At 42.3% G+C, this 576,716-nt stretch overlaps 4 protein-coding genes across 5 annotated transcripts; all 4 read right to left on the bottom strand.

Moving 5' to 3' along the window:
• Positions 1–162,076: 162,076 nt before the first annotated feature.
• LOC134205841 (transmembrane protein fend-like) lies at positions 162,077–540,036 on the bottom strand. 2 transcript variants are annotated; one of them, XM_062681463.1, is made up of 5 exons: positions 539,002–540,036; positions 538,427–538,925; positions 293,934–293,981; positions 163,160–163,480; positions 162,077–162,817 (listed from the first exon to the last, which is right to left on the bottom strand). In XM_062681463.1, the coding sequence occupies exons 2-5, from the start codon at positions 538,751–538,753 to the stop codon at positions 162,413–162,415; spliced, it is 1,101 nt and encodes a 366-aa protein (XP_062537447.1). In that variant the 5' UTR covers positions 538,754–538,925; positions 539,002–540,036; the 3' UTR covers positions 162,077–162,412. The 2 variants fall into 2 exon arrangements, with proteins under 2 accessions (XP_062537447.1, XP_062537448.1); XM_062681464.1 differs by having other exon boundaries at positions 539,460–540,036.
• On the bottom strand, positions 182,341–184,100 carry LOC134211546 (uncharacterized). The gene is made up of 2 exons (XM_062688507.1): positions 183,118–184,100; positions 182,341–182,792 (listed from the first exon to the last, which is right to left on the bottom strand). Exons 1-2 carry the CDS (start codon positions 183,989–183,991, stop codon positions 182,764–182,766), a joined length of 903 nt encoding a protein of 300 aa, XP_062544491.1. The 5' UTR covers positions 183,992–184,100; the 3' UTR covers positions 182,341–182,763.
• LOC134211543 (sericin-2-like) lies at positions 447,610–448,281 on the bottom strand (the record flags this gene model as incomplete). Its single annotated transcript, XM_062688492.1, has 1 exon — positions 447,610–448,281. A coding segment is annotated over one exon (672 nt), but the record flags the coding sequence as incomplete, so codon positions are not given.
• LOC134211537 (sericin-2-like) lies at positions 449,100–449,708 on the bottom strand (the record flags this gene model as incomplete). Its single annotated transcript, XM_062688479.1, has 1 exon — positions 449,100–449,708. A coding segment is annotated over one exon (609 nt), but the record flags the coding sequence as incomplete, so codon positions are not given.
• Positions 540,037–576,716: the final 36,680 nt, after the last annotated feature.

The following is a 576,716-nucleotide window of genomic DNA, read 5'->3' as shown; positions in this document are numbered from 1 at the left end:
AAGAAATCGTTGGTTAGTTGAGAAGATAATTCACGTCAAACCCCTTGGTAAGCGACAAAATATTTATTGTGAACGAAGTTATTTTGAAAACAAGAAGACGAAAACTGTGTTTCGAATCAATCCAACGCAAGACCAATGTGTTTCTTTTAATAATCTTCTACAACACGATCGATTCTGCATTAAATAATGTTGTGCTTTTCGATGCAGACATTAGTTTTATCACTTCGCGTTCTCCCACACTAGATTTGTATCACTTTGCGTTCTCCCGGACTAGCTGCCGTCCCATAACCAGCAGCAACACGATCGATTCCGCATTCATATTGTGCAAATAGTAAAAAAATATCACTAAATTTAAATTTTAATCATGGAAACACTGACATGCATATTTGTCGACTAAGAATGGGGTTATGTAGTAAGCATTAATAGAAATAAATGTATAACATAAAGTTTTGAAAAAAACTTTACGATTTTGTTCAGCGGCGCAGCCAAAATTTTCGACAATATAAAGTATGATTTAAGTTTAAATTTGTTTCGAAATTCCGCGGAATTCCGTTAAGTTTCGTTAGAAGCTAGTTTTTTCTAGCGAAATTTTTGTAAATTTACGAAACGAAATCAAGAAATCAGATTTCGCCATGCTCAAATTCCGCGAAATTCCGCGGAATTTCGTTTCGAATCACCTGAAACGAAATTTTTCGAAATACCGCATATGCTTATTCGCTATGCAGATTCAATTGATCACAAATGTCACAATCTTATAACTGAGGATATCCTACAATAAATGTGGGTATGAATTGACATGAAATGATGTCCGTTTTTCTATCACGAACAAAATATCATAAGTTAGTCAAAAAGCCCCTTGGTGCGGTTTGGCTGAACCCCGACCAATTGCACTTCGAAGAAACTTTGTCTCGGTTTAGCCTTCTCTTCTATAAAACTGTGGTTCTGGATAGAACCAAATATTTTCGCCGTATCAGTCACTAACAGCAACAAAACCAAATCAGAATCTTGGGCCAAAATTTCACATTACTAATACTGATGTCATCCATGCGAATAATTTTTTGCAGCGTCTCCCTTCAACGCGCGCTTGTGATGCTGCTACGGACAGCAACTTTTTGTGGTCGCCAAGCGATTAATTTTCATTTCGAATCAAATTCGTCTAGGCTTAACCTTTCCTTGTATCGAATGTTGGTCCGAGAGAAGAACCGATTAATTTTTTATAATGTGCCTTCCGAATCACTAACAAAAACCGCGCGTTTGTGATTCTGCTGCCGAAGTTAAATATTTGCTGTAGCTCAGTGATGATGTTTTACACTACGTTGAAAGTTTGTTTCGGCTCAACCTTTTCTACTATAAAGTTGAGGTTCGGAAAAGAATCGATTTATTTTCAATAATAGACAGAAGCTGTACGACCGTTTAAATTTAATTTTATTGGCATATCGGTCTCGATGCTGCTCGTATAGAGGAAGGGAGCAGCGTGTGTGCGAAAGCAGATGGGAAAGAAACGGAGTCCAAATGTTATCGCTAGTGTGTGAAAAGTGTGAAAATGGTTGAAAGGTGTTGAAGTATGCGAGGGCCATTTGAGAATAATTAAATTATCGAAGCGTCCGTCTTTTGCCGTACATCCTTTTTGGGGATGGCTCGGGCAGTGAATGAATGGAATACAGCTACTGTCTAATAAGAAATGATTTGGCGCGTAAATAAGAATTGTGGTTCCAATAGCATCATATGGTGGCATCGGGAGAGACTCGGTGCAATGTGTACAAACCATACACGACCATCGATGATTCTCCAAATGATGAACATCGATCGCTAGAACTAATTAAGTATTAGCCGAATAATAAATATGCGTATCGTTGCCTCCGTTTTTGCCAGTCTCGGTAACAGTGACTTTCATTCACTGCTCGAGCCATCCCCAGAAAGGATGTACGGCAAAGACGGACGTTTCGATAATTTAATTATTCTCAAATGGCCCTCGCATACTTCAACACCTTTCAACCATTTTCACACTTGTCGCTGCCTAGCGATAACATTTGGACTCCGTTTCTTTCCCATCTGCTTTCGCACACACGCTGCTCCCTTCCTCTATACGAGCCGCATCGAGACCGATATGCCAATAAAATTAAATTTTCAATAATGCGTCATCCAATTAACTACCAGATTTAGAACCATGCGGGACAATTTTACTGGGGTGCCGCTGACGCCGACGATGCAGATACCACCGCCATAGATGCTGACCGCTACTGACGCCATCGTTCTGTCCACTCTCTTTGCCCGCTCTACGTGACCTCTAATCGTGGATCCTCTAACAAAAATGACACGCGAGCGCAAAACACGGGTCTTTTTATACCCAGAGAAAATGAAACGGTGGGTCAAAAGGCCCGTAATTCTGATGTCCATGTTGGGAATGCATGAACGTAATTGGTTGGTTCTGATATTTTTACTGGGTAGAATAAGAATTGAAATTTTATATAAATCTCCACAATCCATCGAAAGATAAAGGTTCTATCAACGTTCAAAATCTTACATGATTCCGTGACGGTCCCCAATTTCGGATTCTGATTTGACACCCAGTACCTTCGGGTAAGACGTTATCCAACGTCATAATAGAAATTTGCTCCCTGACATAAGTAGATGGTGCCTTCAATATCGAGTAAGGGAGAGTTTACTGTTTTTTTTGTTAAGAAGAAAATTCGTTGGAAATACCTCCGAAAAGAAGATTCATTTGACTTTTTAACATAAAACAGTGGATAAACATCCTATAAGGAAAACTCTTCAGGAAGGTGTCATCTACCCTATTTTCTTATGCCTGCCAAATTTGTTGAAATAATCTGTTTTTGGGGTAACGATTTTCGGACAGTGTCCCATTCGGGTAGAGTGGGCTAACGTTATTCGGGACTGTAGGGTGGAGCCCACGGGACATCAGTTCAATGTCACTTCTCGTCTGGGCCATAGAAAAAAATACTGGTTACACCGATGAAACGCCACTTACCCATCCATTACAAAACACCACAGCCGGACCGTGACTCATAATTGCTCCAGAAAAATTTGCATTGAAACTGCCCGTTGATCACACCTAGCAATTATTCCCCAGCTAATCGATTCAAGGCGGTTCAAATTCCTGCGGCCTTGATGCTGTCGCCTGCAGCTAACAAACGGCAGCATGGTGCTAAACTGTCCATTACAAAAGTCTACCGGTCCTGACATATCGCTTTGTGGCATTGAAGGTGGTAGGATAAAAAAAAACTGCCATCAGAGGATATTTAATTACTAGTCTCACGGTTTGTCCAAGCTCAGGCCTATCGTATCGGTGCCGATTGGATCAGCGGCATGCAATCGTCCGGTCCGGGGTGCCATCAGTGGCAGTGCAGATGATTCACGGTCATTTGATTCGCCTTTTTCCATTTCTGCGGTTTGGGTCTTTGCGTAAGAGTCGGGGTGGAAGCGGAATGAACGGTCCGACCAAGATGATTGATAGTTGTACATCACCCAGCAGACCGAACTGATCAATTGTGTGTGTGTGAATCAGGGCTGTCCCATCATATAAATGATAATTTATTTTAAAAGGATAATTATAAATCAGGAGGCTTTTCTGAGCAGTTGATACGTTTTCGAGCACATTGCACTAATTTTTTTCAGCCCATTTTATTTCGTTTGAAGATGCCACGGTATCGGGAAAGAATGAACGTGGTACAGATTAGAGAACTTTTTCCCAAAAACATGGATTTCAGTTCAATCAGAGTTAATTGCCTTTATTCCGGGTATTAGGCACCCGAAGTGGAAATTAATTACTATGTCTGAAACTCGATTTGTGCAATTGCACAACATGTGAAAGATTCGAAAAATGTATTGGAGGGTAACCACTTCCTTCAATGGGGTTTGATCCCACGAAACCAGTACGCTAGATATGTGCTTTCCCTACTATGCTACGAAGGACCTCCATCATGACGACAAGTAAAAATATTTTCCCCTTGAAAAGGACACAATCCCCGTGTCGAAACGTCGGGTAAATAATAAACTCGTTGTAAAAATTGTAAGACTGAGTAGCCGTTCAATAAATATAATCTAATGAATGTAATACGCACTACGTTATTCCTAAAACATTTCTTGGAACATTTTTTGAGCTTGTCAATACATAGAGGGCAGGTTATTTGGAATAGGTTCGACGTCTGGAATAGATTGAAGCGTGGAACCGATGATTGAGTTGCCCTCAAGTCTGCTTGTTGTAATCTAAATAGAGGGAAAGAAGTGTTCATCAGAAGGCATTGAGTTGATATGATCATATGAAACAACATTTAAATATATTTTTTGTTCACTATTAGGTACTTGATAGTAAATAAGTTCTATCTTTGGGACACCGCGTTTTGAATGCACCGAAAGTGAAATTAGCGCATCACTAGGTGAACTTTTCCGATAAGTCTGCGCTTCGCGGTGCGATGATGACCATCCTCGTCGATGACGCTCGAGGCCATTGCACCTCACCGCGCGCCACCGAGAAACTATCATCAGAACTACATCAAGAAGCCATCGACGGAGCGTGGTTTGACTGAGGGCAGAGAAAAAATCCGTCACATCCAAATCGAGACTGAGCTATGCAGCGAGGCCTGAAATTAAATCATAATTTATAACCGACTCGGCGGAATTTTTGCGCGCGCGATTTCACGATACACACCGCGGTAGTAGAGAGACACTGGCTGCAGGACGAACAAGCGGAAAGTGATTATAAAACTGCTACGCCAATCGAAAATTGAGGATAATTGATGGCAGCCCGAGACCAACCAACCGAGCGCTCGATTATGACGATGCTTGGAAGGGCCCAACAACGGCGTCATCGCCAGCCAGAATGCCGCACACATAATTCATAATGTTCGTCAAATTCTTGTGCGGATTGAGGTTTTTTTTCCCCAATGCCCACCAAAATCTCAGCACAACCGAAAGTGAAATTGGACACGGGATGGGATCGGATCGGTGGAATCGTTTACCCGCCGGGAAGGATGACCAACGAGCAATCGTAATCGCATTATTGAAGCCAGTGTTCGCCTTGGCAGCCCGAACAGCCAGTCCGTGATTTGTCTGGGCGAATGAATTAAAAAATGCTGACTTCTGGGAATTTACGCAATCCGTGGTAGGGAACGAATGGAATCGGTTCCAGCGAACAGGCAAGGTTGAGCTCAGCATCGCTGAAGGTTGGTGGTCTTTTTGAGGTGATTTCTTATTGCTTGATTAAAGATCAGTGAAGTATTTAAAATTCCATGATCATCAGTGTGACAAGTGTAACTTAGTTGGGACCATGTTTTTTTCAGCATTGGTAAGATTTGTGTCTTCCAGCTTTATGGTAGTGGCACTCCACAGTGCCACGGCAGTTGTGTGAACAAGAAAACTTCGTATGGATTTGTATGCACTTCATTGTTTCAGGTGATGTTTTAAATTCGTCCTATATGAGCTCGTCATCTCTAGCCACTTTGTAGCAATTCCCTGGGGATTTGGAATAGTGGTACCAGTCTGGACCAAGCAATGTGGGTATCAAACATCATGAATTTTAGATGACTTCGCGATCATGACATTTTTGTTATACTTTATATTATTAGGCATAATATCACTTAACAATGATTGAACTACAATTCTCCGAAAATCAATTCCCCGAAAACAGTTCCCCTGAATAAGGGTCTAGCATAGCATAGCATAGCATATGTGATTGTACAAATCGTGGGTGGCTATTAGAGTGGGGCGCAGTTGTATGGAAAAACGCAAACTTTGTCCGATCAAGTGAGATCAAGGTTTTTCTGAATCGTTTTGGGACCCCAATCAACTGTGCAAAATATGGGCTCGATTGGTTGCGACCTCGCATGCCGCATCGCGTTTTAAATTTACATGGAGATTAGTATGGGAAAACGTACTTTTTTACATTTTTGCTATTAGCGGCTTCAATTTATCATCAATCACGTGACCCAATACGTCTGCATATAGCCTGGAAGATGCCGAAAGACTTTGCCGAAGAAGGTACATAGCTGGAAGGTCTACAAAAAATGTTATTACGTTTCGAAAACTGATTGTTCAAACCATATGCAAGAAATCATTGTTTCTGCCAGCACTACCGGACGACCTATGGTTACCGAAGGGCAAACCCTATCTTCCTTCTTGTCGGATTTTTTTCTTTGTGAAATGATTCCGGATAGCTCCCATTAGCTCTAAAGCCCTATAAGATCAATTATTTTGAAATAATACTCAATTAAATTATTGGTCTACGTAATTCGGCAGTGCTGGCAGAATAAACGATTTTCTCCATGTGGTTTGAACATTCAATCTTCGAAGCGTTCGTGGACGATCCAGCAACGTGCCTTCTTCAGCAAAGTTTTTCGGCATCCTTTGGGTTATACTTTTACGCAATGTGCCACTTGGTTTACAATGAATTGAAACCTCTAATAGTAGAAATGCAAAAATATACGTTCTCCCATACAAATTTCCATACAGGCTATCAAGACATTAACCACACTGTGTGGGACTGTCCCGAATACGGTGTTGCCAGGTCCGATTTATGTGTATCCCTCCGGGCCCGAGGAAAATCAGAAAAGGAAGATATTCGAGATGTGCTGGGTAAGCTTGACCTAGACTACCTCATATACAAATTCTTGAAAAGGTCCAATATTTGCGTTTAATCCAATGTCTGTTGTAAGGTCATATCCTCCTGTCTAAGCACCCCACCCCCCTTCGCTCGGAAAACAGTTTGCTTGTATCATTACAGTTATGTCCTGAATAATCTACGTCAAACAACAAAAGCACCTCTACATCGCTGCTCAGGACAATGAAACAACCCTTGGCCCTATCCCACCCCTTTTTTTTCGATTTTTGTACACCCTAACCTCGACTAAGCCGCGAGTTTTTCGGCTCCCCAAAACTAACATTAAAACCTAAGACGCATTGATTGTAAACAAAATCAAAAGTATAACGGCTCCGTAATGCCTGCTGGCGATTGAGCCTTTAAATAAACGCAAATTAAAAAAAAAAAAAAAAAAATAGTAGAAATGCAAAAATATACGTTCTCCCATACTAATTTCCATACAAACTTCAAACGCGATGCGGAAAGCGAGGAAGCAACCAATCGGTCCCAAATTCTGCACAGTTGTTCAGGACCCAGAATGGCTTCGAAAAACCATTGATTTGAAAAAATGAACATGACGCCCCACTCTAGTGGCTATACAATGCTCAATTGAGCAATCTACTGTATATTGTCGCAAATTGGTACTTGGGATTAGTACCTTTTCCCATACAGTAGCAGTTGTATACCTGGCCACGTCCTTACAATCACGGAAGGAAGGGAAGGAATGTTAGTTCAACATCTACTAGTGAAGATGCAGGGAACCCATACTACCTTTATAGATGTTTCGGGAAGGAAAATTTGTGTTAGTGGGAAAGGTGAAAAATAGGGAGCTCTATTTCTAGACCAACATTTGAAAAGGGCGTAACAGCCAAAATTTATTCCTTCTGATTCTTCGTCCACATATATAGCTATATATGTAGGCGAAGAATCAGAAGGAATAAATTTTGGCTGTTACGCCCTTTTCAAATGTTGGTCTAGATTTGACAATATAGAGCGTTTGTCAATAACAATTTATGCTGTAAAAATAATAAAATATATTCATCAATTTACTTACGAACCGTCCTAAGGAAAACCAAAACAAAACACAAAATTTCGGCAAATCGCGCGATCGTTCTACCGTCCGAAACAAGAGCCAACACGGGTACTACCAAATCTTACGCGTAACGCGAATGAAAATTCCTTTTTTTTTAAATTTTTTGATGGCTGATGGCAATTGCTGATATGTGTTGATCAATGAATGAATCGATGAATCCGAATACACCTCTTCACTATTCTTATATGCATAATTGTCTCATATTAGGTTTTCTAGATTTAGACTTTTTATCTCAAAGCAGTCTATTTTTATGCAGTTTTGTTTTCGAAAATTGTTAAGACACATTAACAACATCAAGGCAATGTTCTTAAATAGCCTACCGGTTGAATGCCAGCCATGGAAAATTTCCCACAAATCGCAAAGTCCTTAAAAGTCAGATTATCAATTTGGTACAAGTGGCGTCACAGCTCGGAAACTTATCGTCGGATTTTTTCCTATGTGTTTTTATGTTGGAATTCACCGTTGCTAGCAGTTTTCATACAACCTATACCTATACCTAGCAGTTTTCATACAACTCATATGTGGCACAAACGAGAAAAAATCTGGCTTTAAAATATTCACAGTTACGCGTTACATGAGGTTCAATCGGGTAAAAAATCCGATTTTTGCGTTACGTAGTTTGTGAACAAACCCTGAAACAATGACATAAATAAAAACTTAGAAATTAGAAATTTTCCCCTAAGAATTATGAAATTCGCAATGAAGAAATCAGGTTTCATTCATTTATTTAGTTAACATCTAAACAGATAACACTGAATCAACAATTTGACGCCACAATGCACGGTTCGAGGCCGCATCTCTCCATCCTCGGATACGCCCCACGCTCGCCAAGTCGTTCTGCACCTGGTCTGCCCATCTCGCTCGCTGCGCTCCACGCCGTCTCGTACCTGCCGGATCGGAAGCGAACACCATCTTTGCAGGGTTGCTGTCCGACATTCTTGCAACATGTCCTGCCCATCGTACCCTTCCGGCTTTAGCTACCTTCTGGATACTGGGTTCGCCGTAGAGCTGGGCGAGTTCGTGGTTCATTCTTCGCCGCCACACACCGTCTTCTTGCACACCGCCAAAGATGGTCCTAAGCACCCGTCTCTCGAATACTCCGAGTGCTTGCAAGTCCTCCTCGAGCATTGTCCATGTTTCATGTCCGTAGAGGACAACCGGTCTTATAATCGTCTTGTACATGACACATTTGGTGCGGTGGCGAATCTTTTTCGACCGCAGTTTCTTTTGGAGCCCGTAGTAGGCCCGACTTCCACAGATGATGCGCCTTCGTATTTCACGACTAACGTTGTTGTCAGCCGTTAGCAAGGATCCGAGGTAGACGAATTCCTCGACCACCTCGAAGGTATCCCCGTCTATCGTAACACTGCTTCCCAGGCGGGCCCTGTCGCGCTCGGTTCCGCCCACAAGCATGTACTTTGTCTTTGACGCATTCACCACCAGTCCAACTTTTGTTGCTTCACGTTTCAGGCGGGTGTACAGTTCTGCCACCTTTGCAAATGTTCGGCCGACAATGTCCATGTCATCCGCGAAGCAAATAAATTGACTGGATCTGTTGAAAATCGTACCCCGGCTGTTACACCCGGCTCTCCGCATGACACCTTCTAGCACAATGTTGAACAACAGGCACGAAAGTCCATCACCTTGTCTTAGTCCCCGGCGCGATTCGAACGAACTGGAGTGTTCGCCCGAAATCTTCACACAGTTTTGCACACCATCCACCGTTGCGTTGATCAGTCTGGTAAGCTTCCCAGGGAAGCTGTTCTCGTCCATAATTTTCCATAGCTCTACGCCGTCTATACTGTCGTATGCCGCTTTGAAATCAACGAACAGATGGTGCGTTGGGACCTGGTATTCACGGCATTTTTGAAGGATTTGCCGTACAGTAAAGATCTGGTCCGTTGTCGAACGGCCGTCAACGAAGCCGGCTTGATAACTTCTCACGAACTCATTCACTAATGGTGACAGACGACGGAAGATGATCTGGGATATCACTTTGTAGGCGGCATTAAGGATGGTGATCGCTCGAAAGTTCTCACACTCCAGTTTGTCGCCTTTCTTGTAGATGGGGCATATAACCCCTTCCTTCCACTCCTCCGGTAGCTGTTCGGTTTCCCAGATTCTGACTATCAGTTTGTGCAGGCAAGTGGCCAGCTTTTCCGGGCCCAGCTTGATGAGCTCAGCTCCGATACCATCCTTACCAGCTGCTTTATTGGTCTTTAGCTGTTGAATGGCATCCTTAACTTCCCTCAAGGTGGGGGCTGGTTGGCTTCCATCATCCGCTGAACTGACGTAGTCATCTCCTCCGCTGCCTTGACTTTCACTGCCTGTATTCTCAGCGCCATTCAGATGTTCCTGGTAGTGCTGCTTCAACCTTTCAATCACCACACGTTCGTCCGTCAAGATGCTCCCATCCTTATCCCGACACATTTCGGCTCGCGGCACGAAGCCTTCGCGGGATGCGTTGAGCTTCTGATAGAACTTGCGTGTATCTTGAGAACGGCACAGCTGTTCCATCTCCTCGCACTCCGCTTCTTCCAGGCGGCGTTTCTTCTTCTGAAAAAGGCGGGTCTGCTGTCTCCGCTTCCGTCTATAACGTTCCACGTTCTGCCGGGTACCTTGCTGCAGCGCGACCGCCCGCGCTGCGTCCTTCTCCTCCAGAATCTGTCTGCACTCTTCGTCGAACCAATCGTTCCGTCGACTTCGACCCATATACCCGACGTTGTTCTCCGCTGCGTCGTTAATGGCTGCTTTGACTGTACTCCAGCAGTCCTTAAGAGGGGCCCCATCGAGCTCACCATCTTCCGGCAACGCTGCCTCGAGATGCTGCGCGTATGCAGTGGCGACATCAGGTTGTTTCAGTCGCTCTAGGTCGTACCGCGGCGGTCGTCGGTACCGAACATTGTTGATGACGGATAGTTTTGGGCGCAGTTTAACCATCACCAGATAGTGGTCAGAGTCGATGTTAGCGCCACGATATGTCCTGACGTCGATAATGTCGGAGAAGTGCCGTCCATCAATCAAAACGTGGTCGATTTGTGATTCTGTCTGCAGTGGTGATCTCCAGGTGTACCGATACGGGAGGCTGTGTTGGAAGTAGGTGCTACGAATGGCCATATTCTTGGAGGCGGCGAAATCAATTAGTCGTAGGCCGTTTTCGTTCGTCAGCCGGTGAGCGCTGAACTTTCCAATAGTCGGTCTAAACTGCTCCTCTTGACCAACCTGAGCGTTCAAATCTCCTATGATGATTTTGACGTCGTGGCTTGGGCAGCTGTCGTACTCACGTTCCAGCTGCGCGTAGAATGCGTCCTTATCATCATCAGTGCGTCCGGAGTGTGGGCTATGGACGTTGATTATGCTGAAGTTGAAGAACCGGCCTTTGATCCTCAACCTGCACATTCTTTCATTGATCGGCCACCACCCGATCACGCGCCTTTGCATATCGCCCATCACTATGAAAGCTGTTCCCAGCTCGTGCGTGTTGCCGCAGCTCTGGTAGATGGTATGATTACCTCTAAACGTTCGCACCATTGATCCCTTCCAACAAACCTCCTGCAGCGCTACGATGCCGAATCCACGGTCCTTGAGCACATCGGCGAGTATGCGTGTGCTCCCCGATGAAGTTGAGAGATTTGCAGTTCCACGAACCGAGTTTCCAATCGTTAGTCCCTTTTCGTCGCAGTGGTCTTCGCCGATGGTTCCGGTCCGCACTCTTTTGTTGACGGTTCGTTGCTTATGATTTTTTAAAGGCTGGCTTGCAGGGCCTGACACCAACCCCCCTACCTTTCCGGAGGTCCATTCCTCCTTATTTCCGGTGGTCCATGGTGCACAGTTTCACTTAGAGTCCCTCGCTGGCACTCGGACGATGATCAGCCGCCCCTAACATGGAGAACAGACGCTGTTGTGAGCCGATCCTGACATGGAGAACAGACGCTCTATAAGATTTGCACCTCCGGAGAGGAGCAAACACCCCCCCCCCAATTCCCTGTCAGCATACGACCATAGTTCCCACCGGGGTTGGTTACCCGATCTTCCCTAAGGTTGCTCGTATCCCGGCCAGCACCGCGGGGAGGTAGGGATAGGAGTTGCTGGGTAAGAGGCTAAGGACCGCGAAATGGGGTCTATTTTATTCCTTCAGGTACGCGAAGTACCAATGGTACGCTTTATCCAGCATTTGCTGTGCCAAGAAATCAGGTTATGAGCAATAAATAAATATAATTTTTTCACAAATAACGCAAAATGTTCACAAACCAATCGCAGAGGCCGTGGCCCCGGGCCCCCGCAAATATTATGTACCTAAACTAAACTTTTTTGTACATTTTGGGGCCCCTACAAACTGTCGGCCCCGGGGCTCCCTTCCGACTAATTCCGGCCCTGCCACAAACAATTAAGAATTTCCCACAAAACATAATTAAATTAGCACTTTTAAAAGCAAAAATTGCAACGAAGAATTTTCCATAAAGAAATTAAAATGTTCCTTTTATAATTGCAATTTTTGCTTTAAAAAGCGCTAATTTATTTTTGTTTTGTGAAAAATTCTCAATTGTTTTTGGAAATTTTGCTTTATTTGTAGAATTTTTATAGGGCGAATGACGGCTTTGGCAGGTTCTGTTCTATTATTGGCAGGGGTTTTTTTTATGACTGACTAGGCTCAAATATGGCCTAAACATTCTTTGCATATCAAAGAATATTATGGCCAAATTTCATAAAATTTGGTCGACAAAAACCCCCCTGCCAAAAATAGAACAAAACCTGCCAAAGCCGTCTTCCATACTTATTTATTGTTCATACCGTGATTTCTTTATTGCGAATTTTCTATTTTCTATGGAAAATTTCTAATTCTTCATAGAAATTTTATTTTGCTGCCATAAAACAATTCATCAAAAAGCAAATATTAGTGGCATGTTCAGTTGAGGTCTAGAGTTGATTCAAGACATTATCCGGTATAAAGCGTAAGTGTATGTGGTCCCTTCTTTTGTGACCGGTTGGTTCGAACAATTTAGTTTTCGGAAAAATGTCACTTTTTAGGTAGGGTAAATCACTACTTGGGCCTATGGACCCCATTCCAGGCTCACTGCACAAAAAACTAATCATTTATACTGTTTGGTAGCCGTAGGTTTATGATTGATATTTTTTAAAATGTCTCCGATTTATCGCGCACGATACTCAATATTTTTCAACCATTTATTTCACTCCTAATCGATCCAATTATAGAAATTAAAAATGTAGATTTCAAACTTTTGCTCTTCGTTGCAACACCACTGAGCCGGAGTGATTCTTTCCTCTTTTACAAAACGGTATCATCAAATAAACACCTACCTGAAAATCTTCACAGTGCTCGATACAACCATTGCTTCAGGCTGTTTATCACCACACAAAAATGCTAATATCACACACTTCAATCTTTTCTAATTGTTCGTATCACTAGATTTTTTATAAACATATTAGAATACATTTAAAAATGTATCCTCAAACCTAACAAAAAATCACCTCGGCCCAAGAACTTCTAGCTGTACAGTGCTGCCAAAAGGCCATGAGTCTTATTTTAGTATGAAGATAATCCTTCGTCGTTAATAGGAAAACTGTCTAAAACGTTGACGCTTTTATGTTATTTATAATTATCTAAATTTCAAAGACAAAAAGCAATATTTTTTCAAGTATTTGGAAGGAATTTGAATGAGTGCATATATCTTCTCAACCAATTAAAAATTATTATGAATAATACCATCTGGCATCACGGTATCATGGAACGTGCATATTTTTGTTTACGTCTCATTTTCTACCGTTCCGAGAGAGAGATTGAGAGTAAGATGTTGAGAGATTGAGTAAAATATTGCATATGCCGAAGAGATTTGGGGTATGCCAGATAAGCAATCGCCTATGACTGAAATGAGTGCTGCACCATGTTAATTTAAATCAAATAAAAGCTTTTTCGAGCGGTTTTTAGCAAGAATAACTATTTTTTAAGCAGAGGTGAACCCCATCGCAATATTACATGGCCCACAAAATTCAGGAAAAGTAGCTCCTAGTCATAAATATCAATTAAATAATGCAGTCGTGTGCATGTTAGGCCGGGAATGGGGTAAGAAACCCTAAATATCAGTTTCGAGCATTTTTTTTTTGACGAATTTTTATTTTCGCGAAAATAAAATTTAGAAATCAATAAATGAAGATCGTAAGAGAGAATGAGTGACTGCTTGTTAGTGAGTGACTAAATGAGTTAGTGAAAGAGTGAGTAAAGCGTCCGCGTGCAAGCTACCTCAATGAGCGATGTATGGAAATCGCTTATACCTGGCATAGTGGAAGCGATGAGAAGAGGCGAGAAGCGGTAGCCAAAGAGGTGAAGCAGTTCGTAGTAGAGATGGGCGCTCCGCTCAGGAGCTGTTCCAAAGATTCGCTTCCTTACATTGAGCTGATGAGCCATGGATCTTTTTTAAAGAAGCCCAGCTCAGCAGCTCACTTTAAATTGATGAAATCATTGTCAAACACGCGCCTAGAGAAACTCCCTCGAGCGTACGCACTCGAGTACGCGCGCTGTTGTATTTTGTACAGCACAAAACGAAAATAACACGCTCGCGGTACACAACACAAGCGAGCTTGTATGAGCATTCCAGTCCAGTACCGCGCACGTGCTGATCGTTTATTATTTGCACCTCAAGCACCATCAAGCCAAGCGACAGAAATCATTTCTGCTGCAGAGAGGAATAAGAAACACACAAGCAAAAATAATCTAGCTTGCCGCCTATTTCTTAAGCCATACCCACATACTCGGCGCTACGAACGGACACACAAAAGATATCTAGTATACTATAGTGCGGTAGCGAACGAACCGTACTAAGCAAAAGATCCGAAGATCCGAATAACTCTCAGTTCCGCTCATGTCGTCGTCCAGCTCTAAATTGCTATGACATGGAAGCGAGAGCTGCGCCACTAGCTCAGATCCGTGCGACACGGATCTCGATCCGGATCAGTCGCGACCGATTCTAGCGAGCGAACCGTGTGGTTCAAACGAACCGAGCTGGGTGCTGTTTCTTGCACGGAGCGGATCTTTTACTTGCGACGGGTTTTCCCGCCAGCATGCTGCTACATGTGCACTCGGTTTGTTTGTAGCACCGTGCTCTGTATTTTTTACTCTCTTGTTTTTATTTCTCTCGCATTTCGGGAACCAATATAGATGAATGGGCTCGCTTGCATGAAAATGTCAACTACGCATGGTTAGAAGGGTTAGAAGCGCGCGCAAACAAGGCATTGATTTACTGCACCCAGTATGAAGAGAAAACTTATGACACGTGATATGGTTCATATACATATCAGAGACTAGGGACTGAATTATTTAAATTGACGATTTGAGAAACGTTATCAACAAAATGTAACGTAGAATTATGAATAGAAAATAATGTTGAGTTAGTTTTTGTACAGAAATAAATGTGATGGTTCTAAATGAACTCCTAGACTTCAAAACTAGACGGTCAGAAAAAGCGTAATAAATGTTATTAGTTTAAAATGGTCGGTTTTTCAATGGAAATTATTACCTCACTGTAGCTAAACATTTTAAAAATTTCAAAGAAAGGTAAATAGATGAATGATGAATGAATGAATAAATTAATGAATGACATAAATTTTTCAAATTTTTGAACAATAATTAAAATAATAATATTAACAATTATGTTTTATTATATGTAGCATTAAAGAACTGAAGAGCTGATCCAAGGAGCTGACTCTTTTCAATGAGCTGAACGGATCAGATCCGCTCACTGCAATGAGCTGTTTTGCCCATCTCTAGTTCGTAGAGTGCTTTGCCGCGCGAGATCGCAAAGGACCACTTCAGTATGTTTGTTGATTTGATTTTACTCTCGTTCGCTCTTGTGTAAAACGGCTGTCGATAACCGCGAAAAAAACAACTTCAACGAAATCGGGTTTGCGCAATTTTTGCCTATGTCCGCATATTAAAACTTCGGGAACAATCCGATAGATAAAGAAATTGTTGTTTTTTGACGGTCATTGGTGGGAAATGGTTTCCCTTTTTTCTGCGGTTTTTTGGGATTTGCGTTTTTTTACGCCGTTTTTCAAAAAGGTTGGGAGCCGAGACAAAACGATTTTTGTGGAAGTTGTTTTTTAAGGTAGGTATCTCCCGAGTACAAATCACAAGACAAAAATCACCGTGGAATAGCCGTTATCTCTTGCATTTCCAAACTCTTTGAATCTATTATTAATGAAAAATTATTTTCTCAACTTAAAAACAGAATTACAAGTAAACAGCACGGATTTTTTAAAGGTCGCTCAACCGCTACAAATTTAATAGAATTCATTGATTATACTCTTCATGCGATGGATAATGGTAACTACGTGGAAGCTCTGTACACTGACTTTAGTAAGGCGTTTGATCGCATTGACATTCCATTGTTACTCTTCAAATTGCAAAAAATTGGAATTGAGCCAGGACTCCTTAGTTGGCTTGAATCTTACCTCACAGACCGGCAACAAATAATTAAATTTAATAGAAAGAAATCCAATCCCATTCAAGTCACTTCAGGAGTTCCTCAAGGCTCCCATCTTGGCCCTCTTTTATTTATATTGTATGTAAATGACATTTCCCTCATTCTCAAAAATATAAAGCTTTTAATTTATGCCGATGACATAAAGTTATTTATGGAAATAAAAAATGAAGGCGACATTATCGTATTCCAGAATGAAATACAGATGTTTTATACATGGTATAATAATAATAGCTTCAAAAATAAAGCAATTCGCAAGGGTTTTATTAGTTCCAACAAGAGATATATCTCTCACGCTTCATATAGTAAAATCCATTTGAAAATATATAAAATATTATTATTTATACAATATTAGCTCACATGAATTTCAAACTAAATTATGTTTGATTCAATAAGACAATTTTCAGTCACAAAATATTGTAGAAACAAGAAGCATAATAGTTAAATTTACTGCGAATTTATCCGCCTGCTCCCTCGGATAGTCAACGCAACAGCCCCGCAACCACCGAGTAACGCATGAATGCAGCAGAAAAACAGAAACCACTCCCTCGTTTTTATGTATTGTAGATTCAGTTGAAAACCGAACTGAGCTCTCGCGACAATCGCATTTTCTCCCATTTCCGAATGTCGTGACTGCATCGCGAGTGGTGCGCATGATGGCGTACGGTTATGGCATAGATGCGCACTACTACGATGCAGTTGCGACATCTGAAAATGGGAGAAAATGCGATTGTCGCGAGAGCTCTGTTCGGTTTTCAACTGGATCTACAATATGTAAATCTGAAAAACGTCACCCGTACAGCAGTTCGATTGATTTCGAAACGCGTTCTAATACAATTTTCGAAAAAAAATCGTTGTGCCTTGCTCATATAGGTATAGGGGAACTGTACCGGTTTTGGCCATGTACCTAATTTGGACAATTTTGCGAATAGCTTCAAAAATAAAGCAATTCGCAAGGGTTTTATTAGTTCCAACAAGAGATATATCTCTCACGCTTCATCGCTGCTTTCAACTGATCGATTATTTTGGAAAAATATGTATTTTTCATGGTTGGCCAATTTAGGCACTAAGTTGGCCAAAACCGGTGCACTTCCCCTACACGCCTTTCTTGTTCGATATTTCACTTCAAATTGAAGGTAAGTGATTATTCTATTATCATTTTAAATCCTCTTCAGATTTTGCCACTATTATTATCTACAGGCCCAGATCAAAAAGGTGGACATTATGTACGGCATAACCGACGACGAATTAGAAAACTTGGTCGTTCCTATTTGTATCCAACTTGAGCAGGTAACATCCGGTGCGGTGAAAGCCAAATCCGAATCAAAGATCGTATTGGAAAATGGCCTGGAATTGGGACTATCGATCAGGACGAACGTCGTAGCTGTGTCATCAGTTACTTCGCGCGCGTGAACGCTACCTTTAAAATGCTAAAACAGGGAGGTACCTCTAGAGCGTCGCCGCACAGTTTTTTGACTCGAGCAAGTGGTACCTTCAAATGTAAGTTTGTAGTTCTTTCAAGAATACTATTTTTAACCTTAGCATTATTTTGGGTTGCATTGTGAGTGCTCAGTGTAAATAATATGTAAGGAGTTCCATGCAATAAAACGTAACCAACTACTATTATAATAATAACATATTTGAGAGGAAATAAATCAATATAAGGTACAATAAAGTTTCCTTATTCTAATCAACAGTAATTATGAAAGAAAGAAAATGCTTTAATTACAATGGAAAATATTGTTGAAACAACAATTTATTCATGTTTTTTTCATTGATATAATGATTGATTCAATTAGAAACAATACTATTATTATTATCATTGGCGTAACTAAGGAAAAATTCTAGGGGGGGCTAACTTTTTTCTATTCTTACAGTCAAACACAAAAACCTACCAAACAGCTATTTCAATACATCCAGCGACGACTTGAACAGCTCTGACATAAAAATCTAGAAATGTCGTGGGATTTCCAATAACTTTGATACGTAAAAAACTTAAGAGCTTTAGATACATATGACTTTCGAGTTTAACATATCCATTAGAAATAATTTCAAGTTATTGTGGGCTTCATGGCCGTACGATTAGCGTCGTCAATCGTCTAGACGCATGTGCTGGGGAGTATGGGTTCGATTCCCCCGGTTAGGAGGAAACTTTTCGTGATCGAAAAATTCTCCACTGGTCCACTGGGTGTTATGTGTCGTGTCCGTTGTCTCATGCTAAGTGTTTAAGTGCTCAGTCTGTACGACCTCTGGTCGAAGACGGTGTTCCTGTCTTTTTACATTTTAGTTACCTCTCCTTGAAATTTCAGGGTTTACCGAGCTTTTTTAGGATTTCAAGGATTATGGAACTTTTTTTCGGATTATCAAGATAATTGGAAATTCAAAGTTTTCGGGAAATAGTAACAACATCGCTTGTATACTTTACCAGAGAAATCTGCAGAAAGAAATGCCTTCAAAATGTCTGCTATTACAGGCATACGATAAGTTGTACTCAGCTATCACAAAATCGAAAGGTTTCTCTTTACAATCCTTTCAGAAATGCCATGCATCTTTAAGGGTTATGTTGGCAAGTCTCCTGCTCAAGTTAAACAATTGTCTTTTTCATATTGTCTAAATATTGTAGAGAGATGATAAGAATTTATTATTTGCAGTTACGCCCAGATATGATCAGAGCGCTAGATATTTGCCATACTCATGCAAAGTCGTAGGAATTCTAGGGGGGGCTAACTTGATTCTAGGTGGGGCTATAGCCCCCCCTAGCCCCCTGTAGTTACGCCAATGATTATTATTATCTATCAATCAGTAATGCATAATTAGCAAAAAAACAAACCATCATAACATGGATCCAAGACTCTCAAAACTTCAAACAGATTCTCTTATTATTTTAATAAGACGCGATTTTTGACTGACAATAATACTGGATTGTTGAAACAATAATGAAATCTTATTACCGCCAACAGAAATTGAAATGCTTTTTGACTTTACGTCAAATCTCATTGCATTCACAAGAGTTTTTTCTGGGTGTTGTATGTGGTGATAATCTACCGCTCACATCATAAAATCGGTTTTAAATTGCGACATTCTATAAATCTCCCCAACACTCTTCTTCTTTGTGCTAAATGTGCTTCGAGAAGCAAAATATTCTCCATCTGACGAAATCCATGTTTTTACACTTGTATTTGTTGCGAGATCAATACTCTGAAAAACGCTTTCAGTACATCATGGCTCGCTTTGATCGCCGCTTCACTTCACTTTGCTCATCTCCTAACTCTTCGCATCGCTTCTCTTCGCTCCTAGTATGTCATCAGCCTTAGAGTGAGAAAAAGTGTGTGAACGAGGGGAGCGAGTGATTGAGTGAGTTAGTAAAACGATAATTTATTTAATTAGTGAGGAAGTCAGCGTGAGAAGCAGTGATTGACTGATTGGGCAAGCGAGCAAATGAATAAATGAGTAAGTGGTGTATAAGTGGGAAGTGAATAAGTGAGAGAACAAATGAATGATTATTAGAGTAAGAATAAAAGAGAACGAACTAGCGTTGGGCTGAAAATCTCTTTAATCAAGAAATCTAATCTCATACTTGCGCAGCCAATACTTAAAAGTCTCCTGGAAAATGACGGTTTCTAAATTACGTCATTTCTCTTTACATACTACGCAGTAGGTACCGCAGAGATGACTTCTAGATACTAAATGACTTCAGAATTTGTAAACCATTAAAGTCGATCCATACCATGAAATCTAGGGGAAAAGGAGAAAGCGTGGACCTGCCGTACCAAACGCTTCCAGTTAATATAAATAGTAATCTAATATTATATAAGTGAGTTTTTCGGTGAGAGCGTAGCTATTTAAAAGTTATGGAATGCTCCATTCAGCAAGTGATACTATATCAACGTTCAATATAAATAAGAAAAGAAGGAAATCATCATCAGTAGACGGCAACGTCAGCTTCGGATTGTAGCAACTGCCAAATTTTATGCCGTCGACTAGCACCAATTGCATTGGAGTTCGTGGGACAGTACCAGACGGGTTTGATGGGCGAACGCTACACCACGGACCTTCGACTTCAAAGCCGCATATGATACAATTGATCGGGACCAGCTATGTTAGCTAATGCACGAACAGGGATTTCCGGATAAACTGACACGGTTGATCAAAGCGACGCGACGATGGATCGGGTGAGGTGCGTAGTTCGAGTTTCAGGGGCATTCTCGAGTCCCTTCGAAACGCGCAGAGGGTTACAGCAAGGTGATGGTCTTTCGTGTCTACTATTCAACATCGCTTTGGAAGGGGTAATACGAAGCGCAGGGATCAACACGAGTGGTACAATTTTCAATAAGTCCGTCCAGCTATTTGGCTTCGCAGATGACATAGATATTATGGCACATAGCTTTGAGAAGATGGAGGAAGCCTACATCAGACTCAAGAGGAAAGCTAAACGAATTGGATTAGTCATCAAAACGTCGAAGACGAAGTACATGATAGGAAGAATTCAAGAGAAAACAATGTGAGGCACCCACCGCGAGTTTGCATCGGTGGTGAAGAAATCGAGATGATAGAAGAATTTGTGTACTTGGGCTCACTGGAGTCCGCCGAAAATGATACCAGCAGAGAAATTCGGAGACGCATAGCGGCTGGAAATCGTACGTACTTTGGACTCCGCAAGGCGCTCGGATCGAAAAGAGTTCGCCGCCGTACCAAACTGACAATCTACAAAACGCTCATTAGACCGGTAAGGAAGTGCTGCGTATCATCTATGGTGGGGTGCAGATGGCGGACGGTACGTGGAAGAGGCGAATGAACCACGAGTTGTATCAGCTGCTGGGAGAACCATCCATATCGTTCACACCGCGAAAATCGGACAACTGCGTTGGGTCGGGCACGTAGACAGAATGTCGGACAGTAACCCGGTCAAAACGGTTCTCGACAACGATCCGACGGGCTCAAGAAGGTGAGATGTGCAGCGGGCAAGGTGGATCGATCAGGTGGAGGACGATTTGCGGACCCTCCGCAGACTGCGTGGTTGGCGAAGTGCAACTATGGACCGAGCTGAATTGGGGTGACTTTTATGTATTGCACAGGCCACTACGGCCCTAGTCTGGTAATAAAAAATAAAATAAAATGAACATTGTCGGCCGAACATTTGCAATGGTGGCAGAGCTGTACACCCGCCTGAAACGCGAAGCAACAAAAGTTGGACTGGTGGTGAATGCGTCAAAGTCAAAGTACATGCTAGTTGGACGAACCGAGCGCGGCAGGGCACGCCTGGGAAGCAGTGTTACGATAGACGGGGATACCTTAGAGGTGGTCGAGGAATTCGTCTACCTTGGATCCTTGCTAACGGCTGAAAACAATGTTAGTCGTGAAATTCGAAGGCGCATCATCTGTGGAAGTCGGGTCTACAACAGGCTCCAGAAGAAACTGCGGTCAAAAAAGATTCACCACTGTACCAAATGTGTCATGTACAAGACGCTGATAAGACAGGTAGTCCTCTACGGACATGAAACATGGACAATGCTCGAGGAGGACTTGCAAGCACTCGGAGTATTCGAGAGACGGGTGCTTAGGACCATCTTTGGCGAAGTGCAAAAAGACGGTGTGTGGCAGCGAAGAATGAACCACGAACTCGCCCAGCTCTACGGCGAACCCAGTATCCAGAAGGTAGCTAAAGCCGGAAGGGTACGATGAGCAGGGCATGTTGCAAGACTGCCGGACAGCAACTCTGCAAAGATGGTGTTCGCTCCCGATCCGGCAGTCGTCGTGGAGCGCAGCGAGCGAGGTAGGCAGACCAGGTGCAAAACGACTTGGCGAGCATGGGGTGCATTCGAGGATGGAGAGATGCGGCCTCGAACCGTGTATTGTGGCGTTTAATTGTTGATTCAGTGTTATCTGTTTAGATGTAAACTAAATAAATGAAATGAATGCTGTATTCTGTGCCAATATGGACTAGTTGCTGCAATAAGAGAAAAAACACTCTTCAGAGGATTCAAAATTAAGTTTTGAAAATGATTCTGAAGTTGCCTCTGTGGTATACTGCCGCTAACCGCAAGTCGAGCACATCTGTATATGGACGCCCATATACAGATGTGCTCGACTTGCGGTTAGCGGCAGTATATGTAGTACCAATGAACTTCATCGAATTTCTAATATTGAGACATGGCAACAAATGTCCAATAAAGTAATTTCTATTTTTAGACAAAAATCGTTGCAATCTTCTATTGCAACAATTAACTCCTTGTACCCTTAGTATGAATAAGGTTAAGTTTAGCTTAAGTTTAAAACATTGTAATTCCTACATGGTTCAATTCAACCAGAAGAAAAATCCTAACTGCCAGCGGCAAGTGAAATATAGGTATTAATAATAACTAAAAATGGAACATAGCAAACGAGGATGAAGAAAACACGGAACACCTAGTCTAAGAGATGAATGCATGTATTAGATAATAATTAGCAAATAAAATATAGTTAAAAAACGTCTGCCTAGTCTCTAGGATCTTCTTTGGCGATGTATAGGAAAACGGTATACCGTATCACGAGCTCATTCATTTCTAAAATAAATTAAGAAATTCGGAAACCGGCCACAAGTGGACAGAACATATCTCAAATACACGAAAACAGCCTGAACATGTTTATTAAGTTCAGTTGCTCCATGGTGACGCTTTAGGATAGATGAATCAACACGACAGGGCGTAAAAAGTGAAATGAGTAATTCAACAGCGTTTTCCTTCTTTGCATTTCGCTTGTCTTCTAACGAGTCTCTTCATATCAAATACATTGTCTTCAACGCGTTGACCGTTGCTGAAACATCACCCGTTTCTTCGTTACCATAGCTAATCGCCTTGGTTTGTCTGTGCTCTTTGCATAATCTGCCACTGCTGCACTAGAGCTGTAATGAAGTCATTATATTCGTTTCTGACATATCTGATGAGTGACGAGCACTTGATTCGTACCCATTCAACTATTTATGGTACCACGCTAGTCAGAAAAGCTTCTACTCTACTTCTGCATGCAATCCGTGATGCAACGCTCGACGGACAAATGTCAGCTTGAAACTACTGCACTACATATTAGCAAAATTGTATAAATTTTATAATGCCCTTCCGAGGAACTCAATTTAGCATTGCCACTTCGGGGCGTGTGATGGTAGTGGTAGCTCGGTGTGTATGTGTGCGTTCTTAATTAATTACATCGTAAACATTGTTGACCACCGCTCGCTGGTTATGGGTAAGCAAACATTGGCCAACCAGCACACGCCGCCATCCGGGTGGAAAATGAGATCGGTGGGTGAAGTTCGCTGATGCATGTAAATAAGTGCTACAACATCACGCCGATGTACAGAATCCGATCCAATTTTCGGTGCAGCAAGTCCTCCGCAAGCGCAGAGACACATTGCCGGTCCCCTTCCCGGGCAGTGTTGCTGTTGTTGTTGAACAATCTGTGCGGTTGTTATGAGTATATAAATTTTCAGTTTGATTGTTTTACGTTCCTCTATCCACTTTGGATTGTGAACGAATTTCAATGGACAGCAAGCATGGGTATATCAGTGGTAAGAAGTAACAGTCAGATTGCACAAAAAGCTGCCATAAATTTACTTCATCAATCTACTTGCAAAAGCCGCAAACATAGACAAAAAACGAAAAACTCCAATATATTCCAACTTACAATAAATTGCACCGATCGTTTTGAATTTATTGCGATGGTAACGTCACAGGCTCATGTAACCGCTTCATCGCCGCTCTGGTTTACATTTTTCACTAGCACCTGAGTGGTTAACAAATGATGACATCGGAACTAAACGACGTTACGGTTGTTGCATCACCATGTCTGTGGCAGAACTTACCGAAAGCACCCAGAAACATAACAGTTGCCGTGAATCCATTAGCACCATTGTTTGCTCAGTCAATATTTTACCAGTGGAAAAGGGTTTTTTATTTGACAATTTTCGGAGCTGCCAGAACACAGATCAGAATCGGTACGTCGCAGTTTATTTTTTTCCATTTTTTAGGCCACATCGCAAAACTCATTGCCTGTCGGTGCATCAAACTGTCTGTGTCGGTTCTGTTATCACAGTACATACCGGGACACATCTTCGTCGACAGTTATTCCGCATGTTTGTGTTGCAAATGGGCCGACCATGTTCATGGTTTTGCATGCTGCCGGCATTTAGCACTCAACCTATGGTACAACGTATTTGCTTTCGGAAATGGATAACTAATGCCGTAGGCTTTAGGTTAAATAATAACCATTCGCAGTATTTTTAAAAGCTAATGATTTTTATTAGTAGGATAAAAAATAAGTTGGATAAAAACAAAATTCTACCACCACCAATGTGAAATTAAATGGAATAGTACTCAACTCGTCTTATAACAGGCGAAGACATTCCACTAAAGGAGCTTTGACTTTCGTTAAATTTACTGAACAGACAAAGTAGACAAAAAGACAAGAAGACAAAAAGGCAAAAAGACTAGAATCAAGAGACAAGGAGACAATAAGACAATTCCTCTGAACTTTCTCGGAAAAATCTTCCGAAATTACTTCGAGCTTCCTCGGGTATTTCCTAGGGAAATATCTCCGAATCTACAGATCCTATCTCTCCATTCTCGATTACGCCCCCGATTGCCTCCAAGTTGTGTACCTGGTCAGCCCCCCTCAAACGCTGTCTTGTTCCTGCTGGGTCGGAAGCGAACATCATCTTTAAAGGGCTGCTGCCCGGCATTCTTACAACATGCCCTGTCCATCGTAACTGCCAGCTTTAGCTGCCTTCTGTATACTGGGTTCGTCGTTGGGCGAGCTCGCGGTCCACCCTTTACTGCTACACACCTTCCTCTAGCACACAACCAAAAGATGGTCCTGAGCACCCGTGTCTCAAATACTCCGAGTGCTTGCAAATCCTCCTTGATCATGGTGCAGGTTTCATGTCCTTAGAACAACGGTTCTCAACGTTTTTCTTGAGAGGTACCCCTTCGAGCTTTCACATGCATCGAGGTTCCCCCTATTTTTTGCTGTAAATGCAAATAGGCATAACACTTAAGTATGAAAAGCGAACCTGAAGACTAATGCTTCCGAGCATCTTGAAAAGAGGCTTCCGAGCCTCTTGAAAGGAGGCTTCCCAGCCTCTGGAAAGGAGGCTTCCGAGCCTCTTGAAAGGAGGCTTCCGAGCCTATTGAAAGGAGGCTTCCGAGCCTATTGAAAGGAGGCTTCCGAGCCTCATGAAAGGAGGCTTCCGAGCCTCTTGAAAGGAGGCTTCCGAGCCACATGAAAGGAGGCTTCCGAGCCTCATGAAAGGAGGCTTCCGAGCCTCTGGAAAGGAGGCTTCCGAGCCTCTTGAGAAAAGGCTTTCGAACCTCTTGAAAAGAGGCTTCCGAGCCTCTTGAAAGGAGGATTCCGAGCCTTTTGAAAAGAGGCTTCCGAGCCTCTGGAAAGGAGGCTTCCGAGCTTCTTGAAAGGAGGTTTCCGAGCCTCTTGAAAGAAGGCTTCCGAGCCTCTTAAAAGAAGCTTCCGAGACTCTTAAAAGCACGCTTCTGAGCCTATTAAAAGCAGGCTTCCGAGCCTCTTGAAAGTAGGCTTTCGAGTCTCTTGAGAGGAAGCTTCCGAGCCTATTGAAAGAAGGCTTCCGAGCATCTTGGAAGGATGTTTCCGAGCCTATTGAAAGCAGGCTTCCGAGCCTCTTAGAAGAAGCTTCCGAGACTCTTAAAAGCAGGCTACCGAGACTCTTAAAAGCAGGCTTCTGAGCCTATTGAAAGCAGGCTTCCGAGCTTCTTGTAAGTAGGCTTTCGAGTCTCTTGAGAGGAAGCTTCCGAGCCTATTGAAAGAAGGCTTCCGAGCCTCATGAAAGGAGGCTTCAGAGCCTCTTGAAAGGAGGCTTCCGAGCCTTCCGAGCCTTAGGAAAGGAGGCTTCCGAGCTTCTGGAAAGGAGGCTTCCGAGCCTCTTGAGAAAAGGATTTCAAACCTCTTGAAAAGAGGCTTCCGAGCCTCTGGAAAGGAGACTTCTGAGCTTCTTGAAAGGAGGTTTCCGAGCCTCTTGAAAGAAGGCTTCCGAGCTTTTAGAAAGAAGGCTTCCGAGCCTCTTGAAAGAAGGCTTCCGAGCCTCTTGGAAGGAGGCCTTCGAGCTTCTGGAAAAAAGGCTTCCGAGCCTCTTGAGAAAAGGATTTCGAACCTCTTGAATAGAGGCTTCCGAGCCTCTTGAAAGGAGGCTTCCGAGCCTCTTGAAAGGAGGATTCCGAGCCTTTCGAAAAAAGGCTTCCGAGCCTCTGGAAAGGAGGCTTCTGAGCTGCTTGAAAGGGGGTTTCCGAGCCTCTTGAAAGAAGGCTTCCGAGCCTTTTGAATGGAGGCTTCCGAGCTTTTAGAAAGAAGGCTTCCGAGCCTCTTGAAAGAAGGCTTCCGAGCCTCTTGGAAGGAGGTCTTCGAGCTTCTGGAAAAAAGGCTTCCGAGCTTTTGGAAAAGAGGCTCCTGAGCCTCTGGAAAGGAGGCTTCCGAGCCTCTTGAAAGGAGGCTGCCAAGCCTCTTGAAAGGAAGCTTCCGAGCCTCTAGAAAGGAGGCTTCCGAGCCTCTTGAAAAGAGGCTTCCGAGCCTCTTCAAAAGAGGCTTCCGAACCTCTTGAAAAGAGGCTTCCGAGCCTCTGGAAAGGAGGCTTCCGAGTCTCTTGAAAGGAGGCTTCCGCGCCTCTTGAAAAGAGGCTTCTGAGCCTCTTGAAAGGATGCTTCCGAGCCTGTTGAAAGCAGGCTTCCGAGCCTCTTAGAAGCAAGCTTCCGAGACTCTTAAAAGCAGGCTTCCGAGCCTATTAAAAGCAGGCTTCCGAGTCTCTTGAAAGGAGGCTTTCGAGCCTTTTGAAAGGAGGCTTTCGAGTCTCTTGAGAGGAGGCTTCCGAATCTCTTGAGAGGAGGCTTCCGAGCCTATTGAAAGGAGGCTTCCGAGCCTCATGAAAGGAGGCTTCCGAGCCTCTTGAAAGGAGGCTTCCGAGCCACATGAAAGGAGGCTTCCGAGCCTCATGAAAGGAGGCTTCCGAGCCTCTGGAAAGGAGGCTTCCGAACCTCTGGAAAGGAGGCTTCCGAACCTCTTGAAAGGAGGCTTCAGGGCCTCTGGAAAGGAGGGAGGCTTTCGAGCCTCTTGAAAGAAGGCTTCTGAGCCTCTTGAAAGAAGGCTTCCGAGCCTCTTGAAAGAAGGCTTCCGAGCCTCTTGAAAGAAGGGTTCCGAGCCTCTTGAAAGGAGGCTTCTGAGCCTCTTGAAAGAAGGCTTCCGAGCCTCTTGAAAGAAGGCTTCCGAGCCTGTTGAAAGAAGGCTTTCGAGCCTCTTGAAAGGAGGCCTCCGAGTCTCTTGAAAGGATGCTTCCGAGCCTCTTTAAAAGAGGCTTCCGAGCCTCTTGAAAGGAGGCTTCCAAGCCTCTTGGAAGGAGGCTTCCAAGCCTCTTGAAAGGAAGCTTCCGAGCCTCTTGAAAGAAGGCCACCCAGATTCTGGAAAGGAGGCTTCCGAGCCACTCGAAAGGAGGCCTTCGAGCCTCTTGAAAGGAGGCTTCCGAGCCTCTTGAAAGGAGGCTTCCGAGCCTCTTGGAAGGAGGCTTCCGAGCTTCTGGAAAAGAGGCTTCCGAGCCTCTTGGAAGGAGGCCTTCGTGCCTCTTAAAAGGAGGCTTCCGAGCCTCTTGAAAGGAGGCCACCGAGTCTCTTGAAAGGAGGCTTCCGAGCCTCTCAAAAGGAAGCCTCCGAGCCTCTTGAAAGGAGGCTTCCGAGCCTCTTGGAAGGAGGCTTCCGAGCTTCTGGAAAAGAGGCTTCCGAGCCTCTTGTTAGTAGGCTTCCGAGCCTTTTGAAAGGAGGCTTCCGAGCCTCTTGAAAGGAGGCTTCCGAGCCTCTTGAAAGGAGGCTTCCGAGCCTCTTGAAAGGAGGCTTCCGAGCCTCTTGAAAGGAGGCTTCCGAGCCTCTTGAAAGGAGGCTTCCGAGACTCTTGAAAGGAGGCTTCCGAGACTCTTGAAAGGAGGCTTCCGAGCCTCGAGGCTTCCGAGCCTCTTGAAAGGAGGCTTCCAATCCTCTTGAAAGGAGGCTTCCAAGCTTCTTGAAATGAGGCTTCCGAGCCTCTTGAAAGGAGGCTTCCGAGCCTCTTGAAAGGAGGCTTCTGAGTCTCTTGAAAGGAGGCTTCCGAGGCTCTTGAAATCAGGCTTCCGAGCCTCTGGAAAGAAAGTTTCCAAGCTGCTTGAAAGGAGGCTTCAGAGCCTCTTGAAAGAAAGCTTTGGGACTTCTTGAAAGGAGGCTTTGGATCCTCTCGAAAGGAAGCTTACGAGCTGCATGAAAACCTCTTGTAAAGAAGCTATTTAGTTTTTCGGGAACTTTGAGCAAACTGCGCGGTGGTTGACCGAATAAAGAAGTCAAATTACGGCGGATGGTATGCAAAACTGTGTGAAGATTTCGGGCGAACACTCCAGTTCGTTTGAATCGCACCGGGGACTTTCGATGGACTTTCGTGCCTGTTGTTTAACATTGCGCTAGAAGGTGTCATGCGGAGAGCCTGGTGAAACAGCTGTGGTACGATTTTCAACAGATCCAGTCAATTTATTTGTTTCGCGGATGACATGGACATTGTCGGCCGAACATTTGCAAAGGTGGCAGAACTGTACACCCGCCTGAAACGTGAAGCAACAAACGTTGGACTGGTGGAGAATGCGTCAAAGACAAAGTACATGCTTGTGGGCGGAACCGAGCGCGACAGGACCCGCCTGGGAAGCAGTGTTACGGTAGACGGGGATACCTTTGAGGTGGTCGAGAAATTCGTCTACCTCGGATCCTTGCTAACGGCTGATAACAATGTGGAAGTCGGGCCAATGTCCAATGGTGCTGCGGGATCGCAACATACGCCATTTTTGTAGTCAACCTTCACATAAAAAGCTGGTTCGTTGAAGTTGAATGATCATTGAATGGTTGGAAATGCTCCCAGCGCCTTCATGCTGATGCCTCCGCTGTGCGTGAAATCTTGTTCGAGCTGAGGATTAGAGCCAAACCCGCAAGTAGCTTTATTTTGATGTCTGTGGTTGTGATACATTTACATGATTGGTTGGTTTACCAATTTCTGAACTTTTTACCGATTATCGATAATAAGTACAGTGACCGGCGAAAATAAAAGCCCACCCCTCTGTTTAAAAACTTTAGCTTAACAGTCATCATTTTTTTAAAGAAAATAGTTATTCAACAGTGGTTCAACAGTCGATACGCCTTTTTTTATTGTTTCAAGATTTTATTGAGATGGATTAATCTTACAACTAAAAAAATGTACACATTTTATTGGAAAAACATCAAAAAAAGGTATGACAAAAATAAAAGCCCATGTCCAATTCATAACGGGAAAAATAGTCCAAAGCAGTGAATATCCATTGTTAATAATTAATATGACCCCCTTTAGCCTCAATAACTTCCTGCAAACGTTTCGGCATACTTTCAGCAAGGTTTTGCAGATGCTGTGGGTTGATTTCGTCCCATGCCCTCTGCAGAGCAGAAAAATAGTTGTCCTTGTTCGTAACTCCATCTTTCACTACGCCATTGTCCAGAATAGCCCACAGATTCTCGATTGGGTTCAAATCTGGACTCTGGGGAGGCCATTCGAGAGGTTTAATACGACGTGAGCGGAAATAAGCCTTAGTCTTTTTAGCAGTGTGTTTAGGGTCGTTGTCCTGCTGGAACACGAAGTCTCTGCCCAGTCCAGCTTTCCGAAGAGAATCGGAAAGATTATCCTTCAGAATATCGATGTAAACATCAGCGGTCATGATTCCGATGATGCGAACCAAATTTCCCACACCGGCCTCGGAGAAGCATCCCCATACCATTACATTACCACCTCCATGTTTCATGGTGGCTTGCAAATGACGTTCCTGGAAACCCTCTTTATCCTTACGCCAAACTCGTTCACGACGCTTTTTGTTGAAAAGCTCAAATTTTGATTCATCGGTCCACAAAACACGCCTCCAATACTCTTTTGGCATCTTTATATATTTCCGAGCAAACGCTTGGCGTTTTGCCTTATTTATTTTGCTGATGAACGGAAGTCGCTTCGTGAACATGCTCTTCAACCCTTGCTCAGCCAGCCTTCGACGAATCGTTCGGTCCGAAATAGGGAGCGAGAGATTCTCCTTGATGGCACGAACTGTGACTTTTGGCGATTTTTTGATTTCGCGAATGATTCTTTTATCTGTTCGTGAATCTGTCTTCCTTGAGCGGCCTCTTCCGGATCTATCAGCGACTGACCCCAAAGCAATATGTTTGACCACCATTGCACGAATTGCTCCTCTACTGATTTTGAACTTTTCTGCTGACTTCCGCTGATAACTTGGTTCAAATAATCTTGCACAACAAGATTTCGGATCTGTAGAGATATTTGTTTTCCACCCATATTGTCTATTGCACCGAAGCAATTTTATCAACCAACTTTGCACTTAAATTAATAGACTATTCGAAGTGAACAAATGTAAACAATCATTAGGGTGCACTGCAATACTAAATGACATCAATTGAGGGGTGTATCAATGAATCATTATTCTTTAAGGTAATTATTGCCATTCTGGGCTTTTATTTTTGTCACACTTGTTTTGGGGGTATTGATAAAAAAATGGATATATATTGTAGAAGCATCAAGTTCTCATAAAAAAACGCAGTCAAAATACAATCTACTATGAATTACTATTCTTTTAAATACATTGAAACATTAATGTTTCTTGAAAAACACTTCACTATCATATTAAAACAATAAACATACGTGGTGGGCTTTTATTTATGCCGGTCACTGTAGCTAAAAATCAGTATTCCAAATAAACACAAAGAAGTGTTGAATCTTCCATGATCGGATGGTAAAAAAAAATTGGAAATCTATCAAGAAACGGCTGAGATATTAACGTTCAAAGTCTATATTATCGTGACGGTCTCCGATTTTCGCAATCACAAAGTGTAACTCAATATAGAAAATACATCAGTACACTTCCAGAATGATTCCAAAATCCGTTGGGGTCAGTTGTCCCCAGAAAAAGTGACCATTTACAAATTGGTGTCAAAACAGGTCATGTGACACCTCAAACATCATGATCATGATTTCACAAAACGATGATGAGAATGATATTTTTAGGGTTCCTGGGCCATTCGGGTTCAATACGGCAACAATCCGGGGGACCTCCGGATTGCCCATTTCCTAAATTGAGCCGAAACAGGTCATGAGACATCTCAAGCTTCATGATTTCACAAAGCACTCGGATTCAATCCGGACAATCCGGGGGACATCCAGAATGACCATTCCATAAATTGAGTCAAAATAGGTTGTGTGATTTCACAAAGCAATGATCGGGATGATATTTTAAGGGAACCTGCGTCACTCGGGTTCAATCTGGTCACATCGGTCATAATCCAGAGGACATCAGGATGATCATTTTCTAAATTAAGTCAAAGCATGACATGTAACACCTCAAACTTCATGTTTTCACAATGCAATGATGAGAAAGATATGTTTAGGGTTCTTGAGCTACTTCGGTTCTATTCGGTTCAAAAGCGGCACAATCCGGCAGACTTACGGAATGCCCATTTCCTAATTTGAGTCAAAACAGATCATGTCACACCTCACTCATCATGATTTTACCATACATTTATGAAAATAATATTCTAAGGGTTCCTGGGCCACTTGGGTTTGGGTTTGGGCTATTTAGGCTCAATTTAGGAAATGGCCATTTCAGAAGTCCCCCGAATTGTGGCCGAATTGAGCCCGAATGGCCCAGGTTAAAGTGATTGGTATCCTGGCAGGCACCACAAAAAGGTAGGGATAGGAGTTGCTGGGTAAGAGGCTAAGGACGCGTCTATTTTATTCTTTAAGGAACGCGAAATACCAATGGATAATGCGCCAGCAAACACCTCTAAATTTTATATTCGAACTCCTCTTCAACTGGCCTAAACTTTTGGAACTTCTAATGAAAGTTAAACTTCGCAGACAATTGCTCACTAGCACTGTTCCCAGAAAAGCGCCACTTGATTATGATTAAAACTTTTTTGTCTCATTGGCATTCGCAAAACTGCAAACGACTTCAGTCAACTCAAATGTGCGCATTAGGAATGTTGATTGCCTTGACAACCGTTGCCAAAGTTATGTGTTGCGCCTACCGGCTGCACTTGATGTGAGCGAAATATGTTCAAGATTTCCTTCCCGCATTTCATCTGCGCCATCAAACGCACTGCAATAGCCAGCTCTGCTGCCGTGGAATTTCTGTTTTTTGCTGTTCGTGGCCATCGGGAACAATACCGGCGAAGAGTGTGCTTACACAATTATGCTGCATAGCAGCAATACAGGACAGGCGGCCTTCAATCGCATAATTAAAAGCGGCGGCCGAATGCGAAATTGAGTACGGCTAATTTAATAAGATGTAGGATTTGCCTCGGTTTTTCCGGTATTGTGCTGGACGGACCAATGCGATTTTTTTTGTTCGTTGTGCTCCCTTGTTGTTCATAATCGCTTTGATGTCCGTTCAGAAGGCGGTCCATCAAACAGAATAAGTGAGCTACCGTCCAAGCGAGTTGCTTTTATGTTTGTTCAAGTGTTTTTTTTTCTCTCTTTTTCGGAGTGCTGCAAAACAATTCTTTGTAGTCGATGAAGTTGTGAAAATTTCCCTTTCGCGAATTGTTCGGTGAATGAGGAAATGGTGGATTACGATCTGAGGTACCTCTTGTTGAATAATTGGCATACGACCTCCGGTCATCTGATTATACGGACTGAATGTTCTGCGTATGGAATTAATTTGCAGACTTCATAATTAGTCAAAATTTCCCAACGTTTCCACTGTTCCAAATCCAGTTGAATATTGAAATGGTCTAAATATAAAACGACCGGGATATATCACAATTCCAATAAATAAACAGAAGCCAACGAAACCACAATTCACAAGTTTCCCTACACTTGAACATCTTTTCCTGACTTCGCAATCTACTTCCCGGGTACTCCTGCCGTGCAATAAATTATCACTCCGACACGGTTTCCAATTTCGCACTCATTGTGAGGTACCCCGCCTAGGTACCCACCGAATCGAATCTGGACCAGTTCTTGGTGATCAAAAGTCGTGAATCTTCCGGGGCACGATTCATACCACGGCAACAGCGCGTAGGTGCTTCGCCATGATGGTGAACCACTGACTGGCGCACAGAGACCGGGACTGACATCGAGTCGGGAAGCGGGTCGCACTATAGTGGTGGTGGTGGCTATGCACAATGCGCCCCATGCACCAAATATCGTTCAGTCGGTCGTTCGAAACTTCGTTCGTGAAGATTTTGCGGAGGAGTTGGTGCGAAGAAATTTATAAATAATGAAACGCTTAATCAAACGTGGCAGCGTATCCAAGTACAACGACGCTGCTCATATGGGACTATTGAGGGTGAGATGAAAATTGCTACTCATTGGAGTTTGTCCTATTCTGAAACGCATAAATTCCAGGGAGTACAACGAGAATTTCAAAGACGAATTAATAAAAAGCTTTCAGCATTAGTTAAAAATAAAAAAAAAACTGCTTGTGTCTGATAAGTTATTTCCTAAATAACAATTTCAGGAATTCTTTGATTTATTTAAGTTTTATAAAGGTTTTATAAAAGCTGTGTCTAATGCTGCAAGATTAGCTTTTATTATGCGCTTGTAGCTGTCTTCAAAACCATTATAAATTTTGTAATAAATCCACAAATGTCAAACACTTTTTAAACTTATTAGAGGTCAAATGATCTTGAAGAGTCTCATAAAACCAAGTTTGAGAACTGCTATATTTTGGGCTTAATTTGGCCGAATCTTATCTTACAAATAGCCTCTATAAGTCTTCGTGGTTTTTAATTGATTTATAATGGCACTGCAAAAGAACATGATGTTTATATCAAATGACATGCGATAAAGTTTAATAAAATTTATTTGTTCAGAAGTGACAGTAGAAAATCTAATAGTTGCTTTAGCACCATTCAATGGAATAGAAATTGCCGTAAGATGGTCGAAAAGACACATTTTTTAAACAACACACATTCATATGTGTATTCCATATCACCTTTCTTCTCTTTAGACATGATCTCATAAAAAATTAGAAACATTATGATTAATCATATGTATTGAATGCCATCTGTTTTCCCATTGTTCATACATTTTGATATAAACATCATATAAACATGCAATGCCATTATAAATCATTTAAAAACCACGAAGACTTATAGAGGTAATTTGTAAGATAAGATTCGGCCAAATTAAGACCGAAACATAGCAGTTCTCAAACTGAAATCGGAAATTTTATTGCTGTCCTCCAAATTATTATTGAGAGGGACCCATATTTTGTTTTCAATATTTGCATCAACCTTATGTAAAAATGCATAACATTCACTTTTATAGCCCACCCTTCGCAAGAATTTGATCCCCGTATATTTAAAACGAAAGGGTGGGTAGTTTGAATTCAGATAGAAAAAGACAGAGGTAGAGATATAAAACCACGTTAGAAGCAATATATTCTAGTGCTCGGATGATAAATACTCTTGCTCGTGTTATATACGAATTAGAGTAGCCCATTACTATAACTATCAAATACGAACGGCGCCTATATTCAGATCAGTTATGCCAACTTACCAGTTCGAAGATGATCTGCACTCGAAAGTATACATAAAGAATAATAAAGGAGGCCTCGTCCTCATTCTGTTTTATAGCGTTAACCGTATCGCTTCTGATTTGATCACCTATCACGAGAAACCCTTTTTTATTATACAATAGTTTGGTAATACAAAATAAGTGGCGACGAGCTAAAACTAAAACCTTATAGTAACTACAATTGAAACTAAAAGTGGTTCAAGTGTTATAGTGAAAGATAGATTGTATTCTATACGTGGCACGTGGTGACAATTTAGTTGAAAACCAAAGTGTATTTCAAATAAAGGAACAATAGAGAATATGCATTGATTGTATCTGCTATTGTTCATTTGTAGATTATCGCTTTTGAATTCGTGAATATAAAAGGCACAAATGAATGTGATAAACTAAGAACGATATTGTAGAACGACAAAAGAAACGTTTATATCTCGCATCATACCAGTGTACTAAAAGTCCTTTTATCTTTTATCTATTTTGATTCAGTTTATTCTGGGAATCGAACGCTATAAATCGAAACATAGAGGACCTAACTGGGCATCGTTGTATGCAACTGGGCTGTATAAACGGAGGTGTAATTACCCTATCAACAAGCTATCGAAGCACGACACACATCAACTGGTAATATCTTCTAGACGGAGTGCGCATTGCATTAGGGTGAGAGCAGTAATATCGGTGAGTCGTTTTGTCTTAATTTATTCATTACGAGCATTCAAGTAATTTTGCAGTGGTTTTGTTTCTTTCGTTTCAATTATACGAAAACTTTTGTTCTATCGTTGGATACTGCATAGTAGAATGGCTCAATCAAATATGGCGTTCACAATTGAGCCCTATCGTCGTGGCGGAAAATTTTCCGATTGGGTTGAAGAGTCCGAATACAAAGCTTATTTTTTAACTTTGAGTGGTCCTACAGTTTTTACCGAGCTGAAACTGTTGTTTCCAAATACCGATCTGTCCCAGGTTTCTTATGAAGAAATGATTAGGAAGCTTAAATCTAGGTTGGATAAAACCGAATCTAATTTTATACAGCGGGTAAAGTTCAATAACAGGGTGCAGCAACCTAACGAATCCGTTGAAGATTTTATCCTTGCCGTAAAACTCTTAGCAGAATTCTGCGGATTTGAAAATTTAAAAAAATCAGCAATCAGGGATCGTATTGTTGCTGGGGTACATGACAAATGTTTACAACAACGGCTTTTGAACGAGGATAACCCCACATTGGAAACAGTAGAGAGAGTAGTGGCTACTTGGGAGATAGCATCAAGCAATGCGATTACATTAAATGTGGACGTTAATGCGGGTCAAGTTGGATCTTTGCAAACTCCTAGTCGATATAAGCCAGCTACAGCCTTGAATAAACTAACGCGAACTTATCAATTAGCAAGGGAATACAAAAGAGCATCATTTAAAGATAGGCTTGGGTACAAACCAAATATACGTACCTATGGTAGACCCAATCTTTCGGACAAAAATGGATTCAGCAGGAATTTTTCATCAAACAAATCAAAGTATGCCAACATGATTTGCGATTTCTGTGACACACGTGGGCATATTAAGCGTAAATGTTTTCGACTTAAGAATTTGCTGCTCACCCGCCAAGTGAATTGGGTCGAAGTTGATCCGCAAGAAGGGCCCAGTCACAACAATAACGAAGACAACAGCAATGATACCTTGAATGAAATGATGAGTAAGATGGCAACGCAGGATTTGGACGACGATGAACAAGGATACAATTCAGGTGATGATAAAAGCCCTTTACAATGCATGCACGTAGGTTCTATTTATAAGATAAGTGATCCATGTTTAATTGATTTGGAAATAGAGAATAGTTCAGTTAAAATGGAAATTGATTGCGGATCATCAGTCTCGGTAATGGGAAGAGATCAGTTTTTCAGTATTTTTAATATTTGCCTACACTGCCGTCATACGCATATTTGTCCCATGTTTGCTGGGATTCCCTATATACATGGGACAATTATGCGTATAACGGCAGTATAGAAATGTAATAAAAATTTGGTTGTGATCAATGGTGCCAAACTGAATATAGCAGGAGAGGCTCACGCCTGGGTCAGGGTTGGTCAAAAGACAGCTAGATTGAACTTATTGGTATTAAAGTATGAATATACCTTTATTCCACTTTTTGGCAGAAGCTGATTGGACGTGTTTTTCTCAAACTGGAGAAACTCCTTTACAAATTCAATTATGGTTAACAGTTTAATGAAAGCCAGCGTGATTCAACTATTGAAGAAGTCAAACGAAAGTTTTCAAATGTGTTTGTTAAAGATTTTCTACCCCTATAGCCGGATTTGAAGCGGATTTAGTGTTGAAAAAGAATAATCCTGTTTTTAAAAAAGCTTATAACGTCCCATATCGTATGCGGGAAAAAGTATTACTTTATTTAGAAAAGTTGGAAAGAGAAAATGTGATTACACCCAATATTTTTTTACACGGTGGGTATTCTTCAATTTCCCGGTTAACCTGATTTATCACAGCTTTTTAAAAACCACCTGAATTTTCTTTGATTTTTTGTGAATTTTTTCATGGGTTTAACTCATAGTTTCATCAACGCTAAAAATCGTAATCAACTAAAACCCACCCGTGTAAAAAAAGAACCGGGTGTACTCCGATACAGACGAGTGAATGGGCATCGCCGGTAATTGTAGTAATAAAGAAAAATAATGAAATCAGGCTAGTGATCGACTGCAAAGTGTCCATTAATAAGATGATTATTCCTACCACATATCCATGGCCGCTTACACAAGACTTTTTTGCTAAACTTGCGGGCTGGAACATCTTTTGCGCACTTGATCTGGAGGTATCCTACACTCAATTGGCTCTAACTGAAAGATCAAAGAAAATTGCAGTGATTAATACCATAAAAGGCTTATTTACATATAACAGGTTGTCCCAGGGTGCCTCATCTAGTGCGTCCATATTCCAGAAGGTAATGGACCAGATTTTGGAGGGAATAGAAAATGTGTCATGTTATCTTGACGATGTACTCATTGCGGGAACTGATATGGAAGATTGCAAAAAGAAACTATTTTTAGTATTGGAGAGGCTAGCTAAAGCAAATATAAAAGTCAACCTGGAGAAATGCAAATTTGTTGTAAAAGAGCTACCATACTTGCGTCATGTAATTAGTGGAGATGGAATACTGCCATGCGAGGACAAAATTTCAACCATTAGAAAGGCTAAAATTCCAGCAAATGAAACGGAGCTTAAATCCTTTTTGGGATTAATAAATTATTACCATAGGTTTATACCTAATTTATCTATAAAATTATTTCCCTTATATAATATGTATAATATATAAATGGAATGAAGCATTTGAAACTGCAAAGAATTCTTTGTTAAGCACAAACTTTCTGGAACATTACGATCCAAGGAAACCTATAATGGTAATGTCAGACGCATCAAGCTATGGTTTAGGAGGAGTTATTGCCCACGTAGTAGAAGGAGTTGAAAATCCCATATCCTTCACGTCTTTTTCATTGAACGATAATAAAAAAAATACCCTATCCTACATCTTGAAGCACTGGCTCTAGTTAGCACAATTAAGAAATTCCACAAATATTTATATGGACAAAGTTTTATAGTGTTTATGGATCACAAACCATTGGTGGGTATCTTTGGAAAGGAAGAAAAAAAAACTCCATATACGTCACACGTTTGCAACGATTAATTTTGGAAGTATCGATTCACGATTTTGAGATTAAATACAGACTATCTAGGCAATTGGGAAACGCGGATTTCTGTTCGCGCTTTCCACTGAAGCAAGAGGTTCCAAAAGAATATGAGGTAGTGAGAAGTATCAACTTCGGAAAGGAAATGCCGTTAGATTATAAAGCAATTGCCGAACAAACTAGGGAAGACTCGTTTTTACAGGAAATAATTCACAATATGCAGAAGGGTTGGCCAGAACGGATTGACAAGCATCTTAAACACATTTTTGCGAGTCAACATGATTTGGAAATAATAGACGAATGTCTTTTATTTCAAGATAGGGTTGTCATACCACAAAAGATGCAGAAAGATGTTTTAAAACTTCTCCATGCCAATCATACAGGAATTGTACGAATGAAACAGTTGGCAAGACGTACAGTGTACATACTGGTTTGGTATAAATTCAGATATTGAGAAATGTGTTCAATTATGCGAGGCGTGTATTAGCATGGAGATAGTTCCGCAAACAAAAGTAGATTCTAATCGGATTCCGACCACAAAGCCTTTCAGCAGAATTCATATTGATTTCTTTTATTTTGCTCAAAGTATCTTTCTGTTGATTGTCGACAGCTTTCAAAGTGGGTTGAAATAGAATGGATGAGATACGGTACAGATTGTGAAAAAGTTCTTAGAAAGTTAACTGCTTATTTCGCACGTTTTGGTTTGCCAGATGTGTTGGTCTCGGATGGTGGACCTCCTTTCAACTCCCACAATTTTGTGCTTTTCTTTAAAAGGCAAGGGATCGTAGTACTTAAAAGTCCTCCATATAATCCATCCAGCAATGGTCAAGCTGAACGGTCCGTGGGAATAGTTAATGAAGTATTAAAACAGTTCTTCCTAGGACCGGAGATGAGAGGACTGCACATACAAGAGCAGTTAACCCTATTTTTGTTCAGTTAGCGATATAGTTGCTTGTCGAAGGATGGACAGTTTCCATCACATAACGTTTTTAAGTTTATACCGAAGACAATATTAGACTTAATCAACCCTAAAAGAAATTTAAAAATTATTTGTCCATATCACAGAATGACGATACTAACAAGCCTATCGATTACAGTCATTCTCACAAGGGAAATGAATTGTTAGATAATCTGACGTCAGGTGATGAAGTTTGGTACAAAAACCATAACTCACACCAAGCTGCAAGATGGATTAAGGCTGTTTTTATAAAAAAATATTCTGATGTTTACAATGGATCAATCGCCGCGAAATTGCTGGTGGGATTCTCATCGATTTGTTTTCGGCGAAAAATGACAAAACAAAACTTTGCCAGACTGTCCGGACGTTTCGGTCGATTTACTGGCCTTCGACCATCTTCTGCGGACACTAAAAATCACATATATTGTTAAAAAGCACATTAAATTTTACAAAATAAAAACATACAATCTTCCAGTCACTTATTTTCTAACAGACAGCCATTACTACTAACTATTGACACAAAATGTAGTAAATAAGCAAAAAGACTCAGCAAATTTTAAAAATGCGTACAACTCTATTATTAGCAAACTTAGAACTAATACCAATAGCAGTTAGAATGTAAAGATTGTACTTTGTTTGTGTGTGTCAATAGTTAGTAGTAATGGCTGTCTGTTAGAAAATAAGTGACTGGAAGATTGTATGTTTTTATTTTGTAAAATTTAATGTGCTTTTTAACAATATATGTGATTTTTAGTGTCCGCAGAAGATGGTCGAAGGCCAGTAAATCGACCGAAACGTCCGGACAGTCTGGCAAAGTTTTGTTTTGTCATTTTTCGCCGAAAACAAATCGATGAGAACCCCCACCAAAAAAATATTCTCTTAATCTATTCCAGATTCAGATTGGAAGCATGGTAACTACCGCCCATCGCGGTCAGCTGAAGGTCACTAAAGGTGATAGTCAATTAACGAGTCCCAACGTTTTGTTGTCAGTTTCAAGGTCTGACCAAATGGCAGAGAACTTAGTCGAGCAAGATGCTGCGATGGTGGAAGTCGGGTCTGAAAATCGGGCGAAAGACTATTCCACCGATGCAATACGATCGAGGCGAAAGCGGAAGGCGGATCCTTTGAATGCACAACCAAGACGTTCAAAACGGGCTCGAAAACCAAATGTTATGGAGGATTATGTCTATAGAATTTAGTGGAATAACTGGAAGTTCCTTTTTTTTATTATACTAGCTTTATGTACCCGGCCTTGCTCGGAATTGCCAGTTTGGTTTTCAGTTCTTTACAATCAAAAAAAGATAAAACCAATTGGTCAACAGAGTAATTGTGTTAACTTATTGATACTTCGTCATTTGACTAATAGAAGGCTTTTGGAAGCATTGACTGATCTAGAAAAAGGGATCGTTGGTTTGAATAGGCTTTTTCCTGGCAAACGTCATTTGCTAAAGAAGGAAAAACATCCACCGATGCTTTATTCCGGGCAAACGCCCATTTTTAAAGAAGGGATCACACTCACCATTGCCTTATTCCGGGCAAATGCCTACTTTTAAAGAAGCAATCACATCCACCATCCAGAAGGAAATACATTAATTATTGCTTTTCACTGGGCAAACCATGATTCCGATGAAGGGTAACAATAATCATTGCTCTATACCCAGCAAATGCATGCTTTCTATGAAAGATTTTTCTGATGCTGTTCATAATTATCCCAAATGCTCTTCATGTCAAATGACCTTAAGCCAAATATTGGTAAGTTAATGGCCTGCTTCATTCAGGGATATGTTATTTTCAGGGAAGTTGAAGTTGAAGTCATTTTTGGGGAAATGTTATTAACGGGAAAATGTTGTTGTCGAGGATTTGCTATTTTTAAGGAATTCGGGAAATTTGTTTTCGGAGCATTGTACAATGTGAAAGAACCTCGAATGAACTAAATAAGAGGGATTTTAAATTAAGACGTTTTCTGAACAATACCCAACCCGAACAACCTCCTGCATTCCAAAAATTTCTCCCAGCCTCTGTATAATAGTTTTGGACAGAAAATGTGTTTTTACAAAATTGGTTTGAATTGACCCATGCGGTAAAAAGGTATACTAAACTGTTCGTTTAATAAATATACCATCTCTCTCATTCAGCTATGACACTCCTATTCAGTCTGATATAGTCTTCCTTAAACAGATAATATGGGTTCCAAATTTAGTGGACATCGGTAAATGGGTTCAAAAGTTATGCTGAATTGATCGATAACTAAACAATACCCTCTCTCACACGATCCCCTTTTAAAATTACCTACCCACATCCACTTAAGTTGTTTCCTTAGGACATACAATATTTGATACAAATTTAGTTCAAATCGGTCATTGGGTTCAAGACTTACATTTAGTTGATCGATTGCTGAACAGTACCCCTCCCTCCATACCCTCCCCATACCCTAGAGCATCCCTAATCACGCTATCGTCGTCTCCTTAATATGAAGAATGTGTGTTCCAAATTTGGTTGAAACGGCCAATGGGTTCAGAAGTTACACTGAGTTGATCAATAACTGAGCAATACCCCTTCCCCACACCCTCCCCCTTTTTCCAAAAAGCATTCATAATCCCCCTATCATCGTCTCCTCAAGATAAAGAATGTGTGTTCCAAATTTGGTTGAAATCGGCCAAGGGGTTCAAAAGGTACACTGAGTTGATCAATAACTTAGCAATACCCCTCCCCCCACACCCTCCCCCTTTTCCAAAGAGCATCCCTAACCCCCTCTATCATCGTTTCCTTAAGATAAAGAATGTGTGTTCCAAATTTGGTTGAAATCGGCCAAGGGGTTCAGAGGTTACACTGAGATGATTAATAACTAAGCAATACCCCTCCCCGCACATCCTCGCCGTTTTCCAAAGAATATGCTTAGCCCCCCTCCATTGTCGTCTCCTAAAGATAAAGAATGTGTGTTCCAAATTTGGTTGAAATCGGCCAAGGGGTTCATAAGGTACACTGAGTTGATCAATAACTTAGCAATACCCCTCCCCTCACACCCTCCCCCTTTTCCAAATAGCATCCTCAACCCTCCTATCATCGTCTCCTTAAGACAAAGAATGTGTGTTCCAAATTTGGTAGAAATCGACCAAGGGGTTCAAAAGGTACACTGAGTTGATCAATAACTTAGCAATACCCTTCCCCCCACACCCTCCCCCTTTTTTCAAAAAGCATTCATAATTCCCCTATCGTCGTCTCCTTAAGACAAAGAATGTGTGTTCCAAATTTGGTTGAAATCGGTTCAGAGGCTACACTGAGTTGATTAATAACTAAGCAATACCCCTCCCCGCACATCCTCCCCCTTTTCCAAAGAGCATGCTTAGCCCCCTCCATTGTCGTCTCCTTAAGATAAAGAATGTGTGTTCCAAATTTGGTTGAAATCGGCCAAGGGGTTCAGAAGTTACACTGAGTTGATCGATAACTAAGCAATACCCCTCCCCCCACACCCTCCCCCTTTTTCAAAGAGCATCCCTAACCCCCCTATCGTCGTCTCCTTAAGATAAAGTATGTGTGTTCCAAATTTGGTTGAAATCGGTCAATGGGTTCAGAAGTTATGCTGGAACATACATACAAACATACATACAAACATACATACAAACATACAAACATTGAGTTTTATATATATATAAATAAATATAAATAAATAAATAAATAAATAAATAAAAGATAAGATAGATAGATAGAAGATAGAAGATATGAATGATTCTGAATAATGATTAAGTTTTGAAGACTAAGCTGAACCCCAGCTGTCGAAAATAACTTTGTATTTCAAATATCCATTATTATTAGTTTCTTGAAGGATGAAGGAGTTGTTATATACGAATTAGAGTAGCCCATTGCTATAATCATCAAATACGAACGGCGCCTGTATTCAGATCAGTTATGCCAACTTAGCAGTTCGAAGATGATCTGCACTCGAAAGTATACTTAAAGAATAATAAAGGAGGCCTCGTCCTCATTCTGTTTTATAACGTTAACCGTATCGCTTCTGATTTAATCACCAATCACGAGAAACCCTTTTTTTATAATACAATAGTTTGGTAATACAAAATAGCTCGAAGAGGCACTAGGCTCTTTGAATTTCATAATCTTTCATATAAATTCGGTAGATACAATTAAACTATTTGATTGGTATCAATAAGATAAAATTACAAAAAAGAAAACATTTTCCATCCATTGCAAGCAACAGGTGCTCAAGTTATGGCACAATATCTCACAATTAACCTCGCCTCATCTCCTATGCCCGGGTGATATGTTTATCGCCGCGACTGTTTAGCGTGCATTTTAGCATAATATTTATTTCAGGCCATAAATAAAACCCCGTAGTGCAAGCACTTTACCATCATTCTACAAACGAACAAGACAGAGCTGAAACACCTGCTCGCTAAAGCCATGCCCTCGGACGCGGACTGGAGAAACACAGCCAACAACCAGCATCTCCAGCCGTTTAACCGTCGGAAAGCGAGATCAAACCGCATCCAGCCCAGCCCAGCCGTGGAGTCTGGGGCGCCCCGTGAACTGGGCGGTCGACCGGTCCAACGGTACGCCATCAATATTTCAGCACTAATAGAAATGTAACATTTCCCAATTACCACTCGCAGCTTGATAAATCACCCCTGGGCGATGATAAATGTGCGCCACTTTGTAAGACTAAACACATCTTTTCGATTAGAGCCCGCATCGGATAAAGTCCCAATCCGGACAGCAAACGGACACGACTCTAGCAGCAGCGGTCAACGGCCCTCATTCTTCATTCGAAATTTTAGATTCATATACCGTTCCGACTCGTATTTCGGGAACTGAAGTGGGCAAGTAAGTGGGAGTCTTTAAATTATTGTTGTGAATCCTTTGCTTCAAATTTTGAATGAGAAAGTGGTCACCTTATGGATTCAATTTCAAACACATATTTACTTTTTATTTCGAACGGCACAATAGTCCATTAAATTTCAGAAATGTTGAAATATTTTGAGATCAGTCATTACTTCGTAAAAAAAAAGTTAGAAATAAACAGACCTCCGCAATCAAGATTCAGACGGTCACGTAAGTGGTATAATTAGTGTGATAGGCTAGGCATTTGTCTCCACATTTGCATATCAGTATCGAGAGAAGCCCGCTTCACTAAAACGACGATGAAGACGATCTTAACCGGGTCCGATTACAAAGGAGGCTAATTTTGAAATAGTCTTTTACGGATCAGCCCTCTTAATCTTAATTATTAACAAAAAAATGGCAGCACGGCTACTACAGTAGACATCCCATTTAGCGGTTGTTTTAAATGAACCTAAAAAGCCTTTCACAATCCACACACATACAAAATTCATTATCAAAATTCGAGTTTTTCTTCGATTATCACCAAATTTTCTGGGAGTAAAAACACTCAATGTTTTGTTGAATTCGTGTTTAAACCTGCACGGAAGAAATAAACTAACAAATAGTGAGTTCAATTCACCAAGCCTCAAACATCCGTACGGTAAGTCAAAATTGAGTAAATGGGGTCGAAGTAGTTTGCCCATGGTGACCAGCGAACCGGGAAAACCGGGAGAACCGGGAAAAAGTCGCGAAATGAAAATCACCGGGAAAATATCGGGAAATATGCGGGAGTTTTAATGAGAACCGGGAAAATTAAAAAAAAATACTTATACCCAAAAAAGTACCCAACGGAAAATTTATTTACCCATCTGGAGGTTTACTTTACTCAATTTTGAGTGCAGGCAATAAACTCAAGCTCTATCTGGTAAAAGGGCGAATGTCGCAAGAGAGGATTCTCTTTGTCGACTTCCCCTCTTTTAAATAAAAGTGACAAGCAGAGGTTTTCATCGTTGTTTATCACCTCAGAATGCAAGTTTTTATTGTTTTCTTTCGTTTTGAGGGGAAAAACCGCAACGAAATCATCTGCTTGTCACTTTAATTTAAAAGAGGGGAAGTCGGCGAAGAGAATTCTCTCTTGCGACATTCGCCCTTATTCCAGATAGAGCTTGAACTCAAAGTTGGCTTCCCGCATTGAGCTGGCGTCGTTGGATTGTTTCGCTCTTTTGTTTTTGACAACAGAAGAAAGAGTGGATGAAAGAGAAGAGAAAAAATAAGTCAAAAGTAGGTTAAAAAAACTCAACGTTGGGTACTTTTTTTTTCTTCCATGTGGGTCAGTGTCAACCCGAACCCTGAATAAAAAAACATTTTCAGTTCCATCTGTCATTGTTTTGATTCCAATCATATGATCCAGGCCATCCAGTGCACTGGCAGTGCGTTGGCCTTGACTAATCAAATCATGATAAATAAAAGTGTTTAAGTGCGTGAACTGATTTTTACGAATATTCATTTCATTTATTCAGACTAAGGCCGAAGTGGCCTGTGCGGTATATAAGAGTCTTCTCCACGTGCGAGGTGAACCGGCCCAGGGCCGAAAACCTCATTGATAAAGATAATAATAGTCTTCTCCATTCGGCTCGGTCCATGGCTACACGTCGCCAACCTCGCAGTCTACGGAGGGTCCGCAAGTCATCTTCCACCTGATCGATTCACCTTGCCCGCTGCGTACCTCGCCTTCTTGTGCCCGTTGGATCGTTGTCGAGAACCATTTTCACCGGGTTATTGTCCGACATTCTGGCTACGTGCCTGGCCCACGACAGTCGTCCGATTTTCGTGGTGTGAACGATGGATGGTTCTCCCAACAGCTGATGCAACTCGTGGTTCATTCGCCTCCTCCACGTACCGTCCGCCATCTGCACCCCACCATAGATGGTATACCATGCGTATACGCAGCACTTTCCTTTCGAAAACTCCAAGTGCGCGTTGGTCATCCACGAGCATCGTCCAGGTCTCGTGTCCGTAGAGGACTACCGGTCTAATGAGCGTTTTGTAGATTGTCAGTTTGGTACGGCGGCGAATTCTATTCGATCGGAGCGTCTTGCGGAGTCCAAAGTATGTACGATTTCCAGCCACTATGCGTCTCCGAATTTCTCTGCTAGTATCATTTTCGGCAGTCACCAGTGAGCTCAAGTACACAAATTCTTCTACCACCTCGATTTCGTCACCACCAATGCCAACTCGCGGTGGGTGGCTCACATTGTCTTCTATTGAACCTCTTCCTATCATGTACTTCGCCTTCGACGTGTTGATGACTAGTCCGATCCGCTTGGCTTCCCTCTTCAGTCTGATGTAGGCTTCCTTCATCTTCTCAAAGTTACGTGCCATGACATCTATGTCGTTGGCGAAGCCAATCACCTGGTCGGACTTATTGAAAATTGTACCACTCGTGTTAGTCCCTGCTCTTAGTATTACCCCTTCCAAAGCGATGTTGAATAGCAGACACGAAAGACCATCACCTTGCCGTAACCCTCTGCGGGTTTCGAAGGGACTCGAGAATGCCATTGAAACTCGAACTACGCACATCACCCGATCCATCGTCGCTTTGATCAACCGTGTCCGTTTATCCGGAAATCCGTGTTCGTGCATTAGCTGCCATAGCTGGTCCCGATCGATTGTATCATATGCGGCTTTCAAGTCGATGAATAGATTATGTGTGGGCACGTTGTATTCGCGGCATTTCTGCAGTACTTGGCGAATGGCGAACACCTGGTCCGTGGTAGAACTTTCACCCATAAAACCCGCCTGGTACTGCCCCACGAACTCCCTTGCAATTGGTGCTAGTCGACGGCATAAAATTTGGGAGAGTACCTTGCAGGCGGCGTTCAGCAATGTGATTGCGCGGTAGTTGCTACAATCCAGCTTATCGCCCTTTTTGTAGATGGGACACACGACACCTTCCATCCACTCCTGCGGCAAAACTTCCTCCTCCCAAATCTTGGTAATGACCCAGTGCAGCGCTCTAGCCAGTGCCTCACCACCGTGTTTAAAAAGCTCTCCTGACATTGGTCAACCTCAGGGGCTTTGTTGTTTTTCAGCCGACCAATCTCCTCCTGGACTTCCTGAAGATCCGGAGCCGGTAGAATTATGTCCTGCGCGCGTTCCTGCAGGTCCATCACCATACCATCATCTTCGTCTGCCACATCGCCATTCAGGTGCTCTTCGTAGTGCACATTTCGATCACCTCACGCTCGTTCGTAAGAAGGTTCCCCTTTATGTCCTTACACATATCGGGCTGTGGCACGTGGCCCTTACGTGAACGGTTTAACTTCTCATAGAACTTTCGTGTGTTATTAGCGCGGTACAGTTGCTCCGTTTCTTCACGGTCTCGATCTTCCTGCTGGCGCTTTTTCCTCCGGAAAATCGAGTTTTGTCTGTTCCGCGCCTGTTTATATCGTGCCTCGTTCGCCCTCGTGCGGTGTTGCAGCAATCTCGCCCATGCTGCATTCTTCTCTTCCACTAACTGCTCACATTCGCCGTCATACCAGTCGTTTCTCTGATCTGGAGGCGTGCCAAGTGCAGCGGTTGCGGTACTACCAATGGCGGATCGAATATCTCTCCAGCCATCTTCTAGAGACGCTGCCCCTAGCTGCTTTTCCGTTGGGAGTGCCACTTCCAGCTGCTGCGTGTATTCTTGGGCTAGTCCACCGTCTTGTAGCCGTCCAATGTTAAGCCGCGACGTCCGACTTCGACGCGTGTTGTACACCGTCGAGAGTTTTGAGCGCAGGCATACTGCAACGAGGTAGTGGTCGGATTCAATATTCGCACTGCGGTAGGTGCGGACGTTCGTGATGTCGGAAAAGAATTTACCGTCGATTAGAACGTGATCGATTTGGTTTCCCGTTTCTTGGTTAGGTGATCTCCATGTGGCCTTGTGGATATTTTTGCGGGGAAAGAAGGTGCTTCGGACTACCATTCCGCGGGAGGCTGCGAAGTTTATGCATCGTTGGCCGATGTCATTCGATACGGTGTGCAGTCTCCGGTCTGATGACCGGTCTATACATTTCCTCCCTTCCTACCTGTGCGTTCATGTCACCGATGACGTCATTTGATGTCATTTTGACGTCCCGCAGTGGGCATCCATCGTCTGTCTGCTCCAGCTGTGCGTAGAACACTTCTTTCTCGTCGTCGGATCTCCCTTCGTGTGGGCAGTGCACGTTGATGATGCTATAGCTTAAGAAGCGGCCTTTAATCCTCAGCTTGCACATCCTTGCGTTGATTGGCTGCCACCCAATTACGCGTTGGCACATCTTACTCAGCACTATGAAGCCGGTTCCCAGCTCGTTGGTGGTGCCACAGCTTTGGTAGAAGGTAGCCGCTCGATGCCCGCTTTTCCACACTTTCTGTCCTGTCAAGCAAGTCTCTTGCAGCGCCACGACGTCGAAGTTTCGGGGATGTAATTCATCGTAGATCATCCTGTCGCAACCTGCGAAACCTAGCGACTTGCAGTTCCATGTTCCAAGCTTCCAATCGTGATCCTTTATTCGTCGCCTAGGTCTTTGCCGATTATATCGAGTCGCATTATCTCTTATATTGTTCGTAATTATTGGTTTTTCAGGCGGCTTATTGGGCCTGCGCAAACCTTCTGTCTCGCCGGAGGGCCATCGTGTCAGGGCTGTTTAGCGCCCACCTGACACTAGGACTTGGGCTTGTTCGCTTTGAGCGGCACACGGTCGCTTTGGTGGGGCCTACTTGCGGATACATGCACCTTTTTATAGGAACTTAACAGGGCCCACTGTCAAACCCCATCACATCCTAGGCAACCCCACAACTCGCAGATGGCCTGGTGAGGGATCGTCAAGCCCTTTGACATAGTCCCTGCTGCCCGCAAATGTTAAGCCGCGACGTCCGACTTCGACGCGTGTTGAACCCCGTCGAGAGTTTTGAGCGCAGGCATACTGCAACGAGGTAGTGGTCGGATTGAATATTCGCACTGCGGTAAGTGCGGACGTTCGTGATGTCGGAAAAGAATTTACCGTCGATTAGAACGTGATCGATTTGGTTTCCCGTTTCTTGCGGGGAAAAGATATTTTTGCGGGGAAAGAAGGTGCTTCGGACTACCATTCCGCGGGAGGCTGCGAAGTTTATGCATCGTAGGCCGATGTCATTCGATACGGTGTGCAGTCTCCGGTCCGATGACCGGTCTATACATTTCCTCCCTTCCTACCTGTGCGTTCATGTCACCGATGACGATTTTGACGTCCCGCAGTGGGCATCCATCGTCTGTCTGCTCCAGCTGTGCGTAGAACACTTCTTTCTAGTCGTCGGGTCTCCCTTCGTGTGGGCAGTGCACGTTGATGATGCTATAGCTGAAGAAGCGGCCTTTAAGGCTCCCCCAGACCTAAGCGATTTCATCACCGCGACGGCGACAACTAGTCGCCGCGATTCTATCTTCGGGTCGCTGCAGGCAATTTTCTATCTACGCTTCCATACCAATGGCGACAGAATCGCTGTCGCCAAGCGATATAATCGCGTCGCGACTGTCGCGTCGCGTGTGTTTGGGGGAACCTTTAATCCTCAGCTTGCACATCCTTGCGTTGATTGGCTGCCACCCAATTACGCGTTGGCACATCTTTGGTAGAAGGTAGCCGCTCGATGCCCGCTTTTCCACACTTTCTGTCCTGTCCAGCAGCAGTCCTCCTGCAGCGCCACGACGTCGAAGTTGCGGGGATGTAATTCATCGTAGATCATCCTGTCGCAACCTGCGAAACCTAGCGACTTGCAGTTCCATGTTCCAAGCTTCCAATCGTGATCCTTTATTCGTCGCCTAGGTCTTTGCCGATTATATCGAGTCGCATTATCTCTTATATTGTTCGTAATGATTGGTTTTCCAGGCGGCTTATTGGGCCTGCGCAAACCTCCTGTCTCGCCGGAGGGCCGTCTTGTCAGGGCTGTTTAGCGCCCCACATAACACCAGGACTTGGGCTTGTGCGCTTTGAGCGGCACACGATCGCTTTTGTGGGCCTACTTGCGGATACATGCAGCTTTTTATAGGAACTTAACAGGGCCCACTGTCAAACCCCATCACATCCTAGGCAAGCCCCACAACTCGCAGATGGCCTGGGGAGGAATCGTCAAGCCCTTGGACATAGTCCCTGCTTCCCGCAAAATTTTTGCGGATAGTTGATTTTATTTTGGGCTCCGTGCATTTTCAAAGGAGGTGGGGTTTTGATTTTCAGTGCCCAAATCCCGAAACATATGTAAAAATTCATGGGGAAAAAATCCGCGGATCAAATTCCCGAGGTGTGAGGCTACCTTTATGCTAGGAGTTCCTTCTGAAATTCCTAATCTTTCAATAGTCCAACATGGAAAACTTAACACATTTAATCGCTAGAATTATTCTCGGTAGAACAAAATGACGAACGCAGTCGGTAAAGCATATTTTTACTGATATTTCGTTAGAAAATAGAGCTGTCAAATTAATAACCGAATTTCGGGAAACGAGTTTACCGCTGCCATCGGTAATCTGAAAATTATCCGAATCTCGGTAAAACTCATGTGTCAAAAGTTGGAAAACAAATATATGCGTGCATCACATAAGATGGCTCATAGCACAAGTTGGCACACAAGTGCTCGTCATTGGAATCATTATTTCTGTAAGTATTTTTATTCGAATCTACTGTAATTGCATTACATTTCATTAAAGATATATTTTTGCTCGGAAAGTATATATGGTTTTTGTTTTCCGTTTCTTTGTTTTAAATTTCAGTTACCGTGGATACTATTGGATGCTGCAATTTGAATGCATAAAGGTCAAAATGGCGCGGATACCGTTCCTCTCCTCCAAAAATGTGTGTCTTATTAGCCGGGAAGTGAAGGGTCATATCAAAAAGAAAAGAATATAGAGTGTTTTTGTCTCTTTCAATTCATGCATAGCTGTTTGTGGTGATTATTTTGTATGCGGAAACTTGTGAGCAAACCCCATTTTGTGGAAATCAATTTTATTAGATCTTCGTTTTTCATGTGTCATGCCATTGTCTAAGTAGAACAAATTCTATCTGCTCCGAAATTCATTATACATTCCAAAAAAATATTTGAAAACATGCAAAAAACTTTTTGTCATGAATACATTAATTTGTTCATCATTTAATTGAGACTTTACAACAAAATTAAACTGAATAAATGTTTATTTGTTAATTTCTTAATAAGTTTGTTTTCATTTTGTATTTTGATTATTAAGAAAGAAAGAAAACCAAAATTGTACTGATTCTCGTTAAAACACTATACCGAGTTCCTCAGCAGCACACTACCGAACGAATCAGCAAATTTTGACAGCTGCACGGTATCGTTCATTTTACGGCCAGTCGATAATTTGAACTTTCACCGAGATTTTTACCGAGCTCTCAGCTGTTGGATTCTCGGTAATTTGTTTTTGATTAGTTAGGGCGTTTTGCCTCTTCGAAATATTAGATGTTTCGTCAAAATGTAAAAAAAATCGGTTTTTCACAACCTTCCTATCTTTTATGATGACACTTTTTTTTGCCTATCCTACAGACACTTCTGTCGTTTGATGGATTGGTCACTGATCAGGGTTTTCGGTTGTGTTATCAATTAAATTTAAATGATTTTGTAATTGCATTCTACATTAAACTAGCGAAATTACCCGGGTGTTGCAAATGTCACAAATGAATTATTTGCAGCTGATGGTCCAACCCACTCAGATTTTGGTAACTAGGTGTTATATAACCGTAGCCTAACCAATCCATTTTTTGATACTTGACTAAACATTAAACAATAGTTCGAAGCTAATCTATTCGAATTAATAGTAGCATACGAAATTCAAACTAACCTTGCCTTATAATTTCCTATTCCTTTATGAAAAGAGCGCGAGATGTAAATTTTTCCTACCGGTCCGACATCGATCAACTACGCCGTTTGCTGGGATATTAGGCGAGAGGAAGGCTTTCAACTTAATTATGATATTGAAATCGACTGCTGCTCGCGCGTTTTTTTTTATTTAAGCTCTTCGCTCCAGAGTAAAATCAACTTGGCAGCACCGAAAATCATCCCAGCTTCGCTTAAAGTGGTTTGATTATGGGGTATCGATCGGAATTCATTTGGTCGTCCCACTACTAAGATGCTGCTACTTTAACGCTTTTTAATACGGTGATTATACAACTTTAAGGCTCGCAATATTGATTTAGTGCACGATTAGCCGCTTGCTTTGCGTTTTTATTCGCCGATCTTTTTGAATGTCCGTTCATTGTTGATGTGATATTGCTTTAGATTCGGAAATGACAGGCTTCGGCCCATTGATTATGCTTTGAGCTAAATTCATGGTTTCATTCGCGAAGCAGTTATGTAATGTTCACGCCTTAATTTCAATGACGAATCAATGTGAACTTATTCCTTCTCATCTCCTGTGGTACTGTGATGGATTAGTAGCGCATGTTTGTAGGGAGAGATCCAAGCATAGTTCTCGAATGTGAGTGCCTTAGGTCCACGAAAGAACCATTATTCGTGAATATTTAGATCTATTTAAGCAAACAGCATCTCTCCTCTAAAACGTGACCGAAAATAAGCATTCTTTCACGTACAAGCACTATCTGTTTACCAACCCATATCATTATTGCCAACTAACCATTGTCGTCGTCACCGAAGCACAATTTTTGAGTTGCTGATGGTATAGTCCTTCTCGAAGCGCAAACAAGCCCAAGTAGGTACAACTCTTTTGCATTTCATCCATAAGAAAATAAAACATTGTTTACCTGAATAATTTCCACCGGCCGCACCTGGTTCCGATTGGATCGCATCGTCTTCCCAGGGCGAGCGCCTTCCGTCTGCTACACTTACCCGGATGACCATTGAGTTCATAATTACCTGAAATCATTTAAAAGTCACGTACGGTGCTGCCCATTGGTTCCCCCTTTTGCGGTCATTCTGGGTAATGGCGCAAAAACGTTGTTAATCACGTCGTCGCTGCTGTCGACGCCAACATCATCGGCAGGAAGCTAGGGAGACACAGAGCAACTGTGGCTTGGATGATGATGGTGGCTGAACTGGACCTGGGCCGTGGTTTGAGTGGTATGTAAACAATTGGCTCCTCTTATTGCCGGTGTCTGTTATCCGATACTGTAAACATTTGTATACTGGTAGAGATTTAACATTCTTTCACGATCATTTAGTGATTAATCACCTGTTCAGCAGTATGCTTACTATTACGAGCTTTCAAAAATAAGCAGATGTTTTCTATGAATACCATAAAATTGATTTTGTTTTATAAGAGTATCTCGGAAAGCTCTACCCCGAATTTTATTTTGGTAATCCGATTCATAAGTCTTTCTTGATACGGTGATACATTATGAATGGAATTCTCTATGGAAAAAGTATACTTACTTGCCAAATTAGACAAAATCTAACATCAAATTGAAGTGTAAAACTATAATTGGTAATACGTCCGTGTACCTCATGAAATAGTGTGGGTTCAAGTCCCACTGGCAGCCGAATCTTTTTTCGCAATATCTCATAAAAAGTCCTTAAAATGGTAAACTTAACTATGTGTATCAAAATTAAACATCTTTTCCAAAAAAAGGCAAACAAATGTTTTTGTAAGAATCACTTTTGTTCTATAAAAGTGCTTATCTTGCGATGTATAGACGAGGGTGCCAATGCAATGGAAATTATGGGAAAAAAATTGTCATCGAATTTCCAAAAACGACATTGCTCACAAGTTTCATTACCCCAAAATATGACCCCATGCAAAAGTTGAGCTCAATCGGACAAGATTTACGGGTACCTAAAATTCATGAAAGTTTTGAAATTTTTCCCAAGGCGGGACCAAAGCAAAAGTCGAAAATCGAATTTTGGTTTTTGATGCTAAATGACTTAAAAATGCATGAAACGTCGGGATCTGATGTTTTAAAAAGAAAACTGGTATTAAAAAAAATTGACCCAAGACGAAGTTTCTTCTTCTTTGTTCGAACGGATGGAGACCACCACCGATGCCGACACTGGGACTGCGGAATACCGATCAAAATGGCTCAAGCACACCTGAAAGCAGCTTTCTTGTATTCTATAAAGTAAGCCCATTAGCCCCACCCCTTCGTGTTGTTGTTGTTGTTAAATTCATTTTATTTCAATATTATTGTTCGATACATTTTTTTAGACATTTAAAGTGGTTGACCTTAGGGTCTTTCAACTTAATTTAGTTTGAATATGATTATTTTCAATCTAGTAATTCATTCAATCATGTGATAAAATAATCCTACATTTTAGCCTTAAAGGGATCAGTATGGTTTAAAACTTAAACTACAATTTGATAACCTAACTACTCTTTACACTACTAAAATCTGATACCCTAGATTGGAACAAGCAACATAATCGCTAGCTGGTCCGAATGCAAGCAATGGGCCCTAAACCTTTTCAGAATTAAAACTATTTATCCAAGAAGCGGATGTTCTTGTCCTGTGAAGGGTGCTAAGGATCACCCTCAGGAACTTGTTTTGGATTCGTTGAAGTTTCAGATGGTGGGTTTTAGCGCACCTCTCCCAGACCGGCAAGCCGTATTCGATCACAGGGAGGATGATTGGCTTGTAGACAAGCTTATTTTTCAGCGACAATGACGACCGGCGCACAATGGGGAAAATGTTGTATGTTTCGGGCAAAATTCAATAATTCAAAAGGCTGCTGAACAAAAATTGTGACCAACAACTTTTCTTAAATAAAATTATCCCAGGAATCGAATGGGGGTAATTTCGGAGACGGCACGCCATTCCTAATAGGATTTTTTGGACGTTTTTCCCCAACTTCCCCCAGAACTTTAGTATTATGAACGGAATGCAGGCGTTATAAGCAGTTTACGGCATATTTATGATTGAATCTGAATGATTAGGATATTGTTGGGTAAGCGCAGTGGTATTTTATCTGGAGAGTATGTTAGTTTTAGGGGAATATAGGGTAAAACAGTCTTATATAATATATACATACAAATGGATTTCTGTCTGTCTGTCTGATCATTATAGACTCGGAATCTACTGAACCATTCGGCGCGAAAACTAGTATGTAGGGGTTTTGGAGTCGAGAAGGTGTTTATGATGCTTGGAGACCCCTCCCCCTTCTGAATGGGGGGGGGGGCTTCCACATAAATAAAAAAAATCCAGCATAACTCGAGGACTAATCAAGCAAATGCAACCAAAGTTGGCATGTCAAGGTTTTTGAAGTCAAGAAATGTTTCTGTGGTGATTCGTGATCCCCCCCCCCTTCTGGAAGGGAGGGCTCTCATATAAATGAAACATAAATGTCAGCATAATTCGGAAACTGATCAAGCAAAATGTAACCAAATTTGGCATGTGGTGGATATAATAGGCAAGACATGTTTCCGTGATAGTTCGTGAGCCCTCCCCTGTCTGCAAGGAGGGGGGGGGACTCACATACTAATGGAATCGAAATTTACACATAACTCATAAACTAATCAAGCAAATGGAACCAAATTTGGTATGTGAAGGTTTTTGATGTATGGAAATATTTCTGTGGTGGTTCGTGACCCCTCCCTCTTCTGGAAGGGGAGGCTCTCATTTATAAAATAAAAATTTATGCATAATTCGTAAACTAATCAAGCCAATGGAACCAAATTTGACATGTGGTATAATAGACAAGAAATGCTTCCATGGTAGTTTTTGACCCTTCCAAACAAATGAAATCGAAATTTCCATATAACTCAAAAACTAATCAAGCAAATGGAACCAAATTTGGTATGTGAAGTTTTTTGAAATCAGGAAATGTTTCTTTGGTGGTTTGTGACCCCTCCCCCTGCTGGAAGGGAAGGCTCTCATACAAATGTTATTCATTGCAGCTAAAGACTAAGAAGATGCGATTGAACACTTGAATGCAGATTTGCATTATTTAAGTAGATGGTAGAAGTACAATCAGTTAAAATTGATTATTAATAACTCAAAGTATATGATTATTTCGCGAAATCGTTCAATTGATAATGTCTCGGTGAAAAGTGATGACAAGACACCGCGTACGAGAAATTAAATATCTTGGCATGATTATTGATGATAAATTGAAATTGAGAATGTCATCAAGAACATAGCCAAGAAGTATGGACTTCTCTGTCGGCTGAAAAACAAATTAAATATTGCAAGTAAAATACAGTTGTTCAAATCAATCATCTCTCCTAACTTGGACTTTTGTTTTTCTATTCTGGTTTTAGCAAATCAGATACAGATATAGAGATTGCAGCGCTTGCAGAATAAGATTATGCGTTTGATTCTGAGATGTAGCAGATTCACTTCCTTAACTTTTTTGTTGGATGCTTTGCAGTGGCTCTCTGTGAAGCAATTGTGTAATTAACAATGGTATTCATTTTCAAAGTAATTAACAGATTACAAAATTCTTTGTAATTAATCCAATTCGATGCCTACACATATCAAACGTGCAACTACATTATCACAGTTCAAGAGACTTTGTGTTTCACATGTAGAAGCTTTCTTTTAAGCAGCTACTGAGTTGACTTTTTTTAACCCTTTCAGAACGACTTTTTTTATATTGATTTTACGTACAGATTTGGGTTTTTCCGCTCGATCCTGCCAAAACTAGTATTGAATCAGCTAAAAAGGTGTTATATATTTTTCGGATGTCCTAGACCGTCCAAACTGTTCTGCAGTACATATCCTCGAATGCATCAGAAAATATCTCTAGAAACATAATGTCCAAAGCTGATAATATGTCCAAAAATATCTATGTGATCATAACACATGAAATTATCGAGTTTTGAATAACCGTAACCTATTTCAGGGTTTCCAAAATGGTCTTTAGTTCATATATCTGATCATTTACCTGATCAACCAAGCCCTGAACGATGTATTCATGTAGCGCTAAACATCCCAGCAGGTCCTTTGAGCCGATTAGATTCCACTCATTACTTTTACAAACTACTGCAGGCCTTTTGGTTCTTCAAAACGCCATGGAGTTCAAAGCATGTTTTCAACCCGATCAACCAAGTCCTGAACGTTGTATCAGTGCATTGATGAACATCCCAGCAGGTCAATTGAGCCGAAAGGATTTCACTCAACACTTTTACTAGCTACTACAGACCTTTATGGTTCTTCAAACCGGCATGGAGTTCAGAACGTGCGATCTACCCGATCAACCAAGTCCTGAACGATGTATCTGTTTAGAGCAAAACATCACAGCAGGTTCATTGAGCCGATACGATTTAATTCACAAGCTACAATAGGCCCTCCATGATTCGATGTTCTTTGACTCGATATCGACTAACTAAAATTATTTTCTCGGTTACTCTGATGGTTCTTTTGAAGAGTTTTCCAAGGAACCTTGGGCCGATGGTTTTTCCATAAGCGTCTCATAGAGGATCGGCTGCATTATAGACCCTTTTTTATCTCGGATCATGTGATCTATCCAATAAACCAACTAATGAATGGTGTATGATATGATCAGTGTTGTAAAATGTCATTTGCATTCGTTTGTATAATTTTCCCAGAACTTTTTTCAGAAGATAGCTATCCATTTCTGAGGTATGGTGAACTTATAGCGCTTAAATGTGCCTGCAACTTTGTCTAACAAGACATTGCTGTAAATATGTAATCTGGGGCGTGGGAGGCAAAATGTCATTCAAATGACATTTTGTCGAATGACACGTGGCATTTTGGAGAGTTTTCACTTTCCATCCGCAGATGTTATATTTAGAGTAATGTACACTTGGACAAAAATATAGCCCTACTTAAGCGTTATGAGTACATCTAAAATTATGAAGTAGTTTTGGCTTCTGAAGAAAGTTATGAACAAATTGGTCAAATGACATGCAGATGACATTTTACAAGCCTGGATATGATATCCAAGTGGGTTCATTGAGTTGATTCCACTTCAATCATTATTCATACAAGCTACTACAGACCTTTTAGGTTCAACAAAACGTCTTGAACGATTGAACTATAACGAAATATTGAACTACACTCAAACCTCCATGAGTCGATATTGAAGAGATCATAGACTCGTGGAAATATCAAGATGTGGAAGAGAAAATCCTTGGAGAGCTGTTTGAAGGAACCATCACAATAACCTAGAAAATATTTTTTAATATGGCATGGAAGTTTGACTGTACTTGATCATCCAAGACCGCGTACGCAGAACAAATCGCAGGTTAACCTTATTGTCATTGTGCATCTTGACTCAAGATTATATTGGAGCACCTTGGACATTGGATCTCATGTTCATGGGAATAAGGATCATATGCCTATTACACAGGATTGTGTAAATACCGATAATGAGGATATTGCGAAAGTCTTGATTGATCTGGAAGATACTATGAACTAAACTCAAGAGAATTTTAGGAGTATACCAACGATGAGGACATTGTACAAGCCTTGATTAATCCGGTAGATATCGTTAGCTGAACTCCATAACTTTTAGGAGTACCATGAGCATCTCGTATTCTAGAAAATAGAGTATGCATGACGCGTATGTGCTTACTGAACTAGGTTAGTTGAATACCGACGATGAGAACATTGCAAAAGCCTTGAATGATCTAAAAGATACCGTGGGCTGAACTCCAGATCGTTTTGGACTACCTTGAGCATCCATTATTCAAGAAAATTGGATTTGCATGATGCTTATAAAACCAGATTGGGTGAATACCGACGATGAGGACATTGGTAAAAGCCTCGATTGATCTGATAGGTATGGTGAGCTGAACTCCAGAACGATTTGGAGTACCTTGAGCATCTCGTATTCAAGAAAATTGATCACAGGCAAAACGAACAATCAAACAATGTGATTTAGGATTCACACACAGATTCATTTGCATGCTCTCAGAAGCGAAATTTTCTCAAGGTTTCGGATATCAGGGTTTTCAGAGTATATTCAAACTTTACCCCTGATATTTTTCCTGCAAAGCCAACAGTTTTGCTGTAGAAAGTGGTGACCTATCTATCTTCTGTGATTTTCCACAGCCAATTCATTTTTCACAGACGTTTACATGCTGAAATTGATTCCATTTGCTTGATTAGTTCTCGAGTTATGCGGAAACTCCTGTTTCATTTGTATGACGCCCCTTCTCCTGTTCCAGAGGTGGAAGGGGTCACCAACCACCACAGAAATATTTCTTGCCTTCAAAAACCCTTACATGCTAAATTTGGTTCAATTTGCATGATTAGTTTCCGAATTATACAGAAATTTATGTTTCATTTGTATGAAAGCCCCCTCCCCCCTTATAGAAGGGGGAGGAGTTACGAACCACAAAAGAAACATTTCCTGACTTCAAAAACCTTCACATACCTTCCCATTTGCTTGATTAGTTTTTGAGTTATGTGGAAATTTCGATTCCATTGGTATGAGAGCCCCCCCCCCCTCCTTACAGAGAGGGGAGGGCTCACGAACTACCACGGAAACATTTCTTGCCTATTATATCCACCACATGCCAAATTTGGTTACATTTGCTTGATCAGTTTCGGAATTATGCTGACATTTATGTTTCATTTATATGATAGCCCCCCCCTTCCAGAAGGGGGAGGGATCACGAATCACCACAGAAACATTTCTTGACTTCAAAAACCTTGACAGGCCAACTTTGGCTGCATTTGCTTGATTAGTCCTCGAGTTATGCTGGATTTTTTTTATTTATGTGGAAGCCCCCCCCCCTATTCAGAAGGGGGAGGGGTCTCCAAGCATCATAAACACCTTCTCGACTCCAAAAACCCCTACATACTAGTTTTCGCGCCGAATGGTAAAAAAACTCAACGCTAGGTACTTTTATTCTTCCGTGTACCATTTTGCCGTTGCCTCCTACACTTTCCGGGACGACCTGTATTGTATAGACCAACAATAAAAGGCCTCGACGATCCAGTGAGACTCTTCTTATGTTCCCGTGTTTTGCTACTACGTGTTGATTATTAAAATAAGTTGAAATGTAGTTAGTAAAAGAATTAAAAGTTTAAAGTAGTTAACTAACTAAAAGTGTTTTTCAGAGAACTCAAATAAACTATGTGCATGTGTGAAAAAGTGTTCTGAAAGGAAAATACTTACCTGAACCTGTAAGGTGACGATCCGCGCCCGAAATAAAAACTCACCTGTGCATGAAGAATCTGCAAGAAGAAAATTAGTTACCTGGGCAGTATTGTGGAAACCTGATCGAACCGGATAGCGTGGACACTCCGCTAATTCGGAACCTGGTTCTCCCTGGTGAATTCGTGCGTCATCTTGTGCTTGTGTTCCGAAGAAATTGGATTTCATCGCTCTTCAATTAATTTCGTCGCCGACTTCTATGAATCACCTTTATCACCTAATCGTACCACACGTGTGCTACTTATTAACACAATACAAAGCAGTTTATTGCCTTTTCCAAGGTACCGAATTATATTCCCAAGTTTATATCTTCATCTGGTGTGGGCTACGCGATCTTGTATATCCAGTTCCAGATCGTCATATCATCGGAACTGCGGATCAAGATGCTCAAGCTGCGTATACGCAGCATTCAAACGTCATTCTCCTTGATCGAGGACTTCATGGAGAAGTATAATGCGGACACCGACGTGCACCAAATTCCTGTGAGACTGGAAAATCTCTCTGTGCTCTAGATGGACTATAGCAAAACTCAATCCGACTTAGAAGCGCTAGACGAAACCGGCGTGGAAGCGCTATTCAAGCAACGTGCCGAATTCGAATCGGCCTACTAGAAGGTGCAAGGGTTCCTTCTGGCGGAAAATAAATCGAATGTCATCCCGTGCGCCTCTCCTGGTTCTCATTCAGCGGCTCAAGTCCCTCAATCCACTTCACACGTGCGATTCCCTGGCGTCAAACTACCGGTCTTCTGTGGAGACATGGAAAATTGGCTAAATTTTCATGATCTCTATCTCTCGCTTGTTCACTCGCCGGCGGATCTTTCAAGCATCCAGAAGTTTTACTATTTGCGGTCGTCCGTAGCTGGTGATGCCCTTAATCTCATTTAAACGATTCCGATCAGCGCGAATAACTACATGGTTGCTAGGAAGCTTCTCGAAGATCATTACCAGAATCCAGTGCGTCTGAAGCAGAACTACGTGGATGTCCTATTCGAATTCCCCGCCCTGAAACGCGAATCTGCAGCAGAGCTTCATTCGCTGGTGGAAAAATTTGAATCTAACGTAAAGGTTCTGCAACAACTTGGAGAGCAAACTCAGAGCTGGGACCTTTTGCTTCTTCGGATGCTCCAGCACGCGTTTGGACCCCATCAATCGACGAGATTGGGAAGAACATGCATCTTCTCAGAACATCGTTTCCTTTCAAGAACTAACTACCTTCATTCAACGTTGTGTCACCGTGCTCCAAAACATCCAGGTCGAAACCAGCGATAATACAATTAACACTGCGAAGAAACAACCTAATCGTCCAGTAGGTTGTCATGGGGCGACGCACTTCAACTCTAGGAAATGTCTCCTGTTCAGCGATCATCATCCTCTATATATGTGTTCGACATTCTCCAGCATGAGCGTAGAAGAAAAGGAGAAGGAAGTACGACGTCATCAACTATGCCGTAATTGTCTCCGGAAGGGTCATGCGGCCAAGGATTGTTCTTTTTCCAGTACCTGTCGGAAATGCCGCAGCCGTCACCATACACAACTCTGTAGCCGGGATGGTTCAAACTCTAGCATTAAACCGAAATCATCGAATCCTTCGTCAGAACGTCATACCGCTCCAAACTCGGCGGAGCTTTCGTCTACACCAACCGTTTCAGCAACAGCCATCGAACCTGCTAGTTATATTTCATCATGGAAGGAGTGGAAGGTGGAAGGAGCGTTCTTCTAGCCACAGCGGTGGTCATCTTAGTCGACGACAATGGAATCAAACACACGGCTAGAGCACTTTCGGATTCTGGAAGCGAGTGCTGTTTTATTACAGAGGGGCTTTATCAATCACTAGCAGCTCGCAGAAAAAGGATTTCTCTTCCAATTGCGGGCATCGGAAGTTCGTCTCCTCAAGCCCGACAAAGCATCTCTTCGATTGTGAGGTCTCGCGTGTCCAACTATTTGGCAAATGTGGAATTCCTTGTCCTCCCAAAACTTACCGTCGATCTGTCTTCCGCTTATATAGATGCTTCTTCTTGGAAAATACCAAACCACCTTCAGCTCGCTGATCCTGCCTTCTATCAAGCCAACCCGGTCGACATTATCTTGGGTGCTGAAGTGTTCTTCGACATCTTTAAACCCTCGGGCAGAATTCAACTAGGCGAATCTCTGCCAATTCTGGTCAATTCAACTCTGGGCTGGGTAATAGTAGGTCGAACTGCCCACTGCCACCCAACTGCGCCTGTCATCTCCAATGTCGTCACCTTGGTAAATCTCCATGAGCTAATGGAGAAATTTTGGGCACTAGAACAGGATGAATCTGCATCGAACTACTCCATCGAGGAAACAGCTTGCGAGAAACACTTCCGTGAGACTGTCTCTCGTAACGCCGAAGGTCGCTATATAGTGCGTATACAGCTAAAGATATCCTGATGAACCTAAGCGATAACCGAGGTACAGCTATAAGACGCTTCCAAAAGCTAGAGCACCGTCTTGCTCTTAACGAAAACTTGAACATTCATTATTGCGAATTTATGAATGAATACCACACACTTGGACACATGAGAGCTGTACAAAATTACGATGAGACACCAGTCCCGTGTTTCCATCTACCTCATCATGCGATAATTCGAGAGGAGTTGAGTCGAGTCTGAGACACTAAAGATTGCCTTACAGTTGAGGATTTTACTAAACTCGTCTCATGATAGTTCATAAATGCTGTTAACATCATAATTTAATTTCAAATCTACCTAAAGAGATGGTGTCTCTAAGTCAGTGTGGTGAAATACATTGTCTTGATTAATGAATATGTTGGTTGATTAGTTTATGAGTTTGAATGAGGCTTTATCTAGTAGATTGAATCTACTTAGTAGAATAATACATAAAATGTTTAACTGATCTTTGGAATTCTGATTGCCAGGCCTTCGTTGTGACATTGGCTTTTGAGTCTCTTAAATGTGGAAAAATGTGTGAAATGTGACTATCGGAACTCTTGAAATGAGCCTTTCGAGACTCTCGAAAAGAGGCTTTCCAGCCCTTAAAAAAAGGCTTTCAAGCCTTTTGCAAGAGACTTCCGAGGCTCTTGGAAGGAGGCTTCCGAACCGTTCAAGGAGGCTTCCGAGCCTTCCGAACAACGATAATAAAAGAAAGGCAAAAACCTCTTTGAATCATAACAAGCCATGAAAATCAAAACTATCGCACTTGTATACAAGTTGAAAAAAAAACTGATTCGGATAGACGCCCCCCAGCGAAGAAGGGGTTTAATAAAACGCTTTGTGTTCGCTCAAATTATGTTGGGGACAATATTTTTTGGGGGAGGTGTGGTTTGAACATAAACCCCCCCAGAGACAAAATGTATAGAAGTTTTTTTTTTCCGATTTTTTTTAGACCAATTTTCTGGCAACGCCACTGGGTTGTAGCCCCCGAATCATTATAGTAACAGATACCGAAAAACGTCTCTCACGGTATGCTACCTATCGAGAGTGTATACAGACATGATAAGTGAGAGATTTTCCCATTCTCCTTTGGATTCAAACCCTGGACCCTCTTGAATAGCCTTTTGAAAGGAGTTTTCGAGCCAGCTCTTCATACACTGCGTCTAGGCTTTAATTTACTGATAGCCATGATTATTATGTACATACGAATTTTTATTAGAGGTACCCCGTGGGGCCAACGAAGGTACCCCTAGAGGTACATGTACCCAGAACTTCCTGCAGGAATTCCCCCGAAAATGCTTTCATTAGTTCTTTCCGAAATTCTTTCAGTAATACCTTGGTAATTTTTAAGTGCTTGTTGTTTATTTTTTTGTTATATACTCTCGAAAGTTTAAATAGTAACTCCATCGAAAACTATTTCATTCTCTTATTATTTTTCAAAGAATTCCTTGGAAGAAATTCCGAAAGAATGTCTGAATAAATCTACGAAGGAATCTTGGAGGCTTTTCGAAGAAACTTTTAAAGAAATATCTGGCGACATATCAGAAGAAATTCTTGATGGATTTTTAAAAATTATTTAAGGAAAAAAAATCTTGAGGAGTTTTCAAATGAATTTTTGGGTTGGTTATTGAAGAATTTTCTGGAGGGTTTTGTGCAAGAATTTCCAAATTGATTTTCGAAGGCATTTTTAAAAAAGAGCTTGACTTGATTTTCGAAAATATTTTCCGTTGGAACCACTAAAAGAGTTTTTGAAGGTATGTCTAAAAGACTTCCCAAAAGAATTCCTAAAGGAATTTTCAGGTAAATCCATGAAGGAATTTTTGAAAGTATTTTTGAAGGAATTTCTGAAGGTATTTTTTAAGGAATTAATGAATATTTTTTCTAATAGAATTTCAAGGAAATACCTACTGGTATTTCTGAAATAATTCCTATATTAATCCAGGAATTCCTTAGGAATTTAGGAATTTTTCTCAGAAATCGGAAATTGCCTCAGGGAGTTTTACAAAAACTCCTCCGGAAACGAATTCCAGAAAGTCTTACGGATTATTTCGGTTAGTCCTTGGAATTGCCCTCAGGAATTGGTTCGGAATTTTCTCTACGCATTCCTTCAGAAATTTGTTTGGGAAAACCTTGGGAAATCGTTGAGGTATTCATCCAAACATTCTTCTAGAAATTCTTCTAAGAACTCCTTTGGAATTCCATGCAAAGTTCTAGGACAAAATTTCCTCAAGAATTCCTGAATAAGTTTCAGAAAGAATATCTAAAGAAACTCCTGGAGGATTTATCAAAGTAACTCCTGAAGGAACTTACGATTTCTTAGTCTTAGTCTTAGATTTCTCTGAAAATTCCTTTTGACATTTCATCAAGACTTTATTCAGAAACACGGATATACCTTCTGAAAATCCTTTACTAATTCCTTTTGAAATATCTACGGAAAATGTTCGTGGAGCTCCTTCGGAAATTGTTTCAGAATTCCTCCAAAACTGTCTAAAAACTTCTACAGAAATTCAACTACGCAATTACGGAAATTTCTTCAAGTTTTGGAAATTTGCTTAGGAATTTCTTCGAAAATTTATTTACGAATTCCTGCGGATAAATCTTTTGGGATTTTATTTTTAAGCAGTTTTAACCTCTAGCAGTTCTTTGCAAGTTCTTTGTATTTTTTTCATGAAATTCCGATAGGAATTCTTTCAATGTTAAATTGAGCAATTTCTAGAGATTTTTTCGGATAATCCTTTGAAAATTCCTTCAGCAAATTCTTTGGTAACTTTGGGAAGCTTTCTACAGACACTCCCAAGTAACATGTTTGGTTTTACAGTCAAACCTCCATGAGTCGATGTTCTATGACTCGATATCGACTCATGGAAGCAAATTATCCCATATTAAAAAATATTTTCTGGGTTACTGTGATGGTCCCTTCAAACAGATTTCCAAAGATTTCCTATTCCACAAGTCGATATTTCCATGAGTCGATGGTCCCTTCAATATCGACTCATGGAGGTTTGACTGTATAACGGTTTTAAAAACCATTTTTCGCTCTACAAGAGTCTCATAAAACCAGTATAAAACCCAAATGTTACTGGGGCTGACAAAACTACCTCTGTACACATCGTTGATTCGTCCAGTCGCCCTGTATCACTAAAAAGATTAGATTCATGTGCATATGGATTTTTACACTGGGGTTTGTCTAATGCTACGTATGCGACGAAACCATGAAAATTTGCCAAGGATTGTTTTCATCAAATATTATAACTCCTTTGTACGGTTCCTTAGCTCCAAACGTGAGTTAAGAAACTCCCAGGGTCGTTTCATGCGATTTACTCAATCAGCTATATAAAACTTTCCAGCAAAACAAACAGCATAATCATGAATGAATGACGAAAGAGGTTCATCCACCAGGGGTGAAACCAATTAGCATTACCAACTTCACCTTTTCGAACCTCGGAAATATTTCAGCAAGTGAGGGTTGGGAAATTCTACCTTTTTCCGGGAATTTACACCGAAACGAGGATGATATGCAACAAAATGAAGGAAACTTTAGCAAACTTGATACTCAATCAAATAGTGAAAACAGTGTTATGAACTAGAATACAATTTTGTACACATATAGAATTTATTCACCTTTTAGTGCCTAATTTGATTGCTAGTTCCGTGATCACGACTCCTAACCTACTTTCTCTACGACCTCTTCTGACCTATTTAGCATGCTATTTATCAAAAACAAAACCAGCGCGACTTACGGTTGTTGATGGGGTGTGGGCTGACTCACGATGATGGGGAACCACTGCATGGAACGGGATGGTAATTGTACTTGCTCGTCAGCGGTTTGCGGGTTGGCGAATCTGTTACGGTTCCTGTAATGTCCGGAAGACGTCCGGTCAGCGACGGGCCAATGGATGATTCAACAATGGCGATCGTGTGATGGGTTCGACGATACCGGTGCACAGACGATGGGGTCCACAAAGTCGGCGATCGAATAATGGGTCCAACGATGTCGGTACTTGGACAATGGGTTTCACAATGGCGGCGATCAGACACTGGTGTTCTCTCGTCTTCTATTTTTGCCAATTTTGAGGTTAGATTCCTCCGTGGTTGGTATCAACTTCCCGGACACTTCGTGCGAATTGGATCCCTCTGCTGCGAATAACTCCAATGGAGAAATCAAGGGCTGGTTTCTGGCTCAGGGATATACGATACACCCGAATTGGGCTATCGGAAGTTGGACAACCTGACGTTCGAAGAGCCTCCGGTTTAGCTTAGGCTGGAATTAATCACTTGGCATCATTATTTTCCCAATTGTCCCAATTGTTATCAATTCAGTAGTAACCGTAAATTACATTTTTTCCACTAAGTCTTTCCACGATCCACGTGGAATCTATTCCGTTCAACTGCCACACAGCACACTACCCCACCCACCCTAATTTTTAGGTTATCTTTTATTAACACAACTAACATCTCTTTTTACCTTCTATTAACTTTAACCAACACTTGACTTCTATTATTTATTATCCTCTAACTTTCAAGGACCAACTATTAACACTAAAAGATAAGAAAAAGAATAACTTAAGTTTCCAACATATTAGAATAGTAAAATCACTAACACTCGAATTTTAACGCGCCGCGCACTTCCAACTTGCTTGAGATATTGAGCCAGAAAGAACGAATCAGCTATTTCAGTATCGCTTGAAGGCATCGGATCCCTGATTTTCTAATCTGACAAGCCCTCTTTAGACCAATCTCATAACTATGGCGAATCACCTTAAGAAAATTCTCTGGTACTGTTGACCTTAAAGATTGCTTCGAAAATGAACTATCTGTTCTCAAAACTAGATGGCAGCACTTGCTCACCAGAAGCCAGGTGCGTATAAAGAAAAGATATTTTAGTTACTAGGTAAAGATTGTCGCTGTCGTCGCTGCCCGGAACATCTTTTGCTGGCGAGAATAGGGGAGCTAAATGTCAAAGAAGGAAAATCCATACGATTTGACAGGTATGTACCACACATGTTTCGGACAGCAGAACAAAGGGAACAGTAGCGACAATCTTTATCTAGTAACTAAAATATCTTTTGAATTAGCCCATTATTGTGCGTTTGGTGAAGCCAATGCTTTTTCATTGAAACCATCGGTTACAATATATAGTTAAAGCAAATGGAATTCATAAATTTGACACATACTTTCCTATAACTTTAGTATTATATGTGCTTAACAAATCATTTTTGGTTATGAATTTTTTGCTTTACATCAATTGTTTTCTTTTTCTTTTTAAAATTGCAAGTGAATAAATTGTAGACTATTCTATTTATCGATAGATTTCTTCGGGTTAATGTAATTTTCGAGACTAGAAAACACGCGAAAAAAGCCTCACGCTATTCAACGACATCCGAAACCAAGTTGTTTTTTTTCAGCACCTCACCTGTTCCAGGTATTTATACTCTCGTAAAGCACCTGGTAAAGCTTGCAACTGCTGGCAGGGATGTTTTTGTTGAGCCATTCATGTATCTACGACTTTCCCTTTGGAAGTGGTTTGTTCCTTGGTAAGCAGTGATATTTGACTGCTAAAACGATTGGAAAGAAAGGAATTTGCAAAATATTGAATGGAACTTCAAACAAATCTTACTTGATGCGGTGATGCTTCTGTTTGAAGGGTGTGAGGGATTAACTCTGATGGGAGTCCTTGACCGTCTTCATCATATGTGAGGTTAATATTTATTTTATCTTAGTGTAAATTTTCTATGGCCTAATAATTAAAATACGGCCCAACTCGTAACCCGGAGCTCATAACCGAAAACGGAACCACCAGTTTATCGTACTCAACCTGATTACGGCTTCAGAGGGGATTTTTTTTCACAGATTCCCTTTTTTTCAAACTCGTTGTCATCAACTAGATAGGCGAACCTACTAGTCAGTGAATGCCAAAAGGACATTCAATTAATTATTTAATCTAAGGCTTGATCAAATACAAGGTATGTGTTGCGCGGATGATGACAATGGGAATCAAATGAAATTAATGAGAATGGGAATTTCAGCAAAGTGTGAGCAATTACATATACATTTAATGAGACAATTTTCTTGAGTGTACAATCGAAGTGATTGAGCGGAAAATACTGCGCTCAATATTTGGCGGCGAGGTGGAAAATGGTAAATTGCGCAGACGAATGAATGAATCACGAGTTGTACCAAGTGTATAAAAATGCAGACAAAGGCAGGCTGATAAAATATGGCAGATTACAGTGGGCTGAACATGTAGTGCGTATGCCGGAAGAGAGACCAGCAAAAGAACCTGCCGAGAACCTGGAAGAGGACGTCGGCTCCGGGGTAGACCCCGCATTCGGTGACTGTGTGAAATCGAGGAAGATGCGTGTGCAGCCTGTGTGCAGGGAGACTGGCGACTGGCGGCCCAAGAACGAGCGACCTGGAATAGGAAATTACATTTGATTTTCCTCCGGACAACGGAGTGCACTACTTAAGAAAGACATTTTCGAAAATTTTTCTCAGGAATTCCTTTACGACAATTTCCATTTCTTTTGATTTTTTTCGGGATCCCTTCAGATATTTATTCAAAACTCCTTTAATTGCTTCAGGAATTCCCTTGGAAATTACTTTAGAAAGCTCCATCGGCTTTACTAAAGGAATTCCCCAAAGAGAAATCCAGAAATTCCTTCAGGAACTCCACCAAGAACTTTTTTGGCATATTTAATCAAGTCTGAAGTCGATTTTCATAAGGGCGATTCCTACCGTGTGAATCAAGTTAAGTAAATAAGTAAAATTTTTATCTCACTTTTCCGTGGATTAATCATTTCACAGATTTTCTCAAAAGAAGGCCCTTTTCGAAAAAATTAACAGAAACGATGCTATTGAAAAAGCGCACGAAATCGGCAAAAAGCAGCACTGTGCGGTGGTGAAGAAATCGAGGTGGTAGAAGAATTTGTGTACTTGGGCTCACTGGTGACCGCCAATAACGATACCAGCAGAGAAGTTCGGAGACGCATCATGGCAGGAAATCGTACGTACTTTGGACGCCACAAGAGCTCCGATCAAATAGAATTCTCCGCCGTACCAAACTGACAATCTACAAAACGCTCATCACGTGTACTGCCCGTAATCACATATTTGTCCCAAATGAATAGCAACTGTGGAACTGATAGGCAGTGTACGTCCAAGTTTGGAAGCTTGTATTAGCATTTCTATAATTATCTTTTAAATCAAACCTCGGAAAATTTTGTTCATAAAGCGCCGGAAAACAGTTGGTGAAATACAAAGACCGAAAGGAGATTTTTATAACTCATATTGACCTGATGGAGTTACGAATGCAGTGAACTTGACACTAACTAGCTTCATCTACTGGCACATGAAAAACCCCGTTTTCAAGATCCAACGTTGAAAAAACTTTCGCGGAATGGAGATCATCAATGATATCTTCTATCAATGGAATTGAAAAGTGGTCTTGAACAAATATTTTATTAAGTTTCCGGTAATCGACACATAATCGTCTGGTTGCATCTTTTTTGTTTGCTAGAATAATAGGATGCTATGTCTTATGATCCCTATGGATGTGCTAGGTCTCATAATCCCCTCTTTCAAACATTTAGTAACCTGTTCATCTACAATCTGTTTCTTTAAAGGCGCCAACCATTCTTCAGCACAATTTTCAACTTCACTCTTATATCTGTATTGTTTTGTGGTGAGAAATTTTCTATCTACTCCCTAACTTTTTCACGCGTTAAATGTTGCTTTTGAAACCCAATGAGGATTCAAGAAAAGCTGCATGCACTTTGATGTCCAGAAATATTCTCGATAGTCCATATAATAGAAGCCAAAGGTAAAGCGTAAAGCTTTTCCGATTTAAAAATATATGGTAATAGTCGGATCGTTTTCGTCTGAAACGTCTCGCAACGTGGTCATTTTAGCACATTTGATGTCAAAATTGCGATCAAGCAATGCATGAACATTGTATACCGACACTGACTGTACTACTGTAACCGACCAGATACTAGTTAGGTAATGTCCGAGATCTCTGGGTAATGTAAGAAGATAGTTGACAGATCTATAGTTCAAATCCACGTCTCGAGATCCAACAGTTTGTTTTTGTAACCATAGCTTACCGATTGCGTCGATCCGTGTTTTCTGGTTACCGTTGCTGTTTTACATTTTGCGACGATTTGTCATCCACCTTTTTGTAAACGATATCTGCTGTCATATATCTACCAACCTTCTCGAATTTCTATTCATTCAGAAAAATATTGTCATCTGCATCGTTGAACATTATGCAACTTAAGAAGTGCCAAGGGACAAGTCGATGAATTTCAACAAACAATAATCTTGGAAGGGTATCCTGTACCCACTTTTAGTGCTTCATTGAAAGGGCTCGAAGTGCCCACTCCATTGCGTTGGTTTGCACTTTTGAACTGCACGCACTGCCTACTAACTGGCAGCCGTTGCAGATGATGCACACATTAATAAAGGATGCAAAAATGAAACACAATGCAGTAGTAGCTCGACTGCTGCTTCTTCTTCTTATCCACGGCGTAATTTGCATACATGCATCACAAGTCACCTGGGGCGACGTTGTAGCCGTACGTGCTTTCCTACCATATGAACGCAAGGGGGAGATCATGCCAACCAATCAGGCTAATGACAAACGCATAAAACAAAGCACAACCCGCGCCGAGCGCCACCATGTTTGTTTACGAGCGCATCATCGCCTAGTGCAGTCGCGTCGTCGTCGTCGGAAGTGCACTTTTCTTGCCATATTTGCATTCAGCTGCAACTGGCGGGGCGATGCTGTAAACACCACCGCATACCGTCACCGAGCAGACGGCATTTGTGCAATATCCACCCTTTGGACTGGAGGAACATGATACTTCACTCGGTTTTGAACAAGATGAAACTACACGCTGAATTGAATTCGATAGATTTTGTGTAGGAAAACAAAAAAATTAAATTCATTTTTACTAGTGTTTTGTTCCCGTTTCTACTGTGGAACTCCAGGGGTTCTGCAAAGCAAAAATGCTTAATGTTTATTTCGTGTTCTAATCTAAGCCCAAACACGTTTGAATCGAAATACTAAACTGTCTATACTGCCGTAATCTGAAAAAGTAACGTATGCGCCATTTACAACATGCATGTTTTCCATTTTTCTGTTAAAGAGCTCGATGAATACTACTCGTTCACACCATTTTTGGAGAATAGTTAAAACGTCACTTTTCCAGATTACGGCAGTATAGTAAAACATTTAAAATTAAGAATTAAACATTCTTGACTAAGAACTATGTTATTCGATGGGAATGAGACATGAACGGAATGACTGAAAAACGGAGTGCTACCCAAGTAGCTCTTCTCCATTTACGCAATAATGTTAAGAAAGGACTGATTTGCTGTGAGTGTGTGTTTGGTTGTCGCTGATCGGATGAAATTGCATCCCCTTTTCTGTGAGCTGCGCGCTCTGCTGCTCGGCAAATAAAACGAATGTGCGAGATGGATTCTTGAAACCACAATGGTGCTCCATTTTTGCAGCAACATGAAATGGCTTTTGTTTCGTGCAAGCGGAGGGTTCGTATTTATTGACGAACACGCCTTCTCATCCGGTGAGGATTAGCACTCTAATTCAAAAATGGAATCTTGCCGGTGTTCCTGGAACGACACAAGGACCTTTTTTCAGTAGTTGTAGATGCGAGTAATCAGTCTATGATTATGGTATAAACAATGATAATGTTTAAGTGGGCGCTAAACCAACGTGAAGTTTGTGAGGGAGCAGGCTAAAAGTATGATAAAATGCGTCTTATTTAGATGTAGGGTAAAACTTTGTGGTAAGACGGTATAATGCGCCCCACCTGGCCAAAACGCCCCCCTTTGATGTCTAGAAAGTAAAAATCAGTTGGGACCTTTAAATATTTGTAAAACCATCATACTATGTGAATGTGGAAGTATTTTTGTATTACATAATGAAAATGATAGAAAAATACAAAAAATTACAGTTTTGATGTAACGTTTAATGTTTGTTTGCCAAACAACAGTTGAGCAACAAAATAACTTTTTCTAGTGGTTAATATGGTATAATATGATACTTCCATCTTCAAAAATGTTACGACTTTTAAAAATATGTTTCAATGGTCGACACGCTCCAGTGTAGGCAGAACGATATGCCCTTACCTACTGGACACAAGCGCAGCGAGCCTGAAGACGTTGCTTCTCAATGATATGGAAAATATTGAAAAGAAATTCACACCTGCTTAAAGGGACTTATGTTGGTTTTGTCAAGCACATAAGGATGTGTAACTTTTTTATTATGGGATAGAAAAAAATTCTACTGAAGGGCTATGAAACGTCTTTGGTTACGGTGGGGCGTATTGCCTAGGTACTTTTTGCAATCCATTTTTTCATGACTTTTCAAAAAAAGCTTTATTACGTGTTCTCAGTAATATTTCTATATGACTACTCAAAGGCAATGGATTTGTGACTTTTTGGACTACCAAATAACACAAAGTTTCCATAAATTACGCTGAAAAGTAAAAATCTTTCACAGATATTGCTGTCCTGTCCAGCAGGTTTCCTGTAGCGCTACGACATCGAAGTTGCGGGGAAGTAATTCATCGTAGTTCCATGTCGCAACCTGCGAAGCCTAGCGACTTGCAGTTCCATGTTCCAAGCTTCCCATCGTGATCCTTTATTCGTCGCCTAGGTCGTTGCCGATTGTATCGAGTCGTATTGTCTTCTATGTCGTTCGTAATGATTGTTGCTTATTGGGCCTGGGCAAACCTCCTGTCTCGTCGGAGGGCCATCGTGTCAGTGCTGTTTAGCGTCTCACCCAACACCAGGACTTGGGCTTGTGCGCTTTGAGCGGCACACGGTCGCTTTGGCGGAGCCTACTTGCGGATACATGCAGCTTTTTATAGAGGTTTAACAGGGCCCACTGGCAAACCCCATCACATCCTAGGCAGGCGCCATAACCCGCAGATGGACTGGGGAGGGATCGTCAAGCCCTTGGGCATAGTCCCTGCTGTCCCTAGACATAGTCACCTACGAAGAAGTATGATGTGATGATGAAACGACTGTAACCTCGATATTTTAGGAGTTTTTCTTGGCATGCAGTCTGAATTCCAACAATACCTTAGTCTTACTAATGTCCAGGAGAGCAGTAATACAAAGTCCTGTTGTAACTTTGGAATTAAGTTAATATGTCAGGATGGGGGCCCTCCTTAGCCGTGCGGTAAAACGCGCGGCTACAAAGCAAGACCATGCTGAGGGTGGCTGGGTTCGATTCCCGGTGCCGGTCTAGGCAATTTTTGGATTGGAAATTGTCTCGACTTCCCTGGGCATAAAAGTATCATCGTGCTAGCCTCATGATATACGAATGCAAAAATGGTTACCTGGCTTAGAAACCTCGCAGTTAATAACTGTGGAAGTGCTTAAAAAACACTAAGCTGCGAGGCAGCTCTGTCCCAGTGGGGGGATATAATGCCAATAAGAAGAAGAAGATGTCAGGAAAAACACCTAAAATATCGAGATTACGATTTTAGAAATATATCCAGAAATTTCTAGGTCCGGTCCAGGATGTTTTCGGGAGGGAAACATTCTTGACTCCTCTTGAGGAAATCCTGACGTGCAAATTTATGACAAACTAGCAGACCCGACAAACTTCGTTTCGCATAAAACTGATTTATTCTTTAATTAGTTCTCGAGTTATGCAGAAAGTTCTGTTTCATTTGTATGGGAGCCCCTCTTTCCAAATGTGGGAGGAGTCTCGAACCATCTTAAGAACCTTCCCCGCCCCCAAAACCTCTTCATACAAACTCCTATCGGTTCAGTAGCTTCCGAGTATATAAGGGTCAGACAGACAGAAATTCAATTTTATGTATATAGATGTTCTGCTTCTGATTTTTAAGAATTAAACGGTAAATCGTACATTATAAATTATATTTCTCGGGGAAGGGTCATTTGGCTGAAACCATTCGGCCGAAAGCCATTTGGCCGAAAAGATCATTAGGCCGAATGGGTTGTTTGGCCGAATAGGTCTTTTGGCTGAAAGGGTCGTTTGGTCCAAAGGGTCGTTTAGCCGAAAGGGTCGTTTGGCCGAATGGGTTGTTTGGCCGGAAGGGTCACTGTAAGAAGTGAAAAGCGCGACATGAGTAGTGAAACGTTTCACTACTCACTTTTGACAGCGAGAAGTGATAAATGAGGAGTGAGAAGTGAGACGTCTCACTTTTCACTCCTCATTTATCACTTCCTGATGTAAAAAGTGAGAAGCACAAAGTGAGTACTGAGACGTTTCACTACTCACTTCGCGCTCCTCTTTTTTACAATGAAAAGTGAGATTTTTTTTTTTTGTAAATTCTTAAGCATATACCTTCGAGAATTCCTAAGGAAAGTCATCTAGAAACTCCTTCAGACATTCCTTCGAAAATTCATCCTGTAACTCTTTCTAAAATTTCTCCAGAAAATCCTTTGATCGTTTTCCAGAAATTTCTTTCAAAAATGCTGTGGAAATGAATCTAGGAATCCCATTGAAAATTCCGTCAGGAAGTTTTTCTGAGCTCTTTTCAGGGATTTCTTCGAGATTTCCTTCCAATTTTTTTTTAGGAAAACCTTAATTCTCTCTTCTCTTCGGATTTCTACCGTTAATTTCTCAAACAATTCCTCCGGAAATCCCTTAGCGAATTCCCTCAAGACTTCCTGCTTTAGGAATACTTTAGTTCTTTAGGAATGGTTTTAGATATTCCTATGTGGGGTTTGCCTTCAGCATGTGTTTATATATTCACACCTCAGCGTGTCAATCGGCGAGCGGCAAACCATGACTCTGCCTCCTTTGGTCAGATATCTGCGGCGTGCACACGTAGCTACGGAGAGTCGCTGTCATAATTTTGTTCTGGCCATTTACATTCACCAGGAAAAGGACGCCCTTATGCATAGTAACTACTCTGGGACTCCCACAATATCCGCGGCAATAGCAGCAAACGATGCCCTGTGCGTATTTAGTTTGTATGTGTGGGGCATCAACAATGAAATCAAATATACTATATTAACAATATGATTCACTCTCACGAAATTTTGGCGACACCACATGTGGCGCCAACTCGCGTTCAAAAGGATCGATACACACGTAAATCGAACCACCCAAAATATGACGATCGTTTTACACACACTTCAAAATGTCATCATGAAAAAAAATAGGCATGCTTGATGTTTTTTTGAAAACTTAATCGATTATGTTTAATCGAATGCAAACGGAAAATCAAATGTTGAAGCAGAAGTGTGGTAGGCATATTTTTGTGGTAATGTATAATAAATTTGATATAGCTCGTTGAACTGTATCCGGCGGGACCATGCCAGTGCACCATATCGAAATTGACGCACGCTGAAGCAGTTGGAGAGCTATACGAGGTTGCTGTGGAAGTTTACATTTGCTGTTTGCACATTTGACAGCAACACTTTTATATATTTTTTTATTTAAAGAGGTGTCATGATTCTTTGGGAAATTTGACATTAAAGTAGTCAATGAATTGTCTGAGACAAACAACAAGTTGTCTGCATGGCTTATTATACGTATCTGAAATTAGTTGAGTTATCCTTTGACACTATTTAATCCGCATTTTATTGTTTTTTTTTTGTTGAATCTGGTTGAAAGTAAATTTAACAAGATACGTTAAAGAATAGCTTAAATATAACATTTGGAATGCATTTAAATTTGTATAGAATGAGGAATTATTCCAGCTGAGATTTGACATTTGGGTAGAACACCTAATTGAGAATTTTGCGTAAAAACGGGTTTGTAGAACTAACGAGGGTGGATTAAAAATACAAGATGGAAATTGAAATAAATGAAATTGGTTCGCCTGAAAATTTCACAACAATTTATGTTCTTTAATTAATATCGTAATAACTGATAATAGTTTAAAAAACTAAAACTCAACTTAACTGTTATTCATTTTATTTATTTACTACGTTAATGTAATATGTTCGAACAATATTTTGTTGTGGTCCGCCACTTTGACTTTATATAGTAATTTAATTCAAATATGATCAATTCATATTGAATTGGTGGAAAGAAATTCCTTTTCATTATGTCATATGACTTGAAATGTTTTATACAGAACCATGTCAATCAGTGTAATTCCTTTACACTTACAAGACTCTGTCTTCAAATATGAATTCAACCCAGGGGTCTGATGTTTTGGTTGTGTTTTCGTAGTGTAGATGCAGTCTCGTTTCTTCTGCTTGTCGTTTTTGGAACTGTCGGTCTGGAACGCACCTATCTCTTTCTTTCCCATGATTCATTTTATGGCTGTCAGTGCGGAATTTTCTATGTTGGCTACGAAATGAACTGTGGTGGAGGTATACAAGTGTCAGTCCCGTGATTCAACCATCTATGCACAGAGAGAGTATTACCGCTTGCTACAAAAATAACACAGAGAGAATATAATCCCTGGGAGAACGAGATAGCAAAGTGCTTGACAGTCGAGTCTTACTGGATTTCTCTCTGCATTGCACATGCGTTTCTAGCTCGGTTTCCTATCAGAAAAACTCTTCATTATATTGTTTGAAAAGATTTCTATTGACAACCCAAAATGAATTGAATATCATGTTGCAAACGGCCTCTTCAATACGAAATACCAATTATCATATAATAAATGGCGTAATCTAAAAATTCTAATTAGAGATGGGTGTTCAGATCCGGAACCGTTTAAATGATCCGGATCTTTGAAGTGAGTGAATGATTCGAAGCTCACTTTTTGAAAGATCCGGTTCACTAGATCATGTTCGCCATTCTTCCTTGTGCTTATTTTACGCTTGACTACAAATGACATGCTCTGTCATGCCTTCATCACTTGTCTAATGCAAATGTCAATATCAATATCGCTTCACGGTTTATCGAACTATGCAATGTGGCACGGCAAGAATGATCATGTTGAGTAAATTCTGGAAGGAATTGGACATGTACAAGTATAATATTGGTACAGATTTGTCATAATTAAAGTCCATTTTTCGTCATTGGCGAAAAAAAAGCGTGTGCAACTCGTTGCAAAACTCAACGACAACTAAGCAACCGCCAATGTGAATCCAGTGAAATCTCGATTTATTTCCAAAACGTACGTGGAGTGCGGACGAAAATTGATGAGCTGTTTCTTGCCACCTGTGACAGCAATTACGATGTCATCGTTTTGGTTGAGACAGGTCTTGATGACTGCATCACTTCTCTGCAGCTATTCGGTACTTCCTACAACGTATATCGATGCGATCGTTGTGCTTTGAACAGTCTTAAGTCGCGTTTTGGAGGTGTGCTCATCGCTATTGCTCAACAATACATTAGCTCGTCGATCGATTTGATGAATGGTCAATCATTAGAACAAATGAGCGTATCGTCTGTCATCTAGGGGCAAAAATTATGGTTAATGACCGTCTACATTCCACCCGATCGAAGTCAAGATGTTTCGATAATTAACGCACACATCGCCTCTGCACAGGAGCTTCACGAAAAAGGTTCATCCGACGACAAAGTTATTATTTGTGGGGACTATAATCAACCGCGTTTGTCTTGGTCTAAACAACCCAGAGGTATATGTTACGACCGTTCTGTGTCACTTCCTCTTGCAGCTTCAACACTGGTTGATGGTTTTGATTTCCTCAATATGATGCAAGGTAACTCTGAGTACAATCACCTTGGTAGAGTGCTCGATCTGGTTTACTTCTCATATGACAATGACGTTAATGTAACGAGAGCGGTTTCTACTCTATTACCAATTGACCTACATCATCCTCCGTTAGATGTTGCGGTTACTATTCCTTCTGTAAGAAACATTCCGCTTTGTCATGATAACATTCGACGTTTAAATTATCGTCGTATCAACTTCGAAGCACTAACAGAGTATTTATCGAACATTGACTGGGCTACAATATTCCAAGACTCTAACGATGTAGACGAAATCACTGTGCGTTTCTGCGATACCTTGTGCGCGTGGCTTAATGAGAACCTACCGACGATTAGACCACCTGGTAAACCAGCTTGGGGCACCCCGGAGCTACGTAAATTGAAACGTCAGCGAAATGCCAAACAAAGGTTACTGCGAAAAAATCGGTCATATGTTAATCAACAAGCGTTTAAACTAGCTAGTGATGCATATCGTCAGATGAATGCTAACTTATATAAATCGCATGTGATGCGTATACAGTTCAGCTTGCGAAGAAATCCAAAAAGTTTTTGGAGCTTCATAAACTCGAAAAGAAAAAGCTCTTCCATCCCGTCGCACGTCTTTCTGGACGATTCTGAATCGATGTCAGCACAAGAGTCTTGTGCAATGTTTGCCAAACATTTCGCATCAGTTTTTTCTCCTCACATCACATCCAAAACGGAAGCTAATGCGGCAGCGTCTAGTCTACCTGCTGACGCTGTTGATATTGACGTATTTTCAATTTCTGCGGATATGATCATCGCTGCCTCAAAGAAACTAAAAAACTCCTACTCGCCTGGACCAGACGGTGTACCAGCCGTTATTTTTCGTCGCTGTGCTGCTCCTTTAGCTACCCCGATGGCCTTTATCTTCAATAAATCGTTTGAGCAAAAGATGTTTCCCACAGTTTGGAAGCAATCATTCATGTTTCCTGTGCACAAGAAAGGAGATAAGCGAAACGTAAGGAACTATAGAGGAATTACCAGTCTCTCCGCAGGATCAAAACTCTTCGAAATAATAGTAACCAATGCCATGCTAAGTGCCACAAGGAGCTACATTTCATCCAATCAACACGGATTTATGCCCGGTCGTTCCGTTTCAACTAACTTGCTGGAATTTACTAGTACTTGTATATCGCAGATTGAAGCCAAGGCGCAAGTGGATGCCGTGTATACGGACCTGAAAGCTGCCTTTGACGTGATTGACCATCGAATACTCCTGTCTAAGCTCTCCCACCTCGGTGCCTCTGAACGTTTTACGCTGTGGCTGGAAAGCTATCTTTCGAATCGTGTTCTGCGCGTTAAAATCGACTCGTGTGTATCCCGTCCGTTTAGTAATAAATCAGGTGTACCACAAGGTAGCAATCTGGGTCCATTGCTATTTACGCTGTTCTTCAACGATGTTACATTGCTGCTAGGATCGAAATGTGTGCTAGTCTACGCTGATGATCTGAAGATTTACTTGGTTGTCAAGACAATAGAAGATTGTTATCGACTACAAGGGCTATTGAATACCTTTGCTGAATGGTGTAAACTGAACAAACTTGTTGTTAGCGTTGACAAATGCGTGGTTATTACGTTTCATAGACTGAGAACTCCTATCACGTTCGAATACAGCATTGATGGAAATACTCGCGCGTCGATCAGGTCAGCGATTTGGGCGTTCTTCTGGACGCAGGACTTACATTCAATCAGCACATTTCTTCCATTATATCCAAAGCTTCACGTCAATTGGGATTCATCACGAAAGTGTCCCGTGATTTCACCGACCCTTATTGTCTCAAAGCACTTTATTGTGCATTAGTACGACCAATACTGGAAAACTCAGCTGTTGTGTGGACTCCTTACCATCTATTGTGGATTGCCAGAATTGAAAGCGTTCAACGAAGATTCATCCGCATTGCGCTAAGAGATCTACCATGGAGAGATTCGCTAAATCTTCCTCCGTACGTAGAGCGTTGTCGGCTTCTGGGACTCGATACGCTGCTTCGACGCCGGAAGATTCAGCAGGCTTCACTAGTTGCTAAAATATTAATAGGTGAGATTGATGCTTCTGAACTCCTGTCCCGCATCGAATTCCGTACCATTGGTAGACAACTGCGATCTTCGTCTTTGCTGATGACCAGATTCCATCGAACGACATATGGATTCCACGAACCGCTTACATCGTGTGTTCGAATTTTCTCTTCAGTAGACGATCTCTTCGATTTTGGGGAAAATAGTAGATTGTTCATTAGTAGGGTAGAAAGGTCCGGAAGACTAAATTAGTTATCTAAGACATTCATGTAGACTGCTGTCAGATGAATTAAATAAATAATAAATAAATAATAAATTAGTCCTGAAATTCATCAGGGCACGGCAGCTACGACTGATATGAAAAGTCCAATGGTCAGCAGCTGGTATCTAGTAGGAACGGATCGGTCATCACAGGATCAAGAATTGTCCATTTACTTTCTGAAGTTTTGGCCCAGTGGTCCTTGTTTTCATTCATCGGAATCGAAGTCACATATTCAGGTGAGTTTCTTGATTTCCCAGTAAAATATCAAATATATTAGTTTAGTTTTTCCTACGGTTAAAAAAATCATCAAAAATAGGTTTTAATTTTGCTTCCACTGATAGCTCTAAAAAAATTTGCTGTTAAAATTTTAGGCTGTAAGTAAATAACTGAGCTTTTGTTTCTAAACGGTTACGGTTATTCTACTCTTATTTTCATATTGTACACCCTAGTCTCCATAAAGCTGCGAGCTTCCCCCAAACTAACATAAAAATCAACTAAATAACACACAAACCAGGATCCTAGTATAGTGGCTACATAATCCGAGATGGCAATTAAGTCCTTAAAGACACGTGGATTGAATGAAAAACTTTGAAAGAATATTCTGTTGACCTACTAGCAAAATACTTCTACCTAATATCTGAATTTTCTTATGCAGACAATATCTCATAAAAGATACAAAGATAAAATTTTGAATCTTAAAGTTAGAAGTATGATCCAATTAAGTTGAATGTTGTAAATATAGGAGGGGGAAGATCCTTCAATATTAGACACCTTTGCCATTTTAAGCGAAATGCTCACACCATAAAAATACTAAATTCCTCGGCTCATAAAGTGTACCCTAATACTGGACGCTATTTTTGCATGCTCAAATTTTGAACTTTTTTTTGGAGCACTGCAACTTCAGAATAGTTATTATCTCAACGTGATAGTAATCAATCAATCGTTCTTGGAAAAATATTGACCATGTGCAATCTAGTCTATGTTATTTAAGGTCACTCCTGATGGAATCCAAGATTAAAAGTGCTCGGGTTTTCGGGGGCACACCACTCGATACGGAAGCAACGCACAAGTGTCATTTTTATTATATCACTTTATTATATTAGCTAAATTAACAAAAATGACAGTTGTGCGCCGCCTCTGAATCGAGTGGTGTGCCCCCGAAAACGCGAGCACTTTTAATCTTGGATTCCGTCAGGAGTGACCTTAACGAAAGTAAATAGCATAATTGTGCAAAAATTCTATATAATATTGTTATGTATATTAAAGCTATAAGAATTATAAACTGATTTTCTAGCATCATACCATGTTAGGATATGGAACAAAAAGTTACATAAAAACCAATACTAGGTATATTTTTATATTGTATGGAAGATGTTAAGTAATATACGCCACTCAAGGAAAAAATAAACAAAATACTCAAATATGTGGAACTTTATTAGTCAAGCCAATTCATGAAAAGTTTTATTCTTCATGTTTGTCGATTTCTCAACTAACTTTATTCTGCTAAATATATTTTTTACTTTAGGGAAAACCATTGAGGAAAGGAAGGCATAAAATTCTTTCATTTAGCGAATCAAACATAAATGTACTGTAAATACTATTACTTCAGGATAAAGAGGTTTATAGGGTATTTATACGTTCCGGTCACAACTAGGTAACGCAATTCCGCACAAAATTCCCTCAGGAATTTAAAGCGAAATCTTAAGATAAGTTGCATTTAACATGATATTTAAAGCACGACGCATCAACTAAAACCATCGTAAAGTGTATAAATATGATAAATCTCATTAGAACCCCACTATCTCCACTATTGGTGCTACCTCCGCTAAGGGTGCGGTTACCATACTAGCGAAAGGCTCATCTTGTGCATAATTCGTTCGTGCACCTCTTTTATAAATAAAGGGAGTTGATCGAAGTTGGCGAAAGGGGATATTAACATTGCGTTCAACTGCGAGAGCAAAGCCGGGCAATCAATTCTTGATTGTAATAGATCCGAGAAGAAAAGAGCTTTTGAAACGTCTCGACGACCACTAAGCAGATCTAAACTAATAAGCTGACAGCGTGCTTCATAGCTAGGTAAATTATTTGGGTCATTCCAGGGAAGACGGCGCAGGGCGAAACGAACGAATTTGCGCTGTACAGCTTCAATTCGCATTATACTGTTTCGGTTGAAAGGAGCCCAGACAACAGATGAATATTCCAATAATGACGTCACCAACGCGCAGTATAATGACTTAAGACATTGAATATTATCAAAGTGTTTTGCTATGCGAAAAATAAATCCAAGTGTTTTTGACGCTTTTGAGGTAATGAAGTCGATTCGAATTCCTTGTCGAATTGCATCAGAAACTCTTTCATTTTTTAATACATCTCCGGAAGTGTTCCTGAAAGAATTTCCATTAAAATTTCCGAACTGAAAAAATAATTTGAGTTATTGTGTATGGTTTAAATAAAGGAATTTCCAAAGGATTTCCTGGAGAACCTTTCGAACGAATTTGTGAAGGAATTTATCCTTTGAAGGGAAGATCGACGTTGGCGTAATTTCTCAAGCTTTATTAGCTGACATCGGTTTTCGTAGGGGGGCAAATGAAGCGGATCGTCCCGTGGTAATCTACGTAACGCGAAACGTACAGAAGAACGTTGGACTCTTTCGACTCGAGATGCATGTAATTCCTGGTAAGGGGCCCATTCTTGGACGGCGTATTCAAGAAGGCTGCGGATAAGCGAACAGTACAGTATTTTCAACGCATATACATCGCAGAACTTCAGTGCATTACGACGGATAAAACCCAGTACTGCGAAAGCTTTCGTTGTAATCCATGGTCATTGAAGTGCAATTTACTGTCTATTGTCAACCCCAGATCGTTGATAGTATTATTGTTTGCCGCGTAGGAAAAGTTCAACTGTGTCCGGCTCTTGCTGAAACTGATCACTTTGCATTTCAGAGCGTTAACCTCCATACCGTTTGATGTACACCAACTTGTGACGGCGTCAATATCTTGCTGTAACGCCGCGCAGTCGACCAGTGAATTTATTATGCGGTATATTTTCATATCATCAGCGTACATAATCCGATGTGAACTAAGTCGGAGGCACAAATCGTTGACGAAAAGTATGAATACTAACGGGCCAAGATGGCTACCTTGCGGCACGCCGGATGGAGTTGCGAAATGGCTGGACGTTGCAGATCTTAATTTAACGTAAGCATGTCTGTCTCGTAGGTAGGAGCGCAACCACTTTAGAAGCCAGTCAGGGAATCCTAGTCTCTCAAGCTTTTGCAGTGTTAGTTCATGGGGAACTTTGTCGAAAGCTTTCGAAAAATCCACGTATATGCTGTCCACTTGATATCGTTTTTCCAAACTGGAGTTGAGCATGCTTACGTACGACATTAGATTCGTGGTGGTAGAACGATTCTTCACAAAACCGTGCTGATAATCCGAGATTATAGGTCTAGCCGCAAAGTACATTTTATCAAGAATCTAAAGTGGATAGAAATGGGGCGATAATTTTCAACCTTCCGTGTGTTGCCCGCCTTATGTATAGGCGTCACTGCAAACAATTTCCATGCATCCGGAAAAACACCTTCCGATAAAGAGAGGTTGAATATTCAACAAACAGGTTCACCAAGTACCTCTGAGCATCGACGAATAAAAGCGGGAGGTAATTTGGATGGGTCAATAGAGTTTAGTGCACGGGTGACGTCTGCTACAGCGAAAGTTGGACGTGGAAAACGGATATCGCATGATGGAAGTGAATTTAAAAGTGCCGGGGAAAGCGTGGCGTTATAGACGGATTTGAAGAAGTCGACAAAGAGTTTGACAGAGGCTTCGAAGCCATGACTCACTTTGTCGCCGAAGCTCATTTCCAACGGTATCGAATCAGCTCCTTTCCTATCTTTAAAAATCCGCCAAAAAGATGACGGATTCGCTGTCACTTCCTCTTGGATTCGGGCGATATACTCACGGAAGGAAGCAGAGACGCAGCTGTTATATTCCGCTTCAAGTTCGCGAAGAGACACCCTGTTGCCTTCGGAACGATGACGGAAACCAATGGTTGGGTATTTGACCGGAGTGGACGTGTTCGGCGGAGAGGCGTGTGTCTGCTTATCGTACTGAAGATTACATTGTAGAAAGCGGCAACAACTGTGTTAACATTGGTGCTCTGGAAAATATTCTGCCAGTTCAGCACTCGTAGCTCCTGGAGGACAGCATCGTAATCACATTGGTTGAAATCATAGTCATTTTCATTTACGTTTGTAACAGGGCTGACAAATGTTCTTTGTATCATTGAAAGTAGTACTAATGGCTTATGGTGACGGTCAGTTGGTAAAATCGATGATGGCGCTACTAACAATTCAGTTTCACTGCTATTGCTAACGAAGGCCAAGTCAAGAATTCGTCCATTAGTACTACGCACATTACAAATCTGCTTCAAGCCAATAGAAATCATATTCTCGGTAAACGCAAGTTCTTGTTCTGTCGATGCGTTCATCGGGGTGTAAAAATCCAAATCCTCGTCATAAGACCAAATTAAGCGAGGCAGATTATAGTCGCCATTAACAATCACAGAATCGCTGCGAGATGCCCTATTCATAATTTAGAAAATAATTGCTGGAAGACTTCCCGAAGGAATCCCTGGAGGAATGTCTAAACAAGTTCCTTGCGGAATTTTCTTAAACATATCTCAGGTTGCGAAAAGTGCTCGCTAAGAAGGCCAGTTTTGTTTTGTTTGGTTAACTTGATGAAAAAAATCATTATTATGTTAACTATATGAGTCCAATGTATTTTTGAATTCGATAATCAACTAGGTTCAACTATTCAACCATTATCAGTCCATTCATTCTTCTAATTTGTTTTGTAGGTCAATTGTCAAATTCCATCAAATTACGTAATAGTAACATTGTCGAATTTCTTTCGCCCTGTCATTGGTACGGAAAGCCTTCATTCCGCTACCAACGATAATTGTATGCGACTTGTAACCTTCGCTGCTGCTAGAGGGATGTCAATAAGCAGTACCTACTTCGCACGTAAGAATATCCGCAAACACACCTGACAACATCCGAGATGAGACACCCCAAGCAACACCTCTTGTTTCTCAGTGAGTAACAACAACTGTGTTGTGACTTACTAAAGGTCTGACTTATGCACAACGCGTCGTATTTGGAACTCCTTTGTGACACAAAAGCGCAAGAGGTGGAGCCTATTTGCAACATCTTGCGGCTACAATGAAAATAAAAACACAAAAACCAACCAGGAATCGAACCATGGACCTTGAGATTTGCAACCTTCTACTATAACCATCACACCAACAATTCTATTTGGAGATTCCGCTACAAGTGCACTACATAAACAACAAAGTCATTTGTAACTTCATTGTACCTTATACGGAACATGCAAGGGACTGTCAAAAATAAAATACTGCTCTGCTGAGCTCAAAGTGTTTTGCAACATATCAGAAACATTGTCGTAACAGCAATGAACCGAAGTGTTATTAATTCTGCAACTTATCTGTTTTGTTTCTGATATGAAACACATCGAATTGAAAACCATCCAAGAAGTCAGATGGGTAGAATATTGCGACGCCACTTAAACGGAAATGAAACATTGTGATTTTCTGAAACTGGGAAGTGGCTTTAGTGTGACTCGATGTATTGCCAGTGTCTTCAATGCAATTTATTAGGAACAAACACCTATTTGAAAGATGTTGCGCGTGCTGCTTGGGACTTGCTCACAGATAGACCACGTGCTGATCGACGGACGACATTTCTCGGATGTTATAGATGTAAGGTCCTTCAGTGGTCCGAACATTATTGACTCGGATCACTACCTTGTAGTTGCAAAAATTCAGGCGCGACTTTCCAGCGTCATGAATTCACGAAACAACAGAACGATGCGTTTCAATATCCAACGCTTGTCAGTTGAAGGAGTTGCTGAACAGTACTGGACGAGAAGCTGGACGAGCGGATAGGAGATGCCAACGGATCTGGCGATGTCAACAGATTGTGGGAAAATATCCACGAAGCTGTGACTACAACAGCACAGGAAGTGTTAGGCACTGCACAGCGACGCCAACGAAATGGTTGGTTTGATGAGGAGTGCCAGCGAGTGACGGACGAGAAAAATGCTAGTGGCTCGTACCCGCTCCAACAGAGAGCGGTACAGTGTAGCAAAAGCAGACGAGAAACGAATCCACCGCAGAAGAAAAAGGCAACACGAAGAGAGTGTGATAGCTGAAGTGCAGGAGAACATGGATAGAAACGATATGCGGAGGTTTTACGCAACTGTCAATGGCGCGCGGCATAAGACTGCGCCAGTGCCCGCCATGTGCAATGACCGAGAGGTTGACAGACTATGGTGGCAGCCAGGTGGAAGGAGCAATTCGACGATTTGTTGGACGGTGAAAATGAAGGTGTTTTAAGGTGCAAGATGGACATAGTCGGCGACGGTCAAGCTGTGGAGCCACCAACGCTGGACGAGGTAAAGAAGGCTTTAAACGAACTGAAAAACAGTAAAGCTGCTGGGAAGAACGAGATCCCGGTCGAGCTTCTCAAACACGGAAGTGAGCTGCTGCATCAATCAATCCACCACATTATCCAGAAAATATGGGAGGATAAAGAACTGCCCGCCGGCTGGTTGGATGGCCTCATATGCCCAATCTATAAGAAAGGGCACAGACTAGAGTGTGCAATTACAAAGGGTAAAGCCTTCTGAACTCGGCGTACAAAACCCCGTATTTTGCTCCGACGTAGTAGTATTGCTTACTATACTCTTAATAATATCACTGTAATGCTGTACGATTTACCAGTAGCCACAATTAAATCTTTGTTTCGGGTCCATACCTTTTCCCTCCGAAAAAAATACCCTCAGCATCATAAAGTTCCGAATCCCATTTGGTAAATAAACTTAACTTTAACTCCCGAAAGACCCAACCAGTGGCGTGGAAATTTGTGGGTGCAATCGAAATAAATGGCACCCATTTTGCTTCGTTTCATTAGCCATTTGTTTCCGTCCATCGCCGTTCGCCCCGGGCAGACCTTGCCGTTTGCACCCCGATCCAATCGTCAACCGAGAACGTACAAACGACCAAGTTTTAATCAATGATGTCTCGGAAAAGGAGCATAAAGTCAAACATTTTTCTGGCAGTCGTTGGCCGGTCGAGGTCGGTCGGTCGGTCGGGAGAGCCTGTTATTGCAGCTGAAATGGGGTGCCATTCATGGGTGCTGCTCGTTATCGGAAATGTAGTGCCGTCGAAATGAGAATATACAAAATTTTACTACCATCGAATGACGGCGAGATTGGCGTGTTAGTCGATGCTCCCGTTTATTGACACTTTGCTTAACGTAAAATGTATTGTAATTTCAATAGCTCCCAACATTCAATCATAAATTATGTCAGATTTTCCGACAATTGTAACAAAGTCGCCGCCGCCGTGAATCCGGATTACGGAATGACCTCATTAGTATTCATTGCGATTCATTTATCGCGCTCGCTTAGAATTTCCCGAGCACAGAAGAGAACTGTGAACAACTTTGTACATTGTCGTACTTTTTTGGCTGTTGGGGTTGGGGAAAAGAACTCTCTTAATTAACGTACTCCCTTCTGCCCACCGTTTCCTATACCGACACTGAATGCATTTCCTCCATTCGGACACCCATCGGATGGGGACATTTTCTCTATTTGAGCTGTACACCTACATTGATGTCATGGTCCACAGACACGGTGAACGCTATCTTCTCGAGATGTTTAGCTACCCCTGTTTAACTTCAGGAACCATGGATTGCTTCAACGATAGGCGGAGTGAATTTATTTAGTAAATTATAAATTAATTAACTTTTTTTCTTCCTATTCCACTTGTATTAAAATTTACGCGCTGCTGTTATGAAAAGGGAAGTGAGGGAGAATGGGAGCTTTCCATTCAGGCGAGGCGACTGCTTCATGGTTAAGTTATCTTTTAACCATTATTTACGAGGCCGTTCAGTTTTATTTCGTTTTCCTGGGAGTTATTCTATAGCGATATCACGTGCTGTCACGAAAAAATTGGAATCATTATGATTATGGCACGGCTTTGGGAAGGTTTTGGTAAAAAGAAAAATATGAAAATTTTAATTGAGAAATTTGTTACTTAATTTAGGCATAATTGGTCTAAGCAGGAATGATCACAGTTGTCGTCAATGAATTTCTATAGCCCCTGTACAGAAATAAATCGGTTTGAAATATGCATTGCAGATTCAATTAAGTTTCTCTCAGCATAAAACATATGTCTATCAGCGGAGTTAAATTACTAGCCATCTCAGAGGTGAGCCAGCCTAGGGCTGCAAGCCTCTTTAATAAAGAAATAAAAAAAAAATACTAGCCAATTCTTTGTATTTCTTCTTTGTATACATACTTTAGATAAATTACATCCTGAGAAAACGATCACGGAAATACTGTTCGCAAAGAATATGGTATTCAATCAGTTAGTCACTTGACGCTAAAGGAAATAAACAATCTGAGGTCTGTTATTGTTGAAACAATCACTTGCTACATCAGCGACAAGTTCTGGAAATATTGGGCTTTCTCTCAGTCGTATTATTCATTCTGAACGGATACCAAATCCGGATTCCGGAGGGAATCCTTCCCGATTCCGGAGGAATCCTTCCCAGATTCCGGAGGGAATCCTTCCCGGATTCCGGAGGAATCCTTCCTGATTCCGGAGGAATCCTTCCGGATTCCGGAGGAATCCTTCCCGGATTCCGCAGGGAATCCTTCCTGATTCCGCAGGAATCCTTCCTGATTCCGCAGGGAATCCTTCCCGGATTCCGGAGGGAATCCTTCCCTGATTCCGGAGGGAATCCTTCCGGATTCCGGAGGAATCCTTCCCGGATTCCGGAGGAATTCCTTCCGCGGATTCCGGAGGGAATCCTTCCGCGGATTCCGGAGGGAATCCTTCCGCGGATTCCGGAGGGAATCCTTCCCGGATTCCGGAGGAATCCTTCCTGGATTCCGGAGGAATCCTTCCCGGATTCCGGAGGAATCCTTCCGGATTCCGGAGGGAATCCTTCCCGGATTCCGGAGGAATCCTTCCGGATTCCGGAGGGAATCCTTCCCGGATTCCGGAGGGAATCCCTCCCGGATTCCGAAGGGAATCCCTCCCGGATTCCGAAGGGAATCCCTCCCGGATTCCGAAGGGAATCCCTCCCGGATTCCGGAGGGAATCCCTCCCGGATTCCGGAGGGAATCCCTCCCGGATTCCGGAGGGAATCCCTCCCGGATTCCGGAGGGAATCCCTCCCGGATTCCGGAGGGAATCCCTCCCGGATTCCGGAGGGAATCCCTCCCGGATTCCGGAGGGAATCCTTCCCGGATTCCGGAGGGAATCCTTCCCGGATTCCGGAGGGAATCCTTCCCGGATTCCGGAGGGAATCCTTCCCGGATTCCGGAGAGAATCCTTCCCGGATTCCGGAGGGAATCCTTCCCTGATTCCGGAGGGAATCCTTCCCGGATTCCGGAGGGAATCCTTCCCGGATTCCGGAGGGAATCCTTCCCGGATTCCGGAGGGAATCCTTCCCGGATTCCGGAGGGAATCCTTCCCGGATTCCGGAGGGAATCCTTCCCGGATTCCGGAGGGAATCCTTCCCGGATTCCGGAGGGAATCCTTCCGGGATTCCGGAGGAAATCCTTCTCGAATTCCGGAGGGAATCCTTCCCGGATTCCGGAGGGAATCCTTCCCGGATTCCGGAGGGAATCCTTCCCGGATTCCGAAGCGAATCCTTCCCGGATTCCGAAGCGAATCCTTCCCGGATTCCGGAGCGAATCCTTCCCGGATTCCGGAGCGAATCCTTCCGGATTCCGAAGAATCCTTCCGGATTCCGAAGAATCCTTCCGGATTCCGGAGCGAATCCTTCCCGCATTCCGGATTGAATCCTTCCCGCATTCCGGATCGAATTCTTCCCGGATTCCGGGGCGAATCCTTCCCGGATTTCGAAGCGAATCTTCCCTGGATCCCGAAGCGAATCCTTCCTGGATCCCGAAGCGAATCCTTCCCGGATTCCGAAGCGAATCCTTCCCGGATTCCGAAGCGAATCCTTCCCGGATTCCGAAGCGAATCCTTCCCGGATTCCGAAGCGAATCCTTCCCGGATTCCGAAGCGAATCCTTCCCGGATTCCGAAGCGAATCCTTCCCGGATTCCGAAGCGAATCCTTCCCGGATTCCGAAGCGAATCCTTCCCGGATTCCGAAGCGAATTCTTCCCGGATTCCGAAGCGAATCCTTCCCGGATTCCGAAGCGAATCCTTCCCGGATTCCGAAGCGAATCCTTCCCGGATTCCGAAGCGAATCCTTCCCGGATTCCGAAGCGAATCCTTCCCGGATTCCGAAGCAAATCCTTCCCGGATTCCGAAGCGAATCCTTCTCGGATTCCGAAGCGAATCCTTCCCGGATTCCGAAGTGAATCCGTCCCGGATTCCGAAGCTAATCCTTCCGGGATTCCGAAGCTAATCCTTCCGGGATTCCGAAGCTAATCCTTCCGGGATTCCGAAGCTAATCCTTCCGGGATTCCGAAGCTAATCCTTCCGGGATTCCGAAGCTAATCCTTCCGGGATTCCGAAGCTAATCCTTCCGGGATTCCGTAGGGAATCCTTCCGGGATTCCGAAGCGAATTCTTCCCGGATTCCGAAGCGAATCCTTCCCGGTTTCCCCGTTTCCGAATCCTTCCCGGATTCCGAAGCGAATCCTTCCCGGATTCCGAAGCGAATCCTTCCCGGATTCCGAAGCGAATCCTTCCCGGATTCCGAAGCGAATCCTTCCCGGATTCCTAAGCGAATCCTTCCCGGATTTCGAAGCGAAAAAAACGGTGATAATTTTTTTCTGAAGCTTTGATTTCTCTAGGCTAATCTTGAAGCAGAACACCATGGTGTGCTCCCCAATATCAAGTTTTGTTTGATTTGGCCTCAAGTGGATGTTTTTACTGTCCTTTGTAGGCCATTGATATCTTTCTGTCGATGTTTTTTGTTTCTATTGATACAACTTGGAGGTGAGACAACCATCGGGGGTGAAGCCAGAGAAGTCACAATCAGCAGGTGCGTTTAGTTCTCAGGAAATCAAGATTGTTACTGTGTCAGAAAGCTTGGGCTAGAAAGCGAGACACCGAGGTTCAACTTGCATCGCCTCTGTCAATTACTATTAACGGTCGAGAAGAATGTCTCGCTAGATTGACGTTCCAATGTGTGTTTGGGGTTTGCCGCAGGCTAGTTGAAAGTGGTCTTATGTGTATGATGTAACTCAGCATTTCGCTTCAATGTCACATATATAGATTTGTACTCAGCTATTTTCATATGTAATTGAACGCCATCAAACGTAAAACCTCCGTTCATGCAATAACCACCAGCCGATTCCCCCTTCGAAATGGCAGCAATCAGATCATCTCTGATTGCCCATCTACTCAAACCAGTTTGCGCAACGACGAAAAACAAACTCCCATCTTGAGAAGCCACCGCCGCCCGGCCGCATGAAAAAGAAACCCCAGCTCGAGGGAAGATCTTCATTATTCAATTAATCACGATTAAGATCACGATTCGAGCCCGGAGATCAGAGGGGCCTTCGGGCGCCTCCTCTTGCCGATTGCAGCGCAGTACGCAACCACGATCGATGTTCGATTCAATGCGCCTAATTGACTGGTCCAGCCAGTTAGCTCGGTGGTGCTGGTGGAGAGCAATTAAAGTAAGCGCACAAAAATGAGCGGAAACCACCAACCACCGAAATGTACGTACGTTCGTAGCAGGTCCAACTGCATGTAACCAGCGTAACTGAAAAACGCCGGAAAGTGGCCTGGCCTGCGAGGCAAGACGTGATAATTGAGTAATTAGATTATCATCTTGTTTTGCTTATTTAAGGTAACTTCTTTCTCCTACACGTATACGGAGTAGAGGATGTTTCTCGTTGGTGATTTTTCTGCTTCTGCTGCAACAGCATCGCTTGATGGATATGAATGGGAGATAATCGAATCAATCAACACAACCGCCTATTGCATGGCCATTTTGGAAGCCACTCTAATAGACGACGGAATAGAAAAGTGAACGGATATTGTCGGTTGCCAATTTTACCGAGTTCAACTGGAAACGTTTGGGAGCTCTTCCTCGGCTGTTACTTGACTGCAAACAGATTGTAGTGGGAAGAGTTTCTGGGAACAGCGTAAACCGCGACTCAAATTTGAAAGGAAGCTGTAGATCAGTGTTTTGGTTGAAATACTGTTACTTGTCCGGTAGTTTCACTGGGGTGAATTTTGTGTCTCGAACATATCGTAAATTGCCAACGATTAGGTTTAGATTTGTAGAGTTTGTCGCAGTGTTTCGAAGCTGGAAATTGTTCAATTAGGGAGTTGGTTTAATTATTTCCGTCGCAAATATGAGTTTCCGATGGGAATTATAGCATTCCAAGTGTGTTCATGGAAGCGGTTCGTGGGATACCAACAGCTATTAATTGAAGTAATTTATTTGGGACACGGCGTTTTTAACATCAAGATAAAGCAAAAGCTTACATAAGCGTACTTTTGTTTAGGTACTAAAGTTTGTTTGTATGTTTCGCAATAGCTGCATGTCGAAAATTTAGAGAACTAGATTAATCTAATATTTCCAAGTAACAATTCTGGTTTTATAACGCACTTGGAGACGTTGAATTATACATTAAGTATGCTATAAAACCATAATCAATACATTGATGCTACTATTTTGTCCTGTCCATGACATCACTTCGTAAACCAAGCAGTCTTGAAGGTTCCGAAATTTTTTTTTCCATCCGATCGATCTTCTATACGTCGGACTGCTGTAGTTCCTCTCCTCTAACGGAGGATTGATACCTTACCGACCAAGAATCTACGTAGTCTTTATTTTTTTTTTTTTTACATACTATCAAGGTTATACAACAAAGCCATAAATCGGCCATCTTGGAAACCACGTGCTTTTTCTAGTGATTTTTCAAGAGCATGAATTGAAAGAACCACAACACCCATGGGGATGAAACATCCGTAGATAGTTTGCTTACTTATGTCAAACAATCTACTTTAATTTCAGCATTATACGAACATTATTACGCTAGAATTGAAATAGGATTAGAAAACCGTGTGGTGAATTTGAAATTCACCACATGGCTTGATTGTAAAATCACCTTAATAATGGAAAATTTCTCCAGAAAATCTAATGGAAGTAAAAGTCTGAATTTCAGCGTTAAACTATCTTGGATTTCCCCAGAAAATTCTTCTGTACTGAGTTGGAAAATTCTTCTAAGTTTTCTACAAAATCTTGGAAAACTTTTCGGTGTGTCTCCTTAAAATTCTGTGGAGTTCGTCTGAAATTTGTTTGAAAGATCTTCAAAAACTTTTTTGGAAATTGCACAAAAAAATCTTTAGTTTTTTTTTACGGAAAATCATTTTGCGGAACCTAAGGAATTTATTTTATTTGAATTTCTCATTGAAAACTCTTCGAGTTTCCGTAAAAAAAATCTTGGCAATTTCTATAGGAAAGTCTTTGTAGTTCTTATGGGAAATTATCTTGAATTTCACAAGAAATTTTCGAAAATTTTCACTCGGAGTTCTCGGAAAACTTCCACAGGAAATTCATTGAAATTTCAACAGAAAACTGCTCAAAATTTGCATGGGAAATTATTTTTATATTCCACGGGAGATATTTCGCAATATGCGCAGAAATTTACCAATGGAAATATTTTAAATTTTAACGGGAATTTACTTGGAGTTTTGAAATGCTTTAGACTTCTACAAATTTAGACCGGCGTGGAAAATTAGTCAGTGGCGTTGCAGATTTTAAACAGCGGTGCGCCGGTGTTGACTTCGAGATTATTTTAAATATGATTTAGTATAAAGTTGATTTTTGTTTTGTTGTAGGGGAACGGTTCGCCACTTCATCTCATAGCTCCTATTTCAATCCCATCAAAACCAAAGCAATGGACAAGAATTTGATTTGTTTATTATTTTTGTGTATTTTTTTCAGCAGTGAGCACACCTGTTGACAAAAAGAAGCGACGAATTTGGTGCCGTATTTCTTTGTTTAGCGATGAGATGGATATATGTTCAGTCGAAGTTGAAGTCGAGTCAAGTACGAGACACTGAAGACGGCCTTACTGTTGAGGTCGAAATACGTATCTGTCAAGATACAATTAAGTGGTGGAATTCAAGGGGATTGTACAAACTCGTCTTATGACAAGTGAAGACATTCCACTAAAAAGCTCAAAATAATTGTCTTAACAGTTATAATTCGTTGAAAAAAGACGACAATGATATACTTTTCCTCATTGGTAAAAATTATTTTGAATCTCATCTCTCAATCAAAATGCTTTGCCTTTCTTGTATATTTGGAGTTCTGATTTTTGACAAAATTGTTTGGGAAAAAAGCAAAACAAAAAAAAATCACTTATAATGCGTTTTATAAATAGGACTCTTCGCTAAAAAAAACGTAACGTGCCTTGTTTTGATTTGTTTTACGTAAAACCCAATTTTTGATAATCTTTTATTTATTTTTGTTGTTGGCTTCTCTCCAACTTGCAAGGCAGTGACAAATAACATTCTACGAACGACCCGTTGTCTGCGGAATCCTGATCAAAATGGCTCGCGCGCGCCGGAAAGCAGCTTTCTTATATCTAATGAAGTTCTAATGAAAATTCTTCTTTATTTAATCATTCTCTGTTCTTGAATTTTTTTTATTACATGTACAGTGCTCGGCCAGATTGGCCCTCCAATTTCAATTTGATTTTTCTTGTTTACATTGTTATTTAAGTTTTAAGATATGATATATCATGACGGCCTTTAGGAGGCGCTAGTGTGGTTTTAAAATTTGATAACCTAACTACTATGTACACTAATATTTACAATAAAAATTTGATAACCTAGATTGGAACTAGCGCCCTAATTGGAGCCTGATCCGAATGTAAGCAACAGACCCTAAACTTTTCTTTACACTCACCAAAGCGTTCATGTAAGGTTTTTATTCCGGCCAGAAGGTGGACCTCGGATGTTCTTGTCCTGGGAGGGTGTTGAGGATCATCCTCAGGAATTTGTTTTGGACCCGTTGAAGTTTGAGGTGGTGGGTTTTAGCGCAGCTCTCTCAGACCGGCATGCCGTATTCGATCACAGGGAGAATGATTTGCTTGCAGACAGCAAGCTTATTTTTCAGGGACAATGACGACCGGAGGTTGATCAAAGTGCAGTAGTTTCAACAAAACGTTACACTTTGTCACCGTCTTGTCAACCTGTTGCCTGAAAATAAGCTTGCTGTCGAGGGTCAAGCCAAGGTAGCCAGCCTCATTGGCCCATTCCACAGTCGTGCCGTTTGAGGATGATTTTACAGTCCCCAGGCGGAACAAGCTTAGGGGATTTAGAGTGGGGGAAAATGATGACCTGGGTCTTCACCGCGTTGATACAGATTTGTTGTGAGTGATTCCATTCATTCAAACAAATTTATTGCGTCGTTGAGGCGCGGTTATGATTCAGTTATCTGTCCACGCCAAACTATTAATTTTGGACTTTGATGAACATTATTGCATTTCGGATCAATCTACCCTTGTGTAAAATAGTGGTACTGTAATGAACCGATATTTTCCAATAATGGAACTTTCAACCCTCAACTACGACAAATCATAATCAAAATCTTGTGAGGAAATTCCATATGGTTGCTACTGACGCCATCCATTAGAACAAACTCATTGCATCATCACTCTCCGACGCGCGCTTGTGGTTGTGCTACCAAAGGCAACTTTCTGTCGTCGCCAAACGATTAAGTCTTGCACTTTGAAGGAAATTCATCTCGAATTAATCTTCTTTTGTATAAAATGGTAAATGGTTCATTTCCAATGACTAACAGAAACATAACCAAAGAATCTTGCCAAAAAAAGTTCATTTTCTACCGACGACAGCCAAATCGATGAAGACGCCACCTTAGTGAAAAATGTCGTTTAGCTGCCTTAGTTTTTCAAATGGCGCATTATTAAAAATAATAAATCTTTTCAAAACCGTCATTGTCGTTTAAACGGATAAATTCTAAAACTTAAGCCGAACAGCCTGTTGGTCTGGTTAAAAGTTTCCCCACGGTCAAAACCTCTTCTTGGATAAATAGTTTAAGACCTGACAAGGCCTGTTTGTTATTTATTCTTGAAGTCCCGCTCACTTTGCTACCAGCGCTATAGAAAACGATGCATGTACGCTTCCATAGCGGGCGGAAGTCGAACGTTGCAAATTAATATATTTGTGTTTGGCTACGCGCCACCTTCGATTCTGCTTATTTTTCCTTTATTCCGGACACTTTCTAGCATAACGTCTTCTAGGATTCTTATATTATCCACTGAAAGATAGACGAGTAGCTTCAGTGGCGATGTGGCCGATGAGTCGTGTTAAACCCTTTTCCACGGTTGGTTCATCCAACTGGGAACTACTTTCAGCTTCTTGATTCGGTTGACCTCCGAGCAGTTTGCTCAATCTAATCTAATCTAATCTAATGCGTAGCCAATACTTGAAAGCATCCTGGAAAATGATGCTTCTGAATTCCGTCATTTTTCTTTTCATATGGCCAGGCCAACTACGCAGTATGTACCGCAGAGATGACTCCTAGATATTGAGCGACTTCAGGAATACCTAAAGTCACTCAATAGCTTGGAATCGATGGGAAAGGAAGAAAGCGTGGACCTCCCGTACCAAACGCTTCCAATAAAATAGATACCTAATATATGATAAAAATCGTGTACGTGTTTTTTGTATGATGTATATGAGCGTGTATGTGCATATCTGTATGTGTGTATATGAGTGTGTATGTGTGTTTATATGTCTACACTGATAGACAAAAGTATTTCTCATGTTTTAATAGAGCCACTATGAAAACATGACGAATACTCATGTCCATCAGTATATGTATGTATTTGTGTATATGTATGTGTGTATAATGTGAATGTGTGTGTGCGTTTGTGTGAGTGCGTGCGTGTTAAATTTACGGATTATCTAAACCTTACCTCTCCTCAATAAATCTGACGCTGAACATGTTTGAGCATTTACATAGGCTTGATCGCAATATTAGCAAGGGCATTGCCCTTGATAACACTCGATCAGCCCTTGCAAGCACAAACATGCGCACGTCTTCCGGATCTGCAGCACTTTTTTATACTGACCTCCGAGCAGTTTGCTCAATGCTAATACGTCACCTTTGCGTACAACACGATTGGGCTGCACCTTTGAGTTTTTTTTTTGAAAAATTCAGTTTTTTGCTTATATACGCATGGAATGGCATGCGTCTCCATCACTCCAAAGCGGTGGAACTGAATCAGTTAATAAAAGTTGTCAACCTTACCGAGCACCACGCACATGTCTGAAAAAAAATAGTTGCAACAACTTTACAGTGACTAAATCTGGTCACATATGAGTTGTCGTAACTCATGTGGAGAACGCATGCTGCTAGGGTTGTAACAGACCAATCAATAAAGTTTTCACTGTTGATTTTATGATAAAATGTTCGTCGAAAATACGTTGAGGAGTTGGTTATTTGATTACTAAGCTACACTTTCAAAAGTCCAGATTTTCTCAGCTTTCCATGAAATAAAAGTCAATATATGTTTTTGTCAATACTTTTATTTTTCCGAAAAAGTTTTTATAATTTGAAGCAATTTTCTTCATACAAAACGAAAACCGTTTCACGATAATGTAATGTTCATGGTGAGGTTTAAAGTGATGAAACGATTGTGCCACAGGTATTTGCTTTAGGGAAAAGTGGGTAAAACCGACACCTTAAGCAACTTTACAGTTCCCCAATCTATGAAGCAATTTTCTGCTCTAGAAATTTCATGCAAGCATACTTTGGCTCTTTATGCATCAGTCCATGAGGTCTCAGGATAATATTTCTTGATAGAATTTGGTTTATGATGAAAACGCGAACAGTCCATCTTCCAGCCCAAACAGCTGGTGTGCGGGTAAGATCGACACCACATGAGGGTAAAACCGACACATCAAGTCGTTATGGAATCGAACATCAGAACAATTCTAAATGATGTTACAACATAATTGAAAATGATTAACAACATTCATTTTGATATTTGTGTATGAAATTCATGTTTAGGGGTCACTCATAAACGATGGTTGAACAAAATTTTATATAATTAAAATCATCAGCACATATCATATTTTTTTAGTTTCTTTAGTGGGTTAGGTGAAAAATATAGTATGAGAATTTTAGTAACAATTTACTAACTACTACTGTAATATTTACCTTCATTTAAATTTAACTTATTTTAAAAATCTGTTTATAATGGTGATTTAAAATAAATGCGTATGTTGCAGTTATGACAAGAAATCAAAATGACTAGTTCCGTAGGTGACAAGCTACATGTTTACAGAAGTGAAAATGGATCACGAAAGAACAACACTAGAGAACGGATTGAATATATCTAAGAGCAAAATAAGCCTAAAAATACGGTTCTTCTTTGAGCACTATTGTTATCCGACCTGCAGGATTTCCTTGATGACTCAATATTACCTTCTAGACCTATTGTCACGCCCAATGATGATATGATATGTAATCAGTCTATGATTAAGTTATATTCCCCGGCGCCTCGTTTTTCAATAATTGAATTTATTTAGCGAATGATGAGTTTAATAAAACAGAGGTATTTCGTGATTCAATGGCAGGTGTCGAATTTACCCCAACTGATAACATAATAATGATGAGATACATGTGGATGTTCATAATTAGAAAAGTTAACTATTTTTCCACAACATACACAAAATGATGTTCAATTATGGATCAGAGATGGATTAAATACTGAAAAGAGATTCTATTTTTGCCTTTCTCGTATACTAAGTATACGGTAAAGGCTATATGATCGCTCCAAAAACAAACTTTTTATAGAAGGCCCGGAGACCCATAGTGTTATATACCAATCGACTCAGTTCGACGAATCGAGGTGATGTCTGTGTGTGTGTGTGTGTGTGTGTGTGTGTGTGTATGTGTGTGTGTATGTGTGTGTGTGTGTGTGCGCAAAACTACTCAACAAAATGTCACTCATTTTTCGGGCACTTATCCTCAACCGATTTGCTCGCAACAAGTTGCATTCGACGCAGAATCCTGTCCCATTGTTTCCTATTTGAAATTGGCCAGATCGAACTATGGGATCGAGAGTTATGGCCAAAATACAAATTCATTTGAAAAAATCGCGTAAAAAATGTCACTCATTTTTCGAACACTTATCCTCAACCGATTTGCTCGCAACAAGTTGCATTCGACGCAGAATCCTCTCCCATTGATTCCTATTTGAAATTGGCCAGATCGGTCTATGGTATCGAAATTTATGGCCAAAATACAAAATCATACGAAAAAATCGTGTAAAAAATTTCACTCATTTTTCGGGCAGAATCCTGTCCCATTGATTCCTATTTGAAATTGGCCAGATCGGACTATGGGATCAAAAGTTATGGCCAAAACACAAAATCATACGAAAAATCGCGTAAAAAACGTCACTCATTTTCGGACACTTATCCTCAACCGATTTGAAATTGGCCAGATCGGTCAACCGGTATCGAAATTTATGGCCAAAATACAAAATCATACGAAAAAATCGTGTAAAAAATTTCACTCATTTTTCGGGCATTTATCCTCAACCGATTTGCTCGCAACAAGTTGCATTCGACGCAGAATCCTCTCCCATTGATTCCTATTTGAAATTGGCCAGATCGGTCTATGGTATCGAAATTTATGGCCAAAATACAAAATCATACGAAAAAATCGTGTAAAAAATTTCACTCATTTTTCGGGCATTTATCCTCAACCGATTTGCTCGCAACAAGTTGCATTCGACGCAGAATCCTGTCCCATTGATTCCTATTTGAAATTGGCCAGATCGGACTATGGGATCAAAAGTTATGGCCAAAACACAAAATCATACGAAAAAATCGCGTAAAAAACGTCACTCATTTTCGGACACTTATCCTCAACCGATTTGCTCGCAACAAGTTGCATTCGACGCAGAATCCTGTCCCATTATTTCCTATTTGAAATTGGCCAGATCGGACTATGGGATCGGAAGTTATGGCCGAAACACCATTTTAGCCTTTTTATACGAAAAGGCTGTATGTTCGCTCCAAAAACCAAACTTTTACAGAAGGCCTGGAGACCCATAGTGTTATATACCAATCGATTCAGCTCGACGAACTGAGATGATGTCTCTGTCTCTCCCACTTCATACGGGAGTTTGGCAAAAAGACGGTCATGAGATTTATATCATAACAAATATTGCCCTCCGCTCGCGTGATGGGAATGACATTTTCGTTTTCTTTTTGTGTAGTCGGAGCTTCAGTTCAACTAACATCCAAAAGTGATATCCTTAAAATATATGACTGGGTGAAATAAAACAGGGTTATGTACGTCAAAAAGATTGGAAAAGGAAACAAAAATATCGAAATTCTTATTAGCATATTGTAGATCAAGCTGAAAACCGAACCGAGGTCCCGCGAAATCGCATTTTCTCGCATTTCCGGATGTTGCAACTGCATCGCGAGTAGTGCGCAACTGTGCCATAGTCGGGCACCACTCGCGATGCAGTTGCGACATCCGGAAATGGGACAAAATATGATTTTCGGTTTTCAACTGGATCTACAATATCTTTGCCATAAATAATCTGATTTTCATAGAACGGACAAAGAAATTTGTCTTTTTTACTCCTAGCCACTAGCTCATCTTTTTTCAAGCACACACATTTTACGAAGGTCGAGAAAGGCATCATCACCGCTAGGTGGATTAATCTGGGTTTTTCTTCATCGCTTTGTAACCTTTTTTCCTATAAAAATTGTTGTTTATTTTGGAGTCTATTTTTGAAATAGCCCATAAATGAAGTTCGTTTGCAGTAGTTATAAGATGGCCTTGTAAACTGGCTTTTGCAGCGTTTCGCTTCAGAACACCTTCCAAGGCGTCACAAGGTCCTTTTCCGTGGCAGGTGGTAAAAAAGTTCCACTCAGCATTAAGACCGAAATTTGTGTGAATGTGACATGAGTGCATGACAAATTGAAATCCGTCATTTTTTTTTTGTATTGACTGCCTGATCCATCTGAAAAAAATGTATCTTTTTAGGCCAGGTAACTTTTTTTTAACGAAGTTCACACAATTTTCGATAAATAGCTGAACGGGAATGTTGTTCAGCTTAGTAAATTCCGCAATTGCTACACGGGAACAAATTCATTCTCGAAAATGATAAACATGACTCATGATTTTATGAATCTGTTGCTTTTTCGTGTTATGAAAATATACCATGATTATGTATCATGGTTTCATGATCTGTTTTATGATCTGCTTTTCATAATGAAGAGGCCAAGTCATGGCTTGCTGCTTATCGATTGACACGCTGAGGTGGTAATATAAATAATCACACGCTGATGGTAGCTTACTGGATGCTCTCGACTGTTTTGGATTTAGCACCGGGGATTTTTCGGCTTTGCAGTCACTTCAGCAATTAAAACGAATGTTTTTTCGAAACGTCGGGCAAAGAAAAAACATTCGTTTTAATTGCTGATGATAACTTACACAAACCCCACATTCCCCTTCTTTTCTCACAAAAAAAAGGAACAAAAAAATCCTCTAGCATAGGAAGCAGTGTTTTTTTTTTCTTCAAACTTATCTTCAAACTGAACTCCAAAATAAACTTGTCTTAACATCGGGGTTTTCAATCGACGAACAAATATATTGAATGATATGGAAATGCTAATATCATCTTCCAAACTTGGACGTACATGTTCATGATAGAATTAGAGGCGAAAGTATAGAATTGATAGTTCCCGTTAGGATACGACAGGCATGAAGAATGTTTTTATAGAAGTCGATTTGAAAGCGAGCGGAGGGTAATATTTGTGATGGCACATATCACACGACCTTTCCTTCTGCCAAGCTCCCGTATGAAGGGGGAGGGAAGAATATCAGTGTGGAAGCTGATATATCTCCACTGGCAAAAGGAAGGTGGTTTGACTTGCTCATATGCCATCGCGTGCGGAAGGATTTTCTATCGACGAGTACTGTCTCCAAATTTCTAATATGACATCAGCATTTAGTCGAATAGGATTTTTATTGCACAGTTCTGTTTTCTCATTGCGTCCGTCTCGTCGCAACCAACTTGGCTGCCTCGGAGAGAACAAAGCAGAGAAAGGCACTGCTGCTGTACCGTCGACCAATAACAGCTGAATTGATGAATGCCCCCACCAAGGGTAGTACACTAAATTAATGATTTTGTGTGTGTTACTTCTACGTGAAGTTAAACGATTTACAATGATATGGAAATGCTAATATCATCTTCCAAACTTAGACGTACATGTTCATGATAGAATTAGAGGCGAAAGTATTAAATATATTGAAGTCAATTGATTGTCTCGTTTAAATGGTAATCTAAGTTGGTACCTAGTGTATGATATTGATCTTTCAAGATACATTATGGATTGCAGCAATAATCTAAATAACTTATTCTGCCGAATGAATCCAACTATCAGCCTCGTGTATGGTAACACCGTCTAGCTGACCTTCAACATGTCGATGTTGAACTTCCGAACAATCGCCTTGAAAATGATATTTATTTAAAAAAGATAGAGATACCATACCTCAATTTTAGACTTATGTTAACTAGTACTATAAGCCAACAACTCCAAACTCCAGCTTCGTGAAAGCTAGTAACGTTTTTTTTAAACTTCGTGTAAACTTCGTTTAAACTTTTTTTTAATTTCGGATATCTGATCCAACGGGAAATTCCGATATGACTACTAAGTCAGTGAATCCCAAAATAAACTTCAAGATAATGTGTTTCGCCTTCCAAACAACTTTGTGGCATATGATGGTTCTCCATATCTCTCAGATCCGTTAGAATAAGCTTAACTTGTGGTCTCATGTATACTCATGTAAATTTAAATTATTCTAACCAAAATCTATGCTTCCAGGACTTATCCTGGAATTTTCTAGATCGGCAACCCAGCCGCGCTTTATGATTTACCAAATCATAAACTATTTTACAGCGGTTTTTCAGACGCATCTTGTGAATTTCCAAACCAGAACCAATTTACCATCGGTCTTCCAGACACGCTTTGTGATTTCCCAACCACAATCCATTTTCCAGCGGTCATCCCGATGCGCTTTGTGATTTTCCAAACCACAATCCATTTTCCAGCGGTCGTTCCGACGCGCTTTGTAATTTTCAAACCATAATCCACTTCCAGCGGTCATCCCGACGCGCTTTGTGATTTTCCAAACCACAATCCATTTTCCAGCGGTCTTCCAGACGCGCTTTGCGGTTTTCCAAACCACAATCCATTTTCCAGCGGTCATCCCGACGCGCTTTGTGGTTTTCCAAACCACAATCCATTTCCAGCGGTCGTCCCGACACGCTTTGTGATTTCCCAAACCACAATCCATTTTCCACCGGTCTTCCAGACACGCTTTATTGCGATACGAACCACTTTGGTTATAATTTCTTTCAAACCATTAAATACTGTATTCTTCGAACATTAAACACTTGATTTCAACTCACCTTTTGAAATCAGCGTCAGGATACAAAAAATAATGTGGCAGGATCGCCAAAATGTGTGGCTCCAAATGGCTGGAGCGAAATGTGATGACAGCAGCTCTCCGTCGGTGCGTGTGCACGCCACGGAGATCTGACAAGAAGAGGCCAAGTCATGACTTGCTGCTTATCGATTGACACGCTGAGGTGGTAATATATATAATCACACGCTGATGGTAACTTACTCAAACCTCACAGGTGCATCGGTGAACAGAATGAGCGATGATGGACGAGCTGTGGAGTCGCCTACACTAGATGAGGTAAGAAAAGCTATTAAACATGAAAAACAATAAGGCTGCGGGGAAGGACCAGCTCCCGGCTGAACTTCTCAAACATGGCAGTTCGTTATGAAGTTCGGCAACCCTTGACAACCAAATGTTTACCCTGAGACCTTGCCTGAGACAAACCCTTGATAAATTTTGGGACACATCATCTTTTTATTGATTTCTAGCCAGCGTACGATTCAGTCATTAAATATGGTGATCGTTGAGCGTTTGTTGTAAGGTGCGATGCGCTCGAAAATGTCGCTTATGAAGCTGTTCATGATGCTTATCGCCTTTGACGAGATACCATTTTCCAGGTGGACGTGCTGCAACACCTTGTAATAATGTAGATGGCATAGTTTCTTTTCCTTCCGCTTCGGTTGCTTGTCGGCCTTGACGATGTGTTTCTTATGTCGTTTTCGGTTATTGCTGGGTCGAACCTAGTTCTGCACCGGATCTGCTCTAACAGCTGTCAAAACGTTCGGTTATTCGTTCAGGTTGGATCGCGATCCGCACCAGATCCGACCCAAAATGAATGAGGTTCGCTCTGCCGATTTATCGAGATCCAACCTGGTTTCACCAATACATTTAAACACAAACTGTCAAACTGGTGTTTATGTTTACGCTAAAGGAAAATGAAAACGTAAAAGACACGGATGGGTATTTGATTTTGTTTGTTTCATTTGTTAAATTTATCCGAGAATTTATCAATTTTGTTGCTCTTCCACGCAAAAATTGATTATTTTAATTTTGTGCTGTCTTCAAGTTGCTCTGATGGTGAATCGGATTCAGATATCGACATATTTTTCGCTGATTACCTCAGATGATAGCTCCACTATAAACAAAATGAGGGTTGAAAATTTGGTTGAAAATGTGATTTATAAAATGCAGTGACGAGAAGGTAGCTGCTATTTATTCACTATTACGTTGTGTATTCGAACATATGCTTTAGGTATAATTGCTCTATCAATGGGAAAATAGCGTACCAGAGTATCTGCCGCTATGAAGTTATACCATATTTTATTCATTATTGCAGTCTGTGCATAATTTGTTCAAGGTTACGGATTTGAAGAATATAAACATAATGTATTAACCCTGGCAATTACCATTTATAAGACTTTGGCAACTATATTGCCATCAACAAATTTATTGTATTTATTTATAAATAAATTCAAATGTTTATTTAGGAACACTTTTTATACGAATTGAGCATTATTTTTTAGTGGAAGAAAGGTTTTTAGTTGTAATTCGTTAAAAAACCGACAAAGACATATTTTATCCCATTGATATTGATTATGTTGAATCTCCTGTTTAGATTATGTAGTGAAAAACTATTTTCCTCTCTTGTATATTTGGTTTTTGCAGTTTTGACGAAATCGCAATTTATCCTAAAGGGTCCCCTCTTCTTGGGAGAAAAATAGCAAAAAAAAATGCAAATAGCAAAAAATAATGCTGTTCAACTCTTGTACGATTTGATTCTTTGTTTTAAAATAAAAGTCCCCAAATCTCAATAAATGTTGTATTTTTACAAAGTGTTTCCATATTTTCTTGTTCTGTTCCATTTCAATGACATAATTGATAATTCAAATTTACTGTAACACAGCCACTGTTACTCAAAAAGCCATATAAAATCAGCATACCACCTGTCATAAGACGAGTTTATACAATCCCATTGAATTCCACCACTTAATTGTATCTTGACAGATACGTATTTCGACCTCAACAGTCAAGTACGAGACACTTCAAAGACGGCTCATGCTGTTGAAGTCGAAATACGTATCTGTCAAGATACAATTAAGTGGTGGATTGTATAAACTCGTCTTATGACAGGTGAAAACATTCCACTAAAAAGCTCAAAATAATTTTCTTATCAAAAAATAATTTTCTTATCATCAGCATACCAGTTTATCGGGAAACACGGATTGGCATAAATTCTTTCACGGCAATCCACATTGCCGTCGTCATTCATCACAAGCTCCTAATCACATTAATTTATTGATGAAATAAGAAACGTCTGATTTCCCCCATAATTCATAAAACAAGAAAAAAATAACACTAATAACTAAATTCAATAGATAAAATATGTCTGTTTCTGCCAGCTGATAAAAGGCGGATTGAAAACAAAACAGATGATAGGGATTGAGTTCTCACTAATACCATCATACTGACTCGATCCCGATTCGTTTTTCGTTCGGTTATTCAGAGTCGGGGTCGGACCTGACCCAGGTTTAAAACCGAAAACGACATTAGCCTTGCTGTCGCTGCCCGTTCAAGCCGCCGTGCAGCCATGGTCACTGCCGCATCTTTCGCTGCCTTTCCGCTGCCCATGTTCGGTACGATGATGTTTGATTGTTTGGTGCTTTGTTGCGGTCGTTCTACCGATCAGTCGCGGAAACCGGAGCTCGGTTTGCCAGTGTCCGATTGCAATGGAGAACGGGGCCCCGCCCCTTCGGCAGCCGGTACCATCTGCCATTTACGGATGATTTTGTTTTTGTTCGGGATGAACCACTGCGTCCATTACATTGAACTTTTGTAGTATACCCGTGTCATTTGTTAGTACATGTCTTTCTGCTCTATTTCTATTGAGAAGAAACGAAATAATCGTTTTTTATCCAGATATTTATCAAACTTAATGTGAGGCCTAGCTCTTTAGATTGATTTATACCCTTCAAGAGGTGGCAAATCTCAAAGGCGCGCCCCTCGATCAGTTTCGGCTTCAACAAAAAGTGGGATAATAATAATTTTGATCATGTATCGATACTGAAGTTCAAACATATTTTTGCTTCTTCTTATGAGTTCTGAATTCGTTTGAGATCTGATTTCATTGCGTTCCACCAAATTCGTATCCGCTTAGGGTGGTCGGTATTGTCGATTTTCGACAAATACCGATTATCGGTATTTGGTGGAGTCAATACCGTTAATACCAGTAAAATACCTGAAATACCGAAACGGCACCAATACATTAATAATATTCTAATTTCATGTCTTGAAGTCAATGAGAGCATTATCATTGCAAACAATAGAAATTGTTTTGCTAATAAAAGAAATGTGGCATGTTACTTTTAGATTGAAATTCCAAAGCTTGTGATAATAGTTCTTAAATTAAGGTTAATATTGTATTATATTATAATCGTCAAGTTAAAGTCTATAAATATATACCCTTTGAACTTCATCCGTGTTTGAGGTAAATATTCATTATTTTCAATTTGGCGAACGTCTAATATTGCTAAGAATTGATATTTCCCATATGTCGCCTAAAAAGAGTTACACCACTTTCGTGACAAAGAACATTTCAGCAAAATAACTTCAATCTTTTGAAGTGAAAGCATCACAGTTTCCTGCAGATTACTAAGCGACACTTGACAGAGAAAGCGATGCGAGCGGGGGTTCTGTGGTGCTGTGGAGCTCACCATGAATCCAGAATCGGTAATTTCCAGGGAATGCAAGCATCTGCATCTGCATCAGCATCGGAAAGATGATTGCCCACATACTAGGATTGATGCCTTCCATCATCCGGTCGCCTTGAATGGTGTATGGTCCTGTGGTGTGCATGCGAGTAGGAGACCATCACAGCCACTTCTGCAAGCTCTGCAAATAAATTGCATATTTAAACTAAACAACCCTTATCGGAATGAGTGTGCAGACTCAGCAGCTGTGTATAAAGGGTCGTAAACAGGACATGAATTTGCTTTGTTCAAATTCGATGAAAGCTTCTAGTTTACTTTTAGGTGTGTGCAGAGAAAAACAAAGTGTTGCAAATGTTGAAATAAAAAAAATGTTGACACTGTTGGGGAGGATTTCAAAAGATTTGTTTCGTCTGTCATGTATAACGACTAGAGCATAAATCCTCTTGCCGGTAGTAAACATTTCTGGTTTTCTGAAATGGCGATGATATATGATCGGATTATGCATGCATTATAAATTTCTACGATTCAATATTAGCGTTCATGCTATATGTTATCATACTAAACTCGGGCAAAATGTGTAAAAAAACTTATATATTGAAATTTTTCCAAAACTAGCAACATTCAATATGCTAAAATTGTTGGAGAGCTTCATTAAGAATAATAAAACATAATCTGAATTAGATGTGAATCGAACATAAATCATCGTTTCATTGGCAAATTGGTTTAATTTCTATACATAAATGAATCCCCGTCAAAACCGACAATGCTCATCTAATTCAAACTTCATTGCCGTTAGTGCAGGTGCATTATATTCAAAGTTGGTATGCCATAATGGTCTCCGCCGGGTACCACATCTATCCTTCCAGAAGACTATTGAAGCCCAACAAAAGATCCTAATTCGTGATACAATGGAACAAGCCGTAGTCGAATTCAGTACCTTCGGGCCAATTTTGATAATTGACCTTATTCCGGTGGATATTTTCGATCTTTATCCAAACCAGCATTAGCCAAGGTGTCAGACCCCGAAGATAGCCAGCAGCAAAAGCAACCTGAGCGCAATCCTCGAAGGTGGCTCCACTAATGAGCTTAGTTTTTGTTATGCTTCCTGGAGGCCTCGAAGAAAGTAAAAAAACTCGATCAATTCTGATGGGTACGGCTGCAGCAATAAAACGATGCCACAATTTTGGGACCCGCATGGTCGACGTTGACGGTGGAAAATTGAGTTACACGATGATGGGCTCGGATGCGTCGTGGCTTGGTCCGTCGGCGAATGATGCGATGAGAGGATGCGGGGTTAATTATGATCACTCACTCACTTGATGCGGTGTGATGGTGTTGACGATAATGGTTCTAACCCGCTCGCTCGGGAAATAGGACGCAGAGCCACTGGCTGAGGGGAGATTCTTCCGTGCGATCATCACCGGACAGATAAGAAATCTCATCGTGGAAGCCGAATGGGAGCGGAGGAATTGGGTTCAGATGAGACTAATTGCGTTATGATTGAGCCTTTTGTGAGCGGAGTTGAAGCTGCTTATTAGAGAGGATCGCGGGTAACATGAGTTTATTTGGACTCACTTACCGCAAGCAAGATGCGCTGGTAGCGTTTGTTGTGATGGTAGCGTCTGCTGTGTGTTGCTGCCTTTTCCGGAGGTCCAAATTGGTGTTGATGGTGTGTTGCTTTCGGGGAACCAATTATATGGATTGATGATAAGTGCACGCTAATAAGCGGAAGTCCAATGACGAATCAAAATTGCATCGAATTGAGAGCCACACTTAGTGAGGGATGCGTGTAAGCAAAGGGATATGGTTGTCTTGGCAGAAGCAATCGCTATCACTCATAGGCGACACAATTTGGACGGACAAATTAGTTTACCCAGTGAAATTGCTTCTCAGTAGATATCGGACAAGCACAAGATGACAAGTAAGCAAAATGGGTCGGTCAAGTGTTTTTGCTGTGTATAACGGGTATTATCAGTATCCGGCTTGAAATTCAATAACACACTTTCGAAATGACTTATCGTCATTCGTCGATTAGTTGAATTTGATTGCACGTTCGAAAACGAACACCATTGCTAGGGTAGAGTTTGACATAACGAATAAAAAAAATCTACAGGAGGCAAACTATTTCCACATGTTAGAACTTTCGGCATTTGCATGGGATTTTGGCACAAGGTTGAATTTTATTTTCTCAACCCTTCAGACGATCGTGGTCCTGGATCAAACGTGCAGACTCGTTCATACTATGTATCGCAAGCAACGTTTTTCATCTAGTGTTTGTATAATACAAAATTCAACAACGTGCTTAAAAAAGCACTCTCTTAAGAAAGAAAACTTTCCGCTTTTACGAATAGTTATCTCTTAGGACGAAAGGGTCCCGTTATTGATCCAATTTTTTTTTGGAAAGGTGTCATTTTTCTGTGATAATTTAGAAAATGTGGTCAAAACCGTTATATCAACATCACTAATATTAACATCATAATTCCTTAGTCCGATAGCCATTCAATTATTTAAAAGTCCTTTTTATATCGACTAATAGAGACTTCCCCGTAGATCGATAGGTGGATGGATATAGGACAATCTTCGTATGTTTTTAGCAACCTGCGAAATCTAGCGACTTGCAGTACCATGTTCCAAACTTCCATTCCAGCCAAAGTGTTTCGTGATAAGTTTCCATCGCAAGAAGTGCCCAGCCCATACACAATTGCGTAATCGGTGATGGAAAGCTAAGCCATGTTTATTCTGTTTTGTCTGTAGTTGTCGACGAAGCCGAGCTGACGTTTAAGGAACACCAAGAAAAAGTCACGTCACCAAGACGTAACACTTCTCAAATCGACATAGGGTAGTGAGCTAATTCCCGTCGTAGTATGTACTGCATAGTTTTCAAATCCAATTTAAACGCTAACCCAACTACTGACTCTAATTAATTTATATGTAACATGTATTTTAGAGTTCCTAGTTTTCATTGCGTACTATTAGCGCAATGAACAAATAATGGTTTATTAGGAATCGGTAATCAAAAATACCCTTCATTTTTTTCAATTTTGTCTTGCCAAAATCTGTTCACGTCCATGAGAGTTTTCATTCATCCAAACCAATATTCGGTGGTTTGCTGTTAAATTAATCTGTTGGTATTGGTGTGCGATTTCATCAAGTACACCAAACTAGTTTTTTATGGTGTGCATATGCACCGTGTTAAAACAAAATGATATAAATTTATTTAATATTGGCCTGTTCTGAATATGTTTTGGTATCCATTGTGAAAAACAGAATAGAATATGTGAATGTACGATGTTCTTGGCTATCCAAGAAATCTCTGAAGTTAAGGCCTCCAGATCTACACGCGTAACCAATGATCTACAGACCTGTTTTGAATATGTAATAAGCCCATTGGGGTACATATGATCGAATATGCGTATGGAAGATGTTCGCGGTTATCCAAGAAACCCCTGAAGTTAAGGCCTTCAGATCTACATGCGTAACCAATGTTCTACAGGCCTGTTTTGAATATGTTATATGCTCATTGTGGTACATTTGATAGAATATGCGTAGGGAAGATTTTCGCGGTTATCCAAGAAATCCCTGAAGTGAAGGCCTCCAGATCTACTTGCGTAACAAATAATCTACAGGCCTGTTTTGAATATGTAATACGAACATTGTGGCGTAATTGAAAAGTAAATTGGTCTTTGGTTGTGCGTATAGATCTGAGGCCTTACTCCAGGAATTGCTTGGATAACCAAGATCGTATCTTGTGAACGCACTCCGACCTTGTATTACAGAGAGCATGTACCATTTTTCAATTAAGTAAATTGATCTTTGGTTACGCGTGTAGATCGGAAGGCCTTACTCCAAGAATTTCTTGGATAACCAAGAGCATATGGTGTGAACGCACTCCATTTTTTGTACCACAGAGAGCATGTATGTTACGCGTGTAGATCAGAAGGCCTTACTCCAGGAATTTCTTGGATAACCAAGAGCATATGTTGTGAACGTATTGCATTCTTTGTACTACAGAGAGCATGTACCATTTTTCAATTGAGTAAATTAATCTTTGGTTACACGTGTAGAGCGTGTAGAAGGCCTTATTCCAGGAATTTCTTGGATAGCCAAGAGCATATGTTGTAAACGCATTCCATTCTTTGTACTACAGAGAGCATGTACCAGATTGAAATAGGGCAAATTGATTTTTGGTTACGCGTGTAGATCGGAAGGCCTTACTCCAGGAATTTCTTGGATAACCAAGAGCATATGTTGTGAACGCATTCCATTATTTGTACCACAGAGAGCATGCACCATTTTTCAATTGAGTAAATTGATCTTTGGTTACGCGTGTAGATCGGAAGGCCATACTTCAGGAATTTCTTGAATGACCAAGATCATATGCCTTACTCCAAGATCGAAAGGCCTTACTCCATGGATTCCTAGGAAGACTAAAACTTATACTGTCTACAATATATTTTCTCTGTACCACAAGAAGCGGGTACCATATTTAAATCAGCACTACAGATCTTTGTTCACGAGTGTAGTACCGTAGTACCCACACCCAAAAAACAAATCTGACAACTATTGTATAAAATCTGGGCATATACAAATCTGTAAGATTTTTATACAAATATTGTATTAAAATAATACAAATCTGTATAATTTCAATACAACAATTGTATTAAAATGCAGGACATGTTGCAAGAATGCCGGACAGCAACCCTGCAAAGATGGTGTTCGCTTCCGATACGGCAGGTACGAGACGGCGTGGAGCGCAGCGAGCGAGATGGGCAGACCAGGTGCAGAACGACTTGGCGAGCGTGGGGCGTATCCGAGGATGGAGAGATGCGGCCTCGAACCGTGCATTGTGGCGTCAAATTGTTGATTCAGTGTTTTCTGTTTAGATGTTAACTAAATAAATGAATAAATGAATGAATGTATTAAAATCTTCCGAAATTGTATATGCCCAATTATTATGCAGTTTCTGTAAGGTTCTTATGCAGAACTGTATTAAAATCTGCCATCCGCTGGTGCAAGCATTTTATTCCAGAAAATTCTTGAATAACTGGACGAACTATTTGCAACTTCTTGCATAATAACTATCATGTCCGTCAATTTCTAAAGTCTAAACAAGTTTGCTTTTTTGTTCCAGTTCAAAAAATTCCAGTACAATCCCATTTAATTCGCATAAAAAGGGTTGGTTGTACTTCTATTCAGTTAAATGCATCAGTCTGTCAAACTACTAACACAAAAGCGGAGCATGTACGTGGGTAGTGTTGCCATCAAATTTCTACTATGAAATTATTTCCCAGTTTTCAATACTTTGGAATAGTAGCAAATTTTGGTGTACATGACGAGTTAGAATGAAAAAAATGTATTTGGAAGACTTTACTTTTATTACGCTAGCGGAAAATATGCGAACAAACGAAATTTATTGACTGCATTATGTTTTATGAAATAGGGTTAAGGCACGTATTTTCGTCTTTTCGTCATAGTCTCAAAAACCAATAGAAGAGACACTTTTTTGCTAAACTCATCCGTACTAAATCGTAAGCTCAGGAGAAACGTTCAGCTATAGTGGAATTATGGCAAATGGACGTTGCTTTCATTGGTTTTAGACCCTCAGTGAAAGATATTCCTTTAATTTAGTGGATAGCGGAGAAACAAAGTGAGAAAATGTAGTGGAAGTTTTTGAAAAACATCGATTTTGATGACGATGTTACGCGGCTTTGCTTGGAGTGGAAGTGGTTGGATTTTCCTTCGTCGCACGGAAAAGGTAGGTAATGTTGCAAATATACTGAATCGTGAAGTTTGTTTAAAGAGTTTTTCAATGAAAATAACACCGGAATGTGGCTGGAATGAGTTAACGAGGAATGATAATGTACATTTTTTTCTATCTCTCCAGGTGATAATTTCATTGATTTAAATGATCAATCGCGAGTAATTAGTGAATTAGAATTTGATATGACGGGAATTAGCGCCATGGATGAATTAGCGCATGACCCTAGTTCACGTGCCCAACGCTTGATTCGAAAAACATCTCTGCTACGCGATTGTGCCAAGAGAGGCGCTAGCGTTCAATTGCTTTGACACTTGTTTAGTGTACAAGTACATAGAGGAACTCGGTTTAAAATGCGTCAGTCAGCTAATATGCGCCATTCCAATTTCTGAGTTAATGGATTGAATTAAGTTACAAAACTGATGGCAGCCTACGTTCAAGCATGTAGGATCACTAAATTAAAAATATTTGTTAAGACATCTATGTATAATAAACCATTTAAAAATAAATTTGTGTTTTCCCCTTTTGATAATATTCAAGCTTCCGTTTTTTTTTTCACTAAATAAAAACATTTTCTCGATAACGATAATAACAAATTAGTAATGATGGTGCCAAGTTACTAAAATGTAAACTTTACTACATTTTTCATACAAAAACAAACATTTTAATAAAACTTTGCATAGAGGCCAAAACACGCCCATCAGATATGCTTGACTGTGGATGTTATAGTTTGACAAGGGCGTGTGGCACAAATGAATTATTGATAAATTATTATTAATTAAAAATTGATTAAAGTAAGAGTCCAAAAGTGAGAAAATAAACGTAAAAAGTATAACAATATTATTTTGAGCTTGTAGTGGAATGTCTTTACTTGTCATAAGACGAGTTCGTACAATTCCATTTAATTCCACCACTTGATTGTACCTTGACAGATACGTATATCGAACACAACAGTAAGACCGTCTTCAATGTCTTGTACTTAAATCGACGTTAAAAGTAACAACCTCACGATCCGTCCAAAGCAGAACAAAGTAACCCGGATCATGCAAATGTTTTTATACAAAACACGTTCAATCGTACATTTATTCACCGACCGCTGAATAGATTTATAAGCACGGATTTTGCGAATGTTCTGCGTCCTACCTCGTGCGCCAATTAACTTACTCACTCTAACGCGAGAACTATCTGCTTACTGGGCAGAAACACTGATTGATTTTCATTTCGACCGCACAAAACAACAAAATCGAACAGCGCGAACTAGGCTGCTTACTGAAGCAACTGTACATTCTGTGCTAATAACACACATAATATCTTTGGGAAGTTAATTCATTCACGTAAGGGGCTGACATGTGTGGGGAATGATTGAGATCCTTCTTACTAACGAGCGTGAGGTGATCCAAAGGTCGTGACAGCTCTGCTCTCTGAATGGCGATATTGCAGACATCGATGGCAGTATGGTGACAAACCTAGGCCCACGCACACAGTTCATAGGTTTTGCAGCTCCAAGTCTCCAGGAAATCCAGGATAAGATTTGCCGATTGTAAAACAAATGAGCACCTGGCGTTGATTTTCGTAGATCTTAAGGCCATACTCTAAGGATTTCTTGGCTGACCAAAAACCTATGCTGAGAAAACATTACTGTGAACTCTCCCTAACTTGATATTCTGTAACTCGATATTTTCCCTTACTCGAACTCGGTAACTCGATGAACTTCAGAGTCTCTTGAATTTAGCATACCGCATTCCGTCCGTAAATCGATATCTCCCTTACTAGATATTCTTTAAGTCGAAGTAGTTTTCCAAAGCATTTTCACCTCGATGTTGTCAGAAACAGTTATATGCACGATATAGTTGAAAGTTAGAAATTATAAGCGAGAAGTGAGAAATGAGAAGTGAAAAGTCAGAAGTGAGAAATTCGCAATGAGAAGCGATTGACTGCTCGTAGTTGCTACTCCATTATGACCAGATCAGCTGTTCTTGCACAGGGAACCAACAGATGTTTGCTTGGGACTAGCACACATCTTCAATGTACAAGTACTGGTGATCTCATTTGTTAGGTCACACTGGCGCCTGCCACGTCAGAATGCAAGTCAATGTTGGGAAGGGGGAGGAAATGATGATGCAATCACTCGCCCACTGCAAGCCGAATATACCTCTGCACTTGCCACGAGTTCATGCGGAATTTGTTGGAGTTTCTGGGTTAGGTTGGAGAGGCAGAGGTCCGTCTTGGTTAACGAGCTGCCAATGTGATAGATAGGAGAAGGTAACTGATGGAATTTCTAGTTGGATGTAGGAAACGAGCTCTATAGTTCATTTCCAATTCTAGCAGATTACTGTTAGAATACTCAAGTTGAAGGTATAGGAATAGTAATGGAAACGGTATGGAAGTCCATTTCCAGTTCTAGCGATTGCTAGAACATGAGAAATAAAGAGAAAGATACAAAGTAGGAGAATGGAACGGACCTGGGATTAAAAACACGACCTCCTGCGTATGAGGCAGAAGCAGTAGCCATATGACTACCAAGCCCGCTTCGAAACAAGAGGGATCACGCACTGAACTGATTAATTTTATTACCGGCCGCGCAATGCAGAACACAATAATTCGGCCGACCACGCGATCGTTCTGCTGTCCGAAACATGGGAGATCACGCACTGAACAGATTAATTTTATTACCGGCCGCGCAATGCAGAACACAATAATTCGGCCGACCGCGCGATCGTTCTGCTGTCCGAAACAAGAGAGATCACGCCCAGCCAACAAATTGGTTCACATAACTAACTTTCAGTTCTGTTTAATGCACTCTTATACGATGCAATTTGATTGTATAAAATGCATAGATTCCTTCTATGTGAACAAAAGTGGAGTCCATAAACGTACAAATCAGTGTTGTGGCATAACAAGATATACGACGTATTCCGATTTCAATTTAATCAATATACAATCATGTTGGTTTTTATCAGAGATCGCATATGTTCAGTTATAAAGTTGCATAATTGGACTGTTACAACTTTAAATCTAGAATAGTAAAAAACAGTTCAAACATACATCATAATACATACATTATATTATCATAAAAAAACATACGTGTTATTGTATTTGCAACAAAAATATTTCTTAGGTCGAAACATAATCATTATGTGACATGCTGTTAGTTGATTATTAGTTAATGTATATATTTATGTTATAAATTTAGCCTCCAGCTTCCAGTTTCGATCCATTTCATAGTCCAGCAGCTACCTGGTTCCTCCATGTGTACGCAGTTGTTAAGCAATCATTCATACTTAATGATAATATTGCATCTGCGAATACAATTTGGAGAAGACATTCCATTACATCTTATACAACATTGTCGACAATGATTGCATCAACCAGTATATGAGATTTAATTGAACACATATGTAATTTCATATTGACGTGTTGATATTATCATCTCTAAGAGGAGAAATACAACGTTGTCAATATAACAAAACAGCCCTCAAAGTTTGTTTTCCCTAAAATCGTGTTTATTGTATTTCTAAATTGTTCTATAGATCCCAGTGATGTTGCGAATTTATTGTTGAGAACAAAATATGGAATAAAACGACTAATAGTACATACTCTCTTTCTGGTTGCTTAATTTTATAATTGAAATTCATGTTTTCAATAAGTACTAAATACCTAATGGAATTCTTACAAATTTGTTTCTATCCATTTAGTGAATACTTGAAAAACAACACCAGGCTGTTAACCATGCATATGACAAATAACAGTAAGTATTCTATTAAGAATCTACCTTTGAAGGTTTAGTTATACATAGCTAGTACAGATGTACGGAAAAACACAGTTCATGGAGAATGGGTGCGAAAAGGTTCCCTTAGAATTCTGGCCAAAAGTACAAAAAAAAACTGAATGATCATTTCATGTATGTAGTTCTATTTCACAGAAATTGACTGGGTGATTACCGATTGTTTGATGTTGAGGAATGTATTTGTATAAAACAACTACCGCTTTTGATATTTGTCTTCGAATTGTATTTAATGACAATGACAAATGTGTTCTTTTAATATTCTTGAAAAGAATATTTTATTGAACATTCAAGGATCAACAGAGTTGTTGTATGTATATTTGAAATCATTATAACAGAGAACTTTACAATCAAATCTTAACGACATTTTAACTTAAGATGCACATATATGCAGTTTTTCAAATATTTGCGATATATGATTCCGTTGTGAGTTTAAATTTACATATTTACAACTTATGACATATATTGTAATTCGATTGTACATTTGCATTATATGTAACCTTTCTACAATTTTTCTCAACTTCTGCTGGATCTATATATGATTACGATCTGATCTGTGAAAATATATAATTTAATTTGTACATTCTTATACGATTGCTGGTTTGCTGGGCGCACTGAACTGATTAATTTTATTACCGGCCGCGCAATGCAGAACACAATAATTCGGCCGACCGCGCGATCGTTCTGCTGTCCGAAACAAGATAGATCACGCACTCCGCATTGAGAAGCAAAAGAAAAGAAGTGAAAAGTGCGAAGTAGGAAGTGAGAAGTTCTTTAATCTTTATTTAGGTTATTTTAATTTTAAAATTAAATTCAGCACTGAAGTGAGAAGTGAGAAATAAGAAGTGAAAATTTGAAGTGCGAAGTAAGCAGTAAGAAATTAAAAATAATAAGTGGAAAATGAAAAGTACGAAGTCAAACGTTAGAAGGATTGAAAAGTTATAAGTGAGAAATGAGAAGTCAGAAGTAAGATATAAGAAGTGAAGTTGTAAGTGAGCTGAGAAGTGAGTGGTGAAAAATGAGAAGAAAGGAATAAATAGAGAGAAGTGAGAAATGAGAAATTCGAAGTGTTCGTAGTGCTAAGTCGGAAGTGGGAGGAGAGATGTGAATAGTGGGAAATAAGAAATGAGAAGAGAGAAGTGAGAAGTAAGAAATTCGAAATGCAAAGTAGTAGTGAGAAATAAAAATTTAGAAATTTGAAGTGAAAAATCATAGCTTAGCTTAGCTTGATTGACTGTACCCATCGTAGTTGCTAGTCGTGATTGGCCGAGAACCAACAAATAATGCACAGCTTATCAATTGAATAGTTTTCTCGGGACTAGAAAGCTATTCTCACTGTACATGCTTCGGAGTTTCTTTAATTCAAGACCAATAAAGATGCCGGCTACGTCCTCACAGTCAATTAGGATAAGGGGAGGAAAATTAGTTCGACACTCATTGTTACAAGAGACCGAGGAATCCTCTGCATCTCCATGAGCGCACTGGAAAGGAATAGTATGTCAGTTGGGAAGGAAATATATTGGAAATCGCCTTGATAAGCAACTAATTATTTCTTTTGAACGACGCCACAGTCATGATGATATAAAAACGTGTCTTACGTATTTTTCCGAAGACTGATTCGATATCTTAACTACCTCGCGACGACTAAAACACGCACTGCACAGAGCGCTTGCTCGATAGCTACTCCAAAAAAAAAACACGCGCTGAACTGACTAACTTTATTACCGGCCGCGCAATGCAGAACACAATATTTCGGCAGATCGCGGTCGTTCTGCTGTCCGAAACAAAAGAAAACACGCACTCGAGAGCTACTCAGACAAAAGGTTAAGAAAATGGCATTTGAAATCTCAATTTTTATTGCTGGCGGTCCAATGGTACGAAATTTGGAATTGTTTCACAGGACTGTGACAGGACTTATAAAACCAATCAAAAATAAAATTTGTCGAAATTTCAAGTGAAAAATCATAAACGAGAAATGAGTTGTCAGAATTTATATATAAGAAGTTATAATTGAGAAGGGAAAAGTGAGATATAAGAAGATATAAGTGCGAAGTAATAAGTGAGTAGTGGGAAGTGAAAAGTAATCAGTGAAAAGTGAGAAGTGAAAAGTTAGAAGTTAGAAGTAGAAAGTGATTAGTGAGAAATGATTAGTCAATAATGAAATATGAATAAGTGAGAAATGAGAAGTAAAAAGTTAAAAAATGAGAAGTCAGAGATAAATAAAGAGAAATGAGAAGTAAAAGTGTGAAATTGGAAATGTGAAGTGAGAAGTGAAAAATTCGAAATGGGAAGTGAAAAGTGGGAAGAGACAAGTTAGAAATGAGTAGGGCTAAGTAAGAAGTTAGAAATTCGAAGTACGAAGTAGTAGTGAGAAAGGAAAAATTTGAAGTTTAAAGTTAAAAGTGAAAGGTGAGAAATGAAAAATCAGAAGTGAGATGTAAGAAGTTATAAGTGGGAAGAGAAAAGTGAAAAATGAGAAGTGAGAAATAAATAGAGTGAAGAAGACAATCGAAGTGTTAGGTGAAAAGTAAGAAATGAGAAGTGAGAAATAAAAAGTGAGAAGTGAGTATTGTGAAGCAGGAAATAAGAGGGGAGAAGTTTGGAATGTTAACTAGTAGTGAGAAGTGAAAAGTTAGAAGTAGGAAATGAAAAGTGATAAGTGAGAAATGAGAAGTCTAAAGTGAGATATTTGAAGTTATAAGTGAGAAAGGAGAAGTGAAAAGTGAGATGTGCGGATGGGAAATGAATAATGAGAAGTAAGAAATGCTGAGTGAGAAGAGAGTAGTGGGAAGAGAAAAGTAAGAAGTAAGCAGTGAGAAGTGTGAAATGAGAAGTGTGAAGTAAGTTGTGAGTTATATCTTTTTTCATCCTTTTTTTTTATCTTCCTACTTGTTACTTCATTCAGTTTTCACTTATAAATGTCTCGCTTCTCACTTCCCAATCATTATCTCCTATTCTTCACTCCTTGCTTCTGTTTATGTCACTACTCACATCCTACTTCTCACTTTGCAACTATCACTTCGAACTTTTCACCACTCACTTCTCGCCACTGACTTCTCACTTTCCACTACTCACATGTTACTGCACACATGTCACCACTCAATACTTATTTCCGATTTTCAGTACTCGCTTCTCACTACTCTGTATTTATTTCGAACATATCATTTCTCACCTCCCGGATCTTGCTGCGCACTATTCGCGTCGAACATTTCATTTTTTACTTCGCTTAATAAGGAAAGAAATTTTAACTACTCGGCCAAACGGTTTTTGGCCAAATATAGATGTGTTCCCTATTTCGGTACCTCCCCAGCTCGATGGTGCCTTGAATATCGAGTTAGATATATGTATATGTATATGTAAAAGTGTAAAAAAAAGAAAGGAATTCCAGTTGGAATTTCATGTAGGAAAAAAGGTGTTCTAGTTGGAGCAATTCCTTAAGTTCCTGAAGAGCGATTGCCACATTTTCTAGAAGATTAAATGTCAGGAGGATTGCAGTGGTTTCGAGCAATAGAGCTTATCGGAAGTGAGAATAATTGCTCTATAATTGAACCAATGCCAGCGAAATTGGTACATAAACCATTTTTGTCGTTGTTGTGTTTTTTGACAACTAAATCTGGAGGTTGCACTTTTTAATTTCTGGTATACATAATAATGATAAATTCGTTGCCAGGGAAAGTGGTAATGTACAACTACGCCTTGTTGTTTTCTAGTCGGTTGCTCTGACGAGGTGGTCGCCAGTGCAGCCAAAGTAATTTGGTACAAAATCTTCCAAATATCATGTATCAAAACTTAATGTTTTTCTTTCCGTTCCATCCATTATTTATGTAAGAGAAACGAAAGACTAACAGAGAGAAGTTTTCGCTAATGAAAATATGACTTTGAGTTCAAAAATGACAGAAAGGAGAATCATAATGCTTAAAATCAACAGTTTTAAACCTTCACAACCCTTGAGAATGATTTATATGACGTTTGCAGTACAATATAAATTTATTTTTTGACAAAAAACTGGCACTCAAACATTTACGCATTTTGCTTCACTTCGCACTTCTCGCTCCTCACTTCTCTTTTCTCACTTCTCCTTTCTTACTTCAAATTTATCACTTCTTACTTCTCACTTTTCTATTCTCACTTTTTACCTTTCACCTCTCATTTTTCACTTCTCAATTCTCAAAATTTTCACTTCTACTTTTTCACCTTTCACTATTTAATTCTCACTTCTCAATTCTTACTTCTCACTTCATACTTCTTGCTTCTCACTTTTCACAATTTACTTTTCACTTTTTAATTTTCTTTTCTCACTTTTTATTTCTCACATCTCACTTCACAATTCTCACTTCAAATTTGTCACTTATCACTTCTTACTTTTAACTTCTCGCTTCTCACTTCGCACTTTTCACTTTTCACTATTCACTTCCTATTTCTCACGTCTTATTTCTTATGAGATGTGCGAAATGACTTATTCCTCACTTCTCGCTGCTAAGGGTATGCGATAACACACTTTTTCCTAACGAAACGAAATTCAAAATGTCTTTGTTGATTCAAAACGAAACGAAATATAGATTTACTCTCCAAGCTTCGAAACGAAACGAAATCAAGGTTCATTTGATTCGAAATTTTTCGAAACGAAACGAAATTTCAATTTTTTTCCGCGGAATTTGGATTGATTTGGAAGGAGGCTTCCGAGCCTCTTGAAAGGAGGCTTCCGAGCCTCTTGAAAGGAGGCTTTTGAGCCTCTTGAAAGGAGGCTTCCGAGCCTCTTGAAAGGAAAGCCTTCCGAGCCTCTTGAAAGGAGAGCCTTCCGAGCCTCTTGAAAGGAGAGCCTTCCGAGCCTCTTGAAAGGAGAGCCTTCCGAGCCTCTTGAAAGGAGAGCCTTCCGAGCCTCTTGAAAGGAGAGCCTTCCGAGCCTCTTGAAAGGAGAGCCTTCCGAGCTTCTTGAAAGCAGGCTTCCGAGCCTCTTGAAAGGAGGCTTCCGAGGCTCTTGAAAGGAGGCTTCCGAGGCTCTTGAAAGGAGGCTTCCGAGCCTCTTGAAAGGAGGCTTCCGAGCTTCTGGAAAGGAGGTTTCCGAGCCTCTGGAAAGGAGGTTTCCGAGCCTCTTGAAAGGAGGCTTCCGAGCCTCTTGAAAGGAGACTTCCGAGCCTCTTGAAAGGAGGCTTCCGAGCCTCTTGAAAGGAGGCTTCCGAGCGTCTTGAAAGGAGGCTTCCGAGCGTCTTGAAAGGAGGCTTCCGAGCCTCTTGAAAGGAGGCTTCCGAGCCTCTTGAAAGGAGGCTTCCGAGCCTCTTGAAAGGAGGCTTCCGAGGCTTTCGAGATTACGGTTACATCTTGAAAGAAAAATTCCGACCCTTCTAAGGGAGGGCTTCGAGCCTCTTGAAAGAGGCCTTCCGAGCCTTTTAAAAGAAGGAGAAAAGAAAAAAAAAAGTTTAAAGAAGAAAGCTTAAAAGAAGATTTCCGGGCCTCTAGAAAGGAGGCTCTCAACCCTCTTGAGAGTAGGCTTCCGAGCCTTTTAAAATGAGGCTGTCGAGCCTGTTCAAAAATCCCTTCCGAGCGCCTTGAAAAGATCCGAGGCTTTTAAAAGAAGCAGAAATAAAAGGAAATTTCTAGAAAAAAAAACTTGGCTTCCGGGCCTCTTAAAAGAAAGTTTTTGAACATCTTAAAATGATGTTTCCGGGTCACTTGAAAGGAGGCTTCCGAGCTGCTTGCAAGGAGGCTTCCGAGAAGCGAAGAAGGATGCTTCCAATTCTCTTGCAACGAAGCAACTGAGCTTTTCGGGAAAAAGTCTTCATGTCTTTCAAATGGAGACTTTCGAATCTGTAGACTCTAGAATCATATTCTTAACATATTATTCAACATTCTGTTTTGACCCGGTAGATTGCATACAAGATTTTTAAAATTTGTTCATTCGAGGTTTTGCCCTTTTGATCTTTTATCCCACATCTCTTCATCCATTGTACTGGTTGTGGAGGACAGGATTCAAAAGGCCATGATTTACTGATCACCATGCATAGGATAAGGGAGGTATTTTGGACCACCAGTTCGAAGGCTCATATTTTGGACCACTGAGTGCAAATCCCTCTTGGTGGTCCAAAATAAGAGCCCCCGTAAGGGTGGTCCAAAATACATCCTTTACCCTATTATGTACAAGACAAGGATAAGAAATAAAAAAATACAAAACTTTATCAATAAGTTTTGATTAAAATTGTAATTCATCTGCCATTAAGCATTTCGTCCGAGGTACCCCCTGGGCCTGGCGAAGATACCCTCAGGAGTACATGTAGGTTGAGAACCGCTGTTACAAAAGACCGAGGAATGCTCTGCATCTCCCTGAGCGCTACGGGAAAGGAATCGTTGGATAGTAGAGAAGGTAATTCATGTGAAGCCCCTAGGTAAGCGACTGAATATTTATTGTAAACAAAGTTATTTTGAAAACATGAAGACGAAAACTGTGTTTCAAATCAATCCAACACAGTTCAATGTGCTTCGTTCAATAAGCTTCTACAATACGATTGATTCCGCACTAAATAATTCTGTGCTCTTCGCTGCAGACATTAGTTTTATCACTTCGCGTTCTCCCACACTAGCTGGCGTGATCAGCATCTACAAGATGCCGTCCCATGACCAGCAGCAACACGATCGATTCCGCATTCATATTGTACAAATAGTGAAAAATATCACAAAATATAAATTTGAAACTTGAAAACACTGAATACGTTCTATAGAAGAAAACTACATACGTATTGTCGACTAATAATGGGGTTATGTAGTAAGCGTTAATAGAAAAAAATATATAACTTAAAGTTTTGAAAACAACTTAACGATTTTACTTAGCGGTGCAGCCAATTTTTTTGATAATATAAATAACGGTTTAAGTTTAAATTTGTTTCGAAATTCTGCGGAATTCCGTTAAATTTCGTAGAAACTAGTTTTTTCTAGCCACCTGAAACGAAATTTTTCGAAATACCGCATATGCTTACTCGCTGCACACTTCATGTTATTCATACTACCGTCGTCGGGGATGACAGTGGGTCAAATGGGGGTGAGAATGGGTCACTGTTTGAACTACTTAGAATGCTTGTAGAATGGAGGGTAAAAAGACTAAAATATAAGAGACCTTTTTGAACGATTTTGCTCTACGACCTCCGATGACCCATTCTCACCCCAGACCCATTATCACCCCCGATGGCGGTACTCATTACTCACAATATAAGTTTTTAGCTTTTCGGCCAAACGGCATTAGACCATTCTGATTCTGACAACATCGAGTTAGCGAGGTGAAAATGCTTTGCTAAATTACTTCGACTTAGAGAATGTCGAGCAAGGGACAGTATTGACCAGATTTTGTCTACCCCCGATTTTATCACGTTTTCGAACCGCTTTTAGTACGTCCCGAATTTATTACGTTTTCTGACAGATTTTGTCGCCCCGGAAAAAATTTGAAAATTTTGGTCGTTCTTTTTATTTTTGTAAATAATACCGCAAACAACAATGATTTTCATGTAATCACTTTCACCGCCTGTGCCTGTGGTAGAAATTACGGGCTCCGTTCACGTATTTTACATTTCCAAGGCATACATTTTATTTTCGATTGTGTCACATTTCCTATACTATTAACCCAAAATAAATTCGGGATATTACTGTATCGACTTACGGAGATAACGCAGTATGCAAAATTCAAGGGACTTTGAATTGCATTGAGTAAGAGAAAATATCGAGTTACAGAACATCGAATTAGAAAGAGTTCACTGTAGTTATATGAGCTTGTTTGAAAATATGTATTTTGGACAGGAAATACCATTCTGAATATTGAGAAATTTGTGGTAGAGCTGATTAATTAAACTATCAACCTACTGCTTTAATGACGGCGGTGGCGGCGTAAGAAAGTCAATGACGGCGCACAGGTCTAGTGCAGCGGTTCCAATTATAGTAATCAAGGATATTTATCAAATGAACACATAACAACAAATGAATATTGCTTTGTGTTCCTGTAACGAGCAAGAAGGAAGGAAGTCAAAAAGCCACTTCGTGCGGTTTAGCAGAACCGCGACCATATGTGCTCTAACACACGTTCCCATACTTTACATCTGAGTCTAAATGCAAGAACGAAGCATCCAAATTGTTGGCTTTCATTATCATCACGTGCGCTCACTTACAATCAGCATGCCAGGCAATTTAGAGGTCTTCAAGTCGAATAGTTGAGCATGAAATAGTTCATCCCCATAACCCCATCGAAAACCATAAAATCCATCCGGTATACCACTCACGTCAATTAGCTGGCCTATCAGAACTCGAATGAACTTGCCTGAAGTCAATTTCCGACTCCCATTAAGTCAACGTAAAGACGACACCATCGCATCCTGGCGTCATCCGATTATCGAACCGTGCGGGAGGTCTTACACACAAAGCTTCTGGAAATCAATTAAAAGCCTTCCCAAAGTCCCAAATAATAAGACCAGGCCCACCCATAGATCGTGTGACTGCTCCACAGGAACGGCGCATCGCATCGGCGCACGAGAAGCGGCTCCATGGGTTCGTGGATGAGCGATCAGCCCAAAATACCAGCTGCCGTTGTTGGCCACTGGACAATGCATAGAATGCCGCCCGGGAGATAAGAATTCAGAAGCATTTTTCGTTTCCTTGTCTTTTTTTCTGTACGATGAGAACCCCTTCGCTCGATTTACTTTTTTTTTCTCTCGAGATTGAAATTCCGCCGCATTTGAAAGGGGCAACGCAACAGCCTAAAACAATTCCCATAACTTTTAATCGTCGCCGTCATCGTCGGCCGGTCGTCATATAGACTACGTGAACATACCTCCGATCCAGAAGCCACGAAACCACGAAAATATGTAGAACATTAAATCCCCTCGTCCCTGCGCCGTTTGAGGGCGGCTGTCGGATAGCTTGCCACTTGCTATCACGAGGAAGCGGATAATTAATGAATGAGGCTCATCATCAGCGACGAAACAAAAAAAAAAGAAATCCAGAGAAAAGTCTACCCGGGGAACCGAGTGGAAGGAGGCAATTTAGAACGAAACTAATCCATCAACTATCGAGATAAAGATGAAACGGTGCCGAAGTGTTTTGCGCACTGGCTTGACCTGCGTTCGGGGTCCTGAGCGAAGTAGCGGGCGGTGCGATGTGGCGTGGCTGGGATAAAATGGGAGCTCTGATGCGTGTTTCATGAGCCGTGTCTTGTGCCGGATTTTATGAGATAGATAAGTGAAGCAGTAAAGGCAGAATAAAGATTCTGTTAGTGGTGAATAAATTGGATTTATATTTCTTGAACAATGATTCAGGACTGTGATGTTGAATGCCACGAGCAGAATGTAGAATAGACGTGCCTTCATCTGCTTTTATGTTGGCATTGCATTTACCACTGCGACATTGCCGCCTTGCAGCTTAGTATTCGTTAAGAATTTGCACAGTTGTTAAAATCGAGGTTTCTATCATGTGACTAAAACCGATGATGCTTTTGGATCAAGCAAATTTCAAACCCGATAATTCCCTAAACAGCGTTGAGTATCAAACCTATTGGCGCTCTGTAGCCGCACATTTTTCCGCAAGCCTATGGAAGTTCTAAACAAAATAGGATAAAGCGCAATAAATTTATCTATATTTATATCAACGATAGCATATATGAGTTACTGTTTTTGGGAATGTGCTTGGCAACATATTTCAGCGTGAATAACCGTGGACATCTACAACACTTTGAGTTCATTCAATACTTACCAACAATCCGTTACACCATTATCACGTGCCATTGCTTTGCCTAATTCCCTACCATACGCCATTACTTGGAGTGCAAAAGAAATACCCCGATGAACAACGCCCGTTTCACGCCCTTTTTGAAAACAATAAAATTGTTCGTAGGTGTTGCGGCCCTCGTAGCTTCTCATTTAAGGTAAACAAAACTAATCTCACCCGGGCCATTTCCCCAAACACTATGGAAGCCGTAGCACTTCTCCACAAAACCTTCGCCTGGTGAGTGATTGCCCCTTTGGCTTCCAACCTATCACAACAGTGATTTACATACAATGCAAACATCAACCGTTGTACCTTCCTTAAACGGTTGTTCACACTCCGCATTCGGGAACTGTGTCAACGCTCCGTCGATAATGTGAGGTTTCAACAAAGGACGGCTTTCGGATGTATTAATTTGATGGCGACGACACCCGACTTATGTTAATAAGCTATATGCATTATGAAAATTTATTTAACTAATAGTCTCAGTCTTTTTACAATTATACAAACTTATTCGAGCAATTTAAGCCTACGGAGAGGAATCGGGAATGATTCCTCTATGCTTTCATATCGTTTGCGCCTAAGCCTAATAATGATGACGTCTATAGCTCAGAACTTGGGAAACAGCAGCGCTTCATGCAATTATTATCGACCCATCTTAACCCAGTTTGGGCATCTTTCTGTGGGTCAAACGAAAACGAAACAGGAAGAGTAGTGTGGATGCTATTCGACGGATAAACGCACACACGGACCTAATTTTCTGATTATGACGGTAATTACGCGCTCGTCTGCCGTGGCGTTGTTCAGCGGACGGGACGCGACGTGGACGTATATTGAGGTTCGTGATCTTCCGTTCGACCGCCTTCTTTCGCTTCCAGTTACCGGTTTCGCTTTTGGTGGTTCTAATCGCTTCGATTTTGTTATGATCTTTTTGGGACAGGAAAGGTATTGGATAGCAACGTACGTATGGGTCTTCAACCCAATTAGAGGAATTACCCTTTGTAATGAATGTGTTGTCTGATTTTCATTGATTTTTTTTTCTAATGCGCTTAAGTTTTTTCTTAACTAATTAATGTAATTAACAGAAAAAAAAATTCCATTTGCATTTGCCAACCACATCAGTTGAAAGAAATAAATTTAAAAGGAGTTTATTGATTCACATCAATAATTTTTTTTCACGGACGCACAGACAATATAAAGAAAATTAAAAAAAATCATGACGAAGCGAGCTAATGGTAGAAAATTATCCCTTTAATCTTTATTTTATGTTTTGACATGTGATTTTGTCATAAAAGTTTTAAGAAAGTTTGCCAAGGAGATAAAGTGGATGCATGGCTTAAATTTCGATCTTTGATTGCGCAATTTAGAGTAATTTTGCTTCCCAAACAGTCTCTCTTTTCACACACTCTTCTAAATGGGTAATTTAGTCAATTTAATATTTGTGTGCACGATTTTGGCTTAGGCTGAGGACAGCTGAAAATTATTAGTTGATAAACGATCTCCAGTCTGTTGATTTTTCGGAATTATGGATTGGGTGAAACATTGATAGGAAAATTACAAAAGGAAACGATGGGATGCGAATCAACCGTAAACATAATTGAGTTGGATACATGGATACTCCGTAGCGTATCCGTTAGTAGAGGTTTTGGATTCGATTTTTTTAAAATAAATTATCCACTTTACGCTGTGGATAGTGATTCGTTATGCTGTGACTAAGACTAATCTAACCTACGTATTCTTTAGACAAAAATCTTTAAAGTAAACTCTTCAGATAAAATATGTCCTCCTAACACAAGTAGGGTAACTCCCACTTCCCAATTAAACCTTAGATCACACTAATTAAAAATTGAATAAATTGATGACAATGATTCAAGACAGTGATGTTGAATCAAAACATATTGAATAAATAAGCTGCAAATTTTCATTTGTAACTGTTTTGTGAAACTTAGTCAAACTTTAGCAGTCTGCTTCCACTGATTGCATGCTGATAAGATAGAAATTGACTTCAAAGTTAGTATCGTAATCTGGACCTAGTCATTCTTCTCCATGCAGCTAACGCTTGATGATGTACGCCTAGTCAGTTCAGTTTCATAACAGTCTTGGAGATCATGATTTGCACTACAAGACTGCTATAAAACAATAAAACTAGTAGGGAAAGCACCTGTCTAGCGTACTGGTTTCGTGGGATCAAACCCCATCGAAGGGAGCGGTTACCATCCAATACCTTTTCCGAACTAAAATCTATCGCATGTTGTACATATGCATAATCGAGTTTCAAATATAGTAATAAATCTAACTAAAATTAAAACGTAACTGGAATAAGAACAGTATCTGACCTTATATCTGACCTGTAGCGGGCAGCTGTGTTGAAAAATGTGGTGCCTCGTCGGCTCTATTTATTAAAAATGGCAGTCCTTCCACTTGGTAAGATATCATAGTCTTGGTAATGCAACCAATCCTGTGGAATGTGGTCGATAAAACAGGATTTATCAAGCGGAAAGAAATGCGGCAGTGTTCAACAGTGATTGATTAAAAGCATCGTACAACAGAATTGAGGATTAGGGCTGCTTTTCCGAATTTTCAAAACATCTGGAGGTTTTTTTTGTCATTATTATAGAGATTTGCAGCCCTAGGCTGGCTCATCTATTTCATTTGGAGGTTATTCACCGCATCAAATAATGAATATTTAACTCTGAAATCTGAGTTATTATACACCAGTGAGACTTAGTGTGTATCAGCAGGGAAGATCACACAGAAGCCGCAAGTATTCATTAACTGATGTCTACGGTTTATAGCTCGAGACTAGTGGCCTCACAACTGGATCTCGAATGTTGAGTTTCATGGACGATGCCATCAAAACATGATATCAACGGAAATTCGAGAGCCTAAATTGAGATTACTTGGCCACACATTACGAGAGACCGGAGATTAAATCTGCATGGGAGTATCAGAAGGGAACACTTCCACGATTGCCTTAATTAGGAAAATACTTTAAAAAAAGGGATCACTTTGTCGATTTGATATTCGGTGGATCATGCGCTTGTATTGCGCTTCGCTCCGGCCGAGACAATTGAGATCTGTTTTGCTTTACGCAGCAAAATCATTGTGTAAATAGAATGGTACTGTCGTATCGTTGAATCCAGATCCAACGATGCCTACCGACTAACTGATAGTCCTTCCTGTGGGTTTTGTGGAGACGCAGAGGTAAACACGGTCTTCAAATAGTAAAAATCACGTACAAATATTCCTTATTTCTTCCTAACTGACTACGAGGATGAGGCCGTTATTGTTCATTTGAACATTTGAGTCACTGAAACTTGCACACTGAGAATGCTTGAACAATCCCAGTAAATCATTCAGTTGACTCTTCGTGCAATTTCAATTTCACTGATTCTGGTCAATCACGGAGTAGCAATCAAAGGTATGCATATTCAGTCAAAGCTAAGTTAAGCTGATGGATCACATGCACCATTGTCTTAATCCAGGCGCCTACTTTTAAGGAAGGGATCACATCCACCATTGCTTTAATCCTGGCATTCCCCTAGGGGCGATTCAAATAAATTTGGCCGAGCAAACCATTACGCCGAAGCCCATCTGGCCGAAAGTCATTTGGCCGAATAGGTCATTTAGCCCAGCGGTTCTCAACATGGGGTACATGCACCCCTGGGAGTACCTTCGCCGGGCTAAGGAGGTACCTCGGACAAAAATGTGTACTGGCGGATGAATTACAATAATGATCAACATTTTTGATAAATCGGAACTTCTAACGGCGTTGCAGTTTTGGATAATAATCAAAACGAAGGTATTAGTTTTTTTTGCGACGTTTCGACTTTATTTCGAGTCTTCTTTAAAAGACTGGATATTGTATTATTATGTTTTGACTCACATTCTACAAAATAGTTTGTCGTATAAGGGTACAGATTCTGTTAGTGTCAATTCTTAAATTGTACATCGGCTGTGAACATAGGTAAGAGTGTTTTCAAGGCTGTGTGTCATGTTGGTCAAGCTATGTCACTTACATATTGAACTAAGTGAAACGAACCGATTTTTTAAAAGTTGGTGTGACTCAAAATAGACTACAAAAAAAGATTATATTGACTTGTTAGAATACTTGAATAAAATGTTAAGAATATGCTTCTCTACTGAAATCTTGAGTCAATCAGTTCGGTAGCTTCCATTACAGAGACATGAGCGCTTTTTTCTTCCGAAAAACTCAGTAGTTTCGTTGCAAGAGGATTGGAAGCATCCTTCTACGCTCATCGAAAGCAAGCAGTTCAAAAGCCACCATCCAAAAGGCTCATATGCCTCCTTACAAGAGGCTCGTAAGTCTCTTTTCAAGAGGCTTGGAAGCCTTCCTTGAAAAGGATCGGAACTCTTCTTTCAAGAGTCTTGAATGCGTACTTTCAAGAAGAGGATTAGGAGCGTCCTTCAAGATTTTCAGAAGCCACCTTTTAAATAGTTCGGAAGCCTCGTTTCAAAAGGCTCGGAAGATTCGTTTCAAAAAGCACGGAAGCCTTCAATAGTCCAAACAGGTCATTTGACCGAACAGGTCATTTGGTCGAACATGTCATTTAACCGAACAGGTCATTTAGACGGACAAATCATTTGGCCGAACATGTCATTCGACCGCAAAGGTTATTTGGCCGAGCATGTCATTTGGCCGAACATGTCATTTGGCCGAACAAATCATTTGGCCGAACAGGCCATTTGGCCGAACAGGTTGTTTGGCCGAACAGATCGTTTGGCCGAACAGATCATTTGGCTGAACAAGTCATCTGGCTCGAACAGGTCATTTGGTCGTACAAGTCAATTGGCCGAGAAAGGTCATTTGACCGAACATGTCATTTGACCGAGCAGGTCATTTGGCCGAAGAAATCATTTGGCCGAACAGGTCATTTAATTTGTACTTGTATTTTACTTATGCACAGGCTGACCATTTCGGTGAAAAAACAGGACACACGCGCTTGCAAAACGGGACATGTCAAAAACCTTGTGATAAAACCAGGGCTGTGGAAATTTCAAAATTGATCGGCTTAATTTTTATTTTCCGTGTAAGAAATTAGAAATGTTTTAGAATGAATCATTCACCACCATAACCTCCAATTGCATTATGTTAGTTGTGGAAAAATACTAAGTTACAAATTTTTCAGTCTTCAAGGGAACGCGGGCACGAAGGAAAATTAACTTGCTAGGTCTTGAGAGTTGGAAAAATAGGAATTTTTAAATTTGATTTTAATTCACTCTTAGACATGCATTAAGGATTTTACTATTGCGTTGCGTTGCGTTGCGTTGCGTTGTAACAGAGTATTTCGTAGATTGCATACTGATAGTTGTCATGTATATTCTTTACCTTTCTTACCCCAATTGCTTATGGATTTCCATTTGGGATTCAATGGAAATCCAATTGGGGTCCAAAATGATAAAACATGAAAGCTATCATTGCCGGCCACGCCCATCTTCTCCGTTACTAGGAAAGGGAAGGAAATGATGATATGACATCTACTTAACGAGAGGCCAGCGACTCACCGACGCCCTCATAGATGTCAAGGAATTGGATGGTGGGTAGGGTATGTGGTTTAGGAGTATCATTATAAGCAAATGATAGAAAATTTGTGGAAATACGTTGGGAGTGACTTTGCTAAGAAATTTATGTCACTCCATTATCCTTGCTGATGATTTTCCTCGGATGGGGCGAAGGTATTAGCCTTGCCCTGGCTAATAGCCTAGGTTTAAGCGCCTTTGCTCGCTCTCTGAAACGAAAAAAGAGCAAAAAGAAATTAAATTCCCCTTCCCCCCTGATATGATAATGATTTTGATCAACAAATGAATTCTAAGTGGATGAATAAATGATCAAACGGCTGCAAACAAGCCTCTATTGTCGTAGCAGAAGCAAACCCGTATATTTTCCTTTTTTTCAACATCATTCAAAATGTGAGAATTCAATTAAAATATGAAGCGAAGAAATTTGAATAAATTATAAGCAAACGTTTGCAGTACATGAGCAATGATAATGCTTTTTCCTGATACTACACACTTAAATCATTTCACAGATTTTAGTGAATTTCGGTGAATTTCACCGAAATCTCAACAGCACCCTGTTATTGACTTTCCTTGATTTTCCCTTTGTTCAACTGCTAAAACTGCCGAAAATGTGTGAAACCATCTATTGAACAGCTCCGCTGCTGAGAGTTCGGTGAAATCTCACAGAAATTTGTGATTTACTTTAAATGACTATGTATGGAAATCGTTGATGTTATTTGAAACTGTTATATTTAAATTAGATATTGTCATACAATTTTGCTTCAAATCGCCAATCATCAACTTGTGGATTATCTGTACAGAGATCTGATAAAATTGAAATTAGATGATGATGAAAACAGAATATGATGTGTTATAATATGAACTAAAATCATTTTTATGAGAATACAATTACTAAATTCATTAATTATACAGCTTTATTATTACACGCACCATTATGTTAGTTATTTTCGTTATTAATCTTCGATGAGTAACGTTAGGTGATTTCGTAGGCAAAATAATACGGTGTGTGTATCGGTCTCGACCGAATATATTGAAATATGAAAGGAAATTTAATGTTATCAGGATGAGGCACATTCATGAGTGTCACTAAAAATACAATTTTACGGATTGAACTTAATCAAAGATGCAATGCAAATATCCATTATTCATAATTATTTTACACAATATGAGGCAGCCGATAATCCTAGATTTTTAAAGTGCCTTCAAAGTTCAATATCGAAGTAAAAGGGCTAATGTTATGGAATCTTCTTGAATTATTTTTCTAGCTAAATAGTTGATATAGTTATAGAAGTAGAATAGAGAATACAATTGGAAAGAGCTCACCGAATATATCTCTAGATGCAAGCGCCAGATATATGTCCGAAAAAATCGTCGGGATTAGTATCAGCCGTCAATTATTAGTATGCTTCATCTATTACATCTCGTTCAACTTCAGTTCCGCGTTTCTCTTCATGTTCCGCTACGTAAGAGTGCAGGACCAATTCACTTCGTGCAGGAACGATCAATTTTCGCCCATTATCGTTGGGAGAATGATGATTCTGTAGTGCTTCATGAATACGTATAATCAACTCCATTAAGGATTTTACTATTGACCAATATCAAAAACTTTTCCAATTCTGATCAATTGAAAATAACAAACAATAGTCAAAGTACCCTGCCTAAGGCCGATTTTAGGCATTAGAAGAGAAAATGTCAAAAGACAAATGCGAAATGAGCAATAGCGTGCCAAATCCCCGTTTCATTAATATAAGTGGGAAAAAATCTTAGGATAAGAATAATAAGAATGTCAAGAAAAAAAGATTTAAGATTGATAAAATGTAATTTTATACACATGCACATGAGAATAAATGTCACATATAATCAATTCACAGTCCATTTTGATCGAAATTGATTTAAATGAAGCTAAAAGTAGACTCACACCTCGGGAATCTTGTCCATTGATTTTGTGCCTATGTGCTCCCAAAAAAAAACGGGATTTGTCGAAAGGAGATGCGCAATGAGGCCCCTGGCTTACATCTCAGACTCTCGGAGATTTCCGCCTGATTGTATTTTAAATCGGGCCGATTTTCTAATTGTTCATAACGCAATCCTATAAATCTCGTCCATACACATGGGAGCGAAATTCGAGACATGCTCCTGATGTGTCCTGATGTGTCTATCCAGCTTTTTACGCTAGCCATAAACTATGTGATCACCCCTCAATCATGACAGATGCTGTGCACAGATTTTATAACAGCATCATAGTAACCATAAAATCCTATTTGTTTGAAAACTTGTCAAACATTTTCGCATGCAGAGGTAAATTAGTTTGATTATTTTTCGGATTAATACCAATTTTTATATTTTAGACATTTTTAATTAAACAAAAAAAATTAACTGCAGAATGAGATGTGAAACGCTCCGTTCGGTTTCTATAACCAAGCGGCTTAAGCGCCACCTTCTGTTTCCGAAGGACCGCTAGCTCGTTTAATTTCGCCCGGATGAGACTGCCTATTCAGGGCAGGTCTTATTTCAACCAGAACCGAAGTTCACACTCCGACACACAAAATAGATCGTAGGCAATTAACCAAGTTCAAATTCTTCGACTTCAATGTCAAATAGTTCAATTTATTACGTGACGTTTGATTGTGTAGTGTAATTCTAAATTGGAAGTAATTAAAGCAATTTACAATTCCACGATCGCGAATTTCAATCGATCGAATTCATCGAATCCTATTTATTATTGCAGCTAGTTTATTTGATTCAAGAAAACCTAAGCTAACCCTGTGACGTCACGCAATCTCTAAATTTATCCCTTATTTGATAGATCGTGAGCTACTTGGACAGTTCTGACCTGATCGGCGGGGCTTTTGACGGATTCCCGCTGCGGACGTCCCACGGAGTTGAAAAAACAGGAGATCGGCTCGTTTCTCGTGGCAAAATTGGTCCAACAGTACCCTTGGTCGTCAACAGAGTTCGTTGCGGGTTTCTTCCAAGTAACCGGTCGGAACAACCCACGTGACTCGCGCGCAGGTTCGAATCTCGGGGTATAGATGTCCCCTAGCGAAGTGGAGTGCCGCCGTAATAATTCGGCTATTCCCCGCGGCTTATTGGCTAGCGAGATCACAGTCGTACTCTACGACGGGTGTTACTCGACCTTCAAACAACTTTGGCCAAGTTTCGCTTGAGCTCCGGACGGATCCTTGATCCCAGACTAACCGCCCACGTTGTTTGGGCTTCACTGTCCTATACAACGCAGATAATCTTATTGATCTTTGCTCACAATGGTGGATTATTTAGGCTTACCTGAATTACAAATTATTTAATGTTCAATTATTCGAACTCGTATCTCAAAACTTTGAGTTTTCGACAAATTCAACCGCTAATAAGAATTAGATAATAGTAGTTAAACATTTTAATCATAATTGATATTTAAGCGACCGAAACTTACTTCAGATTTAGAATAATTTAATTTAGATTTAAAACTTTTGAAATTTCACTCCGACAAATAATCAACTATTTGATTCAAAGCACTCCACAATTGTGAATAGCCCGACGCGATCCCGATTGCTACCCATTGGTTAAATAAAGAGAGATATTCTCTAAATCGTCAAACTATTTCAAAAGAAGTCCTTGGAAAATTCTCTACGACGCAATTTAATATTTAATACGCAATAGATTCAAATTTTGAAATCTTGCTAGGTAATTTGCTACTTCACAACTAGGTGGCGTGCCTTCGGTTCTTGTATTGGAATAAACTTAAAGTTAAATTTACAGCATGGCAGAAAAAGTATGATACCGACGGCTTCATGCTTACGCATGAATACAAACGCATAAAACTGGGTTCACACCAGGTATGTTTCATCATTTTTATCATTTTCATCGATTGAGTTGTTACAGATGCATTAAACAAAACGCATGACCGAATTATACTTTTCTCTCAGCATTAAGACAACACGACTCATTACTTTGAGCTCGCAAGCTATTTTACTTATGATGGAGGGGCTTATGAAGAATTTTACCATGAGACAACAATGGTTCACTCACAAATTTTTAAGTAATTTGCTGTTTTTAATGTGTTTCTTCGCACTTACATCTACAAAAGTGTCACACACTTCAAATTTCAAGCAGTCAGCTATATGGCCGAAAGGACCAAAGAACGATTGACCTAATCCCAGTGGTCTATAAATTTGATAAATTTTCTCTATGCAGTATCTGATGCATTTTTATTTTGGCCTCGAGTGTATACAAGACAATTGCTAAAAAGCATATTCACTGAAAAGCATCGTGTTTTGTATGTTATGTCTATGCGTGATCCGTAGTGTATGAACAGGGGACTGAAGAGAAGGCTAATACGCCTACCCACTATTCATTCAATATGGCGTAAAATGTTTTTGTTTTAATTTCGTTTGATTCATGATAACAAAACTATGGAAGTATCGACCAGCTATTTTTCGACATAATAAAGCCATACAAACACAAAAGGCTCGATGTACTTCAACCAATTGCAAGTTTTCGCCAGGAGAAGTTAGATGCCGATAATTAGCACTAACTGCGTACGAACCAATCACCCAAAATGAGCACTGAATTCGGGTATACTACCCAGAAACTGGGTACCAAAAACAGAAGTACCAAAAGCGATGTTGGGTAGAGTGCCATTGTACCGCGGATGACAGGCGTTTCACCCTCCTGTGTATGAAGAAACTAGAGTACAATGTTTAAGGTCACTCCTGACGGAATCCAAGTTTCGAAGTGCTCGCGTTTTTGGGAGCACACCACTCGATAGGGAGGCGGAGCACACCTGTCATTTTTGTTGTTTTAGCTTTGCTGCGTCGCAGCATGCGTGAAATAATAAAAATGATAGCATATTACGCATTGCAAGAAAAATTTGGAATCCAGGAAAATTCAAAGCGCCTCCAAAGAATATTCCGCTGGTAAATGATCATTGTTTTGTTTATATTTATATTCATGCCATTTCGTGCTGAATTGTTCTGCGCGAAATGAACAATTCCAAAATAAGAATATTTTACTACACAAGTTATATTTAAAGTTACACATATTTGAAGCTTGCGAGTTTTAGGGGGCAGTAGGAACTAAGTATGTTCAAAAGCTTGACGAACCGTCCTCTGGTTGATTGCAAGTGTGGGGGTTGTTTGGGGTGGGATTGGGTTTGAAAATGAGCTATGTTCAACTTCTTTAAAAACCTACATGCATTCACAAGTAGGACCTATACACTAAAGCGACCGAGTGCCGCTTAAAGTACGCTAGCCCAAATTTTGGTGTTGGGTGGGACCTGACTCGATAGCCCCTCGCCCTCGGTGAGAGGTGGCAGGCCCAGTAAGCTGCCTGTAAAACCAACCGATACGAACTGGGGTCTCTCCCGCGTGAAATCGACTACAGCGTACATCGGCACCTCAAAAGCAAAGTCCAATTCGTTTCGGGTTAGTTGACTCCTCGGCCAGGTAATGATATTGTTAAATCCTTTCATGTCTGTGTACGTCAAATAATTGGACCTCATGGCAGCTGATTTGTTGTTATGTTTGAACTCGATTCAACGCACACTATGTGTGATTTGTTCTATGCGGGGATTTCTGTCTGCGCGTTATTTCCGCGAAGCTATCCAAATTTTTCTTTTTCTCCGTAATAGCATTATCTGGATAAAAATATACCCTCATAGTACGCGCGGACTTTAAATCTAGCCTTTAGTCCGACTGAATTTTCCCTTGTTTTGATACTGCCTTAAACTCGATTTTGTTCAGTTGATTTTTAAATTTGAATGATTTTTAATTGTTCGAAAAAAAAATCAAATGATTAAAACATATGTGATAAAGCAGATTTGAAGAAAAAAAATGAATTGCCTACTTCGCAAGATTAAAAAAAAAAAAAAAAATCGAAAATGAGCTTAACCTGAAAATTGAAATGTTTGTCCCTGCGCTTTATTTTATTCACGTTGAGGCTTGACCGAGGGCTTGACTTGATTTTCAGGAAATACTTGCCTATCAAGTTACTAATTCCGTCCAATCCGCTGATGAAATTGACCAAATTTTTGCCTCCGGGAATAATAATAAAATTGAGTCTCAGCAAAACGATTTTAGGAAACAAAACACTCTCTGAGCATCATTACCGAGCGCGAGTCACTGTTTCCTGCTATAATTTGGTTGCTGTATTCCACACCGGTGACGTTCGACGTTTGATAGTTCACTAAATAGCAGCGCTCTTACCTTTCTACCAAATTTGGTCACCTGTCAGTCGCGCTACTGGTTACAAGTTATGACACATCACTGCTAAACGACTAATACTCGCACCCGGTAATCTTGCCCGCAGGAAGAGATCAGCTGGTAACAGCCTTAGCGATATGACCAAACGCGTACGAGTCGCCAACGACTTCATCACGGTGCAACTTACGGCAGCGCAAAAGCAAAATAGGGTGATGCTATCTTATTTAATCCAGTAAGGTTTATGCGACGTCAATTTTAAAATGCTACACATTTTAGCCGAAAACAGTTTGATTTACAATGATATGGAAATGCTAATATCATCTTCCAAACTTGGACGTACATGTTCATGATAGAATTAGAGGCGAGACGGACGCAATGAGAAAACAGAACTGTGCAATAAAAATCCTATTCGACTAAATGCTGATGTCATATTAGAAATTTGGAGATAGTACTCGTCGATAGCAAATCCTTCCGCACGCGATGGCATATGAGCAAGTCAAACCACCTTCCTTTTGCCAGTGAAGATATATCAGCTTCCACACTGATATTCTTCCCTCCCCCTTCATAAGGGAGCTTGGCAGAAGGAAGGTCGTGTAATATGTGCCATCACAAATATTGCCCTCCGCTCGCTTTCAAATCGACTTCTATAAAAACACTAGCTTTATGTACCCTTGCTCGGAATTGCCGGTTTGCTTCTCAGTTTTTTACAATCAGAAAAAGATAAAATCCATTGGTCAACAGAGTAATTGTGTTAACTTATTGATACTTCGTCATTTGACTAATAGAAGGCTTTTGGAAGCATTGACTGATCTAGAAAAAGGGATCGTTGGTTTGAATAGGCTTATTCCTGGCAAACGTCAATTGCTAAAGAAGGAAAAACATCCACCGATGCTTTATTCCGGGCAAACGCCCATTTTTAAAGAAGGGATCACACTCACCATTGCCTTATTCCGGGCAAATGCCTACTTTTAAAGAAGCAATCACATCCACCATCCAGAGGGAAACACATTAATTGTTGCTTTTCACTGGGCAAACCATGATTCCGATAAAGGGTAACAATAATCATTGCTCTATACCCAGCAAATGCATGTTTCTATGAAAGATTTTTCTAATGCTGTTCATATTTATCCCAAATGCCCTTCATGTCAAATGACCTTAAGCCAAATATTGTTATGTTAATGGCCTGCTTCATTCAGGGATATGTCATTTTCAGGGAAGTGACATATTCTGGGATATGTGTATCGGTAAGAATCATTTTTGGGAAATATCATTTTCGTTGAAGTCATTTTTGGGGAAATGTTATTAACGGGAAAATGTTATTGTCGAGGATTTGCTATTTTTAAGGAATTAGGGGAATTTGTTTTCGGAGCATTGTACAATGTGAAAGAACCTCGAATGAACTAAATAAGAGGGATTTTAAATTAAGACGTTTACTGAACAATACCTCCCAGTTTCTCCCAGCCTCTATATAATAGTTTTGGGCAGAGAATATGTGTTTACAAAATTGGTTTGAATTGACCCATGCCGTAAAAAGGTATACTAAACTGTTCGTTTAATAAATATACCATCTCTCTCATTCAGCTATGACACTCCTATCCAGTCTGATATAGTCTTCCTTAAACAGAGAATATGGGTTCCAAATTTAGTGGACATCGATAAATGGGTTCAAAAGTTATGCTGAATTGATCGATAACTAAACAATACCCCTCTCTCACACCATCCCCTTTTAAAATTACCTATCCACATCCACTAAAGTTGTTTCCTTAGGACATACAATATTTTATACAAATTTGATTCAAATCGGTCATTGGGTTCAAGACTTACATTTAGTTGATCGATTGCTGAACAATACCCCTACCTCCATACCCTCCATTTTTCAAAGAGCATCCCTAATCACGCTATCGTCGTCTCCTTAATATGAAGAATGTGTGTTCCAAATTTGGTTGAAAATGGCCAATGGGTTCAGAAGTTACACTGAGTTGATCAATAACTAAATAATACCCCTCCCTCCACACCCTCCCCCTTTTTTCAAAAAGCATTCATAATCCCCCTATCATCGTCTCCTCAAGATAAAGAATGTGTGTTCCAAATTTGGTTGAAATCGGCCAAGGGATTCAAAAGGTACACTGAGTTGATCAATAACTTAGCAACACCCTCCCCCACACCCTCCCCTTTTCCAAAAGCATCCATAACCCTCAATCGTCGTCTCCTTAAGACAAAGAATGTGTGTTCCAAATATTGTAGAAATCGTCCTAGGGGTTCAAAAGGTACAGTCAATTGATCAATAACTTAGCAATACACCACCCCCCACACCCTCCCCCTTTTCCAAAGAGCATCCCTAACCCCCCTATCATCGTTTCCTTAAGATAAAGAATGTGTGTTCCAAATTTGGTTGAAATCGGCCAAGGGGTTCAGAGGATACACTGAGTTGATTAATAACTAAGCAATACCCCTCCCCGCACATCCTCCCCCTTTTCCAAAGAGCATGCTTAGCCTCCCTCCAGTGTCGTCTCCTTAAGATAAAGAATATGTGTTCCAAATTTGGTTGAAATCGGCCAAGGGGTTCAGAAGTTACACTGAGTTGATCGATAACTAAGCAATACCCCTACCTCCATACCCTCCCTTTTTCAAAGAGCATCCCTAATCACGCTATCGTCGTCTCCTTAAGATGAAGTATGTGTGTTCCAAATTTGGTTGAAATCGGTCAATGGGTTCAGAAGTTATGCTGGAACATACATACAAACATACATACAAACATACAAACATTGAGTTTTATATATATAGACAGAAGACAGATAGACAGATAGACAGATAGATAGAAGATAGATAGATAGATAGATAGATAGATAGATTCTTCATGTCTGCCGTATCCTAACGGAACTATCAATTCTATACTTTCACCTCTAATTCTATCATGAACATGTACGTCCAAGTTTGGAAGATGATATTATTGTCAGATTTTCTGGATATGATACACTGCGCGGCGTTTGTAATGTTCCCAAATGGGTACTTGCACAAAACTTCACGCGGCAAATGACTGTCGAAAGGTACGGCCGCGACAAACGATACACCGCAATGCTATTCATCCATAAGAATCAAGTAAACGGGGTGCAGAAAGCGCGGCGGTACCTTTCATGAAAGGTTCGCCGCGTGCAATTTTGAGAAAATCAGGCAATAGCATTTTCCATATCATTGTAAATCGTTTAACTTCACGTAGAAGTAACACACAGGAAATCATTAATTTAGTTTGATTTAGTTTTAGATTAACTAAATGAAAGCCTGGACTATTGTATGAGAGTAGCATCAATTTCATCCGTTACCACAGATATTGATTTGGGACTTATCACTATCTCTTAGGGGCCCCATACACGCTCCGACATGTTGTACAACTTTGACTCCTCCCCTAGGAATGATCCAAATTTCATGGGGGCGGAATCAAAGTTGTACAACATGTCGGAGCGCATGTGGGGCCCTTTATATAGAAGCAATGCACTCTCCAATAGTCCAGATCTGTCCTGGCCTCCTGGTCATACTTGATGCCAAATTGAATTAGATCTCTTATGTCCATTTAGTTGTGCAGAAAGGGGTCAGTATACTCTGGGTTTGTTTAAAACCCTTTGGCAAAAGATGGAGCCTAAATCCAAAAATGTGTATGTGAACATATAAAACCATTGTCTGTCTCACGCCTGCGTACGCAGAATTTCCCTCCTTAGCGCTAGATGCAATGGATTATCTGTCCGGGTTCATCAGATCAATTTATTTATAAAGCTGGAAGCAGAGAAAAGTTCTCTGGTTTCATAATCAATAAACATGCTTCAGTATTTATGTATATTATGGTCAATTCTTCTAAAATCTGTTTGATTAAACTTTAGTATCGACCGTATCTTAATCGAACTGCAGCTTATGCAAAAGTTCTGAATTAGCTTCGGGTGTCTACATGGAATTGGAGCCAACCGTCTGCAATTTGTCGCTTGTTAGGAGAGAGAAACATCAGAACACCTTCTCTGCTATTGCAGTGCACTCACCCATCATAGAAACAAAGTTCTTGACAAGACCTTTCTAGTTCTTGTTGAAATGAGGATCTTATGTTAGGTTATTTTTAACTCGTTTGTTCCGCATCTTACTAATTGTATGCTTCAGTAGAACCGATTCTCTGAAAATTCCCAAGATCATTGCAAAATAATGATTCTGACTCATGCTCCAGCCAGCGATCCACCGTTTCGAATGCTCGGAAAGGTTCAGATCCACCCAAAAGGAATTCTCTTTCGATTCTTAATTATTTCCATAAAATTATCGAAATAATAAGTCTTCCCAGAACTAATTTAGCTGCAGCCGAAACCGCAGAAAACAATCCGCAAACCGATTATGAAAAAAACAACTCCCGAACGGTTGTCAAATTTCGTCTGATTTATGAAGTTGATCGACTGGTGGTGGACTGACTTGACTTGCACTGCAGCCGCGTTCTCGCGTGCTGGCATACGACGACGACTCATTCCTGGGGAGTTTAGTGAGTAACATTCAAGGTCATCATCGTTCGTCTTTAACCGGCAGTCTGAGTCCACCGGTGGGTTCCCGAAACAAACAAAAAACACGATGACGATTAAGATAGGCAGCTTTATCAAAGTTCCAGTGATAGTGAATTAAATTTTCAATATAGTTTTTAAAATAATATGAAACAATAATTTTGATCATAATAATAATGTGGTCAGTAGAGAGAATGCTTTATTCCCATGATTTTTATGGAGCGTATAACTTTTTGTCACTACGAGAAAGGGTCCCTGGCCGGCTCCGGGAATGCCAAACGGAAGAAATCGAATATCGAGCAGCGATGGCGGTGTGTGGCTGAGGAGGAAACTAATCAAGATTCAATAATTTACATAATTTATTACAATTTTATTCAATTATTATCTGATTTGATCTTTGTGCTTCTTTCGCTTGTGATTCGGTTGCGTTCCTATACGCTACTACGATGTTCGGTCGCTATGGGCAAGGTTGGGTGGGTTGGAAGGAGCACTGCTTTGAGTGTTTCGTTTTTACGCGGGTTATGTTCGAATTTCGTCACTGTGTTTACTTTTGCTCCGCTTTCGGTTGTTATCCGGTTGTTGTCAGCAATCAAGTGGGGATCTATCAACAGGGTTGTATTCTGGAAGTTCACAGGACTTTTCGGTTGTCTTTTCGAGGATTGTTTGGAAACCATATTCCAACAGCGATGCAGATCCGCTTAGATCAATATTAATCCTTGACATTGAGACGTTACCCCTGAGCTCTCAGAATACGCCACATTGCATGTTAATCCCGGGAATGTCTAGACTGAACGGCCTTCCTCCAACTACTCTTCCGTCTCGTGTGTTAATAATTCCGATCGGTTTCTTTCCTTTACCAAACTCTATCGTGCATGTAACGAATTGTTTTATCATAATTTGACGATTTTATTCTAATTGACGAAAATGGAAGAGATGAAAAATGGCGAGTCTGTTTGGCCTATCCGTACAGTAATCAATGTTTTCATTTTCTTGCATTGATTCTTAAGCTAATACTATTGAGAGAGTTGATGTAGGTATTTATTAGGAGAACATAGACGAAATTTATTTTTCATTTCTTTTGTACTTTTAAACGTTCAAGCTAAGTTGGTTACACTATTTGACACCCGTAATATGGCATCATTTTTGCATATGCACAATAAAATTTCTTTGTAGTGAACTTTGAATCCGTATAAGAAGCTGATTTTTACAGTTGTTTGAGAGTTATTTGCACATTACGAAATTGAGAATTAAATTGTATCTGGTTTCCACCTTAAAAAAGATGAACCTTTATAAGTATATGGGGCCATCCAGAAACCACGTGGTCATATTTTTGAAGATTTTCACCCCCCCCCCCCCCCATGTGGTCTATCGTGGTCATTTGGCAGACCCCCCCTCCCCCCCCCCCTTTGACCACGTGGTTTTTCTTTCAAGTACAAAAATAAAAAAAAAACCTATGTAACTAAAACATATGGTTAATCCGATCAATTTTGAAGATGGACAATTTCAACTGATTCAAAATCAAACTAAAACCCAGCATGTAAATTATAAATTTTCATTATTTCGAAAATTTTCATGTTGCAATGTGTATCAGGTATTAGGTTATCTAGAACTCGCATACCTTCGATGCATCATGAGGATACAAAAAAAATCGGACTCGCGAATATTTTATAAAAATTTCGAGAAAAATTTGTAATGGTTTAGAAATTTTCCAAAATATCCTTATATTTTTTAATTTCTTTATTGGTGATTTTTTTAAATACATAATTGCAATTTTTGCTTTTGAAAGTGCTAATTTATTATTGTTCTGTGGAAAATTTTCAACTGTTTATGGAAATTTTGCATTATTTGCAGTAATTCTACATTTATTTAATACTCATACCCTGATTTCTTTATTGACAATTTCCTATTCTATTATGGAAAATTTCTATTTTTTCTCTAATAAATAGATTTTCAATCTAGAGCTGACTCATCTCTCAAAATTTATAATTCTTCATTGAAAATTTATTTTGATATTGACTCGTGGAATCCAATGATGCCATACTAAAAATATTTTCTCGGTCACTCTGATGACTTTCGAATAACTTCCCAAGGAACTTCTATTCCACATCTCGAATATGCTTCAGTAAATGGTCCTTTCAGGGCCCTCCTTAGCCGTGCGGTAAGACGCGCGGCTACAAAGCAAGACCATGCTGAGGGTGGCTGGGTTCGATTCCTGGTGCCGGTCTAGGCAATTTTCGGATTGGAAATTGTCTCGACTTCCCTGGGCATAAAAGTATCATCGTGTTAGCCTCATGATATACGAATGCAAAAATGGTAACCTGGCTTAGAAACCTCGCAGTTAATAACTGTGGAAGTGCTTAATGAACACTAAGCTGCGAGGCGGCTCTGTCCCAGTGTGGGGATGTAATGCCAATAAGAAGAAGAAGAAGAAGAAGAAGAAATGGTCCTTTCATAAGCGACTCATAGAGGAATGAATGTATTATAGATCAATTAACATTTTGGATTTCGGATCATTCGATTTATCCAATTAACCAAATTATGAATGATGGATGATATAATATCCCATTAGGTCCATTGGGTTGATATAACAATTGTTATTTGTACAAGCTACTATAGACTTTTTAGTTAAGAAAATTATTTTGAGCTTTTTAATGGAATGTCTTTACTTGTCATAAGACGAGTTTGTACCTTCCCATTTAATTCCACCACTTGATTGTACCTTGACAGATACGTATTTCGACTTCAACAGTAAGGTCGTCTTCAGTGTTTTGTACTTGACTCGACTTAGGTTATACAAAACTTTTAGGTTTTAAAAAACGTCCTGGAAGTCGTAATGTTTGAACTACTTAATCATTCAAGTCCGTGAACCCAGTGCTTCTAAGGCCCTACAAAAAAGTCATAGTCATTGTGCAACTTGATGTTGACTCAAGATAATTTTGGGTACCTTGTCTCTTGGATCTCATGTTAATGGAAATTAGGATCATATGCATTACAAATGGACATTACAAATGTCATGATTGATCACCCGAGATGTCGTGGGCTGAACTTGAGAGCATTTTGGAGTACCTTGAGCATTTCGTATTCCTGAATATTAATCACTGGCTTAACGTTCAGGATGACCCATCTTATCTGAGTGTTCAGAATGATTCAAACATTTCAACTTCATTTGCATGCTCTTAGAATCGAAATCTTCCCAAGGTTTCGGATAGCTGAGTTTTCAGGGTCAGTCAAATTTGAGCTCCCATATTTTTTTCTGTAAAGCCAATATCTAGATGAACGATTTTACTGAAGAAAATGGTGGCCTAGCTCTCTTTTGTAATTTAATAGACAATCTAAAACGCTGGGCATATATGACCCATCCGTCCTGAAAGGGTTGAGATTTGTTTTGGAATTCAATTTCAACCGTTATTATAACACTATTTATTAACCTAGATTGTTTTAGGAATTGGAGTGTTTTTTTTCTGGAACACTGCCACTTTTTTTTCATATCGCAGGACTCTTCTTAGTTCTAAGACCCTTTTATGAATTTAAAAAGCATTTTATTTAGAATTTCATGTTGATTTTTAAATGCAAACTTCTCTATGTCATAACCTTTTTCATACGCACTACATACTAGAATTTTGTGCATTATTGATCGAAAAATTTAATAATGCACCTAAATGTTCTAATTAGGTGCATTATTAAATTTTTCGATCAATTATCCTAATTATTCAGTATCATAAAAACTAGGCTTCTCAATCCTAAATTATTGCCTACATTTATTGCTTGGATTAATTTTAAATTCCAAGATCTTCCTAATTTTCAAGAATAATTATTCTGGAGTTGCAAGGGAAACCCTTCAGAATATTTAGAATCTTCGGAGTCTCCACGGAAAAATCTTCAGTATTTCAACGATTTTTTTTTTGAAATTCTGTGGAAGAGTTCCGAAAAATGTTCGGTAGAAATTTTGAAGAACTAGAAGAATCCGTAGAAGGATCAGAAATGCATATTTACGATGAAAATTCCAATGAACATCAAATTCCGAAGAATTTCCAGTATAAATTAGAAAAAAAATACAGCTTACTTTTTTTACAGAATCTCTAAAGATTTTTTTTCAATATCCTGGGCAACTTTAATGAATCTTCAAAGGGATTTCTTCTAAATTTCCAATAAATTTTTTTTTCGTTTTTCAAAAAAAAATCTTGGAAATTTTCAGCAGTTTTTTTTTAATTCCAAAAGAAATTATTCGGAATACCGTGGGGTATCGAAATCCGTACACTTAAGCACCTTAGTATATGAAAATGTCATTAGAAAATAGGAATCGAATGTAAATAAAACGTTTTCCATTGACATAGGAGCATGAAGGCTTCTACTTTTGAAGTGTTTCACATTTACTCATTAAAAACTACGAAAAACATAACAAAATAATGAATAAAATCAACTACTTCTGACTCGAACCACCGTGGACGGATTTCGAATCAATGGATCTAAATCCGTACAGCTATTTTTTAACTAAATATTTTAATTGAAACAGTCTGATTGACTAAACTACTACTGTAAATAGTTCAATACGCACCTTGAGAAGCGATCCCTTCGATTTGTATTCCGCTTATCTTATGTAATGATTCGCAATTAGCAAAGAAACACAGTTACTTTTGGTGCAATAATGCTCTACCCGACGTGTTGAACTTAATTTTAAAATTAAAAAACACTTTAATAAAGAATTAAAAAAATAATAATCTACCCAAAAACGAAATGGCGGCAAAAACTCCGCGTTTGGTGGGTGGCGATTTGTTTTTCATTTTTTCTGTTTTAATTTCAAAGCCTTCTTTCCCTTTCTATGCCCTAAATACTTACTGCCAAGTATCTGAACAGGACAAGATAAATTATTTCTACATTAATTAACTTTAACCCCTTTCAATTTATTGATATGTCATGAGGTGGACGGATTTCGGTGCTGTACGGATTTCGGTCCCGCACGGTATGCCAAAATAAGATTTTCCAGTAGAAAATCGATAAAAGTTCATCTAAAACACCAATAATGAATTTCCCGAGAATATTCCGATGTTTTTACAAGTGGAAATAACGAAAAAATTGTACTTTTGTAGTACTTGTGAAGGTTGTACTTTAGAAGCAATTCCAATAGGAATTCCTTAGAAAATTAAATCAAAATTTTAAAGATTTTCTGATATGAAAATTCCTTAAAATTTTCAAATCATTTATTGTGCTTCTTAGCATGGTAAAGATTTAAAGCAATGTTTAGCTGAACCTACAAAGAAATCAAAATGACTTTCCGAAGAAGAATGAATTTCCCATGAAATTTTGGAAGAATTTATGGTGCAAATTCAAAAAAACATGAACCTTGAGAATTCTAAAGATTTATTCTTTGAAAATCCAAAGTATTTTTTGAAGATAATCCATAGACTCTTCCGTGGAAATTCTAAATAATGCCTCGAATAAAAAAATACTTGGAAAATTTAAAAAATGTGATAGAATTCACAAAGAGCGTACAAATTTTCATTTCAAAATTCCAAATTTGAAAACAAAAATCCAAAAACAAAAAATCAACGGTAATATCAAAGTGTTTCATGTGGCATTGGCTATTTAATTTCTCATGAAAAATCAGAAGATTTTTTCTTGAAAAATTAAGAAGTCTTCTTCTTCTTCTATGGCTCCATATTCCAACTGGAAGTTGGTTCTGCTTTAGTTTATTCTATTAGCATTTCCTCAGTTATAAATTGAAAGTTTTAAATGCCAGCCATTGTACGATTATATATCTTGTGTAGCAAGTACGATGGATACATTATACCTAGGGTGTCGACAATGTTTGACACCCGAAAACATCCTAGACAGGAACGAGAATCGAACTCGTCATCTCCGGATTGGCAATCCTACGCCTTTGCCCATAAGACTAACTGGAGACTGAACATTTTGAAGTGCACTCCCTAAAATGTTCGAAAAACTTATTTTGGAAATGTAAAAGAATTTCTGGTGAAGATTCGGAAGAACTTGTCGAAGAAATTCATTAGAATGTAAAAAAAAATATGAAAATATGAACATTTTTTTCCACCGAAAATTATAGGTATATCCCACGAGACTGTTTTGAATTTTCAGACAGAATTCACATGGATTTTTTTCGGCATTTACACTAGAGATGTTTTGCTTTTTTTCATGACCAATGTGTAGCAAAATTTACAAGCAAAATTTTCCAGAGAGAATTGTTCAAAAAACATTCTGAATGCTAGCAATTTATCAGGATTGTATGAAGTAAGGTCAAAGTTTTTACAGGAAATTTCTTTACTGGATTTTTCCTGAATATCCACAAGAAATTCTTTTGAAGATTTTACTTGGATTATTGTAAAAACATGAACAGTTTTCAAAATTGTAGCTGCTGATGCAAAAGTGTCGGCGGCGTGATGCCGAAAACCATCTGCGGCGCAATTTTTTAAAAATATTTTTTCATTTTTCTTTCCCAATTTTTTTTTGTGGACATTGAGACTGAAACGCAACCTGTTTTTACGTTTATTTTTTTTATGGAAATAGTATCTAAGACTAAGATGGTCAAATAACTCAGATATGCATTGGCGTTGCGACCGACGCTGCGTTACCGGGTTTTCTCGATGCTTAATGCTAAATTCTTTTTAACACTGAGTTGAAAAGACGCTACGTGGGCATCGGCCCTAAGATGCGCTTTGCGTTTAATGATAAAATCATTAAATTTTAATGATTTGTATTTTTTACACCGCTATTGTTATTCACCAAAAGTTTTTCGTGTAAAAAAAACCACGTGGTTCGAGAGCAACACCCCCCTCCCCCCATGTGGCTTATCGTGGTCATTTTCCAAACCCCCCCCTCCCCCCCCATATGACCACGTGGTTTCTGGACGGCCAATTCACATTTCACAGTTTACTGTACTGAACGAAGTTGTTGAATTTATTTAGGATTATTTACAATCAATTTTTAAAACACTTTCTTCGATTGTTCTTTTTCATTGCCGTTTTTTCTGAAAATAGTAGATTTTTACAAGATGCATTAAAATATTAGTTTTTAGAACATTATTAGGATTTAATCGTTTCTTACATATACCGTCAGGTGATAATAAATATGATTACTGAAATTTCTTCGATTATATGAAATAACCCAAAATAACATTTATGGTCGTCAAAAAAAAGAGCATCAGCATTAATCATTTGTGTTCCGTAATGCAACGTACACACCAGTCAAGCAGTTTGACGAACATTGACTCCGCCACCAAGAAAACGCTCCGGTTGCTGCTTTGTTGGAACGTGTGTGAAGTTGTTCGACAGTTGGCAGCTCGGTTGGAAAAAATTAAAACGTTTTGATTTTGGTTTGAGTTGTCGGGGGTGGAGTCAAGGTTCGCCGAACATGTTTGAACATTTGTATTGAAGTTGCACAAACCCCCATATATTTTTTGATAGTTGGTGCTCAAGTTGGCACTTCGGTCGTTCGTGTGTGATATTGTTGGTCGAATAAATTGATTGTTCGTGCCGCTGTTGGTAAAACTTGATGGATGTTTGAATAAACGAGAGGCGGAGTCAATGTTGGTCAAACTGCTTGACCGTGTGTACGTTCCATTACGTGTGAAAATAAATTTCATTTTGCATGCGAAATTGTGTCTTTAATTGAAGTGAATCTGTTCCCTGTGGTTGGTTTTTTGGCAGGACTAGTCATCGTTTTGAGTAGTCCCACTTTTGACAGAAATTGTGTCAAATTTCCGCGGGAATAAAGTGAGGGCAATTTTACACAGTCACTGAGTAACCGGAGGTAAACCTCCCGACGTCCGACAGCAAGATAAGAGACTTGGTGTCACATCGTGTCAATCGAGACCGACGTGGACAGGTTGACGTACCTTTCAAAGGTTAACTGGCGTCGTGCTTCAAAAGAATAATTCCGTCAAGCATTCAACTTACAGTTACGCGGTAGGAAGGACTGCACTTTATGATCGGGATTGAGTCGCCACGGAAAGAGAATTAGTGTCTTCGAGAAAAACCTACAGATGTTATAGAAAATAGACAGAATATCAAACAGTGGAGCAAGACTCCAGTGCACATGGTTTCCTCGAGTTTGATTGGAGTCACTCAGCGGTTTTAGTCGTCGCACAATTTTAAGGAAGTAACCATCTACTGCTGATGTGCAGAGGAACTTGGATTGAAGCAATATGTGAAGGTTTTACGAGACTGTCAGTGGTATGCGGCACAAAACTACACCAGTGCCCGCCATGTATTGAACGAGAGACAAATTTGCTGACCGGCAAGATTATGGTGGCAGCCAGGTGGAAGGAGCACTTCGAAGACTTGTTGAGCACTGAAAATAAAATAAGAAAAAGAATGAACATATTCAACGACTGTCAAGCTGTGGATCCACCAATCCCAGATGTGATTTAAAAGGCACTAAATGCACTAAAAATCAGTAAAGCTGCTGGAAAGGACGAGATCCCGCTCTAGCTAACCAAACTTGGAAGTGAACTGCTGCATCAATCGGTACACCGTATTATTTAAAAATTACAGACTAACTAACAGGACTAACTTTCTAAACTCGGGGTTCGAAATTTGTTGGCAACGTGTGATATAGTGGAATGATGGTTTTCCGGCGCTACATATTAGGCTGCTACGTGCCACGTTTGATAGCTCGAAATGAAGTATTTGGATCACAGGCGAAATGTCAGCCTCGTTTGGGGCTGTCCATGAACCACGTAGACTCTTGAGGGGAGAAAGGGTTTCGAAAAAGTCTACGATTGCCTACGAAGGGGGACCCCGGGTATACCAAAAGTCTACATAGACTTTTGAATTTTTTGTTTTTTAAGGCGATTTATACACCAGCTTCGTGCGAAGGTAACTTGTTTGATGTTTTAGGATGTTCCGGTTTTTGTTGCCCAAACTTTACCGATATAATCTCTTACATTTTTCCTTGAAAATTTAATGAATTTCACTAAAGTAAAAGTCTTAGCTACGGCTTAAAACTATCATGGATTTCACCAGGAAATTCTTCTGTGTTGAGCAGGAAAATTCTCCAAAGTAAGTCCAAAACATTCGTTTTTTTTTTCAAAATCTTCACTTGGATTTTACTGCAGATTCTACTAGAATTTCGTTCGATTTTCGGCAGGAACTTCTTTGCAAACTATGGAAATTATGTCAAATTATTCAAAATTATTCGAAATGTCCGTGGAAATTTCTCCTTCGTAAATTTCTTCGGCAGTTCTAAAACAAATTCTTTGGAATTATCGATGGAAAATTTACGGAATTTCTAAATAATTTGTTGAAAACTTCCACGAAAAATTATTTGAATTTCCCACCAAAACAGTTTGAGTTTCCACAAAAATGCAATTTTTGTAAAAAGCCTTTCTAATTTTCATGAAAATTTATTAGATCTTTTACGAGAATTTTTGTTAAATATCTTGGCTGTGCATATGCACAGCACATGTTTTGAAATGGACAAATTGATATGAAATTTGCGAAAAAGAATCCACGTGTCTTGGAGGGACTCGAACCCTCAACCTCCTATTCTCTAGATAGGCGTGATAACCCCTACACAACAAGACCACTTAAAGGTCACGTTTGCGGAAAAGCCATCAGAATCCGAGTACCAACCTCCACCGCGGTTAGCTCTCTTTTTTGCAAATTGAATAGATATTTAACAAAAAAATGGTTTTCGTACGGCCGAGTTGCCGAATAATATGCAATTAATTGTAATCAAGTGTCGGTCTTTCACCGTCATTAGTCGTCTGAGTACACGCGACCGCCTACGTAAGGAAATCAAACTCATCAAATGCTTCAGCCAAGCAGCCTTTGGCACAGCAGAGTGCGATTGATTCGCATTCTATACCATCCCGCCCAACCAGTTGTTGGGGGGCATGGAGTGCGATCCTCTCGTTTAATAAACAATGTGCACTCGCTTGACTGTGGATATACAACAGTAAAGCACATGTGGAGATTGGACAAATCAAGCATCCGAAAGATATTCAATTTGCAAAAAAGAGAGCTAACCGCGGTGGAGGTTGGTACTCGGATTCTGATGGCTTTTCCGCAAACGTGACCTTTAAGTGGTCTTGTTGTGTAGGGGTTATCATGCCTATCTAAAGAGTAGGAGGTTGAGGGTTCGAGTCCCTCCAAGACACGTGGATTCTTTTTCGCAAATTTCGTATCAATTTGTCCATTTCGAAACATGTGCTGTGCATATGCACAGCCAAGATATTTAACAAAAAAAGGTTTTCGTACGGCCGAGTTGCCGAATAATATGCAATTAATTGTTTTTACGAGAAGTTCACAAGAAGTTCAATTGAAAATTCTCCACATTTTCCACCGAAAATTATTCAGAAAATATTTTTCGGAATGCCCAGAAGATTTATTTAAATTTCCTCAAGAAATTGCTCCAAATTTGCAAGAGAAGTGCAAGTGAAATTGAAAAAGTGAAATTTCGGTCTACGTGGTTTGTGTTTGTGGACCCCTTTGTGACCTTAGAATGATTGAAATAGAGTGATGTGCATTCAAATTTACTAATTGCCTCTTTGGCCGAAAATGTCGTTTGACCGAACAGGCCATATTCACGAATACGTCGCACTAAGGAGTATTTCAGCCCAAATCCTGGCCAAAAGTCAAAAACAATATTTTTAGATATCTCCATATTATTTTTCGTTTTTGTACTCCCAAATAGTAATACTAACTTGCCCTGAGATTTTTGGATCAACATTGATTACGTGTTGGTAATGCTGGCTGCCAAAACTTCATCATATTTTACTTGCTAGTTTTATTGCAATTGTCCATGAAAATTTTTTATGTTTTATCGTGTTTTTCTGAGTTTTTATTGATTTTAATGATGAAAATCAATATAGGTACCAATAATGAGGGTATGTAAAATCCATAATGATGATATTAATTGCTAGCTTTTTTACCTCTTTTACAATAATATGTTTTACAAAATTAAACTTTTGATTAGGTTCCAAACCCGATCAAGCAACAAAACTGTCAGCGTTGGAAAGATTGGAGTTTCCTTAATAAGCTCCACGAAAAACATTTCACGCATCCTCACGTGAGTTGTTTTTATTTGAATATAGTGAAGTTTTCTAAGAAAAGCTAGGCGAAAAAAATAAATATTTATGATTTTAGCGACAAAGCTCATAAAATGGTTCGCTTACAAAGAAGAGCTGGACTTTGATGAAAAGCATACGCATTTTTCGGATGTAAAAGGTTGTTAAGAAATAAAGCGGTTGAAGTGCAACGAATTTATCTGATCTGCTCCTTTGATTGTAATATCAATACATTATCCAGGGACTTTAACATTATCCGATGACAAATTTATATAGTCGAAGTGAACAAACAAAGCACATCTTCGGAAATCTTAGTAAGTAATAATTAAAGAATGAAAATCAACATAAAAATCATACTCAATGACAGAGTCAGAGGAGGACACCACTTGTCGCAAGCACGCTGTAGTTACCAAAGGCAGCGTTCTTACGCCAAGTGGTGCTCTACCTAATAACAACAACTGACGCCGCCAGTGGTCATACTTCACTACTAGTTTAATACAAAGAGCACAAAACAAAACAAAATACGCTTTGCTGTTTATTGAATGCATTTACTGACGACAAAATGATAAACATAGTTTTGGCCATGCTTTTATACTGCGTACTCCAATGTGCGTCGTTTAGCCACAAACAGGTCATTTGACAGAAAAAGTCGTTTGGCTGGATATGCCGTTTTGGTCGGAAAGGTTGTTTGGTAGAAAGAGCCATTTGGCCGAACGGAACATACGACCGAATGCAGATGTCGTTTGGTCGAACAGTAGTGAAGTGAATAATGAACATTGAGAATTTAGAAGAGAGAAATGTTAAGATAGAAGTGAGAAGTGAGCAGTGAGACATCTCACTTTTCACGTCTCATTCTTTATTTTTCATACTTCACTTCTCACTATCCATTCCTAGCTTCTCACTTTGCACTTCTCACTGCACACAGTGCAAAGGGAGAAATGAATTTTCTTACATTTATTATTTTTAACTTCGTATTCCTAACTTTTCACAGTAATAAAGAAGGGTGAGAAATTGTACATTTCACTTCTCACTCATCATTTTCGGCTAAATGACCCTTTTTGCCAAATGGAATTTTCGGCTAAATTACCTGATCGGCTTAGAGGTGTGTGCCGTTCCGTAAATCTTCGACGGTCACGTTTTTCGTTATTTTGCCCGGATGCGGCAGCGCTCCCAGCCTCAGACCGAAATTCAATTTTTTATGATATAAAAAAATATTTCCATGCTAATTTTTAATGATTACTTTTCTAAATTATTTTACCACTGAAGAGGCTCAGCGACGTTATTTTATAGCCGTTCGGTCTGGAAAAAAGTGGTGGAGACGCATAGTGGTTTTTCCCGTTCGGTCTGGTGGAGACGCCAGACTGTTGGTGGAGACGTGACTGTTTTGTGAGTGAGGACGATGGGTGGTAACGTGGTGGAGACGCATGGTCGCCAGTGCGACTCGCGTCAGTGACTCGCGTGCGTGGCGGGAGTGAGACGATTTTTTTTCGTCAGTTATACAGTGACTGAGTAGTGTGAAGAAATTTTTCGTCGGTGCGGTGGAAACGCAGTGAGTCGTCATTAAGATTTTTTTTTTCGGGCACATTTCGATAGCCATTTTTCGATAGTTTCGGGATCAAACCCGGAAGAATCTTTTTGCAAAGCAAATATCAATTTCCGCCGTGCCGATTGGCGGCAGGAGTGTGGGAACATGGAGATAGCTTCGGGCCATTCCAATCGTCTAGGGGATCCATGGAGCTCCAATAATGGCTTTATCGTGAATCGCCGAGACGGCGTTTATACGGGTCGCAGGTTACCTGCCTACATACATGGACTCAGAAGGTACGTCTGGACATCAATAGATCCTGCGACTACATGGAACTACAATCCGTTCCTGATCCAACGTTCCGTTGAGGCCTTCCTCGGCGGTACCATCGACGGAGCGAATAAAGAAAACCGCGGTGCTTCGTACGCCCTTAAAGTACGGAAGCTTCTCGATGTGAGCAAACTGAGTGACGGTACGCCGCATTTGTCATCGAGCACCCGCACCTGGATTGTCAGATGACTATCTGCTAGCAGAACTACAAGATCAGAACGTGAAGGAACTCTTCCGCATCAAACGATGAACACCAGAAGGTAAACTTATCAACACTCCGGCGTTTATCCTCACCGCATTATTACTACAACCCGATGCGATGCTTCCGCTGTTGAGACTTCGGCCACACAGGAAAGCGATGCCTAGGCGCCGAGTAAGTCTGCGGTAACTGCGGGAAGCACCACCCGGTGGAAGACGCCATGAACACGGACGACAATGCAGATTCTGCAGAACAAACGACAATCCCACATCAAGTAGGAAAGTGCCCTTTCTACCTGAATGAAGTGGAGGTTCAGCGAATCAAAGTCAACCGAGGCATCTCGTACCCCCAAGCCCGAATGGAGGTCGAAGCATGCTCCGGATCTAGCCAGGCTGGTTTCTTCGCAAAAGTGGCTGCTTCAAGCAAGGGCCAGGAAATCGCGGACCTAAAAAAGAAGATTGGCCATCTTCAAGCGGCAAAGCAACGGAGTCGGGAATCGTATCTAGACAACCTAAAAGAACGGTACCATCCAGAACCTTCCCAAGCAGCACAATTGAAGACAATTTGGTTGCTGCAACTTAATTGTGACTGAATCTGGTCATATATAAGTTGCAGCGATCCATTTGAAACATTTGTGCTGCTCGGGTAGTGAATAAGGCTCTTACCGGAACAGTGGTGGAACTGCAGGAGTACCTAGCGGTAAAGGATGAACTCATCAGGAAGCTGTCACCCTCGTGAAAAAAAGATCCAGCAAGAGCAAAACACAGAAGTACACAGAAAGAAGCAAGGTGTATAAAGTAATTGATGGAGTTTAGAATGTGAAGCTGGAAAAGACCAAGAGCAAGGCCAGCAAATTTCAACCCAAGTAACATTTCAAGTTTTATTCCGCTCTAGGAATGGTTTTCAAGATCGAATTACAAGAACTGACTATAAAACCCATTACTACAGGATTACCTTCTGATGACCACTATAAGAGTAAGATATGTCCAAATGGCCCTCTCTAGATTACCACTATAAACCTCTTATAAGAGTATATAAAAATCCATTTCAAGCCGCCCGCAAAGAAGGGAATTTGGCTGCGGCAGCTGTCAAAAATGTTGCTTTTGAAAAAGAGAAACAAAATCTTGCAAACAAATAATAACAAACTAAAGTGTTGATGAAAATCATGATGAGGATGACTACAAAATAAGTTTTTTCTCCAATGTACTTTCATGGAAATGAGTTGCCGGCTCGATTTCATGGTGAAAGCTAGTGCGAAAATAAGATTAAGCACTACGCGCCCGCAAAATAATATAGTTTTGGGGAATGAATTTAAAATCATTATAACATCAATAACATAAATCTTCACTGAATTAATTGATATTACACCCAAATATGTTCGTTTTTTTATATCTCTTACCAAAAACGTGTCTTTTGCTGCGAAAACATCGTCTAATCATAAATTCCAGTGATAAATTTCTCTGACTTGAAGATGGTTCTCCATTTCCAATATGGCCATCATAGATTTCGATCAGAAAAATGTTGCTCTTATTAAACACCGTTACAAACCCTTTGCCATGTAAATATTCTTATTGGGGTTATTCATTTGACCACATTACGACCCAAAATTATGGCTTTGATCAAGCTTTGAGAATTGGACTCATTATGCTCTTCGTTACAACTGTGGAGCTGCTAACAAGACCAGTCGGCATTTGATGTTTGAAGCTTTTCGAGCAGCTTTATTAGAGGTTTATTGATAGCAATAAGATCGTCAATAAATCTGTGCAACTAGCCATGGTGACTGCTGTTATAAATCCGCTATAAGAATTAAATAAATCTAACAAGCATGGAAATTGTTACTTGGGAAGCGCAAAGTCAGGATGCATACAACAGCTTCTTCATCGACGACTCTGATTCAATGCCACCACCGTCGACCCCCATTTTGCTTCGTGCGTCGCCTCCCCAGCCGATTGCGGGTCCCAGACTCTCAACGCCAAACAGCTTGCCATCCACGCTGCGGCCACAAGGCCGTAGCCTTCGATCCACCACACTAGTCTTCTAGAGGAACGTCAACGGTTGTTTCAATAGCTTGTCCGATTTGGAGCTGCAAGTTTCGAATTCGGAAGAAGTTGCTATAGCACTCAAGAAAATCCACCGAACGACACCTGTCATTATGAACCGAACCCTTGATGGACGATACAAGTGGTTTTCGAAGCAGTCGGCGTGTTACGCGAAGTTTCAGCAACCGAAATCACCATTGACGCCGAATTCCCTTTGGTGGACGTAAGACTGGAGTGGCAATCCCGGTAGCCATCGCCTCCATGCACATACCCAGCCAAAGTAAGTAAGCTGGTAAGTATTTTCGAGAGGCTACCATCCCCGGTGGTCCTACTTGGTGATGTGAATGGCTACCACTCCTGGGAACAACATCCACGTTGGGGCGTGTTTCCAACGCGTCAACCAAAGCTGCCTTAGGGCCGATGTCCACGTAGCGTTTTTTACGCTGCGTGCACGCCGCGTTCACGCAAGGTACCCAGCATCCAAGGAAGTAATGCACACGTATACGTGTGCACGACTACATTTGATGCTGGGTACCTTGCGTGGACGCGGCGTGCACGCAGCTTGAAAAAACGCTACGTGGGCATCGGCCCTTAGTCGTGCTCAACGACGGCACTCCTACCTTCCACCGAGGGTCAGTGGAGTCTGTCATCAATATTTCGTTAGATTCGAGCTCGGTCGTCGAAAAGTTCCTCTGGACCACGGACGGTGTTCGCAGGGGCAGCGACCACGCACCGATCCTCTTGGCGCCATCGAACTCCTGGAGGCCATCTTCCGAGCTGACACCAAAACCATCCCAAAGACCAGTACAAACCCCGGCCGCAAAGCAGTCCACTGGTGGAACGAGGAGACCAAAAAGATAGTCCAGTGTAGGAGGAAAGCACTTCGTGCACTTCACGAAGCCATGGAGAGACTAACCCCGGACGACCTTGCCCTAACCAACATCCAGACGGAGTACCAAACTGCCAGGAACGAGTGCCGGCAAACCATCCGTGAGGCAAAGGAAAAATCCCTGACCAAATTTCTTGACGGAATATCAAGCGAGCAATCGACTACCGAGCTGTGAAGGCGCGTGAACAGCTTCTTAGGTAAGAGACGCGCTCAAGGTATCACATTATTCGTAGACGGTAGTATAAATGACATAAACGACAGCTCTAGAAGGACGTGCTGATGAGGAACTTACCTTGGAACTGGTCGAAATGAAACTAATCGATGTTGTCACGAAGCAAGGAAGTTTCAACGACGAAACTTTTCTCATCCCGGATCGAAACGTCGGCGATGAAGTAAAACTGTCAACGCTATTATCCGTGGCTGAAAGCCAATCCAAAAATTAAGTTACAAATTTCACAGTCGTAATCCACTAGTTTCTCATGTTAATTAGCTATTATTGCCAAAAATCTGGAGATAAGCAGCGGGAGTGCCGCAAGATGATGAACAGTCGTGAAACAGACACAACGAAAGACGATCGTAAAGGACGGACAAAATTTTCAAGAGCAAAAACTGAGAACACTGATTTCGGTTTCATGATGTTCAATTCCGGAAAATCTACAGGGAGATGGATTGTTAATTCAGGCGCAACCACGCAGAAGCCACTTTACGGACCTGGATGAATGCTGAGACGTCTCACTTCTCACTGTAAAAATTGAGAAGCGCGAAGTGAGTAATGGGACGTCTTACTTCTCACTTCTCACTTCTCACTTCTCATTTCTCACTTCTCACTGTGAAAAGTGAGTTGTGCGAAGTGGGTAGTGAGACGTATCACTACTCATTTCGCGCTTCTCGCTTTTCACAGTGAGAAGAGAAAAATGAAGAGTGAGAAGTGAGACGTCTCTCGTCTCATTCCTAATTTCTCACTTCTCAAATGACCTATTCGGCCAAATGACTCTTTCGGCTAAACGTCCTATTCGGCCAAATAACTCTTTCGGCCAAATGACTCTTTCGACCAAACGACGGTTTCGGCCAAATGACCCTTTCGGCCAATGACCCTTTCGGCCAAACGCCCCTTTCGGCCAAACGACCCTTTTGTCCAGACGACCCTTTCGGCTAAATAACCCTTTCAACCAAATGGCCCCTGCGGCCAAACGACCCTTTCGGACAAACTACCATTTCGGCCAAACGACCCTTTTAGCCTAATGATCCTTTCGGCCCATTGACCATTTCGGCCAAATGACCCCTACGGCCAAATTACCGTTTCATGTGTTCCACGTTGAAACCATCACCGTCTGCCTTCCAAGTTCCGACCAGTTGCGCTGTAAAGCTTGAAATATCCCGTGGCGTACGGCGCCGAGAAGCCGCAGTTCGGTTGTCATTCGGCAGTTTCAATACTCTGGTGTTCTTCTTGGACTAAACCAGCGGTGTTCTTTGTGTGGTTGCACGAGCTGACAAGCAACGTTAACGCAGGTAACGAAGCTAGCGAAACAAAGTCATCTTGGTGGGAAGCGATCGAAGAACCAGGTGAGGTAGCGGAGTTTGAAGAAGGGGCCTCGAAGAAGAAGCTAAAGTAAGAGTTCGAAGGTAGGACTTGAGATATAAGAAAGGGGGCAGGAAAGGTACCTGTGCAAAGCTGTAATAAAGTGGGAGTGTTCAATTACGGTATTTGAGTGTTTTCTTGGCCGCGATAATCAAGCGCGTATGCCGACACTGTGGCATTTCAATAGGGGGTCTCATTGGTGCTGGGCAAGGACCGCCCCATTAGTTACAAAAAATAATGTTGGATCTAGGAATTAAGCTTTAAAATCTAAGTATACTAAAAGAAGACATTAATGCATTAATCTGTTACGGACTGAAGGGGGAAGTCAACATACAAAACACATAGATACAGAATTCCATATCATGTTTTGTTATTCAGTTTATGGCTTCTGCCCGGGTAGTGCCATTACCGAAGTAGTGCTGAAATCATCCGTTCCACAGACGACGAAGAGGCTCCCAAGTAAAAACAACCAACAGATACAACCAACGCAATCGGGATCAGCCACACATTGGATAGCGCCAACCAGAAACCGCCCCAACCCACAGACTACTCAATCACATTGCAACATACTACAGTACTTCCAACGTAAACGAAGTCCCTCACAGGACAAGTTATTCAATCCATCATCATTGTGCGAATCTGCACTGTCAACGGCTCAGTGCTTGACGAAGCACTACTGGATTCTTGTTCCCAGAATTGTATTTTCTGCTAATTTCATCGTTGCATGAACCAAGAAATGTATTGTTAAACTTGGTTTCGGCTCCGTAACGCTTCACGGCAAATGAGCCTTCCAAATAAACGAAAGATTTAAAAAAATCGTTGCATGAAATTTGAAGAGTTTCCGATTGTAGTGATTAGCGCAAAACTTCCTCTGGTTTTTCGCACGACGAAGAGCTGATGGTAAGTTCTTTGTTCCAGGACGACCAAATCTCGATCCTTTTTCGATACGATCTACCCCCTTGAACCAGAAACCCATTGAATATGAATGCATATACCCTCTTAACTTCGAAACATTGAAGCCTAATATAAAAAATAGTGTTCTAATGCCATTTGCGTAGCTCTTGGGACGATTACTAGTAGTTATAGTTTTTCATCCATGTACTTGTTCACAGACGACCGAAACTATCACACAAGTCTTATTCAATCGAGTAATTTTGCCGTGCACGTGAATTTGCATTAACTTTTGTTCAAACAATTGAGAATATGGATGATCATAACTGTGGCTCGCTACTAAATATCTGTTTTTAGAATCCTTTCGACCAACGACCATAATTACGAGGCAATTTATCATTTACAATATCACCAGCGGTAAAACTATTCTTATAAAATCTAACTTAAACTCTATTGACTTTGAGCACTCGTTAATCTATCACCTTTCCTGTAGTGACCACCTCTTCAAACGTGCAATATTTCCGTTGCCATCACGTCGTTCACCACTAGGACGTGCGTATCCGATGATATCGAACTTGCATCCGACGACGACGAGGTTTTCTCCAAAGAAATCGCCTTATGCCTTTGATTGACGCAACTGACCACCGTCAGTAGGATCATCAGGAACACCACTAGCGTGATGTATACCCCAAATAGTAGAACTTCTCGCAATCCGTCCGGTTGAACACAATTTTGTTCGTTTGATGGTGAACCCTCAGGGTGAGACACAGGAACTAGCTCTTCGATACCCAGTTGGGTGCCCGTTGTTTCGGCACCAGTCGTCGGTCGCTTTGATTGGCTGTGTCCAACGGAAGTGGCTGCAGACGTTTTCAGGACAATCGGAGACGAACGAACCAGGGAGTTGGTACGCTGAAAGTCAACAATAGGAAAAACACAATAAAACGTTAATTTGCCAAAACTGAGGTAATTCTGTATATAAAAGGTTTCGCATAATTATGAGCCGGTAATTAAATCCCAACCAGATAGCATAAATCAAGACCGGCGCGATAGAGCAGTAAAAACTTAAAGACTTGTTTTGTCGTCCGATTTGGTGAAGTGTGCAAAGCCGGCTATCAGCAAAATCAGATCTGGGGCAAATGCAATAAAATTACCATAATTAAGTCGGGTTCTCGTTTTAAAATAGTGCGGTCGTGCGGTCCGAGCGATAGCATCAAATGAGACGATAAAAATGATTTCTCAAAATGGTCTTACCTTGCTCCGACAGGTGACTTGCACCCGATAGTTGGTCTCCGCCCAAAGCGACAACTGCACGGTGGAGGATTCGGTCAGCAGGTTGCCCATCAATCCGCCACCGGAGACTTCCCACGTCACAAGGCACTGCTGCTGCTCTTGCGATTGTTGCTGCTGCTGGGAATGGTTGGATCTGGACCGGCTGTCGGCTGCGTTGACCCAGGCGACATCTGCCGTCACCAGGGACTCGTTTCGGGTCATTTGTAGTAGAACTAGCGAAAGTCGATGGGTTGAATCTTTATTGGACGGAGATAGGTTTTCCAGGATGCATTTTCGTTGGCACTGGAAGAAAATAAGAAGAGACAATAATATATATTTAATTTTATTGATATTTTCAAAAACAGTCGATGGCTAATGTGGATAATCATAATTTAACAAATTTGATATTTTTTGTGGAAGCTGAAATTCAATGCATCCCTGATCCATGATTCACGCTTAAATAATTCTATTACTCTATCTAAATGGACTTTGATCTGAATCATTAATCTAAAATGTGAGCCTCACACTGACTGTGAGGACGAAATTAAGTGTAAGTAGGTATCAGTAAGTTTTATCGATAAATTAAATAAATAGTAAACCGTCAGCATTGAGTAAAGATCAATTTATGGCCAACTGACAATTCTCCCTCCGACGATTACATAAAGTAGGTGTGGCAGAACAACAATCAATATTCTGTTTTTTTTTATTTGGAGCAGGGAAAAGCCCATTTGAGCAGAACTGCTCTTGTAGCCTTTCTCAAACTTGCGCGAAACCTCCTCATCTTTTAATATAGCATAGCATAGCATATGTGATTGTACAAATCGTGAGTGGCTATACAATGCTCAATTGAGCAATCTTCTGTATATTGTCGCAAATCGGTACTTGGGACTTAGCAATCTCAAAGCTCCCATATTCATCCCATCGAAAACAAAGCAACAAAAAGGAATTTGATTTGTTTATTATTTTTGAGATTCTTTTTAGCAGTGTATGAATATATGTTCAGTGAGATGGAAAACGGAACACTTCCCCTACATAGTTTCCAAAGGATGCACACGGGAAAGGGCCGTTTGGCCGAAAACCATTCGGACCAATGCCATTTGGCCGAAGGCCATTCTGCCGATAGTTGTTTGGAATACTAGGCCGAAAGTCATTTGGCTTGAGAAAGTAATAAAAAAAATAACCTATTTGGCCGAATAGGTAGTTTTTTTTACTTTCCACTTCTTAATCATCAGTTCCCACTTATGGCAGCAGCCATCGAGCATCCGAAAATCCGTGAATACCATCACTATACGAAAATGCACGGATGCGATAACATGTATGAGCATGGCTAAAAAAATAGCTTCTTGTAGTCGACCTTGGCGGTCATACAATATATTGAAATACAAAAATTTTATTTTGAATGAAGAACATTTTAAATAATAAGAATTTTATTGTTTTACACTCCTCTTCGCTTCTGTATGGAAAGTTTCTCAGCACTTTCGAGCATTGTCCGAATTGCGTCCACTGTCGATACTCCTTTGCGGAATCCAAACTGCATATTTGAAGTCCACGCACACCCTCCATACACTTCGTCAGCCTGTTGAGGATTATCCTCTCCAGAAGTTTCCCAACTGTGTCTATCAGGCATATATGCCTGTACGAAGCCGGATTTCCCGGCGGCTTCCCTGGTTTTGGCAGCAGTACTAATTTCTGGGTCTTCCACATTTCTGGAAAACTACCCTCGTCTAGGCACTTCTGGAGTACTGTTCTGAACATATCCGGATCTGCCAAAATCGTAGCTTTCAGAGCCACGTTTGGAATTCCATCTGGACCGGCTTTCCTCATTTTCAGGCACTTCGCAGCTTCTGCCAGCTCGTCATTAGACACTTGCCGACCCTTGGAAATCGCTTCTTCTTCTCCGCCGTACGGTATCGGTGGCCCTTGATCTTCGCAATTGCAACGCGGTACGCCTCACCCCAGGAATTGGTGACTGCTACTCGGCATAGCTCTTTGTAGCAACCTGATTTGCCAATCTTGATTGCCCGTTACAATGCGGTTCTAGCTTCCTTGAACGCCACCTTGCGCTCCTCTCTCTCTCTGGTTTCGTCCTCGCTCTCTGTGCCCGCTTCCTGGATCTGAGACAAGCAGCGCGTAACGCACTGAGCCTCTCGTTCCACCAGTAGGGTGGACGCCGATTGCTCCTAGTCTCCAGTTTTCGCGGCATTGCGGCATCACAAGCCGTTACCATCCTTCTTATCAGTTCGGCCGCATTAACGTTCTTGAAACTGTTGTTCGGTCGAAGTGCCTCAACAAAGAAGTCCTTGTCGAAGGCTTTCGTCTTCCACTTCTGCTCAACGGTCACTCTTCTCCGTGTTGTCGCAGGGTTTCGTTGGCTAATACAACAACGAATCGCCTGGTGATTGCTATGGGTGTACTCTTCGCTAACTCTCCAGTTCATGTTCACCATCAATGAAGGACTGCAGAACGTGACATCGATAATAGATCCCGTCTCTCCGAAATGTGCTTACGGAGCCTTCATTACACAGTCGTACATCTAGCTTCGCCAGAGCTTTCTGAAGAATATACCCTCTCGTATTGGTGACTCTACCCCCCTACGCCACAGCCCAGGCATTGAAATCACCTCACATTATTACCGGCCTTCATCCGATCAGGTTGTCGGTTAACCGCTCTAGCATATGGCCCACCTTGGAGGTACATAGTAACTGCATACGTAAACGCCGTTGATTTTGACGATCATGAATCCCTCACATAAACTTTCTACCACTTCTTGGATAGGAAATCTACCCATAACTTGTATTGCAATTATTTCCGTTCTATCAGCCACCCAGTTGCCATTATCAGGAGGAACTCGATACGGCTCTGGAATAATCGCTACGTCACACATAGTTTCTTTTGTTGACTGCCATAACAGTTGCTGTGCGGTATCGCAATGTTTCAGATTAATCTGAATTATATCCACTACTGCTGACCTGCGATCGCCTTCTTATATGCAGGGCATTTGAAGGCACCCGTCTGATGGTCATTACCGTTTTCTACTGTGCAACGCATGTACTTGACCCTTTGCGTGCATGCAGTCTTTCGCAAAATGACCTGTTTCTCCGCATTTCCAACACTTGTTGGATCTGTCCGGACCTTTCGATGGACATTTCGACCATCCAACAGTCAGTTTGCCCACCTTCAGAGCTTTGTTAGCAGCGGTTACTGGCAGACGCTGTTTGTGTGCCTCCGTATGCTTTCCTTATTCGGATAGTCCTTGGTACCTCACCCAGATCACACTCGGACTTTAGTGCATCCTTGAGCTCCTCTTTCGACGTGATCTCGTCTAGATCCCTGCACATTATTACCATCTCTGGAGTTAGGGATTTAACTTCCGCCTCTGCGCCCAGCGATTTCGCAATGCGCTCTTGCATAATCGAGCTATCAATCGTAGGGTCCTTCTTTAGCTCGAGGAGCATCTCTCCGATTTGTGTGCGCCTGGTCCTCACTACGTTCTCGCCCAAGTCCCTCAGCTCCCAATCCTCTCTAACCCACTACTGGCGAACTGGTTCGCCGCTCCTGCATCTGCTTCTGTGTGGTATGTCCAATTACTCATTCTATTGAGTTCCCCTCTTCAAACCGTTAGCTCCACCCGTCGTACGTAGTTGCTTATGATACATGGATTGTCTTTGCAAGCATTGAGGTCCATCCTAGGGTTGACACACACGGGCGCACTTATATGACCGTGTTCAGAGACGACCACGCAATCGGGAAAATCTCAATCGATTCTATTTAGTACTCACCAATAAGATTGGTGGACGAGTATTGAACGTATTCGGAGGATTGTTAGTTTTTTACCGGGACAAAGGCGACCGTGCTGTTAGCCCCCTCGCCATTTCAAGCCGGTGTCACCCTTCATTACTCCGGGAGTAGAACAGCACGATTGTTGGCCCAATGTCGTCGTTTCCAATCTACTATCCAGGTTCTGTTCGTTGTCGTAAGCCGTGACCAGTATATCGTAATTAGTAATTAGAAAAATGGAAAACATGCATGTTGTAAAATGGCTGTTACGTCACTTTTCCAGATTACGGTGGTAATGTGCTGGTTGGCACTTCTGTTGATGGGCTGAAGTGCTTTGGAAGCGGCACGGGTCGCTTATACAGAGCTGCTCATAGGTGGTTTTTTGTAGAGATTCAACAGCAAGTTCAACAGAGTCCACTGTCAAATCTCCGCCACGTCCCATAGGCAGATTCCGCTTGGGCTGGCTGGGAACCAGTGGTGCCAGGGCTCGGTCATCTCCCGATGGAAACGCCAACTGGTGGTTTTTCATTGGGAAGGGTCGACTTCGCGTCTGCTTCCCTCTGCACGGCTGGTAACAAGAATGATGATGCCGCGTGCACCCCAAATTGACCTCTCTGCGATAGGGCCAATTCGCCATCACACAGAGGGACTTGCCGACGCGGTGCCTACGCCTGCTCCAGTCTTGACGATGACCCCTTTCCGTCCTCGGGCTTGGAACCCGCCCGGTTGACCGACGCCGCGAAAGTGACGATACCATGTTGTTCTTCTCGCGGCCACTTGTTCGATAAAAGAATCGAGTTCGACCACAGGGCACTGGTATGACCCATGAAGCCGACTCCGAACCCTTGGACCACCTCTTATTTGCGCCTGAACTAGCCATTCCTCGAGTCCACGCGCCACCTTCTGTGTAGCTCTGAAATGGTTTGGACGATAGCCGATAAATCGGCGTTCCAGCCAACTTCATCTTTACACATCCTCCGGACTAGGTTGTCCGGAGTAGTGTCCAGACCACATGTAGCCGTTCTGCCGTTTCCTCTAAACCTGCGCACATCGGACACTCGGGCGAGGCCGAGTGTCCGAACCGGTGTAGATACTGTCTGAAGCAACAATGGCATGTACGGACCTGGGTCAGGTGGAAAGTGATTTCCCCATGGTGCCTCTTGACCCACGTACCTATCTCCGGTATCAATCTATGTGTCCATCTATCCTTAGTGGAACTGTCCCACGCACGCTGCCATTTGACCATTGAGGCCAACCTGACAGTCCTACGGATGCCTCTCGCGCCGCGCATTTCGAAGCACTCTATGTCTTCACCGATAACGATTCAATAGGCATCATACCGGTGATGACGCAAAGTTCATCGTGCGACACGGTACGGTACGTGCTCGCAACTCTTAGGCACATGAGCCTATACGTACGTTCTAATTTCGTTCTGTAGCAGTTAATACGCAGGGCCGTACCCCAAGCTGCCCCCATATACCTCAGTATGGAGAGAGCAACGCTAGCCAGAAGCTTGCACTTGCTGGCATAAACCGCAGAGCTATTGGACATCATCCGGGACAATGCCACTATAGCTGTGGAGGCATGCTTGCAGGCGTAATTGACGTGGCTACCATAAGTGAGCTTATCGTCGATCATTACCCCCAAGAGTTTGATGGAGCGTTCAGAGGTGACCGTGCAGTTGCCTGACCTTATCACCGCTTGTTGCTCCGACTTTCGGTTGTTAACAACAACCACCTCAGTCTTGTGGTGAGCCAGTTCTAACTTCCTGGAACTAATCCTCTCCTCCACAATTGCGATCGAGTGGGCTGCAGTTAACTCCACCTCTTCGATCGTTTTGCCGTAGACCTCCAGCGTAATACCGTCAGCGAAGCCGACGATTACCACGCCCACCGGGAACTCTGCATATGTCTGTGAAGATAGATAAGATTGGATAATTCTTTATCAATTTCGTCACTATTCGGATACTACTTACCGGTCAAATGATACGTTTTCTTATTAAAATGCTGGCCAACCGCGGGGCCAATACATTCTATAGCGAAAGCCTAATATATCGGTGAAACCCTTCCGAATGACGAAATAACGAGAAGTGGTCATAGAAGTTTGGTAGACGAACATTTCCCATGATATCGTTTCGCGCGCGTATCGATGACCAACCAGATCGATAGATGATCGTTAACTGATGTCGGATTAGCAATCAAATGCCGATCCATGCTTCGTAAGATATACTAGGTCAATAGTATGCGTGACGGTAATTAGAAAAAGGAAGGTAGGCTTCTGAGATTGGAGATTTGAGCAGTTTTCTGGCGCCTCCATAGTGTATAATTAGAATCTCTACATCAGTATTGTTCTGAATAATAAAGGTCAACTCGCGTTAAACGCTATATCGATGTGTCCAGGATCGTATCGACAACAGCATTCCGTCAGCTGCTTGCCAGCGTGGCCATCGACCGTTTTACCGCCGGCCCGGCTATCGTCGCCTTTACGATTGCCGTTAATTCTGACCGTCGCTCCCGCAAACCTGTATCACCGCCATCGCCAATCCTGCCCAGTGCTCAGAAAACCTGTTGCCACAGTTACCATCGCAGCTCCAATCGCCAGTTAAGTTATCGCCGCCATCGTGACTAATCCTGCCCATCGCTAAGCAAGCCTACTGCCCCAGTTACCGTCGTCATCAGCACTCCCTACTGTCAAGCCTGTCAACCTATTACCGCCATCGCGATTGTCGCTGATCCAGTGCGTCGCCCAATCAGCCTGCTAGCCTATAGATGCTGCCGCCATCGCGATTCTCGCCGTGATATCAGCCGTCCGAGCCCTGCCACTGCCACCCTCAATAGCGTGTCATCACCAACCAGTCATGCTACGTTATTGGACCCCTTCCCCTTCATCAAAGGCAAGCGTTGCCATGAGAAGCACCACCACCCGGTCCGTCGATTAGGCCGAATTAGTTGCTGGTCCTGTCAGTGACTACCCTACGGCACCAGCCGTACCAATTCACGGCCTTGCCGTGTAGCATACGAGTGGGTAATAGGGTAAATGATCCAATAGTGGAGGAACTAAGCACGTTCCACCACTGTTTATTCGCTTGCCCACAAACTATACACTAATTCACTTACCTCAGCGGTTCTCAACCTGGGGTACATGTACCCCTGGGGGTACCTTCGCTGGCCCTAGGGGGTACCTCGGATAAAAATGCGTAATGGCGGACGTATTACAACTCCAATTCGAAACTTATTGATAAAGTTTTGATTATTGTGTATTTATTATATCATAATTTTGTCTTGTGCATATCAATCAAAGCCAAATCCTCAACCAGCACAGTGTATGAAGGGCTGCGGAACAAAATATAAAACGAACAAAACGTCTAACGCGCAAATTTTAAAAATCTCCAATGCAATTTTCCTGATCTAAACGAAATGTTGAAAAATATTTTAAGTATATACTTTTCAGCTAAAATCCAGAATCTAAAGGTTCGGATGCCTTGGTTTAAATGGTATATTTCCCATCCGAAAACTTGCCATCTCCGGATTGGCAATCGTACGCCTTTGCACGCAAGGCTATTTGGAGACCCTGGCTGGTTCGTTGCAAGCGGATTAAAAGCATCCTTCTACGCTTCTCAGAAGCCTTCTTCCAAACAGTTTGAAGGCCTTATTTCAAGATGTCCAGAAGCCTTCTTTCAAGATGTTCAGAAACCTCCTTCTTTCAAGAGGCCTGGAATCCTTCTTTCAAGAGGCTTGGAAGCCGCCTATCAAGAGGCTTGGAAGCCGCCTATCAAGAGGCTTGGAATCCTTCTTTCAAGAGGCTTGGAATCCTTCTTTCAAGAGGCTTGGAATCCTCCTTTCAAGAGGCTTGGAAACCTCCTTTCAAGGGGCTTGGAAGCCTTTTATCAAGAGGCTTGGAAGCATCCTTTCAAGATGTTTGGAAGCGTGCAAGCCTCCTTTCAAGGGGCCCGAAAGCCTCGTTTTAAGAGGCTCGGAAGCCTTCTTTCAAAAATCTCAGAAATCTCCTTTCAAGAGGCTTAAGGTTCTTTTTAAAAGGCTCGTAAGCCTACTTGCAAGAGGTACAGAAGCCTCCTTTCAAGAGGGTCGGAAGACTTCTTTCAAGATGTTCAGAAACTTTCTTTCAAGACGTTCAGAAGCCTCCTTTCAAGATGTTCAGACGCCTCCTTTCAAGAGGCTTGGAAGCCGCCTTTCAAGAGGCTTGGAATCCTCCTTTCAAGAGACTTGGAAGCCACCTTTCAAGAGGCATGGAATCCTCCTCCTCCTCCTGGAAGAGGCTTGGGAGCCTTCTTTTCAAGAGGTTTGGACGCATCCTTTCAAGAGGTTTGGAAGCATCCTTTCAAGAGGCTTGGAAGACTCCGTTTAAGAGGGTTGGAAGCCTCCTTTAAAAGAACTTGGAAACCTCCTTTCAAGAGACTTGGAAGCCTTTTTTCAAGAGGCATGGAAGCATCCTTTCAAGATGTTTGGAAACCTCCTTTCAAGAGGTTTGGAAGCCTCCTTTCAAGAGGCCTGCAAGCCTTTTTTCAAGAGGCTTGGAAGCATCCTTTCAAGATGTTTGGAAACCTCCTTTCAAGAGGTTTGGAAGCCTCCTTTCAAGAGGCCCGGAAGCCTTCTTTCAAAAATCTCAGAAGGTTTATTTCAAGAGGCTTTAGGTTCTTTTCAAAAAGCTCCTCCTCCTCCTCCTTTTAAGAGACTTGGAAGCCTTTTATCAAGGGGCTTGGAAGCATCCTTTTAAGATGTTTGGAAACCTCCTTTCAAGAGGCCTACAAGCCTCCTTTCAAGGGGCCCGGAAGCCTACTTTCAAGTGGTTTGGAAGCCAGATTTCAATATGCTTGGAAGCTTTCCTCCAAGAAGCTCGTTCTTCTTTTTTCAAGAGGCTTGGGAGCATACTTTCAAAAGGCTCAGAAGCGTCCTTTCAAGATGCAAAGGAAGCCTTCTTTTAAGTGACTCAAAAGCTGCCATTCAAGATGCTTGAAATCCTCTCTACAAGAGGCCTCTTATTAAGAGGTGCGGAAGCCTACTGTCAAGAGATTCAGAAGCTCCTTTCAAGAGGCTGGCAAGCCTCCTTCTAAACGGCTCGGAATTACTTTTATCAAAAGGCTTGGAAGCCTACTTTGAAGAGGGGGTACCTAAATTAATGCAGAACTTCGAAGGGGTACCTCTTTAGAAAAAGGTTGAGAACCGCTGACTTACCTTACAGGTACATTTGAGAGCTAATCATTTCTATTTTGAGTAAAAAGTGTTCCAATATCATCAATTATTGGTGCAATGTTCCAATAGTTGCGATATTTTATAAATTGTGTTCCTATAGTTGCGAATCCCATTGTTTTCATACGAGACTCACAACTATGGGAACACTACCGCAACTATTGGTACAAGGCAGAGAATAAATTAAAGTATTTCAGTGATACTTTACCGATTTTTCTCGAAATTCCTAATTGTTTTCGTCTTTTTCGTGTAATGACAGGTCAACTAATTGACATGCAATGTAGGTTGCTGTGTTCATTGCGTATATTTGGCAAAAACTGCACTACCGCAACAATAGGAACAACCACGACTATCGGATCAAATACCCCATAGGTTCCAAAAACTAACCCACAATTCCGTTGCTAACCAGATCCGAACGTCTCCCCGCTTCCTCAAAATGACCCTGGGACTCGAGGACCAAAAGGAGGCCCCGTTTGCTGCCGTAGAATAGACCAGTGGTCTGGGGTTTTAATCGGATTCCCCTTCTGGATTCCGGACTGAAATCCTTCAGGGCTAAAAGAGCCGTACCAGTAGAGTATAATAATGGGCTTCAGCAAAAAAAAAAAGTTTCGACCTTACCAACAAACAATGTTAGCTATATACATAAGCTATAAAAGACTAATTTTGCTAATGTAAGCGCATTATTCTCCTCCAATGTTTGTTGGGCGTTATGATATTCGGCAAAATGGTATTCTGCCAAACGACTCTTCTCCGTTTAAAAATTCTATTTCAACAAGATTTTGTTTGGATTTCAACGGTAAATTCTTCGAAATTTACACTCCAAGCTTATTTAAGTTGCAAAAATATCGGCAGCGGCGGCGTACACCTCCAGTGAGAGACTTTTTCATACTTTTTTGGATTCAATCCATGACCAAGAAGATAAATATAAGAAATTGAAAATATATCGAAAATGCATGGAACACTGGATCAATTTTGGTGCAAAACAAAATGTTTTGCTTTTTGTTACGCCTTTTTTGCAAAAAACATGGATTCCAAAGTGACGATGTTAAGGCCCCCAGACCTAAGCGATTTATTCGCCGCGATTCTAGCGGCGACAGAATCGCAGTCGCCAAGCGATAGAATCGCGTCGCGTGTGTTTGGAGGAGCCATAATTCGTGATTCGTGAATCTCAACGACGTTCGTAATATTGTGCAATTTTGAACTTCATCCAATAACTATCTTCCATCCCTGTTAGATTATTCGTTAAGTTTGACGTTGACTTCCTAACCACGTATGTTAAAGTTGCAACACAGCTTGTTCTGAAGCCCTCAGCAATAGTAATTACCTTTTGTATCCCATTTAAATAACATCAGCAAATAGGTTTTCATGAAGAACCAACGCCCTACGAAACAGGAATAATATACCTAAGTACAAGAGTTAGTCATTGATATTCAAGTGCGCTGAGTGCTCCTTACAAAATACTTGTCATGTTCATTTTAACGCTGTGTTGTTTTGCCTTTGCCCGAGGCTGTTTATCCTTTTCTCGTACACTGGAGAAAATAAGAGTGAGCTAATACGGCTTCGAAACGAAATTTTGGAAAATTCATCCCGTACCCCGAAAATTATCTTTCCTAAACAGCAGTTTGCTTCCTACGTACGAAGCATATGTAAACCGAAAACAAAGTATCACTCCGGGAGATCTACAAGGAGATAATAACGTCGCTACGGTGCTGATATGGCTCCCGAACAGAAGTTGTTCGACGAACGAACCTACCGAGGATGGAATTATCGTTGATTATCTCTTCGCAACATGCGTAAGACATCGGCGGGAAATCCTGCTGGCGGATGGCACTTTCGGAAAAAGATTTGCACGTGTTATTCCTCGAAATGTTGGTTGGCTGCCTTGGAGCAAACGGCCCAACATGCTTCATTAGTGTCAGTCATTACGAGTTGCCCCAAAAGTGGAAATTTGAAACTCGTGTGTGTGTGTGTGTCTGTGGGCTCTCGCCAATACCACGCGCGTTTGCGAAATTGTCCGGGACAGTTCTGCGAAGGTCAATGTCGATTGGTGAAACATTGAAGACGATAGCGATGATGCGAAAGCGATGATGATGTTGATGAACGCTTGCTCGCTCGCATCTGCCCCCAGGGGAGGAACCGAAATTATGAATTCCTTTCCCGTAAGAGGCACAAATGCAAAACAACTGCATTATTTTACCAGCCAGCCAGCTACGGGACAACCGAAATCGATGCCCGAGGAGGAGAAATGGCGACGAATGACAGTGGAGGGATTGTGGTCCAAAGTTGGATTATTTCGATGCGATTTCATTGCTTGGGATTTGTAAATAGTCGTAGACGGGTTTAAAATCAACTTTTTAAGGTTGTGATACACTAAAGACAGGTGTTAGCAACTGACTTACCAGTTGAGAAAAGATTTGATCGAAAACGATTCTGACTTTTTAGTCCAACTCTAACTCTAATCGACCAAGATCCAGAGAAGTCGCGTGAAATACAATTCCTTCAAGACATCCGGCCACGGTGCGGCGTCGACGACGACGTCCTACCAGAGCAATCATGTCCCGCACTAATGAATTCACGATTATATGCTCATGCAATCGTTTATTACCTTAAAATGTATGCTTAAATTTAAATAATTAATGAAAATGTTGGTCCCCGGTGAGGACGACAGTGGCTGGCTGGGCTTGGGTTCGGACTCGAACTTGAACTTGGACTTGGACAACCGGTGTTTATGGCCTGGAAGTGCACTGCCGTACGGAGCACGTCTCGGCTGAGGACAGCAGGTAATCGTACTTGCGTGCGGAGTTTGGTACGTCGTCGTGTCTCTGAACTGTGTTAGGTCTAGGGAAATAATGTCTTGAGGATTTCGTTTTGTTTCAGTTTCACTGCAGTGATTGCTTGTTAATTATTCATGCTTCGTTTCTGAGTTGCATATTTTTAACTTTGTTTCTATTGCCGTATTGCTGTATACCATTGTATTCGTTTTTGAACTTGACGCACCCTATCATCTGCATTTTGCGAAACAACGCATTTGGTGTAGCCATAAATTTGTCACTGAAAATGACTTATGCGTTTCTTCAAATACTCACTACCCTTCGTGCGCACATACAAATTCGAAATTGTAACCTGAAAAATGAATCTGATAGCGAACAATCTGCGCAATAAGTGGCCCCACCTTTTTCCTCAGAAATAATAAGCAACGACCGGAATGAGAAACGATCACGATCGAAGAGGAAATTTATCATCTTAATCGATGTGATCTTCCCACCGATAAGTAAGCGCACCGTCTGCATTCGTCGTACGTAGGAAGTGGATGTTTTTTCGTGTGGAATTTATAAGAATGCCTTTCTTATGCGTTTATTGTTTTGGTTTACTTGTTGGATCAAGTTCAATGCTTCTTTAATATATTTTTTGTAACATTAGGTTGGTTTTTACATGAAGAAAATAATCTCAATCAAATGAAACTTAACGTATCCTGGTATACTATTATTTTATAAAAGAAGCGAATACATCTTGATAAAAGGTGAAATGTACGGAGTGAAGACATAATTTCAAAATAGAAGCATCTACAGGAGCATGTTCAACGGTTGTATAAATATAATTCTGCGTGTGCTGTCTGTATCCTCTGTCTGAGTTCATCATCAATATGCAATGAATCCGTTGCATGCAATTCGCGTAGGATGCCACTATGGATTCCAACACGAAAAGCGATTATAAATTATCGGCTGAAGGCATGTGCACACGATTTTTGGTGCGAACAAATGAATTATTCGCATTTATAGTTTTGTTCCGATTTATTGCATTAATGTATGAATTACAAGATTATTAATGTAGTGGATAAAAGAATGAAAGTAATCCATTGCACAAAACCTTATGGAATCAAGGGCAACGTCCAGGGTATTCGGTTGTAGCTAGAAACAGCGATGAAGAAATTTGATAGAAACCTATATTCATAGTTTATTCCCTGAAAGCAGTAAAAGAAGTCAACTTAAGGACAAAAATTTTCAGAATTCCAGCATTGTCGCTTTCTGTTATTATTATTATTTATTCAGACTAAGGCCGAATTGGCCTGTGCGGTATATAAGAGTCTTCTCCATTCGGCTCGGTCCATGGCTACACGTCGCCAACCACGCAGTCTACGGAGGGTCCGCAAGTCATCTTCCACCTGATCGATTCACCTTGCCCGCTGCGCACCTCGCCTTCTTGTGCCCGTCGGATCGTTGTCGAGAACCATTTTCACCGGGTTACTGTCCGACATTCTGGCTACGTGCCCGGCCCACCGCAGTCGTCCGATTTTCGCGGTGTGAACGATGGATGGTTCTCCCAACAGCTGATGCAACTCGTGGTTCATTCGCCTCCTCCACGTACCGTCCGCCATCTGCTCCCCACTATAGATGGTACGCAGCACTTTCCTTTCAAAAACTCCGAGTGCGCGTTGGTCCTCCATGAGCATCGTCCAGGTCTCGTATCCGTAGAGGACTACCGGTCTAAGGAGCGTTTTGGCAAGAACAAGTCTTTGCAAAAATGTGATTTTGTTCCAGATGAAACCAGCAATGTTTCTCTAGAAAACAACAATAATGACTCGATTCACAACTATCGGCGTACTCCTGTTGCACCAGTTGCGTCTGCTTCCTCTTTTCGATCGGTACAGTAGTGAGAAGCCGTCAATGCCATTAGAACCGTCAAGTCAAATGCGCTAGGAAAAGATGAAATACCAATCATTTTCCGGAAACTAGTCCTGGATGGAAGCATGCAAAAATCATATCGTTAAAAAAGAAGCCCCATTTGAATTCCATAGCCAATCTGAGACCAATTAGTATTCTCTGTGCTCTACCGAAAGCGTTCGAAAAATCTTGCAATGGCAAATAACTGTTTTTATCGACCATAGCCGTTTACTATCAGCTAATCAAGCTGGTTTTCTTAAGGGTCACAGTTGTAAAACTGCTGTGTTACGAATATTACGACGATTTGGTGTCAGTGCTGGATAGAAAAGGTGTTGGTATTTTATTGCTCCTGGATTTTACGAAGGCCTTCGACAAAGTGTCCCATCGAAAGCTTTGTGACAAGCTCATTTCGTCGTTCAACTTCTCTGTCGAAGCAGCTGATTTGGTGGAATCTTACTTAATGCGAAGGAAGCAAACCGTTTTTTGTAACGACAGAGCATTAAAAAGTGCTGAAATATACCACATAGGATACCACAAGGATCAGTACTAGCGCCACTGCTGTTCTCTTGCTTCATCAACGATCTTCCTAGTGTGCTAAAATATTGCTGTATCCAGCTGTTTACAGACTACGTCGAGTTGTATATCGCTAGAACCAACGAATGTACTGGCCGAATGATGAACGAAGATCTGGAAAGAGTAGCTGAATGGTGTGCGCATAATGAGTTGTTGGTAAATCACAGCAATAGTAAAGTTCTGCTTGTGTCTACTCGTGGACGTGTTACAACCAAATCATCCCCGGCGATTAAAATGGAAGCCAAAAAAATCGAATGGTATGATCGTACCAGTAATCTTGGATTGCAATTCAAATATAACGTCCACTACTTTTTGAAATTTCCTGACCCACCTCCCCCCTCTGTCACGCTTTTTTGTATACCTAGTATATGTACTGTCACAAAATCTTAGACCCCCCTAAACCTGTGTCGTCATTTTTTAACAACCGCATACATCTTCCAATCGAGTCTACAATGGGACGCATTGATCATTCAACTATGTGGTAAAATCTAGGGTGGTTTACGCACCTTGTACGGTATCGCTGATATGGTGTCTACTGCAACTAGGCTCAAACTTTTCAAGGCCCTGATTCTTCCACATTTGTTGTTTGGAGACGTTCTTCACGTTGCCTCAAGTGCTGCTGACATGAGACGCCGAGGATCTGCTCTCAACTCCTATGTACGTTACGTATATGATCTTAGTCGCTTCGACTCCGTAACCCATCTGCAGAAAAACCTTGTTGGATGTTCACTTTCAAGACTGTACGCTCATCGTTCCTGTGTATTATTACGTAGAATTTTAGAAATTCGGTCTCCATCTGTGTTGTACTGTAAACTTTCACAATCACAACGCCTACGTCGCTCAGAACCTAATAATACCACAAAATAGGACGAAGCTCTATAAAACTCGTTTTTCGTCAGTGGTGAGGCAAACTGGAATATACTACCAGCCGGAGTGAAGCGTTCGTCATCAGAAGCAATTTTTAAGAGGGACTATTTGAATTATACTGGAATAACTAAACTTACTTATAAATGTAACTTTTATCAAATTTGTATTTGGACTTCATGACACCGGAAGTAGTGTTTTTAAAAAGGCTTGTACCTTAAGCTACTGGATAACAAATAAACAAACAAACAAACAAAGCTCTGAATAATGTTCTTATCAATATGTATGTTGTTACAATAAATTGATGATATTTACGCAATTTCCTATCTGAAAATCCGTTGGGAGGTCCAAAAGAGTTCGGTTCGGAGGAGATGTACAGAAAGAATAAATCTGTTTGGGAACCCGAAGAACGGACTTTTTTTGGGTTTATAAACGGAAAACCTTTGGTCTTTCGAACTATTTTGGGCTTCTGAACGGAACACGAAACTATAAAAATATAATAGAATACCTTCCAGAATCCCAAAAAATTTCGTTCCGAAACCCAGATAAATGCCTTATTTTGGGTTTACGAACCGGTTCACTGAACGGAGCTCTTTTTGGCCTTCTGAAGGAACTCTTCTGGTCGAAACGATTCCTTTTGCGCTTCCTAACAAAATCCTTTTAGGGCTTCGGTAATGAATCCCATAAGTATTCTAATCGGAATATCTTGTCCAGAAGCAGAAAAAGATTCCGCTCAGAAGCCCAGAACGCTCCATTCGAACGTTCAAAAGTATTTCTTTTGAAAGTCCAAAAGGATTCCGTTCGGAAGGCCAAAAGTATTCCGTTCAGAATTCTAGAATGATTTTGTTCAGAATCCTATCAGATTTCCGTTCGGAAATCCTATTGGCGCTTTGATGTTGCGTGAAGAAGAAGAAGCAGAAAGATGATAATATCAAAAAATAAAATTTCGAATAGGAATATTGTGTTTATTATATAGTAGAAGAAAAGTTCAACCCCGTACTGTTTACCGTTTTTAAATTGCTTCTAGAATTTTTGAGAAGAGTTTTAAAAACTTCTTCGTATGGTTTCCCGTGGAGATTTTTTCGATTATCATCTTTCTGCTTCTTCTTCTTCATGCAACATCAAAGCGCCAATAGAATTTCTTTGGGAAGCCCAGAGTGATTCCTTTCGAAAGCCCAAAATAATTTCGTTCGTTCGGCACTTCTTATAATTCTGTACGGAAATCCGTACGGACGGATATCTTTTTGGCACCCTAATGGAATTCTTTTAGGCTTTCGAAATTAATCAAGGAATCTTTCCGTTTGAAATTCTGAAAAAAATCTGTTTGGAACCCAAAATGGACGCCGTTCTGAAGCAGCACAATTTCCTGAAAAATTAATCGCCCAGTTACTTTATCACCACGCCGTGTGCATGTTGCACGAAATGTTGTTTAGTACAACAATGTCAACAGACGGCGCTAGTATGAGATGTCAAATCTAAAGATAAACGATGCGTGCGCCTCTAGGTGTGAAACATGCAATCAGTGTAATTTAAAACGACCGACGGGAATTTCATCAGTGTTACGCCTGTTTGTGCTAAAAGGCTCCGCTCGGAATTCCAAAATGATACCGTTTGGAAACGTTATAGAATTCCGTACGAAATCCCCATAACGATTTTGTTTGAAAACCCAAAATGGTTTAATTGGAAAGCGCAACAGGATTCTGTTTGGCAGCTCAAAGTTTTCGAAAACTGAATGTCTGTAAAAGTCTGTAACTTCAATCAAAAGTCTGTATAATGTCTGTAATCTGTATGATGTCTGTATGCAAGACCAAATGTCTGTATAAATACAGACATGTCTGTATGTCTGACATCCCTGAATCAGAGCGTTAATGAATAAAGCTTCTAATGAATGATTAAATTTGTAATGATTAAATCATTTAACACTGAGATTAAATATTATGATTGATGATTAATCAGTTGACGACAATGATTAATGATTAAGATTAACGATGAAATACCTTTTTGACAATGATTAACGATTATGATTAATGAATAAAAAGTTTCGAGAATGAATAACGATTAACGATTATGATTAAATATCGACACAATATGTGTATGATTAATGATTAATTATCCATATGAATAACGATTAATACTAATGATTAATCAAATTTAACGATTTGCATAGTGATCAATAAACAAGAAATTACAACACTGAACAAATAATAAATATTACGTACAATGAAAACATTTCCAGATTTTAGATTCATCAATTTTTTAAAGGTATCTTTCAAAGGTATGATTATGATTAATGATTAACGAATAAACACGATGAATATTGTGATTAAGATTGACGATTAATGATTAAACGCTACAAAGCTATGAATATGATTAATGATTAATGATTAAATGTAAAAGTCTCTGATTAATGATTAGTGATTTAAGATTAAATCACATTTTTGAGTGATTATGATTAATGAATAACGAATAAATATCCCATTATTCATTAATCATGATTAAATCTATGATTAATCACTAATGCTCTGCCCTGAATCATATACCACGAAAGGAAGCAGCTTATTCTTTTCTTTCATTAAACGGTGCAGGATTACGTGGGTGGGTAGAAATAAGCCCGCCAGCAACGTGAGAAGCTCTTTTTTTTTTACAAAAGCAGTTTCGCCCTTTTAAAATGTTGGTGCCGAATTGTGAGACGTGGAACGTCAACTTTGAGCATCTAGATCTTATCAGTTTTTCAATCAAATCTCTAGATTTTTCGCAAAAGAATCTGTGGCATGTTTCAAATCGGTTACTGAAGACAGCCAGATGCATGCAAGTCGTACCACACTGCTTGTATGCTAAATTATATGGAATAGGAGGAACGTTTGGACTATTTAGCCATGGAGATCTTAAGACTATTTTGTGATTTAAAAGAACATTGGGGCAACAAGAACTCTGATAATATTTCCACAGGGTCCATAAAAACACATAATACTTTAAAGGTGGAGAGTATCTAGAACTACGACAATTTTAGATATTCAATACAAAGATCGTGACTAAGGGAGGCGGTGGTTTTAATATCGTAAATTCTCTTTTTACAGAATAGAACAATTTTTGAATGAGTACAAGGAATTTCTATTGGACTTTTTCTAAGACAATCCAGAAATTCATCTTAGAGTTCCTTCAGGAGTTCATCTTTAAGGTTGCCCAAGAATTCATCCTGACGATTCTCCAGGAATTCCTCTTGGAGTTGTTGACTTCGACTTTTTTTTTAAATTTTTCGGCTATACGAATTTTTAAGTTTTGTCCAACGTTTCGACATCGGGTTCGATGTCTTCTTCAGGGAAATTTTTTTGATTGCTCTTTGTTAAGTGTGATGGGTGTTCTGTAACGGTCAATTTGATTTTGGTCGGCAATCCAACTTAACAAAGAGCAATCATTTTGGTCTTTCAATATAGTTTTCGCCATTCAATATAATTCGGCCTCAGATAGGCATGCCTGTGTGAAACTTACTTTTGAGGTTGGAGGACTTATACTGATCAGATATAAAATTGTAGAGAAAAGAATGATTTCGGATTTCCACTAGCAAAATAACATAAACTTGAAATTATGTCAAGAACTTCAGAGAAATTCAAGAAAAATCTAGGATTTCCTCACGAAATCGGAACAAAAATCAAGAGAAATTTACTTCAAAATTTCCTAAAATTATTTATTTTGAATTTATTATATTTCAGCTAGACACAAACTCGTCATTATCTCTTGAAATTATATGCCATAATTTAGTAACTTTAATAATTTCTGCTGTTATCTGTAAAATCCTTTTCAGAAATTATAAAACAAAAAGATATCGTTGTTAGCTGTTGGCAAAATTCTATTAGGGTTATTAAAACCTGGTTAACTTTCACCATAACCGAGATTGGTTACAGGGATTATTTTTATAAACTTATTCTTTTTAAAACTCATCCTCTCTCCATGTTATACCTTAATGCATCGGTACCTTGAATTGAAATGATAATGCAATTCGACCTTGCCTGTTGGATGAATCCGCATTCAGAGCAAGACTAAAGCCAAGATAGTGGATATATACAAGCTAAGCGTTGATTCGCCGAGACTTTATAAAAAAATAATTTATTCACTAAATTAAACTGAATTCTACAATGTCACACTAAAAACTGAACTTGTCACTCGTTTATCGATCACTTTTATTAATTAAATCTGCTGATTCCGCAATCCTCCGGGTGGCGTGATTCCGATGCAACCTTTGTTCCCACGGCTTGTGGAATTTTGCGTGGCTCATCGTTTACGGCTCCGCGCTTGCTATGGGCTGGTTCTGGGTGTTCGCTGTTGCTATGGCCAGGTGAATGTGTTGGCGTTGGATGGTGACCGGAACCGACATAACGTCTCCCCCCTAAGTGTCAGGCGTCCTCGGTTGACCTCAAAGAGTCATCGGTGAATGTGAATTTGGCCGGAAAGAATAGGTTGGCCAAACTAGATGGGTTGTCCTTTTGTTGATTAACCGTTTTGTCTGTTAATTTTCCGTTCGCCGAACCTGAATTGCTACGAGATATGTGTAAAGTGGTTGTATCCTCATCTTTGGTACAAGGTTGACTTCTGTATCTGCGAATGCAGAAAATGATTAGGGTTATCGAAACGAGGAGGACAATGAGCACTCCTCCAATTGTCTGTGAGCTAATTATGTGAAATTTAAGCCTTCTGATCTCTTCCAAACTGTTGAGATTCATCAGATGCAGTTCTTTTACGTCCGTATTTTGCTTGGTTAATAATATCTCTTTTCCAAAAATTGGTGTAAAAAATTCTTGTTGGTCGCTAGGTTTGGGGTTGCTTTTAAATGTGAAGTTCTGCACTGTAACTGTGCAGTTACCTGTTTCGATGATTGTTGGTGTTGATACTAGACGTGAATCACCGCATGAATCTTCTATGTATATTGTTGTGTCTGTGTCGATCAGTATGGTTCCCAGGCTGATTTCTTTGATGATTGGTTGCTCCGGTTGATTGTATGTTGAACATTTGGCTTTCCGGTTAGTGAGTATGTTGAATACGCAATCGTCGTTTACTGGATTAGTATTGTCGCAGATGAAGCACTTTTCCTTCTGCTCGTAAAATGTGTGTTGATGATAGGCCACATAGCGGATGTTTGTATCGATTCGTGTTCCGTTTGTGTTGATGGGTTCCAGTTGCATCAGTCTGTACTGCTTCTGCTCGATGATAGGAATTTTGATGATTATGATTATATGGTTGTTTTGTAAAGAGGCGATCGATAAAACAAGCCTATACATTTCGTCTTCGAATTTCATGTTGATTTGTTGATTTTCTAAGAACTTCCAAATATACTCTTTATCTTTTGGACTAAGAATGTTTTTGTTCAAGTGATTGGATTTCGAAAAAACTAACTGTTCCTCCAGATCTTCTAATGTCTTAATCAAAATATCTAGATTTAAAATAAGGTTGATCTGTTCTAAATCTCTGCTAACTCTTGAATTATCTTCATCTATTTTGATAGAAATTGACCTTAGTGTTTTGGAAACCTTGTTAACTGTTGATTGAAGCAAGTTATTTATTCTGATTTGTTTCGCTTGGTTTTCTATAATTTTGTTGTTGACTTGATCCTGAATTTCAAAGTTTTGGTTGATTAAATCTAAATCGTCCTGATCCGGGTTACCGGCTACGAATTTAACTACTTTTCCTAGAGCGTTTACAAGTCCTCTTTTGTGTCTTCTAGGGTAAAAACTATTCATTTTCTCATATGCTTTCCTAATCTTGAATTGAAAGGTTTGTTCTAAGTGGTCTGTGATATTAAGTTTAGTGGCAAGATTCTCTATATATTCGATGTTTTGCCTGATGTGTTCTAAACATGTTAGTCGGTTTCTCTGTCGTCCAAATGTAATGGTCGTCGCTAGTATCTGCTGAGTGTACAGTCTCTCCGTCACTGTTGTTTTCGTCGTGTTCGTCCTCTGTATTACTTTGGTTGTTGACATTAAGATCGGTCTGCTTAATTCTTGAACGGGCGTCCGCTACGACGTTCTCTCGTCCGGGTTTGTAAATTGTTTCGAAGTCGAATTCACTGAGGTCTATTTTCCAACGTATAATATTTTGGTTCGCACTTGTCATGGAGTATATTAATGGCTGATGGTCGGTGAATAATTTAAAACGTTGCCCGTAAAGATAGGGCTGGAAATGTTTTACCGTTTTACCGGTACAATAGTTTTCTTCGGCTTTGCTAAGTGTCCTAGATGCATAGGCAATAGGGCGGTCTTTGCCAATTTGTTCTTGTGATATGACTACTCCGATCACAAAATCGCTTGCATCTGTCGTCAAAATAAATTCCTTTTCAAAATCGGGGTAGCCCCAAAATAGGGTCCATAATTTAAAGGGATTTGCATTTTTCGAAACATTGGATTTCTTCTGCGGCAAACTTAAAGTCTGTATCGTTCCGCAGTAGTTGTGTGAGGGTTTTACCATCTTCGCGAAGTCTTTAATAAAGCGGCGATAGTAACCAATGGTTCCAAGAAATTGTTTTAATTCCTTTTCAGTTTTCGGAATGGGCCAATTTTTATCACCTCGATTTTATCACTGTTCGGTTTGACTCCCTGTTTTGTAACGGTATGACCCAAAAATTGGACTTCTGGTCTAAAGAAGTAACACTTGTCCAACTGTATTTTCAAACATGCTTCCTTTAATTTTTGAAGTATCTTTCGAATATCCTTCACGTGCTCTTCGAACGAACTTGAGAAAATTATTATGTCGTCCATGTAAACGAGACAACATACCCCAATAAATTCCCTAAGAACGGAGTCCATGACCCTTTGAAACGTCGCTGGGGCGTTTTTTAGGCCGAAGGGCATTCTGGTGAATTCGTATTTTCCCGAATTCACAGAAAAGCCGTTTTTCGAAGTCTTTTTATCTAGTTGAATTTGATGGAATCCAGATACTAGATCAATGGTAGAGAAATATGTTGCTCTACCAAGCTTGTCTAATATTTCCGATATCTCCGGTATTGGATATCTATCGGAAATTGTTTTATCATTAAGTTTGCGATAGTCGATGACTAATATAAACTTTTTGACCCCTGATGCGTCAGCTTTTTAGGGACTACCCAAACAGGTGATGTATAGGGCGATATAGATTCCTTACTAGTCCCGTCCCTCAACATCGGTTGTAAATGTTTGTGCACTTCAGTTTCAAATACTTGTGGATAGCGGTACGATTTGGTATGAAGCGGAATGTTATCGACTGTTCTGATCTTATGTTTAATCTGATGAGTGAATGACAGTTTCTCATCTTCAAAGTATAAGATCTCTGAGTTATCCGAAATGATTTTTCTAAAGCCTCTTTCTCTGGTTTGTTTAATGAGTCATCTTGTATTTTAAATTTGTTTCTCTTTGTGTTTTCCGGCTGTTCAATTTCTGTGAAGTCATTATTATTGAAACTGATTTCATTGATGTTGATTTCTAAGTTTGTCTTGTTGGGGTTCTTTACGGCTACGAAAGCGGAATTCCTTCTACTATTGTAAATACCTGGCAAGATAGAAAAATTTCCCATGTTCCTTTCCTCTCCTATAATAAAATCCCCATCATTTTCTGTTTTAATTTTAATGAACTGGACTTCTTGTTCGTTAAGATTAATTTTTTGTGTTTCAGGGAACCTCTTTTTCAATTCGATAGTTTTCCTTCCAATTTTTAGTTTGTTTTTTCCAATGTCTAACTGTGCGTTTAAATCGCGCAGGGATTCATATCCAATCAGTCCGTCGAAGAACTGATGGAATTTAAATACGTAAAATTTCAACTTTTTCTTTGTTGAGAATGGGTCAAACGAGACAGATTTATTGATTTTGAAAGTACCGTTAATATTTACCACTTTGAGACATTCTTCGTTCTTTGCGTTTTCCAAGTTTACATGTTCAGGGGATATGTAATTTTGTTAGCACCAGTATCTATCAGAAATTTCATTTCGCCCTTCGTAGTTTGTATTGTAATATATGGAATGAAGTTATTCATCCCTTTGTTTTTCTGCAACCGGCTATCTGAAAATTTATCTCGTCTCCAACGAAATAGTCATCATCATCCGATTCGATTTTAGATGTGTTGGCTTCGTTTTCGACTGCATCCGGTTCTTCGTCATGCTCATCTAGATGTTTACTATGTTTTATTTCGTGATTATTGACTTGCATTTTTGAAATGTGGGATTTCATCGAAACATCTTCATCATGATTATTGAATTTCCTGAATTTTCCAGAGTTTGGTTTCTGTTGGTTTGGATTCTGAGTATTGTGATTATTAGTATTCTGAATTTTTGGGTTCTCATTTCTGTTCTGGTATTTTGTGTTTGTGTTAAATCCCGATGAGCTAGATGAGACTTGCCGAGTTTCCATTTTCTGCCTATGTGAGGCATTCGAATGTTGCACGGTTATGTCATGAGCTTCCTCCAAGGATTTTGGTCGGTAGCTTCTGACATACATAGCTAGGTTTTCCCATTGAGTCCGTCAATGTACCTAGTTAAGGTGATTAAGCTAATAAGCTTGTTCACCGCTTCGATTGAAACCTTTATAGTCGTCCATCTGGACGGCTGTGGTTTTAATTGCCGTATCAATGGCTTTGACTTTTTGGAAATATTCACTAAGTGATTTTTTTCCTTGTTTTACGTAAAATAATGATTGCAAATGGGACGTGATGTCCCTTTTATCGCCGAATGCGTTTAGAAGAATTTCTTTGATCTCCTCCCATTCCGAGGGGTTTCCGAAGCTATCAGCACTTCTCTTGCTTCTCCCACTATTTTAGATTTTACTGCACGGATTATGTGCTTGTATGAAGGTTCTAGTTCGAACTCTTCAAATTGATCTAGTGCCTCTTGCGTGTCATTAATCCACGCGATGGCTTCTTTTCTATTTCCATTGAATTCGGAAATAATTTTAATTTGGTCGGGTATGTGAAAGTTTGTGAAAGGATTATTTGCCTTCTTTTTCAAATCATTAATTGTTGAAACGAGTTCTGCTTGGATGTTGGTTAGCTGTTGCACTTGCGCAATCAGCTGTTCTGGGGTGATTGAATTTTGATTGCCCTGGGTGTCTGTCATGGTGTTGTATTCCCTAAGCTTTCACTGAGCAACGAATAATGCACACACGAATGATATGATACCTGTTAGCTTGTTTCCCCCGCGCACCGTTATTTCACTTATGAGCGTGTTCAATTTGTGCACTTGTCGAGGTAAATTAGGGAAGATTGTATTCGAGCTCAATATGCCCTTTCGCTCAAATAATCTCACTAATAGATCACTTTATAATAAGCACTTGTAAAAAATGTTTTAATGATTACTTACAGTAGGATAATCAGCATCCTCCTGGAGTTTTAGGTGAGTGTAGATCTTCCTGGGGGTTGGTTCTATAAGTGGATCCGCCTTCGCTCTGGATACATGCAACTCAACGATATGCCCTCGCCGATGGTTTCCCGATGTACCAGTTGTTCGCACTGAACTTTGCTAAGTTGGGTTTCGTTACTCCGAACACTTTTCGATGCACTTAATTTCCACTTTTTTCCGTAGACTGCGCCAGCTAAGCGTTGATTCGCCGAGACTTTATAAAAATAATTTATTCACTAAATTAAACTGAATTCTACAATGTCACACTAAAACTGAACTTGTCACTCGTTTATCGATCACTTTTATTAATTAAATCTGCTGATTCCGCAATCCTCCGGGTGGCGTGATTCCGATGCAACCTTTGTTCCCACGGCTTGTGGAATTTTGCGTGGCTCATCGTTTACGGCTCCGCGCTTGCTATGGGCTGGTTCTGGGTGTTCGCTGTTGCTATGGCCAGGTGAATGTGTTGGCGTTGGATGGTGACCGGAACCGACATAACGTACATATGTAAAAATTACGTCAAATTTTGAGACAAATTTATAACACTGTTTAGTCCTTATTAGAGGTGAAAAATACGTATGTTGTAATATTTGATACTGCCTTCTTTTTATCTCATCCTATTAGGATTCAAGTATGTATAACCTGATTTTAACCAGAACCTCGACGAAAAATTGGTCTTTCCATCTCTGAAGAAAACCATTCATATCAAAACAGTCTGATGTTGAAAAAAGGATCTTGCACATTGAGGACAGATTTGGTGAGAAAATTCCATTGCAAATTATCACAATTTACATTAAAACTATATAATTATATATAAAATATCCATCAGGGCACCCGATTGAAGCGATTTGGATAGGAAGAGTGGAATTGCCAACTTCCTATTGTTAACATTTCGTGGATAAAGGGCGGGCTCTTCTCCCCATCTATTGGGTCAATCTGGGGAACGAGGGCTAGATTGTATTATTGTATGTACGAACTTTCTTCTGGAAGGAGATTCTCTATCCATCCCGTGGATTCGTATAAGTGTCTCTGCTTGTGGAACCACCCCACCCATTTTTGGCCCTTCATACAGGAGTTTGATGAAATACATACAATAGTATAATCATGATCAAATCGTTTGTCAGATATGGCCAGTGCTATCGGCAGGTGCCTTGCTACAATAGATGGTAGTATCATCATCATCATCATCATGAAGAAGACATCGAACTCGATATCGAAACGTTGAACAAAACTTAAAAATTCGTTCTAATAAACCAGAGGGGCCCTCCTTAGCCGTGCGGTAAGATGCGTGGCTACAAAGCAAGACCATGCTGAGGGTGGCTGGGTTCGATTCCCGGTGCCGGTCTAGACAATTTTCGGATTGGAAATTGTCTCGACTTCCCTGGGCATAAAAGTATCATCGTGTTAGCCTCATGATATACGAATGCAGAAATGGTAACTTGGCTTAGAAACCTCGCAGTTAATAACTGTGGAAGTGCTTAATGAACACTAAGCTGCGAGGCGGCTCTGTCCCAGTGTGGGGATGTAATGCCAACAAAGAAGAAGAAACCAGACTGCATAGCCGAAAAATCTCAAAAAAGTCTTTATTAACCCGTATCGGCCTCAGTGAAGGAAAAAAAACAAATTGCTGTCATTTCGTCATTTTATGTCACATTGGCCTGGTTTTATCACTGTTCTACTCGTACTTACTTGATGGGCTACAGCTCTTCGATGAACCTACGCCGAATGGAGTATCCTTCTCCACTGGACTCGATCCTGGGCCAATCGCTTCCAGTCGCCCTGAACATTGAGCGCCCTCAGGTCCTCTTCAACTGCAAAAAGCCATCGTGTACGCGGCCTTCCACGAAGCCTGCGGCCTCTTCCGGGTTCTCTACTAAATATTATCTTCGCTTGTCGTTCTTCCGGCATACGAACAACGTGACCAGCCCACCGTAGTCTGCCGTGTTGTATAAGCTTAATAATATCCAGCCCTTTATACACCTGGTACAATTCGTGATTCATGCGACGCCGCCAGATACCGTTCTCCTGTTTACCGCCGAGTATTGTTCGCAGCACCTTACGCTCAAACACTCCGAAAGCTCTCCGATCAGCCTCCTTTAACGTCCATGTCTCATGGCCGTATAAAGCCACCGGAAGAATCAGAGTAGTATACAGCGCGAGTTTTGTTTTCGTTTGCAGACTACGGGACTTAAGCTGGTTACGAAGTCCGTAATAAGCCCTATTTGCAGCTGCAATACGCCTTTTCACCTCGCGGGTAACATCATTATCGCACGTCACTAATGTTCCAAGATACACAAATTCTTCTACCACTTCAAATTTTTCACCATCCAGCACTATTTCGCTACCACCACCACTAATGAACCCACGTTGATTGCCAGCAACCATGTACTTCGTTTTGCTGGTATTGATCGTGAGTCCAATCCTCGCTGTCTCCCTCTTAGAAGGCGCAAAAGCCTCTTCCACGGCACGGCGATCAATTCCGATAATATCGATATCGTCCGCAAATCCCAGGAGCATATGCGATTTTGTGATAATGGTACCGCTTCTTTGCACACCAGCTCTCCTAATCGCTCCCTCGAGCGCTATATTGAACAGTAGGTTCGAGAGTGCATCACCCTGCTTTAATCCATCTAAGGTAACAAATGACGTCGATATTTCATCCGCAACCCTTACACTTGATTTCGATCCGTCCAACGTTAAACGAATCAGCCGTATCAGTTTCGCCGAAAAACCTTGTTCAAGCATTATTTGCCATAATTCATTCCGTTTCACTGAATCGTACGCCGCCTTGAAATCAATAAACAGATGATGTGTCTGCAAGTTGTACTCCCGGAATTTATCGAGGATTTGTCTCAGGGTAAACATTTGATCCGTCGTTGATCGGCCCTCACGAAAACCTGCTTGGTATTCGCCGACGAAGGACTCTTCAAGCGGTCTCAATCTGTTGAACAGAATACGGGACATAATTTTGTACGCCGAATTAAGGAGGGTTATTCCTCGGTAATTGGCGCACTCCAGTCTGTGCCCTTTCTTAAAGAGAGGGCAAATGAGGCCGTCCAACCAGCTAGCAGGCATTTCCTCGTCTTCCCATATTTTCGACATAATATGGTGCAGAACTTCGTAAAGCTGCTCACTGCCATGTTTGAGAAATTCAGCCGGGAGCTGGTCCTTCCCCGCAGCCTTATTGTTTTTCAGCTCTTTGACAGCTTTTTAACCTCATCTAGTGTAGGTGATTCCACAGCTTGTCCATCGTCGCTAATATTTATTCTGTTCTCCGATGCACCGTCACTTCCTCCATTCAACAAAGTCTCGAAGTGTTGCTTCCACCTGGCAGCCACTTCAGTTTTATCTGTCAGCAAATTCCTTTGTTGGTCGTTGCACATGACGGGAGATGGCGCTGTCTTTCTCCGCACGCCATTGACAGACTCATAAAACCTCCGCATATCGTTCTGCTCCATTTTTTCCTGCGCCTCACTAATCACTTGTTCTTCGTACTCTTTTTTCTTCCTGCGGTGGGTTCGTTTTTCGGCTGCTCTTGCTTCCTTGTACCGATCTCTATTCGATCGGGTACCTGACACCAACATCCGGCTTCTGGCAACGTTCTTCTCGTCTGTCACTCTCTGGCACTCCACATCGAACCAACCCGTCCTGGGTCGCCTCTGTGCAGTGCCAACCCTTTCTCGTGCTGTTGTGCTCACCGCTCCATGGATCGACTCCCATAGATCGTTGATGTTGTCGCTAACGTTGATTGCACTTATCCGTTCGTCGAGCTTCTGGCGGTACTCAGCCGATACTCCTTCCGCCGACAATCGCTGGATATTGTAACGAATCGTTCGCTGTGATCTTTCGTTCGATACAGTTGACAACCGTGATCGAATTTTACTGACAACGAGGTAGTGATCAGAGTCAATGTTCGGACCTCTGAATGTCCGCACATCGATAACATCCGAGAAATGGCGCCCATCCACCAGAACATGGTCTATCTGGTTGCAAGTTTCACCATTTGGGTGTCTCCAGGTGTGCTTTCGGATGTTCTTTCGCGCAAAGTAGGTGCTACTGATGGCCATCCCTCTGGCAGCAGCAAAATTTACTAGCCGTAGGCCGTTGTCATTGGTAGCGGAGTGAAGGCTCTCCCTACCGATTATGGGACGGAAAAAGTCCTCTCTACCGACCTGAGCGTTAGCGTCTCCGATAACAATTTTCACGTCATGCTTTGGGCACTCTCCATAGGCTTTATCAAGACATTCATAAAACGTGTCCTTCACGTCGTCGGATTTATCGTTTGTCGGTGCGTACACGTTGATTAGGCTGTAATTGAAGAATTTGCCCCGTATCCTCAACACACAGATTCGTTCGCTAATGGGTTTCCACCGCATCACTCGCTTCATCTGCTTGCCCATCACTACGAAACCAACTCCATGCTCTGCTTTTTCACCGCCGCTGTGATAGATGTTATACTTGAATGCAGTGTTGGTCGTGGGGTCCACGGCTCGGAATTCACGTTCTCCGGATCTAGGCCATCGGACTTCTTGAATAGCAGCCACGTTCACTCCAACCTTTTGCAGTTCACGAGCCAGAAGGCTCACTCGTCCAGGTTCATTTAAGGTCCTGACATTCCAGGTACCGAGTTTCCAATCATAGTCCTTATTTCGTTGCCGGGTCGGTTGCCAAAAATAACGTTCTCTTTTACTTCTATCTCCATTTTTCGTGGTATTTGAGAGGCTTCAGTAAGCTACCTTACCGGGGTCGCGTTACCTACATCGCGATGATGGGGCTGCCACCTTAGGTATAGCTGACGCGATACAGCATTTCGTTAATCAGCCGCTGGGTACCAGGCAGACGCTGTTTGAGCCGCACCTCCTGGTGAACAGACGCTCGAGGCGTACCTTCTCACTCTAGCTGATGTCAGAAGGACAACAGTGCCCAGGCTGCACTACCAGCTAAGTACACAACCCTTAGCTGGCGGTCTTTTGTCATCGGACGACCCGTGGAAGCGTGAGATAGGGACTTGTGGGGACCAGAGCTCTGTTGGGCGCTCCTTCCTTGATGTCAACCCACCATTTTGCAGCCCCTGTTCTACTCGTACGGATCCCAAAATTCAGAGTTTATTTTGGGACTTTTGATGTGGTCCTCCAATCCGTATTTATCCCGGTGGGTCCCTGGTACAGATGCAGTAAATTTGACCACAACTTTTTGGCGATATTACTTTCAATAACAGGTTTCTTCGGAGTGACCCTTTGGGAATCGGACCCAAAATAGCCAGTTCAATATGATCGCTCCATATTAGCAATATGGGTTTTCAAGACAAGTGGAATTATGTCATCCGGATATGATTCTTGGGACAGGATATGATTCTGGGGATATTGGCCACCCTGGAATCAGTTGCGAGGGCCTTGAGGAACCCGAGCAGCACAAATCATACAAAAGTGGTTACAGCAACATGATTGTGACTAAATCTGGTGACATATGAGTTACAGTAACTTATGTGAGACATTTGCGCTGCTAGGAAGCCTCCGAAAGCATCAAAATCGGCCATATTAAAAATGTCACAGACAATTCCGAGGTCCTGAGGGGGCGCATTCATGTTTCTGGGGATATTGGCCATCCTGAGGCCCTGGTACCTTGGCTTAGAAACCTCGCAGTTAATAACTGTGGAAGTGCTGAATGAACACTAAGCTGTGGGGCGGCTCTGTACCAGTGTGGGTATGAAATGCCAATAAGAAGAGGAAGAAGAAGAAGAAGAAGAAAAAGAAGAAGAAGAAGAAGAAGAAGAAGAAGAAGAAGAAGAAGAAGAAGAAGAAGAAGAAGAAGATGAAGAAGAAGAAGAAGAAGAGGCCCTTCGGTGAGCTTCTGGAAGCATCAATATCGATCATTTTTAAAATATCACGCTGCGGTCAGCTTGATACCTATTTCAGGTTGTCTTAATGTAGGCTAATATCCCCAGGATAATATTTGAATGTCATAATTTAACTGGTGTTTCAAAATGCTGAAGCTTGATACCCATTCTGCTGTAGATTATAGTATTTTAAAAATTGCCGATTTTGTTACCCCCGGAAGCTCTCGCAAGGGCATAGGAACTGCCTTCATGTTGGCCAACATCCACAGAGTCATATACGGATGACATTGTCTTGAAAAATGCTGAAACTTGAAACCCATTTTGTCAAACTTTGTGGCATTTTAAAAATGGCTGATTTTGATGCTTCTGAAAGCTTGCTCAAGGGCCTCGCTACTGACCTGAGGATGGCCAAAATTCCAGAAGCATGTCCCAATGTCATAGTCCTTCTTGCCTTGCAAAATGCTGGAGTTGGATCATATTGTCATAGATTGTGACATTTTGAAAATGGTCATATTTGATTCCTCCAAAAACTCATCCAGGGGCCTCGGAACCTAAAGGTGGCCAATGTCTTCAGAATCATATATGTATGCCAGATGTCACTTATCTTGCAAAACGCTGAAGTTTGACACCCATATTGCTAATATGGAGCGAAAATATTGAACCGGCCATTTTGAGGTCGACTCCCAAAGGGTCAATACGAAGAAGCCTGATGTTGGTTATTTTTGGAACAGATGTCACCATGATTTTTGGTTCTTTTTGCAATTCATCACCAGGGAACTCAAGAGGGAATTCCTAGAGAAACTCCAAGAGAAATCCGGAAGGAACTGTGGGGGATCTCCTGAGTTCCCTGAAGTCCTGAAGGAACTTTAGAAGAAATTTCTAAGAGAAGTCCAGGAGGGTTCCCTAAAAGAAATTCATAAAGGAAACCCAGGAAGAATTCCTCGAATAACTTCGGAGAACTTTCTGTAGAAACTCCGGCAGGAATTCCCGGACTAACTCCAGGAAGAATTACTGATGAAACTGTAGAATGAATTACTGAATGAACGCCAGAAAGAATGGAATTCCAGATTGAATTCATGGAAGATTGTCAGGATGAGTTACTAGAGAAACTCCTGGAAGAACTCCTCTAGGAATCTCAGGAGAAATATTTGAAGGAACTTTATGAAGAAATTGCTACAGGAATGCCAAGAGGAATTCTAGGAGAGATCAGGCATCAATAGGAAAAGTTCGTGAAGCAACTTCTTGACGTGAAACTTCATGATGGATTTCTAGATAAACTTCATGAGAGATCCAGGAGGGGTTATAGAAGGAATAGGAGAATTATAGAAGAAATAGGTTTTAAATCCTTATTGGGAACTCCTTAGTGAGTGATGAACTCCCATCAGTATCAGACTAACAACACTCCAAAAAAGCATAAAAATAAGTGGAAATTCCTTGATGAACTCCAGAAGTTCCTGGGGGATTGCTGGAAGAATTTTAGGAGACACTTCTGCAAAAAATAATACAGAATGGAGGAACTCCTGAAGACATCTAAGATGAACTCTATGAGAAGTTCTTGAAGTTTTTCTAAGAAAAATCCTCAGACAACTCCAGGAGAGTTTCCTGGAGGAATTCATGAAGGTTTCCAGAAGGAATTCTCGAAAGAATTTAAAGAGGAATACTTAGAATTACTTCAAGAGAATTATACGAGTAGAAATTGTTGGAGCAATAAAAGAAGGTATTCCTGGAGGAACTTCGGAATGAATTCATAATTGAAATTTTGGCAGACCTTCAGGAGACAATCCTGGAGAAACTTCAGGAGATATTCTTGGAGGAAATGCAGGAGTAGTTACTTGACGAGTTCTAAGACGGAATCATGTAGGAACTCCTGAATGGATTCCTGGAGAAGCTCCAGGAAGAAGTATTCTGTGAGCAGTTCCAGGAAGCCCACCTGAAAAAACTGCAGGAGGAAAACCTGCAGTAAGTCTAGGAAAAAATATTATGATTATATAAATTCTCAAATTCCTAAGCTCCTGAATTATCAAATTCCTAAATTCCTTAATTTTTAAATTCCTAAATTCCTAAATTCCCAAATTCCTAATTTCATAAGCTCTCAAATTCCTAAACTCTTGAATTCCTTAATTCCTAAACACATACATTCCTAAATTCCTAAATTCCTAAATTCCTAAATTCCTAAATTCCTAAATTCCTAAATTCCTAAATTCCTAAATTCCTAAATTCCTAAATTCCTAAATTCCTAAATTCCTAAATTCCTAAATTCCTTAATTCCTTAATTCCTTAATTCCTTAATTCCTTAATTCCTTAATTCCTTAATTCCTTAATTCCTTAATTCCTTAATTCCTTAATTCCTTAATTCCTTAATTCCTTAATTCCTTAATTCCTTAATTTCTTTATTTCTTTATTTCTTAATTCCTTAATTCCTTAATTCCTTAATTCCTAATTCCTTAATTCATTAATTCCTTTATTCCTTTATTCCTTTATTCCTTTATTCCTTTATTCCTTTATTCCTGTATTCCTTTATTCCTTTATTCCTTTATTCCTTTATTCCTTTATTCCTTTATTCCTTTATTCCTTTATTCCTTTATTCCTTTATTCCTTTATTCCTTTATTCCTTTATTCCTTTATTCCTTAATTCCTTAATTCCTTAATTCCTCAATTCCTTAATTCCTTAATTCCTTAATTCCTTAATTCCTTGATTCCTCAATTCCTTAATTCCCTAATTCCTTAATTCCCTAATTCCTTAATACCTCAAATCCTATATTTCTGAATTCCTCAAACCCTAAATTCATAAGTTCATGAAATCCAAAATTTCAAAATTCCAAAAATTCACTTAATTTGAAATTACAAAATTACATAATTTGATATATCGTCATTACTTAAATCTAAATCAGTTCAGATTTCGGTTCTCAGCCTTGCCCGCGTATGCACCGCGATGTAACTTCGTTTCGATTAATCGTGTTGAGTATTGGACGTAGAACCTTCGTGAGCTCTGGGTGATTAGTCTTTTTTTTGTGCGATCGGAAGTAAATCAATCAGTGCGTGATTGAAATCCTGTTTCCGTGTTTCATAAAATCCGTGTTTTTGTTCAAATCGGGTGCAGAAGCTTCCCAAGATGCGGGTGGCCTGACCGAGAATCAACTTTGCCAGCTCCGGATTGGTAATCCTTTCGCAAGGCTAAGGTCAATTATGCAGTAGGGACATGGTACTCTCCATGAGTCGTTATTCTATGACTCGGTAGTGGCTTATGAGAAGGAACAATTACATTCTATCTATTCTGGGTTACAAGCCAAGTAGGTAACTTCTATTTCACATTTACTTGAATCGGTAATCCTTTGAATATTAAACCAGCTAGAGCAAACTATATTCCCCACATGACAAACACAACTTTCATAAATATCATGTCAGAGTTCTCAATGCTGCGTAATAATTCACGTTATCCAAAGAATTTACTCCTTCCCAACTAGTGAGAGAACTCTATCGAAACACCAGGAAAGGCTGCTCTCGAAAGGTCAATCCTCCTCGAATCAAGTGCAACAATGAATCGTACTCATAATAAACATCCACTGAAAAAAAGCTACAGTAGTACGTAAGTGCGATTTCCCCTTTGAACGGCGGGGCAATTGTCGAAGCAAAGAAAAAGTGCCCTCCAGAGTAGCGAGTAATATATGACCCATCACGGCCCGCTCGAAGTCCATTCAATCGTCCTGACTGTTGTTATTGTTGTAGGTCTCTTGCCGTTTCGCAACATTCTCAAGAGGAACCACAACCGAGCCCACCTGCATAACCCCTCCCCCCACGCCACTAGAGCTCTGTGAGCCCTTTTGGCTTCGGCTAGTGCCCGGTGATTCAGGTCGACATCGAGGGGTTTCTGAAGCCTGAACAAGCAAAGCACGCAAAACGAAACAAGGGCAAAGAATGCAGTACCACCACCCACTTCTCTGCTGCCGCTTCCGCGGTGCTACCGCCTCTGCTGCTGTCAAGGACTCTTTGCATATAGCCGTACAGAACAAATAAACAAACAGAGAATGGAGCAAAAATACTTCTCGAGTGGTTTCACCTCTTCAAAGCGTCCATCCGACAGGCCACGAGGACCGTATGTTCTGGCTGGCTGGGAAGAATGTGTAATATATCTTATTTGTTTACATCTCCACATGGGCCGCCAGGGTGAAATTCCGCGGAAGGAGCTAGCCTGCAGGACTATTCTGTTGGTCCTGGAGGTTCTACTTCAACCCTTTGCCAAGAATCGGCTGGTCGGTGCGGTACTGTGGGGATAAACTGAGGTTCCAACAAAAGATAGGTGACGTTGCAAGGTTCACTTTTATAGCTAATAGGGGTGAATAAATTATTCAAAGTCTAATTGTATTTAATTATCTCAGTAATTTTGAACCATTTTTTTATTTACGGTAGTAGCTAAAACGCTTTCCGAATGCAGAATTCATTTTAAAGTCCAAGGAATTTTTTTCAGAATATAACAGTAAGTGCTGGTGAATATTTATGAAATTTACGTCAGAATTAAAAATAAATCAATCAAAGAATGGAATGGAATCCGGTTCGGATTCCGTATGGAATCCTGCTTGGATTCCCAATGGAATCCTGCTCTGATTCCGAATGGAATCCTGCTCGGATTCCGAATGGAATCCTGCTCGAATTCCGAATGGAATCCTGTTCGGATTCCGAATGGAATCCTGTTCGGATTCCGAATGGAATCCTGTTCGGATTCCGAATGGAATCCTGTTCGGATTCCGAATGGAATCCTGTTCGGATTCCGAATGGAATCCTGTTCGGATTACGAATGGAATCCTGTTCGGATTCCGAATGGAATCCTGTTCGGATTCCGAATGGAATCCCGTTCGGATTCCGAATGGAATCCTGTTCGGATTCCGAATGGAATCCTGTTCGGATTCCGAATGGAATCCTGTTCGGATTCCGAATGAAATCCTGTTCGGATTCCGAATGAAATCCTGATCGGATTTCAAATGGAACCCTGATCGGATTTCGAATGGAATCCTGTTCGATTCCGAATGGAATCCTGTTCGATTCCGAATGGAATCCTGTTCGGATTCCGAATGGAATCCTGTTCGATTCCGAATGGAATCCTGTTCGGATTCCGAATGGAATCCTGTTCGGATTCCGAACGGAATCCTGTTTTGGGTTCCGAATGGAATCCTGTTCGGATTCCAAATGGAATCCTGTTCGGATTCCTAATGGAATCCTTTTCAGATTCCGAATGGAATCCTTTTCAGATTCCGAATGGAATCCTGTTCGGATTCCGAATGGAATCCTGTTCGGATTCCGAATGGAATCCTGTTCGGATTCCGAATGGAATCCTGTTCGGATTCCGAATGGAATCCTGTTCGGATTCCGAATGGAATCCTGTTCGGATTCCGAATGGAATCCTGTTCGGATTCCGAATGGAATCCAGTTTTGGATTCCGAATGGAATCCTGTTTTGCATTCCGAATGGAATCCTGTTCGGATTCCGAATGGAATCCTGTTCGGATTCCGAATGGAATCCTGTTCGGATTCCGAATGGAATCCTGTTCGGATCGGATTCCGAATGGAATCCTGTTCGGATTCCGAATGGAATCCTGTTCGATTCCGAATGGAATCCTGTTCGATTCCGAATGGAATCCTGTTCGGATTCCGAATGGAATCCTGTTCAGATTCCGAATGGAATCCTGTTCGATTCCGAATGGAATCCTGTTCGATTCCGAATGGAATCCTGTTCGGATTCCGAATGGAATCCTGTTCGGATTCCGAATGGAATCCTGTTCGGATTCCGAATGGAATCCTGTTCGATTCCGAATGGAATCCTGTTCGATTCCGAATGGAATCCTGTTCGATTCCGAATGGAATCCTGTTCGGATTCCGAATGGAATCCTGTTCGATTCCGAATGGAATCCTGTTCGGATTCCGAATGGAATCCTGTTCGATTCCGAATGGAATCCTGTTCGGATTCCGAATGGAATCCTGTTCGATTCCGAATGGAATCCTGTTCGATTCCGAATGGAATCCTGTTCGATTCCGAATGGAATCCTGTTCGATTCCGAATGGAATCCTGTTCGATTCCGAATGGAATCCTGTTCGGATTCCGAATGGAATCCTGTTCGATTCCGAATGGAATCCTGTTCGATTCCGAATGGAATCCTGTTCGATTCCGAATGGAATCCTGTTCGGATTCAGATGGAATCCTGTTCGATTCCGAATGGAATCCTGTTCGGATTCCGAATGGAATCCTGTTCGGATTCCGAATGGAATCCTGTTCGATTCCGAATGGAATCCTGTTCGGATTCCGAATGGAATCCTGTTCGATTCCGAATGGAATCCTGTTCGATTCCGAATGGAATCCTGTTCGGATTCCGAATGGAATCCTGTTCGATTCCGAATGGAATCCTGTTCGGATTCCGAATGGAATCCTGTTCGGATTCCGAATGGAATCCTGTTCGATTCCGAATGGAATCCTGTTCGATTCCGAATGGAATCCTGTTCGATTCCGAATGGAACTCTGTTCGATTCCGAATGGAATCCTGTTCGATTCCGAATGGAATCCTGTTCGATTCCGAATGGAATCCTGTTCGGATTCCGAATGGAATCCTGTTCGGATTCCGAATGGAATCCTGTTCGGATTCCGAATGGAATCCTGTTCGATTCCGAATGGAATCCTGTTCGGATTCCGAATGGAATCCTGTTCGATTCCGAATGGAATCCTGTTCGGATTCCGAATGGAATCCTGTTCGATTCCGAATGGAACCTGTTCGATTCCGAATGGAATCCTGTTCGATTCCGAATGGAATCCTGTTTGGATTCCGATCGAAATCCTGTTTGGATTTCGAATGGATTCATGTTCGGATTTCGAATGGAATCCTGTTCGGATCGGATTCCGAATGGAATCCTGTTCGGATCGGATTCCGAATGGAATCCTGTTCGGATTGGATTCCGAATGGAATCCTGTTCGGATCGGATTCCGAATGGAATCCTGTTCGGATCGGATTCCGAATGGAATCCTGTTCGGATCGGATTCCGAATGGAATCCTGTTCGGATCGGATTCCGAATGGAATCCTGTTCGGATCGGATTCCGAATGGAATCCTGTTCGATTCCGAATGGAATCCTGTTCGATTCCGAATGGAATCCTGTTCGATTCCGAATGGAATCCTGTTCGATTCCGAATGGAATCCTGTTCGGATTCCGAATGGAATCCTGTTCGATTCCGAATGGAATCCTGTTCGGATTCCGAATGGAATCCTGTTCGGATTCCGAATGGAATCCTGTTCGATTCCGAATGGAATCCTGTTCGATTCCGAATGGAATCCTGTTCGGATTCCGAATGGAATCCTGTTCGATTCCGAATGGAATCCTGTTCGGATTCCGAATGGAATCCTGTTCGGATTCGAATGGAATCCTGTTCGATTCCGAATGGAATCCTGTTCGATTCCGAATGGAATCCTGTTCGATTCCGAATGGAATCCTGTTCGATTCCGAATGGAATCCTGTTCGATTCCGAATGGAATCCTGTTCGGATTCCGAATGGAATCCTGGTTGGATTCCGAATGGAATCCTGGTTGGATTCCGAATGGAATCCTGTTCGGATTCCGAATGGAATCCTGTTCGGATTCCGAATGGAATCCTGTTCGGATTCCGAATGGAATCCTGTTCGGATTCCGAATGGAATCCTGTTCCATTTCCGAAAGGCATCCCGTTCGGATTCCGAGTGGAATCCTGTTCGATTCCGAATGGAATCCTGTTTTGGATTCCGCATAGAATCCTGTTTTGGATTCCGCATAGAATCCTGTTTTGGATTCCGAATGGAATCCTGTTTTGGATTCCGAATGGAATCCTGTTGTGGATTCCGATTGGAATCTTGCTCAGATTCCGAATGGAATCCTGTTCGGATTTCGAATGGAATCCTGTTCGGATTCCGAATGGAATCCTGTTCGAATTCCGAATGGAATCCTGTTCGATTCCGAATGGAATCCTGTTCGATTCCGAATGGAATCCTGTTCGGATTCCGGAATGGAATCCTGTTCGGATTCCGAATGGAATCCTGTTCGGATTCCGAATGGAATCCTGTTCGGATTCCGAATGGAATCCTGTTCGATTCCGAATGGAATCCTGTTCGATTCCGAATGGAATCCTGTTCGATTCCGAATGGAATCCTGTTCGGATTCCGAATGGAATCCTGTTCGATTCCGAATGGAATCCTGTTCGATTCCGAATGGAATCCTGTTCGATTCCGAATGGAATCCTGTTCGGATTCCGAATGGAATCCTGTTCGATTCCGAATGGAATCCTGTTCGGATTCCGAATGGAATCCTGTTCGGATTCCGAATGGAATCCTGTTCGGATTCCGAATGGAATCCTGTTCGATTCCGAATGGAATCCTGTTCGATTCCGAATGGAATCCTGTTCGGATTCCGAATGGAATCCTGTTCGATTCGAATGGAATCCTGTTCGATTCGAATGGAATCCTGTTCGGATTCCGAATGGAATCCTGTTCGATTCCGAATGGAATCCTGTTCGGATTCCGAATGGAATCCTGTTCGGATTCCGAATGGAATCCTGTTCGATTCGAATGGAATCCTGTTCGGATTCGAATGGAATCCTGTTCGGATTCCGAATGGAATCCTGTTCAGATTCGGAATGGAATCCTGTTCGGATTCCGAATGGAATCCTGTTCGGATTCCGAATGGAATCCTGTTCGGATTCCGAATGGAATCCTGTTCGGATTCCGAATGGAATCCTGTTCGGATTCCGAATGGAATCCTGTTCGGATTCCGACTGGAATCCTGTTCGGATTCCGACTGGAATCCTGTTCGGATTCCGACTGGAATCCTGTTCGGATTCCGACTGGAATCCTGTTCGGATTCTGACTGGAATCCTGTTCGGATTCCGACTGGAATCCTGTTCGGCTTCCGAATGGAATCCTGTTCGGGTTCCGAATGGAATTCTGTTCGGGTTCCGCATGGAATCCTGTTCGGCTTCCGAATGGAATCCTGTTCGGCTTCCGCATGGAATCCTGTTTGGATTCCGAATGGAATCCTGTTTGGATTCCGAATGGAATCCTGTTTGGATTCCGAATGGAATCCTGTTTGGATTCCGAATGGAATCTTGACCGGATTCCGAATGGAATCCTGTTTGGATTCCGAATGGAATCCTGTTTGGGTTCCGAATGGAATCCTGTTCGGAATCCGAACAGGATTCCGTTAGAATCCGAGCAGGATTCCGTTAGAATCGAGCAGGATTCCATTCGGAATCGAGCGAGATTCCATTCGGAATCCAGAAAGGATTCCATTTGGAATCCAAGCAGGATTCCATTCGGAATCTAGGCAGGATTCCATTCGGAATCCGAGCAGGATTCCATTCGGAATCCGAGCAGGATTCCATTCGGAATCCGAGCAGGATTCCATTCGGAATCCGAGCAGGATTCCATTCGGAATCGGAGCAGGATTTCATCCGGAATCCGAGCAGGATTCCATTCGGAATCGAGCAGGATTCCATTCGAATCCGAGCAGGATTCCATTCGGAATCGAGCAGGATTCCATTGGAATCGAGCAGGATTCCATTCGAATCGAGCAGGATTCCATTAGGAATCGAGCAGATTCCATTCGGAATCGAGCAGGATTCCATTCGAATCGAACAATTCGGAATCCGAGCAGGATTCCACTCGGAATCCGAGCAGGATTCCACTCGGAATCCGAGTAGGATTCCACTCGGAATCCGAGTAGGATTCCGAATGGAATCCTGCTCGGATTCCGAATGGAATCCTGCTCGGATTCCGAATGGAATCCTGCTCGGATTCCGAATGGAATCCTGCTTGGATTCCAAATGGAATCCTTTCTGGATTCCGAATGGAATCCGGCTCGGATTCGGAATGGAATCCGGCTCCAGTTCCGACTGGAATCCTTCCCGGATTCCGACTGGAATCCTGCTCGGATTCCGAATGGAATCCTGCTCGGATTCCGAATGGAATCCTGCTCGGATTCCGAATGGAATCCTGCTCGGATTCCGAATGGAATCCTGCTCGGATTCCGAATGGAATCCTGCTCGGATTCCGAATGGAATCCTGCTCGGATTCCGAATGGAATCCTGCTCGGATTCCGAATGGAATCCTGCTCGAATTCTGAATGGAATCCTGCTCGGATTCCGAATGGAATCCTGCTCGGATTCCGAATGGAATCCTGCTCGGATTCCGAATGGAATCCTGCTCGGATTCCGAATGGAATCTTGCTCGGATTCCATTCGAATTCCGAACAGGATTCCGTTCGGAATCTTAGCAGGAATTCCTGCTCGGATTCCGAACGGAATTCCTGCTCGGATTCCGAACGGAATTCTTGCTCGGATTCCGAATGGAATCCTGCTCGGATTCCGAATGGAATCCTGCTCGGATTCCGAATGGAATCCTGCTCGGATTCCGAATGGAATCTGTGCGTTTCGAGATATAGCAATTTTGCTCTAACTGCTAACAGATTGCGATAGAACTTTGTCGCCCATCTGAAGCTGGCTACGTCCATGGCTTGGCACTTTCACCGGTCGTTGGTCGCCCATGTCCGACCAGGAGCCTGCAAGTGATGTTGCGGGAACACCGTCCGTCGTTGTCGTCGTCATCGTGACACCATCTTGCTTTGCTGGCTGCTGGCTGGGATAAGTGGAAATGGCAACAAGACAAGTGCCACTGACGGATTCTGCAAACTTTACTGGTCAGTGGAATTATCCCACCGGGTACTCCATGGCACAACGATGCGATGGCTCGCTGTCTCTGAATGGAGACAAATCAAGAGTTTTATTTGCCACAGCAAGTGAGCTCCTCCGAGGTACTCGGCCATGTGGTGTGTTATGTGTGCTGCTGGGTAAGTGTTTTTAAGGTTGGACAAAAAAAAACGAACTAGAGAAAATGGGATTGTCTGTGGCAAATAGAATCAAGGTAACGGACAACAAGTGGTAAGAACAATTTGCGAAAATGAACTCTTAGAATTACATGTAAAGTGATTATCTGATAGACGATCAATTTGAACAGTCAATGAATGGAACTTACGGTCTGGTTTATTTGTGTTGTGTCTCTAAGGGTTTTGAAAAAACATTCTCTCATTATAATTGAATCCACCAACTGACATACTTTTACTTTCGGCAATAATTTTTCTTCCATGTCAGTATCAACTGTTGTGACAGCGATGAGTAATTAGTATTGCTCGGTAGAAAATTGGAGTCCGATTACATGGCCACACACCATGTCTGATGCTCGTTTCTCTGGCATCTTTTCCAATGCAGGAAGCTAGAGTCGAAGAAGCGGATAGATAATACTGACACGATTGCTCTAGTTAGCTCAATACCCTTCATCGGTTTCATAATACACTTCTGTTGGCGAGAACATTGAACATAGAGAGAAGATTTGATGCCAGTCGTGCTGTGATTGATGATTTTCGTGATAATCCACTAACAAGTAGAAGATGATCCACACCGAATGCACAGTGGAAATGAAAACGGGCCAGTTGTAGACGGATCATGTTGATGCTGCTAGCTGTTTCGGAGATCTGAAAGGCTTCTAAATTGTAGAAAACCAATCCGTTAAGTTTATTGGTGTTGGTCTCGTCTTGACATGGGAAATGTCTTGTTATGCACCGCATTAACCCAGTTTCCATTCATTCTCAGACCACTTGTTATCAAAACTCATTTCCTGCTCTCTTTTCAAACATGACGCCAATCAGTCTCGCTGCATCAACAAATAAAAACCGCCATAACAAAAAAAGAAGCTTCCGCCATCAACCGCACAAAACGTTCAAACGGAAGGAATTCGGTTGGAAAATCTCTTCCGAATAATAAACACCATCCTGCTGAGGTCGACCATTGCGGCAGGATGGGTCCCCCCGCCCCAAAACAGGAACACCCAGGAAACTATTTGCCTGTTTTCTCGAAACAATCAAAACACAAGCATCGCTTCAATTCAGCGACCGACGGCAGCGGGACCACATTCTTGGCAAGTGCCTAACCAGAAGATAAACGATGCAAAATAACCTAACCTCAAAGTTTTTCGCTGTCTTTTGTCTCGTCCTTCCGCGCGATAACAGTCCCGTACCATCGTGTATGTGGAGCAACGCTGCTGGCTTGGATGAGGATTCGCTTTTGAAGCCCAGCCCAGGCCACCAACTGCATCAAAACTCTGTGGTTTCATCAGAGAGGATGAGGTCTATGTGGCTGGGCGAGGAGGAGCACTCATAGCCTAAAGTAACTAAAGTACTGTTGGAAAAGTTTTATTATTATTCATGCTTTTATAATTTTTTAATATTCAAAAGAGTGCGCAGCATGTGGGGCAATGGCGAGAAAGTGGCGGATATCAGCAGTGGAGCAGAATCGCAAAATCGCGCTCCCTGGCATTGCGATGCTACACGAGCCCCAGCAGCCAGTCAGCCAGTGCTGCGCAGAGATAGCGAAGTTGAACCGAGAAATGATAGTAGCAGAGGAGCATTTAAAACGCTCTGGCTGGATGCTTCCATTCCGTTGCGAGGCTGAAAGCTGAGAGGATCTGGCCAGGGAGGGATTCCGTGAAAGCGAAATTATGCATTCATGAAGCGACACGAGGTTCGCTTTACTACGAACTACATCAGGGCTGGGGTGCATCTCGCATCTGATGAAGCGCGTCTGGAGGCGTGCAGAGTTGCCAGTTTGAAAATTGTATTTTTTGGGTGTCACTGTTGTGGACAATGATAGTACGACGCTTTGCCGTGGTGAAGTATAAAAAAACGATACAAAATCATTTAAGCGTTTTTAGCATTAGCATTCACACAACTTCGTAGGTGGGACAAACCTAGACTATTGGTCGAATAGGACATTTCGCCGAATAGGACAATTAGCCGATTAGGACATTTGACCGAATAGGACATTTAGCCGAATAAGACATTTGGCTGAATAGGACAATTGGCCGAATACACATTTGACCGTATAGGACATTCGTTCGAATAGGATATTTGGCCGAATAGGACATTTGCCCGAGTAGTACATTTGGTCGAATAGGAGATTTAGCCGAATAGGATATTTGGCCGAGTAGTACATTTGGCCGAATAGGACATATGGCCGAACAGGCCATTTAACCGAATAGGACATTTGGCCGAATAGGACATTTGGCCGAAATGGACATTTGGCCGAATAGGTCATTTGGCCGAATAGGACATTTGGCCGAATAGGACATTTGGCCGAATAGGACATTTGGCCGAATAGGACATTTGGCCGAATAGGACATTTGGCCGAATAGGACATTTGGCCAAATAGGACATTTGGCTGAAAAGGACATTTGGCCGAATAGGACAGTTAGCCAAATAGGACATTTGACCGAATAGGACATTTGGCCGAATAGGACATTTGGCCGAATAGGACATTTGGCCGAATAGGACATTTAGCTGAATTAGACATTTGGTCGAATAGCACATTTGGCCGAATAGGAAATTGGCCTAACAGGACATTTGGCCGAACATGTCATTTCTCACTGCTCCCTGTAAAAAGTGAGAAGTGACAAGTGAGCAATGATACGTTTCACTGTGATCAGTGAGAAATGAGAAGTGAGTAGTGAGACGTCTCACTTCTCACTTCTAATTTCTCACTTCTCACTGTTAAAAGTGAGATGCGCGAACTGATTGGTGAGACGCCTCACTAATCACTTCTCATTTTTCACAGTGAGAAGTGAGAAATGAGATGTCTCAATTCTCACTGCTCATTTCTTACTTCTCACTGTAAAAAGTGAGAAACGCGAAGTGAGTAGCGACAAAGGAAATATGTGATGTCTCACTTCTTCCTCCTCATTTCTCTTTTCTCACTGTGAAAAGTGAGTGGGTAGTGAGACATCTCTCTACTTACTTCGCGCTTCTCACTTTCTACAGTGAGAAGTGAGAAATTCGGAGTGAGAATTGAGACGTCTCACTTCTCACTCCTAATTTCATATTCTCTCTGTGAAAAATGAGAAGTGAGACGTCTCACTTCTCACTTCGCACTATTCATTTTTCACAGTGAGAAGTCTAAGTCTAAGTAGTGAAAAAAACGACGTCTCACTTTTCACACCCTATTTATCACTATTCGGCCAAATGACCCTTTCATCCAAATTACCCTTTAGTCCAGGGCTGCCCAACGTACGGCCCTCTGCTCCATTTTATGTGGCCCGCGGCGTGTAAGAAAAACAACCTCGAAATCGGCCCGCCAGCTTTTTTATCTGGCTCGAGAAGTTTTTTTCTTATTCATTATCATATATGTAATTTTTAAAACAAAGCTCGCGCTGCAATATCAATAATTTGAATTTAAAATGAAAATAATATTTTACTAATTTTACAAAAGGTTGAAGTGGAACATCGTGGTTTCATAAAGATTGGTCAGAGTAGTTTATGTTCACGTTGAAAAAAGGAAAGCCGGTTTGTTTAATTTGTTCGGAAAGTTTTTCGATATTGAAGGAATAAAACTTGAATCCAAGCATTTTGTGAAATATGGTATTTGAAAGCGCCCAAATAGGGTACCAGAGTTAATAGAACTTCAAAGGTTTCAATTTAAATTTCCGTTTGTTGATTCAAATCATTGGTACAAAGGATTATTGAAGCAACAAACTCTCTTTACTCAAGTTAAAACGAAGTCAGAAAATGCAGTTCGGGCCAGTTTTGCTGTTAGTTTCGGTTGTTGTTCACATCGTGTCCTAAGGAAACAACCTCCTTCAGTAGCATTAGTTTGCGCAGAACAGAAGAAGTGAAGAGTGAAGATTAAAAATTCTCGCAGAAGATTTGAAAGCTACGTTACGTGAAAAATCTGCCTGTTTCATATTCTATTCTCTCACAAACGATGAAAATACTGACGTGAAAAACGCGACAAATATGGCTGTCTTGATGAAGATGAAGACAGACAGGAATTGATGGTCATTTTCAAATGTCAGAGAAATTGGCAGCTTTGATGATGATTTCTCAATGCAGGGAACAACTAACGAAAAAAAAACCTTTGGGCTGTTAAGACCTGTGTAAAGGATCTTTTTTCTCTTTAGAAAACTTAAGTGACCCCAAGCAGCACAAGTCAATCGAATATGGTTGCAGTAACTCAATGGTGACTGAATCTGGCCATCTGGTGTGCTGCTCGGGACCTTACGATTGATAAAGCACCAGCAATGACAGGAAAGAACAATGGCCTTGTGATAATTCTAAGCAAGCTATGACATAGGTATGGCGATATTTCCCTGCCATTGCACATTCACCAAAAGAATCGATATCCTCAAGTATTGACGCTCGTTGTCTAAGAATGGTAAAACCAATCAACGCACCCCTCGTGTGAAGCAGGAAAGGGCGAAAATGTGTGACGAGATCTACGACGGATTTTTTGGTAACGATTGACAACTAGGCTACCCCACATTGATTAGGATTAACAAAAATTGGAAACAACCTACCGGATCAGACGGAATCTGAATCCAAGTTTTTAAATGGAATTTGACCCAAATATATGTCTAAGTTTGAATAAATAAATGTCGTTTTACGTCAAATAAAGTGTAGTTGTAGTGCAGAGGAATGTAACGTGTAATGATTGTATAAATAAATTGTGTTAAGTGTAATAGATGTTGTGTTGTGGACAATACCTGGAGTAAATCCCACCGAAACACCCAAGGATATAAATATCGACGGCGTCCAAGTCCACCCAAAATAGGAGTCCACCTCAGCTACCAGGAATTATCACCCAACCACGTAAATACAGTCCTCATCGGAAGGAGAAAAGGACCAGTTCCCAAACATTGGTCCAACGAACCGGATCAAAGAAGGATTTAGTGCCAAACCGCCATTGCACAGTGCATTACCGGAGGGAACTTATCGCCATCATAAGAAGTGCACTCACCGTTTCTGTGAAGAAGAATCACCAATATGCTCAACAGCTGACTGCCAATTAGAATTCCTACCAGCCGCCATCCAATTGGAGTTTGTTTCCGACGTCATCACCGAGGGTTTCTGCCTGTTTGCCCAGGTAAATAAACATACGGACAGTATATGTCCTGCCGTTGCTGGACTATTTCGACCACTACATCATTGTTCTTTCCATCACAACACTATCGATCTACGAGACGGCGATCACCGTGGAAGCCGAGCGTCAAAACAATACACTGGCACTGTACCACCGAAACGAATCTACACCCAACTGTTTATTCAACTGCCATCATCAACACACATTTTGTGGTATAAATCACCAAGGGAAGGAACGGAAATCAGGAAACAATCCTGGTTTATCCAGGTAAATACGCATAAGAACTGTATATGTCCTGCCGTGGCTGGACTTTCTTTCGGTTTTCTACACCAATTCTATTTCGACAACACCACCGTAAAATCATCGCTCGATCGACACGTCAAACACACAACGCGACCGAACGATCGTAACCGCGACGAACAACTGCACTACTGGATGAAAGTTGAACTGTGGAGAGCGCAAATATAACAAACCGACGGACGGACGGCACTACATACGCGCATATAGGTACGATTGGGAGAGACGATTGGTGCTGGCGAACTGCTTGTTTCCACAGGTTAGTGCTACTGAGTATTATACACCAATTCGTATATGTCTTGCCGGGGCAAGGATAAACAGATTATTTCATGAATGATATTCTCTCGCTGCCGTGGATGTGGTAAACCAACTGATTTTCGTGGAGCATAATCGAGGGGTCAATCAATACGATTTAATCGATTATTGTCTTTCACTATTGCGGATGAACAGTTTGTGAACCGTGATATTCCGGCACACTGTTGTATTGGATCATTTGTTGCAGATACTGTGTTCACAGGTTAGTTGAACAGTATATGCCTTGCCGAAGTTGGACACCACGGAAATTACATATTTAAATCCTCTTTCTTGCGCTGTGTTTGGACGATCTGAGATACCTATCGAATATAGAACATTTGACATCCAATTTAAATCTGCGGAAAACGTACCTGTAGAGAGGGTGGAAAATCCTGTTTTTCAGGTAAATATAAGAATTGCTCTACAGTGTATGTCTAGCCGAGGCTAGGATTCTGCAGAATATTACACCAAAGTTCTTTGTACCCTCTGTCAAAGTGCAACTGTGAAGATGGCTCCGACGGCATCCTCTTCCAAGAAGGCTCCAGCAATGAAGACCCTGAAGACAACCCTGCGGTCACTGCTTAACATGTTCCAGGACATTTGTGGGTTTGCGGAGAATTTAAGTGAAGTGACAAGTGCTAGTCAGGTAACGGTTCGTCTGGAGAAACTAGATGAGTTATGGGAGAAGGTAAACGAGATGATCCTAGAAATCGAGACTCACGATGACTACGACGAAAAAGAGGACGACTGTTTCAAGCAGCGATCGGCGTTCGGCAGCAAGTATTATGACTTGAAGTCCTTGCTGTTGGACAAGGTCAAGGAGTTTGAGGAACCAGCAGTTCTCAACCAATCGACCCGAAGCTTGGACACGTCGCACCAACCAATTGGGGAGCATGTGCGACTGCCGCGAATAATGTTGCAGACCTTCGACGGCAACATCGATGATTGGCTGAGTTTCCGTGATCTGTTTATATCGCTCATACACAGGAAGGTGGAATTACCAGAGGTAGAAAAGTTTCACTACCTTAAGGGGTGCTTGGCAGGCGAGGCCAAGGCCCTTGTGGATCCGTTGGTTATTACAAGAGCAAACTATCAAATCGCCTGGGATACATTGATGAAGCGCTTCAACGATAGCAAGCAGCTGAAGCGGCGCCAAATCCAGGCACTTTTCAAACTCCCAAAGCTGACTAGGGAGTCGGCAGTCGATTTGCAGTCCCTGCTGGAGGGATTCGAGAGAACTACTCAAACATTGGACCAGTTAGTTCAGCCCGTCGATTACAAGGATCTGCTGCTTCTGGATATCTTGTGCGCTCGCCTGGATCCAGCGACACGGAGAAGCTGGGAGGAATTCTCGTCCACCAAGGAGCACGATACTATAAAAGACCTGACTGACTTCCTGCAGCGCAGGGTTAAGGTTTTAGCATCCCTACCATCCAAGCTCTCCGATTCCAAGGTGGAATATTCCCAAGCCAAGAAGAGATCTCCCAATCCTCGTTCAAGTTACAGTATCGTTCACAGTTCAGGTGCAAATTGTGCTGCATGTCGAGAGGACCATCTTCTTTACCAGTGTCCAACCTTCCAAGACATGTCCGTTTCCGATCGTGACAGATTGTTACGAAGCCAAGCACTTTGCCGCAACTGCTTCAAACGTGGACATCGAGCGCTGGAATGCCCTTCTCGATTCTTATGCCGGAACTGCAAAGGCAAACACCACACATTGCACAGTGGGGAAAAAGCGACCCAAAAAGGTACCTATTTATTGCGGCTACTTGCTGCGGCAGAGAAATACCCTTCCTTAAGGGAAAATTCACGACAAATCGAATGGTGCTATTTTCGTTCGCCGGAAATTATGGGAACTGGCCGTTTTGCCCCATTTACCCCTAAAAAACATATTTTTTCTATGGCAGCTATACTTAAAAACCGATTGCGGCTAACTACTCGTATGTTTTCTAATGTTAATTTTGTAGAGAATACGTCTGGTATATATTCCGGCCCTGGATCGTGACTGGAAGGGGCTGTTTTGCCCCATTTTCCTCTAATAAATGCATTTTTTCTATGACAGCTACTCTTTAAAACCAATTGCGGCTTACTACTCCTATGTTTTCTGATGCTAATTTAGTAGAGAATAAGTATGGCGAGTAATGGCGCTGAAACCTAGGCCTATATGTACACTGATGTGCATAAATATTCGTCATGTTTTCATAGTAATCTATCTGAATTTATGCGTATACTTTTGCCCATCAGTGTATAAGCCAGGGCACTAGACTAAAAACTGTGTCCCATCCCAAGACGTCGAGGTCCCAAGGAGTGTACATTAATCTTCTTAGCAAAGTCACTCCCAACGATTCGTCAATCATCTTTCCCCCTAAATGTGAAACGGTTGGTACGGCTGTCCCCGTTTCTTCCTTTCGTAGATTCAAAACTCTTCGTTGATCATGTTATTTATGACTAAATAATCTGATTGCCGGGGAGTTATGGATTATCTCCCAAATTCAAGCCTGCACGGTGGGCCTGGCCGTTTTAATACTTGTGTCATATTTAAGATATGCTGCAAATATTAATGCAGACAAGAAAATGCTCGGAAATACAACCGACATTTCCAGGATGCTTTTCAATACTGGCTGTGCATGTGCTAAGACAAGACAAGACAAGACAAGACAAGAATAAGTATGGTATGTATTCCGACCTCAAATTATGACTGCAAGTATCTGTTTTGCCCCATTTACCCAAACAACATATTTTTCCTATGGCAGCTATACTTAAAAACCGATTGGGGCTCGTATGTTTTCTAATGTTTGTTTTGTAGAAAATATATCTGCCCTAATATAGCCCTTGATCGTGACTGGAAGTGGCTGTTTTGCCCCATTTTCCTCTACAAATGCATTTTTTCTATGCCATCTACTCTTTAAAACCACTTGAGGCTTACTTCTTATATGTTTTCTGATGCTAATTTAGTATAGAATAAGTATGGTATGTATTCCGACCCTAAATCGTGACTGGAAGTGGCTGTTTTGCCCCATTTTCCTCTACAAAATGCATTTATTCGATGCAGCTTCTCTTTAAAACCATTTGCTACCAAATTTAGCTTTTGTTTTCTTATGCTAAATTTGTAGAGAATACATATGTTATACGTTCCGGATCTAGATCGAAACTGAAAGTGGCTGTTTTGCCCCTTTTTCCTCTACAAAATGCATTTTTCTATGACAGCAACCATTTAAAACCGATTGCGACTATTTATTTCTATGTTTCGTGATGGTAGTAGAGAATACGTATGGTATATATGCATGCCTTAAACCATACGTGGATTTAGCTATTTTGCCCCATTCTCCTCTATAAAATCATTTTACTATGACAGCTATGATATTAATTTTTAAAATATTAATATTTTACTCCTATGTTTTCTAATGTTAATTTTGTAGAGAAACCGTATGGTATTTATTCCGGCCCTGGATCGTGACTGGAAGGGGCTGTTTCACCCCATTTTCCCTCTGAAAAATGCATTTTTATTATGACAGCTACTCTTTATGCTATTTTAGTAGAGAATAAGTATGGTATGTATTCCGGCCCCAAAACATGACTGCAAGTGGCTGTTTTACCCCATTTACCCCTAATAAACATATTTTTTATCAATGGCAGCTATACTTAAAAACCGATTACGATTATGTTTTCTGATGCTAATTTTGTTAAGAATGCATATGTCATACACTCCGAATCTAAATCGCAACTAAAAGGGCCTGTTTTGCCCCATGTACCCCTGGAAAACTTCTTCTGTTATTTTTTGCTGAGGCGCAGTTGTGAATAACAATTGATCAACAATAAGGGTTCAAATGTTTAGTTCATGGCTACTGAAAAGATAGGACTATAGGACATTTGGAACGGAATATGCACAATATGTTTTTTCTAAAAAAAATGAACATAAAACTATAGGACTAAACAGTCACTTTCACTCAGCCCGGAATAAATATCATACATATTTTCTACTTAGTTAGAATCAGAAAATATATAAATAGTTAGCTACAATTGATTTTAAGTATTAGCGGTCATAGTAAAATGATTTTATAGAGGAGAATGGGGCAAAACAGCTAAATCCACTCATGATCTAAGGCATGCATATATACCATACGTATTCTTTCTTTACTAAATTACCATCAGTAAACATAGAAATAAATAGTCGCAACCGGTTTTAAATGATTGCAGTCATAGAAAAATGCATTTTGTAGAGGAAAAAGGGGCAAAACAGCCACTTTCAGTTTCGATCTAGATCCGGAACGTATAACATATATATTCTCTACAAATTTAGCATAAGAAACCAAAAACAAAAGTTAGTAGCAAATGGTTTTAAAAAGTAGATGCCATAGAATAAATGCATTTTTGGAGGAAAGTGGGGCAAAACAGCCACTTCCAGTCACGATTCAGGGTCGGAATACATACCATACTTATTCTATACTAAATTAGCATCAGAAAACATAAAAGTAGTAAGCCGCAATTGGTTTTAAAGAGTAGTTGTCATAGAAAAAATGCATTTTTAGAGGAAAATGGGGCAAAACAGCCCCTTCCAGTCACGATCAAGGGCCGGAATATACACCAGATACATTTTCTACAAAATTAACATTAGAAAACATACGAGTAGTTAGCCGCAATCGGTTTTTAAGTATAGCTGCCATAGAAAAAAATATGTTTTTTAGAGGTAAATGGGGCAAAACGGCCAGTTCCCATAATTTCCGGCGAACGAAAATAGCACCATTCGATTTGTCGTGAATTTTGTGTTTGTGTTTTTCTCTGCCGCATCATGTAGCCGCAATAAATAGGTACCTTTTTGGGTCACTTTTTCCCCACCGTGCATTGGTTTGCTTCCGACCATCTTCAAATGGATATGAAAACGGATCACCGAGCGCTCGAACTTCTGCAGTGGGCACTAGTTCTCAATCAGAAAGAGGAAGATCTCCCCGTGGAACGCCAACGCAGGTGTCGTCGAATGTTTCTGGAAATCGTACGTCGTCGGTACTTCTTGCAACGGCCATAGTTATTGTCGAAGATGAAGATGGAGTCCGTGTTCCAGCTAGAGCATTGTTAGACTCCGGATCAGAATGCAATTTTATGACTGACCGTTTTTCTCAGCAGTTAAAAGTCCAACGACAGCGGTCAGATATCGAGGTTTACGGAATCGGGCAAGCTAACATGAAAGTGAAGCACAAGGTCACAGCCACCTTAAAATCGCGAGTAACAGGGTTCTCAAGAGAGATGGAATTTCTATTATTACCGAAGGTGACAGCAAATCTTCCAATAGCCAATGTGGACATGGCTGGATGGGAAGTTCCAGCCGGCGTAGAATTGGCAGATCCAGCCTTTTTTACATCTAAGACTGTCGACCTGGTGTTAGGAATACAACACTTCTTCACTTTCTTCAATAACGGAAACGAGGTTAGTCTTGGAGAAGGTTTTCCTACGCTCACGGAGTCGGTGTTCGGATGGGTGGTATCCGGATGTGTAAATGGGTTGCACAGTAACCACCGCATATCCTGCAATATAGCAGTCAGTCTAGAGGAGTTACTGACTCGATTCTGGTCATGTGAGGAAGTGGATGCACCAAATAATTATTCCCCGGAGGAAACACGTTGCGAAGATCAGTATATACAATCAGTTCGAAGGGACTGCGATGGGCGATATACTGTGTCCCTTCCCAAAGATAAAGCTGCACTTGAAAGGTTGGGTGAATCAAGAGATATTGCCTTCCGGCGGTTCCAAAGTCTGGAACGTAGACTGCTAAAGGAACCAGAACTGCGTATTCAATATCGAAAGTTTATGGAAGACTACCTGGAGTTAGGTCACATGCGCAAGGTGGAAGAGCAGCTGGGAAGCAATGAAGGGATTCGTTGTTACTTACCTCATCATCCTGTAGTCAAGGAGGAAAGCACCACAACCAAGGTCCGAGTAGTATTTGATGCGTCGTGTAAAACGATAACAGGGACGTCGCTCAACGATACGCTGCTGGCGGGACCGGTCATCCAGGATGATCTTCGGTCAATTATCCTGCGGAGCAGAACAAGGCAAATCATGGTGGTTTCGGATGTTGAAAAAATGTTTCGACAAATTCGAATTAGCAAGGAGGACACCCCACTACAAAGTATTCTGTGGCGAACGGATCCTAGTGAGATCATTAGTACATACGAGCTTACTACGGTGACGTATGGTACAAAACCGGCCCCATTCCTTGCTACTAGGACATTGAAGCAATTAGCGATGGACGAGCAAATACGCTACCCGATGGCGGCTAAAGCGGCTACGGAAGATGTTTATATGGACGACGTTATAAGTGGTGCGGATAACCCAGAGGAAGCATTAGAGATGTGAATTCAATTGGACGAAATGACACAGAAAGGTGGATTCCGTTTAAGAATATGGGCGTTAAACTGCCCATTGGTGCTGCAGGGCATACCAGAGACAGACCTAGCGATAGTGTAGGTAGAAGAAGTAGAACTAGATCCTGACCCAGCTGTAAGAACTCTAAGGTTTGTATGACATCCGGGGGCAGTTGTCCTGAAATTCCGGTTCAAGATTCCCGAGACAAGCAGAACCGAGATTTTGTCAAAGCGAAGAGTTGTGTCAGTCATGGCGACACCATTCGATCCGTTAGGTCTGATAGGACCAGTAATCACATCAGCAAAAGTATTTATGCAGCTGTTATGGTGCTTGGAAGACGAGAAAGGAAGAAAATTAGATTGGGACCAGCCATTACCATCTGTTGTGGATACCGAGTGGCGTAATTTCCAAGCACAGCTGCCACAACTGAACAAACTGGTTATCGATCGCTGTGTGATCCAGCCAAAAGCAGCAAATGTAGAGCTGCATATATTTTGTGATGCATCAGTGCAAGCATACGGTGCTTGTGCTTACACAAGAAGCGTGAGTTCGTCTGGAAATGTTAAGGTGGTATTACTGACGTCAAAATCCAAGGTGGCACCATTAAAGTGCCAATATATTCCAAGGTTGGAACTTTGCGGAGCATTATTGGCAGCGCAGCTTTCAGAAAGGATCCTGGAAGCGATTAAGATGGATGTGGAAGTGTTTTTCTGGACAGATTCAACTTGTGTCTTGCAGTGGATAAAAGCTGTCCCATCAACATGGACAACCTTTGTGGCCAACCGCGTGGCAAAAATTCAAGGATTGTCGGAGAAGCGAATCTGGCGTCACGTTTCCGGAAATCTGAACCCTGCTGACTTAATTTCCCGTGGGGTTAAACCGGACCAACTTAAAGGGTGCAACCTCTGGTGGAAAGGTCCGCCTTGGCTCTGGACTGATAAAGATACCTGGCCAATTCAAGGCAACTCGCTAATATCAGAAGAAGTGGCCAAGGAAGGTCGTCGAACGACAGCTCACTGCACAAATCAACAGGAAGACTTCAGTAGCTGGTACGTACAGAAATTCTCAAATTTCACGGATATGGTGAGATGTACTGCTTACTGGCTACGATTGATGGATATCTTGAGGAAAGTTGAACCTACCAAGCGACGATACGGTGTGCTCCAAGTATCAGAACTACGGGAAGCTGAATATGTGGTCATTCGTAGTATGCAACAAAACGTGTTCAATGGGGAGTGGAAGGTACTTTCGGCAGGTGGTACGGTAGCCAGGAGCTCGCCATTACGCTGGTTTCATCCTAGGCTGTCACAGGACAAACTTATTCGTGTTGGAGGTCGATTAGAACATTCATCAGAACGTGAAGGTACCAAGCATCCGATTGTCCTACCAGCAAGGCATCCGTTCACCAAAAGGCTTTTGGAACACTATCATCATAAATTACTTCATGCAGGACCACAGCTGCTACTGGGTGCAATTAGATTACAATATTGGCCACTAGGCGGCCGCAGTGTGGCAAGAGAAGTAGTGCACCAATGTATCCGATGCTTCCGAGTAAAACCGAAGACAGTTGAACAGTTCATGGGAGAACTTCCAGCGGCTCGTGTAACTGTATCAAGACCATTCTCCAACACCGGTGTGGATTATTTCGGTCCAGTATACGTTCGGCTGACACCGCGTAGAGCTGCTGTGAAGGCGTATGTGGCAGTATTTATCTGTATGTGTACCAAGGCGGTGCATCTCGAGTTGGTAACGGATCTGTCAACCGAAAGATTCATTCAAGCATTACGCAGGTTCATTGGTAGACGAGGAAGAGTTACTGATATCTATTCGGATAATGGAACCAACTTTGTCGGTGCCCGTAATCAGATGAAGCAATTGTTTGTGCTACTAAAAAGCAGAGAACATCACGAGGCGATAGCTAGGGAATGCACCAAGGATGAAATTCAGTGGCACTTCAATCCTCCGAGTGCTCCACACTTCGGAGGTCTTTGGGAGGCAGCAGTGAGATCTGCGAAATTCCATTTGCTCAGAGTTCTTGGAGAGCAAGTGCTGACATTTGAAGATATGAACACACTTTTAGTACAAGTTGAAGCTTGTTTAAATTCAAGACCGTTGACTGCAATGTCAGACGACCCGAACGATTTGGAACCTTTAACCCCAGGACATTTCCTGATTGGAGCCTCGTTGCATCAACTACCAGACCGGGATTTTTCATCAGTTCCAATAAATAGGCTTTCCCAGATTCAGGTGACACAAAAAAAATTGCAGGAGTTCTGGAAAAGATGGCGGCGAGAGTACTTGTCACAATTACAAGGCAGAACAAAGCGTTGGCGTCCAGCAGTCCCAATATCAATAGGCCAACTAATCGTCATTCGTGAAGATAACGTGCCAGCAATCAGGTGGAAAATGGGAAGAATAGTAAAGGTACATCCGGGACAGGACGGTGTGGTAAGAGTTGCTACAGTAAGGACAGCAACAGGAACTTTGGATAGACCCATTGAGAAGTTGTGTATCCTTCCATCATCGGCTCAGAATGACAACAACAACCAATAGTGGAACAGGCGACCCGTCCACCGGTGCACGAGAGGTTTCTTTTCTTTTCTTTTTCAGAAATCCCAGTTATTTCAGGGCGGGCGGGAATGTCTAAGAATGGTAAAACCAATCAACGCACCCCTCGTGTGAAGCAGGAAAGGGCGAAAATGTGTGACGAGATCTACGACGGATTTTTTGGTAACGATTGACAACTAGGCTACCCCACATTGATTAGGATTAACAAAAAATTGGAAACAACCAACCGGATCAGACTCGGAGTATTCGAGAGACGGGTGCTTAGGACCATCTTTGGCGGTGTGCAAGAAGACGGTGTGTGGCGGCGAAGAATGAACCATGAGCTCGCCCAACTCTACGGCGAACCCAGTATCCAGAAGGTAGCTAAAGCCGGAAGGGTACGATGGGCAGGACATGTTGCAAGAATGCCGGACAGCAACCCTGCAAAGATGGTGTTCGCTTCCGATCCGGCAGGTACGAGACGGCGTGGAGCGCAGCGAGCGAGATGGGCAGACCAGGTGCAGAACGACTTGGCGAGCGTGGGGCGTATCCGAGGATGGAGAGATGCGGCCTCGAACCGTGCATTGTGGCGTCAAATTGTTGATTCAGTGTTATCTGTTTAGATGTTAACTAAATAAATGAATGAAATGAACCGGATCAGACGGAATCTGAATCCAAGTTTTTAAATGGAATTTGACCCAAATATATGTCTAAGTTAGAATAAATAAATGTCGTTTTACGTCAAATAAAGTGTAGTTGTAGTGCAGAGGAATGTAACGTGTAATGATTGTATAAATAAATTGTGTTAAGTGTAATAGATGTTGTGTTGTGGACAATACCTGGAGTAAATCCCACCGAAACACCCAAGGATATAAATATCGACGGCGTCCAAGTCCACCCAAAATAGGAGTCCACCTCAGCTACCAGGAATTATCACCCAACCACGTAAATACAGTCCTCATCGGAAGGAGAAAAGGACCAGTTCCCAAACACTCGTTATTAAGCCAATTAACTTTATTAATGTTATGGAACTCAACATCCCCCAATTATAAATGATGTTGACGGAAATGAAAGCATGATACGGAGACTTTTTTTATAAGAGCCCGCCGCCAACCCCCACACCAAAAAGCTCTGTTATGAGCCCCCTGGTAGTGGACTTGATGTATTATTGCGAATTTCATTGAGTTGGTACTATTCTTGAGAGATTTTATTCTTTTCGAAAAGAAAATGACACTATTTCTACAAGATAAAAGAAAACCACTGCCCGAGCTGAATGATTCTGAATAGATGAGTGACTTGACTTTTCTAGCAGATATTGCCAAATATCTTAATGACTAGAAGGTAAAGCGCCTTGGCACAGTGGGTTGCTGAAATCTGGTACATTTATCTCATCCTGTTGAAAACAGTTCATGCTAATCTGTTCAATATGCTGGTAAAGTAACGAAATTTCCATTTTTTAACATCCGGTAAACGGTGTAAATAATTTAATTCAATGTTTCCAATGGATCTCTAATGCAACGACGAAAACAAAAAAACAAAAAGATTGTTTGAAGGCAATTAAATCGCGTTTAGTTTTTCTGAAAAAGAAAACAATGATTATTTTGAAAATATTTAAAAAGTTATGTACAAAATATTTTCTGGCCCGCCAGCAACTGTGGATTTCAAAAATTGGCCCGTGGCTTGAAAAGGTTGAGCAGTCCTGCTTTAGCCGAATGACTCTTTCGGTCAAATGACCTTTTCGGCCAAATGACCTTTCCGTCAAAATGACCCTTTCGGCAAAATGGCCCTTTCGGCCAAATGACCCTTTTGACCAAATGACCCTTCCGGCCAAATGACCCTTTCGGCCAAAAGACCTACTCGGCGAAATGACCCTTTCGGCCAAAAGACCTTCTCGGCGAAATGACCTTTTTGGTAAAATGACCCTTTTGGCCAAATGACTCTTCCGGCCAAATGACCCTTTCAGCAAAATGACGCAAACACTCATCGTGACCACTCAATGCGTGTGACACAACGAGCCCGAAGCAAGAGATTATTGTCGCTGTGAGTGTTTGTGTGAAACGCCACGGTTGGGACGAAGTTTATGAAGTGTGTGTGTTATGTCATTGAAGTCTTTGTATGAGCTGTTTCATCGCTCCGCAGCTGAGTTTGAGGCTTTATCGAGAGAAGAGAACAATCCGGTGAGTCCTTAATCTGAGCGATTAAAACTTGATGCACGTTATTATTCCCTGCGTTCATTTTATATGAATTCACTATCAGTGCCCATGAAGGTAAAGCTTCCAAAGCTGAACCTTCTCAAGTTCTCCGGGAAGCTTGAAGACTGGTGCACTTTCCGAGATTTGTTTGATTCAGTTGTAGGCTTCCGCATCTGAAGGGATTCGTTCAGGGTGAAGCTGCAGCACGTCTGCCGAAGCCGAACAACACATCCGAGCAGGGGTATAGGGATGCCTGGAGAACTCTGTGGCTGAGGTACTAGAATTAGCGGCAGCTGATCAAATGTCACATAAGGATGCTTTTCGAGATTCCGTCGATGAAGAAGGAGTCTCTGTGTCTCAAGTCTCTTGGTGAGCCAGCACCAAGCCAGCTCGAACCTTGTATATTTGCTATCCACCCACCTGGACGCTTGCACACTTCGCACCTGGGAAATCCATTGTGCCAAGATGGATTCCGATGACGTCGCTGCTGTACTTGGAGGATTCGCCATCAAGCAGGAAGATGAGGAAGCCGAGGGAATGCCGTCGTATGTGTCGATGGTGAACTTTCTGCAGAATCAGGCTCGAGTTCTGCAGGTAGCACCACTAGATCCAGCTCGCGAGGCACCATCGTTCTGGGACCGGAAGCCGAAAGCGCAAAAATCGGCATCGTGTGCAGTTACGAGTTAATCAATGAACAGATTTATTCGTCGACGCCTGCTCACAATCCCAACACAATCGGTGCAAGAATTGTTTGCGATCTACGTCTCACTATGCACGGGACTGTCCAGCGCAATGTTGACATCGTTGCAAGCAAAGGCACCATCCGTATCTCCACGTCAGAGAAACACCCCGATGGAAACAAGAGGAGAAGCTTGTGTTTCTTTTTCAGCTCCTCCTGCTCCGGCTTCCTCCGGAGGATCTTCTCAATTCGGAGAGTCTTCCCATTCCGGAGACCCTCATGTTTCCTATGTAGCGTATCGTCTTCCTTCCGACTGCACTATTCGAGAACTGCTGTCCTCTAGAATCCCTTTGTTCACGCTAAAAGCAAAAGTCCTTGTTTTACCAAACATCACGGTGCGGTTACCACAAACCACCACGGATCCTCGACATTGGTCTGTCGAAATCGTGTGGATTTGTCAGATCTAATGTTTGCGATTCCTGGCGACATCGATGTCATTCTGGGTGGCGCACACTTCTTCCGTTTTTTACGCTACGGTTCCATCCATCGCTTCTATGCTTTGTACGTATCGTTGTGACACATGCGAGCGGATAAAGCAGAAGAAAAGGCTTCTTGTCGATCAAGAACTAGACTCCCGCTCAACGATATTTTGGTACATCCCAGCTATGGCGTGGCGATAAGGATTCGCTATACATGACGTCCCAGTTCCTCGCCGTTACGGACGCGCTACAAAAAGCACTTCGTTTTTGGCAACTCGTATGTTGCAGAAGCTCACTGCCATTGAAGAAGTTCGCTTCCCACAATCCGCACAAGTCGTTCTATATTTTGTCACCGCAAAATCAAAGGCCGCTCCAAAACTTAAGCCACGTGCTGCGCATCTCCCACGAAGAATTCCAGCAGCAACGATATAAATACCAAGGTTGTTGCACTTCCTGTTGTTCTGGGAAACAACGACAACACAACAAAAAACACATTAATAAGGTTTAAAAAGGAAACACATAGATCATAGATTGCTACTCCAGTGTCAATCGCCTCCGTTTTTGTTTCCGGCGTTGTTGTTTCGCGGGAAAAAGTATGCGAAAGCTTTCTTCAGAATTGATGTCTGTGTTAGCGATGCACTTACGGGTTTGGTTGGTTTACCGATTTTTAACAATATTAACCGAAACTCAATTTTCAATAGTTTAACGCCTTCAACCCATTGTTTTCATTAGTTGGACAAAATATTTAAAAAATCGATCGATTGATATCAAAATCTCCAAAATCGATTGAAAAACGGCTGAGATATTAGCTCGTATTTCCTGACCACTTTTCGTGACGGTTTCACATCTGCAGAATGCCCCATTATCTTCCCGAAGGACTTAATTCCACGTCAAAAAAAAAAAACAAATACAGATTGCTTGTCGCCGTAGTCATGCATTTTGAATTATTTTATCAAACTCATCCCACCGACTGGCACCACTGCCACCACCATCGCCATTCTCGTCATAGAGAAGCGAAATGAAACCGAAATTACAGTACAGCTTGCAACCATTTCGTAACGGACGTTTGGCGGTTTGCCGGCGCTGCGGTCCTCGCAGCGTCCTTCCCGGGGATGATTGTGATTGTGGGCAGGCCTATTTGGCGCAAATAGTAATGATTCGAAAATGAGCTGCCCGATCTTGATAACGTTTGGAGCAGCATCCCACTGACTGCTGGCTGACTGGAATGATGTAGCGCGAAGGGAATCAAACTGGGAAAAGAATCGTGGGGATTTTAATGGTTTGTTTTATTGACTTCATTACATGATTCGACGTTGGAAGAACGAGATTGGCTCATTACTTCTACAATTCATCTTAAATTTAGAGTAGAATTCGTATTCGAAATTAAAGCTGACACGTGGGCAAGGTCTGCAATATTCAAATCCGAAGTACACAAAAATGTCAAAATCATCGTTAGACTTTGTCGCGAAAAAAAGTCGTCCACAGTGCACAGATCCCATACCGAATGGCTTCCGGGGTCAAACGGAAAAAGCGAACCGGCCATCCGTTGCAGCGAGGCCTTCTGCTGTTTTGCATTTCTGGTTCCATTTCGGTCGATGGAGTGCAGCAATGAGCGAGCCTGAATGTGTGTGCATTCAGGCAGAAATACAAAAATCGATTCATTTGCACACGAATGGGTGCCAGCTACACTCGACCTCTGTGTTTTTCTCTGCCTTGCCGATTGCGTTTTAAAGTGCACGCATTAAAATTCATTGTACCTTTCGGCGGTAGTAATTATAATTTATTTACATTTTCGCTACGTTGCACTTTGTGTTGGAGTCTGGCCCGGCTTGACCGGTAGTGCTGGATAGAAATGCCACCATGAGGTCCCGAAATATGTTGTGTGGGACATGTTGGATGGAATCCACTCCATCGAATGAATCTTAGGATTTCCGTAAATTCAGGATTCCTGTACTGGAGAGAAAATAGCCGAAAATGAATAAAATCTTCGAAGTACCAACGTTTATTTGGTATTCCAAGCAAGAACAGATAAAACCGTTAAAACAAAGTACACGTAAAGGCTATATGATTTTTCTAATCTCTCGGTATAATAAAATATTTAATGAATTTCAGCATTATATTTAGGGCGTCCTAAAGATTAATACGTATGAGATCGTAACTCTTATGATTTACTAGCAGACCCGATGAACTTCGTTTCGCCTAAAATTGATTTATTTTCTGAATAATTCTTGAGTTATGAAGAAATTGATGTTTCATTTGTATGGGAGCCCCACTTTCCAAAGGAGGGAGGGACCTCGAACCATCTTAGGAACCTTCCACGGCCCCAAAAATGTCGGCATACAAGTTTTAACGCCGATCCGTTCAGTAGTTTCGAAATCTATAAGGTTCAGACAGACAGAAATTCATTTTTATGTATATAGAATTCTTTTCATCGATTTTTGTTTCGTTACTACCTCAACTGGATCAAAGGTATGGCCGTGATTGTTGCCTCTGCACTAGATGTTATCATACTTTATAACAGTAAATCATAAAATCTTCGGTGAAATGCTACATTGATTGGTAAAAAGCGACCTTCGACGATAAGAATACAATTAGTGCAGTTATGCCCTTACGATTAGTACTAAGCGGATTTTTTTTAAAATTTTATTGTGAAGCTCAGTGATTTTTATAGCTCAAATACTTTTTGAGGGTTATTTCAACCACTTTTCAATATATCGCGAGTGTTTGTACATTGCACCATAAGTTAAAGTTAAAGAGTTCGTTTGTGGCATACTATAGTAGTTTGTGCAACAAGTTGCAAGAAGATGATTTTTCCAGCACGAGTTGTACGTTTATCCAACGAGGCTTGCCGAGTTGGATAAATACTACGAGTGCTGAAAAAATCGAGTTTTGCAATGAGTTGCACACGCTATTTTTTGCAATGACGAAAAATGGACTTGAATTTGATAAATTTGTACCAACATTGTACAGTCTAATTGACTCCACATGATCATTCTTGCCAATAAATCATATTGCTGCAGAAAACAACAGATCCCATGTTACCGTGCCACATTGCATAGTTCGATAAGCCGTGAAGCGATACATGTACTTGCCTCTGGAAATTTTTGATGTCATGTCCATCAAACTGTTTCATGTATTACGCGACGCAGAGAATACACTATTTGAACACTTACCCAAGCTCATTCAGCAAAATGTAGTCATGTAACTACTTTTCTGATGTTGGTTTTCCATTATAGCCCCCAAATGAGTGTTATAATGAATATTATGCAACCCATTTGAGTTGCATAATGTTCATTAAAGCACCCATTTCGTTGGTATGGAAAAGTAGGCCGTTTTATCACTCAGAGGCGAACTGTAAACCAGATATTATGATCAGGAATTGTAAAAATATTGTTTTTGCTTTCAGTTATTGAAATCAATTAGTACATGTTCGACTGTGATATTATTCAAACAAAGCCCCCCTTTTCAGTGTGTATAAGAATTTAATAATGTGGAGGATCGTAGTAGACTGCGCGCGAATAATGTTGACGTGTTGATTTTTTCACGCGAGTTTCTTACCTCGTCTTTAAATCATTTCAGCTGGCAGTGGCTCGGAAGATTGTTGAGAAACAGCGAATGTTCTTCCGCTTGTGATATAAATATTTTGAAACATGAACTCTTTTGTTTAATTAAGATGTTAATCAAGATGAATACACCACTAGGTGTTCCAATTTGAAAATTCACGATTCAGCCATCTTGGATTTTAGTATGGGAGAGCCAGCCGGTTTGTTTTTGTTTTGCACTGAAAATGAATTTTTCACCCCCGAAAGGGACTTTATATGATGCAAGATTAGTGTTTTTTTCTAAATCAGTATTTGTTAAAATCAATGTTGTTGGTGTCGTTAACTATGCCAAAATTTCAAAGAGCTTGAAGCTTTAGCGGAACATTTGGTGAGATCATTTTATGTTAAATTTTTGTAGCCATTTACCTGCGAGAGAGCCCAATTTGATCTAGTGGTTACAACGCATTCCTCTATACAATAGAAGATACACTCAACCAGTGGATGTTAGTTAGTTGATTACATATGTGCAACATTACTGGATTATCTTGCAAGAATTTAAGTTTTTTTTTATATAGCTATACAGTTATAGAGTTATACAGAGAAGCTTGCAAAAGTTGAGTGAGCATCTGACAAATTTGTGTTTGCTCGGTTTTTGTGGGAATTATGGTGGGTTCCTGTACGCAGATGTGGGGATCTGACGTACGGTGCACAGTGGTGCGTTTAGCGAAAATCGTGAACTTTTTTACCACTTTAGGGTGTTGTTTTTTGGCATCAGTGTCGTCGGGAATAAATTCTACAAAAATATGGCGCATTGAATGGCGCAAAGTTGTAGTTCCAATTTTTGCCACAGGTGGCGCTGCAAAATGTAACTTCTTAAATAAAAGAATTTTAAATATGGTGTCTTTGCAAAGTTTTAGTGTAATTTTTTTTTTTTGCTGAAGACACCGAGTGTCCATCTATCATCGTTTTTTAAATACGGGCGTTACTCACGGAAAGACCCTAAAAAAAAAACAGTTCTTGAAGATATTTTCGAAACTAACAGTTTCAGGTCAATACAATGTTCTACAAAAATATTTATATATATTCAAAATAGACCACTTCTGGTAGATACTAAGATACTCACCGACAATCTGGAGGTCGGATATTAAAAATCAATCAATAAGGTCTCTTATAATTTAGGTTTCTTGCTCTCAGATACATTCAATCTATTCCACAAGCAATCTTGTTGAGTTGTTGAAACAGTGGCCCATGCACACCCCCTTTGACCCATTGTCACCCCGACGACGGTATGTAATTTTAAAAATTACTTCATTATTTTAAGATACTCAAAATTTTGTCTTGTACATAATATGCACGGCGATTATTAACACAAATCCTCCCTCCACAACCAGCACATTGGATGAAGGGCTGATGAACAAAAAATTAAAAGGACAGAACGACGAATGAACAAATTTTAAAAATCTTCTTTGCAATCTACCCGATTGAAACAAAATGTTAAATGATATGTTAGAATATGCTTCTGAACTAAAATTTAGAGTCTACACGTTTGGATGGAAGCCACCATTTGAGAGACATGAAGGCCGAAAAGCTCAATTGTTTCGTTGCAAGAAAATTGGAAGCATCCTTCTACGCTTCTCGAATGCCTCCTTATAAGCACCTCGGAGGACTACTTTCAAGAGGCTTGGAAGCCTCCTTCCAAAACGTTCGGAAACCTACTTTTCAGAAATTCGGAAACCTTCTTGGAAGCCTCCTTTCAAGAGGCTCGGAAGCCTCCTTTCAAGAGGCTCGGAAGCCTCCTTTCAAGAGGCTCGGAAGCCTCCTTTCAAGAGGCTCGGAAGCCTCCTTTCAAGAGGCTGGAAGCCTCCTTCCAAGAGGCTCAGCCTCCTTCCAAGAGGCTCGGAAGCCTCCTTCCAAGAGGCTCAAGCCTCCTTCCAAGAGGCCTGGAAGCCTCCTTCCAAGAGGCTCAGGCCTCCTTCCAAGAGGCCTCAGAAGCCTCCTTCAAGAGGCTCAAGCCTCCTTCCAAGAGGCTCAGAAGCCTCCTTCCAAGAGGCTCAGAAGCCTCCTTCCAAGAGGCTCAGAAGCCTCCTTCCAAGAGGCTCAGAGCCTCCTTCCAAGAGGCTCAGGCCTCCTTCCAAGAGGCTCAGAAGCCTCCTTCCAAGAGGCCTGGAAGCCTCCTTCCAAGAGGCTCAGGCCTTCTTCCAAGAGGCTCAGGAAGCCTCCTTCCAAGAGGCTCAAGCCTCCTTCCAAGAGGCTCAGGAAGCCTCCTTCCAAGAGGCTGGAAGCCTCCTTCCAAGAGGCTCAGAGCCTCCTTCAAGAGGCTCAGAAGCCTCCTTCCAAGAGGCTCAGGCCTCCTTCCAAGAGGCCTGGAAGCCTCCTTCCAAGAGGCTCAGAAGCCTCCTTCCAAGAGGCTCAGAAGCCTCCTTCCAAGAGGCTCAGCCTCCTTCCAAGAGGCTCAGGCCTCCTTCCAAGAGGCTCAGGAAGCCTCCTTCCAAGAGGCTCGCCTCCTTCAAGAGGCTCAGCCTCCTTCCAAGAGGCCTGGAAGCCTCCTTCCAAGAGGCTCAGAAGCCTCCTTCCAAGAGGCCTGGAAGCCTCCTTCAAGAGGCTCAGGCCTCCTTCCAAGAGGCCTCAAGCCTCCTTCCAAGAGGCTCAAGCCTCCTTCCAAGAGGCTCAGAAGCCTCCTTCCAAGAGGCTCAAGCCTCCTTCCAAGAGGCTCAGAGCCTCCTCCAAGAGGCCTGGAAGCCTCCTTCCAAGAGGCTCAGAAGCCTCCTTCCAAGAGGCTCAGAAGCCTCCTTCCAAGAGGCTCAGAAGCCTCCCTTCCAAGAGGCTCAGAAGCCTCCTTCCAAGAGGCTCAGAAGCCTCCTTCCAAGAGGCCTGGAAGCCTCCTTCCAAGAGGCTCAAGCCTCCTTCCAAGAGGCCTGGAAGCCTCCTTCCAAGAGGCTCAGAAGGCCTCCTTCCAAGAGGCCTCAGAGCCTCCTTCCAAGAGGCTCAAGTCTCCTTCCAAGCGGCTCAGAATTCTACTTCCAAGAGGCTCAGAAGTCTCCTTCCAAGAGGCCCGGAAGCCTCCTTCCAAGAGGCTCAGGCCTCCTTCCAAGAGGCTCAGAAGCCTCCTTCAAGAGGCTCAGGAAGCCTCCTTCCAAGAGGCTCAGGCCTCCTTCCAAGAGGCTCAGGAAGCCTCCTTCCAAGAGGCTCAGAAGCCTCCTTCCAAGAGGCTCAGAAGCCTCCTTCCAAGAGGCTCAGAGCCTCCTTCCAAGAGGCCTGGAAGCCTCCTTCCAAGAGGCTCAGAGCCTCCTTCCAAGAGGCTCCAAGCCTCCTTCCAAGAGGCCTGGAAGCCTCCTTACAAGAGGCTCAGAAGCCTCCTTACAAGAGGCTCAGGAAGCCTCCTTCCAAGAGGCCTCAAGCCTCCTTCCAAGAGGCTCAGAAGCCTCCTTTCAAGAGGCTCAGAAGCCTCCTTTCAAGAGGCTCAGAAGCCTCCTTTCAAGAGGGCCTCAGAGCCTCCTTTCAAGAGGGCTCAGAAGCCTCCTTCCAAGAGGCTCAGAGCCTCCTTTCAAGAGGCCTCAGAAGCCTCCTTTCAAGAGGCTCAGAAGCCTCCTTTCAAGAGGCTCAGGAAGCCTCCTTTCAAGAGGCTCAGGCCTCCTTTCAAGAGGCCTGGAAGCCTCCTTTCAAGAGGCTCAGAAGCCTCCTTTCAAGAGGCTCAGGAAGCCTCCTTTCAAGAGGCTCAGAGCCTCCTTTCAAGAGGCTCAGGCCTCCTTTCAAGAGGCTCAGAAGCCTCCTTTCAAGAGGCTCAGAAGCCTCCTTTCAAGAGGCTCAGGCCTCCTTTCAAGAGGCTCAGAGCCTCCTTTCAAGAGGCTCAAGCCTCCTTTCAAGAGGCTCAGAAGCCTCCTTTCAAGAGGCTTGGAAGCCTCCTTTCAAGAGGCTTGGAAGCCTCCTTTCAAGAGGCTCAGCCTCCTTTCAAGAGGCTCAGAAGCCTCCTTTCAAGAGGCTCAGAGCCTCCTTTCAAGAGGCTCAAGCCTCCTTTCAAGAGGCTCAGAGCCTCCTTTCAAGAGGCTCAGAAGCCTCCTTCCAAGAGGCTCAGAAGCCTCCTTTCAAGAGGCTCAGCCTCCTTTCAAGAGGCTCAGAAGCCTCCTTTCAAGAGGCTCAGCCTCCTTTCAAGAGGCCTCAGAAGCCTCCTTTCAAGAGGCTCAGAAGCCTCCTTTCAAGAGGCCTCAAGCCTCCTTTCAAGAGGCCTGAAGCCTCCTTTCAAGAGGCCTCAGAAGCCTCCTTTCAAGAGGCTCAGAAGCCTCCTTTCAAGAGGCCTGGAAGCCTCCTTTCAAGAGGCTCAGAGCCTCCTTTCAAGAGGCTCAGAAGCCTCCTTTCAAGAGGCCTCAGAGCCTCCTTTCAAGAGGCTCAGAAGCCTCCTTTCAAGAGGCTCAGAAGCCTCCTTTCAAGAGGCTCAGAGCCTCCTTTCAAGAGGCTCAGAAGCCTCCTTTCAAGAGGCTCAGAAGCCTCCTTTCAAGAGGCTCAAGCCTCCTTTCAAGAGGCCTCAGAAGCCTCCTTTCAAGAGGCTCGGAAGCCTCCTTTCAAGAGGCTCGGAAGCCTCCTTTCAAGAGGCTCGGAAGCCTCCTTTCAAGAGGCTCGGAAGCCTCCTTTCAAGAGGCTCAGAAGCCTCCTTTCAAGAGGCTCGGAAGCCTCCTTTCCTAAATCCTAAACTCTATACACTTGGATCGTAGCGCAATTTACACCAGCTCTGAGCATTTACGGAGTAGCAACCATTGGTATGTACAGTCAGACTAAGCTAAGCTATGTATGTATAAGAATTTAATAATGCGCACTCAGTCCGTACCAGATATTTAAAAAACTGCGTTTTGTAGCAACAATTTTTTTTCTGCCGAGCGAACATTTCGGCCCATCGACATTTTCAGCCAAAGGGTTCGGGAGGGGCTCCGTCATTTGACGGAAAGTCAGTCAGCAGAAAGCCACTTGTTCGAATGCTACCTAGACGAACATCACGTTTAACCGCAAATCATCTAGCCGGATTCCATTTTTCAAAATGGTTATTTTGTCCGAGCGATAATGTAGTTTGGCTGAAAGCGACCTACGAAATAGTAATTTGGCCGGAAATGGTTCATGGCCGAAATGATGGTTTGGCCACATTTTCGGTTGTATGATCCATTGCATTGGGCTAAATGGCTCTTTCTGTCATACGACCATTTCGGCCAAACCGCATTTTCGATTAAATGACCAATTCGGCCAAATGACACTTTTGGCCATATGTCCATTTCGGACAAACACTATCGACACTTTCCCGTAAAAAAATGATTTCAACGGGAAATCCTTCGGAATCTCCATAGGAGTTTCCACAAGAAGTTCGAAATTTGAACGAACACAGCTGGTAGGATTATTTTTCTAAGTCAATGTAAGGCACTGCGCGCATCGTGACTAAGTTCATCCTGGAACTGAAATTACGAATTTCCGACTACAACTGATTTCCAAAGATGCTGTGATTGCTACAAAACGCTGTGTCTTCTCCTTGTTAATAAATGTCGATACATTGAGGATTTTTTTTTCGCATCTTTGGGGCCGTACACATATTACGTAAGCACTTATGGGGGAGGGGGTCGGTCAATATCTTACGCTCCATATAAATAAAAAATCATTTGTATGAAAAAAATCTTACAAGGGGGGAGGGGGGGTCCAAAAACCCAGAAAAATTGCTTACGTAATAAGTGTACGACCCCTTATCTTCTATCTTCTATATAATAAAAATGAAATGGTCTGTGTTCGTATCCACATAACTCGAAAACAGCTGAATGGATTTGATTCATTCCTGCAGCAGTTACATTCGTTATAGTTTCCGACGGGTTTATATGATATTTCCTCATGCAAAAATCACGAGTAAGGTTGAGTAAATCGTGAAAAACTAAAATTAAGAATCGTATGAAAATTTCGCATGGGCAGTTCACAACGCACTTTTTTTGCATACTATGCAGAACAACGTCTGCCGGGTCGACTAGTTGTTTATATAAATGGAATTCGGTACGAGTGTATTTTTGGGAATTTACCCCAATGTTCTGGTAAAATTTTAAAATTTGTATGATTATGCATAGTGAGATTCCGAAAAGATTCTGAATCCATTTCACTTGAAATAATTCAAACAGTTTTCAAAAGAGGTAAGTTCTGTTCTTCATTTATATCTGGTCAGATATAAGTTCTTCGACGGTAAGGTCGAAGCAGGCAGTATTATATTGAGTACTTATCATGGTGAATCACAATCAACTGATCCAGATTTAATAACTTATATTACTTATATCAGGTTGAGTTCCAGAGGATACACATTTTCCTTCCAGGAAACTAAATAGTCTGATAGAACGCATCAGTTTCAAACTATCCGAGCTTCAATTTAAAAATCTCTCAATAAAACCAAAAAGAAATCGGGGACCAACAAATTAGCCGACAAGCCGTCTGCCATAAATCACGTAAATAGCCCACCAGTCACGCTTCTGGATGGATCGAAAAAACAGAACTTCCGGTAGGTACAAACCCACAAAGGACTAGGCACACGAAATAGAAGTGGCAACTTCCTGTCTTCCATGTCCCTGTGTACAAACAAACAACGTCGCCTGAGGTCCCGGTCCCGGTCCCTTGGCGCGTTTGTTTCAGTCGTTTCTGTAGCGAGACGAAAGCAAAAAACCGAGTACACACCGCATGTGAGTCGAATGCCATCACATAATGCATTTACAGGTGGGCATCGTCAGATGAGAGCAGCTTGTTAAACGACTTTGATAAAGTTACAGTTGCATTAATCGCAGAGATAAACTATGTCAAACGATTGATTTCGATGCATCTTCACATGATCTGCAGCAATTTGTGTCTCACTTATGGTTTTTACTTTGGAAATTATTTGAGTCGTATATGAGAATTTATTTCTATCAACTTTCCTGTTTCCTGTCGATATCGATTCAAAATGGGATATATTTTTTAAATGTTTGATTATGAGCCGTTTACATTTCAGTCGACACCAAACTTCGTAGAGCGGCGACGACGGGGGGAAGTGGGTTCTCATTATTTACGAGTTTGATTTCCTAAAGTTGAAAGCTGTTATTCTTAAGCCCGAGAAAGGTTCGAGCTGTGACAAAAACGTATTAAAATTTTATTTTATGATCCTATTATGCTAAATGGTTTGTGTTTTCTTCCACTGGCAATCGTCTCGGGAACGGGTCGATTGTGTTCTCTTCTTCGTTCATTTCTCCGCACTTATCCAGTTGTTGGCTCAAATTGTTTCAAACTGTTTTGCCGAAATCGTATATTTTTCCTCCTCCTTCTGCTGTTGGATGCGGTCGCACATGTGCGACCATTAGAAATCGAAACCCGACCGGAAGAAAGTTGTAAATATTTACAGTGTTTTTGTCTATCTGCTGTGTGCTCCTCGTCGTGTCGTCAGGCGCAATTCGTGCCCGAGATCTGAAATGAATGGCACATTTCTCTCCCCGTCAATGGGCCGTAAAGTGATGCAAAACAAAGTTTTGGGTATGGGATGAGGTGTGGGAAGTTGTTCCAATTTTCTAGGCAAAGTACGAAAGGCAGTTGGTGTCGTATTTCGTCGAAAAGTTTTTTTTTTATAAGGGGTGAGATGTTTATCTTTATGAAGAGGTTTATGTCGTCCTCTTAACTTTACAAATAACGAAATTGATCGAAAGAACTACAAATTTTGGCGGTGACATGAAACAATCGGTTAGAGTCGGTAAGAATCCGCACAGTTGTCTTTTCAACTGAAATTAAATTTGGAGGTTGGTTGGTAGAAAAGAATTGATACTTCAGTCAATCATCAAAATATTCACAAAAAAATATTCAAATTTTCTTGAGAAATTATTCTAAACTTCTAAGAGAAATTGTTCTGAATGTCGACGGAAAAATCTCTTGAGTATCCACGGGACATTTTTAAAACTTTACACAGAAAACTCTCATGAACGTCCACGGGAAATTGTTTTAAATATGTATTCCAGGAAACCCCGTCAAAATATTCATCATCAAAATTCCTCTCAACTTGTGATGGATTTGGATTTTATGAATTTAATCGATAAATTCGTATGCATTTCGATAGCATTTTTTTTCTGAATTATCCAGTGGAAATTCATCTGAATTTTTATGAACCCCATGGGCTTTGTTGTTTTTCAGCCGGCTAACCTCCTCCTGAATTTCCGTCCGGAAGACGTATGTCCTGCGCGCGTCGTCCCAGGTTCATTGCCATATAACCACTGTTGTCTGCCACACTGCCATTCAGATGCTCTTCGTAGTGCTGCCGCCACCTTTGGATCACCTTATGCTCATTTGTACCGTTTTGACTCAAATCCCAAACAGACTCATATTTCGAACACTCGTTCCAAAGAGATTTAAGGACATAGTTGGAAGAGTACCACGATGGCAGCCAATATGGCACCGGACCTTCCACGGGCCAACCCCACACCTCCCGCACTCCTCTCCCACCAACATTCGAATGCATCGAACAAAAGTTTAATATTCAAATTACTAACCTGTTCACAGCATATTTCCTTACTTCCCGTGATAATGAACATGTTTCTTCAATGAATCCTATGTATTCCGGCTCGAATTGTAGCATAATTCAGCAGTTTCGTGCCAATTTAATAGCCGTTCGCGATTTGTTGGGTTCATCACTGCACTTCACTTCTTCTCAAAGGGCATTGGAAAAATCAAGTTTTTACTCACTTCTCCGCACATGAGCAGCCCGAAATGTTGATAGAATGCAAATTACCTAAACACCACTTTTTGATATCAGTCACTTATTTGAACCGAAAACTTAGTATAAACTGCTGGATTTGCCCGAAAAAAACGATTAAAAACTAAGCGCGGAGCGAATGTAAACACCGCGGTGCACCGGCACCGGCAGCAGCAAACTAATGGCTCAAAAATAATTTTGCTTCGCCACGCTCAGTTGATTATGATTTATAAATTGGGTGTCATCCAATGGTTTGGGCTGGTTTGAATAGGCTTACCATGCGCAGGGCGTTTCAGGTTTGTATGACAGTTGATATGGCGAGGTTGAATTTAACATTATTCTGATTCTGGCACTCCGTCATTGGGCGATGGCGAGGGGGGAGACCATATGACGGGATGAAATATTTAAGAGCTTCAACTTCATAGACAATCCATATTGAATGGTCGTTCCAATAGTTGGGAGTCGATTTTAATCGAGGTTGCGATTCTTTCGCATGATAATTAGGCTTCTGAGAAGGCATCAGTGAAACGTGCAAAATACCCAGAATTTGTATGTGATATCTATCGCACCAGGGGCAGATACTTCTAGTCTAGTCTAGTCTACACTATCGTACCAGGGGCAGATACTTCATACAAAAAGTGTGACATAAGGGTGAGTGGAGTATAAAATGCTATATTTGCGTTACGTAATCAATGGATCTTTCCTGCGGTGCGGTTTTCGTTCACTGAAGTCTCTGGAATGTTGCTTTCAGCTATGTGGGTTCTCTTTTCGCCAGCGTTTGGAGGGAAAGCGCCGTAGTCAGTGTAATAAAAGGTTTAGTTTCCCATTCTAGTTTTCATAAAAACTTGAACCGGCTTGCGCTCAACCAGTTTTGGTTCGAATCGGTTTTTTGGGAGCATGGGACGGAATCGAGTGAGCGTGATGGTGCTGGGTCGTTTTTTGAACCACCCTACTAATATTCATTGTTTTTTTTAAATACAACACCAATACTACTACAGTACATGAAAGTTTTTACTGTACCAATACTATCAAAGCTTTGTTTTGGTACTCAACCCACCTTCACCTTAAGATTTTTTTTATGCGGGGGTTCCGTGCTTAGTACAGCGGTTGCGGTGCTCCCAATGATGGATCGAAAATCTCTTCAAATATCATCAAGAGATCCTGCGCCTAGCGGCTCTTCCATTAGGAGTGCTATTACCAGCTGCTGCGAGTCTTGGGCTAGTCTATCGGCTTCTAGACGCCCAATGTTTAGCCGCGGCAAACGACTTCGACGCGTGTTGTACACCGTCAAGAGTTTTGAGCACAGCGGCCGGATGGTCGGATTCAATATTCGCACTGCGGTAAGTCCGGACGTTTGACTATCGGAGAAGAGTTTGCCGTCGATTAGAACGTAATCGATTTGGTTCTCCGTTTTTAGTTAGGTGATCTCCATGTGGCCTTGTGGATATTCTTGCGGGGAAAGAAAGTGCTTCGGCCTATCATTCCGCAAGAGGCTGCAAAGTTGATGTATCGTGTCCGTTGTCATTCCATACGATGTGCAGACTACCTATCCGGTCCAATGATATCCTCAATGCTTACCTAAGCATTCATGTTGCCGATGACGATTTTGACGTCCCACAGTAGGCATCCTTCGTATGTCTGCTCGAGCTGTGCATAGAACGCTTCTTCCCTGTCGTACGGCTTTATAACCTCACCTTGCACATCCTTGCGTTGATTTGCTGCCACCCAATCACGCGTTGGCGCATTTTGCTCAGCACTATGAAGCTGCTTCCCAGCTCGTTGGTGGTGCTATAGTGTAGAAGAAAGCCACTCGCTGCCCGCTTTTCCACACATGCTGTCCTGTCCAGCAGATTTACTGCATCGTAACTGAGTGCCGGATGTTTGAAATTACCATTTGAGTGTCGTCAAGAGCGTCCAACAGAGCGCTGTGATGGACGGAGAGTCTTGATTGGTCGGGACAAGGTAGCATTCGGGTCTGTAGGCGGAACAATTAGGGAGAGCTGGACAAAGTTGAGGAGAATGCTGCCAGTAGTTGGTCTTACCACCCTGCTTGAGGTGCCAGGGGAGCCTGGAACGCTGTTTCTGTTGAGACTTGGTGTCTCCGGGGCGCCCGAAAATCGGCCGATGGGACTTACCGCCCAAAAAGATAGATTCGGGGTGCCCGTGGAAGCTCGTCGTACTTTCAGCGTCCATGGTTCTTATAGTTTGATAAGTTTGGTTGTACTGCAGACTGCTGCTCAGAGGCTTGAGTCCCACGTTGATCGTCGGGGAGAAACAAAGCGTTTCAAGAACGCCAAACAGAATTTGCTTGCGTCCCTCGGAGTCCTCTGGAGAATTCAGCGGCTTGATACCTTGTGGTTGTAAAATGGCTTATAGGGGGAATATTGTTCCCTCTTCCGTCAATCTTCTAGCGCCGGGGGGTGTTCCCTAGTTCCGGTGTGTAGACCTGTGCGCCGAAGTATTTGTGAATGGCGGCGGCGTAAGGCCATTTTTACACCTGCGGCGGCCGTAATCGGCGCGTCACGCCGTAAGCAATGTTCGGCGGCGGCGGCGGCGGCGTGAATCGGCGTGAAGAATTTTGAGCTGAAAAAAAATCACGCAGCAAGGCATATCATGCTTTTTTATGAATTTTAGGGTTATTTGCACAATTGCTAGCTACAGTTCAGTGCGAGTTGGCGAGAACGATCGCGCGATTTGCCGAAATTTTGTGTTCTGCATTGCGCGGCCGGTATTAAAGTTAATTAGTTCAGTGCGAGTTGGCTCTTGTTTAGGACGGCAGAACGATCGCGCGATTTGCCGAAATTTTGTGTTTTGCATTGCGCTGCCGGTAATAAAATTAATTAGTTCAGTGCGTGTTGGCTCTTGTTTCGGACGGCAGAACGATCGCGCGATTTGCCGAAATTTTGTGTTTTGCATTGCGCGGCCGGTAATAAAGTTAATTAGTTCAGTGCGAGTTGGCTCTTGTTTCGGACGGCAGAACGATCGCGCGATTTGCCGAAATTTTGTGTTTTGTTTTTCCTTAGGACGGTTCGTAAGTAAATTGATGAATATATTTTATTATTTTTACAGCATATACTGTTATTGACAAACGCTCTATATTGTCGAATAGAGCTCCCTATTATTCACCTTTCCCACTAACACAAATTTTCCTTCCCGAGACATCTATGAAGGTAGTATGGGTTCCCTGCATCTTCACTAGTAGATGTTGAACTAATCTTCCTTCCCCTCCTTCCGTGCTTTTAAGGACGTGGCCAGGTATACAACTGCTACTGTATAGGAAAAGGTACTAATCCCAAGTACCAATTTGCGACAATATACAGTAGATTGTTCAATTGAGCATTGTATAGCCACTCACGATTTGTACAATCACATATGCTATGCTATGCTATGCTATGCTATTTGCACAATTGCTAGCTACAGTCAGACTGATGGGGTGAACATACTAATAGCTATAGTGTGTATGTCCACAGCAAAAGTTTACACTACATCCTTCGCTAAGACATTGGGTCGTATGAATAGAAAGTAGTATATTCGAGTTTGCTACATTTTCAGTAGTAAACGTCATTTGTGGAAAATCTTCGTATGAATAACAGAGACGTTACTACACTACACATTTCGAACATACTACAAACAACTGATTCTGTATGAATAAAAGAAGAGTTTACTACTGATTTCTTTTAGTCTGCTGAAGACGTTGCTACTCATGTTTCAAATGCAGTTTATTCATCAGAATCGAAGCGAATTGTCTCTGTTCATAAAAATAGTCCAATTTAGGGAAAACAAACAAACCTGACATGTTTTTTGTTGATTAGCCGCAAAAATATGATGAAATCATCATTGTCATCATGGGGTCTATTTTGTTTTGACATTTCTCCGTGTAGTAAATGGCTAAGTTCGTAGTAAAGGCTAAGTTCGAATGTAGCATATGCCATAAGTTCGAATTTTTTTTATCCATATCAAACATGTAGTCTTCTCTGTGGACATTATTTTTGAGTTTTGCTACTTTTTATTCATACGACCCATTCCGCATCACAGCACATAAGTTCATTGGAAAGTACTTCAGATATAAATCCAGAAATTCGTTTGGAAATTCCTCAAGATATTCTTTAGAAAATTCGAAAAAGGGATTCTAACCTGGATTCTAAGAATTGATTTAGAATTTCCCTAATGAATTCCTTTAAAACATCCTCCAAGAATACCGTTAATTTTTTTTTTTTGGTGTTTTCTCCAAAAGTTCTTAATGAATTTCATTGGAAGTTACTTTAGGGATTGCTTCGGAAATTCCTTTACGGAGTCTTTTGGGAATTTCTTCTGCAAGTCATTCGAAAACTTTTTTGGGAATTCCTTTGTAAATTCCTTAGAAAATACTCATGGTAAATCCATCAAGAATTTCTATTGGAATACATACGGATACTGTTTTAGGAACACAATCGAAATCCCTTTAGGAGCAATCCTTCGGAATTTGATTTAGGATTTTTTATTAATTCCTTCAGGAATCTCTTTTAGGAATTTCTGTTAGAAATTCTTCCAGTACTTCCTCAAAGAATTTATTCTAAAACTCTAGGCATTCTTACAAAATTTTCCTCTAGAGTTTATTTATAACTTTCTTTCTAAATTTCCTATAGGAATTCCTTCGGACATTCCACCAGAAATTCCTTTAGCAATTCTCCCAAAAAATCTTGTTAACCTTCGAAAACTTCTTTCTTCCAAAGGAATGTGCAAAGGAATTTCTGAAAAAAAAAAATACCTTTCCGCCTTTCCGAATGGTTTTCTGAAGGAATCCCTGGATGAATGTTCAAATTTATTCCTAGTGGCTTTTCTAAAGAGATTTTCGAGAAAATTCATGGAGGAATACTCAATTCTTGAAGAAGTAACCGAAAGAGAACCGGAAAAGATTTTTGAAAAGAATTTTTAAATGAATATCTGAAGGAATATCCGAAGGAATTCTGAAAAGAATTTACGAAGGAATTTTTAATGGATTTTCCAAACAAACAGCTATTGGAATTTACATTGAAATTTTTCCTATATTTTTCCAGGAATTTCTTCGAAAGTCCGGACAGTAGTAAAACAAACTCAGTGTTCAAAACCCGCCAAAAATTACTATGAAGATAAATCCTGAAATTTGGGGGCAGCAGGGACTTTGTCCAAGGGCTTGACGATCCCTCCCCAGGCCATCTGCGAGTTGTGGCGCCTGCCTAGGATGTGGTGGGGTTTGACAGTGGGCCCTGTTAAACCTCTATAAAAAGCTGCATGTATCCGCAAGTAGGCTCCGCCAAAGCGACCGTGTGCCGCTCAAAGCGCACAAGCCCAAGTCCTGGTGTTAAGTGGGACGCTAAACAGCCCTGACACGACGGCCCTCCGGCGAGACAGGAGGTTTGCGCAGGCCCAATAAGCCGCCTGGAAAACCAATAATTACGAACAATATAAGAGATAATGCGACTCGATATAATCGGCAAAGACCTAGGCGACGAATAAAGGATCACGATTGGAAGCTTGGAACATGGAACTGCAAGTCGCTAGGTTTCGCAGGTTGCGACAGGATGATCTACGATGGATTATATCCCCGCAACTTCGACGTCGTGGCGCTGCAGGAGATTTGCTGGACAGGACAGAAGGTGTGGAAAAGCGGGCATCGGGCGGCTACCTTCTACCAAAGCTGTGGCACCACCAACGAGCTGGGAACCGGCTTCATAGTGCTGGGAAAGATGCGCCAACGCGTGATTGGGTGGCAGCCAATCAACGCAAGGATGTGCAAGCTGAGGATTAAAGGCCGTTTCTTCAACTATAGCATCATCAACGTGCACTGCCCACACGAAGGAGACCCGACGACGAGAAAGAAGCGTTCTACGCACAGCTGGAGCAGACATACGATGGATGCCCACTGCGGGACGTCAAAATCGTCATCGGTGACATGAACGCGCAGGTAGGAAGGAGGAAATGTATAGACCGGTCATCGGACCGGATAGTCTGCACACCGTATCGAATGACAACGGCCAACGATGCATAAACTTCGCAGCCTCCCGCAGAATGGTAGTCCGAAGCGCCTTCATTCCCCGCAAAATATCCACAAGGCCACATGGAGATCACCTAACCAAGAAACGGAAAACCAAATCGACCACGTTCTAATCGACGGTAAATTCTTCTCCGACATCACGAACGTCCGCACTTACCGCAGTGCGAATATTGAATCCGACCACTACCTCGTTGCAGTTTGCCTGCGCTCAAAACTCTCGACGGTGTACAACACGCGTCGAAGTCGGACGCCGCGGCTTAATATTGGGCGGCTACAAGACGGTAGACTAGCCCAAGAATACGCGCAGCAGCTGGAAGTGGCACTCCCAACGGAAGAGCAGCTAGGCGCAGCGTCTCTTGAAGATGGCTGGAGAGATATTCGATCCGCCATTGGTAGCACCGCAACCGCTGCACTTGGCACGGTGCCCCCGGATCGGAGAAACGACTGGTATGACGGCGAATGGGAGCAGTTAGTAGAAGAGAAGGATGCAGGATTCTCGATTTTCCGGAGGAAAAAGCGTCAGCAGGAAGATCGAGACCGTGAAGAGACGGAGCAACTGTACCGCACTAATAACACACGAAAGTTCTATGAGAAGTTGAACCGTTCACGTAAGGGCCACGTGCCACAGCCCGATATGTGTAAGGACATAAACGGGAACCTTCTTACGAACGAGCGTGAGGTGATCCAAAGGTGGCAGCAGCACTACGAAGAGCACCTGAATGGCGATGTGGCAGACGAAGATGGCGGTATGGTGATGGACCTAGGGGAACGCGCGCAGGACATAATTCTACCGGCCCCGGATCTCCAGGAAATCCAGGAGGAGATTGGTCGGCTGAAGAACAACAAAGCCCCTGGGGTTGACCAATTACCAGGAGAGCTATTTAAACACGGTGGTGAGGCACTGGCTAGAGCGCTGCACTGGGTCATTACCAAGATTTGGGAGGAGGAAGTTTTGCCGCAGGAGTGGATGGAAGGTGTCGTGTGTCCCATCTACAAAAGGGCGATAAGCTGGATTGTAGCAACTACCGCGCAATCACATTGCTGAACGCCGCCTACAAGGTACTCTCCCAAATTTTATGCCGTCGACTAGCACCAATTGCAAGGGAGTTCGTGGGGCAGTACCAGGCGGGTTTTATGGGCGAACGCTCCACCACGGACCAGGTGTTCGCCATTCGCCAAATACTGCAGAAGTGCCGCGAATACAACGTGCCCACACATCATCTATTCATCGACTTCAAAGCCGCATATGATACAATCGATCGGGACCAGCTATGGCAGCTAATGCACGAAAACGGATTTCCGGATAAACTGACACGGTTGATCAAAGCGACGATGGATCGGGTGATGTGCGTAGTTCGAGTTTCAGGGCATTCTCGAGTCCCTTCGAAACCCGCAGAGGGTTACGGCAAGGTGATGGTCTTTCGTGTCTGCTATTCAACATCGCTTTGGAAGGGGTAATACGAAGAGCAGGGATTAACACGAGTGGCACAATTTTCAATAAGTCCGTCCAGCTATTTGGCTTCGCCGACGACATAGATATTATGGCACGTAACTTTGAGAAGATGGAGGAAGCCTACATCAGACTGAAGAGGGAAGCCAAGCGGATTGGACTAGTCATCAACACGTCGAAGACGAAGTACATGATAGGAAGAGGTTCAAGAGAAGACAATGTGAGCCACCCACCGCGAGTTGGCATCGGTGGTGATGAAATCGAGGTGGTAGAAGAATTTGTGTACTTGGGCTCACTGGTGACTGCCGAAAATGATACCAGCAGAGAAATTCGGAGGCGTATAGTGGCTGGAAATCGTGCATACTTTGAACTCCGCAAGACGCTTCGATCGAATAGAGTTCGCCGCCGTACCAAACTGACCATCTACAAAACGCTCATTAGACCGGTAGTCCTCTACGGACACGAGACCTGGACGATGCTCGTGGAGGACCAACGCGCACTCGGAGTTTTCGAAAGGAAAGTGCTGCGTACCATCTATGGTGGGGTGCAGATGGCGGACGGTACATGGAGGAGGCGAATGAACCACGAGTTGCATCAGCTGTTGGGAGAACCATCCATCGTTCACACCGCGAAAATCGGACGACTGCGGTGGGCCGGGCACGTAGCCAGAATGTCGGACAATAACCCGGTGAAAATGGTTCTCGACAACGATCCGACGGGCACAAGAAGGCGAGGTGCGCAGCGGGCAAGGTGGATCGATCAGGTGGAAGATGACTTGCGGACCCTCCGTAGACTGCGTGGCTGGCGACGTGTTGCCATGGACCGAGCCGAATGGAGAAGACTCTTACATACCGCACAGGCCACTTCGGCCTTAGTCTGAATAAATAAATAATAATAAATCCAGAAATTCCTAAAGATTCTAAGAATTTTCTTCAGGTATTCACCCAGGACTTCCTTCGGAAATTTCAAGTAAACCAAGAAATTTCTTTGGGAATTGTTTATCAAAAAGAATCAAAACAGAACAATTCTGGCAATTTAAAAACAAGGAGTGAAGGAAATATTCAATTTGGTGGGTCACGGTGCTCATGGTGCTCCAGCTCCAGAAGAAAATTGCCATTTTTTGCATTTGCATATCACAAGGCTAACACAATGATACTCCATACCCTACCAGACTGGGAATCCAAATTCAACATTCATTATAGTGTTGTTGACTTGCCGCGTGTATAAGCACTAGACCAATTAAGATATACAGTGGCGCCGGGAGTGGGTGGGACAAGTAGGACATGTCTTATGCATGAAAATGCCTGGGTAAGACAGTCGCAGCACCCATGATTATGGTAAGAATATACCCTATGGATAGCAAAAAGATAAATGAATAAATAAAAGATCAAATACTATTAATACTGTTTTAATTTCTAGATCTGAAAAAATATTATTGAAACGTTTCAAAGCTAATCAGAGGTTTGAAAGCTTATCAGAGGTTAAACTGACAATCGTGGAGGTTTCCGGATTGTTAATTAGAAATCTATTCCGATAGGCTTCTCAGTGTCTATGAGGAATTTTTTCCGATTCCAAAAAGTGCTCAATGATGTATTAGGATTTTTCAAGAAGTCTTGAGACTTCTAATAGTTTCTGTTCTTCCATAAAATTGTTGAAATTTTCTGGAAGTACGTAATTATTTCTGCTAGTCCAGGGAGGCTCTCAGAATTTCTGAAATTTTATAAGAATTGACAGACTGACAGGTGAATTAATCGAAAGTTGAATATCTAAACAAGGTTGTAGCTTAGCTTAACTTAGCTAAGACTAGCTGTACTTGTCAATGATTGCTTCAACGTGACTGGTCAGAACTGGTGTGAATTGCGCTATGATCCAAGTGAATAAAGGATGGTATTTACTACCTACGGCTCCAGTCAGTTAAGAAAGAAAAAGAATGTTAGTGTGCAGCTATTGTTGCTACTAGATATCTGGAAAACCCCTACATCCTCACAATACCACAGAAAAGAAATTTCGTTAACACGGTCAGGTAGGCGAACAGAAGTATAGATCGAGGATCCACTTAGAAAAGTGATGTAGTCTATGTAGTCATTATGTGCTGTAGTCTTTGCCAGACCTCCTGTCTATGAGGCAGAAGTGGTAGTCAGAATCACTAGACTGCCGAACTCGTCTCCAAAAGTTGAGAGTCTAAACAAGAATATGGGAGAACAATCGCAGAAATATGCGAATATGAAGCAATTTATGATGATTGTAGCACATCCGGATGTCTGGTAGCAAGCCTTGAGATTAGAAATTCATCGCTACGTTCGTTGATTTGTAGGTCTGTAGCCAAGAAGTTCTTGGATGACCTAACATGACCAAAACAAACAAATCTGCTAAAGGTATAATGATGATGATGATGATGATACTACCATCTATTGTTGCAAGGCACGTGCCGATAGCACTGGCCATATCTGACAAACGATTTGATCATTGACTATACTATTGTATGTATTTTATCAAACTCCTGTATGAAGGGCCAAAATGGGTGGGGTGGTTCCATAAGCCAAGACGCTTATGCGAATCCACGGGATGAATAGAGAATCTCCTTCCAGAAGAAAGTTCGTACAGCCAAAAACAAATCTGACAATTATTGTATAAAAACTGGGCATATACAATTCTGTAAGATACAAGTCTGTATTATTTCAATACAACAATTGTATTAAAATCTTCCGAAATTGTATATGCCTAATTATTATACAGTTTCTGTAAGGTTCTTATGCAGAACTGTATTAAAATCTGCCATCCGCTGGTTGGGTTTACATACTCTAATACAATCTAGCCCTCGTTTTTCAGATTGACCCAATAGATGGGGAGAAGAGCCCGCCCTTTATCCACGAAATGTTAACAATAGGAAGTTGGCGATTCCACTCTTCCTATCCAAATCGCTTCAATCGGGTGCCCTGATGGTTTCATATAATGGTTTCATAATCAATCTTCTTCTTCTTATTGGCATTACATCCCCACACTGGGACAGAGCTGCCTCGCAGCTTAGTGTTCACAGTTATTAACTGCGAGGTTTCTAAGCCAAGTTACCATTTTTGCATTCGTATATCATGAGGCTAACACGATGATACTTTTATGCCCAAGGAAGTCGAGACAATTTCCAATCCGAAAATGGTCTAGACCGGCACCGGGAATCGAACCCAGCCACCCTCAGCATGGTCTTGCTTTGTAGCCGCGCGTCTTACCGCACGGCTAAGGAGGGCCCCAAAATTTTTCATAATTTTTTCATAATCAAGGGGAGGGTTTCATAATCAATATCAAGTTTAAATTGTTTAAAAGATATATTGGAATTAGCTCACCAAAATTTCTTTCGATGAATATCCTGAGGGTATATTTCACGCTTAACTTTTCAAAAGGTCCTAAGTAACATATTTTTCATGAATTAATTTGAATAGCGCAATCAACAGAACAACATGAAAGCTTTTGATTGCAGTACTCAAATTAATTCATGAAAAAAATGTTACTTAGGACCTTTTGAAAAGTTAAGCGAGATTTCATTATGAACCAATATCTTGATTGAGGAACCAGATATCCGAAGTCGTTCGAAGGTAAAAAATCTTGAATCCTGACTTCCGGAAACGTAGTACCCTTTTCCGTTCACCTGTGCTATAACCAAGTCTTCTTAAAATGCTGAAACTTCATCGAATCTTCTCTCAGGCGCTTGTTCAACTATTACAGATCCAAAGCTTGACCAATTCCTCATATTCCAAAACAGGTGGGAGGGGGTGATTTAACATTACAGAATTTTTACTGCCCCAGAGAAAATTAGTGAGAATCATGGCGGGTATCTTCACCTTCAACACGTGTCAGTTCTCTAGTCTTAGTAATGTTTAACAAGCTTCAAATTCGTGACGTAGCTTCCGTATTTGTCCAAAGGTATTCCAGTTTTGCTTGAAATTAGGCTCAATTTTCTTTGTCGTTTCGGTCGTAATGACGCCAAGTCCCTCTTCTGACAGGATCAAACGGAGTGCCCGGGCGAAACATCATCTTTGTAAGCTGTAACTTCGATCCTTGTAGTCGGTTCACCAGGGGTCACTTAGGGCTTTCATCCACATTCATCACCAGCCGTATCGGAGAACTTTAAAGTGTTTGCTAGCCGCGAAAAATGTCTCGGCAGCGAAAAAAAATCTCCATAACAAATCTGCTAAAGGTATAATAGCTATTCAGTCAATACCTGATAGGTTGTCTTGGTTCAGCTAATGCAAACGCACTGCATACTGTGATTTTTATGTTGGCCAATCATCGGCGTGAAATACGAAATTTGGCGGCGTGGAGCCAACCGGCGTATGGCGCGCCGCCGACACCTTGATCGGCGTCGGCGTTCAACAATATGGGTCGGCGGCGGCGGCGTGGCGCGGCGGCGCACAGGTCTACCGGTGTGTGAAAGACGTTCGCAAAGGGGGGCCCCGACTATGCAAGGAATTTTCGCAATTCAAATCGCGTTCTTTCATTCGAAATTCTTCATGAAATTCCTCAAATCGTCCACGAAAAATTCGTTAAAATTTTCACGGATAGGATTTCCACGAGGACTTGTTCCAAATTTGTTCGAGATATTTTTTCGATTTTCCACCAGATTTTTTTTTCACGAGATTCTATGCAAAATTCGTTCGTTTTTTTGGAGAAATTCTTCTTAATTTTCATGCGAAACTCTTCAGTTTTTCCACGGAAACTTTGTTTAGAACCATTATGGGAAATTATTATGAACTTCCCACGCCAAAATTCAAATGATTCATCAAAATTCAACATCTGGGTTTTCAAAGTTGAGACGAAAAGCGATAATTGATTTAAAATCCTTTGACTACTTCCAAATCACCAAGATTATATTTGTAGTTTAAATTTAGAAGTACCTCTTATATGATGAACTTTCTTTGGGAGCTCGGTTTAAGGCAAGGAAAGATATGATTTCTGTTTTGAGGGATGATTTTGCCCGGAAAATGCAAGAGAGAATGACTCATTCTTCAAAATCAGGCATTTGCTCGGCTCAAGGCAAGTGGAGATATTATCCCTTTTTAGCATGCATTTTCTCGGCAGAAGGTGAAAGCGGATATAATTCCTTTTTTTCTATTCAGACATTCGATCGGTTAAGGGCAGATATCTCGTGCTTAGTTTCATAGGGGCGTAATTGTATTGATCGATTTCTTTCAATTGATTTTATATTTTGTTAATAACTCGATTGTTTCTATAGCTACAACCGTGATTGTTGATTCTGGTGCAAGATAAAATCATCCTTTATCACAGCAAACCATTAAAGCATGGACAAACTAGCGCATTTCGGTACAATAATAAAAAGAACACATCGACGAAGAGAAATCGATCTATACAGTTACACACCTATGAAAATAAGCGCGAGATATGATCCCTTCTTTCAAGGGATGCATAATCCCGGCAGAGAACAAGAGAGAATATGAGTCCTTCTTGCAATTGGGGCATTTGCTCGGTTTAAAGAAAGAACAGATACATTGACCGGTACAATAAAAAGCCCATTTGCCGTTTTTCATACAAAATGATGAACTTTGGAGATCGAGATCACGATTGCGTGTGAACCAATTTTGCTTTTTTTAATTAATTTGGTACAGAAGCTTCCAAACAATATGTTTCAAAACTGTTCCTATCCATTATTTATGTAAGAGAAGCGGAGATTCAAACACAAGTTTTTAATAAACTGCCGTACGGAAAACGCTCCGCACTGGCACGATTGTGACAGAGAATCGGTTCGATTTTTTTAATTCGTTTGAATAATCTGGATCTGTAGGATCTAGAAAATGTGAGAAAATTATAGATTTCCTTGATATACGGAAACAAAAATTTCTGAAGGTAAAAGTTTAGGTCATAATCTCAATTGGAATGATCTGTGAGATATCAAAGAATGCCCCTGTTGGGGAGTTCCCTTCGCGCAACCCCAACACGTAATTGGATTGTTCCTGACCTCGGAAGGGTCCTTGCTAGCCGTGCTGTATATCCTAATACATTGAAAGGGGGAGGGGTTTCCTTGCTCGTCCGTATTTTAATACATTTAACACAATATTTTACACTTAACACTCAATAACATTTATTGTTCACAATTTACACCTTTAAGTCAATTGTTCTATAATTTATTACAATTAACCACTTATATTTACAGACATATAACATTTATAGCACAACCGCTTGTCTTTTGAGCTTTACAGCTACTGATATGGATAAATCTTAAAGATAGGGATATGGTGATCAAAATCCAATTTATCGGTGACGTAGTCGATCTCACTTACTCTCAATCTCTCTTAAAGATCCCACGCAACTCCAATAGTGTTTGATTTAGGCTGCCTTGCTGGGAAAGAATGGGGTGTTCAATCACTCTCAGCCATTCGCTCAACGCATTAGCAAAGGAATGTAGTGCAGGGTGAAAGAACGAACTTTAGTACCGAACAGCCCCAAATCTGAAGCATTCTTAAGTCTGCAAAGAACTAAAAATCTATAAATCGGGAAAACTTCTTAAGCATCGTCATCTCCATCCGTTAAAAGTATGATTAAAAAGTGGCAGTGGTTAAAAGTGGCAGCCATCTTGGAGTTGGCCTTTTCGGTTTGAATCACCTAACCACGAGGTGTTACCTCGCTGAATTTTCGTTGATGATGACGAGTACAGAAGATCCCGAAAGCCGTCTAATGTGGTCTTATCTTCTATATAAATAAAAATTAGTTTAGACTCCCTTCCTGATGATTTAACTCACGTACGGGTTAACCGGTTTGCAAAATTTTCTCCCTAATTGATTAGTCTTGGGATCTGTGAGGTTTGTATGTACAAACAGTTGGTTTATTTCACGTGAAACGGTAGATAATCAGTAGAATATACAGCTTTCGGTCAGTAGTGGTTGAGGGAAACAAAATAATAGTACGATAAATTGATTTAGAGTGCGGTGCTGCAAATAGTTCATAATATATGGCAAACACTCAGACAAAGCTCAGAATAAGGTAAAAGCGTGTAAGTCGGTGATGTCATATATGTGGGAACCTTGTACATGAGAAACAAATTTGTACTTCAATGAGCATTATTTAGAAAACAAGTTAGCATTTAAAGATGCTGAAAACGATACCCGAACAATCGCAGACAGAATTTCGACTACAATGTAATGAAGTTTTTCTGACAATCGACAATACACCAGGTGACGTTATCCCGTCCATGGATAACTGAACACACAAACAGTCTTCAGGAAATGCAAGAGAATCCGACAGAACAGTATATAACTAAGACAGAACTTGAATAAATAGTTAACACACTCAATGGGGTTGGAAATGGAAAATTTAATATACGACATTTTACACAATAACATGACGAATATGCCCAGCCGAATATGAATAGTCAATTTCTTAGAGGAAGGGAAGCCAAAGTGAACGATTAAATCCTTTTTACTTATGTAATAATTAGTAAAGTGATCCGCGGAGATTGCAGTATCCATCGAACAAGTAAGTGCATTTCAGTCGTCTGGAAAATAATAAAATATATATTTCGTGTTCGGTGACTAATGCGCATGTAAAGCGTTTTGCTCCGGTCGAGATAAGCGCGATCTTCAATTGTTTGCAGTAGCTATCGGGCAAGTAAGTACAGAGTGCTGTGCGTCCGTTCGGTCGTCCAAAACGCGATTCTCCTCAGTTTTCATATGCCAGCGGGCGTGTATGGTTTAACTTTTTTTCTCGTGGCGAGACTTTCGCATCACTTACCGAAGTGAATCCAGATAAATTATCTTTTGTAACTAAAACGATATCCTATCCCAAGACAATCGTGGAGATGCACATGTATACTCGGTCTCTAGTAGCCACGAGAATCAGACTAACAATTCTTCCCTTCATATATGACCGTAAGGACGTGGCCGGCGCCGTTATTGACTTTAGATATTTGAGCTCCCGAAACGTGTACATTGAGAATGGGTAGCTAATTCCAAGCCCCATTTATTGTGCTCTCTGTACAATTTCTCAAGTTCTAATCAATCACGGAATAGCAAACACGAATTGTGCGGTCATAATGCTCAAGCTCATGCTCAATTAGTTAAGTGATCAGCGATATCTTACCGGTAGAAAATACCGGTTGATGCTTCCGACTGATCAGATGTGCGAAAGAATAAACAATTTTTCCAGGGGGGTGCATCGCGCTACTCAGCATGTAGCATGAAGCAAATGTAAACAATCCCACAAAATTTTCGTAAGTCAGCTGTAGTGTAGATGTAGATTAATCAATGTTTTTCAGGATTTCAATTCGAACAATGTTACAATTGCCAAGCGGGGTGGCCCGTCTTCTCCATACATATTAGGATAGTATATATTAGGTAGGCTTGATTTGTTCGTGGATGACAGGGTTCCTTTCCCCTAAAATTTTCATTCGCCATTCGAAAAATGACGTGTGGAAATAATTCACGTCGTTAGGTGCATTTGTATATCAAAGTTTAACTCATGAATTTCGTTAAGTATCCGAAAATTGATAATAAAACATCATAAGTCCGGTACAAGCTATAGTACAATTGATCTTTCCCGTCCAAATTTTTTGTTCGCACAATTTTTTATATGCATCGTTTCAACTTGCCCCGCATATCGGGGTAAGTTGAAACACTGCGCTGTATACAGCAGTGGTGGTAATTTGCGAATCTTACTCACAAAACGAGAAGTAGGCGATGTAAAAGACTCGCGAACATTCGTTTTGCCTTTTTCTTGCCTTTCTACTACACGCAGAGAAAACAAAAAAACGAACCCCGAAAAATGTTCGTGAAGCTTCGAGAGTCATTCGGGTTAATTTGCTAAAAGCCATTAAACAACCTTAGAACTTATTTTTCACTGATGTTCGGCCAAGAACACAATTGTTTATTGTTATTGTGTTTATGTCAAGTAAAATCTATCCATTGTATTCGAAGTAATCACAAAAACTCGCGACCGTGTTTTTACTCCCGAACAAAATACAGCCCGGCTTTTTGTTTTTGCTCTGCCCGTACTCGCGAACAAAGCAAGCGCCAGAAAAATGCAGGCAGTTGGTTCGCGCGAGTATGGCATTTTTGCTAGGCCCAATTACACTCTTTTCTTACTCGTGAAGCGAGTATTTCCACCACTGGTATACAGACATAAGCTAACTGTACCGTATCAAAAACAAAATATATGTACTCAGTGTGACTCAAGATGCACGAGGGTGTAAAGGAGACTGTACTGACAAGAATCACATAAGAGTCCCATGTAAATGTTTGATGATTTTGATTCCAGAAATTAGCTTAAAATTGTCTCCTAAAACCCTAATAGTAAAGTAGGCTTTGTTCTAGAAATTTCAGAAAATCAGATTTTTATATTATATACTCTTTCTTTGAATTGTACGCTTGATTAATTCGGTTGTGGCTTCTTCTTAAATCCACATTATTTAACCAGCGTATCTCTCATAGGGTGTCAGGCCATTAGGCCGATGGTCATTAGGCCGAATTAGCAAAAATTTAAAAATGAGAAGTGCTTTCTTCACCTTACCCCTTCTTCCTTCTCTTATCTTTCTTTTTTCTTTTTCTTTTTCGCTCTTCTTTCTTGCTTTCTTATTTCCTTCTTCTGTGATATTTTTGTCTTCTCCCTTCTTTCTTCTTATTTCTGCATTTCTTTTCCTTCTTTCTTCCTTCATTCTTTTTTCTTCTTTTCCCCACCCTACTTCTTTCTACTTTCTTCTTCTTGTTTCCTTCTTCTTTCTCCTTTCTTCTTTCTTTCTTCCCTCCTTTTTTTATTCTTCTTTCTTTTTCTTTCTTCCTTTTTGCTTCTTTTTTCTTCTTCCTTCTTCCTTTTCAATTATTCCTTCTTACTTCTTCATTTTTCCTTCTTCGCTTTTTTCTCCCTTCTAACTTCTTCCTTATTCTTCATTCCTTCTTCCTTCATTCTTCTTACTCTTCTTTCTTCTTTCTTTCTTACTTCTTTCTTCCTTCTTTCGTCCTTCTTCCTTCTTTCTTCTTCCTTTTTCCTTCTTCCTTCTTCCTTCTTCTTTCTTCCTTCTTCCTTCTTTCTTCCTTCTTTTTTCTTCCTTCTTCCTTCTTCCTCCTTCCTTCTTTCTTCTTCCTTCCTCCTTCATCCTTTTTCCTTCTTTTTTCTTCCTTCTTCCTTCTTGCTTCCTCCTTGCTTCCTCCTTCTTCCTTCTTCCTTTTTTTCTTCCTTCTTCCTTCCTCCTTCTTCTTTCTTCCTTCTTCGTTCTTCCGTTTTCTTCCCTCTTTCTCCCGTCTTTTTTTCTTTCTTATTCTTTCTTTCTTCTTCCATTTTCCTTCTTTTTTCTTCCTTCTTCCTTTTTACTTCTTCCTTCTTCCTTCTTTCTTCCTTCTCTCTTCTTCATTCTTCTTTCTTCATTATTTATTCTTCCTTCTTCTTTTTTTCTTCTTCCCTCTTCTTTCCACCTTCTTTCACCTCTCTTCTTCTTTCTTCTTTCTTCCGTTTTCTTCCTCCTTTCTCCCGTTTTCTTGCTTTCTTATTCTTTTTTCTTCCTTCTTCCTTCTTCCTTCTTTCTTCCTTCTTTATTCTTCCTTCTTCCTTCTTCCTTTTTTCTTCTTCCCTCTTCTTTCCACCTTCTTTCACCTCTCTTCTTCTTCCTTCTTCCTTCTTCTTTCTTCTTTCTTCCGTTTTCTTCCTTCTTTCTCCCGTCTTCTTTCTTTCTTATTCTTTGTTTCTTGCTTCTTTCCTCTTCTTTCTTCCTTCTTCCTCTCTTCGCACAACTCATTTCTCACTCCCCAGTTCTCATTCGGCCTAATGGCCTAATGACCTTCGGCCTAATGACCCAGCATCCTCTCATAGACTCTCGATGGGAGAAAGGGGGGCTGGGGAAGTGAAAGGTGGAGTTAAAGAAATGTTTACATGTTCTATGTTTTATTTTTTGAGAGCTAGTGCTCACAGCAGACATCATGCACGCGTACAAAAAAGGATGAGATTGAGCAACGACTGCTACGCGCACATAAAATTTAGCGCATGTGAGTCTCACGAAGCTTGTGTACCTAGAGATGTCGCAAATTAATCGATTACTTCGATTAATCGATTCATCGTTGTGATAATCGATTAATTTTGAATCGATTATTACCCAACGATTAATCGATTCAATAATCGAGATGAATCGTGAGTAATCGATTAGTTACTAATCGATTAATCAGAATTTTACGACATCATAAGGATGTCGAAAATTAATTGATTATTTCGATTAATCGATTCATCGTTGTGATAATCGATAAATTTTGAATCGATTACTATAAAATGATTAATCGATTCAATAATCGACAAGAATCAAGAGTAATCGATTAGTAACTAATCGATTAATCGGGATTTTACGACATCTCTATGTGTACCTCACATTAACATTGGTGAGTCGCATTGAGACATCTCAATGCGATCAGCTCATGCGCTGTTTGCCATGGCAAACTTTTGCAAACAACAGCGGAGGTACATAAAACAGCTTGGGCGGGAAATATTCATCTAATAATATCGTCGCCTAAGTAACGCCAGCTATGCATTCCTAGCGCATGAGATGAGTCTCATGAGACGTACATTGAGACACGCTCACTCAGTTATTTTATGCGCGCGCTAGCTTCTCTCGTCGCACTGAATCGGTGCTACGTGAGCTTTTGCAGCTCATGGCACACTGTCTCATCCATGTATACACGAGAATTAAGAGACTCTGGCTCACAGCGAGGTAAAGTAGATTAAGAATCTCAAAACTAGACCGTGCAGCTTAAACATGGCCCCTTTTCATTTTATTTTTTAGTGAAGATTGTAGGAGGGTTGCATTCATGACAAGATGGGCGGAAATTTATTAAATTAATTTTCAGAATTTTGGACCTTTTTGTTATTTTTTGTTTTCCGAATGTACAGGGGATGGACAAAATAATTAGGATAGGCAAATTTTAGGTAAAATTAGATGTGTTGTAACTACCTTAGTTATCATCCGATTTTAAAAATTCATGCATGCCTGAACTAGAAAATTAATGCAGTTTGACGGTATGTCCATGGAACCTACTATGGCCACCGGATTCCGGAGATATTCCGGGTTTTTCGGAGGTTGGTTCTAAACCGTAAATTTGAGGTGGATATTAGGAGAAGTTGTGGTTAAAAATTGAATAATATTAGTAACCACAAATGAAGTAGGGCTCTTGCTGATTGGAACCATATATTGAGATTTAGAATCGGACTAGAATCAAGTGAGATATGGCCATTTCTTTAAAATCGGTTCCGATCGATACTTGTCAAAAGGGTCAGGCCACAACTTCATTTGAATCTCGCTTTTTGATAGATCGTCCGCTATGATTTTATTCTAGAAGGCCTCTGATGTGTCCAGAATGAAAAACCAATTGAATAAACGAATCCTGGAGTCGCTGGGATGTCCCCGGGGAACCTGTGAATGGGGACATTCAAGTTTTACCACCAAAATCAGTCAATCGACGGCTCTTTTTTCATGGTTTTCAATCAGGAAGCGAAGTATGAATAGAAAATGTTCCATTGACGGCTCTGACCGCTTCCAGGATCTACGGATTGGCACCGGGGAACCTGTGGAAGGGGACATTTTAGTTTTACCAAAAAAACCAGTCGTTCGACGGCTTTTTTTTTCATGGTTTTCGATCAGGAAGCGAAGTATGAATATAAAATGATCAATTTACAGTTCTGTCCGCTTCCAGGACATACGGATTGGCCCCGGGGAACCTGTGGAAGGGGACATTTTAGTTTTACCAAAAAAAAACAGTCATTCAACGGCTCTTTTTTTCATGGTTTTCCATCAGGAACCGAAGTATGAATATAAAATGGTCCATTGATGGCTCTGACCCCTTCCAGGACCTACGGATTGGCCCCGGGGAACCTGTGGAAGGGGACATTTTGGTTTTAGCACCAAAACCAGTCATTCGAAGGCTCTTTTTTCATGGTTTTCGATCAGGAAGCGAAGTATGAATATAAAATGGATCATTGACGGCTCTGATTGCTTCCAGGATCTACTGGTTGCCTCCGAGGAACCTGTGGAAGAGGACATTTAATTTTTAGCACCAAAACCAGTCATTCGACGGCTCTTTTTTTCATGGTTTTCGATCAGGAAGCGAAATATGAATTAAAAATTACCATTGACGGCTCTGACCGCTTCCAGGACCTACTGATTGCCCCCGAGGATTCTGTGAATGAGGCCACTTTAGTTTTAGCACTAAAACCAGTCATTCGATTTTCGATCAGGAAGCGAAGTATGAATATAAAATGGTCCATTGACGGCTCTGACCGCTTCCAAGACCCACGGAGAATCTGTGTAAGAGGACATTTTATTTTAAGTATCATAACCAGTTATTCGACGGCTCTTTTCTAGTGGTTTCGATTAGGAATCGAGAAATGAATATAATTGGCCCAGGAAGCCTGAGGAAGGGGACATTTTAGTTTTAGCGCCAAAACTAGTCATACAACGGCTCTGTTTTCTTGGCTTTGGATCAGGAAGCGAAGTATGAAGTAGGCAGGTTCCCCGTGAGCTATCCGTAGGTCCAGAAAACGGTCAGAGCCGTCAATGGTCCATTTCTTGTTCATACTTCACATTCTGATTGAAATCCATGAAAAAAGAGCCGTCCAATGATTGGTTTTTGTGCTAAAACTAAAATGTCCCCTTCCACAGTTCCCCGGGGGCAATCCGTAAGTCCTGGAAGCGGTCAGATCCATTAATGGTTCAATTTATACTCATACTTCGCTTTCTGATCAAAAATCACGAGAAAAAAAACCGTCGAGATATTGGTTTTGGTGCTGCAACTTAAATGTTACTTTCCAATGGTTTTCCGGGGAATCTGTAGGTCCTGAGAGCGGTCAGAGTCATCAATGGCCAATTTTATATTAATACTTTGCCTATATTAAAGAAGAGCTGTCGAATGATTGATTTTGGTGTAAAAACTTAAATGTCCCCTTCCACAGGTTCCTCGGGGGCAACCAGTAGGTCCTGGAAGCGGTCAAAGCTGTCAATGGTCCTTTAATATTTATACTTTGCTTCCTGATCGAAAAACTATAAAAAACCGTCGAATAACTGATTTTAGTGCTAAAACTTATATGTTTCCTTCCACAGATTCCCCGGGGCAATCCTTGGATCCTGGAAGCGGTCAGAGCCGCCAATGATCCATTTTATTTTCGTACTTCGCTTCCTGATCGATAACCATGAATGAAGAGCTGTCGAATGGCTGGTTTTGGTGCTAAAACTAAAATGTCCCCTATCCACAGGTTCCCCGGGACCAATCCGTAGATCCTGGAATCGGTCAGAGCCGTCAATGGACCATTTTATATTCATACTTCGCTTCCTGATCGAAAACCATGAAAAAAGAGCCGTCGAACGACCGGTTTTGGTGGTAAAACTAAAATGTCCCCTTCCACAGGTTCCCCGGGGACATCCCAGCGACTCCAGGATCCGTTTATTCAATTGGTTTTTCATTCTGGACACATTAGAGGCCTTCTAGAATAAAATCATAGTGGATGATCTATCAAAAAGCGAGATTCAAATGAAGTTGTGGCCTGACCCCTTTGATAAGTATCGATCGGAACAGATTTTAAAGAAATGGCCATATCTCACTTGATTCTGGTCCGATTCCAAATCTCAATATATGGTTCCAATCAGCAAGAGCCCTACTTCATTTGTGGTTACTAATATTATTCAATTTTCAACCACAACTTCTCCTAATATCCACCTCAAATTTACGGTTTTGAACCTACCTCCGAAAAATCCGGAATATCTCCGGAATCCGGTGGCCATAGTAGGTTCCATGGACATACCGTCAATCTGCATTAATTTTCTAGTTCGGGCATGCCTGAATTGTCAAAATCGGATGATAACTAAGATAGTTACAACACATCTAATTTGACCCAAAATTTGCCTATCCTAATTATTTTGTCCATCCCCTGTATTTACGGACTATGTTGAATTCTGGAAATACAAATTGCGAGAGTGGCGTATTGAATCGTTGTTTCAACTTGCCCCGCACCACGTATTTCTATTTTCCCGATGGGTTGAAAATGTGGAGCAACATGAGACGAGCAAAATACAAAAATTAAAACGTTTCTGACATCAACTTTTCATAATCATTACGTTTATTCAAAATTGAATGATTACCTACCGTGAAAAGTTGATGAAAAAACTCTTCCAAACAACATTTTGAGACCTGTTTCATTGGAACGTCAAAAAAAATGGTTTGGATTTTGAAAAAGGCGAGTGGCAGGGATTGCTTTTAGTAATTGCAATTCTCCGGGAATGGCAGTCAGAAGGTGCGTTTAGGGGAGTAATTGGTTGAAAAAAAAAAATCAGGATATTCGGTCATTGCTGATCTTAATTACAGCTTCCGTTTCAACTTACCCCGCATTTCAACTTGCCCCGGAGTACCTTAATAAAATGATACAACTTTTTTTTTTGACGGGAGAGGTCAATTGCTAATATATTATTAAAGATACGTTTGCCTATACGTTAAGATACAATTGCTGAAATAGTTCAGAGGTTCGAAAAAAACTGTGCAAGGCTTATTGACTCCCAAAGTTGCAGACCAAATCGAAAATTAGTTTTCAATTCAAGTGACACCTCAAACAGTGCGAAATCGGCTTCATTACCATGGCCTCAAGCGCAGAGTGGCACTCAAGGAGCCATGGTTATCAGCGAAAAACATTAAAAAGCGGCTTAAGTGGACACAAGAGCACATTTCATAAACAATTGATGACTGGAAGAATATCATACACTGAGGAAAATGGACGTACGATTTTCAATAAAACGCCTTATGGAAATTTGCCGCAAGGAATCGGTATGAATTTCAATATGTTGCCTTATGAATGATGATTTCCATTTAAAAAAAAGTGAAGTGCGGCAGACTGGGTTCGAACCATGGACGTCGGGGTCGGGAGGCCGGTATGTAGACCACACGCCCATCGACGCTTGGGTATTCGAAGAGGTAACTGCGTATAAGAAGCACTGTTGGTGGAATAATCAGTCGAATATTCATAAAGCGCCAGCTATGAATTTCGATAGTCCAGTTCGCTGAGTGTATGGTCAGAGGAGACTAAAGTAATGCTTTTTGCTATTTATATCACAAGGCTTATGGTAGAGGTCAATACTTGCAATATAATAAATTGTCAAATAACTCAGCCAGATTTTTTATTGTCTATGCAGGTGGGAAAATTTAGGTTGAGGAACCACATCCAACAAGCATTTAGCATTTACGACAAGTAATTGCTACATTTTATTTTGAGCCTTCCTTTGCCTGTCGTACGATGCGTAGCTACAAAGCAAGACCGTGCTGAAGGTGGTTGGGTTCGATTCTTGGTCCGGTCTAGGAAATTTGCAGTTTGTAATTTTTCTCGACTTCCCTGGGCATAAAAGTATCAGTGTGTTAGTATCATGATATGGAAATGCAAAAATGGTAACTTGGCTTAGGAACCTCGCAGTTGATAACTGTGGAACTGGTTAGTGAACACTGCGAGGCAACAATGTCCCTGTGGGGGATGTAATGTCAATAAGAAGAAGAGGAAGGAGAAGAATTGGGACAACATCTCATCAGACGAAGCTTGTTGAATCAATGCCGCGAAGATGCCAAATGGTTATTAAATCCAAGGGTGGTCACACAAAATATTGAACAATGTTATATTATTATTAAGTTATAAAGTGGATAAACTTGTTTGCGTATGTTTTTCTATCGTGTTATTGATCATAGTTTTTCAAGGAGGAAAATATCATGTAAATTTGATGGCAAAATGGCAAGCACTGCAAATTGAATGAATCATATAAAAACATTAATAGAAACAGCTTACTTTGCAACTGAATAACAAGATCTACATACTGTAGAAATAGATCCCAATTATAAAGCTACACTTACTTGGTCTGTTTGTATTTCCAGAGGAGTTCAATACAATAACTTTAACAATTTCCTTCTAGCCAAAATCACCATATTTCAACGTACCATTAGAAACTATTTCCAACCGCTACTACACGCTTTCGTTTCCCTCCACGTACTCCACCCACATAAATCTCCATTACACACGACCTCGTTCAACACATGTTCCGCTGCGCTGCCGGCTCTTCATGAATGCGATAGCGTCACTAAAAACAACAATAACAACGGACAAGTCGACATCTGTAGAACAACAAGAGCAGAAGCCAGCAACTGATATCACTCCAACAATGTAGGACCCTGGGAGGACTGTCTGGATTTGTTGTTCCACAGCGAAACTAAAACAACTAAAGCATTGCAATACGGCAAACCAACAATGGACGGCGACGATGCCGCGCCGAGGACAACAAGGACCAAATGAATAATATGTTGAAGGCGTGCCCGGGACAAATAAATATACTGTGACTGTGCCACCGCATCCACCGGTTCGGTTCAGTGCATGGACGGAACATATGAGGAGCAGCCCAGAGTGTAGTAAGTAAACGCTTTTAAGAGCCGTGTGTCTAAAACTGAAAGTTTGTAAGTAGTTACGAATGACGGTGGGATTGAAAATGCGCAGCACACCGTAGTGCATGGAACGTGCGAGGAAGACATAAATTTTCCGGAGCGTTGCCCGTGCGGTGTCCTTAGCGAATGATGGATGGGGGACGTGAAAGAAAAATGCAACAGAAAAGAAATGTCCCGGTAAGAGGTTCTATACGTCGGCCCTTAATTAATTAGAGGAAAAAGAAAAATATGTTCATGTTAGAATAAATCAAACCATGGAAGGGGCATGCAGAATCGTTTAAATGAAATTCCTACAGTAAATAGAATTCACAAAATGAATTGTTTTAGAAGAATCATATGGTTCACTATCCTTACGGAAAACTTTCATTCTAGCTAAAGAATATTTTGAAAGTTTTGATTTTGGAATCTATTTTTATATAAATTTGACTTTGACTGACACACTCTTATATCTGGATTTAAATCTATCGTGAGTGAAAAACCTTCTCTAAGGCTAGTCAGATCTCTTCGTAATGGGGAGTTTTGCTGATCCTTTCATCGTTCCATCATAGCAGGACTACAGCGACGCACATCATGCAAACTTCCCATAAATCTCACCACTACTCCGAGGTAAACCAACACGCGAGATAACATCGCAAACAAACTTTTCCTTCTGCTCGCATCCCAACAAAAGTGGCCAAATATTTCCAGGGTTGAAAGGTTTAACCGGTGTGTTACGGAATGGGGCATCACCGGTAAAAGTCTATCCTCTTCAGCAGATAACGAATGCAACAATAGACACAAAGAAGAAGAAAGGGCTCCAAAACCACTTGCCCTCCTCCTGACATTTCGGGAAAAAAGCAATTCATCTCGTCCTGATGGAAACTCTGTTGAAAATCGGGACGGACGAACGGACGGATGAGGCCCGGGTTGCTTGCTTGCTCGGAGAAAACAAAATCAAAAACATTTCCGCTTTCCGGATTAGGGCCAAATGTTGGGAATCTTGACGTTCCTGCCATTGTTGGCACGCCGAAAGGTGAAGCGGCACCATCCAAGAGCAAACAATTGCAGTCATGAATTGAATGTTTAATGTTTCAATGCCGTTGCTGGCTGCATCGAGGTACAGACGGGCGATTTGTTTAATCTAGCAGATCTGAATTTATTTATTTTTGTTATAAAAATTAGATAACTCACGGCTTCTAGCTAGTGTTGGGAATACAAAAACGGACGTTAAAAAGTCATAAATTGGGGCACTAATGACAAAACAGTAAAAAGTCTTCTATTTTTTTGAATCATAATCTCAAAGCATGTTGTACCGCAATGTCTCGATAGCATCCATCCAGTCAGATTGAAGAAACACCCCACTGTGAGCCACTCGTCTCCACTGATTGTGTGTATTGATTTATTTCGTTTGAATCGTTCTAAATAAATAAACAGCGCTCTAAAACCTAAATCCCCGGACCGATTGGAGAGAAAACTTCCGACCGCTTCGAGGGTGCAATGAAAAGCGATAAATCATCACCGGCTTGGCAGTCGCCTTCATCCGATCTGCCCGGCCGTCGCCCGGTGGCGGGTGGACCCGACCCGAGCTGATATATCGAATAATGGAACAGATTGTTGCAGCGGCAAGTTAGCTTTCAACAGAGGGAGGAGTACACCGGAAGAAGACACTCTGAGCTGCCGGCAGCCGGCGGCGGTGGCGGAGTCGTCGCCGCTGCCTTCCACTTTCTAGCAGTAGCAGGAAGGTGTGTCAGCACTCTCAGTTCTACACCGAGTGTTTGAAGAGAAATCAAATCTTCGTCACTTTTCAGCAATGATGGTGGGTGAGGTGATGCTTTGCTTCATACTCCCTGATCCTATTAAAAATGATTGATGACACGGACTGCAGCATTGCAATGGGAGCGTCTCTAGTGACTCGGATAATAGCTTCTAGGAGATTGCCTTCAATGTTATTGAGCCCTGTTATAAAACATTTATTGTAGTCCTTGAGCTGTGACAATAAAGGCAGTTTTTTTAATTTATTAAAAATGTAGCTTTCATTTATCATACAGACATCCCAGTTATTTACTGGGATAAATAAACTGCTTATAGGGTTAACTGCTTATAAAAATTCTATAAAAATATATTTTAAATAAAAATTATTTTAAATTCTCGAAGTTTTGCAAAAGCAACAAAAGCAAGCAGTAACGAATTTCTATGTTTTCTTCTATACTTCATAATCATACCCGCCGAACAAACCGTCTCAAAAGATTGTATCATAATTAACAGGCAACAACATTATCTCGGATATCAAGTCCTTTTTTATCGAACGAACACAGCTCATCCTTCGCACTTCCTGGGTTACTGCCCCAGAAGGCATTTGTTCTGCCAAAGACACAAAGAAAAAAAATGCACACATGTAACTGTCATCCCGAACAGATGATAACTCTTTTTCGCCCCGTTCAATTCGGATCGAATCCCACACAGCGCAAAATTGCCGCATTTAACTGGGAAACCATGCTGTGGGAGACACGAATATGAGATCTCGTGTTCAAGTACCATTTGGTGGGCCCGGTTGGGCGGAAACCGTGGCAGATCACCCGCGGGTATGTATTTTTTGTGCATCGGACGAAATATTAATTAACAGTGTTATTGCATACTTATTTTTGGCGATCGCATGCTTGCCGTTTTTTTAGCCGGTCGTGAACTAAATCGTTATAGCATGGACACATTGTGGTGGTGGGATTCATATTTTTGACAAATTGTGTTTCGCAAGTGGTCAAATTATGGAATACCTGACTGAATGTGGAACAGCGGTTTCTAGGCATTCGTATTGCATTAAAACTTTTCTCGAGTTTCTCGCTATTGTTGTATCGTGTTAACGCCAATTGGTTGCGAAATTATGCGTGAATAATTGATTGCAATTCATCGTTGTGACTAAAATCTAATTTCCGTAGTTCCAATAATTATATCTATTGATAGCCAGAAACAGCATCATGTCGTGCCAAAAGTGCTTGCTTCCTGTAAACTGCAAGATTTATTTATTGTTGTCTAATGAAAGTGCTATGGAACCTTCCACGCTGCTGTGTTGATCTTTCCGAAACAAGTGTGTGTTGCCTCAACTGAAACATTATTTGCCATTGTGATTATTGTCTGTTCAGGTTTCACGAGCAACAGCACCAGCAACCGTGAATCATCAATAAAGAACCTACAGAAAGCGTACCCCGATTGATCGCTGCAGAATTGTCCAACATTAGAACGAAAGTGTCTGATCTCATGAAAATGATTTTTTTTATTCTCTATTACCGAGACTTTCAGCCCGAGGCTGGCTCGTCTAGAATGAAAATGATATCTGAACTCAATGAGAAAGATACACTTCCCGAAGAATGCATCGCAGAGCCAACACCATACCATTCCACTAGTATTCGATCCTTTTTTTTTAAGTAATTTTATTTGCTCTTCATCTCTTAGACTAGGTGTTGCGTGTTTTCTTAACACTATCATCCTTATTTGCTATGTTACAGTTTTAGTTATTATTAATACATTTCAATTGCCTCTGGCAGTTAGAATTTTTCCTCTGGTTGAATTAAACCTTGTAGGAATTACAATGTTTTCAACTTAAACTAAACTTAACCTATTTTATACTAAGGGTACAAGGAGTTAATCGTTGCAATAGAAGATTGCAACGATTTTTGTCTAAAATTGGAAATTATTTTGTTGGACATTTGTTGCAATGTCTTAATATTAGAAATTCTATGAAGTTCATTGGTTCTATAAGTGGATATAGACACTTAATATATTTGTTACATTTGGCTTGAAGGCCTTCAATGTGATTTTTAAAAGTTAAGTAAGTGGAGAAAATATCCAAACTTTTTTGCAATCTACTACAAATGACACGAAGGCTACGCCCTTTGGCTGAGAGACCCGTGTCATCTGCAAACGAAGATTTTTGACACCTTCGTGATAAATCAGGTAAGTCAGAAGTAATGTTATACAATATGGGCCCCAGTATGCTGCCTTCAGGAACACCAGCTCTTACAGGTACCCTATCAGATTTAGAATTCTGATAGTTTACCTGCAGTGAGCGACCTGATACCTAAATAATTTTTGATCAGTTTAATAATGTACAGTGGAAAATAAAAATTCATCAATTTTTCAATCAAACCTAAATGCCAAACACTGTCAAATGCTTTTTTATATCAAGAAGTGCAGCCCTAGTCGAACATCCTTCAGATTTGTTAAACCAGATTAAATTCGTAACTTTTAATTGCTGATAAGTGGTTGAATGCCCATGGCGAAAACCGCATTGCACTTCAGTAAAAATAGAATTGTCATCAATATGAACCATCATTCCATTTAAAATAATATTTTCAAACAGTTGCTTATTGAAGAAAGCAAACTGATTGGGCGATAACTAGAAGCCTCAGCTGGATTTTTGTCCGGCTTCAAAATTGGAACAACCTTGGGGTTTTTCCTTTTATCTGGGAAGTATACCAATTGAAAACATTTGTTAAATAAATTAACCAAAAAGGATAAAGTGCTCTCAGGAAGTTTTTTGATAAGTATGTAGAAAATACCATCATCACCAGGGGCTTTTGTATTTTTGAATTTTCTAGTAATAGATCTCACTTCATCCAAATTAGTTCCCAACGAAGGGTCAAAAACATTCTCTTGGTTGAGAATGTCTTCGAAGCTACGTGTAACCGTGACTAAAACTATGGGCACTCTCGAGCTGCTGAGCAAGTTTTTGAGACTTTTCGCCATTTGTTAATAAGATTTTATTTCCCTTTTTAAGCGCTGCAATTGGCTTTTGAGGTTTTTTTACGAGCATTTCTGTAGATATAATAATTTGGATCTCTTTTAATGGAGAGTCTTGTTTTTAACCCTTTATAAGGCAACTATATTGCCACCAACAAATTATATCTATTTATTAACAAGAGCTCTACTTATTATTTCCCATGTAGGGGCTTTATTTGCTTCCTAGTAACACCCCAGATGAATTTGAGCCATAAAAAAAATTGAAATGTCAATTTGAGAACAGTTTTCTTACGAACAGATCGTAAGTTTCGAGTGGAAGAAGGATTTTCAGTTATAATTCGTTAAAAAAAAGACAAAGATATATTTTTTCCTGTTGGTATTAATTATTTTGAATCTCCTGTGTTAGATTATTACGTGATTAGCGTGAAAAAAGCTTTGCCTTTCTGTATATTTGGTTTTTGGATTTTTGACGAAATTGTGTTCCCTTTGGAGAAAAAACGCGAAATTTTTTTTTCACTTATAATGCATTTTCTGACTAGGACTCTTCACCAAAAAATGTAACGTACCTTGATTTGACTAGTTCTACGTAAAACCATTTTTTTAAAAATCTTTTTATATTTTTGTTGTTGCCTGTTTTCCCGCTTGCCGGGCAGTGGCAACTATATTGCCACCAACGTTTTCCCGCTTCCAAGGCAGTGGCAACTATATCGCCACCAATTTTTGAATGTTTCTGAACTGTTTAATGTATAACAAACATACATTTGAGTTTAATACCATGTCAACATTGTGTCCTATTGTTGTTTTTGTTTATTCATTGTTTAGATTCGTCTGCCTTATAAAGGGTTAAATAAGTTTCAGTTATAATGGTAATGTGTACATTATGAACTGTTAGGAAGTTGAATAATTCACCTTCCTTACCCTTTAAAGAACGGGCATTCCAATTTAGAACTTTCACGCAATTATTTAGATCCATTAAAACGGAGTCCGATAACAATTTTCTGTGTGTACTTTATACCAACCTGAACAGCTACAGGTATGGTATTTGCTTTGAACATTGCATCAATCATGTGATGCAATTGTTCAGTTAAAAAATCAAAATCGGAAGCAGTCATGCTACCTGAATCGGCAACACGACCGTTATTTTCCGTTGGGACATGGGTATAAACCTCATTTTGAGAAAAGAAATCTTGTCTACCAGCAGCGATGTTTGCATCAATTTTGCACGAGAATTCAAAACTTTTTTGCGTGAAGGGCATTCCCAGAAATTGGATTTATGATTGCCCCCACAATTAGCACATTTAAATTTATTGGAATCTTCTCTCACAGGACACAGGACATGCGTCCTTGGAGTCCACCACAAATCATGCATTTAGCATCCATGTGACAATGTTTGGTTCCATGACCCCACTTTTGGCACTTACGGCACTGAGTGGGGTTTTGGAAATTTCCCCCAGGCCTGCGGAAATGTTCCCATGTAACACGGACATGGGACATAATACAGGCCTTTTCCAAACTTTTCATATTATTTAGTTCACTTTTGTTGAAATGAACTAAATAAACACAATTCTTGAGAAATGCCCTCTGGGGAGTACCAGAGTGAGATTTCTTTTTCATCTTAATTACTTGGACTGGTGAAAATCCAAGTGATTGAGAAATTTCAACTTTAATCTCATCCAGTGATTTGTCATCACTGGGGAGACCTTTCATGACGACTTTGAACAATCGCTCAGTTTTGTCGTCGTATGTGAAGAATTTATGGCGCTTCTCAGTTAAATACTGAAGAAGACGTTTGCGATCGTCAAAGGATCCCGGCAAAACGCGGCAGTCACCCTTCCTAGCAATCTGAAATGAAACCTTGATCCCCTGAAGGTTATTCAAGATTTCATTCCGAAAGCCAGAAAACTCGGCAACAGATACCACAATTGGCGGAATCCGTTGTTTCTTCGCGTGAATCGAATCACCTGGGCTAAAGGTAGATTCGATTTGTTCAATTTCATCATTAATCAAAACGAACTGATTGCTCAGTTCGATAGAAGAAGAAATAATCACAGATAGAAAAAGTTGTTGAAATTTACACGAAAGTAATGCACATAAAGGGAATGCCAAAAAGAGCGTAAATTTAAACGGTTTTATCGCCTGAATGTATGCAATTTCCATTGCATTATGTCACTTTTTATATGATGTATGCTATAGAAACTGACATAATGCTATAGAAATTGCATACATTTAGGGTGTACTTGTTGGAAAATATCCATGTACGCCCAAAATAGTTTAATTTTCCACGTCTTTATTTTTTACGCGCTTCTTAGTTTTCATTATTTTTTTCTGTGATGTCAACGTTAGAGTTAGAAGGAATATCTGAAGTCTCCAGCTTCCTTCTATTTTTTCCGCGCTTTGGCAGAACGGTCTTGAAACCTTGTTTCTTTGAAGGAAGTGGAGAATTCAGAGACTCCCCCTTCCTCTTGTTTTTATTAATGCTCATTGCTGATCGTGGAGACGTGACCTTCTAAAAGGTTTTTTTCCCAGAACGGTGTCCCTGCAGGATTACCACCGCTTGTCGGAATTTTATTTCCGCAAACGGGTCCAACGTAAAACGAAGGCACGGGTCCTTGCAAAGATCGTAACGGGATCAGTGGGTACAAATAGCGCTGAGAAGCACTGTTGAAATTAAAATAGCTTCGGGTAGTATTAAAAACTTCCTTTAGCAAAGAGAGAAAGAACCGCACAGCAAACAGAAAAAAATAATGAAAACTAAGAAGCGCGTAAAAAATAAAGACGTGGAAAATTAAACTATTTTGGGCGTACATGGATATTTTCCAACAAGTACACCCTAAATGTATGCAATTTCTATAGCATTATGTCAGTTTCTATAGCATACATCATATAAAAAGTGACATAATACAATGGAAATTGCATACATTAAGGTGATAAAACCGTTTAAATTTACGCTCTTTTGGCATTCCTTTATGTGCATTACTTTCGTGTAAATTTCAACAACTTTTCTATCTGTGCAAGAAAACACGATGCGATCTGGATCGCAAACCATTCTTTTGATGTACTGTATAGGGAAACAGTTTAACAAGACCTGATCTTATATCCGGAGTAGATCAAGATTTTATAGCAATTAACATTCCGAATCGTGTAGATTTGTCAACAGCTGTAAGGAAAAGATCAGGTTGTGATATGTAGTTGTCTAGATGTATAGTAGTATCGGAATCTCTGGGGAGTGGAGTTTAACTTTGTGTGGATGGCGTTCGTGCTTATTTTCCAAACATGTTTCGCACAAATTAACGAAACGTTGAATCTGGCGCTTCACTCCTGGAAAATAGTATTTGTTGGAGATTTTCTTCCGCTCCTCCGTGGGACCGGTTTTGAATTTCTTATCGTTTTGTTCCTCTGGTGTCCGGAGATCGATCAATGTTTTTGTGAGATTCTTACATTGAATATGTGACATCTACTGAAATAGTTTCTGTAGACAATATTTGTAAACTATTTATTATCGACTCGTCACAAAGAATACAATTCGATCTTTTGGGATCCATATATTGCTTGAAAATATCGAGGAGTTTGACAACTGAGAAGTCAGTTCTGGTGATGGTCCTCTTGAAAGTAGTCATAAAAATTGGTCAAATATTTTTGAATCTGTATGGTCCTTGTTAAGAACCTTTTGGACCTTTTTGTAAATTAAGGTCACTCCTGACGGAATCCAAGATTAAAAGTGCTCGCGTTTTCGGGGGCACACCACTTGATTCAGAGGCGGCGCACAATTGTCATTTTTGTTGATTTAGCTTTGCTGCGTCGCAGCATGCGTGAAATAATAAAAATGACAGTTGTGCGTTGCTTCCGTATCGAGTGGTGTGCCCCCGAAAACGCAAGCACTTTTAATCTTGGATTCCGTCAGGAGTGACCTTAATTTATAAAAAGGTCATTGGATTTTTTGTCATATGTATAAAATGTGAGTCATCCTTATCTGCTGAGTTACACGACACGAAATTTTCAATTGATCGAATGCACGCCTTTATAATTTTATCTGCGCGAAACTTTCATCCTATGTTTGTTGAATTCTAACTTCCTCCTCAGTTTGTACATTTTCAACCACTTTTGGAGAAATAAATTCTCTCAAATTGTGTGGGGTAAGATTGGAGAGGGGGATGCGGTAATATGCGCGGCCGCAAAGCAAGACCATGCTGAGGGTGGCTGGGTTCGATTCCCGGTCCGGTATAAGACATTTTCGGGTTGGAAATTGTTTCGACTTTCCTGGGCATAAAAGTATCATCGTATTAGCCTCATGATACACGAATGCAGAAATGGTTAGCTTAGAAACTCGCAGTTCATAACTGTGGAAGTGCTTAATGTACACTAAGCAGCGAGGCGGCAATGTCCCAGTGGGGGATGTATTGTCAATGAAGAAGAAGAACTTTTCTTTATCTTTTCCGAAAAAGATTTCGACGGTACAGTACCGACACTTAGCGCATCCTACCGTCTAATAATGGACCGGGTCTTCAAACACGGGTTTAAAAAAAGACACCAGGTCAAACAGAATGAATTGTTTATTGGCTATTGATTAAAAAATGATTAATAACAAAGTCTATTGATGATTGATCATTTCCTACAAAGTACCGATGCATGCGCTGGACTTCGGTCATCCATACGTACGTCAGTGGAATGTTTAGTTGTTGCTGCGTGTAGCTGCCGTTGGTTTTGAGGTCACCGACGTCGAAGGTGTGCTCGTTGGTGAAATGCTGAATGTGCATCCGGTTGCCGGACTTGGAAACGAAGTTGGGGTTTTCGGTGTGGTTCTAATCTTCTCTTTAACTTATATATAGGACCTTAAAATGTTGCAGGGTACCAGTAAAAGAAACTTACTTTTTGACGTAAACTACGTCTAAGGGGAAGCCTCGGATACAGGGTGCAAAATGAAAATTTCCAAATTTAGGACCGTCACGAAATCATGTAAGATTTCAAACGGTAATAGCGTCTTTATCTTTCGATGGATTTTCGACATTTGCTTATCAATCGATTCGGAAACTCTCCAGCAATTTGCCAATTTTATTGATACTATTGATTATCAACGTTAAACTATTGAAAATGTTATTTCTTTCCCAACCGGGGGAAAAATTCAATCCCGTTCATAAATCCCCAACACGGACATCAGATTGCAGTAACGTACGGGCCTTTAGATCCACTGCTTCGTTTTCCCTATGTATAAAAAGCCCCGTGTTTCGCGTGCGCGCGTCATTTTCATTCTGCATGTCACGGAGAACGGACGATTTCGTTCGCATGGGAGGACTCGTTGATTGAGATTTATGAGTTATGATGCGGATGAAATTTTTCGTCAGGTGGTGGTGGCGGTCGTGGCAACAGCAGTACATCTTTACATCCGTGTTCCTAACAGCATCTTTGAATCTGGCAGTCAACTCCGTGCTGTTGATGAGGCACATAAGTGGAAATGAATCGGTTCTTTTCAGGACCACCATTATGTTTGGGAGGAAGGTTAAGATGAAATAATTTTTTGACGTAAACTACGTCTAAGGGGAATACTCAGATACAGGGTGTAAAACGGAAATTTCCAAATTCGAGACCGTCGCGAAATTAGGATAGATTTCAAACTTTAATAGCGTATTTATCTTTCGATGGATTTTTAATCACTTACTCTGCAGAAGTCGAATGATGGGTTGAATCTTATGAGTTGTTGCGTTACTGCTGCCGATTTATTGTAACAATCTCATGAATTTACTCTCAGTCAAACCAAATTCCTCCAATGAACAATTTAATGCCCTGAAAAGGACAGATTTCAGATCATGCGGATTTCTAATCACCAACACAACAGCAACCATTCGATAGTCAGAATATCACAAGAGTATTTCACTCAAATGCAGATGCTGGCTCTATGGTTTTACCGCTACACTGCAACAGATTGCCATCGTTGGATTCTCTGTAGCAACGATCCTGTTACGAGCACTACCTACGCCATCGGTGGGAACGAAGAGCGTGCGTCAGAAGGAGAAGCTGCAAAAATGTATTCGCATGGATGGAAATTAAACCTGAAACAAGTAGCAGTCTATCTACCAAAATAATAATCTTGAGGGGAAATTTCACTGGTATTGATGCTATCCATGCGAATAAATTTTTGTAGCGTTCCTAACGCACGGTCGTGATTCCGCCACCGACGGAAACTATCAGCCATCACCAAGCGATTAATATGAACTTTGATCGAAATTCGTCTCGCCTCAAATTATGCCTTAAGAGCTGCTTTCACTGATGACACTTCAGACGCAACCGTTGCAGAAATAAACACCACCATAGCCGCCATCGTAGACACGCAAGAAAATTCCATCTGAGTGCTGTTGATGCTGACGACGACGACCGCGCAACCCACACCATCGCCGGGAATAAAATTTCCGGTAGGAGCTCCGCTGATGCCGAAGGTCTGGTCTCCGCGACATCTCGAACGAAAATGCACGCGCGCGCGGAAGAGCTGCTTTCTTGTAATCAATAAAGTTGAACCTGTAGCCACGCCCCTATGGTGAGTGTTTGACGGTTACACAATACTGCAGTCATACCGGACAACAAAGAGGAGGGACTAATGAGCCATCTTTATTGGTTATAAGAAAACTGCTCTCCCCCGCGCGCGCGTGGCAGCATTCACGCTCCCCCAGTTCGAGACAGCAAAATGATGATTTGGCAAATGAGTGGAATGATGCGTTTTAGCATTAAAAATTCAAGCGTAATGCATTCATTTAAAATCGCAGACGATTTCGTTCGCACAGGAGGGCTCGTTGATTGAGAATAATGAGTGATGATGCGGATGAAATTTTTCGTTCGTGGTGGCGGTCGTGGCAACAGCAGTACATCTTTACATCCGTGTTCCCAACAGCATCTTTGAATCTGGCAGTCAACTCCGTACTGTTGATAAGCCACAAGTGGAAATGAATCGGTTCTTTTCAGGACCACCATTATGTTTGAGAGGAAGGTTAAGATGAAATAATTTTGTCGTAAACTACGTCTAAGGGGAAGCATCGGATACAGCGTGCAAAATGAAAATTTCCAACTTGGGGACCGTCACGAAATCATGTAAGATTTCAAACGCTAATAGTGTTTTTATCTTTCGATGGAGTTTTAGTCCCTTACTCTGCAGAGGTCGAATGATGGATTGAATCTTATGAATTTTTGCGTTACTGCTGGCGACTTTTTGCAACAGTCTCATGAATTTACTCTCAGTCAAACCAAATTCCTCCAATGAAAAATTTAATGCCCTGAAAAGGACAGATTTCAGATCATGCGGATTTCTAATCACCAACACAAAAGCAACCATTCGATAGTCAGAATATCACAAGAGTATTTCACTTAAATGCAGATGCTGGCTCAATGATTTTACCGCTACACTGCAACATATTGCCATCGTTGGATTCTCTGTCGCGACGATCCGGAGTTACGAGTTACGAGCACTACCTACGCCATCGGTGGGAACGAAGAGCGTGCGTCAGAAGGAGAAGCTGCAAAAATGTATTCGCATGGATGGAAATTAAACCTAAAACAAGTAGCAGTCTATGTACTAAAATAATAATCTTGAGGGGAAATTTCACTGGTATTCATGCTATTCATGCGAATAAATTTTTGTAGCGTTCCTAACACACGGTCGTGATTTCGCCACCGACGGAAACTATCAGCCATCACCAAGCGATTAATATGAACTTTGATCGAAATTCGTCTCGCCTCAAATTATGCCTTAAGAGCTGCTTTCACTGATGACACTTCAGACGCAACCGTTGCAGAAATAAACACCACCATAGCCGCCATCGTAGACACGCAAGAAAATTCCATCTGAGTGCTGTTGATGCTGACGACGACGACCGCGCAACCCATACCATCGCCGGGAATAAAATTTCTGGTAGGAGCTCCGCCGATGCCGAAGGTCTGGTCTCCGCGACATCTTGATCGAAAAGGCTCGCGCGCGTGGAAGAGCTGCTTTGTTGTAATCAATAAAGTTGAACCTGTAGCCACGCCCCTTTGGTGAGTGTTTGACGGTTACACAATATTTGCAGTCATACCGGACAACAAAGAGGAGGGACTAATGAGCCATCTTTATTGGTTATAAGAAAACTGCTCTCCCCCGCGCGCGCGTGGCAGCATTCACGCTCCCCCAGTTCGAGACAGCAAAATGATGATTTGGCAAATGAGTGGAATGATGCGTTTTAGCATTAAAAATTCAAGCGTAATGCATTCATTTAAAATCGCAGACGATTTCGTTCGCACAGGAGGGCTCGTTGATTGAGATTTATGAGTGATGATGCGGATGAAATTTTGACGTAAACTACGTCTAAGGGGAAGACTCAGATACAGGGTGCAAAACCGAAATTTCCAAATTCGAGACCGTCACGAAATTAGGATAGATTTCAAACGCTAATAGCGTCTTTATCTTTCGATGAATTTTCGACATTTGCTTATCAATCGATTCAGAAACTCTCCAGCAATTTGCCAATTCTATTGATACTATTGATTATCAACGTTAAACTATTGAAAATGTTATTTCTTTCTAAACCGGGTGAAAAATTCAATTCCGTTCATAAATCCCCAACACGGACATCAGATTGCAGTAAGGTACGGGCCTTTTGATACACTGCTTCGTTTTCCCTGTGTATAAAAAGCCCCGTGTTTCGCGTGCGCGCGTCATTTTCATTCTGGATGTCACGGCGAGCAGACCAGGGCGTCCAGAAGCGGTCCCAGTGACAACGGCAAGATTCTGAATTTGGTTATGTGCTGTCAGTGATTTCCAATGCGTACCATTGAGAAAAATAACAATATAAAATTGGTCAATTGGAGACAAACTTCGGTTAGTTACGCAGAACTTCGGTTAGTTAGGAAATTTAAATGCAAGGATGATATCAGTAGCAGTCAGCTAAAATTTTCATTTTTGCTGTTAGGGATTGGAATTGCACATTATCGAAGGTTAATCGGTTCTTTTTAGAACCAAAATTTTATACAAAAGAATATTAACCGAAACTAATTTTATGCAAATTATTATTTGCAATAGAAATACCCAAATTAAATTAAGCTCATTCAGAATATTTTTCGAAAAAAAAACAACAATGAAATTGATTTTTTTCAAGTGAAACCCCTAACAAATTAAACAAACAAAACTAAACTTCTCATATTATATAAAACTCGAGAATTAAAAAATTTTGACTTAATTACATGAATATATCAGCTACTTTCAAAATGTAATTGTCGTATCCAACAAATTTTATGTTTTTAATATTGCTCGACACCAGTGTTGTCTCAAAAGTAATCAAAAGAACAATTTTGTAATATTCATGAATTATGGGTCTTGCTAGGTTCTTCATTTCACCAAACGGCTTTACGTAGTTTACGTCGGGCGGTCGTGTCTTGTACACAACCCTTATGATTTTTGCATAAGAATCTTGTTTTTTTACATGCCAAATTTTTACAGAATTGAGTAGGTTCTTATACAGAATTGTATCCACCTAACATTCGCTGGCTGGGTGGCTAACCAAATCCAATTAAGAATCAAGAATAGTTGTGGACTAAACATGGCCAAGACAAATCAAATAAATTACATCATTCCACAACACCCGACCACTCTCCAGCGGCATCACAGATGGATCCATTCGGCCAAACAACCCCCATCGGACTCTATCGTGAGCGTGATCTGGGCTCATAAACCGAAACGAGTCAAGTGAGCAAACATCTAATCAGCACTATCGGATTTTGTTTGTGTTCTCAGTTTCGAAAACTCCACCCTCGACTGTCTAAATACCGAACTACGGGCAGCACGGCAGCACTTGAGCGATATGGGCAGGAACCAACAAGAAGCAATCCGATCGCACCTTTCAATTAGCGAACGGCAACGATGGCACGGACACATGGACACAGGAATGGACGAGCATTTCACTCTCGGTTCTCGGTTCCCACTCCAACCAAAGCCTAGAACAAGCTCAGCAGGGACAGTCCTCCCGGTGAAGGTTGATGTTCTGTTGTGTCATCATCGTCCTCTCGAACGTATTGCGACCGGCGGTATTCGACCGAACCTACCCGTATTGGAATTCGGGTGCTGGGGGTGCGGTGCGCGGCTCGCCGATGCAGTGGTCGTACGTGAGAAGACAGCTTTTTCAATAATTATCAAACAAACTCCATACAGAAATAACAAAAACAAGCAGAACACAAACGGTTCGGCGTGTTTGGAGAATGTGCGCGAGAGGTAGTGCCTTACCTTTCGAGTTACTTTGCCGGTGATCTGGGTGGTACACGGAAAATTATTTTATAATTTTGTTTATTCGGTTTTGTTTTGAATCAACTTCCATTTTTGAGGCCTGTGAGAAAAGATCAATGAGCTTTTTAAAAACTCGAATTTCTACCGCTCTCAATAAATTTTTGTTGTGTTCATGTTAAGGTGAATTACGACAGATTCCAAAAAATGGCTGGCACAATGGCCGTGCTAGCCCTCACCTCGCGTTTTGCTCGCACAAATGTAAATTTATAGGCGATTAGTACATCTGCTATCCATTTTCTTTTGTGTATGCTGCAAGTGGGCAGGTGAAAAACGGTTTTTGCTTTTGCCTGTCGTTGATTCCAATGCTAATCACTTTAACCTGTGTCGATTTTTTAATTCTTTCCTATGATCAATTTGTCGTGTATTCCAGCAAAGCATCGCACACAACAACCTTATTTTCGAGCGCTTTGTTTGTTCCCCGACTGTTGTTTGCTCTGCAGCCATTGTCGTCATCCAATCATCCAAGAAATACCTACTTCTTTGGCACCAGCTCAACAGAGCCGCAAACCCACCGCACTACCAGCGCGGGTTAATGTGATTGTGTCGCCTATTGTCGCGGGTTGTTTTTCAATCCCAATCGGTCCTCTGAAGATTTTGAAAAAAGAGTCCGGACTTCACACTCTTGAGCAGAGAGAAAAACACAAAAACAAAAACAATCCACTCGACTTCAGTGCGGGACGTTGGAAGGTTGTCTGAGTTAAGGAAAAATGGTACAATGTGAACCAATGAGAGCTAGTTTTAAATAATAAATTAGGCTTTGATTAAATTGAGGACAACCATCCATAAACTTTTACATGATTTGTCTAGGTAAAGATTTCACTAAGTTTTTCGTTTCTTCCATGATTCTTTTTTGATATTTTCAATCTCTTCCATTTTTCAACTACCGAACTGTCCATTTACGGTTTCCAATAATCCTTTCCCGTTAGAAATTGCATCTCGTTTTATTGTCTCAATCGATTCTTTGCCTTATTTAAGGTCAACTTCCCCTAAGAAACCCTATTTTTTGAAGTCTCTAACTATTTCAAAAATCGAAAAAGTGCTGCACGTGTGAACCTGCCCGAAAAATTCACTCCATGCTGTTCAAAATCGGTCGAATGTTCGACCAATCTTGAAAAACCGCACTTTTTCAATTTTTTGTTGTGAAATTTAAAAATACTTAGAGGCGTCGACCTTAAATAAAATAAAGGATCGATTAAGCGAATAAAAATGTTTGACGGGAAAGGTCAATTCTATGTGTTGAAAAATTGAAAGACTTTTATCTTACTGGCAGCATCCGGGACCACTCCCCCCTCGTAAGTGCGCTAGTAGTTCTCGCAGTTTGTTTGGGCAGACTTTCTCAAGATGGTTGAAGCCAGTTGGAAGGCAAATATTGAACTTTTCCCAAAAAGCTAAGACTCTCCAAAACGACCGACAGGGCGCGGAATGAAACCATTGTCGAATTTCATACCCGGCAGCCAACGATGGTTGTCGGTCGACCAGATTTCTGGGCATCGTGCCAACTTGAGCAATCCAATCTCGGCGCAACATACTACAAACTGTGTTGGCTGGCATATTTAGATGCTGCTGGTGGGGGTGTCCTTCAGAAACAATGGAGACAAGATGGTTGACATCACTTCTTTTTTACGGTTTGTGAATTTTGTGCTGGGAAAATTTTCGTCGATAAAAAAGTGAAGTTATAGATACGAAGGAACGGTCGAAAACATCATAACTAATACCCCTAAAGTTACTGCTTAAGAGTTAAAAAATATATGGAAACTAGCTGACCCGGCGAACTTTGTTTCGCCCAAAACTGATAAATTTGCTGATATATTTTTTTACGTATACAATTTATCTAAAAAACAAACCGGTTTTTCAAAATAACTTTTCCTTTTTTTGACATTATTTTATCATGACACTTTTCAAATTAATTTAGTAGCCAAACCAAAATTAACAAAAATCGATCCTTCCGTTATCTGATGATAATGTGAACTTAGATGACATGATTTGAAATTATCATACAAAATACACGACAAACCATTTCATCGGAGAGATTTTTTTTCGATTGTAATTTTTTTTTTCAAAAAGAAAGGGACATATATTAGCAAAAATTGAGCTATTCTTGAGTGAATTGCTGTGGCAAATTTATTGAGATTTTTCACGTTTTTATTTGTTATATGTCCTCAGCATAGTCTTGGTTTGTAGCTGTTTGCCGTACCGCTAGGCCAAGTAGGTTTAGATATGTACAAATCGGTTGCTATCGATTTTGCCCTGATCATTGTTGACCTGGTAGACAAATTGGTCTGAACTCCAGCATAATTTTGTGAATTAAGATCATCGCATTGGTACATGTCTAAAACTTGAATCGCATGTCTTGGAGAGCTTAGAACATCCATTTGACCAATATTTCATTTTTACGGATAGTCTCAACTGGTTCAATTAGGCTATTCGTTCAATTAGGCCAGTACAGCACTCACCGTATTTTCTGAGGGAAATACGCATCATATTGATTGCTCTATCAAATCGGGGTCTCTAGTAGCCTTGCGAGCAAAAGCGTATGATGGCCAATCCAGAGATTGCGAGTTCGATTCTCGGTCCGGTTTAGGATGTTTTCGAGTTGGAAACATTCTCGACTTCCTGGACATAGTGTATCTATGTACTTGCCACACAATATACATACTAATGGCGGACATAGAAAAGCTTTCAAGTAATAACTAAGGAATTGCTAATAGAATAGTTGAAAGCAGGCCAAGTTCCAATAGGAATGTAGAGCCATTGAAGAAGAAGAAGATCGAATCGCTTTTACACTATCACCTTAGTATGAGTCTCTTCACATTGCTCGATTCCGGGTAATGAGAGGCGATAATGGAAGGCGATATTTATGAGCGCACAATCGCTTTTAACGAATTTTTCTCAATTGCTCTTAAGAAAATTATTTTGTGCTTTTTAGTGGAATGTCTTCACTTGTCATAAGACGAGTTTGTACAATCTACCACTTAATTGTTCCTTGACAGATACGTATTTGGAACTCAACAGTAAAGTAGTCTTCAGTGTCTCATACCTGACTCGAATTGAGTTGACTTGACTTGAGGAACAATTAAGTGGTGGAATTAAATGGGATTGTACAAACTCCTCTTATGCTCAATTGCTCGTCAACATGCCATGGTTAGCTGGGAACGAAAATGGGATGAAGGAGTTTTGGGCAGATGGTTACATTCCATTATACCTGTGGTATCGAAGCAACCCTGGTTCAAGGGATTGGGCATTAAGGCTACTTTACACCTCGGGAAAATTTTACGCCGGATTTTGTTCCCCGTGAATTTTAAGTGGGGCCGATTTCGATTTTCCGTGCCCAAATCCAAATTTCCGAGGTGTGAGGCTACCTTTAGCAGAAACTTTATTAAGGTCACTCCTGACAGAATCAAAGTTTCAAAGTGCTCGCGTTTTCAAGGGCACACCACTCGATACGGAGGCGGCGGACAACTGTCATTTTTGTTGATTCAGCTTTGCTGCGTCGCAGCATGCGTGAAAAAATAAAAATGACAGTTGTGCGTTGCTTCCGTATCGAGTGGTGTGCCTCCGAAAACGCGAGCACTTTGAAACTGGGATTCTGTCAGGAGCGACCTTAAAGTAATGTGGCGGCTAATGTCCAATCACTACTCATTAAACGTGCATTTCTTCAGAATAGGGCAAACAGATAGCAATCGATGCGGCTGCGGTGGAACCATTCGTCCAACTTTGATTCAAGCAGAGAGAACATTGTCTTGAACTAAGGGTATGCGATAATACACTTTCTCCTAACGAAACGAAACGGAGCGGAATTTGAAATGTCCACCCAAGTAACAAATCCAAAACCATTTGAATTTATTCACAATTAGTAATGGCTTTAAGAATGATTTTAAAATACTGGTGTGTTTTAAAAGAGCTTTCAATAAGAAAAAGGCGCATCAAATTTTAAGATTCTTAAAATAGTGTTGGAAATCTCTTCAATTGAACAATAAAAACTATCAATGATCTAGCGATTATGCTCTTATGAATGTTTTTAAAACATTCTCCTAGATACATTAAAAGTTTGAACAATAAGTCTAAATGAATGCTTCTTATAGAATTCCTCTGACACCCTGGGATAAAATACAACTGTTCCATAAACTCACATAAAAACCGCAATGAATCACTCGAGTATCAGTTAAATGTTTACGTTCTGGTATAAAACTAATTCATATCTATCAAGAGTGAAACCCAATCGATTGAAAAAATCAAGTCAAGTGATATTTCAAAAGAAGAGTACATGAAAACTTAGCAAATTAGGTGCAATTCTAAAAACCGTTATACACTTTCTCACGCAGTACATCTTCTTCCATTTATCGTCCGTCACAACTTTCCTAGCAGGTTTTTTTTCTAGAAATTTTTTTCGGCCAGGATGCCTTTTGCTTCCCACTTACTGGAGATGACACTGAAACATATTTCTTTATCAACAATCCCTCCCGATGCATTGCTTAATTAATGGCCGGGATAATTGAGGCCAATGAAAAGGGTTTTGATTTCAGTCGGTCGGGTGAGCACTTCTATGACACCCATCCCCACACTATCTGAGTTACAGATTTTCGTTTTGCCCTTACTCAGAAGAAAAATTTGTTTTGTCCACCTTAAAAAGCATACTATAAATAGAGTTGTAAGTTATTTTATTTAATGCGCTAATAATAATTATTATTACCTTCAAAATGAACAAATATTGAAAATGTAGATTTCCGGTACCAATGGAAACGCAAAACCAAAACAAACATCCGTCAAAATATTCACAGATAACCCACCCTTATTCAAGAGTGCCATAAAGGCGATGGTACTGGTAATGGGTTTAAACTAGATAAAACGGTTTTAAACCAGTTTTTTTCAAGAGAAAATTGTTTTATTCAAAACTGGATTAATTTGTAATGGTTTTATTTAAAGTAAAACGATAAAAATGGTGATTTTGCTATTTTGCTTGAATGAAAAATAACAACCATGTTGGAAATTTCGGTTTGGTTAGAAATTATATTGCAAATTACAGCTCTTATAAGCTGAATTTCATTGTCATACTAAATATAATCAATGTTACAATGAGCTCTTTCATAAATTTACTCAACATGAACAATTTTTACGTTGCAAATCAAAAGCGCTTGATTATTGTAATAATTTTATAATCATAATTCCGCAATATTTTTAAAGCGCTAGTCGATTTTTCGTAGTTTTACGTAAAAATCTACAGCCAATTTTGAAGCGCAAGTTGTTTCTTTGCATGTTTAAACTAAAATTTGCAAAAATATGAAATGTACTATTTGCATTTAGAGACATGGCGACAATTATTTTGTGTGAAATATTTACATTGTATTATTCTCAGTGATTCCCCGTTTTGTTTTCATTTATAAATATAATTTGGTCTAAAGTATTCTCAAATGAGAACATTATGAATTAGTTTGAGATTAAAAAGACTTTGAAATAGTTTTATGATAGATTTGAAAACCATGAGAAATACGTTTTGCACAGATCTAAAAAGTTTTAAGACATTCTTATTCTATTTCTCTACAACTTCTTGTAGAGTGGGCCAAATTGAGCTTATAGGTGATTTATGATTAGTTTATTAAGGTGTTGAAAGAATTCTAGATTTATTTCTGGTTTTATCAAGTGGTGCTTACATTCTACTTTAGATGTGCCTTAAAGCAAAATTTGTTACTTGGGCATGCTAATTCGAAACAAAATATAAATTATTTCCGCAACTTCGAAACTATCCTTTTTGGACCTATTTGATTCGAAATTTAAATGAACGAGTCGGGTCCCGAGCTGTTTTTCCACTTTTCTTAAGCTTCCGCTTCATTACTGCCCAAAATGTCTCGACGGGCGGGAGCTGTGGGCAATTGCGTGGATTTATGGTTTTATCGATGAAATCTTCGTTATTATCGCGGTACTGCTGGATGACTTCCTGGCTGTAGTGGCAACTCGCCGAATCAGGCCAAAACTTCACGGGACCTTAAGGGGCTTTATGGAAAATAGACAGCGGTTTTTAAGACATTCCTCCTTGTACAGCTTCGAGTCCATCGTCTTATTCGTCACAAACACTTCGATCTTTGCTGCACAGTTGCATATCCCTTGCCAAAATCATCTGTTTTTTTGCAAGTTTGTCCAAAAAGCAAAGTTAAACTTCGCAGGAACTATTCCTCGTGCCGTCACCATGTAGAATTTTTGGCTAGGAAGCTGCCCGAAATCCATTTTGACGTAGGTTTCATCGTCGATGAGCAGGATTATCAACGTGGGTGTGCAGATTTTTTCTATCCTTTCGGCTTCCATCTGGAATAATTTTAGACTCGCTGCACGAAACATCGTGAAATTTATACCACAGCAAGTGGGCGCCTAGGAAGACAAACCGCTGTAAAAGAATTCTTGCAGCGGTCACTTTCCGTGCTGCTGCAATACAATAAATGATTCCGGATTCTAAATGGACATAGCTTCAACAGCGCTCTCCAGGCACAACGCCGGCCGGTTTCAGGAGTTTCGGTCCGTAGGAAGCCATCCAGTCCGTGGTGGGAAGATAAGTGTATAAAACTCTATTGCGAAAAATGCGCTGCGTTTAAGAATTTTCGGAAACATGGTTCCGTCGTTCTTCATAACCGATATATCGCGCTTGTGGACCAGTTCAAGAAACTGGCCAATGCGAAGAAAAGCGGTTACTGGTGGCACTTCGTCGAGGGGTTCTCGCGCGATACCTCAATGAACACACTGTGTGCCGTCGGGAGAAGAATTCGTAACGCGTCGTCGGGGAACGAGGATCGTGAAAGTTCACCACGGTGGATATTCGATTTCGCTAAGAAAGTCTGTCCAGCTTCCGTTGCAGTAAATCGTCTGCTTAGGGGGATATCAGCGGCCACGCGTGGTGACATGGCTGGGTCGTTTTCGATGGCTGTATTCTAACTAGGTATTCGTTCATCTAAAAATTCTGTTCCGGGGATAGATCGAATAAGGTTCAATTTGCTGGAAAACCTCCTTCGCGGCAGTATCACTCCGTTTCCTCATTCGTTGTGAGGTACTTACCCCATTGGTTATTGAGAATTTCGAGAAGCAGCTTGAACATAATCCTCAAACTCGTTTTTATGAATGTGCACTACTGGAGGTAGCCCCCTCTTCGGATAACACCGATCGTGATAACTTCTTCGATACCCACGGTTCCACTGTAGTCTTTGATACAACCATGAAACAGGAGATTCATGGAATATCTGATTCCCATCGTTCGATGGTGATACCTAGAATATTTGCAAACAAGTATGGGCATGTCGAAGCGGACAGAAAATTTTTCACGGATGGATCAAAATCCGAGGATTCCACTGGTTTCGGTGTATACAACAATTTTCATAGCGCCTCCTTTAAATTACAGAAGCCATGTTCAGTATACATTGCTGAATTAGCAGCTATATACTACGCATTGGAGTATATTGCAACACTTCCTGCCGAGCACTTCTTCATCTTCACCGACAGTCTAAGTTCTCTGGAGGCTGTTCGGTCGATGAAGCCGGTTAAGCTCTCAGCGTATCTACGGAAAGCATTGAGTGCTTTATCGAAACGCTCCTACACCATCACCATTTCATGGGCCCCTTCTCATTGCTCAATTCCAAGCAATGCGGAAGCGGACTTCCTGGCTAATGTGGGCGCTATGGAAGGCGATATTTACAAGCGGCAAATCGCTTTTGATGAATTTTTCGCAATAGTTCGTCACGAGACTTTGATCAGTTAGCAGCGAAAATAGAAAAATGGAGATATGGGTAGATAGCTGCATTCTATTCTCCCGCAGGTATCGAAGAGACCATGATTCAAAAGGTTTGAACGTGGGACATGATTTCATTCTAATCAAGTGTCGCCTAATGTCTAATCACTACTTGCTGAATCCACATACGTTACGGATAGGGCTTATGGGAAACAATCTCTTTGTCTGCGACGACTATCAGATGACTGACGATAATGAGCACGTCGTGCGGGGGTGCGTCGAGTATCGTGGACTAGGTCTAAGTTGACTGAAACTTTTCGGGTCTGAAAACAGATACAACCCGTTAGGGAAGTGTTGGCGGACCTTGATTTAGAGTATATGGTCGGGGCTTGGCCAAATCGCAACAAGCGGCTTTTCGACTGACTTGTAAAATTTTGTTCGCAAACGGAAAAGGGAAAGTAACTCTAGTTATAAGAAATTGTAAAATAAATTGCACAAAAAAATCCGGCTCCGTAACGTTAAATGGCACATGAGCCTTCCAAATAAACGCAAGATTAAAAAAAACAAAAACTCAAAGGTGCAGCCCAATCGGGTTGTACGCAAAGGTGACGTTGAACTACGTAGCTGTATGTAATATACAGGTTTTCGACTTTTCTGTTCGATGAGACCAAAGCAAGCATGTTTCAAGCCCAGGGTGAATCTGTTTTCGCGGTTTATCCTGCTCTCCTGAGATTGAGTGAGATTTTAGACTAACATTTAAAAGGATGAAAAAATATTGTTTTCAAATAAACGAGGATGAATAACACTCTCAAGCGATCACATATCCAAATTATCAATTAATAAAAACTCGCTAGAGAGTAAGAATCGTTCGATAATTGTATCTTGATTCGAAGCATTATTGGTGAATGCTACTTTTGAACTTTTTTCCCTACATAACACCAAAACACAATGCCAAACATTCGATTGAGCTTCATTGTTTACATTAAATTAGTATTAGATTAGTTTGGTTTACATTAAAATAATAATTTTGTGTTGCAAGATTTGAAAAGTTATCGCCGATAACAACTCGCCTACTTTTCACACATGCGAAGTTATCAAATGATAATTCCAAAAATCTGGCTGATAGTGTACCGCTGCGCTGCCTTGGCCGCTGCTTGACAGTTTGAGAGTTTATTGATAATAATTATCATTCCTTCACGTGAGGAGTCGGACTTTGCATTTACTCCAGCAGACACCAAGAGCCGAAGAAAGATTACCAGAACGCATTTACTGCAGCAGCGAAAAATATTCCGAGCCTCTCTACTGGCATCAATAGACGTAAGCGAGCAGCTGTCGTCATACGCCACCATGCTTTACAGAGAAAACGCGCGTGTAAGTTAGCAGAAACGAGTTAAAAGTCCTGTAAGTTGCATTAATTTGACGTCTATGCCGCCTCTCCCAGTTAGCCTTGAGAACAAAGGCGCAAAATCCGGAGATGGCGAGATCGATTCTCGATCCGATCTAGGATGTTTCGGGTGGGAAACATTCTTACACCCTGGGCATAGTGTATCCATTGTATATGCCACATAAGACACATACTAATGCAATGGCGGGCAAGGAAAGCTTTTAATCAATAACTAAAGAAATACTAATAGATTACTAAATTGAAAAGCAGGTCAAGTTCCAGTTGGAATGTAGTGCTATGGAAGAAGAAGCTTGCAATGCACTTATTAGATTGACTGATTCACCGAAACCAATTCCTAAACTGTTAGCAAGTTTCAGTACTAAATATTATCATACGTATATATTGTAATACACTGGAGTCATTTTTCATGCGGATGATATGGGCCACGTGAATTAAAACATAGTTATACCCAGCGTAAATTCCAAAGTATGTCTGAATGAGCCGCAGAAATCCCGAAATTCGAGTGAAAAAAAATCGCATAAAAAGCGATTCGTGTAAAAACAACCGCGTAAAAAACGACTTCAGTGTACATCGGAAATGAAGCGTTGACTCTCCCTTGATCAAATGGTCCAAGAAAATTGAAAATCCATCGAGAAATGGCTGAGATATTAACGATCAAAGTCTATCATATTTTCGTGACGTTTTTCGATTTTTTGCAATTTTAAAGTGTACCCCAATATAGAAAAGACAGACGTAGTTCTACGTCAAAAAAATTAACTTGATAATTTCAAATAATAATTTTTAGTTTTAATTTTTATCTAAGTGACGTCTTCTACAAAGTTTTAGAGCATCGATTCTCAACTGGGGTACATTTACCCCTGGGGGTACCTTTGTTGGCCCCAGGGGGTACCTCGGACAAAGATGCGTAATGGCGGATGTATGTATTGCAATTGACCTTTCCCACGCGTGAAGCGTTCTGAAAAATCACCCGATATTCTTTTAAAATCGGAAGGATGTTAGGTGTTATGGGCTTCGTGACCGTGCGGTTAGAGACGTCAATAGTCTAGATACATGTGCTGTGGAATGTGGGTTCGATTCCCGCCCCGGTAAGGAGAAAACTTTTCGTAAAAGCGAAAAGTTCTCCACTGGTCCACTGGGTGAATGTCCTGTCCGTTGTCTCATGCTAGATGTTAAGTGTTCAGTCTGTGCGACCTCTGGTCGAAGACGGTGATTCTGTCTCTGTCTTTTTATAAATCTTGAAAAACAGCACTTTTCCTATATTTTGAATTAAATTTTAAAAATATTTAGAGACGTCAAAAATTTGGGTTCTATGGGAAAGTGGACTTTAAATATAGAAAATAATCCATTGAACTGATAAAAATTATGACGGGAAAGGTCAATTCCAATGAAAACTTATTAATGAAGTTTCGATTTTTTCATTCTAAGACTTTGTAACTTTCGAACCATGTCCACTACAAGCGTATAAAGGGCTGTGCGACAAAAGAACAAAAGGACAAAACATCGAATGAAGAAATTCAAAAAAGTCTTCAATGTAGTTCACCCGATAGAGATAAAATGTTTAATAATATGATAAAAACATGCTTTCGAACTAAAGTGTGCGATTCAATGGTTCAGAACCCTCTATTTGAGAGACATGAAGGACTTTACCGACAAGCTCAGTAGCTTCGTTGCAAGCATCCTGAAAGCCTTTTCTAGGTGTCTCAGAAGCATCATTCCAAACACCTCGTAAGCCTCCTTTCAAAAGACTCGGAAGCCGTTTTTCAAGAGGCTCGGAAAGCTTCTTTCAAGAGGCTCAGGCCTCCTTTCAAGAGGCCTCAGGCCTCCTTCAAGAGGCTCAGAAGCCTCCTTTCAAGAGACTCAGAAGCCTCCTTTCAAGAGGCTCAGGGCCTCCTTTCAAGAGGCTCAGGCCTCCTTTCAAGAGGCTCAGAAGCCTCCTTTCAAGAGGCTCAGGCCTCCTTTCAAGAGGCTCAGAAGCCTCCTTTCAAGAGGCTCAGAAACCTCCTTTCAAGAGGCTCAGAAGCCTCCTTTCAAGAGGCTCAGGCCTCCTTTCAAGAGGCTCAGAAGCCTCCTTTCAAGAGGCTCAGAAGCCTCCTTTCAAGAGGCTCAGAAGCCTCCTTCAAGAGGCTCAGGAAGCCTCCTTTCAAGAGGCCTCAGAAGCCTCCTTTCAAGAGGCCTGGAAGCCTCCTTTCAAGAGGCTCAGGCCTCCTTTCAAGAGGCTCAGAAGCCTCCTTTCAAGAGGCTCAGAAGCCTCCTTTCAAGAGGCTCAGAAGCCTCCTTTCAAGAGGCTCAGAAGCCTCCTTTCAAGAGGCCTCAAGCCTCCTTTCAAGAGGCTCAAGCCTCCTTTCAAGAGGCTCAGAAGCCTCCTTTCAAGAGGCCTCAGGCCTCCTTTCAAGAGGCCTCAAGCCTCCTTTCAAGAGGCTCAGAAGCCTCCTTTCAAGAGGCTCAGGCCTCCTTTCAAATGGCTCAAGCCTCCTTCCAAGAGGCTCAAGCCTCCTTCCAAGAGGCTCGAATCCTACCTGCAGGCTTGAAAGCCTCCAGAAATCCTTAAATTCTTGTAGGAAGTTTATTGAATACTCGTTCACGGAGCAACGAAAATTTCAGACAACCTCTTGGAGAGCCATATATTTAGTTAGTTTTCAGGTCCATTTTCCATATATTTACGCTCATTATTATTTACAGCGAAAAAATGTTGGGGTTGTATACAAGACACGACCGCTCGACGTAAACTACGTAAAACCAAATATAGTACACTGAACTAATTATTCCACTCTATATAGAAGGGAGAAAACTATCCTACCGACACCACTACTCAGCTTTAGCAGCATCTCCCACTCTGTGAGGGAGTACCCGATCAGGAATACATAACAAAATTATAACTCAATTCTATCAATGGTTGTTATTTAAAACAACGTGTGTTATAATTAGATAATTCGATAAAAATGTGTCTTCGGCTAGTTTTATTTCATCTCAAAATCATCACTACATTAGTTATGTATATTTACACAAAATAATTGCCTACATTTTTGATATTGGAAAAAGCGGAGGGGATCACCTCCCGTATAACTTGAATCAATGTTCGATGTTAATAGCTAGTACAAAGTTAATTCCCTACATTATGGATGGAAATCCGGCGTTGTAGCGTACCACATTTTATAGGGGGAAAGACGGCTTTGGCAGGTTGTGTTCTATTATTGGCAGGGGGTTTTTGCCGAGCAATTTTTATGAAATTTGGCCACAATATTCTTTGTTATGCAAAGAATGCTTAGGCCAAATTTGAGCCTAGTCTGTCATAAAAAACCCCCCTGCTAATAATAGAACAAAACCTGCCAAAGCCGTCATTCCCCCTACGTAATGTAGGCAATTACCATGAAAGTAGATTTTTGCCTTTCTCGTACAACTAAGTTGTAGGGTAAATGATGTATCTTGGACAAGCGTAGGACATTCATTAGAAAATATATCGAGATTGAATAGTATAAAACAATTGAAAACCACTAGGTTCATCCAAATACATAACCTATGATTAGTCTTGCGTCTCCATTGCCCAATTTTTGAGTAAATTACGTTTACTAGGTGTAAACTGTGATATACTGCGAACTGAAATATTTTCTTTTTGGACATCAAATATATAATTTCGACATGGAAAATGCATATATTTTGGACAGAGTCATTTTCTCCTAATTTAAAAATGGCCACCTGTAGATCTCAATGGTATGACTTGCCTACACGTATCCACATTCATTTAAATGCATTTATTTCCTCTATGTCAGGATTAAACCAGAAATTAACATTGTTTCGCAATCTTATCGATATCATTGAAAACAGCCTAAAAGTTGGCAATTAATGGTTCATCCATGTACTGTACATGGGGTGACCAACAGGGGAACGACACCCAATTTTTTCACTATGGATTTTGACAGGTTCGCCTGTTCGTGCTTTTTTGGGTGATAAATTTATCCCCCAGTGTCAAATCACCCCAATACTGATTTATTTTGCAATAGTATGTGCGCGAATTTTGAATGTTTACGTTTTTACAGGAGAATATGACGCAAAACGCCCATTTCACTCAATAATGCAACATGATACAATCATGAGAAAATAGAGAAAAAATGAACGAACTATAAATTAAAACTATTTTAGACTCGATTCCATGCTTTAAACTTAAGAATGTTTAACTTATTTGCTCAATTCTTTAGAATGCTACTTGCGTAAGGCAGTGTCTATGCCTTCGTTCGTTTTATATCATTTTCACCCTGGAAGTTGTTTGTGTTGCATTCGCAGTGCACTCGTATTGGTGACTCAGAAAAGATGTGACAAAGATGGCGTAGCTTGTCATCCCCGTGGTGACCAATATATGTCTGATGAATAAAAACATAACTTCATTTTAGTCACTCCTTTTTCATCCATCTCAAGTTCATGTTAAGCGATTGGAATATGTTAGTATCTCAATTACAATCAAACTTTGGCCGCAGAACCTCAAGATTGCAGTTTGAACCAATTTAAACGTGTTTCAGGAGCATGTTACGAAGAGTCCTATAATGCATGTTCTCCTGCAAACTGGCGTCCAGCAGGCACTTCGGTAGATAGCTTTACATTTGAGATAATTTTAAAGATAAATATTAGTTGATTTGTGAATTCTCATCAGGAGCCGCTAGAGTTGAGGTAAAAGTATGCAATGATCATACTTTCGATAAAAATTTTCCTACACACTATCTAAAATTGATCGAAGAAGCTCAGGCTTGTCCAAAATATGTACATGTCCAAAATATATCATTTACCCTACCGAAAGGCTATCATTTCACTCAAATTCGAACTTTTGATAGAAGTCCCGGAAACCCATAGTGTTATATACCATTCGACTCGGCTCGATGAGCTGAACAAATGTCTGTCTGTCCGTGTGTGCGTGTGTGTGTATGTGTGTGGGTGTGTGTGTGCACAAAATGCCATAAAAACATTAGCCAAATTTTCACACAGAAACTCTTAACCGATTTTCTTGCAACAAAGTGTATCCGACAGAGACTAAACCGCTGTTGAACACTATTGATTCATAATAATTGCAAATTGCAAAAAATAGATAATATTAAAATAGTGATGAGATATAGTGACATAGAACAATAATGTGTTATGAAAAATGCCTTGCATCTATGAATATTTTTAAAGTTTATCCGCGGCTTGCTCCCATTAAGAGTTTCATCGTACTATAAAGATGCTCGTGTTGCACGCATTTAGGCGTATGTATGCTCTTCGTTCAGTTTCATAGTACTATGAAATTGTCCGAAAGTCAAAATTCGAACATAGGAAATTCGAGAAACTTTTGGCAGCGCCATCTGTCGTCTACTAGTGTAAATTTTCTATCATAACATTAGACGGTGTAACTGTTTTGCCTTTCTTGTACATCATCGAGGTGTAAGCGTAAAGGCTACATTTATTACCTTTTTGCGCGAGAAAGGTGCCATTACCGCTAGGTGGATTAATCTGGGTTTTGTACCTCATAATCATATCAACGGTTGTTATAATGTTGAAATGAAGGTAACAACATCTGATATAATTATGTTACGGCTAGATGGAATTTTGATATATTTTTTGTTATTTTAACAACTAACCAGCCAATTTTATAACACATTTTGTTACATTATTTTTCTGCAATAAATAACTCCCCTTGTTATAATTTTGTTATGCATTCTTGATCGGGTAGGTACCCCACTGTCTAGCAGCTGGGCCACCCCATTCATACACCCCAGTTCAACAATTGATAATACCCTAAAAGTAGGCAATTACCAAGGATTGGAACGCGTTGCATAGGGGATGAATGATGCATGAAAGAACTAAAATTTTCAATAGTTAAGCGATGATACTCAAAAGTTCCAATAGTACTGAAAAATTGGTGGAGAGTTTATGAATCGATTGATATATAAATCTTTAAAATCCATTGAAAGATAAAGGACTTATTAATGTTACAAATCTTACATGATTTCGTGACGGTCCCCAATTTTGAAATTCTCATTTTACACCCTGTATCCGAGTCTTCCCCTTAGACGTAGTTTACGTCAAAAATAGGAGGTACCGCAATATACGCAAAAATTCGAAGGGGAACCCGCTGTTTTAGACCATAAAAAAGACCATAATAACACAATCAAGTGAATACATTCTTGGATTGCAGAGATATCACTATTTTAATTGAAAAAAATGTCGGTTTTACAACATTCCTAGAACTGAAATCAAAACATTTCCTCGTACAAAAGCCATTTTTTTAAATGATGAAAAAACCAAATTCCTTTAAATTTGCCAGTTCCAAAATATGTTAAGAAATCCTTAGCCGTTCGGCTGTCTAACCCAGGGAGAATTTGATCGCCATTTTCCCCCATTCAAAAATACAGGCATTTGAAAATGACGAAACATTGCTTCGGAAGAAAATTTTACCAAAAAATAGATACCTTTTGTAACATTAGGCATTAGCATTAGCATTAGCATTAGCATTAGCATTAGCATTGTTACGGTGTAATTCGTAGATTGGACACTAGTGATACTCATGTTTTACTTTTGAGATCCTTATCTAGAATGCTATCAGAAATCAAGAAGGGGAGTGGTCCTTGATTCCAGTCTTAAACAAAAATAACAAAAGCATGAGGATTACTACTCCTGGCCACGCCCATCTTCACCGTAACTAGGGAGAGGAAGGAAGTGTTGATGTAGTAAGTACTTACTTAACGAGAGGCCACCGACTTAGCGACACCCTCATAAGTACCACGGAGTTGGATAATGAGGAAGGTAATCGTTGGGTCAGGATTTGCCTGTAGCTGGCAATGTAACCGTGGTAGATCTTACCCCGTAACACACCACGTAAAGGTGTCTACCCAGCATTACGGGTCAATACCTTTTGTAACATTAGGGTGACCAAAAAATGGGGGCTGCTTATCTGAATCTGTTTTTTCGCACTTGTATACAGCTTTGATAAATTTGTTATCATGGCTTGTTATGATTCGGAACAGTTTTTGCCTTTCTGATATCGTTGTTCGTTTATATGCAAACCCGGCATTTTATCAATCGACATTTTCCTCAAAACCTAGTTTTTGTTTTATGATTTTTGAACAAACGTATAACTCAATAATCCTATATTTTTGGCCAACAATACATTGTCCTGAATATAAAATCTGAGGCAAAAAAAACGAAACCACTCTAATAGGTGCGTCGCGTGTCATTTGACATGATGTCTTCGGGATGACCCTTCAGCTCTTACGCTGGATTTAGAGCAATGCCCTTAATTATTAAATAGTCTTATTTTTGAAGAAAATCAGTCAAATCGGGTACAGTTTCAAGGTTATATTTTTGATTTTGAAGGCCTTTATAGGACGTAAATTATAGCGTTTTCCTTAGTAACAAAGTATAAACGAAATGCTTTCAATTCACTCCGAAGGCAAACTTCCAACAGTAGGCTAATCGATCGAGTGTTATATATTGACGGACAAAGCAAATATTATTTTTGCAATTCCTGATTATAATACCTGGTTTACAGCTCACGTTTGCGTGATGAAACGTTCTACTTTTCCATACCAATGAAATGGGTGCTTTAATGACCATTGTGCAACTCAAATGAGTTCAACAATAGTAGTTTGTGCAACTAGTTGCAAAAAGATGATTTTTTCAGCACGAGTTGTACGTTTATCCAACGAGGCTTGCCGAGTTGGATAAATACTACGAGTGCTGAAAAAATCGAGTTTTGCAACGAGTTGCACACGTTATTTTTTGTTAATATGATAAATCTATACCAAAATTGTACAATCGAATTTACTCCACATGATCATTCATGCCAATAAATTATGTTGCGGCAGAGAACAATAAGATTCCATCTTATCGTGCCAAATTGCATAGCTTGAAAAGCTATGAAGCGATGGATGCAATTGCCTTTGGAAAATTGTGATGTTATGTCCAACAAACCATTTCATTTATTACGAGACGCTTAGAGTACACTATTTAAACACTCACCCAAACTAATTCAGCTAAATGTAGTCATGTAACTACTATCCCAATGTAGGTTTTTCATTATAGCACCCAAATGAGTGCTATAATGAATATTATGCAACCCATTTGAGTTGCATAATGGTCATTAAAGCACCCAGTAAAACATATATGAATTACACCGTAACAATGCTAATGCTATGCTATGCTAATGCTAGAACAATCAGATTCCATGTTACCGTGCCACATGTAGTTACATTACTACATTTTGCTGAATTAGTTGAGGTAAGTGTTCAAATACTGTATTATCTGCAACATGTAGTAAATGAAATAGTTTAATTGGCATGAAATCAAAATTTTTCAAAATTTCAAAATTCGCGATAGATTTTGAAACAAAATGTTCTAGCTGTTACGTCTGTTTGTCTGTGGGTCTATTCAGCGATGCAGCCGAAATTTTCAATTATATAAAATTTTGTGTTGGTTGAAGCTAGTTACGAAATTCTGCGGCATAGCATTACGTTCCTATTGAATCGAGTTGAAAAAAAAACTGAGAAATTTTTGGTTTTAACGAAACGAAACGAAATCAAAAGATCCGATTTCGCCATGCTCAAATTTCGTGAAATTTCACGGAATTTCGTTTCGAATTACCTGATAAGAAATTTTTTTCACCGACTTTTTGTGCTCATCCTATAAATTGGAGTACATTTTAGAACATCTTCTCCCTTATTTGAACTATAGCCCCAATTTTAGCTTAATCTGGTTCTGCCCAAATGTAACGTATTCATTGAAATAGGAATAGTTTGATTGTAAAATTACATTTTATCCCTGGTAACAATGAATATTGCAGTGAAACATGGTCTTCATTACGAGAATCCATTATGTCACACGTACAAAAGATGTCGCACACTCCTCGGGTATCTTCCTCCTTACAAAGCGGAGTTAATAAACGGAGTCATAAAACGGCACTTGGGTAAACCATATTGTAGTCAGATCGATATTCCACCTTGCCATCCTTTCATCTGCGGATTCGTTTCCTTCCTTAGGTTCCTTTCGTCCTGTGTCAGCCAGCATCCTTAGAAGGCACTTCACCACATATGTTCCGGACCGTAACGATGGATTGTTTAGAATTCCCATTATCGGTAAATCGAAGCAACATGCAATACAGTTTCACGCCTTAACGCGTGAAAAGGCATTCACTCCGAATCGGAATCCCCATTTGTATGAAATGGGTGGAGGTAAGAACATTAAAGAGAATAAAAACGAAATCGGCTTGCGTTATGTTTGATCCTGGTGGTCCAGGGCTCGGCATTCGGCGGAGAGGTGTCAAAATGTGTTGTTGTTTTTTCTCGCCTTCCTACACCACCAACGTCGATGCCGAGGTCGTTTTCGGCATGTCGTAAAACGAGGTGGCACGTAAGTAAATAAAGACCAAGTTGTTCTTACTATACGATGCTTCCGTGCTTGAGTGGTTTTTGCTTACTTTGTTTCGGGATGTTTTGATTTTCCCACAAAATACTACAAAGGGTGTCCTTCGAAGTTTTTGTCTTCCGATGCTAGGACCCTAAGCCGATTTTATATTTCCTTTTCAACTCCAATTATGATCTTTTTGGATCGTTGAGAGAAGTTCTTATAGCTTTAATTGGGATTTTTGACGATGGTTGGATTTTTTGTTACCAAAACCCTTTTATCAACCAGTAAAATTATTCCAAATACAACTGAAAAGTCAGCTCAAGTGTATTGTACTTGGCTCGATTATAACGACCAACAGCTTCTTTAAACCACCTCAACGTTTCCATTTTATATCAGCCGGGAGAATTCGATACACCTAGTTGATTAAATTATAATTTTCATGTGATAAAACGGTACATTGGAAGCGTGAGTGCTTCGTTCTTCCATTCACCCGCCATCATCCGGTGTATCGTACTTTCCGAGAACATGCTCCATCCGTGGAAAGACGCGGTAACATTTCCTAAACAATTTACAGTTTTCCTTTCTTTGTACTTTCCTACAGGTGTAAGCAAAGGAAAAACAACCGCCCATTCCGTTGACTCGCTGGCAGCGATATCGACTACAGATACGTGTGCCGAAACAGCAAATGCTGCATGAGTTACGATTTTCCTCGGAAAAGTATAGCATTTGGAGATTCGTGGAAAACCCTTAACTGCTGTTCCAGCCCGCTCGTAAAACATCAGACCAGGGAAAACCAAGCCTGGTTATTGGATGCTGCTTCTGTTGCTGTCGCCCGCCCGCCGCACCGCGAGTTGAGCATTGAAATAAATAATACATCAGTTTAAAATATCGAGTGAAATTTGCTCTTTTTCCCTTTGATCGTCGTCGTCGCAGTCGTAAAGGGATTTTCCCGTGTTGCTCGACAGTTGTAGCTCACATTGCACCTGAGCGTGTTGGTACACAGCGGATACCTATGAGTCTTTCCTCTGCCGAGGTGGATGCAAGTAACGAGATGATTTCTTACCGTTGAACAGTTCCGGCGCTGGGAACAAAGCGATTCCTTTGTGGAGTGCTGCAAAGGAAAAGAATTCAGAAACGGAAATAAATCAGAATGTGGTTAAATATTGATGTAGCAGCTGTTTGAGTAAAAGTCAAATTGCGGAAGTCATGTATGTTCTAAAATGTAGATTTTTTTTCGATCTGATTCCACTGAAACTCCGCTGAAAGGAAAACTAAACAAAATATTGCACACAAAGCGTTAGAATTTATTCTGATAACGTAGAGTTTGACAGAAAACTTCCTTGATAGTAAATATGAATCCTCTGTATGAGTGTCTACTAGTTCGAAATCTTCTAATAAGATACATTTTTATCTATTGTACGCAAATCCTAGGATTTTTTTTCTTTCGGCATTGTCGACATCGTCACCGACGGTGTTTCAAGTATTTTGCGATATCTTCCACAACAATTTGCCGCTGCAATTCATGGTTGGCCCCAAAAATATTGGTATCAATTTCGCTTCCGATCTCCAAAGGGTCTCGTCTATTACGTTACCATCTGTACTTTTTTACCTCTCGAGGTATAATGGTTTCTGCAACCTATTTATATGCAATTGAGTTTGGTTACATGTTAGTTGCAGCAACCCAATCGGACTGACTTGTGCTACTAGAGAAGGTCAGCATATTAACGGATTAGTTCAAGTTCTAAGCGCTTTCTCACTTCAATGGATGACCGGACGAGTGCCGAGGTCGGTCCAAAATTTCCGGGTGGAGATAGCTTCCGATTCGATAGTGCTCCGACGACCCGAAACCAGTGCGTTCGAACGAAACGATCTACTCAACTGGTTCCCGGATTCGGATCTTTTGAGCCATTCAGTTCCCGCCTCGGTCGCCATAGCGAACGACTCGGATAGTCTCCGACAGCGGATCCATCCTACTCCGGTGCGAAGTTCCCCGACAGCGGGAGCTCCCCCGTAACCGGCCGTAACGCCACGTTCTCGCCGCAAGATGACAAATACACTTGCGACACTTGCCGCATCGTGAGATACGGTGCGATTTGCGCTGATGATTCTTAGGTAAATTACCTTACGAGTACTCTCCAGATTTCGCGTGTTACAATTTGCGTTGAACGCCGACACCCAGATCTCACCTCCGTACCGCAGTATTGAAACTGTCACGATTGCTAGCCACCTGCGCTCGTTGGAGCACACCCTAGAGCTGTCCACCATCATCCTAGATAGTGCCACTATCACCGTCCAGTTACACTTACGTCTGTAAGACGTTTACGTCGACATGACTTTTGAAGCTCAGCTTCTCGTCAAGCATCACCCCCAATTGTTCAAGAGATCTCTTGAAGGTGATTCTGCAGCCATCGACTCTATAAATTGACGCCTACTGCACCAACCTCCGCTTGTTGACGACTGTCTTCTGCGCAACCATTCCTCGACAAGACTGATCGAGTGCAGTCAATTCAACCACCTTTATGGACTCCCTGTACACGGTCATCGTTGCTTCATCGGTGAATCCCACTAGCGTGTCTCCTGGCGGGAGCTTCAACCTAAGCACGCCATCTAACATAAAATTTCATAGCACTAATGGACCCTGGAATGATCCCTGTGGGACACTTTCGGTTGCCATGATGGGGCAACCGAAATACAGCCGAAAATAAGCTTCGAAAATAAGTGGTTGGTAGACAACTTTCAGCTTACCAACTTTGATCACCTTGTTACCGTCGGTGGCCGGTGACTTTATCCTGGCAAAACAAGTCCCCTGCGGTTCTCTACGCTGGCGGATGGACGTCTATGCTACCACCACTTCGCTTTGGCTGGCTGAAGCGATCTCTTCCGCTGTCGTGACCTCGTCCAGCTGTTTACATTGGTGGGTCACCTCGTCGCGTAGAGCTCTCACTTCTACATTTACACCCTTACCTAGGACTTCTTGGATTAGCGCTTCATATGAGGTGCCGCCCGCCTGTGAACCCTTCTTCAGGACAAGGATCATCCCGTTCGCCTTATGTTGCAAACCTCTTTACCGAGGTCCGTCGCGTCAGCTTCTCCGCTGTGCATCGCCTTGATCACTTCGGCGTAGCGCTCTGTCTCTATTTTAATAAGCAGCGTGTCCTTCTTGTTCCTGGCTTTTGCTCTAGGGTCGTTGTCCCTTTTCCTTCTTCGATTTCCTGGCTACCGTTTTCAAGGAATCATTTGATCACTGGTTCTCTTGGTCGCCTTCGGTAGCCCTTGTTTGCACTCTCGTGAGCCTCTTTGCGTTCTGTTAGTGTCGTTAATTGACGTGTTAGTCCCTGGCGCACTTGTCTATCCTTCTTACTGTCGCTCTGTCGTTGAGTGCGAAATCTTACGCATCCTGTGCCATGATTGTGGTCCTATGGAAAGATAAGGGAGATGTTCGCATGTTATTATCCGCCTGGCCACAACCTTCCAGCCTAGCAGCAAGCACTTCCTGTATGATAGACTTTGATCGTTAATATCTCAGTCGTTTCTCGATGGATTTTCAATTTTCTTGAACCATTCGATCAAGGAAGAGTCAACGCTCCATACCCGATGTACACTGAAGTCATTTTTACAGGCATAGCTTTCTGTGCAATTTTTTTTTACTCGAATTTCGGGATTTCCGCGGTTCATTCAGACATATTTTGGGATTTACGCGGTTTTTTCCGTTGTTTTTCTTTACGTGCCCCTTATCATCCGCGTAAAAACCAACTCCAGTGTGTTACAATATTTATGTATAATATTTAGTATTGAAAACTTGCTAAAAGGTTAACACTCGGTTTCGGTGAATCAGTTAATCTCGTAAGTGCATCGTAAGCTTCTTCTTCCATAGAACTACATTTCAACTGGAACTTGGGCTGCTTTTCAACTTAGTAATCTATGAGCATTTCTTTAGTTATTGCTGTTCCAGAGAAAACTTTCCTCTTTCCGGTTCAATTTTCAAACTATCGCAGCTGACATTTCATACTTTTTCTCTGCTGTTTGGCATGGCATTCTTCGATGACAACGCCAAATAATAAATTTTTGTTTCAGTGTATTGAAGATTTTCAGGCTTGCGGTAGAACTTTATCAGCTGCGGAAGAACATTGCGCAAAATGGAAAATTTTAAAAAGATCCGCAATATTAATTGAAAGCTTTCTATGCCGCCTTTGTATCTTGTGTAGCAAAGTCAATGGATACACTATGCCCTGTATGTCGAGAATGTTGCCCACCAAACACCCTAGATCGGATCAAGAATCGATCTCGCCATCTCCGGATTCTGCGCCTTTGTTCGCAAGGATAACTGGAGACCTCAAGCCAGTATAGAGGTCATATTAATGCAACTTACAAGGCTTTTAGCTGGTGCAGTTCGTATCTGCTAACTTACACGCGCGTATTCTCTCGAAAGCTTGGGGGCGTATGACAGCAGCTTCTCGCTATTGATGCCTGTAGAGTAGGGTGCCAATAAAAATGACATTTTCGAATTTAAAAAACGACATTGCTCACAAGTTTCATTACCCCAAAATATGACCCCATGCAAAATTTGAGCTCAATCGGACATGATTTAGGGGTGCCTAAAATTCATCAAAGTTTTGAAATTTTTCTCATGAAAATTTTCCCAAGGGGGCCAAAGGAAAAGCCGAAAATCGAATTTTGTTTTTGATGCCAAATTACTTAAAAGTGCATGAAACGTCGAGATCTGATGTTACTTCAAAAAAATTTTTGGAAAGGAATCGGTTTTTCTCATAGAACATTTTTGGGACAATTTTTTTCATCGAATTTTAACACCGGACGATACGAAAACGTTTTCTTAGCCTAAACACTCCCACTAAGTCAGTTTAAGACCCCGGTAGCTTATTACAGTAAAGCCCACCGTAAAAGCTGGACTGTCAACGGCGTTTGGTGGTCATCCTATGGAGGAGGTCAGAATAGACACGACAATGCAGTTTGAAAGCTTATTGATAATAATTATTATTCTTTCACGTAAGTTGCGTCGGACTTTGCGTTTACTCCGGCAGACACCTAGGAATCAGCGAAAACGAGCTGAAGAAAGTTTCCCAGAACGCATCCACTGCAACAGCGAAGAAGATTCCGAGCCCCTGTACAGTAGGGTGCCAATGGAATGTATGGGAAAAATTTGTCATTGAATTTAAAAAAAAAAACAACATTGCTAACAAGTTTCATCACCCCAAAATATGACCCCTATGAAAAATTTTAGCTCAATCGGACATGATTTAATGGTGCCTAAAATTCATCAAAGTTTTGAAATTTTGTGAAATTTTGTATAAAGTTGATTCACACTTGGCTTGAAAAACGCTTGCTTTGGTCTCATCGCACAGAAAAGTCGAAAACCTGTACATTACATACAGCTACGTAGTTCAACGTCACCTTTGCGTACAACCCGTTTGGGCTGCACCTTTGAGTTTTTGATTTCGTTTCGTTTCGTTAAATAATAAAAAATTCGGCAGAAAAACTAAATTCTAACGAAATAAAACGTAATTCCGTGGAATTTTGTAGCACATTTAAACCAATACAAAACATTCTTTAATAAAAAGATTATGAAATATTAAAAAATCTTCTATTTACCACTTCTATATATTGGTGTTAGGTGGGACGTTAAACAGCCCTGACACGACGGCCCTCCGACGAGACAGGAGGTTTGCGCAGGCCCAATAAGCCGCCTTTAAAAACAACTATTACGAACGACATAGAAGATAATACGACTCGATACAATCGGCAACGACCTAGGCGACGAATAAAGGATCACGATTGGAAGCTTGGAACATGGAACTGCAAGTCGCTAGGCTTCGCAGGTTGCGACAGGATAATCTACGATGAATTACATCCCCGCAACTTCGATGTCGTGGCGCTGCAGGAAATCTGCTGGACAGGACAGAAAGTGTGGAAAAGCGGGCATCGAGCGGCTACCTTCTACCAAAGCTGTGGCACCACCAACGAGCTGGGAACCGGCTTCATAGTGCTGGGTAAGATGCGCCAACGCGTGATTTGGTGGCAGCCAATCAACGCAAGGATGTGCAAGCTGAGGATAAAAGGCCGTTTCTTCAACTATAGCATCATCAACGTGCACTGCCCACACGAAGGGAGATCCGACGACGAGAAAGAAGCGTTCTATGCGCAGCTGGAGCAGACATACGATGGATGCCCACTGCGGGACGTCAAAATCGTCATCGGTGACATGAACGCTCAGGTAGGAAGGGAGGAAATGTATAGACCGGTCATCGGACCGGATAGTCTGCATACCGTATCGAACGACAACGGCCAACGATGCATAAACTTTGCAGCCTCCCGCGGAATGGTAGTCCGAAGCACTTTCTTCCCCCGCAAGAATATCCACAAGGCCACATGGAAATCACCTAATCAAGTAACGGAAAACCAAATCGACCACGTTCTAATCGACGGTAAATTCTTCTCCGACATCACGAACGTACGCATTTACCGCAGTGCGAATATTGAATCCGACCACTACCTCGTCGCAGTATGTCTGCGCTCAAAACTCTCGACGGTGATCAACACGCGTCGGAGTCGTCCGCCGCGGCTTAACATTGGGCGGCTACAAGACTAGCCCAAGACTACGCGCAGCAGCTGGAAGTGGCACTCCCAACGGAAGAGCAGCTAGGCGCAGCATCTCTTGAAGATGGCTGGAGAGATATTCGATCCGCCATTGGAAGCACCGCAACCGCTGCACTAGGCACGGTGGCTCCGGATCAGATAAACGACTGGTATGACGGCGAATGTGAGCAGTTAGTTGAGGAGAAGAATGCAGCATGGGCGAGATTGCTGCAACACCGCACGAGGGCGAACGAGGCACGATACAAACGGGCGCGGAACAGACAAAACTCGATTTTCCGGAGGAACAAGCGTCAGCAGGACGGTCGAGGCCGTAAAGAGACGGAGGAACTGTACCGCGCTAATAACACACTAAAGTTTTATGAGAAGTTGAATTTCTCATGTAAGGGCCACGTGCCACAGCCCGATATGTGTAAGGACATAGACGGGAACCTTCTCACGTGAGGTGATCCAAAGTTGGTGGCAGCACTACGAAGAGCACCTGAATGGCGATATGGCAGACAACGGTGGCGGTATGGTAATGAACCTAGGAGCACGTGCGCAGGACATGCGACTTCCGGCTCCGAATCTCCAGGAAATCCAGGAGGAGATCGGCCGGCTGAAAAACAACAAAGCCCCTGGAGTTGACCAACTACCAGGAGAGCTGTTTAAACACGGTGGTGAAGCACTGGCTAGAGCGCTGCACTGGGTGATTACCAAGGTTTGGGAGGATGAGGTTCTGCCGCAGGAGTGGATGGAAGGTGTCGTGTGTCCCATCTACAAAACGGAGGATTGTAGCAACTACCGCGCAATCACGTTGCTGAACGCCGCCTACAAGGTACTCTCCCAAATTTTATGCCGTCGACTAACACCAATTGCAAGAGAGTTCGTGGGGCAGTACCAGGCGGGATTTATGGGTGAACGCTCCACCACAGACCAGGTGTTCGCCATACGTCAGGTATTGCAGAAATGCCGCGAATACAACGTGCCCACACATCATCTATTTATCGACTTCAAAGCCGCATATGATACAATCGATCAAGACCAGCTATGGCAGCTAATGCACGAAAACGGATTTCCGGATAAACTGATACGGTTGATCAAGGCGACGATGGATCGGGTGATGTGCGTAGTTCGAGTTTCAGGGGCATTCTCGAGTCCCTTCGAAACCCGTAGAGGGTAACGGCAAGGTGATGGTCTTTCGTGTCTGCTATTCAACATCGCTTTGGAGGGAGTAATACGAAGGGCAGGGATTGACACGAGTGGTACGATTTTCACGAAGTCCGTCCAGTTATTTGGTTTCGCCGACGACATTGATATCATGGCACGTAACTTTGAGAGGATGGAGGAAGCCTACATCAGACTGAAAAGCGAAGCTAAACAGATTGGACTAGTCATCAACACGTCGAAGACGAAGTACATGATAGGAAGAGGCTCAATAGAGGTCAATGTAAGCCACCCACCACGAGTTTCTATCGGTGGTGACGAAATCGAGGTGGTTGAAGAATTCGTGTACTTGGGCTCACTGGTGACCGCCGATAACGATACCAGCAGAGAAATTCGGAGACGCATAGTGGCTGGAAATCGTACGTACTTTGGACTCCGCAAGACGCTCCGATCGAATAGAGTTCGCCGCCGTACCAAACTGACTATCTACAAAACGCTTAAAAGACCGGTAGTTCTCTACGGACACGAGACCTGGACGATGCTCGTGGAGGACCAACGCGCACTGGGAGTTTTCGAAAGGAAAGTGTTGCGTACCATCTATGGTGGGGTGCAGATGGCGGACGGTACGTGGAGGAGGCGAATGAACCACGAGTTGCATCAGCTGTTGGGAGAACCATCCATCGTTCACACCGCGAAAATCGGAAGACTGCGGTGGGCCGGGCACGTAGCCAGAATGTCGGACAGTAATCCGGTGAAAATGGTTCTCGACAACGATCCGACGGGAACAAGAAGGCGAGGTGCACAGCGGGCAAGGTGGATCGATCAGGTGGAGGACGACTTGCGGACCCTCCGCAGACTGCGTGGTTGGCGAAGTTCAGCCATGGACCGAGCTGAATGGAGAAGTCTTTTATGTGCAGCACAGGCCACTCCGGCCTTAGTCTGATGATAAAAAAAATTTAAAAAAAATATATTCCCATTCTGAATCAGAAAAAACGTTTTTTGTTTTCTATTATAAAATCTCCTCAGCGTTTGATCAGAAATGTTGAAACAGCACACTAAATACGTATTTGTTGGTTTAAAACAATATTTGTCGAACTTTCTAATAAAATTTTGCCTTTGGAGGAAATTGAGAGCATTTCGGAAAGAGAGAAAGCTTTTCTGGAAAGATAAAAGTTAAAATACTCCATTTTACGTATCTTAGCAATCAATTCTATTATGCATCTGCAAAAACTTTTAAATTTATACATCTACTTTTCGATCAGGTTTATGAATAATGTGCGAAAGTTAAAACAATTGTCTCCGTTGGAGAACTATCCGATAATTTATTGATATTCATCTAAGGATACGATATCATAGAGATAATTTTTTTTTTTCGTAAGACTGCCTAACAACGAAAGTTGGTGCTTGTTGACTGTTGAAATTATTAACACAGGATACAGAATTTTAGACATTTTGTACAGATTTGATAGTATGAGAATAAGTCGAATTAGATGAAAATTTGAGTACCGTTTTGACTCAAATCCCGAACATGACTCATATTCAAAGCAATGGCATTTTAGTGTCACAAATCTAAAAATTTAATCGGGTTTCAGTTCAGAGGATCAAAAATCTGTGTCAAAACGGTAGATCTTATAGCCTATTCAAATTATGCCATTTATGATAATAGAAAAATCAAATGTATGGGGATTGGTATCAAGATATTCTTTATCATAATATTCATTATCATAAATGGCGTAATCTGAATAGGATATTAGAGTGTGAGTGCTCGTAATATGAATCAGAAAAGTATAACTTTGTCTAACAAGGCAATGTACTTTTGAGAAAAATAAATGACGAAAAATCTTAAAATGAAACCTTCATGGAAAATGTCGATCTAATTATTCTAATGACATTTGGGCACATTGATAAATATCTAGTCCTATTATTGTTGTATTTTCATAAAAATAAAATAACAGTTATTTAGCACAGATGATGTATCTTTTTGTCTTGTTCATAAAAAACAATTGGATTGTGTTGTGTTGGTTAACTTGAAAACTGCTGATTGGTTTTTTTAATTATTGGTTTACAATATATTTTCGAATAGGAAAGTCTGGAGTAAAATTATTAAAATCATAAAAATCGAAAGATTAGTATAGGCGCTTTCTCTCCTATTATGTAGGACTTCTTCTTCTTCTTCTTCTTCTTCTTGGCATTACATCCCCACACTGGGACAGAGCCGCCTCGCAGCTTAGTGTTCATTAAGCACTTCCACAGTTATTAACTGCGAGGTTTCTAAGCCAGGTTACCATTTTTGCATTTGTATATCATGAGGCTAGCACGATGATACTTTTATGCCCAGGGAAGTCGAGACAATTTCCAATCCGAAAATTGCCTAGACCGGCACCGGGAATCGAACCCAGCCACCCTCAGCATGGTCTTGCTTTGTAGCCGCGCGTCTTGCCGCACGGCTAAGGAGGGCCACTCCTCCTTCGGACATCGTCTGTAAAATGGGTTCCAAAAGCATTTAGTTCCTTTACAAATGGGATCAAGAAGCGATTCGCTCTTCTAATTGAATGTACGGAAGTGGATTTACAGTTTGTTGAAAAAAATTATGTGCCAATATTTCTCTGATATTATCGGAATTCTGCCAAGGGGCACTAAACGCCTGTAAAAAAATTTTTTTTTTTGCGCAAAATAACATGTTAACGCAAAATAACGTGTCAGTAAAGTTATTATTGACAAAACGTTTCAAATCATTCCCAGTGCGGCATTGGACTGAGTCAGACGCAAAAAGTTAAAGTTTGTATCTCTTCACGCGAATCACTCGAAAAAGTGCGCTTTTGTTATTCGGCGCGGTGTGTTTTATTGCCGAGTTTCGCAAGGTGAAATCCTGCCGGCTAGAGGAAGCGGGCTGCATTTGGTAAATCGCCAACCGGTGATCAGTGCAGTGCCGTGAATATTATTGGATTGGCTTCTATCACCATACGAGGACGGTCGTAGGTAGCAGCGAAGCAGCGACGAAAAGGCTAAGTACCTAAACGCTTTTCATTGTTCGCATATCATACCACGCTTCTGTTCACACAGCGTGGAGTTGGCTACACTTTTTCTCGAACAGAAAAAATCGGGCAGTGCAGAAAGAGTGGGCATTAGCCTGGTTCAAAAAATTGTTTTTTTCCTTAAATAAATTTATTTAAGTTTTTTTTTTTTTCGCATACATGGACGAAGCGAGTGGAGGCCTTCAACAGACAATGTTGTTCGCACGCGATTTTACCAGGCCACATCACCTGGTCCCTGGGTTGTTTATTTCCGGCAGAAAGCGAAAAGCCTTGATTTTCTAGGCATCAAGCGTGATTTGACGCGTCGTTTTCCGAAAACTGATTTTCATCAGATTAATCGGAACAAACTACGTGTAACCGCACCTACATATCAGGATGCAAATGCAATCGCAAAAGACCAACTGTATAATGTAGAATATTTAGTTTATGTGCCCTCGCGAGAAGTCGAAATTGAAGGTGTCATAAACGCAGCGAGCCTGACTTGCAAGGATGTACTTGCAGGAAAAGGTCGTTTAAAGAATGCCCTGCTATCTACTGTGGATATTCTGGATTGCAAGGAGTTGCATTCAGCTACCATGGTAGATGGTAAAAAGTATTTTCTAAGTCTGGTTCGCTTCGGGTGACGTTCGCCGGTTCGATTCTCCCAAAATATGTAGATATTGAAAATATGTTATTTCCGGTGCGGCTTTTTGTGCCAAGGGTGTTTAATTGTACCAACTGCAAACAGTTGGGGCACACTGCCGAGTTTTGCGACAACAAGCCCCGTTGTGGCAAATGTTTTGAGAAGCATAGGAGGATGCCTGCCAACAACACGCAACAAAATGTGCTTATTGTGGTTTGGATCCTCCCCATGGTTTGCAAGAATGCCCGGTGTACAGAAAGCGCACCCAAAAGTGAAGCGCTCGTTGGTACAGCGCTCCAAGCAGTCGTATGCGGAAATGGTAAAGTCGCAAGACACATCCGCAACTGCCAACGCAACGGCTGCTGTTTCAGCTGCCGTTCAAGTTAGTGATTTTTATGATGTCATTTCCATTGACGAATCGGACTCTGACGTAGCCGATATGGATGATTCTGCGGAGGTACACGTACCCGAAAAGAGGAAGAAACTGTCTTCCCCGGGATTGCGCCGTAAGAAAACAAAAATCATCCCTAGAAGCTTGCCGAAATCTGATGGTAATGGGGATTATTTAAAATTCCGAAGCAGCCTGTCTATACTGCTCCTTTTGACCCATGTTGCAGTAAGACATTCCCGCCATTGCCTAAAACTGATGTTACAAAGAAACATCAGTCAAGGAATATCTCTGAGCAGAAAACTGCTACTCGCACTTCCAAGAAAAGAATCTCGTCCAAGCGAGGATTGATATCCTTTAAGGACCTTGTGGATCGTATTTTGAACTTATTCAATATTCCGAATTCATTGAGGCCAATCATTGACCTCTTTATTCCAACAGTTGAAAGTTATCTGAAGCAATTGACTGTTTCATGGCCCTTCTTGCAGGACTTGTATCTTTCGATGGATAATACGACCATACAAGATACAATCACTGTGCTGCAGTGGAACTGTCATAGTCTGAAACATAAATTGGACGTGTTTAAGTTTTTAATTCGCAACTCCGATTGCGATATATTTGCACTCTGTGAAACATGGCTTTCTTCTGAAGATGAAATCAACTTCCACGATTTTAACATTATTCGCCAAGATCGGAATGATCATTATGGTGGCGTTCTTTTGGGAATCAAAAATGTCACACTTTCTACAGAATTCCATTCCGACTGTTAATGGTTTAGAAATCGTCGCTTGCCAAGTAAATGTGAAGAATAAAGACCTTTGCATAGCTTCAGTGTATATTCCCCAAATGCCTCACTTAATCGTCGGCATCTTTGGAGCGCAGTCTCTCTTTATCATCTCCAGTTTTAATACTGGGTGATATGAATGCACATGGTATTGCATGGGGCGAAACTAGAGACGATAACAGAGCGCCTATTTTCTATGATTTGTGCGACGATTTCAACTTGAATATTTTGAACACAGGCGAAGTAACTCGAATAGGACCTCAAGGTCAGGAAAGTCGAATAGATCTGTCTTTATGCTCTAATTCACTATCATTAGATTGCACGTGGAAGGTAATCCAAGATCCCCATGGTAGTGACCACATGCCGATAGTCACCACAATCAAAAGTGGCTATCAACGATCAGTGCCAGTAAATGTTCCTTTCGACCTCACGAAAACATTGACTGGCAAAAATTTGCATCGGCGGTAAAAATTGGTCTTGAATCAACTGATATTCTTCCTCCACTGGATGAGTATCGATTCCTTACTGAATTGATTCATAAAAGCGCACTAGAAGCTCAGAAACGACGCGTTCCAAGTACATCTGTCATAAGAAGACCAGCCACTCCTGGATGGGATGATGAATGTACTAAGTTGTATTCCGAGAAATCTGATGCCTTCAAGGCTTTCCGTAAACACGGAAGGTCTGAGCTTTTCGAAGAGTATTTGAGGCTTGAAAGAAAGCTCAAAAATCTTCTCAAGGCTAAAAACCGTAGCTACTGGCGACGTTTTGTCGAGGAACTATCACGAGAAACCTCAATGACAACACTTTGGAAAACGGCCCGCAACATGCGGAACCGCATTTCCACCAACGAGAGTGAAGAATACTCCAATCGATGGATATTCAACTTCGCAAAAAGGTCTGTCCAGATTCCGTACCAGCAGAACCGCTATTTCGAGAATCAGTAGCTGATCCCGGTTCTTTGGGTGGGCCATTTTCAATGCTGGAACTATCTATGTCTCTTCTTTCATCGAATAATTCTTCCCGGGATGCGATAACATTAAATTCAACCTTCTGAAAAACCTCCCTGATATCGCTAAAAGACGATTACTTGACCTGTACAACTGTTTCATGGAGTACAACATCGTACCCCAGAATGGCGACAGGTGAAAGTAATAGCTATTCAAAAGCCTGGGAAACCAGCGTCTGATCCCAATTCGTACCGACCGATTGCCATGCTATCATGCATGAGAAAATTATTGGAGAAAATGATTCTTTCAAGAATCGACCATTGGGTCGAAAAAATGCATTGCTTTCAAATACTCAGTTTGGTTTTCGAAAAGGTAAAGGAACAAATGATTGCCTAGCGTTGCTCTCTTCAGATATACAGCTGGCCTATGCGCACAAGGAACAACTGGCTTCAGTATTCTTGGATATTAAGGGCGCTTTTGATTCAGTTTCCATAGAAGTACTGTCGGAAAACCTGCACAGTAGTGGAATACCAGTCATTTTAAATAATTCTTGTACAATTTGTTGTCAGTTAAACATATGAATTTTACTCTCGGCACCCTGACAACTTCCAGAAATAGCTACATGGGCCTTCCCCAAGGATCATGTTTAAGTCCCTTGCTTTATAATTTCTATGTTAAAGATATTGACAATTGTTTGGAAGGACAATGCACGCTCAGACAACTTGCAGATGATGCCGTGGTCTCTCTAAGAGGTCCATGTGCAGCTGTCTTGCAAGGACCATTGCAAAGTACCCTGGATAATCTGACTGTTTGGGCCAGACATTTAGGGATCGAGTTTTCACCGCAAAAAACTCAGTTGGTTGTGTTTACTAAGAAGCGGTATCCTGCTCAACTGAAACTCAAGCTGTTGAATGATGACATCAACCAATCTTTATCTTCTAAATACCTTGGGGTCTGGTTTGATTCCAAATGTACCTGGAAAACCCATATTGATTATTTGATAGATAAATGCCGGAAAAGAATACATTTTCTACGTTCTATATCTGGAACGTGGTGGGGTGCTCACCCGGAAGACCTCATCAAACTCTATAGAACGACTATTCTCTCTGTTTTAGAGTACGGCTCTTTCTGCTTCCTCTCAGCAGCTGATTGCCACCTAATTAAATTGGAACGTATTCAATATCGTTGTTTGCGTATTGCTCTCGGCTGTATGCATTCAACGCATAACATGAGCCTGGAGGTGCTTGCTGGAGTCACTCCTTTAAAGCACCGTTACTGGGAACTCTCACTTAGAATACTGATCAAATGTGGGACAAGTAACACACTTGTCTTAGAAAATTTCGATAATATGCTTGAACTGATTCGTCAGTCAAGATTCCTGAGGGTCTACCTCAACTACATATCGTCAGATCTTTGTCTTCCATGTTATAATCCACCTCGAGTTAACTTCATCAACGACAGTTCCTCCATTGAATACGATCTGTCCATGAAACACGCTATTCAAGGAATACCAGATCATCTTCGACAAATATCTATTCCCTCCATTTTTTCTGAAAAAATGAACATGTCAATTGCAACAACAGATATTTCACTGATGGTTCTCGCATCAACGGATCCACTGGCTTCGGTGTCTTCAATGTAAATTCAACCACCTTCCGAAAACTTCAGGAACCGTGTTCGGTTTATGTTGCTGAGCTGGCAGCAATTAACTTCGCTTTGGGGATTATTTCCGATCAGCCCGTAGACCATTATTTCATCTTCTCGGATAGTCTTAGTTCTATCGAGGCACTCCGGTCGATGAAACCAGTTAAGCACGCATCTTACTTTCTTACAAAAATAAGAGAGCAGATGCGTAATTTGGTCGAAAGATCATTCAAGATTACCTTTGTATGGGTCCCATCCCATTGCCTAATCTATGGCAATGAGAAAGCGGACACGCTAGCAAAGGTGGGCGCACAGGAAGGTGAAGTTTATGATAGACAAATCTCGAATAACGAGTTTTTCCCATTAGTCCGTCAGAGTACTCTTCAAAATTGGCAAATGAATTGGTCACACAACGAACTTGGACGGTGGCTATTTTCTATACTTCCTAAAGTTTCTGCGCGAGCGTGGTTCAGAGGTGAGGACTTGAGTCGAGGCTTCATTCGCGTGATGTCAAGGCTTATGTCCAATCACTATTCACTAAACGCACATCTCTACAGAATAAACCTTGTCGATAGCAACTTATGTAGGTGCGGAGCCGGTTACGATGACATCGATCACGTAGTTTGGTTCTGCTCGGAGAATGACGCCTCCAGAGAGCAACTATTGGATACCCTTGTGGCCCGAGGTAAACAACCCTACAGGGAAATAAGAGGTGTTTTGGGAGATCGCGATGTGGTTTATATGCAGTCCATCTATGCCTTTCTTTGCTCGGCTGATATCAAAGTCTAATGCCCGTGTTTATCTCTTTCTCAGTTTTTTCTCTTGTTCGATTCTGTTTTTCTGTTCCGTGTACCACGAAGCCCTGGCCATCCGGAAGATGCTCCCTGCTGAATCAAAATCGAGCACGACGCCATGCAAAACCGTCTTCAACGCAAACGCCCGGATGAGCAGCTGGAATAACCTAAATCCAAATCCTTACCCCGTCCATCCTGAATTAAGTAAAATATAACCTTGAGTCACCACGAGTATTATGGTCTATGTCCCTTCCCTACTAACTGTTAATGATAAGATGATACAAATTATAAAGATATCATACTTAAGAATTGCGGCTCCGCAAAGTGTCACACACGACTGAGCCTACCAAATAAATGAAATGGTTAAAAAAAAAAAAAATCGTTTCAAATCTTTCTCGGACCAGAAATCGAGAATATTCTTTATCAAATGAGGGCACAAATAGATTAGAATATTATTTTACGTTTTTTCACGAGAAAAGTATCATTAAAACCAGAATTGCTTAATTAAAAACGATTCAAAAACTTCCACGAAAAAAAAAATAAATTTCGTTTAGTCAAAATTCGAATCATATAGGACCTTGATTTCGTATCGTTTCGAAATTACGGACATAATTTATATTTCGTTCCGTTTCGTTTCGCCAGGAAATAGTGTGTTATCGCATACCCTTACTTGAAATAAACGGCAGATTTTTGTAAAATATTACCGAAATCTCAACAGCAGAATTGTTGGGAAATTAATTTAACAGATTTTCGGTGGTTTTGTCAACAATGGAAAAGATCACAGAGACTCGGTGAAATTAGTATCGAACCATTCTGTTATTGATATTTTAGTGAATTTCAACGAAATTGAGCAGAGCAGATATCCAACCGAACACCAGCGCCGCACAGCGGTTGATATCTAAACTGATCTGTTCTCCGTTACGATGATTTTGCCCGCCCGAGCACATTTATAGAAGACTGCAACTTTCTATATTTTAAAGATTTTGAGATATCTAATCAAACTGATATTTCCAGTACACAAGCGCCGTCTATCAGTCGAATACCAAACTTAACTTGTCTCCATCCCTATGCTTAGACAGGCTTAGACCACCTGAACAGCTTTGTAAAAGACAACAACTTTGGGCTGATTCAAATGTGACGTCCATTAATTTTTAGAGATTTTTAGACCCCCCCCTCTCTTAAACTGTGGGCGTCATTTTTGAACGACCCCTTCGTAAACCCTATAGGTCTTGATATTTCCACCCCAATGAGACATTGCAGCTGCCAAACGGATGATCTCCTAATTCTATATTCCAGCTTGAAGGCCTGGATGTCCTGAACAACTTTGTTGAAGACCATAAGCGTCTATCACCAGAGATATAACCAGAGATACAGTATTGACCCGATTTTGTCACTCCCCGATTTTGTCTACCCCCGATTTTATCACGTTTTCGACCCGATTTTGTCACCCTATGTGTTTTTACATGTTTTAGTCTAGATAAGCGGTTTTTTCACTTGGGATTTGTATATTTATGGTTTTCTATAGACGTGTACACCGCCGCGCCACGTCGCCGCCACCGTTGATTTTTACACGCCGCCGCCGCCCTAAAAACCAGTGTGCCGCCATATGGAAATATACCACGCCGTCGAATATTTTTCACTACGCCGATGGCACATTTTTTTCAAAAGAGCATTCAAGCTTATCATGAATGGTATTTCCTGATGGAAATACATATTTTCACCCAAGTTCATTTGAAAATTATATACTTACAATTATGCAGTATTTACCATCATTTACGATTAACTCTATAAATCTAAATCATTCGACGGCAACCTACTCACAACTGGCATGGAGCTAATTTCTAATTAACCAAGTGCAAAAAACGTCGTGGTATGTAAACGTTATTATTTTATTTATTCAGACTAAGGCCGAAGTGGCCTGTGCGGTATATAAAAGTCTTCTCCATTCGGCTCGGTCCATGGCTACACGTCGCCAGCCACGCAGTCTACGGAGGGTCCGCAAGTCATCTTCCACCTGATCGATCCACCTTGCCCGCTGCGCACCTCGCCTTCTTGTGCCCGTCGGATCGTTGTCGAGAACCATTTTCACCGGGTTATTGTCCGACATTCTGGCTACGTGCCCGGCCCACCGCAGTCGTCCGATTTTCGCGGTGTGAACGATAGATGGTTCTTCCAACAGCAGATGCAACTCGTGGTTCATTCGCCTCCCCCACGTACTGTCCACCATCTGCACCCCACGATAGAAGGACCTTTCGAAAACTCCCAGTGCGCGTTGGTCCTCCACGAGCATCGTCCAGGTCTCGTGTCCGTAGAGGACTACCGATCTAATGAGCGTTTTGTAGATTGTCAGTTTGGTACGGCGGCGAACTCTATTCGATCGGAGCGTCTTGCGGAGTCCAAAGTATGTACGATTTCCAGCCACTATGCGTCTCCGAATTTCTCTGCTGGTATCATTTTCGGCAGTCACCAGTGAGCCCAAGTACACACATTCTTCTACAAACTCGATTTCGCCCCACCGATGCCAACTCGCGGTGGGTGGCTCACATTTTCTTCTCTTGAACCTCTTCCTATCATGTACTTCGTCTTCGACATGTTGATGGCTAGTCCGATCCGCTTGGCTTCCCTCTTCAGTCTGATGTAGGCTTCCTCCATCTTCTCAAAGTTACGTGCCATAATATCTATGTCAACGGCGAAGCCAAATAGCTGGACGGACTTATTGAAAATTGTACCACTCGTGTTAATCCCTGCTCTTCGTATAACACCTTCCAAAGCGATGTTGAATAGAAGACACGAAAGACCATCACCTTGCCGTAACCCTCTGCGGGTTTCGAAGGGACTCGAGAATGCCCCTGAAACTCGAACTACGCACATCACCCGATCCATCGTCGCTTTGATCAACCGTGTCAGTTTATCCGGAAATCTGGATGTAAACGTCTGTAATTTAATTTAATTTAATTTAATCCTTCAGCAATATGGTGAGAATTTTAGAAATTGTTTCTTTAGAAATTCTTTCTAGAATTCATATTGTATCTCAGTCTGAAATTATTTAAGAATTTCCTTTAAATTTCGTTTGAAAGTACAACTCCTAACATGGAAAAAAAACTTTGAGCTTTTTAGTGGAATGTCTTCACTTGTCATAAGACAAATTTGTACAATCCCATTTAATTCCACCACTTAATTGCACCTTAACAGATACGTATTTCGACCTGAACAGTAAGGTCGTCTTCAGTGTCTCGTACTTGACTCGATGAGTCAGGAGAGATCGTACAAACTCGTCTTATGACAAGTGAAATTCCAATGTTTTTGCAGGAAACTAAACAAAATTCTTGCGGAATAATTGAATCTTCAAGAATTTTCGAGGGAATTTCTATAAAATTCCTGAATTTCCCAGGGAAATTTTTGGATGCATTCTGGGGCAAATTCATAGAGGAATTTCTAAAAGAATTTCTGGACGAATTTTCTGGAAGAATTCGTAATGGAATTTCTATATGAGTTACTGGAGGAATTTCCGGTAGGCGTAGATCAGAGGAATCTCTTGTGAATTTCGGAAAGAATTCTGAGTAAATTTCTGGAGTGCTCTCAAAGTAATATGGGAAACGTTTCTGGGGAATTTCTGAAAAAAGCCCAAAAAAAGTTTCAGGAGGAATTCCCAGGAGAATTTTTTTAGAAATTACTGATGAAATTCAGGAAGAGTAGTCGAAAAATTTCTAAAAGAATTCCTATGTAAATTTTGGAATGAATTTCTTGAAGAATGACTGTGGTAATTCAAAGACATTCTAGTAGTAAATTCCCGAAAAAAATCCTGAAAGAACTTCCCGAAGAATTCTTGATGTACATCTGAAAGAATTTCTCCGGGAAACTCCGGGAAAATTCCCGAGAAAACTTCGGAGGAATTAGTGAAGAAACTTTCAAAGGAATTCCCGGAGAAACTTCCAGATAAGTTCTGGAGAAATTTCCGGATGATCTTCCATATGTACTGCTAAAAGAAATTTCGGAGCAACTTTCAAAACGATTCCAGAACGAATGCCCGGGGAACTTTCGAAAAAATCGCTGGGGGAATTTACGGGGAAATTTCTGAAGGTACTTTCGAAGTAATTCCTCGAGGATTTTCTGAAGGAACTTCTGGAGGAATTTCCGGAAAAACCTCTGAAAGAATTTCCGGAAAAATGCTGGGGGAGCTTGCGGATGAATTCCCTGAGGAGCTTCTAAAGGAATTCTTGAAGGAACCTCCAAAGAAACTTTAGGAGGAACTTTCGGAGGAGTTACAGAAGAAACTTCTGGAAGAAATCCTGGAGGAATTTCTGGAGGACCTTCCGGAGGAACCTCTAGGAATTCCCGAGAGAACTCCCGGAAAAATAAATGGTGGGTGAACTTGGGGAAGAATTCCCGAAGGACCTTCTGGAAAAAAATCCCGGGGGACCTTCAAAAAAATTGGTGGTGCTGGTGGAACTTACGGAAGAATTCCTAGAGGAACTTCTGGAAGAATTGCGGGTGGAACTTCCGGAGGAATTCTTGGAGGAACTTTTGGGGAACTTCCAGAGAAACTCCAGGAAAAACTTCCGGAAGAAAAACTGGAAGAACTTCCAGAGGGATTCTTAGAAGAACTTTCGGATGAATTCCTGCAAAAAGTTCGAATAATTTTTAATGAATAAAATAAGCCCACGCCGCCACGCCGCCACGCCACCGCCGACGAAAACCAATGGCGTTACGCCGGCACGCCGCCATCGCTAGCTAAAAATGTTCTATCACGACGCCGCCGACAAATTTTCAATCGGCGCACAGGTTTATGCAAAAAGGGCAAGATGTGAATGAAAAGCATTTTCTGATTTTTGGGATTTTATTATGTTTACATAACTTTCATTTGTAATAGACGTCTTAATATAAAACGGTTTTAGATTTCAGCATATGATTAAAATAATAAAAAAAGCAATGTTTAAGGAAAAAGGTAAAAGAAGAAAAAAATGAAGATAATGTATGTTTATATGTCGTGGTTAAGTTTTAGTATTCTCCATACATTAACCTTCCACCGATTTCTTCAAAGCAAGCTCCCTAATCCGTCGCAAGAAAAGAACATCATCCATGGAGAGGTCAGAAGAATCACCCCAATCAACAATTTTGTCTAGCATCCGCACTGCTTCGATGTGGTTGATTATTCTTGATGATTCAAAAGGCGTAGGAGATATCGGGCCTGATGATTCCAAATCGTTTGAAGGTTCCGAAATGTTGAGCTGTGAATCGTCCTGTTCTTCTTCTGTCGCTGCCTGATCATCCAACACCATGCTCAAAATATCTTCGTCTGTGAACGCTTTGCTGGCATATCTCTCTTCAGAAAAATTCGGCAGAATAGAGTCTTCATGTTTCTCAACATTGACCAAATGCGAGAGGGGAACATCATCTTCATGGACAAGACTATCTCCCAGGAGTATGCCTATTTTCTTCCAAGACTGTTGAATTACTGTATTTTGCACTTCAGTCCAGGCCTCATGAATCCAGAAACAAACATCTTTCAGAGAGATTTGCTTCAAGCATTGATCGATGTTGTTTTCGTCGCTACGAGCCATGACGTGAAGCATAAGTTTTTCACGATAACGAAGTTTACAGTTTTGTATGACATTTTGATCCATGGGCTGGATCATGGCTGTGACGTTTGGAGGCAAAAAGTAGACAGTGATCAATCCGTCATCACTTTTCAATTCATCATGCAAGTGATGCGCGGAGCAATTATCCAACAAAAGTATTGCTTTGAATGGCTTTCTCAGCCGCAAATTTTCGTTCCGATGGAACAAAATCTCCATGGAACCAAGTATGAAATATGTCCCTTTGCATCCAAGCATTTTTTGAGGAAAAGTATGAGACAGGTACCTTAACTCCTTTAAATGCTCTAGGGTTGCGGGATTTTCCAATCACAACATTCGCAGCTTATGGTCACCAGTCACGTTGGAGCAGGGCATAAAAGTTATGCGCTGTTTGATAACTTTACGGCCTGGCGCATTGTTCTCACTGGGACCAACAAGTGTTTCTGATGGAAGCATTTTAAAAAATAATCCGGACTCATCAGCATTGTAAATCATTTGAGCGGTAAGCTCTCGTCCCTGTACTGTGTCATGAAACTGCTCTAGGAAACCCTCAATACTCCCTGAGTCACTTGAAAGCACTTCCCCACAAATTTTCAGTTTCCGAATGCCATACCTAGCCTTGAAATTATGAGCCCAATGATCCGAGAATTTAAATGCTTCTGGAACACCGCAGCGTGCAGCGAATGATTTTGCTTTCAACGTCATCATAGTTGTGGAAACGGTTTTGTTAAGACGCCGCACAGTGCTTCGAACGTATGGAGCTACGGGACAAAAATCATAACATACATTCTACACGTTTTAACTCAATGGTGTTTTTGGGAAAATGGTTGTAAACTATTTTTTCTACTAGTTGCATTACTGACCTATGTTGAATTGATAATTGCATAAGTGACGTAAACGCCAAATTTCATAATATATAATATGCTCATAATATATAATATAATCGAGATCCATTTGAGAAAATTGTAACTTATGATAAAAACTAATATTTACGTAATTGATCTATGTTGAATAGATAATTGCATAAATGCCGTAAACGCCAGATTTTACGATATGCCTCAAATAGTCAGGATCTTTTTACGAAAAATATGAGGTATGATAACAGTTCCTATTACAACAATTGACCAATTTCCAATTGATCATCTCATAAGTGACGTATACGCCATGTGTTTTATACTATAGAAACAGGATATCCTTAGAAATAATTTGGGGAATTGTTTTTTTAACGACGGTATCAGAAATTGGAATTCGTTAATTTTTTTTCCAAGTTTTTTTTTGTAGGCTCAGGTGTGTATAACACTTTACGGAGCCATGGTTATTGATACGTACAATCAATATCAACTTATAAAGTTAGTAACAGAGGGGTAGAAGCCAGCGTATTCGTGGTGACTCGAGGTTAAGTTTACAATGTTTAAGGATGTGCGGGGATTAGGATTCGGGAATCATGGAATCATCATAATCAAGGAATTTTAGCTACTCATCCGGGCATTTGGCATCAGGGACGTTGTGGCGTGTCGTCGTGTTCGAGGAATGGTTCGACTGGGAGCATCTTCCGGATGGCCAGAAAATGAAGGATGTCTGACATAGCCGCGGATTTGACCAGAGGATAGTGTTGTTTTTAATGTCGATAATTTTTAATGGAACTAGAGCCACGACAAGCAGGCTCTCATCTGAGCTCTCAGCCTTCGACAATGTTTGTGTGTAGGTTCTATGTCCTGAGCTTCCATCAAAAGCCCATTAGCATACAAGTTTTACCGTCCTTGGGCTCTCTACCGAAAGTTGTTGCATAATGATTAGCGAGGTACAATTCATTAGGTCTTGCAAATCAACCTCAGCGGACGTTTCAACGCGCAAAGACTAGGAAGCAGATTTGCATGAACCTCGTTTAAAGTACTTCGAAGCAGATTGTACTTTCTCTCGGATAAATCAAAGTCAATGTACAACGCCAGTGCTTGTGCCGCTGTCATAACCTTTTCCTGATTTGCGCTTGAGCTACTTGATATATTGGTCACAAATGCAAGCTCCTCAGGTTCATTATTATTGATGAGGTCTTCAACACGTTGTTTCTATGTTTTATTTGAACATTCCTGAAACGGTTTTTGAGGTCTTCCCTTCGCGATGTTGAAGATCTTCTCTTCGCGAAATGAAGACTCGGCAATTCTTTCAATATTTGTATTCGGATTGCGAGGAAGATTTACCAACGAAGACAATCAGCGAGAGTTTTGCTTCTCAAATTTCTCGGATGATCGAAAGCTCTGTGACCATTTTTGATCAAACAAAAGAATTTGCAAAACTGCTTTAGTTCTTTTTCAAGTTCCTCTGAGAAATTATCTGAATTATATAAATCCGACAGAAACTTCAACACATGAGCTTTTCGTTGGGACGGATCAATGGAAAGCTATTGTTTGTATATATCTATGTTATTGAGCGCAAGAGTATCACCTAGAAAATCGTTAACAGCTATTAATAGAGCAAATAAGAGCAGCTGGAATCACTTCTATTCTCTTAAGAATACTATAAGTGAGCTCTGGTGCGATTTTCAGAGATGTGTTTTGATGTACTTTTTTTTAAAAAGCTGTTTGAAGTTGTAGATTATTTCTTCTTACAAAACTTCATGCCCATGACTTGGAAGGTTTACTCATCACAATGATCGAAATATGTTCAACTGAAACACATTAAATTGGATCTTACTTACTTGATTTTACGCTTTCCATATCGATTTTCACAGTGAAACGTACCGTTTGAAAACTTGGGCAATGCAAAAGATGCTTTTCACTAACAAGTGATAAATCATCCACTTTCAACGATGGAAATGTTTACAAACACGAATTGTTTCGATCGTCCCAGTGACCTCACAAAGATACTAATGCGCATACTGCATAGTTGAAACATATGTTGATATCATGGTCTACTTGATTCGACTAAATACGAGAGTCGATTTTTTCATTTTTGTTCAAGGGACGAAGCACTGTGCGCCGTTGGTTAAGAAACCACAAAAACAAGCTGTCCTCCAATCTCTTGTGTGCACCAGTCGAAACGTACTTAAAGTTCATTTGTCGCCGACAACTCCGATGTGAAGCAGCTCTAAGAATGGATTCGGCATTTTTCTCGATTTTTCTCACAGTTGTTCGATGAATATTGAACCCTTTAGCAATGTCCGCTTTTGTCGTCACCTTGCCCTCCAGGTCATTGAGAATGCTGACTTTTTGCCGCAGGGTGAGAGAATGCCGCTTTTTCTTCTCGAAATTATATTGTTTCGGTGCCATGTTTTAGAGCTATGTATTAACATCTCCAATTATAATTTATTCAAAAGCTCATGCTGATCTAAATACCAACCTTGGCTTTTGGTAGATTTTAACCGCTTTGTGGAATTTGAGTTATAATTCACAACTAAATTACACTGTTCTGAAATGCCCTAGTGAGCAAAACAAACGAAGACGCAAGCAAATCTATGGACGTTCGCTACGGAAGCTACAATGGAAATAAGCATTCTAGTTAAGTACATTATATGAAGCAAACTCACACACGTGAATCATACGTTGAAAGCTAACCCATACATGATTAGTAAGCACGCGTATTTATTTAGTAACAGTTAAGCATGAATATATTCGATGTCGCTACTACGTCTATCAAAGATTTTTTGGATGAAGTTTAGTTTTGTGAAATCTCACTCAGATGCTTTTCCATATACTGATTTAGAAAAGTTTATTACTGATGAACCGCTATGAGCACGCTCAATGCAAATAATTGATTATCATTTATGATCAAAAAGTGTTACCAGAAAAAGATTATATTAAAACAAAAAGCTCTTGCATGCATAAACCTGACATTATCAAAATACATGATACATTTTCGGGTAAAAAAGTTGAAAAACATAAAAAAATTTTTTTTCCGATTTTGTCACCTTCCCTGTTGTTTAAAACAGAAGGCCCTCGTGTTACAAAAGTTGACGCGCGATCTGAAAGGCTAACATACTTTGCATGAAACAATGGATAATAAATCCATTTGTAAGCAAGACAGATTTAGTTTAAACGCCTTTTAGAACAAAATCATTTTTCGGCGAATGAATGAAACGATGCGATTATGCACAAACATTTTTAGCACGGTGCTCTCCCTTCGGAATCTTTAGCGAGTCAACTCGCGCATGGACCCTCGATGATTGAGATTTGAGTGAAATGTTTCTATTTGTAATTGTAATTTATTAGAGTTAATGAGATCTTGGTAGTTACTAAACTTTTTGCGGGTCAAGGGTCAAAATAGGTTTATTAGAACTAATAGATTCTTAAGGACAAGCCTTCCGGAATCCAAAACTAATTTCACTCACGTTTTCAATGGCACCCCACTTGATACGAAAGCAACGCACAACTGTCCACATATATATTCGAATAATCAGAAGGAATAACGCCCTTTTCAAATGTTGGTCTAGATTACACTCATGCTGCGACGCAGCAAAGCTGAAATAATAAAAATGGCAATTGTGCATTGCTTCGCCTTATTGAATTAGGTGTCCTTGAAAACGCGAGTGAAATTAGTTTTGGATCCCAGAAGGCTTGTTCTTAAAGGGGTACTCAGTTGATTCAACTATGTACTTTAATTCGATATTTGCTTAGTAACGAATGTCAAAGAATCGATTCCAAAAGTGCTTGGTGTCGAATCAAAAGTATCGGGTATTTACACGCTAAAACTGAACTATTCAAAATTGAGTCGAATCCGACTCATTTTCATTGAAAATGGGGAAAACTCAAAATTTGAGTAAAAGATATTACTGCAATGATGATTTCGTGAAAGTTAAGCATGGCCTTCCATCATTTTTTGATACGACAGATGGGAAACAAGTTTATCTATCTATCTGAGTGCATTCTACAGCAAACAGATTCCTAGTTTAAGCATATGCGATATTTCGAAAAATTTGTTTTAGGTGGTTCGAAACGAAATTCCGCGGAATTTTGCCGAATTTTAACATGGCGAAATCCGATTTCTTGACTTCGTTTCGTTTCGTTAAATTACAAAATTTCGCTAGAAAAACTGGCTTCTAACGAAATTTAACGGAATTCCGCGGAATTTCGAAACAAATTTAAACTTAAACCATTCTTTATATTATCAAAAATTTTGGCTGCGCCGCTAAACAAAATCGTTAAGTTATTTTCAAAATTTTACCCATTCTTAGTTGACAAATACGTATGTAGTTTTCTTCTATGAAACGTCTTCAGTGTTTTCAAGTTTCAAATTTATATTTTGTGATATTTTTTATTATTTGTAAAATATGAATGCGGAATCGATCATGTTGCTGCTGGTCATGGGACGACAGCTAGTCCGGGAGAACGTGAAGTGATAAATATCTATCTTGCGAAGCAAACATTTGTTTAACGAGTGTATAATCGATCTTTTAGATGCTGATCATGCCAGCTGGTGTGGGGGAACGCGAAGTGATAAAACTAATGTCTGCATCGAAGAGCACAGAATTATTTAGTGCGGAATCGATCGTATTGTAGAAGCTTATTAAACGAAGAACATTGAATTGTGTTAGATTGATTTGAAACACAGTTTTCGTCTTCTTGTTTTCAAAATAACTTTGTTTACAATAAATATTCAGTCGCTTACCAAGGGGCTTCACATGAATTACCTTCTCTTCTAACCAACGATTCCTTCCCCGTAGCGCGCACGTAGATGCAGAGCATTCCTCGGTTTTTATAACAACGGTTCTCAACCTGGAGTACATGTACCCCTGAGGGAACTTTTGCCGGGCCCAGGGGATACCTCGGACGAAAAGCTTAATGGCGGATGAATTATAATTTTAATCCAAACTCATGGATAAAGTTTTGTATTTTTTTATTTCTCAACTTTGTCTTGTACATAATAGGGTAAAGGATATATTTTGGACTACCCTTACGGGGCTCTTATTTTAGACCACCAAGAGGAATTTGCACTCAGTGGTCCAAAATATGAGCCTTCGAACTGGTGGTCCAAAATACCTCCCTTATCCTATGCGTGGCGATCAGTAAATCATGGCCTATTGAATCCTGTCCTCCACAACAAGTACAATGGATGAAGAGATGTGGGACAAAAGATCAAAAGGGCAAAACCTCGAATGAACTAATTTTAGAAATCTTCTATGCAATCTACCTGGTCAAATCAGAATGTTGAATAATATGTTAAGAATATGTTTCTAGAGTCTACAGATTCGAAAGCCTCCATTTGCAAGACATGAAGACTTTTTCCAGAAAAGCTCAGTTGCTTCATTGCAAGAGAATTTGAAGCATCCCTCTACGCTTCTCGGAAGCCTCCTTCCAAGCAGCTCGGAAGCCTCCTTTAAAGTGACCCGGAAACATCATTTTAAGATGTTCAAAAACTTTCTTTTAAAAGGCCCGGAAGCCTGTTTTTCCAGAAATTCCCTTTTAAAAACCTCGGATCTTTTCAAGGGGCTTGGAAGGCATTTTTGAATAGGCTCGACAGCAAGGCTCGGAAGCCTACTCTCAAGATGGTTGGAAGCCTCCTTTCTAGAGGCTCGGAAATCTTTTTTTATGCTTTCTTCTTTAAACTTTATTTTGTTTCTTTTCTCCTTCTTTTAAAAGGCTTGGAAAGCTCTTCTCAAAAGGCTCAGAAGGCCTCTTTCAAGAGGCTCGAAGCCCTCCCTTAAAAGGGTCGAAATCCTTCTTTCAAGATGCTTGGAACCGTAGTTTTGAAAGCCTCAGAAGCCTCCTTTCAAGAGGTTCGGAAGCTTCCTTCAAGAGGCTCGGAAGCCTCCTTTCAAGAGGCTTGGAAGCCTCTTTTCAAGAGGCTCGAAAGCCTTCTTTCAAGAGGCTCGGAAGCCTCCTTTCAAGAGGCTCGGAAGCCTCCTTTCAAGAGGCTCGGAAGCCTCCTTTCAAGAGGCTCGGAAGCCTCCTTTCAAGAGGCTCGGAAGCCTCCTTTCAAGAGGCTCGGGCCTCCTTTCAAGAGGCTCAGAGCCTCCTTTCAAGAGCCTCTTTTCAAGAGGCTCAGAGCCTCCTTTCAAGAGGCTCAGGAAGCCTCCTTCAAGAGGCTCAGGCCTCCTTTCAAGAGGCTCCGGAAGCCTCCTTTCAAGAGGCTCAGGCCTCCTTTCAAGAGGCTCAGAAGCCTCCTTTCAAGAGGCTCAGGCCTCCTTTCAAGAGGCTCAGAAGCCTCCTTTCAAGAGGCTCAGAGCCTCCTTTCAAGAGGCTCAGAGCCTCCTTTCAAGAGGCTCAGAAGCCTCCTTTCAAGAGGCTCAGAAGCCTCCTTTCAAGAGGCTCAGGAAGCCTCCTTTCAAGAGGCTCAGAAGCCTCCTTTCAAGAGGCTCAGGCCTCCTTCAAGAGGCTCAAGCCTCCTTTCAAGAGGCCTCAGAGCCTCCTTTCAAGAGGCTCAGAGCCTCCTTTCAAGAGGCTCAGAGCCTCCTTTCAAGAGGCTCAGAAGCCTCCCTTTCAAGAGGCTCAGAGCCTCCTTTCAAGAGGCCTCAGAGCCTCCTTTCAAGAGGCTCAGAAGCCTCCTTTCAAGAGGCTCAGAAGCCTCCTTTCAAGAGGCTCAAGCCTCCTTTCAAGAGGCTCAGAAGCCTCCTTTCAAGAGGCTCAGAAGCCTCCTTTCAAGAGGCTCAGAGCCTCCTTTCAAGAGGCTCAGGCCTCCTTTCAAGAGGCCTCAGAAGCCTCCTTTCAAGAGGCTCAGAGCCTCCTTTCAAGAGGCCTGGAAGCCTCCTTTCAAGAGGCTCAGAGCCTCCTTTCAAGAGGCTCAGAAGCCTCCTTTCAAGAGGCTCAGAAGCCTCCTTTCAAGAGGCTCAGGAAGCCTCCTTTCAAGAGGCCTCAGAGCCTCCTTTCAAGAGGCTCAGAGCCTCCTTTCAAGAGGCTCAGAAGCCTCCTTTCAAGAGGCTCAGGCCTCCTTTCAAGAGGCTCAAGCCTCTTTCAAGAGGCTCAAGCCTCCTTTCAAGGCTCAGAGCCTCTTTTCAAGAGGCTCAGAGCCTCCTTTCAAGAGGCCTCAGAAGCCTCCTTTCAAGAGGCCTCAGAGCCTCCTTTCAAGAGGCTCAGAAGCCTCCTTTCAAGAGGCTCAGAAGCCTCCTTTCAAGAGGCTCAAGCCTCCTTTCAAGAGGCTCAGAAGCCTCCTTTCAAGAGGCTCAGGCCTCCTTTCAAGAGGCTCAGAAGCCTCCTTTCAAGAGGCTCAGAAGCCTCCTTTCAAGAGGCTCAGAGCCTTCTTTCAAGAGGCTCAGAGCCTCCTTTCAGAAGGCTCAAGCCTCCTTTTAAGAGGCTCAGGAAGCCTCCCTCCAAGAGGCTCAGAATCCTCCTTTCTAGAGGCTCGGAAGCCTCCTTTCAAGAGGCTCGGAAGCCTTCAATAGTCAAAACATTTCCTTCAGTCAGTCCCTTAATGTAAGAACTTAATTTTAATTGAGAAGTTTAAAAAAATTAAAATTTAAGAAAAGTTTATGGAGACCCATATATTCCGTTAAATTTCAGGTCCATTTTTGATATACTTTAAGAGCTACGACTATTTTCATTTACAGCAAATCATAGGGGGTACCTCAATTAATGCAAAAGTTCGAAGGGTATCTCTCAAGGAAAAGGTTGAGAACCGCTGTTTTATAACAATGAGTGTTAAACCAATTTTCTTCTCCTAATCCTAAATTGACTGTAAGGACCTGACCAGCATCTTTATTGGTCATGATTTAGAAACTCCGAAGCAAGTATACAATAAAAATAACTTTTTTGTATGCCAAGAATATTATTGAATTGGTGAGCTGTGCATATTTGCTGTTTCTCGGACAATCATGATTAGCAATTACGATGTGTACAGTTAATCAAGCTAAGATCTTCTTTGACTATTTGCGCAATATGTAAGAAACATTGAAGATTTGTGGGCATTTCTAGATCTTCGCATGGAATTTGCTGAAAGTTCTTCACTTATGATTGCATTTAGCTCATACTGACCATAACAGCTGTTCTCATATGCCAAGGACACCTTGCTCTATTCATCGAGCTGATTGTATATAAGACTATTTGTTTGTGAAATTCAATCTGAAGTACATATCTTCGTGCATTTTAGAAAGGTGCATAGGATTCTTCTAGTGAGCAAATGTATGCTATATATATATATATATGTAGACGAAGAATAAGGAATAAGCTTTGGCTGTTACGCACTTTTCAAATATCAATTCTCTATCCGTGTATGCGCCTGGCAGATGTGGATACATAATTGAGTAGCTCACTAAATTAAAAAATTAATTAAGGCATTGATTTTCTGATTTTGAATTAGCTCAATACTATAAAACCACGTTGATAAGACAATATTAAGTATACTTCAGCATAATTACATTAATCTTAAGTGAACTAAAGTTTTGAACGTAATTTTAATCCGTGTATGAAAAATCCCACAATTTCTATATTTTTTATACTTTCTGATATGAAAGCGGCATAAATGCTGGGTTATTGCCTTATCGCCAATCATGTATGTGGCGAGAATGCGGTGATTCATCACAGACTGCCTCTTCTGTTATTATAACTCTATTAGTCGTAAAACAGTTATTTGACTTCGAAAAAGTGAAATCCGAATTGCGTACATAATGTAAAACCAATTTAATCAAAATTTCGCGGAAAAAATTGAAATTTCGTTTCGTTTCGAAAAATTTCGAATCAAATGAACCTTGATTTCGTTTCGTTTCGAAGTTTCGAAAGTAAATCCATATTTCGTTTCGTTTCGATCCGAATCAACATTTTAAATTTCGTTTCGTTTCGTTTCGTTAGGAAAAAGTGTGTTATCGCATACCCTTATAGTTAAGGTGCAATAATTCTCGGGTACTTATTCAAAAGGACGTATGTGATTTTGTAAACAAAGATTCAAACGTCGATTTGTCCTTCAGTTTTACCTTATCCAGCACCTTCTTGGCCTCAGCCATAGGTACTTGGAATGAGGCAACCTGCATTCCCGCAAAGCCTTTGCGTAACCGAATCGCGGATTCCTGGATCTCGACATTGCACTGTTCCTTCAGTGCGTCTACCAGGTCTCCGGCTTCGGTTATTTCATCCATGCCCTTGCACTGGATGTTCAGGACTGGGCACAGGGCTCTAACCTGAACCCCGTCACCCAGGACCTCTTCCGTCAACTTTTTTCGGAACTCTTACAAGTAGCATCCCGCTTCAAGACAAGAATCATCTCGCCTTTGCGCGTTCTTCGGATGCAGTTGACATCCCCTCCTAGACTAGAGAGCTTCTCGGTGCCTCTCACAGTCTTTAGGACTTCGGCATAGCTTTTATCGTCAGACTTGACAATGATCGCTTCGCCTCTGTCCTTCTGCTTGTCGCTGCCATTGGAAGGCACGCCCTTTTTCGCACGGGCTCTACCCTTCTTAGCGGTGACCGGTTCCGTACCCTTGGTCGCACTCCTTGCGACCTGCTGACGGCTTCTTTTCGCCTTTTTTGGATTCACGACCTCTGTCCATGGTAGGTCTTCCTCCCGGCGATCCTCTGGTATCTTCCTAGGTGGAGGTACCATTTTCCTCTCGGTCTTATCCACTCGGACCTTCTCTACGGTCCGTGCCGAGGCTTTATTAGCTGCTTTCAGGTCCGCCTCCTGCGTGACCTTACTTAGCTTAGGAGTTGCACCGCTGGTTGCCATACGCCGTTTAAGCTCTGCAGTCTGGCTCTCCGCCAGCTGCTTCCCCTCTGTAAGGAGCCGAATCTTCGATTCAGCCTCCTTCGAGGCCTTCACTGCTTGACTAACCGCCAACTCTTTCTCCTCAGTAAGAAGACGGATCTTGTGCTCCGCCTCCTTACTGGCTTCCAGCAAGGACTTCCACTCCGACTTCGCCTCCACGACTAGAGCGCAGAGGGTCAGTACGGCCTGCTTCAAGTCCTTACTATAGTTTACTCGATTGTCCAGGAAGGACATGATTACGTCCGATACGTCCGTAATCACTTCCATCGTCTGGATTCCATCCTCCCCGTGGTTAGTCATCACCGAGTTAATGACTTTGGTCAGAGTGGGGCCGTCCATCTTGACATCCACCGGCACCTCGTCTGACCCACCACGTGCTCCGCCATCGCCTCCCCCCGGCGACCTTTGGGGTGACCGATCAAGGCCACTGCGCCTGGCGAAAGGGTTCTCCTTGTCGCCATTCGCCTCACCTTCCTCCTTCGTAGTTTTGGGTTTTGTTAGGTTAATCATTGTAATTGGGTCCCCCTTGCGGCTGCTGTCGAATCCAGTTGGTGTAGTCGCCTTCACGATCCCATGGTTATCTATACATACCTTACGGTATGCAGGGAGGCCATGCGAGGGTTGACACTTTCGTGTTCAGAGCCAGATCAGCGTTAGTCAGGAAGGAGCATCTGAGCCTACTCCGGGACGGAAGACATCCTGGCCATTAGCCCATTCGCCGTTTCAGGTCGGTGTCACCCGGCCTTACTAAGAGAATAGAATAACCAGACTAGCAGCCTTCACATTCACAAAATTTCAATATCCAAATACAAGTCCAATAACACGCAACCAGTATGCCATAATCAGGGTCTTACTGGTGTGCGGCGGCGAAGAATGAACCATGAGCTCGCCCAGCTCTACGGCGACCCCAGTATCCAGAAGGTAGCTACAGCCGGAAGGGTACGATGGGCAGGACATGTTGCAAGAATGCCGGACAGCAACCCTGCAAAGATAGTGTTCGCTTCCGATCCGGCAGGTACGAGACGGCGTGGAGCGCAGCGAGCGAGATGGGCAGACCAGGTGCAAAACGACTTGGCGAGCGTGGGGCGTATCCGAGGATGGAGAGATGCGGCCTCGAACCGTGTATTGTGGCGTCAAATTGTTGATTCAGTGTTATCTGTTTAGATGTAGACTACATAAATGAATGAATGAATCTTTCACTTTAATTTTGAGTTGTTCCCATTTTTAATAAAATTATTCGAAATCGATTCAATATTGAGTAGGTTATTTGTAGCGTTTTTATTTAGGTATTATTGAGTAATTTTCCCCTGCGCGGGAAGGCCTGGCACGGTTTACGGGAAGAAAGGCAACTAGGCTCTTGCCACGACCACCTGGCCTTACTCTGGGAGTGTAATGACACAATTGTCAGTTCTTGATGCAATATATCCATCTCGATTGCCGCACGTGTCCGTTCACGTTGCTGTTGTCAAAGCTCCTGGGCTGCGGGCAGCAGGGACCATGTCCAAGGGCTTGACGACCCCTCCCCAGCCGTCTGTGAATCAGGGGTTCTGCCTAGGAGGTGGTGGGGTTAACAGGGGCGCTGTTAATTCCTCCCAAAACCACATATCCGCAAGCAAACCTTATCAAGCGACCGTGTGCCGCTTAAAGCATACAAGCCCCTAACCCCGAATCCCAAGGTGTCAGGCGACCCGTGCCGAAGGGATGAATGGCCTGGGGGGTGAAACAATTAGCCAGGTCGTTAACGGAGCCTGTGGAGGTTCCACAGAGTGAGGGCTGCTTCGGCGGCAAGCGGGTGGCAGTGGGTGGTACCCACACACCCCAAGTGGTGCACATGTGGTGCAAGCGAATGGGAGTTGGGGGTATTACTCGTAATACCCCCACAGAATGAGGGACCGAGTGTATGGGTGAGCACACAAGTAAGTCTCGCATGGTACGCATGGTCGGTAGTGTTAGAATGACTGAAGTCTGGTGAGGCCTGGCAGGAGTGTCAGGGTCAGATACCTCTGCGGCACCTCAGAAGTAGGGGACACGAAAGTCTCGCTGCGTCTGGCAGGAGTGTCGGGGGGTTGATGCTTCTGCGGCACCTCAGAAATCGGAGACATGTAAGGTAGTGGTGCGACCCCGTTCCAGGATGGGGAGACCACCACATTGGCTGAGGACTACCTGGGCTTCGAAACGTCAATGGGTGGGTGCTACCGGCATAGTACCTAATGGTGACCTATTGGCAGTGTCAAAGCCTGGGTAGGTGAGTGTTAGGCACGTCTGACGTGCCGGGTGTTCCACGCCCAAACGATGCACAGGAGGTGCACAGAGTGGATAAAAATGGGAGACGTATTACAACCCCCACTGAGTGAGTGACTGAATGTCAAAGAGAGTGGTGCACAAGTGGTGCAAGCGATCGGGACTGAATGTATGAGCGGGCACACAAGTCAGACTCGCATGGTACGTATGGTCAGAGTGGCTGCTTAGGCAGTAGTGTGATCCGGCTGTCAGGGACGGAATGAGTGAAGTCTCGCTAGGCCTGGCAGGAGTGTCGGGGGCAGATACCTCTGCGGCACCTCAGAAGTAGGGGACACGAAAGTCTCGCTATGACTGGCAGGAGTGTCGGGGGGTTGATGCCTCTGCGGCACCTCAGAAATAGGAGACATGAAAGGGTCTGCCTCGTAGCTGAGGTAGGAGCGGCATAGGAGCCACCAACCTAGGGTCGCCTCCGGCTTGGTAGACAAGTGGTGCCACCCTGTTGCAGGATGGGGTGAACACCACACTGAGTGAGGACTGTCTATGTTGTGAGATGGCGGCATGGGGTACCCCCTGCAGGGTACCTGTTAGTTGGTCCCTTGCAGTCATTCAAGCGGCATAGGCAGGTGAGTGTTGGGGCACATGTGGTGCCAGTGTTTTTTTTTTTTTTTTTCTTGAGCAAGGGTAAACGGAAATCTGCAACCAGACACCTGAGGAGGTACTCAGGTAGTGTGGGGATGGGTATGTCATGTAACTCTTACCCGACCCACTAAAACCAAAACCCTTTCGCCAGTCCGTACCCCCGGCCCGCAATTAAGCAATACATCAGGGGGGGACTATTGAGAACGCTCACGCCTATGCTAACGCACTTGACGTCAATACACACAACATCGACTTCAAGGGTGGCTACCTCACCACCCGTCGATCGCAAGCTATGATAGTAACCTAACGGTCCGTATCATAATCTCACGTTGGAGACGAGCACCCCGACAACAACCACCGAGCGTGAACCGCAATGACCTCTATATCTACATACTGAGGTCCCCGCAGCCCACCCGCGACATGTTGGTTGTCGGGGTGAGCAAGGTGTTCACTGCATCACAGGTGCCCTTACTGCACTCGTTGGTTTTGTTCAAGACGCCACCACCGCTGCAGTTTCGACATGATCTGTTGAGATGCTGTGTTCACCGCATTCCATATAGCTTCTTCCCGGCACATCCTCTCGACGAGGTTGTCCGGGGTTGTATCCATACCACTAATAAGCAGCATGGTATTGCGTTCTACCTCGAATCGCGGGCATGCGAACATCACATGCTCTGCCGATTCTACCTCACCTACACATTCAGGACACTCCGCAGAATCTGCGAAGCCAAACCTGTGTAGGAATTTCTTAAAGCAGCCATGTTCAGACAACACCTGTGTTAGGTGGAAGTTGACTTGACCATGCTTCCTATCAACCCAGTTGGACACATCTGGAATCAGTCTGTGGGTCCAACGACCTTTGACTGCGGTGTCCCATGCTCTTTGCCATTTGAGCAACGAAGCTGCTCTCTTGACACGTCGCACTTGCACCGAGTCCCTTTCGTTGTAGCACTCCACATCCTCCTCTAGGAGTGTGTCTATCGGCATCATTCCAGCTATAACGCACACCGCCTCATATGATATGGTGCGATATGCGCTCGCGACACGTAAGCACATCAGCCGGTGTACTCTGATCAATTTCTTTACATTGTACTCGGCTTTTAGTGCTACGGCCCATGCCGGCACGCCATAACGGATGATAGACAATGCTACGCCAGCTATCAGCCTACGCACTTGACTATGCACCGCCGATCCGTTGGACATCATTCGTGATAAAGATTTTATCGCCAATGAAGCCCGCTGACATGCATAATCGACGTGGCTCGTAAAATTGAGCTTATCATCGATCATCACGCCCAGATGCTTGAGAGACCTCACGGAGTTAACTGTGCAGGTCCCTACTCTTATCCTAGCCTGTTGCAACCCATGACGGTTATGCACTACCACGACTTCCGTCTTGTGGTGTGCAAGGAATAACTGTCTCGAGTTGAGCCATTCCTCCACTCTGCCAATCGCGTATGAAGCCTTCAGTTCGACTTCGTCGAGAGTGTCACCTGCTACTTCTAGCATTACGTCATCCGCGAAGCCTTCTATCTTTACTCCGGCCGGGAGACTTAAGCGCAATACTCCGTCGTACATAATATTCCACAGAACCGGTCCGAGGATCGATCCCTGTGGAACACCCGCGGACACTACGATCGACTTTTGACCAACATCAGTGTCGTATAACAACACCCTATTCTGAAAATAGCTTTTCAGTATCCTGCACAGGTAATCCGGAACTCTCAATCGGTGCAGGGAGTCAGCAATTGCTGCCCAGCTAGCATTGTTAAACGCGTTTTTTACATCAAGTGTAATCAACGCGCAGTACCTAATACCTCTCCTGTTTAAACCTCTCGCTATCATGGCCGTATCCGTTACCGCTCGAATTGCTTCGATGGTAGAACGGCCCTTACGGAAGCCATACTGGTTGCTAGATAAGCCACCAGCACACTCTGTATAGGCCGACAATCTATTCAGAATGACCCTCTCTAGCAGCTTTCCAGCTGTGTCGAGTAGGCAAATTGGTCTGTATGCCGAAGGATCCCCCGGCTGTTTGCCAGGCTTCGGTAATAGCACCAATTTCTGCCGTTTCCATCGATCTGGGAAGTTTCCTTCGTCCATGCATCTCTGGAGGCAGCTCCTGAACATATCTGGATTGGCAAGAATGGCGTGTTTAAGGGCCAGGTTTGGAATACCATCCGGGCCTGGCGCCTTATTGAGCTTAAGTTTTCTTGCTGCTACGATAAGCTCTTCGTTAGTCACTAACGGTACCACGTCAACTGACTCGTAGGGAGTAGCGGGCCAGTTCGATGATTCATGCCTCGGAAACAACCTGTCTACTATTTTGGCCAACATCCCGGAGATTTCTCAGGTGGCGTGCTATTGGTCCTAGCCATCACCATCCTGTATGCATCTCCCCATGGATTGTCGTTTGCCATCCTGCACAGCCGCTCGAAGCAGGCTCTCTTACTACATTTGATCTCGTAGTTCAGAGCTCTGCTCGCTGTCTGGAACACCCTGCGTCTCTCGACCTTATCAGCGTCTGTTCTGGCACGTCGCAGCCTTCTCTTTGCTCGAAGACAGGTTCTACGAAGGTCTGCAATTGTGTCAGTCCACCAGTACACAGGTTGCCGGTTTCCGGGAGGTTTGGTCCTCCTAGGCATCGTCACATCGCATGTGACCGTCGAAACTTAATCCCGTTGTTCGCGTCTCCCATCGTAGTGATTCCTCCAAGAGTTCTGGGTTGAACTGCGAGGTGCGCCATCCTAGATCGGCTTTGCCGATCCGCCTTGTGGCTACGGGGGTATACCGGATCATAAAACGAATTTCCTGATGATCGCTGGAGGTATGCCCCTCATGAACCTCCCATTCTGGCTCCACCGTCCATCCCGCGCTGCAGAAGGTCACATCGATGCATGAATCACCGTTCGGTCCCCTGAACGTTGGCACTTGGCCTGTGGTGCCAGTGTGTCTTGTGCAAATGTGTTGCATGGGGAGTGTCGAAGAGCTGAGGCGCATACGTGCACTTGTGTACGTCATGGAGGGCGCGATGCCCAATAGTCATCCCCGAAGTATTGCTTAATTGCGGGCCGGGGAATGACTGGAGAGGAAGGAGTTGGTTTTTCCTCGTTTGTCGGGTGAAGATCACTGCGTCCAGATTTTAGGACTATTGTGATATACCCTTTTACTGTGAAATACGCAAGTTATCTCAGTAACATGTTTGTCACTGAGATACCTTGGTATCGACTGAACTCAAGACCATCTATTATTGATGAATAGAGATCCTGAGTTACAGTATGTGACTCCCCCATTCTGGCGAGACTAGCTTTATGAAGCCAACCACGTCCTTGGGGATAAGATCCATATGTCAGCAGGCCCTAAAAGGGCTTGCTGAGAACTTTGAACCTACGTTGGGTGAGTGCACTGCAATAGCAGAGGATGTGTTCTGATGTTTCTCTCTCCTCGTCACAGAAGCGGCAATTTGAGGTTTGGATTGCTCCGATCTTTTGTAGATGGTATCTGCAGGGCAGTGTCCAGTTATTAGACCGGTGTAGATGTTGAGATCCCTTTGTTGAGACCTAATAGTTGTTGGGTTTTCTTGGGGTTAATCGTTACGAGCCTTTTGGATTGGCTCGTATGGGGAAGTGCATTCCAGTTTGATGTGATTTGACTGACCATATATTTGTTCAGTTCCATTTTTACAGAGCAGTCTGAGATCCCGCAGAAGGGCTCAGGGCCAATGAACCTTTCATTAGATCCATTCCTGGCTAGCTCATCAGCAATCTCGTTTCCCTCTAGACCCGTATGTCCTGGGATCCAATATAGGTAGACTCGATTGCGTATGGATAAGTTTTTCAAAGCCAGAATGCATTCCCACACTAGCTTTGAGTTACAAGTGTAGTTATTAAGCGACTTAAGTGCCGCTTGGCTGTCAGAGAAAATACATATTTTTGCAAATCTATACTTTCTCCTCAGGCATAATAACACGCATTCTAATATTGCATATATTTCCGCCTGAAATACTGTGGGCCACTGTCCTAAGTGGACAGAAATTTTTGTTGTAGGGCCATAGATTCCGGATCCTGTCAGATTATTCATTTTCGAACCATCTGTGAAGAAATTTATAGAGCCTGTTGGAACGTTGGTCCACCTCCTTCCCACTCCTGGCGGGAAGGAATGAACACATCGTAAGGTAAGTCATAATTGACTACCGTTTCCATCCAGACACTACAAATTCCTATTGCGGGATTTATGGCAAATTCATTTAATATGCTGAGGTGACCCGTAAGGTCTCCTGACAGCAGTGTTTTTGTTCTCTTTAACCTTAGAGCACTTTTTTCCGCTTCCAGCTTTATGAATTGATCTAACCGGGGCAGGTGAAGCATTGCGTCTAGGGCCAAAGTGGGTGTACTACGAACTGCACCAGTGATGGCTATGCAAGCGGTGCGTTGGATTTTGTTGAGCTTAGCCCTTGCAGCAGCCTCATTAGTTTTAGGCCAGGGAAGGGAAGCGTAAGTTGTCCTGGGACGGACAATGGTTTTATATATCCACATGATCATACTTGGTTTTAGGCCCCATCTTTTACCAAGGGTTTTTGAACAAACCCAAAGTGTATTGAGACCTTTCTGCACAACTGATTGGAGATGAGAGTTCCAATTAAGCTTTGCGTCGAGTATAACACCTAGATATTTTACTTCACTTGAATAAACTAATTGTGTTTGATTCAAGAAAAGGGGTTTCAGTTGTACCTTTCTCCGTTTGGTGAAAGGGATAATGGAAGTTTTTGTAGGATTTATGCCTAGTTGATACTTTTGACACCAGGAAAAAGTGTGATTTAGGGCAGATTGCATTCTTTCCACGATAACACTTTCGAATTTGCCTCGTACAATAATGACAACGTCATCAGCATATCCAACCACTTCGAAGCCTCTTCTCTCTAAGCTTTCTAGAAGCTCATCCACCACCAGTGACCACAACAAAGGAGAAAGCACTCCGCCTTGCGGACACCCCCTTGTTGCTTTAACAGTGATGTATGAACCGCTAAGCTCAGAGGAGATTTTCCGATTAGCTAGCATAGCATGTACCCAGGTAACAATGCATGGGTCGAATTTTCTCCTCAACATTGCTGACCCTATAGACGAATAAGAAGCGTTATCGAATGCGCCCTCAATATCAAGAAATGCTACAAGAGCAATTTCTTTTGCATTAAGTGTTTTTTCGATTTTTTGAACTACCGTATGTAGTGCCGATATCGTAGATTTTCCACTTTGATAAGCGAATTGGTTTTTTGACAAAGGCATTGCTTTCATAAATTTGTGATTTATGTACTCGCATAGTACCTTTTCCATAATTTTGAGCATTACAGAGGATAAACTTATCGGCCTGAATGCTTTGGGGTTGGTTTTATCTCTCTTGCCTGCCTTCGGAATGAAGACAGCCCGGATTTGACGCCAATCGTTAGGTATGTGCCCCAAAATCAGACTCGCCTTAAAAATCTCAACCAAGGGTGGAACCAGTGTTTTCTCCTCTTTTGGATCAACGCTGGAAATATTCCATCCATGCCAGGAGACTTAAATGGCTCGAAAGATCTCACAGCCCTCTCAACCCTGGCCCGAGTGAAAGCTTCCTTTGCAACCTTTATTGCGTCTTTTTAGACCCAGAAACCCATGATTGGATCTCTTGTGGATCTGAGACAGCAATTCCAGTGCCTTGGTCGCCGATGCTCGACTCAGGGATTGAATCAGGGAAGTGGATCTTTAACAATTCGCTCAGTGTATCGCTAGGCTCTACAGTGAGCGAACCATCCGTCTTTCGGAGGCTCCCCACACCGTTGGAGTGGTCTTTTGAAAGAGTTTTTGGAGTCTGGCCACTACGGGTGTATTCTCTATGCTTTCACACATTAGAATCCACGATTTCCGTTTGGCTGACCTTATTTCTTTGTTGTAGTTCGTCAGGGCCTTTCTGTATAGGCTCCAATCGCCGGTTCGCTTAGCACGGTTGAACTCCCTACGCGCAGTTTTCCTAAGCTTCTCAAGAGTTTTATTCCACCATGGAACGTCTCTACTCGAACTAGTTGATTTAGTTGGACAGCTCTCTTGGTAGGCGTTAAGGATTTTGTTTTTAATGGATTTGGACGCATCTTCCAATTGTGTTATGGACTTGATGTGACTTTCTATGATGTACTCTTCGGATCGTAGGATAGCTGAGTAGGATTCCCAATCAGTTTTCTTAGGATCTTTAAACGTTTTTTCCATCGTTAGACCCCTTCCCATTCGAAGATGATGTGTTTATGGTCTGACATTGATATTTCTTCAGAAACATGCCAGTTTTTATTTTATCAGAGATAGACCGACTACATAGAGTCAAGTCCAAAACTTCCTGACGAATGGAGTTTTCAAACGTGGGCTTGTCACCAACATTACAAATGTCAATGTTCTTGGAAGAGAGAAACTGTAACAGGTACTCACCTCTGGTGTTTATATTGGTACTTCCCCATACGGTGTGATGTGCATTTGCGTCGCACCCTATGACGAAGGGGATGTTGTGTCGGTGGCTGTAGGCTACGAGCGCAGCTATTTCTGGAGGAGGGATTTCGTCCACGTCACCTGGGAAGTATGCCGAGACCACCAAGATCTCTCTACTCCCTCTGGCGGAAGGTACCTCCATCCTGACCGCTACGATGTCCCTTTTTATGAATTCTGAAATTGGAAAGTATTTACAGTTGTTATGTAATAAAATAGCCGCTCTAAGAGAAAGCTGGCTGTCATCATATACCAACTTACATGAGTGTTGTGGAATACCTTGTATTCTGTATTTATTGACCCATGGCTCTTGAATGAGGGCCACGGTTAAATTCTCTTTGGTGAACCTCCGACAGAGCACACCCGTGGCGCTCTCAGCATGGTGGAGGTTCACTTGCAGAACTTTAGTCGCCATTTCCGGGGTTCCTGCTTTTTCCGGACGACGACTGTCCGGCTTTGGATGTTGCGGATCATCAGGATGTCGTTTGGTATTACAGTCTGGGTTTCTCTCTTCCCTGTAGCAACCTGGCCCGCCAGTTTCGCCTCTGTGGTCAAACTGTCGCTTTTTGCACCCCTTTGCCCTGTTTAGATACCTTTGGTTTGGTACCACTAGAGCAGGGGGTCGCATGTAAGCTTCGAGCTTTTCCTTTAGAGGCGGACAGACTAGCCTTTATGGTGCTTTTGGGGTGAGATTTACTAACCTCGCCCGAACCGGAGGCTTCCTCAGATTTCTCTTGGGTCGGCCTTCCAGTTAGCCGAACCTCGCCGGAACAGGAGGCCTCCTCAGATTGCTCTTGGGTCGGCCTTCCAGTCGGATTGGCGGTAGCGGCAGTCGGTTGATCTGTAATCTTCCTTAGTTGGATTTCACCAAATCGGTAGTTGAGGGTGTATTTGGACTTCTTCAACTTTTCCATCGACGCACCCTCTACTGTGAAGATCCATTCAACATGAATATCTTTCAGAATGGATCGTTTCACAATACGCCAATTAGTTGTTGTGATGTCATTTTGGCTTTCTATGAGAGCCTTTATTCGGTCGTCATCATAGCTGGAGCTTTGTGGGAAGAATGCTCGGATCATCTCTGGACGTGGAATCGCCAGGAGGAGTTGGTTTTAGTGGGTCGGGAGTGGTGATCCCATCCCACACTACCTGGGTTCGCCTCCCCAGGTGTCTGTTTGCAGATTTCCATTACCTTCGTTAAAAAAAAAAAAAAAAAAAAAAAAACTCCTGGGCGGGACTAGTGTGGTTTGAGCATAGCACGATCACTTTGATAGGAGCTGCTTTCGGATACCTGCAGCTTTTTAAAAAGGTTTGACTGAGTTCACTGTCAATTGCACCACATCCTAGGCAGGCCCCCTATCTCGCAGATGTCATAACCAATGCAAGACTAAACGTGGAGCTGTGTGGGCCTTCTGGGAACAAATTTAGGACATCTTGAATCGGGGAAAGTTTGCGGAGTTACTGGGTGAATACTTTGCTTCGCAAGCTAGTGTTCAGGATTGCGACCCATTCTTTTAAAGTAAAATTTACGCAGAAAAAGCTAAAGGCTTGCCAATTTCAGCATCTATGATGACCCTTGTAAGTACTTACTCATAATTTGATTCTTTCAATACACATATTAGTACATCCGATGAATACGATAGAAATTCAGTACAAATTCAAAATTCGATGGAATTGAAAAGTATTCGATCGATGAAACAGCTTTCGGGTTTAGTTCCATCAATTGTGTTCATTAATCCCCTCCAACTCGGACATCGCTGCCATGAAAATATTTCATATTCACACATGTTGGGCTGACGTGCACAAGAACATGGGTTGTTACGCAAAGCAAGCAACGAAAACTCTGAAATTCTGCACAAAAATGTTCGCAAAAGTTGAGCATCCTTCAACAATGCCATATAAAGCTTCATGAAATCCCACAGAAAACCACGTGGGATTACTTTCATCATTCCAAAAACTCCTACGCTTAGACCATAAACGGCAAAAAATTGCACCATGTATGGAATGAAATAAAATAAATTTCATCCAACACATAAATGCATAAATTTCCACCTTTTCCACGAACCTCCCGATGATCCATCTCGTCTATCGTGATCCGCCTGGCTAGCCAACGGCAAGGACTCATTCCGATATGCCTAGCGAGCGAAAGCAGCATTGTGTCCCAGAGCGTCAGGCAGAAAGTTGAAATGTGTATTTTCCAGCTCGTTTAGATCCGCGCGGCCAACGGCACCACCGCACCCGGTCGGTGGCCGTCCGGCAGCAGTGGGGGATTAAAAGTGAGTCGGATTCACGCCGCAACTTAACTGGAGGAGGACTTACACACATGGGAGGAACTTTTTCCGAAAAAAATGTTGGCCGCTCTGAGAGGTTTGTTTGCACTTGCAAGGCATGCTAACCACGCCGCCGCCGACATCACTGCCATTTAGTGGAGGACTGAAATGTGAACGTCCTGTAATGAAGAAAAACTGCTCACTTGTCATAAGGAGAGTTATCCAATTTAATTCCATAACATGATTGTAACTTCACAGATACATAGTTTGACCTCGAGAGTAAGGCCGTCTTCAGTGTCGTCGATACGAAAATATTTCTGATTCGTCAATTACAAAGCTTATCCGCTAGGAATAGTACTTTATTATGGAGAGTTCATTTAACTCCCAGTAGTGACGCCACGGAACGGAAAAAGGATGAGTTTTTAAATAGCATACCACTATTTTGCTCGTTTTCCACGTGCTTAGGCCGGGACGAAGAAGTGAACCTTGTGTGTGGCTTGTCGGTGTCGGCGTGCGAGTGTGTTTTTCGGTTGTTACGGGAAGAATTTAAAGAGGGATTTTTTTTCGGTCTCATCGGGACCGATAGTGGAAAAGCCACAGAATGGTGAAATATATGGTTGCGATTTGAAAAGCTTCCTGAATGGGTTGTCTTATCCGGAATGATATATTTGACTGAAATGGGGTCTGTTGAGACTGTTTTATTCAAGAATCAGATATCAACGGAATGGCAGGCATCAAGACAAACGATAACTTTTTTGGTAGAGTTTGTCACAATGCGAACGATTTTTGAATCGAAAAATCGACTGTGGACAATAAAATCTCGTATTGAATTTTATTTGAGCACCACATAGTGAACTTGAATACAAACACCATCGTGCGGTTAAAAGTACACACAGATTCAAAACCCTGTTCTTACTTTACAAATACAATGTTTAACAAAACGTTGAAAAATATATATCTTCCATCTTGAAACATCATTGGAACAGGTACATCAGTGAGAAATCAGAACGAATTTAATTCCAATATTATAATAAATGGTTTGGTGTAGACCAAAACGCAAAGCAAATAATGGGAGAATTATTCTTTGAGGGTTAGATACTGTTAAGGGGATAGTTTACCAAACAAGGCCGTACAGATGCATGTGATTTTGTGCATGAGAAAAAAAATACAGTTTTTTTTTCTTCGTGAATCGGCTATGACGCGACGTCACGCAGTGCACCGACTCCTTCAACTTCGGGCAGGGCACCCGGAGCTATGGCGACAAGAATCGGGTACAACCAAGGACTGTCCAAAGCGGGCGGAGTTTCTGGAAATTCGGAAGAAGGCTTCCACCAGGAACCTGCCGAAGAAAAACCGTGTTCATGTACCCAAGACCAAAACCACTGAGAGATTTCTTTGAGGAGAAGGATATAAACCCGTTAATCTCCGAAACGCATCTAAAACTGGAAGCGAGCGCTCACATCCCGCATTTTCGCATCGTGACACACGACCGGCCGACCAGGGGAGGTGCGTTGTGTGGCCATCGCTCTTCGCTACAACATCAACTGCCGCCTGCTGCAAATGCCAAGCTTCCAACTGAGTATCATTGGTGTTGAAGTTACCACTTCGGTTGATAGAATCACGATCATTGCGGCGTACTGCGCAACTCAAGCCAAAGCCGGCGATGGTTCATCGGCCGCCTTTCAAAGAGACATCGTTAAGCTAACGCGGAGGCAAGGTCAGTAAATCATGGCCGGTGATTTGAATGCCAAGCACCAAACCTAGGGAAACAGTCGCTGTAATCAAAACGGAGCAACGACATGGAGGAAGGCCACTGCACGATCCTGAGCCCAAACTCCCCACCTGACTGAGTCGGTCCGGCGTCAATTTCAGCAATCGACTTGTTCATCACAAACAGCGACCATATCTCGCATCCGGTCGTCTACCAGGAGCTCAGCTCAGATCACTACCAGGTGGTGGCGGAAGTAGGCTCCTCGGTAGATCGGAGTTTTTTCCGAAAGGCTCTGTTGCTTCTTTGCAAGAGGATTGGAAGCATCCTTCTACGCTTCTCAGAATCTCCTTCCAAGCAGCTCGAAAGCCCCCTTTTAAGAGGCCCGGAAGCTTTCTTTCAAGAGGCCCGGGAGTCTCCTTTCAAGAAGCCGGAGCCTCCTTTCCGGAAGCCTCCTTTCCGGAAGCCTCCTTTCAAGAGGCCGGGAGGCTCCTTTCAAGAGGCCCGGAAGCCTCCTTTCAAGAGGCCCGGAAGCCTCCTTTCAAGACGTCCGGAAGCTTCTTTCAAGAGTCCCGGAAGCCTCCTTTCAAGAGGCTCGAAAGCCTCCTCTCAAGTGGCTCAGAAGCCTTTTTTCAAGTTGTTCGGAAGCCTCCTTTCAAGAGACCCGGAAGCCTCCTTTCAAGAGGCCCGGAAGCCTCCTTTCAAGAGGCCCGGAAGCCTCCTTTCAAGAGGCCCGGAAGCCTCCTTTCAAGAGGCCCAAGCCTCCTTTCAAGAGGCCAGGAAGCCTCCTTTCAAGAGGCCCGGAAGCCTCCTTTCAAGAGGCCCGAAGCCTCCTTTCAAGAGGCCCGGAAGCCTCCTTTCAAGAGGCCCGAAGCCTCCTTTCAAGAGGCCCGGAAGCCTCCTTTCAAGAGGCCCAGGCCTCCTTTCAAGAGGCCCGGAAGCCTCCTTTCAAGAGGCCCGGAAGCCTCCTTTCAAGAGGCCCGGAAGCCTCCTTTCAAGAAGCCCGGAAGCCTCCTTTCAAGAGGCCAAGGAGCCTCGTTTCAAGAGGCCAGGAAGCCTCCTTTCAAGAGGCCCGGAAGCCTCCTTTCAAGAGGCCCGGAAGCCTCCTTTCAAGAGGCCCGGAAGCCTCCTTTCAAGAGGCCCGGAAGCCTCCTTTCAAGAGGCCCGGAAGCCTCCTTTCAAGAGGCCCGGAAGCCTCCTTTCAAGAGGCCCCCAAGCCTCCTTTCAAGAGGCCCGGAAGCCTCCTTTCAAGAGGCCCGGAAGCCTCCTTTCAAGAGGCCCGGAAGCCTCCTTTCAAGAGGCCCGGAAGCCTCCTTTCAAGAGGCCCGGAAGCCTCCTTTCAAGAGGCCTCCTTTCAAGCCTCCTTTCAAGAGGCCCGGAAGCCTCCTTTCAAGAGGCCCGGAAGCCTCCTTTCAAGAGGCCCGGAAGTCTCCTTTCAAGAGGCCCAGCCTCCTTTCAAGAGGCCCGGAAGCCTCCTTTCAAGAGGCCCGGAAGCCTCCTTTCAAGAGGCCCAGCCTCCTTTCAAGAGGCCCGGAAGCCTCCTTTCAAGAGGCCTGGAAGCCTCCTTTCAAGAGGCCTGGAAGCCTCCTTTCAAGAGGCTCAGGCCTCCTTTCAAGAGGCTCAGGAAGCCTCCTTTCAAGAGGCTCAGGAAGCCTCCTTTCAAGAGGCCTGGAAGCCTCCTTTCAAGAGGCTCAGGCCTCCTTTCAAGAGGCTCAGAGCCTCCTTTCAAGAGGCCTGGAAGCCTCCTTTCAAGAGGCTCAGCCTCCTTTCAAGAGGCCTCGGAAGCCTCCTTTCAAGAGGCCTGGAAGCCTCCTTTCAAGAGGCTCAGGCCTCCTTTCAAGAGGCCTGGAAGCCTCCTTTCAAGAGGCTCAGGCCTCCTTTCAAGAGGCTCAGAGCCTCCTTCAAGAGGCCTGGAAGCCTCCTTTCAAGAGGCCCGCCTCCTTTCAAGAGGCTCAGAGCCTCCTTTCAAGAGGCTCAAGCCTCCTTCAAGAGGCCTGGAAGCCTCCTTTCAAGAGGCCCAGCCTCCTTTCAAGAGGCTCAGGCCTCCTTTCAAGAGGCTCGGAAGCCTCCTTTCAAGAGGCCTGGAAGCCTCCTTTCAAGAGGCTCAGAAGCCTCCTTCAAGAGGCCTGGAAGCCTCCTTCAAGAGGCTCAGGCCTCCTTTCAAGAGGCCTGGAAGCCTCCTTTCAAGAGGCCTGGAAGCCTCCTTTCAAGAGGCCTGGAAGCCTCCTTTCAAGAGGCCTGGAAGCCTCCTTTCAAGAGGCTCAGGCCTCCTTTCAAGAGGCTCAGAAGCCTCCTTTCAAGAGGCTCAGAAGCCTCCTTTCACGAGGCTCAGACGCCTCCTTTCAAGCGGCTCAGCAGCCTCTTTTCAAGAGGCTCACCAGCCTCGTTTCCAGAGGCTCAGAAGCCTCCTTTCAAGAGGCTCAGAGCCTCCTTTCAAGAGGCTCAGAAGCCTCCTTTCAAGAGGCCCAGAAGCCTCCTTTCAAGAGGCTCAGAAGCCTCCTTCAAGAGGCCCAGAAGCCTCCTTTCCAAGAGGCCTGGAAGCCTCCTTTCAAGAGGCCCAGAAGCCTCCTTTCAAGAGGCCCAGAAGCCTCCTTTCAAGAGGCCCAGAAGCCTCCTTTCAAGAGGCCCAGAAGCCTCCTTTCAAGAGGCCCAGAAGCCTCCTTTCAAGAGGCCCAGAAGCCTCCTTTCAAGAGGCCCAGAAGCCTCCTTTCAAGAGGCCCAGAAGCCTCCTTTCAATAGGCTTGAAGCCTCCTTTCAAGAGGCCCAGAAGCCTCTTTTAGAGGCCTGAAGCCTCCTTTCAAAAGCCTCCTTTCACAAGAGGCTCAAGCCTCCTTTCACAAGAGGCTCAGAAGCCTCCTTTCACAAGAGGCTCAGGCCTCCCTTTCACAAGAGGCTCAGAAGCCTCCTTTCACAAGAGGCTCAGAAGCCTCCTTTCACAAGAGGCCTGGAAGCCTCCTTTCACAAGAGGCCTCAAGCCTCCTTTCACAAGAGGCCTGGAAGCCTCCTTTCACAAGAGGCTCTGGAAGCCTCCTTTCACAAGAGGCCTGGAAGCCTCCTTTCACAAGAGGCTCAAGCCTCCTTTCACAAGAGGCCTGGAAGCCTCCTTTCACAAGAGGCCTGGAAGCCTCCCTTTCACAAGAGGCCTGAAGCCCTCCTTTCACAAGAGGCCTGGAAGCCTCCTTTCACAAGAGGCCTGGAAGCCTCCTTCACAAGAGGCCTCAAGCCTCCTTTCACAAGAGGCCTGAAGCCTCCTTTCACAAGAGGCCTCCGAGCCTCCTTTCACAAGAGGCTCAAGCCTCCTTTCACAAGAGGCTCAGAAGCCTCCTTTCACAAGAGGCCTGAAGCCTCCTTCACAAGAGGCTCAGAAGCCTCCTTCACAAGAGGCCTGGAAGCCTCCTTTCACAAGAGGCCTGGAAGCCTCCTTCACAAGAGGCCTGGAAGCCTCCTTTCACAAGAGGCTCAAGCCTCCTTTCACAAGAGGCCTGGAAGCCTCTTTCACAAGAGGCCTGGAAGCCTCCTTCACAAGAGGCCTGAAGCCTCACAAGAGGCTCCAGCCTCCTTTCAAGAGGCTCGGAAACCTCCTTTCAAGAGGCTCGGAAGCCTCCTTTCAAGAGGCCTGGAAGCCTCTTTTCAAGAGGACCGGAAGCCTCTTTTCACAAGAGGCCACGAAGCCTCCTTTCAAGTGGCCAGAAAGCCTTCTTTCAAGAGGCCCGGAAGTTCTAGTAGTGAAAAGTACTGTAAGACCCGGCAAACGGTCTAATGGAGTGTAATTAGTGAAAGAGAAAATGCAAATAAATCCTGCTTTTGTCCCCGTGGTTTTGTTTCAATATTCTGAAGTCCGCCAACATACTACCGTGGTGCTCTGAGATAAGCACTCCCTGTCGTAGAGTGTTTATTGTGTGAAATTGAGGTGCTGCCAGTCGAGCGAGACAGGTCCAGTTCACAACCATCAAGGTGAAGTCACAGGGCTCCCACCGGGTTCCACTATCCACAGATCTGCTTCCATAATCCACTATCCACAGAATCAATTTTGAAAGATCCAACACTTTGCTTCAGTTTTTGTCTATAATGATCTTTTGTTCCTTTCGACCTTTTATTCTTTTCGACCTTTTGTCCGCTTCGACGTTTTTTTCCTTTCGTCTTTTTGTTCCATTCAATGTTTTGTCCTTTCGACCTTTTGTCTTTACCGAGCAGGAGAAATTAACTTAACCCTCTAAGACCCGGGACGAACGGATTTTTTTTTAAATGGCTCGCATTCAGCACCTGATCGTTGGAATTCCTCGCGGTTTCGTTTGTGCTCAATGGGAATAGCTATATTTTTGCTCTGATACATTTTCTAATAGAAATTTTTGTTCAGGTCCGAGTTATCGCTAAAAATAAGTGTGCGCGGGGGTGTTTTTTCTATAATTCAAACATCTCTTCAATATTCAATATCGACGTCGTGCAAGTTTGAATTTCTCGCAAGGCAAGAACGAGGCAACGTCCTTTGAAAAGCAGCATCAGGGAGAACTCTCGAAATGGGACAAGTACCCGGTTCAGTTAGTGCCGAAACCGAACTCAAGTCGTGTCGTAAAAGTTCAAATATTTCACTGAAACGACCCCCCTTCCCCCTACAAACTTTGTCTGGGTTCTTTGCCTCAACTTGCTGTAGTAGGTGGGACACAACGCGCCATTATTCGAGTGAAGCAATGCCTTCACCAGCACCGCCCGAGCAATCCGAGAGTGCGAGAATATTTGAAAATGAAATGGAAATCGGAAGCTCGCATCATCATCATCATCGTCGTTGACGATGTCGCATTGAAATGAACAATCGGGTAGCGAGGGGGAACAGAAACATGTGCATTAGTGTTCTAAATTTGCAATTGCATCGCCATGTTGAATGATTCGCTTGAATCAGCACTGGCACTGGAATCTTTATTTGTAAGCATAGGATGAAAAGCTTAAAGGCTAATTCATAGAACTATCCTTCTCACGCCTATGCAGTTGACAATTTCTTCTTTGTATCTTGAAGTCAGATTTGCCAGAGAACGTTAAATCGATTTTTGTATTCGAAAGAATTCAACTCAGAAAAAGGGAAAAGTTTCATCCAGTGGAAAAACAGAAAGTTTCAGTTCGAAGAATGCCAAAAAGTCAATGAACGGGGGTCGGTCTGATATTGATTTTTTTTTCAAGCTCAACACCTCAGTAATTTAATTTAGAAATCTAAAAAAACTCGCTTTAATAAAGTCATCCTTCGCGAAACAATTTACCGTCACGCAGTTCGTTCCCTGGAGTAGCGCAATAAATTTCCCATTTTCCACGAATAAATACCCCCCTCTGCAACTCTCTTCCACATTTTCAGTTCAAACCTAGGCTTCCACAATGTCTAATGGAACACAGGGAAAAAAGAAAGTTGATGATGGTGCGGAAAAGGAACTTCCTTCCATTCTCGTTCGATCCTCCGTTGTTCGGAGCGGATCTGAACCGGGAGCCAGCCGGTAAGAAACGAACTAATTTTCACTCTATTAATTTGATTCACGTTTACTTTTCAGGATTTCTTCCCCGTCACCCGGCACCGCTTCTATTCCCTATTCGTTCAATCGATACACTTTCGCGTCCCGGTGAATGGCGAAAAGAGGGTAACCACACCTCCTACAGGATCGGAGCAATTTCACGACCCTTTGGTTTTGCTTCTTTTTTTTGCAAACAAGTCAAGTGTTTCGGGTGGAAAATCTTGCGGGTGACTCCGACGGAGCTGCCTTGAACGGGCTGACCTCTTCTTGGCTGGAGCGGCTGCACAGCCGCTACGACGATAATGGTGGCGAGAAATTCTGAACATTGGATGTTCGTGATGGTAATTAAATTAAATTTATTTCCCTCCTTCACCGCAGTCGATTTTTTTTTGTTCGGATGCAAAAGTGGGGAGGGTGGAGATGGAATGTTTAAGGGCGGAAGGTGTTAAAGACTACAAAACATATCGATTAGCCTAAAAAGTGAGAACGGGACGTTTGACAGACGTTACTCATAAGAATATTCTACAGTTTATGAATTTTCCGAAGCATTTCAATAGTACTAGAGTCTCTTAGACTTAAGGGCTTGCTCTCAAGCCTCAAGGCGGATCAACAACTCCCGGTCAATAGCTCAGTAACATGAGACCCCTGAACTGTGTCGCAGGGCCGGCATGCTACTGGGTAATTCGGAGGGGCTACGCGGAACAACGGGTGTACAAACTGTGGAATTAATTTATTGTAATTTTGTGTAAAATGACTATGGCAGTTTATTTAAAGCTAGTTAGTAGGAATCTAATTTATTGGGCTATTGCACTTTGAAATCTATGTTGGGTGGTTTTTCGTTGTTCGGTACGTACCGGTGGTGCTATTGGACGACGTTGGCGAGCGCTCGCAGCAGCAGGTGAGTTGGTGGTCGGCGGCGTCTTGGTAGGAAGATGGCGCGTTGGTTGGTGAACGGCTCAGGGCAATGGCGAGGTCGGAGGTTGCCTTGAATGGTCGTTATGGCAGCTTACCACTCGCAAGGACGCTTTCGAGGAAACTTTGGCGTGCCCTTCGTTGACGCAATCGACGGACCACGGACGAGACCGTATTGGCCACGCCGAGAAGGGTTCTCTCCGGCGGAACTGTGCCAGAAATCCTTGATGGTTAGACCGAGATCCAACGCGGACGTTGACTCGGTCGATCGTGCTGCGGGAGGTCGCTAATCTAGCGAATGAAATATACGAACAAAAGGTCCTGAACGAACTATTAGGGGCCACAAGATGTCGTTCACTTCAATTTAAAATTCACTGAGGCACTACAGAGGCACTCTTACTCACGGCTTACTTGCAGGGACGCCAATTTCCTAATGACTAGTAAGCTGTACCCTAGAGGTATGCAGACCTTTTCCTCTTCCATCAATTTTTCCCGCCCAATCGTTCATGCTTCCATTATCCTTATCCACTCCTTCCATGTCGACCAACATGTCCCCCTTTATACCACAGTTGATCATCATCACCCATTCATTCCTACTTGCCCATTATTTTATCTTACAATTTTCACATTAAAAATTTAAGCTTTACACATTACATTTTTTTTACATAAATAATTTTTACATAAACAAGGTTTACATTAACATATTTTGACTATTCCTACTAAATTTAAGACAATTTCTATAATTAACTCAACAGTTTCAAGACAAGACACACAAATTGAAAGAAAATCTATGAGATATGTAACTGAACGGTTAAACGGATACACATATTCATATTATCGGTGAGCTTTATCTGTTGCTCACTCTTGCTATCTGCTTCGTGATTCGCTCAAGTCGGAATGAACAAGTGATGTCGTTTTTGTTTTCTTGAGGTTAAGTTACGGATATATGGAGGACAGTGTAGTGGTGCTAAAACTAATTCGGACAGCTCATAAATCAATAAGACGACAAAGTGTGACAAACAGCACAGAACAAGAAACAAAGCAGTCTGGTAAAAATCTGGGTGATGCGGATAGAGCCGCTTTCCTGCTCTCAAGCAAGTAGAGGGATATTTTGAAATCAATCCCATAAGCAAAATTATTTCGCAGTTACTTGCCTGTCAAAAATTTCCCGCTCTTCGGATTTCTCATTCCATGCTTAATGAGGGCGCACAAATGCGCGAGACTCTACATGACTTTACGATGGTTTGCATACATTTCTGTCCCAATCAGCTGTTGAATCTCGTGAAATATCGTAACGAGTGCTTTTTAATTGGATTCCTACTAATCTTCCACTCGAAATATAATGTGAAAATATTTGTTACAAAGAATACAAAACTCGAACTAAGTTTATTTTTATTTTTTTCCCAAATAATAACAATACTTCTCAATATAGGATCTGAATCGAACATAACCACAATCTTCAATGTTTGGCTCCGGCACAATAGAAAAGTTTGGCTTCAGTTTGACAACCAAATCGATTCTATTCGCATCACCCAGGTAAAAATGAGCAATATTTTAAGGTGAAGGTGGGTTGAGTACCAAAACAAAGCATTGAAAGTATTGGTACAATAAAAACTGTCATATACTGTAGTAGTATTGGTGTCGTATTTATAAAAAAAACAAAGAATATTAGTAGGGTGGTTCAAGAAACGACCCAGCTCCACCACGCTCACTCGATTCCGTCCCATGCTCCGAGTGTCCTCCAAAAATCGATTTGAACAAAAACTGGTTGAACACAAGCCTGTTCAAGTTTGTATGAAAACTAGTATGGGAAACTAAACTTTTCATTACACTGGCTACAGCGCCTCCCCTCCAAACGCTGGCGAAAAGAGAACCCACGTAGCCGAAAGCAACATTCCAGAGACCAAGGATGTTACCGATCATTTAGTAATCTGGGTTCGATCATCAGATAGAAAAAGTTATTGAAATTTACACGAAAGTAATACACATAAAGAGAATGCCAAAAAGAGCGTAATCTTAAACGATATTTTCGCTTGAATGTATGCAATTTGTATATTCCTCCGAATTCCTCCGGGAATTCCTCCGAAGTTCCTCCAGGAATTCCTCCGGAAGTTCCTCCGAATTCCTCCGGAAGTTCCTCCGGGAATTCCTCCGAAGTTCCTCCGAATTCCTCCGGAAGTTCCTCCGAATTCCTCCGAAGTTCCTCCGGGAATTCCTCCGAAGTTCCTCCGAATTCCTCCGAAGTTCCTCCGGGAATTCCTCCGGAAGTTCCTCCTCCGAATTCCTCCGGAAGTTCCTCCGGGAATTCCTCCGAAGTTCCTCCGAATTCCTCCGGAAGTTCCTCCGGAATTCCTCCGGAAGTTCCTCCGGGAATTCCTCCGGAAGTTCCTCCGAATTCCTCCGGAAGTTCCTCCAGGAATTCCTCCGGAAGTTCCTCCGAATTCCTCCGGAAGTTCCTCCGGGAATTCCTCCGGAAGTTCCTCCGGGAATTCCTCCGGAAGTTCCTCCGGGAATTCCTCCGGAAGTTCCTCCGAATTCCTCCGAAGTTCCTCCGAATTCCTCCGGAAGTTCCTCCGGGAATTCCTCCGGAAGTTCCTCCGGGAATTCCTCCGGAAGTTCCTCCGGAATTCCTCCGGAAGTTCCTCCGGGAATTCCTCCGGAAGTTCCTCCGGGAATTCCTCCGAAGTTCCTCCGAATTCCTCCGGAAGTTCCTCCGGGAATTCCTCCGGAAGTTCCTCCGGGAATTCCTCCGGAAGTTCCTCCAGGAATTCCTCCGAAGTTCCTCCGGGAATTCCTCCGAAGTTCCTCCGGGAATTCCTCCGAAGTTCCTCCGGGAATTCCTCCGGAAGTTCCTCCGGGAATTCCTCCGAAGTTCCTCCGAATTCCTCCGGAAGTTCCTCCGAATTCCTCCGAAGTTCCTCCGGGAATTCCTCCGGAAGTTCCTCCTCCGGGAATTCCTCCGGAAGTTCCTCCGGAATTCCTCCGAAGTTCCTCCGGGAATTCCTCCGGAAGTTCCTCCGGGAATTCCTCCGAAGTTCCTCCGAATTCCTCCGGAAGTTCCTCCGGGAATTCCTCCGGAAGTTCCTCCAGAATTCCTCCGAAGTTCCTCCGAATTCCTCCGGAAGTTCCTCCAGGAATTCCTCCGAAGTTCCTCCGGGAATTCCTCCGGAAGTTCCTCCGAATTCCTCCGGAAGTTCCTCCGGGAATTCCTCCGAAGTTCCTCCGGGAATTCCTCCGGAAGTTCCTCCGAATTCCTCCGAAGTTCCTCCGGGAATTCCTCCGAAGTTCCTCCGGGAATTCCTCCGAAGTTCCTCCGAATTCTCCGAAGTTCCTCCGAATTCCTCCGGAAGTTCCTCCGAATTCCTCCGAAGTTCCTCCGAATTCCTCCGAAGTTCCTCCGGGAATTCCTCCGGAAGTTCCTCCGGAATTCCTCCGGAAGTTCCTCCGGGAATTCCTCCGAAGTTCCTCCGAATTCCTCCGAAGTTCCTCCGGGAATTCCTCCGGAAGTTCCTCCGAATTCCTCCGAAGTTCCTCCGGGAATTCCTCCGGAAGTTCCTCCGGGAATTCCTCCGAAGTTCCTCCGAATTCCTCCGAAGTTCCTCCGGGAATTCCTCCGGAAGTTCCTCCTGGGAATTCCTCCGGAAGTTCCTCCGAAATTCCTCCGGAAGTTCCTCCTGGAATTCCTCCGAAGTTCCTCCGAATTCCTCCGGAAGTTCCTCCGGAATTCCTCCGGAAGTTCCTCCGGGAATTCCTCCGGAAGTTCCTCCGAATTCCTCCGGAAGTTCCTCCGAATTCCTCCGGAAGTTCCTCCGGGAATTCCTCCGGAAGTTCCTCCTGAATTCCTCCGGAAGTTCCTCCCGGGAATTCCTCCGGAAGTTCCTCCGAATTCCTCCGAAGTTCCTCCGGGAATTCCTCCGAAGTTCCTCCGGGAATTCCTCCGGAAGTTCCTCCTGAATTCCTCCGAAGTTCCTCCAGGAATTCCTCCGGAAGTTCCTCCGAATTCCTCCGAAGTTCCTCCAGAATTCCTCCGAAGTTCCTCCGAATTCCTCCGAAGTTCCTCCGAATTCCTCCGGAAGTTCCTCCGGGAATTCCTCCGGAAGTTCCTCCGAATTCCTCCGAAGTTCCTCCGAATTCCTCCGGAAGTTCCTCCGAATTCCTCCGAAGTTCCTCCGAATTCCTCCGGAAGTTCCTCCGGGAATTCCTCCGAAGTTCCTCCGAATTCCTCCGGAAGTTCCTCCGGGAATTCCTCCGAAGTTCCTCCGGGAATTCCTCCGAAGTTCCTCCAGAATTCCTCCGAAGTTCCTCAGGAATTCCTCCGGAAGTTCCTCCGAATTCCTCCGAAGTTCCTCCGGGAATTCCTCCGAAGTTCCTCCAGGAATTCCTCCGGAAGTTCCTCCGGGAATTCCTCCGGAAGTTCCTCCGAATTCCTCCGAAGTTCCTCCGAATTCCTCCGGAAGTTCCTCCGGGAATTCCTCCGGAAGTTCCTCGGGAATTCCTCCGGAAGTTCCTCCTGAATTCCTCCGGAAGTTCCTCCGGGAATTCCTCCGGAAGTTCCTCCGAAATTCCTCCGGAAGTTCCTCCGGAATTCCTCCGGAAGTTCCTCCGGGAATTCCTCCGAAGTTCCTCCGAATTCCTCCGAAGTTCCTCCAGGAATTCCTCCGAAGTTCCTCCGGAATTCCTCCGAAGTTCCTCCGAAGTTCCTCCGAATTCCTCCGGAAGTTCCTCCGGGAATTCCTCCGGAAGTTCCTCCGGGAATTCCTCCGAAGTTCCTCCAGGAATTCCTCCGGAAGTTCCTCCGGGAATTCCTCCGAAGTTCCTCCGAATTCCTCCGGAAGTTCCTCCGGGAATTCCTCCGGAAGTTCCTCCGGGAATTCCTCCGAAGTTCCTCCGGGAATTCCTCCGGAAGTTCCTCCGAATTCCTCCGGAAGTTCCTCCGGGAATTCCTCCGAAGTTCCTCCGAATTCCTCCGGAAGTTCCTCCGGGAATTCCTCCGGAAGTTCCTCCGAATTCCTCCGAAGTTCCTCCGAATTCCTCCGAAGTTCCTCCGAAATTCCTCCGAAGTTCCTCCGGAAATTCCTCCGGAAGTTCCTCCGAAATTCCTCCGAAGTTCCTCCGGAAATTCCTCCGGGAATTCCTCCGGAAGTTCCTCCGAATTCCTCCGAAGTTTCTCCGGGAATTCCTCCGAAGTTCCTCCGAATTCCTCCGGAAGTTCCTCCAGGAATTCCTCCGGAAGTTCCTCCGAATTCCTCCGGAAGTTCCTCCGGGAATTCCTCCGAAGTTCCTCCGGGAATTCCTCCGGAAGTTCCTCCGGGAATTCCTCCGAAGTTCCTCCAGGAATTCCTCCGAAGTTCCTCCGGGAATTCCTCCGAAGTTCCTCCGGGAATTCCTCCGGAAGTTCCTCCTGAATTCCTCCGAAGTTCCTCCGAATTCCTCCGAAGTTCCTCCGGGAATTCCTCCGGAAGTTCCTCCGGGAATTCCTCCGAAGTTCCTCCGGGAATTCCTCCGAAGTTCCTCCGGGAATTCCTCCGGAAGTTCCTCCGGGAATTCCTCCGGAAGTTCCTCCGGGAATTCCTCCGGAAGTTCCTCCGGGAATTCCTCCGGAAGTTCCTCCGGGAATTCCTCCGGAAGTTCCTCCGGGAATTCCTCCGGAAGTTCCTCCGGGAATTCTTCCGGAAGTTCCTCCGGGAATTCTTTCGGAAGTTCTAGCAGGAATTTCTCTAGAAGTTCCTCTTAGAATTTCCCTAGAATTTCTTCAAGAAATTCCTCCGTCCTGTCAAGGATTCCTCTGGCATTTCGTTCTGAAATTTTCCTTGTAGTTGTTCTCTCGAAAGATCCTTATCTTCCTTTCCGGATAAATTCTTGACGGAATTACTGTGAGAATCCCAGAAAATAATCTACTTAAACTTGAAAAAAAAATTCATTAGAATTTCTAGCGCATAAATGTTTGAAGTGAGCACTTCAATAGTTGTTAACTGCGAGGTTTCTAAGCCGAGTTACCCTTCTTGCATTCGTATATCGCGAGGCTACAGCACGATACTACATTTATGCCCAGGGAAATCGATAAAATTTCCATCCACAAAATCTCATATTTAGTCCATACCGGGAATCGAACCCAGCCACCTCCAGACTGGTCTTGCTTTGTAGTCGCTCATCGTATTGCAGCTAAGAAAGACCCCTGAGACCCATAATGTTACATAAGAATCGTCTCAGCTTGACGAACTGAGCACATGTAACAACTATTTCGATATTCTCGCAACAAGTTGCATTCGACTCTAGATTAGCAAATCTCAGTTGATCACTATTGACATTGAGTTTGATAATGATCGGCCATTGCGTTTAACAGTTTCGAGGAAAATAATGGAGTATCAGTACCCGGTGAACGAAGTTGTTTTTTTTTTGTTTCAAATGACATTAATGCGTTTAATGAATATGCGATTTAAAATGTGTTTTTGCAAAAGTATCTCATTTTTGTAAGTTCAGTATTCCTTATTGCCTAAATTATTCTGTAATTCATTCACGTTTATATATCTTTGCACAACCTGTTCTCAATAGCGCCATCATCATTAGCAAATCCTATGCATTAAACCCCGTGCAGAACTGTGTCACGAAAACAAACCGTATTTTTTTCTGGAACGGTAACAAAACTGCAACAAATTGCCTTTTGTTCAACTTTGAAAATGCCCCAAGGCACGAAACCAACTTCTGCAACTTTTTTGTTCTTCTCCTATCTTCGTCACATTAGTAGAACAAACGACAACAAAAACAGCAACGACAACGACGAAGCCCATCGCAAGAAACAAGTGGGACAACGAAAATTGGCAAATTACTTGCAGTTATCATTTCAGTATTTTTTTTCTTCATATTGCTTCGCGGCCCGCAACTTTGTTATGATTTCGACTTTTTGTTGCAGTCAAAAGTTTTGCACTTCCTGAGCGCCCTTTTTCTGGTGCGGCAGCAAACGACACGGAATTATCTCTGCACTCAGCAGCGGAGGACTCCTAGAACGATAATTTTCCTACAGCAATGTTGTTTTGTTGAAGACAATGCTGCAACAATGGGACAGTTTATTTTCACGATTCTGTGAAATTACTGAAAATTTATTGTACTTGTAATTATCTTCTTGTTTCTTGTCTTCTTGGGCTTCTTGTATTCTTGTCTTCTTGTCTTCCTGTCTTCTTGTCTTCTTGTCTTCTTGTCTTCTTGTCTTTTTGTCTTCTTGTCTTCTTGTCTTTTTGTCTTTCGTCTTGTCTTGTCTTGTCTTCTTTCTTGTCTTCTTGTCTTCTTATCTTCTTGTCCTCTTGTCTTTTTGTCTTCTTGCCTTCTTGTCTTTTAATCTTCTTGTCTTCTTGACTTTTTGTCTCTGGTCTTCTTGTCTTCTTGTCTTCTTGTCTTCTTGTCTTCTTGTCTTCTTGTCTTCTTGTCTTCTTGTCTTCTTGTCTTCTTGTCTTCTTGTCTTCTTGTCTTTTTGTCTTCGTGTCTTCTTGTCTTCTTGTCTTTAGTCTTGTCTTGTCTTGTCTTCTTTCTTGTCTTCTTATCTTCTTGTCCTCTTGTCTTCTTGTCTTCTTGGACTTCTTGTATTCTTGTCTTCCAGTCTTCTTGTCTTCTTGTCTTCTTATCTTCTTGTCTTCTTGTCTTCTTGGCTTCTTGTCTTCTTGTCTTCTTGTCTTCTTGTCTTCTTGTCTTCTTGTCTTCTTGTCTTCTTGTCTTCTTGTCTTCTTGCCTTCTTTCCTGTCTTCTTGTCTTCTACTCGTGTTGTCTTGTTGTCTTCTTGTCCATTTTTCTTCTTGAAATTTTGTCTTTTTATCTTGTCAATTTTTATCTTTTTCTTTTATATAAAAAAATAGTTTTCAATGCCTTGCTGCAACCTAACGAAAAAATGATTCATCATTACTCAAACACTTCTCCGGCACAATTTTTTTTATTGGTCATCCAGCCCTACAATCTAAAAAGCTTAATTATTATTCACTAAGCTCGCTGTGATTGAGTCATTTCCTTATAATTACACAGTAACTCGAAATGGTACTTTCTAATTTCCATTCCCAACTAAAGTCTCCCCCGTGGCCACGAAAACACTTACTCTACCTTCACCCCACCTTGAGAGTTTTATTTATTCTATCATCCATCATGTTCACTTCGCTGTTCTTCCGTAGTTTTCAGTAGTTGGAAGCACTCAAGAATTCTACCAAGCCCAGTTGTTAGGAGGAGCTCACATGGTGTCGACACACGCGAACTCCTACTTGTAGTTACCTTCCCTCTGCTCGCAGCTAGTCGCGGCTTGCTGTTGAAAATCATTTCACCATGAACAGAGGCATTCGAAATATGGGGGGAGGGGGCGATGCTAATGTGCATGAAGTGGTTGGCTCGAATGGGGGTTGAATTTTCTAATTGGTTTCATTTCCACGGCTTAAATCTCGAAACAGACTGGAGTTGTAACTTCGCTTAAGTGCTTTTTCGTGCAGTTTGCCACAGGTTGGCGTCAGTGCTCCTTATTTCCAAAATAGAACAACCATTGCAACACTTGCCAGGATTTGCAATCGAGAAGAATAAATTTATTTCAAATTTTTAGTACCTCACCCTTGGAAGTGGGCATAAAGATTATTTGGTAGTTCGGTTCCCTCGTTAAAAGGTTTTTAATTATTCTTTCTGTGTTTCAACACGCGTACGATAAACGACAGCCTTTTTAATGCGTATGTATGTTGAATGTCTGAATATTAATATTTAAGAAATTCAAGCGAAGGCTTATGCAAATTTCGTAATCACGCATTATTGCCTCCTGAAGACAATCATTTCAGTTTGTACAACTGATCAAACAAGCATGTCCCAAGGACGAGCATTATAAATCCTTAGTTCAACTACTTTGTCTGACCGTGACCTCACATAAACGAATTGCGATCAATCAACCCTCCCGAAAGCAGTCCCTTCGCCCTGCAGCAAGCCGTCAAATTTGATGGAACGTTTTCCGATGTGCAGAACAGATTGACCTTCCAGTAATGGCAATACGGCAGCTCCCGGTTACTGCTGTTTATGACGACGACAAGTAGAAGGGTTCGCTTTCATTCTGACTTTGAATTGGATTACGTATACCATGCCGGTGTGGGCTGATGCAAAGGCAATCAATATTATTGCCAAGTCAAGTCAAGCCAAGTCAGGCAGATTTTGGATGGGGATTTTTGCAAAGACAGAGCTTGACCTGTGCCCTTTCATGGGAACTATCAGAAGCAAACGAAGATAAATTGCCGAGTTTTGATGCCGGTATGCAGTATCATGCCGGAATATTGTTGAATGAGTTTCCTATGCAAAAACGAGTTGAAATTGAGGGTTTCAAAAAGTAGTGAGGACTCATCCTACATACAAGAGGAATAAATAGTGATAACATTTTGATCGATATTAATTCTTAGAATGTGATCTGATAGAACATAAAGTCCCATGAACGAAAGCGAATTTTCAGTGATTAGATTAGATTAGATTGATCCCAACAACGTTGTAACTCCACAATTCCATAAAATTTCTTATTAAAACATCGTAAATCTACTCTCGTTAAAACTATGAAAAAACTCGTGTGGAAATGGCGATAAATTTCCCGTTGAAATTGAATTTTCGTTCGGTAGAAAGCCATTTGGCCGAAGACCACAAGGCTGTAAGTTGTTTGGCCGAATATGTCGTTTGACCAAATAGACCATTTGGTGGAAGACTAAGTAGCCCATAGTTATTTGGTCGAATAGTGCATTTGCCTGAAAATGTTGGTTGGCCGACTAGCTGAAATGGCCGAATATGCCCTGGCATAAGGTCATTTGGCATAAAAACCATTTGGCATAACGGTAATTTGGCATAACGGACATTTGGCATAATTGACTACAGCGACAAAAGTGAGGGTCATTTGGCATTACGGACATATGGCGTAATTTTTGCTATTTTATAAAATAAATTACAAGTCTCAGTGGTGCTGTAAAAAAACCTAGAATAGTGAATATCTATCTTTATACATAAAAATTTATAGACTCGGAATCTACTGAACCGATCGGCGTGAAAATTTTGGTTTTTGGGACCGGGGAAGGTTCTTAAGATGGTTCGAGACTCCTCCCTCATTTGGAAAGAGGGGCTCCCATACAAATGAAACAAAAATTTCTTCATATCTCGTGAATTAATCTAACAGATGGAAACAAATTTGGAATGTTGCTGTTTTGGAAGGGAAAATGTGTTTCTGTGGTGGTTTAAAACCCCTCCCCCTTCTAGAAAGGAGGACTTCCATTAAAATGAAGCATACAGCTTTGCATAACTCGAGAACTAATCGGAGAATAAATCAATTTTAGGCGAAACGAAGTTCGTCGGGTCTGCTAGTAACATAATAAAATACACAATCCTTTCGAAGAAAGCATGCATCAGCCGAGTATGAAGCGCTTGCTCGAATTAAGGAAATGGTGGATGCAGTCTCTTTTTTTAAAAGTAGGCGTTTGCTCAGATTAAGGCAATGGTGGATATTATTCTTTCTTAAAAAGTAGTTGCTCGCCCAAATTTAGGCAATGGTGGATGTGATCCCTTCTTTAAAAGTAGGTGCTTGCTCGGATTACGACAATTGTGGATGTGATCTCTTCTTGAAATTCGGGCGTTCGCTCGACATAAGGCAATAGTGGATGTGATCACTTCTAAAAAAGTAGGCACTTGCCCGGTCTTCTTAAAAAGTAGTTGCTCGCCCAGATTTAAACAGTGGTGGATGTGATTCCTTATCTTTGAAAGTAGATGTTTGTCCGGATTAAGGCAATGGTGGATGTGATTCCATCTTTAAAAGTGAGCGTTTGGTCGGATTATGGCAATGGTGAATGCAATATCTTTTTTAAATTAGCCGTTTGCTCGAATTAAGGCAATGGTGGATATTACCCATTCTTTAAAAGTAGTTGCTCGCCCGGATTTAGGCAATGGTGGATGTGATCCTTTCTTTAAAAGTAGGCGCTTGCCGGGTTAAGCCAATTGTGGATATGATCCCTTCTTTAAAAGTAGGCGTTTGTCCGGATTAAGGCTGTGGTGGATGTGATCCCTTCATTAAAACTAGGGGCTTGTTCGGATTAAGGCAAGGGGGGATATGATCACTTCTTGAAAAGTAGGTATTTGCTTGGATTAGGCCACTGGGGGATGTGGTTCCTTATCTTTAAAAGTAGGCGTTTGCCCGGATTAAGGAAATGGTGGAAGTGATCCCTTCTTTAAAAATGGGCGTTTGCCCGCAAGAATGCAATGGGGGATTTGTTCTCTTCTTCAAAATTAAAAGTGATTGTTTTTATGAAAATAGAAGTTTATTCAGAATTCAGCAAGGTATATGTGATTTGTCCTTTGGAAGCTGGAGTTTTTTTGGAATATGGTGGTAAATATAATTACGGGCGTTGACCGGGGTAAGGCAAGGGTGGATGTGATTCCCTCTTTGAAAGTGGGCTTTTGCTCGGATTGAAACAATCTCGTGTTGATTTTGAATGGATGTGATTCCTTCTGTGAAAGTAGGCTTTTGCTCGGATTGAGACAATCTTGGATTTGATCCATTCTCCAAAATTAGGTGTTTGTCAAAATCAAGTAAGGGGATTTAAAATTATTTTTTTATGTAAGCGTTTTCCTGGAATAAGTCAATGACGGATGTGATCCTTTTCTCGGAAGTAGCCATTTCGTTTTTCCATCCTTCCGAAAAATGTCTATCATCAGTCTAAATCTATCAGAACATATCCTCGATCTACTCTAACTATGTGAAAAAATACATCACAAAACCCATTCCCTTTAAGGACAAGCGTCACAGAATCCAAAACTAAATTCACTCGCGTTTTCAAGGGCACACCACTCAATACGGAGGCAGCGGACAACTTTTGTTTTTATTGTTTCAGCTTTGCAGTGTCGCAGCATGCGTGGAATAATAAAATTGACAGTTGAGTGGTGTGCAGGGGCCCTCCTTAGTCATGCGGTGAGACGCGCGGCTACAAAGCAAAACCATGCTGAGGGAGGCTGGGTTCGATTCCCGGTGCAGGTCTAGGCTATTTTCGGCTTGGAAATTGTTTCGACTTCCCTGTTCAAAATTATGCCAAATGTCCGTTATGCCAAATGACCGTTATGCCAAATGGCCTTTATGCCAAATGCCTTTATGTCAAATGGCGTTATGGCGTTGTTTGCAATTTCAGCGAAAAGTTCTTCGGGTTTTAGTTGAGAATCTCATGCAAATATTGTTTCAAATTTCTACAGGATAATATTCGGAATATCCGCGGAAACTCCCTGTTGAGTTTCTGAGTACTCTTTAAAATTTACACAGGAAATCTTCATAATTGTAACTGTGCTTGTGACTGAAAGAAGGGATGCTCTAACGTTGACTTTCTAAATCTAGATAGATAGATAGACGACTGCTTCTTCGGAATATCCATGGGAGACTTTCTAGATTTTTTTTCGAAATTCTTCAAAGTTGCCGTAGAAGATTGTTTAAGATGTAGATTTAAAAAAATCGCCGGTTGGATGTAGGTACTGAATGGATAGTATGGTCAACAATGGCCACTCGTGACATGACAATTGAACAAAATTCCTTAATCTCTACTTTTTAAATTGATACTGGCTTTTAAGCCAAAAGTTCTCTAGTCAAAATCCATTTAGCCGAGCCGAACTGAACGACAAAAATGTAGTTTTGCCGAAAGCGACATATAGCCGAAAAAAACATTCGGCCGAACTGGTATTTTCACTGAAATAGTTGTTTGACCTAACAGGTCATTTGACTGATAATGCCGTTCGGCCGGAATAGATCATTTGACCAAAAATGCAATCTGGTCATTTGGCAGAAAGAGCCATTTGGCCCAAAAATGTCATTTTTGTCCAACAACTATTCCGGCCAAATGGCATTTTGGTTGAAAATTGTGTGTCCGCAAATGTAGTTTGACCGATAGCGACATATAGCCGAAAGGGACATTCGACCGAACTGATAATTTGGCCGAAAAATCGTTAGACCGAATAGTTCATTCGACCGAAAATGCCGTTTGCTAGGTTGTCGTTTGGCAAAAAGTGCCATTTGGTCCGAAAGTGTCCTTTCTGCAAAACAACCCTTGAGCATGAACATTATGACCGCACAATTCGTAGTTGCTACTCCGTGATTGATTAGAACTTGCGAATTTGTACAGAAAACACAGTAAATGGGGATTGGGACTAACTACCAATTCACTCTGGAGGTGCTTGCTAGAGTCACTCCTTTAAAGCACCGTTACTGGGAGCTCTTACTTAGAATACTCATCAAATGTGGAACAAGTAACACACTTGTCTTAGATAACTTCGATAAAATGCTTGAACTGACTTGTCGTTCAAGATTCCTTAGAGTCTATCTCAACTACATTTCAACAGATCTTTGTCTTCCGTGTTATAATCCACCTCGAGTTCACTTCACCAACGACAGTTCCTCAATTGAATACGATCTGTCCATGAAATACGCTATTCAAGGAATACAAGATCATCTTCGACAAATATCTATTCCCTCTTTTTTTTCAGAAAAATATGAACATGTCAATTGCAACAACAGATATTTCACTGATGGTTCTCGCATTAACGGATCCACTGGCTTCGGTGGATGTAACTTCAACCACCTTCCGGAAACTTCAGGAACCGTGCTCGGTTTATGTTGCTGAGCTGGCAGCAATTAACTTCGCTAAGGGGATAATTTCCAATCAGCCCGTAGACCATTATTTCATCTTCTCGGATAGTCTTCGTTCTATGGAGGCACTCCGGTCGATGAAACCTGTTAAGCACGCATCTTACTTTCTTACAAACAAAAGAGAGCAGTTGCGTGTTTTGGTCGAAAGATCATTCAGGTTACCTTTGTTTGGGTCCCATCTTACTGCTCAATCTACTGCAATGAGAAGGCAGACTCGCTGGCAAAGGTGGGCGCATAGAAAGGTGAAGTTTATGATAGACAATACTCGAGCAACGAGTTTTTCCCATTAGTCCGTCAGAGTACTGTTCAAAGTTGGCAAAGTAATTGGACACACAACGAACTTGGACGGTGGCTATTTTCCATAATTCCAAAAGTTTTTGGGCGAGCGTGGTTCAGAGGTCGAGGCTTCATTCGCACGATGCCGAGGCTTATGTCCAATCACTATTCACTAAACGCACATCTGTACAGAATAAACCTTGTCGATAGCAACTTATGTAGGTGCGGAGCCGATTATGATGACATCGATCACGTAGTTTTGTCCTGCTCGGAAAATGACGCCTCCAGAGAGCAATTATTGGATACCCTTGTGGCCCGAGGTAAATAACCCTTCAGGGAAGTTCGCGGTGTTTTGGGAGATCGTGATGTTGTCTATATGCAGGCCATTTATAGTTTTCTTTGTGCTTCTGACATAAAAATCTAACATTTTGTTTTTTATTCTTTCTTTAAAGATTTTTTTGTTCTGTCTCTGCCTTTTTGTTCCGTAGAGCTCCATAGCTCTTGCCATCCGGAAGATGCTCCCAGTCGCGCCATTCCTCGAGCGCGCCTACACGCCACATCGTCACTGACGCCAAATGCCCGGATGAGAAGCTGAAATTTCCTGATCCCAAATCCTAAGCACCGGCCAAATGACCCTTTGAAGCCAAACGAACCTTGGAGGCCAAACGACCATTTCGACCCAACGACCCTTTCGGCCAATTGACCCGTTCGGCCAAATGACCCTCATTGCATCGAAAAACATTTTCGGCCAAATGGGCCATTCTATCACACGACTATTTCTGAGAAACGGCATTTCGGGCTGATAACCAATTCGGCCTCATGACCTGTGCGAAGGGAAAATGGCTTTTTTGGTCAAATTATCGGTTCGACCGTATTTTGCTTTCAGCCATCGGAATTTGTCAAGAATTTCTTATGATCAACACACTAGTCGATGGATAACAGCAAAATGTTTACGTTTCAGTTAACGAATGCTGCTCGATAGCTCCAACGCATTCAAGACATCAAACGGTTGTCAGTCGACGTCAGATGCAACAAAACTGCACCTGATTGTGCATAGTAGAGCTCTTCATGTTTTCAAAAAGTATCAAAAATTCAACCGGTCAGCCCCGAATCACAATTTTTATGCTAAAATAAGCCTCCTGTCAAATTATCAGCTAATTCGGATAAAATTTCGAGGTGTCTCAAGTCGATTTAGTGTGTTTGGGCTATTTTCAATTTCGATCGAAATTTTACAAGAGATTTAAACGCCGAAAACCATCGCAACAACCTCTATATGGAAGTTTTTGGTGTGCTCTACAAGTCCTGTGAACATTGCGATTCGTTCCGTCCATGTAAAAGTTATTTTTGTGCTTTTAAGTGCATAAAAACACTGTTTTCCCTAAAAGTCGTTGTTCTACAAAATACTTGAATTTATTACAAATCATTGCTAATTTATTATATTACTAGCAGGCCCGACGAACTTCGTTTCACCTAAAATTGATTTATTCTCTGATTAGATCTCGAGTTATGACAAAATTGGTGTTTCATTTGGATGGGAGTCCCCCTTTCCAAAGCGGGAGGGGTCTCGAACCATCTTAAGAATCTTCCCTGGCCCCAAAAACTTCTGCATACAAATTTTCACGCCGATCGGTTCAGTAGTTTCGGAGTCTATATGGTTCAGACAGACAGAAATTCCTTTTCATGTATATAGATTATTCCTCTTTTTTCCGTGGATATTTGAGTAAAATAATTGCCGATGTACGATTTACCGTTAAAAACTTAAAAATCGGAAGCTGAACATCTGTCATAAATTTGCAGGTTGGGATTTCTTCAAACCTGCTGACCGGTTGAGATTTCGATACTTTTTGAAAACATGAAGAGGTCTAATGCATAGCTATCATCGTCTTTTACATCGTTTTGAAGTTCAGCGGTTTAACAGCATTGCAGTCAAATGACTTACAATTATCAAACGTCTACTGTACAAAGAATTTGAAATTCCGGAGAATTTCTAGGGAAAAATTCAGAGAATTTCCCTGGAAAACTCCATAGAGTATCCCGTGGATATTCCGAGTATTTTTTTGTTTTAACGTTGGCCATGCCAAACTATCCGACTTAATTATTCCAAACTGAGCGACTGAGTAAGCTAACGTTAAAATACCCATTCTACCAGCCGCACTCCTTAGCCGTGCGGTAAGATGCGCGGCTACAAAGCAAGACCATGCTGAGGGTGGCTGGGTTCGATTCCCGGTCGGATTGGAAATTGTCTCGACTTCCCTGGGCATAAAAGTATCATCGTGTTAGCCTCATAGTATACGAATGCAAAAATGGTAACTTGGGTTAGAAACCTCGGAGTTAATAACTTTGGCAGTACTGAATATGAACATCAAGCTGCGAGGCGGCAATGTCCCAGTTGGGGGATGTGATGACAATGCGAAGAAGAAGAAGACCAGCCCCACTCTTCTACAATTATAAAGAATTTTCTGTGTAAATTTCGAAAAATATTCAACAGAAACTGAAAAGAAAATTTCCGTGGATATTCCGAACATTTTCCTGAAGAAATTTCAAATAATTTTCTTTGGGATTTCCAAAGAGCTTCTGTTGGTAATTTCAAAGAAATGTCGAAACTTCATAGTAGTTCCCGTGGAAAAGCCGAAAATAATTTTAAAAAGAATATTTTGGAAAAACTTATATGCATATTTACTAAGCAAATTGATCCAGCCTTTTTGTCAACAATTTCATGTTCATGATCCTCCAGCTGTATTCCTTCTTATTTTTTGTTAATATATTCAGCATTAATAATTAATTTTGAGCGTCTTAGAGGAAAATGTTATTATTTATTTATTTATTCAGACAAAGACCGAAGTGACCTGTGCGGTTTATAAGAGTCTTCTCCATTCGGCTCGGTCCATGGCTACACGTCGCCAACCACGCAGTCTACGGAGGGTCCGCAAGTCATCTTCCACCTGATCGATCCACCTTGCCCGCTGCGCACCTCGCCTTCTTGTGCCCGTCGGATCGTTGTCGAGATCCATTTCCACCGGGTTACTGTCCGACATTCTGGCTACGTGCCCGGCCCACCGCAGTCGTCCGATTTTCGCGGTGTGAACGGTTTATGGTTTTCCCAGCAGCTCATGCAACTCGTGGTTCATTCGCCTTCTCCACGTACCGTCCGTCATCTGCACCACACCATAGATGGTACGCAGCACTTTCCTTTCGAAAACTCCAATTGCGCGTTGATCCTCCACGAGCATCGTCCAGGTATTGTGTCCGGAGAGGACTACCGGTTTTATGAGCGTTTTTTAGATTGTCAGTTTGGTACGGCGGCGAACTCTATTCGATCGAAGCGTCTTGCGGAGTCCAACGTACGTATGATTTCCAGCCACTATGCGTCTCCGAATTTCTCTGCTGGTATCATTTTCGGCGGTCACTAGTGAGCCTAAGTACACAAATTCTTCAACCACCTCGATTTCTTCACCACCGATACAAACTCGTGATGGGTGGGTCAGCGGTCACTGGCTCACGTTGTATTCTCTTGAACCTCTTCCTATCCTGTACTTCATCTTCGACGTGTTGATGACTAGTCCGAACCGCTTGACTTCCCTTTTCAGTCTGATGTAAGCTTCCTCCATCTTCTCAAAGTTACGTGCCATAATATCTATGTCATCGGCGAAGTCAAAAAGCTGGACGGACTTATAGGAAATTGTACCACTCGTGTTAATCCCTGCTCTTCGTATTACCCTTCCAAAGCGATGTTGAATAGCTGACACGAAAGACCATCACCTTGCCGCAACCCGCTCCGCGTTTCATACGGGCTCGAGAATGCTTCTGAAACTTGAACTACGCATATCACCCGATTCATGGTCGCTTTGATCAACCGTATCAGTTTATCCGGAAATCCGTGTTCGTGCATTAGCTGCCATAGCTGGTCCCGATCGATTGTATCATATGCGGTTTTGAGGTCGATGAAAAGATGATGTGTGCGCACGTTGTATTCGTTGTATTGGCAAACACCTGGTCCATTCGCCCATAAATCCCGCCTGGTACTGCCCCACGAACTCCCTTGAAATTGGTACTAGTCGATGGCATAAAATTTAGGAGAGTACCTTCAGCAATGTGATTGCGCGGTAGTTGCTACAATCCAGCTTATCGCCCTTTTTGTAGATGGGACACACGACACCTTCCATCCACTCCTGCGGCAAAACTTCCTCCTCCCAAATCTTGGTAATGACCCAGTGCAGCGCTCTAGCCAGTGCCTCACCACCGTGTTTAAATAGCTCTCCTGGTAGTTGGTCAACCCCAGGGGCTTTGTTGTTCTTCAGCCGGCCAATCTCCTCCTGGTTTTCCTGGAGATCCGGAGCCGGTAAAATTATGTCCTGCGGGCGTTCTCCCAGGTCCACCACCATACCGCCATCTTCGTCTGCCACATCACCATTCATGTGTTCTTCGTAGTGCTGCCGCCACCTTTGGATCACCTCACGCTCGTTCGTAAGAAGGTTCCCGTTTATGTCCATACACATATCAGGCTGTGGCACGTGGCCTTTACGTGAACGGTTCAACTTCTCATAGAACTTTCGTGCGTTATTAGCGCTCCATTTGCTCCGTCTCTTCACGGTCTCGATCTTCCTGCTGGCGCTTTTTCCTCCGGAAAATCGAGTTTCGTGCCCGTTTATATCGTGCCTCGTTCGCCCTCGTGCGGTGTTGCAGCAATCTCGCCCATGCTGCATTCTTCTCTTCTACTAAAGAATGTGCACAGCAAAAAGTCACCGAAAATGGTTCAACACAGTTTTCTCAGTGCATGCATAGTTAATACGAATACCACAATATGGAGATAAATTTATGTGTGAAATGGTAAAATGTTATTTCCAACATGTCTCTGTTGTTCTGAAAAATAGCGTCGAATCAATAACACGTGCGCGAACTTAATTTGCACAAAAGGTGGAAAATCCGAATATGTCGCAAGGCGACATTGCAAAATCGTTGAATATCGCTAAATCTGTGATTACTGTTTTATACCTCGAATCAAAGGAGAGGTGTTGCGGAACATTTTAGACAGAAAAAACTGTCGAAGTTCCAAAAGAAATTTGTCGTATGGCAAGCATTGTGTGGCTGCGGTCTCAGAAGCTACATTTTCGTCACAATCGGTACTATAAATTCGCAAATTTACGTTGACGAATGTCTAAATAAACGACTATTGCAGTTTATTAGGAAACATGAAGGTTCTGGCCAGGTCTAGCATCTTGTCACTACGAAAAACTGGTTCAAAACTGGTACGCTGCTAATAGCGTTAATGTTGTCCCGAAGGAGCTCAACCTCCCAAATTCACCTGTGCTCCGTCCAGTCGAAAAGTACTGGGCCATGGTTAAAAGGAATCTTCTAGAAACAAATAATTTAGCAAATGATGAGAAAAGCTTCTGGCGTAACTGGCAAAAGGCTGCCATATTAGTGACGGATGATGCCGTGCAAAACCTCATGAATGGTGTCAAGAGAAAGGTACGGGCATTTGCATACAAAATATCAAATTCACTGAATTAATTATGTATGACAATTTCAGTTTGTTTTTCTTTGAAATAAACGTTATGTTGTTGAGTTTTATTTAAATTCCTTCCTGTAACACTATTTTTCGGGTGACCTCTTTTTGCTGTGCACATTCTTTATCTGCTCACATTCGCCGTCATACCAGTCGTATCTCCGATCCGGGGCATCGTGCCTAGTGCAGCGGTTGCGGTGCTACCAATGGCGGATCGAATATCTTTCCAGCCATCTTCAAGAGACGCTGCGCCTAGCTGCTCTTCCGTTGGGAGTGCCACTTCCAGCTGCTGCGCGTATTCTTGGGCTAGTCTACCGTCTTGTAGCCGCCCAATGTTAAGCAACGGCGTCCGACTTCGGCGCGTGTTGTACACCGTCGAGAGTTTTGAGCGCAGGTATACTGCAACGAAGTAGTGGTCGGATTCAATATTCGCACTGTAAGTGCGGACGTTCGTGCTGTCGGAGAAGAATTTACCGTCGATTAGAACGTGGTCGATTTGGTTTTCCGTTTCTTGGTTAGGTGATCTCCATGTGGCCTTGTGGATATTTTTGCGGGGAAAGCAGGTGCTTCGGACTACCATTTCGCGGGAGGCTGCGAAGTTTATGCATCGTTGTCCGTTGTCATTCGATACGGTGTGTAGACTATCCGGTCCGATGACCGGATCGCCAAATGTGCAGTCTGATTTCGCCGAACGAGCTATCAGTTTGATTTTGATCACTTGTGTGCTGTCTTATCGAGCGTGCAACTCCGTTTTTGTCCAATGAGGAAAGAGGCAAAGTCATGGCCTGCTATTGATGATTAAAGGTTGGATGAAGAAGAAGAGGAAGTCAGAGGATGATATTTGTAAAAAATTGCACAGGGAAGCACACGGGAATTCTTTGGAAACTATTTAATAAAAAACGGAAATCAGTACGGGGTTAGACTTTTCTAATACTGTGTATCAAGTGTGATATCACCAAAACAAATTTGAAATCGAAAAATTGCGTTTATTATGCAGTAGAAGGAAGGTCCAACCTCGTACTGCTAACAGTTTTAAAATTAATTGATCCTAGAATTTTTCAGAAGATTTTTTGAAAACTTCTCGTATGCTTCCCCATGCATTTTTTTAAAATTTCATCCTTCGACTTCTTCTTCGTGCAACCTTTATTCGCCAATTCACTAGTCGATGTTGGCAACCGCGCCATTATGCAGCGTACACACCAGCCAAGCAGTTTGACGAACGGTTTGATTTTGGTTTCAGTAGTCGGGGCGGAGTCAAGGCTCGCCGAACATGTTTGAGCATTTGTAGTGAAGTTGCACAAACTCCCATATATTTTTTGATGGTTGGTGCTCAAGTTGGCGCTTCGGTCGTTCGTGTGTGATATTGTTGGTCGAATAAATTGATTGTTCGTGTCGCTGTTGGTAAAACTTGATGGATGTTTGAATAAACGAGAGGTGGAGTCAATGTTGGTCAAACGGCTTGACCGTGTGTACGTTCCATTATACGGATGATATTTGCATATCTGTCACCAATGCACGCTGAAAGGGATTGCCCAATTTCTAATATATCTCACCCTCACAGTGACATTTGCAACATCCAGGCAAAGCTGGGTTTTTTTCGCTAGTAAATAATAGATTCTCTAAAGAAATGTTTATATCATGCGAGCATTTATTAGATATCCCAAGCGATAAGAGCATAAATAGCATATTAGTCAACAAGAACTGCAACTGCACACTGCACATAAGTTCTATCTGTTTCCTTCATCCATAATTGATTAAGAAACCCACAGAACCAACAGATTATAATATTACCATACTGAAAAAGCCAAACAAATCTCCTTCTACCGTTCAAGGGAAGATGTCAATATCAAACAACAATTTGTGGAAGCATGTATGCGCACCAAACCCTTGCTTAAATAAAAACATCATGCAGACATGTTAGGTTACAGCAGCACCGGTACTGGCTGGACTGGAAGGAATTAAACAAAATGCGGACAACCCAGTCTAAGGAAAGCATGGTTTGTGATTCTATCCCATTTGACAAACAAACCGATCCGAGTACGGTTTGTTTGCTCAGATGTTTTCCACCCATCCTACGCTGAAACTGTTGTGCAATGTACGCCCATGCACGGCTACCTGCCTTGTACCTTCCAGCAACATACCCACACTCGACATTCCGATCGGCATTAATGGACACACAAAATCAGGGTTTGATGAAATTCCACAACCTCATCCTTCCATCCTAATTAAAAAGCATGCCACCCGCCCAAATGAGGGATGACAACTCATCGAACGTAATTTCCGTTGGTGGGAGTTGCTGAAGCGTTGGCTCTAGTTTTGGATACGCCAATCGATTTTGTCCTGGTTCAATCAATTTCGTCGGACTCGCACCATCAGTTTTTTTGGATCGTGTTAGAGAGTACCCTACCCGCATCATATGTGTGCCGTATTTGTTGCTGTGGAACGACCTACAACGGACGGCAGTGAATGGCACTTCCTGCGTACTCCACAAAGTTCGATGCTCAGTTCTCGTTTGCGACCGATTTGGGTCACACATAGAATGGAACGGAAAAATGTAGTTTTTTTTCTTCATATTTGCACACATCCACGCTTCACGGTTCACGCTTGTCTTCCGGTTCACCAGGCTTCAGCGTTCGACCGACTGGCTGCCATAATGCAAATCTAGGCCACTGGGTATCCAACTCGACGATAGCGAAAGCTTTCTCATCCACTCCGAGCGCCGTTGTTGCAGGCCTTCGAATCGGGGAAATCCCGAAAGGATATTTCGCCCAAACCGCTCCGAGGGACACTGTGGTCAAAGGTTGGGAAATTGTTATCCTTAAATGGTTTGTCAGTTGATTCGCCGCCTGTGAATAATTTGCCAATGTTAGATTGCTCAACAGAGAAGAAAGTGGAAGTTTTTTGGCCAATTCGTGCGTTGCACTTTCTCATAGTCGAAAGTGATTGAGGAGTTGTGAAACACGTGGACGGGAGGCGGCAATGTGCAACATTTGAAACCATATTCTTGACTGTCAGAACAAACAAATGCACACACGCCATCCGCTGCACGAGGATGGCCGTCACTGCGTCCTACCGTGTGGATGTGATTCGGCGCGTGGATTTAAAGCGAAATTGATTTTATGTGGCTCTTCGCCGCGATGGCGATGTCGGAACTGGGGAAAGTGAGTTGCATTTAATGCTGAATCTGACATCAATTTGGATGTTTCAATCAATCATCATCAGACGAGCACGCAAAATAGTGCAAGCTCTGACACGAATGGTTCGTCCTCGGGTCTATTGAATTCGTACTGCTTCTTTAGTTCACAAAATAAAATCATCAGGGCTTCGAAACACTTTCAGGATTATAGTTTCAATTAGTGTAAAAGGGTTAAATTTGCAATGAACTAAAATGCAAGATGGTGAAACAAAATACAAAAAGATACGAGACTTTGGAAGATGAAATCCTTATTAAAAAAAACTTTACACGACAGCTCGATGCTTTCGTTGAAAGCTTCGATCACCCTCATCGTTGTAAAATTCACAATATTTATGATTATTTACATATTAATAATAATTAGCATTAGCATTAGCATTAGCATTGAGCAATTCGCACAAATTCGTAGGTGGTACAAGCCAAGACTGTTGTATGAGAGTAGCATCACTTTCATCCGTTACCACAGATATTGATTTGGGACTAACCACTATCTCTTAGATGGAAGCAATGCACTTTCCAACAGTCGAGGTCTATCCTGGCCACGTCCTTGCGAATGCTGAGGAAGGGGAAGGATAGTTTGTTGGACACCTACTTAAGAGAGATGTAGAGAACTCTACGACCTCTCATAGATGCCACGGGAGGTTTTGGGTTTGTTTGGAAGGTTATAACAGTAGGAATCGTTTTGGTAGAACGTGAAACACAGAAAGAACAAAGATATACAAAGAAGGAAAAGGACAAGCCTTATTAATATTTAATATTATCCAGAAGAACTTTGGCAGGAGAAATGCCACAGAAATTAAGCGAGTGTCCATCACCGTCAGCTCAGTGTCAAGAATCAAATTTTGCAACAGTGTCGCAACTTATCGGTTTTCGACAATTTCGTCTCAGAACGTGTCATTTGCGTGACCACACTGAAAGTACTAGTCGAAAACATTGTTTCAAGAAAACACATCAAAGAAGCAATTACGAATAGATTCCTCCTTCTTCGAGTGACAGAAACTCTCCTAATTTTTGCCCACCGAGGTAGTAGAGTCCGAAATTCTCTAACAAATAAGGCTCTATTATTGTGATTGACTTCTTGAATGCCTTATTTGTTATACCCAAATTTTGATAGCCTTATTCCTTGTATCACAAAATAACGTACATAGGTTCCAAGTATGCTCACTACTGCAACAAACTTGTTCTGTCATTTGCTATAAAAATCATCAAAACGATTCTGCTGCTTAAACGTAGAGCTCTGCCCTTGTCTCCCCGATGTTTGCTACGTTTTTCCTCCGAAACGGTGAAGCCAATCTTTGTGTATAACGAAATGTCTCGCACACTTCCGGAATACGAAATGAATCTTCCTCCTCCGGCGATGCGACGAACGTCACCAACCAACCAACCAACGACAGTCAATCTAGTTTGATTCGGATGCAGGATTATTTTCTCATTACTATCACAACCCGTCGTCGTCGTTGTTGTCGCCCTTCAACGCGATGACAATGACGAGTGCTGACGTGCACCTTCTATTCATTCATTCATGGTTCAGAAGATAGGAGGTTCTGATGGTGGGCGGCAGATAAATGAAGGTACATACAGTCACTCTCAAAATTGAGCGTACAGTATGGATTAGTTGACTGCATTCGAAAATTTCAGAGGAAATTAAATGGTTGGCTCGGTTGTTTTTAATGCATTTCAATATTCATCCCTTCCTTCAATGTATGCGTACATAAAATTTTCTCTTAAGTTCATTTATTTGAAAATAATCTCAAAATACGCCTATTAGATGTGACAAAATTGAGCGTACAGTATGGATTAGTTGATCACATTCGAAAATTTCAAAGGAAATTAAATGGTTGGCTCGGTTGTTTTTAATGCATTTCAATATTCATCCTTTCTTTCAATGTATGCGTACATAAAATTTTCTCTAAAGTTCATTTATTTGAAAATAATCTCAAAATACGCCTATTAGATGTGACAAAATTGAGCGTACAGCGAATTTTTCTCTATAAAGTTTCTTATTATAAACACGAATAATGTATATTAATATTGTTTTTTCATGATTATATTTATAATAATAAACATCCGCTACTTAAACATTCGATGTTTCGAAATTAAACCATGTTTTGGTCAAAATGGCGAACGAGTGAGAGGTAAGAACATTGCTATTTAATAATTCAATACCTGTGGGCAAAATAAATGCTTAAATTTGTAAGTTTCACCGGCATCGTATCTTATATATGATAGATAATCGAAATCGAGCGAGACATACGATTAATTTGTCAAAATTCAGTCGGTAAATGATGAAAACAGATGTAAATATACAGAGAAAACGACAAATGTTAGGAATGACGTAATTCAAATTTAGTATGTCTAACTTAAATTTGTTTTAAAGCTCGATTATTGTCTCAGGTCTATCATTAAGAGTAATATTATTGAATCCAATCATTCACAGTCAAATTTTAAAAGTACAAGGTGCATGTTAAGGTACCGAACATAAAAACAGCTTTTCAATCCCGTAGAGCACTTCTGATTGAATATTGAAAAGATAGCTTAAAATCGTAATTTCATAATTAAATTTGGATTGAACTTCACGGTCTGTTATCATAAGGGAAACAATATATAGCGGTCATTAGGGTGACCATTTCACTTGTTGACAATAAATAAATAAATAATAATAATAATAATAATAGGATAATTTCCATGTGGCGAGTAAAAATAAACTTTTTTAAGAGTTCGGCAGCTTATTTAATGATATCTTTGTGAATTTAAATGATTCAACCAAATTTGTTCCTACGGTGACTGAGTCTTCAAATATAAAATGACATCTTATAATGTATCCGTGTGCTACTCTTTTATAATTATTATTACTAATGAGTGTCCTGAGCTTATGAGCTACCTATACATCGACTTTTAAATAAAGTTATACTTAGTTTGAAATATGCCGTTCCCAACATTTGTCATTTTCTTTGTATGTTTTCATCTGTTTTCATCATTTACCGACTGAATTTTCCCAAATTTATCGTATGTTTCGCTCGATTTCGATTATCTATTATATATAAAACACGATGCCGGTGAAATCCATAACTTAAAGCATCTATTTTGCCCAGCAGCATTGAATTGTTAAATAGCATTGTTTATACATCTTACTTGTTCGCCATTTTGATTAAAACATGGTTTAATTTCAAAACATTGAATGTTTAAGTAGCGGATGTTTATTATTATGAATATAATCATGAAAAAACAATATTAAAATACATTAATCGTGTTTATAATAAGAAATTTTATAGAAAAACATTAGCTGTACGCTCAATTTTGTCACATCTAATAGGCGTATTTTGAGATTATTTTCAAATAAATGAACTTTAGAGAAAAAATTTCAGCCATTTTATGTACGCATACATTGAAGGAAGGGATGAATACTGAAATGCATTAAAAACAACCGAGCCAACAATTAAATTTCCTTTGGAATTTTCGAATACATTCATCTAATCCATGCTGTACGCTCAATTTTGAGAGTGACTGTATACGAGGGGATTCGGTTCTAAATTCCTATTAGGGCAGAAAATCCCGGATATGCTATGGAACCAGAATTAGCGCATTTACTATAAGTAAAATAAAGATTCAGATAGATAAAACATACATTTATTGAATAAGTTTTTTTCTAATAAAAATGTTTTGTAACTTTTTCTCATTCACGGATAATCCTGAGAACGAGCACTTTGTGCCACACTCCCCCACATTTTTATTCCGTGGATTTGATGCATAGGCCTCCCTTTTTTGCGGGGCCATCGTATGCATACGAAATTGCCGGATTCGTGGGGGAAGTTTCGACACTAATCGCAATCGCATTTTTGCGGAGTTTATTTGACTATTTTTTCCCATATTTCCTAGGAGGGGGTGGACGTTCGAACGAGATCTGAATGCCTAATCAGGGGTTTGGTGATTTTTCGAGAAAGTTTATATTTGGATGGGATCCAAAGCAAGCAAACCAGCTAGATCCTGCTGCTTAGTTTGAGGGTTTAGTATGAAATTGCTCAAAAGGGATTGCAGTTTGAGGATGGATGCGATATTCAAAAACAAATTCGTCCATTTTCCCCCTCGATGGATTCGCATTCCTATTGGCTAAAGACCTGTCTTGTTAGCTTTTCTGCAACTTTAAGATATTTGTTATTAAAAATTACTCTTGAATAAAACACTAATAAAATTACCTTTAACTTGATATACTGGGGGAAGGGTCGTTTGGCCGAAAGCCACTAGGCCGAAAGTTGTTTGGCCGAATATACCATTTGGCCGAACAGATCATTAGGCCGAAAGACATTTGACAGAATGGGTCATTTGACTGAAAGTGTTGTTTGACCGAAAGGGCCGTTTGACCGAAAGGGTCATTAGGCCGAAAGAGTCATTTAGCCGAAAGGGTCATTAGGCCGAAAGGGTCGTTTGGCCGAAAGGGTTATTTGGCCGAAAGGGTCGTTTGGACGAAAGGGCCATTTGGCCGAAAGGGTCGTTTGTCCGAAATGGTCATTTGGCCGAAAAGATTCCGAATCCGAATAAGACATTTGGATGAATAGGTCAAAAAGAGAGATTAGGAGTGAGAAGAGAGACGTCTCAATTCCGATTCCGAATGGAATCCTGACCAGATTCCGAATGAAATCCTGATCAAACTCCGAATGGAATCCTTGTCGGATTCCGAATGGAATCCTGACCGGATTCCGATTTGAATCCTGACCGGATTCCGATTTGAATCCTGACCGGATTCCGATTGGAATCCTGACCGGATTCCGAATGGAATCCTGACCGGATTCCGAATGGAATCCTGACCGGATACCGAATTGAAGCCTCACCGGACTTCGACCTGACCGGATACCAAATGGAATACTGACTGGATTCCGAATGGAATCCTAACCGGATTCCGAATAGAATCCTGACCGGATTCCGAATAGAATTTTGACCGGATTCCGAATAAAATCCCAACCGGATTCCGAATTGAATCCTTGACCGGATGCCGAATGAAATCCTTGACCGGATTCCGAATGGAATCCTGACCAGATTCCGAATGGAATCCTGACCGGATTCCGAGTAGAATCCTGACCGGATTCCGAGTGGAATCCTTACCGGATTCCGAGTGGAATCCGAATGGAATTTTTACGGGATTCCGAATGGAATTTTTACGGGTTTCCGAATGGTATCCTGACCGGATTCCGAAGGAAATCCTGACCGGATTCTGAAGGGAATCCTGACCGGATTCCGAAAGGAACCCTGACCGGATTCCGAAGGGAATCCTGACCGGATTCCGAAGGGAATCCTGACCGGATTCCGAAGAGAATCCTGACCGAATTCCGAAGGGAATCCTGACCGGATTCCGAATGGAATCCTGACCGGATTCCGAATGGAATCCTGACCGGATTCCGAATGGAGTCCTGACCGGATTCCGAATGGAATCCTGACCGAATTCCGAATGGAATCCTGACCGGATTCCGAATGGAATCCTGATCGGATTCCGAATGGAATCCTGACCGGATTCCGAATGGAATCCTGACCGGATTCCGAATGGAATCCTGACCGGATTCCGAATGGAATCCTGACCGGATCCAGGATGGAATCCTGACCGGATCCAGGATGAAATCTTGACCGGATTCCGAAGGGAATCCTGACCGGATTCCGAAGGGAATCCTGACCGGATTCCGAAGGGAATCCTGACCGGATTCCGAAGGGAATCCTGACCGGATTCCGAAGGGAATCCTGACCGGATTCCGAAGGGAATCCTGACCGGATTCCGAAGGGAATCCTGACCGGATTCCGAAGGAATTCCTGACCGGATTCCGAAGGAATCCTGACCGGATTCCGAAGGGAATCCTGACCGGATTCCGAAGGGAATCCTGACCGGATTCCGAAGGGAATCCTGACCGGATTCCGAAGGGAATCCTGACCGGATTCCGAAGGGAATCCTGACCGGATTCCGAAGGGAATCCTGACCGGATTCCGAAGGGAATCCTGACCGGATTCCGAAGGGAATCCTGACCGGATTCCGAAATGAATCCTGACCGGATTCCGAAGAGATTCCTGACCGGATTCCGAATGGAATCCTGACCGGATTCCGAATGGAATCCTGACCGGATTCCGAATGGAATCCTGACCGGATTCCGAATGGAATCCTGACCGGATTCCGAATGGAATCCTGACCGGATTCCGAATGGAATCCTGACCGGATTCCGAATGGAATCCTGACCGGATTCCGAATGGAATCCTGACCGGATTCCGAATGGAATCCTGACCGGATTCCGAAGGGAATCCTGACCGGATTCCGAAGGGAATCCTGACCGGATTCCGAAGGGAATCCTGACCAGATTCCGAAGGGAATCCTGACCGGATTCCGAAGGGAATCCTGACCGGATTCCGAAGGGAATCCTGACCGGATTCCGAAGGGAATCCTGACCGGATTCCGAAGGGAATCCTGACCGGATTCCGAAGGGAATCCTGACCGGATTCCGAAGGAATCCTGACCGGATTCCGAAGGGAATCCTGACCGGATTCCGAAGGGAATCCTGACCGGATTCCGAAGGGAATCCTGACCGGATTCCGAAGGGAATCCTGACCGGATTCCGAAGGGAATCCTGACCGGATTCCGAAGGGAATCCTGACCGGATTCCGAAGGGAATCCTGACCGGATTTCGAAGGGAATCCTGACCGGATTCCGAAGGGAATCCTGACCGGATTCCGAAGGGAATCCTGACCGGATTCCGAAGGGAATCCTGACCGGATTCCGAAGGGAATCCTGACCGGATTCCGAAGGGAATCCTGACCGGATTCCGAAGGGAATCCTGACCGGATTCCGAAGGAAATCCTGACCGGATTCCGAAGGGAATCCTGACCGGATTCCGAAGGGAATCCTGACCGGATTCCGAAGGGAATCCTGACCGGATTCCGAAGGGATTCCGAAGGGAATCCTGACCGGATTCCGAAGGGAATCCTGACCGGATTCCGAAGGGAATCCTGACCGGATTCCGAAGGGAATCCTGACCGGATTCCGAAGGGAATCCTGACCGGATTCCGAAGGGAATCCTGACCGGATTCCGAAGGGAATCCTGACCGGATTCCGAAGGGAATCCTGACCGGATTCCGAAGGGAATCCTGACCGGATTCCGAAGGGAATCCTGACCGGATTCCGAAGGGAATCCTGACCGGATTCCGAAGGGAATCCTGACCGGATTCCGAAGGGAATCCTGACCGGATTCCGAAGGGAATCCTGACCGGATTCCGAAGGGAATCCTGACCGGATTCCGAAGGGAATCCTTGCCGGATTCCGAAGGGAATCCTTGCCGGATTCCGAAGGGAATCCTTGCCGGATTCCGAAGGGAATCCTTGCCGGATTCCGAAGGGAATCCTTGCCGGATTCCGAAGGAATCCTTGCCGGTTCGAAGGAATCGGAATCCTTGCCGGATTCCAAAGGGAATCCTTGCCGGATTCCGAAGTGAATCCTTCCCGGATTCCGAAGGGAATCCTTGCCGAATTCCGAAGGGAATCCTTGCCGGATTCCGAAGGGAATCCTTGCCGGATTCCGAAGGGAATCCTTGCCGGATTTCGAAAGGAATCCTTGCCGGATTCCGAAGTGAATCCTTGCTTGATTCCGAAGTGAATCCTTGCCGGATTCCGAAGTGAATTCTTCCCGGATTCCGAAGGGAATCCTTGCCGAATTCCGAAGGGAATCCTTGCCGAATTCCGAAGGGAATCCTTGCCGGATTTCGAAGGGAATCCTTGCCGGATTCCGAAGGGAATCCTTGCCGGATTTCGAAAGGAATCCTTGCCGGATTCCGAAGGGAATCCTTGCCGGATTTCGAAGGGAATCCTTGCCGGATTCCGAAGGGAATCCTTGCCGGATTACGAAGGAATCCTTGCCGGATTCCGAAGGAATCCTTGCCGGATTCCGAAGGAATCCTTGCCGGATTCGAAGGGAATCCTTGCCGGATTCCGAAGGAATCCTTGCCGGATTCGAAGGAATCCTTGCCGGATTCCGAAGCGAATCCTTGCCGGATTCCGAAGGGAATCCTTGCCGGATTCCGAAGTAATCCTTGCCGGATTCCGAAGGGAATCCTTGCCGGATTCCGAAGGAATCCTTGCCGGATTCCGAAGGAATCCTTGCCGGATTCGAAGGAATCCTTGCCGGATTCCGAAGGAATCCTTGCCGGATTCGAAGGAATCCTTGCCGGATTCGAAGGAATCCTTGCCGGATTCCGAAGGAATCCTTGCCGGATTCCGAGGGGAATCCTTGCCGGATTCCGAGGGAATCCTTGCCGGATTCCGAGGGAATCCTTGCCGGATTCCGAGGGAATCCTTGCCGGATTCCGAGGGAATCCTTGCCGGATTCCGAGGGAATCCTTGCCGGATTCCGAGGGAATCCTTGCCGGATTCCGAGGGAATCCTTGCCGGATTCCGAGGGGAATCCTTGCCGGATTCCGAGGGGAATCCTTGCCGGATTCCGAGGGGAATCCTTGCCGGATTCCGAGGGAATCCTTGCCGGATTCCGAGGGAATCCTTGCCGGATTCCGAGGGAATCCTTGCCGGATTCCGAGGGAATCCTTGCCGGATTCCGAAGGGAATCCTTGCCGGATTCCGAAGGGAATCCTTGCCGGATTCCGAAGGGAATCCTTGCCGGATTCCGAAGGGAATCCTTGCCGGATTCCGAAGGGAATCCTTGCCGGATTCCGAAGGGAACCTTGCCGGATTCCGAAGGGAATCCTTGCCGGATTCCAGAGGGAATCCTTGCCGGATTCCGAAGGGAATCCTTGCCGGATTCCGAAGGGAATCCTTGCCGGATTCCGAAGGGAATCCTTGCCGGATTCCGAAGGGAATCCTTGCCGGATTCCGAAGGGAATCCTTGCCGGATTCCGAAGGGAATCCTTGCCGGATTCCGAAGGGAATCCTTGCCGGATTCCGAAGGGAATCCTTGCCGGATTCCGAAGGGAATCCTTGCCGGATTCCGAAGGGAATCCTTGCCGGATTCCGAAGGGAATCCTTGCCGGATTCCGAAGGGAATCCTTGCCGGATTCCAAAGGGAATCCTTGCCGGATTCCAAAGGGAATCCTTGCCGGATTCCAAAGGGAATCCTTGCCGGATTCCAAAGGGAATCCTTGCCGGATTCCAAAGGGAATCCTAAAGAGAATCCTAACCCGATTCCAAAGGGAATCCTATCCGGATTCCAAAGGGAATCCTATCCGGATTCCAAAGGGAATCCTATCCGGATTCCAAAGGGAATCCTATCCGGATTCCAAAGGGAATCCTATCCGGATTCCAAAGGGAATCCTATCCGGATTCCAAAGGGAATCCTATCCGGATTCCAAAGGGAATCCTATCCGGATTCCAAAGGGAATCCTATCCGGATTCCAAATAGAATCCTATCCGGATTCCAAAGGGAATCCTATCCGGATTTCAAAGGGAATCTTAGCCGGATTCCCAAAGGAATCTTAGCCGGATTCCAAAGGGAATCCTAGCCGGATTCCGAAGGGAATCCAGACCTGATTCCGAAGGGAATTCTGACCGGATACCGAAGGGAATCCTGATTGGATTTCGAAGGGAATCCTGACCGGATCCTGAAGGGTCTCCTGACCGGATTGGGAAGGATATTTCGACCGGATTCCGGAAGGGAATCCTGACCAGATTCCGGAAGGGAATCCAGACCGGATTCCGGAAGGGAATCCTGACCGGATTCCGGAAGGGAATCCTGACCGGATTCCGGAATCCCGACCGGATTCCGAAGGGAAACTCGACCTAATTCCTACCGGATTTCGAAGCAAATCCCGACCGGATTCCAAAGGGCATGCCGACCGAATTCAGAAGGGAATATAATGAGGATAATTCCGCTTGGTTAATTCATCGAGTAGTGATACTTCCTTTCTCGCATTTAGCCAAGACACCAACGTTTTATGGTGTTAATATGGTTCGATGTACCATATTCTTCATAACTCTCAAATGCAACGGCCGATCGTTATCAAATTCAATAGTGATCAACTAGGCTTTGCCCTATGTCGAATGAAACTTTTTGCGAGAAAATCGATTGATGTTTAATATATAAAAAGTTGTATAATGTTTTTCTTAGCGTTTGTGCACACACACATATACACTGACAGACAGACATTTTATCAGCTCTTCAAGCTGAGTCGATTGGTATATAACACTATGGATCTCCGAGACTTCTATAAAAATTTCGTTTTCTAGGATTTGAATGTTTCTAGAACTATTCGGAAGTTTTTCGCTATCTCAGACGCTTGCAAAAATCGTAAGCGCCAAACAAGATGTTGGCCCCTCTGAAATTGTGTTTCTCAGGATGTCGGAGGTGTGTTCAACAAACCAATTTTCTGAATGGAAGAACGAATCACGCTAGTAGCACAGTTCGGATCGATTTAGTTGCAGCAACTCTAATGTGACTGGATTTAGTCGCATTAGAGTCACAGTAGCTGGTATGTTACAAGTGTGCTACTCGGGCAGGTGCCTTTATTTTTTACAAACTTTAAATTAAATGTGCCATTTTGCAATCGACTGATTTTTTTCTATTTAAGTGAAATCGATTGAATTGAAATGTCCACCGAATATGATTCTCACCCTATAATGGTGGATCCTCAAGAATTTTTAAGTTGAATTTTTTTCCTCATCTTCATATTAGTTTTGAACAGTTATTGAATGCATTTCCACAACAAAAAATGGAAATGAAAATAAATTTAATAACTTTTTTATGTTGCACTTTTCAGATAACTTAAAACATTGCTCATTTTATGACATATGACAGTGAATACGGGTTCATGGCACACGTTCCCGACGATCCGATTTCTCCTAATCTCTTATCTCCCATCTGGGTGCTGTTGTTGGATGCGGAATTCGGGCGTAAATTTCGATTGAAGCATCCACGTCTAATCCTACGGTGTACGTGTGCCGCCAGGTAAGTATTCATTCCATAAAGGATATGAACGGAGGGGGCCTGGCTGTTTTCAGTTTCCGGTGTGCTGTGCTCCGAAACGGGGATGAGCGAGCACTTGGCTGGCTGCCGGCCGGAATGGATGCTTCCCCACGCACATGAGCAACGGTGTTTTACAACGAATTTCACGGAATTGTTGTGCACCAATTTGGCCGAATGAATAATTAATTCAATTAATTAGCACTAGCGGAGATGGAGCAGATCCGGTTGCGTCGTCGGCAACCGGATGTGGGGGTCGTTTACCAATTTAGGGGGAGGTCGTTCGAGTGTAGAGTGGGTAATTGTGAACAAGAATGAGTAAATTTTACATGAAGATTAATTGCTTATTGTGGCATAGTTTGGGAGGGGATCTTCCTACCGTTGTCTATTGGGCTCGAATGAAACAGTATAGAATATCTTGCTTTGTATTTTTATGAATTAAAGAGCATCTAGAATATATTTTTTTGGCGGAAGTACCAGAAGATATTCCAAAAATAATCATATTAAAGATTTAAAAGAATTCTATGCACATGTTATCATGCTACAAGCAAAAACAACTAATTGATTCAGTATAGTATTATGTTCGTTAATATATGAACACTGAATCCACGAATTTCCAAAGGTATTTATTATATTCTAGTGCTCTATGTGTGGTCTGATCATCTCAATGACTTCTATTCTGATTGAACCGGCATCGGCCCGATGGAAAACAACAGCCACTGAAAAGGCGCCTAATCTGCGATGGTGACAGACCAATACAGGACTTAGCGCCAAATTGACCCAGCATTCATATCATTCACTCTTCGCATGGCCGAGATCGAGGGATTAAATCACATATAGACGCATTATACTCAATAGCAACTCCCAAACCAAATTAAACAGTGACAGCAGCAGCAGTTCCATCACAGCACCGACTCAGCCTGTGAAGTAAATAACGCTACCGAACGCTCGCTGTAGAGGTGCGGTGTGGTGGTCGGCTTTCAGTTGGTGACAGCCAATAACACTCATTAGTGGCAGTTTCGAAAAGCGATTATGGGAGGCTTTACTTCCACCTATTCTCCAATGGCCCCCGCCCACGTTCCCGAGTAGATGTGCCTCGGTACACGCCTAGCCTACATTCACTCGGCGAGATAGATCTCGCGCGGGACGGTCCCTGCCAGCGCAGCGCCGACAGGTTAGATTTAATGCGTATTGATGATTAATAAATGTGCGACTCGCGCGCGCTGTTACTTTTCGAAACGGCCACCGGTTGTCGACAATTCCTGTAAATATGTCGGGCTCGGTGTGGAGCCAATAGAAAAGCAGTGGAGAAAAAAGACACTAATCTTTATTAATACTTTCTGCGGTAGTCGTGGTTGGTGGCGGTTCCTAAATTGGTTCCGACCATGGACCGTGGTAATGCGGTAAGTAGTAGATTGCTGTGAAGCTAGTACTTAATTGAAGCACGTGAGTGGGTTTGTAACACGGGTTGCTCAAGGTTATTCGCAACACTAATGTATTGAATTTGAATAAAAATATGATACTTGTCAGTTAGCTCACAGGTTGACAGCTCGGTCCATAGTGAAATCAAAAATTCCTTCAAGAATTACTCCGCAATTTCTTTAACAGTTTCTTCCGAAATTCGTACAGGAGCTTCTTCGAAAATTTCTCTGAGAGCTCCTTCGAATATTCCTCCAGGAGTTTCTTCAGATTTTTTTTCACGAATTCCTCCGGGAATGGCTCTAGGAGTTACGACGGAATGACCACCAGGAGATCCTCCAAAAATGCTTCCAGAAATACTTCCAGGAGTTCCTCCGAAAATAACTCCAAAACAGCGATGAAAATACTTTGCAAATTCCTCCAGTTTTTTTTTCAATTCTTCCACCGGCTCCTCCAGAAATTCCTCGAAGAGTTCCTTCAAAAGTTCCTTCTGGATTTCTTCCAAAAAATCCTTCAAGAGTTCTTCCGAAAACTACTCGACGAGTTCCTTCGGATGTTCATCCAGAAATACTTTCGGAAAATCCTCCAAGGGTTGGTACGGAAAGTCCACCTGGAATTATTTCAGAATTTTCTCCCAAAAATTCAGAAAAAAATATTTAAGCTCTTTCGTGGAATGTTTTCAGCTGTCTAAGACGAGTTTAGTATCTTCCGTTCAATTCCACTACGTTTTATTATCTTTACATATACGTATATCGGCCTCAACGGTGAAATTGGTATCAGTGAAGATAACGAAACGTAGTGGAATTAAATGGAAAGTACTAAACTTGCCTTAGACAGTTCCGAAAATTATTCAAAGAGCCTCTACAGAAATTCTTCCAGGAGTTCCATCGAAAATTTATTTAAGAATTTCTCCAGAAATTTCTCCAAGAGTTCTTACGGAAAGTCTGTCAGGAGTTCCTCCGGAAATTACTCCAGGAGTTGCTTTGAAAATTCCTCCAGGAATCCCCTCCGTAATTCTTTCCAAAACTCCTTCAGGAGATCCATCGAAAGTAGACCTGTGCGCCGAAGTATTTGTGAACGGCGGCGGCGGCGTCACGCCGTAAGCAATGTTCGGCGGCGGCGGCGGCGTGAATCGGCGTGAAGAACTTTGAGCAGAAAAAAAATTACGTGGTAAAGCTTATGATTCTTTTTATGAATTTTAGGGTTTTTGGATTATTGCTAGCTACAGACTGATGGGGTGAACATCCTAATAGTTATAGCTTGTATCTCCACAGCAAAAGTTTAGATTACATCCTCCACTAGGACATCGTCGCATCACAGCACATAAGTTCATTGGAAAGTAAGTCGGATATAAATCCAGAAATTCGTTTGGAAATTCCTCAAGATATTCATCAGAAAATTCGAAAAGGGAATTATAGGAATTAATTTAAAATTTCCCTAATGAATTCCTTTATAACTTCCTCTAAGAATTCACTATGAAAATTTATTTTATTACTTCTTCGGAAATTCGTTCAGAATTTTTTCCAAAAGTTCCTTTTTAGGAATTCCTTTGAGAATTCTTTCAAGTATTCCTAAAAAAATACTCATGTAAAATCTTTAAAGAATATCTATATGAATATCCCTTAAAAAAAAACATTCGGAATTTGATTTACGATTTTTTTTTAGAAATTCCTTCAAGAATTTATTTTAAGACATTTCCAGTAATTCCTCAAAGAATTTCTTCGGAAACTCTAGGAAGATATTTTTGGTATGTTTTCAAAACTTCCCTTTGGAATTTATTTAGAACTTTCTCCATCAGGAATTCTTTCCAAATTTGTTATAGGAATTCTTTTTGACATTCCTCCGAAAATTCATTCAGCAACTCTTCTAGGAATTCCTGTAGACCTATTCATGTTTTCAAAAAGTATCAAAAATTCGACTGGTCAGCCCAGAATCACGATTCTTATGCTAAAAATAAGTCTTTTGTCGAACAAAGAAGTAAGGGAAATCTTGGGAAATTTCGTTTGTAAATTCCTTCAATTTTTTTAAACCGTTGTTTAAGTGTTTTTTTTTATTTAAAATTAAAATAAATTTCTTCAAAAATTCCTTTAAAAATACCTCCAAATTAGAATTTGTTTCGGAATTATTCCTGAAGGAATTTTGTACAGTTTACTGAAGGAACTTCCTAAGAACTTCCTGGAGGAAGTTCCAAAGGAAATTTTGAAAAAATGCCTTTAAGGAGGGTTTTCTGAGAAAAAAATCCCTGAATGAATGTCCAAAATAATTCGTGGTGGCTTTCTAAGAAGATTTTCGAAGAAAATCCTGAAGAAATTTTCGACTCAATTCTTGAAGGAATACCCGAAAGAAAACTTAAAAAGATTTTCAAACAGAATTTTTAAATAAATTTCAGAAGGAATTTTGAAAGGAACTTACGTAGGATTTTTTTAATGGAATTACCAAACAAAAAGCTATTCGAATATAAATATAAATTCCAATATTTCTCCGAAAATGTCTTCGAAAATCCGGACAGTAGTAATACAAACTTAGTTTTGACTCTAGAATCAAGGCTACATGCCAAGAAAAACTCCCAAAATATCGAGACGGAGGATATTCGGATATTCTCAAGAATTCCTTGGGAATTTCCTGCAGGAGTTCCTTAGAAAATGATTATGGATTTTTTCCTTAAAAAAAATTACTACGTAAATACCTTAAATAATTCCCTAGGAAATATGTTACGGAACAAATTTGGTAAGTCATCAAGAAACTCATTCTAGTATACCTTCAAAAATTCCGTCAGGTATTCGATCAGGAATTTCTCCAGGAATTCCTCCAAAAAACCTCCACAAATAAAACCAGGTTTCTTTTTGAAATTTTCCTCGGGAATTGCTTCGGAACTTCTCAGGACCTTAGGAAATTTCTGAAAGAATTCTTCTGGAAATTCCTTCAAAAATTCTTCTAAGATTAATTCTGACATTTCCAACAGGATTTTCTTCAAAGCTTCTCTTTGGAATACTTTAAAAAAAAACTCTACCCATGTAGTTGGGTACACTTCCCCAAAGTAATGGATTTAACCCGCCCTTCCTTAAAGAAGCCATCCCTCGGAAAGCTCAATAAGTTTTGCAAATCTCGTTGTTGGTCTGTTGAATTACACTGTTGAAAGGAGATTCTCTCTATCTCGCGGGCTTCGCGTAAGTGTCTCTGCTTACGGGTCAGCCACTTCCATTTTTTGCCCTTTATACAGCAGGGCATTGAAAGCAGAATGGTAATTAAATTCGACTGTACTATTGGGTGGAGCCGTATGCAGAGTAAGACTCAAGCCAGGATGGTGGTGGTGGATAACTACATGCATACATATAAAGTTTTAAAAGTTTCTACAGAATTACTTCGGAAATTATTTTAACAATTCCACTGGAACTCTTCCAGGTATTCCATAAGTCATTCCATTCCCTCGGAAATTCATCTAGTACAGCGGTTCTCAACCTTTTTGTTGAGAGGTACCCCTTCGAACCCTTACCTTCATTGAGGTACCCCCTATTATCGAGATATATATTGCCTATGATCGCATATCAGTCCCATCTTTGCCGGATTTCTTATTCATAGGGGACAAAATTGCGATTTTGGGAAGTATGGATCTCCATAAAGTTGTCTGTAATTTTTGTTATTCCGTGAAACTTTCCAATTCAAATTTAGTTTTCAAGCTTGCTATAAGTCTTTGAGGATATGTGAAGGCTTTCGAGTCTCTTGAAAGTAAACTTCGGATGAGAATTTCGGAAGGACGCTTTTGAGCCTCCTAAAAAAAGAAGAAAAAAGAACTACAAGCTTCTTGAAAGCAGGCTTCCAAGCCTCTTAAAGGGAGGCCTCAAAACCTCGTCAAGAAAGGCTTTTCAGCATCTTGGTTGGACACTTCCGAGCATCTTGAAAGAGGAATTCCAAGCCTTTTGAAGGGAAGCTTCCGACCCTTTTGACAGGAAGCTTTCGATCCTCATGAAAGGAGGCTTTCGAGCCTCTTGAAAAGAGGCTTCCAGGATTCTTGAAAGGAGGCTTCCGAGCCTCTTCAAAAGCGGCTTTCAAGTATCTTGGAAGGAGATTTATGAGCTTCTTGTTAGCAAGCTTTCAAGCCTCTTTAAAGGAGGCTTCCGAGCCCTCTTGAAAGAAGTCTTTCAAGCTCCTTGAAAGAAGAATTCCAAACCTTTTGAAAGAAGGCTTTCGACCCTCTTGAGAGGAGGCTTTCTAGTCTCTTGGAAGGAGGCTTCTGAGCTTTTAGATAGGAAGCTTTCAAGTCTCTTTCGAGCCTCTTGAAAGAAGGCTTCCGGACCTCTGGAAAGGAGTCTTCCGAGCCTCTTCAAAAGCGGCTTTAAAGCATCTTCGAAGGAGGCTTCAGAGCTTTTTGATAGCAAGTTTTTCAAACCTCTTGAAAGGAGGCTTCCGAATTCCTTCAAAGGAGGCTTCTTGACCCTCTTGAAAGGAGGCTTTCAAGCTCCTTGAAAGAAAAATTCCAAACCTTTTGAAGGAAGGCTTACAACCCGAGTAGACGAAAATAGCTCAATAATATCAAATGTTGATAAGATAGCAAAATGAGATATGGACATGATTGATATAAGAGATAAAAGATCAAACGACAATATCAATATTTTGCACCAAAATATCATGAGGACATCAAGTTATGCTATTTGTAAGAAGTGATCAATATCATGTGCCATTAGTTTGTTCTTATACATAGCATATCTTGATATTTAAATGATATTTCGGTGCATTTTTTTTATATTGTTGCCTGTTCTTTTATCTCTTATATCAATCAAATCTATATCATGTTTTGTTATTCTGTTTATGGCTTCTGCCCGGGGAGCTGCTCAGAAGAAGGCTTCCGAAAGGTCTCAAAGAAGGCTTTTGCGACGAAGCTACTGCGCTTTTCACAGGCTTTGATAAACTGATCGCATCACCATGCATATTGTGTTCAATGCAAAGTATTGGAATCAAACTTAAAACAATTATCAAAACTAATAATAAGTTTTCTTGGAATGGTAGTACATCCGCCATTAAGCATTTTTGTCCAAGGTACCCCCAGGGGTACATGTACCTCAGGTTGTGGACCGCTGATCTAGTACTTCCTCCGGAATTCCTGCGCCATTTCTCTCCCAAAATTCTAGAGCAAATTTTCAGATATAAATTATTAAGTTTTTTTTTATTGGAATGTTTTCACTGTCATCAGACGAGTTTAGCACAATTGTGTAATTGTACTAAACTCGTCTTATGACAGAGATATCAGATATAATTTCCAAAAGAATTATTAATTCCTCAAGACTCTAATAGTTTTCTTCGTGCATTCCTACTACGTCTACTACTTTTTGGGATTTACCGCCCCCCCCTGTATCATGCTTTTTTGTATACCTAGTATACTGCTTCATACGCATATTTCTCCCATGTTTGCTGGGATTCTCTAAATACAGGGGACAGTGATGCGTCTAACGGTATATGTACTGCCACAAAATCTTACACCCCTCCCCCCTAAAACCTGTGACATCATTTTTGAACGACCCCAGAACTTCCTTAGGAAATTATTTCAAGAAAGCTAAGAAATTTATTAGGGAATACTTTATCAAAATAAAGTATAAGAATCTATTTATTAGTCTGTTGGATTACACTGTTGAAAGGAGATTCTCTCTATTTCGCGGGCTTCGCGTAAGGGTCTCTGCTCTTCCTTGGAAATTCATCTAGTAATTCCTTCGGAATTTTCTCCGCCATTTCCTTTCAAAATTCTAGGACGAATTTTCGGTTATCTCCATACGAATTCCTAGAGCAATTTCTAAAGAAACTACTTGAGAAATTACCTACATTCTTAAAGAATTTCTTTGGACATTTCTCCAAGAATTTCTTCGAAATTTTCCCCAGGGATTCCTTCAGAAAATCTTCCAGAAATTACTATGGGTATAAATCCAGAAATTCATCAAGACTCTAAGAATTTGTCTTCGTTTATTCCTTCAGAACTTCCTCCAGGACCATTTTTTTTCAGAACAATTCTGGCAATTCAAGTACAAGGAGGAGTGAAGGAAATGTTCAATTTGGTGCGTCACATGCCCCTTGTGCTGCAGCTCCAGAAGCCAAGTTACAATTTTTGCATTCGCATATCACGAGATTATCACAATGATATTCCATATCCAGGGAAGTTTTGAAAAAATCCTACCAGACTGGGAATCCAAATCCAGCATTCATAGTGTTGACTTGTAGCCTCGTATATAAGCACTAGACCAATCAATGTAACATTCAACATTCAAACCTTTCAAAAGATGATGAACCACCCAATGTGACCAGAATGAGGTTATTCCATATGAAGTTACATATGAGATTAGAAGTTCATCACTACGTTCGTTGGTTTGTAGGTCTGTAGCCAAGAAGTTCTTAGATGACCCAACATTTAACACGCCAATACGGGTAAAAGTGACAGAAATAAAAGCAAACAAATCTGCTGAAGGTATTGTGCCTTGCAACAAAATGACAATTTTCGTGATCATTTTCCAAGGCTCTCATAGATGTGGAAAATTTCTCCGCAGTACAAATAGCACGTGCTATCCAAGCATTCACCGCCGAAGTAGCTTTTTTTTCTGGAGGTATGTTTATGCGACCAAAAATAAGCGGAGGAGTTTTATGAGCGGTATAATATAATAGCTATTTAATTAATGCCTGATAGGTTGCTTTGTTTCGGCAGATGCAAACGCACTGCATACTATGATTTTTGTGTTGGCCAATCATCGGCGTGAAATTCGAAATTCGGCGGCGTTGAGCAAATCGGCGTATGGCGCGCCGCCGACACCTTGACCGGCGTCGGCGTACGTCAATAAGTGTCGGCGGCGGCGGCGTGGCGCGGCGGCGCACAGGTCTAATCGAAAGTTCATCAGGGGTTCTTAAAAAAATTACTCTAAAACTCCTTCGAAAATTCCTTCGCATTTTCCTCCGGATATTGCTTCTTCCAGAAGTTCTTCAAAAATTCCTCCAAAACTACCTCTTACAGTTACTTCCTACGACAGTTTCATCAAAAATATCTTAGGAAATTCCTCCAGGATTCATTCATTTATTTAGTTAACATCTAAACAGATAACACTGAATCAACAATTTGACGCCACAATGCACGGTTCGAGGCCGCATCTCTCCATCCTCGGATACGTCCCACGCTCGCCAAGTCGTTCTGCACCTGGTCTGCCCATCTCGCTCGCTGCGCTCCACGCCGTCTCGTACCTGCCGGATCGGAAGCGAACACCATCTTTGCAGGGTTGCTGTCCGGCATTCTTGCAACATGTCCTGCCCATCGTACCCTTCCGGCTTTAGCTACCTTCTGGATACTGGGTTCGCCGTAGAGTTGGGCGAGCTCATGGTTCATTCTTCGCCGCCACACACCGTCTTCTTGCACACCGCCAAAGATGGTCCTAAGCACCCGTCTCTCGAATACTCCGAGTGCTTGCAAGTCCTCCTCGAGCATTGTCCATGTTTCATGTCCGTAGAGGACTACCGGTCTTATTAACGTCTTGTACATGACACATTTGGTGCGGTGGCGAATCTTTTTCGACCGCAGTTTCTTCTGGAGCCCGTAGTAGGCCCGACTTCCACAGATGATGCGCCTTCGTATTTCACGACTAACGTTGTTGTCAGCCGTTAGCAAGGATCCGAGGTAGACGAATTCCTCGACCACCTCGAAGGTATCCCCGTCTATCGTAACACTGCTTCCCAGGCGGGCCCTGTCGCGCTCGGTTCCGCCCACAAGCATGTACTTTGTCTTTGACGCATTCACCACCAGTCCAACTTTTGTTGCTTCACGTTTCAGGCGGGTGTACAGTTCTGCCACCTTTGCAAATGTTCGGCCGACAATGTCCATGTCATCCGCGAAGCAAATAAATTGACTGGATCTATTGAAAATCGTACCCCGGCTGTTACACCCGGCTCTCCGCATGACACCTTCTAGCGCAATGTTGAACAACAGGCACGAAAGTCCATCACCTTGTCTTAGTCCCCGGCGCGATTCGAACGAACTGGAGTGTTCGCCCGAAATCTTCACACAGTTTTGCACACCATCCACCGTTGCTTTGATCAGTCTGGTAAGCTTCCCAGGAAGCTGTTCTCGTCCATAATTTTCCATAGCTCTACGCGGTCTATACTGTCGTATGCCGCCTTGAAATCAACGAACAGATGGTGCGTTGGGACCTGGTATTCACGGCATTTTTGAAGGATTTGCCGTACAATAAAGATCTGGTCCGTTGTCGAGCGGCCGTCAACGAAGCCGGCTTGATAACTTCCCACGAATTCGTTCACTAATGGTGACAGACGACGGAAGATGATCTGGGATATCACTTTGTAGGCGGCATTAAGGATGGTGATCGCTCGAAAGTTCTCACACTCCAGTTTGTCGCCTTTCTTGTAGATGGGGCATATAACCCCTTCCTTCCACTCCTCCGGTAGCTGTTCGGTTTCCCAGATTCTGACTATCAGTTTGTGCAGGCAAGTGGCCAGCTTTTCCGGGCCCATATTGATGAGCTCAGCTCCGATACCATCCTTACCAGCTGCTTTATTGGTCTTTAGCTGTTGAATGGCATCCTTAACTTCCCTCAAGGTGGGGGCTGGTTGGCTTCCATCGTCCGCTGAACTGACGTAGTCATCTCCTCCGCTGCCTTGACTTTCACTGCCTGTACTCTCAGCGCCATTCAGATGTTCCTCGTAGTGCTGCTTCCACCTTTCGATCACCACACGTTCGTCCGTCAAGATGCTCCCATCCTTATCCCGGCACATTTCGGCTCGCGGCACGAAGCCTTTGCGGGATGCGTTGAGCTTCTGATAGAACTTGCGTGTATCTTGAGAACGGCACAGCTGTTCCATCTCCTCGCACTCCGCTTCTCCCAGGCGGCGTTTCTTCTCCTGAAAAGGCGGGTCTGCTGTCTCCGCTTCCGTCTATAACGTTCCACGTTCTGCCGGGTACCTTGCTGCAGCGCAACCGCCCGCGCTGCGTCCTTCTCCTCCAGAATCTGTCTGCACTCTTCGTCGAACCAATCGTTCCGTCGACTTCGACCCATATACCCGACGTTGTTCTCCGCTGCGTCGTTAATGGCTGCTTTAACTGTACTCCAGCAGTCCTCAAGAGGGGCCCCATCGAGCTCACCCTCTTCCGGCAACGCTGCCTCGAGATGCTGCGCGTATGCAGTGGCGACATCAGGTTGCTTCAGTCGCTCTAGGTCGTACCGCGGCGGTCGTCGGTACCGAACATTGTTGATGACGGATAGTTTTGGGCGCAGTTTAACCATCACCAGATAGTGGTCAGAGTCGATGTTAGCGCCACGATATGTCCTGACGTCGATAATGTCGGAGAAGTGCCGTCCATCAATCAGAACGTGGTCGATTTGTGATTCTGTCTGCTGTGGTGATCTCCAGGTGTACCGATACGGGAGGCTGTGTTGGAAGTAGGTGCTACGAATGGCCATATTCTTGGAGGCGGCGAAATCAATTAGTCGTAGGCCGTTTTCGTTCGTCAGCCGGTGAGCGCTGAACTTTCCAATAGTCGGTCTAAACTCCTCCTCTTGGCCAACCTGAGCGTTCAAATCTCCTATGATGATTTTGACGTCGTGTCTTGGGCAGCTGTCGTACTCACGTTCCAGCTGCGCGTAGAATGCGTCCTTATCATCATCAGTGCTTCCGGAGTGTGGGCTATGGACGTTGATTATGCTGAAGTTGAAGAACCGGCCTTTGATCCTCAACCTGCACATTCTTTCATTGATCGGCCACCACCCGATCACGCGCCTTTGCATATCGCCCATCACTATGAAAGCTGTTCCCAGCTCGTGTGTGTTGCCGCAGCTCTGGTAGATGGTATGATTACCTCTAAACGTTCGCACCATTGATCCCTTCCAACAAACCTCCTGCAGCGCTACGATGCCGAATCCACGGTCCTTGAGCACATCGGCGAGTATGCGTGTGCTCCCGATGAAGTTGAGAGATTTGCAGTTCCACGAACCGAGTTTCCAATCGCTAGTCCCTTTCGTCGCAGTGGTCTTCGCCGATGGTTCCGGTCCGTACTCTCTTGTTGATTGTTCGTTGCTTATGATTTTTTAAAGGCTGGCTTGCAGGGCCTGACACCAAACCCCTAAATTTCCGGAGGACCATTCCTCCTTATTTCCGGTGGACCATGGTGCACAGTTTCACTTAGAGTCCCTCGCTGGCACTCGGACGATGATCAGCCGCCCCTAACATGGAGAACAGACGCTGTTGTGAGCCGATCCTGACATGGAGAACAGACGCTCAATAAGATTTGCACCTCCGGAGAGGAGCAAACCCCCCTTCCCTGTCAGCATACGACCATAGTTCCCACCGGGGTTGGTTACCCGATCTTCCCTAAGGTTGCTCGTATCCCGGCCAGCACCGCGGGGAGGTAGGGATAGGAGTTGCTGGGTAAGAGGCTAAGGACCGCGAGATGGGGTCTATTTTATTCCTTCAGGTACGCGAAGTACCAATGGTACGCTTTACCCAGCATTTGCCGTGCCTCCTTCAGGATCTCCTCCACAAATTCCTCCAAAAGTATGTTCGGAAATTACTCCAAAAACTGCCTCAAAAAAACCTACGCAAATTCCTCCAGAAGTTTCTTTTTTTAGATTCTTTCAGGGGTTCCTCCGGAAATTCCCCCCAATGCAATGCTTCTTTGGAATTTTTATCGAAAATTCCTCCATGAACTCCTCCGGAAAATCATTTACGAGGAAAATCATCTACGAATAGTCCGTCAGGAGCTCTTCCAGAAGTTTATCACGTAATTCCTCCAAGAGTTCCTAGGAATCTACCCGAAAATTACTCCAACAGTTCCTACAGAAAGTTCTAAAGAAGTTTGTAAAGAAATTCCTCCAGAAGTTCCTCCGAAAATTACTCCAAAAAATGCCTTGGAAGTACCTCCGCAAATACCTCCAAGAGTTTGTTTTTCAGAAATTCTTTCAGGATTTTCTCTAGAAATTTCTCAAATAGGTCCTTCGGAACTTCTCCGAGAATTCTTTTATTCCTTCGAGTTCCTTCAAAAATTCCTCCAAGAACAATAATTCCTCCCCGTGTTCTTTCAGAATTTTATCCAGGAATTCCTCCAAAAGTTCCCTCTAAAAGTCCGCCAGGTTCCAGAAATTTCTCCCGAAATTCTTCCAGTAGTTCTTACGGAAATTCCTTCAGGAGTTCCGTTTTTAAAATCATCCAGTAATTTATCCGAAAATTACTCCAAGAGTTCCTCCAGAAATTACTACAAGAACTGTTTCAGAGATACCTCCACAAATTCCTCCAGGAGTTTCTCCGGAAATTTCTCCAGGAGTTCTTCCTGAATTTCTCGCAGGAGTTTCTTCCGAAATTTATCAAGGACAATCCTGCAGGAGTTCTTCTGAATAGACCTGCAGGAAAATCCTCCAAAAGCTACTATGGAAAGTCCGCCAAGAGTTTGTAGAAATTTTAGAGGAGTATCTAGAGGCACGGCAAATGCTGGGTAAAGCGTTGGTACTTCGCGTACCTGAAGGAATAAAATAGACCCCATTTCGCGGTCCTTAGCCTCTTACCCAGCAACTCCTATCCCTACCTCCTCGTGGCACTGGCCGGGATACGAGCAAATTGAGGGAAGATCGGGTAACTAACCTCGGTGAGAGCTATGGTCGTATGCTGACAGGGAAGGGGGGATTTGATCCTCTCCGGAGGTGCAAATCTGATCGAGCGTCTGTTCTCCATGTTAGGAGCGGCTGATCATCGTCCGAGTGCCAGCGAGAGACTCTAAGCAAAACTGTGCACACCATGCTGCATCGTGTCAGCATCGAGAAGGCAGCCCTTTCAACGCGATGTAGGTAGCGCAACCCTGGTAAAGTAGCCTACCGAAGATTCTACAGTTACCAAGAAGGCAAAAGTAGAGCAAACGAATTGATTCAACGGCAACAGACCCGGCAACGAATAAAGGACAACGATTGGAAAGTCTACTATAGCAGCGGTGACAGAGCAGAACGAGGAGTTGGCTTCAAGGTGATTGGGAACCAGATTAAGCGTGTTATCCGGTGGAAGCCGATAAGCGAGCGCATTTGCGTGTTGAGAATGAAGGGAAAATTCTTCAACTATAGCCTGATCAGAACACTTGCTCACAGATAGACCACGTGCTGGTCAACGGACGACATTTCTCAGATGTTATAGATGTAAGATCCTTCAGAGGTCCGAACATCAACTCTGATCACTATCTATCAAGTGTCACGAATTCATGAAACAACAGAACGATGCGTTCCAATATCCAACGCTTGTCAGTTGAAGGAGTTGCTGAACAGTACCATCAGAAGCTGGACGAGCGGATAGGAGATGCCACCGGATCTGGCGACGTCAACAGATTGTGGGAAAATATCCACGAAGCTGTGACTACAACAGCGCAGGAAGTGTTGGGCACTGCACAGACACGCCAACGAAATGGAGGGTTTGATGAGAAGTGCGAGCGAGTGACGAACGAGAAAAATGTTAATAGGAGTCGAATGCCCGCGCCAGTGCACCATGTGCAATGACCGAGAGGGGAATTTGCTGACAGACAAGACTATGGTGGCCGCCAGGTGAAGGAGCACTTCGAAGATTTGTTGAAGGTGAAAATGAAGGTGTATTAAGGAGCAAGATGAACAAAGTCGGTGACGGTCAAGCTGTGGAACCACCAACATTGGACGAGGTTAAGAAGACTTTTAATGAGCTGAAAACAGTAAAGCTGCTGGGAGGGTCGGTCGAGCTTCTCAAACACGGTAGTGAGCAGCTGCATCAATCAAACCACCTCATTATCCAGAAAATATATATCCGAGGGATACGAGCAACCTTAGGGAAGATCGGGTAACCAACCCCGGTGGGAACTATGGTCGTATGCTGACAGGGAAGGGGGGGTTGGTTTGCTCCTCTCCGGAGATGCACATTTTACTGAGCGGCTCTTCTCCATGTCAGGATCGGATCACAACAGCGTCTGTTTTCCATGTTAGGGGCAGCTGATTATCGTCTGAGCGCCAACTAAGGGACTCTAAGTGAACCTGTGCACCATGGTCCATTGGGAATAAGGAGGAATGGTCCTCCGGAAATTTAGGGGGTTTGGTGTCAGGTCCTGCAAGCCAGCCTTAAAAACCATACGCAAAGAACAATCAACAAGAGAGTTCGGACCGGAACCATCGGCGAAGACCACTGCGACGAAAAGGGACTAGCGATTGGAAACTCGGTTCATGGAACTGCAAATCTCTCAACTTCATCGGAAGCACACGCATACTCGCCGATGTGCTCAAGGACCGTGGTTTCGGCATCGTAGCAGGAGGTTCGTTGGAAGGGATCAATGGTGCGAACGTTTAGAGGTAATTATACCATCTACCAGAGCTGCAGCAACACACACGAGCTGGGAACAGCTTTCATAGTGATGGGCGATATGCGAAGGTGTGTGATCGTGTGGTGGCCGATCAATGAAAGGATGTACAGGTTGAGGATCAAAGGCCGGTTCTTTAACTTCAGCATAATCAACGTCCATAGCCCACACTCCGGAAGCACTGATGATGATATGGTCGCATTCTACGCGCAGCTGGAACGTGAGTACGACAGCTGCCCAAGCCACGTCGTCAAAATCATCCATTGGCGTAACTACAGGGGGGCTATAGCCCCACCTAGAACTAAATTAGCCCCCTAGAATTTTCGCCACTTTGCATGAATATTGTACTTATCTAGCTCTCTGATCATATATAGGCGTAACTGCCAGGAATGAGTTCTCTTCATTCACATCTCTCTCTACGAAACATTGAATCTATTTTAACAAATGTTCAAACTTCGAACAATTGTTATATCTTAAGATAGGAATGTTAAGCACGAAAAATAGTACGCTCTATTGATTCTCCAGTGCCAGATTTCATTACTTTAAGAAATTGGGGTAGGCACAGTGGTTCCATGCTGATGCAATACTGATTGAATAAATAATAGAAGCAACAGGCTAAGAAAACAAAAACAATTTCTAAAATTTTGATTGGAGAAAGAAAGTTCTAGTGGCATACTGAACTGTCTGTATGGTCTTAATATTGACACAGCATAAAATGTTGGACAAATTGTTTAAGGAACACAGGATGCTTAGCTTATCGGCATATTTCTAAAAAAATCCTGGTTTTGTCAGCAAGTGATTAATCTTTAAATATTTTAAAGTTTTTATAGAGTTTTGCGAGTATATTTAATTAAACCTAGCGTGTTCATGGTTCTTAAAGATGCATGGCCTTTCTGAAAGAATTATCAAAAGAATCCTTCCGAAAAAGTGAGAGCCAAATACTACGTATCATATGTCTGTATCGATCCAGACATTTTGAAAGCATTTCTTTTTGTAGCTTTGAATGGTAATTTGGGGGATTTTTCTGCTATTTACAGAAAATCAATGAAGAGATTCCAGAAAGGCAAAATCTTGAACTATACAGGCGTCTTACTACCCAACAAACAAGTTATGTTGAATAAGCTAGTTTTTTAGCTGAACAAGCCAAACTGTGGCGAAATAGGCTCTTTGTCAGCCTCCAAAGCTTGTTGGGTAAGCTTATATGTCGTTCTAATCGCAAGAAGTTTTTCTGGAATCTGACTACAGAAAATTCGTCACTCACACTTAACCTCCTGTGAAATGTGATTCTGTAACGAACAGATAATGCGCCTTTCCAATCACATGCAGAATCAGAATTTTGAAAAAAAAAATCTTTTATCTACTCTGACAAGACCGTCAGATGTGCCTTCCATGGAGAAAAAACGTCTGCAGCGTCACCAAGCGATTATGATTTACACTTTGAAGTATGTTCGTTTCGGCTCAGCCTCCTCTAGTGTATCTGAGAAAAACTGATTTGTTTTCAATAATGTTCCTTTCCAATTACAAACAGAAATAAAATCTGAATTTTGAAAGAAAATATCACTTGACTGCTACTGATGCCAACGTTTCTGTAGCGGTGCTACAGTAGTGTTCCGACGAGCGTTTGTGATTCTGATACTGACGGAAACTTCTTTCAGTACCGCGGAAATGCAACCGACGCCATTGTTTGCTATCAACCCTTTCTTTTCATAAAATGCTGGTCCTGAAAAGAGTCGATTTTCAATCCACAATGCGTCTTTCGAATAACTCACAGCAATCAAACGTTAATCCGAACCTTGCGTTAAAAATTCACTGCTGCTGCTGTCCAACGGCCACTCGATGATTTTCCGCTAAGACGCTAAAAATAAAAGTTCAGCACCGCCACTGATATCCCGAGACCGCAATCGACGCCTAAGAAGAACAAGCAAGTTCGTAGTAGAGTTCGTCGATCGATTGATACCAAAATCTTTTCGTGAAGGTCTCAAATTTAAATATGCAGAATTACCTCCCTATTTTCGAAAAGGACGTAATCCTACGTTAAAAATTAGCCCCCCCTAGAATTTTTCGTTAGTTACGCATAGGAGATTTGAACGCTCAGGTTGGCTAAGAGGAGGAGTTTAGACCGACTATTGGGTAGTTCACCCAGACAACCAATCTATACGTATAATGCAAATTAAAACTGTTTTATGCGTGCATTTAAACCTGGTAATTAAATCGGTTAAAGTGCTACAAATATGCACTATGCGTACAAAAGTGGAGGCGATTTACGTATATCTTCAGAAAATCAAGAAGCTGATGCGATGTATGACGTTAATTTCAGCGACGTAGTTTGCCATACTTTCAGTAATATTATGAATCATTTTCTTACACTCTGCGATTGAACAAATGCATATAAGCGATTTAAAATGATGCAATGAGGGATTTTGATGTTTGAGAGTAATTTTCCTCTACCGAGATTATTCATCATGTTATGCGATTCAAATCACATGTTTGATAAAAAAAATTTGTCGGTTTTCCCATTTTTTCTGATATCATTGATACGATGTATCAATTCTTATTGTCAGTAACTGGAAATCTTATCTATTTATATATTTCTTATTCTAATTATGTCATATAAATAAGTCACCAATTCAGATTCGAACCATGAACACTCCGGATGGCAAGCGGCTTCGATTACTCCTCCTCTGTATCCTATCTGTCAGAAAATCAGATTTTTGCCAATGATATTTTTCATCCATCGCATATATGTTATAAACAAATCGTTTCACTCGTGTTTTATGATGTTTCGTACAACGAGTTTATTTATAATCTATTACGGAAAAGCTCCTTGTTTACATCTGCAACCATCTGTCATTGCTGTTTACCGTGAAGCGCGATTCAAAACTGTTTGTGTAATTTTATAAATCCTCCTAAAATATCCGTGAGATTCGTACAAACAACTCCGTTCAATCAATTAAAAGGTATGTTATCAGTCGGCAGATTTAAACTTAAGTGAGAGTTGAGGATTCCGACAAGAGATTTTAATGCCGCTTGTGTGATATGGAACTCAGTACACCATTTTCGAATATCAGCCAGAAAATTCGTACTGTCAGCTATAATACGTTTTAAATTAATATTTGAGTTAGAATTGGAATTTCCGCTTCAATACTTACAGCCGGGGCTACCTGTAGGCAAGTTGGCATCTATGATATATGAATTTTCATCATTTTCCATATGCTCTTCAATCTCCTCAGCCAACTCTTCCCATTGAGGAAGCTGTTGATCCTGTTTTTCTGAGGTTTCATTTGTTCCTTCACTTATTAGGGTATCATTTTCTCCAGTGAGTAACCATTTTTGCCTGTTACGCTGTAATAGCCGGCTATACGTCCCACTTTTTCGAGCTTTAATTAGTTTTTTTCTTTTTAAAAATTCACGCATTTTGCTAAAAGTATTTGCCACAGAATATTAATTAGATTGTAGCCGTTCAATTCACAATCTGATTATTCACATTGTATGCTGAAGTGTCAAAAAGAGTATGATTATTTTTACTGCATAAATCGTAATGTTTCTTACAAATTATCATATAGTACGATCTATTTTTTACAAAATCCGATGTGATGTGACATTTATCAAAATTGAACGTATATTCATCCGAAAACAAGTTCTTGCGACTAAAGGTATACATAATGTGAGCTTGCTAGTACAGTTCTACGATTCTGATTTATTCATCGCAATAAACTCACCAAGTGACATTATAAGCGAATAAATCAATCGTTAATGTATACTATTATGCGATAGAGATTCAATATAATAGTTTATGCGATGTAGTGTATGCAACCTTAAACGACTTCTGGTTGTCTGGGCAGCGCTTACCAGCTGACGAACGAAAACGGCCTACGACTAATTGATTTCGCCGCCTCCAAGAATATGACCATTCGCAGCACCTACTTCCAACACAGCCTCCCGTATCGGTACACCTAAAGATCATTACTGCAGACAGAATCACAAATCGACCATGTTCTGATTGATGGACGTCACTTCTCCGATATTATCGACATCAGGACATATCGTGGCCCTAACGTCGATTGTTAAACTGCGCCCAAAACTATTCTTCATCAACAATGTTCGGTACCGACGACCGCCGCGGTACGACCTAGAGCGACTGAAGCAACCTGATGTCGCCACTGCATACGCGCAGCATATCGAGGCAGTGTTGCCGGAAGAGGATGAGCTCGATGGGGCCCCTCTTGAGGACTGCTGGAATACAGTTGAATCAGCCATTCACGACACAGCGGAGAACAACGTTGGGTATATGGGACGAAGTCGACGGAACGATTGGTTCGACGAAGAGTGCAGACAGATTCTGGAGGAGAAGGACACAGCACGGGCGGTCGCGCTACAACAAGGTACCCGACAAAGCGTGGAACGTTATAGACGGAAGCGGAGACAGCAGACCCGCCTTTTCCAGGAGAAGAAACGCCGCCTGGAAGAAGCGGAGTGTGAGAAGATGGAACAGCTGTGCCGTTCTCAAGAAACACGCAAGTTCTATCAGAAGCTCAACGCATCCCGCAAAGGCTTCGTGCCGCGAGCCGAAATGTGCCGGGATAAGGATGGGAGCATCTTGACGGACGAATGTGAGGTGATCGAAAGGTGGAAGCAGCACTACGAGGAACATTTGAATGGCGCTGAGAGTACAGGCAGTGAAAGTCAAGGCAGCGGAGGAGATGACTACGTCAGTGCAGCGGACGATGGAAGCCAACCGGCCTCACCTTGAGGGAAGTTAAGGATGCCATTCAACAGCTAAAGACCAATAAAGCAGCTGGTAGGGATGGTATCGGAGCTGAGCTCATCAAGATGGACCCGGAAAAGCTGGTCACTTGCCTGCACAAACTGATAGTCAGAATCTGGGAAACCGAACAGCTACCGGAGGAGTGGAAGGAAGGGGTTATAGGTTAGAAAGGTGACAAACTGGAGTGTGAGAACTTTCGAGCGATCACCATCCTTAATGCCGCCTACAAAGTGATATCCCAGCTCATCTTCCGTCGTCTGTCACAATTAGTGAACGAGTTCGTGGGAAGTTATCAAGCCGGCTTCGTTGACGGTCGCTCGACAACGGACCAGATCTTTACTGTACGGCAAATCCTTCAAAAATGCCTTGAATGCCAGGTCCCAACGCACCATCTGTTCGTTGATTTCAAGGCGGCATACGACAGTATAGACCGCGTAGAGCTATGGAAAATTATGGACGAGAACAGCTTTCCTGGGAAGCTGACCAGACTGATCAATGGACTGGTGGATGGTCTGCAAAACTGTGTGAAGATTTCGGGTGAACACTCCAGTTCGTTTGAATCGCGCCGGGGACTAAGACTAGGCGATGGACTTTCGTGCTTGTTGTTCAATATTGCGCTAGAAGGCGTCATACGTAGAGCCGGGTGTTACAGTCGGGGTACGGTTTTCAACAGATCCAGTCAATTTATTTGCTTCGCGGATGACATGGACATTGTCGGCCGAACATTTGCAAAGGTGGCAGAACTGTACACCCGCCTGAAACGTGAATCAACAAAAGTTGGACTGGTGGTGAATACACCAGCAAAAACAACAACAATAACAACAATTCTACAGACAAACAGCTGCTCATAATGGCAAAGCATCAATTTTCTGGACCCCCAGCATCTACAGACCACCCAATTGCAGCTCTCTCTGCTCCTGCTGCAAAATCGTTCATCAATTTCAAAAACCCAGATTAATCCACCTACAGTGAGATTTTGACCCTTCCTTAGTTATAAGGAAATTTTTTCCAGACTCCAGTATTTAAAACGAGATAAAACTACTCAGTTTCCCACGGCGATTTACCGTGAAAGTGACAAAATAATTGCCTACCCAAAGGCGGATGTCATGGGTTGAGTGACAACTCAACGAATGATAACGTACTGTACTTCATGCTGCCTATCTATAAGGCGCTCGTCGGATTGAATAACTATTGTGACATGGTTAGTAACTATCGTAACGCTGGTTGCATATATTGTACTCGTAATTTCCAGAGACCTCGATATTAACTCATCCAGAACTAACTAAATCAGTCATTGATCTGAGCGAAACTCAATAGCGTTCAATAATAACATATATTTCACCTTATGGATGCCTAATTTGGTAAAACTAAACTTGTTCAATACCTTAAAAATGAGCGAGATTTTTATGGTAGTAAATTTCAGAATTTGCACACATACGCACACATACATGCATACAAGTGATCTATTAGTGTCTCAAAACATGCTCACATTTGCCATCTAGCTTCCACTGAAGAAATTTTTGAAATCCCTTTCAATTTTTACGTTTTTGCTTTTCTGAGAAGATTTTTTTGTACATGCTTCTATATGTTCCTCAATTAAAATCATTTGTTTCTTTGAAACAAATCAGAAAAATAGACATAATTCCATATCATATCATTTGTTATAATTATATTTTCAATGTCAAAGTGAATTTGTTTCAAATACCATACATTTTATTTAATAATTCACGAGATTTCTTGATAGATTAATACGTAACACACCTGCGTAACGCATACAAAGTGAAATTATAGACACTTCCGAAGGAAGGGTCAAAAAGGTGAAACGATAAACCCGGCAAAAATTTAAAACCCTCACCTCCACCAACCACAACCAACAGAGTGAACCAAATATCGGAAATCTGCAAAGCCTTCAGCAACAGCACCAGCAACAACAACAACAGCATCTACGACAACAACAAGAACAAAATCATCAACAACACCAAATATATCAGCAACAACAACAACAACAGGAAACACAACTACCGAATCCTGACAGCCAATTTGAGTTAGATCCGATGAGACCACCCATCGTCCGTCTGACTCAGCAATCCACCGAAGGAGACGGCCGTTTCCTTAAAGCCAGACTACGTGACCCGAGGATTATGAAGGTTGTCCGGTCATACATGAAGGACCGGTCTGCTAATGTATGCGTCGAGGGAATGACTCCAACGAGCATCAGGATGCTCCTTGCATCTGAAGGACTGCCGACTGCAACAGAACATCTACATCAAATATTCATCCAAGTACATCAGGAATACGGAATTGGGCCAGCAGAAGCTGCAGCTGATCTACCGACAATACCTGTCCAGCGAGCGGACACATCGCCTGCAGCAACTACGGGAGAGCACAACGCATGTTTTCTCCTCTGTGTATTTCCCACCGGAACATGCGCAAACAACATCTTATGAAAGTTTTTTTAAACTGCAGAAGAAATTTTATCGACTTCCACCTGAAGTCAAAGTACATATTTACGGAGACTTTAACCAACGCACCGTTGACTTTATTCCGGATTCAGAGAACGAACAAATTCTACTTCCAGTCGCTGGGGAAAATGAAACACTTATTTTTATATTTGACAGAACTGCTAGCCTAGGACTTAATCAAATCAATTACATTAAAAATCAACAGAACTGTTACCTTGATCTCCTACTAACCAATATTCAAGAAGATTTCTGTGACTAAATCATTGAATCCCTTATGGAAAAACGAAACATTCCACACGGCAATCGAATACTCTGTGTTCGTTCATGAATATAAAAAACCCAGCGACTGTGACTTTGAAGAAGTCCTTGAATACAACAAAGCAAACTATGACAACATAAGACATAAGCTAAGTAGATTTAACTGGAAGCAAATTTTAGAGAATGAAGGTAATATTGAATCTTCCGTTGACGTCTTTTATAACATTATTTTGATATTATTATTGACGAGGTCCCAAAAAGAAGAAAACGACGGAGCGGAAATTCAAAATATCCAATTTGGTACAATAGGCAAATAAAAATTTAAAGAATCGCAAACAAAAATTACATAAAACTTACAAGCTAGACAAGACGAATGAAAATTTGGAAAAATATTTGAACATCTGCGATCAATTAAAATTAGCAATTGATGTAGCATTTGAAGAACACAACACGAAAACAGAAAACGAAATAAAGTCATGTCCAAAGAACTTCTTCAATTACGTAAAATCAAAATTAAAATCAGACAATTTTCCGTCAACCATGTATTTAGACGAACGCGTCGGTAATTGCTCGGAAGATATCTGTTATCTTTTTGGAGATTTCTTCCAAGAAATATACACCACTTTTTCGGAACAAGATCGCCACCTACATTTGTTTGCGCCTATCCCAGAATCGCTAGGGATATCGGTGTTAATCAGATCATGGTGAACGATATTCTAAACGCTTCAAAAACTTAGATGCATCTAAAGGCCCTGGTCCTGACGGTATTCCACCGATATTTATGAAGAGTCTGGCTAAAGAGCTGACTGCACATTTGTTTTGGCTTTTCAGATTGTCATTGGAATCCGGAAATTTTCCCAGGGTATGGAAAAGCTCCTATCTTGTGCATATCTTCAAATCAGGCAAAAAATCTGACATTCGTAATTACCGTGGAATAGCCATTATATCTTGCATTCCCAAAATTTTTGAATCCATTATCAATGAAAAATTATTTTCACAACTTAAAACAGAATTACGAATAAGCAGCATGGATTTTTAAAGGTCGCTCTACCGCTACAAGTTTAATAGAATTCATTGACTATTCTCTTAATGCAATGGATAATGGTAACTACGTGGAAGCTCTATACACTGACTTTAGCAAGGCGTTTGATCGTATTGACATTCCAATGTTACTCTTCAAATTGCAAAAAATTGGAATTGAGCCAGGACTCCTTAGATGGCTTGAATCTTACCTCACAGACCGGCAACAAATAATAAAATTTAACGGAAAGAAATCCAATCCCATTCAAGTCACTTCAGGAGTTCCACAAGGCTCTCATCTTGGCCCTCTTTTATTTATATTATATGTAAATGACATTACCTTCATTCTCAAAAATATAAAGATTTTAATTTAGGCCGATGACATAAAGCTATTTATGGAAATAAAAAATGAAGACGACATAATCATATTCCAGAATGAAATACACATGTTCTATACATGGTGCAGAAAAAGCCTATTGCAACTGAATGTTAAGAAATGCAACATAATATCATTCAGCAGAAAAAGAATAACACCAAATACACAAATTGTATTAGGGAACAATACTGTAGAAAGACACGAAAGAGTTAGGGATTTAGGAGTGATTTTAGATTCGAAACTAACTCTTGTTGATCACTATAACACAATCATCCACAAAGCTAATAATATGCTAGGCTTTATCAAGCGTTTTTGCTTCAACTTTCAGGATCCTTATACAATTATAACACTATATATTTCATATGTACGATCTATACTGGAATATTGTAGCATTGTATGGTCGCCTATACAACCACACATGAAGAAAGAATAGAGACAGTACAAAAACAATTTCTATTATACGCTCTTCGTAAATTAGGTTGGACGTCATTCCCTCACCCATCATATGAAGCACGTTGCATGCTTATAAATCTACAAACTTTGAAAGAGCGTCGAGAATGTGCAACGGTTTCATTTGTTAACGATATAGTTTCTCAACGTGTTGATTCAACTGAAATTTTATCGAAATTTAACTTTTACGTACCTTCTCGGCTACTTCGACATAGAACATTATTTTTAACCAACCACTGCCGAACAAATTACGCCAAATTTGGGCCTCTCAACCGAATGATGGCCGTTTACAATCAACACTGCGAAACTATTGACTTAACAATGTCTCGGCATAACATTAGACAGTATTTCCAAAGAACAAACATTACAAATTCAGCAATATAAATTCAAAATCAAAATTATACATTACTTTACTAAAAAAACCTATTATTTAATTATACTATAGCATTACAAAAACAAACATGTATATGTATATGTACTAGTCTACGTTGGTTGACGAAATAAAAAAAAAAAAAATAGAATGCGTCAAAGACAAAGTACATGCTTGTGGGCGGAACCGAGTGCGACAGGGCTCGCCTGGGAAGCAGTGTTACGATAGACGGGAATACCTTCGAAGTGGTCGAGGAATTCGTCTACCTCGGATCCTTGGTAACGGCTGATAACAATGCTAGTCGTGAAATACGAAGGCGCATCATCTGTGGAAGTCGGGCCTATTAGGGGCTTCAGAAGAAACTGCGGTCAAAAAAGATTCGCCTCCTCACCAAATGTGTAATGTGCAAAACGCTCATAAGACCGGCAGTCCCATACGGACATGAAACATGGACCATGATCAAGGAGGACTTGCAAGCACTCGGAATATTCGAGAGACGAGTGCTTAGGACCATATTTGGTGGTGTGCAAGAAGACGGTGTGTGGCGGCGAAGAATGAACCACGAGCTCGCCCAACTCTACGGCGAACCCAGTATCCAGAAGGTAGCTAAAGCCGGAAGGGTACGATGGGCAGGACATGTTGCAAGAATACCGGTCAGTAACCTTGCAAAGATGGTGTTCGCTTCCGATCCGACAGGTACGAGAAGGCGTGGAGCCCGCCTTGAGATGCGGCCTCTAACCGTGTATTGTGGCGTCAAAATTGTTGATTCAGTGTTATCTGTTTAGATGTAAACTTAATAAATGAAATGAAATGGGAGGATGAAGAACGCTGAATGACACTGTATTTCCGTCACAAGATAAACGAAATTTGGTGGGTGAACTACGTTAACTGTGCGTGCGGGGAAACGTCTATCACGCGCGAGAGACAATTATTTTTTGTTTAGTGATTTTTTTGGTAAAATACGATTTTAATAGCTTCTGAGCTTCTGAATAGCGTCGATTCCAAACATTTTGAAACCATAACCGATAGCACAACTGAACAAGAATGGTTATTATTTGAGTATCAATGTGATAATAGATAGGAGGTGATTAAATATGAGATTTTTTCCTACCTTTTACCATCTGGTTATTTTATGTTATTTGTATAGCATTGACTAAACCAAACATCACAGCAACGTTTGTTATTTTTATTTTCAATTCATATTAAACAACGTACTGAATATTGTTATAGGTCTATGACATAGTGAACTTATGCCATCGCCGAATTTATCATTCGGAAACAACACCATCCTCATTCTGACAAACTCGCAAGCTCATTTAAGCAACACTTTAACAGACAGGCCCTGCATTCATAGTTTCCAAGCGATCGAAAGTGTTCCCCAGCGTTGGTTCCGACGATGAAGGAACGACGACGTCCGCGTGGATCACGCTGCGACCACGCCCCTTCGCTGCTAAAGCGATCCAACAAGCGAAATTAGCAACAATGTTCTCTCCGACCGACCGCCTTTCTTCGTCTGTCTAATCTCGGGCGAGGAACAATTACATCAGCAATTATCGCCAGCCAGAGGGATTTGGGTTTGGGCTGGAAGAATGGTTCACGACTTCTCACGGCCGGCCGGCTGCTGCTGCCGGCATCGACGACCGCCGAACGACGGCGGCCGCGGCGGCTGACTGGTGTAACACGTGATTATGCAAACACTTGAAGCCCCAAGTGGGTCCAACTATCAACGGGTGGATAGGAACAGTCGGGCGGAGTTGAGCGCGAGTCAGTCGGTCTCCTAGGCAGTCGTCGGTGCACGGTGGTACACATATCGTATTTTTAGCATCGATTCCCATTTATATAGTAGCAAACTATTCTTCGTTAGCAAATAGAAATTTTCCATTAACAAAAAAAAACAATAAAGAAATCAGAGCAATAGATAAATAAAATTCTGAATAATACAAAATTTACATAAACATAAGGTTTTTTTTTACAAAAAACTTAAAAGATATTTTCAACTTTAAACAAAAAAATCCACTAATACTTCATCTACTACTACTGCATAAATAAATCAGTGTAGATTTCTTCTACTAATCTTAACTATAGATTAGAACTTAAAATTTGCAATTACTTTCTTTCAAATATATTTTGTAGGTGTGTTTTAAGCGTAACAATTTTTTTTTTACGAATTCTGAACGCAAAATTATTTTACTTGAACTACTTATTTCGTTAACAGCATTTCTGCTGAATTTTATCAGCGGCTTAAATTCAGTTTTAAAAACTCTCGATTTCGGGTCATTTGGATCACCTTGCGGTGTGTGCCGTGCTGCGAGTTCTCGCCTCTGAGATATACATCTTTCGAATAGAGCTCGCAGAAAGTGGCGGAAAACTAGTGCATTTTCTTTCACGACTCTGCCGTCGTCGTCAGCCGGACGACGACGGGCGTTCTGTTTGGATCCCAACGGCCGATGCTGGCTCTGATATCCGGAGCAAAGCGAGACCAGTAATTATAATTATTATATTGCTCGTTCGAGCTTTTTTTTTATCTTCTTTCAACAGTGAAGGAGGAGAATTGCAAAGGAAATGAGTGGGAAATCGAGGGAGAAACTAGATCAGCCAGCCAAGGTGCAAATCACAGCCGGCGACTGAACTTGGTGTCAGCTCGGTGCACTCGGCAGCTTTATGATGGCTTCAGGGCGCGGCTGGAATTCAATATAACCCAGTTTTTTTTCCTCCTTTTGCTTCAATGGGTTTCAATGGCAATTTAATAAGGGGTGATAACTTTTACTTTTTTTCTGATTGAGCTTCATTGCTAGCAGCGAATGGGCGCTTTCACTAACTTTATATCTCAATAAACGGTTTATTGAGTGACCTTTCCATTTCCTATTGAACTTAGTAAGGATGAGATAAGGACATTCCTGACAGGCAGCGCCCAGCTGCAGAAATTTGAGACCTTTCAATAATATTGGCAAGTGATGAACCTAAAAGTTAAAAAAAATCACTGAAACCAAATAAAAAATACATTGGGTAGAAGCAGTTGCTGTTTGGACTCATGAGTACAATGATTTCGTATTATTGTATCATAAAGGAGAAAAAACTATAAATAAATAAAACTTACTACAAACTACAGGGCATAGTAGAAACTGTCAAAACGGAATTTTTTATTGAATGAAATTTAAAAATGTTTCTAAATTTGCGATTCATGCTTTAGGGAAACATCTATTTCGCATTGGCTCGCTTATGTACCCAAATAATTTTCAACCAAAACATTTTTTAACAAACAAATTCTAATTTTCTTTCAAAATGAATTTTTTTAGTGAATGATAAGAAAAGCTACCGACGGAGCGCATACTACAAATAACAGACGCACCCACCACCATAGGAGAAGCGTGACACGTCGAATGCGCGAGGAGGCGTGGCTTTAGGCAACTAAGCCCCATTCCGCGCCATTATCGCCGTCGGCGGCAGTCCACTTCGACGTCAATCAACGCGTCAACGCGTGTCGTTCTAATTACCTACCTTTTTGGTACGTGCGGTAAATATTGCTCTCGCGTGTGTGACAACGATCCAAAGCCGTGTGTCTATTTGGGGAACAGCTTCCGTCACAAATAAACCGCTTAAATCTTTTCGAGCACCATTCTCCACCACTTGCACTGACTGTAAGATTGGTTGCGTTTTTTTTTTCTCACCAGAAGGAGGAGGAGCAGGAAATCGCAGAAGAACTCCAAGGTCGATGACTGACTGAGTTACCGAACCGAGAGCAGCTCAGTGTGATGAGGGCAGAAACTAATCAGCGCAAGAAGATTAGAATTATTTCGAACCAACGAATGACGTCCGTGGAATTTTACCGTCGAATCATCTTCTATAATGATGATGGGTGTGTGTGATCCAGTTTCGAGAAGTCCGGCTAATGAATCACCCAAGCGGTAGGTACCTCGAAGCTGATCCGATTTTGATCCGGCATGAAGCACGCTGCAGTCGAGCCGACGTTGGGTGGGGATTAATTTACGGGGGCGACTAATTTGGGCGTGCTTTCCTGAAATGAATTTTTGAAGACCTACATTTGAAGCTATTTATCAGAGTTAGCCGATTTATTAAACTTCTTTTCTATGGCCAGAAATTTAATCTCATTTCAAATGAAAGATCACTTTGTATTCAAGACTTATTTGGATTTTTGCCTTTCTTGTACAACAAAGTGGTAGCGAAAGGCTCTAGGATCACTATGAAACCGTACTTTTGATAGAAGACCCGGATACCCATAGTGTCGTCATCGACTCAGCTCGATGAACTGAGCTGATATTTATGTATGCGTGTGTGTATATAGGAGAAGATTATAATATTAATCGATTTATTTTATTAGTATTAATATTTGTATTTTCAATGATAATATTGTATGTGTCCCGTAACACGATAGATCACTTTGACGTAGTGTGTTGCGGTGTAAGATCTACCAAACAGAGCCCTAGCCTAATCCATTTTTCTAGCTAGGGCAATAAGTTGTGGTAATTAAGGATTCATCGTATTTAGTCCTCGCTACCAACAGCAGTCTCAGAAATAAAACATAATTAATGTTACCTTGCAGACAGTTGAAAGACTCGAATTCCTCTTGTTTGAGGCTAAACTGTATGCAGCGGAAACAACTTTTCAAGCAATTAGTTAAAAAAAAAACCTCGGTACCCGGTCCTAGGCTGAACTGACTGCTGGAAAAATCGAGTTAGGGGTTTAAATACGTACTAATTCTTCATAAACTGGTGAACAATGGTAGTGAGAGGAACACACGGAAGTTCTTATTACTGAACAAATTCTCTAGCTCGAAATGGTCTTGTAGACAGAGCTAAATCCCGGGTTTTAAGAGTTTCACTGGTGATATTCTAGAAGCAAGACAAGGATGTGGCTAGGGCTCCGATGCATGGCCAAAAAATTACTGTTCTGTTTTCTCAAGAAAGGATTGATTTCCTATTGATAAGGGGCGCGCCTTCAATGGGATTGCTCTCTATGAAGGGTCTAAATAGCGGGACCTTGTCATACGGGTAACGCTACAATAGATCTAATAATTGGTCGCAGTGGCACACCCGAACAGGAAAAAAAATGTATGTATCCCGATAATATTACGAAAATTTATCAATAAATCAAGGATTGATGGAAAAATATCGTCCGCTTATTTATACCAAAGAAAAATATAAGCAACTGGAATATGTTTGCAATACATTGGTCAACCGGATGAGTTTTGGTAGAATGACATATTCTTCATGCACGAAAGCATTTCTAAAAAATGTACAATCGACTTTGAAGAATGGTGAACTTAATGGAATAGTGTGGGTTCTAGTCCCACCGGCAGCCGAATCTTTTTTCAAAATATCTCATAAAAACACCTTAAAATGGCAAACTTTTTTTTATTATTTTTTATTATCGAGACTTTTAGCCCGAGGCTGGCTCATCTCGAAACAAATGCAACCCCGGTAAGGTAGCTTACCGAAGTCTCTCAAATACCACGAAAATGGTGACAATCAGCAGCACCTATTTCGCACGTAACAATATCCGCAAGCACACCTAGCAACATTCGAATGGTGACACCTACTCACAGATAGACCATGTGCAAGGATTTTTTGTTTTCATTAGTCTGTTCTACTGGTATTGTACCAAGTGTAGTTGACTTGGTTGACACATAGATCTGAACTACAGAATGAATTACGGAGCTTAGAAGATCCTATTTGCACATACAGTGAGCTCTCCCTTGCTCGATATTGAAGGGACCATCGAGTTAGGGAGGAATCGAGATAGGGAACACATTTATATTTGGCCGAATGCCGTTTTGCCGAACAGTTAAAATTTTTTAAATATCTTGGCTGTTCATATGCACAGCACATGTTTCGAAATGGACAAATTGATATGAAATTTGCGAGAAAGAATCCACGTGTCTTGGAGGGACTTGAACCCTCAACGTCCTACTCTCTAGATAGGCGTGATAATCTCTACACAACAATTGGTTTTCATACGGCCGAGTTGCCGAATAATATGCAATTAATTGTAATCAAGTGTCGGTCTTCCATCGTCATTAGTCGTCTGAGTACACGCGACCGCTTACGTAAAGCAATCATCAAATGCTTTAGCCAAGCAAGTCTTTGGCACAGCAGAGTGCGATTGATTCGCATTCTATACCAGTCCACCCAGCCCGTTGTTGGGGGCATGGAGTGCAATCCTCTCGTTTAATAAACAATGTGCACTCGCTTGACTGTGGATATACAACAGTAAAGTACATGTGGAGATTGAACAAATGAAGCATCCGAAAGATATTCAATTTGCAAAAAAGAGAGCTAACAGCGGTGGAGGTTGGTACTCGGATTCTGATGGCTTTTCCGCAAACGTGACCTTTAAGTGGTCTTGTTGTGTAGGGGTTATCACGCCTATCTAGAGTGTAGGAGGTTGAAGGTTCGAGTCCCTCCAAGACACGAGGATTCTTTTTAGCAAATTTCATATCAATTTGTCCATTTCGAAACATGTGCTGTGCATATGCACAGCCAAGATATTTAACAAAAAACAAAAATGGTTTTCGTACGGCCGAGTTGCCGAATAATATGCAATTAACAGTTAAAATTTGTTTCCTTATTAAGTGAAGTGAGAAGTGAATGGTGAACATCGAGAATTGAGAAGTGAGAAATGAGTACAGAGTAGTGAGTACTGAGAAACAGAATTTAATTTTGAGTAGTGAGATGTGTGCAACATGTGAGAAGTGGAAAGTGAGAAATGAGAAGTGAGAAGAAAGTGGTGAAAAGTGAGATGTGATAGTTGCGAAGTGAGAAGAAGGAAGTGAGTAGTGAGAAAAAAGAAGCAAGGGGTGAAAATGAGAGGCGTTTCTCACTTCTTACTACTCCCTTCTCACAACTCACATCTCACTCCTCATTTCTAACTATTAATTTCTTACTTCTGACTTAGCAATTTTCAATTATCACTTTTCATTTTTCTCTTTTCATTTAAAACTTCCTAAATCTCACTTCTTATCACATTGCACATCTAGTTTCTAACTTTTCACTTCTCCTTTTATACTTTTCACTTCTCCCTACTAACTTCGCACTTCGAATTTTTCACTTCTCACTTTCCATTTCTCACATACCACTACTTATATCTCACTTCTTACTCCGCACTTCTTACTTCTCATTTCTCACTTCTCACTTTTCCCTTCTCACTTGGAGTATCTTACATCTTGCTTCTAACTTTTCATTTGCAACTTCTTATTTCTCACTTCTCGCTTATCACTTTTCACTTTTCACTTCTTACTTTTAACTATATCGTGCATGTACTATTTCTGGCAACATCGAGCTAGCCAGGTGAAAATGCATTGGAAAATTACTTCGAATTAGGGGTAGAGGTGTGCGCCGGTCCGATATTCGTAAGCCATTTTAGCCGGCGGCGTGAATCGGCGAGGCAATTTTCTTATCACGTTTTTCTAAAAAAAAAATTTTGCATTTTTTCTGGATATTTTCAAGACGTTAAAAGAAGAATCGCATCAAAAATCAAATTAAATTCTCCAGAAAAATCTATAAGTTTTTCCAAAATTTGTAAAATATTTTCGAGAAGTCTTTGGAATTACCAAATAAAATTGTTTGGAATTTCAGCAGAAAATTCGTCGCAAATTACACGAGAAACTTCAGAATTATCACAAAAAATGTTCTTAACTTCTACAGGAAAAACTTCGGAAATTTACGAAAAGTTCCTGTTGAGTTTTTGTTGATTACTCTCCGAAATTTGCACAGAAAATTCTTGATAATTGTAGGAGAGTGCGCGGCTGGTAGAATGGGTGTTTTACCGTTGGCTTTCTCAGTCTAGAATAACAACGGTAAAACAATAAATTCTCAGGAAACTCGGGAGACTCTAAGGAGTTTTCAAGAAAAAAATTCTGGAATGTAACGAGAAATTCTCCGTAAGTTTAACGAAATTTGTTTTTGAATTTCCGCGGAGAATTGTTCAAAATGTCTCAACGAAAAATTGTTCGAAATTATTGGATTTCGAAGGGAAATTCTTTGTACAGTAGATGTTTGATAACTGATAACTGCATTTCGATAGTTACATTAGTTTTACAGTTATCGGACAGCTAAGCTTCAAAACGATGTCAAAATCAATGATAGCTGCATAGCGCTGAACAATCAGGTGCACTTCTATTCTGACGTCGTCTGACAATTGTTTGCCGTCTACTCTAGAAGGCGTCGCAGTTATCGAACACCATTCGCTAACTGAAACGAAAACATGTTGCAGTTATCAACGACTAGTGTATTGTCCATAAGAAGTTATTGGGAAATTCCATTGGCCGAACTGATAATTTGGCCGAATAGGTAATCGCCTCTGAAATGCTGTATAGCCGAAATGGTCGTTTGACAGAATGGAACATTTTTGTCCTAAAATGTCATTTTGGCCAACAGATTATACGGCCAAATGTCAATAACTGAACGGGTAATTTAATCCAAAATATCCATCAGTTTGGTCTTGACATTTACGTTGAAAAGGCCTATTATCAAACGACCGTTGAACAAAATTTCGTAAAGCCATCTAACCAAATCCCATTAAGCCGAATTGAACGTTTTTCCGAAACTATTCGGATAAACGTCTTTTTGCCAAATGATCAATTCAGCTGAACGACACTTTTCACAGAAGATTGCAAAAAGTACATTTTTGGGCCAAATGGCTCTTTCTGTCAAATGACATTTTTCACCAAACGGCTTTTTTGGTCAAACGACTTTATCATCCGAACGGCATATTCAGCCAAATGACCTGTTAGGGTAAACAACTTTTTACAAGTCCGGCCAAAGTTTCCTTTTGGCTGTCCATTGCTTTAGACCAAACTACATTTTCGGTCATACCAGTTTTGACCTGATAACAGTTTCCGTTAAACGTTTAGTTTTGCTAAATGGTACCTGGTTTAATATCTTTTGGCCTAAAGGCCAGTATCGACTTAAAAATAGAGAGGCCACGGAATTTTGTTCAATGGTCAATTATTGACAAAAAGACCATTTTGCCAAACAAATGGCCATTTCTGACCATATTATCTGTTCAATACGAGGTCATTGAAATTTGGCCGTATTTGGACCAAATGACATTTTCTGAAAAAAGACTATTTCTGCTGAATGGCATTTTTGGTAAACGATCGTTTCGACCGGACAACCTGTTAGGGCAAGCGACTTTTTCGGCCAAATTACCAGTTCGGCCGTCTGTCGCTTTCGGTCAATGGATCTTACCAAGAATTTCTAATCGAAAATAGAAAGAATTTTCTGAAGAAATCGGAAAAAAAATCCTCAAAAAATTCGAGCATTTTTCCGATGTTTTAAAAATGGCTATGCCAAACTAGCCGTTTAGTGATGAACTTCTCCCGGCGAAAAAATCACTCTAATAAAGGATAAAAAACTAAGTGTCCTTATTAATCTAGATTGGGAAAGTCAACGTTAAAGCATCTCTTTTACCAGTCACAAATTTAATGTCAATTTCAAAGAATACTCAACAGAAACTCAAAAGCAGCTTTCCGTGGATATTCGAATATTTTCCTGTAAAAATTTGGAACAACTTCCCGTGAAAACTCTGAAGAGATTCTCATGTAAATCCCAAACAACTTTCCTTGGTAAATACAAAGAGCTCCTCTTAGTAAATCCAAAGAGTTCTCGAAACTTGAAACTAGTTTTCGTGGAAAATTTGAAAATAATTTTTAAATGAATATTCTGTAAAAAACTGGATACCTTTCATCAAAACTTGTAATGTAAACTCATCTTTATATATAGAAGAAGAAAAAGCTCAATTTAGCCGAACGAAACTTTGGACCGAATATCCATTTCGGCCAAATGGCCCTTTCGACCATTTCGGCCGACCAAATGACATTCTCGGCCAAATAACTTTAGGCTTGATATCCTAGCAAAGTCTGAAAACATAATGAGATCATATAGAAAACATATTTTAATTTTGACATCAAATTGATTCATAATTTGTTTTCAAATATGTGTAAACGTAAACCATCATGATTGATTACATATTTTGATTTCATTTTGCTGTAAATTACTAAACTGAATGATATGACATCAAACTGTGTACTTATTTTGTTATCGAAAAACAATATCAATATTAGTTTTCGATTTGCTCCCATCGACAGCAGGAATAGTTTTTGATTGGATATCACTGTAAGATATTTCAGCTATTACGTTTTGTTATTTTAACCGAAAGAACCAAAAAGATATCAAATTAAGTAAGCATAATCGATGATTTCTCAACATTAAGGTGACTCGGGGAGGCACTACCCACCGTGTTATTTTTCGTAAATGTTATCTCTTTCTAGCATAATCACCTCGTAATTTTGGAGCGACGTATTTCGATTTCCAGTTTTTGATGTAACTGTAAATGTATCAGCATGTAGATTCCGAGTAAGCACGCGCCGGTGATACTTTTTCAAAATCATCTTCGTTGTAGAAAAATAGTTAAGCATTCAATGATGAAATGATGAAATGATGACGATTTGATGATTGTTTGTGCTTCCCGTGACGCCTTAAAACAAGTTATTGATTTGCTCTTAAGCTTTTCTCGGGTAGGTTTCTACCAAATAGTCTTTTCGGTTAAACGACATATTCGGCCTAATAACTTTCAGCCTTGTGGCTTTCTGCCGAACGACTCTTTTCTGTTCAAAAATTCAATTTCAATTAGATTTTTTTTATTTCAACGGAACTCCTTCGCAATTTTCACGCTTAGTATTCACGGAGAGCTCTTCAAAATTTTAACAAGATATTGTATGGGATTTTCTCTGGAGATTCAACGAGATGTTGTAAAGATCTATCAGGAAATGATACGAAAATTACACTGATTCTTTAGAGTTTCCACTGAAAATTTGAATCGGCGTGGAAAATTATAGATCAGCGGCGTGACAAATTTTAAACGGCGGCGCGCCGATGCTAAAATGTCAGCGGCGGCGGCGTGCCAAAAACTGTCGGCGGCGGTGGCGCTCACCTCTACTTAGGGGTCATTCACTAATTACGTAAGCACATGTGGGGGGAGGGGGTCTGTCATTTTCTTACTCTGCAGGTGGAGGGGGTGTCCAAAAATCCATGAAGAGAAGCTTACGTAATTATTGAACGACCCCAGAGAATATCGAGTAGGGAAGATATCGATTTACGGAGGGAGCGCAGTATGGTAGATTCAAGGGAGTTTAAATTTCATCGAGTAAGGGAAAATATCATCTCAATCACAATCATATCTTCCTAACATCGAGTTTGGGAGAATTGATTGTATCTTAATCCCAAACCATGCGCATGGCCTACAAGAATTTATATGGACCCAATGCGTTACTGTTTGTGCCTAGCTTGGTAGACCATAGGACCTCTAGAAAGATTTGGAGTACCTAGAACATCGACAGAAATATTGACCATCACGTTTCCCAATAAATCTCTGAAATAATTTGAAAGACATTTTCGTGAAAAAACGATAGAATCGATGTTGCGTGGTATTAAGGACTGTTCACTGTTCAGTTTATTCAGAGGACACTTTTACATGACTATATAAAACAGACAGATTGGTCAATATTGATGGAGTTTGCTTTATCGTATATTAAAGCACACTGTTAATCAATTGTAATTTTTGAAAAGAGATAAAACAGTTTAAATTCTTCTCGAATTTTGAGTAATCATAAGTTTTCCAACAGATTTTTTTTATTGTTAGTATATATATGATAGAGCGGGGCATCATGGTCATTTTTTCAAATCAATGGTTTTTCGAAGCCATTCTGGGTCCTGAACAACTGTGCAGAATTTGGGACCTATTGGTTGCTTCCTCGCTTTCCGCATCGCGTTTGAAGTTTGTATGGAAATTAGTATGGGAGAACGTATATTTTTGCATTTCTACTACTAGAGGTTTCAGTTCATCGTAAACCAAGTGGCACATTACGTTAAAGTATAACCCAAAGGATGCCGAAAAACTTTGCTGAAGAAGGCACGTTGCTGGAACGTCCACGAAAAAAGTTATAACGCTTCGAACATTAAGTGTTCAAACCATATACAAAAAATCGGTCATTCTGCCAGCACTGCCGTACTACGTAGACCAATGGGAGCTATCCGGAATTATTTCACGAAGAAAAAAGTCCGAAAAGAAGGAAGATGGGTTTTGCCCATCGATAACCATAGGTTGTTCGGTAGTGCTGGCAGAAACATTGATTTCTTGCATATGGTTTGAACGATCAATTTTCGAAACGTAATAACATTTTTTCTAGACCTTCCAGCTACCTACCTTCTTCGGCAAAGTTTTTAGGTATCTTTCAGACTATATGCCAACGTATTGAGTCACGTGATTGATGATGAATTGAAGCCGCTAAGAGCAAAAATGTAAAAAAGTACGTTTTCCCATACTAATCTCCATGTAAATTTAAAACGCGATGTGGCATGCGAGGTTGCAACCAATCGAGCCCATATTTTGCACAGTTGATTGGGGCCTCAGAAAAACCTTGATCTCACTTGATCGGACGAAGTTTGCATTTTTTCATACAACCATACAACCTAAGCTTAAGGCACGCTACAATCGAATCACAAAAATTATCAAGGCCAGAATGGTGGACCTAAAAAATAACGATTTCTCGAATAAGATCCGCACTCTCCCAGATTATGCTAAGCCGTTCTGGAAAATGTACAAAATACTAAGTCCAAGCCTCGGCCCATTCCACCTTTGATCCCACTAGACAATAATGGCTCTAAGGATCGCTTGATAACTCCTGCAGAGAAAGTCGCTGAAATGGGTCGTCACTTCGTCAGCTCACACAATCTTGGACAGAACATCGTCAGTCCACACGAAGCAGCCGTCAACGAGCTTGCTAACAACATCCATTTGATTCCCAACGACTTCTCGGAGGAGTTGGAGATCTCAGCTGGCGAATTGACGGCCATTGAAGAAGGCTTCGACAGCATCCTGAATCTCGAGCTCAAACATATGAGTACTCCATTCTTTGAGCACCTCTCGCTGATTTTCAAAAGTCATCCCCATCCGGAAGCCTGGGAAGGATCCTTCCTCCCCCAAAAGTTATCGACCCATCAGCCTTCTCTCAGGGTTATCCAAGCTATTCGAAAAAGCTATTCATCACCGTTTACTTGAGTTTGCCGGAAATCTGAACATCTTGCTCGAGGAACAATTTGGTTTCCGACGCTGGAGCTGGATGGATCCCCTGACAGAGTACCTCACCAGCTGGAAGATCTGTATCAACGCGGCGAAGACCCAGGTCATCATTTTCCCCCACTCTAAATCCCCTAAACATGTTCCGCTTGGGAATTGTAAAATCATCCTCAATGGCACGACTGTGGAATGGGCCAATGAGGCCGACTACCTTGGCTTGACCCTCGACAGCAAGCTTATTTTCAGGCAACAGGTTGACAAGACGGTAACAAAGTGTAACGTCTAGTTGAAACTACTGTATCCTTTGATCAACTATCGGTCGTCATTGTCCATGAAAAATAAGCTTGCTGTCTACAAGCAAATCATCCTCCCTGTGATCGAATACAGCATGCCGGTCTGGGAGAGCTGCGCTAAAACCCACCACCTCAAACTTCAACGGGTCCAAAACAAATTCCTGAGGATGATCCTCAACACCCCTCCCAGGACAAGCATATCCGAGGTGCACCGTCTGGCCGGGAATAGACCTTACATTCACGCTTTGGTGAGTGTGAAGAAAAGTTTAGGGTCCGTTGCTTGAATTCGGACCAAGAGGCGCTTAGGGCGCTAGTTCCAATCTAGGTTATCAAATTTTTATTGTAAATATTAGTGTACATTGTTGTTAGGTTATCAAATTTTATAAATTAATCTATGCCTCCTTAAGGCTATTCTGATACATTAGATAAACTTTATAAATTATACTTAAATCCTAACCATTGATATTTAATCGAATCAAAGATGAAGGGCCAAGTGGCCATACACTTGCAATGTTAAAAATAATGTAACAAACAAAAATCAAAAGTAAATGAATTCAAGTCACAAAATCTGGTGCCATTTGCTTGACTTGCTTTCGAGTTATGCAGAAATTTGTATTACATTTGTATGGGAGCCATTCCAGAGAGGGAGGGTCTCAAACCATCATAAGAACCCCGGTCCTAAAAACCCTGCATACAAAATTTTACGTCAATAGGTTCAGTAGTTTTCGAGTCTGTAAGGGTCGTACAGGCAGAAAGAAATTAATTTTTAGGTAGATGGAGACCCAAAAATTACGTAACGCAAATTCGGGCAATTTTAGACCCCTCCCTCCCCATCGTAATACGTTTTATATGGATAATTAAATTTATTTGTATGAAAAACAATAAACAACAAAAAAGCTAATATTACCTTTTGAATGTTATCTAAATCTTTGGCGTAAAACTATTTGATTTATACTCACAAACGTTTTATTCCACATAGATGATAATGCCTTTGAGACAGATTACTATACGATTCCGTTGTTGGTTGATGTCTATTACCTGAAATGTAAAATGAAACAGAAGAAACTCATTAATTGGACTGTTGAATTTGCATACTGGTCGCTTGTTTCTTTGATAAATGGGGCACTTATTTGTAAATATTGGTTTACAATGTGGGTATACATGAAATATCCGTACGTACATTTTGTTCGGGCAGCCTTCAATTACAAACCAATGCTATAAATCATTTATGAATGTTTCCTTAGGACAGATCCAACCCTATCTATTTATGCGAGACACGAACATGCAATGCAACGGGGCGTATCACATTCCGGATTACAAAAATACGAATTAAACATAGATAGGTACATCCTCTTCATCTCATAGATGCAATGATACGCGATACCCATCATTACAAAATTGCTCTGCTGCACTGCTTCTGGTGGAGATGACGGGCATTCCGTCCTAGATATAGTTTATGGCGGGCTGCAATAGACGACACATCGCAACGCCCACCATTTGATTGGAAGGAGGACGATGGGCCTATCTTTGCACGCTAACCAATACGCGCAGCCAGTGAGATGTCAAAATAAACAAACCATGCGGCGAGCGTACAGAGCGCCGTAAACAGAAGCCGCCGTTTCTCAACTGTGCCGCTGTGAGTCGCTTCAACGGTGTAGAAAGCCTTCCTTTGGTTCTGCCACAGCCACAGATTTTGCACATGAGCCCCACACTCGGTGCCGGTTGCAGCGAAATGCAGTGGCGTGCACCTGACAGTTATAGGAGAGGGAGGCGTGGTCGCCATGTTTACTTCTGGTGCATCCTCCCTTCAGGTCGATGCTTCAGTGCGGACGATATAAGATTCAAGAGGGCTGCAACGTGTGTGTTCTACATCGGAGCTTGTTGCGTACGGCCAGCAACGTAGCCAACAATTAAAACTAATTTTTAGTTCTGCAGCGAGAGGCAAGTGCAACAGAAATAGGTTCTATGGCTCGATACGAATGTTGGGAATGGGGTGTGATGGTCAATATTTGTATTTTTTCAAAATTTTCTCAACGATGTACATTTTTCTAAAGTCTTTGAATATTGAGAAACCCATCTAAGAAGGAATCGCGAGGAAAATCAGAATGACCACTGTTGAATGCGATCGAGCAACATCCGTTAACTGAGCTTCACTGATGTAATCCAATCCGATCTGTAAAAGTTACCGACATTCACCATTTACCCTACATTCCCTCATATCAGTATCGCCTGAAGACAAGCCATGACGTTTCCCCTGACTCGGATCAGCCAGTGAGATCTTAGTCGTTCCTTTTCCTCTTCGAGTGCGGCAGCAGTCAATGCCAAAAGGAAAAGCAAACAAATGCAGCTAAATACACAATTTCCTAGGTATCTAGAAAGGGCGTGAACGCAACTAAAAGGCGTAACATTGGCAAACATACGCGCCGGCCAAAGTGGAAACAAACGGCCAAGCACCACCGGCCGGTACGTGGATGATCACAAGAAGGAAAACAACAAAAACGCACTAAATAAACAAAACATCGTGCCGTGTGGCGTTGCATTGCCGAGCCAACAACATGGCCTCCTCCGATCCAGTCAAAAATGAGCCAACGCAACGTTCTCTTCTGATCGTCTTTGGTTGCCCAAATCGGGCGTAAGCCAATAATGCAGCAACAAGCGCGAACCTCACAAAAGGGGGAAATCGAAAACGTATAAATAATACCCGAAAAGATAAAAGGGAATAATTAATAATTATCGCTGTGTTCGAGAACACTGGCAGCGAGGGAAAACCCGAATGTAAACAGTAATTGTGCTGACTCTTGGGCATCCGAACGCGAAACAGTAAAAAAAGATCGCAAAAATCAACACCCCGACATGTAAGCCCGCAAGAATCGGCGGCAACAGCAAAACTGCATAGCGTTGACTTCATCCAATTTGATATGATAATCTAATCTAAATACATGAATTATAGCCGCACGAAAATTATATTACTTTATTCGAACATCCCACAGAGGCCCGGTTCGCCCGTTGTAGTCGTCACTCGGATTCGATTCCAAAAGCTGTCCATCTTCGCCGATGGAGGTCCCAGGAGGGAAAACTTATATTGTACATCAACGCCCCAAGCTGAACCCTCCACATTCGCACCAATTCGGATGCGTTTGGTAGCACAAATCTTTGTGGAGCCCTCCACCCGGTTGCAGCCGTTGAATACCTACGAGGGAGAATACTGGTGGAAAATACATGTTAGGTCCAACTGACAGACACAGGTTGGAATCAGAAGCGAACACTGCTTGCCGTGGACGACGATGACAGGACGAGTAAGAAAACAACGGAAAAACGGATATGCAGTGACAGGTCCGCGGTGGAAGAACACGCCAGAAATTTTAACATAAGTGCGCTTTTTGTTTGTATTTTAAATCAATTTAGAGAAACACGGAGCATGGAAGGGAAACCTGTTAAACGAATTTTGTTTTCCAAAGAACAGTTAAAATAAACAAATGGCATACCTAATTAGTTTTTCAAGCTGACACAGTATGCGTCATAAATGTTTGAATCATGGAATTACAAGCGAAATTCATGAAAATTATATAAAATTAAAAACCCCTTAAAGGATATACCTTTGAGGAGTGGCAAAATAAATTATGAATTTTGATGTTGTTAGCAAAGAGATGCTTGACTTTAGTCGAAACATATGTCGAAAAAAAAACAAAATCCGTGGACCCAGATGCTTTTTAGGAGTTTGCATCATGATCAAACAGTTAAAGTACAGTAATCTAAAGGCGAAAATACCCAGCGGTATCCCGGAGCAGAAAGATCGCAATGGACTCTTTCGAAAGCTTTGTTTAAATAGCATTCACTGGGTTTTTGTTCTCGAGCACTGTTTAGGGTTTAAACTTTAGACGATGTTGATGAAAGATAGTAAATCCATAGTGGAAGATGATCGCTTCGCGAGTCCCCGAAGGTTAACAAGTCTTCTCTAGATAACAGAGTTTTGTATACATACACCGGGTTCTTTTTTTACACGGGTGGGTTTTAGTTGATAACGACCTTTAGCGTTGATGGAACTATAAGTTAACCCCATGAAAAAATTCACAAAAAATCAAAGAAAAATCAGGTGGTATTTAAAAAGCTGTGAAAAATCAGGTTAACCGGGAAATTAAATAATACCAACCGTGTAAAAAAAATATTGGGTGTATATGGATCCAGTCTTCGTGACATTCAGCGATCAAAAGCCCCTTTCTCTCCACCAAGGAAGGGTAGAGACAGCAGAAGTTTAAATTGAGTAGTAAGGAAAACATAAGCAAGGGATGATAATTGGGATGTAGAAAGCGAGAGGTTTAAAAGTGAGGAGTAAATATTGAGATATAAAACAAAAGATAAAAGACAGAATATGGAAGAAGTAAGAAGAAAAAGATAAAAAAAATGAGAGGAAAAGAATAAGAAAAGAAACAAGAAAACTCAAAGGTGCAGCCCAATCGGGTTGTACGCAAAGGTGACGTAGGACTACGTAGCTATTCGAAATTGATAGTATTTGCCATAATAATTTGTGTCGTTTTATTAACATTGAGCAAACCGCTCGGAGGCCAACTGAATCAAGAAGTCGAATAGTTGTTCCCAGTTGGATGGACTTTGAGTCTCTAACCGTGGAATTAACATGACTCATTGGCCGCTGAAGCCACTCGACTGGCTTTCAGTCGGGGACATCACAATCCTTACTTTGCCACGAACGCTTACATCGCGGGCGAAGACCAAACGTTGCATATAAATATATTTGTGTTTGGTTTCACGCCACTTCTGATTCTGCTTATTTCTCCTTTATTTCGGCCATTTTTGAGGATGGTGTCCTCCAAAAAGGTCTTTATGCATACAAAAGAAGGTTGATCCGACAATCCGATATGAACTTTCTTTAAAGTGCAAAACTCAATCGTAACTAGCAAATTTGATAGCGCGGCGGAGGGAGATGATGCAATTAATTTGAACGGGTGGAATCACTAACAGCAACCAAGCTACCACGCAAACCCGATGCCGCCGAAACAATCCATTTTCGCAATTAACTCTTTCTTTCCATAAAATACTGGTCCTGAGAAGAACCAATTTTCTTTCGCCAATGCGTCTTTCCAATAAGTAACTGCATCCAAACGCTTGACAGCACCTTGCGTTGAAATTGTCCGACCGCCTTCGTGCTGCTGTGTCCGCTCCGCTGCATCGAATGTCGAACCGAATCCCGATCAATACGGCTCGCGCGCGCCGAATAGCAGCTTTCTTGTATTTAACAAATTAGCCCGTTAGCCCCGCCCCTTTGTGATCTAATATGGGTGTTCATAAAATGTGCACTCATAACGATTAATGAAAGGGCGGGGCTAATGGAATTACTTTATTAGATATAAGAAAGCTGCTTTTTGACGCGCGCGAGCCATTTTGATCGGGATTCCGCAGCAGACAACGGACCTTTCGGAGAATGACAAATTCTAAGAATCTTATGAAATTTTCTCGCAAGATTCTGAATTTGGTTATGAGCTGTTGGTTATCTATGATGCGTATTGTTGTGAAGAGTAACAACATAAATTTGACTCAAGACGAAGTTTCTTCATATTACCAAACATTATCTCTTGGCATCTGTCTGTCCGAGCGACGTTCACCGATGGGTGGTTGCTGTAGATAGTTTCCACGGAGGTGGCGTCTTCATTGATTTTATACAAAAGAAGGTTGATCCGACTTTCCGAAATAAGCTTTCTTTAAAGTACAAAACTCAATCGTAAATAGCGAATTTGATAGCGCGTCGGAGGGAGATGATGCAGTAAATTTGAATGGATGGAATCACTAACAGCAACCAAGCTACCACGCCAAACCCGATGCTACAGAAACAGTCCGTTTTCGCAACTAACTCTTTCTTTCCATTAAATGTTGGTCCTGAGAAGAACCAATTTTCTTTTTCCAATGCGCCTTCTGTCCAATAACTAACTGCATCCAATCGCTTGTCGACACCTTATGTTGCAACTGTCCGACCGCCACTCGATGATTTTTCGCTAAGCCTCCAAAAGTTGAAATAAATTTTCAGCATTGCCACCCACTTAGTGCTGCTGTGTCCGCTCCGCTGCATTGAATGTCGAACCGCTCTCTGTGGAATCCCGATCAAAATGGCTCGCGCGCGCCAAAAAGCAGCTTTTTGTATTTAATAAATTAAGCTCGTTAGCCCCGCCCCTTTGTGATCTGATATGGGTGTAAATATAATGTGCACTCAACGATTAATGAAGGGGCGGGGCTAATGGAATTACTTCATTAGATATAAGAAAGCTGCTTTTCGGCGCGCGCGAGCCGTTTCGATCGAGATTCCGCAGACAACGGACCGTTCAAAGAATGACAAATTCTAAGAATCCTATGAAATTTTCTCGGTTCTGAATTTGGTTGAGATGTATTTTATCTTAGATGCGACAACAGGAACGACAACAGTTTCTTCAGAGTTTCTTCATATTGCAAAACATTAGCTTTCGGCATCTGGCTGTCCGAGCGACGTTCACCGATGGGTGGTTGCTGTGTAAAGTTTCCACTGAGGTGGCGTCTTCATTGATTTTATACAAAAGCCACCATTTTATACAAAAGAAGGCTGATCCGACTATCCGAAATAAACTTTCTTCAAAGTGCAAAACTCAATCGTAAATAGCGAATTTGATAGCGCGTCGGAGGGAGATGATGGAATAAATTTTAATGGATGGGATCACTAACAGCAACCAAGCTACCACGCCAAACCCGATGCCACCGAAACAGTCCATTTTCGCAATTAACTCTTTCTTTCCATAAAATGTTGGTCCTGAGAAGAACCAATTTTCTTTTCCCAATGCGCCTTCTGTCCAATAACTAACTGCATCCAATCGCTTGTCGACACCTTGCGTTGCAACTGTCCGACCGCCACTCGATGATTTTTCGCTAAGCCTCCAAAAGTTGAAATAAATTTTCAGCATTGCCACCCACTCAGTGCTGCTGTGTCCGCTCCGCTGCATTGATTGTCGATCCGCTGTCTGTGGAATCCCGATCAAAACGGCTCACGCGTGCGCCAGAAAGCAGCTTCTTTGTATTCAATAAATTAAGCCTGTTAGCCCCGCCCTTTTGTGATCTGTTATGGGTGTAAATATAATGTGAACTCATAGCGATTAATGAAGGGCAGGGCTAATGGAATTACTTCATTAGATATAAGAAAGCTGCTTTTCGGCGCGCGCGAGCCATTTCGATCGTTATTTCGCAGACAACGGACCGTTCGGAGAATGACAAATTCTAAGAATCCTATGAAATTTTCTCGATTCTGAATTTGGTTATGAGATGTAGTTTATCTTAGATGTGTATTGTTACGAGGAATAACAGCAGAAATTTCACTCAAGACGAAGTTTCTCCATATTACCAATTATTATCTCTTGCCATCTGTCTGTCCGAGCGACGTTCACCGATGGGTGGTTGCTGTAGAAAGTTTTCACAGAGGTGGCGTCTTCATTGATTTTATACAAAAGAAGGTTGATCCGACTATCCGAAATAAACTTTCTTCAAAGTGCAAAACTCAATCGTAAATAACGAATTTGATAGCGCGTCGGAGGGAGATGATGTAGTGAATTTGAATGGATGGAATCACTAACAGCAACCAAACTACCACGCCAAACCCGATGCCACCGAAACAGTCCATTTTCGCAATTAACTCTTTCTTTTCATAAAATGTTAGTCCTGAGAAGAACCAATTTTCTTTTCCCGAAGTTTCTTTCCAACTAACTGACACCACAATTTGTAATAAATTTTCAGCATCGGCACTGACGGTGCGGGATCGCCACAGTGCTATTTTTATGGTCATCCTTTTCTTCATATTAAATTCTGGTTCGTTGAGGTTGAATGATCTGCAGCAACACATCGAGCAACACCACCAATGCGATGGATTTCCTTTGAAAATGTCATTAGCGCCTCCGTGATGCTGTGTCCGCTGCGATCGCTTTGATGCGTCTGCTCTGCGTAAAATCTTGTTCAAACTGAGGATTAGATCCAAACCCGCAAGTGATTGATTTTTGATGTCTGTGCTAGTGATGCATGTACGTGATTGGTTGGTTGACCTATTTCTAAACTTTTTATCAATTTTCGATAATAAATAGTTGAAATTTAGTTTTTTTATATATATACAAAGAAGCGTTGACTCACCCTTGATCGAATGGTCAAAAAAAATTGAAAATCCATCGAGAAACGGCTTAGATATTAAAGTTTAAAGTCTATCATATTTTCGTGACGGTCCCCGATTTTCGCAATCGTAAAGTGTACCCCAATATAGAAAACACAGACGTAGTCCTACGTCAAAAACAAAAAAAAGAAAGGAAGAAAGGGAGAAGGAAGTTGGAAGGAATAAATATTAGGTTAAAAAAAATCAATTTTCACCTCACTTTTCTCTTCTCATTCCTTGGTCCTCACTTCTTACTTCTCATTTCTCATTTTTCACTTGTCGTAAGACGAGTTTGTACAATCCCATTTAATTCCACCACTTAATTGTACCTTGACAGATACGTATTTCGACCTCAACAGTAAATCAAGTACGAGACACTGAAGACGACCTTACTGTTGAGGTCGAAATACGTATCTGTCAAGGTACAATTAAGTGGTGGAATTAAATGGGATTGTACAAACTCGTCTTACGACAAGTGAAGACATTCCACTAAAAAGCTCAAAATAATTTTCTTAACATTGTTCACTTATCATTTCTCACTTCACACTTCTCCCTTCTCACTTCTCTCTTCTCACTTCTCACTATTCACTTCACACTATTCACTCCTCACATCTCAGTCTTTACTTTTTACTTCGCACTTCTCACTTTTTACTTCTAACTTCTCACTTCTAAAATTTTTCACTTTTATCTTTTCATTTTTCACCCACAATTTTTAGTTCTCACTTGACCTTCGTACCTGTTGTTCAACATCGCGCTAGAAGGTGTCTTGCGGAGAGCCGGGTGTACCAGCCGGGGTACGATTTTTAACAGATCCAGTCAATTTATTTGTTTCGCGAATGACATGGACATTGTCAGCCGAACATTTGCAAAGGTGGCAGATACCCGCCTGAAACGTGAAGCAACAAAAGTTGAACTGGTGGTGAATGCATCGAAGACAAAGTACATGCTTGTGGGCGAAACCGAGCGCGACAGGGCCCGCCCGGGAGGCAGTGTTACGATAGACAAAACGACTTGGCGAGCGTGGTACGCGTTCGAGGATGGAGAGTTGTGGCCCCGAACTGTATATTGTGGCGGCAAATTGTTGATTCAGTGTTATCTGTTTAGATGTAAACTAAATAAATGAAATGAAGAAGGCGAAGGCGACGAAAATCGGATTTCATCAGTTAAAAGATTTTGCGCCGGAAACACAAAGGTTTTGGAATACGGCCTAGGAATCCAAGAGAGAGGTCGTTTGGTCCGACGTATTTTACAGTAGAGTAGAGGAACAAAGCGAAGAAGGCAGTTACACACTGCGTTAACCTTACTAGTGCATTGGGGTCTATTTTGGCCCAGAGATGATTAAAAAGCGTTGCAGCGTTGTAACTAAATGATATAGGGTTTTGAAATTTTCTGACTTTTCCTAACTTTTGAAAAGGTTTTTTTTCCTTTTGGAAAGGAAACACATTGTGCAATACAGGGTCAAAAATGACCTTAACTTAAATTCGCTCCCAAAAATTCATTTTTAATCTGATTGTCAATCTTTTGGAACCAAATTGAAAGTATGGATTCCGCGGATTTCGTTACGGTCAGATTTTTGCAATTTGGCCTTTCTGGTTCCCAGTATATTTTTTTTTAATTTGAGGACTTTCCGGATCTTCTGGAGGACCTCCGGTGGCCAATCACGTATATCACAATGGATCACCTCACCACAATCATTTCTTACTCAGCGTTTGAAAATAAAAAGCTTTGAAAAAAACACACTATTCTATGATAAGTTTAACGAATAGACCACTTTTACGGACGTTCCGGATCTTCTGAAGGAACTCCGGTGGCTACCCATGTCCATCAAAATGATCACCACAATCATTTGTTACTCAGCGTTCAAAAATGGAAAACTTTGAAAAAAACCGCGCTTTTCTATGATAAGTTTTACCAAGATAACTTTTGAAACATTAGAAATAATTTATAAAGCGGAGTGATTCTACAACATCCGACGTTTCGACCCTTGGTTTGGCCCAAACCAAGGGTCGAAACGTCGGATGTTGTAGAATCACTCCGCTTTATAAATTCTATGACCAGAAAAGCCAAAACAGAGGGATTTTTCGTTACCTACCCTGGTCGTTCCCAATATAAATATTAGAAATAATGATGCAAAAACACTTCCCGTGTTCTATCTTCAATTTACATGAAGACCAGAATGTATCTTTATCGCAAACTAGTGTAAATGAAGCTAGGCGAGATGTTCAGCAAACGAATAAGGTCACTGGGATGAATTGCACTAGGAGTGATGCTAGTACTCTGGCCAGTGAAATATTTACTGAACAGAAAGTAGAATGGGCGATTGATTCTTTTGCACCGTTCAAGGCGCCAGGTAGAGGCGGTTTTTTTCCTGTACTACTACAGAAAGGAAAAGAATTCTTAGTTCCCATTCTGACTAAGATGTTCTAATTGAGCTTAATATTACACAGTAAATAAGTTTTAAAATTCAACGACGTGTAAAATTGCACCCAACCCTATCAAACGAATTAACATTCGATATTCAATTAAATTTGATTGAATTTTACAAGCAAGCACAGTTTAAATTTATTTCGATTTTAAAGAACAGTGAAATCGATTGAATGTTACGTTTATTTGCATGCTCCAAATATGTGCATGAAAATACATTTAAAATCACAACATATTTTTATCTGTGTAGGCTATATTCCGATTGCAGTGGGAGACGCCTGCGACGATGTTGTGCGCATTGGAACTCGCTCCGCTGGTTGAGACCCATAATGTCCTTGCCGACAGGTAATTGTTGATGATTTTCACCAGGCCATCATGCCATACATTGTCGAATGCCTTCTCGAAATCGAGTAAGGCCATGGCGGATGTTTTTGAGACCAGCTTGTTCCGTCTGAGGACGTTGGTAACTCGAGTCAGTTGGTCTACAGTTGACCGACCGCGTCGGAAACCAAAGTAGTAAGGGAAGTAGCTGAGTCGGAGAAACACTGATTAAAGATCAGCGAGAGGTGCTCAAAGAACGGAGCACTCATGTGTTTGCGCTCGAGATTCAGGATGCTATCGAAGCCTGGGGCCTTCATGTTCTTCGATGATTTGATATAGGCCGTCAATTCGCCAGCTGAGATCTACAACTCCTCCGAGAAGTCGTTGGGAATCAAATGGATGTTGTTAGCATGCTCGTTGACGGCTGCTTCGTGTGGACTGACGATGTTCTGCCCAAGACTGTGTGAGCTGCCGAGTGACGACCTATTTCAGCGACCTTCTCTGCAGGAGTTATCAAGCGATTCATAGAGTCACTATTGTCTAATGGGATCAAAGGTGGAATGGGTCGAGGCTTGGATTTTAGTATTTTGGTCATTTTCCAGAACGGTTTAGCATAATCTGGGAGAGTGCGGATCTTATTCGAGAAGTCGTTATTTTTGAGGTCCACCATTCTGGTCTTGATAATGTTTGTGATTCGATTGCAGCGTGCCTTAAGCTCAGGCAGTCCAGTACGCTGAAACTGCCTGCGAGTGACATTCCGCAATCGAATCAAATCTTTGGTGAGTGTATCGATGTTTAAGGAGTTGCTTACCTGCCGAGCCGTCGGGACATGCTGCTCTCTGGCCACCGAGATTGCCTCTTCGATGGCGCACAGCTGGCGGTCGATACTTTCCGGCGTCTCCGGACGCACCTCGTAATCGATGGTGTTGTCGACGCACTGCTGGAACCGCTGCCAGTTCACTCGATGGTAGTTTCGCCGTAACTGCTGGTGCCGATTGACCGAGGAGCCCACTTCCGCCACCACCGGATAGTGATCCGAACTGAGCTCCTGGTAGACGACCGGCTGCGAGACGTGATCGTTCATGTTGGTTATGTATAGGTCGAGGGTTGCGTGGATACCGGACCGACTCAGCCGAGTGGGGGAATCCGGGCTCAAGATCGTGTAGTGGCCTTCCTCCATATCGTTGCTTGACGATGTCCCTCCGAAGGGCAGCCGATGATCCATCGCCTTTGGCTTTGGCTTGCGTTGGACAGTATACGGCTATGAACGCGATTGTTCCGACAGAAGTGGTGATTTCTACACCGCCCAAGCTACGTTTTAAGTTTTATAACGGTCCTGAAAACCATTATTTGCTCTTCATGACTTTTATAAACCCAGCATAAAACCAAAGTGGTACGGGGGCGATGGCCTCGATGACACTGAGCTGGAAGCTTGGAAGCAGACGACAGTTGATGTTGTAGCGAAGAGCGATGGCTACACCGCCTCCCCTAGTCGGTCAGTCGAGTCGCACGATGCGGAAATCCGGGATGTTGACGTTCACCTTCGGCTTTGGGTGCGTTTCAGTGATGAACGCCACGTCTATTTCCTTCTCCTTCTTCTATAACATTCCAAGAGTGAAGACCTGGTCGAAGCGGGTTTTGCAGCCGCGCAGTCGAGTGGCTAGCTGCGCGAAGATCGGCATCAGTTGCTCCGGAGTGTACAGCGGGGCAGATTCTTCCGGTGGTGGGACGGCTTCGTTCTCCGACTGCCGACGGAACCCAGGAGGAGGGAGCGGGGGCCATTCGCTAGTGGATGGTGACGACGATGCTGGAGCCAGGATGGCTGGAATATTCACCTCGTTGTTTACAGGAACACGATTCTTCTTCGGAATGGTCCTGGTAGAAGCCTTCTTCCGGATTTCCAGGAACTCGACTCGATTTGGGCAGCCCTTTGTGGTGGCCCGATGTTTGTCGCCACAGTTGACGCACTTGGGATCGGCCACCTCCATTTTGTCGCACTCGTCAGTCGGATGGGGTTCGCTACACTTGTTGCAGCGCGGCTTCATGCGGCAGTTCCTGGTGCCGTGCCCAAAATTGAAGTAGTTGGTGCATTGCGTGACATCGCGGTGCACTGGCCGATATCGCTGCCAGTCAACGACGGTGTAATTTATAACGCCAACCAGCTTCAGGTCTAGAGTTTCCATCCCGGGACATCCCGGGACAAAAAATCCCGGGATTTAGGAAAATTCGGGATTTCCCGATTCCCGGGATATTATTTTTGAAATCCCGAGAATCCCGGAATACCCGGGACAAAAAATACTGTTACATTTCCGGTTCGCAAACAGTGTAACGCGAAACCCAAATGAGGTGATAAACTCATATCATATTTTTATACCTCCCATCAAACATGATTTTTTTTCAAGTTCGTTTATTTGGTAGGCTTAGGCATGTATACGGAGCTAAAGTTCTTTGTGATGTACAATCGATATCATCTTATTATTAAATTAGTAAGAGAGGAACAGACATGAAAATGTCGGAGATAGTTAATAGAACACCTTCATAAAAAATATTAGATTCACCTATACCACTCAATGGAAGGCTACTGACTGATACTTTTTCGAGCAGCTACAGCTATCTATTAATTAAACGACAAGTATCTACAGTACAAGATCAGCTACATTTAATTAGCGCCTGTTTCCTACTCATCTCCCGTCTACAGCAGGGTTCTTTACACTAGCTGATATTCGCCTTGCTAATCTCCTCGCGCCGCCCAACATTGAGTCAGTCTGCCTATGCTTGTTGCCTCCAAAATAATTCTTGATTCAATTCATGTCCTTCCAATCGACGTTCGTACAACAAAATTTCCAGCACATGCGCAAGTACAAGTGGTCCGACCCCGATGCTCTGCCTAATTTTTTTGGTGTATCGCTTCGATCAAAATCAACTCTGGTCAACAGGCTGCAATCAATTTGTCCAATTCTCGGCTTCTGTCAAAATTGTACACCAACTTCAATCGCGTAATCTATTAACCCCATTATCGTTAAATTATCGAGTAACTTACGTTAAATTATCGAACTCCTACAATAATTGAATTGATTCATCTTTATCGCAGCAAGCGATTACGTTGAACACAATCAACTTTATCGACGATAACGATAAATTAACGATTAATATTAAGATTAGGAAGAGCTGCAGCTTTCGGCAAAAGTATCAATAAGTAGCCTGCCATGGTTGGAGGATACTCTAGTATTGTGTTTTCTTTGTGAGGGGGTTCCCATATATCCAATAGGTTATGGGCCCAGTACGATTCTACTGCGCATCTTCTATCTTTCGCCACTAGGGTACTGAATGCAATCCCAGCAACTTTCTAAACCCAATGCATATTCAAAACATTGCAAATAGACAAGCCGACTTAAACCGCCCTTCTTCTCGGTTCGGTGATCATGTATTCCAAAAGGGTACTCTACCTTCCGAGAAAAACGTGAAAATTATTTGCTTCTTGAAGTCGTTTTTTTTAAGAATCGATTCAAATTAAATTTAGTTCCAATTTGAAATCTGTATTATCTGGCTTTTCTAAAATATGAACTTTACCCCTGAACATTGAATAAAATCGTTTTTAAATCAAAAAAATAAATTCTCTAAGGAAACATCGAAAAATCCCGGGATCCCGGGATTTCCCGGGATATACGAACAATTTCATCCCGAATCCCGGGACAACGAAAATGGCCGGGAAATGGAAACTCTATTCAGGTCCTTACAGGTAGTGGAGTCGTGCTCCAGGTGGATCAGGTGAAGCTGGTCGCGATATCTCCTTACCTTGTCGTGACGATCGATCTTGTGCATGGCCACTGGCTTCAGTCCGCAACTTTCAAGCTCTGCTTGGAGCTCTTCCTCCTTCATGTCGTGGAGTCCTCGCAGCAAAGCCTTGAGCGGCTTCGTGCCGGGGTGTTCATGAGTGTAGTACTCATACTTGTGGACCCCGAAGAACTCCACGACGGATTGATGATGGTCCTTGTTTGCCGGCATCACTTTCACGCCCTTGCTACAGAGCCGAAAAGTACATTTCAGCCCCTTATCGGTCAGCTGGCAAATTTTTGGGTGACAATCCTTCACAAACACGGGCGGGCACTTCTCCTTCCGATCCGGATGCACCTGCTGCGTCTTCCTCTTTTTCGGCGGATTGCCGGCGTCATCAAGTGGCAACGGAGAGAGCACGTTGCTCTGCAAAAGCTGCTTGGAGGGGTTACCCGCGCCTTCAAGAGCAGTGCACTTAGGCACTTTTCCAGCGACCGAATCGGCCACCGAGTCTCCCATGACGGGTCCGGGAGAAAATAACGCCAAGGTGGACCACTCTCAAATGATTAAAATCAAAATCATTTTAACGAGACGTAAATAAACCCCCTTAAAAAAAAGCCACCGTAAAAATTTTAGCCAGATCCGTCTAACTGGGTGCTCAAATGAAGTTTAAATGGGAAAACTGACTGAATATATGAGAAATGCTGCCCTTCCACTCTTTCACCTCTAGGTGGCGCTGTAGTTATTCATTCCTGCTCATCAGTGACATAATCATTTCATTTATTTCGTCTACATCTAAACAGATAACACTGAATCAACAATTTGACGCCACAATACACGGTTCGAGGCCGCATCTCTCCATCCTCGGATACGCTCCACGCTCGCCAGGTCATTTTGCACCTGGTCTGCCCATCTCGCTCGCAGCGCTCCACACCTGCCGGATTGGAAGCAAACACCATCTTTGCAGGGTTGCTGTCCACCATTCTTGCAACATGTCCTGCCCATCGTACCGTTCCGGCTTTAGCTACCTTCTGGATATTGGGTTCGACGAAGCCTTTGCGGGATGCGTTGAGCTTCTGATAGAACTTGCGTGTTTCTTGAGAACGGCACAGCTGTTCCATCTTCTCGCACTCCGCTTCTTCCAGGCGGCGTTTCTTCTCCTGAAAAAGGCGGGTCTGCTGTCTCCGCTTCCGTCTATAACGTTCCACGTTCTGCTGGGTACCTTGCTGCAGTGCGACCGCCCGCGCTGCGTACTTCTCCTCCAGAATCTGTCTGCACTCTTCGTCGAACCAATCGTTCCGTCGACTTCGACCCATATACCCGACGTTGTTCTCCGCTGCGTTGTTAATGGCTGCTTTGACTGTATTCCAGCAGTCCTCAAGAGGGGCCTCATCGAGCTCACCCTCTTCCGGCAACGCTGCCTCGAGATGCTGCGCGTATGCAGTGGCGACATCAGGTTGCTTCAGTCGCTCTAGGTCGTACCGCGGCGGTCGTCGGTACCGAACATTGTTGATGACGGATAGTTTTGGGCGCAGTTTAACCATCACCAGATAGTGGTCAGAGTCGATGTTAGCGCCACGATATGTCCTGACGTCGATGATATCGGAGAAGTGGCGTCCATAAATAAGAACGTGGTCGGTTTGTGATTCTGTCTTCAGTGGTGATCTCCAGGTGTACCGATACGGGAGGCTGTGTTGGAAGTAGGTGCTGCGAATGGCCATATTCTTGGAGGCGGCGAAATCAATTAGTCGTAGGCCGTTTTCGTTCGTCAGCCGGTGAGCGCTGAACTTCCCAATAGTCGGTCTAAACTCCTCCTCTTAGCCAACCTGAGCGTTCAAATCTCCTATGATGATTTTGATGCCGTGGCTTGGGCAGCTGTCGTACTCACGTTCCAGCTGTGCGTAGAATGCGTCCATATCATCATCAGTGCTTCCGGAGTGTGGGCTATGGACGTTGATTATGCTGAAGTTGAAGAACCGGCCTTTGATCATCAACCTGCACATTCTTTCATTTATCGGCAACCACCCGATCACGCGTCTTTGCATATCGCCCATCACTATGAAAGCTGTTCCCAGCTCGTTTGTGTTGCCGCAGCTCTGGTAGATGGTATGGTTACCTCTAAACGTACGCACCATTGATTCCTTCCAACAAACCTCCTGCAGCGCTACGATGCCGAATCCACGGTCCTTGAGCACATCGGCGAGTATGCGTGTGGTCCCGATGAAGTTGAGCGATTTGCAGTTCCACGAACCGAGTTTCCAATCGTCGTCGCAGTGGTCTTCGCCGATGGTTCCAGTCCGTACTCTCTTGTTGATTGTTCGTTGCTTAGGTTTTTTTTAAAGGCTGGCTTGCAGGGCCTGACACCAAACCCCCTAAATATCCGGAGGACCATTCCTCCTTATTCCCGGTGGACCATGGTGCACAGTTTCACCTCGCTGGCACTCTGACGATGATCAGCCGCCCCAACATGGAGAACGGACGCTGTTGTGATCCGATCCTGACATGGAGAAAAGACGCTCAGTAACATTTGCACCTCCGGAGAGGAGCAACCCCCCCCTCCCTGTCAGCATACGACCATAGTTCCCACCGGGGTTGGTTACCCGATCTTCCCTAAGGTTGCTCGTATCCCGGCCAGCACCACGACACCGATGACAAAGGCATTGGAAAAGTAATTATTGATCTGGTATATACTTTGAATTAAAGAGGATCGAAGAGTGCCACGTGTGAATTCGGACGTAACTTTTTTTCCTGTGTCAAATTTTTCAACGATCCTATATAGAAAAGTTTTTGAAGTACAATTTTTCTATCGCTGATTTCCATTTCGACGTTTTGATGACCCGTATCGTGTTGGTGATCCTTGTTCGTGGAGCCTCTGCTATGATCGAGACGAATAGGAGCGGAGTAGTGGTAGGGCATCAAAATAAGGTAAGAACGTGGGCACGAGCTATGGAAATGATTGAGAAAGAAGTGGACAACATAACAAGGGTGAGTACCAGATGCTATAATTTAGTTTCAAATCTCCCGGAGTGATTGGACACTGTTTATTTCAAAAGCATTTCAGGCGTTTTTCCGCTGCTCGTCACAATCATACACAGTATTTGAGTTGTCCCGCTTTTGACGAAAATGTATAGATTTGATGTAGGTACTATGGAACATGTTGCGTTTGCTAGCATTGAAGCATTATTATAAGATATAAGAGAAAATGCAATTTTTGCTATTTTCGAATTGCTAAATTTTACTCTGACGTTCATCACTTTCGAAAAATCCATTTTTGTATGCATTGTATCATACGTACAGTTCGTATGTCGATGTGCATACATCGATGGCAATACGCTAAAACCGATAGCCAGCGTATTTCTGTCAAATATTATCCATGGAAGCGAGAAATAAAAGGTGACTGATCTGGTCGAAAGTTAACTGCTTTGCTTTATACTCTATTTCTAAAGTACCTTCGAAACCTCCAAAAAAATCAGCAAACCCTAGTTTTTTTTTGCATTGTGCGAATTTTTGCATCAATGAAGCTGCTATTGATTCATTATTGGTGTGCTTTGTAAAAAGAGGAACGTGCAAATTGCTCGTTCCCTTTTTTATGCGGATTCTTCTATTTGAAAATTGAAAGGTCAATAACAAAAGCCTCCGTTATGTGCTAGTGCTAGTGCGTATCTATTCTGCTCAGCTCTTTAGTGTGCATCGCGTGCGTGTTAAGTGCAACGCTATTTTTTTTTTCTTGAAGAAGTTCCGGTTTCCGCTAGGGACACGGCAGGTATTTTCGTCTGTTCGTCATAGTCTCGAAAACCAATAAAAGAGACGCTTTTTTGTAAAACTCATGCGTACCAAATCGTAAGCTCAGGAGAAACGTTCTGCTATAGTGGAGTTCTAGCAAATGTACGTTGCTTTCGTTGGTTTTAGCCCCTACGACGATGGACGGAAATACCTGCCATGTCCCTACTGCTACTGCTCCTTTTATGGCATTAACGCTGACTGAATGGGCGTATCCAAAACGTCCAAAAACAGAAAACGTTCGCACTATGATTTTGCTGTTGCAATTGTGCTGAAATTATGTGATATTTGTCAACATTATATTTTTGTAAACCCATTCATAGATTTCTCCCGAGAAGTTACCGATCTTTTTAATTTCCTCTTTTACCTTAAAGCTTTTAAACGACACGATATATACACAACCAAACGGTGTTTTCTGTGGTCAGTATTTTGAATCGAATTTCGGAAACGAGGCTGAGAAAAAGACCATCCACTATAACTGCCCTCTCATTGTGATTTTGATTTCAATTCTCATGCTTTCTGCATTGATTATAAACAATATTGTGTGATTTTCTCTTTCGTCCCTCACTGGCCCTTTTACCATGTTATGAACATTTTTTTTTTAAATTTCAGAATCATTAACATCCCTGAATTCTTAAATTCAATTATACTCCAAGTACCATACAAATATTTGATTTGATTTTGCTCTGATCAATATTAGAGATCAAAGCAAATCACCCCAAAATGCTGAACATTTCAACTAATACAAATAAAGTCGGTGTCCCATTAGGTGCGTAAAGAGCCATTCGCAGACCTAAATCAGCAATAAATTATTTAAGGCAGCTTCCTATTCCACTCTCCCAAGCTACTTGACTCTATCAAATTCCCTGAATATTATCCCGAAACATATTCAAATTAATAAATATTAAAATGTATCAAACTTTCAGTAAGGATACAAATTAAGGGCTTTTATCTGTAATTGAAAATAATACCGCTCTTCATATTAACACATTTTTTTAAGCACTTAACAACCATCTCTATTTTTTTTATATTACTTTGTTGAAATGATTTTCAAATCTTATTTCCATATACTCTTTGATGATAATTTTGTTGTTAGCACAGATAAAAATATAACATCCTAAAGAAAGCTTAATTTTACTTCATTCTAATGATTTCACTTTCGATTTTCGTATTTAACGACTCATTCTCAATAATTCAATCTCCTCGTTCTTATAAATCTCGTCTAGTTGCCTCTTCATTTTTTACGAGAGCATCCTACAATCAACCAAATCCATTCAAGTCGAACTTCCTTTTAGCAAAACATATTTTAGCAAGATTATACACTAGCTTCTGTTTATAGTTTTATCGTCTAATAACTTACTTGCATAAATTTTGTCAGTGTAAAGTGTCAGTGTCAATGTAAAACTAGTAGTATGTACCCTAAAACAATAGTTCCTCGCGTTAAAAGCACTTATGTCTTTAAAATTGCTGTTAAACAAAAACAGAATAGAGGAAATTTATGTACAAGTCAAATAACCATTGTGCATTCCGTTTTATGTGCTCGATGATCCTGGAGAAATCATTTTGCTTACTGAGCAGCACAAGTAATCGGTCAAGTTAAGGTTCCCCCAGACACACGCGACGCGATTCTATCGCTTGGCGACTGCGATTCTGTCGCCGTTGGTCTGGAAGCGTAAATGGAATATTGTCTGCATCGACCCAGCGATAGAATCGCGGTGACTAGTTGTCGCCGTCGCGGCGATGAAATCGCTTAGGTCTGGGGGAGCCTTTAATCAGTTCAAGAGGATATTATAACAACACTTAAATCAACTTTACTATTGAAGCCCTACCCTTTTTCTACATTCCTCGCATTCAAAGAAACAATCACCCATTTTGTGCGATTGATTGTTTACCCTTACGATGGATAAACAATAAAACATCTAAAACTAGTGCGCGTCCTATCGTGTTTTATTTAGTACGCAGAACGATCACGTGATCACCAAAATGTTCTGTTCTGCTTTGTGCGGTCGATAAGTCAGAATGCCAATAATGTTGTATGTTGTATTTTGAGAAATCCGTTTCTATTAGTTTCTGTTTATCCCACCCAACTAACACAACCTCCTTCCCGTGGTTATTGTGGAGATGCAGAGGCATTCTCGGTCTCTAGTAGCAACAATAACCACACACTAACATTCCCATTCCCCTATATTCAAATCTTTCTTCTCAATGCCTATTTCAAATATATCTCATTTGTCAACTATCTACCTCACTTTCCATTTTGTTAGTAGAAAATACATTTAAGCCTAAAACATAGCTGATTCATTGAAGAGTGGTAGAAATGCTAGTACCTATTAGGTTGGTAAGAAAATAGATCAGAGTGCGTTTTTATTAGATATGCAGATTGTTCGCGAGAACAGGCAGAACGGTCGGCCGGTCATTACATAATTTGTTCTGCTTTGTGCGGTCAGATGGAGGAAGCCTACATCAGACGGAGGAGGGAAGCTAAGCGGATCGGACTAGTCATCAACACGTCGAAGACGAAGTACATGATAGGAAGAGGTTCAAGAGAAGACAATGTGAGCCACCCACCGCGAGTTTGCATCGGTGGTGACGAAATCGAGGTGGTAGAAGAATTTGTGTACTTGGGCTCACTGGTGACTGCCGAAAATGACACCAGCAGAGCACCAGCACCAGCACCAGATCGAATAGAGTTCGCCGCCGTACCAAACTGACAATCTACAAAACGCTAATTAGACCGGTAGTCCTCTACGGACACGAGACCTGGACGATGCTCGTGGAGGACCAAAGCGCACTTGGAGTTTTCGAAAGGAAAGTGCTGCGTACCATCTATGGTGGGGTGCAGATGGCGGACGGTACGTGGAGGAGGCGAATGAACCACGAATTGCATCAGCTGTTGGGAGAACCATCCATCGTTCACACCGCGAAAATCGGACGACTGCGATGGGCCGGGCACGTAGCCAGAATGTCGGACAGTAACCTGGTGAAAATGGTTCTCGACAACGATCTGACGGGCACAAGAAGGCGAGGTGCGCAACGGGCAAGGTGGATCGATCAGGTGGAAGATGACTTGCGGACCCTCCGTAGACTGCGTGGCTGGCGACGTGTAGCCATGGACCGAGCCGAATGGAGAAGACTCTTATATACCGCACAGGCCACTTCGGCCTTAGTATGAATAAATAAATAATTTGTGCGGTCAGCAGAACGATCGCCCGATTATCGAAATGTTGTTCCGCTTTGTGCGGGTGAGTAAATTTATTAGAAAGTGAAGATTCAGTTCGCGCCAGTAAGCAGAACGATCGGCCGGTCATCGAAAATGTTGTTCTGCTTTGTGCGGTTAGCAGAGAGATCGGCTGGTCATCGACAATTCTGTTCTGCTTAGTGCGGTCGGTAATTAAAATAATTAGTGTTCGTTCGATTATGTTTTAAATTGATCAAACTACACGCTACACACGGCATACCGTTTACCAAAACGAACCCTGCCACAATACCTACCCCATATATCCAACATCCCAGTGATTTCTCGTGGAAGTGCAGATGACTCGTCGGCTTCTATCAAAGCGAGTATCATGTCAACATTTTCCTACCCATTCCTTAATTGACCTGCATTCGGACACGGCCGGCGCTGGTATTGCTTATTTTTGGGTCACCAGTTCTTACACATTGAAGATGATGTTAGTCCCAAACTTCATCTGTTGGTTCTCTGTGTAATTACAGCTGACCTGGCAATAACGGAGTAGCAACCGTGGGCGGTCAATCATGCTTATGCTTATGCTTATGCTTATGCTTATCTGGTATATACTTTGAATTAAACTCGAGAACGTTTTTTGAACATCTCGTATTGAGGGATATAGGGTTCACATGGTGCGCATATGCTTACTGAAAAAAGGTTCATTTGCAAGCTTTCAGAAGCGGAGTCCTTCTGGGTCTGATATTCTGTGTAAATCGAAGCGTGTAGTAGGAGCTTCATAAATAGATTAACCAAACCATGTGTTCAATTTTGATTTTGGATTCATCAGTAGACGCTTGCTACGAAGGTCAAAAAAGGCCTTTCATTGCTTAGGCGACAAAGCACCTGTCCAGCGTAATGAGGTCATAGGTTCTAGTTTAACCGAAAGCATGGGGGTAGGGGTAGCCTTCAATATATGTTTCGAGTTAAATCTTCTCAAATATGAAGTTTTTTTTTTCTAAATTCGTTTATTTGATAGGCTCAGGCGTGTATAATACTTAACGGAGCCACGATTCTTTGACTTATGTACAATCGAAATCATTTTATTATTTACTGTTAGTAATAAAGGGGGAAAGGATTATAGGCCAACGTACTCGTGGTGATTCGAGGTTAGGTTTACAATGTTTGAGGATGGATGGGGCTTAGGATTTTGGATCAGGGAATTTCAACAAAAAAGCTCATCCGGACGTTTGGCGTCAGGGACTGGTCGACTGGGAGCATCTTCCGGCTGGTCGGAGAGAATATATGAACCGGTGCCAGCGAAAGTGGTACATGTTACATTGAGTAAATTTTTCAGGAGACGCATTTTCCCAAAAACATCGAATAATAAATTCAACTTTGCAATTTTTTGCAACTAAACTGTACCAACATGTTATGACTGATGTGCCTAAAGATAGAAGTAAAAAATAAGCGAAGTTTATGACAAAATTCAAGTTTATTGGAACAAATTGCACATGTACCACTATTAATGGGAACAAAAGGAAACAGAAACCGAAAAACGTTGACAGTAAAAGTGGTACATGTACATTTTTAAAATCATTCTAAACGGCAGTAAACTATCTTAAAATTCAAAATAGGATTAAAATCTGTTGTGAAAACAGTCATGTTGCTGAATTTTCTTTTAAATAAGCTGATTTTAGTGGGTGGAACTGTACATGTACCACTTTTTCTGGCAACGAAATGGTCATTGTGATATATACCAGAAAATAAAATGTGCATATCTCCAGATTTAGTTGCCAAAAATCACTTTTTCGTTATTCCCTTACTAGATCTTTGCAAATAGAATCCGTTGGTGTAAAAAACTCAAAATTGACAAAAATGGTTTATGTACCACTTTCGCTGGCACCGGTTCATATAGTCATCGAACATTAGAATTTTTATTCGGATTGGCGAGGGTTTTAAATCCGTCCGCTTAAACTTATTCTCCAGCTCATGGTGGGCGTGGTGAATATTTTTCATCGCGCCGGTAGGTCGCAAGATCAGATTTTTCTTAAATATTCGCGTTGTTTTTTGTTCAAGTAGATCAACGGATCTGAGGTATCGTGAAAGGAATGTCACTGTTGAAAATCTACGTCAAATATCGATAACGAAGATTGACCTTAAGGGGTGTGACTTCCCGGGTGTTATTGGATCTACACGTTTTTTCTAGACCGTATACTTTTAGAAGCTCCTTTTGTGTTCCAAAACGTGAAAAAAACAAACTAATATTTGCTCTGTTATTTTCATTTGCTAAAAAAGGGAAAATTTCATCATCCATTTCGAACCATTCACGCACAAATTCCCGTTTTGTCTGGGAAACCACGGCTGTCCCATTTCAGTTGATACATCCTGCCGTATCAACGCGGTCCTATCTTTCGGGCTTCTAAGCCGGTGCTATGTGCGATAAATGAACAGTGCAGATGGGGGAACGTAAAACCCAGCTTTTATACATGCAATGCACGCCCCTAAGGCCCACCCTACCACACCTGGACGCAAAGATGCGGTACAAGGAAATTGAGTTCATTTTTCTTACGGCGATAAAGTTTTGTACAGTCTTATCCTTTGTTGCCGGCGGGAGTGCGACAACTTTTTGGGGAGTTTTTCCTTTGCTCCTGTCTGTGTGTAGTCAGGCAGTGCAAGATTTCTCTTGTTTCGGATAGCAGAACGATGGCGCGATCGGACGAAATATTGTGTTCTGCATTGCGCGGCCGGTAATAAAAATCAGTTCAGTGCGAGATTTCTCTTGTTTCGGACAGCAGAACGATGGCGCGATCGGACGAAATATTGTGTTCTGCATTGCGCGGCCGGTAATAAAAATCAGTTCAGTGCGGGATTTCTCTTGTTTCAGACAGCAGAACGATGGCGCGATCGGACGAAAAATTGTAGATCCAGTTGGAAACCGAACTGAGCTCTCGCGACAATCGCATTTTCTCCCATTTCCGAGTTCGCAACTGCATCGCGAGTGGTGCGCATGATGGCGCACGGCTGTGGCATAGATGCGCACTACTCGCGATGCAGTTGCGACATTTGGAAATGGGAGAAAATGCAATTGTCGCGAGAGCTCAGTTCGGTTTTCAACTGGATCTACAATATTGTGTTCTGCATTGCGCGGCCGGTAATAAAAATCAGTTCAGTGCGAGATTTCTCTTGTTTCGGACAGCAGAACGATGGCGCGATCGGACGAAATATTGTGTTCTGCATTGCGCGGCCGGTAATAAAAATCAGTTCAGTGCGAGATTTCTCTTGTTTCGGACAGCAGAACGATGGCGCGATCGGACGAAATATTGTGTTCTGCTTTGCGCGGCCGGTAATAAAAATCAGTTCAGTGCGAGATTTCTCTTGTTTCTGGTCGCAGAACGATGGCGCGATCGGACGAAATATTGTGTTCTGCTTTGCGCGGCCGGTAATAAAAATCAGTTCAGTGCGAGATTTCTCTTGTTTCGGATAGCAGAACGATGGCGCGATCGGACGAAATATTGTGTTCTGCTTTGCGCGGCCGGTAATAAAAATCAGTTCAGTGCGAGATTTCTCTTGTTTCGGACAGCAGAACGATGGCACGATCGGACGAAGACGAAATATTGTGTTCTGCTTTGCGCGGCCGGTAATAAAAATCAGTTCAGTGCGAGATTTCTCTTGTTTCGGATAGCAGAACGATGGCGCGATCGGACGAAATATTGTGTTCTGCTTTGCGCGGCCGGTAATAAAAATCAGTTCAGTGCGAGATTTCTCTTGTTTCGGACAGCAGAACGATGGCGCGATCGGACGAAATATTGTGTTCTGCATTGCGCGCCCGGTAGGCCGGTAGTTAGTTTGTACTACTTTTCGCGCCCGATTCATGACTAGGTAAAATCACTGTGTATAAAGAATGACACGGTCGTATCGCTTATCAGAGTGAATCCAGATCCAACGATGCCTACCAATTAACTGATAATCCTTCCTGTGGTTTTTGTGGAGACGCAGAGGTAAACACGGTCTTCAAATAGCAAAAACCACCTACTAATATTCCTTCCTTCTTCCTAACTGACTACAAGGACGTGGCCGGCGCCGTTATTGATCATTTGAATTTTAGAGTCACTGAAACTTGCACACTGAGAATGCTTGAACAATCCCAGTCAATCATTCAGTTGATTCTTTGTGCAATTTCACTGATTCTGGTCAATCACGGAGTAGCAACCATAGATATGTGTAGTCAGTCAAAGCTAAGCTAAGCTAAGCTGCTCCTGTCTGTGTGTAGTCAGAGGAAAAATGCTTGCTGGTTGTACATATACAAAGGCTTAAATCTTTCTATATTCTTCAGAGAAACCAGTTCAAATCAGACAAACAGCACAGAAGATCGATAAAAGTCGGCGTAAGAGCGGCGAAATTGTGATCCGATATTATCTTTGTATCCCTTAGTTGTAAAAAATAGATTCTAAGATACAGCGTCTGACACTTTCTTGCATCTGTGACGGAACTTTTCTCCTAACTCGGCAAACTGACCTTAGGAATACATTTCAGCTATCTTTCTCTATCAAATGACAGTGCCTGTCCACGTGGAAAAACAAACTGCCCAGCATATTACCCAGTTTGCCACGAGTTTTCTTCCACCAAATAAAGCCCAATGAAGTCTGAGCCTCAGAAAGGAAATCGCACTCCCCAAATCCCACCGAAGCGCATATCCATCAACGGGATTCGGTTCGGATTTCGGCTCCCATTTCCAGCGATGTAACGCGAAACGAGGAAATTATTTCCAGACACCTCACTTCCACCTCCTCGCACGCTACTGTTCCCCTTTTCGACCATTCGAAGCTCCCTGGAGGAAACCGGCCGGGGCGCGGCGGCGGGATCGGCTGACTCCAGCTCCATGCCATGAAAAAAGCAAACGAGCCATGATGGGTTTCCGTCGCGCTTCGGTTCCCGCCGCCAAAAGTGAGATGAAGACAAATTCTGTCATCCGTTTGTTGTAACACAATGCAATGCGAGCAACAAAACGGAGCGGAGCCATTCATCAGGGTTGAGCCAACTTGACTGACTGACTCCGGCTAGTATTTGGCACCCGCTGCCGTCGACGAAGACGACGACGACGCCGGTCGTGAAACTTCCGAGTGCCCCCGCCGGTGCACAGTGATTCCTGAGAGCGGAACTTTAGATCGAAAATAATGATTATCAGAAGTGAAAACGCAAGTTTTTCAATTGCTTTGTTGTGATAGAGATAGATGAACACTGAACAGTTTCGATAGGACAGCAAAATAGAATTTCCATAAAGAATTAGAAATTTTCCATAACAAATTAGGAAATTGCCAATAAAGAAATAAAGGTATAATCAATAAATAAATATAAAATTTCCCTAAATAATGTAAAATTTCAATAAAAATAATAATTTTCCACAAAACAACTTTTGAAAACAAAAATTGCATTTCTAAAAGAAGAGTTCCACAAGGAAATCAAAATGTTCCATTTAAAAAAAATCCTAAATTTCCATAAATAAATCAACACCTCGTCGGGGGTGACAATGGTCAAATGAGGGTGAGAACTGTTTCAACTACTTAGAATGCTTGTAGAATAGATTGAATGTATCTGATGACAAGAAGACTAAAATACAAGAGACCTTCTTGAACGATTTTGCTCCACGACCTCCAGACTGCCGATAAGAGCGATGATCCATACCCACCCCCAGACCAATGTCACCCCCGAAGGCGGTATTAGCAATAAACAATTACAAAATTTTGCACAAAAAAAAAATTGCCATAAAAAAATTAAATACTTTCCACAAAATCAATAAACAGCAGAAAAAAATTAAAAATTTCATTAAAACACATAGAATCAATACAATTTTTCAAGAAAAATAAATGCTTTTAAGATAGGGTTTATAGAATGGAAAAAAACTCAACTTTATATTGCTTTTATATATTTCTTTATGGAAATCTTTTTTTATGTGAAAAGTTTTTAATATTTTGTGGAAAAAAATTGTGGATGAATTTGTAATTGTTTATTGCTAATATTGATTTATCTAAAGAAATTTAGATTTTTTTTATTGAACATTTTGATTTCTTTATAGAAAATTCTTCTTTTATAATTGCAGCTTTTGCCTAATTTATTTTTGTTTGGTGGGAAAATTTTAATTACTCGAGGAAATTTTGCTTTATTCAGAGAAGATTTGCTCTTGATTGATGACTTGTGAGCGAAGTAAGATTTTTTTCTTTTTTTGGAAAAGATGTCCAATTTTGATACACATAGTTAAGTTTGCCATTTTAAGGTGTTTTTATGAGATATTGCGAAAAAAGATTCGGCTGCGGTGGGACTTGAACCCACACTATTCCATTAAGTACACGGACGTATTACCAATTATACAACAGCTGCCCTTGCGAGAAGTTGATCCTTATTTATTGCTCATAGCCTGATTTCTTTATTGACAGTTTCATATTTTTTATGTAAAATTTCCAAGAGAACCCATACTTCCCTCTCCTGTCCACCAATATCTTTCTGGAGCGTTGTAAACAGTAAGAGGAAAAACCCGCCCGTTCCGATTAAAGTAGTCTTTGACTACAGGAAGCCAACCAGCGCGAAAGAAGTGTGTGGCGGGTCGCTAAGCATTTCGCATCCGTTTCTTAACCAGAATCATTTTCTGACATCGAGGCTGATTTGGCGGCTTCAAATGTTGCCCTCAATGCAGGACGAAGATTTCACTTTCACCTGAGCCTGATAGCGTTCATGCCGTGTCGGATCAAAACGGCTTCTTTCCCGGTGGGTCGGTGACCACTAATTTACTGGATTTTATTAATACCTGGTTGACAGCCATGGAAGAAAACTCTGATTACACGGAACTTGAGGCGGCGTTTGACAAAGTTGACCACAAGATACTGCTTTGTAAAATTGCACGTTTGTGATTTTCTAACAGACTGGTGTCGTGGATTTCTTCCTATCTTTGTGGTCGGTCACAGCGTGTTAGGTACGAATCATGTGTCTCTTCGTCATTCGTGAGCACTTCTAGCGTCACGCAAGAAGTTACTTGGGCCCGTTTACCCAGGAACTCCTTCGAAAGCTCCACCAGGAATCCCTCCGAAGGCTCCGCTGGGTATTTCTCAGGAAGTTCCTCCAGGAAGTTCCTCCAGGAATTCCATCGGAAGTTCCTCCAGGAATTCCTTTGGAAGTTGTTACGGTGTCTAGTATATATTTCTTTCTTGCATAAATTTTTACTCTCCAGTTTATAAATAATTAATTAAACTAATTTAGCTAAATTGATACTTAATATTTCGCGAACCATTTTCACAACTGACACTTGCCATAAAGTGTTGTAATAAAAAAGCTGCCATTTCCAATATGCTTTTTAGGATAAAAGCTTAGAACTAAAGTAGATTAAATATTAATGAGTCCTGAGAGAAATTATTTAGCTTCAAAGTAATCCTATAAAACTCGTCTAAAAATTACTATGAATGTATTAGTAAATTTCATTTATTCAAAGCTATGACTACGCAAATTTGAGGAACTAATATGTGCTTCTGAAACTGCTCTGCCATTTCTATTTTAACTTGGCTGAAGAGTAGAAGCCAGTTTCAGTGCGATAGCTATTTTTTTAAAGTTTTCTATGGTGTGTATCAAAAAGTGAAGTTACATAAAGTACAACTTGTAGTGCAGTGATGAAAACTTAATATATATTTTTATTTCTATTTTCTTAAAATTATTTGAATAGTTCGAGTACGTTTAATTTCGCACGAGGCGAACGCTCTACTCTCGAGCAATTTATTAAAGTACTTAAAAGTAATTATTCATTGAATTCATTTATTTAATTATTACACACTTAACCAAAATTCATGTCGGACAGCGGCGTCCGATCAACGCTTTTTGTACGGGTTTTTCTTTTTCCCGCTCCCGCTGGACACGTCTCGTCCACGCGGTGTGAAACAGGCCGTGCGGGCCCGCCATTACGGTAGCCAAACGAGGATTGAGGCATTCCGACCTACCGAGATTCTCCAAAGGAAAGTTTCCCCCAGTCCCGGTGGTTGTGTAGTCCCACAGACGAAGGCCAGTTGGAGAACCGTGACGCTTCCTGTGGAGAGGAGACGGCAGAGTATCGGACCATCAGCCACCGCCCTTTCTCGCAACTATAAATCGGCCAACAACACACGTGTGCCCATTCCGGCGATGCATCTGCCGAAAAGCTCGAGTGTTCCGTCGCTCCATTGATCGGACACCCCCTGTAGCTGACACCGTCGTTATCATAGCTCGATGACGACACAGCCCTGTCGGTATACCAGCCGCCAGCATAAACCCACAACACACAACACACTCACACTCTCACTACACACTAAAATGAATCTTAGAAAAAACATAATACATAAATGAATTCAATATAAATTTCTCTTGCGTTCATTCATTTATTCCTCCAGGAACTTCTCCGGAAGTTCCTCCAGGAACTCCTCCGGAAGTTCCTCCAGGAACTCCTCCGGAAGTTCCTCCAGGAACTCCTCTGGAAGTTCCTCCAGGAACTCCTCTGGAAGTTCCTCCAGGAACTCCTCCGGAAGTTCCTCCAGGAACTCCTCCGGAAGTTCCTCCAGGAACTCCTCCGGAAGTTCCTCCAGGAACTCCTCCGGAAGTTCCTCCAGGAACTCCTCCAGAAGTTCCTCCAGGAACTCCTCCGGAAGTTCCTCCAGGAATTCCTCCGGAAGTTCCTCCAGGAATTCCTCCGGAAGTTCCTCCAGGAATTCCTCCGGAAGTTCCTCCAGGAATTCCTCCGGAAGTTCCTCCAGGAATTCCTCCGGAAGTTCCTCCAGGAATTCCTCCGGAAGTTCCTCCAGGAATTCCTCCGGAAGTTCCTCCAGGAATTCCTCCGGAAGTTCCTCCAGGAATTCCTCCGGAAGTTCCTCCAGGAATTCCTCCGGAAGTTCCTCCAGGTATTCCTCCGGAAGTTCCTCCGGAAGTTCCTCCAGGAATTCCTCTGGAAGTTCCTCCAGGAATTCCTCCGGAAGTTCCTCCAGGAATTCCTCCGGAAGTTCCTCCAGGAATTCCTCCGGAAGTTCCTCCAGGAATTCCTCCGGAAGTTCCTCCAGGAATTCCTCCGGAAGTTCCTCCAGGAATTCCTACGGAAGTCCCTCCAGGAATTCCTCCGGAAGTTACTCCAGGAATTCCTCCGGAAGTTACTCCAGGAATTCTTTCGGAAGTTCCTCCAGGATATCCTTCGGAAGTTCCTTCAGGATTTCCTTCGGAAATTCCTCCAGAAATTCCTCCGGAAGTTCCTACAGGAATTTCTTCGGAAATTCCTCCAGGAAGTTCCTCCAGAAATTCCTTCTGATGTTCCTCCAGGAATTCCTTCGGAGGAATTTCTGGAGGAACTTCCGGAAGAATTGCTGGAGGAAGTTCCGGGGGAATTCTTGGAGGAACTTCTGGAGGAACTTCCGGAGGAATTTCTGGAGGAACTTCCGGAGGTAATCCTGGAGGAACTTCCGGAGGAAATTCCGGGGGGAACTCCGGAGGAATTCCTGGAGGAACTTCCGGAGGAATTCCTGGAGGAACTTCCGGAGGAATTCCTGGAGGAACTTCCGGAGGAATTCCTGGAGGAACTTCCGGAGGAATTCCTGGAGGAACTTCCGGAGGAATTCCTGGAGGAACTTCCGGAGGAATTCCTGGAGGAACTTCCGGAGGAATTCCTGGAGGAACTTCCGGAGGAATTCCTGGAGGAACTTCCGGGGAATTCCTGGAGGAACTTCCGGAGGAATTCCTGGAGGAACTTCCGGAGGAATTCCTGGAGGAACTTCCGGAGGAATTCCTGGAGGAACTTCCGGAGGAACTCCTGGAGGAACTTCCGGAGGAATTCCTGGAGGAACTTCCGGAGGAACTCCTGGAGGAACTTCCGGAGGAACTCCTGGAGGAACTTCCGGAGGAACTCCTGGAGGAACTTCCGGAGGAACTCCTGGAGGAACTTCCGGAGGAACTCCTGGAGGAACTTCCGGAGGAACTCCTGGAGGAACTTCCGGAGGAACTCCTGGAGGAACTTCCGGAGGAACTCCTGGAGGAACTTCCGGAGGAACTCCTGGAGGAACTTCCGGAGGAACTCCTGGAGGAACTTCCGGAGGAACTCCTGGAGGAACTTCCGGAGGAACTCCTGGAGGAACTTCCGGAGGAACTCCTGGAGGAACTTCCGGAGGAACTCCTGGAGGAACTTCCGGAGGAACTCCTGGAGGAACTTCCGGAGGAACTCCTGGAGGAACTTCCGGAGGAACTCCTGGAGGAACTTCCGGAGGAACTTCCGGAGGAACTCCTGGAGGAACTTCCGGAGGAACTCCTGGAGGAACTTCCGGAGGAACTCCTGGAGGAACTTCCGGAGGAACTCCTGGAGGAACTTCCGGAGGAACTCCTGGAGGAACTTCCGGAGGAACTCCTGGAGGAACTTCCGGAGGAACTCCTGGAGGAACTTCCGGAGGAACTCCTGGAGGAACTTCCGGAGGAACTCCTGGAGGAACTTCCGGAGGAACTCCTGGAGGAACTTCCGGAGGAACTCCTGGAGGAACTTCGGAGGAACTCCTGGAGGAACTTCCGGAGGAACTCCTGGAGGAACTTCCGGAGGAACTCCTGGAGGAACTTCCGGAGGAACTCCTGGAGGAACTTCCGGAGGAACTCCTGGAGGAACTTCCGGAGGAACTCCTGGAGGAACTTCCGGAGGAACTCCTGGAGGAACTTCCGGAGGAACTCCTGGAGGAACTTCCCGAGGAACTCCTGGAGGCACCTCCGGAGGAACTCCTGGAGGAACTTCCGGAGGAACTCCTGGAGGAACTTCCGGAGGAACTCCTGGAGGAACTTCCGGAGGAACTCCTGGAGGAACTTCCGGAGGAACTCCTGGAGGAACTTCCGGAGGAACTCCTGGAGGAACTTCCGGAGGAACTCCTGGAGGAACTTCCGGAGGAACTCCTGGAGGAACTTCCGGAGGAACTCCTGGAGGAACTTCCGGAGGAACTCCTGGAGGAACTTCCGGAGGAACTCCTGGAGGAACTTCCGGAGGAACTCCTGGAGGAACTTCCGGAGGAACTCCTGGAGGAACTTCCGGAGGAACTCCTGGAGGAACTTCCGGAGGAACTCCTGGAGGAACTTCCGGAGGAACTCCTGGAGGAACTTCCGGAGGAACTCCTGGAGGAACTTCCGGAGGAACTCCTGGAGGAACTTCCGGAGGAACTCCTGGAGGAACTCCTGGAGGAACTTCCGGAGGAACTCCTGGAGGAACTTCCGGAGGAACTCCTGGAGGAACTTCCGGAGGAACTCCTGGAGGAACTTCCGGAGGAACTCCTGGAGGAACTTCCGGAGGAACTCCTGGAGGAACTTCCGGAGGAACTCCTGGAGGAACTTCCGGAGGAACTCCTGGAGGAACTTCCGGAGGAACTTCCGGAGGAACTCCTGGAGGAACTTCCGGAGGAACTCCTGGAGGAACTTCCGGAGGAACTCCTGGAGGAACTTCCGGAGGAACTCCTGGAGGAACTTCCGGAGGAACTCCTGGAGGAACTTCCGGAGGAACTTCCGGAGGAACTCCTGGAGGAACTTCCGGAGGAACTCCTGGAGGAACTTCCGGAGGAACTCCTGGAGGAACTTCCGGAGGAACTCCTGGAGGAACTTCCGGAGGAACTCCTGGAGGAACTTCCGGAGGAACTCCTGGAGGAACTTCCGGAGGAACTCCTGGAGGAACTTCCGGAGGAACTTCCGGAGGAACTTCCGGAGGAACTCCTGGAGGAACTTCCGGAGGAACTCCTGGAGGAACTTCCGGAGGAACTCCTGGAGGAACTTCCGGAGGAACTCCTGGAGGAACTTCCGGAGGAACTCCTGGAGGAACTTCCGGAGGAACTCCTGGAGGAACTTCCGGAGGAACTCCTGGAGGAACTTCCGGAGGAACTCCTGGAGGAACTTCCGGAGGAACTCCTGGAGGAACTTCCGGAGGAACTCCTGGAGGAACTTCCGGAGGAACTCCTGGAGGAACTTCCGGAGGAACTCCTGGAGGAACTTCCGGAGGAACTCCTGGAGGAACTTCCGGAGGAACTCCTGGAGGAACTTCCGGAGGAACTCCTGGAGGAACTTCCGGAGGAACTCCTGGAGGAACTTCCGGAGGAACTCCTGGAGGAACTTCCGGAGGAACTCCTGGAGGAACTTCCGGAGGAACTCCTGGAGGAACTTTCCGAGGAGCTTCTGGAGGAGCTCTGGATGAAATCCTGGATGAACTTCCGGATGAAATCCTGGAGGAACTTCCGGAAGAACTCCTGGAGGAACTTCCGGAGGAATTCCTGGAGGAACTTCCGGAGGAACTCCTGGAGGAACTTCCGGAGGAATTCCTGGAGGAACTTGCGAAGAAATTCCTGGAGGAACTTCCGAAAAAAATCCTGGAGAAACTTCCGGAGGAATTCCTGGAGGAACCTTTGAAAGAATTCCTGGAGGAACCTTTGGAAGAATTCCTGGAGGAACTTCCGGAACAATTCCTGGAGGAACTTCCGGAGGAATTCCTGGAGGAACTTCCGGAGGAATTCCTGGAGGAACTTCCTTCAGGAACTCCTGGGAATTCCTCCGGAAGTTCCTCCAGGAATTCCTGGAGGAACTCATCCAGGAATTCCTGACTTCGGAAGTTCCTCCAGGAATTCCTTCGGAGTTCCTCCTGAGTTCCTCCAGGAATTCAGGAATTCCTCCGAACTCCAGGAATTCCTCTTCGGAAGTTCCTCCAGGAATTCCTTCGGAAGTTCCTCCAGGAATTCCTTCGGAAGTTCCTCCAGGAATTCCTTCGGAAGTTCCTCCAGGAATTCCTTCGGAAGTTCCTCCAGGAATTCCTTCGAAGTTCCTCCAGGAATTCTCTGGAAGTTTCTCCAGGAATTCTCCGGGAAGTTCCTCGTGGAATTCCTCGGAAGTTCCTCCAGAAATTCCACCGAAGTTCCTCCAGGAATTCCTCAGGAAGTTCCTCCAGGAATTCCTCCGGAAGTTCCTCCAGGAATTCCTCCGGAAGTTCCTCCAGGAATTCCTCCGGAAGTTCCTCCAGGAATTCCTCCGGAAGTTCCTCCAGGAATTCCTCCGGAAGTTGCTCCAGGAATTCCTCCGGAAGTTCCTCCAGGAATTCCTCCGGAAGTTCCTCCGGAAGCTCCTCCAAGAATTCCACCGGAAGTTGCTCCAGGAATTCCTCCGGAAATTCCTCCAGGAATTCCTCCGGAAGTTCCTCCAGGAATACCTCCGGAAGTTCCTCCAGGAATTCCGGAAGTTCCTCCAGGAATTCCTCCGGAAGTTCCTCCAGGAATTCCTCCGGAAGTTCCTCCAGGAATTCCTCCGGAAGTTCCTCCAGGAATTCCTCCGGAAGTTCCTCCAGGAATTCCTCCGGAAGTTCCTCCAGGAATTCCTCCGAAGTTCCTCCAGGAGTTCCTCCGAAGTTCCTCCAGGAGTTCCTCCGAAGTTCCTCCAGGAGTTCCTCCGGAAGTTCCTCCAGGAGTTCCTCCAGGAGTTCCTCCAGAGTTCCTCCGGAAGTTCCTCCAGGAGTTCCTCCGGAAGTTCCTCCAGGAGTTCCTCCGGAAGTTCCTCCAGGAGTTCCTCCGGAAGTTCCTCCGGAAGTTCCTCCGGAAGTTCCTCCAGGAGTTCCTCCGGAAGTTCCTCCAGGGGTTCCTCCAGGAGTTCCTCCGGAAGATCCTCCAGGAGTTCCTCCGGAAGATCCTCCAGGAGTTCCTCCGGAAGTTCCTCTAGGAGTTCCTCCGGAAGTTCCTCCAGGAATTCCTCCGGAAGTTCCTCCAGGAGTTCCTCCGGAAGTTTCTCCAGGAGTTCCTCCGGAAGTTCCTCCGGAAGTTCCCCAAGAGTTCCTCTAGGAGTTCCTCCGGAAGTTCCTCCAGGAGTTCCTCCGGAAGTTCCTCAGGAAGTTCCTCCGGAAGTTCCTCCAGGAGTTCCTCCGGAAGTTCCTCCAGGAGTTCCTCCGGAAGTTCCTCCAGGAATTCCTCCGGAAGTTCCTCCAGGAGTTCCTCCGGAAGTTCCTCCAGGAGTTCCTCCGGAAGTTCCTCCAGGAGTTCCTCCGGAAGTTCCTCCAGGAGTTCCTCCGGAAGTTCCTCCAGGAATTCCTCCGGAAGTTCCTCCAGGAGTTCCTCCGGAAGTTCCTCCAGGAGTTCCTCCGGAAGTTCCTCCAGGAGTTCCTCCGGAAGTTCCTCCAGGAGTTCCTCCGGAAGTTCCTCCAGGAGTTCCTCCGGAAGTTCCTCCAGGAGTTCCTCCGGAAGTTCCTCCAGGAGTTCCTCCGGAAGTTCCTCCGGAAGTTCCTCCAGGAGTTCCTCCGAAGGCTCCTCCAGGAGTTCCTCCGGAAATTCCTCCAGGAGTTCCTCCGGAAGTTCCTCCAGGAGTTCCTCCGGAAGTTCCTCCAGGAGTTCCTCCGGAAGTTCCTCCAGGAGTTCCTCCGGAAGTTCCTCCAGGAGTTCCTCCGGAAGTTCCTCCAGGAGTTCCTCGGAAGTTCCTCCAGAAGTTCCTCCAGGAGTTCCTCCGGAAGTTCCTCCAGGAGTTCCTCCGGAAGTTCCTCCAGGAGTTCCTCCGGAAGTTCCTCCAGGAGTTCCTCCGGAAGTTCCTCCAGGAGTTCCTCCGGAAGTTCCTCCAGGAGTTCCTCCGGAAGTTCCTCCAGGAGTTCCTCCGGAAGTTCCTCCAGGAGTTCCTCCGGAAGTTCCTCCAGGAGTTCCTCCGGAAGTTCCTCCAGGAGTTCCTCCGGAAGTTCCTCCAGGAGTTCCTCCCGAAATTCCTCCAAGAGTTTCTCCAGAAATTCCTCCAGGTATTCCTCCTGAAGTTCCTCCAGGAGTTCCTACGGAAGTTCCTCCGGAAGTCCCTCCAGGAGTTCCTCCGGAAGTACCTCCAGGACTTTCTCCGGAAGTTCCTCCAGGAGTTCCTTCAGGAGTTCCTCCGGAAGGTCCTCCTGAAGTTCTTTCAGGAGTTCCTCCGGAAGTTCCTCCATGAGTTTCTCCGGACGTTCCTCTAGGAGTTCCTCAGGAAGCTCCTCCTTCGGAAGTTCCTCAAGGAGTTTCTCCGGATGTTCCTCTAGGAGTTGCTCCGGAAGCTCCTCCAGGAGTTCCTCCGGAAGTTCCTCCAGGAGTTCCTCCGGAAGTTCCTCCAGGAGTTCCTCCGGAAGTTCCTCCAGGAGTTCCTCCGGAAGTTCCTCCAGGAGTTCCTCCGGAAGTTCCTCCAGGAGTTCCTCCGGAAGTTCCTCCAGGAGTTCCTCCGGAAGTTCCTCCAGGAGTTCCTCCGGAAGTTCCTCAAGGAGTTCCTCCGGAAGTTCCTCCAGGAGTTCCTCCGGAAGTTCCTCTAGGAGTTCCTCCGGAAGTTCCTCCAGGAGTTCCTCCGGAAGTTCCTCCAGGAATTCCTCCGGAAGTTCCTCCAGGAGTTCCTCCGGAAGTTCCTCCAGGAGTTCCTCCGGAAGTTCCTCCAGGAGTTCCTCCGGAAGTTCCTCCAGGAGTTCCTCCGGAAGTTCCTCCAGGAGTTCCTCCGGAAGTTCCTCCAGGAGTTCATCCGGAAGTTCCTCCAGGAGTTCCTCCGGAAGTTCCTCCAGGAGTTCCTCCGGAAGTTCCTCCAGGAGTTCCTCCGGAAGTTCCTCCAGGAGTTCCTCCGGAAGTTCCTCCAGGAGTTCCTCCGGAAGTTCCTCCAGGAGTTCCTCCGCAAGTTCCTCCAGGAGTTCCTCCGGAAGTTCCTCCAGGAGTTCCTCCGGAAGTTCCTCCAGGAATTCCTCCGGAAGTTCCTCCAGGAATTCCTCCGGAAGTTCCTCCAGGAGTTCCTCCGGAAGTTCCTCCAGGAGTTCCTCCGGAAGTTCCTCCAGGAGTTCCTCCAGGAGTTCCTCCGGAAGTTCCTCCGGAAGTTCCTCCAGGAGTTCCTCCGGAAGTTCCTCCAGAAGTTCCTCCAGAAGTTCCTCCGGAAGTTCCTCCAGGAGTTCCTCCGGAAGTTCCTCCAGGAGTTCCTCCGGAAGTTCCTCCAGGAGTTCCTCCGGAAGTTCCTCCAGGAGTTCCTCCGGAAGTTCCTCCAGGAGTTCCTCCGGAAGTTCCTCCAGGAGTTCCTCTGGAAGTTCCTCCAGGAGTTCCTCCGGAAGTTCCTCCAGGAGTTCCTCCGGAAGTTCCTCCAGGAGTTCCTCCGGAAGTTCCTCCAGGAGTTCCTCCGGAAGTTCCTCCAGGAGTTCCTCCGGAAGTTCCTCCAGGAGTTCCTCCGGAAGTTCCTCCAGGAGTTCCTCCGGAAGTTCCTCCAGGAGTTCCTCCGAAGTTCCTCCAGGAGTTCCTCCGGAAGTTCCTCCAGGAGTTCCTCCGGAAGTTCCTCCAGGAGTTCCTCCGGAAGTTCCTCCAGGAGTTCCTCCGGAAGTTCCTCCAGGAGTTCCTCCGGAAGTTCCTCCAGGAGTTCCTCCGGAAGTTCCTCCAGGAGTTCCTCCGGAAGTTCCTCCAGGAGTTCCTCCGGAAGTTCCTCCAGGAGTTCCTCCGGAAGTTCCTCCAGGAGTTCCTCCGGAAGTTCCTCCAGGAGTTCCTCCGGAAGTTCCTCCAGGAGTTCCTCCGGAAGTTCCTCCAGGAGTTCCTCCGGAAGTTCCTCCAGGAGTTCCTCCGGAAGTTCCTCCAGGAGTTCCTCCGGAAGTTCCTCCAGGAGTTCCTCCGGAAGTTCCTCCAGGAGTTCCTCCGGAAGTTCCTCCAGGAGTTCCTCCGGAAGTTCCTCCAGGAGTTCCTCCGGAAGTTCCTCCAGGAATTTCTCCGGAAGTTCCTCCAGGAATTCCTCCGGAAGTTCCTCCAGGAATTCCTCCGGAAGTTCCTCCAGGAATTCCTCCGGAAGTTCCTCCAGGAATTCCTCCGGAAGTTCCTCCAGGAATTCCTCCGGAAGTTCCTCCAGGAATTCCTCCGGAAGTTCCTCCAGGAATTCCTCCGGAAGTTCCTCCAGGAATTCCTCCGGAAGTTCCTCCAGGAATTCCTCCGGAAGTTCCTCCAGGAATTCCTCCGGAAGTTCCTCCAGGAATTCCTCCGGAAGTTCCTCCAGGAATTCCTCCGGAAGTTCCTCCAGGAATTCCTCCGGAAGTTCCTCCAGGAATTCCTCCGGAAGTTCCTCCAGGAATTCCTCCGGAAGTTCCTCCAGGAATTCCTCCGGAAGTTCCTCCAGGAATTCCTCCGGAAGTTCCTCCAGGAATTCCTCCGGAAGTTCCTCCAGGAATTCCTCCGGAAGTTCCTCCAGGAATTCCTCCGGAAGTTCCTCCAGGAATTCCTCCGAAGTTCCTCCAGGAATTCCTCCGGAAGTTCCTCCAGGAATTCCTCCGGAAGTTCCTCCAGGAATTCCTCCGGAAGTTCCTCCAGGAATTCCTCCGAAGTTCCTCCAGGAATTCCTCCGGAAGTTCCTCCAGGAATTCCTCCGGAAGTTCCTCCAGGAATTCCTCCGGAAGTTCCTCCAGGAATTCCTCCGGAAGTTCCTCCAGGAATTCCTCCGGAAGTTCCTCCAGGAATTCCTCCGGAAGTTCCTCCAGGAATTCCTCCGGAAGTTCCTCCAGGAATTCCTCCGGAAGTTCCTCCAGGAATTCCTCCGGAAGTTCCTCCAGGAATTCCTCCGGAAGTTCCTCCAGGAATTCCTCCGGAAGTTCCTCCAGGAATTCCTCCGCAAGTTCCTCTAGGAATTCCTCCGGAAGTTTCTCCAACAATTCCTCCGGAAGTTCCTCCAGGAATTCCTCCGGAAGTTCCTCCAAGACTTCCTCCGAAAGTTCCTCCAGGAATTTCTCCGAAAGTTCCTACAGGAATTTCTCCGAAAGTTCCTACAGGAATTTCTCCGAAAGTTCCTACAGGAATTCCTCCTGGAAGTTCCTACAGGAATTCCTCCGGAAGTTCCTCCAGGAATTCCTCCGGAAGTTCGTCTAGGAATTCCTCCGGAAGTTCCTCCAGGAATTCCTCCGGAGTTCCTCCAGGAATTCCTCCGGAAGTTCCCCCAAGACTTTTTCCGGAAGTTCCTCCATGACTTCCTCCGAAGTTCCTCCAGGAATTCCTCCGGAAGTTCCTCCGGGAACTCCTCCGGAAGTTCCTCCAGGAACTCATTCGGAAGTTCCTCCGTGAATTCTTACTCCTTACGAAGTTCATCTGGAAATTCTTCAAGAAGAAATACAGCCAAAGATTCTCAAGTAATACATCCTGAAATATCTTCCGGGACTCCCACGGAATTTCCTTCATGTATTCGTCATGGAGTTCTTTAAGACATTCTGCTAGAAGTTTCTATAGGAAGATCTATCAATAATACCGACGGATGTTCCTCTAGAAATTCCTCCGAAAATTCCTTCATATTTTTTTCAGGGATTACACTGCAGTTGCTTCCAATAGTCCTTTGGAAGTTCCAGCAGGGATTGTTTTGAATTCCTTTCAAGAATTCTTCCGAAAGTTAGTCGTGTGATTTCCCTGAAAGTTCTTCCATGCATTCTTCCAAAGTTTTCTCCAGCATTTTTTTTTAAAGTACCTACCGATGTTCTTTTGGGCATTACTCTAGAAATTTGTCCAAAAAATCCACTATTGAGTAGTCACTCCAAAAATGTCATTGTGAATGTTTCCACAAATTTCTCCTACAGTTATGTACGAATTCCGAAAGCTATTCACGCGTTTGCGTAGACATCAGCAAAGTACGCGCCAGCAAGGAAGTCAGGAAGATGTCCCACGGAAATTCTTCCAGTACGAGTAAGCGAAAGGATCGGTCGTGTTTTGCGTTTTGTTTATATTTTTATGCATCGTTATTTCTCGCAATTCCGCGCTACCCGCGTGACGTCTCACCTGCGCTTGCTACTCTGTTTGAGGTAGCGAGACAAAAAGCATCGCTGCAATCGTTAGCAGCAAATCCTTCTCGACCATTTGCTGCAATGGGTCGCAAAGGACACCAGAAGTCGATGCCATCGCTAATTACCAGCAACCGGGTGGCTCCAAACGGCCGCGACATGATGATGCCAACAAGTCGGTGATAAATGTTAGACTGTTAGCAAACAATCGACATAGGCGCACGGATCAAGAAAGCAAGGGCTGCCTTTGCGAGTTCAAGAAATATCTGGAAAAACAGTGTCTCGTACTTGACTCGACAAGTCGTGCGGAGTTTGTCGTCATCCACAAAAAACCTCAAGCAAGAACCAGCCAGGAAGACGACGAGACCTGCCTCCGTCGTTGAATGACAAGCAGTTTCCACTTCTGCGATACAACGTACCGAACCTTCCACCACTCCAGCCAAACCAGCAGAGGACAAGCCGTCCCCCGGCCTGATCTGTGCAGCAACGCCTCCGGTGGTTTTGAAGGTTGGCAACTCGGTAAAGCGACACCATCTTATCTGACGCAACTACCATCGTGCCAACTGGAATCAGTTGCAAGAGTGCGTGGATGACAACATAAATTATGAGGCGCATCCTGAGATGCCTGAGGATATTGACCGGCAACAACTTTCCATCGAGGAGGTGATATCGCGGGCGCGGGATCAACACCTACCAGTAGTCCGTCAGGGAAGCAAAGCCCTAACCATTGACACACTCACCAAAGATTTGATCCGTCTGCGGAATGTCAAGCGAAGGCAATTCCAACAAACCAATTTGCCATCTTTGAAGACAGATGGCTATCGCTTGACAAAAATCTTGAAAACAAAACCACGTCCTATTCCACCGTTGATCCCGTTAGATACAATGGCTCTATGGATTACTTTATAACACCTGTCGAGAAGGCTACTGAGATAGGCCGGCACTTCGTTAGCTCCCACAGTCTTGGACAAAACATTATCAGCCCGCGTGATGCTGCTGTCAGACAACACGCAAACAATCTTGATCAACTTCCAAACGACTTCTCGGAGGATTTGACGACAACAGCTGACGAACTTTCGAATTATGTCAAGACCTCCAAAAATATGATGGCCCCAGGTTTCGACAATATCTTTAACTTGGCACACAAGCACATGAGTGAACCGTTTTCCGTCCATCTTTCCATGATTTTCAATCAATGCCCCGGCTTAGCTAATTTCCCTCGACCTGGAAATCAGCCAAAGAAATCCTAATGAAAAACCCTGGAAATCGACCAATCATCCTTCTCTCTGCGTTATCTTGCTCGAGGAACAGTTGGGTGGGCGATAAACCGTTCATCAACTAACCCGAGTCAAAAACATCCTCAGTCGGAACAAGTCTGTGTCCAAAACATCCACCATGGCCCTGTTAGACGTCGAAAAAGCCTTCGACAACATCTGGCATGATGGTTTATTATGCAAGCTTCACAGGTATCACCTTCCTAGCTTCCTAGTGAAAATCATTAAAAACTATCTGTCGGCGAGGACGTTCCGGATCTTCATCAGCGGAACTAATTCTGATGCGCACCGCGTCATCGCAGGCGTTCCCCAGGGAAGTATCCTCGGGCCCCTGATGTTCAATCTGTTCACTTCTGACTTGCCTTGCCAGCACTCCCAGAACGAGGCACTCTGTCTCTGTTCGCAGATGACACATCCATCATCTTTAATGGTAGAGTGATCAGAGCCCTCACATCGAAGCTCCAACGAGGTTTGGATGTCCTGACAGAATACTTCACCAGTTGGAAGATTTGCATCGATGCGGCCAAGACACAGACAATCCTCTTTCCCCACTCCCGATCTCCCGTGCTAGAGCTCATTATCTTAAACTCCAGAGAGTCTAGAACAAGTTCCTTCTAATGATTCTGCACTCTCCTAGGAGAATGCGAAATACTGAGGTCCATCGTCTGGCTGAGATCAAACCGCTGAATGAGAGGTACAGGGCGCGCTGCTTAGTATCCGAACACCGGGTCGTGCGGGACTTGGTCCACTAGGTTATACAATTTGTTGTTAGGTTAGTTAGGTAAGGTAGTAAATTATTTTCAAATTCAAATACCAGAGCTCACTGGAACCGACATGTAAACTAGAATATAAAACAAGTTTCAAACCAAAACGCAGAAAACAAAAATACACACATAAAGATGAAGAGCCAGGAAGCCTGAGCACTGAATTATAAGAATATTGTCAAATAAAAAATAAATGAAATAAAAAGGGAATTTATTGAGAAAAAAAAATTACACAAATTATTTTTACGTCCGCCTAATAAGTGACGTAAAAAGAGATTTGTCTGTATTGTATTGATTTTACGAAACGATGATTTCTGTTTTTTTTTTTTTTTTGCTAATTTTATTTGCTAATTATCTAATACATGCATTCATCTCTTAGACTAGGTGTTCCGTGTTTTCTTAACACTATCATCCTTATTTGCTTTGTTATATTTTTAGTTATTATTAATACATTTCAATTGCCTCTGGCAGTTAGAATTTTTCCTCTGGTTGAATTGAACCATGTAGGAATTACAATGTTTTCAACTTAAACTAATCTTAACCTATTTTATACTAAGGGTACAAGGAGTTAATCGTTGCAATAGAAGATTGCAACGATTTTTGTCTAAAATTGGAAATTATTTTGTTGGACATTTGTTGCAATGTCTCAATATTAGAAATTCTATGAAGTTCATTGGTACTATACCACGGAGGCAACTTCAGAATCATTTTCAGAATTTTATTTTGAATCCTCTGAAGTGCCTTCTTTCTGGTATTGCAGCAACTAGTCCATATTGGCACAGCATACAACATGGCAGGTCTAAAAGTTTGTTTGTAAATCAAAAGTTTGTTCTTAAGACAAAGTTTTGATTTTCTGTTTATAAGTGGATATAGACACTTAATATATTTGTTACATTTGGCTTGAAGGCCTTCAATGTGATTTTTAAAAGTTAATTTTTGATCTAGCAGAAGTCCTAAATATTTAGCTTCGCTAGACCAATTAATTGGAACCCCATTCATAGTGACAATATGTCTGCTATTTTTTTATTTATCATCAGACTAAGGCCGGAGTGGCCTGTGCTGCACATAAAAGACTTCTCCATTCAGCTCGGTTCATGGCTGCACTTCGCCAACCACGCAGTCTGCGGAGGGTCCGCAAGTCGTCCTCCACCTGATCGATCCACCTTGCCCGCTGTGCACCTCGCCTTCTTGTTCCCGTCGGATCGTTGTCGAGAACCATTTTCACCGGATTACTGTCCGACATTCTGGCTACGTGCCCGGCCCACCGCAGTCTTCCGATTTTCGCGGTGTGAACGATGGATGGTTCTCCCAACAGCTGATGCAACTCGTGGTTCATTCGCCTCCTCCACGTACCGTCCGCCATCTGCAACCCACCATAGATGGTACGCAACACTTTCCTTTCGAAAACTCCAAGTGCGCGTTGGTCCTCCACGAGCATCGTCCAGGTCTCGTGTCCGTAGAGGACTACCGGTCTAATGAGCGTTTTGTAGATTGTCAGTTTGGTACGGCGGCGAACTCTATTCGATCGAAGCGTCTTGCGGAGTCCAAAGTACGTACGATTTCCAGCCACTATGCGTCTCCGAATTTCTCTGCTGGTATCGTTATCGGCGGTCACCAGTGAGCTCAAGTACACGAATTCTTCAACCACCTCGATTTCGTCACCACCGATAGAAACTCGTGGTGGGTGGCTCACATTGACCTCTCTTGAGCCTCTTCCTATCATGTACTTCGTCTTCGACGTGTTGATGACTAGTCCAATCCGTTTAGCTTCGCTTTTCAGTCTGATGTAGGCTTCCTCCATCCTCTCAAAGTTACGTGCCATGATATCAATGTCGTCGGCGAAACCAAATAACTGGACGGACTTCGTGAAAATCGTACCACTCGTGTCAATCCCTGCCCTTCGTATTACTCCTCCAAAGCGATGTTGAATAGCAGACACGAAAGACCATCACCTTGCCGTAACCCTCTACGGGTTTCGAAGGGACTCGAGAATGCCCCTGAAACTCGAACTACGCACATCACCCGATCCATCGTCGCCTTGATCAACCGTATCAGTTTATCCGGAAATCCGTTTTCGTGCATTAGCTGCCATAGCTGATCCCGATCGATTGTATCATATGCGGCTTTGAAGTCGATAAATAGATGATGTGTGGGCACGTTGTATTCGCGGCATTTCTGCAATACCTGACGTATGGCGAACACCTGGTCTGTGGTAGAGCGTTCACCCATAAATCCCGCCTGGTACTGCCCCACGAACTCTCTTGCAATTGGTGTTAGTCGACGGCATAAAATTTGGGAGAGTACCTTGTAGGCGGCGTTCAGCAATGTGACTGCGCGGTAGTTGCTACAATCCAGCTTATCGCCCTTTTTTAGATGGGACACACGACACTTTCCATCCACTCCTGCGGCAGAACCTCATCCTCCCAAAGCTTGGTGATTACCAAAAGCAGGGCTCTAGCCAGTGCCTATCCACCGTGTTTAAACAGCTCTCCTGGTAGTTGGTCAACTCCAGGGGCTTTGATAGTTTTCAGCCGGCCGATCTCCTCCTGGATTTCCTGGAGATTCGGAGCCGGAAGTCGCATGTCCTGCGCACGTGCTCCTAGGTTCATTACCATACCGCCACCGTTGTCTGCCATATCGCCATTCAGGTGCTCTTCGTAGTGCTGCCGCCACCTTTGGATCACCTCACGCTCGTTCGTAAGAAGGTTCCCGTTTATGTCCTTACACATATCGGGCTGTGGCACGTGGCCCTTACGTGAACGGTTCAACTTCTCATAGAACTTTCGTGCGTTATTAGCGCGGTACAGTTCCTCCGTCTCTTCCTCCGGAAAATAGAGTTTTGTCTGTTCCGCGCCCGTTTGTATCGTGCCTCGTTCGCCCTCGTGCGGTGTTGCAGCAATCTCGCCCATGCTGCATTCTTCTCCTCAACTAACTGCTCACATTCGCCGTCATACCAGTCGTTTCTCTGATCCGGAGCCACCGTGCCTAGTGCAGCGGTTGCGGTGCTTCCAATGGCGGATCGAATATCTCTCCAGCCATCTTCAAGAGATGCTGCGCCTAGCTGCTCTTCCGTTGGGAGTGCCACTTCCAGCTGCTGCGCGTAGTCTTGGGCTAGTCTACCGTCTTGTAGCCGCCCAATGTTAAGCCGCGGCGGACGACTCCGACGCGTGTTGTACACCGTCGAGAGTTTTGAGCGCAGACATACTGCGACGAGATAGTGGTCGGATTCAATATTCGCACTGCGGTAAGTGCGTACGTTCGTGATGTCGGAGAAGAATTTACCGTCGATTAGAACGTGGTCGATTTGGTTTTCCGTTACTTGATTAGGTGATTTCCATGTGGCCTTGTGGATATTCTTACGGGGGAAGAAAGTGCTTCGGACTACCATTCCGCGGGAGGCTGCAAAGTTTATGCATCGTTGGCCGTTGTCGTTGTCGTTCGATACGGTATGCAGACTATCCGGTCCGATGACCGGTCTATACATTTCCTCCCTTCCTACCTGAGCGTTCATGTCACCGATGACGATTTTGACGTCCCGCAGTGGGCATCCATCGTATGTCTGCTCCAGCCGCGCATAGAACGCTTCTTTCTCGTCGTCGGATCTCCCTTCGTGTGGGCAGTGCACGTTGATGATGCTATAGTTGAAGAAACGGCCTTTATCCTCAGCTTGCACATCCTTGCGTTGATTGGCTGCCACCCAATCACGCGTTGGCGCATCTTTCCCAGCACTATGAAGCCGGTTCCCAGCTCGTTGGTGGTGCCACAGCTTTGGTAAAAGGTAGCCGCTCGATGCCCGCTTTTCCACACTTTCTGTCCTGTCCAGCAGATTTCCTGCAGCGCTACGACATCGAAGTTGCGGGGATGTAATTCATCGTAGATCATCCTGTCGCAACCTGCGAAACCTAGCGACTTGCAGTTCCATGTTCCAAGCTTCCAATCGTGATCCTTTATTCGTCGCCTAGGTCTTTGCCGATTGTATCGAGTCGTATTATCTTCTATGTCGTTCGTAATAGTTGTTTTTAAAGGCGGCTTATTGGGCCTGCGCAAACCTCCTGTCTCGTCGGAGGGCCGTCGTGTCAGGGCTGTTTAGCGTCCCACCTAACACCAGGACTTGGGCTTGTGCGCTTTGAGCGGCACACGGTCGCTTTGGCGGAGCCTACTTGCGGATACATGCAGCTTTTTATAGAGGTTTAACAGGGCCCACTGTCAAACCCCACCACATCCTAGGCAGGCGCCACAACTCGCAGATGGCCTGTCTGCTAGAAGGTTTCAAATAAGAAGCTCTCGGCTTATGTGGAAAAATTATAAGCTGAGTTTTGGAAGCATTCGGGGAAATTTTCCATTTTTGCAAGTAAGTGGAGAAAATATCCAAACTTTTTTGCAATCTACTACAAATGACACGAAGGCTACGCCCTTTGGCTGAGAGACCTGTGTCATCTGCAAACAAAGATTTTTGACACCCTGGTGTCTGTTAATAATACCATTGGACCATTGCTTGGGGATTCCATTTTGGGCCTAGGCCTAGGCGATAGAAATCAGTGTTCTGTATTTCGAAAAGAGTACGAATATGAAGTCACTAACGATTAGCATTAGCATGATGACCGTACATTTCCTATTGCTACTTCACGAATAACCAGTGAACCGTAATTGCACAAGGAATAAATTTATGATGCATTGGATTTTGCTTTCCAACTTGAATGTGCACAGTTCGAGACCACTGGTATTTTAAATGGTAACACGACTCTGAAGTCACTAACGATGGTTAATTAAAAAAAATTCCTCGGTCACATATTCCAATCACAAATTCGCCCCTAAGGGAGAACCGTGCGCGGTAGTTAGCTTTTTCCGCCGTCGCGTCGCTTCGTCCCCATCAGCCAAGAGGTGTGACAAAAGAAATATATTAATTTTGTCTCCTTCCGAGTTCGACAGATCCCGCTATGTTTCGTCGACGAAGACGACGTCACTATACCAGGCGGTAGTGCGGTGCTCTGAATCTAGCAACGGAAGCGCGTCGGGAGGGGCACTATCTGAAATATTGCGCTCATTTCTGTAATGAAGCTATCGCTCGCCATTAGCTCAATTGAATAAACGATAAATTCTTGGGATTTTCTGTCAGTGTAGGTGCATCGCTCGGGCGTAGGTTGGGCTTTGGGAATGGGCACAGAGAGACGGATGAACCCCCTTCTCGCCTCGGATCGTTTACGCAGCAGCAGCAGCAGCACCAGCAGCCGCGTGCTCAACGACTAGCAGCAATAACAGCTACGGCGACGATTGTGGCAAGATTAATGATGGACGAGTGAAAGTTTTCCCTCAAGTTGCGATGATGCTATGTAGTTTGGAAAAGAGTGAATGGAAATGTCATACAGTCAGCGTGGGATATTGATGTTCTTTTCAGATAAGACATCCGGGTAATCACCTCCCCTTTGTCGGTGTTGAATATATTCTGGTCTTTTTGTGGTTTTCTCTGTGAAATGTAAAATACACCCGTTTTTGTTTAAACACGGTCGCGTCAATCCTTCCAATTTTCAAAATTTGTGTAAATTTAATGTCTGCGCCAACAGCTACGCAAGTGTTCTTATATTTAGACGTGTCCCTAATAAGAATCCAATCGGATATGCAATTATATTAACTCAAATTTAATTTTACTCTTTCTATATAGAACCAGCTACCGAATAATTATAATTGGAGGCATTGCTTTGGTGCATAATTCAGGATTTGGTATGGATGAAAACACTCTAAGAACAATGAAGATAATGAAAGAATTCGATGGGTAAACAGAAGAAAGTTTATATTATTTTACTAGAAGACCCGACGAACTCCGTTTCGTCTCAAATTGATTTATTTTTTATTTTATTCTCTGATTAGTCTTTGAGTTATGTAGACATTTCTGTTTCATTTGCATGGGAGCCCCCTTTCCAAAGGGGCTGTGGTCTCGAACCATCTTAAGAACCTTTTCCGGCCCCGAAAACCTGTGCATACAAATATTCACGGATATCGGTTCAGTAGTTCCGAGTCTATAAGGGTCAGACAGACAGAAGAAGACTAATGTCATAATTAGAAAGAGTTGTACCCCTAGCAAGCTAATCTCTGTGATTTCTTCTGATCGGATAGTTTGTGTTGGAGGGGTGTGCTCCGTTCCAGTACTATTTAGAAAACGCAAGCAACGACGCAAAATTATCTGAATGAACGACAGCATTTGACGGAATTAATTCAAACGGTAGCACCACCTGCTCATTACTTAACGGCAGTTTTCCCTTTCATTGATCCATTGAATCCTACTTTGATATTCATAAAAGTCTGTTTTAATTTAGGGCTCATACGATTCATATGATCTCAGTCTCCATTCTATAGAGGGGGTAATGATCTCAAATAATACACGAAGTGTAGCTCTTGAGGCCGATCATTTGCACAGATTAAAATGATATCGTTAACCACCTGGAACGGTAGTCGCGGAAAGCAACGATTACCAGATAGCTTCAACACCTGACAAAGAAAGATCTCAATTTTCTTCCCTAATTCCACCCAATTACGGGGTCTTGATTGCACCCGAAAGCGCTCCAGTTTCCAATCTAATCTACCCATCGCCAGCTCTCGATCTGCATGCTTACGCTGCTGCTACACGCCGTCGGAAGAAAGGTGAACCGACTTCATCTCTGTTCAGTTTATTTCTATTGTCCCGCAGCCGAGCAAAGCGCAAAAAAATGCATTGAAATCCATTCAAGTGGCTCGAGTTCTGTTTTCCGCATACGCAATCGCCCAGCCGCCCAACCCTTGCTGGAGAGGCATTCCGAGCTCCTTTCGAACCGCTCGCTCTGCCCAAGTTTATCGCGGTCCTTGGCCCCTCGCTCGCCCGGGTCGTGAACCAGTAGTAGGTTGTAGTGCCGCGGTGTTTGACTGCGGTCGGTGGCTAATGATGATTATAAAATTTGAGCATCGTCATCGTTATTATTTCCACCGCTTCTTCATGGGCCGTGATCATCAAGATCGACGGCACGGCATCTTAATCTTGCGCTGCCTTCTACATGACGACGGGGGGATATGAGCGTTACGGGAGCAGGCTGTTGTTATAAACAAAAATAATAACAAAAACCGACACCAGAAAAGTGGATTTGGAGCAATTGTTCGGGGTCGAAGAAGAAGGGTTTGGGAAGAACTATAAAAATAAGATTGATTCGATCATCGTTTTTCTACCTTCGGATTTTTACTTTACGCAGGAAGCAATGAAGAGATTCTGATGTTTTGTAATCGGTTAAAATACAGCAACTTCGAGTTCTCAAGAAGATTCATATAAAGTACGTCACGCTTCCTGTATTCATTCTCCTCCAATGTTCATGAAAACCCCCAGCCACCCTTGTGAATGACCCCTTTAGTCCGTTAGGACTGGATAGTTGATGACATTACTTCTTAAGCCAAATCTTAAGAAATTCTAAACTGAGAAGCATAAATAATCACAGTTTATTCGAAACTTTTTTGCACTGAACACATGATGTGAAATATCATTTTTTTCTTTTTTTACTAATTTTATTTGCTAATTATCTAATACATGCATTCATCTCTTAGACTAGGTGTTCCGTGTTTTCTTAACACTATCATCCTTATTTGCTATGTTATATTTTAAGTTATAATTGAAACATTTCAATTGCCTCTGGCAGGATTTTTCCTCTGGTTTAATTGAACCATGTAGGAATTACACGGGCAGCAGGGACTATGTCCAAGGGCTTGACGATCCCTCCCCAGGCCATCTGCGAGTTGTGGGGCTTGCCTAGGATGTGGTGGGGTTTGACAGTGGGCCCTGTTAAACCTCTATAAAAAGCTGCATGTATCCGCAAGTAGGCCCCACCAAAGCGACCGTGTGCCGCTCAAAGCGCACAAGCCCAAGTCTTGGTGTTAGGTGGGACGCTAAACAGCCCTGACACGACGGCCCTCCGACGAGACAGGAGGTTTGCGCAGGCCCAATAAGCCGCCTGGAAAACCAATAACTACGAGCAATATAAGATATAACACGACTCGATATAATTGACAAATACCTAGGCGACGAATAAAGGATCACGATTGGAAGCTTGGAACATGGAACTGCAAGTCGCTAGGCTTCGCAGGTTGCGACAGGATAATTTACGATGGATTACATCCCCGCAACTTCGACGTCATGGCGCTGCAGGAGATTTACTGGACAGGACAGAATGTGTGGAAAAGTGGGCATCGAGCGGCTACCTTTTTCCAAAACTGTGGCACCACCAACGAGCTGGGAACCGGCTTCATAGTGCTGGGTAAGATGCGCCAACGTGTGATTGGGTGGCAGCCAATCAACGCAAGGATGTGCAAGCTGAGGATTAAAGGCCGTTTCTTTAACTATAGCATCATCAACGTGCACTGCCCACACGAAGGGAGACCCGACGACGAGAAAGAAGCGTTCTACGCACAGGTGGAGCAGACATACGATGGATGCCCACTGCGGGACGTCAAAATCGTCATCGGTGACATGAACGCACAGGTAGGAAGGGAGGAAATGTATAGACCGGTCATCGGACCGGATAGTCTGCACACCGTATCGAATGACAACGGCCAACGATGCATACACATTCTCAGCCTCCCACGGAATGGTAGTCCGAAACACCTTCTTTCCCCGCAAAAATATCCACAAAGCCACATAGAGATCACCTAATCAAGAAACGGAAAACCAAATCGACCACGTTCTAATCGACGGTAAATTCTTCTCCGACATCACGAACGTCCGCACTTACCGCAGTGCAAATATTGAATACGACCACTACCTCGTTGCAGTATGCCTGCGCTCAAAACTCTCGACGGTGTAGAACACGCGTCGAAGTCGGACGTCGCGGCTTAACATTGGGCGGCTACAAGACGGTAGATTAGCCCAAGAATACGCGCAGCAGCTGTAAGTGGCACTCTAACGGAAGAGCAGCTAGGCGCAGCGTGTCTTGAAGATGGCTGGAGAGATATTCGATCCGCCATTGGTAGTACCGCAACCGCTGCACTTGGCACGGTCCCCCGGATCAGAGAAACGACTTGTATGACGGCGAATGTGAGCAGCGAGAAGAAGAGAAGAATGCAGCATGGGCGAGATTGCTGCAACACCGCACGATGGCGAACGAGGCACGATACAAACGGGCGCGGAACAGACAAAACTCGATTTTCCGGAGGAAAAAGCGCCAGCAGGAAGATCGAGACCGTGAAGAGACGGAGGAACTGTACCGCGCTAATAACGCACGAAAGTTCTATGAGAAGTTAAACCGTTCACGTGCCACAGCCTGATATGTGTAAGGACATAAACGGGAACCTTCTTCAACCTTCAATGAACGAGCGTGAGGTGATCCAATTGTGGCGGCAGCAATACGAAGAGCATCTGAATGGCGATGTGGCAGACGAAGATGGCGATATGGTGATGGACCTGGGAGAACGCGCGCAGGACATAATTCTACCGGCTCCGGATCTCCAGGAAATCCAGGAGGAGATTTGCCGGCTGAAGAACAACAAAGCCCCTGGGGTTGACCAACTACCAGGAGAGTTATTCAAACACGGTGGTGAGGCACTGGATAGAGCCCTGCACTGGGTGATTACTAAGGTTTTGGAGGATGAGGTTCTGCTGCAGGAGTTGATGGAAGGTGTCGTGTGTCCCATCTACAAAAAAGGCGATAAGCTGGATTGTAGCAACTACCACGCAAACACATTGCTGAACGCCGCCTACAAGGTACTCTCCCAAATTTTATGCCGTCGACTAGCACCAATTGCAAGGAAATTCGTGGGACAGTACCAGGCGGGTTTTATGGTCGAACGCTCCACCACGGACCAGGTGTTCGCCATTCGCCAAGTACTGCAGAAATACCACGAATACAACGTGCCCACACATCATCTATTCATCGACTTCAAAGCCGCATATGATACAATCGATCGGGACCAGCTATGGTAGCTAATGCTCGAACACGGATTTCCGGATAAACTGACACGGTTGATCAAAGCGACGATGGATCGGGTGATATGCGTAGTTAGAGTTTCAGGGGCATTCTCGAGTCCCTTCGAAACCCGCAGAGGGTTTCGGCAAGGTGATGGTCTTTCGTGTCTGCTTTTCAACATTGCTTTGGAAGGGGTAATACAAAGAGCAGGGATTAACACGAGTTGTACAATTTTCAATAAGTCCGTCCAGCTATTTGGCTTCGCCGACGACACAGATATTATGGCACGTAACTTTGAGAAGATGGAGGAAGCCTACATCAGACTGAAGAGGGAAGCCAAGCGGATAGGACTAATCATCAACACGTCGAAGACGAGGTACATGATAGGAAGAGGCTCAAGAGAGGTCAATGTAAGCCACCCACCACGAGTTTCTATCGGTGGTGACGAAATCGAGGTGGTAGAAGAATTTGTGTACTTGGGCTCACTGGTGACCGCCGATAACGATACCAGCAGAGAAGTTCGTAGACACATCATGTCAGAAAATCGTACGTACTTTGGACTCCGCAAAACGCTCCGATCGAATAGAGTTCGCCGCCGTACCAAACTGACAATCTACAAAACGCTTATCAGACCGGTAGTTCTCTACAGACACGAGACCTGGACGATGCTCGTGAAGGACCAACGCACACTGGGAGTTTTCGGAAGGAAAGTGCTGCGTACCATCTATGGTGGAGTGCAGATGGCGAAAGTTACGTGGAGGAGGCGAATGAACCACGAGTTGCATCAGCTGTTGGGAGAGCCATTCATCCTTCACACCGCGAAAATCGGAAGACTGCGGTGGGCCAGGCACGAAGCCAGAATGTCGGACAGTAATCCGGTGAAAATGGTTCTCGACAACGATCCGACGGGAACAAGAAGGCGATCTGCTCAGCAGGCAAGGTGGACCGATAAGGTGGAGGACGATTTGCGGACCCTCCGCAGACTGCGTGGTTGGCGAATTGCAGCCATAGACCGAGCTGAATGGAGAACACTTTTATGTATTGCACAGGCCACTCCAGCCTTAGTACGGTAATAAATAATATTTTGACGTTGGCTTTCTCAGCCTAATTTAATTAAGACGGCTAGCTTGGCATAGCCCGACGTTTCGGTCCCGTGTATTGGACCTTTTTCAAGGGATAACCTGTCGGCCGACTCCAAGGTCCAATACACGGGACCGAAACGTCGGGCTATGGCAAACTAGCCGTTTTATTTAAATTAGACTGAGAAAGCCAACGTCAAAATATCCATTCTATCAGTCGCAATCTCCTACGGTAATAAATAATGTTAGGAATCTGTGTCAAAAGGTCGAAGGTCAAAAGGTCGAAGGACAAAAGGACGAAGGGTCAAAAGGTCGAATAGGTGTCATAACATCGAAGATCAAAAGGTCGAAAGAACAAAAATACAAGAAATAAGATGGGCGTTGTGAGTAGTGACATGTGAGATTCAAGATGGAAGTAGTTAGCATAGTTAATTGAGAAGTGTGAAGTGAAAAGGGAAAAAAAGAGAACGGGAACGGAAGGAATAAGAAGTAAAAAGTGACAAGTAAGAAATGTGATGTGAGAAGTGAGGAACGGAGAAGGAATAAGGAAGAAGGAAGAAAGAAAGAATGGAGAAAAAAGGAAAATAGAAGAAGGAAGAAAAAAGGAAAGAAGAAGGAGAGAAGACACAATGAAGCAAAACAAAAGAAAGGAGGAGGAAGCAAGTAGCAGGAAAAGAGAAGAAAGATGGAAGAAATGAGGTACAAGTAAGAGAGAAATAAGGAAGAAAGAAGAAGTAAAGAAGAAAGATGGAAGAAATTATAAACAGTTAGTATAAATAGAGAAATAAGGAAGAAATGAGAAAGAAAGAAGAAAGATAGAAGGATGGAAGAAAGGAGATAGAAGGAAGTAATAAGAAAGAAAAAAGAAAGTAGGAAGAAAAACTGGAAACAAGAAGGAAGAACAAAGAAAGAAGGGATAAAAAAGGAAGAAAGAGAGAAGAAAGAAAGATGAAAGGAGGATACAAGAAGAAAGAAAGTAGGAAGCAAAAAAAAAGAAAAAAAGGAAAAAAGAAGGTTAAAAGAAGGAATAAAGACGGAAAGGTGGAAAGAAGGAAGATAGTAAAATGAAAGAAGGTAGGAAAACAGGAAACATAAAGGAAGAAAAAAGGGAGAGAGAGAAAGAAGAAAGAGAGAAGAAATAAGAAAAAAAGGAAGAAAAGAGAGAAAAAAGAAGGAAAAAAAAAGAAGAAAGTAAGAAAAGAGCAATTAGGAAGAAACAAGGAAAAAAGAAGGAAGAAATAAGGAAGAAATAGGTGGAAAAAGGAAGAAAGATGAAGGAAAGAAGGAAGCAAAAATGGAAGAATGATCCACAGGATGCAGACGATCCCCCTGAGCGAAGAAGGAAAAACGAAGGAGCTACATCACATCATGGAAACAGTGAAGATCAACGGATATAAGGAAAGAACAATACAAGCAATCATCAACAAGAAGCTTAGGAGCCTACGGAAAAACGAATTGCCAACACTGACACCGATCGATGAACCGCTGAAGAGGGTATCGGTCCCCTATGATCAACACATCACCCATCAGCTACGCCATCGACTGAGGAAATTCGGCATCGATTTAATATTCTCCAGCAGAAGCAATCAACTGAAGACACTGTTGGGCTCCACAAAGGATAGAGTAGAAATGTTAAATAAGGCCGGGGCTTATCAAATTAATTGTTCGCAGTGCGATAAAGTATATGTAGGTCAAACAAAAAGATCGTTAGATGTAAGGTTCAAAGAACATATTGCAGAAGTAAGTATGGCTAAGAGGGAAACTGATAAGAGATTAAATTTTGAGTTTAGGTCTAAGGTACCTGAACATGTATATCAGAAAAATCATTCAATTACGACATCAAACATTAAAATTTTAAGACTTTTAATCTCTTCTCCGTGGGAACTTGATTTTGCTGAGAGCTTGGAAATCTACCGACAGGTACAAACGCGATTGTAGAATAAAGATCAAGGAAATGGTAGCTCCTGGCTCTTCAAGTTTATACCTAAGCATTAAGCGCAACAAGCGAGTAGAAGTAAACACCGCAGTAAATGTACCTAGATAACTACCTACGTATAGTATAGATAGTGTAAGCTGCGATCATTTTCTTCAAGTCGAGTCAAGCACGAGACACTGAAGACAGTCTTCCTGTTGAGGTCGAAATACGTATCTGTCAAGATACAATTAAGTGGAATTCAATGGGATTGTACAAACTCGTCTTATGACAAGTGAAGACATTCCACTAAAAAGCTCAAAATAATTTTCTTAAGAAAAAAGAAAGAAGATGAAATGAGGAAGAATGAAGGAAGAAAAAGGTAAGAAAGAAGAAAGGAGGAAACGAATTTAAGGAAGGAAACATATGAAGTAAGAAGCAAAAAGGAAGAAGGAAGAGAATAGAAGGAAAAAAGAAGGAGAGTAAAGAAAGACTTTTCGTACTTTCGACCATTTGACGCAGTGTTATTGTTTCGACCTTTTGTCCCTTCGACCTTTTGACCTTCGACCTTTTGACCTACAATCGGTAGTTAGGCCGGACTATGTGACAGCTTCAGCACTTTTTATGCAAAACAAAGCTATAAAGTTTTTGAGCACACTCTCTAGGTAAGCAAAATGAAGTAGGGGGGGATCCCCCAGCGTAGGACACCTCCCAATACCAGACACTTGTAAAAACAGCACTTGCAGAGATCCTATGTAAATAATACAAAAGAAAGCTATTGAAATATTTCCTTATATTCTCACTTATTCCAATTATTAGGGGCACTCATATCAATTCATTCCATTCATTTTATTTTTTGGAATCAAATAAATCAGCATAATTATATACATTATTTTCCTTCATTCATGTGCATTTAGTTCCTAATAATAATTATACAGTGAACCTTCTTCCATTTAACATGTTCTTCAACTCTATGACGATCCTGACTGTTCTGATCGGTTTCTTTCGGGAGCGGGCCATTTGGCATAAAGTCATTTGGCATAAGGTCATTTGGCATAAAGGCCATTTGGCATAATTGTGACCAGCGTCAAAAGTAAGGGTCTTTTGGCATAACGGACATTTGGCATAACTTTTCTTTGCGTTCTCTGAATGGTGACTAAGTGGTGCGGGTAACACCCCGGAATAGTAAATATAACACCCAATACAATATTATAAAGACATTATCCTCTAGTGGAAAGAATGCATTTGCAATGCAATGCAAAAGTAGGCGCATGCTCGGATTAGAGCAATGGTGGATGTAATCCCTTCTTTAGAAGTAGGCGTGTGGGCGGATTATGGCAATGGAGGATATGATCTCTTCTTTAAAAGTAGGCGCTTGCCCGGATTAAGGTCATGGTGGATGCGATCCCTTCCCTAAAAGAAGGCGCTTGTATGGATTGTGGCAGTGAATGATGTGATCGCTTCTTTAAAAGAAGGCGTTTGCCCGGATTGAGACAATGGTGGATGTGATCCCTTCTTCAAAAGTAGGCGCTTGCTCGGATTATGAAAATGGTGGATGTGATTCCTTCTTTAAAAGAAGGTGCGTGCTCGGATTGGAGCAATGGTGGATGTGATCCTTTCTTTAAAAATAGGCGCTTGTACGGATTATGGCAATGGAGGGTTTGATTCGTTCTTTAAAAGTAGGCGCTTGCCCGGATTAAGGTAATGGTGGATGCGATCCCTTCTTTAAAAGAAGGCGGTTGCATGGATTGTGGCAATGGAGGATGTGATCCCTTCATTAAAACCCGACTTAATCCACCTACAGTGAACGCAACCCTTCTTACACTTTTGAATGGTTGTGTGTGCCCAGTGCATATTACAATTTCTATGCATATGACCTTCAATTGAATGTAAAATAACTGATATTATCATGTTTTTAACGATTTCAAAATAAAAACCCAGATTAATCCACCTAGCGTTGGTGATGCCTTTCTCGCATTTAGTTAAGACACCAACCTTATATGGGTTTATATGGTCCGATGTACCATTTGCTTCATCACTTCGAAACGCAATGTACGATCGTTATAAAATTCAATAGTGATCAACAGGGCTTTATCCCCTGTCGAATGAAACTTGTTGCGAGAAAATCGGTTAAGGATTACTATACGAAAAGTTGTCTAATGTTTTTATAGCTTTGAGCACACACATAAACACACATATACACACGGACAGACAGACATGTGCTCAGCTCGTCGAGCTGAGTCGATTGGTATATAATACTATGGGTCTCAGAAGCTTCTATAAAAAGTTCGTTTTCGGAGTGAAATGATAGCCTTTCGGTACAACTTAGTTGTACGAGAAAGGCAAAAAGGGATATTTCTGGAAATTTAACAATTTTTAAAAAAATACAAAAAGACTGCAGATTTGATTTGCCGCCTTAAATGGCAATATTACAGCTTCTGTTTAAGCCCAAAAGAGTTCTAATCGGGTTATACACGGCTGAGATATTGGTGTGACAATTTTTCATTAGTAGTCTGAAAATATGTCTCATATTCGTATTTCACAGATATCTCTGAAACCGAATTTCCGATTGCAGAAAAAAATTAATGAGTCCAATGACAAAAACATAGCTTTCGTTTAAAGATAAAATCGCACAAATCGGTCCAAGAACGATTGAGATCTTGTTGGGACATATTTTACCAATGTGTGAAGTTGATACGTCTAATGCTTTATGTTCGTATTTCAGAGATATCTCCGGAACCCAATGTCTAATTGCAAAAACAAAATACAATGGGTTCAATGGCAAAGTCATATCTTTCGTTTAAAGATAAAATCATGCAAATTGGTTTACAGACGGCTGAGATATTCATGTGACATTATTTTGTTAGTTTTCTGAAAATGCACTTCATGTTCGTATTTCTCACATATCTCTGGAACCAAATGTCCGATTGCAAAAAAAAAATGAACTCGTACAATGACAAAGTCATAGCTTTCGTTTAGTGTTAAAATCGTGCAAATCGGTCCACGGACGGCTGAGATCTTGATGTGAGATTTTTGTAACGCACACACATACGCACACACGCACACACACACACATACATACATGTGCTCAGTTCGTCGAGCTGAGTTGATTGGTATATACGGCTTGGGTCTCCGAGTCTCGGATAAAAAGTCGGTTTTTCAAGCGATCTTTATACCCTTCTTAGGGTGTAAGAAGGGTAAAAAGGATATTTCTGGAAATTTAACAATTTTTGTAAAAATACAAAAAGACTGCAGATTTGATTTGCCGCCTTAAATGGCAATATTACAGCTTCTGTTTAAGCCCAAAAGAGTTCAAATCGGGTCATAGACGGCTGAGATATTGGTGTGACAATTCTTCATTAGTAGTCTGAAAATATGTCTCATATTCGTATTGCACAGATATCTCTGAAACCGAATTTCCAATTGCAGAAAAAAATAAATGGGTCCAATGACAAAAACATAGCTTTCGTTTAAAGATAAAATCGCACAAACCAGTCCAAGGACGACTGAGATCTTCATCATACATATTATACCAATCTGTGAAGTTGATACCTCTCATGCTTTCTGTTCGTATTTCAGGATATCTCCGGAACCCAATGTCTAATTGCAAAACAAAATACAATGGGTTCAATGGCAAAGTCATAGCTTTCGTTTAAAGATAAAATCATGCAAATTGGTTTACAGACGGCTGAGATATTCATGTGACATTATTTTGTTAGTTTTCTGAAAATGCACTTCATGTTCGTATTTCTCACATATCTCTGGAACCAAATGTCCGATTGCAAAAAAATTGAACTCGTACAATGACAAAGTCATAGCTTTCGTTTAGTGTTAAAATCGTGCAAATCGGTCCACGGACGGCTGAGATCTTGATGTGAGGCTTTTGTAACGCACACACATACGCACACACGCACACACGCACACACACACACACATACATACATGTGCTCAGTTCGTCGAGCTGAGTTGATTGGTATATACGACTTGGGTCTCCGAGCCTCGGATAAAAAGTCGGGTTTTCAAGCGATCTTTATACCCTTCTTAGGGTGTAAGAAGGGTAAAAAGGATATTTCTGGAAATTTAACAATTTTGAAAAAATACAAAAAGACTGCAGATTTGATTTGCCGCCTTAAATGGCAATATTACAGCTTCTGTTTAAGCCCAAAAGAGTTCAAATCGGGTCATAGACGGCTGAGATATTGGTGTGACAATTCTTCATTAGTAGTCTGAAAATATGTCTCATATTCGTATTTCACAGATATCTCTGAAACCGAATTTCCAATTGCAGAAAAAAATGAATGGGTCCAATGACAAAAACATAGCTTTCGTTTAAAGATAAAATCGCGCAAATCGGTCCAAGGACGACTGAGATCTTGATGGGACATATTTTACAAATGTGTGAAGTTGATACGTCTAATGCTTTATGTTCGTATTTCAGAGATATCTCCGGAACCCAATGTCTAATTGCAAAAACAAAATACAATGGGTTCAATGGCAAAGTCATAGCTTTCGTTTAAAGATAAAATCATGCAAATTGGTTTACAGACGGCTGAGATATTCATGTGACATTATTTTGTTAGTTTTCTGAAAATGCACTTCATGTTCGTATTTCTCACATATCTCTGGAACCAAATGTCCGATTGCAAAAAAATTGAACTCGTACAATGACAAAGTCATAGCTTTCGTTGAGTGTTATAGTGGTGCACACCGGTTCACGGACGGCTGAGATCTTGATGGGAGATTTTTGTAACGCACACACATACGCACACACGCACAGGAAGTCCCGAAGAAGCAGCGGAACGTGCACGATTGTGTTAACGTACTAAAGGATGGCGCCAAGAACGGTGAATGGCAAACCGTAGAAAGCCAGCGAGAGAAGAGGAAGAAGCAGAAGGTGACTGTGGAAAGAAGAAGGAACAGAAGAAGAAAGAAAACGTCGATCTCCTCAGGAGAGGGTCAAGGGCGACGCCCTGATCATCGAAGCGAGCGACAGGACGACGTATGCAGCAATCCTAAGGAAAGTAAGAGAAAACCCGGATCTCAAGGACTTGGGAGAGAAAGTAGTGAGGACTAGGCGTACCCAGAAGGGGAGTTGCTGTTCGAGCTGAAGAAAGATCCAACAATCAAAAGCTCGGCCTTCCGGGAGCTCGTTGCCAATTCCTTGGGCAGTGAAGCAAACGTAAGAGCTCTTACACAGGAAGCAGTAGTCGAGTGCAGAGACCTGGACGAGATTACGTCGGAAGACGAACTGAGGGAGGCTCTTGTCTCACAATGTATGCTGAGTGAGGTGCAGATAACAATCCGGCTTAGGAAAGCGTACGGTGGTACACAAGTAGCAGCGATACGATTACCAGCAGTTGCTGCCAACAAAATGGTGGAGGTGGGCAAGGTGAAAGTCGGATGGTCGGTGTGCCCGTTGAGACTCACCCGCGGGTCACCAAAGAGATGGAGAGATGCTTCAAATGCATGGCGTTTGGACACCAGGCGCGAAACTGCAAAGGTCCGGATAGATCCGGTCTATGTAGAAAATGTGGCGAAGAAGGACACGTTGCTAGGGACTGTACGAAGCAACCGCGATGCCTGCTCTGCAAACCGGAGGACGGAAACGATACAAGAAGGCGATGGCGGGCCGAGATTAATGGAGATCATCCAGTTGAATCTCAATCATTGCGACACCGCACAGCAGCTGTTGTGGCAGTCGACAACAGAAGCAATGTGCGACGTGGCAATTATTGCTGAGCCGTACCGGATCCCTTCTGACAACGGCAACTGGGTGGCGGATGCTACGGGGATTGCGGCTATCCAAGTGATGGGCAGATTCCCTATCCAAGAGGTGGTAGACAGCTCTAACGAAGGTTTTGTTGTCGCCAAAATCAACGGGATCTTCGTGTGTAGCTGCTACGCACCCCACGGTGGACTTTAGAGCAGTATAACAGGATGCTAGATGCACTCACGGAGAAGCTGATCGGCCTAAACCCGCAATCATCGGAGGTGACTCCAATGCTTGGGCAGTGGATTGGGGAGCAGGCTGACCAACGCCAGAGGTTATAGTTTGCTGGAGGCGCTTGCAAAGCTGGAAGTCAGACTGTGCAACGAAGGTACCGTTAGTACATTTCGCAGAGACAGCAGGGAGTCCATCATTGACGTGACGTTTTGCAGCCCGTCGCTGGTGAGAAACATGAACTGGAGAGTTTGTGAGGACTACACTCATAGTGATCACCAAGCTATCCGGTATAGTGTTGGAACACGGCTACCGACGACGCGGAGAGGGATAAGGACTACCGGGCGAAGATGGAAAACGAAGGACTTTGACAAGGAGCTTTTCATCGAAGCACTTCGAGTTGACAGCGGCGCAATAAATCTGGAAGCAGATGAACTGACGGAAACGTTAGCGAGGGCTTGCGATGCGTCGATGCCAAGAAAACTGGAGCCATTAGACAGCCGACGCCCAAATTACTGGTGGAACGAATCTCTTGCCAATCTTCGTGCTGCCTGTCTCAGGGCCAGGAGACGTTTTCAGAGGGCAAGGTCTGAAACGGTAAGAGAAGAACGTAAGATAGTTTTCCGGGAAGCTAGAGCGGCTTTCAAACGGGAGATCAAAGTCAGCAAGTCCAACTGCTTCAAGCAGTTGTGCCAAGAAGCTGACGCTGATCCTTGGGGCAATGCTTATCGGGTGGCAATAACGAAAATCAAGGGTCCAGCGACGCCAGCGGAGATGTGTCCGGACAAGCTGAAGATCATCGTGGACGGTCTTTTCCCGCAACATGATTCTACGATGTGGCCGCCTGCACCGTACGAAGATGAAGACCGTGTCACCATTGCAGGTATGCAAGTCTCCAACGACGAGCTGTCATCAGTGGCGAAAGGTCTGAAGAAGAAGAAAGCCCCGGGTCCGGATGGAATTCCAAACGTGGCTTTAAAAACTGCGATACTGGCGTTTCCAGATTTGTTCAGGATGGTGCTGCAGAAATGCCTAGCAGATGGTTACTTTCCGAATAAGTGGAAGATTCAGAAACTGGTGTTACTGCCGAAACCAGGAAAACCGTTGGGGAGTCCAGCTTCGTATAGGCCCATATGCCTGCTGGATACACTGGGGAAGCTTCTGGAAAGGATTATCCTTAACAGGCTGACGCAGTTCACGGAGGGTGAGATCGGCTTGTCGGAGAAGCAGTTTGGATTCCGAAAAGGCAGATCGACGGTGGATGCAATTAAGGCGGTCGTTGAAGTTGCAGAGAAAGCATCCAAGAAAAGAGGTGCGGCAATCGGTTCTGCGCCGTAGTAACAATTGACGTCAAAACGCGTTCAACAGTGCCAGCTGGGAGGCCATCGCCGTAGCGCTGCATGGAATGCGGGTTCCTGGCTATTTGTGTAGAATCCTTAAGAGCTACTTCGAAAACCGGATTCTGGTCTACGATACGAACTCGGGGCAGAAGTCGATTAGGGTTACGGCGGGTGTTCCGCAAGGCTCCATACTTGGCCCAATGCTGTGGAACGTTATGTACAACGGAGTGCTAAAGCTGAAGTTGCCCAAAGGCGTGCAGATCTTCGGATTCGCGGATGATGTCGTTCTAACGATAACCGGAGAGTCGCTGGAAGAGGTAGATATGCTGGTGGCGGAGACGACCGACGCAGTTGAAAACTGGATGAATGGGGTCAAGCTGCAGCTTGCTCACCACAAAACGGAAGTGATGCTGGTCAGCAACTGCCGAATCATACAGCGAATGCAGATTATCGTCGGAGAGCACGACATACCGTCCGTGCGGGCTTTGAGACATCTAGGAGTGATGATCGACGACCGTTTGAATTTCAACACCCATGTCGACTATTCCTGCGAGAAGGCGGCAAAGATGGTCAGTGCGCTTGCTAGGATCATGCCGAACGTTGGCGGACCGAGAGGCAGCTGTAGGCGTCTTCTGGCGACCGTATCATCCTCAATACTTAGGTACGGCGTTCCAGCCTGGGGAGCTGCGCTCAAGACGAAACGTAATCGTAGGAAGTTGAATAGCGTGTTTCGTCTAATGGCCATTCGAGTGGCGAGTGCGTACCGAACAATTTCGTCAGAGGCAGTTTGCGTTATCGCAAGGATGATTCCAATCTGCATAACCTTAGCAGAGGATATCGAGTGCTACCAACGGAGAGGTACCAGAAATGTGAGGGAGACGATGAGACTGGACTCAATGGTGAAGTGGCAGCAGGAGTGGGACAATGCAGACAATGGAAGGTGGACCCACCGGCTCATCCCCAATGTGTCGACGTGGGTGAACAGGGAGCATGGAGAGGTGAACTTTCACCTCACTCAGTTCCTATCCGGACACGGTTGTTTCCGCCAATATCTGCACCGATGTGGCCATGCGTCATCGCCATTCTGCCCGGCGTGTATCAACGTAGAGGAGACTCCAGAGCACGTGTTATTCGATTGTCCGAGGTTTGCGGAAGCACGTAGAGGAATGCCTGCCCTAAGCGTGGACAACATCGCAGAGCGAATGTGTCACGATGAAGATACGTGGAATGTGGTAAGCAGAATCGTGAGGCAAATATTGTCTGAGCTGCAGCGTAGATGGAGAAGGGACCAGCAAACAAGCGTCGGCTCGGAGGAAAATCCAGCATAGTGAGCAGTGTTGGCCTCGGGTCGTCGGGGCGCCGGTGAACCGGAAGTTTTCTGCCAACCGGAATCGTCGGACCGACTTCGGCACTCGATCAGTCAACCTGCTGAAGAAAGAAGAAAGAAGAAGGAAGTGCTTCGGGTATGTAGGGCACCGCCAGTGCGGACGTTATCCACCACCGGAACTGTCGGACCACCTCTGCAACCCGAAGACGAAGTCGGCGCAATGCGCGAAAGCGTCCCCTGCGATAGGCACCGGTATGGGGTACCATCAGTGTGGAAGTTTCCTTCACCGGAACTGGTGGACCACCCTCGACGCCGGGGGAAGTCAGGAGGATTCGAGTGAGGAAGTTTGCGGCACGACCGCCGAGGGATCGAACTAGCCTAAGCTAGGGGCCGGAATTTTAGAAGAAGTGCATGAGCACAGCCCCGCCCCCCCCCCCCCCGAAGTAGTATCAGCATCTAGTGGTCCCGGGGGGATCGAGGCAAGGAGGATCAGGGACCCGGTTTATCCAGGAGGCACATTTTTAGCAGGTCGGGAGGAGCCCATCCCTGTTCGCCTTCGAGCATAGTGTGGATGCTCGAGGTGTCTGTCGCGTAGATTTTTGATGGCCTTTAACCCTTGTAAAAAAAAAACGCACACACACACACAGACACACACACACACACACACACACACACACACACACACACACACACACACACACACACACACACACACACACACACACACATACATACATGTGCTCAGTTCGTCGAGCTGAGTTGATTGGTATATACGACTTGGGTCTCCGAGCCTCGGATAAAAAGTCGGTTTTTCAAGCGATCTTTATACCCTTCTTAGGGTGTAAGAAGGGTAAAAAAGGATATTTCTGGAAATTTAACAATTTTGAAAAAATACAAAAAGACTGCAGATTTGATTTGCCGCCTTAAATGGCAATATTACAGCTTCTGTTTAAGCCCAAAAGAGTTCAAATCGGGTCATAGACGGCTGAGATATTGGTGTGACAATGTCTGAAAATATGTCTCATATTCGTATTTCACAGATATCTCTGAAACCGAATTTCCGATTGCAGAAAAAAATTAATGGGTCCAATGACAAAAACATAGCTTTCGTTTAAAGATAAAATCGCACAAATCAGTCCAAGGACGACTGAGATCTTGATGGGACATATTTTACCAATATGTGAAGTTGATACGTCTAATGCTTTATGTTCGTATTTCAGAGATATCTCCGGAACCCAATGTCTAATTGCAAAAACAAAATACAATGGGTTCAATGGCAAAGTCATAGCTTTCGTTTAAAGATAAAATCATGCAAATTGCTTTACAGACGGCTGAGATATACATGTGACATTATTTTGTTAGTTTTCTGAAAATACACTTCATGTTCGTATTTCACATATCTCTGGAACCAAATGTCCGATTGCAAAAAAAATGAACTCGTACAATGACAAAGTCATAGCTTTCGTTTAGTGTTAAAATCGTGCAAATCGGTCCACGGACGGCTGAGATCTTGATGTGAGATTTTTGTAACGCACACACATACGCACACACGCACACACGCACACACACACACACACACACACACACACACACACACACACACACACACACACACACACACACACACACACACACACACACACACACACACACACACACACACACACACACACACACACACACACACACACACACACACACACACACACACACACACATACATACATGTGCTCAGTTCGTCGAGCTGAGTTGATTGGTATATACGACTTGGGTCTCCGAGCCTCGGATAAAAAGTCGGTTTTTCAAGCGATCTTTATACCCTTCTTAGGGTGTAAGAAGGGTAAAAACCCGACTTAATCCACCTACAGTGAACGCAACCCTTCTTACACTTTTGAATGGTTGTGTGTGCCCAGTGCATATTACAATTTCTATGCATATGACCTTCAATTGAATGTAAAATAACTGATATTATCATGTTTTTAACGATTTCAAAATAAAAACCCAGATTAATCCACCTAGCGTTGGTGATGCCTTTCTCGCATTTAGTTAAGACACCAACCTTATATGGGGTTTATATGGTCCGATGTACCATTTGCTTCATAACTTCGAAACGCAATGTGATCAACAAGGCTTTATCCCCTGTCGAATGAAACTTGTTGCGAGAAAATCGGTTAAGGATTACTATACGAAAAGTTGTCTAATGTTTTTTATAGCTTTTGAGCACACACATACACACACACATACACACGGACAGACAGACATGTGCTCAGCTCGTCGAGCTGAGTCGATTGGTATATAATACTATGGGTCTCAGAAGCTTCTATAAAAAGTTCGTTTTCGGAGTGAAATGATAGCCTTTCGGTACAACTTAGTTGTACGAGAAAGGCAAAAAAGGGATATTTCCGGAAATTTAACAATTTTTAAAAAATACAAAAAGACTGCAGATTTGATTTGCCGCCTTAAATGGCAATATTACAGCTTCTGTTTAAGCCCAAAAGAGTTCAAATCGGGTTATAGACGGCTGAGATATTGGTGTGACAATTTTTCATTAGTAGTCTGAAAATATGTCTCATATTCGTATTTCACAGATATCTCTGAAACCGAATTTCCGATTGCAGAAAAAAATTAATGAGTCCAATGACAAAAACATAGCTTTCGTTTAAAGATAAAATCGCACAAATCGGTCCAAGAACGATTGAGATCTTGTTGGGACATATTTTACCAATGTGTGAAGTTGATACGTCTAATGCTTTATGTTCGTATTTCAGAGATATCTCCGGAACCCAATGTCTAATTGCAAAAACAAAATACAATGGGTTCAATGGCAAAGTCATAGCTTTCGTTTAAAGATAAAATCATGCAAATTGGTTTACAGACGGCTGAGATATTCATGTGACATTATTTTGTTAGTTTTCTGAAAATGCACTTCATGTTCGTATTTCTCACATATCTCTGGAACCAAATGTCCGATTGCAATTTGAACTGGTACAATGACAAAGTCATAGCTTTCGTTTAGTGTTAAAATCGTGCAAATCGGTCCACGGACGGCTGAGATCTTGATGTGAGATTTTTGTAACGCACACACATACGCACACACGCACACACGCACACACGCACACACACACACACACATACATACATGTGCTCAGTTCGTCGAGCTGAGTTGATTGGTATCCAGGGTGTTTGTTTCCTGAGTGTGCATATTTTGGGAGCAGCTTGGGGACCCCAAAACATGAAAAAGTGCCCATGGAACATAGGGTCGGAAATCACTGCTAAGTGAGTTATTCAAAATTCTATGTTTTAATTTTTGGTCAACTTTACCAACCTCTATCTCATTAACCATTGATCGTATAATCTCAGTCAGCACACAGAACGAAAGCTTAAAGTCTAAGTTTTTTTAGCTTCGTTGACCTTATGTTGATAAAAGTGGTCTTAAGTACAGTAATTATGCAAACTTTCGAAAAAGTGTCAAGACTGGATTTTTTCTCCGGGATTCCTTAGAATCCTCCGGGATTTTTGAACGCGGAAATTTTAAAATGAAAATGTCACCAAAAACTCATTGTTTCCGGATTTTTACGAATCCACGCAGGTTTCTCCAGAATCCATTCAGAGCCTTATAAATCTATCCACATGCACCCGGATTCCCAAAACCCACAAAGACTCTCAGGAGATTCAATCGTATTTCTAAAAAGCGGATTGTAGTTTCATTAGAACAACCGAATTCACAGAAATTTACCAGAGCCCAAAAAACCCCACAAATTCATAGAAATTTTAAAAATAAATTGATTAGTCGAATTCTCATGTATCACTCCTCCCGAAAGTACCCACGGACGACTCTTAATTGGATTCCCATAAATACCATTTTGTTTAGTTATTCTTACACTAAAATGTCCATGACCCGGAATCACTGAAATTAAAATAATTCCAAAAAAGTAAAGCACCCGCATAAACAAATCATGCCATATCGTCACCGCAGGACGACTACAACTGAATGAAAATTTACCACCCCCCTACCAGAAGCAACCAAGTCAAATACGAAGTCATTCGTCAATCGTTTGCCTACATGCGTCGGATTTTATTATCAAGGTATCATCCGATTTGGGCGAAAACAAAATAAAAATGATAGTTAATTACTGATGAAAAAGCATTATCTGTAAATAAATTATGGCCGCTTCTAACAGATAAGCCTTACATCAGACAGCGTGGATAGTTTGCAAATTTAACACTTATGCTCTTCAAAGTTAATCACACAAACGTGCGATTTATTTAAACAATTTACGCCCTGGTTAAAAAATAACCAATTTTTCTATCAGCTGATCCATTGTTTTTTGAACCTCACTTCTGCACGGCATTAGTGGCATGCATGGTGTTTACAAACGATCGCACCACGTGCAAGCAACGAACGCCCGAACAGGTAGGGTTGCCAACCAACATTTTAAGGCAAACATCGCGATGAAAATTGCTGTTCGATGATTTTTCTTAATTATTTTAAATTGAAAATTACGGGTAAACTACAAACCATACAATGTTCCACCAAAGGACATTTTGGAAGCAAAGAAGCATAAGAATGTTTTGTAGAAGAATTTTTCATAATATCGAATGTATTGATGAAAAAATCACTAAATTATAAGAAAAAGCACGTTATTTTGACACTTTTTCGAAAGTTTGCATAATTACTGTACTTAAAACCACTTTTATCAACATAAGGTCAACGAAGCTAAAAAAAACTTATACTTTAAGCTTTCGTTCTGTGTGCTGACTGAGATTATACGATCAATGGTTAATGAGATAGAGGTTGGTAAAGTTGACCAAAAATTAAAACATAGAATTTTGAATAACTCACTTAGCAGTGATTTCCGACCCTATGTTCCATGGGCACTTTTTCATGTTTTGGGGTCCCCAAGCTGCCCCCAAAATATGCACACTCAGGAAACAAACACCCTGTATACGACTTGGGTCTCCGAGCCTCGGATAAAAAGTCGGTTTTTCAAGCGATCTTTATACCCTTCTTAGGGTGTAAGAAGGGTAAAAAAAGGATATTTCTGGAAATTTAACAATTTTGAAAAAATACAAAAAGACTGCAGATTTGATTTGCCGCCTTAAATGGCAATATTACAGCTTCTGTTTAAGCCCAAAAGAGTTCGAATCGGGTCATAGACGGCTGAGATATTGGTGTGACAATTCTTCATTAGTAGTCTGAAAATATGTCTCATATTCGTATTTCACAGATATCTCTGAAACTGAATTTCCGATTGCAGAAAAAAATTAATGGGTCCAATGACAAAAACATAGCTTTCGTTTAAAGATAAAATCGCGCAAATCTGTCCAAGGACGACTGAGATCTTGATGGGACATATTTTACCAATGTGTGAAGTTGATACGTCTAATGCTTTATGTTCGTATTTCAGAGATATCTCCGGAACCCAATGTCTAATTGCAAAAACAAAATACAATGGGTTCAATGGCAAAGTCATAGCTTTCGTTTAAAGATAAAATCATGCAAATTGCTTTACAGACGGCTGAGATATTCATGTGACATTATTTTGTTAGTTTTCTGAAAATGCACTTCATTTTCGTATTTCTCACATATCTCTGGAACCAAATGTCCTGATGCAAAAAAAGATTGAGCTCGTACAATGACAAAGTCATAGCTTTCGTTTAGGGTTAAAATCGTGCAAATCGGTCCACGGACGGCTGAGATCTTGATGTGAGATTTTTGTAACGCACACACATACGCACACACGCACACACGCACACATACACACACATACATACATGTGCTCAGTTCGTCGAGCTGAGTTGATTGGTATATACGACTTGGGTCTCCGAGCCTCGGATAAAAGTCGGTTTTTCAAGCGATCTTTATACCCTTCTTAGGGTGTAAGAAGGGTAAAAAGGCGCTTGCCCGGATTGAGACAATGGTGGATGTGATCCCTTCTTTAAAAGTAGGCGCATGCTCGGATTATGGCCATGGTAGATGAGATCCCTTCTTTAAAAGTAAACGCTTGCATGGATTATGGCAATGGAGGATGTGATCCCTTCTTTAAAAGTAGGCGCTTGCCCGGATTATGAAAATGGTGGATGTGATTCCTTCTTTAAAAGAAGGCGCATGCCCGGATGGGGGCAATGGTGGATGTGGAATAGGAGCTTGTACGGATTATGGCAATGGAGGATTTGATTCGTTCTTTAAAAGTAAGCGCTAGCCCGGATTGAAGGAATGGTAGATGTGATCTCTTCACCGAGTAGCACAATTGAGATTAATTTGGTTGTAGTATCTCATATGTGACCTTGTTGGTTTTAGTAACTCGTCTACGACAAGTGTATTGCTTGAGTTTTTAAAGTTAGGCGCTTTCCCGGATTAAGGCAATGGTGGATTTGATCCGGTCTTAAGGCGCATGCTCGGATTGAAGCAATGGTGAATATAATCCCTAGTTTTAAAGTAGGCATGGGTCTCCAGTAGCCTTGCGAGCAAAGGTGTAGGATTGCCAATCCGGAGATGGCGAGTTCGATTCTCGGTCCGGTCTAGGATGTTTTTGGGTTGGAAACATTCTCGACACCCTGGGCATAGTGTATCCATTGTACTTGCCACACAAGATACATACTCATGCAATGGCGGGCATAGAAAAGCTTTCAATTAATAACTGAGGAAATGCTAATAGAATACTAAGTTAAAAAGCCGGCCAAGTTCCAGTTGGAATGTAGAGCCATTGAAGAAGAAGAAGAAGATGTGGCCGGAATAAGTCAATGATGGATGCAATCCCTCACTCGGAAGCAATTCTGCTGTTTTGTTATTTCATTCTTCCGGAAAATGTCTACCATCAGTCTAAATTTATCAAAAAACAGCCTCGACCTACTTTATCTACGCTAAACATTACATGAAATATCCCTTTCGCTTTCACAGTTCAAAATTATGCCAAATGTCCGTTATGCCAAATGACCCACTCTTTTCTTGCAGTTCTAAATTATGCCAAATGTCCGTTATGCCAAATGACCATTATGCCATATGGCCTTTATGCCAAATGACCTTATGCCAAATGACCCAGACCCGTTTCTTTCATATCCTTTCATACTCGATGGTCCCTTTAATACCGAGTAATAGAGTATTGAAGACTATCAGTTGTGTCACGTTATGTATAGCATCTTGATGTGAAATGTTATATACCGTCAACTGGGGGGAAGATGATCATTGAGGTGAAGATGATCATTTGATGTGTCAGTCAAAAGTGCCAATTTTTTTTTATGAAACGGTAGTCAACAATATTCTCCGTTCAAGTAATGTTACCGCTAGGTAGAAATCCGAGTTTTTCGATTATAATCATGAAAATGTGTTTTGTGGAAGAAAGAGAGAGATAGTCATAAATGACGCTATTTTCGTTTCAAATATTGACTTCGTAGACTTCTTTACGTAGTAAATTCAACATTCATACAAATAACCTAGTGTATTTTGTCTACTAGGTCATAATGATTTTAGTAGAGCTGTCTTGATCAACTTCACCCCAAACCAGATTACTCAAAAAATGTGTGATAATTTAATTTATTTTAATAAATGCGAATGCGTTTCAGAAAACTAAAGTTGTTGATTATTGCAAAGTATAGCAGTACATGTTTTGATAATATTTGTTTCGATTTAATATGTAAACACACATTGTTGTTGCATGTTTTGTCTTTAAAATGATCATCTTCCCCCCAGTTGACGGTACTTTATTTCCGCTTTAAATTAGAAGTTTGAATTATACCATCAGGTTTCACTGTATTAGGAAATATGACGGCAGAAGAGAATGTACTATATTCATTATATTTAATATTTTCAGCTGATTTTTTTTCTCGCTTCTGCTGTATTTATCATCATTCCAATCATCATTATATTACTAGTTACATCAAATTCGTTTTGTTATCCATGAGCAAAAATTCTGGATCGAATCAACTATTAAACTCCATCACCTCTGGATTAGAAATCCTATGCCTTTGCTCGCATGGGTTTTGATCACATTATTTGCATTATATAACCTGTATACATTTTTGTTTTTAGGCTTTATTGAGACCTGTATGCATTATATTTGTCACTTATTCTTCATATTCCTTCCAAATATATTCATAATATATAGACTGGCGGTATCAAAGGCGGAGCGACGATCGTTGGATCGTTGGAAGCACGTACAACTTGCTAAGCAAGTCATGATCCTGGCGGCAATATTCTTATAGATTATTCTGAAATTTTGGCTTGTGGAGGTTCAACTATATTATTTTTTCGTTATATGTTTTATTATTGGCTTATTTACTTTGTACTTACAGAAAGTAATTGCTTATAACCTAAAATTTCGATAAAATTCATACTTCAGAGTAAAATATTGCAGCTTTCCAGGATTATCTGCAATTATTTTATATTATCATTATTTCATTATTTCAGGATTATCATTATTTCATATATTCTTTACACATGACTAAATTCATTTTACAATGTTACTGATTTAACTGTTAATATCTGTGATGGGGTTGGGAGGGTGCATCAGGGCATCAATGAAGTTACAACTGGACAATGAAGTGGTTGCCAATCGGAGTCAAGGAAGGAAAGTAATAGTCATTCGCATTTATTACTTTTATCTCCAACAGTTGTTAATCAGTTGACGCGCCCTTCAAACAAACCATCCCGTGGAATGCTTGACAAGTATTGCAAATTTCATTATTTTTTGTTGGATCATTCTGCTGGAAGGAGATTCTCATATTCCCGTGGGTTTCGTGTAAGTGTCTCTGCTTACAGGTCCACCACCCCCATTTTTGGCCCTTCATACAGCAGTATGTTGAATTCAGAATGATAATGAAATTTGACCTTACTGTTTAGTGGAACCGCATGCAGAGCAAAGCTCTAGCCAGGATGGTGGCTTACTACATACATACATACATACAATACAAAAGAAAGCTATTGAAAAGTTCTTTACCTGCATGGGATATCAGATCCTCATGTTGCAAACTTTGTACAAAAATTGAAATTGAACAAAAATGTCAAAAATTTTCATGTTTCGCCTTATTTTAAAAGGTTGATTCACAACAATATTAAAATCAATGGAATTCGTTCTGATTATGTCGAGTTGATCAATATTAGTCATACTTCAAATAGCGATCATGATTTGTTAGATATATAATGTATCTATGATGCAAAATCAATTTCTGTATCCGGTAGCTGTCCCCCGGATCCGGAAAGTGAGTTTTTTCATGTGATCAAATAGCCATTCTTTGCACCTGTTTTGCTAAACTTACTTCAATTCAATTGTTTTTTTCTTGCTGAGGTATCGGAAAGCCACAGAAATAAGCAGAAACGCAAACTGAAGATGTCACTGAATATCGAGGGGTTTTTGAGTAGAATGTTAAGTAGAATGCGAGTCAAATTTCAAATAAGCTCAACTAACACGTGTTAATATCTACAACTTGAAGCAAGTGAAAAATATTACTATTCTAAATGATGTCTTTCCTCATGTAATAGGAACTTGGTCATATTTGAACATGATGAAATAGTGTCCGGTGCTCGGGGACACTTCTCTGAACCGTGAAGATTTTCACCAAAAATCATCATCAAATAACATCGTGCTAAAACAAGTTCCAATGATCAAATATAGTTTGTTGAATCGTTAATGATCATATTTTGTGTATATGGTGTACAAGTAAACATATTCCGGGCATTTAGAGAGTTTTTCGTTAAATGGCTTATGTGCCCGGCACTGGGGGATCTCCCCTTACAAGGGATCAAATAGCTTTGGATGGTGCTTAGATCCTTCACTATTGGATCTTTTACCCTACTGTCTTTTGTTTAACATTGGTCAAAAATTCAAACAAATTTTCCAAAAATGATATTTGACAAATATCTAGAACATTTTCAAATATTTGCTCATCGTGTACTGAGAGCTTAAGGCTTGCCTGACTGATAAAAATAGGTGGAATTTATCATCAGCTGAACGGTCATAAATTTCAACACTGACTTAACACTAACCACCATGTAGGGATGATGAACTGAAAAAGCTTGTCACTTGTATGTCATCGTTTCCAATATCACATCCATTGCGAACTCTATAGTCACAAGGTGACGTCTATTCATCGTAATTTTATCGCCCTGGCGATCTCGCAGGAAGCTGATGGCACGCGCGAGTCGTCGCCCTGTCCAGTAAGGAACTGCGGTCTGACAGGTTGTGTGCTTTTGGTGTCAGGTTCAACCCGTGTCCCGTGTACTGGACACAGAAATGGGTAGCGGTGGACAAGGTCGAGTGAATCTTGGGCTGGCATCCTGTAGGTATTTGGTGTCGTGAATAGAAGCGGCACGCGTAGAAGAAATGTGATTTATTGCGAGCGTCAGTTACCACTTAGAGCTCTGCGGCAGTCAATACAACACGGAGGAAGCGTCTTTTTGCGGTCTGAGCATCAAGCATTCGTGTGGCGTTCCGGTTCGATGTGTGCTGCATTCAGGAAGATGGTGTACTGCACATCGTTCCATCGCTTGCACTCTGCAACTGAATCACATGAAAAACTATCACAACAATATTGATGTGAACTCAAACCAATCAGAAATGGGTGTTTCCATGGCTTCTTATTGGGTTCGTTGATCAGCGGATGTGTCTTTTATTACTATCTAGGCAGTAATTAAAGACACTCGAATAATTTGCAAACAAAACCGTATAATCAGGGCTGACAATCGTCATCGTCATAGCACGAAATGCCACAGTAGCGACGAGTTGCATTGTCTTCATTGCTACTCTACCCATCGTCAATGACGCGCACGACGTTAGCTTTCGTCGTGTAACCAAATCGTCCTGACGACATCGAAGAACGAAGACTTCATACCGTTATTCTTCAAGCGGCAGCTGCCATGCGAAGATTTTTACTAATTCTTTGTAATAATGAATTTGAAGCAACGTATGAAAGCGTTATGAATGTTATCGATACATTTATGTTACCAAATTTCCTACTATTTGTTTATTTGGGACGCTATTATGTTTTTAACCAGTCCGTCTATAATGACGTGCGATCAATTGTGTGAAGAAGTGACGAAGAAAATCGTCATAACTTTTTGCTGCGCGACTATCGTCGTGGTACGCATGTGGCGCGAAGAAAACGAATAGGTGTTGCGTCGTGCAATGTTATGACGAAGACTAAATTTTTATCGCTTTCTTCATACGACGAGAATGACTATTGTCAGCCCTGCGTATAATACTGAACCTTCCGTGACTCAGCTCATATTCCAATATTTTTTTTCTAAAAAATCTCTAAAGCTTAACACGCTAAATAAATTTGATAGGCCTTTATCTCAAAAATCTCATACAACAGAAGCTTGACTAGTTGTTTCGTACACAATTTTTGAAAAAAAAATCCGTTTGTCGGTGGCATTGTGCGTCCATTCTTCACTCTAACCAGCTTAAAATTATTTGATCTAATTTTGATCCCCAAAGCTCGATCAGTCTTCACGACCCATTTCACAAACGTCACAAAAACCGCTCACCCAAAACATACTTCATCACCATCATCAGGTGGCACATATGTACTGCATTCCATTCGCTCAATCCCATCGGTGGTGTCCGCTGTGATTGTGCCTGACCCTCACTAATCTGCCGACGGCCTACGACGTATTTAGAGCTCGGAATATAAAAAGCCCTCGTCACGAGGCTACCCGGACCATCATAATAATCAATCATCTTCCCTTCGAGAGCGCTCCAAAGAGATCAAAATCCGGAGCAACCGACAGACCGAATGCTTGACTTGAATGCCATCCGCTCCTCCACCCGCACTCCTGCAGCGGACGGTGGCGGCGGCAGCGGTGGGTCATTACTGGCAGCGTGCGTTCAGCAACAAACATGACGATGTGACCTCCTTGCATCCGGCTGATCCAACCTAAAGAGCATCAAAGGTACGATTCGGCTTTAGCCCCACTACTGCGACGGACGTTTTTTAAGGTAATTAATTTTTTCCCTACTGTATCCAGCGGGTCAACCGACAGATGAAAACGCAAATATCTGCGCACTGCTGCTGGTTGGACGAACCGCCCTCATGAATCATTTTAAAGACGCGGTCCACACCGGATTGCCGCTGCTGCTACGATTTCTTACCTCGATAAGTAATTTAATCGCTCCAAGAAGAGCGTGGAAATTCTTGAAAACTGTCTACTTGTCGGACATCAAACGTCAGTTCAGATATAAAAGCTTTATTACAAAAAATATAGAAACATGGAACAAACCATATTTTTACCTAACCAGGTTTTTCTTAAAATTTTGGGTGTCTTTTCCAGAGTTGTCTTCACATACAACCAAATGTAAGAAGGACTAAACCAACCATAGGTGGATTTGTCTCCGTATTCGACCGTGATTGCCTACAATGCTCTGCTCACGAGTGGTTATTAAGTTTTTATTGGTAAAAGAGCCCCCGCCGCTAACACGCGTTCCAAAGCAACCGCAGCAGCAGCACCACCGCTTCATAATAGAGGATCAGCTCCTCTTGGGGCCAAGCGGATTACCCCGATGACGACTACCAGCACCAAGCCGGGCAGCGAATGTCCAAATCCTTAGCCCTCCGTGGTACTGCGACTGCGACGAAAAGAGCCGAATCGGACGGGCCCAACCGCAGTAACGTCGTCGTCGTCGTCGTCATCGTCGATGTCGAGTTGTTTTGATTTCTGAAGAGATCCAAACAGAAAAGAGAGCAAACGTTTCAAAAGAAGACTTCTTCGCTGGCTTGGCTTCAAATCAACTCTTGAGCCCTGGAAGGACCCGAGAAGAACCATCCGTATTCTATTAACTTGGTTTTTGTTTGCGTTGCTCCCGGGCTCACTGGGGCATCTGCACCTGCCCGTTCCGACGTACCTCCTGGTTCCGCGAGTTTTCTTCATCGTGGCTTTCATTGTTCATTGGCGGAGCGCGGTTGTGTTTGCGGTGCGGTGGTAAGAGATGAGATCGGTATTGCGGGAAGATCTTCGGTGCTTCGCGTCAGCATTATCGATGTTGATGGAACGGCGGAAGGACGGAGGCAGTAGCAGCGGTGGCGGTGGCTGTTGATTATATTATACGTAGCCTTACAATTACTCCAGTTTTTCATTCTTCTGCGCGACTCGGCAAGCATTTGTGGTGTTCGTTGCTTTGATTGTTCCTTTATTGTTGCGCGCGCCTTCCATCCGTCTAACGTATTTTTACGTGTTTGCCTCCTCGAGTGGAGCATGAGTTTGAATTTTGCGGCAAGAGTTCTTTGCGTTTTGAGGGTTCGGGTTGGCGGTTTTCTTGAAAAGCTATGTAGAATAGTGTCTTTCGCGGCCTTGAACAATTCCGAGATCAGTATTTTATTTTTAGCCTTTCTCGATCAACAAAGTTGATAGAGCGCTCATTTAATATATGTACCCTACGGATTAGTTCGAAAACTGAAATGTGTAGTACATATGTGCACTTCTCTTGTCTTGTCTTGTCTTAGCACATGCACAGCCAGTATGTAGTACATATGTGCACTTCTCAATCCTAAATACGTTTCATACAGAAGGACTTGCAACCAGATTCATTCGACGGAGAAATCTCCATACTTTGACACTACACCCAGGTTTTTTTACACGCCCAAGTAACATTTTTAGTTTTATAACGCTCTTGAAGACCATTATTTACTCTACAAGAGTACCATAAAACCATTATAAAACCAAAAATGTTACTGGGGACTGTTTGGTTTTAGTCGTTTAAGACCTTCAGCGTCAATTAAACAATGAGTTAACCGCACGAAAAATTCTCAAAAAATCAAAGAAAATTCAGGGGTATTTAGAAAGCTGTGAAAGTTCAGGTTAACTGAGAAATTAATAAATTCCAACCGTGTGAAAAAACTTGTGTTTTATATTAGTTTTTACTAGGCTGATATAAATTCAAAAAAAAACATGTTAAAAAATATTAATTTGTGGGGCACCATTAAAGCTTCCGAAAAAAGTTGAGGATTTTCAAAACATTCTTTAACAAACCCGAGGAGTTTTTTTTTATTTATTTTAAACTTTAATATTTATATTTTGTTATCTACACCTTGACCTCTCGCAAACTAGTTTTACATAATGTTTATTGTTTTCCCCAATTGTAAAAATAATTTTCATAACATGTAAGGCCGATACAAATATTTAATATTTGTTTTGTCCCCCCCCCCCCCCCCGGATTTTTTTTTACCAAAAAATAATATTTTGAGGGGGCAAAAAAATAAAATTTGGATAATTTTGAGGATTTTCAAAACATTCTTTTTGCAATTCCTGATCATAATATCTGGTTTACAGTTCGTCTTCGAGTGATAAAACGGCCTACTTTTCCATACCAACGAAATGGATGCTTTAATGAACATTATGCAACTCAAATGGGTTGCATAATATTCATTATAGCACTCATTTGAGTGCTATAATGAAAAACCAACATCAGAACAGTAGTTACATGACTATATTTTACTGAATTAGCTTGGGTAAGTGTTCAAATAGTGTATTCTCTGCATCACGTAATAAATGAAATAGTTTGATGGACATGCCATCAAAAATGTCTTATCGAACTATGCAATGTGGCACGGTAACATGGAATCTGATTGTTCTCTTCAGCAATATAATTTATTGGCAAGAATGATCATGTGGAGTAAAGTAGATTGTACAATTTTGGTACAGATCTATCAAATTTAAGTCCATTTTTCGTTATTGCAAAAAATAGCGTGTGCAACTCGTTGCAAAACTCGATTTTTTCAGCACTCGTAGTATTTATCCAACTCGGCAAGCCTCGTTGGATAAACGTACAACTCGTGCTGAAAAAATCATCTTTTTGCAACTTGTTGCACAAACTACTATTAACAAATCCGAGGAGGTTTTAGATTTTTTTTTCATTTTAATATTTATTTTTTATTACCCCCTCCCCCTTGACCTTTCGGAGACCAGTAGGACAAAAAGTTAATTAAATAGTTGTAACGGCCGAAATAAAATTCTCAAATGCCGAAAAAAGGCAGAATGCCGTTTGACCAAAAAGGGTCATTTTTGGATGAAAAGGTAATTTTGTCGAATACCGTTTGGCCGAATAGTAAAAAATGTTTCCTTATTATGTGAAGGAAGAAGTGAGATTTTCGAAGTGAACATCTAAAAGTGAGAATTGAGAAGTGAGAAATGAGATGTTCGAAGTGAGTACAAGGTAGTGAAAAATGATTACTGAGGAATGGAAGTGAGTACTTAGTATTGTAGGGTGCTGTCAATACGATATCCCGTGAGGCTGTTGTAATGTTTCCAAAAGCGCATTTGCAAAAATTACACGCGGCGTTTCAGATTCAAAAGGAACAACCGCACCTTAGGAAACGCCGCAATGTTATCACCCCATAATAATCGATTATACGGGCAGCGTTTCCTGTGGGGAGCGCCGCGTGTACTTTTGGGCAAATGCGTTAATAATGAAATGTGAGCAGTAGTAAACGAGAACTGAGTACATATAGTGGGAAGTAAGAAACAAGAAGTTAGAAGGGAGACGTGATAGTGCCAAGTGGAAAGTAAGAAAAGAGTAGTGAGAAAACAGAAGCAAGTGGTGAGTGATATTTAAACCGGTGCCAGCGAAAGTGGTACATGTAGCATTGAGTAAATTTTACAGGAGTCGCATTTTTCCAAAAACTTCAAAAATAAAAATCAAATTCGTTTTTTTCTGCAACTCAACTGTACCATCGTGTTATGAATGATGTGCTTAAAGTTAGTAATGAGAAATATGCGAAGTTTCTTGACAAATTGTAAGGTTGTTGGAACAAAATGCACATGTATCACTATTAATGGGAACACAATGCAACAGAAACCGAAAATTGTGATATATACCAGAAATTAAAAAGGGCATAAATCCAAATTTAATTGTCAAAAATCACTTTTTCGTTATTCCCTTACTAGATCTTTGCTAATAGAAGCCGTTGGTGTTAAAAACACAAAATCGACAAAAATGGTATGTGACAAGCGAGATGCTTCATTCCTTGTCGAGCTACCGCGCGAGACGGTCGGTTTTGTCTTGCGCTCCGGATTTGAATCGTTTTTTTTCTAGTGAGGTTTTCCGAAGTGAAGTGCTATAAACCCAGGCTCCCTGGAATTGGTTCTATTTGACGAAGTCAATTAGTTTCCATCAAACGAATTTCTGCTACATCGTTACCGAAACAGCCACGTGTTCCATCGGCATCATATCACGCGCACCGCGCCCCGCGCCACCGGGCCAAACGCGTGCGCTCCGCATCAACTATCGGCATTAGATCGAACCGAACGTGAACGCAATCATACAGTGAAGTGTGCGGCATTGGTGTTGGTTTCCTGCGCGTACACAGATTGAGTCGACCGGTTGCAGACACAGCAAAGACTACAGAAGATAAGAATAAATATAAAATCCACCCTTCCTTGTTTCCCCTCCTTGTACCGCTTCCTACATCACTAAAGTTAATAGTTGAATAGGTAGTAGATTTTTTGCTAGTTTTAGTTACTCTCCTCTCCCATTATAAACGTTTCTTCCTGTTGTGCCGTTGTGGTGTGCTAAGACCGGCAATGATTGACGATCATTTCGGCGGGGGCCCGTCGCGCTCCCTATCTGAGTCTTTATTGTTGGGTAATTCAAATAACCAATCAATGGTCGTGAACAACTTTTACCTCATCCCTCCGGTGACCTCACATAGTACATCACAAACGAAATCTTCATCTGCGACCCCCCGCCCGAAGGCTTACCCGCCGAACTCTGGCGGGCCTTTTGTTGTCTTTTTTCGACCTAAAGGGAAAAAATTGAATACAAGTCAGATCAGCAAGGATCTGGCGAAGCGATTTTCGTCGCTGATCCGTATTGACACGGTTGGTACAAGTAAGCTTCGAGTTACTGTTTCAGACCGTAAACAAGCAAAGGAGATTGTCACCTGCGAGCTCTTCACACTTGAGTATCGCGTTTATTTACCCTCAAATGAGGTCGAAATCTCGGGAGTAGTCACCGAAGGGAGTCTGACCTGTGATGAAATCAAGCAGGGCTCCGGATGCTTCAAGAATCCCTCTCTTCCTCCTGTACAGATACTGGACTGCAGGCAGATGCATTCAGTGCTGCGAGAGGGGGAGAAAAAGGTTTTTTCACTTTCCGACTCATTTTGTGTGACTTTCTCTGGATCAGCGCTTCCGGATTTCGTTGTCATTGGGAAACTTCGACTACCTATTCGGTTGTATGTACCGAAGATGATGAATTGCACCAATTGCAAGCAGTTGGGTCATACGGCTCAATACTGCTGCAACAAACCACGTTGCTCATCGTGTGGCGAAAGACATTCTGACGGCGCGTGCAAAACACCGCCGAAATGTGTATACTGCAACGGAGACTCCCCGCATGCGCTCGACGCATGTCCAACGTATATACAGCGACGAGAAACCCATAAGCGATCTTTGCAACAGCGTTCTAGGCGTAGTTATGCCGAAATGTTGAAGAAGGCCGCTTCTTCTATCGAGTCATCTAACATCTTCTCTAATCTACCAATCGACGATCAGGGCTCTGATTCTGACGTTGACGAAGGGATTCCATTTACTTTCAAAGGTTCGACGAGGAAGCGGGTGAAGCAAAGCCAGAAACCGTCAAAAAAGCCTAGAAAGCTGCCTCGCAATAATCCCCAACACAACATGCCCAATTCTGAAACAGGAGCAAATGCCTCAAAACGTTCATCTCCGGGGTTCAACCTCCGCGAGACTAGAGACTTTCCGCCTCTTCGGAATGTAAATAAAATCCCGGATACTGCAGTTTTCCCGATATGGCAGCCAGAAAATGAACACCCAGAACGTCCTGAGCAAGCACAGAGCGCTCCAATGTTCACATTTTCTGGCATCGTTGATTTCATTCTCAACTTTTTTAGCGCTTCAGATTCAGTGAAAAACTTAGTCAATTCAATTCTCCCTCTTTTGATTCCGCTTTTGAAGCAGCTGGCTTCTAAAATGCCCATCCTCGAAACAATCGTATCCTTCGATGGCTGATTCAGTCAACAAAGCTAATACGATTTCGGTTCTACAATGGAACTGTCGAAGTCTTCTTCCAAAGCTAGATATTTTCAAATTTTTAGTCAATAAATTACAATGTGATGTATTTGCGTTAAGCGAAACATGGCTAACTTCTGACGTGAACCTTCTTTTCCCTGATTTTAACATCATCCGCCGGGATCGTGCAAACCATTATGGAGGAGTACTTTTAGGAATAAGGAAGCACCACTCGTTTTACTGAATAGATCTTGCGCCAATGTCAGGCATCGAAGCTGTCGCATGTCAAATGACTGTTCGAGGAAAAGAACTCAGTATAGCCTCTGTATATCTCCCATCATAACTGCGATACCTCATAGAGATCTTTCGAATATTTGCTCGGTTATGCCCGAGCCACGGTTGCTGTTGGGTGATTTCAACTCCCATGGAACAGGCTGGGGAGAACTGTACGACGATAACCGCTCATCCATGATATATGACATCTGTGATGACTTCAATATGACTATTTTAAATACCGGAGAAGTTACAAGAGTGGCACCTCCAGCCAAAGATAGTCGCTTAGATCTTTCAATTTGTTCGAGTTCATTATCGTTGGACTGTACATGGAAGGTGATCCAAGATCCCCATGGCAGTGATCATTTGCCAATCGAAATTTCAATGTCCAATGGAACATACCAGAATCCCCTAGTCAACATTGCATATGACCTTACGAAACACATCGACTGGAGCAAATATGCGGAGGCGGTGATGGTGAACAATATGTTGAGGTGCTTCCACCGCGTGAAGAATACCAATTTCTATCAGAACTAATTCTTAACAGCGCGCTCCAGGCACAACGTTTCCCAGTGCCTGGCAGTTCGATTCGTAAAAAACCTCCCAGTCCGTGGTGGGATAATGAGTGTACAATTCTGTATCGCAAGAAATCCATCGCGTTCAAGGACTTTCGAAAGCAAGGTTTGGTCGATCTTTTTAAACGGTATATTGATTTTGAATCCCAGTTTAAAAAGCTGGGTAAGTTGAAAAAAAAACGCGATTATTGGCGCAGCTTTGTCGAAGGATTTTCGAGCGAAACCTATGGAATGTTGGCAGGAGGATGCGTAACGCATCATCAGTTAACGAAGATCGTGAAAATTCGCCGCGGTGGATCTTTGATTTCGCTGATAAAGTTTGTCCGGATTCGGTTCCAGTTAAGCAAACCTGTCGTGATACTTTAGCTCACAGAGATGATATGTACCGACCCTTTTTGATGACCGAATTCTCAATTGCTCTATTTTCATGCAACAATTCCGCCCCAGGGATGGATAGAATTAAGTTCAATTTGCTTGAAAACCTCCCAGACGGCGTGAAGCGGCGCGTTTTGAACATGTACAATCGATTCCTGGAGGATAATATTGTTCCGGATGATTGAAGGCAAGTGAGGGGATAGCCATCCAAAAGCTGGATAAACCTGCGTCCGATTATAACTCGTACCGTCCTATCGCAATACTGTCGTGTTTACGTTTGCTTTTCGAGAAGATGATTCTTTTACGGTTGGATAAGTGGGTTGAATCAAATAATCTATTGTCAGATACACAGTTTGGTTTTCGTAGGGGAAAAGGAACGAACGACTGCCTTGCGCTGCTTTCTTCGGAGATTCAACTTACCTTCGACTTTAACTTACCTTAACTTAACTTAACTTTAACTTCAACTTCTCCGACTTTAAACAACTTCTTGTACAATTTGTTGTCAGAGAAGCATATGAATTTCTCTCTTGGTGACTTGACAACCTTACGAATTAGCTACATGGGTCTCCCGCAGGGCTCATGTTTGAGCCCCCTACTTTATAATTTTTACGTCAGAGACATTGATGCATGTCTCATGGAAAATTGCACTTTAAAACAGCTTGCGGATGATTGCGTTGTTTCCGTTTCGGGATCAACCGCATCTGAACTGCAAGAGCCGTTACAAAATACTATGGATAATTTGTCGAACTGGGCTTTGACACTTGGTATCGATTTCTCTCCAGAGAAAACTGAGATGGTCGTCTTTTCAAAAAACTAGCAATGGGTAATGTTTTTAACATAACCGCGAGTAGACGTAGGACTTATATAAACGCAACGTATTTACATTTGACTTCTAACTTTTGGATCTATGGAGTTTGATTATGGGTATTGATATTGGAAACGACAACTTCCATGCTGTGTAGAATTGTTAGTAATATGTTTATTCAAAGCTTCTGGAAATAAAACTAATAAATATATACATGATTAGAATTGCTTTGTTTCTAACTAATAAGCCCTTATTTACTTAAGCAAATGTAGGGCATTTATAGATTTCTTAATGATGATAGTATTTGAAGTTTTTTTTAAGAAGTATTTAAAATCCTATTAATAAAATTTTTAGACTTCGGCAAAATGTGCTATTTTAAGGGAACCCGTTTACCAAACAAAGAAATACAGCACAAATTTCGTTGCTTCTTTTTGCTAAAATGCGTGCTTACTGATGAAAAAAATCACAACAGTAAGAAACAAGTCAAGGAGCAGTAACCCTATTAAAATAGAGGAGGTACTGCTAATACGTCAACGAAAAATTATTTAATTTTTTTATTCCAAACTTCAAGTCTACGTCAAGTTTAATAATATAGTTTCACAGAAAATGAAAAACAAAGAATAAGATTATGTTTATTTAAATATTCTTCTGGAAATTAATTTTTGCGGACTTTTTCAAAACATTAACATGTAATACAACGAAATTTTCTAACCTAAAATGAATATTAACACTTTTGCTGATTGTGCATCTTTAATTGCTAATGCCTTATGCGAATAAATGAAAGTAATTATTTTAATCCAATTTTTATTCTCATCATTGCAGTTGATTTTTTTTTGCTGGAAATTCAGAACTGTTATAGTATAACCATGTTTTAATGTATATGTCGTTTAGTACCAAGCACAACTTAGCATATGGTCCGTCATATGCCATGACTCGTATCCATCCCGGGATCATGTGGATTATGAAACCAATCACTTTTCGTGGATGAGCAGACCAAATCCCTCTAATTTTATTCATCTTCATCCACCACCGCTGCCTCAGCCATCATCGGCCACTAGCCATGAACTCCGAGCGATGCGATGGGCAATTGCATCCATCGCAACCGACACCACTGCATCCGACCATCATCAAGTACAGAATGACAAAAAAATGCGCCCACTTCTTTCATGCATATTCGCAGACCCACCGGCAGTTCTACTGCTGGCAACTGCATGCTGTGTACGTAAACAAACACAGCGAACGAACGAACGAAACGAACAATGCGCGAGCAAAAAGCACGTCAGTACGCGTTGCTGTCACAGATTGCAATGGCTCGCACACGGTAGGCACTGCTTCTTTTATACATGAAGAAAATCTTCCGCTAGACCCGAAGGCTCGTGACATACCGCATTCTGATGTCCGTGTTAGGAATGCACGGGATTGATTACATATGAAATTTTTGCTGGCTTTGGCAAGAATTGAAATTTTCAATAGTCTATCGTTAAGAATCTTAAATTTCAATGAAATAGGAAAATTGCTGGAGAGTGTCCGAGTCGATTGATATATAAATATTAACCTTCTGTCTGTGCTCAAAAAAACTTACGTTGTCTGTGCTCTGGGGTCAAATTGACCCCAAATTGAAATTACTATAACTTTTTTAATGCTTGGCCAATTTTGGATTTTTGGGGCTGTTTCGAAAGATAATTTAATCATCTTTCAGGTCGTTATAAAAGATTAACTATTAGTGGGCGGGTACATCGCGGGGAGGGGTTTAGTGAACAAGGGTATAAAACCAGAGATTTTTCATGATTATTTTACTTATATCCGAATATCCTACTCATTTTGAACTGCACCTTTTTTAAAAAGGTTATGCAGGAAGGCATGTGCTCTGGCATGAGGCGTTGATAAGTTTAGAACTCGGCCGCCAGGTGGTGGTATATTTAAATTCATTATTTTGGACTACTTAAGATATTCCGATATATAGAATTCTCCTCAGTGAAAATATTCTTATCGCACAAATTCAAAAATTGGAAGACGTACTCATTATATTGAGCACCGCTTTGTAGTGCTAGACATCCTGAACAATATTGCCGAAAACAACTTGAGTGTAGGTATGAGGGATCTCAAGCTAAAGCAATATTTCATATATGCAAGAATATTGCAAGTCCGCTAGCGCCGCCTATTTATAAATTTCCTAATTATTCATTTCGTCACATGACAGTCCATTCCCACCAGACGAACTTTATTAAAGACGTCATCTTTACAAATTTCAAATTTGTGCGATAAGAATATTTACAATGAGGAAAATTCCATATATCGGAATTACTTGAGTAGTCTAAATTAATGAATTCAAATATACCGCCACCTAGCGACCAAGCTCTAAACTAATCAATGCCTCATATCAATGCACACGCTTTCCTGCATAACCTTTTTAAAAAGGTGCAGTTCAAAATGGGTAGGATTTTCAGATATAAGTAAAATAAGCATGAAAAATCACTATTTTTGTACCCTTTTTACGAAAACCCCTCCCCGCGATGTACCCGCCCACCTATAGTCAATCTTTTGTAACGACCTGAAAGATGATTAAATTATCTTTCGAAACAGCCCCAAAAATCCAAAATTGGCCAAGCATTAAAAAAGTTATAGCAATTTCAATTTGGGGTCAATTTGACCCCAGAGCACAGACAACGTAAGTTTTTTGAAAAAAGTACACTGTAGCGCATATTTTTAAGATTTTTGAAGTGAATTTGCACCTAGGAGACAGATCTCGGCGAGTTTTACCAAACTACAAAAAATTAGGAGAATCGGTTGAAAATTAAAAAAATGGCAGCCACTCAAAGTGGCCTGGGGTCATATTGACCCCAGAGCACAGACAAAAGGTTAAAAATCCATCGAAAGATAAAGGCGTTTGAAATCTTCCCTTCCAGCGTAACGCTCTCGATTTCCAAAAATCTAAATGACACCCAGTATAGTAAAGAAAGACGTAAGTCCTACGTCAAAAGCATAAGCCAGCAAAGTTTCCGCTTCAGCTGATGGGTAAAACGATCTCTCTTAGCATGTATTCCAAATACCTCGGGATGTGGTTCGATTCAAAATGTACATTCGGAAAACACATTGTATATCTGACACAAAAATGCCAGCAGCGAATCAACTTTTTGCGAACAATAACCGGTACATGGTGAGGAGTCCATCCAGAAGATTTGCTTCAATTCTAGCGGCTTTAGAATACGGTCGTTTTTGTTTTCAGTCCGCGGTAAAGACTCCCATGTTGAAAATTCAACGTATTCAGTACCGGTGTCTTCGCATCGTATTAGGTTGTATGAACTCGACTCACACGATGAGTCTTGAGTTACTTGCAGGAGTACTTCCTTTGACAGATCGTTTCCTGGAAATTTCGCTTCGGTTCCTCATTCGCTGTGAAAATCGCAACTCATTGATCATTGAAAATTTCGCGAAGCTGGTAGAACAAAATCCTCAAACCCGTTTCATGAGAATTTAATACTGATACATGACGCTGGATGTGCGCCCATCTACGGTAGTTACAAATCACGATAACTTCTCAAACTTCGTCGGTTCTGATGTAGTTTTCGATAAATCCATGATGCAAGAGCTCCATGGAATACCTGAGTACCATCGGGCGTTGTTGATGCCTTCTTGGTTTTCAAGCAAGTATGGGTACTCTAAGGAGGATAGAAGTTTTTCCCAGACGGATCTAAAATGAATGGTTCCAGTGGTTTCGAAGTTCATAACACATTTCATAGCGCCTCATTCAAGCTCCAGGAACCTTGTTTTGTATACATCGCAGAGCTTGCTGCCATACACTATACAATAGAATATATTGCCTCTCTATCACCCGACCACTACTTTATCTTCACTGACAGTCTAAGCTCTCTGGAAGCCATTCAGTCTGTGAAGCCAACTAAGCACTCAGCGTATCTCCTGACTAGGATTAGGGAAGGCTTGAGAGCTTTATCGAAACGCTCCTACACCATCACATTGGCCTGGGTCCCTTCGCATTGCTCAATTTTGGGTAATGAGAAAGCGGACTTCTTGGCTAAGACTGGTGCTCTACGAGGCGATATTTACGAGCGACAAATCGCCTTTTATGAATTTTTCGCATTGGCACGCCAAGAGACCTTGACAAGTTGGCAAAAAATGGAAGAATGGGCAGATGGGTAGATGGCTACATTCAATTTTCCCACAGGTATCGAAAAAACCGTGGTTCAAATGGTTGAACATGGTCGCGATTTCATTCGCGTCATGTGTCGCCTGATGTCCAATCATTATGTACTAAACGCGCACACTTTCCGTATTGGGCTTTCAGAAAGCAATCTATGTGTTTGTGGCAACGGCTTTCAGGATATTGACCATGTCGTGTGGGAATGTGACGAACATCGTGAAGTAAGATCTGAGCTGACTGACACTCTCCGAGTCCGAGGAAGACGGCAGAAGCCCATTAGAGAGGTGCTGGCATGCCTTGATATCGATTACATGCAACTTATTTATTTGTACTTGAAGCGCATTGATGTTAGAGTTTGATTATAGCTCACACCACGTCCATTGTATCTCCTATTCAACTATCAAAATCTCGTCGTAGTATCATTTCCAAAAAAATCCTTATCCTTATCCTTTCTCTACAACAACACCACCATAAATTCTCACGACTCCCTTTCCATCCTATTGAAAAAAAAAATGTAGTCCCTAACCTTAACTCAACCGCGAGTATATCGGTTTCCCAAACTAACCTAGTTTTAAAGACTCAGAATAAAATTGTAAAAATGTAAAACAAGAATTTCGGCTCCGTTATGCCCAATGGCGAATGAGCCTTACAAATAAACGCAATACAAAAAAAAAGGGAGATGCTGAGAAGTGAGTGATGTGATATAAGACACAAAGTAGAAGGAAGGAAGTGGAAGGAAGAAGAAGTAAGTAAAAATAAAAACAAAGGAAGAAGTTAGAAGAAAGAAGGGCGAAGGAAGAAAGTAGAAGGAAGAAGGGAAAGAGATGAAGGAATAAAGAAGATGGAAGGACAAAGATGGAATAAGAAAGATAGAAGAATAAAGAAGGATGAAAACGGGAGAAAGTAGAAGGAAGATGAAAGAAAGAAGAAAAAAGGTAAATGAAAAGGAAAAAGGAAGAAAGTAGAAGGAAGAGGGAATAATTAAAACGAAAGAAGGAAATAGGTAAAGGTAGAAGAAGGAAGAAGGAAAACGATACCAAATTAAGAATTAGCATTTTTTTAAATCTTTATTTAAGAATGAGCATGAGCATTATGACCGCACAATTCGTAGTTGCTACTCCGTGATTGACTGAACTTGCGAAATTGTACAGAGAACACAATGAATAGGGCTTGGGATAAGCTACCCGTTCTCAAGAGACAAGAGACAAACTTCCACTTTCTGATTTATTTATTTACCCGCGCAAAGCAGAATAAAATTACGGCGATCGGCCGATCGTTTTGCTTTCCACATAAAGCAAAACTAAATTTCGACGACCGGCCGATCCGCTTACTGGAGAAACATGACTGAACAAGAGACAAACATTCACTTTCTCGAGGAATGATAACAATTTAAGAATGAAGAAAAATGAAAAGAATAATTATTTATTTTCTCAATTTTTAATTCCCACATCTCACTTCTTATCAGTCATATTCTACTTCTCTTTTCACCTCTCACTTCTTAATGCTCACCACTTATTTATCACTTAGCACTTCTCACTTCTCTTTTCCTTTTGCCAATTCGGCACCAACATTTCAAAAGGGCGAAACTGCTTTTGTAAACAAGAGCTTCTCACGTCTCTGGTGGGCTTATTTGTGCTCGCCCACGCAATCCAGCACCATTAAATGAAAGAAGAGGATCCGATGCTTCCATCAGTGGTGTTGGATTGCGTGGGTGGGCTCAAATTAACCCACCAGCGACGTGAGAAGCTTTTGTTTACAAAAGCAGTTACGCCCTTTTGAAATGTTGGTGCCAATTCACACTTCTTACTTTTCATTTTATATTTCTCACATTCTACTTCTTTTTCTCACTTCTCTACTTCTTCTTACTTTTCACTTCTCACTTTCACTTTTCATTTCTCACTCCTCGCTTTGAATTTCTCATTTCTCAGTTTTCACTTCTCTCTTCTCACTGCTCACTACTCACTTCCTTCTAACGAGGAAAGAAGAAGAAACATGGAAGAAAACCTAAATAAGTAGAAGGAAGAGGGAAGAAAGAAGGAGAAATAAGGGAAAAGTAAAAGAGAAAAGAAAGAAAGTAGAAGGAAGAGGGAATAAGGAAGAAGAGCACTTTTCACTTTGCAATTCTCACTTCTTACTTTTCATTTCATTCTTCTTCTTCTTATTGGCATTACATCCCCACACTGGGGCAGAGCCGCCTCGCAGCTTAGTATTCATTAAGCACTTCCACAGTTATTAACTGCGAGGTTTCTAAGCCAGGTTACCATTTTTGCATTCGTATATCATGAGGCTAGCACGATGATACTTTTATGCCCAAGGAAGTCGAGACAATTTTCATCCGAAAATTGCCTAGACCGGCACCGGGAATCGAACCCAGCCACCCTCAGCATGGTCTTGCATTGCAGCCGCGCGTCTTACCGCATGGCTAAGGAGGGCCATTTTATACTTCTTGTTTCTTCTATTTACTTCCCCACTTTCTTCTTCTTACTTTTCACTTCTCGCTTCGAATTTTTCATTATTCATTTCTCACTTATTTCACACTACTCACTGTCACTTAACACTCTCACTTCTCGGTTCGGACTTCTCACTTCATAACTCTCACTTTCCACATCTCACTTTCCATTTCCCACTTTTCACTTCTCACTTTTCGCTTTTCATTACTCACAAGCTTAGCTTTAGCTTAGCTTTAGCTTAACTTTAGCTTAGCTTTAGCTTAGCTTTAGCTTAGCTTTAGCTTAGCTTTAGCTTAGCTTTAGCTTAGCTTTAGCTTAGCTTTAGCTTAGCTTTAGCTTAGCTTTAGCTTAGCTTTAGCTTAGCTTTAGCTTAGCTTTAGCTTAGCTTTAGCTTTATTTTCGATATCTGCGTACTTTTTATTATGATAGGGGAACAGACGGCTTTGGCAGGTTTTGTTCTATTATTGGCAGGGGGTTTTTGTCTACTGAATTTGATGAATTTGGCCACAATATTCTTTGATATGCAAGGAACGGTTGGGCCAAATTTGAGCATAATCAGTCATAAAAAATCCCCCTGCCAATAATAGAACAAAACCTGCCAAAGCCGTCATTACCCCTAGCTGATTGTGCACATAACATGATATTTAAATAATTTGAATGTTTTGGAATGTTTGCCTTGAAAAAAAAATGAAACCAAATAATCAACCAATTGCGATTATTCTTCTTTTTGATTGGCTCTACATTCCAACTGGAACTTGACCTGATTTTTCGAGAATTTCTGTTCTTTGTTAACCGAAATTGGGCTGCTGATATATGTAAACAGGTATATTAGACATATAATTGATTCTAAAAACCATTCAATTTTGGTTACTTTATGTACGTGGGTTTTAGAGAGGTTTTATCCTTTTTTCATTCAAAGATGAAAAGTTTAATAACGTTGATTTTTTTCAACCGAAACCTGTTCAATTTTTACTGAACATAGATTTCTTATTATAGAATTGAATGAACCCATTTAATTGGCCATTGCTTATCTTACTTTGGATGGAAAATTGAACCAAGGCAAACGCTCAACACACAGATATTGCAACGAGTTCTCCCAAAATGTATCCAACGAAATGTCGCTTAGATTGTCGAATAATATTTGTATCATAAGAAAGACATCTTACATAATGAAAAATAACATCAAAATAAATCGTTACAAGTTCCCAGAATTGGTTTGATTCCGAAAAATAAAACCCTCAATCGGACGATGTCGTTTCATTCATTCTAATCCATTCTACATGCTCACAGAGACGACTTCTCACCGAACACGCAAAGATATCCCTCATTATTGCTTCCCAACAATCGGCAGTCACTCCTTCTGTCCTCGTTCGAACACTAGGCTTTTATCGCTTTATTGGCGATAACGATCAGAGTTGCCTTCTTTTGTGTATGTTTAATTTAATTAACTCCGATGTAGAACTTTAATGACACAAGCTTGTTCTCGGTGGGAGCAACATCTCGCCTTCTTCTTCCGCCGATAAAGAAACTTCGAGCTCGTGAATATGGTTTTCCCCTTTTCAAGGAAGAAAAAAACATTCGCAACCGAAAAAACAAAACTTTTGCGTGTACGATGCTTTGCTATTCGGCTGGCCGTTGCCTACGTTTTGTACGATTCTGGCCTTTTAGGAGATTTCTCACTGATTACCATCAGACAGAGTGGTCGTCTTCGCCTTTTCTGCAATAATTTGGTCTGTGAGTAGCACAGCTCGGAAAGTTTTATGACCGGAAATTGCTTCCACCCCAGCTCATAGCCCTGCTGCTCTGCAGACCAAATTGAATTCCGTGAGGAACGTTCTTCAGGCAAATATCCAATGCATAAACCAGACGATCCGATAGCTGAAAACAGAAACAACAAAGCTGAAAAACAAACAAACCCTCTGCCGGAGCCAGGTTGTAGAATGATGAGGTTTTCATCGGTAGCACACAGCTCGAACGGTTGCAAATAGAAACATGATTTCAATATTAATTTCATTTGAAATAATAATTTTTATTGAAGCAATTCCCCGAACAAACAAAAAGCAATGAAGTCCTCTGCTAAATTGATGGGTGGCAGAAGGCCTGGCGGATCGGACACGGAACGGGCGGAAAGTTTTATCAATACTTCCAGCCAACGGCCACGATGAAGAACGGACCAATGCAATCCAGGAATCACCTGCCTGCCTTTTGCTGCTTCGGTTTCCTCCCGGTCGGTGGTGGTTTCAGGTCAGTGCTCGCCAGGAGGACTGAAGCAACGGAAGCAACTCTGGCTTTGATCTGTGACGGATACGGAGGTCCTCCCGGACAGACGGACGAATGTTCGTGCAACAGTCGTCAGACACGATCCAGGAGAATTTTCAATAAAGCTCGCACTCAAAGAGCTTTTCCGTATTCAAATTTTAGATGGTGAATGGGGAGGGGAGCGCTGGTCGCCGGAGTCTTCGGTCAAATATCAATAACTGAGAAACTTTATGCCAAATTGATTTTTTCGATTTGCGTCTTTCAGAGTCAATTCGAATATGGAAACCGGAAGGTATCAGAAGAGTGTTTCCTGAGAAGTGCCTCAATTAGCTGGATCGGTACTGACGGAGTTGCATTTTCCACTGAATTGGATTTTAATTTGATACTGGAAATATGATTCAGATATGTTTTATTGGATCATATCAGCAATGGAAAATGCATAATTGAAACAGGAGCTCTTAATAGACTTGAAATTTTCCGGAGAAATAGTATTGTCAGAAGTTTCATTTCAAAAACATAAAAATTCAAAGGAACATCGTCAAAGTCATCTCCAAAAAGCCAAAATGAAATCAATGTGGATTGTTCAATTCAGGGTAGCTTCTTTATTAACTGTGTATACTTCCATAAGTTAATGCTAAGCCAAACAACCATAACATACTTAGCTGGTGCCCCGCGCAAATCAATCCATCACCTTCAGGGGCGGTCAACATCAAAGGCTGCCGACCACCGACCGTCAGTTCTTAGCTGCACAGCAGCGCTTGGCAAATAATCATCGCCTGGCTGTTCGGGCTACCGAGCTTAATAACGTATCCTGGCTCGCAGTAAATGACCATTTTGTTCAACAGTTTTTCCCCCTTCATTAACCCACCGCGCTGCCGTTTCGCCCTCGGGACCCGGCGCGATGACCATCGACTTCTGCGACTGCGACTGCATTTCTTCCACCTGCTGGCTACTGTTGATAAATAAAAAACGAGAAAAAAGCACACCAAGCTCATCCCTGCGGCATCGAATGGGAATGTGTTTTATCCAAGTGACGATCCCCATGAGTGATAACACCTCCCCATACCACCCGCTCCGTGAGACCTCCCCGGCCCGGTCCGATTCTTCGATCGCACGGATATTTAATATCAGTGCGCGAAGTTGCGCGTGAATATAATTGTACAACCCGCCTTCGGCGCTGAAGATCATCCAGATGGAACGCCACACCATCGCGGGCAAAAACAACAACCCCAGCGACAACAACGGATGCGCGTAATTAATAATCAACGTCAGCGTTAAGGGTATGCGATATGGGAGACTATGCTCATGAACTATGCATTCTTCGTAAGGACCCAAGTAGCTTCTTCTCAAAATAATTGTCCTTAAAAAAGAATTGAGTGAATCTTTTCCTTGAAATTTATTTTAGATCCCCACATTAGTCGTCAAAAGTAACATCATCCAAAATACCAGATATCACTTATCGTCACTCGATGAAGAAATGCACTATCGGAGCTGGTTCTATCGCGTGAACTCTGGCTGTGGCGACGCGAGTTACAACGCGGCCAAGGTGAGGTGCGAGCCAGCAGCAAGCTAGGTGTCGTCCTCCGGACTGCTGGATTCGCTCCGGTGCGTGTTTTGTCGTTGGTTGTCGCAGCAGCAGCAGCGGCGCGGGAAAGGTTATAATTACAGTCAACTCTTTCTTGTTTTTCCACGCTTTTGTGTACAAACTGTCGCCGTCGTCGTTGTCGTATGGTCGAGTCGGGGACGCGCGAGATGGGAGTTGGAGTCGGAGCAGTCGGTGCTCCGGATCGGACACGTTGGACATGCAGTACGACGGCGTTGTCTATAGTGGACTATTTTAGCGGTGGGGTGAAGTGTCGACGACTACAACAGATGTGTCCATCGTGTCTGCGTGATATAAAATGTAACTATTACGGGTGGCTCGGTGGCGGTTGGGCTCTAATTATTGTCTAGTATAGATAAAATGCCAGGCAGCTATCTACTGCGGAAGGAAGCGGCGTTGTCCGTTGAGTGCAACGGTATACCCGCGGGAAACTTGTCCGTCCATAAAAGGTGAAATTGGTTCCAGAGAAATAGTGGTTGACAGAGAAACATCAGGCTGATGCTTGAATGATTTGATGCTATACTCGGAATCGATGTTGAAGTTCAAAGAACGATTTCTTGAATTTCTTCTGTGTTCATTTTAAATTACTCATTCAAGAACTGTCTCAGAATATTGTTGGATCAGTAGAATCGTATATTCTTTATTCTGCACTAAATTTGATAGAAATAAAATTTGACAATTGATTTCCCGCCAATTATAACGTCCACTCAACCAGCAGATGGCAGATTTTAATGCAGTTCTGCATAAGAATTAGACCTATGCGCCGCCGACGCCGTCATCAAAAATGAATCGGTGCGCCGCCGTATGAATTTTTACCACGCTGATGGTTATTGAAGGACTATAATAGTGAGGTTTCGTGCATTTTTATAAAAGTTTTATCTAGTTCTCGCCGGAAATACACATTTTCAGCCATGTTTATATGACATTTATCTACTTCCAAGTACTTCTTTTTATTCTCTTCTTCATTGACATCACATGTCCCACTGGGACGTTGCCGCTTCTCAGTTTTTCCACAGTTATTAACTGCAAGGTTTCTAAGCCAAATTACAATTTTCGCATTTGTATATTATGAGACTATCACTACTCGATGATGCACTTTTATGCCCAGGGAAGTCGAGAAAATTTCCTAGGCCGGTCGGGAATCGAAACCAGCCACCAGCATGGTTTTGCTTTGCAGCCGCGCATCTTGCCACATAGCTAAGAAGGGCTACAACTTCCATGTATACATGGAGAATTTATTCTCATTTCCGATAAAGTCTTCAAATCGAAATCATTGGATGGCAACTGTATCTAGCATAGAGCTGATGTGAAGTCTTTCGGCGATAGCAGTTTTAAAAAGTATCAAATACATTTTTTGTTTCGATGACGGTTCGAGTCGGCGGATTTAAGAGGGAAAGCGCTATTTATTAAGACTACTATCGCCAAGTGAATTCAATCAAAGTTCCCGTGGAAATTATCGGGAATATCTCAATAAATTATTTGAAGAGAAATTTAAGAAAAGAGAATCCTGAGATGTTTTTAAAGAAATATTTAAAAGAAGTAATGTAATTTCTGTAGGAATAACCGAAAGAATTTCTGAAGGGACCCTTTTAGGAATTTGCCGAATAAATCTTAAAGGAAATTTTTAGGAATTTATATACATTTTTTGAGTAGAGCTCTTGTAGAATTTTTTGGGGAATTACCTCCAGGGCTGAATGAGAGATGAGTATAAAGGAATTCCATGCTAGTTTCGAATGGATTAACTTCCTGGAGGAGTTTCTGAATAAACTTCCTTGAGGAACTTCCTGGAGAAACTTCCTTGAGGAACTTCCTGGAGGAGCTTCCTTGAGGAACTCCCTGGAGGAACTTCTTGGAGAAACTACCTTGAGGAACTTCCTGGAGAAACATCCTGGAGGAACTTCCTAGAGAAACTTCCTAGAGGAACTTCTTGAAGGAAGTTCTTATAGGAACTTCCTGGAGGAACTTCCTGAAGGAACTTCCTGGAGGAACTTCCTGAAGGAACTTCCTGGAGGAACTTCCTGAAGGAACTTCCTGGAAGAACTTCCTGAAGGAAGTACCTGGAAAAACTTCCTGGAGCAAATTCCTGGGGGAACTTCTTCCTAGAGGAACTTCCAGGAGGAACCAGCTGAAGGAGCTTCCTGAAGGAACTTCCGGAGGAATTCCTGGAGAAACTTCCGGAAGAATTCCTGGAGAAACTTCTGGAGGAACTTTCTGGAGGAACTTCCGGAGGAACTTCCTGGAGGAACTTCCTGGAGGAACTTCCTGAGGAACTTCCGGAGGAACTTCCTGGAGAACCTTCTGGAGGAACTTCCTGGAGGAACTTCCGGAGGAACTTCCTGGGAGAACTGGGAGAATTTCTGGAGGAACTTCCGGAGGAACTTCCTGGAGGAACTTGCGGAGGAAATTCCTGGAGGAATTCCCGGAGGAACTTCCTGAGGAATTCCCGGAGAAACTTCCGGAGGAATTCGGAGGAACTTCGGAGGAATTCCGGAAGAACTTCCGGAGAAATTCCCGGAGGAACTTCCGGAGGAATTCCGGAGGAACTTCCGGAGGAATTCCAGGAGGAACTTCCGGAGGAATTCCGGAGGAACTTCGGAGGAATTCCGGAGGAACTTCGGAGGAATTCGGAGGAACTTCCGGAGGAATTCGGAGGAACTTCCGGAGGAATTCGGAGGAACTTCAGGAGGAATTCCAGGAGGAACTTCGGAGGAATTCCCGGAGGAACTTCCGGAGGAATTCCAGGAGGAACTTCCGGAGGAATTCGGAGGAACTTCGGAGGAATTCCCGGAGGAACTTCCGGAGGAATTCCCGAGGAACTTCGGAGGAATTCCCGGAGGAACTTCGGAGGAATTCCAGAGGAACTTCCGGAGGAATTCCGGAGGAACTTCCGGAGGAATTCCTGAGGAACTTCCGGAGGAATTCCCGGAGGAACTTCCGGAGGAATTCTGGAGGAACTTCGGAGGAATTCGGAGGAACTTCGGAGGAATTCGGAGGAACTTCCGGAGGAATTCCCGGAGGAACTTCCGGAGGAATTCGGAGGAACTTCGGAGGAATTCCGGAGGAACTTCGGAGGAATTCCCGGAGGAACTTCGGAGGAATTCCGGAGGAACTTCCGGAGGAATTCCGGAGGAACTTCCGGAGGAATTCCCGGAGGAACTTCGGAGGAATTCGGAGGAACTTCCGGAGGAATTCCCGGAGGAACTTCGGAGGAATTCGGAGGAACTTCCGGAGGAATTCCGGAGGAACTTCGGAGGAATTCCGGAGGAACTTCCGGAGGAATTCGGAGGAACTTCCGGAGGAATTCGGAGGAACTTCCGGAGGAATTCCGGAGGAACTTCGGAGGAATTCCCGGAGGAACTTCGGAGGAATTCGGAGGAACTTCCGGAGGAATTCCGGAGGAACTTCCGGAGGAATTCCGGAGGAACTTCCGGAGGAATTCCCGGAGGAACTTCGGAGGAATTCCGGAGGAACTTCGGAGGAATTCCCGGAGGAACTTCCGGAGGAATTCCGGAGGAACTTCCGGAGGAATTCGGAGGAACTTCGGAGGAATTCCGGAGGAACTTCCGGAGGAATTCCAGGAGGAACTTCGGAGGAATTCCGGAGGAACTTCGGAGGAACTTCCGGAGGAATTCGGAGGAACTTCCGGAGGAATTCGGAGGAACTTCCGGAGGAATTCCGGAGGAACTTCGGAGGAATTCGGAGGAACTTCCGGAGGAATTCCCGGAGGAACTTCCGGAGGAATTCCCGGAGGAACTTCCGGAGGAATTCCGGAGGAACTTCCGGAGGAATTCGGAGGAACTTCGGAGGAATTCCCGGAGGAACTTCCGGAGGAATTCCGGAGGAACTTCGGAGGAATTCGGAGGAACTTCCGGAGGAATTCCGGAGGAACTTCCGGAGGAATTCCCGGAGGAACTTCCGGAGGAATTCCTGGAGGAACTTCGGAGGAATTCGGAGGAACTTCGGAGGAATTCCTGGAGGAACTTCCGGAGGAATTCCTGGAGGAACTTCGGAGGAATTCCCGGAGGAATTCGGAGGAACTTCCGGAGGAATTCCGGAGGAACTTCCGGAGGAATTCCGGAGGAACTTCGGAGGAATTCCCGGAGGAACTTCCGGAGGAATTCGGAGGAACTTCCGGAGGAATTCCCGGAGGAACTTCGGAGGAATTCCGGAGGAACTTCCGGAGGAATTCGGAGGAACTTCCGGAGGAATTCCGGAGGAACTTCCGGAGGAATTCCGGAGGAACTTCCGGAGGAATTCCGGAGGAACTTCCGGAGGAATTCCGGAGGAACTTCGGAGGAATTCGGAGGAACTTCCGGAGGAATTCCCGGAGGAACTTCCGGAGGAATTCCGGAGGAACTTCCGGAGGAATTCGGAGGAACTTCCGGAGGAATTCCGGAGGAACTTCGGAGGAATTCCTGGAGGAACTTCGGAGGAATTCCCGGAGGAACTTCCGGAGGAATTCCGGAGGAACTTCGGAGGAATTCGGAGGAACTTCCGGAGGAATTCCAGGAACTTCGGAGGAATTCCGGAGGAACTTCGGAGGAATTCCGGAGGAACTTCCGGAGGAATTCCCGGAGGAACTTCCGGAGGAATTCCGGAGGAACTTCCGGAGGAATTCGGAGGAACTTCCGGAGGAATTCCCGGAGGAACTTCCGGAGGAATTCCCGGAGGAACTTCCGGAGGAATTCCCGGAGAAACTTCCGGAGGAATTCGCGGAGGAACTTCCGGAGGAATTCCCGGAGGAACTTCCGGAGGAATTCCTGACGGAGGAACTTCCGGAGGAATTCCTGACGGAACTTCCGGAGGAATTCCGGAGGAACTTCGGAGGAATTCGGAGGAACTTCGGAGGAATTCGGAGGAACTTCGGAGGAATTCCGGAGGAACTTCCGGAGGAATTCCTGGAGGAACTTCGGAGGAATTCCTGGAGGAACTTCCGGAGGAATTCCCGGAGGAACTTCCGGAGGAATTCCGGAGGAACTTCCGGAGGAATTCGGAGGAACTTCCGGAGGAATTCCCGGAGGAACTTCGGAGGAATTCCTGGAGGAACTTCCGGAGGAATTCGGAGGAACTTCCGGAGGAATTCCCGGAGGAACTTCCGGAGGAATTCGGAGGAACTTCGGAGGAATTCGGAGGAACTTCCGGAGGAATTCGGAGGAACTTCCGGAGGAATTCCCGGAGGAACTTCGGAGGAATTCGGAGGAACTTCCGGAGGAATTCCGGAGGAACTTCCGGAGGAATTCCAGGAGGAACTTCCGGAGGAATTCCCGGAGGAACTTCCGGAGGAATTCCGGAGGAACTTCGGAGGAATTCCCGGAGGAACTTCGGAGGAATTCCCGGAGGAACTTCGGAGGAATTCCGGAGGAACTTCGGAGGAATTCCCGGAGGAACTTCGGAGGAATTCCGGAGGAACTTCCGGAGGAATTCCCGGAGGAACTTCGGAGGAATTCCCGGAGGAACTTCCGGAGGAATTCCAGGAGGAACTTCGGAGGAATTCGGAGGAACTTCCGGAGGAATTCCGGAGGAACTTCCGGAGGAATTCCGGAGGAACTTCCGGAGGAATTCCGGAGGAACTTCGGAGGAATTCCCGGAGGAACTTCCGGAGGAATTCGGAGGAACTTCGGAGGAATTCCCGGAGGAACTTCCGGAGGAATTCCGGAGGAACTTCCGGAGGAATTCCGGAGGAACTTCGGAGGAATTCCCAGGAGGAACTTCGGAGGAATTCCGGAGGAACTTCCGGAGGAATTCGGAGGAACTTCGGAGGAATTCCCGGAGGAACTTCCGGAGGAATTCGGAGGAACTTCGGAGGAATTCCCGGAGGAACTTCCGGAGGAATTCCGGAGGAACTTCCGGAGGAATTCCGGAGGAACTTCCGGAGGAATTCCCGGAGGAACTTCGGAGGAATTCGGAGGAACTTCGGAGGAATTCCTGGAGGAACTTCGGAGGAATTCCTGGAGGAACTTCCGGAGGAATTCCTGGAGGAACTTCGGAGGAATTCCTGGAGGAACTTCCGGAGGAATTCCTGGAGGAACTTCCGGAGGAATTCCTGGAGGAACTTCCGGAGGAATTCCTGGAGGAACTTTCGGAGGAATTCCTGGAGGAACATTCCGGAGGAATTCCTGCAGGAACATTCCGGAGGAATTCCTGGAGGAACTTCCGGAGGAATTCCTGGAGGAACTTCCGGAGGAATTCCTGGAGGAACTTCCGAGGAATTCCTGGAGGAACTTCCGGAGGAATTCCTGGAGGAACTTCGGAGGAATTCCTGGAGGAACTTCGGAGGAATTCCTGGAGGAACTTCCGGAGGAATTCCTGGAGGAACTTCCGGAGGAATTCCTGGAGGAACTTCCGGAGGAATTCCTGGAGGAACTTCCGGAGGAATTCCTGGAGGAACTTCCGGAGGAATTCCGGGGGGAATTTCGGAGGAATTCCTGGAGGAACTTCCGGAGGAATTCCTGGAGGAACTTCCGGAGGAATTCCTGGAGGAACTTCCGGAGGAATTCCTGAAGGAACTTCCGGAGGAATTCCTGGAGGAACTTCCGTAGGGATTCCTGGAGGAAGGTCCGGAGGAATTCCTGAAGGCACGTCCGGAGGAAGTGCTGGAGGAACTTCCGGAGGAATTCCTGGAGGAACTTCCGGAGGAATTCCTGGAGGAACTTCCGGAGGAATTCCTGGAGGAACTTCCGGAGGAATCCCTGGAGGAACTCCCGGAGGAATCCCTGGAGGAACTCCCGGAGGAATCCCTGGAGGAACTTCCGGAGGAATTCCTGGAGGAACTTCCGGAGGAATTCCGACGGAACTCCTGGAGTAACTTCCTGTAGGAACTTCCGGGGGAATTCCTGGAGGAACTTCCGGAGGAATTCCTGGAGGAACTTCCGGAGGAATTCCTGGAGGAACTTCCGGAGGAATTCCTGGAGGAACTTCCGGAGGAATTCCTGGAGGAACTTCCGGAGGAATTCCTGGAGGAACTTCCGGAGGAATTCCTGGAGGAACTTCCGGAGGAATTCCTGGAGGAACTTCCGGAGAAATTCCTGGAGGAACTTCCGGAGGAATTCCTGGAGGAACTTCCGGAGGAATTCCTGGAGGAACTTCCGGAGGAATTCCTGGAGGAACTTCCGGAGGAATTCCTGGATTTAAAAGTTTAAAATTTGAAAATTTAAAAATTTAAAATTTAAAAATTAAAAAATTTAAAAATTTAAAAATTTCAAAACTTAAAAATTTAAAAATTTAATAATTTAAAAATCTGAAAATTTGAAAATTTCAAAAATAAAAATTTAAAAATTTAAAAATATGAAAATTTAACAACTTTAAAAAATTAAAAATTCAAAAATTTAAATATTTAAAAATTTAAAAATTTAAAAATTTAAATATTTAAAAATTTGAAAACTTAAGAATTTAAAAATTTAATTTTTTTTTGTGTCTTTATTAAAGAGACTTTCAGCCCGAGGCTGGCTCGTCTCCGAATTTAAAAATTTAAAAATTTAAAAATTTAAAAATTTAAAAATTTAAAAATTTAAAAATTTAAAAATTTAAAAATTTAAAAATTTTAATTTTTTAATTTTTAAAAACTTAAAAACTTGAAAATTTAAAAATTTAAAAATTTAAAAATTTTAAAATTTTAAAATTTTAAAATTTCAAAATTTAAAAATTTAAAAATTTTAAAATCTTAAAATTTTAAAATTAGAGAATTTTAAAATTCTAGAATTAAAAAATCAAAAATTTAAAAATTTTGAAGTTTGGGAACTACAAAATTTAAAAATTTAAAATTTAAAGATCTAAAAACTCAAAAATTTAAAACATTTAAAATTAAAAAATTTAAAATTTCAAAATTTTAAAATTTTAAAATTTTAAAATTTTAAAATTTTAAAATTTTAAAATTTTAAAATTTAACTAACTCGGAACTTCCGGAGGAATTCCTGGAGGAACTTCGGAGGAATTCCTAGAGGAACTTCGGAGGAATTCCTGGAGGAACTTCGGAGGAATTCCTGGAGGAACTTCCGGAGGAATTTCTGGAGGAACTTCCGGAGGAATTCCTGGAGGAACTTCCGGAGGAATTCCTGGAGGAACTTCGGAGGAATTCCTGGAGGAACTTCCGAGGAATTCCTGGAGGAACTTCCGGAGGAATTCCTGGAGGAACTTCCGGAGGAATTCCTGGATTTAAAAGTTTAAAATTTGAAAATTTAAAATTTAAAAATTAAAAATTAAAAATTTAAAATTTTAAAATTTGAAGATTAGGAAATTTAAAATTTAAAATTTAAAAATTTAAAAAATTAAAAATTTAAGAATTTAAAAATTTAAAATTTAAAAATTTAATAAGTTAAAAATTTAAAATTTAAATTTTTAAATTTTTAAATTGATTTAAAAATTTAAAAATTTAAAAATTTAAGAATTTAAAAACATAAAAATTTAAAAATTTAAAAATTAAAATATTTAAAATTTAAAAAATCTAAAAATTCAAAAATTTAAAAATTTAAAAACATAAAAATTTTAAAATTTAAAAATTTAAAATTTAAAAATTTAAAAATTTAAAAAATAAAAACATTAAAAAAAATAAAGATTAAAAAATTAAAAAATTCAATAATTTAAAAATTAAAAAGTTTAAAAATTTGAAAATCTAAAAATTTAAAAATTTAAAAACTTAAAAACTTAAAAACTTAAAAATTTTAAAATTTTAAAATTGAGAGATTTAAAAATTTTAAAATTTTAAAATTTTAAAATTGAAAGATTTAAAAATTTAAAAATTTAGAAATTTAAAATTTTCATGAGAGCGGCTATAGTCTCATCTGTATGCATTTTCGTGTGAAGTGTGGATTCAGAGCCGCCCTTCGAAAACGGAAACTTCTCTGCCGTTTTTTCCTGCATTTGTAACTGTACCTAATTAATTATTTTCCGAAGCCACAAACGTTTCAATTTTCGCCATTGCCCTTCTAAGGAACTGAGTTCCACTGGGTTTTCACTTGGTTTATATTTATGTATTTATATACCCGCACAATTTTGTAATTTTAATAATAAGTGTTCACTACTAGTCTACCGTAATCTGACAAAGTGACGTATACGCCATTTTACAAAAATAGTGTTAACGAGTTGTACTTATCGAACTCTTCAGCAGAAAAACATGCATGTTGTAATGTGGCGCATACGTCACTTTTTCAGATTACGGCAGTGGTGACTCTCTGTGTGAACTCTTTGTTGTGGAGGTCAGTGGAGGGTAAAAAAAAGAAAAACAAAAAGAAGAAAATGTAAACAAAAATCAATCACTAGTGACAGTGAGAAACTAATAATGTTTTTCTTTTCTTTGACCTCCTTTCTTCCTTCTTATTTCCTTCTCTTTATTCTTCTTTTTGTCTAGCTTCTCATTGCTCAATTTACTGTTTGGCTTTTCGCTCCTAAATATTACCTCCTATCACTCGCCTCGCCTATGTACTCAGTACTCACTTCTCACTTCTCGTTTTTTCAGCAGATACTTTTCCCTTCTCACTTCTCACCTCTCTTTTCTCACTGTTAACTTCTCAGTTCTCATTTTGCACTATTAAGTGGAAAGAAATGGAAACGAATGTCAATTATTCGGACAAACGGCATTGGGGTTTGGTTAAATGAATCTTTGGGGCAGGTGCCATTCGGTCAAATGACGCTAGACTCTAATTTCCAAGGGTATTTCCTCAAAATTTTCATGAAAAGTTATTCCGATTTGAGAAATTGGAGAACTTTTTCCGAATTTTTCATGGGAAAGTACTCTTAATTTCCATGTACAATTTTGCCAAATTTTTATTTTCATGATAAACTCTTCTGATTTCCTTGCGAATTGAAAAAAAACCTTCAGCATACTCATGGGAACTTTTCCTGAGAAACTCTATCAATTTTTCAAAGAAAATCCTACAAATTTCCATGCCAAACTCTTCTAAATTTCCGAACTTTCACACGACTCTTTTCATTGTAAAAGCTTTCGAGCTTTCGAAAAATCTTATCAATCTGCATAGAAAATTCTTCAGCGCATGTTTGATTCCGTCACAATTTTGTTTATGGATGAACTTTTCCGAATCCAATATTTTTTACCTCACGTCTTCAAGGGCACCACTATTAACAACGAACAACTGTCATTTTTTATTCTTTGCTTGCTGCAACGATTGTTTTGGTATCTTTGACACACTACAGTGATTTTTAACGTTGTATGCATTGATTTTATATAAAGTTCAATGAAAAAGCCTATCAGATAGACAGCAACTAAACGCAAATGTATTTAACCTTAATTTCTATTTACAAAGAATTCTCTATTGTAATATTTTTTCAAATAAAAAAAATGATCTTGTTAACTAGTTGATCCAGTGGACGTTTCCCGCATAGTAGGCGAAAATGCGCGTTGTGAACTACCCATGCGATGTTTCCATAAGAATCTTGATTTTAGGTTTTTGAATGTTTTATGAATCACCCTGCAAGCTTCTGCTTATATTTTCCATACAAAATTTTATTTCAAGTGTTACCGAGGGTTTGCATTAGTTTCGTGCTTCCGTTTGTGCGAAATTATAAAAAGCTTCTTGCACGACGTTTCATCACGACCGCTATGCACCACGCCACATCCGCTTCCATATGGCATTTACTCCAGTGCTGACGACACTCAATGGCTTCATCTCGCTGATCGAGTGTCAACATCGACGCTCTTCAACCGAAGACGACACCCAGCAGCGCTCTGGAGTTGAGATGGTGATAACCAAAACGAGTCAATTTTCCTTTTCGTGACAAATTCCAACTGCACATGCCACCAATAATGCATTCGATGGTTTTTTATCCTTCCCAAGTGGAGGCAAACTTGAGCAGTTGAAAAAATTCAAGGAATTGGTTTTGCAACAAGGCACGACTTGGTCACTTACCATCCTATGTATGGGCATTTGGTTTAGCTTTGGTTACGAATGAAGATGAATGTCAGTTGCTGACAGCTTTTTTTTTAATGTCCATAGATTGACATCTAATGTGATTAATTTGTGGTTGGGTACAAAGTTCTCATGTGAAAATAGTGAATAATTTCGCAGAAATATCTACAGTCAATTCGATGTCAAGGTTGCAGTGCTTGTTTGCTGCGTACAAGATTACCTGCAGAGATGCCGTTCCTAAATCAGCCAAACCGACGACCTCTACCTATCATGATCCCACAAAAAATCGCAACTCTTTCGTCAAAATCAAATCTCGAAAAATCCAAGCCGTTGTTGTTTTTTTTTTCTCTGCCCAAACCAGTCCGCAAAAGACCCGAAGCCTACTCACATCGTAGGCCCTCAAAGATCAAGCAGCAAGAAGTTACGAAGATATGAAAAAACGACACAATCTCTTAATCCCCCATTACGCCTTCCTTCGCTTATCCATTCTTCATGGGGACCTCGTCCGTCGTCGTCGTCGTCGTCTTCATTCGCCCATTGCTCGTCCGTATCCGTATCGTAAACGATCAGATAATCAATTAAATCGCGACATAAGAGACAATTACACTTGCCTCTACCCTGTGCCTGCCAGGGAGGACCAGCGACCGCCGCCAGTGCTGTGACGCACGGGCTGGCATTTGTTCGAACGAAATGGTTAAATCGAGTTTGTTGGAAAAATGTTTCTATAAAAGTGTTGCTGAGTCTAAGCAGGTTTTTTTAACTCAAGTTTTAAGCATATTAGTAAAAGAAAGCTAAATATGATAAGAATTTAGCTCACTGTTTGCATTGGAAATTCTACATAATTATTACAAGCCAACTAAAACGACTCCACTGTGAGTCGTGTTCCTTCCCGTTCCCTTCGGGAACATAGAAGGTTGGATGCTTGTCAGAGTTTCGTTTTCCCGCCCGTCTCCGTCGTTTTCGGGACCAAGATTGAAGATCATCGTCTTCATCATTATCATCATCAACTATAGCGTTATAGCGACGAGCGGCACGACCGACGGACTCGATTGCGGCTGGTAGCCATCAAACCTGATGCAGCACCGCGCGACCGGAGTCGGTTTTTGAGAGCTTCCGTGAGATTCTTCCCGGACCAAGAAGCTGTCGCCGAGTGGAATGTTCTCGCTGTAGGATCGCGCCACACGGTCGGTCGGTGGCGGAGGATTCCCAGAAGCTCGCTCGGTGTGGTGGGAGAAACATTCCTGCCGCGCTACCGCCTTCGGATCGCACAGCAGCTCGCTGTCGGGTTGGCAGGCAGGTATCTAAGTCAAGATCGATATCAGTTCGCATTGATCATAGTTTTAGAGAAGGTGCCGGTTCCGACTGTTCCGAGCCAAGCGGTAGCCGCGCGGTGTTAGTTGCTCCAGTGACTTGGTTTCTGGAATGGATTCCGGCGGGTATCTCTTTAATTGTTGGGACCTGACATGGACTTTCTCCTATCGAGTTGAGCGGCTCTTTAGATTAATGCCACAGATAGTATTTTACTGGGTCTATCATGAGGTTTATCTGGGAGATCAATCGGCAGTTTAACTTCTTATTGGATTCTGAACGTTATTCAGCGCTGATGAAACGGGTAACTATTGTAGAAAGAAGAACTTTACTCACAAAAGCACTAACCTAATAAATGCGAATCTGGAATCATCTTGGTTTGCCTGGCGAAGAATTCGCAATCAATGTCTGGCAAAGTATTCGCAATCTAATAATCCACCAATGTGTTTTTCCTACTACCTAGCTTCAAAGTTGTACCAAGTCATCAGAAGTTTGTCACACCGCTTTGATGTGATAATTGTCTTCTTTCTTTTAGGCTTTTTCCTAGCTTATTGCTTATTGCAATTAGCATATAATCAATCTGAATGCACTTGCACACTAATAAATTTCTATGTCATGTGGAAATATATTGCCGACAGGAAGGGAGAGAGTTTTCTCCACTCCGGAGGTGCAAATCTTACTGAACATCTGTTCTCCATGTCAGGATCGGCTCACAACAGCGTCTGTTCTCCATGTTAGGGGCAGCTGATCATCATCCGAGTGCCAGCGAGGGACTCTAAGTGAAACTGTGCACCATGGTTCACCAGGAATTGATTTCGCCGCCTCCAAGAATATGGCCATTCGCAGCACCTCTTGAGGACTGCTGGAATACAGTCAATGCAGCCAGGGAAATTAAGGATGCCACCCGACAGCTAAAGACCAATAAAGCAGCTGGTATAGATGATATCGGAGCTGATCCAATCAAGATGGGCCCGGAAAAGCTGGCCACATGCTTGCACAAACTGATAGTCAGAATCTGGGAAACTGAACAGCTACCGGAAGAGTGGAATATATTGGGTTATATGCCCCATCTACAAGAAAGGCGACAAGCTGGAGTATGAGAAGCGATCACCATCCTTAATGCCGAATACAAAGCGATATCCCCGATCATCTTCCGTCGTCTGTCACCATTAGTGAATGAGTCCATGGGAAGTTATCAAGCCGGCTACGTTGATGGCCGCTCGATAATGGACCAGATCTTTACTGTACGACAAATCCTTCAAAAACGACATGAATACCAGGTCCCAACGCAACATCTGTTCATTGATTTCAAAATCATGGACGAGAACAGCTTCCCTGGGAAACTTTCAAGACTGATCAAAGCAACGGTGGGTGGTGTGCAAAACTATGTGAAGATTTCGGGTGAACACCCACACTGGACTGGTGGTGAACGCGTCGAAGACAAAGTACATGCTTGTGGGCGGAACCGAGCGCGACAGGGCCCGCCTGGGAAGCAGTGTTACGATAGACGGGGATACCTTCGAGGTGGTCGAGGAATTCGTCTACCATGGATCCTTGCTAACGGCTGATAACAATGATACAATCAATGTGAAACTGGCGATTATTTGTGGTTGCAATTGCGCATACTATGAACAATCCTCGGTACCCAGAAATGTCATCTCAGTAACCAGTCCCTACCAGTTCGTAATTTATGAATGACCATTAGAACAAGATTTAGAGCTGCTGTCAAGGTAACATTGTTCTGAGTTTGTTTTTATTTATTCGGATTTGTAGCATTTATGAGTTTGATAGCTGACCAATTCAGATAAGTGGATAAAAGTTTGGAAACGATCGTCTTTCCAAGGTGAACCACACAGACCGCGGCTTTGAAACCTGTTTTGAGGACGAAGCGGATTCAATTTCACGAATTTGTAACAATAACGGAGAGTGTCCGTAAATCCTACATCGCAAAAACGATTGGTTTTATTTGGCCATCTCTATGACGAGAGAGATTAGGGAAAGGAGTACTGCATTATCGTTGATCTATCAACGTTACCAGCTAGCATGTTGACCGATAAGAAGGGCCCTCCGAAAGTATACAGGCTTTTGAGGCTTCTCACGAACCTATCGTTGGAACGTTGGATGCTGGACGATTCCGTTTTGTGTGAAGGATACGAAATGTGTTTGGTTTAAGGTCACTCCTCACGGAATCCAAGTTTCAAAGTGCTCGCGTTTTCGGGGGCACACCACTCGATACGGAGGCGACGGACAACTGTCATTTTTGTTGATTTAGCTTTGCTGCGTCACAGCATGCGTGAAAAATGAAAATGACAGTTGTGCGTTGCTTCAGTGTCAAGTTGTGTGCCCCCGAAAGCGCGAGTGCTTTGAAGTTTGGATTCCGTGAGGAGTGACCTTAACATAAGGATGATTGGGATGATGCGAGAATGCCAAGAGGAATGGTTGAGATGCCACCGGAACTTGATTCAGTGGTGGCGCCGTTCTTGTAGCTTCTAATCACGGGTGCCAACGACAAGATCAATGGCTTCGCGCCAGTCGACGTGATTACCTGGTGCCAAATTCGTGAAACAATCCATCCTCCGGCATTCGGCTGACCGTCCATCGAGCTTCATATGGGTCCTCTTTAGGTTCCGCCGGATGTCGTCGTAGTTGGGAATAAAAAATAATTGCTTTCGCTACCGGAACAATTAATATGGAAAACCATATGTGAATATGTACGTTATGTGGAAGATATTGATTTGGAAAATGTATTGGAGGTAACCACTTTCCCTTCGATGGGACTCGAACCCATGACCCTACAGTACGCTAGACTGGTGCTTTAACCAACTAAGCTACGAAGGACGATCAATATCTTCCACATAACGTACATATTCACATATGAGTTTTCATAACATTGTAAATTAACGTCCAAGTCGGGTGGTTTAATCCCCGGAAATAGGCAATTACCTTTGATTGAAATGGAAAACCAGTTATCTTTTGCAAATTTTGACTTTCATAACGGTAATTACTGCTGGTTTAATTCTATTACACGTGAAAAAATTTAATGTTATTTATTATTAATATTTCTAATACTTTTTTGCCAGAGCAGGCGTTTAATGATATATATAAGATAAAACTTATACATCGCAACTCGTGGCTCATTCGCCTCCTCCACGTACCGTCCGCCATCTGCACCCCACCATAGATGGTACGCAACACTTTCCTTTCGAAAACTCCAAGTGCGCGTTGGTCCTCCACGAGCATCGTCCAGGTCTCCTGTCCATAGAGAACTACCGGTCTAATAAGCGTTTTGTAGCTGGTCAGTTTGGTACGGCGGCGAACTCTATTCGATCGGAGCGTCTTGCGGAGTCCAAAGTACGTACGATTTCCAGCCACTATGCGTCTCCGAATTTCTCTGCTGGTATCATTTTCGGCAGTCACCAGTGAGCCCAAGTACACAAATTCTTCTACCACCTCGATTTCGTCACCACCGATGCAAACTCGAGGTGGGTGGCTTACATTGTCTTCTCTTGAACCCCTTTCTTATCATGAACTTCGTCATCGACCTGTTGATGACTAGTCCAATCCGTTTAGCTTCGCTTTTCAGTCTGATGTAGGCTTCCTCCATCCTCTCAAAGTTACGTGCCATGATATCAATGTCATCGACGAAACCAAATAACTGGACGGACTTCGTGAAAATCGTACCACTCGTGTCAATCCCTGCCCTTCGTATTACTCCCTCCAAAGCGATGTTGAATAGTAGACACGAAAGACCATCACCTTGCCGTAATCCTCTGCGCGTTTCGAAGGGACTCGAGAATGCCCCTGAAACTCGAACTACGCACATCACCCGATCCATCATCGCCTTGATCAACCGTATCAGTTTATCCGGAAATCCGTTTTCGTGCATTAGCTGCCATAGCTGGTCCCGATCGATTGGATCATATGCGGCTTTGAAGTCGATAAATAGATGATGTGTGGGCACGTTGTATTCGCGGCAATTCTACAAAACCTGACGTATGGCAAACACCTGGCCTGTGGTAGAGCGTTCACCCATAAATCCTGCCTAGTACTGCCCCACGAACTTCCTTGCAATTGGTGCTAGTCGACGGCATAAAATTTGGGAGAATATCTTGAAGGCAGCGTTCAGCAATGTGATTGCGTGGTAGTTGCTACAATCTAGCTTATCGCCCATTTTGTAGATGGGACACATGACTCCTTTCATCCAATCCTGCGGCAAAACTTCCTCTTCCCAATCTTGATAATGACCTAGTGCAGTGCTCTAGCCAGTGCCTCACCACCATGTTTAAATAGCTCCTCTGGTAGTTGGTCAACCCCAGGGGCTTTGTTGTTCTTCAGCCGGCCAATCTCCTCCTGGATTTCCTGGAGATCCGGAGCCGGTAGAATTATGTCTTGCGCGCGTTCCCCCAGGTCCATCACCATACCGCCATCTTCGTCTGCCACATCGCCATTCAGGTGCTCTTCGTAGTGCTGCCGCCACCTTTGGATCACCTCACGCTCGTTGGTAAGAAGGTTCCCGTTTAAGTCCTTACACATATCAGGCTGTGGCACGTGGCCCTTACGTGAACGGTTCAACTTCTCATAGAACGTCCGTGTGTTATTAGCGCGGTACAGTTGCTCCGTCTCTTCACGGTCTTGATCTTCCTGCTGACGTTTTTTCCTCCGGAAAATCTAGTTTTGTCTGTTCCGCTCCTGTTTATATCGTGCCTCGTTCGCCCTCGTGCGGTATTGCAGCAATCTCGCCCTTGCTGCATCCTTCTCTTCTACTAACTGCTCACATTCGCCGTCATACCAGTCGTTTCTCTGATCCGGCGGCACCGTGCCAAGTGCAGCGGTTGCGGTACTTCCAATGGCGGATCAAATATCTCTCAAGCCATCTGCGCTGCGTCGCTGCGTTTAGCTGCTCTTCCGTTGGGAGTGCCACTTCCAGCTGCTGCGCGTATCCTTGGGCTAGTCTACCGTCTTGTAGCCGCCCATTGTTTAGCCGCGGCGGACGACTCCGACGCGTGTTGTACGTCGAGAGCTTTGAACGCAGACATACTGCAACGAGGTAGTGGTCAGATTCAATATTCGCACTGCGGTAAGTGCGGACGTTCGTGATGTCGGAGAAGAATTTACTGTCGATTAGAACGTGGTCGGTTTGGTTTCTTGGTTGGGTGATTTCCTTGTGGCCTTGTGGATATTTTTGCGGGGAAAGAAGGTGCTTCGGACTACCATTCCGCGGGAGGCTGCGAAGTTTATGCATCGTTAGCCGTTGTCATTCGATACGGTGTGCAGACAATCCGGTCCGATGACCGGTCTATAGATTTACTCCCCTCCTACCTGAGCGTTCATGTCACCGATGACGATTTTGAAGTCCCGCAGTGGGCATCCATCGTATGTCTGCTCCAGCTGTGCATAGAACGCTTCTTTCTCGTCGTCGGGTCTCCCTTCGTGTGGGCAGTGCACGTTGATGATGCTATAGTTGAAGAAACGGCCTTTTATCCTCAGCTTGCACATCCTTGCACATTACGCGTTGACGCATCTTTCCCAACACTATGAAGCGTGTTCCCAGCTCGTTGGTGGTGCCACAGCTTTGGTAGAAGGAAGCCGCTCGATGCCCACTTTTCCACACTTGCTGTCCTGTTAGCAGATTTCCTGCAGCGCTACGACGTCGAAGTTGCGGGGATGTAATTAATCGTAGATTATCCTGTCGCAACCTGCGAAGCCTAGCGTCTTGAGGTTCCATTCTCAATTCACCGGACATACGCGATACTTTAAAGAAGAGATTGTCTCATTCTTTCACTTTATTCCAGACAAACGAGTTCATATAAAGAAGGGACTATCCATCCTCTTTACCTTATACCGGGAGAAGGTGTTCATTTGAGGAAGACATTATCACTTACTTTCTCTTAATACCGGGCGATGTTATCATCTCTAGAAGGCATTATCTTCTACCGTCCGCTTATACCGGACAGACGCATTCATTTTAATAAGACATTCCGTTTGCTTTAAACCGGGCAGATGAGAGCAGAACCGAGCAAACTTATTCATTTAAAAAAAGTATTATCTCCCCACTTCGCCTTATACCAGGCCTGTCCGAACATTTTCAATACACGAGCCAATTTTCAGAATGGCCACTTGCTAGCGGACCAGAAAATATTTGATACTAATTTTTGTACATTTACAGAATGACCAAAATTGCGTTAAAAGCCAACTAAACATGCGTCTGTACAGTTTTTTGTGTTTTTTTTCTTTTTAGATAACAGGACATGGAATGGTTAACTTCTTTCCAATACTCGACGCATATTGATTTCACAATCGGCGTTCGAATTTCGCAAACAGATAATGAAGATCAAGAATTGATTTTTTTACTGCTGTTACGTGAGAACGTATTATGCAGAACCCCTGTTTTGTTTCCGTGTTGTAAATATATTTCGGGTTTTATCAAGTCTCGTTCTGTCAATCAAGTCACAGCGAAGTTAGAGAAAACAAGCGGAAGCGACAGAACGGGCGCGTTAGTTTATAGTTCTAATGTGAAAACACACCGTAGTTGTAAGTAAATAATGTTATATATCTTGTTCCTAATTAAATAAAATTTATATAGCGCAAATAATGAAATGTATTTGATTTGCCCTGCTGAAAGATCGGTGTCCAATGTCCTGTTTTCAACAACTGCCTTTATTCTTGATAAGAGTTCACACAGATGTGTACTTCTGGACAGAGAAAGACCCTACGAAGGATGTGCCTTTCCAAAATTTAGATTTGAACTCGTTGTTGCATCGGAGGTCATTTACCTCCATTTGAAACATTCCAGGTACATTATAATCCATAAACGGGGTTGAGGAACTATGTTCTCAAAAATTGGCGAATAGGCTTGAACATTTCTGTTAAAAGGCTTCGACTGTTTCCTATAGGATTAGAGAAATTTATCTGGTTTCGACAATCAATTGAGCCAAATTGTTTCATTTTGTTTTAATAGTTTGCATGTTGGATAATAAAAGCTCGTCGTGTTGATCTCTGATTTGCAGCATTGTGTTCAAATCATTGAGATGTTTGGTGACATCTACTATAAAGACCAAGCTATTCACGCATTCAGGACCATGTAGCTTGGGCATTGGTTTTGCTTTATCTTGTAAAAATAGTGTGATAGAGAATAAAATCTTAGCAAGGTACCACGGGTTAGCCAACGAACTTCGCAATAATAAAACAAATCTCCGTATTCTGCTTCCATTTTTGTCAACATAATTTGGAATTTGTGGTGGTAAAGTTTCCTCGCGTAGGTAAAGTTGATTTTCTTTATAACAAGAGTCGCTACATCACGAATATCGATTGTTTCTGCACATACATAGATCTGTTTTGGTGAAAAATGAAATGTGCAGAGAAATATCACAAATTCACTTTTGCGGTTGATTTATAATTGATTAACAAATAAACAACTGCTTTAATGCTCAAGTATTTTTCCCGTCATTACCAGCCTTCCATCAGTTTTTAGGCCTTTAGTTTTCAAAGAAGAATTCAATCTCCTTCATGCAGCTCTTAACAGCTTTCCTCAGGCTGTTAATTCCTCTGTAATTTGAAGATGATCATCAATTACCCTCACGAAGGCAGCTACCTGTTCCTTGTTTTTACTTTCAGTATTTTAATGCAATGCAAAAATATGCACAGGAGGTGCATAAAGTGTAGACATAAGGTAGATGGTGGTATTCCCCACGGAGTGATGATCCAAATGTAAGGGCGAGCACACAGGTAAGCATCGCATGGTGGTCAGTGTGACTGCTTAGGCAGTAGTGGAATCCGGCTGTCAGTGACGGAATGAGTAAAGTCTCGCTAGGCCTGGCAGGAGTATCGGGGGGAAGATACCTCTGCGGCACCACATTAGGGAACTCGAAAGTCCCGCTGTGCCTGGCAGAAGTGCCGGGGGTTGATGCTTCTGTAGCTGAGGTAGGAGCGGCATAGGAGTCTCACTCACTCACTAATGTATCCTGAGCGCTTCTAGAGGTACACGCCACCGCGAGCCTCTGCTGCGATGTCCTGCTGGATTCCAGTCCTGCGCTTGCTGGCAGATTTCGATATATTTGATGGCATCGTCAATGGAGATCAGCATTCGAGATCCAATTGTGAGGCCACCAGGCCCGAATTATAAAACGTAGACATCGGTTGATAAATATTTGCAGTTTCTGCGTACTCTCTGCTGATACACACCACCGGTAAGACCAGGCGTTGAGGAGCGTTCGGTCAGGTCGTTCAGCTTATTCTGCATATCAGAGCGCCGTTGTGTTAGTAGAGCAATATCATCAGCCAAATCGAAGTCGTTTAGATGCTCCATTGTAATAGGCTGCCAGAGCTGCCAGACAAAGCTCCGTTATGCAGGACTTTGTACGTAAAAGCCTCGTACTGAGCTACGATGAGGCTGACGATTTTATCCGGAATTCCCTTGCGTCTAAGTGAGCAGCTCACCCAAGTTGTTCTCGCTTGTTTCAATAAAGGCATTCTTGATGGTCATCCACTTCTCTTCTACGCTGCCACCATCCGGAACATCCGCTGCCCGAGCTCCAAGTTCTTCGATGAACGATCTCTTCACAGCTGTATCTTCTAGTCGGCGTGTGTTGAATCGCCGTCCGAGCCTCTTCTCCAGCCACTGAATCCAAGCAATGCGTAATCGGATCTCGCCAATTAGAAGGTGATGGTCAGACGCGATGTTAGCGCTGCGTTTATTCCGGACATCAAGAAGGCTCCGTCTTCATTTTTGGCTGATGCAGATGTGGTCGGTGATTTTCAGTTTGTCCATCACGAGAGACCCACGTGACTTTGTGTACTGGTAGATGGGGAATGAGCGATCCTCCAATCCCCATGTCGTTATTGTCACAGAATTCTGTCAATATCTTTACCTAAATTCTGTTTATTTTCCGTCAGCTGTACGTCACTCTCAAGGGACGATTACCAAAGTTAGAAGAATACTTTCGATGGTAGAGCGCTTTCCCGGCGTTTGTGGCAATGTTACGTAGCATAAGCTTAGTGCACTTTCAAGAGCGGACGGTAGTCATCCAACCGAACGATAACACAATCTTGGATACCTTCCAGAGAAATGCTAACGAGTCTACAACCTCCGCCAGCATCCAAATAGTGCTTCAATCTTCATCTAATCATGGTGTACCCAAAGAATTAAATCCTGAACGATGATCAACACCTATCAACACCGGTACAATCCGCTCAATCTGAGTATAATCCTACAGTCTTCAAAAACGAAGCTATCTGCATTTTCAATCGAAGTAAACTTGTAGCACGCCAGGTGGTGTCCTCAGATTTACCAGGATTCGACGGTACATTGAAAGGCCTTCCTTCCGGAGGCTCGAAAGTCTCCTTCCAAGAGACCCGGAAGCCTCGTTTTAAGAGGGTTGGAAGCCTTCTTTCAAAAAGCTCGGAAGGCTCCTTTCAAGAAAGTCGGAAGCCTTCTTTCAAAAAGCTCGGAAGCCTTTTTTCAAAAGGCTCGGAAGGTTCTTTTCAAAAGGCTAGGAAGCCTTTTTTCGAGAGGCTCGGAAGCCTCCTTTCAAGAGGCTCGGAAGCATCTTTTCAAAAGGCTCGGAAAGCTCCTTTCAAGAGTCTCCAATGTCTAGTTTCAAGAGGCAAAAAGTTCGGAAGTATCCTTTTAAAAGGCTCGGAAAGCGCCTTTCAAGAGGCTCGGAAGCCTACTTTCAAGAGGCCCGGAAGCCTCCATACAAGATGCTCGGAAGCCTCCTTTTCAGAGGCTCGGTAGCCTCCTTCCGAGAGGCTTGGAAGTCTTCTTCCAAGAGATCTGGAAGCCTCGTTTTAAGGGGGTCGGTAGTTTCAAAAAGCTCGCAAGGCTCCTTTTAAGGAAGTCTTACAAAAACTCGGAAGCCTTCTTCCAAGAGGCTTGGAAGGTTCTTTTGAAAGTTTCGGAAAGCTCGTTTCAAGAGGCACCGAAGCCTATTTTCGAGAGGCTCGGAAGCATCCTTCCAAGAGGCTCAGAAGCCTACTTTCAAGAGGCTCGGAACCCTCCTTTCAAGATGCTCGGAAGACTTCTTTCAAGAGGCTCGGAAGCCTCCTTCTAGAGGCTTGGAAGTCTCCTTTCAAGAGACCCGGAAGCCTCGTTTCAAGAGGGTCGGAAGCCTTATTTTAAAAAGCTCAAAAGCTTCCTTTTAAGAGAGCCGGAAGCCTTCTTTCAAGAAGCCCTGAAAGCTCCTTGAGGCTCGAAAGCTTACTTTTAAGTGAATCGGAAGCCTCTTTTCAAGAGCCTCGGAAGCCTCCCTTCAAGAAGCTTGGAATACTTCGTTCAAGAGGCTTAGAAGCATACTTTCTAGAGGCTCAGAAGCATCCTTTAAGATGCAAAGAAGCCTCCTTTTAAGTGACTCAAAAGCCGCCATTCGAGAGGCTCGAAAGGCTGTCTACAAGACGCTCAGAAGCATCTTACCAAGAGGTTCGGAAGCCTACCTTCAAGAGATCCAGGAGCTTCTTTCAGGAGGCTCAACCACCTTGTAAAAGGAAGCCTACTTGCAAAAAGCTTGGAAGACTTCTTTTGAGAGGCTCGAAAACCTACTTTCAAGTGAAACGGAAGCCTCCTGGTTTGGAAGCCAACTTTCAAGAGGGGGTACCTCATTTAATGCGAAAGTTTGGAGGGGTACCTCTCAAGAAAAAGGTTGAGAGCCGCTGGACTAGACCGTTTAGAATAGCCGTTCCTGAAATAGTCGTTCAAATCGTCGGTGAGTAAAATGACGTGACAATCTGTTAAATGGATTATCGATGACAATCGAGATGTCATAATTATCTGATCTCGGTTTGTTTATACTTTCTACAAATTTGATGTAAAATATTGTTGTTGAAACAAATACTTGAATTTTTGCAAGATGGAAAATAAAATTTTGAGAAATGTAGTGCATAAACACGGAAGTGTGAATACGAAGTACCATTGTCTGTACGGGATCTTCTTCCTCGGTCTTTCACGTAGCCAACGGGCCGTTATTTACCATAAAGCTAAAACGACAATTACTTTATGGATCAGAGCTTATGAAAAGGATAATTATTTATCAGCGATTCAACGTGCCAAAGTTTTCCGGAAATTCGACGAACATAAACGAAATTGGATTGTAGAATTGTACAAAAAGTACCCGATACTCTACTTGGATGAAACTCGACATAGATTTAGAAACCATTTCATAGTATCAATCAGTGCCTCTTCAATTTGTAATATCCTGCATGCCAACGGAATGTCCTGGAAGGCATTAGAACGACGTGCGGTCCAAATTCGTGAAGATGATATTGTCCGGTTTACCAACGAGCTTTCTTGTTTTCTGTGGGGATTCGAACAATTAGTTTTCCTTGATGAAGTTGCTCTCGCGAACCGCGAAATGTTACGTAGTCGGGGTTACGGTTTAAAAGGGAAAGTTTAGTTTATCGGGGAGAATTTAAGAGAAAACCTCGAGTGTCTTGCCTTTGCTTTTTGGGAGAAATTGGAATAATAGACTCATTCGAGACTAAGGGGACATTTACAAGACTAAAGTTTTTTGATTGCTGTCGTAGAATGGCACTTCGAAGCACAGTAAAAAGCTATCCAGGAAAACACTCAGTGTGGATTATGGACGGGGCTCACATACACTGTGATATGAATATTGTTCAGTATCTGAGGTCTTTGGGGATCATTCCAATATACTTGCCAGCGTATTGCCCCTCCTATAATCCAATCGAGATTGTATTTGGACTGGTAAAACGTTACATAAGGAGACATTATGTTGAACATGATAGTACGCCATTATCACTGATTGTTGGAGCAGCTTTGACCAAGTTTACCAACTATAATTGCTCGAGTTTATTTAGAAAGTGTGGATATTCGTCAAATGGTCAATTCAATCCTTATATTTCTTCTTGAACTGTTACGTCTGCTTACGTTAACACCTATCCGAGAATTTTCTATAAACGTAATGTATACCATTATAAACCTTTCAAAATTCGTATACCTTTCTGACTAATAAATGAAATAAAATACTTTTATCGTTTTTAATTGCATAAACAATTTACTTCATATATAATAACAAGAAACTCCCCGTACAAATAGGTACAATACCCATTCCAATTATTCCAGATGATCAACATCGACAGCATCAGTAACTTTGGATGCCAACACTCGGCTGAACTCACTTTCCTCTGGCGGTAAGGATGCTTGCATAGCATCTAGCAGTGAGCGGGAAGCTTTCACCTGAGCCTTCAGCTCGTGTGTCTGGATTTGAATCTCAGAAACGCTAATAGCAATAGAGTCAATTCTGTTACACAGTGCTTCTATCGATGAGGAAACACTTTCGGTGATATTGTAAGCTACCTGTAAACCATGACGGGTAGATTGAATGTGATGTCTTTCTGATAATGACACCGACCGAAACAGGTGGAGATATTCATCTGGTGGAGCATCCGTCATCAGTTTTGGGCGCACATCTCCCGGTTGTGCAAGAACATAATTTGCCCATTTTTCCCATGATGCATGCAACGCAGTGTAATGGGAGTGAATTTCCTTCAACTGATCGATGCACTTAAAAATTTCTTGGGTGGCAGGAGCTCCTGTTTTATCTTTCAACTCTGGGTGTAATAACTTTTTATTCACCATGTCCCATAAAGTATTTGACGTCACAGAAACAGAGTGTTTGAATAGGTGTACTTGGATCTCACTTCCACGCCATTTCGTTAGCAACTTAGAGTTTTCTCCTATGTCGGCTAACGTGTAAAGCTTCTTAGTTTTCCCGTGTTTTAACAGCACGTATTTTTCGATGTCAGAAACATCAGGTATCTGCTTGGAGGACCATCTCACATTTTTTCCATTGTCTGAGCAACTAACAATCACTTCACGGCCCACAAAGTTTATGCAATGTTTCCAAATGGAATTATGAAGCTCAAGTAACGTTTGTCCGTAAACATCTTGTCTATCCAGCTTTTTACGCTAGCCATAAATTAACAAGGGGTGAACCGAATTTGACATATGCTGTGAACTTAATTCATAATAATATCTCGGTAGCCTTGAAGTAGAGTGACGGTCTTCCCCGTTACCATCGAGATTTTTTAGGTTGTTTATTTCTAAACAACAAGGAAATTCACGTATCATTTTCTATAAAATTGCTAATCATTCTTCTATTTTAGGTTTTCCAATTTATGAATGTGAATATGCCTTAAGAGCTACGCAGAATGATGTCAATAAATTTGTCGCTTACAACATTGAACGATGGAACACCTGTAATATTGGATCGTTCATGGCTCTACGGGCAATCCAAAACTCCCATACCGTGCCTCTGCGATCAAGCCCTCAGCAGCTATTCTCCAATTCTTAATCCTAGCTGAGGTTAAAGTTTTTGCGCTGCTGGCCCTGGAATCATAGGGGAGGACCAGAGTTAGATTCTCTCGCAATCTAGCTGACCTCAGTCGAGTACACATTTTAAATACACGTTATCTAATCCTCGTATTTTACGAGGTGGTAGATTCTTCCGGTAGATTTTCCCTAATTCGACTAATTAGTAATAGAATAATTGTACATATTGTATTTTGTCAGTATCGCTAGTCAAGTTGAAAACCGTAATGGGGGACTATCGAAGTTGATTTTTTTTCGCAATCCGTACGTTAAACTTAACTTCGCTAGTAGTGCGCTAGTCTAATTAGACCCTAATTAAACTAGCGCGCCACTAGCGAAGTTAGGTTTAACGTACGGATTGCGAGAAAAATCCAACTTCAATAGTCCCCCATTCCGGTTTTCAACTTAATTGAGTATAAATTAAGTCTGCAAAGGGTCGGCATCAAAACGATCATTCAGGTAGCACCTTATATTTTAGATGAGATACAACAATAATGTCTCTTTCGCAAATCTGTACGATAGATAAATTAGAATCGCGAAACATTTTGAAGCCCTAAAACCATAGATAGTATGACATGGAACGCGCGTATTGTACACGTAAAAAAATAACCTTATATGTTATGGCAAAAAACCATTCGAAAATACTTATACTCTTCATTATGCCACCTAATGAATGATCGCGTATCAAAAAGCTAATAACATTCATAAGTTAATGAAAAGTATAAGTTTCGGAATGTATGTGACTAATGCGAAGTATAAGTTTTTTCTTATACATATCATTCAACGCCTGCTTTGGCAAAAAAGTATTAGAAATCTTAATAATAAACAACATTAAATTTTTTTACGTGTAGAAATAATACAAGAAAGCCTCGAGAAGCTCAATAGCTCATTCCTTCAAATGCATGCCACACTGCCACAGGCTGGCTGGTGCCTTATATTTTCTATAGCTTATATTTTCACGGATACCTAAAAGAAGTACATATAGTACATATAGTAGGTATATTTTAATGGACAAAATATTAAAAAACCAAAGTTTGAAGACATGCTCAACTCAAAGTAAAATAATGACAGTTTAACGATGTTTACAAAAAATCAACGATTAACCGATTGCTAAGATCCATCTACAAATATTATAGTGGACATAGCATGTGTCAAAAGGGGTGATTCAAAGTATTATGGCACCAACTCGTAAAAAGCTGGATAGACCGGATCCGAAAGATGCTGCGATCGAAAGGAACGAGCGTAGAAGACACCGATGATATGAAACTGAAACTTCCTAAACTTTTTGGCTGATATGTTCATGCTGAATTGAATATTCTCCGCCTCTTGTTTCTCACCGTGCTGTTCTTCACCCGATCCTCTGGTGAAATCCGAAATGTCCCGTGAATCGGACGAATGCAAGGGGTTGAGTTCATCGTCATATTCGCTTGTTCCGGATACGTTACGAAATTGTCCTGGTTCGTTGGAAGCTGGAACCAGAACAGCACTATCGAATTCCAAGTACTCGATTTCATGTAACCTGCTTCATCAAACGGATATTCGTTAGAATTAACTGATGTCGATCGTTCCATTTCATCGCTCATCCCGATGATGTATCAAACTGAAACTAAGACATTGTTAATTGTTACTATTATAGATTTAAACGTTCAAAATTCAATTAATATTTACCTAGTACCTGATAAATAACTATATATAAAACATGTCAGCAGCTTCAATTTGTGTTTGTTTTTGTTGTCTTTTGTAGCACCGAAAATTTTGGTTTTGACATTTAGGAAAAATGAGGGTTGTTAAAAAAAAATGTATGTCCTCCCTAGGCAATACCGACAGTTCAAAGAGTGTGTAAAATCAACCTCGAACTCCAAGAATTAAGTGGAAGCACAATAATCAAAAACATGCTTGCGACAATTGAAGCTTGCGAAGTTGACGACTACATCTACAACGCATCACTCCTTTGCGAAATATTCGAGCGTGATTTGCCCAAGTTATTGAAAATGATGTCGCTAGTGTCTTAACGACTAAAAATTTTATGATTGCATGTCAAATGTGGTATGACTGTTTGTCCGTGGTCTTACTGTGACACAAGAACAAATTTACCAACAAAAAAAGATGGATTTATTTCAAACGATTCAAGTGACGAAAAAGAAATTATATCCAATAATTGGTTTTACTTTTTACTGCTGCCTCCAGAAAATATTCAGATTGAAAGGAAAACAAGAGAGTAATAACCAAATCAATATTCCATTTCTGTTTTTGATAGCGCAGTTGCTTCCTACATTTGTTTTACATAAACTATCCAGCCGTTAAATCAGGAAAGTTTTATGACCCGTCATTTCCGATCATTTATAATGAAAATTATTCCCATAAAGGCCCTACCTGCTTCGAGCACGTCTCCCGGCATGACTCCGCCGCCGATGCCGTCGGTTTCCCTCTTCCCACTACGGCCGGCGTCGACGGTGGCGATGGCAATCCTCCATCAATCCGATGACCGCCATCAGCTGTCACCTTTCTATTCACTATCGTTGCATTTGCTACTACGGCGGTGACGGCGGTGGTGGTGGTAGCGGCGACGTCACCGTCGTCATCTGCTGCGGTCACTATCGCCGTGTGACCCACTGTGACCAATGCTGCCGTTGTCAGTAAACAAACCATCAAGCTGGCAGTAGTGACGACTGGCAGGTTGAGCTTGATTGGTCCCATCATTGCTGGCGATGGCCACGGCCGCCGACCTCTTCCACGTGTGTAGTCTTGGATCTTCTTCTCTCGTCGCTGCTTCGCTGATGGCTTGTGTGCGATATCGATCTTAATCGCTGAGAATTTTTCTCCTCAGCGACTTCGATGTAGGTAGAGGCCCGACAAGACACACACGCGAAACCTGGGAGACCGTGAAAAATAATAATATACTTCTCGCGATCCGAAACAACGGAAAAAAATCAACTCTGCACGGAGACCTCTGCCTTGTGGTTGGCTGCTCTCACATCACACACAGACGAAAATATTTCAAACTTCTTAATTATATAATTGCATCATTTTTCATGCTTCTTCCTTTTCTCTGCTTATGAATTCAGATTCTTCTACCCACTCTGGATTGGGTCGCTCCTCTTCCAGCCAGATCACTTTATTTATCTTTTTCTTTGCTTTTCTTCTTGCATTCGCGGTTTGCCGTACTCCACCGTTGGGCCTCAGCGACGCAGAGAGGACACGAAACGGCAAAAACACGACTACGAGCTACGACAGGACTCTGTAGGCCTGGGAGGTTCTGCTCCGGAATAATTTATTAATTCATGCGACCGACGGCTTCGCAATGTTCTGAACTACGTTTGCCCCCACTTCCGTCCTCTGCCTTGTTTTGTTTACACACCCGCCTCCCTGCTAATAGAACCGCATCGCGACCTTTCTATCTGCCTACCTCCGGTTCCATCGATACCGAATTTCGCCCCAATCGTCCCCACCACTGATTTCAATAGTCAACTATTGCGAAACAACGCGTTTTCGGTCCGAATCAAACGTGAAAATCGCAACCCAGCGAAACCGCCCCGTTTCTCGCGTCCGCTTGAGAAAACCATTCGGTGCAAACTGAGAATTTTGTTCCTTTTTCGCAGGTTCTGGTCTGGTGTTTGTTGGTGTGGCTGGATGGCAAACAGCTCCACCACCGCAGCAACAGCAGCAGCCTCATGTGCCGCTCATCATCCATGTCGGCCATCCGTGGTCGTCCTCGTCCTGCTGAAAACGAACGAAAGAGGCTCTGGCTTCGCCACAGCAGCACCAGCATCAACGCTTGCTGGTCTACAAGGGAAATCGCATCATGAAAAAGGCTCCTACAGAGCGTTGTTGCTGCAGCATGGGAGCAAGAGCCGCTGCTGCCGCTGAGCAGCAACATCATCATCAGCATAGCGCTGCGAGTGGAGTGTGCTGCAGTCCGGTCCGGTTGGTTCCGTTCGACCGAGTCCGGAGTCGCGGATTTGCCCGGGACTGGGTTGGTGGCGGGATGGATGAGCGAAGTTGGTTGAGAGAAAGAGCACGCAAAAGATGATAAGAGAGCGAACGAAGCGGTTGAGAACAAGAGAATGCGGGAGCAATGGATACGCATCATGGCGTTCCGTGCAGAGTTCAATCGGATGAAGAAGTAAACAGAGAGGAATGCGAGTCCCCATGTTAGCTGAATCGAGAACATGCGTTGGGAGAAGCTTGCTCAACGGTGGGAAACGAGAGCAGAAGAGAATTTTGTTGGTTTGGTAGTGGTGCCACACATACCAAGGCAGTGTTGGAAGTGTGTGGAGCAAAGCTGAGATTTTAGCTGTTCAACTGCTCGAATTTAATTTTATAGCAAACTATTTTCTCTCTTTTCGCACCCGTAGAAAGAGAGTGGGCCAATGGACATGTATTAAAAATGGTATAAATTTGTTTTGTTAATAAATCAGCTGAATACAAAGGTGTACTGATGTATAGTTCTGAATGTGAGAGAAAACCTCTATAGCTGGAAACGTGTCGATGAAAGAGCAAATGGTTAATATTAGAAAACGATAAGCAAAACACGCAACTATCCGTTTGTTAAGTACAGAAATATGGAATATATGAAAAACAAAAAAAATCGTATAATCGAGTAAGAATTTGTTGTGATTGTAAGCATTATTCTGAAAGTGGATTGGCATCCGCTTCCAATAGTTGATTAACCGTTCGCGTCCCTCGGGCAGGAGGAAGAAAGTTTTCAAACATCTTTTGCACTTACAATTGGAAGTTATTCCAGAAGAACCGAGATTAGCAACGCCGAATCGAGATCATATTGTAATGATCGATTGGAGGATCATCTGGCTCGACTGCGCCGGTTGGATCTACATAACATGAGAATCAACAAGCAGAAATGTGTGCTATTTTGCGGGGCGCAGACGTTCAAAGGTTCGTAAACTACTACCGACGCTTCTTCGACAATGTGAAACCATGCTATATCCGCTGAACACGATTGATAATCACCGACGCTTGTAGAAGAATATCAATATCCTAGCCGCCAGGGTTGGGAAAATCAAATTTTCAAAAATCGAGGATGACCAAACTCACCCGCGATCTTTTTCTTAAATTATCAAATGATAAAAACTCGCCAGCGATTAAGAATCGTTTGAAAATCGTATATTGAGTTGAAGCATTTACCGTTACATTTTGAACTCTTTTTCCTTACTAACATGAAACCATGACGCCAAATAGAAGATAAAACGGGACAGTTGACAATTAGCTGATTCTAGTATAGATTAATCTATATATATAAAAATGAAATGGTCTTTGTTCGTATCCGCATAACTCGAAAACGGCTGGATGGATTTTCTTCATTTCTTCAGCAGATATGTTCGTTACCAATTCCGACGGGTTTATATGATATTTCCTCATGCGAAAATTACGCGTAAGGTTGTGCTAATCGTGAAAAACTTAAATTAGGATTCGTATGGAAATTTCCCATGGGCATTTTCGCCTACTACGCAGGACAACGTCTGCCGGGTCGACTAGTGTTTGAATGAAAATTCTGTGCTTATTATCGTTTGAGTACACAGTTTGAAAAGTTGTCACCGGCGACAACTCGCCTACTGTTTTCATGTGAAAAGCTTTCACATGAAAATTGCAATCATTATCGTCTGATAATGATTCAGCACAACACTGCTAGCCGCAATTTAAACAAATTTATAAAATTGTCCTATCACAGTCCAAATTTGCGCCAATCATTCCTGCAAACAAAAACAAATACACAGGAAACTCAGATCACTGGAACGCTCAGAAAACAAAAATTAATCTGAACTGTCAAAAAATGCAGTTTGTTCGGCAATAAATTGACGATGTTATCAGTAATTTTACTAACGGATATGTAAATAAAATTAAAGGACGTAGGTAAAACGTTAACATTTCTTTCGGTAACACTTTAAAAATTTTACGGATTAATCAGTAAATAGGGAAACGGTTCGGCACTTCATCCCATAGCTCATATTTTCATCCCATCAAAAATAAAGCAATAAAAATGATTTTGGTTAGCGTGTTAGCAAAAACAAGCGACCAAATTGGTGCTATATTTCTTTTTTTTGCGATGACATGAATATATGTTCAGTGAGATAGAAATCGGAATAGTTCCCTAGATTAAAAATATTTTTTGGAAAATAGAAAAATGTAAAAAGAAGACAAAAAATACATTGTAATATTTAAGATATCATGAGTTACTTTTGCCCTCCAAACATCAATTGGAATAATGTATTCTTATTTTGAACTAGCAGACCCGACGAACTTCGTTTCGCCTAAAATTGATTTATTCTCAGATTAATTCTCGAGTTATGAAGAAACTGATGTTTCATTTGTATGGGAGCCCCCCTTTCCAAAGGGGGGAGGGGTCTCGAACTATCTTAAGAACCTTCCCCGGTCCCAGAAACCTCTGCATACAAATTTTCACGCCGATCGGTTCAGTAGTTTCGGAGTCTATAAGGTTCAGACAGACAGAAATTCATTTTTATGTATATAGATTTGTTTTTACTGGAAGTTTTTCCTTCATTGCATCAGTTTAAGGTGAAGGTTGAGGTGAAGGTGAAGGTGGGTTGAGTACCAAAACAAAGCTTTGAAAGTATTGGTACAATAAAAACTGTCATATACTGTAGTAGTATTGGTGTCGTATTTATAAAAAAACAAAGAATATTAGTAGGGTGGTTAAAAAAACTGCCCAGCTCCACCACGCTCACTCGATTCCGTCCTTTGCGCTGAGTGTCCTCTAAAAACCGATTTGAACAAAAACTGGTTGAACACTAGCCGGCTCAAGTTTGTATGAAAACTAGTATGAGAAACTAAACCTTTCATTACACTGGCTACAGCGCCTCCCCTCCAAACGCTGGCGAAAAGAGAACCCACATAGCTTAAAACAACATTCCGGAGACTTCACTGAACGAAAACCGCACCGCAGGAAAGATCCATTGATTATGTAACGCAAAAAATAATCCTAATTATCATGCTAAAGATTCGCAACCTCGATTAAAATCGACTCCCAACCATTGAAACGACCATTCGATGTCCATTGTCTATGGAATCAAAGCTCATGAATACTTCATCCAGTCATATGGTCTCCCCCCTCGCCAGCAGTTTATATAAAGTTTTCGGTTCAAACGTGTGACATATTTCAAAAAGTGATGTTTATTTTGCATTCTATCAACATTTTGGGCTGCTCATGCGCGGAGAAGTGAGTAGAAACTTGATTTTTCTATGCCCTTTGAGAAGAAGTGAAGTGCAGTGATAAGCCCACCGAATCGCGAACGGCTATTAAATTGGCACGAACTGCTGATTTACGATAAAATTCGAGCCGAAATTCATAGGACTCTTTGAAGAAACATGTTCATTATCACGGGAAGTGAATAAATATGCTGTGAACAGGTTAGTAATTTGAATATTAAACTTTTAATTGCATATTATTCGGCAACTCGGCCGTACGAAAACCATTTTTTTGTTAAATATCTTGGCTGTGCATATGCACAGCATATGTTTCGAAATGGACAAATTGATATGAAATTTGCGAAAAAGAATCCACGTGTCTTGGAGGGACTCGAACCCTCAACCTCCTACCCTCTAGATAGGCGTGATAACCCCTACACAACAAGACCACTTAAAGGTCACGTTTGCGGAAAAGCCATAAGAATCCGAGTACCAACCTCCACCGCGGTTAGCTCTCTTTTTTGCAAATTGAATATCTTTCGGATGCTTGATTTGTCGAATCTCTACATGTGCTGTACTGTTGTATATGCACAGCCAAGCGAGTGCACATTGTTTATTAAACGAGAGGATCGCACCCCATGCCCCCAGTAACTGTCTGGGCGGGACGGTATAGCCAAGATATTTAACAAAAAATATTAAATTTTTGTTCGATGCATTCGAATGTTTGTGGGAAAGGAGTGCAGGAGGTGTATAGTTGACTCGTGGAATTTCTGGTGCCAAATTGACTGCCATCGTGGTACTCTTCCAACTGATTATTTATATTTTCAGTTGCAGTCTCAAGCATACTGATCCAATAAGAAATTTTTGTGCGATGCTTTTCTTGCTATACTGGCGGTTAACAACACTATGTTCACCAGTGGAATATGTCTAGATTTGATTCTAGCCGAACACAAGCCAAACCGTGATGTCTAATAGCAAAATAATTTGTTTGGGCAAAATATAACTTGTGAACGCCGGCACAAAAGAATCGAATCGTTTAAGACATAATGAGACCACTATGGTTGGTTATCATATCACATGCACATGGCACGACAAATGCTGGGTAAAGTATACCATTGGTACTTCGCGTACCTGAAGAAATAAAATAGACCCCATTTCGCGGTCCTTAGCCTCTTACCCAGCAATTCCTATCCCTACCTCCCCGCGGTGCTGGCCGGGTTACGAGCAACCTTAGGGAAGATTGGGTAACCAACCCCGGTGGGAACTATGGTCGTAGGCTGACAGGGAAGGGGGGGGGGTTGCTCCTCTCCGGAGGTGCAAATCTTATTGAGCGTCTGTTCTCCATGTCAGGATCGGCTCACAGCAGCGTCTGTTCTCCATGTTAGGGGCGGCTGATCATCGTCCGAGTGCCAGCGAGGGACTCTAAGTGAAACTGTGCACCATTTTATTATTTATCATCAGACTAAGGCCGGAGTGGCCTGTGCTGCACATAAAAGACTTCTCCATTCAGCTCGGTTCATGGCTGCACTTCGCCAACCACGCAGTCTGCGGAGGGTCCGCAAGTCGTCCTCCACCTGATCGATCCACCTTGCCCGCTGTGCACCTCGCCTTCTTGTTGCCGTCGTTGTCGAGAACCATTTTCACCGGATTACTGTCCGACATTCTGGCTACGTGCCCGGCCCACCGCAGTCTTCCGATTTTCGCGGTGTGAACGATGGATGGTTCTCCCAACAGCTGATGCAACTCGTGGTTCATTCGCCTCCTCCACGTACCGTCCGCCATCTGCAACCCACCATAGATGGTACGCAACACTTTCCTTTCGAAAACTCCCAGTGCGCGTTGGTCCTCCACGAGCATCGTCCAGGTCTCGTGTCCGTAGAGAACTACCGGTCTTATAAGCGTTTTGTAGATAGTCAGTTTGGTACGGCGGCGAACTATATTCGATCGGATCGTTTTGCGGAGTCCAAACTACGTACGATTTTCCGCCACTATGCGCCTCCGAATTTCTCTGCTGGTATCGTTATCGGCGGTCACCAGTGAGCCCAAGTACACGAGTTCTTCAACCCCCTCGATTTCGTCACCACCGATAGAAACTCGTGGTGGGTGGCTCACATTGACCTCTCTTGAGCCTCTTCCTATCGGTTCTATACCAATCGCCCGAAAACCATTCGCCCGAAACCCATTCGCCCGAATGCCAAACGCCCGAAAGAGCCAAACGCCCGAATGCCGTTCGCCCGAATAGGTCATTCGCCCGAATGGGCCAAACGCCCGGATGAGCCAAACGCCCGAGAGCCCTCGAAATGAAAAAAAATTGTTTGATATTTTTATAGTATATAAACATAAGTCTAACATATCATATAATAAACATATCAACATCAGTGTTGGTAAAAACTCAAAATCTCAAAACTCATGGATGATTCAAATCAAGCGTGAGTTGAAACGCACCCAACTCAGCACCGAAAAACTCATGGATGAGTTGAATCATCCATTTGAATCATCGTAGGTTTTCTTTTGCTCTCCTTCGTTAAAAACAGTGAATTGACGTTTGTCGTTTAAAATATTAGACTTTTTTTATGTATGAGCAATAAATTGCCCTAAAATTGATTTCAAATGCGTTTTAAAACCAAAATGATTTTTTAGCATATGAGTGAAATGATGCGTTTTAGCATGAAAAATTCAAGCGTGATGCATTCCTTCAAAATCGCAGACGATTTTGTTCGCACGGGAGCACTCGTTGATTGAGATTTATGAGTGATTTTACCAACACTGATCAACATAAGTCTTAGGTGATAGGAAACTTAGGAACTAATTAACACAAGCGCGATCCCCGTCAAAAAGCTCAACCACTCACCTGGCTTGTATGACGCAACGAGCCCTTCATACTTTATGTTTTTCTCAATGTTTTTTATGCTGCTTTGCTATCGGCTGGGACTGAAGCGATCGTAAAATATCAGTGCTAGCTATTCGTTCTTCTAGCTGGAATTGCTTTACAACACTGTAGAAGGGAGGATTACCCTGTTCTAGCAGCGAACCCCATTTGTTATGCCATCCTTCAATGTGCACGGGTAAAAATCCGTTCCCAGAAATGAGAAAATAATTCATGATTCCATGAATCTGTCGTGTTTTCATGCTATGAAAATACACCATGAATATAAATCATGATTTCATGATTTATTTTCGCGTAACGCAACCAATGCGTTACAATTTGATTGTTAAGATCGACAGAATAAAAAAAAGTTCAACAGGGGATTTGAACTCGAGTACACTGAGCGAGAGTCCGGCGTGCTACCTCTCAGCCGTTCTTACTTCTTGGATATGAAGTGTTCGAAGAATAACCGGTTATTCATACTGTCGACTGATGAGGATTGCCTAGTACCATGAATAATGTTCCTGAAATCATGAATTATAATCATGGTCTCATGTACTGACCTGATTCATGATTTCATGATTTTTTATTCATGCTTGTGGGTATGCAATTGTTTCCGTGTGGTTGAAGGTCCGTGGAATATTTTGCGTCAGTCTACCATGAACTGACCATAGGCGGAACTAGAGGACTTCGACTGTTTTTTTTTGCTTTTTGTTTGGCGACCATTAACGTACAACTCAGTCACATAGTTTAAAAAATTACAGAGAGGCTCTGGGATCGTTTTTTGCAATTCTTGAAATGCATTTGGAATCTATTGACTCGGCAAGAATGCCAAAGCAACAACTTTCTTATATGCAAGTTGGATAGTGAAATCTTTGGAATAAATCGACTTCAGCTTAAGGTGTGTTAGTTTTCTGAAGAAACTTTGGTTTAGGTGAAAAAAGCAACCGTGGAGATTGGTTCCAGGGAAAAATCTTTGAACAGCATTTATTTCTGCTATTTCGAAATCCAATAGAATATGCTCCGGCTCAAGTTCGCATTGGTATTTCTCCGCAATTTCTTCCAGCGCACTGAAAGCTGATTCGTAGGTTCTCTCATTCTTCTTCGGTAGCAACATATAAACCAAAGGAACAAAGCGTCTATGATTTTCTTCACCTACACTTCCATGTATCGTGAAAATTTGAGAAAAGTGTTGTGGAGCCGTCCATAATCCAAATTTCCGATTTCGACAGCACTTTTATGTGTTGTGCCGAAACAAACAAGAGGATCTTACCATCATCGCAATCAACTACAGACTGCAAGAAGAGCTCTCCATCCAGATTTACTTTATAGCGTTCGTCGATATGATCGAAATCATTACATTCCAGTGGCTCTGGTGGCATATCACAACGTCGCCGACGATGTATTATGTGGCGTTGGGCAGATTTGCTGATCAACGATTGAACCTTTAAAAAGAATAATCAATTTACATAACCTAATAGCTTTCAATCAATATTTCCCTTCTTAATTCCACATGCTGTTCTTTCTGATAGTTTTAAACTAATTGCGATTGGCGATTGGCTCATTCGGGCGAATGGCTTTCGGGTGAATGGCATTCGGGCGAATGGGTTTCGGGCGAATGGTTTTCGGGCGATTGGTATAGAACCCTTCCTATCATGTACTTCGTCTTCGACGTGTTGATGACTAGTCCAATCCGTTTAGCTTCGCTTTTCAGTCTGATGTAGGCTTCCTCCATCCTCTCAAAGTTACGTGCCATGATATCAATGTCGTCGGCGAAACCAAATAACTGGACGGACTTCGTGAAAATCGTACCACTCGTGTCAATCCCTGCCCTTCGTATTACTCCCTCCAAAGCGATGTTGAATAGCAGACACGAAAGACCATCACCTTGCCGTAACCCTCTACGGGTTTCGAAGGGACTCAAGAATGCCCCTGAAACTCGAACTACGCACATCACCCGATCCATCGTCGCCTTGATCAACCGTATCAGTTTATTCGGAAATCCGTTTTCGTGCATTAGCTGCCATAGCTGGTCCCGATCGATTGTATCATATGCGGCTTTGAAGTCGATAAATAGATGATGTGTGGGCACGTTGTATTCGCGGCATTTCTGCAATACCTGACATATGGCGAACACCTGGTCTGTGGTAGAGCGTTCACCCATAAATCTCGCCTGGTACTGCCCCACGAACTCTCTTGCAATTGGTGTTAGTCGGCGGCATAAAATTTGGGAGAGTGCCTTGTAGGCGGCGTTCAGCAATGTGATTGCGCGGTAGTTGCTACAATCCAGCTTATCGCCCTTTTTGTAGATGGGACACACGACACCTTCCATCCACTCCTGCGACAGAACCTCATCCTCCCAAACCTTGGTAATCACCCAGTGCAGCGCTCTAGCCAGTGCCTCACCACCGTGTTTAAACAGCTCTCCTGGTAGTTGGTCAACTCCAGGGGCTTTGTTGTTTTCAGCCGGCCGATCTCCTCCTGGATTTCCTGGAGATTCGGAGCCGGAAGTCGCATGTCCTGCGCGCGTGCTCCTAGGTTCATTACCATACCGCCACCGTTGTCTGCCATATCGCCATACAGTGCTCTTCGTAGTGCTGCCGCCACCTTTGGATCACCTCACGCTCTTTCGTAAGAAGGTTCCCGTTTATGTCCTTACACATATCGGGCTGTGGCACGTGCCCTTACGTGAACGGTTCAACTTCTCATAGAACTTTCGTGCGTTATTAGCGCGGTACAGTTCCTCCGTCTCTTCACGGTCTCGATCTACCTGCTGGCGCTTTTTCCTCCGGAAAATCGAGTTTTGTCTGTTCCGCGCCCGTTTGTATCGTGCCTCGTTCGCCCTCGTGCGGTGTTGCAGCAATCTCGCCCATGCTGCATTCTTCTCCTCAACTAACTGCTCACATTCGCCGTCATACCAGTCGTTTCTCTGATCCGGAGCCACCGTGCCTAGTGCAGCGGTTGCGGTGCTTCCAATGGCGGATCGAATATCTCTCCAGCCATCTTCAAGAGATGCTGCGCCTAGCTGCTCTTCCGTTGGGAGTGCCACTTCCAGCTGCTGCGCGTAGTCTTGGGCTAGTCTACCGTCTTGTAGCCGCCCAATGTTAAGCCGCGGCGGACGACTCCGACGCGTGTTGATCACCGCCGAGAGTTTTGAGCGCAGACATACTGCGACGAGGTAGTGGTCGGATTCAATATTCGCACTGCGGTAAGTGCGTACGTTCGTGATGTCGGAGAAGAATTTACCGTCGATTAGAACGTGGTCGATTTGGTTTTCCGTTACTTGATTAGGTGATTTCCATGTGGCCTTGTGGATATTCTTACGGGGGAAGAAAGTGCTTCGGACTACCATTCCGCGGGAGGCTGCAAAGTTTATGCATCGTTGGCCGTTGTCGTTCGATACGGTATGCAGACTATCCGGTCCGATGACCGGTCTATACATGTCCTCCCTTCCTACCTGAGCGTTCATGTCACCGATGACGATTTTGACGTCCCGCAGTGGGCATCCATCGTATGTCTGCTCCAGCTGCGCATAGAACGCTTCTTTCTCGTCGTCGGATCTCCCTTCGTGTGGGCAGTGCACGTTGATGATGCTATAGTTGAAGAAACGGCCTTTATTCCTCAGCTTGCACATCCTTGCGTTGATTGGCCGCCACCCAATCACGCGTTGGCGCATCTTTCCCAGCACTATGAAGCCGGTTCCCAGCTCGTTGGTGGTGCCACAGCTTTGGTAGAAGGTAGCCGCTCGATACCCGCTTTTCCACACTTTCTGTCCTGTCCAGCAGATTTCCTGCAGCGCTACGACATCGTAGTTGCGGGATGTAATTCATCGTAGATTATCCTATCGCAACCTGCGAAGCCTAGCGACTTGCAGTTCCATGTTCCAAGCTTCCAATCGTGATCCTTTATTCGTCACCTAGGTCGTTGCCGATTGTATCGAGTCGTATTATCTTCTATGTCGTTCGTAATAGTTGTTTTTAAAGGCGGCTTATTGGGCCTGCGCAAACCTCCTGTCTCGTCGGAGGGCCGTCGTGTCAGGGCTGTTTAGCGTCCCACCTAACACCAGGACTTGGGCTTGTGCGCTTTGAGCGGCACACGGTCGCTTTGGCGGAGCCTACTTGCGGATACATGCAGCTTTTTATAGAGGTTTAACAGGGCCCACTGTCAAACCCCACCACTCCGACGAAAAAAGGACTAGCAATTGGAAACTCGGTTCGTGGAACTGCAAATCTCTCAACTTCATCGGAGCACACGCATACTCGCTGATGTGCTCAAGGACCGTGGATTCGGCATCGTAGCACTGCAGGAGGTTTGTTGGAAGGGATCAATGGTGCGAACGTTTAGAGGTAATCATACCATCTACCAGAGCTGCGGCAACACACACGAGCTGGGAACAGCTTTCATGGTGATGGGCGATATGCAAAGGCGTGTGATCGAGTGGTGGCCGATCAACGAGAGAATGAGCAGGTTGAGGATCAAAGGCCGGTTCTTCAATTTCAGCATAATCAACGTCCATAGCCCACACTCCGGAAGCACTGATGATAATAAGGACACATTCTACGCGCAGCTGGAACGTGAGTACGACAGCTGCCCAAGCCACGACGTCAAAATCCGTATCGGTACACCTGGAGATCACCACTGCAGACAGAATCACAAATCAACCACGTTCTGCTGATTGATGGACGGCACTTCTCCGACATTATCGACGTCAGGACATATCGTGGCGCTAACATCGACTCTGACCACTATCTGGTGATGATTAAACTGCGCCCAAAACTATCCGTCATCAACAATGTTCGGTACCGACGACCGCCGCGGTACGACCTAGAGCGACTGAAGCAACCTGATGTCGCCACTGCATACGCGCAGCATCTCGAGGCAGCGTTGCCGGAAACGGATGAGCTCGATGGGCCCATCTTGAGGATTGCTGAAATACAGTTAAAGCAGCCATTAACGACGCAGCGGAGAACAATGTCGGGTATATGGGACGAAGTCGACGGAACAATTGGTTCGATGAAGAGTGCAGACAGATTCTGGAGAAGACCGCAACGCGGGCGATCGCGCTGCAGCAAGGTACCCGGCGGAACGTGGAACGTTATACATGGAAATGGAGACAGCAGACCCGCCTTTTTTAGGAGAAGAAACGCTGCTTGGAAGAAGCGGAGTGCGAGGAGGAGTTCTCAAGAAACACGCAAGTTCTACCAGAAGCTCAACGCATCTCGCAAAGGCTTCGTGCCGCGAGCCGAAATGTGCCGGGATAAGGATGGGAGCATCTTGACGGACGAACGTGTGGTGATCGAAAGGTGGAAGCAGCACTACGAGGAACATCTGAATGGCGCTGAGAGTTACAGGCAGTGAAAGTCAAGGCGGCGGAGGAGATGACTACGTCAGTTCAGCGGACGATGGAAGCCAACCAGCCCCCACCTTGAGGGAAGTTAAGGATGCCATCCAACAGCTGAAGACCAATAAAGCAGCTGGTAAGGATGGTATCGGAGCTGAGCTCATCAAGATGGGCCCGGAAAAGCTAGCCACTTGCCTGCATAAACTGATAGTCAGAATCTGGGAAACTGAACAGCTACCGGAGGAGTGGAAAGAAGGGGTTATATGTCCCATCTACAAGAAAGGCGACAAGCTGGAGTGTGAGAACTTTCGAGCGATCACCATCCTTAATGCCGCCTACAAAGTGATATCCCAGATCATCTTCCGTCGTCTATCACCATTAGTGGATGAGTTCGTGGGTAGTTACCAAGCCGGCTTCGTTGACGGCCGCTCGACAACGGACCAGATCTTTACCGTACGGCAAATCCTTCAAAAATGCCGTGAATACCAGGTCCCAACGCACCATCTGTTCGTTGATTTCAAGGCGGCATACGACAGTATAGACCGCGTAGAGCTATGGAAAATTATGGACGAGAACAGCTTCCCTGGGAAGCTTACCAGACTGATCAAAGCAACGGTGGGTGGTGTGCAAAACTGTGTGAAGATTTCGGGCGAAATTGGTCAAACGGTTAATTGCGGATGTAGTCCCCGGGGGAAACGTCTGTTAAAAGCTTGAATCTGAAACACCTTTACCTGATAAATTTGAGAATATACAAATGTTTTAAACACGGTTTGATTTTAGCCGATTGAGACCATAAGCATCAATAAAACAATAAATTAACCTCACTAAAAAATCACAAAAAAAAATCAAGTGATAGCCATCCAATCGCGCAAAAAACCTTGATGAGATATGTCACCACTTCCTATAGTTCAATTCTGAATTTCGGCGCCCCATTAAGCTGTGGCGCCCTTGGCGGGGGCCAGCCTAGCCAATCACGCGCTATAGCGCTGTGGGTTTCAAATCGGGAGGAAGTTTAAAAAGGTATTCCGAACCAAGACTTGGCTCTACCTGTTGCGGAAAGAATAATTTGGGACCAGAATGCAGAGGTTATAACATTGAGGCTGACCTGGCTTCCTAATGTTGATTGCTTTGATTTTCGAACCATCAACATTACTCGAAACGGAACGTGCTGAGCACGGCATACAAAAAACAAGGCAGGCTGGGATACGACAATCACGTATGTAAACATTCAGTTTGAATGTAAACATGTGACGGTACTGCTATCTTCGCACAAGCTGGACCGAGACGATGCTCTACGGTTGCAGCATGCTTACTTTTGTACTCCAACTTGTGGCCATAAAACATGCGCCACATTCGAAGTGTCATTTTTCTAACGAGCCTACCTTGTTTTCTGTATACCGTGGTGCTGAGTATCATCGCCAAACTTGTCGACCCTTTGGGGCTGCTAGGTGCAAATATCACGTCTGAGAAGGCCTTTATGCAGCGCCTTTAGACTGCAGAGAATGAATGTTTTCAGAAGATAGGCTGAGACAAACGACTACCGACAATGGTGGGTGAGGAGTGCCGCAGCCTTCATGAAACACTTCCGTTGCTAAACACGGTTCACGCATCTCGATGCGTAACTAAGCTGGAGCACAAACAGTAGATTTTTACTGTTTCAATGGTAGCTTACGGAGCTACGGTTTACGTGAGCAAGATGGAAAGATGCCAGATGGCTCACCTACTCACGTCGAAATCGAAGATTATTCCACTGGCAATTCAATCACTGCCTTGTTTGGAATTGTGCGGAGCAATTCTTGCCGCACAACTATGGGAAAGAATAGCAAAGGCAGTTAAACTGGATCTAAATGTTTCGTTCTGGACGTATTCAACGTGCGTGATGCATTGGATTAAGTCTCCACCTAAAATCCAGGCCTTGACAGAGAGCTACAGCCGAGCTCATGTTTCGGGAAAATCAGATCTGATATTCCGGGGAATTTATCCCAACGAAATTCTGAAGAATGAGCTCTGGTGGAATGGACCGAATTAATTGAAAACAACCAAGGAGCAACGAGTCCAATATCATCGCATACATTTCAAAAGATGCGAATAACAGGCGTTGTATGTACTGCTCAGGAAATTTTCTTTGTTTCGGATTACGTAGCAAGGTTTTTAGATTACAACAAGTTAATTCGCTGTACAGATTACCGGCTACGCCTAATTGCAAGACTAAGCAGTGATGTAGTGATGCAGCATGCAGTGAAGGCATTCTATTTACTAAAAAGCTTTCACATTGCTCATACGAAAGGTGCAGCAGGAATTCTTCGCGAAGGAAATTACAGCTGTAAAAGAGTATTGCTCAGTTGCTCGAAATTCACCGCTGCGTTGGTTTCACTCCCGAATAACCGAGGACGGGATTTTGCGTGTTGGTGGTAGACTGAATCATTCCGCGCTTTCGGAATCGGCGAAACATCATCTAACTGAGTTGATTCTAAGTTTCTATCATTTTAAGCTTCACGCTGAACCTGGAACGGAACAAACTTCTTGGGAGCTAAAAATAGAATAGAAGAGCTAAGATCAACGAAATGTCATTTGCTTCGAGTGCTCGGGGAAAACCCGACTTGTGCAGTGGATTTCCGAACGCCTTCATTGATGATCCCACAGACCTCAAACCATTAACACCCGCACACTCCCTCACTGGTGGTGAGTCATTGCAAGCCTGACCTGATCAAAATTTTGGTAAAATTCAGCTGAATCGATTAACTCGTTTGCAGCTAGTTCAACGTCGGCTGCAGGATTTCTGGAAGAGGTGGAGGACAGAATATTTGTCCCAGTTGCAAGGACGGAACGAAAATTAGAAATCATCCGTAAAAATATCGGAAGGTAAAGTTTGTGCCATTGTTAGCAATTTACAACAACCGATGAAATGGAAGATGGGGCGAATCGTTAAGGCCTCTCACGGTGCCATTTCACACAATCTTAAAATTACCCACCTTCTCACTCTAATTAGCAGTTTATTTTTGATTGAATAAATATCAACGTAAATCAAAGCAAATCTGTTGATTTTTGGACACATGTCGTTAGTTTATGTCATAGTTGAACCGTATTGAGCAATCCTGCGTTCAATTCGGACTGAAATCGCTCACATTAATGCAATGTTTACGGTAATCGGACGTTAACAAAAGAAAAAAATGTACCATAACGAAGTGCAGTGTATTCCTGAATTGTTCCACGACGCAAACAGACATTCCAATCGCCGCAATAGTGTCCCGATGGATCGTGAAAAGCTTCTTACACCAAGAAAATAAAGAACAACTACCCGCGAAGAAGGGGACAGGTCGTCCGAGGTCAGCTCGGTTTTCGAGACTAACCTGGGCGCAAAGTATACATTGCCGCCATCTAGCTCTGCTGGAGCACTGAGTGCACGTCACTTAACATTGAAGCACAAATCGTACAATGCTTTGATGATCAATTTAAATAATCATTAGTTGGCAAATCGATCACTAGTGACGTGCGTTCCAGATTTGCTCGAGTTTGACTTTTGCTCTGCCATCTGCATCGTGATTTATGGAACAATTTGTGAAACCAACAGATGTCGTTAGTGCTTTGTCTATTTGTCTGTGGATTCATTATTCTTTAAAAATACATAAAACTAGGCTATAGACATCCCTATCTAACTCCCTTAAAAAATAGCCACCATGTCCCGAGCACAGTGTGCAGATAGACCGCTGTCAGTTACATGAGATGTTAATAATCGTCAACAACACCAATGCTTGTAGCTTGATAATTAAAAATATCCACAACAATAAAAGAGCAGGATTTATTTTTTTAAATTCTGCTCAAGCTTTTCACGGTGAAATAAAAGACAAATTGTTGTTCACCATGTAAGTAAAATCAAAATTGATCATGTAGATAAGTTTTGAATCAATTAAACTCATTAGTCATATTTAATGAATATTCCCGATTGAAGTTGCATATTGAAGAAAGCTGAATTTGGATGTTTTATGATGTTGAGCTTTTTTAGATTTGATGTACGTCGGAGACGAGCCAGCCTCGGGCTGCAAGTCTCTTAAAAAAAGACAAAAAAAAAAATTGATGTACGTTGTTCGGCGTTGGTGTTGGTGTTGGCTGCGCTAAACATAGCTAAACATGAGCTCTTATCATAGACCTGCATAAAACAGAATTGGAATAAGTGCCCCAAACTGATTTAGGACTACTTTCTATACACCCACTTAGGCTTAAAGCCAGGTTTAAGCGTATGGTTAAGCTCCGCTTAAGTTAAGCGGAGGTTGGAAAATATTCAGTGCATTATTGTTCGCTACAATGGACACTGTAATTCATAACTTTCAAATATGCGCGTAGAGAAAGTCTTATTGTATCAGCAGTTCTTCCAGAAAAGTAGCTCAAATTTCACGACGACAGGGCTGCTACCTGATAGGTTGTTCTAAAAGCAAGCCGTGCAAGTAAAAAAGCTATACATACCTCATACAAGGACTTCGTAATATAATTACCTGCGTTAGTCAGTTAGAAATAATACATTCATTCGTTACCACTATGATTAGCATAAACCTAGGCACTCTTACGAGTGGATGATGAATGATCTACGCATTACTGAATTCTTCTCCGCACACTAACTTCGGCAAGCTAGGGATGTGTTTTCCATTTACGTCAGGTTCCACCGCTCCAGGATGCCAAGTTTGGCTAATTAAAACCACTACATTCATTTACCTCCAATGTGAGCTTCATTTTCTTAGGACTTATGAGCCAACATTTCGCGTACAGGTCCGTTACAAAATATTCTTTGTTCCTATTGATATCATTACCCTTCGAGCGAAAAGTAGACAAAGAAACTCATCTTCCCCGAAAATAAATAGACAACGCGCGGCTCTCCAGCGTGCTATCATCAATCATCGATTTCTTCGTGCTTGCTCCCTGGAGTCGGCCGCCGACTGCAAGTTTGACTTCACGCACTCCAGGCCTGGCGGAAAGAACAAGAGCACAAGAGCAGCGAGTCTGTTCAGGGTCATGAGTCACGATGTTCACGCGAAAATAATAAAAACTAAAAACAAGAGGCAAAAAGTGCACACCGGCGAAACCTCATTAGAATTTAGATGAATTCCTCGAACAAAACAAAAAAATTAATTACAAACAAATTTCCAGCCCGATGGGCAACAAGGTACAAACGGGTGTCGGAGAGTCAGTAGTCCGGCGGAATGGAATTTGGGTGGATGGTAGGAAGGGAAATCATTATAATGATTGGGGGGCAGGGAAGTACCAAATATGGGACGTCACGTCTACAAGCTAATGCCAAGGTGAATCGAAAAAAATAGGAGGCGCTAGATGAGGTCGCTCAGTTGCTATAAAAGCGCATATTAACAACCTGTCAATCACTGCACATGGAATGGCATTGGATTATATTCTTGGTATCAATTATGATTATAATATTTTCAATGTTTCAAAAGTGCCTTTGTACCTACACAAGTGAAGGTCAAATGGGCCATGTCTAAATCATATTGAAATTGAAGAAATAATTCTTATGAAGAGTGTTTCATCGAAAAAATAGCATTTGCTCATGGAAGTGAATGTTAGCAGAAAGTAGTAAAAGACAAAATTCAGTCCTATTCTAGTTTTAGTTCAGTCCAAGTCCAGTCCAAGTTCAGTCCAAGTCCAGTCCAAGTCCAGTCCAAGTCCAGTCCAAGTCTAGTCCTAGTCCAGTCCAAGTCCAGCTCAAGTCCAGTCCAAGTCAAGTCCAGTCCAAGTCCAGTCCAAGTCCAGTCCAAGTCCAGTCCAAGTCCAGTCCAAGTCCAGTCCAAGTCCAGTCCAAGTCCAGTCCAAGTCCAGTCCAAGTCCAGTCCAAGTCCAGTCCAGTCCAAGTCCAGTCCAAGTCCAGTCCAAGTCCAGTCCAAGTCCAGTCCAAGTCCAGTCCAAGTCCAGTCCAAGTCCAGTCCAAGTCCAGTCCAAGTCCAGTCCAAGTCCAGTCCAAGTCCAGTCCAAGTCCAGTCCAAGTCCAGTCCAAGTCCAATCCAAATCCAATCCAAATCCAATCCAAATCCAATCCAGATCGAAATCCAATCCAGATCGAAATCAAATCCAATCCAAACCAAATCCAATTCAAACCAAATCCAATCCAAATCCAATCCAATCCAAATCCAATCCAAATCCAATCCAAATCCAATCCAAATCAATCCAAACCAATCCAAATCAATCAAATCAATCCAAATCCAATCCAAATCCAATCCAAATCAATCCAAATCAAGTCAGTCAATCCAAATCAATCCAATCAATCCAATCCAATCAAATCCAATCCAAATCAATCCAAATCCAATCAAATCAATCCAAATCAATCCAAATCAATCAAAATCAATCCAAATCAATCAAATCCAATCAAATCAATCCAAATCAAAATCCAAATCCAATCCAAATCAATCAAATCAAGTCCAAATCAATCAAATCAATCCAAATCAATCAAATCAATCCAAATCAATCCAAATCAATCCAAATCAATCCAAATCAATCAAATCAATCCAAATCAATCCAGATCAATCCAAATCCAGTCAGATCAATCAATCCAATCCAAATCAATTCCAAATCGATCCAGATCAATCAAATCAATCGAATCAGTCCAGATCCAGATCCAAATCAGTCCAGGTCGATCAAGATCCAGTCAAGGTCGATCCAGGTCAGTCCAGATCCAGTCAGGTCAGTCCAAGTCAGTCCAGATCAGTCAAGATCCAGTCAGTCAGATCCAGTCAGGTCCAGATCCAGTCCAGTCCCGATCCAGTCAGATCAGTCCAGATCGGTCCAGGTCAGTCAGATCCAATCCCAGGTCCAGTCCAGGTCCAGTCCAGTCAGTCCAAGTCCAGATCAGTCAGGTCAAGTCCAGGTCAGTCCAGATCAGATCCAGTCCAGTCGGTCCAGGTCAGTCCAGATCCAGTCCAGAGTCAGTCAGATCCAGTCCAGGTCAGTCCAAGTCAGTCAGGTCAGTCCAGATCGGTCCAGATCGGTCAGGTCCAGTCCAGGTCAGTCCAGTCAGTCCAGATCCAGTCCAGATCCAGTCAGATCAGTCAGATCCAGTCCAGGTCAGTCAGATCCAGTCAGATCCAGTCCAGATCAGATCGGTCAGGTCAGTCCAGATCCAGTCCAAGGTCAGTCCAGATCCAGTCAGAGTCCAGTCCAGGTCCAGTCCAGGTCGAGTCCAAGTCCAGTCAGGTCAGGTCGGTCAGTCCAGGTCAGTCCAGATCCAGTCCAGATCAGTCCAGGTCGATCCCAGATCAGTCCAGGTCGGTCCAGATCAAGTCAGTCCAGGTCAGGTCCAGTCCCAGATCCAGTCAAGATCAGTCCAGGTCAGTCCAAGATCCAGTCCAGATCGGTCAGATCCAGTCAAGTCGGTCAGATCAGTCCCAGGTCAGTCAGTCAGTCCAGTCGAGTCCAGTCCAGTCAGTCCAGTCCAGGTCAGTCAGATCCAGTCAGGTCAGTCCAGTCAGTCCAGATCCAGTCCAATCGATCCAGTCAGGTCAGTCCAGATCAGTCCAGGTCAGTCCAGATCAGTCAGGTTCCAGTCCAAGATCCCGGTCAAGTCAGTCAGTCCAGGTCAGTCGATCCAGTCCAGATCAAGTCCAGTCCAGGTCAGTCAGTCGATTCCAGGTCCAAGTCAGGTCAGATCCGGTCCAGATCCAGTCCAGGTCCAGTCAGATCCAGTCAGATCGATCAAGTCAAGTCCAGTCAGATCAAGTCCAGGTCCAGTCCAGGTCAGTCCAGGTCAGTCCAGATCGATCCAGATCAGATCCAGTCCCGATCAGTCAGGTCAGTCCAGATCGATCAAGTCAAGATCAGTCCAGATCAAGTCCAGGTCCAGTCCAAGTCAGTCCAGGTCAGTCAGTCCAGAGTCCAGATCCAGTCAGATCAGGTCGATCCAGTCAGATCCAGTCAGATCAGTCAAATCAGTCCAGATCAGTCCAGATCCAGTCAGATCAGTCCAGATCCAGTCCAGTCAGTCCAGTCAGATCGGTCAGATCCAGTCCAGTCCAGTCCAGATCCAGTCCAAGTCAGTCCAGAGTCAGTCAAGTCCAGTCCAGATCCAGTCAGGTCAGTCCAAGTCCAGTCCAGATCCAGTCAGTCAGATCCAGTCCAGGTCAGTCCAAGTCCAGTCCAGATCCAGTCCAGGTCAGTCAAATCCAGTCCAGGTCAGTCAGATCCAGTCCAGATCCAGTCCAAGTCAGTCCAGATCCAGTCCAGATCCAGTCCAGATCAATCCAGATCCAGTCCAAGTCAGTCCAGTCCAGGTCCAGTCCAGATCCAGTCCAGATCGATCCAGATCAGTCAGGTCAGATCCAGGTCCAGTCAAGTCCAGTCAGTCAGTCCAGATCCAGTCCAGAGTCAGTCCAGATCCAGTCCAGATCCAGTCAGATCAGTCAAGATCCAGTCCAGGTCAGTCCAGATCCAGTCCAGATCCAGTCCAGGTCAGTCAGAGTCCAGTCCAGATCGGTCCAGATCAGTCCAGTCAGATCAGTCAAGTCAGTCCAGATCAGTCGATCCAAGAGTCAGTCAGATCCAGTCAGGTCGGTCCAAGTCAGTCCAGGTCAGAGTCCAGATCGGGTCAAGTCAGTCAGATCAGATCCCAGTCCAGATCCAGTCCAGGTCCAGTCCAGATCCAGTCCAGATCCAGTCAAGGTCAGTCAGGTCCAGTCCAGAGTCAGTCCAGGTCAGGTCAGATCAGTCAGGTCAGTCCAGGTCCAGTCCAGATCCAGTCAGGTCAGGTCCAGTCCAGTCAGATCGGTCAAGTCAGTCCAGATCCAGTCCAGATCAGTCAGAGTCCAGTCAGGTCCAGTCCAAGTCAGTCCAGATCGGTCAGTCAGTCCAGTCCAGTCCAGATCCAGTCAGGTCAGTCCAAGATCCAGTCCAGATCGGTCAGGTCGAGTCCAGATCCAGTCAGATCCAGTCCAGATCCAGTCCAAGTCAGTCAAGTCAGTCCAGGTCAGTCCAGATCCAGTCCAGATCCAGTCAGTCAGTCCAGTCAGTCCAGATCAGTCCAAGTCAGTCCAAGATCCAGTCCAAGGTCAGTCCAGGTCAGTCCAGGTCCAGTCCAAGTCAGTCAAGGTCAGTCCAGATCCAGGTCAGTCCAGGTCGGTCAGATCCAGTCCAGGTCAGTCCAGATCCAGTCCAGATCCAGTCCAGATCCAGTCCAGATCAGTCCAGATCAGTCAGATCCAGTCCAGATCAGTCAGTCCCAGTCAGTCAGTCCAGATCGGTCGATCCGGTCAGTCCAGTCGATCCAGTCAGGTCAGTCCAGATCCAAGTCCAAGGTCAGTCCAGATCCAGTCAGTCAATCCAGATCAGTCAGGTCAGTCCAGATCCAGTCCAGAGTCAGTCAGGTCCAGTCAGGTCAGTCCAGGTCCAGTCCAGATCCAGTCCAGGTCAGTCAGATCCAGTCAGGTCAGTCCAGATCCAGTCCAGATCCAGTCCAGAGTCAGTCAGGTCAGTCCAGATCCAGTCCAGATCCAGTCCAGGTCCAGTCCAAGTCCAGTCCAGATCCAGTCAGGTCAGTCCAGTCAGTCAAGATCAGTCAGGTCGGTCAAAGTCAGTCAAGATCCAGTCCAGATCCAGTCAGATCCAGTCCAGATCGGTCAGGTCAGTCAGGTCCAGTCCAGGTCCGGTCCAAGTCAGTCCAGGTCCAGTCCAGATCCAGTCCAGATCCAGTCCAGATCAGTCCAGATCCAGTCCAGATCAGTCCCAGATCAGTCCAGATCCAGTCAGTCCAGTCCAAATCAGTCCAAATCAAGTCAGATCAATCCCAGATCCAGTCCAAAATCCCAGTCAGGTCCAGTCAGAGTCAGTCCCAGATCAGTCCAAGTCAGTCAGGTCAAGTCCAGATCCAGTCCGATCCGAATCAGATCAAGTCCAAGGTCCAGTCAGTCAGGTCCAGTCAGTCCAGTCAGGTCAGTCCAGATCCAGTCAGATCGGTCAGGTCAGTCCGGTCCAGTCAGTCGGTCCAGATCGAGTCCAGGTCAGTCCAGGTCAGTCAGGTCCAGTCAGGTCAGTCCAGGTCAGTCCAGGTCAGTCAAGTCCGATCCAGTCCAGGTCCAGTCAGGATCAGTCCAGGTCAGTCCAGGTCAGTCAGATCCGGTCAGTCCGATCCAGTCAGATCCAGTCGGTCCCAGGTCAGTCGGTCCAGATCAGTCCAGATCCAGTCAAGTCAGTCAGGTCAGTCCAGATCAGTCCAGATCCAGTCCAGGTCAAATTCCAGTCAGATCCAGTCCAAGTCAGTCCAGGTCCAGTCCAGATCAGTCCAGGTCAGTCCAGGTCCAGTCCAAGATTCAGAGTCCAAGATCGGTCAGGTCAGTCCAGGTCCGAGTCAGGTCAGTCCAGGTCAGTCCAAGATCCAGTCAGGTCAGTCAGGGTCAAGTCAGTCAGGTCAGTCCAGATCCAGTCCAAGATCCGGTCCAGATCGAGTCAGTCCAGATCAGTCAGATCCGGTCCAGGTCAGTCCAAGGTCAGTCCAGGTCGGTCAGTCGAGTCAGTCCAGATCCAAGTCAGATCCAGGTCAGATCCGGTCAAGGTCGGTCAGTCAGTCAGGTCCAGGTCCAGATCCAGTCCAAGTCGGTCAAAGTCAGGTCAAGTCGGTCAGTCCAGATCCAGTCAGGTCAGTCCAGATCCAGTCCAGATCAGTCAGGTCAGTCAAGTCCAGGTCCAGTCAGATCCAGTCCAGGTCAGTCCAGATCAGTCAAGGTCGGTCCAAGATCCAGTCAGGTCAGTCCAGATCCAGTCAGTCCAGTCAGTCAAGTCCAGATCCAGTCAGTCAGTCAAGGTCAGATCCAGTCCAGGTCAGTCCAGTCCGGTCCAGATCCAGTCCAGATCCAGTCAGATCCAGTCAGATCGGTCCAGATCCAGTCCAGATCCAGTCCAGTCGGTCCAGGTCAGTCCAGTCAATCAGTCCAAGTCAGTCAGTCGGTCGATCCAGTCAAGTCCAGTCAGTCCAGATCAGTCAGGTCAGTCCCAGATCCAGTCCAGGTCCAGTCCAGATCAGTCCAGATCCGGTCCAGATCCGTCCAGATCCGATCAGATCCAGTCAGGTCAGTCCAGGTCAGTCGATCCAGTCAAGTCAGTCCAGGTCAGTCAGATCCAGTCCAGGTCCAGTCCAGATCAGTCAAGTCAGTCCAGGTCAGTCCAGGTCAGTCAAGTCAGTCCAGAGTCAGTCCAGGTCAAGTCCAGATCCAGTCAGATCCAGTCCAGATCCAGTCCAGGTCAGTCAAGTCAGGTCAGTCAAGGTCAGTCCAGATCCAGTCCAGGATCCAGTCCAGTCCAGTCAGAGTCAGATCCAGTCAGATCCAGTCAGGTCAGTCCAGGTCAGTCCAGATCCAGTCCAGATCCAGTCCAGGTCAGGTCCAAGTCGAGTCCAGAGTCAGTCAGGATCAGTCCAGGTCAGAGTCAGTCCAGATCGGTCAGGTCAGTCCAGGTCCGGTCAAGTCAGTCCAGATCGGTCCAGAGTCCAGTCCAGATCCGTCAGTCCAGATCCAGTCCAGATCCAGTCCAGATCCAGTCCAAGTCAGTCCAGATCCGGTCAGGTCGGTCCAGGTCAGTCCAGGTCAGTCCAGGTCAGTCCAGATCCAGTCCAGATCCAGTCCAGGATCCAGTCCAGATCGGTCCAGATCCAGTCCAGGTCCAGTCAGATCAGTCCAGATCAGTCAGATCGAGTCCAGTCGGTCAGATCCAGTCCAGATCCAGTCAGGTCAGTCCAGATCAGTCCAGATCCAGTCCAGATCCAGTCCAGGTCGGTCCAGGTCCAGTCAGTCAGTCCGGTCCAGTCCAGGTCAGTCCCAGGTCCAGTCAGGTCAGTCCAGATCAGTCCAGATCAGTCCAGGTCCAGTCCAGATCCAGTCCAGGTCAGTCCAGGTCAGTCAGATCCAGTCCAGATCCAGTCAGGTCAGTCCAGGTCAGTCCAGATCAGTCAGGTCCAGTCCAAGTCAGTCAGATCCAGTCAGATCCAGTCCAGATCAGTCCAGGTCAGTCAGGTCCAGTCGAGTCAGTCAGATCAGTCAGGTCAGTCCAGATCCAGTCGATCAGTCCAGATCAGTCAAGATCAGTCCAGTCAGTCCGATCGATCCAGATCCAGTCCAGATCAGTCCAGATCAGTCCAGATCCCAGGTCCAAGTCGAGTCAGATCAGTCAGTCGAAGTCGGTCCAGATCGAGTCCAGATCCAGTCCAGATCCAGTCAGGTCCAGTCAGATCCAGTCAGGTCAGTCCAGATCCAGTCAGATCAGTCAGATCCAGTCCAGGTCAGTCCAGGTCAGTCCAGGTCAGTCCAGATCCAGTCCAGATCAGTCAGATCAGTCGATCCAGATCCAGTCCAGAGTCGGTCCAGATCCAGTCCAGATCGTCAGTCAGATCCAGTCCAGGTCAGTCCAGATCCAGTCCAGATCAGTCCAGATCCAGTCGATCAGTCCAGATCCAGTCAGATCAGTCCAGATCAGTCCAGATCCAGTCCAGATCCAGTCCAGGATCCAGTCCAGGTCAGTCCAGATCCAGTCCAGGTCAGTCCAGGATCCAGTCCAGGTCAGTCCAGGTCAGTCCAGGTCAGTCAGGATCAGTCCAGTCAGTCAGGATCAGTCAAGGTCCAGTCAAAATCCAGTCCCAGGTCCAGGTCAGTCCGAGTCAGATCGGTCCAGATCAGTCAGGTCCAGTCCAAATCAGTCAGATCCAAGATCCAGTCCAGATCAGTCCAAGTCCAGTCAGATCCAGTCAGGTCAGTCCAGATCCAGTCCAGATCCAGTCCAGGTCAGTCCAGATCCAGTCAGATCAGTCCAGGTCAGTCCAGATCAGTCAGGTCAGTCCAGATCCAGTCCAGGTCAGTCAGGTCAGTCCAGATCCAGTCCAGATCCAGTCAGGTCAGTCAGGTCAGTCAGATCCAGTCAGATCCAGTCAGATCCAGTCCAAGTCAGTCAGATCCAGTCCAGATCAGTCCAGGTCAGGTCCAGATCCAGTCAGATCAGTCCAGATCCAGTCCAGATCGGTCAGATCAGTCAGTCAGTCCAGTCAGTCCAGGTCAGTCAAGAGTCGATCCAGGTCAGTCCAGATCAGTCAGATCCAGTCAGTCAGTCCAGATCCAGTCAGATCAGTCCAGTCCAGATCCAGTCCAGATCCAGTCCAGATCAGTCCAGGTCCAGTCAGATCCAGTCCAGATCGTCAGTCAGTCCAGTCAGTCAGTCAGTCCAGTCAGTCAGGTCAGTCCAAGTCCAGTCCAGGTCAGTCCAGTCCAGTCCAGAGTCAGTCCAGGTCAGTCCAGATCAGTCAGGTCGGTCAGGTCGATCCAGGTCGAGTCAGTCAGTCCAGATCCAGTCCAGGTCAGTCCAGGTCGGTCCAGATCCAGTCCAATCCAGTCCAAGGTCGGTCCAGTCCAGTCCAGTCGTCGGTCCAGATCGAGTCCAAATCCAGTCCAAATCAATCCAAATCCAGTCAAATCGGTCAGATCAGTCCAATCGGTCAAAGGTCGGTCAGGTCAGTCCAAATCGATCCAAATCCAGTCCAGTCGATCCAAAGTCCAGTCCAGGTCAGTCAGGTCAGTCAGATCCAGTCAGGTCAGTCCGGTCAAGGTCAGTCAGTCGTCATCCAGATCAGTCAGGATCCAGTCCAGATCAGGTCCAAGTCAAGGTCCAGTCGGTCAAGTCGGTCCAGGTCCAGTCCAGGTCAGTCAGGTCGGTCCAGATCGGTCAGGTCAGTCCAAGATCCAGTCCAGGTCAGTCCAGATCCAGTCAGGTCAGTCAGATCAGTCCAGATCAGTCCAGATCAGTCAGATCGATCCAGTCCAGTCGATCCAGTCAGTCAGTCCAGATCCAGTCCAGATCCAGTCAGGTCTAGTCAGAGTCCAGTCCAGTCAGTCAAGATCCAGTCAGATCAGTCCAGATCGGTCCAGTCCAGATCAGTCCAGGTCCAGTCCAGATCGGTCCAGGTCAGTCCAGTCCAGTCAGATCGGTCCAGTCGGTCAGATCCAGTCCAGGTCGGTCCAGGATCAGTCGGTCAATCAGTCAATCCAAAGTCAGTCCAGTCAGATCCAGTCCAGATCCAGTCCAGGTCAGTCCAGGTCGATCCAGATCAGTCCAAGTCCAGTCAGATCCAGTCAAATCCAGTCAGATCCAGTCCAGATCCAGTCAGGTCAGTCAATCAGTCCAGATCCAGTCCAGTCAGTCAGATCCAGTCCAGGTCAGTCCAGATCCAGTCCAGGTCAGTCAAGATCAGTCCAGGTCAGTCCAGATCAGTCCAGATCCAGTCCAAGTCAGGTCAGTCCAGATCCAGTCAGGTCAGTCCAGATCCAGTCCAGATCCAGTCCAGATCCAGTCAGGTCAGTCCAGAGTCAGTCCAGATCAGTCAGGTCAGTCCAGGTCAGTCAAGTCAGTCCAGGTCCAGTCCAGATCAGTCAGATCCAGTCAGATCCAGTCCAGATCCAGTCAGATCCAGTCAAGGTCAAGTCAGGTCAGTCCAGATCCAGTCCAGATCAGTCCAGATCAGTCAGGTCAGTCCAGATCCAGTCCAGATCGGTCAGTCGGTCAGGATCCAGTCCAGATCCAGTCCAGATCCAGTCCAGATCAGTCAGGTCAGTCAGATCCAGTCAGGTCAGTCAGATCCAGTCAAGTCAGTCCGAGTCAGATCCAGATCAGTCCAGATCCAGTCAGGTCGGTCCAAGTCAGTCCAAATCCAGTCAGGTCAATCGGTCAGATCCAAGTCCGAAGTCCAGTCCAGATCCAGTCAGGTCAGTCAGTCAGATCCAGTCAAATCCGATCCAGATCAAGTCAAATCGGTCAGATCAGGTCCAGGTCAGTCCAGATCGATCCCAGGTCCAAGTCGGTCAGGTCAGTCCAAGTCAAATCCAAGTCCAAGGTCAGTCCAGATCGGTCAAGTCCAGTCAAGTCAGTCAGGTCAGTCAATCCAGTCCAGTCCAGTCCAGATCCAGTCCCAAATCAGTCCAGATCCAGTCCAAATCAGTCCAAATCAGTCAGGTCAGTCAAATCAGTCCAGATCGGTCCCAAATCAAGTCCAGATCCAAGTCAAATCGGTCAGTCCAGATCAATCAAATCCAGTCCAAATCGAGTCAGATCAGTCCATCAGTCCAGGTCGGTCAGGTCAATCCAAATCAGTCAAATCAATCCAAATCCAATCAAATCAATCAAATCCAATCAAATCCAATCAAATCAATCAAATCAATCAAATCCAATCCAATCCAATCCAAATCCAATCCAAATCCAATCCAAATCCAATCCAAAGCCAATGCAAATCCAATCCAAATTCTTTCTTTTTTCATTTTCTATCTTTCTGCCTTCTATTCTTCTTCTTCTACCTTCTTTTTTCCTTTTTCCGCATCCTTTTTTTCAGCTTTCTTATTTTTGTTCCTTTTTTGCTTCTTTCTTTTTCTTTTTTCTTGCTTAATTCTTGTTTTTTTATTTCCGCCTTTTTTCTTCCTTCGTTATTCTTCTTTCTTCTCTCTTCCTTTCAGTTTTCTTCCTTCTTTCTTTATTCTGCTGCCTCACTTCTCATTTTTTCATCCCTCACTTCACACACTTGATCCAAAACATATTTCAACTACATATTATCCATTATCCATTGGGCCATGTGGCATTCGGTCAATCGGGATTCGGGCAAATGACCCTAAACCATTTTTTCTTACTGATTTTTGAAAATAAAATAAAATTTTTCAAATCTGACGGAATTTATTCGTAGTGTACGAAAAAATCGGCTTCCATCAATTTCCAACCTACAAAATCTTATTCTTTGCATTCTTTGCAGAAAAAAAATCAAACAGCGTTACGCCTACATGAGTATGGATTAGATTTTATCACGCGTGCATCCAGTTTGACCCGCAATCCATGATACAGTGCTATCTCCACCATTCTACGATTAAGAGGGTTATCAAATCAACGGCACTGGCTTCTGTCGCATCTGCAAACTCCTGTGTCCCAGAATGGACCACCCCCGGTTCGAAAGCTGCATCGCTGATCAGAAATTCTCTTTCATCACGTACGTATGTGACCCACCTGTCTGTTCTCACCGGTGTTGGTGGACGTGGAATTCGAATTGAGTTCGATTGCTGGTTGCTTATCGTTATCCCACCTCGACCGTCGTTTTCACCTTGACTGGTGGCATCTGCCGGGCCATTTTGCGTTTGCGAGTTAGAGGAGCTCGATATCGGCCGATTCAAAGCCTCTTCCGAACAAAATCCTGCATCATGCACGCAGTCAAACGTAATCCGGCCAAGAATATTAGCATACTTAATTCCCAATATAGGTCCTCACCTGGTCCGGCCGTCATCATCGCCGGAGCCGGAGCAATGCGTGACCAACCGCATCGGAACGGACAATCATTCAATTTGGTGCACATCCTCAATGCTAATGCCACTTGTGTTAGGGAGGAAAATTTCTGATCAGCAGCTAGTGAGCAAGTTTCGGAACTCACGTTCCCAAGAAGCGACTTGTATAATTGAGTTTCCCCCAGCTGCGAATAATGGACACTGGCCGGTCTCATGAATCGACAATTGGCATCAAGGTTAAACCTGATTCGGATGTGGCAGCTTCCGAAAGGCGATCATCGTCGGCCCACAGCCAAACAATCCCATCACTGTCGCCGGGAATAATTTATGACTTTCGAATCGATGTGACATCCCACTGACTGCTCCTTTGGTGAGTGTTTGGCAAAAATGAAAATTTTTCCGTCGACGACGAAGGGGTTGAAGAGGTTATTGCGCTGTGTTAGATATGCGAAGCATCGTGCGTACGCTTAAACATCGAATGTCCATCCGTGCGCACCAATTTACGACTCGAGATCACTTTGTTTGAAATTTATATGTTCTCGTTTTGCTTTCGAGAATAATATCGTATTAATTTTCACCGGCATGGTGTGGACCACATCAACGATGAAGGGAATGAGCAAGTGGCAAAATATCTCTGAAATGCGTGGAGGAGGATGGTTCGAAATTTCTCGTCCCCATTTTAAAATGTAAATAAGTTTCTTAGGATAGGCAGATTTGAACTTTACGCCAAAGCAGTTGGGATTTTATTACTTTTAAATTTATTTTTTCACGTGTCCTAATGAGTTGGGTGCGAAATGTGACAGTGGCAATAACGAAGCCCCTATGAGTAAGCTAAGAGAACAGACATTGACTTAATGACTTTGCAAATTTAAACATTCTCGAGAATCTGATTATCAAAGCAGGGGTTAATTTTAGACCAGTGTCCCCTTAGCTGCTTCTGATCAGCTGAGGCTGCAATTTAACTACGTTCGTTGAAGCTAGGTCATCTGAGTACAACGTGAAAAATGGACAAGATTGTTGTTCAAAGTGACGCCAAAGCAGTTTGTCAAGTGGTTGGGAGGAAAGAATTCGTTTCTGCCCGGTAAGATATGCGAGTTATTGAGTCACTCCTACCGTAAAGTAGAGGAATTGTTGATGTAAATGAAAAAGGTTGTTGAAAAGCTACATATCTGTCTTCTATAAATTACTTTCGGAATAAAAATAGCGTCAATGCCATTAAATCGAGGTCGATTCATTTGGTAGAATTTAAATTCCACTGATGTCATAGCAAAGGATTTAGTGGATCAGTTAGGTGATTTTGACGGAAACTGAGCGAGGACTTAGAGGTTCTCAATTAAAATGGAACTAGGCTCATTTATTAGACAGTAATTGAATAAACAAGTATTGATTTTTTTTTTTTTCAAAATCAGCACATAAAAGATTTAGAGACGTATTACTTTGGAGAAGCTACAGTTAGAGTTATTTCGTATACTATTCGCCGGTTGGCCGAAAAATCTTTCAATACAAAAAGTTTGCAGTTCCTTAAAAATAACGCTGCTGACGTGAAAGCTGCTCTCCACAAGCCGTCCAGTTCAAAGTTTTCTTGCCACGGGTCGATTGATTTTTCACCTTCATTGTCTGTGGTGTCATTGATCGCCGCACAAAACACAATGCAGCACTATCCCATTTGTCATTAAAACGAACAGAACGCTTCTCACATTGCTTCGATTGTTCGACATCGTGTCGAATCGAACTCTCCTCTTCCGGTTTCGTCCCGGCAGTTTCTTCGTTCCATAATCTGCAAAAGATCATAATTCGCCCCATCATTGATTGAGCCCGCAATATTCACACCCATTGTTCGCTGCGAGTGAGCTTTTTTTTCCTGCTCATTTGAACTGCACGCCCACCGCGAGGCCGCGCCGGGCCACACGCTTGCACTGCACCGTCCATTCTTATTCCCTACGAAGCTTCGTTCCGGTAGAGGCGATCGGAGGGAAAAAAGCTGAAAATGATACACCACGGACACATATCAAATTTTATTCGCCAACAATAGCAATGATGCAGAAATGGTAATAATGGGCCCCGAGTATCGAATCGGATTTGGGGAGGGGGGATTTTACGGACTTTCTCTATGTGGAGCCCACGAACTGCGGCGCCCCCGCACACTATTGTTGTTTATTGTGGCGAGAGTGAGGAATCGGATTTCTATTATGAATTTGAATAAATTGTTCGTTTTTTTATTTGACGCCATTGCGAGCACTGATCGTGACGCTGATGAAGGATCCGCCAGTATGGACAGTATTGTACATAAGATAAAAGTATTTGAGTTGAGGGTTGTTTTAATATCTTTAGATATGACCCTATCTTATACATATGTACAAGTTCTGATCCGTCAAAGGTATAGAATTGAAAAATGTCCTTTTACTATTACATGTACGGTTCTCGAGGGTGACAATGGGTACAATGGGGGTTAGAACAGGTCACTGTTTCAACTACATAGGATGCTTGTAGAATAGATTTAATATATCTGACGACAAAAAAACTGAATTATACGAGACCTTTTTGGGCGATTTTGTTAACTGACCTCTAGAATGTCAGTGAGAGCGCTGACCCATTCTCACCACCCAGACCCATTGTCATTGGAAATGATTTGAGATCAGAAGCGCAAGTTTTTCAGGATTAGGTATCTAGCTTTGTTTTCATTGTGAAAAAGGCAACTCATTGTATGATTTATTTACAGGATTTAAGCATTAGTAACTCGAGCTTAGTGTCCAAGAAGTTGATTAATTTGAAATTGAGTACATGGCATCACACATAGCCGATATACAATCACAGCCACGGTGTGCCTGTGACGGTTATTAACGAAAAAAAATGTCCAACAATTCTGAACTCGCCTTCCGAAAGATATAATATCCAGGCGTCTGCTATGAAAATTTCAAAATACTTCATCTAGGGAATCGAAAGTTATAGCAGTTTCAAATTTAATGATTTTTGCGTTCAATATTTCACTAATATGCTTGCATATACAGGGTGTTTGTTTCCTGAGTGTGCATATTTTGGGGGCAGCTTGGGGACCCCAAATCATGAAAAAGTGCCCATGGAACATAGGGTCGGAAATCACTGCTAAGTGAGTTATTCAAAATTCTATGTTTTAATTTTTGGTCAGCTTTACCAACCTCTATCTCATTAACCATTGATCGTATAATCTCGGTCAGCACACAGAACGAAAGCTTAAAGTCTAAGCTTTTTGAGCTTCGTTGACCTTATGTTGATAAAAGTGGTTTTAAGTACAGTAATTATGCAAACTTTCGAAAAGGTGTCAAAGATAACGTGCGTTTTTCTTATAATTTAGTGATTTTTCATCAATACATTCGATATTATGAAAAATTTCTTCTACAAAACATTCTTATGCTTCTTTGCTTTCAAAATGTCCTTTGGTGGAACATTGTATGATTTGTAGTTTACCCGTAATTATCAATTTAAAATAATTAAGAAAATCATCGAACAGCAATTTTCATCGCGATGTTTGCTTCAAAATGTTGGTTGGCAACCCTACCTGTTCAAGCGTTCGTTGCCTGCACGTGGTGCGATCGTTTGTAAACACCATGCATGCCACTAATGCCGTGCAGAAGTGAGCTTCAAAACAATGGATCAGCTGACAGAAAAATTGGTTATTTTTAACCAGGGCGTACATTGTTTAAAAAAATCGCACGTTTGTGTGATTAACTTTGAAGAGCGTAAGTGTTAAATTTGCAAACTATCCACGCTGTCTGATGTAAGGCTTATCTGTTAGAAGCGGCCATAATTTATTTACAGATAATGCTTTTTCATCAGTAATTAACTATCATTTTTATTTTGTTTTCGCCCAAATCGGATGATACCCTGATAATAAAATCCGACGCATGTTGGCAAACGTTTGACGAATGACTTCGTAATTGACTTGGTTGCTTCTGGTAGGGTGGAAAATTTTCATTCAGTTGTAGTCGTCCTGCGGTGACGATATGGAACGATTTGTTTATGCGGGTGCTTTACTTTTTTGGAAGTATTTTAATTTCAGTTATTCCGGGCCAGGGACATTTTGGTGTATTCTTAAATTAAACAAAATGGTATTTATGGAAATCCGATTAAGAGTCGTCCATGGGTACTTTCGGGAGGAGTAAATTTCTGTGAATTCGATTGTTTTAATGAAACTAAAATCCACTTTTTAGAAATACGATTGAATCTCCTGAGAGTCTTTGTGGGTTTTGGGAATCCGGGTGCATGTGGATAGATTTATAAGACTCTGGATGGATTCTTGAGAAACCTGCGTGGATTCGTAAAATCCGGAAACAATGAGTTTTGGTGAAATTTTATTTTTAAATTTCCGCGTTCAAAAATCATGGGACCGAGGAGATTCTTTGTAAATCCCGGAGGATGTTTGGAAAAACTCTAAAAATTCTTTGGGAATTAAAGAGCATTCTTAAGAACCAGAGAATTCTAAGGAATCCCGGAGGATTCTAAGGAATCCCGGAGGATTCTAAGGAATCCCGGAGGATTCTAAGGAATCCCGGAGGATTCTAAGGAATCCCGGAGGATTCTAAGGAATCCCGGAGGATTCTAAGGAATCCCGGAGGATTCTAAGGAATCCCGGAGGATTCTAAGGAATCCCGGAGGATTCTAAGGAATCCCGGAGGATTCTAAGGAATCCCGGAGGATTCTAAGGAATCCCGGAGGATTCTAAGGATTCCTAAGAATCCTCCGGGATTCCTAAGAATCCTCCGGGCATGGTGTTTACAAACGATCGCACCACGTGCAGGCAACGAACGCCCGAACAGGTAGGGTTGCCAACCAACATTTTGAAGCAAACATCGCGATGAAAATTGCTGTTCGATGATCTTTCTTAATTATTTTAAATTGATAATTACGGGTAAACTACAAATCATACAATGTTCCACCAAAGGACATTTTGAAAGCAAAGAAGCATAAGAATGTTTTGTAGAAGAAATTTTTTCATAATATCGAATGTATTGATGAAAAAATCACTAAATTATAAGAAAATAGCACGTTATTTTTGACACCTTTTCGAAAGTTTGCATAATTACTGTACTTAAAACCACTTTTATCAACATAAGGTCAACGAAGCTCAAAAAGCTTAGACTTTAAGCTTTCGTTCTGTGTGCTGACTGAGATTATACGATCAATGGTTAATGAGATAGGGGTTGGTAAAGTTGACCAAAAATTAAAACATAGAATTTTGAATAACTCACTTAGCAGTGATTTCCGACCCTATGTTCCATGGGCACTTTTTCATGATTTGGGGTCCCCAAGCTGCCCCCAAAATATGCACACTCAGGAAACAAACACCCGTGACAGTGAAATATTTCTTAAATAGTTTCAATGTTTTAAAATCTCTCATTTTCTTACCTGGCTTTATGGAAATGCGATGGTTTCCCTCTTCTAGTTCAAAGTCGGATACTAGTATTCCCTGTGTCAGTTAATTTATGAAGTAAATGCATCGTAGTTCAACAAGTCAGTTAAATTGTTGAGACGTTCCAAAGTGAAGCATATATGCTCTTTCCGTCTACCGTTCTCGGAAAAGGCGGTTTTCCTCATGTGATTTAGCCTTTCCCATTTTTTTCCAAATGGAACTCGTTTTCGTACCACTACTTGAATCGAACTGGATGATGGTTGTATAACTGGCAACAAATGATGCACATTGTTACTTAAATGTTGGTTACTAGTCTTACTAACTACCCAGTACCCATGAAAGACAAAATTATTTCAGCGCGGTATTCTATGTTATCAACTATTATCATATTAAATAAAAGCAGAATCATCATACAGAGTGTAGTTACTTGTCTGGCATTGACAATATTCACACTTTGGTATGATTAGGAGATTGAAGTGCAATAATTCTGTAATTTGAATACTGTATTGTGGTTGTATTGTCTATTTTGTCATTGATATTAGAACAATATTATCTCTAACATCCTTTGTTTTTCTTTTATTATATTATTCAAAGAATAGGTTTTAGGTTATAGTTGATTGAGGTTGCAAATTGCATATTTGATGATAATTTATTTGGATGTAATCAGGAGGAAGTTCACGGTATATATGTAAGCATATTAGTAAAATATTGAACGCAAATATCATTAAATTTGAAACTGCTCTAACTTTCGATTCCCTAGATGAAGTATTTTGAAATTTTCATAGCAGACGCCTGGATATTATATCTTTCGAAAGGCGAGTTCAAAATGGATGGACATTTATTTTCCTTAATAACCGTCACAGGCACTCCGTGCAGCGTTCTCAAGTATCCTCTCAATACGTTCAATACAAAAAAAAGAAGTTGTCGCCGACATTTAGTTATTTTAAATACCAAGCATATAGGGGAACTGTTTCTTTTTCCATCTCACTGAACGTATATTCATATCATCGCAAAACAAACGTGCTTGCTCACTGCCGCATAATAAGAAATTCTCTCTTATAGGCAAACTCGATATAAATATACTCGGCAAATAAATTCGCTTCTATCAATTATTTTTCAACTTGGAAAAATAAATCAGAAATAATTTTCATTTATTTTCATTGATTTAGTCTACATCTAAACAGGTAATACTGAATCAACAATTTGACGCCACAGTACACGGTTCTAGGCCGCATCTCTCCATCCTCGGATACGCCCCACGCTCGCCAAGTCGTTCTGCACCTGGTCTGCCCATCTCGCTCGCTGCTGTACGGCATTCTTTCAACATGTCCTGCCCATTGTACCCTTCCGGCTTGAGCTACCTTCTGAATACTGGGCTCGCCGTAGAGCTGGGCGAGCTCGTGGTTCATTCTTCGCCGCCATACACCGTCTTCTTGCACACCGCCAAAGATGGTCCTAAGCACCCGTCTCTCGAATACTCCGAGTGCTTGCAAGTCCTCCTCAAGCATTGTCCATGTTTCATTTCCGTAGAGGACTACCGGTCTTGTACATGACACATTTGATGCGGTGGCGAATCTTTTGACGTTGGACTTACGTCTTTCTTTACTATACTGGGTGTCATTTAGATTTTTGGAAATCGAGAGCGTTACGCTGGAAGGGAAGATTTTGAACGTTACTAGCGCCTTTATCTTTCGATGGATTTTGAAGATTTATATATCAATCGACTCGGACACTCTCCAGCATTTTGCCTATTTCACTGAAAATTAAGATTATTAACGATAAGCTATTGAAAATTTCAATTCTTGTCAAAGCCAGCAAAAATGTCATATGTAACCAATCCCGTGCATTCCTAACAAGGACATCAGAATGCGGTATGTCACAGGCCTTCGGGTCCGTCGGAAGATTTTCTTTGTGTATAAAAGAAGCAGTGCCTGCCGCATGCGAGTCATTACAGTTTGTGACAGCAGCGCGTACTGACGTGCTTTTAGCTCGCGCATTTTTCGTTTCGTTCGTTTGTTCGCTGTGTTTACCTACACAGCGACAGCATGCAGTCACCAGCGGTAGAACTGCCGGTGGGTCTGCGAATATGCATGAAAGAAGTGGGCGAATTTTTTTGTCATTCTGTGCTTGATGATGGTCGCGTGCAATGGTGTCGGTTGCGATGGATGCAATCGCCCATCGCATCGCTCGGAGTTCGGCGGTGGATGAAGAAGAATAAAATTAGAGAGATTTGGTCTGCTCATTCAGGTGATTAGTTTCATAATTCAAATGTTCCCGGGATGAGTACGAGTCATGTCATATGACTGACCATACAGGGGTTAGACAAAAAGGTTGAGATAGGCCAAATTTTGTCGAAGTTCAAATCAGCATAACTTTGCGTAGAATGATCCGATTTTGATGAAACCGGGACCATCAGATGCGGAAACTCTTCTAGTATGCTGTCTCCATGCTAAAGTTCAGATTGGCCCTTGGCCACCGGAGATGCTCCGGGTTTTCCCAGGGTATGTAAAAATGCATTTTTCTTCTGCTTGTAATTTTATATGACGTTTACTGACATCATGTTTTATTCTCTCCCTGGAAACAAGAACTAATAAGCTAACCAATGCTGGTTGCAGATCGAAAATTCGTTTGGTTTACGCAAAGATATGGCCATTTTCGTACGGTACGGGATTGGCTATACACCCTGACTAAATGTCACTTTCGCAGAACACACGGAACCTGTTACAAATTGGCCAGAGAGTCTTACAGTCACCATAACAGTTCTGATTTCATATAAAAAATCAACTGCACTGATGAAAATAAAAATTTGATTAAAATTATTACTTTCATTTATTTGCAGAAGGTATTAGCAATCAAAGATGCACAATCAGCAATAGTGTTAATATCCATTTTAGATTAGAATTTTTTCTGAATTACATGTAAATGTTTTAAAAAAAGTCCACAAAAAATAATTTCCAGAAGAATATTTAAATAAACTTTATCTTATACTTCGTTTTTTTTATTTTCTGAGAAATTGTATCATTAAACTTGACGTAGACATGGAGTTTGGAATCAAAACATTATATAATTTTTTTTTGATGTATTAGCAGTATCTCTTTTATTATAGTAGGGTCACTGCTCCTTGACTTGTTTCTTATTGTTGTAATTTTTTTTCATCAGTAAGCACGCATGGTAGCAAAAAGAAGCAACGAAATTGGTGCTGCATTTCTTTGTTTAGAAAAAGGGACAGTTCCCCCAAAATAGCACATTTTGCCCAAGTCTGAAAATTTTATAAATAGAATTGTTTAACTTCAAATACTATCATCAATAAGAGATCTATAAATGCCCTACACTTGCTTGAGTAAATAAGGGCTTAATAGTTAGAAACAAAGCAATTCTTATTATGTATTTAATTATTAGTTTTATTTCCAGAAGTTTTGAATACACAAATTGCTAATAATTCTACACAGCATGGAAGTTGTCTTTCCAATATCAATACCTATAATCAAACTCTACAGATCCAAAAGTTAAAAGTTAAATGTAAATACGTTACGTTTATACAAGTCCTACGTCTACTCGCGGTTATGTTGAAAACATTACCCATTGCTCGTTTTTTGACCGCAGTTTCTTCTGGAGCCCGTAGTAGGCCTGACTTCCAC

This window comes from Armigeres subalbatus, chromosome 1 (genome assembly GCF_024139115.2).
Source record: "Armigeres subalbatus isolate Guangzhou_Male chromosome 1, GZ_Asu_2, whole genome shotgun sequence".
Taxonomy (NCBI): Eukaryota; Metazoa; Arthropoda; class Insecta; order Diptera; family Culicidae; genus Armigeres; species Armigeres subalbatus.
Note: the sequence above shows the minus strand (reverse complement) of the source record. Positions and strands in the feature narration are given on the sequence as shown.

What these genes read in the sequence shown, in the direction of transcription:
- LOC134211546 (XM_062688507.1), bottom strand. Translation starts at nt 183,991, where the DNA reads ATGAATAGTTTTTACCCTAGAAGACACAAAAGAGGACTTGTAAACGCT. An exon ending in ACCAACAATCATCGAAACAG is followed by an intron (nt 182,793 to 183,117) that starts GTAACTGCACAG and finishes CATATCTCGTAG; the next exon opens with CAATTCAGGTTCGGCGAACG.
- LOC134205841 (XM_062681463.1), bottom strand. Translation starts at nt 538,753, where the DNA reads ATGATGGGACCAATCAAGCTCAACCTGCCAGTCGTCACTACTGCCAGC. An exon ending in GGGAGACGTGCTCGAAGCAG is followed by an intron (nt 293,982 to 538,426) that starts GTAGGGCCTTTA and finishes TTTCCTTTGCAG; the next exon opens with CACTCCACAAAGGAATCGCT. An exon ending in AGCGCCGGAACTGTTCAACG is followed by an intron (nt 163,481 to 293,933) that starts GTAAGAAATCAT and finishes ATTTTCTTCCAG; the next exon opens with TGCCAACGAAAATGCATCCT.